Source organism: Felis catus, chromosome A3 (assembly GCF_018350175.1).
Source record: "Felis catus isolate Fca126 chromosome A3, F.catus_Fca126_mat1.0, whole genome shotgun sequence".
Lineage (NCBI taxonomy): Eukaryota > Metazoa > Chordata > Mammalia > Carnivora > Felidae > Felis > Felis catus.
In genome coordinates this window covers 137,967,646-138,430,160 of record NC_058370.1, presented here as the reverse complement: position 1 = coordinate 138,430,160, position 462,515 = coordinate 137,967,646, and the positions used below count along the sequence as shown (strand labels likewise).

Here is a 462,515-nt window from a genome sequence, read left to right as displayed (position 1 = left end):
CGTGGCCAACCAGGGGTGGGAAGTGTGGGATTCTCAACGAGGGCACGTCCTTCATCAGGCTCTGCAAGGAGCCGCCAGGCGTGTGCAGAAGAACCAGGAGTTATGGGCCACACCTGACACTCAATCACGCGGTGGCAGCAGGTGTCCCTGCAGGAATGCCCGGGAGGACCTGCCATGACGCGTGGGAGGACCGACCGCAACACCGGGGGGGGGGGGGGGGGGCGGCTGTGACACGAGGGAGGACCAGCCGTGACACACGGGAGGACCCTGAAGTATGTGAGGACTATGACGCAGGGGAAGATAGCGACGCACGGGAGGACTGGCCAGGGAAGGACCACGGTCAGCCCGCAGGCGGCCTGCTAACCCTGCGTGAGCCCAGCCGCCCCACCTCAGCCCGCAGCCCGAGGCCCCAGGCTGCCACCGCACGGCTGCACCTCGGGAGCCCTGCAGGGACGCCCTGTCCCCCCGGCACGTGGTTTCAGGCCTCTCTCTCCCGGAAGAAGCAGCGAGCCAGGCGCGTCCTTAGATGTGGCCACGCAGGTCGGCCGCGGCTCGACCCGGAGGCCCTCTCGGGCAACGACACCGAGGACGGGTTACGATGGGCCGTCACAGTTGTCGGCACCGCCTGGGCCGGGCGGGCCACGTGGGGCCGGAGGGCCGGGGTGCTGGTTCCTCGCCTCCCCACGCCCCTGCAGGCCCCGCCGGGGAAGCAGCAGGCTCCCACCGGCGTCTCCTTTTGCGCCAGCACACGCCCTGGGGCCCGGAGGAGAGGACGTCGCAGCAGCATCTTCCAGACAGGACTGGGCCCCGCAGGAAGCACCAGGCCTGTTCACGAGGCGGGTCCCAGGCCCGCCAGGAGCTGCTGGGTCAGTATCTCGGTGTGGCTTCTGGGCAGTTCTGGCCAGAGAAGCTCCTCTGGAGAAAACGGCATGGGGGCCCCGGCGTCTCCCGGGGGTCGGTTCTCCGGCCTCTCCTCCTTCCTGGGCGCCCCCCTACCCGAATTCCTGTGTCTAAGCCCCAAGCCTCCAGGTGATGGTGTTGGGTGATGAGGTCACAGCGGGAGCCCCGTGTGGGATCGGTGCCCTGGGAACAGGGACCCCAGACGCCATGCTTCCTCCTTCTCCCCGTGAGGACACGGCAAGAAGACTCCACAGCGAGCGGGAACCGGGTCCTCACCGGGACACAGCCACGCTGGCGCCGGACCTCAGACTTCCAGTCCCCGGGGCCCTGAGAAGCAGACACCTGCTGTTGACGCCGCCCGCGGCGTGGTACTCACACTGGGAAGGTTCGCCCCCTGCCCGACCCGGCCGCAGGGAACGAGTCAGAGCGCAGGGTCTCTCGCCCTCCCCACCCACCGGCCGGCCGCCCCCCTGCGGGCCTCACCCTGGACGCGCAATCCCCACTTCAGGCCAAAGCAGCCGCGCAGGAAGACCCATCCCTCCTCCGCCCCCTTCTGGCCTGACACCTCCGTCCTCAGAGCTACAGGACATCTAGCGGGACACCGAGGCACCCCCTCCTCGTTCCCGGGGGCTCAAACCCACGCTGGGACGGGGCATTCGCAGCCTGGCCCCTGCGCCGTCCCTCCCAGGAGCCCGGCGGCCCCAGTCTTCCGGGGTCTCCCCTTCCTGACTGCTTCCCGGGGGTCGCGGGACAGAGTTTCCCAACCCCGAGTGGCCACGCTCTGGCACAGGCACGGCCCAAGGATGGCAGCCACTGGGGTCTGCTGGCCCCGCCCCCGCCCGCCCCGCCCCCACCCCGCACCCCGGCCCCGCCCCCGCCCCGCCCCCTGGCCCGGCACACGCCCGCCCCCTCCCCCACCCTGCCCCACCAGCCCCCACGACAACCCTTGCAGCTCCTGCTCCACCAGGCTCCACCTTCTACCTAGAGGGGGCATGGTCACCCGGATGCTGTGTGTGACGTCTCCCTGCCCCGTCATTCTCATCTGGGGGAATGAGGGGCACCTGTGTGTGGGCCGACGTGTCTGCAGCTCCAGCAGGAGGGGCCTCTGCACTTGTGCAGACCACCCACCCGCGGCCGAGGGCAGGCCGGGGCTCCCGCGGTGGCTGCTCCCAGCCCCCAGCCCCCAGCCCCCAGCCCCGCAAACAAGGACCTCATGCGCTGGGGCAGGAACCAAATGTGAGTTGAGGGAGAACCCTGGACTGAGCTCATCCTACAGGAGCAGTGGTCCCGGGGCCACGGGATGCGGTGGCGGCCGTGTCGGGCAGGGGATGCCAGCTCTTGGGGATAGAGTCCGCCGCAAGGCTGTGGAGCCGCCTCCCCTCACCCCTGGGGTGGGGGTGCTCTGCCCGCTGGGTCGAGGGCAGGTGTCACGGCAAGGACACCTGCGGAAAGCGTTTCCGACCTCCAGAGGGGCGGGGCTAATAAGGAAGGCATGGCTGCACCTCCTTTCGGTGATGTTTTTTAAGTTTATTTATCTTTTGAGAGAGAGAGAGAGCACGCGTGTGCGCCAGCTGGGGAGGGGCAGAGAACCCCAAGCCCTCTCGGCACCGTCAACACAGGGCCCCACACACCACGGTGACCTGACCCAGAACCACCAGTCGGACGCTCAACCGACTGAACCCACACCACTCCCCGCCCACAGCCTGCCAGCAGGGGTGCCGCTGGGGCGCCCCTGCTCCCCTCCCCGGCCCACCCCACCCCCTCCGCTTCTGCACAGCAGCCTCCCGGGCCTACCGGCACCTGCTTCTCTGGCTACAAGTTTCCACTTCTCTCACCTGCTTGCCAGCCTTCCCGGGGCTGAGCCACCGCAGGCCCTCTCCTCTCCCTGCTCGAGGGCACGTTCCCACTCACCACAAGTCTGGTGCAACTTGGGGGGCGGCCGTGGCCCCAGCCCAGCCCTCGGGTGTGCGCACAGCTGGCGGCAGGGGCCGCACCCCTGCTGGTCCTTCCTCCCGTCCCCAGGGCTGTGCCTCACGCAGCAGCTCGATACACCCTTGCTGGATTGGATGGACAAGGCCACACGGCCACACGTGCCACCATAACTCTTCCCATACAGGCCGGGGAGAGGCGTGTGAGACGGGGTGTGGGGAGCCCAGCACCCGGCCCGGTTTCCTTGCACTGCAGGTGACAGGAGGGCCAGGACCGCTGGGAGGGGCCGGGGTCCGCAGAGGGCTGGGAGCACCAAGCCAGTAATGCAATACTCAACCTGGACGCCTATGAGCCGGGAGAGCGGCGGGCCCACCCACCACCCGATCGCTGGCAGGGGGCCCAACGTTGGCAGAAACGGGGCACTTTCCTCCCTCCTGCAAAGGCTCCAAGGAGCCACGTCGGCTTGATTCTGCGGAGGTCAGGGAGGCCTCCGGAAGGGGGACACTGGAGCTGGTTTTGCCAGATGCAGAAGGAAAAGCGTGTTCAAGAGGCCATGAAGCCCGACAGGGAGGCCGACACAGGACGCCCCCGAATGCAGAGATGCGGGACACCAGTGGACAAGCAGGCTGGGGTCAGAGCCCGGTGATGGAGGGTTAGTGGACTGATTGATCGATCGATTGATTGATTGAATCGCCACTCTCGAGGTGCTCCTACCTATGAGGTGGCGTTTCGGGTCACAGCTTGCAGGCCGCGTCCCTGTGAGGCCACCAGGACTCAACGGACACCAGCCGATCACCTCGCCATCACTTCCTGGGGCTGCAAAGTGCAGAATGGTTTCACCGCGTGGGGGATCGGGGACCAGCTCTGACCCCTGGGGGTTCTGGGTGGCTTTCCTAGTTCTCTTGTGTTAGGCAAAAGGACGTCACAGAAGCTAACAGAGGCAGATGTCAGCTTAGGGACTGAGTGAATGGATCTCGTCTCGTATTTACTGCTGTTAACGCCCGAGACCCCCACCCCCACCAACTGACTCAGCTCTGGCTTCCGACGCTTTAAGGGAGTTGAGAGTTTGCATTTGTCACAAATGCCACAAAAACTCGACGTGTAACCAAAGTGGTATTTCAAGCGTCCCTCCACGTGTCCTATGAGTATTTTATCTTCAGACACAAGATCAGCGTCCGGGCGTTTGCGGTCTCCACAGAGACACGGGATGGAAGAACCCAGGGAAGCAAGACCCCCATTCCAGACCCCGCAGCTGTGCGAGAGCGAGAGCCTGACGGCGGGCCCTCCCCCCGCTTCACTTGGCCTCCGGGACGTGCCACGGGCTGGGTCGCGTGCACCTCCCCTAGTGCTCCCCTCCCTCTCCCACAGGCCCCTGGCCCCCGGCCCCACGTGGGGCTCGGCCCTGGTCTTCCCCATCCCAACCCCACGGCGGGTGCCCCGGGGCGGCCGCCACGACAACAGACTCCGCTCCCCACGCAGCCAGCCCGGACCCCTCCAGAAGCTCGGCTCAAGTATCCAAATGCCGGTGGGCATGGCCGCTGGGCTCCACGGGCGTCTCGAGCTAACAGATCGCAGTTGGCAGGCAGCTCCCATCTCCGACCCCCACCCTGCTCCTCTCCGGGTCTTTCCTGTCCCGCAACCGTCCTGGTCGCTCTGACCAAACGCTGGGCCCTCCCTGACTCTTGTCCTGGCCTCTCACCTACTTGTAATCTGTCAGCAAAGCAAACTGACGGCCCCACCGTAGGTCCATCCAGAAACTGACCCCCTCCCGGCATCTCAACGCCACCTCGGTCAGCACCATGTGGCAAGGGGCCCACGTGTGCTCTTGAGTCCAGAGAGCTCTGGTCCCTGATCCAACGGGCGGCTCGGCCGGCCTCTCTCAAGCAAACACGGTCTCGCCCGGGAAGCAGGTGCACGGCACCCTGAGGGCCGCACGGAGGGGCAGGCACACTACGCAGAAGCAGCAGCAGCGAGGTTACCCTCCTGGCCCGGACCCGCCGCGGCCAGAACCTGGAGGGGGACGTCGGGGCAGCTCCGATGGGCCTTCTCGTTCCGGCTGAAGGACTCACACACACGTGGCGGATCTCCTGTGCTTTCGGAAAATGGGGGCCTGTCTCGTGTCCCAGCCCCCCAGGCACTTATGCAGGGGCAGGGTGGGCTGCACACCTCCGAGCCAGCGCTCACGACCCGGGGGCAGCACAGACCCGTGGGCCCACGGCAGGGGACCGGGCACGAGTCCACACGTCCCGTGTCCGCCTCACCGAGGAGCGGGGGCCAGCACCACGGCGTGGGATTTCACGAGGGCAGGCGTGTGGCTTTGGGGGACAAGAAGTTGCCTCCCCCGGTGCCATCGGCACCACGTGGGCAGGACCCGGGATCGGCGGCCAAGGCTGACGGGGGACACTCACTCCCGGCCACGGTCAGCGCCCCCAGCTGGCCACGCAGACACCACGGTCCGCGCACGGACGGGTCAGGCCCAGAGAAAATGAGCAGAGAGCAGGTGACAGGGCCACGCGGGGCAGGGTTCCTGAAGAATGAGCCAGAAGCCCGGGCCGCGTGGCCTTGCTCATTTTACTTTTAATCTCAAGAGAAACGGGAGTTAATGTTACGGAAACAGATACTATTTTCTTTAAGTGACCCTCCCAGCACCCTCGAAGAGACCAGAGAAGGCCGACGGCGACCGACGGGCAGCACGTCCTGGCGCCACCCCCAGAGACGGGGCCCCTCGCGGAGGCCCGGCTGCGCAGCCGCGGGGGCTCCCGCGGCGGACGCAGGTGAGGCCGGTTCCCGGAGGGCGGCCTGTGGGGACAGCCGCCTCCGAACAGACGGGGGGGGGGGGGAGCCGGCCGAGGACGGCCGGGGACGCGCTACAGCAGTATGTGGTACTTCAGGGCCCTGGGCACCCGGTTGATGACGAGCCTCCCGTCGTAGCTCAGGGAGGCGAACAGCCAGGGGTCGGCGGACGACCAGTCCACGGCGTACACACTGTCCTCGTGCTCCTCGTAGGTCGCGATGACGCTGTCCTGCGGGGGCTCCTGGCTCCTGCAAGGCACCAGGGACACGCATGAGCGAGGCGGGGGCGCGTCCTGCGGGGGCCGGGGGGGCCGCTCCTCCCGGAGCACAGAGACCCTCACCCGGCCGTGAGGAGCGGGCCCCCCGCGGAGGCGGACGCAATCCACGCTACGCCCGGGGACACTCTTTTCTCTGGCTGTGGGACAGCAGGTGCCGGGGAGTCTACGAGGGGCCACGGTTCAGGGGACGGTGGCCAGGAAACAACCGTGAGGGCTGAGCGAAGGGTGACGAGAAGCAAAGGACCCTGGGGACTGCCGGCGCGGCCCCTTCCCAGCTGGCCGGTGTGGCTTTGCAACGCCCTCGGCCGGGGTTCCGTGTCACCGCCCTCTGAAGCGGGGTGGCGGCTCTCCTTCTCAGGAACCCTGACCAGACACGCTACACGCGTGGGGAGCGCAGACCCCGCGTGCCCACGATGACAGGACGCCGCACGCTCTCCACTCGGAGGGGCCCCTCAGGCGCTTCTCTCCCGTCTCGCGGGGAGCGTCTACTCGGACGGCACCCCACGCTCCTGGACGCTGCAGGGTGCCGCTCCCCAGCGAGCAGCATCCAGCTCTGCGTGACCCAACCCCCCCCCCACCCCGCCCCCTGGCCCGCTCACGCAGCAGCCCTGCCCGCCGTCCGGCGATGCCGACCCGCCGTGCCCCAGCGGGGCGTGTTACACCCGCCGCAGGAAAACCCTCCTGGGGATTCTGTTCTCCTGAATTCAGTGAGCCACGCGGACGGACCACGGGAGCAGGAAGGCTTGGGGACCCTGGGGATGATGTCCCCGCGTCTGCCGGCCTCCCCGCTCAGGCGCTTCTCTGCAGCCGCCCGAGTGGAGGGCAGCACGCCGTGAGTCCCACCGGCACCGGCACAGCTGTCCCGGCGAGGGGCGCCAAAGCCAGCGGCACCGCTGTCGGCCGGTCCTTGCCCCAAACGACCGCTCCTGCGTCCCCGTAGTGCGGCTCCACATGCCTGAACAGAGAACACCTGCAGCCACGAGACAGACAAAGGTGGGAGAGGCCCCAAGCACCGAGGTCTGGTCTCAAAGTGAAGTTAGGCCGAGCTCAGGTAGCTGCAGGAAGAACTCGAACGACGGAGCGGTCAAGGACCTCACAACAGAAGGGCCGGCCCTACTTCACGGCAGGGCTCGACGGGGCCCACTCCACACCGTCCCCCCCGGGAACTGGGACACGGGACCTCTGCAGGCAGCTCCCCGCACGGACAACAGTCTCCTCGAACAAGAAATGTCCCCCTTTATACTCCGCGCTGTTGACAGAAGCCGCAACCGCACCCTGCTCACAGCCGGAGGCTCCGACTCGAGCCTGGGGTCGGGGCACCCCTGCTCGGCACTAACCAGGAGCGCGACCCGCATGAGCCCCGAGCCCCCAGGAGCCGGGCCGCTCTCGGGAGCATGAGCCCCGGTCTGAGCAGGTGCGGTCAGGACTGGAGAACAGCGCAGGAAGGAGTGTTTTGGAAACGTGCAACCAGGAGGTGCGACTGTTACGAGGGGAATCAAGGTTGACCACACTCCGTGTGCAACCTCGGGCTGAAGCAGGGCAGGGGAACAGCTGGGGGTCGGGGCTGAGAGCGCCGGCCTGGAGTCCACGCCCGCCACGGCGAGGGCCGCTGCCACCAACTGAGCCACACGTCTCAAATCCACGCCAGCGGAGGGGATGCCGACGGCGATCTCTCGCTCACGGGGACGGTGGAGGGATCGAGTCCGGAGAGCACGCTTAAAGACTGGTGACGGCCGTCAGGAGACGGAAAGACACCGGAAAGATCTCCTCTAGGACCCACGCGAGGAGACATCAGCCAACGTGACCCGACTCCGACTTCCCCACGGCGGGTGCCGACGTCCTCCAGAACCGTGACCCGCAAGCGGGCAGTGGCAAGACCCTCCCCGACCACCCGCCGGACGCCTCCTCCACGAGCCACCAGGACCGCGCGGCGGTCGGGCAGAGGAAGCCCCGCGCCATAGGGAGCCTGTGCCCTTACTTCTCCTCCGGACGGCGCTCCTCCTGGTCGCTCAGGTCGTCGTCGTCCACCAGGTGGCCGAAGGGCTCGGAGGAGATGGACACCATGTTGGACAGGATGACCCTGCTGTCGCTGCTGCCCGTGAGCACGAGCTGGTCATGCGAGTGGTTGTAGCGGACGCTCCACACCCTGCGAGGCAAGGAGGCGGGTCTAGCAGCGCTCGGACCTTCCCGGAAGGGGTCACAGCGGGGTTGTCAGGCGGCCGACCCCAGACTGCATAGTGCAGCGTTAGGAAGGTCTCAGCAGACGGCTGAGCTCACTGCGAGTTTCTCCCAAACCTTCTCTGAAGTCCCGGAAAACAGACACGGGACCGAACGGAAGCACCCAAAACCCTCAGCTCAAGGGCTGCGCCGGAAGCAGAGGGCAGGTCAGCCAGACCCCAGGGCAACGTCCACAAACCGCTGCCACGGGGCCGCGAGCGTGCTCTGGGTCTGCGCCACCGACGTGCCCGCCCAGGGAGCTTGGTGAGCCGAGCCGGAGGACGGGCGTCCCCTCGACCACAGCAATCACAGCCGCTCGCTGACTTTGGCAAACTCTACTCCAGCGTTCGGGTTTTTAATTTTCTGACTGCAGAAACGTGGCTTCTGGAAAGTAATTCAAAGAACTCAGATATAGACCATGAGAAGCCAACTCTCCTGTGACCTGCCCACCCTGGCCTGAGGAAGGACACCTGACAGCAATCCTGTTCTTCTAGATGCTTCTTCCACATACATGCACACACACACACGCACACATGTACACACACACGCACACATGTACACACAAGGGCAAAGTATAGAGGCGTATGTCCACACAAGCATGCACACACAAGAACACATGCACACACACGCACATACGTGAACACACAAGCATGCACACACGTAGACAGTCACACACAGGCAGTTACGTGTACAAACACACACACGCCTCACTGGAATGAAAACTAGCTCACGGCACGCACGTTGGCCTAGAGCTGCTCTCTCAGTGCTCACAAAGTACCAGACACACGGTAAACACTAAACGCCTCGGGAACGACTGTCGGGGACCCTCGGCGCCCGCGCACACAGCTCTTCTCCTGGCCTCGCCTGCTGCACAGCCCCCGCCGGCCAGACTAACCGGCCCCCTCCTGATGGGCACTCGGGCCGTTTGCAGCTTCCCGGCACCGCAAACAACACGCGTGAACAGCTACGCACGCTGTGTTTGCGTGTCTCAACTGGCTCTCCTTCCACAGAACACAGACGAAACGTTTTCCTTCTTTGCCTACGCTGATAAATCCCAAACGTTGGGATCCGGGATGAGTGCTTCTTTAGGAAAAGTAAAACCGGGCCGACTGAGCGGTTCACAGCGGCCTTTCCAAACGGGAGAGTACCCGGCAGCCGGATCTCTAGCCCCCGCCCCGCCCCGCCCCAGCCAGTCCCTACCAGTGCGAGTGCTCCTCCAGGGTCTTCACGGGCTCGGTGACATTTCGGGTGTCCCAGAACTTGACCTTGCAGTCGTCCCCGCAGCTGGCGAGGTAGTACTGCTTGTTGGGGTTGAAGTCCAGGTCCCGCACCAGCTGCCCGTGGGCGTTCTCTATGCAGTAGATCTGACTGCGGGAGAAAGTGGGGGGCGCACACGGAATGCAATGCGGGCACGGAAACTCCACTCCCAGACTCGCACCGCCTCCCGTTCCCCCAGGGAGGACCAGTCTCCAGGGACCGCGGGTCCCACCACGGGCCTGCAGGCCGGGGCGCCCCGCTCAGCGCCTCTCCCGGCGGAGCCCAGGCCGAGGCTTCCTCAGGAGCACACCTGCGATTCCCCCCGAGCTGACGAAGGGACACTGGTTCACAACTGTCACAAAGGTGACCTAGCACCTCGGGAACAAAAGCGAGTCAGAGGGGCTGTCCCTGCCCTGAGGAGTGGGGACAGACTGAGACGGGAGGAGAGCCGACCGAGTTCTGGAAGGACACGGAGAGAGAAAAGGAAAAGGTCGGCGGCAGAGCGGGAGCACCGCGGTGCTGGTGGCGGGAGACACAGACACGGGCACGGAAGAAAAAACTGGAAAAGCATAAAGAGCAGTGAAGGAGACAGGGCCTGTTGCGGCTGGGCCGTCCCTCATCCGCTCACGGCCCCTCGTGGCACTGACGCTGGGGGCACCTCCACCACGGCCCAGTGCAACACAGGAGACACTTCGGTCCCGCGGCACGTGCACGCACACACATCCGTACACGCAGACACGCGTGCACCCACGCATGGGCACACATCTGCACACACGTGTGTCCACAGTGTGCGTGCACTGACATGCAAGCACGTGTACACACATACACAGGTGCATCCACTCGTGTGCACACGCACACATCTGTACACGCAGACACGCGTGCACCTACGTCTGCACACACGTGCGTCCACAGTGTGCGTACACTGACATGCACGCACGTGTACACACATACACAGGTGCATCCACTCGTGTGCACACGCACACATCTGTACACGCAGACACGCGTGCACCTACATCTGCACACACGTGCGTCCACAGTGTGTGTGCACTGACATGCACGCACGTGTACACACATACACAGGTGCATCCACTCGTGTGCACACGCACACATCTGTACACGCAGACACGCGTGCACCTACATCTGCACACACGTGCGTCCACAGTGTGTGTGCACTGACATGCACGCACATGTACACACATACACAGGTGCATCCACTCTTATGCACACGCACACATCTGTACACGCAGACACACGTGCACCTACATCTGCACACACGTGCGTCCACAGTGTGCGTGCACTGACATGCACGCACATGTACACACATACACAGGTGCATCCACTTGTGTGCACACGCACACATCTGTACACGCAGACACGCGTGCACCTACGTCTGCACGCGTAGGCACGTATCTGCACACACGTGCGTCCACAGTGTGCGTGCACTGACATGCACGCACGTGTACACACATACACAGGTGCATCCACTCGTGTGCACACGCACACACATCTGTACGTGCAAACACGCGGGCACACACTCACGTGCATACACACACACGTGTATGCACAGACCCAACGGAAACCTGACTTCCACTGCTCCAAGCTGCTCTTCCCAGGGTGGGAAATGAGAACATTCCATCCACACGAGGAGTCCTTCTGATGTCAGACACCCAAAGGCGAGGGGCAGGGCATCCAGGGAGGCTGCAGGGTGGCTGAAACCACATGGACGCGGCGAGGTCACCGCCGCCCACGGTGCTCTCAGCGCATCCCCGCTTGGCTGTGACCGGGCCTCGCCTGTGACCACGCCCCGTCCCCAGTCCCCCGGCTTCCTCGCTGGTGAGCCGGCGGGTGGGATCTCCTTGCGCATCTGACAGCCACGTGTGCCCGTGCCCTCGAGGTGGGGAAAGTCATTCCCTTCCATCTACTCCCACGCCGGGCCTGCCGGCCCTAAACCACTTTAAACCTTGAGACGGTTCCTGTATCCTGCACCTTTCCAACACCCTAATATTTTTTCCTAAAAGAAGACAGCCCACCCCGAAGACCTTCCACGTGCAACCGGCAAACGTATGAAAGTACCACCGTGGCAGGTCCCAGGGCACTGCGGGGACAGCCGCACGTGTGCGGAGCCCTGATGGAGGGTTTTCCGTGTGCCCTGGTGGCAGGGATTTTGGCACGAAAGCGCAGTACGTTCCAAAAACAACATCAAAAGCACCCCGGCTAGGCGAACACCAGAGCCGTCGGCAGAAGGAGAACTGAGTCAGCACGGCGCGGGGCTCGTCCCCGGAGAAGACCGGGGCGAGGGGGTTCCCACGGGGCACCGCCACCCACACCCTGCCTGCTCTCCGTCCGGGCTCTCCAACAGCAGCCGCGGAGTTTCTGGTCTCCAGAGACTGTCGTTCTTCCCGCCCTTGAAGGAAGCGTGAAAACAGAGGACGAGGAGGCCACGGGACCCACAGAGACGGGTTTCAGGCGGCACGTCCTTCAGGCCCGTGGTCCTCGGCTTCCAGCTTCCGGCTTCAAGCAATATTCACACCCCGAGGAAGTGGCAATTGATTATTTATTAGCCCCCGAGTTTCCAGAGGGGCCGCAGAACTACATTCAAAGTTGTGCCCCACCCTTGAAGGCAACACAAGCTATTTGCGCCTCGGTGATAAATGACGGTGTGCTGAGGGGTAAACTGTATCTTAAGAACGATTGCACGGCTCCCGTTGCCACGGCAACAGATGTGCACCCCATCACTCCTTTGCCTATCAAACCACACCTGGAACAGAAAAATCACTCTTATTTGTTCCATTAGAACCACTGGCTGCGGCGCATAATGACTTAAATGACAAAGTCGGTTACCCGGGAGGCGTGTGTCTTAAAGGCACAGACACGGTCACAGGCACCTCCCCAAACTGAACCTGGGGCTGCACCTGTCACCGTGTGCTCGCTAATCGCGGGGACCAGGAGCCCAGCGGCCACCCTGCCCCTGGCGAGGAGCTACGCAAGCCCAGTCCTAGTTTTCAGTGCAAACTGCCACCAGTCAAGGGACATCCACACGGAACAGTAACAGCTGAGGAACCCCGTCCACTGTGATGGGTCTTCCAGCTCCAGGCGGGGCAGAGAGACAAAGCGAGGGCTACGGCCCCCCGCAAAACCAAGAGCGCACACACGCACAAGGGCACACGCGCACACACACAAGCGCACATGCACACACGCTGTGTGACCCAAATACTCCGGACTCAGAGTCGCCCCCTGGTGGATGAGGAGGGGTGGGGAGAGGGGGCAGCGCCCAGGGCACACCCACGAGTCACAACAGCCACTGACCTCATGCTCCGCGTGTCCCACCCTCGGATGGTCGTGTCATTCGCGGTGGCCACCTGGGTACAGGTGTGGTGAGGGCTCCACCGTCCCGAGGTGAACTTCAGCTGTCCCTTCCCTTCCAGGGACGCCGAACCGGCCAGCTGGGAGTTGGGGGGTGTTCCAAGGGAAGAAGAGAAAAACAGTAACGTGAACCTTTTTTCACAAAGCTTGAGAGGACATCCTGCACGCGCGGGACATTATGGAAAATAACTAGGGAGTTCTGTCTTTGTCACCTCCCCTTAAAAGGCAAAAACGTTTGAACCTTATTTGGAAAAAGCTAGAAAACCGAGCAGGGCAAAAATAGAAAGCATATGAATAGCCCCCGTGCTGAATGAGACCTGCCAGGGTGTGCCGGGCTGGCCTGCTCCAGCCCGAAGGCAGCACCGCCCAGCCACTCAGTCACCTGGCCTCCCCGGCGGCCACATCCCGGCCGGCAAGGTCCGCACGGCTGCTCCAGGCACACGCGCCCCGGCGCCCAGTGCCCACTGCGTCCTGAGTCGGGACAGCAGGGGCGTCTCTAAGACAGTACACGGGCACGATGTCCCCCCGGGCACATCCGGGCGGTCAGTGCCCGTGCTCCCCGCAGGCCCCCAAGCCGCCACCACTACCATGCGCCTCCCGGGTTTAGGGGAGTCCTTCCCTCGGCCCCACCCAGCTGCTCCGGGCCTGGCCCCCGCCCACCCCCAAGCCCTCTCCTTGGCAAAGCTGGGCCTTTGCCTTACAACACCCCAGGTGAGGTCTCTGCTCCGCCTTCACGGGCAGCAAGTACAACCTATTAATCCTCTCTCGGCACAAAGTTAAAGGGTTACTTCCGTTCCAGGCAAGAGATAGGTACTGTGAAAAAAACCAAAAATTTTTTTTTTTTCAACGTTTATTTATTTTTGGGACAGAGAGAGACAGAGCATGAACGGGGGAGGGGCAGAGAGAGAGGGAGACACAGAATCGGAAACAGGCTCCAGGCTCTGAGCCATCAGCCCAGAGCCCGACGCGGGGCTCGAACTCACGGACCGCGAGATCGTGACCTGGCTGAAGTCGGACGCTTAACCGACTGCGCCACCCAGGCGCCCCCCAAAAATTTTAAAAAGGGGGAGGGGGAACCTGGGTGGCTCGGTTGGTTGAGCATCCGACTCTTGATCTCAGCTCATGATCTCACGGTCCACGAGTTCGAGCCCCGAGTCCGGCTCTGGCTGACAGCACGGAGCCTGCCTGGGACACTCTCTCACCCTCTCTCTCTGCCCCCCACTTGTGCTCTCTCTGCCTCTCTCTCAAAATAAATAAACTTGAAAAAAAATTTTAAAAAAAGAAAAGAAATAGGTACTGTGTCCGTCCTACTCACGGGGACGCAGTGCTGACGAGGCGTGCACGAAGCAGAGCCACGACCAGCCCGGCGCTCTGGGGACAGCAGGACCACAGTCACGCGGCCGGAGGGCAGGACAGCACCCAGGGGGCAGCCATCTCCCAAGGAGGCCCGGGGTGTGCCCAGAAATGACGGGGGAGTGGCTGGGGACAGAGGCCGAGGCCAGACGAGCTCACGACGGGAGAACGTGGAGAATGAACGCAAGGCTTTCCCAGGCTGACCACTGCTGGTCCAGTGGACGCAGGCCCACACGTGTGCCGGGAGTTCTTGGGGGCCGTGAAGGGACACCGAGGGCAGCGGCTCGGGGCCACAGGCAGAAGAGCAAGGTCAGGCGAGGGGTCACCAGGGGCAGAGCGGTCCTGGGAATAGGAGGCCTTGGCTGAGCCGGGACCCGGGGCGTCTCGGGGCGACGTCGGGAACAGCATCCGTGGGGACTCACACCAGAGCCCCTCACCCCTCACCCCTGTGCCTGTCCGCACCCGCTCTGAGCTGCTCTGGCTCTCTCCAGCCCCCAGGCAGGGGCAGCGGCACCCAGAGCAGACACCCACAGAAGACCAGGCCGACCCTGAGACTCTCTGAGAAATTCCTGGGGAGGGACGTGGCCCGGCCCAGTCCGTCAGGTGCCACCAGGACCAGTGGGCGGCGGCCAAGCAGGCGGGGTGACAAGGACACGCGGACCGCGTGGGGACAACAGACGGCGCACTTAGCCGAAGGGGCGGGGCTCTGCCCTTCCTGCTCTGGCACCAGACCTCACAGCTCCTCTTGGGCCGTCTCAGCAGCCGGGGCGCCGGGGCCCCTGGGAACACGAGGCCTGAGGGTCTGTGGGAGGTAGCCCCCCACGGAACCCCCGGGGGACCCCGCAGGGCACGCAGGCCACCCCCACCAAGCCACAGACGACACAGAACGGTGGCGGGCGATTCACGACGGGGACCTAGATGCCACGCCACGGAGGATCGTGAGTAAGAACGAGGCGGGAGGCGAAGACAGGTGCCCGCTTCGCAGGGGGCATCGCGGCCTGGACGCTGAGGTTCCACACCAGGCGCCAGAGACCCGTGGGGGCTTCAGCCGGGCCAGCCGGTTTCAACCGCCACACTCCCGGCACTGGCTAAGAAGTATGCTCGCAGTTTCTCCTTTAGGGAAAAAAACAAATCAATCAAACAAGATTTCTCCGGGTGCTATTCCACATTGCCGAGGACGGGTTAGATCAGATCAGCAAGCAGGACAATGAAGTCAACACACAGCTCCCTGGTTCTCTGTCACACAGACTGGCTCGTCACCGCGGGCTTTAGAAAGGTAAAGACGCGAGGTCACACCTTCAGAAGAAGGGGATGTACGTCCGACTGGGGGACTTGCCCACAGGCTGGTGGGGAAGCGTCACCGCATCGCCCCGGACACGGATGACCCTTGAGCCTCGTCACCGAGCCCTCGGCACTCATGTCCCTTCTGATTCCATCAGGGCCCCTCGGAGAGGTTAAATCGGCAAAACTAACGAGCACCGTCTGCTTCCAAAGCTCACTCCGCAGAACCAGCCTGCGGCCTCCAGCTTCCGGACTCCTCCAGCTTTCTGAAGGCAGCTGGTAATTAATCCATCAACCAACCAGCAACCAGCGGTGCAGCCGTCAGCAAGCACATCGAGTGGCCCCGGCCACGCCGAGTACGGCAGAGGGACAGGTGGACAGAGGGTCGGTGACCCGGCCCACACCACACCCCCCTGCTGCAGAGGTGAGCGCTCCACGTGAGGCTCGCTCCGGTGGGAACGCTAACTGGTTATCAGCTACCGCGCGGTCCTGTCCTGGTGAGGTCACTGCAGCCGCACGACGTACGTGCTAACAGACCCACGTCCCAGATGAGGAAACCCAGGTACAGACGTGTAATAACTGCAAGGAAACCCCAGCCAGCCCGTGGCACGGCCAGGATGAGAGATTACAATGGAAATCCGGACATCCCAGAGGAAACAGCGCTGGGCCAGCTGGAGGGACCAGGCCAGGCACGGCGAGGACCCGGGATGGCCTCTGGGGCCGCACACACCTCAAATCGGTGAAAGCAGGAGGGATTCCTGCACAGTGAGGCAGAGACGGGAAACATACACATCCTGACCGGACAAAGGGCAGAGGGGAGACGGTGTAGGCTGAGTGGGCAGGGTCCGTGGAAGGTCAGCCCGATGGCCTGAGGGCAGGAGGCTGGACAGCCCGTGGTGGGCAGGGCCCTCCCTAGGTATTGGCCTTCAAACTGACAGAGCCCTCTGTGCCGAGGGGCGTCCTACACCATGTGAGGTTCCCCACTGCCCCCTGGCTTCGATGAGGCTGGCGGCCACACTCAGATGCCCGCGTGCAGGGAACCGAGGCCCCAGGCCAACGGTATCCTGAGCTTGGGGCACAACCCCCGCCCCGGTCGAGTCCTCTGCTGAGACCCAGACACTGACTCCTGCACGCGGCCCCTGAGAGACGCCAGGGGTGGCCGGCCTCCAGGTCCCTGACGGTCACAGAAACTGTCGTGCCAGGTGGGGGCTCCGGGAGGCAGCCACGTTCCCGGTCATTTGTTAGAGATAAGGGACACGAGCGCCTGCCAGAGGAGAGGGGAGACCACGAGCGATGGGCCGGTCTAGCCCCCTGATGTCAAGCCGGGAAATCTGAGACCAGAGAGGGTGGGCGACGCCCCGTGTCTCACACAGCGGTGGGGCAGGAACAGGACCTAGGCGCTCCCTAGCGCACGATCCGCCCGGGACAGCGGGAACGCCGTGCCCGAGGTCCCTCTGCAAGACCGCCGGAAGGAGACCTCGCCGTGCAGGTTCTAAGTAAGGCTGACCGAGCACACGCTTAGGCTTCCTGGTGACACGGAGACAGAGCTGTGCAGGAACCCCAGAGTGCAGTTCACGCGCACCCCGCTCTTCAACACTCACAACAACGACCCCGTCCCGAGCCTCCTGCTCCAGAGGGAGGGACTAGAGCTGCCCCCCACACCTCTCTTCACAGACGGAACCCGCCCCAGCCTGTGAACAAAACACAAGTCTGGCGAACAAAACTCTGCGACTCGCGCTGCCGTGAGCGGCCACGTGGGCACAAAGAAGAGCCGGCAAAGCGTTTCCAGACACAACAGCCGCACTGTCTGTGCCCAGACCCCGGGCTGACAAGGCGCCGGGCTCGGCGGAAGGAGCACAGCAGACAAGAGGCCCGTGCGGGCCACCGACCAAGATGCCGGGCGAGTGGCTGAGAAAGGGCCACCCCCCACCGCCCCCCCCCCGGTGGAAGGAGGGCGGCAAGGGACGCAATGGCAGGGCTGCGGCCCCTCCCCACCCCGGGGACTGGGGGGCTGCTCTAAGGCACACGTGACAGGCTTGTGTCCCTGCCGGCGACTGGTTTCGGCAGGCGCAGGTGGCGGTGTCTGAAGACGGGACAGAGACACTTCCAGGAAGGGCTTTCCTTACAAACAGGATGCAGGCAAGAAGTCTGCTCTTTGTGGATGATGCGGGAGTCTGGATGCGATGGCTGGAGCCACCACAGTCACCTTGCGAGCGTGACGGGAGACAGCAGCACCGTGTGACTGCAGCACAAGAGAAGTGTGCCAAGTGGCTGGGTCCTGATGCTATTGAGACACTGGACTGACAAACCCAGAGCTGCTTTATAGCCACGTTCCTTGTCACATCAGACAGCAAACTCCCTCAGTCTTTAAGTCATTTCTTTTGTCCTGCAGCCAAACGCATGCTGGCACGCCTACAGTGCCCGTTTGAGACGACACCAACAGGGCATTCCTTCGAGTATCGGGTGTCCCCTGCCTCTCTCAGGCCGGAAATTCCAGCCCCAGATTTGGGCATGAGCCCCAGCTGTGATTCCAAGCGACCTGGCCAGTGGCATGGTCCCCTCGAGCCTGGCTTCCCTCTGGTAACTCTCCCATGAGAGTTACCAGAGCTATTCAGGAGCCCACCCCGCAGGGCCATGGAAATTAAATGAGAGCCTCCAGGGCCCGGACAATGCCCGGAGCCCTGGTCTGTCTTCAGGGGTGGACAGAAGGCGTGGGGTGAGTCATCAGGGTCGATGGGGTGACGGGAATGGGTTCAACAGGACAGCCCCAGCCAGTCACTGCCCTCAGACGTGGAAGAGGCATGGGAGAGGAGGGCTGGCCGCGAGGCTGGTGTGCACAGGGGCCCTGAAGAAGGCAGAGGGGGGGTCCTGCCACCCCTCCGCCCCAAGCTGTCCAGGGTCACGGGGGTGGCTGCACGGGCCCCACACTGCTGCGGGGACTCTGTTCCCCGGGAGAAGGCGTTCCAGGCTCTGCGGAGCTGGCCTCCTGGGAACCAGAGCCAGCCTGTCTTTGAAAATGCACACAGGGTATTAGGTGCCAGCACCGGGGAGGGAATCTGAGGCCGTTTTAAAGTTATTTTTAGCGTATTGCAAACAGCACTCTATTTGCAGGAAGAACAGAACTACGAGGGCTTTTGCCCCTTTGCTGCTCTAAAACCTGAGCTCTCTTTGCAGAGGAAACCGTGCGTCCTGCTCCCACACCTGCAGTCTTGACCTCAGCTCCACACTCGACACCGCAAAGGTTGTGAGCACAGATTTCAATTTCCTGACCAAGACGGACTAGAACGTAACCAATGCTCCTGTCGCGCCAACCACACTCCGGCGATCCGCTGGAGAGAGAGATCTAATCACAGGCCAATCTTTGCAGAGGGGGAAGCTTGTACGTAACGTGGGCTCAAAAGCCCGGAAGCAGTGCAGCGATCACACACGCGCCCTTCACGTGTGAGTTGTGATCCCCCCTGCTGGCTCTGAGGGGAGGAATTTAATTATCAAGTCAACACAGACTGCTTTTCGGCGTCTCGGTTTCTCTCCCTGTACCTCTGGCCTTCGCACTGGGATCCTAGTCAGCGACTCTCATCCACAGCCCAGGTTTAAGCACTGCGTATTCCGGCCGCCGTACCCATCCACTCACCCAGACGCTCATCCGGCCCCCACCCCCACCCCCACCCCCACCCCCACCCCCACCGTGCGGCCAACAGGCGAGTGAGGCCTGTGTGCCAGGCACCGAGGGGCCTGCTGTCCTCACGTAAGGGCCACTTCACACGTGTGGAAACCGGTCCCCACTTTACAGATGGGGTCACCGAGGCCAGTGCAGCCACGCAACTCACCGAGGTCACCCTGTGGGTGGCGGGAAAGGGACCTGACTCCAAAGCTTGGGAGGCTGCCTGGACCCCACCCCCACCCCACAGAGCCACGGCCTTCAGTGTGTCCTTCGTGTGCCTCGTGCCTGCCAGGGCTCCCTTCTGCACGGCTGCCGGCCCACGCCCGGCCCAGCCCATCGCAGCAAAGCCAGCCTGGGAACTGAAACTCAATCAGCCATACACTGCGGACCCCAGAACCGGGCGGCCAAGTGCAGGAAGGCAGAGGCCGTGCGTCTGCATTCAAAGCCTGGCCACGTGCCCCTCTTCAGACAGCCCCGGGCCGCGCGGCAGGGCTCACCGCCTGGCACCACTGAGGCTCGCACGCCTCGCTCCCCCGGCCGCAGCAGCTGCGTCCCTTAAATACACCCGTGTGTACAACATACTCTCTCTCCTCTATCATCCGCTCTTACTAGAAAGAAGTCTTTTGAGAACCTGGGAAGCAAACACTTTGCCAGACACCGATGCCTAGCTCTTTGTATTTGGCGATTTCTTCCAAGATCTAACTGGAAGATTAAAGAATATTAGCTGTCTCCGACGTTTACAAAATCAAAGCCATGTGTAGCTATCATGCCACATGAGATACGCAACTTAGGAAACGACTTGCCCCGTGTGTTCCTGAAGACGGCTTTTTTCTAAAAACAAGTATCCGGAGACAGAAAGCGCGGTGACCGCTGCCTGAAGCCCCGCCCGCCCCGCCGACTGTAGGCAAGCAGCGAGTGCTCTCATCTGTGTAGGACTGCTTTGCATGAGGCTCACCACAAAACCAGTTTCCAGACTTGTAACCTGTGCTGCACGGACCAGTTTTACAAAGCCTGGGCAGCTACCTTATTTACAAGATCTTCCTCCCAATAAATCTTGACCGTTTCCAAACATCACATCCGCCCTCGCAGACAAACCGCGACGGGCCGGTGGGGACAGCCAGGCGCCGAGGCTCGGGCCCTGGGGGGGGGGGGGGGGGGGGGGGGGGGGGGGGGCGCAAACGTGGCTCAGAGGCACGCGCGCGGGGCCACAGCAAACACTTCGTGCGGCGTCACAACCGCAGTCCCCAATCTGCCATTCAAACCCTGCAGCCTCCACGACGTCCCCTGGCTCCCTGGGTCTTACTTTTCTCAACTGTCAAGTGAGGGAGTCGAATTCTGTGACCCCAAGGTCTGTGTCTTTCTTTACATGAACGTGGACTGCTTTACAATTAGCGAGGGACAAAGATTTGTGGAAACACCTCGTGAGCCCTGTTACGGCTTCGAAGCCACGTGGTGGGTGTCTGGGGACCTCTCCAACCCTCCCGTGTGTCCTCAGCACCTGCCGTCCACACTTGCTGCGTGACCACAGGCACGCGGGACGGATCCGCACTCTCTGGGCAATGGGTGCTCGACCCTCCTCTCTAATCACAGGGAAAGAGCCACCACGTCACCGGAGACCTTGGACACGGGACGAGGGAGCACAGCTCTGTGCAGCGGGCCCCGCGAGTGCAGCACATGTCCATCTGGGGTGGACGCAGATGGTGGGAGGTGTGCACGTGAGGTCGGGGGGAGTGTCTGTTCCCTTCCCTCAATTTTGCTGGGGACCCATTAAAACCTCTCCAAAACTTAGGTCTATTAAAAACAAGATGACAACCTTCCGTCTGCAAGAGGTCCCGCTGACAACACGAAAGGGCAGAGAGCAAAGGGACACGGCGTGGGGCGGAGTGGCCACATCTGCCCGCACCACCCCGGGGGCCGGGAGCGAGGTCCCCGCGCTGGGCCGCGTCAGCAAAGGGCAGAGCCGGGACAGGAGAACGGGTTCCGAGGGGAGCCCGCTGGCCCGCGGCCTCGCTGCTGCTGAGCAGTCGGCATCGGAGATGACAATGGCCTCACAAGCCTCCTTCTCTGCTCGGGGACACATCTGGGGACGCAGGCCGGGAGCAAGGAGGGGTCACAGCGCGGCAGGAGACAGCCGGGCTCCCACGGGAGAGGGGGACACCGGGGCCGGGAGTCCCAGGCCCCGGCCACCTGGTGTGTTCGTCCTGAGGGCAGCCCAGCTGCCACCTGGCAGTCCCTGTCTCCCCGTCCCCAAGGAGAAACGCGTGTTGTCTACTTCCTGGCACAGCGGACGCGCCCTGAGCTGCACCGAGTGACCTTCCGTCACCACCAGCTCCTCTCCGTGTACGTGCAGGCGATCCTCCCGGTGCGCGTTCAACCTCAGACCACATTTCTGAACCAACACTGTGTCCCTGACGCCCGCTCTCTTCCTTCAGAGAGGCACTCCTGAATGTCCGTGCCCCTGGGTGCATACAGCCGAGCAGGTGACCCCGGGTACATCCTCGAGAAGCCCTCACGTGGACGCGCGGCCGGAAGGAAGAGGACAGTCAGCTCTGAAGGCGCCCATCGTCCTCCTGCTCGGCCGCTCGCTCGCTGCACCTGGGAAGCTGCTTGTTCCCACCGCTGCCGGAAGCCACCGGGCCCTGGAGACAGAGGGGCGGGAACCAGAACAGGGAGGCGTCCCCTCTGCCCTCGGCAGGGCCGGGACCCCACGGAAGCTCCCCCTAGACCCCCCCGGGCTCTGCTAATGATTACAAACGGCAAAGAACCTCCGATTTAATTGCAAAAGGTAATGATGGAGCGAGCACAGGACTCGATTCACCGCAGCAGACGATACCCTCCAGCAACGTGTGAAGGCGGCCAGGATCCATAGGAAGGTTTCCGTATTAAACACCCGGCAGAGGGCCGCAAAGTGCCGTTGACAGAACTGCTGACGGCGGATAAAAACGAAGCAGAGGAGCCTAAATTGGTCTCTGCAGAAAATAAGTCACAGATCAATCCCCCTACATGGCGTCATTCCGAGACGGCCGAGGGTCCGGGGAGGCGTCCCCGTCTGGCTTCAGGACGGGCTGCCGAGGGGGCAGGGAGGCACGGAGCGCACGCACACACGCGTGCAGGGCCCGTCACCGCCCCGGCCTCTCCGGCCCCTGCAGTCCAGCGGGAACGGACTGGCCCCTTCCTGCCCCCCGTCCGCTCTGCAGCAACGCCCACGAGAGGCGCGTGGGAGGAAGGGTCGGGAGGCGGCTTGCGCCCGTGACCCAGACTCCATAGCAAGGCCACAGGAGGGGGTGAGGGGCCAGCTCCCCACACACCTGCAGGTCCACAGGGAACGGCCCGGGCACGAGGTCCCCCTCGAGTGTCCCGTTCGGCTGGAGGACTCTGGCCAATATTCACATTCTGTCCCACACGTGCACGGTCCGAGGACTACAACCGTGAGAAGGTGCGAGCACGTGTGTGAGCAGAAGGCCAGCTGTAAGGCCACAGGGGGTCACAGGCCACAGGGGAGGTGGGTCACAGGTCACCGTCCCTCTTTACAACTCACGCAGAAACTTGACAGGTCACAAGCACCAGGAAATCAGCGTTTTATGACCGCTCCTACCTAAAAGAGGATTCCAACCAGACTTCCAGTGTCCGTTCGTGGAAAAGACAACACACTGGAAATGAGAAAATGCGTCAGGATGGCAAATGGGCCAAAGGGCAGAGATGTGTCAGCCTGTGGCTCTGAGTCTTACGTGTGCCCGGGTCCCAGACAGCGTTCACTGGAGACAGCCAATCACACAGTTCTCTGACTGCTGGCTCTGTCCGTGCACTAAGCGTTTCCTAACCAACGTCAGGATTCTTAGCACACCCGAACCAAGACGTGTATTCTCAATTCAGCCGATAGGTCCCATTAAAAACACAACACGTTGAGGCCCCTGGGGGGCTCAGCCGGTTAAGCGTCCAACTTCGGCTCACGTCACGATCTCACGGTCTGTGAGTCGGAGCCCCAAGTCGGGCTCTGTGCTGACAGCTCAGAGCCGGGAGCCTGCCTCAGATTCTGTGTCTCCCTCTCCCTCTGCCCCTAACCCACTCACATTCTGTCTCTGTCTCTCTCAAAAATAAATAAACATTTAAAAATTTAAAAAAAAAAAAAACCCTTTAAGGGGCGCCTGGGTGGCCCAGGAGGTTGAGCAACCGACTTCAGCTGAGGTCACGATCTTGCAGTTTGTGGGTTTGGGCCCCGCGTCGGGCTCTGTGCTGACAGCTCGGAGCCTAGAGCCTGCTTCGGATTCTGTGTCTCCCTCTCTCTCTGCCCCTCCCCGGCTCATGCTCTGTCTCTCTCTCAAAAATAAATAAACATTAAAAAAAACTTTTTAAACTAGCCCTGCATGGGGCTCTCTGCCGTCAGCACAGAGCCTGCTTCAGATCCTCTGTCCCCCACTCTCTCTGCCCTCCCCCGCCAGCCCCCACCTCCGCCTCGCTCTCTCAGAAATAAACACTAAAAATATTTTAAAATAAAATATAATAAACATATAAAACGACAGAACACAGGAAACCGTAGCCCTGTCACTCACCACGGCCTGGCTGGAGCTCTCCTGCAGGTCCCATAGCAGGATGTGGCTGTCGGCCAGCGAGATGACTCTCCTCCCGTCCCCCGTGGGCTCCCACACCACACTGCAGGAAGAGGAGGCCCCGTTAATTTGACGCCAGAGGCCCCGCACCTGTGTCTGTGGCTGCCCCATACCCACTCCAAGCCACCACGCGCGGGCGCCCTCTCCCGCTGAATGTCTGTCCTCCCCGCTCGGCCGCGGGGCCTCCGGGTACGAGGAGGTGAGTGCGGGCCGCGATGGCACCGGCACACACGTGACCCCCCCACCGCTGCCTCTCCCTGTGGTCTCTCTCTCTCCCGCCACATGAGCACACAGCCAGAAGAGGGCTCTCGCCAGGACCTGCACTGATGCCCTGACCTTGGACTCCAACCCCCAGAGCTGTGACAAATAAGGTTTGTGGTTTCGGCCCCCAGCCTGGGCTGCTTTGTTGTGGCTGCCGGAGCCCATGTGTCTTCCTGTTGATGGAGGGACGGACAGGTGACCAGCAGTGCCAGCTGGACAGGAAGCGGCCTGCTGGGGGCCGGGGCTCGAGGAGGCCCAGGATAGACACTGCCGTCTGGGGCAGGATGCCCACGTCTTTCGTAGCCCAAGGACGCGGCTGACACAGTGACGGGGGGGGGGGGGGGTTCCTGCCTATGATGTCACGTAATGTCATCACGTGCCGGCCAGTCTGAGCCAGTGTCCTGTCACCTGCAGCCAAAGCCACCCCAGCTGATAACACACACACGTGAGTCACTGATGAAAGATCACAAACCCATCACCTCCGTGGTAAAGCCGTGGAGATGAAAAGTTTTCAGGGTTCCTGTCTCCCTGAGGAATCCCTCAAGTGCTTATACAGAGGAGAACATCGCTGCCACATGGGGGTGACCGTGGACGCCACGTGGGAATGACCGCGGACGCCAGGAGACAGGGCATGATACTCACTGACGGGGGGTGGGGGCAGCCCCGGGTGCAAGTCCCTCACACCAGCTTTTCAAGGCCGTCAGCGCAGCTATGATTACTTTTAATCACAACATTTAACATAATTCAAAAACACAACGTCTTTCTCCTTTACCGTTGAAGAAACGCATGTGAAGTTCACAGCACTATGACCACGTAGATCATTCCTGCATCAGACACGGCCTAGCGCATCCTTCTAACACTAGGGGCAAAAAATGCACAAAATCCAGCCCATAAAATTAAAACACAGCAGCTGGAAGAGACGCCAGGAAGCGAGGTTCTGAAATCCGCTCCGATTTTGTTGCGATGATGGCCAACCCGAACTCTGAAGACGCTTCCCGAAGCAAGGTGGCCGAAGTCCGTCCTGGCAGTCCATCTGCACAGGTGAGCCCCTGCGGAGCTCACACGCCTGACACGGAGCTCCAGGGAAAACACAAACCGGGACAGAAGGCTGAAGGGGGCGGCGCCGGCCTGTCCCGGGAGAGAACACCGCACTTACCTGTGCCCGACAGTCCCCTTAGCCCGGGCTGCAGCAACAGATCCCCGCCGGCCCGGCCGCCTGAGCGGCACACGTTTCCTTCCCACACTTGCGCAAGATCGGGGAGCCGGCGAGGGTGCTTCTGCCGAGGACCGCTGTTTTCTCGAGTGTCCCGGGTGCGGCAGAGAGGGAGAGGGGCCCCTATCCCACCCAGAGGGCTCCGCCCTCAGACCGCATCTACCTCCCGGGGGCCCCCCCTTCTGACACAACACACCGGAGATGAGGGTTTCAACATATGAGTTTGTGGGGACAAAAAGATGCCACCCTCAACACGATATTCTAGGAGCGGTACACCTAGGAGGACTTACGAGGAGCTCCTCACCGGACCTCACTCGCAGACTACATCTACCCCCCACCCCAACACACACACACACACACGCACACACACACACACACACACACACACACACACGAGGGCAGGGCAGGGCCGCATGGCCGTGGGAATGACCTGTGGGGATGACCCGTGGGGATGACCACAGGACAGGAACTGACCATCCAGGGTCAGCAACCCTACAGTCAGGAAGTTGAGTGACAGGGATTTATGGAATTTTTAACAGAAACACCAGAAAGCCAGAGATTCCCGGGAAAGTAACAAATCATAGGGTAAGGGTCAGCCAATTCGATGCCAAAGACGGACCACGAATTTTCTGACCGTGGCTTCCCCGGCCAGGTTAAAGTCTGCTGGGGAGTAGCCCCAGGCTGTCAAAGCCCATTCCCGTTCCCCGTCGCGACCAGCGGCGTCTGAGGCACACAGCACGTGATCAATACTTGCTCACAAGTTCAAGGAAGAGTGAAGAATCCAGGTAAGAGCAGAGAAGCCGCATAAAAAAACGAGACCATTTCAAAGTACATTTAGCTAACCGCTAGTGCGTGAGGGCCGGGAAAACAGCCAACAACCATAAAACAAGAAAAAGCTTTAAAGGCATCTGCACAATCAAAATCCCTCCACTAAAGCTCATGTGCTTGTTTTATGTTTTAAATTGCAGTGTCTCTCGAGCCCTTACTCAGAACCTCCCCTTCCCCATCCGTCTGCCCACAGTTCTAACACATCTGCTTCCGATGTCCAAGACCACAGAGCAAACACGTGGGCCGGACGGCAGCAGGGTGTTTGAAGGAGGAATGTGGGTCACAGGGCAAGCTACAAAAACTGATACCCATGGCAGAGGGGAGGGAGGAGGGAGGAGGGAGGAGGGCGAAGGGAGGAGGAAGGAGAAGAGGGAGGAGGAGGGAGGAGGGAGGGAGGGGGAGGAGGGGGAAGGGAGGAGGAAGGAGGGAGGGAGAGGGGAGGAGAGAAGGAGGGAGGGAGGAGGAGGAGGGGGAAGGGAGGAGGAAGGAGGGAGGGGGAGGAGGGGGAAGGGAGGAGGAAGGAGGGAGGGAGAGGGGAGGAGAGAAGGAGGGAGGGAGGAGGAGGAGGAGGGGGAAGGGAGGAGGAAGGAGGGAGGGGGAGGAGGGAGGAGGGCAGGAGAGAAGGAGGGGGGAGGGGGAGGAGAGAAGAAGGAGGAGGGGGGAGGGGGGACAGAGGAGAGTGAGGGGAAGAGGGAGGAGGAAAGGATGGAGAGGGACTAGAGAGAGGTGCGAGGGAGAAGGGAGGAAGTAAGGAGAGAGGAGGGAGAAGAGAGGAGGGAGAGGAGGGAGGGAAGGAGAAGGGTGAAGGGAAGAAGTGAGGACAGAGGAGGGTAGAGGGAGGGGAGGAGGTGAGGAGAGGGGAGAGGGGAGAGGGAGGGGAGGAGGGGGGGAGGCGGAGGAGGAGAGGAGGGGGAGAGTAGGGGGAGGAGGGGGAGGGCAGGGGAGGAGGAGAGCAGAGGGAGAGTAGGGGGAGGAGGGGGAGGGGAGGAGGGAGGGGGGGGAGGGGGAGGGGAGAGGGAAGGGAGGAGGGAGGAGGGGAGGGGGGGGAAGGGGAAGAGGGGGAGGGGAGGGGGAGGGGGAGGAGGGAGGGAGGGGGGGGAGGAGGGAGGGAGGAGAGGAGGGGAGGAGGAGGGAGAGGAGGGGGAGAGTAGGGGGAGGAGGGGAGGGGAGGAGGGAGGAGGAGGAGGAGGAGGAGGGGGAGGAGGAGAGGGAGGGAGGGAGGAGGAGGAGGAGGGGAAGGGGCGGAGGGAGGAGGAGGGGGAGGGGGAGGAGGGGGAGGGGAGGGGGAGGGAAGGGGGAGGAGGGGGAGGGAGAGGGAGGGGAGGGGGAGGAGGGAAGGGGAGGAGGGAGGAGAGGAGGGAAGAGGAAGGGGAGGAGGGAGGGAAGAGAGGAGAGGAGAGGGAGGGGAGAGAAGGGGTGAAGACTCATTTCCTAGTTCTTCCTGTTCAGCAAGGCGCATTCATACCCATTTGCTGGAGGATCGAGTCCAAACTGCAGAGAAGACTGTGTGGCAACTAAGTCCCGAGCGCTACCACAATCAGCCTTTGGAGGGACCGGGTAAGACTTATTCTTGGCGGACGTCTAGGAAACCGAGTGCCCGGGAGAGGCCCGCTAAGCCTGTAGAAAAGCACGTACAGGTGGTTATACGTCTTCAGAGGAGTAACAGGCGAGTCCCTAAAAAGTCATGGCTCTGCGATGCCCCCATGTCTCAGCAGAGGTAAATGTCGAGGCAAAGTGAGGAAGGGACCGGAGAGAAGATTCACCAGAATCTGAACACAGGAACACAGGGATCCTATCGATTCCAGAGACCCGAGGCTGCGTGCGGACGGCCATCCCTCCTCAAGGACCAGGTCTGAACCTGGAAAGAACAGGTCAGTTCAATAAAAAAATCTGTTTGCAGATCAGGACCAAGAGAGACGGGCTTCTGGAAGGCAGAAGGGGCTTGGCTGAAACACCAAGTCCAGCGGGCCTGACCCCTGGAGGCCATGCGGACTGCCCTTGTCCTGGGTCAGCGGCGGCCCCTGGTCATTCGTGGCTGGCTTCCCGGCCAGACTACAAATTCAGCACAAGCCCAGACTCGCCCACTGCTGTATGCCAAGCACCTAGCACAGAGTCTGACCCGCACAGGAGAGGCGCTTAACAAAGAGGTGTTGAGGGAAATCGTGAATGAAGAATTAATTACGCCCCCTCTCGGCATGTGTCCAGCGCACTTTAACCCGTGAAAGACAAAGCTGGGCGAAGAGCCTATTTATCAAGCACACGCAGTGAGGATCGGTCCACCTTGGGACCCATGCAAGAGGGCTGGCTACTTAGTCTCGAAGGCACCTCATCAAGAGGCAGTCTTGCTGGCTCCCCAACTCTCCCCGGGCCACTGCACACCCCGCGGGCCAAGTGCGGGATGAGATCGGTGCCCGCACTTCCCTGTCTACCCCGGCCGCCCCTCCCCCCCTCTCCGGGCGCTGTACTGCAGGGGGGGTTCCTGCCCAGCAAGCCAAGACTGAGCCACCGGCTGCCCCCCCGCAGCCCCACGCCTACCCCCACGGGCACCTCTACCTGCACGTCCACGCCACCCTAGATACCACACGCACGGTATCCACGGCACCCCCGCCCTTCTCCATCTCCGGAGTTACAATTCTCCTGCGAGCAAAACCTTGGGAGTCATTTGCTTACGTGTATCATTCTCAAATTCTACATAAAAAAGCGATAAAGCTTTTGAATCTTATTTTTTAATGTCTGACTTCTCGCTTTGCACAAACCTGACCGAGTTCGCCCTCGGCTTCACAATCGTCCAGCTCCTGCCTGGAAACGCCGTCTGCCTGGCTCCTACTTTCCCACTAACTGCCCCGTCAGCTGAGAACGTGGCCCACCAACAGCCCAAGTTTAGTCCCTCTCTGGGCCTGTGTGTGCTTTCCCATCGCCAAAATACAGACACCTGTCGAGGTCTTGTTCTTACAGGAACACCACTGTCAGCTGGGGCGCCACTGAGAACAGGAGGGCGGCACGAGCAAAGCAGAACCAATGACATCTGGGGCACCCGTCACATGCCGTGGGACGCAGAAGGCTGTCAGGCTCGGGGTTTGAGCCGTCTGTCCAACCAGCCCGCTTCCAACCACCGGGGGACTCCCCCTGAGAAGAGCCGCGCCGCAGTGGTGAAGGCTCCGGGCCCCGCTGGCGGTCTCACATGGCCCAGTAGCACAGTCCGCCGTGCACGTGATGAGACAGCACGACACAGCACGAGATCCACCTGCAGCCTCCACCAAGGCCGTTCCGCCCACCACGTCCGTCTGCTCCAGAATCCTCGTCCCCACACGCAGTCCTTCAGGTGGCCAGGCACGGGCCTCCTCGTGCCACAGCCAGCCCCCCTGCTCGCACTCGCCTGCTTTCACAGTAGGTGGCATTTTGTGAAACTCTCGTCACAGCGCAGATATGTGTGCTGGGGGAGACGGGAGGGTCGTGACGTCAAACTATCTCCTTCTGACACCGAACTTTGGAGACCGCTGCTTCGGACCACTAACCTTGGTCTTTCCTATCACCGCAAGCATTTGGGGTAGATTTCCTTTGAAGCGTACACGGCATATCCCTTGGACCTTTTCTGCCCGTGCGGCGAACACGCAGCCTGGCCGAGACGACCCGTCCCCGCGCACTGGCTGGCACTGGGCTGCATCCCTCTCCCTCTGTGGGACAGCGCTGGGGCCCGTATGAAAGGGCCCCAAGTCACTGGCCTTTTATACTGGGGTCTGCTTCGATGCCAGCGGAGTCTGGGAGTCTGCCGGCAGCTGCCTGCCTCCCTTCTGGCTACTGCACGCGTCCTGCCGGCACCTGCCTCACGCTCCCTGTTACCTGAGCTGCAGCAGCACGTACACTGGTGACTAACAAGCTCAGTAATAAGTGGCCCTATGTGGGCGAAGAAGGAGCTCTCCCCTCAATAAAACACATGAAGCCATAGCCCCGGCCTCCCCGAGATCCCGTTTGAAGCTGCCATATTTTATATCCTAGTTTCAAGTCATAAGTGCTCATTAAGAGTGTTTAAACTTGACAGAAGTGCAAGCCTCTTGTGTTGCCCCCCAGTGGAGAGGACCCCACGACAGGGGACAAGCGTCCAGGTCTCTGCCAATACACGTGCTGACGCGGGTAATACGACCACAGTCACATCCGCAGACACGCTGGTGACATCACTCTGCTGCGTGCTTTACTTTAAACGTGTCTTGGGTAAGTTTCCATGTCAAGGAAACGGAATTCTTCCCAAAGGCCACCCAAATTCCGTTGTATGCATGCCTGCGACTTCTAATCGCTCTGGGCTTTAGATCCTCATCTGTCCGGGGGCTAACAGCGGCACGCCAACGTCCCAGGTTCGGGAAGACAGGCGAGTCGGTATTGAGCACAGCCCGCACAAAGTCGGCGCTCCCTGAGCTGGACACTGTCGGATGCAGTCGGGCGTTGGCTGCACAGGGAGTGCCAGTGTGGAGGGCCCAGTCCTCAGAGGCTGGGGGGACGCAGCCGTGGCCCGCAAACAGCCGTCAACAGCCAAGACCGGCCCACCCTAGACGCCGACAGCCTCCTGTCGAAAAACCCTAACCCCACCTTCCAACTTGGCCTGCGATAGTGAAATTACCCCCCTTACACACACCAAGAGAATGCCACCAGGATTTAGGAAAAAAAATCCTCAGGGAGGCCAGAAACTCGAATCCTGACCTATTCTGAAAGGCGCCAGAGCCCCATCACGCGTCGCTGTCCCGCCCACTTCGTGCCCAGTGGCTTTGGTCCTGAGTCCTCAACATCACTTTCCGTGGCACCTGCGCTTCCTCTGGTGACCGTCGGTGCAAAAGTCAGCCAGGCATCAGGCGATCTTCCCCCTGGCATCTGAGAACATTCTGGAGTTCCCTGAGTTACTGTCACATGCACACACACCCCACATTCCCTACACACACGCACACCCCCCACACACGCACACAGCCCACACACACACGCACACCCCACACACCTCACATACATGTGCACACACACCAGCTAAGCTGGAGCTAAGGCCTGTACTTGGAGCATTAACACAGAATACACGTGGGAGAAGAGCCTCAGCCTTCCGAGGAAGACACACCCACACTAAGACTTTTGCTCCTCAAAGAGGAAACGCCTCCTTGGGAGAGGTGACTGAATAAGCTACAGGACGGAACCAAGGTATGCCTCTGAATATGTGCCATTCATTCCTGAGAGGATTTAAATTTGTAATCTCTGAATTACACGGCATCAGAAAGAAAGGGAACACGTCTGCCTTTTACGCGATGGATGCAAGAGTTAATCTCGCCACAGAGATTGGAGACCCAGAGATTCCTGAAGCAAAACCAGGAAGGAGAAAACAGGTTCTTTAGAAACTTCCATGGGCTCTGTCACCAACAGTTGGCTAGCTCTCCTGGAAAGGCCTAGATTAAGGAGAAAGCCACCAACGGTGTGGCGTGCATGGGAAGGAAAGCCCCACACTTCACCATCGGGGGCGGCCCCAGGCCTGGGGAGTCCCCAGGAGGTCAGGGGAGGCAGGAAGGGTGAGTGTGCTCGTGCCCTGAGAGGACAGGACGGGGACCGAGGTGGGACGACAGATCGCCACACCCTCACTTCCCACCCAGGAGCGAGGGGGGACTGCATGAGAAACAAGCCGTGGGCTCGGTTCAGGACGCGCACCTTCCCGTCCCAGCAGCACAGGGCAGGGGCGCGGCTCACTGTTAAAAACTGTAAGAAAAAACAAACCCCCCCCCCCACACACACACACAGAAAGGGAGGAAATACACGCTCCCGTCAACGTTTATTTATTTTTGGGACAGAGAGAGACAGAGCATGAACGGGGGAGGGGCAGAGAGAGAGGGAGACACAGAATCGGAAACAGGCTCCAGGCTCCGAGCCATCAGCCCAGAGCCTGATGCGGGGCTCGAACTCACGGACCGCGAGATCATGACCTGACTGAAGTCGGACGCTTAACCAACTGCGCCACCCAGGCGCCCCTATACACGCTCCCGTCAAACAAGAAATAGCACTGGCGGATCTCCATGTAACAACAGAAAGCCCAGGTTCACCTTCTTGGCCGCGAAGCAGGCGACCACGCGCCCAGAGCTGCCGCCAGCCGCACGGGGCTGCTCTGCCCCCTCCACCGCGCCTGGCACCTGGGCACCACACCCCGCGCTCCCCACCGGAAGCCCCTCGTCCTACGGCTCCAGTGACGACCGCATCTCTCCATGCCTCTGCGGGGCCACGTGCCACCGAGCGGGAAGGCTCAGCGACTGGACCCTTCCCAAGAGTGGGCCTTTCCAGGCGTTTCCTCGAACCTGCGGTAAACAGGTGCTCCGCAGCACCCACGGTCACGCTGCCGCGGGGCCCGCTCCTGCCTCTCCTGTCACCACCCATCCTGGGCGAGGCGTCAGAAAAATCCACTGTTGGTTTCTAGGTAGCAACCCCTAAAATCATTGGTGTTTGTGCCCAGTAACAGACACCTTGGGATAACCGGAGTATGCAAAGTGCAGTGAGAAGAGAGATTCTATTTTATCGTGGATCATCACCATGAAACTAATGCTATAAACATAAGAAAATAACCTAGAATTTCTGCCATACTTGCTGCTCCAAACGAAGAGGTTTATTTCTCTGTTCATAAAAATCATCCATTTTTCTGCTTTATCACACTCCGCCAGTGAATTTGAGAGGACATAAAATTACATTAACAAGTGGAGAACAAAGTCGCATATACCTAATGTAAGTGTGCAATACCCCTCATAATCACGGAGAGGAAAATACGAGAAAAGGGCTGTTTCTGTAAATAAACCCAAATAAAAAATCTAAACTTCTTGGAGGCAGTTAACGAGGACCATAATGGCAGGAATGATGGTTCTAATTTGGCAGGTTTCATGCTGATCAAACAAAATACATGCCTCTGTGCTTCAGATAAGGGATTCCAAAATGAATGATTCACACTCTGGATGCCGGCACCCAGGGTGAGGGCAGCGCAAAGGACACCAGAAATTCTTAAAACAGCCTCAACGCAAATTTAATAATTTAAGTCCACAGCATTTGCACACCTTACCTCCTCTCTGCAGCCACCGGGGGTGGGAAGTCCATGAAAGGCTGGATGCCCACAAGGCCGCAGCCTCACGCGGCTGGGACACAGGCGGACTCTAATGCACAAGGGACGGCCGTGTGACCAATGTGGTTCCCGCCGCATTATACAACCCATCAGGGTTCTTACTTCACTGAAAAGAAGGAAACATATCTGCCAAGTCATTGGTTACAAGCAGAATTTCGAAAAAACCCTTTTAAAATCCAATAAATTAGTTCCCCAGGTTATACATCTCCTTCAAACACAGAGAGCTGGCAATCCAGTTAATGTCCTCCTGGTGGAACATACGGAACCGAACACACAGGCTCTGCACGGGCACCGCACGGATTAAGGGAAGGACACTGTAAGTAGAGAGGCACGCTTCGACCAGTTCTGTGGACATGTGGGCTCCCGACGGCTGAGCCACGCAGATTCTTCCAGGGGCAGGCTGGCGTCCCGGCATGGCCCAGGCACCCTGGCAGGCCAGCTGGTGCCGGAGGGGGTGGCTTGCTTGCTCTGACACCCCTCATCTGGACAGACTCCGAGTGCCATCAGGTAATAACTACACTTCCGGTCAGAGCCAGAGCAGAAGAGCCACAGGCCGGGCGTGAGGGGGACGGCATCTTCCTCGGACGTTTGTCTCTTTTGTGGAGGCTGACGTCAGCATTCACAGCCCCGGTCAGCACTCTGACACCGAGGACCCAGCAACAGACAGGCGCCCGTTTCCTGAGTGTGGACATAGGGAAACATGGGCACTAATCACCAGACTGGCACCCCCGAGAAGCCTCCCCCGATGGGAATGCCTGAGGTCCACGGGCTCCTCCTAAGGGTGGACACAGCTGATGGGCACGCTGCCTGGCCCTGCCTGAGCATGGCTTCTACGCCAGGTTGCCACCGTCCCGTCCTTCTGCCCCAGAGAGAGTCGCGAGGCACAGCCAGGACTCGGTCCATCCTCCACATGACGGACCATCGCCAGAACCGAAGGCCCACCTGACACCCAGAGGTCACAGCTCTGCTCCTCCAAGGACACCCCGACACTGGCCCACGGTGGCCGGTGCCCCTGGGGCTCGGACAGGGGTGCACGCCGGACAGCACGGGGACACTGCTCCCTCCCTGGGGCAGGTGCAGTAACCCTCCTGTGCCCCTGGGTCTTCTCAGCAAGTTCAAAGCGGACTTGTGAATAAAAGCACGTTTTGAAATAAAACCGTCTACCCAAATTCCAAATAGTGGTTCAGGTTCTTCCTCCGCTTTTTGTTCTACTTTTCTTTCCTCTCCCCCACCCCATTTTTCAAACAGTGAGAAAATGTTTAAACATTCTCACCCACGGAGTTAGTTCAGGCTCGAAACTTTCGTATTTAAAGCTCACGTTTAAATCATCACAAATAGAACTAAAAGCTACGTTCTTCTAAACCAGTGCCTTGGACACACTGGCATCCACTGGGTCAGCCGACCCGTTCTGGGAGACACTGGTCGGGTCACACGAGAGTTCAACGAAACACACTCTGATCCACGGTTTTCAGGGAAACGTAAACTGAAATTCTAGAAACGACATGAATTTCTCGGGTCATGCACGTAAACACACTTTGTGCGCGGCCTTCAGACGTCGGTGCTAGGACCGTCTAGTGTGAGCTGTATCGGCACGCTGTGGTCCGATACCGCTGCCACGGCCCCCCTAACACGTGGTCTTGCTGGCATGATGAGGGCAAGGGAGTCTGCGTCAGCCGTTCTCCGCGTGCGGGGAACTCAACAAACCTGAGACAGGAAGGCGTCTGTCTGTTGTCCTAGGACACCTGCACAAAGTAAGGGATGTGGCCCCGTTCTGGTCCTCTTTTTTTTTTTTTATTTTTTTTTTCAACGTTTATTTATTTTTGGGACAGAGAGAGACAGAGCATGGACGGGGGAGGGGCAGAGAGAGAGGGAGACTCAGAATCAGAAACAGGCTCCAGGCTCTGAGCCGTCAGCCCAGAGCCTGACGCGGGGCTCGAACTCACGGACCGCGAGATCGTGACCTGGCTGAAGTCGGACGCTTAACCGACTGCGCCACCCAGGCGCCCCGTGCTGGTCCTCTTTAAAAGCTAATGGACGTTAGAAGCGAGCCAGTGACCAGGGGGTCACTCACACCTCAGCACACCTAGATCACATAAACCCAAAAGGCACTAACACAAGCCTCCTAAAATCCCATAAACCTTCAGTGACGGTATCGTCACAGTCACCGGGAATTCTCCATCGCTGTTGACCGCAAAGCCGTGTCATAAGATCTCTCAATTTCAAACACACATTCCTACTTAGCCTCAGAGACGGCTTCTGTAAGGTGTCACGGATACCTCTGAATTTGCATTTCTTCCACGATTGTATACAACTACGATTAAAGAAACACGAAAAGAGAGATGACGCCGAATCCTTTCTCTTCTGGCCAAAGTACCTCAGGAAGTGGCTCACATCCACTGCCCTCCTTTAATGAGAGCGCACACGCCCACCTTCCTGGGCACATCCGTACCTGCTCAGCCCACTTGGCATTCCAGTGCCATGGCGACCCCCACCTCCCCCTGCCTCCCCCTGCACCCAGGAGGTCTGCTCCCCCTGCCTCCCCCTGCACCCAGGAGGTCTGCTCCCCCTGCCTCCCCCTGCACCCAGGAGGTCTGCTCCCCCCACCTCCCCCTGCACCCAGGAGGTCTGCTCCCCCTGCCTCCCCCTGCACCCAGGAGGTCTGCTCCCCCCACCTCCCCCTGCACCCAGGAGGTCTGCTCCCCCTGCCTCCCCCTGCACCCAGGAGGTCTGCTCCCCCCGCCTTCCCCTGCGCCCAGGAGGTTGGCTCCCCCCACCTCCCCCTGTGCCCAGGAGGTCTGTTCCTCCCCCCACCTCCGCTTGCACTCAGGAGATCTGCTCCCCGGAGAGAGCTAGCTCAGGAAGTGGCTGTGGGCCAGCCACCCCATCCCTGTGGCAAATGAGTGACAGCAATGCTCCCTCCCCCAAGCCCATCAGGGTCTGGGGGTGGCAGTGAGCGGCTGCAGTGACTGTCATTCACTTCCCAGCCAACCCTGGAAAGCCTCTGGTTACTCAGTTTAGCAACTTCTCCTTCAAGGGAGATTTTCATTGTCCGTGACCCCAGGCGGCAGTAGACTCCCCCTGATGCACCACTTGGGAGATGGGGCCCAGAACAGACCGGAGCCGCTAATTCTTACACTTGGCTTCCACTCACCGGCAGCAGGGAGAGTGGCGGGTGTGTGGGGGGGGGGAGGGGGTGGGTTTCGTGATCAGAAGGAGGTGGAGAAGCACAGAATTACCTGTGTGACTCATCGGCCCTGAGCCAACAGTGATGATGCCACAGGGCAGGCACACAGCGGGCACACGGCGAGCACGTGCTCATGCACGGCGAGCACGTGCGCCCCAGCAGGCCCGCACCCGGGAGCAGCCCTCTCAGCAAATCGCTGCCTCCTTTCCCCTGACACTCCACCAGGCCCCCAATGACGCTGGTGTGATAGGACAGGGGGCCACACTGGGTCTGCACTCACTCCAGTACCGACCCCCACAGTCCACACTGCGGACAATGACGGACGCCCTGAGCTGCCGGTCTCGTCGCTGACTCACGGAGAAGCCCCACCTTCGTGGAAAAAACCACCCTGTAAGAGGGGGTGCCGTGAAGAGCCACCCTTACCTACCCCTGGGAAGTGGAAAAAGGGCCAATGACATGCATGCCCCCGGGCTCAGCTCTCCTACCTCATTTAACACAGTAAGGGGGCTCTTATTAATTTCACTGAGCTGTGTAGGTCCCTTCCCATCCCAGAACAACACAAGGCATCTGACACACACAGCCTGAAATGCGCTGGGGCCAGATGCCCTGTAGACGGTGAAAAACATCAGTTTGGTAAAAGCATCCAACCACCCTGCAGGCGGCCAGCAGTGAGCCGAATGAGCTCATCCTGGGGCCATCATGTGAGGGATGTCACTGCGGCCTGGTCCCAGGTGAGGCTGCCCAGTCCCACTCCCTCCAGGGTGACAGGCAGAGTGGAAGAGGGTCATGAGCTATTGTCTGATTCACAAGACACAGGTATGTGCCACTGAGTAAGTGTGAGACGCCAGCATCTAATGAACACAGAGCTGGACAGCTCACCAGAGACCCCTCACAACCACCCCAGAAGGAGGCACACGCCCAGAGGGACAGCGTGACATACCAACAGATCGGAAGGCCACGTCTTCCACGCTCACCACACGCTCAGCATACACTGATCCACGGTCACCACACACTGACCACAGGAGCAAACCGGGGGTATGGGGGGGGGGGGGAGGAGTATGCCAAAAAAAAAAAAAGAAAAAGAAAAAAAGGTGGCTTTATCTCAAAATGAGTAATTCCCCTGGAAAGCACAATATATTTACACTTGTCGTCCATAAGGAACCAGCAGGAAGATGTGTGAACATTCTCAGAACTTATTCTGATGAGGATGTATTTCTACTCCCAGCAAAGGAAACAACTTCCAAATCACAGTGTGACGACCACAAGTGGCTCCTGCTGCTCGTTCGCTCAGCAGGGAGGCAATCCTGGGACATTGGTGTCGTTCTGGGGTCAGACTGCCTGGCTCTGAAGCCCAATCACCCCACCGAGTAAAAACGGCTGGATGCTTTCTCCTTAGCACCCGGAAGACAGTTACCGCCTCTGCAATGGTCCCCACTTTACAGGGTCACGTGGGAAATACAGGGGGCGGTGCCTGCAAACCTCAGAAGGGCCTGGTCACAGTCACTTCTCCCTTCACACAACACAGCATGAGCAGTGGCTGGGCGCTGTCCTTGGTGCTGAAGACGCACCGCTTCTCCCCTCACACAACACAGCATGAGCCGTGGCCGGGCGCTGTCCTTGGTGCTGAGGACGCACCTGCCCCCTGCCAAGACGCCTGCCCGGGGTCACAGGAGCATGAACACACACAGCAACGTCAGGCATGGTGACTGCTATTACACGGGATAAAACTGGGTGCAAGGACAGGAAGATGTGGGTGGGGGCAGAACAGTGATTATTTTAGACAGAATGGTTAAGAAGGCCCTCTCCGAAGAGGTCATACTGAACCAAGAAGCTGATGGCTCATTAATCAAGAACAGAAGCTACGAGGTAGTCCCTCTAAGCTCAACTTGGTCCCCACAGTGTGGATCTGAGAAAATCAGGAAGGGAAGGGATTGCTGCCTTATTTGTACTGTGTGTCCTAGCAGACATGGGGGGTGGCGCGTTTCCAGAGATCCTGCCATCGAGCCACTGTAACAGCTGAAGCATTTCCTCCTTTTCAGCAATCTTCACTTGTGACTGAGAAGCGGGTGACTTTCCAGCAAACCTACGCAGCCTTAGGGCAGCGCCTCGTCTCCCTCCATGGTTGGGAGCTCGGGAGCACCTATTTCACTCTCGAACCAGACACACTGGTGAATCTCTAGTGGAGGGTCAGCCTGCAGGCACTGCCCACCCCCTGCGTGCTAGAGGGCCAAAGTGGGCATGTGGGGCCATCTACGCTGGGGCCCAGCTGCTCCATGGCAAACAGACATCGAGCGGCCCTGAGGACAGGAGCCCGTGCCAGAACATGTGAGGCACAGCAACGACCCGGGCAGACTGGGAATTGCGTGGTTTTCCAGGATGCTCCTTTTCAGCCAGCAGCAGGGCCGACCCTCAGGACCTGGCTGGGAGCCCCTCTCCCAGAACTGCTCTCGGCCTCAATTTACAAACCAAAAAGCAAACAAACAAAATTAGCAGTTGCCTCGTGTTTAACTCCACACACAGCACCCTCCACCTTCACACATGCACCACACTTAAATTTCCAAAAGGCAAATTCCCTGTCTGCTAAGACATCACTGAAGATAGTTTAAAAAAACAAAACAAAACAAAACAAAACAAAACACACACGTAACAACCCCAAAGGCCAGCGAGGATGCAAAGACTGGGTCCTCACACATCACTGGTGGGAACGTCAGATGCACAGCCACTTGAGAAGGCTGGGGCAGTTTGCACAAATCAAAACACTCAACCACCAGACGCCCCGGGAACTGCACTCCAGGGCATTCAGTTGAGAGGGAGGAAAACCCACAGATGTGAGAACACCTGTACGTGCATGCTCACAGTAGCTGCATCCATGATGTCCAAAACCCAGGGGAGGCCCAGCTGTCCCTCAATAGGTGAGTGGTGGCCTCTGTCTCTCAATAGGTGAGTGGTCACACAAGCTGTGCCCCATCTTCCCTTAGACCCCTCTTTAGAATAAAGGGAAAGAGCCACCGATGGACACATGTGACAACCAGGATGAGCCTCCAGGGAATCACGGTGAGCGCACAAAGCCACTATCGAAGCTTCCAGAGTGGACGATCCCATTCATAGAACATTCTCAACGTGACGAGTCTATAGGACAGAGCACAGACCCATGCCTGCCGGGGATTAAGGATGCGGCATGAGGAGGAGTGGGCTATGGCCACCAACAGGTAGCAGGAGCGATCCTGGTCCCGTATCCTGGCCACGGGATGGCTGCACAAAGAGACACACGTGGTGAAATGGCAGAGGACTGAAGGTACACCCCCAGCTCCCAACGGTGGCAGTGCACAGTAGGAAGGCAACGTCACCACTGGGGGAGATGGGCGACGGCACACGGGATCCATCTGTGTTGTTCCTACAATGCAGGTGGATCACAGCTACCTCAGGGAAAAAGTCAGCAAACACATAGTGATGCAGTGGAGAACAAAAGGAATTCAAGAGACGCTGCAAACAAGGGCCGCAGATTCAGGAGAGCGGACTTCCAAGGTGGATTTAAGGAAGACAGTTCATCTGCATGTGTTTAAATGCCAACAATTATTTCCTAACAAGTTCCCCTTTCACAGGGGTGCAATCATAGGGGGTATGACCGCGAGGTGTGCTCACAGGGGGTGTGATAATGAGGTGCGCTCACAGGGGTGTGATAAGGGGGTGTGTTCATACAGGGTATGCTCACGGGGTGTGCTCACAGGGGTGTGATAACGGGGTGTGATAATGGGCTGTGCTCACAGGGGCTGTGATGACAGAAATGTGATCATGGGTGTGACCCAGACTTAACATTTCACTGACCTTCACCTCCCGGCAGCACACGCAGACTGGTGTGACCACTTTTGCCAGAACATTATGGGGACACAGACCAGCAGCCCCTCCCTCAACTCCCCTAGGCTCGGCCCATGTGTGCACTAGCCAAAGGCACAGACACCCTCTGCACACACCAAATTCCCCGCAGTCGCTGCTGGCCTGCACCGCGTCTTACATGCCCCGCCCCCGACACTCATGCACATGCCTACGTGCACTCACACTCGCATGCACACGCAAGCCTGTGTCTGCAGCAAATGTAGCACTGAATGAAAAGTGAACTCCAGGCGTGCCCCCGCTGCCAGGCTCGCTCCGCACTCCGGTGACCCCTTGTGGGAGCCGCGGGGCTCCTGTGTGGCTCTGCTTCCTGTGGGGGGAGGGGGGGGGTCTGCCGGCTCCATACGGAGAACTGACTGTGGACGTGGCGTCGGCCTGGCACCCTCGAGACCACACCTCCCGCACGGGAGCACAGAGGCCTCCAGACCCGCAGGGGGCGCCGACGGGCAGGTCTGCTCCCTGTTCCCCGCTGATGCCAAGCGAGACTGGATCAGTCCCAGCTCCACGTGTCAGCTCCCACGTAAATCCCTCTTCAATCCCAGCAGTAAACATTAATTCCTCTTTCCCCAGGGGGCCCACGGGACACGGTTCCCAATGATCTCAGCACATGCTGCGGCCTGCCCTGGGTCACCTACATGTGCACACCATGAGTCTCCCCTGAGAGATCATGCGTGTCTGCTTGGGGCCGTGTTCCCCCCCCACCACCTGGCATCCCTGGGGCCCGGCAAGTCCATGCAGCAGGTGCTTAATAAAGATGTGTTGGATCAAATGTACTTAATCAGTAGATTGAACTAAAACAGAATTGGGTGTACAGAGGATACGGCTCTTTCTCACACATGCACACACGTCTGCACACACACGGAAGCGTTACTGTATTAAGGAAAACGGCAATCACCACTGTAACGGTAAACACCGGTAACAACGATACGCTCTCTCAGTCCCTTCTAGAAAGCATGGCCTTCTGCATTTGCGGAGTCTTCAGGATTTCACAGCACTCGGCGGAGGCTCCCTTGGTGAACTGGCGGGTGCGGCTGCGCCTCCATCACAACACGCGGGCAGCGACAGGCCAGGCAACCCGGATGGACCGGGCGCGTCTCCACCCCCGGGCGCCACACACGACACACAGGGGAACGAAGGCAAGGGTAAAGGCGTGGCGGCCCCGGGGGTGCAGCGAGGTGGGCACACGGCATATCCTCATTCAGGCCACAAAAGAAGGAACTGTGAGCCTTCAACCTAAAGACACAATTAATTGACGCTTAGGACCGCTGAATAAGACCGTATTTAGAAGCGAAAGAGCGACAGAACGCTGAAGACCTCTGCGGCGCCCGCCTCCGCCACCCTCCCGGCAGGGGCCTGGCCACACTGGTCTCGACGAAAGGAGGCCTGCACACAGGCTCCTTCACGATGTTTGCGGTAGGGTTTCCGTGAACATGTCCGCTCTGGAGAACAAGGATCAGGAAACGAGAGAGACAGACAGAAAGCCATTCACACCGTCTTTTCACAAGAGGGCAGAGTCCCGAGCGTGCGCCGCGGCCCCTACCACGGGAGTCTGCGGCCGCACGCTGTCTACTGCAGGCTTGTCCCGGGCGTATGAGATAGGCGGAACCCTACCAGGCCACGCTGCCGTGGGCCGTGTCGTCAAGGTGACAGAGCAGCTCCAGGGTGTGCGCGGGGCTCGATGAGTCATCAGGGGACTCGTGGCTGCCGGGCTCCAATTCCTTCGGCATCCTCCACACGGCCGCACACGTCAGGACCTTGCTGTCTGAGGCTGAGGAATAAACAGAGGGTCATGTCAACAGAGCTCGGTTCGCGGCCGCGGCCCAGACGGCGCACCTCCATCCACACAGACGCCGAGGCAGAGCGCGCCTGCCCTCTCGAACATCTGAAGTGCAGGGAGCAAGCAGGGCGGGGGGCACACACCCAGAGTCAGCAAGCGGGACAGGCAGGCTCCCCGCCAGCAGCCGCCTGACCCCTGCCTCCCTGTTTTAAAACCACCACTCTGCTTCAGAAGAAAATTTGATTTTCCTCCAAATCGATTTCCTTCTGTGCTTCCTCAACGGTTCTTCACGACAGGGAGCAAAACGCGGGGGTGGGCGTGCGACAGACACCCCGTGAGGGCCGCTCGGGCGTAAGGCTGGCGGCGAACAGGCGCTCCTCACGGCTGTATGAGGGAATCCCGCACCGGCACCGGGCACCCTGAGAAGTCTCCGTCTGGAAACCGTGTCGCCAGTGTCGCCGGACCCCCGTGCGCGGAGGGGAGGGGACGGGCAGGTGGGAACCGCACACTGAAGCGCACCAGGCGTCGTGTCAGCTGTGCCCTGGCTCTCCGGGCAGCGTGCGGCCCGGCGCCCGCTGGTGCCGCGTGGACACAGCGTCTCCCGCAGACGACGGCGGCTGCTCAGTCCCCACCACTCAGAGCCCCCGGGGATCTGTCGTGGAGCGCTCTGAAATGCCTCCCGGTGGATAAGGACAGCAAGACAAGAAAGACCAGGGCCACCTGTTCCCAGGAACACGCCAGGCACCGGGTTCTGGCCCTCTGCACGATTGTTCAGTATGACAGGGAGACACAGAAGACCAAAACGAATCAGGTTTAACATTATGGGATAAAAATTAAATCATAAATCCCTAAATATAAATCCTTTCAAACATGTTTTCCGTTCAGTACCACACTGCATCTGTGCTAAACACGTTCCCTTTTAAAGGCCTTTTAGTACATGATGGTAAATCAAGGAACAGGTTTCAACATTAAATCACCAGGCTGACATCGAGTGAGGACCATAAAAGAAATGCAGAACAAGAGAGAATACCGCGTGCACAAGGTTTCCCGCATGAAATACGAAGAAGAAAGGGCCTCATGCCACACTGGAAAATGTCCCACTTAGCAGCTGCAATGGCCCTTCAATCCAAACACCAACTGATCAGCCAAACAACGCACCAGTGAACATAACAGGTGATGCCGGGCTTCAGGGGCAGTATTGCCATTATCGGCCACGATCAAAGGACAGGCGGAAGGATAGGGGTTTCCGCCAGGGCCTTCTGACCCCAAGGTCGGGGCTCACGTCCCATACAGCTTGCTGGGCCACACACCTAACGGTCACCTTCCCGTTTCACCTCTGACAATGCAGCGCACCATGGACTTTCTACACGAGAAACTCATTTTCTTGTGGAAGTTTCCAGCACACGGTCTGTCTGCAGAGCCTGAGAAGCGGCGATGGCATTCCTAAAATACGAGAATATCTAACTGGTGACTCTGAGGCAGAAAGAAGAAAGGAACGCCTGAGACATTCACCCCGTACACGCACAGATTATATCAGTCTTCCTAAATGACAGAAAAAAGAACTCTCTAATGTGAAGAGTGATGGAGCCACCCGCGTGAGAACTAACTGTAGCTTCTCTACAAGATGAGTGAAATGCACACAGCTCGTCTCTGACAGAGTCCCCACAGAACAAATTCCTTCTCTGAGGAACTCTGCTCAGGTGTCTTTCCCTGTAACTCCCTGCTCACCCAGCAAACACAGCGGTGCAGGAGAGATACCAAATGCTTCCCCCTTGAGAAGAGGAATTAGACAAGAAGGTTTTGTATTACCACTTTTAGTTAACAATCTACTAGAGGTCCTGCCTACTTCATACGTCAAGGAAAACATGAAGGTGTAAGACTGGGAAAAGAAGAAATGAAAACACCACTACTTGCTAATGATAATGGTTGTAGAAGACCTGACAGCCTACACACACTATACTCTTAGAAACAAAGCAGGGAATTTAGCAAAACTGTTGAGCACCAAGGTGATATATAAAATTTAACTGGATGCCTACAGATAACAACAACGCTTTAGGAAATTTTTTAAAAATATTAACAATCACATTAAAAAATCAAACATCCAATAAAATCTCAAACTACAGAGGTGTAAGACCTCCTGTGTGCAGCAAAATTAAAACCACTGCTGGGAGAAAGTACAGGCCTATCCAAGGAGGGTATACCATGTTCATAGATTAGAAGCTTCACTATTGTAAGGCACCCGTGAACCTTAATTAAAGTTCCAAAAGGCTTTCTGGATAGAAGCTGACAACCTGCTTCTGTACTTCTAAAATTAAATGGAAATGTGAGCTGTCCACATGGCCAAAACAGCCGGGCACGGGAACAAATGTGGCTGGCTTACAAATCCAGGATTAACTTGGTATCGGCACACAGATACATAGACCAAAGAAAGAAAACGCAATCTAGGAACAGACCTCATCAAGAATGGTCACCTGACTTATAACAAAAATACCACTGCACTGGAATGGACAAAGCATGGTATTTGCAGTAAAAGATGATGGATCAATCGTATATTCACATGAAAAATGAAGTATTATCCTATCTCACAACATACACAAAAACTAATTCCACACAGACTGAAGATAAAAATGTGAAAGACAAAATAATACAAATCCTTTCTACAACGCATAGTAGAATATCCTCACAATCTTGGGATAAGCAAAGATTTCTTAAGTAGGGCAGAATAAAACACAAATCATAACAGAAAACACTGATAATATAGACCACATTAAAATTAAAAGCTTCTATCTAACAACAGACATTGAACTTCACAAAACTTAAAACTTCTGCTCTTGGAAGGATATCATGAAAAAAACGAAGACTGGAAGAAAATATTCCTAATATATTTATCTGACAGAGGGCTTGTATCCATAATAAAGAACTCTTACAATTTAATGAAAGAAACAACCCAAATTTTAAAAATGGCAGAACACTGAATCAACCCTTCAAGAAAAAACCTGAATAGGGGGGGTGCCTGGGCAGTTCAGTCAGTTAAGTGTATGTCTCTTGATTTCAGCTCAGGTCATGAGCCCACGCGTAGTGAGACTGAGCCCTGCATCAGACTCTATGCTAACAGCCTAGTGTCTGCTTAGGATTCTTTCTCTCTCCCTCTCTCTCTCTTCCCACCCCCCTCTCTTTTTCAATAAGTAAATAAGTTAAAAAAAAAAAAAAGAGGAAACATGAATGATCAACAATCACCAGAAAGGATGCTCAACATCAATGGTAACTAGAAAAATGCAAAATAAAACCAAACAAGATGTACTACACGCCCGCGAGAATGGCTAAAATTTCATTTTAAAAAGATAAACAAAACCAAGCACTGGAAAAGATGTGGAACAAATGGCTCTTCTGCAGACATTTGGGGCTGGAGATAGTGTAACAAGGTGCAGACATTTGGGGCTGGACAGACCTTAACATGGTGCAGACCTCTGGGGCTGGAGATACCACAACACGGTGCAGACATTCTGGGACGCCCTTTGGCAGCTGAGCATTCACTTACCAAATAACCCAACAATTCCCCTCTTAGGAGAGGCTGTCACAGAGTGTGACTGGTTGATAACAAGCTTTGTGACCACTCCCGATTCCGGCAGCTAAACCTGGCCCCACAGCAACCGCGGCCTGGGGATGGCGTGTGACTGCCAGAAGTCGGGGGTAGCAATTATCATAATGACCAACAAGGCAGCGTGCCAGCTGGGGAAGGCCAACTGGCCGAGAGCTGTGGCGACAGATAACAAGAGATGGTATTCCTAGGAGCAAAACAGATGGTCGCTCAACAGAGCCCTGCCTGCCTAGTACATGCGTTCATACACACATACGAATTCAAAGGAAAACAAGAACGGATAAGCAGGAGGCTGAGGGAAGTCACCCCGCCAAAAGTCACAATCCCTTACCCGGCACTGATCTGAGCCAGTTTCAGACCTAAAACCCACTGACAGAAAATATGGCCAGATCTCCGGGAATTCAGAAGCCACAACGATGGGGCAAGTACGGACGGTGACCATTACCCCAGCGTGCACCCAAGAAGACCTACCGCGACTTACGTGGTGGTCGTACACTGAGCAAAGGGCAATGCTCAGTGGTTCAAGACCTGCTGAACACAAGGTCCGAGACCCCAAGTGTCATGTCCCCTGTTAGAGCGGGGACATTGGAGGGCCACGTAACAAAAAAGTCCCGGACAACGCCTGGTCACAGCAGATCTCCTGGCTCTACAGACCCACCCAGTGCTCGTTCCCATGGTCCATGAACGCACAGCAGGACTGACGCTGATGCCCCCACCCCGTCACAGGTGGCGGACACACGTGCCTACGTTAGCGATCAAGGGCATGGAAGGGCCTTGCCGAATCTACCATCTGGCCTCCGCACAAAGTCAGCGGGTCCTGGAGGCAGACCGTGGGCTCCTCTAAGCTCAACAGAGCTGGCGTCCTGCTCACAGCTGCGGTGCCAGACACGGGTCCCCGTCAAGAGGACCGCCACCAGCCTCAGGTACGTGACACACGGACGCTGACCTCCACGCGCCTTCTTTCCTATCCCAGTGAAGGCGGAGGACCCGACACCGTCCGCATTTCCACGAGGAGGAAACCACACGTGGCTCTGCCGCAAGGTTGCGTCAGTGCCCCTGCTTGCTGCCAGATACGCTCCGAAGACGTGTGGAGGCCCTGCGGAACGTGCACTGACGGCCCCACACAGCGTGCAGCAGACCCCGGCCAGCAGGGGGAGATACCCCATGGAGACTCGGGCCCGGGCGCCAGGCGGGGTCTGAGGCCCAGTACCCCGGAGAAGCTGCAGGCTACGTGCCCAGAGGAGGAGGCACAGCGCCTGAGGACCTCTTCATCCACAGCAGACACGCTGCACCCACAACACCGGGCCAGCCCAGATGCCTGGCGACTGGAGGAGGCTGCTGCCTGCACGGGAGCCGGCGCCACGGGCTCCGCGGCAAGGTCAGGCTGCAGACACGTGGTCTGCTGGCCCCGCTGTGTGAAAGGGGTCGGGGGTAGAAATGGGACTACGAGGGCTTCGTGGGGAGAATCTCAGGGTTCCGAAGAATCACATGCACTTTTAAAAACTGCTCGGGCCACGCCTCTGGGACCTGATGGGTGGACCAAGCATCACTCATTTGAGAGCCCCATCACACCCACCAGGGCAGTCAGGCAAGCCCCCGAGGCACAGGACAACTGCATAGACCATATACTCCTACGTGGTACTATGTCCCCAACACGGAACTGGAAACCAGATACTTCTACGTGGTTCTGTGTCCCCGACGCGGGAGCCCACAGCCCTGGCAACATGGAAGGACAGCAGGGCTGAGCCCACTTACTCTTCCCCCAGGACCCACAGGCCTAACTCTGGGCTCTGCAGGGTTGAAGGTCCTAATTCCCCTGGGCGTGGTGCTCTTCTCAGAGACAGAGCAGAGATCCCCTCAAACCACAAGCGACAATGGTCAACAAGCCACTGAAATGACGTGGGTGTTTGTCAGGCCACAACAACCTGCCTGTAACACCATCTAGCCACCAGGTCCAACCATCTCCGCGCCTCCGTCTGGGAATGAGGACAGAGTCAGATACAGACCCTGGGGACAATGACGCAAAACAGTCAGACGGTTAACTGATACGAGGACGAGATCTGCAAGTGCCTTGAGAGACGTCGAGGTAGAGAGCTGAGGAAAGAGAGATGCCTTCCCAGTGGGGAGGACGACGAACCCCAGCCACGAGGGAGACTGGGGCGCGTGGAAGCGGACCTGAGGCATTCTGCGAGCAGGACTGGGGCCCGGTGGCTTTGCAGGACGGAGAAAGGCCAACAGTTCACTTTGGGGTAGGGTCCCACGAATGAAAGCCACAAGAACTGAGGCTTGAGGCCCTGGCAGGACAGACCAGAAAGGGGCCTGAAGACCAGCGGAGGCGTGGGGAGCATCTGCTCCAGACAACGGGGTGGAGGCTGGCCGCCGGGAACGAGGACACGAGTGCCGGCAGGGAGGGTATGCGTTCCATCGGTGCAAACACAACGGGCCGAGCGCCTGCCGCGCTTTAGAAGAAGGATCTGGCGTCAGCGTGTAAGACGGGCTGAATCCGAAAACAGGTTGGTGGCCGGGACACTAGTGTGGAGCATCCAACACGGGCAAGAAGGGATAATGGCCACAAGGCCACCAGGGAGACAGCTAGGGACGACAACCCGTCACTGCCGTTCTAGAAGCCCTGGATGCAGACCCATCGTGCAGCCCCCACATCTGCTGGGAAGGACAAGCCCCCAGCACCGACTGCCATGGCCCGTCCACACAGCACGAGGACGCCGTGGGACGCTCTAACCTTCTTCAATTTGCTCTGCGCACGTGGCTTGGGCCAACAGTGAGCAAAGTCTCTCCAGGGCGGACAAACGAGGGGCTGCTACGCACCACGGGAGCGTGCCACAGGGCGCTGAGGCCACGGGGGGGGGGGGGGGGAGGGGGGGCTCCTTCCAGGCAGGACGCGCCTGGACAAAGAACCAGGACAGTGATGGAAATGCCCACCCTGGTGGCGACACACGAGTCCATGTGAGACAGAAAACTACACTGGGCGCTGAGAGCCATAGGTGTTTCTAAAAATCGGTGAATAAAGGTAAATGGTTTAAGGAAATTTTCTAGCATCTGGAAAACTTATTTGGATTTTCTGAAAGATTATAAAATTTCCTTACCAGAATTTTTATTTTCATTTTTTTTAGAGAGAAACCGAGAGTGAGAGCGGGGTGGGAGTGGGGGTGGGGGGTACAGAGAGAGACAGAGAGAATCCCAAGCAGGCTCTACGCTCAGTGCAGAGTCGGACACAGGGCTCGATCTCAAGCCCCTGTGATCATGACCTGAGCCAAAATCAAGAGTCGGACACTCAACGGACTGAGCCACCAAGGCTCCCCTTCTTGGCAGAATTTATTACGAAAACGTGATGGGTACAAGGTGAGTCCAAACTCGCTTCCTGAGAAATGCAACCTCTAAAAATCATCCTGAGAAAGACCAGAAAGTGACCCGGGGCACCTGCCAACAGCACCCACCCCAGAAATGCAAGAGGCGGCAAAATTTGCTGCCAAGAGTGCGCTTTAGGTCCAAGGAATGCGGCAGGCATTATCAGAAACTCTCCAAATCCTCAGGAGCAGATGAAATTGAAGGTAAACACTGCTGAATAAGAAACGCTGAAGCACACCCATCGAGACATGCAAATTGGTTCTGAAACTCTGAGGATTTCCATATCTGTATGAATCTCAACAGAGCATTCAACGCAAATCCAGCAGCTATCAAAGAAACTAAGGTGCTTTTAAGAAGGAAAACCTGATCTTTAGAAGGAAAATGCTGTAATAACCGGTGAGGCATTCTGCTTTTATCTCTGTTTTTAGGCCCATCCTGAAGCTAGGTCCTGTAATGTACCTGCCTGTGCTGAATCACTATCGTGACGACCGGAGCCCCCGGAGGGCAGGGCCCGAGTGGCGGCAAGAAACCAAGCCTGTGGCAGAAACCACAGCGCTGCCCACTGCAGAGTCGGAGAGCACAGCCACGTGAGCGAGGAGGGAGCTCCCACAGCACGCAGGACGAACCCTGCCCCTTCTTTCTGTGAAGGAGGAAACTGAGGCCAGGTAAAGTTAACTGGCTTCGTTCGCGCCAGAGTCAGAAAAGAAACCAAGGGTCCTGAGTCTCGAGCGGCCCAGTGCTTCGAAAGAGAAGACACCAAGTCGGGTCTGTAAGGCCAGTGTGACACCACTGTCTGTGTCTTACATGGAGCACGCGAGCTGGAGGCACTTAATGAGATAAAAAGATAATCGGGGCCAATGAATGGAAGAGGCGTGCTTGAGGCTGTGCAGACGGTGCCCGTGGAGCGTGCTGTCGCTGTGAGGGATTACCGAGTCCAGGCTTAGAGGAATTCAAAGGAGATTAGAGCCTTTGTAAGCCTGAATAGCGGCTCCAGTCAGCTCAGCTAAAGGGCTGGCGGTGCCCTGGCTGGGGACATAATCTGATCCCCAGCCCGAGGGGAGGAGGCTGCGGTGGGGAGCGGGACGCGGGACGCGGTGGGCGCGTTCGGAATCCGAGGGCTATTTTTAGAGCTCAGCCATCTCTGAGTCTGGTGCAGGCTGAGCAGGACAAATGAAGAAGAATCCAGCTGTACTAAGCAGTCACCCGGGACAGGCAGGGCCTCCAGGGCTGGGCCTAAAAACGCCTTTCTGCACTGGCTGTTCCGTGCGTTAGGGCACGCCATGGATAAATCCTGGAGGCCGGCATGCAGGAGGCAGACTGACGGCAGTGAGCAGGGCCCAGCCTGTCACCTCCTCTCCCCGCACTGGTGTGGGGGGGCCCACACACCAAGCAGCTCTGAGGGTGGTCAGGGCAGCTAGGGCTCCCCGACTGTAAGAACAAGGGTGGATGGGGGCAGGGACCAGCCGTGATCTCCAGACAAGGCAGGCACAGGAACCGAGGGCCAATCAGAGCGTATTAGGCCAGGTGAGGGGAGAAGAGACCTTGCCAGACACTCAGGTACCCCCGATCCATGTAACCAACACGACGCAGCCCCGAGCAGAAACCTGACTTGAGCCACCAGTGAAGAGTCCCCACCTCTCACTCGGCTCTTGACCCAGAACAGTTCGCACACCTGCCCTTAGGGGGACCCAGGCCCCCTGGAGGAAGAACTCTATCACACTGCTGCAGAATAGACAAAGTTTCCTCCAAGCCTTCCCTAGAAAGAGCCAACCTCAGAGGTCCACGATGCTGGCACCATGGGAAGGGCAAGGAAGGGTCCAGACCTGTGAGAATGCACAGTGAGCCCAGGGGTACCACCTGGCCAACAGCCAGAGCTAGGGACTCGTGGCCCCCGTCCACCTCGAAGGGGGCCGGCCAACCAACCTGCAGCGATCGCCAGATTCCCGAACGTATCAAGGGAAGGGGCAGGCTGGGCAGAGACGACAGACCCAGGGATGACGGGAAGGACCTTCCCTATCAGGATAGTCACCAAAGGCGGCACCACTGGCCGCACCAGTGGGAACGAACAGCTCCGCTCACCATCAAAGCCCTGGAAGGTGCTGGCACGCTGGTCTCTACCAGGTCCCACCAAGGCCCCGGCTGGGCCTGTGCAGCGGGAAAGTTCTCGGAGAACGACAGCGGGTTATGACAAAGGCTTCGTGAGGCAGCTACTTCTGCTGTGCTGGTGCCACAGGGGCAACACAGAGCAGCCCCCGGCTCCAGAGACACAGGTACGGATCGAGCACTCTCGCCCAAAGCCAGGCGCCGTCACCAGCCGGGGCAGCGGCCCCCACCCTGGCCAGCCCCCATCAGGGCTCTCGGCTCCCCACCTGAACCTCGTCCTGGGTGGGCCCGGCCTGCCCCGAATCCGGCTCCCTGCCCGTTTCTGTACAGCTCGCCCGCTAAGGATGGTCTGCACTTTAACGGACATAGAAAAGGAAAGGAAAGCATACGAGAGAGGGGCTGCACGGCCCACAGAGCCTGAGATGCTTACGCCCTGGCCCCGCACCAAGAACCCTCGCTGACCTTCCTGCTCGGTGCACAGACCAGCTCCCAGCTCCGTGTGCGCCTTCACACCCTGCGCAGAGATAAACGAGGGCCTCCACTGCAATGGGGTCCCGTGAGCGGTGTGGTGTGAGGGTGTCCGAGGAGCGCGGCCCCCGAACGGGCCCCGGACCCTCGTCTGTCTATGACCCTGCTGCCTCAGCCTGGCAACAGCCTTCCCACGGCCCTCCTGACTCAGAACCTCGGGGTAGGAGGCCGCACGCCCAGGCTGGCGTGCCGGTTCCTTCCGCAGGCCCCTCCACACTTGCCCACGGCCCGGAGGGCTCTCCCTCCACGCCCTGCCGTGGCTGCTGTGATCACCTGACCCCACGGGTGGCCTACTCCTGCCCAGTGCTGCTCGCCAGCTCGCGCTGGCCAGGGCTGCAGGCTGGCCAAGCATTTCCCACCACAGTCCGCCCCTCCTCCCCTCCTCCCCTTCCCCCACTGCCATCCAGCCGGCCGCAGCCCTCCTCCCCCGAGGTCCAGAGAGCCACACCCCTCCTCCCCTGCCATCCAGTGGCCTGAGCCATGCCCTCTCCAGCACGGTCTGCAACCCTCCACATCCCCCTCCTTGGGTGCCCTGAACCTTCGAGTACCATCCCATGAGGTATCAGTTACTCTTCTATCGTAGTTAATAATTCCTTGTACCTAATCCCCTGCTTGCCCTGCTAGCTGGTTTCCACCTCGGGACCCAGATGGCAAACACCGCGTCTCAGGGAGAGTGAAAGGCAGGTGCACAGTGAGGAGAAAGCCTGTGGGGTTCCAGTGCCACCGCCTAAGTGACATTCCGAAGGGTCCAGCCATCCGGACCGTGCTGGGGCATCTTTGAAACGAGGAGACCCAACTTTTGGTGGCCTTTTTGAATCTGGGGAGCAATGACATATTGTCCACGGGACCCTAACCCGGCAACCCGGCAGGCCAACGCCTGAGTGGAGCTTGAACCGAGAGAGGCCCAGGCACAAGCACCCGCCGGTGCTCCCAGCGTCCACGCCAAACACGACCACCGTGGGAGCCCCTGGCGAGCCGCAGGGCAGAGGTGCAGGGCAGACCTCGGGCCCCGCTGCCCTGCGGTGCTCACTTACACACGTAATCACCCTGCTGTCAGGAACCAGCTCCAGGGGGCGGGAGGGGACTGCTTGGTCGTGGGAGGCAAAAACCGTGAGTCCCGCACACGACAGAACGGGTGTCACGTGACCCGCCTCACCACGAGGAGAGGCGGACGCGTCCGACGGCCAGCGGGAACTCTGTTCATTCCAGACAAAATCCAGTCCGGCGGGCCCTGAAAGCACAGCGGGTTCCTAATCTGGTGGCTGCACGGCCTCTGCTCCCCAGGGAGGAGCTCCCGGTGCCAGGGGGAAGTGGCCTGCACAGCAGTGGCGAAAAGCGGCGAAAGAACAGAACAGAAGCAAAGCAAGGCAGGCGTGCAGGCGGACGGCTGAGAACGAGCACGGAGAGTCCACCCGCCCGACACGGACGCTCGCCGTGGCCTCTCGACTACAGAGAGGCTCCCAAGACCTAGGGTGTGGACGGCGGCCCTCCCCCCAGAGCCCAGCCTGCGGAGCATGTGCCGGCAGGCTCCCGGGTTCCTGTAACATCACCGTGTGCCTTGGCCCCTCTACGGCGGGGTGCAAGCCGCTTCCTGTAGCGTAAGATCCGGGTCCCACCAGCATTCCCCCCTTTCTGCCTGAAGTCCCCGTCCACTGTATGAAATGCCCTCCTTCTGGACCACCAGGTGTGGTGGGACGCCAGGGGCGGGGGGTGGCTCAGTCAGTTGAGCATCCAACTCTTGATTTCAGCTCAGGTCACGATCCCAGGGTCATGACTCCCATCCATGCTCACACATCGGCACTCTCTCAGTAAAACAAAACAAAACAAAACAAAACAAAACAAAACAAAACAAAACAAAACAAAACACCTGGTGTGGTTTCTTGACCCTGAAGGATAAATTCACCCTGATGTCTAAAAGGACAGTGGTATCATTCAAGGGTGAGTAACCTAGAAAAAACACAGTTTCAGTTGTGTTGCTCTGGAAATGTTTAGGAGATACCCAGGTAACATGGCCACGAGACAGTTTGATATTTATGTGAGAAGCCCAGGAAGGAGTTTATTGTTCTCTCCCACTACGGTTATTAACATTTCCTTTCGTTTATCAACTTAATAGATTCAGGAACTTGATTCTAGCAATACAGCTAATTATACATCCCGAAAAAACTTACACTTCTGTAAAATATTTATCCATATTTTTAAATGCACAGTCGTGCTTTCAGAAAGTACAACACATATATGATGATCAGGAGCAAAGACTAAAGCTATTGTTGGAACCAGAAAGGTCAGCTCAGGCTGCCCTTTCAATCCCTGTCTCCACCGGGAATCTACGGACGACACGTCGAACAGGAAATAGCCAGGAGGCCCACACAGGTATTGGGATTGGGACCTTGGCAAAAGTCTAGGCTCCCGAAGGGCCACTTTCTCTTTAAAAGCATGCGCTGGCACAGAGAGAGACACGTCTGTAACGCGTGTTTATCTCAGCTACAGCCCCGAGCAGACGGCAGTCCACCTGGCATTCTGCACCCCGCCCCGGCCCTCACGGAAGTCACACCGCTGGTGTCCTGGACTGGGAAGTCCTAGGTCAAGAATTTAACCAGAAGTCCTGGCCGTTGGCAGCCGCAGGCAGTCTCCAGAGGATGCAAACTCTAGAAGAATGTGCCCACGGGCCGGCCCCTCGGGACTCCCACAGAACTAGGACAGCCCAACAGGGGCGAGCAGTAAAACAGGATAAAATTCACACCAGCGGTACTGCCTCTGAGTGGGAGCTTGCCGGAAGGAGGAACCCCAGAGTGAGAATTCCAATGACTTCAGGCACTGGAATCTTTAAAGTACTCACCAAAAAATAAGAGCTGGAATCAAAAACGTGATCAAGCAAAAAACACCACCAAAACTGACCCGGAAAATTTTTAAAAGAACTAAGTAAAATGCCTAGAAACAACATCCGGTTGGCAGATCAGAAACCCCCAGGAGAATCACCCACTGGGAACGAGGACGTAAAGGAAGTGGCAGGGTGGGGCGCAGAGGGACGCAGGGATAGAGATGTCGGGGGACAAAGCACGGGCCCCACGGCCTGGGGGTGCAGAGGGAGAAACAGTGTGGGAACGGCCGGGGGGCGGGGCTCCACAAAGTACACATGGATTCTGTAGTCGGACAGCTCCACGGTGTCTGAGATCTTTCTTCAATGTCCTGAGACGAAAACTGGATATTGCGGAGGGCATTTTACAGGAATAATTCACGTAAGAAGGACGATACAGAAGAAGACTGGGCTCAGTGACAATGCCCTGGCCCAAAGTCGGAGACGGACAGCATCGAAATAAGAAGTGAGGGGCGGCCTGAGGAGGCAGCAAACACAGTGCTCATGTGGCGATCTCCGAAGTGCTTCCCAAACAAACACTGACTTGTCTGCCCGCCTAACATCCTTACAAAGCGGGGACACCCCCTCACACACCCAGTTTTAAGGGTTCCTTTCTTTTTGTGTAAGGGCCTCCCGGGTGCTCAGAGCAGACAGAGAGGTGTACACAGGGTCACTCGGATGGGCTTTGCCACCAGACAGGCCCTGACCTGTGTCCCCACCCACCTTGTACTTGCCGCGCAACCCTGGAGAAGTCATCTGCCTTCTCGACGCCGACACCCGCTCTATAACCCGCAGACTGTCAAAAGGATGAAAGTCACCTAAAGAGACAATGTGTTTACGGTGTCAGCTTGGGCACAAGCGTCTCCTGTCCCTTGCCGGGTGTGAAACAAGTGCCCGACGCTCCTGGACAACAGGCCCCCTGTTGCGAGGGATGAAGCACAGACACGTCCCCTCGTCCCAGAGGGCGGCCGGCGCCTGCCCTCCCAGGAGCTCCTGGGCTGTCCTCCGGAATGATGCCTGAGAATCCCGGGGACACACGCAGCTGGTGAAGGACACCCCCAGCCCCACCGCTGTGCCCCTGGGCCCGGCACACATACCTCCCTAGACTGATGGCCCCACTCTGCCCACGGGCGCCAGGGTCGCTGCTGAGAACGTTCCGCAAGGGACCGCTTCTCTCACACGCTGCCAGGAACACACTCCACTCCCGTCAGCCCCCCGCGAGGCTGCCCACGGCACCGTCCCCTCCAACACAGCCCTGCCCCCCAGGACACTGAGCACCGGCACCCTGGCAGGAGACAACATCAGGAGACAGACGGCCGGGCCTGGACCACCCTCTCCATCCTGACCGCCGGGTCTGCAGCTGGGCCCAGGCTGCTCCACCAGAGGCTCCTCTCGAGGCTGCCTCCCTGAGGGGCCCTGGGCTCTCTCCCCGGCCTGAGTCACCTTCTGACCAACAGAGAGTCCACTCGTCTCTAGAACCCAACTACATGGTGACCGGGCTCTTTCTGGCAACCGAGCACTCAGAAGCCATGGCTGTGTGCCTGTGCCAGAGCCCTGAGAGATGCCAGGACAGGGTGCCTGCCCACCACCCAGCCTCCCCACCCACCGCCCAGCCTCCCCGCCCACCGTGCGGACCGCCCAGCCTCACTGCCCACAACAAGGGACACCCAGCCTCACTGCCCACCGCCCAGCCTCCCTGCCCACCGTGCGGGCCACCCAGCCTCACTGCCTACCATGCGGGCCACCCAGCCTCACTGCCCGCCAAACGGCCTCACCACCCGCCATGAGGGACGCCCAGCCTCACTGCCCGCTGGACGGCCTCACCGCCCGCCACTTGGAGCACGGGAACCCACAGCACTTTCCGCTGATACATGCGTTCACTTGCACTCCGTATGCAGCCACACATTTTTCGGATCTACAAAAAGGAAACAGTGACACTTGCTTGGCATCCCAGTGTTTGCTTTCTGGACAGGGACCATCCACATTCTCATTAAAACTGAGAACACGGTGATTCATCAGCATTAGCTAGAGCAAGAGTGGCATGAATCACTTTCGGCGATGGGATTTTAAAACCACCGTTATAAACTACTCTGGCTCCCACTCGTGTCAGAAACTAATTAATACCCCCAAAACCTTCACACCTTCGCTTTTTGAAAAGCTGATGATTTGCTGATCGATGTGTTTAGGGTCTGCCATGTGCCCCGGGCTGAAATAGCAAACGCTTTCTCTAACAACACAATGTCTACACGGACACACGTTCTTCAGGAAGCACCGGGGACGGCGGGAAGAGTCTGCACGCGTGGAGCCCAAGGACACGGCGCCGGCCCCCTGGACCCCACACGAAGCGGCGCTGAAACGGGCCTGCGGCTCGGAGCCACGGCCTCGGCCCCGCTGAGTGGAGGCGGACACCAAGGAGACCAAACGGGAAGGCAAACCGAGCGCCTTCACTATGCACCCGTGAGCACGGCGGTCCCGCGTGCTGGCGCGAGGCCAGGCAGGACGCGGGGCAGGGGCCGCCACGTCAGGCAGCAGGCACACAACAGCCGCAGAGCCCGGACGAGGGACACGTAGGGACCAGCACAACTGCGCGCGCAGCATGGGGGCTCAGAGCTGTGCGTGTACACGAGCTCCCGCACCAGGAGCTCTCCGGCTGTCGTCTGGGTCTCTGAACACGAGCGGGAACAGGACCCCAGCTCACAAGTTGTCACAGGCAGCCTGCGGCTCGTCGGCTAAGTGTCCAGGAGGAGCAGAAAGGAAACACACCGTGACCCGTTCCCTGTAGCCCACCCTGGCTCACCTTCTGTAGGAATCACCCCGGACCAGGACGGGAAGTGCTCTGGTCCACTCTCTAGTTTCTGGTGTTTTGCCTTTGGCCGGGAGGGGGTGGTGGTAACGAGGAAGAAGCCAGCCATCACCGCAACACGTTTTCTTCCCATGTTATCCGCCACTTGGGTGCCACAGCATTCGCAGAGCGCCCTCCTCCACCGCCCCTGCGTGCGTTCTGTGCCTTTCTTACCCGCGTCGACGGATACGCACGCATTTCCCCTGCTGCACACAGGCTGAACCAGCCACCCACCTGTGCGTCCCTCCCCTCCCCACGCCGCCCCAGGCGGCACCTCTTAGAGTCGTCCTGCTACGTGCCGAGGACGAGGAGTCGGTGGGCCACCGACGGATGGACATTTGGCTGGCCCAGCACTGACTCGCCTGCCTGTCCTTCCTCATGTGTGGCTGGCTCACTCCCCTGATGGAACCTGAGCTCCAGGACGGTCGGGCTGTGGCTGCCTGACTCACCACTGCACCTGCCTGGTAGGCAGTAAAGGTCAGCGGCCGCTTGCTGGGGAAGTCGGCTTGCCCTTCCAAATCAGCGCAAATGTCCCATCTGACTTCTCTATTAGGCAGCAAGCCCTCGTGGGAGGCCACCTGGCTCCTTGAGTGCAACGGCCCTCGGGCGCTCAGCAGAGCCACCGGACGTGCTCCCCCCAGCCCCTCAGACAAATCCAGCACAGCTCTGCGCCAGGGCCACATGCTAAGGTCACGTGCTCCCTGCTGTCTGCAAGGGCCCTTCTGGGTTCCGGGTTGCTGCGGCCCCACTGTGTGCCCCCAAGCCGTTCCTGGGAGCCACGTGCGTGGTGAACGTGATCTTTCCGTGTCTCACAAAAGTTCTCTTGGGTGGCCAATGCAAGAGCAGAACCTACTTTCATGAAGTTACAACACTCAACGCTGAACGGCTCCGATCTTTACCTGCCCCAACCCTGCAAATTAAAGTCCTATGCCGAAACCCGATTCCAAAACAAACTATTTGAATTTGTCATATCTTTTCAAATGTAATTGTGATTATTTCAAATTCCTACAGATGGGTCAGAAAAAGAGGAAAAAAAAAAACAGAAACAAAAATCTTTCAACAGAAATGAAAGATTAAAACCAAAGCCTCGGGGCACCTGGGTGGCTCGGCCGGTTAAGTGCCCCACTCTTGGTTTCAGCTCAGGTCATGATCTCTCAGTTCATGAGTTCAAGCCCCGAGTCAGGCTCTGCACTGACAGTTCGGAGCCTGCTTGGGATTCTCTTTCTCTGCCCCTCCCGCGGTCTCTCTCTCTCACTCACTCTCTCTCACTCAAAATAAATAAATAAACTTAAAAGCAAACCAAAGCCTCTATGACATGTGCAGAGCCCCCATGTTAAAGACCAGAGAATCTTGTACTCATTAAATTCAGTCCGTGTCAGATGGAAAGGCCAAATCCAAACACCAGAATGCTTTAAAAGGTGGAGTGCTCACAAATGGGAATTTTGTGTTCAATATCGCAGAAGACATGACTGGTGAGGCCCAGTGGGCACAGCCACGCTGGAAGGGGGAAATCCCAGCCAAGTCAACTAGGTCAGTTCACGGAAATTTGTGGGCAAACCCCACAAACACCACGACCCCGTGAGCCCGCGCTGGACCTGCGCGACCACTCTAGGCTCCTGCACCCCCGCCAGGGAGCCCCCTCCCCACAGAGCCGCCACGTGGCCCCAGGCCCGCCGGCAGCAGCTCGCACAACCCTGGATGCGGCTAAAGGCTGTTCTTGGCCACACTTCCCCTCACCCTAGACAAACGAGGGAAGCCGTCCCCTCCACCTTTTGTCTGGAGCGGACACGAAATGTGACCGGCTACTTTCCCTCTCCCACCCACCTCGTGCACACCTCCACACCCCCTCAACTGCGGCCCCTGACTATTGAGTCCTCCGGTTCGTTCCCTCATGTTTAACCCTGAAACCCGGCTGCAAATGCTCCGACATCAGAGCCCGCAGACGGCAGCGGGCACAGCGCCGGCTCCTGGCGGGTGTGCACTTTGATGGGCTTGGGGGCAGAGCCAGCTGGCTGCGAGACGCCGTTGCCCAGGGAACGGCCACTGAAGTGTGTGCTCGAGTGGGCACGGAGGCCTCTGCCGCCTCCACGGCCGCCGCTGTGCACGGGGAAGCCCAGCTGGTGCCCATTAGTGCGTGCGGCGGGGATGGCGAGCCAGTTCCAGAAGCTTCACTCTCCCCGCCGACGACCGGGCTTATCCCACTGCCTCCCTAATGAGCGCGCCATCCTGCACCCACCCAGAGAACATGCAGTGGACGGAGGGGCGTCCCGGGGATGTGCCCCAATTAACAGCTCTGGCCGACTGAACATGAGGGCACAGCCCTGCAGCCCCGCCAAGACCCATCCTCGCACTCGCTGTCACCTTCTCTTTCCTCTCTTTATTTCACTTAAAATGGCTTAAAATACAGGAAGAGGGTGGGGGTGATTGCTGAAGGCACAAAAGTAAAAGACTCATTTTAAACGTATCTATTTGATCACCAATCCCTTTAAAATGCGGAGGGCAACCGTTTTGAAATTCTGGGTCTCCCCGTGAAACGCAAAAAAACCCAAGTCACTTGGGGGACTTAATAACATTTTCTGTACTTACACACCTTTCATTTGACGCCTTCCAGGTGCTCCCATCTCTACAAACACCACAGGGGCTGAGGGTGGTCGACACGGGCAGTCTTCCCGTGACAGCCGCTGCAGGCTCAGGACGGGGGGGCCCGGGGCGTGGGCGGGGAGCTCACTGTGTGTGCGTGCCGCGTGTCCCCAGGTAACCCCGTCTCCTCCACACCTGACCACCGCAGGCCTGCCAAGACACAGCCACGCGCTGGCGCTGCACACGGAACTGAGCTAAGGGACCACGCGACGGGGAAGACGGACTCTGCAGCTGGAAGAGCCAAGTTTGAATCCTGGGTCTGGCTTAGCTACTCTGTGATCCTGGGGAAGAGTCTCCCATCAACGGCATTGGAGTGACATCTCCTCCACGGACGAGCCTGAGCAGGCAAAGACCTAGACGTCACCACACGGGACCAGCGAGCGCAAGCTTCCGCCTCCTGTCCCCCGGGTGCTGCCATCAGAGATGTGGACGTGCCGGCACGCACGCGGACGTGCCCGCCTGTACACCCTTTCTCTTGCCCTATCATCACATGCTCTCTGTCCTAACCTGGCTCCTGGGGACCCCTGGGCTCCCGCGAGCCCTGCCTCTGCTGCTCCCTTTCTGCACCCGCCCCGTGGCTTTCTGGTTTGTCTTCCCCTCTCCAGTGCTGCTCACGGGTTCTCCTTCCTTAGAGGGGCCTTGGTGGCCGGGGGGAGCCACTGCTCACTGGCCAGCGTGCTGTAAGAGTGTGTCACCTCTGGATGGGAGCCCCTCCTGAGCTCTGTCCCCCAACTGCAGGTGACACCCAGGCGGTGGCTCCCCTCAGCCCGAGCAGCAGGATGGGAACACAGCAGCCGGGCCCGATCTGCAGGGATGAGCAGCCTGAGCACAGGTGGCAGGAGTGAGAAGCAGGAATGGTGGCTGTGGGGGAGGGGGATAGGGTGGGAAACGGTGGGGGTGGCGGGGTGAGTCCTGCAACCCCGCCATGGAGAGACCGAGGGGCTGGCGGGGCCGCTGGCAGATACCTAGAGACCCGGCGTGTCTTCCTGGGGAAATTTTCCAAAACAAAAACTCAGACGGAACAAAAGACGTGTACGTATAGATTTCTAATACAGCTTTGCTTGTGGAGCAAAATACTGAAAATAAATGTCCGCCGACACAGAGTTGGTCAAATGCACCGGGATTCTCCACGCCAGGAGCGACCCTGGAAAGGACAAGCCCTACCTCCCATGCAGTCCACCAGCGGGCCTCCTGGGTCGGCGCGACCGTGGCCCCCGCTGCCGACTTCCTGTCCGCTGCAGGCAGGGTGCCAAACGGCAGCTCAGAAGACGACCAGGAGAGGGGACGGGGCGGTCCAACCACACCGCGGGGCAAGCCCTGGAGGGGGAGCTCGGGCAGACGACGGAGCCGGAGCCCCCGACGCCAGACGGCCCCGTGCAGGGCGGGGACGCAGGGCCTCCACCGCTGACCCGCGCTGGCCAACACCACGTCAGCCTCTGCTCAGTCAGGACGCGGGGCCCTCACGCCCGGCATCGGGGACCAAGGGCTCCAACGCGCTTGCCTTTCAGGACCACAGAGCCCTGAAACAGAAAGGGAGCTGCCCGCCACACGGAGGCCAGGCTCCCGCGACCGCACTGAAGCCACGGCCACGGCCCTCAGAGGCCGGCCGCTCATGGTTGTCTCCCCTGGGAACCCCATGTCGTGGCCTGAGGCCGAGAGCCACGGCGAAAGGCCAGGGGAGCGTGTCCTAGCTGCTGCCGTTCAAGTCTTCCCTGCCAACGGCCACCTAGAGCCACGACACGGGGGGATAACCACCCTTCCCGGGAGCCCCCCCTCCATCTTCCCAGACCCAGCTGCCCAGCACCAGGCGTTAGGGAGCAGAAAGGAGCCAATCCCAACGTGCCTGACTCCGGACCCGAGAACCCACGCGCTCCGCAGAGCCTTGTTCTTACCAAGCAGACTCAACCCATTTATAAGGCAAAGGGTATCTTACAACCGCTGCCGTTAGGACAAGCCAGGTGCACACGGCTCACGGCGGACACGGTCGCCGTTAACCTCCAGCTGCCAGATGCTAAGATGCAGAAGCAGCAGGACAAAGACCATCCAGGAGGCTGTCCTGCCCACTGTGTCCTGGGGACATGGGGACACCTAGGGGTGAGGGGCATCTGGTGCGTGACTCTGGAAATTCAGCACACAGAAGGCGGTGTGGCCTCGGGGGCAGGGATGCCCGATACTCCCTTGAGCCTCCCAGAGAGCCGTGCAGAGGACAGGCCCCGGAACCCCCCAGACCACACGCCAGCAGGGACCTCTGTGTCCGCCTGCCCCAGGGCGCACACAGCCAGGGACAGACCCGGCCCCGCCCTGACTCCGGAACCACGGCCTCTGCCCTGGGCCTGCCCACGAGCAGGGGCTGCACAGACAGCCAGCGAGGGAAGACGCGCTGACCTGCTTCCGCTGGCACGCAAGCCCCAGGTGGGCAGGGGGTCTAGATAACGCGACTCCTGTTTTCCCAGCATCAAGACACTTGCCTGGCATACAGCACGCACCCGCGGTCGCAGCGGAAAGACGGACGGACCGATGCCGGTGGTCACACGCTCTGGCAGCCACTGGTCCCCTGAGTGCCCGCACGCAGTCAGGCTCTCTGTCTCCTAAGGGGAAGGCAAGACACGGAGGCCGCTCCCGCAGGGACGCAAGCAGGGAAGCATGGACGACTTCCGTCCCTCCCCCGCGGCCCCGTTTGAACCCGCCTCTCCCCCGACGCCCCACCGCACTGCCTCCTCGCACCACTCCTCCGTCTTTTGTGTTTCTTTTCACCCAGAACCGTTTCTGCGTTTCTGCGAAGCGGCCCGGACGGGTTGGTGGGGGGAGGGGGCGGTCACGGACAGGCGCGTATGGGCTCCTAGCCGACTGCTCGGCCGCCGTTCCTAGGCGAGGCTTTCTGGCCAGAGTGTGGTGCTCTTCCCCCACCCCAGGCTGGCGCGTGTTTGGTGGGGACCAAGAATCCGGGGAGACGATGAACGTGGACAGTGAGGAGTCGGTGCCCAGGGGGAGGCGGCAGAGAGGAGGAGGGGGCAGCCGTCTTCCAGCTCCCTCGATGGAGAGCGAGAGATGGGGTTTTTCACCTTCCACTTCTGCTAACTGTGGACAGAGGCCCCCGAAATACAGGTCACTGTCTCATCAAAAAACAAAAAGGCAATTCAAATGCTAAATCTTAAGCATGCTTTGGAGGCCACTTACTAGCTTCTGAAATTTCACTTAATCGGCGAACTCCTTGGAAAGTTACCAGAGGACCAAGAGATCACCGTCAAATGCCAAAACGGACAGCCGAGGAAGGTGCCTCCATCGTGCGGTGGGCGCAGGGGCCGGGAGCGTGGTCCTGCTCTCTGCCAGGCAGCACCACGCCATAGCAGCATCGGTGGTGGAGGGCACCACGAACAAGACACAGGAAGTACTCTCCATCACAGAGCCAGGCCTCCACGCGGGCCTCAGGAGAACAGAGCAGGCTGGACCGTGCTGCTCCTCCCCACCCAGGGCTCCCCAGGTGTCTGCGCTGGACCTGTCAGCCAGGGATGTCGGCCGCTTGACTCGAGAGCAAACGTGCCGATCCCGGTGGACAGAGCCACCTTGGAACCGTCTCAGAGCAGAGCTGGTGGCCGAGAGCACGACCAGACTGCAGCATCGTGAGGGCACACGTTCACCTCTGCGCCCGACCTGGGGAAACAGACGCGTCTTCTCCAAAGCACGGAACCAGGATGTGCCTTTCTGGGAGCCTGTGGGGAGGGGGCTTCCTCAACGAGATTCCGGCCCAGCCAGTGCTTCCCAGGACGGGCTGGGAGGGGCTCTCGCCAATATTCACGGCCAGCAGGGTCAACGCGGCCCCGCCCTCAAGGAGCCTGGACGTGCTGTGTCCTAGGCCACACGGAACTCGGATGCCACCCTCCTGCCCGCGGGGGCGGGGCGCTCTTTCAGGATCTCCTTTGGTCACAAGGTCGGGCTGCAAATCCACGGCTCTCAGGCACCGCCTGGCTTTCCCGAGCTTCGGTCACCCGCTTCACCGTCCTCCTCGGCTGTACTGCTCTGTTAGTGTCCCCCCGGGTTCTGGGCGAGGGGCCAAGGACAGGCGCACCACCTGGCAGACCGCCTGCTTCCCTCCCTGCCTGCAGGGCCCTCCTTTCTCAGTGACCCCTGGGTCACAGTGTTCTTCTATCTGGGTTTCCTCGTACAGTTGCGCAACAAGAACACCAGCCTTACAACGTTCTCCCTCTCTGTGCAGACAGGGCCGGGCGATGGGACCCAGGGACCCCAAGACGACTGCCGGCCAACGGCAAGAACTGAGAGTGGGGCAAGTGATGGCAAGGCGGCCCAGTCCCAAGTGACCCGGGTCCTCTCTCCCCCGCCCAGCATACCCCGCCTGCTCCCTGCTCTGTGCTGGCTCCCTCCGGACGTGGCCCCTCTTCTCTGTCACGTCCCAAGGTGAGCCCCTTGGCTCTGAGGCCCCCGTGGTGCTTCCTGCCCTCAGCTAGGCTCCCGTCACCCCGCCGGCCCAGGGGCAGCACACACAGTTCACACCTGCGTGTCCCGGCTGCGACCCATCTCCGGAGATGAGATGGGTCCACCCGCATCGCGGTGGACATCCCCACGTGCCCGGAGTGCCGCGTGCCCTCACAGGCGCTGCTGACCACAGCTCTGCCCCACAGTCCTCCAAGGCCCCGCCACGGCTCTGCTCTGCCTCCGGCTGCCTTCTCTCTAGAGCTCGCTCCCCGCCTGACCCAACACCACTGGTCCCCTGCCCACACAGGCCCCGGGGGCATCCTCTACGGGCTGGCCGCCCCCCAGATGGCAACCTTTGTCCTGCACGCCCAAGCCGGTGGCGGCTACACCCCGGGGGCGGAAAAGCCCGGGCGGACGGACGGCCCTCGCCCCTCCACCTCCACACTTGCTCCCTCCTCGGGACCAGGGCCCGCAGGCCGACCCCTGGCCTCTCACGCCAGCCTGCCTCCTCTTCGCTCTCGGGGCACCAGCCGTCCGCCACCCACACTCCGACTCGCCTCACGCAGCCCAGGCCAGACCCCAAGCCGGCTCCTCCTCCTGAGAGGCGACCCCCCCGCATCTTACCACGGGGCGCACGCGCGCACACACACGTGCATGCACACACGCACACGCAGCACGTGTGCGCACTCTCCTGCACCCAGTGCACACTCGACACGTATTCACACACTCGTAGCACACGCACACGGTCTCTCACACACACGCAGCTCATGTACGGACTTTCTCCCACACGCTTGGCGCGTACACACACTTATTCGCACACAGCACATGCACACATGGAGTCCTTGCATACACCTTCTCAATCACAATCACGCTCGCACATGTGCACGCACACATACCCTCATTCACGCGGCACGTGCACACCCTCACCCACAGTGCACACTCACACCCGGCACGTGCACACCCTCACCCACAGCACACGCGCACGCCCTCACAGCATGTGCACACGCACACTGTCACGCACTCTCGTTCTCCCCTCCTCTGCAGGCACTCAAATCGCACTTCCTCAAACAAGTCCGTCCCAGGCGGTCAGCGCCCCGCCCGCTCAGTCTCCACCCTGGCACGTGCTTTAGTCTGCTCTCCTAAGGCTTTCCTTCACCAGAGACCGTATTTACGCTGACGCACTGCCCCTCTACTCCCGCAGCCCCGCAAGGGCCCCCGTCTGGTTCACGGCCGCGCCCCCAGGTTCTCAGTGGTGCCTGGCATGCAGCGAATGCTCAGAGACAGATGCTGAGTGAGTAAGCACGACGCGTCATATGAAGAACACAAGAGACTGTTGAAACGCAAAAGGACACAAATTCACGATCCCTTTTAAAGGTGCTATTTTACCGCTGAAACGTGACGGGAGGTTGGGTATAGAGATTATAACGTAGGGAATCAAATGTTCCCGGGAACCACAGTGAGGAGAAAATCTTTCCCCCTGAGACTTGGCCACAGCAGTCAGCTGCACCCTGATGCTTATTTAGGAATGTTTCCTAAAGGTTATTAATCCCAACTCGGTCTCTGCGGTGAACTGAAGGTGTCCCGGGGCTCCCCGGGGAGGAAAGTGACGGGGGCAGGAGGAAACGGACAGCTGAGGGCGGGCACACTGGGACACAGAACGCAAGTCCCTCCGGTGAGAGCGGGCAGCGGCCTGCGGGACAGGGAGGGAGTGGTGAACAGGGGGCGTGACTCCCACGGGCCCTCCTCTGATGGGCCAGACCGACTGCCACCAAATCACATGTGGCAGCAGGTCAGACGGGCTTCTGTGTCTGCCTGACCAAAGCAGGAAGGACACAGAGCAAACCTGCCATTTCTCCCAAGGCTACAGGCAGGCCAGAGAGAGCAGGTGAACTTCACGCTCTCAGATCCGACCCTCTGTTTTCTCATCAGGAAGGGAACAGGCTTACACTTCAGCTTCTGCCCAAGTTCCTGAGAGATTCCCCAGTTCTGGCGTCGACGAGGGCACCTGGTGGCTCTGACACCAGGTCTCCACGCTACAGAACACGCCTCTGGCCACGTCGGAATGCCAGTCCCCCGAGCGCCAGCCCCCACCGGACACCAGCCCCCACCTGGACGTGAGCCCCCCGACCTGAGCGCCAGCCCCACCTCAGCACCAGTGCCCACGGCAGTGAGGGACGGCGAGGGGTGAGGAGAGACCGCTCGAGTAGGATCACAGTCACTTGGAGGTCAAGAATTCAATTTTTTTGTAATTAGAATTCACATCGATGCAAAATGGGATGCCATCTTATGTGAATAGTACACAGTTCATTACATACCTGAATGCCTTCTCTGTATCAGATTCTGCTAGGCATTGAATATTTATAATTTATAACCTATCTCCTTTCAAAAAGGATCCAGGAAAGATGGCTGCTTGCTAAATGCGTTATGATGTAGACCAAAATTATATTACAAAAAAGAGGCTATGTCATATTTTTTAAACGAGTTTTATCTAAATACCTGCTAAGACGATAGTTTTAAAAGCAATCAGCATGCGTGCATATTTAGTATTTAGTATATGGGGGTGACCCAGCGAAGGAGTGAGTGTTAGGAGCTGGACCAGGAACCTTCCAAGCCTTCTCTCATCTAATGGACACAAGAGATCTGCAGCGTACTGTGTTTTATGCCGGGGTGCTATCATTTTATAAAGAGCAAAACCAATGTTCTAGAGCGCCAGCCACCTTCCAGACTCCCCTGGAGTTGGATATTACACAGGGTGGCTGACGCAGTCACTGCTCACGATGTCCCACGGCTATAAAATGGCAGTCGGGGTTCAGATGGAACTCAACCGGACGCCAAAGCCTGTCTGCGCCCTCGTCCTTGGGCCATCACAGGGGCATCACCCCAGGTATCCGCTGCTGGACAACACAGTGGCCTGGGGGCCCCTGTGTCCCGCTCTCTGAAGAGGGACTTAGGTCAACAGTCACAATTCTGGCCTCCTGCTAAAATCACTCAGAGATGGTCTAAAACTCCTAGTGCCAGCACGCTATTGGAAAACGTCTAACTCAAGGTGAGGCCCAGGGACAGGGACGTCTACAAGGAACTCGAGCGATCCTAGCACGTGGCCAGCTGGAGGGCCTGTCATTCACTTTATGTCAGTGGCTTGTCATCTCCAGGCGCACTCTGTAAACCAACCATCCAGTGATGGTCACGCACCTCCTACGTTCCAGACTCATGTCTCTTACGATGGTGATGGGGACCGCCGTGCCTCCTGTTCACAGCTGGCCTACTGTGTGCACCTCATGCACGAACCTCCTTAATCCTATCACAACCTCCCCAAGCAGGTGCTACTACCCTCTTACAAATGGTGAGAACCTGTACCTCAGGGAGCCAAAGGTCTGCCCCAAGATCACTGGACCCACAGAGAGCTGGGACTCAGACCCAGGTGCATCTGGCTCTCACATCTATGTCCCACACTTCCTCCCAGGCCAGCCCAGGATGGACAGGTGAGGACCTCCTAACAGCCCTGAGCTGTGTGAGCACAGGACTGCAAGACGGCCTCTCTCGCCACCGTGGAGTGGGGGAAGGGGGGGGGCAGTGGAAGGGGGCTCCAAGTGAAACCCGAACCCCTGGGGTTCCTGAAGGTGGGGCCTTCGGGAAGGCAGGGCTCCACCCTCATGATGGGTTCAGAGCCCGTGTAGGAGACACGCCAGGGTGCTCGCCAGCCCTTTACCATCTGAGCACAGCCACCTATGAGCCAGGAGGGGGTTCTCGCCAGACGCTGAACAGGCCCCAATTCGGGCTCCAGCCTCCAGAACCATGAGAAACACGTGTCTGTTGTTTGTAGGCAAGCCAGTCTGCGGTATTTTGTAGTAGCAGCCAAACGGGTCAGGACAAAGATTCGACTCTTACCAAAACTAATAAAATATGAGGCAGAGATGGACGGGGAGGTGTTTTGTCAAAAACACTAAAACTAAATAGAAACTCTGGTGGCTGGGTCTGGAAAGAACCACGCCATTAGTTGGGGAAAAAACGAAAAAGTGACAAAACACGAGAATCGCTTTTTCACGGTAAACGAGGCATTCTGAACCAGCAGTGTGAACCCTTCCAGGCCAAACACGGGCCCGCGGGCTAACAAAAGCCGCCCTCGGCTGCACCAGCCTTCCCAGGCCTTCCGCGTTCCCTTCGTTGCCCACTGCCTCCCAGATGCCGCCGTGGACAAACTGCACCACCACAGCCACAGCCTGGAGGCGTCATCTGCCCACTGACGCGGGCTCAGAGCTTGCTGATGGCCCTGTGAGCGAGCGTCACACCAGCGTCCATCCCAGGACTGGTCATGGGATGCATGGCGAAAGGCGCGGTGGCCCCGGCCGGGGGGGCTCACTGGAGGGCCCCCAGGCTACCCTTGTCACCACAAGGCCACGTGCTCCAGGCGCTCAGAGGAGACAAGCAGACACATGGCCTGCCGTCCGCCTGGTCCGTGGGAACTGTGGGGCTGGCTGCCGTGGGCACCTCCATGGTCTCCGCTGGGCCCTGCCCACGCTCGCTGTGGTGCCCCTGGCGCACAGGCCACAGTGGCGGGCATCTCACACGGGAACTTTCTTAGTGCCACCCAGGAACACCCCCCTCCCTCCCCCAGCCCAGGAAACACCAGCTGCCATTTAAGGCCGTGTTCAGGTCTTCAACTTCACTATGGGCAACTCTGACTCTTGCCCAGGACGCCATCATCCACGAGCGTCCAGGTCTGCTTTAGCGCGGGGCGAGCGACAGACAGCACGCCGGCCGCTCGGTGAGAGGCGCCTTCTCTGAACTTAATGCAGTGGAACCGGGGCCACTTCAGCGGCACAGACTCCAACTCGGGAACAGGTACCAACCGCACTAGTGCTCTGATGATACCCACGGTGCAAACGCTCTTTTCACTCCTCCACTTCAAACGTTTAATAAGCAATTCATTATAAACAACAAACATCTAACAAATACTTTTAAAAGGAGAAGTAGAAGCGAGTTTTGCTGTATGATGACGACTCTTCCATGGGTCTAGCAGCAAACACGAGACAGATCATCGTAACTGGGTCACTGCTCTCAACCAGTCGAGGTGACCTTGTTCACCTGGGTCTGTCCAAGACCCGGATTCCATCCTGCCCTCTGCCCTCACACCCTCCCCCCGCCCTCCTCCCCCTGCACACCCACGCCCTCCATCCAGCCCATTCCAGTCGTCCTTCCTTTGCATGGACCCCAGGGCTTTGACCTTTCTTCCATCTCCAATGTCTGGGTCCCAGCCCCTCACTGCCTCTGACTTGCCATCCTGGGGGACTTCCAACTGGGAGCCGACTTTGTCTCCTACCTCAGATGACACCTTCAGCCTCTCCCAGCACAACTGAGGGCAGGTGGTAGGAGGGAGAATCTCTCTCTCTCACGGCGTCCCCAGGGGTAGTGCAACACCCCTCAGTGTCCACGATCCTGGACACGGCACCAGGGGGGCCTCACTCGTCCCTTGTGGCTCCAGTGTCTGGGCCGGGGTGGCACACGCTGGGAGTTCATCACGTACGTGTAATTGTGCAGGAAGGACCGGCGGAGCCCGCGTGAAGAGACACCCCTCACTGGGCGTGTGGATGGAGCCGCTAAGTGAATAAAAGTGGTTGGGGGTGACGGGAAAGGAGGGCGTTGGAAAGGAAGGAGAGGATGTGCAGAAACCACTGACCCGAGAGCCACGTGCACTAAGACTGAGGCCCTAGACCCACAGCCACGGAGTGGCACAGTCACAGCCTCGCTCTCCTCATCCGCGGGCCAAGAGACTCCACCTGTTATCACACGCTCACTGAGACGGAAGCTGAGCAGAGCCCGGTAAACAGTAAGCGTTCAATGAGCAACGACAGAAGGGATCTAGACTAGCTGCTTACTGAAGTCTCATCCCTGTCGGACAGTCCCGTCGTGCGGTGAGCCACCGGACGACCTCCCGGCCCAGCCTCACGAGGAGGCACCAGACCTTCCCCCGTCTCCTAATCCAGGGACAACAAACTTCCCATGAAGGGCCAGACAGTCAATATTTTTAGCTTTGGGGGCCATACAGTCCCTGCTGCGATGACTCCAACGTGACATTTCATCACGAGGACAGCCGGGATGCCACGTGAGTGCGGCTGTGTGGCAACAGAACTTGATTGATGAGACCAGGCAGTGGGCCCGATTTAACCCATTAGCTCTCCGGTTTGCTGCTGTCCTAGACTATGAAAAGGTTCTGCTTCGTTTTACGTAGACCCAGGTCAGACCCTTCGTGCGTTTGCCGACTCACTACACCCAACAAATGCTTTCGGTGCTTGCTACGTGCCAGGCCCTTTTGAACGTGGGGAGCAGAGCGGGGAGCAATGCTGAGTCGTCGCCCGCTCCAGACGGCGGTGACCCACGGAAAACTTTCCAGTGTCTCGCTCCATTCGCTGTCCGATCCCCTCACCCCTAACAGACGCTGTCGGCAGAGATCGGCGGCTCCGGTCTCAGCCGTGTTACGGGCCGGGGTTTCCTGCAACAGGAAAAAATAGGTTCTGTGGCTTTAAAAAAGAAAGTTTTCAAATCACTGGTCTGCACCAGGTGTCACCGTTTAACGGGTGGCTGGCGTGTGGCACCAGTCCTGCTGACATCTACTCCTTGCCCTGCCGTGTCCCAGGAGACAACACTGATGTATGTGGACCAATGCATGGCTTCCAAAATCACCCTGGTCCCACCCTCGGTCCCACGGTCCTCACGGTGTTTGCAGACTGCTTCCCGCTGACACTCAGGGCCACCACAGTCACAGTCCGGGTCGCCACGTACCTTCACGGGCTCCTGGATCTGCTCTCCTGGGAGCGCACTCGGGTGTCTCTGCGTGACACTGTGACTGAATAATGGCAGGCAGGGGCCAACCCCTCCAACGCTCTCTCTCCTGCGGGGAAAGGGGACCCCCAGCCAGCACACTCCATCCGGCCCCGGCAAGGTGGGCAGCCCCGCCCTCTCCCATGAGGGCACCCCGAGGTCCGCACGGATGCATCCCACGTGGAGCAGCGCACTGCCCTGGGGCAGCTTCATGGAGAGCTGGGCGCGTCCTGACAGAGGATGTCACCGAAGCCAGGGCACATGGCTCCCTCCGCCACCGCGCCCCCGTGTCTGGGAAGAAACGCCAGTCCTCTCTGAACAGCCCTTCCCCGCAGTGACAGCCCCCGTTCTCATTGTTCACCAAGAGCAGGCGGCCGGCAGGCAGCCGGGTGCCGCGAGGCCGCATCGGCATCCGCCCCAGGCTACCCTCACGGGGTTTTCCGGAATCTTCTCTCTGCCAGCCTCCCAGGCTTGCCCACCTTCCCGTGTGGCGCTTCGCCGCGCGGGCGGGCGGAAACCGCTCCTCTGACACGCACAGCTACAGGCAGATATGACCCGACCAAGTATTTCCTATTACGTGCAGGGCCTCGTAGAGTAGAGCCCAAAGGTCCCATGAACTTTCTGTTTCACAGGCAGATGACACTGCTGACTCTTACGGAGCCGCTAAAGCCACCATCTGCGGTTACGTTCGCGCGTCAGAACGAGACCCGCCCCCTGCACATGCGGGGCGCGGTCACACGCCCGCTACCGCTCCCCCCGGGTCTGCCAGGTCACAGCCGACAGACATCCTGACGGCCTGCCCTCGAGATGTCGCCCGGCCAGCAGTGCTCCTCCCGGGGACGAGCCGTCGAGCTCCCCCTGAGCGCCGGCTTCTAGAGCAGGGACGGAAAGGACCCGGGCCCCCACTCTGCCACGGCTCTTGCTGGTGGCGATGCTGGCCACCCGCAAACACGCCGTGGACGATCGGATGCCACGGCCTCCGCGGCGCCTTTCCTCGGAAGCCCTCCGGATCTCCAGCGCCGGAAAGGAGGAGGAGGCGCGGCAAAGCGTGGCGACGCCGCCGGGCAGGCGTGGCCGGATCGCGGCCTCAACAGCCGGAGCCACGCGGAACTGGCGTTTTTATAGGTCGGAACCATCGAATTCGTACCGCCGCGCCTAACCTCCCCCATTGCATGCTGCAAAGCGAACGTCCTGGATGGCGCTAAGGTGGTTTACAAATGCCAGAAGGCCAGCGTCCTATTCGGTCTGTTCGAGGGACCGTGATGTGATCCCTGCAGCACCTGCATTTTCTATCTGAACCGGGACAGTGGGTGACGCACGTGAATGCCTGGCGGCCCCAAGGCACATTGGCCAGCGATGCCTCTGGTTCCTGCCTCCTCTCCTCTCCCCTCCCCTCCTCTCCAGAGATGCCTCTCCTTCCCACCTCCTCCCCTCTCCTCTTCTTCCCACCTCCTCCCCTCTCCTCTTCTTCCCACCTCCTCTCCTCTCTTCTCCCCTCCCCTCCCCTCCTCTCCAGAGATGCCTCTCCTTCCTGCCTCTTCTCCTCTCCTCTCCCTCCTCTGCTCTCTTCTTCCCACCTCCTCTCCTCTCCTGTTCTTCCCACCTCCTCTCTTCTCCTCTCCCCTCCCCTCCCCTCCTCTCCAGAGATGCCTCTCCTTCCCACCTCCTGGCCTCTCCCCTCCCCTCCTCTCCAGAGATGCCTCTCCTTCCTGCCTCCTCTCCTCTCCTGTCCCTCCTCTCCTCTCCCTCTTCTCCCTACTCTCCTCTCCCTCCTTCCCACCTCCTGGCCTCTCCTCTCCTCTCTCCTCTCCTCTCCTCTCCTCGAGCTACTGGCCCGGTTTCAGCAGGGGGCACTCAGGCACCCACCCCCTCATACACTCCTAATGTTTCATAATCTGTTGCTGAAAACACGTGCCTGGGTGTCACTGATGTCTAGGACTGTGTCCCTCCTCTCAGACTCTCAGACCTGTGTGTCTGTTTCAACTACTTCCCACAGATGGAGTCAAAAGTGCTTTGAATATCTGCCTAAATGCCCTATCATAGCCCTGCTTGCCAGGACCAGTTTCCATGGGGAAAAAAATCAACTAGAAACAAACAAACAAAAAGAAGCTGTATACCATCCGTCTCCTGCAGAACTAAGGCAGAAAGTCCCAATCGCAGAAACATCTGACCAGCCAACAGTGTGTTTGTAACCAGCTGCCATCCAGAGCACATACGTGCTCTACAGAGAGATGTATGTTGTGGGTCACAAACCACAAAGGAGCAGAGTCTATCAACCCAAAGTGCAGTGGAAGTTCCTGCAGACTCATCCCAGAACGTTCTCCGTGCGCCCTGCATGGTAAGACCTTGTTCTCCGGGGTATATTTGAGTTTCCAAAATAGTCAAAAATCTCAGAATCCAGCATGACTAATGAGATCGGTAAGCAAACAGGACAGGGTCATCAGGGGCCAAAAAGTACTGTCTAAAGTCAGGAGAAAGATTTTCTTAGACAGCAATGAAGCGGGTTCTTAAAGCAAATCCCAAACGGGTCCCAAAGGTCTTGAGCGTGGCGGTGACAGGGACCGGCAGAGGTCGCACTCAGCGGGAGGAGCAGGACCTACTCTACAGTCTCCGTTTAAGATGATACGGTTGCCCTTGCTCTGCAAGCACCCCCGGGAGTTAGCAAGTCCATTGTCAGTGAGGTCAGTGGGTGGCCGTGGAGACCACACCTTCTTCCACACAAGCACTGGTGGGCATTCGAACTCTGAGGAGAACCGGACAGGAGTCGGCCACTCGAATGCCTGATGTCGGGGGCTCTCCCAGGGCCGGCTGCCGGGTCAGGGCCGAGCCAGGCCCAGCACTGGTAATTTGGGGGCCCAGCACTGGTGATTGAGGGACCAACCGTGGCAGGTGCTGCCGCTCCGGTGAGCACACCTGCACTGCGTTTGCTTACAAACAGAACAACTAGGGGGCAAGTATTTCTGGTCTAATAACCCCGTGCGGTCAATTCAAGCTTCTCACCTTCGACGCGAAGACTGAGCTCGGGGTGGCGAAACGAAGTGATAAGATAAAAATAAAGTCACAAGTGGCAAAGCATGATTAATAATCTTGAAATCTTGGGGCGCCTGGGTGGCGCAGTCGGTTAAGCGTCCGACTTCAGCCAGGTCATGATCTTGCGGTCCGTGAGTTCGAGCCCCGCGTCGGGCTCTGGGCTGATGGCTCAGAGCCTGGAGCCTGTTTCCGATTCTGTGTCTCCCTCTCTCTCTGCCCCTCGCCCGTTCATGCTCTGTCTCTCTCTGTCCCAAAAATAAATAAACGTTGAAAAAAAAATAATTAAAAAAAAATAATAATCTTGAAATCTTTGGCTACTCAAACTCACTCGGTGTGGGATGTGACAGGTGTTTCCACGGGGAACACGAGGGAAGGAAAAACGCCCCTCTCTGAGCCGGGGTGAAGAGGGCAGGAGCGAGAGGTGCGCTAATTAGCCCTGACCAGGGCCACCTCACAGGCTCGGGGCAGGAGACACCGCCCCACGCAGTAGGGCAGAACCCGAGAGGACTTCTTCACGGGCCTCCTGAGTCTACACAGACTGCGGTAAAACCTCCAGAGTCGGAAGGAACTTACAAAAGTCCCCGCGCGGAATACCCCACGGTGACTTGAGGAGGACTCTCGACTCGGCCATCTGAAAACTTCTGGACACGGTACAGCGAACCTCCCTGAACCCCACCAGCTCTGAGTGTGACGAGGGTGCCGGTGCCCCAACATCTGGGGAAACTCTGGCTGACGGAAAGCTCACCTTTAAAGCCGAGAAGAGAGTGAAAACTGAGGTTTGGGAATGTTTTCATTGGTGATTTCTAGAAGGATCTCCTTTCACGTTACTCAGAAGAAACTCCAGGCGCGCCTCGCTCTGCCGCAGACGCTGTTTGGTGCGGCCGGCAGGTCCGTGGCCACCCTGGCCCGCGTCCAGCACGTCTCTCGGCCACCATGCCCCGCGGTCACGTGCTCACTTCCTGTCTCCGAGTCGCGTTTCGGTAATTCTCGCAGTAAGTATTTCAAACTCTCCCGTCACTGTATTCGTCATGGTGATCCGTGGTCAGTGACAGCTCAGGCGATGGTCAGCATTTTCTAGCACAAGAGTATTATTAAATCAAGGCGCGTACTTTTCTTCAGAGGTGACGCTCTTGCACACCTACCAGACTGCGGCGCGGCGTGAACACAACGTGCACACGCACTGGGAACCACACGGGTCACCCGCCCCGCTCTACCAAGACACCCGCCTTCCTGGACGGCCAGAGCGGAGGCCGCCGCGTCTTCAGCTCGTGCGGCATACGCCAGGTCCCAGAGCGCTCACGGGGCCTCCGTCCTCCACATCGGGGACGGTGCCTTCGCCGTCTCCTTCCTCCACCCCACTGGCTTTCCTGTTTCGTCCCTCCATCCGTTCCTGTGTGACTTCTCACCGCGCTGACTCGCTTTAGCAGGCTGCTCCTAAACGAGGTCGGCGAAAACACGCTACGCGAAAGGACGGTGACAACAATGAGACCCTTCAGTGAGCAGGAGGGCTGTGCCTTGTCAAAGAGGCCGCTGTCAGCAGAGCTCAGTGGGGTCCCGTGGCCCCTTGAGGACTCATTAAACCTCTGACCCCCCGCCCCTCAGAACACCTGCCACGGGGCGATGTCACTTTGGGTGGATATCAGCTCGGTGTCTATCCTCCCCACACAGCTGGGAGCTTCCGGAAGGTCAGGATGGAGCCCCAGACGCTAGGGGCTCTGGCACGTAGTGTACAAGTAATCCGTACTGCGGGAGCAGTGAGAGGGAAGAGCAGACCTGCCGGCACTGAGGTCGACAGGAAGGGAGTGCCGGGTGACCGCAGGCAAGGACGGGAGCTGGGACCCTAACCGGAGGCTGGCCGCCCGCCACCGTTCACGGGCAGAAGTGCAGCGCCAGCGCCGGTCACACTCCGCCCATGTTACGTGGCCACGGTCACTGCCAATTTATGTAAAGATCCCCAGTTTCGGGGTCTCAAACAGCCCCCTCTAGTGCGTACCTATCAGACCTCAGGTGCAATCCACAAAAGCGGCCTCTGCAGATGAAGAGATCATTTCTGGATTCAGGGGAAAGAGCCGCAATGGCGGTCACGCCGGAGGAGCAGCCTAAGCCTAAGCCCTGGGGAGCAGGGCTAGAAACCACACGGAGGCACTGGCCTGACCGGAAAGCTGTGCAGTCCCCACCCAGCAATCACGAAGCCCGCCCCACAGCTGCCGCTGTCACACTCAGGCCACTGGCGTGTTCCCGGTGTGCCAGGAACTCACCACCACCTGGAAGTCACCTGCGATGCTGCCACCATGACCCCCACGCCCCAAAGCTATCTGCAGCCACTCATACTGCCAACCGCTGTCCCGTGTGGCCCCCTGTGACTGGCAGCATCTCAGTCATACGCATGGTCCTAGTCACAGGGAAACTGCAAACTTGATTTCTTATTCCCATAATGGGAAATGGGGCTAATAACCTAGGAATTTCCCCCAATATAGGAGGGCTATTCAAAAGACGACAAGCAGCCACAAGAGTCAGATGTCCACAATGTAACTTCTGAGCGTTTCTCCCCCAGGCACAATGACAACAATGGGAGACGTGATTAATATCATGGCCTCCGAATCCCAGAAAAGCTTCGCCCTCTGCTGGCTAAGTACACCATTCCATCATATTATCTGACAATAGCTTTTATTCTATTTCAAAACAGTATGACTTTAGCCAACACAGAAACACAGCTACAATAATTAAAAACAAGTACAAGACCCAAGTAAATAGTTCTTGCCAACTTTTAAAAAGAAGATTTTTTGAATCTTATATAATCACATGGAATTAAATAATAGAGATGAGTTCTCCTAAAACCCCATCAACCAAAACAGTGATTCACAGCAAAGCAAAAGACAACTATTAGCACTACACCAAAATAAAAAGCGTTTACACAGCAAAGGAAATCGACACAACAAAATGGCAACGTCCTGAATGGGAGAAGATACTTGCAAACAAGATACCCAATAAGGGGTTAATACCCTAACTATATAAAGAACTTATACAATTCAACAGCAAAAAACAAATAAACTATTAAACAAATAATTTTTTAAAAAAATTAAAAATGGGCAGAGGACCTGAATGGACCACTTTCCAATGGCGACATCCAGGCGCCAACAGACACGAGAAGATGCTCAACATCGCTCGTCATCAGGGAAATGCAGATCAAGACCAGGAAGAGGTATCACCTCACACCTGTCAGAACGGCTAAATCCAAAAGACAAGAAACAACAGGTATTGGTGAGGATGTAGAGAAAGGGGAACCCTCTTGAACTGCTGGTAGGAATGCAAATTGGTGCAGTCACTGTGGAAAGCAGTATAGAGGTTCCTCCAAAAGTTAAAGATAGGACTACCCTGGGTCACCTGGGTGGCTCAGTGGGTTAAGCGTCTGACTTCGGCTCAGGTCACGATCTCCTGGTTCAGAAGTTCGAGAATCGCGTCGGGCTCTGTGCTGACAGCTCGGAGCCTGGAGCCTGCTACGGATTCTGTGTCTCCCTCTCTCTGCCCCTCCCCCACTTGTGCTCTGCTTCTCTCTCTCTCTCAAAAGTAAATAAACATTAAAAAAATTTTTTTTAATTAGAACTACCCTATGATCCATTAATTCCACTACTGGGTATTTACCCAAGGAAAATGAAGACCATTAATTTGAAAAGATACCTGCAGCCCCATGTTTACTGCAGCATTATTTACAGTGGCCAAGATACGGAAGCAGCCCAAGTGCCCATTGACTGATGAATGAAAAAGAGATCAATAAATAAATACACACACACACACACACACACACACACACACACAACTGTGGACTATTACTTGGCCATAAAAAAGAATGAAATCTTGCCATTTGCCACAACATGGATGGACCTATCATGCTAAGTGGAATACGTCAGTCAGAGAAAGACAACCGTATGATCTCACTCATACGTGCATCTAGAAAACAAAGCAAATGAATGGGCAAACAAAAAGCAGAATCGGACCTCTACGTACAGAGGACGAACTGGTGGCTGCCAGAGGGATGGGGGTGGGGAAGGGGGAAGACGGGTGAAGGGAAGGAGGAGACACAGGTTCTGGTCACGGAATGAGTGAGTCACGGGGATGAGAGGCAGAGCACAGGGGACACGGTCGGCGATACTGTAACGGTGTCGTACGGGGACAGATGATGACTACACTTGTGATGGTCACAGCCCAACGTATAGAGCTGTCAGATTATTGTGCTGCACGCCTGATGCTAATGTAACAACATTGTGTGTCTACTCAAATTTTTAAAAATGGTTAGAAGTATGAGTCACAAAAACACTTTTGTTGTTTAAAATGAAGACTTCTGGACGGCCACACCTTCCCTATCCTGTAACTCTGTAACTCTGACGTAAGAAAACGTATACTGTCCCCAAGCACAAAGGTAAAGACAGACCCAAACGGCTGAAGAGCCCCAGGGCATGAGGACAGGTGACCCTGCAGGTCCAGCAGGGCTGCGAGGCCCCAGGAAGAGCCCGTGGTGCAGCAGGGCACCATCAGGACAAGTACAGTTGACGTGAACCCCGGAGCTCCTCAGGCTCGCCTGCCCCACCAGCCCGAGCTAAGTGATTCTGGCAACTGAGATTCCACTTTCTGTCCCCATCCTGTCCCCCACGCACTTAATAACTGGGGCCCCAGTCTCGGGCCTAGCACCTCCCAGGGAGGGGAATGGACAAGGGGAAGGAGAAGGCACCAGATGGACAGTTAACCTGGCGATCTTTCCTCCCTGCCCTCTGTCACCACCGATAACACCAAGGCGGTCTTTCCTACAATCAGGCTGAAAACCATCCGATAGTTCTGACCCACGTCCCTCCTTTGTTTCAGTATCCAGATAGTCTTGTCAGTGTCTTCTCCGTGGCTTGTAAATTCCCGTTCCCTCTGAGGGATCAGTGGGAGCCCCAGAGGCACCAAGAACACACTGTGAGCGCTCCAAAAACCGTCACTGGAACCCCAGCACGCGGAAGTGAGACAAGACCCGCTCCCTAGACCTGGACAGGTGGTGTGCCCGCTCGAACAAGATCCACAAGTTCCCAAGCACCAGGAAAATCAGACCGTCAACACACACCAATGCCAAGAGGAAGCAACGCTGGAATTACCTGACAGGGTTTTACAGCAGCCATTATAAAAATGTTACAGTGAGCAACCAATACTCCAAACCAATATAAAAAAAAAAACAAAAACAAAAAAAACAAAAACAGAAAACCTCACCAGTGGGAGAGAAGATATAAAAAAGAACCAAATGCAAGTCATACAACTGAAAAATACAGTAACCAAAATTAAAAAAAAAAAAAAAAACCACCTCAGTGGATGGGTTCAACAGCAGAATGAACATGACAGAGGAAAGAATCAATGAATTTGAAGACAGAACAATAGAAAATACTCAACTTGAACGCTGGGTAGAAAATGAAGTAAAAAACAAAATAAACAGAGTCTCAGAAACCTGTGGAATGATAACAGCTGAGCCAACATTCATATCCGTGACATCTCAGGACAGGTGGGGAGAACAGGGCTGGAAAATATTCAATGTGCGTACATGTGTATATGTGCACAAACATGTATATGTGCGCATACATGTGTGTAGGTGCGCACATATGTATATATTCACGCTCATATATGTGTATGCATTTATACAAACACGTATATACACACATATAGTAAAACCTTGGTTTGCAAGGATAATTCGTTCCAGAAACATGCTTGTAATCCAAAACACTTCTATATCAAAGTGAATTTCCCCATAAGAAATACTGGAAACTCAGATGATCCGTTCCACAGCCCTAAAATATTTATATAAAAATGGTGGTGACAATACGGTAAAATAATACAAAACTTTTAAAAATACAAAATATAAAGAAAAATAATTAAAACAAACAACCTGCACTTACCTTTCAAAACCTCTGTGGCTGGTGGGAGGGAGACAAGAGAGGGGAGGGTTAGTGTGTAGGACGACTTTCTCTCACTAACGGAAGCACTGCTCTCTATCAGCTCAATGGAATCTTCTTCTCTTTGTGCAACTTTAACAAGGGACCTATCCAGTGACACTTGCTTTTGCCTCCTTTGAGGATTTTGCAGGAAAGTGACACTGCATTGACGATCACGCACAATCCCTCAGCGGGGGGGGGGGAATAAAGACCACTGGCTCACTTGTGATCATGTGCCGTTCAGTGTCACGTACTACTCCTATCGCAAAATGTCACTCGTTTATCAAGTTAAAATGTATTAGAAACGTTCACTCGTCTTGCAGAACACTCACAGAACAAGTTACTCTCAATCTAAGGTTTTACCGTATATGTATATACGCACACAGACACGTATAAGCACACATGTGTATATATGCACACATGTGTGCAATATATGTATATACACATGCACATACATGTGTGTACACGTGCATACACGCATATACATGTAACTACATATAAAACACTACATGTGATGATTGATGAATAAAGAGAAAACACCTCAGATGATTATATTTGAAAAGTCGAAAGGGCGAAGGGGCCTAATAGTAAAAGGTTCCAGACGTCTTCCAAAGCAGAGTTGGTAAGTCGTGTACGTAAACTGTAATATCTAAAGCAAACACTACTGAAACTCACAGTACATTCACAAACACCGTACATAAATCAAAATGAAATTCTGCAAAACGTTCGAGTAGCCCGCAGAAGGCGAGGAGAGAGAAACAGGACCAGCGATAAGTGAGGAGAACAAACAAGATGCTGGGCTTGAGCCCTGAGCCACCAGAGATTTCAATGCACGTGATCTAAGTAGGTCGGCGGAAAGGACAAAGATGGGCCAAGAGACAAAACAAAAACTACACACACATACAACCCAACTACACTGTTGGCAAAACCACCCAACCTCCAAAGCATCGTCCAGAGCGCCGTCCCTACAAGAGGCAGGGAGGGGCCCGCGTACGGCCGCTGCCCGCCCAGGACCAGGACTGACCCCCAAAAGGCACATCCCCCCCCGGGATGAGGATTTCACTCACTGACTCACAACTCCCTGCTCATCTAATAACGCCTGTACGACTTACCACCAAGAGGGGAAATCCAGACGGAGACACGCACGCAGGGTCAGGAAACACACAGCAACGTGGGTAAAGCATCAGTAGAGACACCTCGGGACGAGTCTGTTCCTTGGACTGGACTGAGTAAGTGTGGCTGCACGCCCTTGTGCTGGCAGCTTGCACGGAGGTCAGGGAAGCTCCCTGGGACTCTCTGAACTGAAACATTCTGTCTTTAACACAGTCCCTCTGGGGACAGAAGCAGCCGGCTACCACCCTGTCTGAGTGACAGGTGTCAACCCACACATCACCACACTGTGTCAGAGAGCAGAGGTGAGGAGTGATTGAGACATTGGGAGTACGTGCTCAGTGCAGAACTAGGGGCAGAAAACAGGGCTTCAGGGGGCAGTGAGGACCGACCACAGCAAACAGGTGTTTGCTGTCTCTTCTCCCCTAGAATCTAAAAAAAAACACAAATGGCTTCCAAAGAATAGGATATTTAAGATATCGTAAAAACCATTCCTTTTTAACTTGTTAGTACAGAAGTATCAGTAAGCCCTCAAAGCCTTTTTTTTAATATATTTTTTAATGTTTTTATTTATTTTTGAGACAGAGATAGACAGAGCATGAGCAGAGAAGGGGCAGAGAGAGAGAGAGACACAGAATCTGAAGCAGGCTCCGGACTCTGAACCGTCAGCACAGAGCCCGACACGGGGCTCAAACTCACAGGGTGTGAGATCGTGACCTGAGCTGAAGTCGGACGCTTAACTGATTGAGCCACCCAGGTGCCCCTGCCCTCAAAGCCTTTTAAAAGTCTTGATGACTCAAAAATAAAAGTGAATCTGAACTTTACAGTAAGTTTGTATGATCTTTAGGGCACACTTATACTTGGGTACAACATCTCTCGTATCTCACACATATTTAAAGATTATTTTGGGGGCACCTGGGTGGCTCAGTCGGTTGAGCGTCCAACTTTGGCTCAGGTCATGATCTCACAGTCCATGAGTTTGAGCCCCACGTCGGGCTCTGTGCTGACAGCTCAGAGCCTGGAGCCTGTTTCAGATTCTGTGTCTCCCTCTCTCTGACTCTCCCCCGTTCATGCTGTGTCTCTGTCTCAAAAATAAACGTTAAAAAAAATTTTTTTAAGATTATTTTTATGTATTAAACTTTGTTACACTACTAAATTTTCTATTCTTTCCTCCCAAAAAATATATATATTTTTCAAATTAACAAATCAGTCTAAGTTTTCCACACCTTAGGAGAAATCATCGTTGGGGACGGCGGGGGGGGGAATGGTAGTTTTCTCTGGAAACTTTGATTCTGGTATATTATCTATGAGATTCCAGGCAAATGAATTCCTCTGATCCTGTATTTCCTCATCTATAAAATGGGTATATGAAGATGTCTACACTCAGAAGATTACCAGAAATATCACACTGAAATGGCGTGGCAAGTGCTGTGAAAAGTGCAACGTAGCATGTGACTGTAACCAGGCTACCACCCGTGTGCAGGCAGAAGGGTTTCCAGCACCTCACACGCTGACGGCCAGGAACAAGCCAGGATTTCACTCCCCTTGGTCTTACGTTTTACACTCGCAAATTCATCTGATTTTCCAACGGCATATAGAGGATTAAAAAAAAAAAAAAACCACTATTAATTCCTTATCTTTTAGCAACTCTTCCCTACACACAGTGTGTTTTTAGATGCATTATCTGGGCTTTGTAACTTGTGTAGATTTTTACAGAAAGTGGATATGGCTTTGGAAATCTCTATAGATCTTATCCTGCTATACCGTTCCATCCAAGACCAGCTCCCGTAAACAGTCAAGGGGTCTGATGTAAGTAAGATACTAAAAGCAAGAGTCTTTATAGATTCTCCCTTCAAAATCAAATAGAAAATTCACTCAGAGACTGCAAATTCCCAAATTTTTCACGACGTCATCAACTTCATACGAAAGCAACTTCATAGTCCTGACGTAGGCCAGGGAGCAGAGGAACGAGGTACTGAATGTACAAACGACACACTTTCAAGCATCTGGGGATTCTGGAAAGGATTCGTTTTCACATTTAAAAAACATTTCAGGGGTGCCTGGGTGGCTCAGTCGGTTAGGTGTGTGACTTCGGCTCAGGTCATGATCTCACAGTCTGTGGGTTCAAGCCCCGCGTCGGGCTCTGTGCTGACAGTTCAGAGCCTGGAGCCTGCCTCAGATTCTCTGTCTCCCTCTCTCTCTGCCCGTCCCTGGCTTGCACTCTGCCTCTCTCTCAAAAATAAATGAACACTATAAAAAACTCCGTCGGGCCCTGGGCGGTCACTTCCTTCCTGCTCTGCCGGTTACTGGGTCATGCATGGTCCCCCTCTCCTACTGATGGGGGTCCCCCTGAAGGCCTCGTTCCTCTTCAGGTCCTCAATGACCACAACTTGGCCTACAACAGGAGGCCCTCAAAAGCTGCCGGTGGGACAACAGCACGAGTGGGGCTTGGGCAGGCTGAGGGGACACCCTGTCTCTCCCTTCTCCCCGCCTGAGGGACTCGGTGACGGCCGGCCCTGCCAGGGCGCTGAGGGAGATGGCCCCAGCACGTCGAGTCCCGCAGTCCGGACGGGGAACTGAGGTCTCTTTCCTTCTGAGTTTTCCAGCGCAGCTGCCTGCAAGGCCACTCACCTCAACGCTCCAAGGACAGGCTCTCCAGTGGTAACACGTCAAGTGTCCAGGACAGATGGTGGAGAAGCCCCAGGGGCAGTGGGGCCTACCGACCGCCTGCGGTCTCACGCCCTCCTTCCCCAGCCGCCCGGCCCCCGGTCTCACCAGAGCCTCGGGGCCTCTGAGGGCCTCGTTTCTGACTCCGTACTAGACCCAACGAGGGCTGTACGGAACGTGCCGGTGGAGTGAGGAGGGCTCGTTCACACACATCTTCCTTTTCAGGTTTTCCAAGTAACTTGCGTGCTCTTCCCCACAATACGGCCACTCGAGATGACACCGCTTCCTTCTGGATGAGCCCCCCCCCACCTCTAACTCTGAGTTACTCGACTCCCCGGGGGTAACAGTGGTGCCACCGGCAGGAAAACGTGGGGCTTGGTGGTTAGGGGTGGAGGGGAGATTGACGTTTTGCTGCACAGCCTTCTCTGCAGTCAGAATCGTTAAGTAGGCACGTGACCACCTTCACAAAACCGTTTCCATGCAAAGCAAAACTGAACCAAAATCTAGACATCAGGCCTCTGGAGAGCCCCTCCGGGTGGGAGCAGGGCAGCCCCCCACGGCGGGCGCCGAGCCCACACACCGGCTGCGGCTCCACAGGCCCGCGCGTGCCACCCACGGCATCCGGAGTCAGGCGCGCAGACCTGAGCACCGGCGGGCTGTCCCGGGAGAGCAGGAAACAGGCACCGTGACCACCACGGCCACTTCCGAGGGACAGGTGGCAAGAGGTGCAAATTAAATGGTGCGGCTGTGAGAAGCACCAGCCCGGCCGGGAGACGCGGTCCCCAGCAGGGCCGCCACCGGCAGAGACGGGGGATGGCTGGGGACACCCAACACCTGCACTCTGGGAGCCCCGGGAGTTCTTTCTGGTGGCCCGGGCTGAAGAAAGCCCTCGAAGGGTACAGCTGCCGACCCACCTGCCACTCTGACAGCCACAGACCACTGCCTGACCAGCCTCCCCCCCGGGCGCACGGCACCTGAGCTTCTGTCCGGAGCGTGTCCTCCGACCAGGGCTACCACACTGAAAAGTACAGAAACAGTTTGCACGGGACATAATCACACTAAAAATCACCCCTACGTGTCTGGAATTCAAGTTTAACGGGGTGTCACGTGTTTTCTGTCGGCCCTCCTGGTGCCGTACGCGCCCCTCTCAGCTTCACCACGGATCGCCGCCCCACGGACACAGGACCAGGAGTTGGCTGAGCCACGAGTGACTGAGCTGGGCGAGGCTCCACCCACAGGGGCAGTGCCGTGCAGGTGCGGGGAGGGGCTGGGCACGGAGGACGAGGTGGGCCCCCTGCGGGAGGACACCCCCGTGACAGGCGGACCCTTGCAGGAACTCCGGAGGTTGAAGGTGGAGAGGCCGGCCTGAAAAGCGGCCCGAGAATACAGAAGTCGGGGGGCTGGGGGCCCGGAACCCGGTGTGGAGGGATCCCCAGGACAGGGAGCCCACACACGGACGGGGAGCCCAGCACAGAAAGGCCGTCCGGGGAAGCTAGCAGAAGACCTGGCACACGGGGGCCTGCACGTCACGAGAGGAGTCACGAGATCCCGTCCTCGTCGTCCCAGCCTGACAGGTACAGAAGGACGTCAGGGCTCGAGGCCGCGGAGCTGATAACCTCCAGGGCCAGGACGAGAGCCGGTGCCCAGACTGGACTTCGTCACACAGCTCACAGCTTGGGATGCGTTTAGGACTCGAATCACAAGCGCTGGGATGAGAAAGGAAGGCCCAGCCGGGCCTAGGGGAAGGGAAAGGAGGGAAGCAGGGAGGGTGGAGGAGGGGGCAAGGCTAGGACACGCTGTGCCAGCACGTGCGTCTGACCCGCACCCCGACTCTGGGGTCGCACTCGGCAGGGGCCACAGATTCTCCCAGCCGCCCCCGACTCCCAGGCCCACGGAGTCCCAGCGACGGCTCGAGCCATCCCCATACTGAGCCGCTGGGGCCCGGGAGGGCTGCACCGGCCACGGAGCAGAGCCGGGCCACCTGTGAGCAGGGGCAGGGCCAACGTGCCGGCCGTGCATCACCCAGCCCGCTGCTGTCAGCTCCTCGTTGCTCTGATTTCCCGAGGACCCCGTGCTGCCGTGATCGACGGTCTTCCTGACAGTCCACCTTCCTCTGCGGAAAACCGCCTCCCGGCCCTGGTGGGATGCTCGGCCCCAAACACGGGCTGCGACACCGACTCCCGCTGCGGTAACACCAGCTGCCACTCACCCGCCCGCCACGGGGCCCAAGGCAAGCAAGTCGCCAGCTACACGGAAGATGGAAAGAATCATGATTTACCAACCCCAGGCCGCATCTTCTCCCCTTTATTCTCCATCTCGGGCTTACGCTTCTGGTTTTTTATTTTATTTTATTTTATTTTTTCAACGTTTATTTATTTTTGAGACAGAGAGAGACAGAGCATGAACGGGGGAGGGGCAGAGAGAGAGGGAGACACAGAATCCCAAGCAGGCTCCAGGCTCCGAGCCATCAGCCCAGAGCCCGACGCGGGGCTCGAACTCACGGACCGCGAGATCGTGACCTGGCTGAAGTCGGAAGCTTAACCGACTGCGCCACCCAGGCGCCCCCTGGTTTTTTATTTTAAAGACCCTCCTCTGGCCCGTCTCCCTGAAATGGTACAAGCTGCTGGGAAGCGTTTTCTCCTTTCACAGTACTTGCAGCGTTTTGTAAGACTGTCTTGGCGTGATCTTACGTCTGGTGAGTCACAGGACCACAGAATGACAAGAACGACACGCACAGGCACAGCAGCAGGGCTCTCCCTCGGGCCCGGGCATCCCCTCCGGATCCAGGGTCATCTTCTGAAAACACAGCCTGGTCTGAGACCCGCCCTGACTCTGGGGCCTGCACGTCTCACTCCACCCTGCCCTTTGAGTGGCTGCTCCCCCCCAGCCCCCCTCCGGCTGAGGGAGGAGGACACCAGCCTTGGCCTGGGAAGTCCCGCTCTCTCCAGGTACAGAGCACAGGTGTGGTCACCGCCCCAGCCCAGCTGTCCAACTGCTGCTGGCACAGTGCCTGCACCTGGGCTGCCCTGGCCGCATGCCACCCACCGCCACCTCGCGCCTGCGCAGCGTGTTTTTGTCCCGGAGCCCCGGGCACCTGCCCGGGGACCGCCATCAAAGCAGGCTGCACGGGACAGAGGAGCTAACCCTCCTGGGCACAGATTTCAGCCAGGCCTCCGCGTGCTACACCCACGGCCACACCTCCTACCGAACTGTCCCCAGGCCGAATCCCCTGCCGGGTCCCTCCTGACCACACCTGTCCAATCCCACTGCAGTCTCAGTAGTGAGCAAGTGAAATGCCTGAGCCCAACAGGCGGCGGGCCTCCAAGGTCTGGCCTTTACACAAACACACAAAAGCGAAGCTTGTGCCCCTTTCAAGGAACCGCGTCGTGAAATGACAGGAACGCAGTAAGGGCCGGACAGGTTACCCAACGTTGGGTCTGAGAACCGAATCCAGATGAAACCCTCTCCCCAAACCTCCTGTGTAAGTAAATGGATCAATCAAATACTCCACAGCTGTTACAGGCTGAGTTGGGTCCCACAAAATTCACATGGTGCAGCCCTAACCCCGGTGTCTGAGAACGTGATGTATTTGGAGACACGGCCTTGAAGTTAAGTGAGGTCATCTGGGTGGGCTCTAATCCAGCGGAAGAGAAGACAAAGACACAGACACACAGGGGACGACCACGTGAGGACACAGGGAGCAGGAGGCCGGTCTGTCCCCGTGACCCAAGGAGACTGAGATACGGCCAGACGCCTTCAGACAGGAATGATCTAGAGGTCGGTCTGGCCTCGCCACCCGTGGCCGCTAATCGCTCCCTCTCTGCCACAGGGAGAAGGTGAGAAGGAGGGCGGAGAGCAGACCACCAGCCTGTGGAAGAACAAAGCAGATCGCATATCTGGGGTGGCGGCAGGAATGTGGCACAGTATTTTTTACAGTCTTACTGGAAAAATGAATTCAAACTGAGCTTTGTCGAAGCACCCCCTCGCGGTTTAGAACCCGGAGGAAGGACATAAACGAAGCGTGCTGATAAATGACGGGGCATTAAGCTGCGAGGAGGTGTCCAGCGGGCTGCTCTGGGGATCGAGTCTTATTTAACATCTTCATTAGCGATCTGGAAGGAGCAGTAAACAGCACATTAATTAAATTTCCAGATGATGCTAAATTTGGAGGTGCTACAGAAAGTCAATGAGGGCAGAGATACGATGCAGATGGGACCCAAAGAGGTTAGTCAGGAGTGTAAGACACAGTTCAGCACAGGATCTCAAAAAAAAAAAAAAAGAAGCTAATTAAAACATGCCCTGTATTCTGGAATCCTGCCTCATTTCTAGAAGATGACTGCATGAGAACAATGAAGGCATCCCGTGCTGTCCGGACCCTCAGCATTCAAGCCCTCACTGTCCAGGACCAGACATCTAAGGGACTCAACCATGCTCAGAGGACCCTGACAGTCCAAATGTCCTGACCTGCTGTTCAAAACTCATAAGCCAAAACAGATTCTGGTAACAGAGTCAGTCACCTGAATCCCCAAGAGCGCGTCCAAAGTCAGACTGCACCGATAAACCTGTCCGAGTGCATGGCAGCCCCAATCTGGAAGGACAGGACGTCCTGCTTACAGTCAGGGACCCTGTGCCGACAGGGATAATGCCAGAGAAGTGAGGACGCTGGGACCTACCCTAGCTACAAGATATCTGGGGCTATAAAATAGAACTATATTTCTGAAGAGACAAAGGGACCTGTGCTTGAGATCTTTGATCTCACTGGCCTCTAAGCTCTAATATTTGTACGTCGTTACAAACATCACTCAAAAGTGGTGACCACGATATCTCTATCCTTCATGACAAAACCAAGAAGTAAACACTTTTATAACAGGGCATGTTTACACAACTCTTCCCCCAGAAACAACAACCTTAAAGCCTAATAACCTGTAAGGCAGGTACTCTGGAACCAAGCTGCACAGATCCAAATCCTGGTTCCACTACTAACAGGTGCTGCTAGCCTGGCAAATCACATTAACAAATTCCTCACTGGAAATATGCGAACAACAACAGAAGAATAAACTGGATACTCTGCTGTCCACATATTCACTGCAGCTTGACTTCCAACAGCCCAGATGTGGAAACAATCTGTGTCCACGGAAGGATGAACGATGGATGAACGAATAGAGACTGTGACGTGAGTGTGTGTGTGTATATCACAATGTGTATATGTACATTTATGTATGTATATGTGTGGGTACCACAATGTGTTTTTGTATATCTACGTTATGTGTGTTTATACCACAATGTGTACATGTACACCTACGTATGTGTGTATACCACAATATGTATACATACATCTATGTATACGTGCGTGTACCACAATGTGTATATGTGTATCTACGTATGTGTGTATACCACAATATGTATACATACATCTATGTATACGTGCGTGTACCACAATGTGTATATGTGTATCTACGTATGTGTGTATACCACAATATGTATATGTATATCTACATATGTGTATATGCCATAATGTGAATATGTACATCTACGTATATGTGTGTATGTGTGTACTTCAATGTGTATATGTACATCTACGTATGTGTGTGTATACCACAATGTGCATATGTACATCTACGTATGTGTGTGTATACCACAATGTGCATACATACATCTATATATGTGTGTGTACACCACAATGTGTATATGTACATCTATGTATATATGTGTATATACAATATGTATATGTACATCTACATACATGTATGTATACAATACGCATATGTATACGTGTATGTATATATGTATCTACATACGTGTGTGTATACACAATATTTATATAGACCTCCATGTATGTGTGCATATACCAATGTGTACATGCACATCTATGTATATTTGTACGTACACCACAATGTGTATACGTACATCTACATATGTGTGTGTATACAATGTATATATATATATATATATATATATATACATATATATATGTTTGTGTACATGTGTGTGTATACCACAATGTGTATATGTACATCTACGTATGTGTGTGTATACCACAATGTGAATATCTATGTGTGTGTGTGTGTGTGTGTGTGTGTGTGTATACACATATAGTAAAGCCTTGGTTTGCGAGCATAATTCATTCTGGAAACATGTTTGTAATCCAAAGCACTTGTATATCAAAGTGAATTTCCCAATAAAAAATAGTGGAAACTCAGACGATTCGTTCCACAACCCTAAAATATTCATATAAAAATTATTACAATAGCGTAAGATTCCTCAAAATAATACAAAATACAAAGAAAAACAACCTGCACTTACCTGGAAAACCTGTGTGGCTGGTGTGAGGGAGACAAGAGAAGGGAGGGTTACTGTGAAGGACGACTTTTCACCATCACTAACAGAATCACTGCTCTCTATTGGTTCAATGGAATCTTTTTCTGTGCAACTTTAACAAGGAACCTATCCAATGACACTTGCCTTTGTCTCCTTCTGAGGATTTTGCAGAAAAGTGACATTGCATTGACGATCACCCCCAATCCCGCAGAGGGAGACAGAGACAGAGACAGAGACAGAGAGAGAGAGACAGAGAGAGAGAGAGAGAGAACCATTGGCTCAGTTGTGATCATGTGACATTCCACGTCACGTACCACTCGTATTGCAAGACACCTTTCCTTTATCGAGTTAAAATGTATTAGAAATGTTTGCTCGTCTTGCGGAACGCTCACAGAACAAGTTACTCGCGATCCAAGGTGTCACTGAACATGTACGCACACACCACATACAAGGGAATATGATTCCGCCACGTGTGACAACGTGGATGGACCCTGAGAGCATTATACAGCAAGTGAAATGAGGCAGACGGAGAAAAGCAAACACCGTACGATCTCACTTACCGTGGAATCTTAAAAATAAAGAAACTAGCTCGTGGGTACGGAGAACAGACTGGCTGCTGCAGGCAGGGAGGGGTGGGGCGCGGAGTCCGGTGAAGGCGGTCAAAAGGACCAACTCCAGTAATGAGTAAGTCGGTCCCGGGGGTGGGCGCACGGTGAGGGACTAGTTGACGACACTCTAGTGCGCACTCCCCAGCTGCTAAGAGAGTAGATCTTGGACGACCTCATCACAAGACACAAAACAAAGCGCGTGTGTCACTGGGCGTAGTGACGGTGCGAGCAGACTTACCGTGGGGACCGTGGGGATCCCTGCACAATACGTGCACCCAAGCGCACTTTAATACAGCGTTACACGTCCATCATATCCAAAAAGAAAAGCGGGGAAAACATTTTAAAGTAAACTTAAAAACTAGATAATCTACATAATGCACTCAGCCCCGGCCTGGTACCTAAACACTAAATGGTCAACGTCCTCATCACCATCGTCCTCACCGTCCTGTGCCCACATGTTTACACGGGGACGGTGAGGGTAAAAGCCAAGGAATGACCCCGCGGCCCACGTACCCCACCCGCAAGGGGGGCCGGCCTGACGCAAGTCTCTGGGCGGGGCCTCCCGCTCCCTGTCCGTCTCCGCCCACGCTCCAAGCGCTCCACGCGCGCTCTCCGCGCTCTGTACACACAGCACTCTGCACACACACAGTCTGCACACATACAGCACACTCTCCGCACACTCTGCACACACACACGGCACTCACAGCACACACTCTCCACAAGCTACATGCACAGCACGTACTGCCCACAGTTAGCACACACCCTCTAGGCACACAGCATGAACACTCTTCCCACACTCCACATACTCTCAACACATTCAGCACACGCACACCATATACCCTCAACACACACCGGGCACGCACAGCTCGCAGCACACATACCACACACATAGCACGCTCCATCTGCACAGCACGCACACAGCCGATACCCCCAGTACACGCGGCGCACAGGGAACGCACACGCGCGCGCACACACCCGGCGCACGCACTCAACTGCGAGCCCATCTGGGCTTCCGCCTCCAGCATGAAATCAGCAGCTGACACCTCGGTTAGCGCACAGTTATTCCAGCAAAGAGAGGTCCAGCGACTCTATTCTCGTCAGTCACAGAAGAACGGGAGCCCACAGAATGTGCAAGTGCTAAAATGGAACACAGAACGTCTTCATTTCAAAACACGCTTTACTTGGTACGGCGTGAAGACGAAAGACGGGTGCTCGTCCGTATGACACCTGCGCGACGCGGGCTCTCAACGAGCCCGCCGCGGGAGGAAGCCGGCCGGTCCCCAGCCCCGAGGGGCTCCCTGGAGGGGCTCCCCAGGGGCGGTCTCTTGTGACCATCCCCAACTTCTTTCCTTTCTGCTTCTCCGCACCGGGACCACGAGAGCACCTCTCACCTGTCCTCACCGCGCACTTGGGCAGAAGCGCTCCACCCCATCCGCGCACAAGACAGAGTAAGCTCTCGCCGGAGACCGACAGCCCGTGTGCAGCCCGTGTGCGGCGGAAATGACAGGCTCTGGGGTGCAGGGCGCCTCCCCGGCTCCTCTCCTCAGCTGGCGCACCGCCTGACGGCGATCTCGGTGATTCCGCCCCGGCCTCCCGCGTGCCCCGCTCTTCCAGGGTCTCAGCCGTCATCTCAAAATTATGGTCTCCCACGGAGAGGCCTTAAAAGAATTCTTCTCCAAGGAAAACCTACTTCCTCCCTGAGTTTATTTTCATAAGATAGCCATTTAAACTCAAAAATGCAATTTTCTAATTCGACGCAGAGATAACTGGTAAACGGCAGCTTTGAACAGAAGCCATGGCATCCTGGTCCACGGCTTCCAGAAAGCCCTCGGCTGGAGGCTCAGGAGAGCCCCAGGAATCGACCAGTGCAGCGTCCTCGTTCCAGACAATGGGGAAGGTGACACACCTGGAACCAGGCAGGCTGAGGACACCGCCCACCAGGCTCCCCCGCGCGGAACAGAAGGAACAGAAGCCAGTCTGTTTACTTCTCAGGGGTGAAAATCTCAACCAAGCCCCACAGACATATGGGCCCTGTCTCGTAGAGTCCCCATCCACGCCCAAAGGACACCGGTTCCTCTTAAAAACAAAGTGTCCTCACAGGCAATTATCCACAGTGCCCAAACCGCGAGGGGTGTCCCAACACCCGACGCCAGAGTGGCCCACATCAGGGTGAGGCCCGGCCTACTCCTCATTCCCCTCCTGCTCTCCGCGGTGCCACGGCCTCAGAGCCTGCACAGCGCTCGGACCGTGCACACGTGGAAAGGATCCTGACTCGGTTTCGGAAGCACGCTAACCGAACAGGCCACGTCAGCACTGCCTCCGCGTCTGCCCCGTGGGCCACGGCTCTAGAGCCTGGTACCCGGACTCTCGTCTTTCAGTCCTCAACTTTCAGCGCTACGTCTCAAGCGCAACAGAAAATCAATCATTCACGATAATTTTAAAATCTGGAGAACACATGTCCACAACTGGAAACCCCTCCTAAATTGATTTGTGACCTCGGGACAAACTAGGAGCATATAAGCCCTTCTGTGCATCGAACTCCAACTTAACAGACAGGCTGTCTGCAACAGTGGGAGGTGCCACCCGGAGCCAGAATCCAGGGCCCAAAACAAGTGACACCCAGGAAGTGATCCGTGCCACAGCCTGTTACCGTAGGGGCTGCTGACGATGCAGGGACAGCGTGGCTACAATGATTTTCATTAGTTTAAACGCAGGTGCTCACAGTCCCCATACCCAGTCTGTAAGTAGCAGACGTCACCAACATGCAGGAACAATGAATCCTACATAACCTCTGACTCTGGGAATTCAGACACTAGCAGAGAAGCTAAATCACACCATGGCTCCTTTCTACTAAAACTCCCTGGCCACCGAAGACCCCAGATAATCTCTCAGAATGATACACTCTCATCCCGTCGCTGCAAGGATTCCACACGGGCATGCCGGGAAGCCTGGAATGGAAATTGTGGGGCCAGAGAAACGCCCCCCCGGTCAGTGGGGCCCAGGGCCCGATCCCGGAGCAGTCTCTGATGCGCCACCATCGGTGATGCGGGAAGCATGTAGCCTCAAGGGGGAGAAAGGACCCCAGCAGCCCCTGCGTCTCAGGAGGCCCATCGCAGAGCCAATGCCCACGGGGCGCCTGGGCTCTTCCTGGGCCGTGTCACCTGAAGGGCCGTGCCCAACACCGTCCTCACGCCGAATTCAAGCCTTCGTGCCTCGGCGCACTGACCCTCTGAACGTGACACTGAGCCAAGTCTCCCCGTGCTCAGGCTTCCCGAAATAGAAGGGGACCGGCCTTTGCCAGAAACACTTTTCTCCCTGCGAAGAGTGCACTGACATTCGCCCTTAGAGGCAGGACAGGTGTGGCGGGAAGGTCTGCGATCTGCAGGGGCAAGGCCCAGGCACAGGGCACGGCGCCCACCCCCGGTTCCACCAGGGTTGGTCAGGTGACCTCTGTAAGTCTGTTTTCTCATCTGTGACATGGGGACAGGGACAGAAGGCGCCTCTCGTCTTGCAGGGGGTTAGAAACGATCCAGGAGAGAGCTCAGCGTGGTGCTCGGCACAGAGAATGTGCCAAGCATTAGCACACAGCAGGGATCGGTCTGCACACTCTCCCCAGATCCCGAGTCAAGGCCTGAACATGAAAGAAAACTAGACGAACAGCACTAGGGCCAGAGCAAGACAGAACAACGTTAACAAGTTCCATAATGACACCATCACAGACACTGCAATTCTCAGGGCAGTCCAGGTACATCCTGTGAGTGCCAACAGCTCCGTGGAGTCGAGGAAGGAGCAACTCTCCCCGTTCTACGGATGAGGAAACAGAGGCTCAGAGACCGTAAACAGCCCCGCTGACGTGCTGACGGGGGGACCACACGCACGTGAGCTCATGAGTCACTGCTCTTGGAACCATTTCCAGCTTCTCCGCCTCCCGAAGGTGCAGCCAAGCCAAAGTGGAGACAGCATCTATTTCCAAGGGTTTACACTGACTCTTTGAGGAGGTTTCAGAGATTCTTCCAGAGGACACTGTCCTCAGCCGGACTGCTCCAGCCTCACAGCCATCCGCACCCTGTCGTGCTGGCCCCGCTGAGCCGTGAGCCCGGCTGGAGGGTGGGGTGGTGGGAGGAGGGAGCTTTCGTGAGGAGGCGTTTCCAAGGGTAAGCGGGAGCTCAGGATGTGTGGGAGGGAGGAAGAGCACAGGCAGGTGAAGCATGGGAAGGCAGAGGCTCGGTGGGGGACACTGGGGGGACATGCCGAGATGCCCCCTCTAAAGGGCACCTGCACCTGGGTCCCCACTGCCCACTGACACAGGTCCCCCAGCACCTGGGGTCTGGCCCTGCTCCCTGCTGCATCCGGGGCCTTGAGGGCTGAGAGAGTCCCTCTGGGAGCCTGGGGTCGGGGGTCAGGGGTCAGGGATCAGGGAACTGAGCTCAGTACCGGCCCAGGTAAGAACACCCGACCACCTGGGGCACCTCAGTGAGATGCTGGCAGGGAGCCCGATTCTGCCACGTGCTTTTCGAGCAAGGTCTTCGTATCTGTGACGGTATCTAGAACACCGTCTGCAAAGTGCAGGGAAGCTTGTAAATCGGCTGAGGACACAGCCAACCGGGACCCGGGGCGGGGGGGGGGGGGGGGGGGGGGAGACAACCAGAGTGACAGGAGGACGCTGGTGCCCCCTGCTGCCCAAGGAGGGGCCCTGGCGCGTGCACACGCACGCGTACACACACCCCAGTGTAAGGGGACACACAAAAAGTACACACACTCACTGAGAAAACAAGGAAAGGAATGCAGCAAAGTCACAGTGTCTTTTTTTTTTTTTTTTTAGTTCTTTGTGTTTATTTTTGAGAGAAACAGACAGACAGACAGAGCCTGAGTGGCAGAGGATCAGGGAGAGAGGAATCCAAAGCAGGCTTCAGGCTCCGAGCTGTCAGCACAGAGCCCAGCTCAGTGCTCGGACCCACGAACCGTGAGATCGTGACCTGAGCCGAAGTCGGCTGAGCCCCCCAGGTGCCCCTGAAGTCACAGTGTCTTAAACGAGCCGCGTGCTCAGCTTCTAGGCAGCGCGGGCGCTCCTTCTCAGGGAACCTTCGAGCACGTGGGTGAGAGCGGGACTCTGAGGCAGGAGTCAGGACGCGCACGGGGCTCGTGCTCTCACGGAAGCATGTTGTCAAGTGCAGCCAGGAGGGGAAAGAGTCAAGGGAGTACCCACAGCGCCAAAGGCAGAGCGCCATGAGGAAGATACATCCCGAGTGTTGTCCCCGTGTGACCAGGACGCTCCAGGCCACGGCAACACCGCCCCTCCGGGGTGAGCGTCGGGGGGAGGACTGAAGGCGGTCCTCGTCTGCAGTGTGGCCCGCTGTCCCCCGAGGGGGCCCCACACCTACCGTCCGGGCTCTGCAGTACAACCTCCCTCCTCCCACGTGCCCTGGCTGTGCACACGTGGAAAGCTGTCCCCCATACTGACACATCCTCCCTGTGAAACTATCAGCAACGGAAGCTGGAGTTTTGCTCCCAGAAAAACAGAGAAAGACCCAGAAGAGCTCACTGTCATGCAAGTCTGCCCCCACCACCCACACTCCGAGGACACGGCTCCCTAACTGTCCCGGGTGAGCGCCACCATCACGTTGGCAGCAACCACAGATCCCTAGCGACGGTCCGTGACAGTCCACGCCCCTCGCTTGCTCCTACACGACACGGACGGAAGCCAGCAAGGGTGGGTGTGGCGTCCGGAAGCAGAGAAGAGGGAGTATTTACATCATGTTAGCCCACAGCCAGTCCACGGTCATTTGCTTGCACAGCGTGAAGAGAATGTAACTCTAGAGGCTTCTGCCTGCAGGTGGTGGCTACTCGGGCTGTACGAGCAGAGCTGCTGTCTGACACCGCTCCTGGGAAGGACGAGACAAGGTACGCAGAGAAGGTCCTCGTCTGCATGTTTTAAAATGAGCTGCGAGTCGATCCAATTCCGCACTTTCACTGACAAGGCCATTGTGATGTCCCAATGTGTGTGAGTGTGTGTGTGTGTGTGTGTGTGTGTGTGTGTGTGTGTGTGTGTGAGTGTGTGTGTGTGCACGCACACAGGAGTTCTACCACAGTGCAGACTTCCACCAATTCGAGAGGCAGTTCACATGCCGCACCACGTGCATGTAATTTAGACACAGTTGTTCACGACAAACACGATGCCCAGATGCTCCAGGAGAGGACACCGTGCCACGTGGGTTCCGTTTCCTGACACCGCACACGAGCCCACTTTTGCCTGGTCCCTTCCTCCTCCACCCAGTAAGATCCATGGGGAAGAGTTTCGGGACACGAGTGAAGGGGACGCAGACAACAGCTTTAAACCGGGACAATTCTCTGCTAGAAACAGGTCCCCCCAGCCCTGGGACCCGCACCACCTCTGCCCGTCGGCCCTCCCTCCCGCTCTCTGCCCCTCAGCGGCCCCTCCACTGGCGGGAAGACTCAGGGCCTGGGGGCATGGCTCGGAGGCCCGCGGTCTCTCGATTGAAAGACGCTCCCGCTGCCCGGAATGTTGCGGAAACTGATGGGAACAGAAAGAGGAACCAAGCAGGGCACGGACATGCGCGTGAGGGGCAGCGAAGGGCAGGTGGGTCTCTGCGGTGTTGACACCCACGAGCCGGAAGACGACCACGACCGGGACACGTGGTGACACCTGCACAGAGCCCCCGACCAGCCCAGACGCTAAGGGGGGCAGCACGATACGAGACCGGCATCGCTGGAGGTCAAAGGGCAAGGTGCGGTTGCAGCCTTTAACCCAAGTCTGGGTCACCCTGGGCCTGAGCCACGCGTGACGCGCTGCGGTGCGGAAGCCTCACGACCGGTGGGGAGCTCAGAGCGGAGCCCGGCCCACGCGTGTCCACGTGCAAGGACGCGCACGTGCACCCGCTCTGCAGCCTGCACCGGGCACGAAGCCCACAGGGCGAGCTTACACCCTGACTGAGCTGTTCCGGAGGCGTCGGACGGGAGCCGTCTGGGCCTCATGCCAGGAGCGGGACATGCGCGGACGAGCGGTGCGGATCAGGTGGGAGCCACGAAGGGCTTCGGAGCTCGAGGGGCTGGGGCCGCGCGGGGAGGAGGGCAGGGAGAGCCGGAGAGCGTTCGCGGCATTTCTCGATGGCAATGAGCGCGCCCCGCCGGACCGAAACCTCGGAGACCTGCCTGTGGCGGGAGAGAGCTGAGCTCCCAGGACGGGGCCACGAACGCCACGAGAGAGGCTGACGGATGAGGCAAGCACGGCACAGAGGGGCTGGCCGCCAGCACGGAGCCGCGGCAGAGCAGGCCGGGCTTCCCGAGGCCCCGACCGCAAAGCGCCCCGCCCCCGCCCGCGGACAGCCGGGGCGAGGCCACCACCAACCTGGGGCTTAACCCGACAGCTGCTCACAGCCCAGCTGACGGCCAGCTCCCGTCTACACCCCGGACCTGGGACCCAGTTCTGCCAGGAAGAGGACCCGACACCCGGGGCGCAGGCCTGAGGCCCCGACAGAGAACCAGCGAGGCCGAGTCGCCTCGCGACCATGGGGACGGTGCAGGGGACGACGTGCCGTGTCCGTGGCACCTTCCTGTGCAGCGCACAAAACCACAGGGGCCCGGGGACGTAAGTGCAGGCTGCCAGAATCCTGGGGAGGAGGACAGACTGCCCTGCACAGCCTGCTAGAGGACACAGGCACACACGAGATGCTGCCAGCGGAGGCCCAGACGGGGAACGTTCTGGAAAGAGGAGGGAGGGGCCTCGTCACGAGGCAGCAGAAACCCAGTGCTGCCGCAGCAGACACGGAAACGGCATGGTGGGCTGTGCATGCCGGAGCCCCGGGAGCGCACGGCAGCCCGGCCTGTGTCTTGTTGCCGACTCTGGAAGGGGAGAGAAGGAACCGAGGAAGGGCGGCCACAATAGCACAAAGGAAGCCCGATCGGTGGCCGTGAGCACTCGACCCCTCCAGGAGGAGCAGTGGCTAACCTCACAAGTCTCGCCGTCAGGAAAGCATGGCAAAGGGCTCGGGTGGGCCGCCCCACGCTCGCCACGTCCAGAGGGCAACAGGCCAGAGCACAGGGACAGGAGGGGTCCATTCAGGAGGCTGGAGGGTGCAAGGACAGGGTGCGGGCTCCTGCCACCCCTGCAGGTCCCTGGCAGAGAAGGGACCGTCTCAGGGCGGCCTGTGCACACGGCTTGGTCTGACGGACTGCGGAACCCAGCTCACCTGCCAGCTTGCACCAGACGCAGGGATGGGCTGGCGCTGGTCCCCGGCCCACGTGCCCGCGGCTCCACCAAGCCGGGAGGACAGCCGGGGCGCAGGCCCAAGAGCCTGCGGGGCAGAGACAGACGGGGCGCCGGGCCGAACCCACCCCGGACCCTCCAGTGGCGTCTGCCTTTAGGAACAGCGGTGGCCAGCAGCTGCTTTGAGCCCCCACCCTCCCGTGTGGACAAAACGTCAACAGCTGTTACCCCACACCTGTGACAGGCAGATGACGTCACAGCTCCACGGGCCACAGATGGAGGGGAACGTGGCTCAGGCGCTGACCCGACAGCAGATTACACCCAGAAGCCACACGCACGCCCAGAACTGACCCTGCACCGGTGCCCGTGCCCCGGGCAGGGGCCGTCGTGGCCGAGGGCCTGAGGTGACAACCGGGCTCTGCCCAGGAGAGGGTCGTGGCCCCTGGGGCGGCAGGCACTGCTCACATACGCCAGGGGCGCGTGACGGCCACCACAGCGGGACACGTTTTTGCAGCCGGCTGCCCACGAGTGCAGGCAAGATCAACGCCCTGCTTCGAAGGGACAGCGTAAGGTGCAGGTGCCAGGACAGCACTCCCGCGACCCTGCTGCGTCTGACGGCAGGGGCACCGGGGCTCGGGAGGTAAAATCAAGGTCAGCTGAGCTTAAGTTAATCAGAAGGGGAACCGGTCCCCTTTTGAAAGTTGGTTTGAAGGTCGCTTTTCTTGAAGAGGACCACCTCTGTTTTCACTCGCAGAAACTTCTGGCGATGTCCAACCAAGGCAGGGTGCTCCGTAAGGGCGGGTGGAGGCAGAGGCACAATACCGGGTGGCAGGGGAACAACGGACCTGCAGCCACGTGCAGGGACAGCGGGCCTTACGTGGAATAGCACCGGGCCGTCACAGGGAACGCACTCTGACCGTGAACACCAAGTGCGCTGGGGCGTGGGGGCGCGGACGTAAGTACATCCCAAATGCGCTCCGGGAGGACTCCGGCTGTGACAGCCGGCTGACACAATGACTTTGGCCTGAGATACGGGAACAAGAAGGGGGCCCCAGCCCAACACTGAGGACGGGGAAGGAGGCAAGGTTGGAGTGGGCTCTGGGCGGCTGCTCTCAGCGGAATGAGGCAAGTCCAAGCTAAGAGTAAGAGATAAAGAACGCAAGGGGCTCGGGGGGAAAAGACCTTTCAGAAAGCAACCTTTTTGCCGCGAAGAAAAGAAGTGTTAGACACAGGTGCAAGTGAAGTCACACAGAAAGATCCCTACGGAGAACCCGTGGGAACAGACAATCTAAGCAGAGGTTTCTGGAAGCGGGGCGTCCCGGGAACCTGGCTGGGGACGGAAGAAGTCAGCCCCACACGCTAACATCCACGGCTGGGGCAGGAAGGAAGAAGGAGACAGAGTGTGGGGCACGAGGCCGTGGGGCGCTCACAAGTACCCAGCACGCCGCGTGAGCGAGGGAAGCGGTCTAGAGCATACGCAGCATGGAGCACCCCTCATTCTGGCTTACGGAGAAACACGGAACGTGAGCTTCTCCCCCAAAGCCGGAATCTGAACACCACTTCCTGACAGCGACAGAAGGGACAACGGAGACGACGCGTGGCCGGCTGGGCGTCACAGACGTCTGGATGGACACAGACGTCGAAGGCCCCAGAGACGGGAGCGGCAAACAGCAGACCGGGCGGAAGCCGGTCGAGGAGCACGGACACCCGACACGCGTGTGTGCTGTGCGTGGGGAAGGCGTCACTGAAGACGACCGTCCTGCCCTCTCCTCACCCTTTAACGGGCGTCGCACGCGAGCAACGAGGCACAAACCGGCTGCCCTTAGGAGCACACCGACCTCTGCCCCTCGAGGACCCCCCGTACGTCCCTGCCCAGCCCTGAGGGGTCACAGTGCCGGGACGGGCCGGGATTCTGGGTCCTATTAACCGCGGCAAGCATCCACCTGCAGAAACACAACTTCTCTGTGAGCGCAGCACCCTGACCGATCATCACGTCTCGTAAACCGTGCGCTGACCCCCGGGCGACGTGAGGCCCAGCTCGCGGATGCGTGGAGCTGCCTGAGAATACTCACGTTTGTTGTAGCAGGTGGCCAGCACACCTTTGTCCGCAGGACTGGCACTGATGTGCCAGATCTCACCCACTTGATGGAGGAGGACATTCTTGTTGATAATGTTGTTTTCGTCATCAAAATCGATGATGTGGATCTGCAAGTACAATAAAGGAGCACATGAGCACCTCCCCTGTCCCTTAACTGAACACAGCAGTCCCAACTAATCAAATGCAGCTTTACCCCTGCAATTCACTGCTGCTCTCACCACGCTGGGAGCACACACTTCTGGGAGTCCACCTGACTGTGCTTGCTCGAAAGACAAGTCTGAAACGCCTGCAGAGGATCTTTAAGATTGCAAGCTATGTAACGCTGCCCCATCATTTCCAGTCCTAAAGACACAAGACACCTAAAGCTCTGTCCCCAAGTGGCTCCATTGGCCAGCATCAGGCCCAGAGCTGTCAGGGGTTCCGCCAATGAGCCTCGAACCCTGCACGTGGCTTAGTGGAGGGGACGGGGCACAGGGAGCCATTGCCTGGGCAGAGCTGAGACGCCCACACCGTGCTCACGCCCGAGGGGGCAGCCACGGGGGTGAGAAGGGGCGAGATGGCGTGACACGTTCGCACACCTTACACGCCCCACAAAGGAGTCCAACAGCCATAACAATCACACGATATATACACACGAGAGTATTACATTTTAGCCACGAAAAGTTAAATCCGCTACCTCCGTGCTTTTCTGGATAAATTTTAGAGGAATAAAAGGATTTTCACGTTCACACTTTTATCAGTACCCATGTCAATGAGAAAAATAAAACATTTGTTGGAAAAATAAATTTACATGAAGAAGATATTCATGGGTCTTCGTGAAGATTTGCGTCCAGGAGCACTCACTGTGGCATCATCACGATGAAAAATTGTAAGTCACCTGATGTCTGGCGAAAGGGAATTGTTCACATAAATTGTAGTATCTGACTGTTAACGTAATACCGTGGAGCCATTCAGCACGCTACAAAGGACTATTTAGTGCCACGGAAAAGGGTCCGTAACATACAGTTAAGGGGAAAGAACGAACCAAGAACTGTGTGCGTGCTACGTGCAGCTTTCGTTTAAAGAGCAAGCACGCCCAAACCAGCAAAGAACCAGGAGGTGAGCAGCTTCCCCTGGGTGGGGGATAATGGCAGGTGTTCCTTTCCTTCTCTGCGGTTTGTTTGTGTGTTTAACTTCTTTTGTGTGTGATGAATATGTGTTACTTTGCAATCAGAACAAACATTAAACGCTGTTTTAAGAAATGTTTCCATGACATCCAAAAGCCTCCACTCTCTGTCCTTGTTCCAGAGAGCCTCGCTCTGTCCGTCGTGGCTTCCAGTCGCCCTGAGGGACAGCTCCGGACTCAGAATTCAAATCCCACCACCGACACCACAAGCCAGTGGGACCCCGTGCCTCAGTTTCTCACATGCACACAGAGGACAGAGGATCGTGGGAAACCAAAGCCATGCCCAGCCTGGCACAGTGAAGCCAGTGCCCGCTCGACCTGCCCCCCTCTTCTGGGGGAAGAGCTTAAAAATCAGTCCTGCTTTTTTTTATGTTTAAAACTACTTTCAGTAAGTTTCTCCTGCACTCAGCACAGTGCAGTTTTCATGGTGGGCTCAAAATTTACAGATTATATGTGTGTTAGATATGGGGCCACTATGATGTGTCACTTTTTAAAATTTTTTTTTTTAATGTCTATTTTTGAGAGAGAGGGAGACAGACAGAGCATAAACAGGGGAGGGGCAGAGAGAGAGGGAGACACAGAATCTGAAGCAGGCTCCAGGTTCCCAGCCGTCAGCACAGAGTCAAATGCGGGGCTCGAAGCCACAAACCGCGAGATCAGGACCTGAACCAAAGTCAGAGGCTTAACTGACTGAGCCACCCGGGCGCCCCAATGTGCCACTTCTTTTAAAAGGGAAGGTTTAGGGGCGCCTGGGTGGCACAGTCGGTTAAGCGTCCGACTTCAGCCAGGTCACAATCTCGCGGTCCGTGAGTTCGAGCCCCGCATCGGGCTCTGTGCTGACCGCTCAGAGCCTGGAGCCTGTTTCTGATTCTGTGTCTCCCTCTCTCTCTGCCCCTCCCCCGTTCATGCTCTGTCTCTCTCTGTCCCAAAAATAAATAAATGTTGAAAAAAAAAATTTTATTTTTTATTTTTTATTTTTTGAAAAAAAAAATTTTAAAGCGAAGGTTTATCGTACTTTCTCCTTTCCACACGCGAGGGAATTTTACCTATAAACATCTTCTCCCTCCGTGGATACGTTACACATTCAAAAAGCTATTGATACTTATTAATTAAGTCATTACTGAGAAAAATCTCAGGCAGCACTTAGTAAAGTTGAACACGTATGTGGCCTACGATCCGGTAGTCTACGGCTCGGTCTGCGCCCCACAGACACCCAGACAAAAGACACCCACCAGAGTGCCCACCGCGGCCTCACTCACGAGAGCCAACAACGGGACACAGCCCAGATGTCCGTGCCCAGAAGGGGGCACGGAAGTGGTGGCGTATTCACCAAACGGGCTGTGGGCACTGGAGAAGATGGCGGTGGCGGTCCCGTGGGTACGGGGTGGGGGTGGGGGTGTGCCCGAGTGGCAAGAGGCATCCGGCTGGAAGGCTACACCTTACAGACGAATCCTCTAAAGTGAGTAGAGGCACAAAATTCTAAAGGGAGAAAAGTTCATTAGTATATCCACTGACTTACTTTTTTCAAGTTTATGTATTGGTTTGAGGGAGAGAAAGCTCCAGTGGGGGAGGGGCAGAGAGAGAGGGAGGGAGACACAGAATCCGAGGCAGGCTCCAGGCTCTGAACTATAAGCACAGAGCCCGACTCGGGGCTCGAACTCACAAACTCATAGATCATGACCTCAGCTGAAGTTGAGTGCTTAACCGACTGAGCCACCCAGTCGCCCCTGTATCTGATGACTTAAAAATTTTGAAGTAAGAATTCCGTGATGCCAACTGAGTGGTGACAACCCATACCGGCAGGGCTGTGGGAAAATCAATGCATGTCGTACATCTGAAGAATTCTTTCAAAAGATGTATTACAAAATGTTAATAGGAACTATACAAATGTTGCAATTGAAATAATTTGATTTCTTGAACTCTATCTCAAAGAATAAATGAACAAAAATTATGGAGCATCATGTAGCTTTAACATGATAAATGGGGTGCCTGGGGGGCCCAGTCCGTTGAGTGTCTGACTTCAGCTCCGGTCATGATCTCACAGCTCATGAGTTCAAGCCCCGCACCGGGCTCGGTGCTCACAGCTCAGAGCCTGGAGCCTGCTTCGGATTCTGTGTCTCCCTCTCTCTCTGCCCTCCCCCCCCCCCACCTCGAGTTCTGTCTCTCTCTCTCAAAAATAAACATTTAAAAAAAATTTTTTTTAGTCATGATAAAGAGCAATTATAAATACCAAAAATGTTATGAAAGCATTAAATGTTACAAGCAGAAGAGAAAATGGCATGCAATTATATAAAAGTCACATGTGAACACAGACTAAAACGCAATATACAAAATCAGGAATAATTTTTGTGTTGTTAGGGTGAACGGGAATTTTTTTTCTCCATTAACACTGAAACATGAATGAACGCACGCACCTGCACTATTTCCTGTTCTCTAATCAATCCCTCTGCCGTGCACTAAAGCGCCAGGAGCCCCTTGCAGTGAGACCACCAGAGCTCTGGCTTCAGAATTCCTGTTTGCTGGCTCAGCTGACCCCTCCCCCCCAAGAAAGCCCACGAATCCGCCCCACGCCGGCTCCCGGCGCCCCGTGTGCTGGCCTTCTCCCCTTCTGCCCAGCACTTGTGGCCGCCCGGCTCTCCTGCCCAGGCCACCTCACCCGCTGCTACAGGTCCTTCTCATCTGGGGAAGGGTCTTCCCTCCCGGCAGCTCTCCGGAACGCTCTTTTCTCCCGGTGCGGACACGAGGCACATGCTGTCCACGGGCTCCAACGCTTGAGCAAAGTTGGCTCCAGGCTCCTTTCTGCACTTCCGGGCACACGGACGCAGCAGGGAGGAGGCACGAGCCCATCTCTCCCGATCTGACACGCCGTAATACTACAGCCCTTAACCTTCATCTTCAAGCTCGATGGTCCTAAGACCCTTCCACGTATCCTCATTTATAGTGGGTTCACAGGCAGGCCCAAAGGATACATCTTCACGGAATGTTTTAATCTGGGTATGTTCAGAAAGAACACTTGAGACATCACCCCCGTAAACAAGTAAAGTAGTAATGGCTAATACGTACAATGCGCCCGGCGCTGTGCTCTTTCCACAGGATCCTTAAAAGAGCCGTATGTGATTATTAGCCACCATCCACAGGTGAAGAAGCCCAGGTCTTGAAGTAGTGTGTCACATCCAGTTAGAAACAGGATTCCAGACCATGGCTCCGAACCCCCATTCTATCCAGGGTGCTTGGAGCGCCGCGCCCTCCCCAGGGCTCTGCACCGCAGCAGGTGAGCAAGGACGAGCCCCTGACGTCAGAGAAGGAGACTGACTCTACCTTAAACGGTTTATTCTCAGGGCACCACCCTCTAGCCAGCTTACACTACTGGACTTAGAAAGAAACATTCTGTCGAATAGACATATGCAGCTACGGGCCAGTTACGAAAAATTACGGTGAAGAAAACACTATAATTGGTGAGTGCAAAAGATTATTGGAGCACAAAAGAAAGACCGATTAATAATTGGATACGAAGGTCAGGCAGACACGTGGCTGTCTGGGGAGTAAAATGCTACTTTAAAATCTTCATGAGTTTTCAAAATGTTTTAATGGCTAATAATGAAGATCACACTCATATATTTTGAATTACCATTGTTAAATTTTTTAAAGTTGGATTTACTAGTAGGGCTAAGGGCACAGACGACTCTCTACAAAAAGTTAGGCATGAGAGTTATAAAATTTATTAGAAAGCCCATAAAGATGATGCTAATCCTCCATCACTTTCCTAGAAGATCACGGTGTCCGTCTGAGCATGTGACTCCAAGCCAGGGCACTGTCTCTCCATTTCACCTCTCTGATTGAACTGAAGGTAAACAAACTCTTACAAATTTAAAAAAAAAAAAAAAAAAAAGAAGAAGAATTAAAAATATGGATAAAATCAGAACTAGAAAATGGAAAGCTCCCCTTAGGGAAAGTTGAGGATCCAACGGCTTCCCCGGGGCACGTCTCCCTGTCCCTGGCCGCAGCCCTCCCCAGGGGTGAGCTGAACCACCGTGATAAAAGACTCAGCTCGCCCGCCCACGGGGGACTTCACGCCACGGCCTCACGGGGACGGGTCCCGGCCACGCTGTCCTCAACAGGCTGCTTGGAACGCCGCAGGGGCCAGGACCTGGATTCGGGTCTCACACCACCGGTTTTCCTCGCTCTGGGCTCGAGAAGCCCTGCAAACTCCGCTTCCTCTGCTGCAGTCCGTCTGTCTTCAGGGTGAAATACTGAATGCAAAGGGGTCCGACCAGGAGGCCCGTGTTCCAGTTGTGACTCGGCCACTTCTGGCCGTTTAACTCTGAGGCAAGTCACTGACTTGTTCTGGGTTCTTGCTGCAGCGTAAGTGTATTTAGGAAGCTGGATCGCTAAGAATTCTTTGTTCGGACTGAAACATCTGTGGGTCCCTTAGCTAAGACCTTAAATGATTAAGTGGAAGTTGTTACCACAAGTGCTCCTGTGCCCATATGGCTGCCAGTTACCTGTCTGTGCTGACTCCCCTTCCTGCAGCAAAGAAGCCCCAGCACGTGAGGATCCTCTGTCCGTTCAGTGAAGCCCAAAGTATGCCTGGAAGCCCAGGAGGGAAAAAAAAAGACCCCACCTTCCACACCTCTTGGTGCCCAGGGAGGGCGTTTCTCGTACAAGCCGTGTCTTAGTCCATTCGGGCCGCTAGAACACAGAGCACAGACTGGGTGGCTTACAAACGAGGAATGTACTTTTCACGGCTCTAGGAACTGAAAGCCTGAGACCAGGGCACCAGCAAGGTCAGGTCCGCTGAGACCCTCTTCCTGGATCATTGAGGCCATCCTCTTGCCGTGTCCTCACGTGGCGGGCAGGGTAAGGAAGCGCTGTAGGTCAATCCCGTTCATGATGACTCCACTGTGATAACCTGAGCACCTTCCAGAGGCCCCACCTCCTCACGCCTGGACCGTGCAGGTTAGGGTACAACCTACAAACCTGGGGGAAGACACACACTCAGCCCACAGCAACTGGACAAGGTGGACGTCCTTCGCAGCATCTGCTGCAGGGGTGGGGAAACAGCTAGAACCTAACAGCTCACAAGAATACTACCAGCTAACTGTCTCTTTATTAGCACACTTTTACGTATAAATTCAAAACTAAAAAGCCATAAAGTAGGGGCACCTGGGTGGCTCAGTCAGTTGAGCATCCGACTTCAGCTCAGGTCATGCTCTCACAGTTCGTGAGTTCAAGCCCCGCGTCGGGCTCTGTGCTGACGGCTCGGAGCCTGGAGCCTGCTTCAGATTCTGTGCCTCCCTCTCTCTCCGCCCACCCCTGCTTGTATTCTGTCTCTCTCTGTCTTTCAAAAATCAACAAACATTAAAAAAAATTTTTTTTAATAAAAAATACATAAAGTAGAACTCTATCTTTTAAAAAGAAATTCCGGGGGCGCCTGGGTGGCTCAGTCAGTTGAGTGTCTGACTCTTGGTTTCAATCCAGGTCACGATCTCACAGTTTGTGGGATCGAGCCCCATGTTCGGCTGTGTGCTCACAGTGCAGAACCTGCTTGGGATTCCCTCTCTCTCTCTCTCTCTCTCTCTGCCCCTCCTCTGCTCATGTGCACTCGCTTGCCCTCTCTCTCTCTGAAAAATAAATGAATAAACCTTGAAATAAATAAATAAATAAATAAATAAATAAATAAATAAATAAATAGAACAGAAAATCTGAGGTGTAATCAGTACTGGGAAGAGGGGGTGGGGAGAGGCGGGTGGAAGAAGAGGGGAGGGGGAGGTATTCAGGTTTCAGTTAGTCTGGGGTGGGGCTGAGAGTCTCAATTTCTAACCAATGCCCAGGCCATTCTGAGGGTAGCCAAAGACAGAGCCTGCAGCCAGATGGGGCTCACAAACAAAGCTATCCTTAATCAAAATACAAATACAGAGCAATGGGGTTTACAAATTCAAAACGAAAGTTAAAACGGAAAAGGTCTATCCAGGGAAAGCAGCCACTGAGTGGTCCACCACCACCTCCCCCCCCCCACCCCTGCCCTCCCCTTCAGGGATCAGCCTTTCCACTGACCATGCTGAGAGAGGACAGGTCTGGGTCCTCTGTCACCCTGGCGCTCGTCCCCCAGCCACGTAAGAAATGGGAAGCTAGCAACAAGCAAAGAAAGTCTTTGGGCAAAGCACAGCACAAAGCAAACCCCTTGGGTCTGAAACCCCTTGTTGGGAGTCTGCCTAGACTTCCCCACTGGACAGCACAGGGCACACGGCCTCCGAGAGAAGGAACACCCCCTGCCCCCTGAAGGAGAGCCCCAGACCTGCCCATCTTGCTCCCAGCACCCAGCCCCGTGCAAAGCTAAGGGCAGAAAGCAAAGCAGCTCACCTGACAAAGAAGGCCAGCAACTGTGACAGCTCCCAAGGTTTTCAGAAAATGGCACAGCTGAATTAAGTAGGACAGACTCGAGACTGGCACTTTCTAGGGAACTAATGACCCCCTCCCCCAGGAGCTGATGGCCCGAGGCAAAGCCAGGGGCCATTAACCCTCACCAGCCAGTAAGCAGGAGTGGGGAGCAGCGCCACAGGCCAGGGGCCCCCAGCCCGGGCGTGGGCGGAGCGGCCTGACCTGAGGACACTGACAGCCCCGGCCTGCGCTGCAGTGTGGGTGTCTGCAGGGAGGCAACAGGGAGCCCTGAGGGCACGCACCCCTACTGGCCCCAGGGGACAGCGGAGGCTCCTGTGGAAGCGTGGAGGAGGGAGGACCGACCGCAGCTCTGCCTCGGCCACAGTCCGGCTCGGCCCCCGGGAAAGACCACACAACTGCCATGGGCCAGCGCCAGGTCTGTTCAGGCACGGGGTCAATGACACCTGTCCCCTGCGGCGGCAGGTGTGGGAGTCGCCCTGACCCGGCCTGCCCGGCTCTCCCACGTCCCCACGCTGGAAGCGTGTACCCTTCAGACGCTCGGTCCACGGGGAGTTCCTGGGGGAGGGGAAAGAACCCACCTGAGCGCCCCCCGTGCCAGCGCTTGGCCGGTGCCACGCAACACCCCACAGAAGGTGGCCGCGAACAGCACTGATCGTGCGGTTCAATGCGGAGCCACCAGGTGGGGAATCCCCATCCTCACTCTCCGGGAAGCACGCATAGTTCGGGTCACCCTCCGTCAGGAAATAAGCCTGGGGACCGGCTGCCGGAGGCTGGGGTGTATAGGGGCAACTGCTCATCCCTTCCGATGCGCTGGAAAACCGTGCCCGCCGGGGACGTGGGGGACGCCGGAGCCACCGAGCTCCCAGACGGCTGTGCGTGTCCCGGGATCCACCCCCCACCCCCACCCCACCCCCCCCCGCAGCTGGCCGCGGCCCCAGGGAACACATCCCACGTGGAGGAAGCATGTGGCGTGTGCAAGGAACCGTGCACGTCACACACAAGAGAAACACACGCGGCGCAGAAGAGGAACAGGCGTGCCACGCGTGGGAGGAAGCCCGGCGCGCGTGCGGGGGCGGGGGCGGGTCCAGCCCCGGGAAGGAGCCTGCGGCCAGGGCCAGTGACAGAGCACAGCACACCCTCCGGCCGCCAGCCTTGGCTCAGGCGCCTTCCCGTGGGGGAGGCTGCAGTGCCACGGGGAAGGGACCCCGCGTCCTGCTCTCTCCCAGGACCACGTGCCGCGGGCCCGGTTCCCCATCCCAGTGGAAGCTCAGCTGCAAGCACAGGTCTGTTAGCTCACTTGTGCCTCTGACACACAACATGGGGGGGGGGGGGGCTCATTAACATACAAAGTCAGCATTTGTTGAACTAAGGAGTGCAGACGGACGCCTTCCCCAGAAACAGAAAGGGAAGCACCAGCCTGTCACCCCAATCTTTTGGAGTCACACACCAAGTGCCACTGCGTGTGAAGCCTGGGAACAGGGCGTCATCGGACTCCTCATTCAGCCTTCCGTTCAGCCATGGCTACCAGACGAACTGAAGCCAGAGGCTGCAGCCTTCCCTAGCAGCTTGGCTAGGAAGTCCTGAAAGGAGGGGGACAGCAGGTGACACAGGGTTCTGCAAGACAGCACCCAAGGAGCCGTCGTAAACCAGCGATTCGGAAAAGGGTTCCAAAGAACTACATCCTCGATGCCATAAAATATAAGTTAAATATACAACTTTTCTGTGCCTACCACTGGAGAGCTAGGTCTCTCTAGGACTGATTATTAAGGACCAAAGTCATTCAGTACAAAAAGGTTTCTTTCCCTAGGTCCAAGGACTGATGCCTGTATTCCGGAAACCAGGACTGCGTGCTCAAGAAACTACCCTGATACCACAGGACACGCAAAGCTACAAACGACGTTTGTCCCGGGATGCCAGTCTCACCCGCCAACCCCGGGGACTCACAACTCACCGGACAGTGCTCCCCAAGAGGTGGTCCCAGAGCCTGACAGAGATGCACGTGCTGGGGCCCAACCCCAACGTGATTTGGCTCCAAAAAAGGATTTAAGATTAAAGTACTTCAAGTCACTTGGGGCTGATCCCTTCTTGGTGTCGTAACCAAATGGCATATAATTTTGGCTGAGAAAACCAGGTATAATGTAACCTATTCCCGTAACTTATGAATGCCTTCATTGCCTCATTGGTTTTTAACTCATTTAGCTTTTAATGGAAGCATCCCTCATTAGATAATAATAAAGTGTCCCCTATTCTCATAAAGTTAAAAAGCTGATAACTCCACCAAAAAGGTTAATGGGACAGCCTCGGAAGAGAGCGGAACTAAAAAGCAAGTAGGTGAGAAAAGATGCTTGGGGGCCTGGAGACAGAGCCAGCTGGAATTCTCTAACACCTGTCCTGTGACAAATTCCGCACAGTCGACCAGCAGACAGAAGCCACGAGTCTGCCTTCAGGCTCCCACCTGGCTCTGTCCCTCCGTCACCGCAGCCCCAGACGGCAGTGTCATTACGCGGGTTCCTCTTTCCCTGCAACATGGCCACTGGAAACTATTTTCGTAAATAAATCACTCGCATCTGACACTTTCCAAAAGTAACACACACACACACACATTCAGAAAAATGAAAATCAGAAAGACAATTTACCTCACAAATGCTCAGATCACCCAAAGGTAACCGTGGCTCCAATTTTGAGGCCTTTTGACTAGTTTCCCCCCGGTCTTTTTCTATGTAGAGATTCAGTTTTGTATTTTATCCACTACTTGTCTAATTGAGGTGTAACTGACATAACATTACATTAGGTTCAGGTATTCATAGAAGGATTTGGTATTCGTATCTATTGAAAAATCATCTACTTTCTTACCACCATAGTGATCACACAATATGTATGATTTTAACATTTCACTGAACCGTCTAACGAGTCTTAAGTTATGACGCTCATGAGGCGTTTATGACTTCGTGAGCGCAGCGCGTGACCTCTGCTCCACTGCGGGGAACCAGGCTCAGCAGGGTGGAATCATGTGAATCTGCCCCCATCCACCCTCACACGGGCACATTTTGATCGCTCCTAACTGTTTCACAATTATGTGCACCGCTGCAGTAACAGTCCTTGTATATAAAGCTTTTTCCATGTTTTGGAAAATATAAAAACATATTATAAAATATAAAAATATATAAATAATATAAACACTAATTTGTCAAGCTCTAGATACATGTCACCCAATCAGCTGCCTGATTTCAATGACTGAAAATGACTTTAAATGACTATGCCAATTCAAAATCCCTCATCGAGGCGCTTGGGTGGCTCAGTGTGTTAAGCATCCGACTTCAGCTCAGGTCACGATCTCACAGTTTGTGGGTTCGAGCCCCGTGTCGGGTTCTGTGCTGACAGCTCGGAGCCTGGAGTCTGCTTCCAGATCCTGCGTCTCCCCCTCTCTCTGCTCCTCCCCTGCTCGCACTGTGTTTCTCCCTCTCTTTCTCTCTCAAAAGTAAGTAAAAATTTAAAAATAAATAAATAATAAAATCTCTCATCGATAATATGACAGCGGCTATGTCACTACCCCCTGCCCAGCACCAAAGACCCTCCCGCAACTATGTTACAGCCACCTCCCATGTGTGACAGTGGTAACTGGGTGGAGACCCGGCACCATGTGACACGGCCTTTTGCGCATTTCCCAAGGATCCAGGACGGTGCACATCTTCACAACGTCCTCAGCACCTGTGAGGTACAGAAAGTAGACGGCTTGATCCCCATTTTGGTGATGAGGATAATGAAGCCCGGCAAGGTTAATCCGTTCGGTCAGGGTCGCAGGTGGACCGAACGCTGATCTGTGAGGATCCAACACTCCTTCTACGACAGTGGCCACAACAGCGGGGGCCACATCTTGCATCTCGTGTCCGCCTGCAGTCCGTGGCAGTGAGAGCCCAGAGCTCGAGGTTGAAACGGGACCGTGGCCTCATCCAGGCTCAGCCAGAACGAATGCTGTGAGCACGCGGCGGGGCCGTCCAGGGGCCCGCGTGGAAGCAGGGATGCCACCACGTGCCCTGGCCTGCTTCTCGACCCCTCACCTGGTGAACTCCGCATCACCACAGCCTAAACCACAGCGGTACCGCCACGGGAGTTTAAGTCATGGAGCTCAATTATTACATTTGGTTGGGTATTTAAATCCCAATGCAAGTTTTATTTTGTTTGTGTGGCATTAATTTTCTCAAATGGTGCTTGAAAAATCAAGAGCAAAATGGTTATAAAACTAAGAATAGGCTTAGTAATTAACATGTATACATTTGTCAAAAATAGTTACCTGATTATCATATTTAAGAGACTGCGTCCCAACCAAAAACCGAATGGCATCTGTTTCTGCAGTCTGAGGTGTCAGAGCACGTGCCTGCAGGGGGGAAGGAAAATGCACACACATTTATGAAGCTAGATGTAACGGTTAGATTAGAAAGCCAGTTACCTCCTGTACCGCCGCTGGAGTATCCATTCATACGAAGTGTCTGCAAGGCAACTTAGAAATATGTACGGACAGCCTTCAGCTTGTGCCTGCTTTGTGACACAACAATTCCACCTCAGATGTGTATATGGAAACAACTGTAGACGGGCACAAAAAAATAAGCAGTAAAGATGTAAGCGGTGTTTTTAATAAAAGCGCAATTTCCAACAGAAATAGATTGGTCGAACAAATCATCCTCTGACAACACAGCAGAAAACGGCTCCCAGCAATGGCAGAGCAGGTGGTTCAAACCACGTCTCCTGCAGAGGAAAACTGTACAAACTAAACGAAATACTCCGAATTTGTTTCAAGGCCCCCGGAAGCCAGCACAGCGATGAGTGAGTGCCAAGGTCTTGGAAATGAGGGAAGGTCAGAGAGGAAAGCCTGACCTCCAGCCCCCTTTCAGCTAGAGGCACCTGTCACTTTGGAAAGTGGGGTGAGCGGCCGATGTGGAGGAGAGTTTGTGACAGGCTCGTGGGGCCGAGGGTACACACACTGAGTACACAGGGAAGAGGTCGGCGAAACACTAAAGTTCTGGGTTGGGATCCCTTGGGGATCAGGCCAGGCGTGAAGGTGGACTAGAATGAGGTCAACCCGGACACACTACAATCTGGGTCATCTTAGTCCTCGATTGGATTTTCAGTGATCTGAGCAGGCTGGTGCTCCTGAGCTGGCCAGATACCTGCCAGAAGTAACAGTAAATCCTCTGGAGGAAGACAGACATCCAAAGTTTCTACAGTTTTTCTCACAATGTCAAACACTGAATCAAAAATAACTAGTCATACAATGAGTCAAAATCACATGATCAAAAGCCAAACAACAAACAACAGAAAGGGGCCTGTCGAGCATTCAGATGATCAGGTTCTCTGGGAAACAAGCTCTAAAGCGTCAAGTTTTATGCACAGATTTTGTGGGAGCATTCTCGGGAATGACGCCATGGAAGGGTGAAGGAAGCAGGACTGTGCAGAGGCAAAGAGGAACCTCAGTGCCACAGGGAGACTGGAGCTGGGACAGTCCCTCAGAGTGGAGCCAACATGGCCAGGCCCTTGTGCCGCCCAGTCCCCACCCCCATCCAGTAGGCTGTCCCTGGAGAAGGGTAGGACTTCGGTGAGATTAGGGCAAAGTGACTCTGTTCCACTGAGGGCGAACTCTAAAAGCAGGACCCACTGATTGCTCTCAGCCACCAACAATCCCAGAATCTGCTGGATTTTCTGACAAAGAAATCTGGGCAGTGCACCACAGCAGGAATCATAACACCTATGATTAATATGCTCAATAATTAAAATTAAGAACTCCAGGAGAAGAATCTGAGGCCTAGAGAGGAAAAGACTGTGTACAACTGGTAAATATTAGTGTTGTGACAAGTACTGCAGGCTTATGAATTCAAACCCAGATCTCTTTCAGCACAACCACTAACTGTGCCTACGTCAAGTCCCTGTTTCCCTGTAGCTCATGCTCGGATGCCGGTGGGAGGCAGAATAGTGGCCCCCAAAAATGTCCGCATCCCAATCCCCAGAACCTGTGCAGAGAGACTTTGCGGGTGCGATTAGGTTAAGGATCTTGAGATGGAGATTATCCTGAATCACCTAGTCACACGGGTCCTTACGAGCAGAAAGCCCTCCCTGGATGTCGTCAGACGGATGCGTCACAGAAGAGAGAACCGGAGAGGTGGCGGCACGAGGGGCGCAGGAAGCGTGCGAGGGCTGCAGACGGCTGGGAGCACGTGGGCAGCAGCCGCTGCAGGCTCTGGGGATGGAAGGAGCCCACGGAGCAGGGAGCACAGGAGCCTCCAGAAGCTGGAAGAAGCAAGGTCACAGACTCTCCCGAGCCTCCAGGAAGCAGTGCAGCCATACCAAGGCCTTGATTTTAGCCCAGTGAGGCCCCTGTTGGGCCCCCGAGCCATAAGGCAGAAAGAGCTGTTCCTCTGAACCATTGAGCTGGTGCTGACTCGTTACGGCAGCAACAGGAAACTGATTCACTACGTGGGCCACACACGGTTCACTACACGGGCCACCGTCCACACGCGGCTAGAAACAGACGTGACGCCCCACTCCCTCCTGTGTCACATCTAATCCCTGAATTTCTTGATTCATTCTTTTTAAAACGAGGTTAAGAGAAACACGGAAACCACTGTCCTGACCACCCAGTCTGTCTGGTTTTGATTTGGTCTCTGAGTATCGGTCACCAAAAGGCTTGGTGACAATTTCACGTCATGCTCCGTAGCACCTCTGTCCCCACCCCTCCTCACAAAGGCTTCCTGGCACAAAAATATCAACTACCAAAACACATTCCAGTAACACCAAGAAAATACATGTGCAAAGCAGCATTCACATTATTAGACATCCGGAGGGAAAAGTCTATTCTGGCCAATATGCCTACGACTTCTTCAGCAAAACCGGACTGGACAATTTTTGGAGTCTTACACAGATCTCTGTGCAAAACTGATGAGCTCTTTGTGAATCTATATACCTTCTGCCAAAAATGTACATACAAGTAAATTCTGCACATAACATCAGCAAATTCAGACCCTCCAAATCCTAGCTAATTTGAACACCACGCAGAGGAAAAGGATTCTCGTGAGGAAGCGTCCACGCCATCACAGAGAGACAAAACCTCACCTTCTCTGAAGGCAGGACCCTGACTCAACAGAGGGGACGCAGACCTGGGTCCAGCTTCAGACAAGAACGCTACATCTCAAACGGAGGTACATGTCATCACCCCAGAGAGAAAAAGCCTGAAGATCCCCCAAAACAGGACCCGGAAGCGGACCCAGCTGAAAGGAAATGATTATTTTCCATTAAGACACTCGTCTATGCTTCGAGTTGGTAATCACCAGTTGACTACATGACATTTGTGAGTGGCAGCTGCCGTGGAAGGTCCCACGGAGGGCAGGACATCGGCCCTGCCCTCAGGGCACAGACTTGCAGGGCGAGACGAGCTCGGACAGAGCAGGTGGAAAACGACCATGTGACACAGCCACAGGCACGCATGGCACGGGAGCAAAGTAACACTCGCCAGAGCACACCCACGCGCTCAACCTCAGGTGGAAGGCAGGATCAATGCCACCACCTTAGAGGAGAAGAGAGCCAGAAGGAAGCTGTCTCAGGCTGCTGGCCTGGAAAACAGGGCAGTCCGCGGCCACGGAGGCTGCCGGGTGCCCGTGGTGAGCCAGCACGCGGTCGGCCTCGTGCCCCAGCAGTTCGGGCCCCAGACCCGCACACCTGCGCAGAGACCATGGGAAACACGCAAAAAAGTAAAAAGTCCACGAGATCACGTGCTTTGCCACAGTTTCGGAAAAGCACTACAAATCTGACACTACGCATTCTGTCACCCACAATAAGACGCTGCTTTTTTAAAAAACTGAAGGGCCGAATTATTCTTGCTAAAAAAAAAAAAAAAAAAAAGTCTGAACCGAATCTTTAAAAATTATGGCGAAATCTCAAAAACAGTTCATCTAAGATCCTTCCATTACATTCCTGGGTAAAATTATGATCATAACTTAGCTCCGGCCATTCGGGTGACAGATGCGTATGTGTCCGTAATTCTGGTCCTTTGATGAAGTGAGTGATGAAATGACCTTCCGAGGCTAGTCGTTAATGATGGTTCTGAGGTGCTCCAATGACCTTGTTATGAGAAGATCAGATTTTAGGGTATAAAAGGTCACAACACATCTGCACATATCGTAGCCTGATTCACCTTCATAATTCAATGAAGTAGACCCAAAGTCAAGATGGATAATGTAACTCCTACTCGGGAGATGAAGACACCGAGGACCAGAGAGGTTACAGGACTTAGTCATGGTCACAAAGCTCCTAGAGGAAGCACGACACGCACTCCCACGCTTGACTCTGCTTCTCTCTGTTACGGGGACGCAGGGACCCGGCCACACAGGTAAGAGATTTATCTATGGGACTGAAGTTGGAGCCTGGGTCACCCTGTTCTCAAAAGCAAGGCCACAGCCCTTTCCTCACCTGGCCTTCTCTCCATCTGCCTGACCGCTGAGGGAGCCAACCCCGGACGAGGCAACCAGAGACGCCGAGAAGGGCTGGGGAAGGGGCGTCGGAAGCGTCAGGAAAGCCCCTCTGCGTTACGGGAACCACAAACCTCACGACCTTCCAGGACTCCCTGAGTCCATAAACCCCCCTGGGAAATTCAGAACTGTTTTCCTCTTCTCACTAGTCTGAGCAAGCAAACGCTCACTCTGGGTGAACCCCCCGCCAAGAAGAGTCACCCCCAGGTAAGCGCAGGGCCACCCCTGAAGGCCAGCGGGCGGAGCAGGACTTTGCTCTAAGAGGGGGGACCCAGGGCGGGTTGACCCCTCTACCCTGAGCAGTCTCCCCGCCCCAGAAAAGGCCTCTTTCCCAAGAGTGGCCCCCAGGTCAGAGGGGTGACAGACCAGGAAGCTAGAGGTGACCGGACACGTGTCTCCACGGCAGACCGCCTTCCACACATAAAAGAAAGCAAGGCCCCAACGTCTCGCTCAGTGCTGAACACCCACTTTCGTCTCCTGCGCCCGGATCGCCCCGGCGGGCCCCCGGGCCACGAGAGCACCGCGCCTCACGAGCTACCAGATAACTGTGGCGACGACACCGCCCCTGGGGACCACGGGGCCGCAGCGCACAGTCACGCACACGCTCGCCCCCGTACGCGCGAAGGCCGGCCTCTCGGCTCCGCCAGGGGCTGCGGCCCGCCCCGCGCCCACCCTGCTTTGCCCTGCCGGCTCCGCTCCAGGCCCCGGTGCGGCCCGGCCCCCTCCTTCAGCAAACTCGACTCACGCTTGAGGCAACACGGAAACCATCGGCCGGCCTCCTGGAGACGCCGCCCCTGCCCGCCTGCCCGGCTGCCCGGGAGAAGGGGCGCCCCCCGCCCTCCCGCAGCACACGACATCGGTCAGCCCTCTTTCTTCTCTTCCCTCTCCTCTTCTCTGGCTTCTTCCCCTTAACTGGGAAAATCAAGTCACACGTCCCCTTGTCCTTTGAAAATACCTTGCCTTGACCCATCTACCTTCGTTCTCGCATTCACGGCAAGTTTAATGGTGATGTAGACAGGATAGGCCTTCCTCGGCTCTGACCCTTCCTCCCTCCCGATAACCCGGCCTCACCACAGCCACCCCGCAGCACTGCCCTCCTAGGGCCCCCCGCGTCACGGCCACCAGACGCTCCGACGCAGGACCCCTCGGTCCCCTGGCCCCCCAGGACCCAGGAGGTCACCACCCCGCCCTGTCTTCTCCCCATCCTCCCTTCTCACGCTGGGGCTCTGTGCCCACGGTTCCGTGCACACTCTTCCCGGCCCCGCGGCCTTCCCTTTCCCACGAGCATCGTCGCTGTAACCAGGCCGGTGATCTCGCCTCACTGAGCAGGTGCACAGGGGCACATCTGGCCTGAGGCCAGTCCCCAGCAGCGCCTGACGCCCTCCGCCTGGCAGGCCTACCAGCCCGGACCTCCCGAGTCCGCACCCGCCCTCCCTGCTCAACATTCACACCCCACCCCTCCCCGCTCCTTGCTTAATCTACCTTTTCACAACCTCTGAAGCCGCTTTTCCGCCAGGAGCCTTTTTACTGCAGCTCACCCTCCGCGTGCCTCCTCGTCAAGTCGACCCGGGACGGCGGGTCCTCCAGCAAGAGGCTTCGAGCTTCAGTCCCCCTTCCAGACCCCAGGGAATCACACGAAAGCCAGAAAGAAACGGGAACAGCGAGTGACCGCAGAGCCACAGCCAATGTGCGGAGAGGACCGGGCAAGGCGGACACACTCAAGCCACCTCGGGCCTGAGGACCGAAGGGAAGCTCCCGGGGCGCCTGCGTGCAGTGGGGTAACAGAGCAAACCCCTAGAAGCAAATACACAGAACACCGCACTAAAAACGTCCCTGAGAAAGCTCTATGTAAAATATCAAATGGAACCCAGCAGAGGACTATCTCGCGACCAAGTGGAATTTGGTCCCAGAATGCCAGGGTGGCCCCACAATTTGAAAGTCAGTGATTTAAGTGATCAAAGAGACCAAAAGGGAAAACTCATACGTCACATGGTCCGTTCCACAGACATGAAAAGCATCTGAAAACCTCGAATAGCCACCTTCGACTGTAAAGCTCCTAACGGGTAAGACCGAGAGCCCTGCGGCCACGAGCCTGACGCCCAGGGACTTCCTGACCCGACGGAAGCAGCCCTGAGGGCTGACCGACCCAGCCCTGCAAAGGCAGCAGCCCCAGCCCACTGTCCTGGCCATGCCCACCACGGGGCTCCCGGAGAACCTGCTGGCACAGGTGCCGCGAAGCCAGCCTCACTCACCCCTGCTTGTGTGGCTGACTAGTGCGGTGGCAAAGCCAGGGAAAGCGACCGAAAGGACCCCACGCCACCTTCGCACAAGTTCTCATCCCCACACAGCCCCTCCTGGCCTGGCCGAGCTCAGCTGGTGAACGCGTAAGGAGGGCAGCACCCAGCTTAAACGGGAGCCACGGGACATGCCCCCCCCTCCCGTCCACACCTCCTCCACGGTGCCCGCGGTGCCCCTCATTCATGCCCTGCCTACCTCTGCCACCCAAGTGTGTGCCATGCCACCGCTGGCTGGAGTCGCCCCTCCAGCGGGGCACAGCGCTCACTGGCCCCCACAACTAGAGAAGGTCTGGGGCACCTGGGTAGCTCAGTCGGTTCAGCATCCACCTCCTGGTTTCGGCTCGGGTCATGATCTCACAGTTCGTGGGATCGAGCCCCACGTCTGGCTCTGCGCTGACAGCACAGCCTGTTTGGGATTCTCTCTCTCCCTCTCTGTGCCCCTACCCTGCTGGAGCACACACTGCCTCTCTCAAAATAAATAAATAAGCTTAAAAAAAAAAAAAGAAAAAGAAAAAGAAAAACCAGAGAAGGTCTTCTTAACGTCAAAAGTTTCAAAGAAGTAAGCATGCAGGAGAGACACAATCTTGTTTGTAGAGACGTTTGAAAGAGTCGTGAAGAACCACCGTTCTGTTAGCTGTGAACTGCAGGTTAAACTCAAGCTCAAAAAGTTGATTTCTCCTGCCCAGTGCACTAAGAGTGCGTGTGAGGGCATCTCGAGTCCCGTTGACACTAAAAAGTTCAAATAGTGCTGGAGAGACATCAACAACAAAAATCACAATCACTGGTAAAGATTAACATATACGATATTCTAATATGCAGCAAATGTGTAAAATGGAACTGTGAGATGGCCCTGTGCTAAGATGTGTCACTGTGAAAATGCAGTGTCTTTGTGCTGAGTTTGGGAGCGGCCAATCCACTTACCATGTGACCACGGTTATTTTATGTCCTGTAAAATAACTCTCCTCCCTTTCAGGAAAGAGCTCGAAAGCCCACCCGAGAAATAGTAGTTTATTACTTGTCTCATTAACGTCAACAGACTCCAATCATCACCTTGCAGAGCAAATTTGACAGGAATAGCATGCCTGGGCCACCTAGGCTACAGTAACAGAAACACGAGCACAAGGGGTCCCTGGGGGGCTCAGTCGGTTGAACGTCCGACTTCCGCTCAGGTCATGATCTCACAGTTTGTGGGTTCCGGCCCCGTGTTGGGCTCTGTGCTGACGGCTCAGAGCCTGGAGTCTGCTTCGGATTCTGCCTCTCTGTCCCTGCCCCGCTCACGCTCTGTCTCTCTCTCTCGCTCTCTCTCTCAAAAATAAAAAAAAAACAGGGGCGCCTGGGTGGCTCAGTCGGTTAAGCGTCCGACTTCAGCTCAGGCCATGATCTCGCGGTCCGTGAGTTCAAGCCCCGCGTCGGGCTCTGCACTGATGGCTCAGAGCCTGGAGCCTGCTTCCGATTCTGTGTCTCCTTCTCTCTCTGCCCCTCCCCAATTCATGCTCTGTCTCTCTCTGTCTCAAAAATAAATAAAGGCTAAAGAAAAATAAAAAATAAATAAAAAAAATAATTAAAAAAAACATTAAAAAAATGTTTTAAAGAAAAGAAAAAAAAAAAACAGGAGGACAAAACGATGCAAGACGGGGAAGTGGAGCTCCCGGATGGGAAACCAGCGTTTCTCAGGTACGTAGCTAGCGAGTGCAACACTAAGTGGGCGATTTGGGATTTACACATACAAAAATCAGGTGTTAAACCTAAAACTCACATTGTTCCTGCAAACATTCTGAAGAGCTGGGTAAACAAGTCTTTATATAATAAACACAAGTCTTTATATCTTTATTTCAATGTTCTATGTATCTTAAGTTCAATGGCTTAAGTTCATTCTACATTCGCTAATGACCTGTCGATGTGAACTCACAGGGTGACAAGTCCCTAGACTGTCCAGCCCAATCTTCTGCCCGATGCAAGAATGCTCTCGAGGCACTGTTCATAAACCCCAAATAGACACACTCCTCAAAAACCAGGTTCTGACCACTGAGTACCACAAATAAATTCCACACTTTCAGCAGGGAAGTCAAGGACGCCTCCTGCCCGATCCCATCAAAATCTCATTTACTCTTTCCCTTTTAGCTCCACTGTCGCATCACCCAGAAGGACACATCAACTTCGGTACACAAACCAATCGCCCAGGCAGCCCAAGGAAATGCAGACTCTGATTCTCCAGGTCTGCCTCTGGTGACAGGACAGCTGCCGGTCGGGCGAGGACACTCTGAGTTGCAAGGGTCTACACAGCTTTCTTGACTCTGCCCATCAGAACTACCTGGTCTCGGTGGTATCAGAATCTGTTTCACTTTACAGAATAGATTTCAAAAGCCAGACCGTCCCACCTCTTATGCCAGACCTTGTACCAACAGCTCAGGAGGGAACGGAGCTAAATTAGTATTAATCCAAACAGTTACAAAGCAGGATGTTAACTGCAACCCTCAGGACCGCCACGCTGCAGAATTCTCGGGGGCAGGGAGCGGGGAGCCGGCTCCTACCCCCCACCGAGGCAGCTCTTCCTTGCCCGGAAACATGGGAGCAGGTACAACTTTTCTGGCAGGTTCTCCGGCCAGAGTCTAGGACCGGAGAGCACACCAGGAGATGAAAATGCCCTTCGCCTTCCCTGCGCCGTCCCACACCCCCTCCCCAAATCTGTGGGCTTGGTCACATACAACCTCACCAGAGCCAAGGAGGAAAAAGAACTGAGGGGACTAAGTAAGGAAGTGAGAAGGAGCCATAATTAGGACACGAGGCGAGGACAAGGATGCCTGAGGTTCGGGAGGGTCCTACGGCCACGAGCCCAGAGCGATGTGCACCCAAGTACTCAAAACACGGCAAACACGGGTCCTGCTTGAGGAAAATTTAGCTGTAGAAATACATGCATGTATCTGTACAAGATACCTGTCCACACAGAAGGTATATATGTACACAAATTGTACACGTACATGTGTACATACGTATAGATCCCATCCGAGCCACAGCACTTGAGAAAGAAAAAAAATCAAGAAGACAAAAGCAAGCGCGTGAGTGAGCTGGAACAACAACAACAACAACAACAACAACAAAAAACGGGTGCGGGGTTCCTAACTCCACAACACAAGCAATAACAAAAACCAATCATCAAAATCGGCTCCAAATTGAGGCTAAATCGGCGGTCCGCTTGGCTGCGCCCTCTAGGCTTCTCCCGAGCCTTGCTGTTTCCCAGGAAAACATTCTGCCGTATCCCCCTTAACTACAGAAGCCAAAGTATGACCTTTGGTTGAAGACCAACCCTAAGTCAGGCCCCTGATTCTCATCACCAGACCTACGCGTGGCTCTACACGGTGTGGCCTGGACACAGGCAGCGGCCTTGGGTCACAAGCAGTTCGCAGGCACTGTGGACACGGCCTCGCTCCCACCTGCTCATCACCTTGATTGACTCAGTGGCTTAGCAAATAGGTACCACGCACCTGCTAGGGGGCGAAAGAGAAGTAAGAAATAGCCCTGCTGTCCATTGGGAGGAAGGGGAAGTCTGCGCTTGACCGTTGGCCTCTGACAGCAGCGGTGTCCAAACCGAGGGCCTGACACGGGGAACCGAGGTGTCTTGTTCTGAATAAAAGGCCTCGGGGCGCCTGGGGGGGCTCTGCCGGTTAAGCACCTGACTCTTGATTTCTGCTCAGGTCGTGATCTTGCGGTTTGTGAGTTTGAGCCCCAAGTCGGGCTCTGTGCTGACAGCATGGAGCCTGCCTGGGATTCTCTCTCTCTCTCTCTCTCTCTCTCTCTCCTTCCCTCCCTCTCTCTCTCCCCCTCCTCCACCTGCACGCTGTCTCTCCCTCTCAGGAAAAAAAAAAAAAGTATATGTATATATATATATATATATATATATATATATATATATACACACATATGCATATATATATATATATATATATATATATATATATATATATAAAACAAACAAAAAAGGCCTCCAAGAGCAAAGAGGGCACTGAACAGGAGGAACCCAGGCCTGAAACCAACTTCTCTAACAATTGCAAGAGGTTTCACTGCTCAAAACCAGAGTGTCCTCAATTTTCAAACGGGAAGAACAATCCCTGCGCCCAGGGCTGGTGTGACAATTAAGCAGCCCGTCAGACGTCTGGCACCTACCACCCGCTCAACAAAAGTCCGCCAAAAATGAAACCGAACACAAACCCCCACATAGGATGAAAGCCATGCTGGAGGTTTTGTGAGAAAGCGGATGGGCCTGGGGCAGAGAGGGACGGGCCCCGGGACCCAGGTGTCCCGGAAAACAGACAACAGAGCAGACAGCAACCTGGCCGGTCAACCTGCCGGAAGTCACCTGCAGGCTGCGGCCGGAGAGTCAACACCCACCAGCAAGACACAAGGGGCACGAGACGAATGGGGAAAAGGAAGTGTTTCCTCAGCAACAGAAAAATGGAAAGCTATACAAGAAAAAAAATGAAATCCTAGAACCGTACTTGAATCAGCAGCCAGAAATATTTCTAGATCTAGAAAGACGAAGACCCTAAATAAGGATTTGGCAAGAAGTGATGATACCACCGTATCAGGAGTCTACAGAAACACAGGGGAGAGCACAGAAAAAAACTCAAAGCCCTTAGTGGCGACCTCCAGTCACTACATGGTGTCCAAGAGGTAAAAGCACATAGGTAAAGATGAGAAGAAAGTTTTCAGTTGGATGTGGTTGTTCTCAGGGAATCAGATCAGATGGGATGGGTGTGTTTAGGGCCCACAGATCTTAATCAGCTTTTCAGCAATTTGACTTCTTGAAAGACTTGTGAACGCTACTTGGAATTTTTTTAACTTTAAATACACAAAAATAAACACAAGTCAAAAGTCCCTTCCTATAAGCTAAAAGATGCTGATCATAGGATACGAAAATGTTCTGTAAACACTAATGTGCTTAGCATTTTTATTTTAACAACCCCTATATGGCCCTCAAGCCTCGTTACCTTCAGTCAATGGTCATGACCAAATCCCCATCTTCTAGGGTAAACTGCTCTCCACAGTGATGCGAATGTCACTGACAACCAACCCTCCACTGTCACTTTCGGTACTTACCCTTTAACTATAATAATGGCTCTTCGAATTCCAGAATGTCACGACCCACAAGCTGTCCAGAGTAAAGTGGCACAAGAATGTGCTACTTCTTTTAAGATGAAGGAGAAAATCAGATAAAATATTCGATACCCAGGGCACGGATCCACTCCTTGATATTAATCCCAGGAAAACACAGGTCAAACCCCAGGAAATAACGTTTGTTATCTCAAAGATCCAACACGGAAGATCAAAACCTCTGGGTTACTTAGGAGATTTCTTAAGGAGATCAAAAGTTACGAGGTACGCCGGCAGAAGACGCGCACTTCAGGTAGCACACTCAGAGAAACTTAGATCTCCCCGTACGTACCCTTTGCATGTGCCCACACGTGAACTGGTTCCAGGAGAAAGCCGTGTAACTTTGTAGTTAGGGGCTTTAAAGTTGGCTTGGGTTTAAAGCCTACCTAGGTTAGAGTCCTAAATCTATCAGTTACTGACTAGGTTGCCTTGGCCCACAGGAAGAAAAACACATACAAGGACGACTCTCAGAGATTAGAAATACATACACAGTCTTCAGCAGGGTGCCCAGCACACGGTGACCACTTTCAAAAGCTGGTAGTTACGGCACAGTCTTGGGTGACGGAGCCCGCTGTCAAACCCTGTAAACTGCCCATTCCTCACAGGACACTTTGAAACTGCCTTGTATGGGTTTATCTGTAAGAATTTTGTCTCACTACAATAATTACACACTTATTGAATGCTTACCAAATGCCAGGCACCGTTCTAAGCTTTTGAATTAAATGTATCAACTGATTTAATGTCATAACAGCCACAGGGGATCGAGGCTTATTTTCCCATTTTCTTAGCAAGGAAACTGAGGCCCAAGGCTGCACAGCTAGTAAGTGCTGGAGCCAGGATCTACACTTCAGGAGTTTCGGGGGTGGGCAGGCTTTTCGCAACTAACAGTGCCACTTCTCTCACTACAAGCTTCTTGAAAGCAAAGATCATTTCTATTTTAACACACATTTGGGGCGCACAATTATGTATCAGATACTTCCTAGGGCAATCAACAAAGGTTGTTTTTGTTTGTTTTCTTGGTATGTGTCCCTAAGTGCCTTAAGCAGGTTCTCAAAAGCCATCTGAAGAGATGAAAACCAACACAAGGCTCTATCAGGTCCTACACAATGCGACCTACCTGTCCTTCCAGCTCCCCCGCTACCCCCTCACTCCTCCACTCCATCCCTACAGACTTCCTAGCGGTCCTGCCAAACCGCACATGCATTCCTGCTTCACCGCTTACACTGTGGGGGCTCACGCACTTCAGACATTTACTGAGCACCTACTACTGACGATCACGGTGAACGGGCACTGGAGTACAGGATGAGGCAAAATAGGACATTAGTGGGAAAGAGGTGAGATCCGAAGAGAGTCTGTGGTTCAGTTCATAGGATTATACCAGTGCTGATTTCTACGCTTTGATCAATGTGCCATGGTCTTGCAGTCCTCAACATTAGGAGAAGCTGGGCGAAGGGTGCAACAGAACTTTCCGTTTATCTTTGCAACTCTTAGGTAAATTTAACACTGTGTCCAAATTAAACGACCCCCTCACCGCCACCACCCCCAAATCACAGATACGGCGCCAGCCTCTGGGAGCTCCAAGGCGGGAGGAAATTGCACACAAGTAGCCAGCCTGCAGAGATCGGTGGGAATCAGCCCCCAAACAACGTCCAAGGGCTGCCGGGAGAGGGGCGGCGGGGTGTTCCCCGGGGGTCGTGGGCTGCGTCCACCCTGCGTCACGCAGGCCCCAGGGCCTTCCTGGATAAACAAGTCCTGTAAAGGAGCCCCCCGAAGCCTCCGGGTCCTCAGCGGGACAGGGGGAGCTCGGGGTGCAGGAGGGCCTCGCTCTACAAACGCGCGGCGCCGGGGGCCTTGCTGGGACTCACCTGGAACTCCAGCCCGTAGATCACCGGCGCGTCGTCCTCCATGCTGCGGCCGCTCACACTCTTAACGCCAGTCCCCAGAGCGGACGCGCCCCCAACTCAGCACCCATTCATTCCCTCCCGCCCAGGCGGCACCGAACCGGGAGCTTTTGGGGCCTAACTCGGCTCCCGTAGGCCACACTTCCTGTATTTTCCTGATGCGTCATCAGTACGCTCCTCGCCGGCGGCCAATGGCAGCGGCACCGGGCTCGTGCGCATGCTCATTTGATTCCATCCGGGTTCTCAACCCTCCTGACCTCGGGAGGCAGACGCGGCGGGGAGGAGCGGGGACTAGAGCCAGTGGGGTCGAGAGCCGGGCGGGTAGAGCGGTGGGGGAGGGTCCCGGCGGAGGGGAACCGGAGGTGGCGGAGGGGCGTGGGCGGGCTCCAGGGCCTCGCGGGGTCGTCACTCCGCCCCCAGCCCGTAGTTTGGGGGCATTGAGACGTCCCATGCTGGGAGCCCTCCGTGCTCCGTAGCCCACAGAGAACCGCTCACGTGGAGCTGTGGCGCTGCCCTTTATCACCGTTAGTACTTTGCCCAGCGCGGGGACTGATGCTTTACAGAAGCCGGCTTAAGGTTCTTCTCTCTAACCCTGCGACTAGGGTGTCATACTTGCATTTTAGAGATGAGAGGCTGCAAAATTGACCAACGGTTGAGGACATGGAGGTCGTAAGGTGGGAAGCTAGGATGCGTGCCCTGTCTGAGTCACCTAGGCTCTGCCCAGGGTCCTCAAGGTCAAGAGCCACGCTCCTCCAGGCGGCAGGCATGCCGCAGTGTCTTCACTTGGGGGAGGGGCGGGGGGAGCATGTACTACCAGTGCCGCTGAGTGATGCCTGGCGCCATACCTCTGGCAGGATCTGACCTGCATTTGACTATAAATGGGAGCCTGCTGGGAGACCTTGGGTTCCCTGGGCATCTCCAAGCATGGAGGACTTAGCACTTCCAAGGCACCTCCCTTGACCGACCGTGTCCTTGGCATTCACAAGTGAAGCTGCATGGAGTCCCAAAGTGCCATAGCAGAACCCCTTTCACTAAGCTGAATTCCACTGGTTTAGAAGACCACGCGCTTCTACAACTGTGTGATTATTTTTTTTTTCTCTACTCTTAATCTTTTTGACAAATGAGATGTCACTTCACACCCGTAAGGATTCCTGGTAGCAGAAAGTCAAAAAATAGCACGTGTTGGCAGGCAGTGGAGAAAGGGGAAGGCTTATACCTGTTGGTGGGCATGTAAATGGATACAGCCACTGTGGAAAACAGGGTGGAGTTTTCTCAAAAACTTAAAAATGGAAGTACATATGTTCCAGCAATCCCCCTTCTGGGAGTCTAAGGAAATAAAACCACTATGTCAAAGAAATATCTGCACCTTATGTCCAGAACAGCCTTAATCACAGTAGTCAACACGTGGAAAAACCTAAGTGTCAATAGACAGATGAATGGATAACCCAAGTGTGGCATTCACACGTGCCCCCCCCCCCCCCCCCGCACACACACACAGTGAAATATTACTTAGCCTTAAGAAAAGGAAATCCTGTCATTTGCAACAACATGGATGAGTCCGGAGGACATTCTGTTATGTGAAAAAAGCCAAACATAGACAAATACTGCACAATTACATATACATGTGAAATGTGAACAAATATGTGTGTGTGTGTGTGTGTGTGTGTGTGTGTGTGTGTGTGTGTGTATGACGTTGGAGAGGAGCACCTGAGTGTCTCAGTGGGTCAAGCATCCAACTTCATCTCAGGCGACTATCTCGCGGCTGAGTCGGAGCCCTGTGTTGGGCATTGGGTGCTGTGCTGACAGGTCAGAGCCTAGAGCCTGCTTCAGATTCTGGGTCTCTCTCTTTCTCTCTCTCTCTCTCTCTCTCTCTCTCTCTCTCTCTCTCTCTCTCTCTCTGCCCCTCCCCCCTCAAAAAGAAATAAACATTAAAAAAATAATCATTGTAGCAGAAGAATGGAGCTTACCAGAGGCTAAGGAGGTGCGAGGAATGGGGAGATACTGATCAAGGGATACAAGTTTTCAATTATGGTGAATAAGTTGTGGAGACCTACTGTACAGGTGTCTATAGTTAATAATAATGTGCCCTATACTTGAAACTTTCGAAGAGTAGATCTCAAGTGTTTTCATCACATATGTATAAAAAAGGTAAGTATGGTGGATACGCTAATTTGCTTAATTGTGGTACTCATTTCACAATGTATACATGTGTCATGACATTACATTGCACACCTTAAATATATACTGTTTTTATTTATCAAAACTAAAAAAATTAATCAGTTATGAAAGGAAGACAAAAATGGCTTTGCTCAGTTGTATGCCAGCGCCTCACGCCCTGGCAGGCATGGTTAAATTTTGATGGATAGCTGTTGGATGGATGAGGAGTCCTCAGTGATTACAGTAAAAATCAAGGAAGCAGACCCACAGGTCTGAGCATCGTATTCATCGTCTCCGATTGCCTGAGATTAAGTTGTGGAGCTAAGAGAATGCAGAGTCTTTATATTGCTGGATTAAATCTACCTACCTACTACTGATATTATTCCTACCAGCTTTACGGTTAACGTTATTATTACACAAGTACAAATGCACAGCTGAAAAAGAAAATACCGATAAGCACAAAGAAAAGTCTCTAAAAATAAGTATTTCTTGGGTGCTTTGGCCAGAAATAAAAAAGAAAGGGCCTAATCCTCTCTCTTCCACCTACCCTCTGGCCCAGGTTTCCCTGTAACCTGAGAATCAGGCTTAGTTCCCTCCCTATCCCGAGGGTTGTGGTCAAGCATCCCCGCCCATTCCCCCGCCCTTCGCATCACCTTGGTGCGCACGCTCCGCCCCCCGCAGCACGAACCGGAAGCGCGCGAAGCAGCCGGCTCCTGCACTGGGCATGCGCGGAATCAGACCGACCGTCCAGCGCGCGCAGGCGCAGAAGCCGGAGAAGGTGCCGGGTCGAGTCCCTCCTTCCGGTATTCATCCACCTTCTCTCCGGACTCTGGTCGCGGCCGCCCGTGACCGCCTCTCCAACCCCAGTGGGCGGGTGGCAGGTGAGACTCAGGGCCCGGGCTGTGGGGAGGGAGTCGGGTCGTCCCTAACCGCAGCCCCGCCGGTCCTGACCTCAGCCCCTCGCTGGCTTGTCCCCTGGCCGGTCCTCCCGCAGAGAGGGGGGGGGGGTCTCTTCTGTGTCTCCCCGTTGGGGAGCTCCTCTCCGGGTGCTCCTCCTAAGGGACTCTCGGGGGGGGGGTGTGCTCCCCGAGGTCTCCTCCTTGGAGGTCTCCTGCAGGTCCCAGCTGTGGCACTCAGCAGCTCGGCCCTGAGCAAGCCCCTTAATCTGTCTTCTTGTGGGTCTGCTCTTCTGTGCACGGACATGACCTGCACAAACTCGGTATCGTGCGGGTAAAATGCGGCGGTTTGTGCGAAAGCACAGACGCCAGGGTGAATGTTGCCTATTATTACACATCCTGATCCCTCCCAAAGCAGCCTTCGGGACGGGACCGACCGATAGTGTTGTACACCGTGAAGACTGACAGCCTTTGTTGTAAAAGAAACACAAGGCTCAAAGATAGCTTCTAAAACGTGTCGGTTTTTCTCAAGCTTGGACACAAAAGTTTAACCCCAGTGACACTTGGACCTACGGTTTCTACCTTTTTATGGTGGTTGGAAGATAAGGTGTCCTTCTATCCAGATGCTTTACACCTGGCTTCTTTTCGTGAATTCAGGACATGGTACCCAGTGACAGACCAGGCACCCGGCCCACTGTGGTGGGGTGGGAGAGGCAGAGGAGAGTGCAAATAGGATACTTTAGCGGTGACATGTCTCACCCCGTCCTCACGTTCTGTGGTTGCTAACAGGATCTTCACCAGTCCAAGAGCCCGTGTTACCGCTGTGCTTCATCATTAAAATCACAGTTACCGTGCTTGTGTATATGTAGCTCCTTACGGTGTAAAAGTGCCTGTGCACCAGTCACTGGTTATTCCTCGTTACCCCAGTGTGCAGTCTAAGAAACCAGGACTAAGACGAAGTTACTCCTCAAAGGTCACTTAGCAGGGAAGCTGGGACTCCAGCGGTTCTTAACAGCTTGCGTCCAGTGCTCTTCCTGACTCCCCCTGCTGCTCTGGATCATGATCTGTCCCAGCAACCTCGCAGGGAGAGCAAAGGCGGAAAACCTGTGTTGAAATCCTGCAGCACCAAATATTGTCAGTGTGACTTTGGCCAGATCACTTGGTTTTCTCTGCTGCGTAATGGACGTAATAGTCCTTTATAAGTTGGTCCTGAGGATTAAATAGGACAAGACATGTCGGGGCATGTGGGTGGCTCAGTCAGATAAGCGTCCGACTCTTGATTTCCACTCAGGTCATGATCCCGGGGTTGTGGGGTCGAGCCCTGAGTTGGGCTCTGAGCCAAGTGTGGAGCCTGCTTGGGATTCTCTGTCTCTCCCTCTTTCTGCCCCTCCCCTGCTTGCTCTCTTTCTCAAAATAAATAAACATTTCAAAAAATAAGATAATAAATATAAAATGTTTCATCTATTGTGGGTGTTCTTTACATGGGGGTTTTTGTAAGTCTATGCTAATTAGATTTCCACTATATGACATATATTTTCACGGAAATAGGGTTTACACTATTGCAAGCTGGTAAAAGACTTATAATTCCAACATCATGTCCACAAAGGGGGCCTGCCCTATTGTAGTTTCAGTTCTTAATGAAACTTTTCAGTTCCCAAATAATCACTTGGAGTTAGTACTTAAAAAAAAAAAAAAAATCTTAAGGCATTAATTAAGGGCCTGGTGCAAAGCACTCACCTGAACAGAAAGTCTACTTCAGTTGCTACCATGTTGATGATCACATAAGCTGAGATGTCTGTGGTTTAATAAAAATTATTGAGTCAATAATAGGAGTAATTATAGTACACACAAATCGAAAACATACCTGTGCTTTCCCGTTTCTTAACTATGCAATATGAAGACCCCACATAACATTCATGAAGATACACAGAGATCGAGTGCACACCTGGCCCAGTCTTCTGCCCACAAGCATAAGAAATGGACAGTCGTCAATGGCTTTCTCACGTGTCCCTCCCTGATATAACCTTCCCTTGGCACCACCCCCAGCTCCCTCTCCAGATGAATTGAGTATTAGCATCACCTTGCTTTTGCACTTGTATTCCTAAAACAATGTATTGTTTAATTTACATGTTTTTGAATTTTATATAGAAAATCATACTGCTTATTTTCTAGCATGGCGCATTCATTTTACATTTCATGTTCCATTTTCAGTATGCTGTTTATTGTGCCTATGAGCAGTGCTTGTGTCCAGTGTTTTTTGTTTTTTGTTTTTTGATCTTTGGAAAGCGGCCGGTACTTTGTTTGGATTTGCTGTTTATAAGCATTCACAGTCCTAGCTTATGGTACCGCGTGCAGGAGTCCCTCTGTGATGCATAGGTCGTGGGACCTCTTACTGTCCTCACCGGGACTCTTGAGAGTGAAAAGAGGTACTTAATGGAATGTAAGAAACAAAGCAGGTGAACATGCAGGGAGAGGGGGAGACAGACAGAAAGAGGGAAAGGAACCGTAAGAGACGCTTAGCGATAGAGAACAAACTGAGGGTTCGTAGAGGGAGGTGGGGGGGGGGGGATGGGCTAGATGGGTGATGGGGATTAAGGAGGGCACTTGTCCTGTTGAACGCTGGGTGTTCTATGTGAATGGTGAATCACTAAATTCTGTTCCTGAAAACAAAAAACAAGGTAGTTAACTTTACAGTAACCATATGCACAAAGTGGAAGCATCCTGGAAGAGTCAAGATGCATGGCTGTAGAGTCACAGGATGTGTGCTTGTGAAATGTGTATCCTTTTCAGCCTGTTCAAATCTTTGGCCTGTTTTTCTGTTGGGTTGTTTATTGTCTGATTGAGTTCCGGGAATTTTTATCTATTCTTCGTATTAATTAAGAAATCTGACGGTACCCAGTGTAGGGGAATGTGTTGAGCAAGAATACTTTCACACTGCTAACTACCCATGTAAACTGGTACAAACACTCGGGAAGGCAGTTTGGCATTTTCTAGTAAGGAAGAAGACGTGTATTCTCTATGACCCAACGTACACATAACGTGTATTTATTTTATTTTAGAGAGAGAGTGTGTAAGCAGGGGAGAGGGAAAAAGCATCTTAAGCAGACTCCACAGAGCTCAGCGCAGAGCCCCACGCGGGGCTCCACCCACGACCCTGGGATCGTGACCCGAGCTGATACCAGGAGTCAGACGCTCAAACAACTAAGCCGCCCAGGCGCCCCACACGTAACGTTTAACAATGTGAAGAAATTTGCTTGTGTGCACCAGGTGACGTGTATAAGAACGTTCCCAACGGCACTGTCTATAGTATCAGAAACCCGTCAGTGCTGGAACAGATCGTGTGTGGTGCCATCACACAGCAGCATCATCAACAGCACAGACGAATTAATTCCAGCTTCTCACTACTTTTGAGGTTGAATCTCAGGTTAGAAGTTGAGAGGGGAAATTAAGTCAAAAACGAAAAAAAAAAAAAAACTAAGCAAAATGTTGTTTGAGGAAGTAAACGTGTAGGAAATGAAAAACAAGAGTGTGACAAATTTCAGAATATTACCCCTAAACGGGAGAGGAGTAAATGTTAGAGTGTATTGTCTCAGCCACATGTTATGAATGATTTATATCCACTCAAAGTTTGTTGGAAGTTATTTACAGGAAACGTACCTTTAGAAGAGAAGGGGGAAAATAACAAGGAAAGAACCTCGTAAGGTCTCCAGCTGAGAGACGTAAGAAAATTCGGGAGGTTCACAGGCTATCCTTTTCTGTCCGGAATCACCCCTCCACCCCATGCCATAGTGCTGCTTGCTCAAGTGCGTGTGTGAGTTACTTAGTTTTCTCTCTGTGGTTGCCTAGGGCTGGGTTCCCGAGAGCCTAGTGGTCTGAGTTACCCTGCTGTCTGACACGGGAGCACACCGTGAGTATTGGTTCCTGGTCTGCAGGGCATTGCAGGCAGCCCATTGGCAGTGGTTTTTTATAAATACGTAGTTTCTATTCAGAAATTAGGATTAACAATACAGTTTTTGCTCTGGATTGGGCAGCGTCTTTGTAAACCTTTTCACTAGGAAACATTGATTTTCTAAATTAGATTGGATAAGAAGTGAGGTTTCTGAAGAGAATCAAAACATAGTTACAAACAAGCACTGATTTGAATGTTGCTTTTTAACTTAGCTTTCTTCTTTTGAGAATATTATTTTTGTTTTTTAATTTTTTTTAATCTTTATAATTTTTGACAGACAGAGTGTGAGCAGGGGAGGAGCAGAGAGAGAGGGAGACACAGAATCTGAAGCAGGCTCCAGGCCCCGAGCTGTCAGCACAGAGCCCGACATGGGGCTTGAACTCACGAATGCAAGATGATGACCTGAGCCGAAGTCAGATGCTCAACCGACCGAGACACCCAGGTGCTCCGCTGAGAATATTATTTCTTTAAAAACATTTTCGATATGGGGCGCCTGGGTGGCTCAGTCCGTTAAGTGTCCAGCTTTGACTCAGGTCGTGGTCTAGTGGTTCATGAGTTCGAGTTCCGCATCGGGCAGTGTGCTGACAGCTTTGTGTTCTATGTCTCCCTCTGTCTCTACCCCTACCCCACTGGTGCTCTGTCTGTCTCAGACTCTCAAAAATAAATAAACATTAAAAGATAAAAAAATAAAAAATTCTTTGGAAGTGTAAGTAAATGAAAATAAAAACATCTCAGGTCAATTGGCAAACCCAGTTGCTGTGTCAGAGCGTTGTATCCTTTGTCTAGCTGTTCTGCGGAAAAGTTACATTCCCACTATCAATAAATAAGTTTCCCCCCAAATTCCCTAAGAACTGGCATTTCTAAAAATCCACCTCTTTATAACCTTTTTTTAGATCATAATTTCAGTCTGTGTTTCTTTACTGCTGAAGTGCTATTTCTTGCTGTAAGTATCCAGTCCACGTAACGAATGGGTCTCGCCTAGTAATTAGCCTTCTCTTATCCTGTGCCTTGTGGGAAGTAACTCTGTTACCTGTGGACAGTCTTTCCTACGGGACCCTAGTCAGTCCGTCTTGATCTAATACATACAGATTAACCTTGACTGGCAGTTATTTCTGTGTATTTTAAGAGTAGAACGTTCTCCACTCTTCCTGCGTGTGAAGAAAACGCTGCGATTTTGCCAGTTCTGATATTCTTTACCTTTCCCTGTAATTATACATATCAGACCTTTTCTCATACCCTACGTTATTCTACAGTTAACCATTAGTGTCGTGTTGTGATTTCCGGAGTTCCCGTCTGAGCCGTTTTGTTCTGAGACAGGCTCGGTCCTGGCACCAGCTGCGGTCACAGCTTCTCCGTACCAGGCGCGGCACTAGGGGCAGGGGTCCTAGGTCCTCACGAAGTTAGGCAGGAAGGACCAAACTCCACTCCTGGCAGGGTCACCTACAACCAGTGATTGCATTTTTAAGTACCCTCTGCACCCAAGGTGGGGCTTGAACTCACAACCCTGAGATCAGGAGTCGTGTGCTCTGTCACTTGAGCCAGCCGGACGCCCACTACCAGTGGTCTTAGATGAGTCCTGCCACTGCTCTGATTCTCAGTGTCCCCTTCTGTATGTGAGGGCACGACGGCATCTCGTTCAGCTTCTGCAGAGGCGAGAGGAAGTCGTGTTTGTTCCCGTCCTGCACGTGACTAGGCACGTCCACTCTTCATGTTCCCCAGGCAGCCTCCAGTCCGCCTTGCTGTGAAACATTACCAGAGCAAGGCTTTTGTTCCTTGTCCGTTGTGTTTTTGACTCATTTTTAGCTAATGATCGGAGAGATGTGTAATAAATACGGCATCAGTAACTGACAATGCTGGACAAGACACTTCTCCAAAGTGCTCAACTTTGATTATCTGCTTTAAAATGCTCTTGTTTGGGGGCACCTGGCTCACTTGGTTAACATTCTACTTTGGCTCAGGTCATGATCTCATGGTCCATGAGTTCGAGCCCCGCGTCGGGCTCTGTGCTGACAGCTCAGAGCCTGGAGCCTGCTTCCGATTCTGTGCCTCCCTCTCTCGCTTACCCTGCCCAGCTCATGCTCTGTCTCTCTCTCTCAAAAATAAATAAATGTTAAGAAAATTTTAAAAAGTAAAATGCCCTTGTGTGTAGATCTCAGGGTGGCCAGGCTTTAACAAAGAAGGGCTGCTGATTTGGAGCAGTGTCAAAGTGTTGGCAAAAAGTCATCTCATCTTGGGGCGCCTGGGTGGTTCAGTCGGTTGAGCGTCCGACTTCAGCTCAGGTCACAATCTCATGGTTCGTGACTTCGGGCCCCGTGTCGGGCTCTGGGCTGATGGCTCGGAGCCTGGAGCCTGCTTCCGATTCTTTGTCTCCCTCTCTCTCTGCCCCTCCCCCGTTCATGCTCTGTCTCTCTCTGTCCCCAAAATAAATAAACGTTAAAAAAATTTTTTTTAAATAATAAAAAAAAAAGTCATCTCATCTAAAGACCATGCTTTGTGAAGACCAAGAAGGCATTTTATTTTTTCCTAGAAAAACCCTCATCTTTCTTAACTGGGATTTGTTCCCTATAAGAATAGAACTGTATATGGTAACGTTTGCTCAAAAAGTCCTTTAGGAAAAGGAGGCATTTTCTTTAGACGTTGAACTCTTCGTTTCATTTTGTGGCCTCTGCCGTCCCGTGTCCACACAGCATTTCAGCTGTAACTGGCCCTGGTTTCTCAACTTACTAGCGGCACAGCGTTGAGCAAGCTGCATGAGCTCCATAGGCGCCAGCCTCCTCATCTGCCCGACGGAGTAGGTCTCAGGGTGGTTCTGAATCCAGGAAGAATGTACACGCACAAATCTTAGATCGGTGCCGAGGGCCCGGTGTGTGCTAGTAACTGGTCCAGTCTGCTGCTATCAGCTCTAGCAGTCAGCGTGCCTCAGTGAGTGTGCCCGTGTCTTGGCGTGTGGGTTTTCTGACTCACACCCCATTCAGGGAGGATGTGGAGAGATTATTACAGGTTGGAAGAGGACGTCTTCAACTGAATCTTAAAGAACACTTAGGGTTTAAAGAGCTGGAGACCTCACCCCATTAGGATGGCCAGTGTCAGAAAATAGCAGGTGTTGTCAAGGACGCTGAGAAATCGAAATCCTTATGCATGGTCTCACAGAATGCAACCACTATGGAAAACGCTTTGTTGACTCTTCAAACAACAATTAAAAATAGAATTGTCGTAAGATTTAGCAATCCTGCTCCTGGGTGTATACCCAAAAGAATTGAAAGCGGGGACCCCGAGATGTTTGTACACACATGTTCCTACCAGCAGTCACAGTAGCCAGTGTGTGGAAGTGACCCAAGTGTTCATCAGTGGATGAGTGGATTAAAAAAATGTGTAGACACAGTGGGGTATTGTTCAGCCTTAAATAATCAGGGAATTCTGACATACGACCACCTGGGTGAACCTTGCGGACGTTACACTGTGTGAAATAAGCCAGTCACAAAAGGACCATGGCGTCCCACTTAAGTGAAGTACGTAGAGTAATGAAGTCCAGGGAGTCATGAAGTAGAAGGCGGTTATCCGAGCTGGCAGCGGGGGTGGGGAAGGAGGGCCCGGGGAGGTGGTGCCTAATGGGAACATTGTTTCAGTTTGCAAGATGACAAGAGTTCTGGGGATGGACGGTGGTGGTGGTTGCACACTGAATGCACGTGACACCACTTAGTTGTAAACTCAAAAATGGTTAAGACGGTAAGTAATATAGATGGGGTGTGTCTTTTACCGTGATCAATCAGTCAGTTGATAGATGGCTGGAGAAATGGAGTCTTTCGAATATGTAACTGACAAAGATTTTCTAATAGACTTAATTTTTTGGAGCAGCTGGAGGTTTGCTGCTAAATTGAGCCGGGGGTTCAGCGGTTTCCCGTGTGCCCTGTGTCTCCCCCACAGTTACATGCGGTGCACCTGCACGGACACATCATTATCCTCCAGAGTCCACGGTTTACCGTAGGGTTCACTGTTGGCGGTGTGCCTTCCGTGGGTTTGGGCAAATGTATGATGTCATGTGGCCACCATTTGTCTATAAGTTTAAGTCAGCTCAGTAATGACGGAGGTGGAAAGCTGATGAGGTTGGTTCATTTCTGTCTTGGCTTCAGGACCATGGAGAACGCTAACGGTGCCAGCCAGAGCTCGGCCGAGGAATCTCTCCCGGCCGATGGGCGAGCCGGGAGCACCACTCCGCAGGGAGAACAGGGCCAGCTCCTTTATCACGAGGAGACCATCGACCTCGGTGGAGACGAGTTTGGGTCTGAAGAGAACGAGACTATATCAGAAGATTCTAATCATTTTGTAGATAAGCTTAATGAGCACATGATGGAGAGTGTCCTCATTTCTGACTCTCCTAACAATAGCGAGGACGACACAGGTGAGCTGGGCTGTTTGCAGGATGTCGTGGAGCCTGCAGACAGTCACGCTGATCCCAGACCGGAAAGTCTGGTGGGTGAAGGAGCAGTCGACGCGCTGAGCAATGACACTGGAAGCGACGGAGACGGGGGAGACCGTGCATCTAAAGGCGGCTCTGACGCGACCCCTGACCCAGAGCTCGAAGAAGTAAAAGGTGCTCCCGCCTTGGGAGAAGAGGGTGCCGAGGACCCGGGCCCGGAGGGGCCGGGGCACAGCCCGCCTTGCAGACAGTCCCCTCGTGAGGAGGAGCCCGTGCCCGTGTGCACCATTTTCAGCCAGTCGTTCGCCCGCTCCCAGCCGCCCCTGCTGCTGCGGGACGGCTTCCAGTCCCAGATGGTGAAGTCTCCGAGCTGTGGCAGTGCCAGCGACGCGGTGGCCAAGACCCCTCCCCAGGCGGTCCAGCCAAGCCCCAGCCTCAGTAAATTCTTTGGTGACCCCGGCAACTCTAGTTCCTTGGCCTCGGACTTCTTTGACTCCTTCACCACATCCACTTTCATCTCCGTCAGTAACCCCAACGCGGGCTCTTCCGTTCCCGAGAAACGGTCTTCGCTCTCCACTCCGGTGGGACAGAGATCCCCGGGTTCTGCTGCGCCCTGTCTCTCCCCGGGGATTGAAAAGTCAGAGTCCGCCATTCCCACGGCTTCCCTAGAAATTCCTCAGTCTCCAAAACCGTTTTCCCAGATCCAGGCCGTGTTTGCAGGGAGCGAGGACCCCTTTGCCACCGCCCTGAGCATGAGCGAGATGGACCGCAGGAGCGATGCCTGGCTCCCCGGGGAGGGGACCCGGGACATCTTGATTTCAGTGGCAACCCAACAGTACAGCACGGTGTTCGTAGACAAGGAGAGCCTCACCATGCCGGGCCTCAAGTTCGACAACATCCAGGTAGGTGTGGGCCGCCTCGCAGGGCACTTCCCAGTGAAATAGGTCGCCCGTGTCCACATCCGGCTCCTTTCCATCTCGTTCTGTTTTCCCCGGCTTCTCACTCACCCCCCATTCACGTGTGTGTGTGTGTGTGTGTGTGTGTGTGTGTGTGTGTGTGTGTGTGTATACACACATGTAAAAACGCCTTCAAGGACTGAAAAATCTGCCTTGTCCAGCAATTCCTAAAATTCTCATTTTGAGAGTCCGCGTTATGTCTCTAGTCATTTGGAACTCCGTTGATTTCCCCAATAAAATGTGTTTAAGGCACTAATCAGAGTCTTGGAAGTGAACGCCCGCAAGGTAGATAGTTATATCAGAATTCTCAGAAATAGCTGTGAACCTTGTGTGAGCACGTTATTTGTGACATTTAAGCTTCAGCAAATAAGCCCCCATTCCTTGTTTTTGTTGTTTACCAAATAATGTGCTTTATGTAGAAAGAGGTTTTATACATTTCATTAAGAAAAATATGAATGGCCCCCCCAAAATAAAAAATCACAAAAATGTCTGAACGTTCTAGAGAATAAACAGTAACATAGAAAAGTTCAATCTAGTAATCAAAGACAATGAGATTATTTCCATTTTCCATTATCTTATTTTTTTAATGTTTATTTATTTTGAGAGAGAGAGAGCGTGAGTGAGGAGGGGCAGAGAGAGGGAGGGAAGGAGCGAGGCAGAGACTCCCAAGCACGTGTGCGTGTGCACTCTCCCTAAATAAATAAGTCAACTTGAAAAATAAATAAATAAAATAAAATAGGAATGATGAGATAACAGAATTTTTAATGAGATTCTTATTAAATTTGAAAGTCTGAGTACAAGATGGCCTGAGGCGTGCGCAGTGCGGTAAAAACGTTTACACGCATGACACACACACGACACCTACTGGTACGGTCAGGTCGCCGGCTGGCGGTTGCAGCACATCGGCAGATCGCAGGGGGGTCGTCAGCTGTTGCCCGGCCCGGTGCGTGGGGGGCGCCGCCCCGGCCAGGCTGCAGCCGCGTGTCCTGCGCGTGTGTGTCCTCCCAGAACTGGAGGCGGGACCGGCGGTCTCCCGCAGCCCCGCTGCACACACCCGGCTGGGTCGGAAAGCCCGGTGCGTGTTGGTATATGTTGGTAAACCTTGGTGAGCCGCTGAGCCCGGGACGAGTGTCTCACTGGGGACGTGGAGCCCTTAGGTATTTTCTGGGGCCCGAGAAGCGCGAGCCCACAGGCTTTGGACACTTCGCGTGGTGGTCTTGACAGCTGTTCAGGCACCAGACCCACACTTGCCGCGCACGTGCTGTCGACGGGGCGGTGTTCGAGGCGTCCCCTCCACCCGCTCAGGCTGAGCTACTGAACATGCGCTTACCTTTGCGGGATCTTTCTAACGCATCCCACTTACGGGCTCTGAGTCCAGGGGACACTGGGACCCGTGGGATTAGGTTGACGTTTCCACACGGTCCTTCTCTGGCCCCGCGTGCATCCGCTGTACCCACGGTGGGGGCCTTCATGTTCTGCCTCTTGTCTCCTCCCTGCCCCCTTCCTGGGGTCTCTGTGCTCTGCTGCTCGGTTCCCGGGACCTCGGTGGGACCAGCCTCCCGGCGCTTCCTCTCCAGAGAGTCTGTGGTTTGCAGTTTGCTTCTCCCACTGATTGTAATTCTCTCCCGGTTGGCAAGAGGCCTGGGGTGAGCGCGTGACGTTTCATGGATGGGGCCACGAACGCTGAACATGGGGCAGGCTGGTTAGGGTCAGACCGTGACAGTCGTCCTGCCCAAAATGTCAGTCATTCTTGAGTCAAGAAACACGAGCACCGAAGCTCTCTGCTGGTTGCACCGGGAGTCAGTCACGTAGGAGACCCTGGCATAGGTCCTCCCCCACTTTAAAGCTGCTGTGACTTCCCTCCCCAATTCCACGCTGCTAACTGTGAAATACCCAGAACGTTCCACGAGTCAGCAAGGACTCAGGAGCTCCCACTGCTTGGGCAGAACGCGGGGGGACAAGCAGGAGGCAGTGTTTCTTCCTTTATTTCCTGCAAGAGTCCCTCCATAACGTCTTGCAGTTCACAGTGGCTGTTTCGGGAAGCTCGTGGTGAGTTGAAATTTGAACGAAGAACAGTTCCCAAAATACCTTTGACCCTCCCACGTAGCAAATGTGCTAGATGTGTGTTCGCTTGTATATCACCCTTCAAAGAACCTTTCATTCCCAAAACAGAGAAGGAAACCCGTACGGTTAACCTTGAATGGACAGGCTGGTGTATTTGCCAGAAGATGAAAGATTGGCTTTTCTGTTAACTTTCTGTGCACACCAAGCTTTTAAAACCATGTCGCGGATTTACCTGTAACTGAGTTTCGCCTTCATCACTGTTACTATCGCAGACTTGTTCATGCACAGTCAGCTTTCTAAAGCACTAATGTTTGACATTTTTCCAAATTGCTCACCTATTGGTACCTAATTAAAAATTGCCTTCCTGTGGGGTAAAAGTTGAGAAGATTTTGACTTTGTTTCTTTACAAAGTGACATCCATGGCAGTCTGCACTAAGTTAGCAGCTTAAAGAGCGTGCGTCACACCATCCCACCAGAGTGATGTCAGGAGGAGGACAGGCTCTTTTAGTTCATTGTGGTCGTCCGTGACCTCTGTTCTGTTTTTTTGTGTGTTTTTTTTTTAATGTTTATTTATTTTTGAGAGACAGACACAGAGTGTGAGTGAGGGAGGGGCAGAGAGAGAGGGAGACACAGAATCGAAGCAGGCTCCAGGCTCTGCTCGAACACAGGGCTCAAACCCACAAACCGTGAGATCATGACCTGAGCTGAAGTCGGGTGCTTAACCAACTGAGCCCCGCCAGGGGCCCCGTGGCCTCTGTTCTTCAAGAAGTAAATGGGAAGTTTGTGGGGAAGTAGTTCAGAACAAGTAAGGAACGGAAGTAGAGAATTGTTTGCCTGACGCACCTGACGTGCCCTTGGAGACCGGATCCTTCCACCACGCCCTCTCCTGTCCCTGGTTCTCTCCTCCCCCGCCCCTTTCCCGCAGTGGGATTTGACAGGAGTCCCCTTGGGGAAACACACCGTCTACGTGAAATCGCCCTTCCGGGCCGTTCCAAGTCCTGTGTCAGGAACCTCATGGAAGCCAAAGACGTACCTGTTACTCAGGACTGCCAGCTACAGATATTCTCAGCTTTAGTTGTGTGATCTTCATTTTCATTTTTAAAGGTTATTTTTTTACTGGATGTGCAGTATGTTTACAGTATAAAGTTCAAGGTTGACAGATGTTTTTCCCATTTAGCACTTCAGAGATGCCCTTCCAACGTGCTAGGGACGTGAAGTTTATAATAATTTTATCTTTGGGGCATCTGGGTGGCTCAGTCAGTTGAGCATTCCACTTCGGCTCAGGTCATGACCTCAAGATTTTTGGGTTCAAACCCCACACTAGGCTCTGTGCTGACAGCTCAGAGCCTGCTTGAGATCCTGTCCCTCTCTTCTCTCTCTCTCTCTCAAGAATAAATAATCATTATTATAATTTTCATCTTTGCTCCTCCGTACCTAAGTACATGTTCTCCTCCAGTTGAGTTTAAGATTTTATCCCTGGTTTCCAGCTGTTTGACCCTGATAGGCCTTCACATGGTTTTCTTTTATGTTTATCTTGCTTGGGACTCGACCTTGTTGGTTTGTCGTTTTCACCAGTTTGGGAATATTTTGGTCCGTCCTTGTTCAAATAGTTCTTCAGTTTTCCGCTCTCCCCTCTCCACTTCTGGGACCGCGATTCCACATATTATTTGCTATCGCCAAAGAGGTCACAAAGGATTTCTTTTTGCTTTTCAGTCTTTTCTCTCTTTTTGCGTAACGTTGAAATTCCTGCTGTTATTTTCTGAAGTCCATGTATCTTCTCTTCTGTACTTTTTAGTTTGCAGTTGATGCTTTCCAGCGGAGTCTTCATAGTTTTTTTCTCCAGAATTTGCGTTTGGTTCTTTTTTAATGTCGTTTTCTTTATTTGCTATGTTGAAGTTTTACTTTAGATTCTCAAGCACATTTATAATAGCTGTTTTAAGGTTCTCCATCATCTCTGTAATCTCAGGGTCTGTTTGTATTTCTGTTTTCTCTTGGTTCTGGGTCACACGTGCCTGTTTTGTCACATGTTTGGTAATTTTTGATTAGAGGACAGACATTGTGGGTTTAGTGTTTTTGAAAGTCTGTATTTTGTCATCTGCAAAAAGACGTGTGCTTTGTCCTGGGAGGCAGGGAAGTCATGTGCAGATTTAGTTGATCTTTTCCAGATTTGTTGTTAAGCTTCTTAGGGTGAGTTTAGAGTAGCTTCCACTGTTAGGTGACCTTTCTGACATCTGCTCGAAGCCTCAGTGTTCAGCGAGAGTGCCACAAACAGCTGGCCTGACCTGGACATCTTCGGCCTGCGTGAGCTCTGAGAATCGTTCGGCTCCCTTGTCATCTTGCCCCATCTTCCAGAGTGTCATCCTGTGCACATACTGCTTAGTGCTCCACAGTGGGCTCAGGCTCCTTCTCAGGACTCCCTCCTTCCCAGGGCCCCCTCCTTCCCAGGACTCCCTCCTGCACAGGGCTCCCTCCTTCCCAGGGCTCCCTCCTTCCCAGGGCCCCCTCCTTCCCAGGGCCCCCTCCTTCCCAGGACTCCCTCCTGCACAGGGCTCCCTCCTTCCCAGGGCTCCCTCCTTCCCAGGGCCCCCTCCTTCCCAGGGCCCCCTCCTTCCCAGGACTCCCTCCTGCACAGGGCTCCCTCCTTCCCAGGGCTCCCTCCTTCCCAGGGCCCCCTCCTTCCCAGGGCCCCCTCCTTCCCAGGACTCCCTCCTGCACAGGGCTCCCTCCTTCCCAGGACTCCCTCCTGCACAGGGCTCCCTCCTTCCCAGGACTCCCTCCTGCACAGGGCCCCCTCCTTCCCAGGACTCTCTCCTGCACAGGGCTCCCTCCTTCCCAGGACTCCCTCCTGCACAGGGCTCCCTCCTTCCCAGGGCCCCTTCCTTCCCAGGACTCCCTCCTTCCCAGGGCCCCCTCCTTCCCAGGACTCCCCCCTGCACAGGGCTCCCTCCCCAGAACTCCCTCCTTCCCAGGACTCCCTCCTTCCCAGGGCTCCCTCCTTCCCAGGACTCCCTCCTGCACAGGGCTCCCTCCTTCCCAGGGCTCCCTCCTGTGCGGGCTCCCTCTTGCAAATTCCAGCCCCCTGCGCTTCTGGGAGCCCCGCCTTTGTCTCCTCACCTCAACAGGTTCACCGTGCTCTGCTTGGGACTCCTCCCCACACGGTGGTCCAAAAGCGCCTATGAATTCAAGAGTTCAGATCCCCTTCTCCCTTCTCGTAGAGCCCCGTCCTTTTCCGTGTCTGAAAGCTGTTGCGTCGTCACTCTTTTACTCTGGGACAGTGCAGTCCCAGTTACTGTGGAACAGACAGAAGCAGAAGTCGCTCAGCCGCCTGCGTTCACACACTCACAGACGGGCCTCTCCTCGGGCCCTCGTCTAAGTTTGCTTACCTGAGTCGAGGCACGTGCGTGTGGAAGATCTGGAGAGGCCGGTGCAAGCCACTCTGTGACAGCGTCAGACTGCTTTCCCTGGAAAAGCATCTCTCAAATTCCGATTTGTTTAGGGCCTCACAAGAAAAGAAGAGAGGGGTAGATTTCGTTTTGATTCTACAGCTGTATGGAAATACAGTTCACGTGCCACACGGTTCACACTTCTCACGGTTCGCTGGTTTTTAGCCTTCTGAGAGGATTATGCAGCCATCACCACCGGTGTTCGCAACGTTTGTGTCTCCCGAACAGAAGCCCAAATGCTTTCACCCTCTCTTCCCGCCTCCCCCGCCCCAGCCCAGCTCCGGGCAAGCGCTGATCTCTGTCTCTACGGATTCTCCTGTTCTAGACGTTTCCTACAAATGGATCCCACGACACATGGTCCTTCCTGACTGGCTTCTTTCACTCAGGATGACGTCTTCAAGACTCGTCCGTTTTGTAGCACGGACGGGCCCCCGTTCCTTTTTATCGTCGAATAGTGTTCCAGGTTATGACTGTTCACGTTTTACCTACCCATTCATCCCCTGATGAACCTTTGACTTCTTTCCACTTTTTGGCTGTTACGAGCACTGCTCCTTCTGAACACCCGTGAGCAGGTTTCTGTGTGGACCCGTTTCCTTTTCTCTTGAGTGCGTACCTCGCGCCGAGGAGCGGGAGCGCTCGTCACGTGGCAGCCTGTGTTCCACGCTGTGAGAAGTGTCCGAACCGTCTTGCGGTGGCCGCACTGTTTTCCATTTCCCACCAGTTTGGGGTTTTGTTTACTTTTGTGTGTGTGATGTTGTCCGTTGGGTGGTTTTGCTTACCCCGGGAGAGAACACACACCGGAGCCGGAGGACAGAAGGCTCCAGAGCCGGTCCCCTGGAGCCATGCACAGAGCTCCGTGTGTGCCGGGTCGGGCGCAGGGGCCGCTCCCTTTCCAGCACCGCTGCCCCACGGCCATTGTGTCTTCAGGCGTCCCAGACAGGAAAGCCTGTACTCTTGAGTCGGCTGCCCTGGTTTGCGTTTCGTCTTTGTCCACTAGAATCCAGGAGGGACTGCTGAACTGTCCCCTCTCTGCAGGAGGCGTGATGGCCCGCAGCCATCTGTGAGCAGAAATCAGCCGCCGCTCTGCACGACACGTACAACGGGGGGGGGAGCAGGCATCCTCCCCGTCGCCTGCCTGAGTCCTGGCTTGTTCCCCTGCTGTCTCTTCACATTCCCTGCCCTGGCCTTGGGTGCACTAGTCCCTCACCTACAAGTTTGCCGATCTGAAGCGGCCCTGTCTCAGGTGCAGCGGCATGGCTCTGACGAAAGCCCGAAGCAGGGGAAGCTTGCACCCCTCTCTCCAGTGACCGCAGGAGGACGTGCAGTTAGGGGCCGTGATCCCCTCCACTTAGTGACAGCACCAGCAGGCCCCCCCCCCCCGGGCTCTCATGGGTGCGATATGTGTTTGTCACACAGATGCTCACGTCCCAGGAACTTCCTGTGCCAGCCGAAATGTCAACCAACAGAGTATTTCACGGGCAGAAGATTTTGCAGCGTGGTCTAGTTAGCGGAGGCCATTGCAGGGATGAAGGGGTTAACGTGGCCCTCCCTCTGCAGCATCAGGATGCGAAGTGGCCCTTTCCTGGCTCGCAGCTCCTCTGGCCCAGACGGAGTCACGTTCCTGCAAAGCTTTATGGAGCCATCTGGCTGAGCTCCTTTCATTCTGCCCTGTAATTGTCCCTCTAGACCAGTTAGCCACCTCTGTGGCTGCAGCCTGGGAGGCATTCGGCCTCACTGTCTGAAGGCAGAAGGCCTTAAAACTGCCGCTTCTCCATCTTTGCCCCTGTGTATGCAGGAGGGGTGGCTCGGCGCCCGGGGCCACAACCAGACACGTGACCTGGAACCCCGCCAAAGCCACCCTCCCCCTTAATGGGGGAAGGGCAGCCACAGACCCCTGCACACATCGCCCGCACGGTGGTGCCTCTGAAGTGTCGCCATCTGGAACGATAATGAAAGATTACCCTTGCTGGCGCACACCGAGGGTAGGGGGACAGTAGGAAGGACCTGGGCAGTTGTAGGGTGTGCACACTGACTTCCTCTCCGTCCTCGGTCCCTGCGTGCTCTCGGTGCTCCCCTGCGCCATTAGCATCAGCTCGCTGAGACGGAGAGGTTTTAGTCTTGTCCTCCTGCACACCTCCCCCAGGTCGGACGTCTCCATGGTCACTGCAGCCTTGGGAGTCCTTCCCCTCCTGGCCTGGCCAAACCACTGTCTCCTCGGCCCCTCCCCCTTCCATCTTCCCTTTATGTTTTTTCTTCTTTTTTGAAAATTTATTTTTCGGGGCGCCTGGGTGGCTCGGTCGGTTAAGCGTCCGACTTCAGCTCAGGTCATGATCTCGCGATCCGTGAGTTCGAGCCCCGCGTCGGGCTCTGTGCTGACCGCTCAGAGCCTGGAGCCTGTTTCCGATTCTGTGTCTCCCTCTCTCTCTGCCCCTCCCCTGTTCATGCTCTGTCTCTCTCTGTCTCAAAAACAAATAAACGTTAAAAAAAATTAAAAAAAAAAATTTATTTTTCTATCTAGGAATAACTGACACAGTGTGTTAGTTTCAAGTGTGTAACTCGAGTCACTATTTGTCCGTATCGTGAAACGATCACAGTCGGTCTGGTTTACATCCGCCACCTTCCACGGTTATGGCAGTATTTTTCTTGTGATGAGAACTTTGCAAGTACACGCCGCTGTCTGGTTCCTTCCGGCTCCGCACCGTCCATCCGTTAATCCCGGCGCCCTGGTTGTGTGGTGATGGAAAGTTTCTAGCACCTGACCACCTGTCCCATTTGGCCCGCCCCCACTCCCAGCCCCTGCCTCTGGCGACCACCAGTGTGTTCTCTGTACCTAGAAGCTGCTTTGCTGCTTCGGTTTTTGTGTTTTTGTGATTCCACCTGCAAGTGATCATGATCATACAAGATTTTGTCTCTCCGTCTGACTTATCTCATTTAGCATAATGCCCTCAGGGTCCATCCATGTGGAAACAGATGTCAAGATTTCCTTCTCTTCTCATGGCTGAGAACTGTGGCCGTGTGCAAATACACCCCCTCCTCTTTCCCTCTTCATCCGTCCACAACACATGGGTTGTTTCCACGTCTTCACTGGGTGAAATAACACCACTGTGAACATGCAGGTGCAGACATCTCTTTTTTTTTTTTTTTTTTAAAGCAGGGGTGTATTTTATTTTATTTTATTTTATTTTTAATTTTTTAACATTTATTTATTTTTGAGACAGAGAGAAACAGAGCATGAACGGGGGAGAGACAGAGAGAGAGGGAGACACAGAATCTGAAACAGGCTCCAGGCTCTGAGCTGTCAGCACAGAGCCTGACTCGGGGCTTGAACTCGCGGTCCAAGATATCAAGACCTGAGGCGAAGTCGGATGTTTAACCGACTGAGCCACCCAGACGCCCCTCCTTTTTTCTTTTTAAATGTTTTATTATCTTGAGAGAGAGAAAGATGGTGAGCAGGGGTGGGGCAGAGAAAGTGGGAGACGGGGAAGCCCCAACAGGCTCCCTGCCGTCAGCACAGAGCCCGACTCGGGGCTTGAACTCACGGACTGCGAGATCATGACCTGAGCTGAAGCCAGACGCTTAACCAACTGAGCTACCCAGGCACCCCTTTGTTTTATTTTTTAATGTTTACTTTTGAGAGCACAAGCAGGGGAGGGGCAGAGACAGAGAGATGGGGAGAGAGAAGGAGAGGGAGAGGATCTCAAGCAGGCTCCACACTGACAGCGCAGAGCCCAGTGCGGGGCTCAGACTCCCGAGCCCTGGGATCATGACCTGAGCCGAGGTCGGCCGCTCAGCCAGCCCTGCACCCAGGCGCCCCACAGACATCTTCTCAAGTTGGTGTTTTTGTTTCCTTGGGACCAATGCCCGGAAGTGGAACCGCCAGGCCGTAAGGTGGCTGTATGTGTAACTTCTGGAGGAACCCCACGCTGTTCTCCACGGCGGCTGCAGACTCCTAGGTCCCAGCAGCTGTGCGCTGGGCTTCCCTTTCCCCCACACCCTCGCCAGCCATCGGGTTCCACCTTCACCCCTCCGCCCTGTCTGTGGGGCGTCTCACTGGGGATCGGGTCGCAGAGGCCCGTGGGGCCCTTTTCTGGCAGACAGCACCCTCCTGTAAGCAGGGGGCCTGGCTGAACGGGTGCTGAAGGACCTGAGGGCGGGGGGACTCTTCTCACTTCCTCGGGCTTGGGGTGCACTTAGCCCTGGAGGGAGGGGCGCCCAGGCCACGAATGATGTCTCTAGCCGGGTCCCAGAGGCCTTCCCAGAGACCCAGGCAAACTGGCACGTTGCCGAGGCCAGCCCACCTCCGCTCGGACCCGGCCCTTTGTCCCCTGTGATGTCTCTTCACCCCTCGGGGGCCCACGCGAAGCCCTCCTCCTGGTGTGGTATGTCTCCAGTCGGCCTGCCGCAGGGGGTGGGGATTTACCGCTTCTCCGCAAGGGCAGGTCTAAAATACACATTTGATCAAAGGCTGTGATGCTTCAGCATCTGGGCAGCTGAAATGTTACTACTGTAGGCACGTTTTAACCTCCATACACCGTTGGAGAGAAGAGGAATCTCATGTAGTTATGGGTTCTGGTTAGCTGAGTTTAATTAACATTTTATTGTCTTGACATATTTTTCTTCCATTCCTTCAAGGGGGATGCAGTTAAAGACCTGATGCTTCGCTTCCTGGGTGAGAGAGCCGCGGCGAAGAGGCGGGTCTTAAATGCTGAGTCCGTGGAGCAGACTTTTGTCGGGTTGAAGCAGCTAATCGTAAGTTACGACATGTTTGGTTTCGAAATTGTTTTTTATAAGTCCTGCCTTCCTTCCTTCCTTCGTCATATTTTCCTTCCTTCGTCATATTTTCCTTAGAGTCACTTACTCCGGATGTATTACCTAGAGCCCTTGCATGGAAATAAAATTTTGTTGAATTAGATACCAGTTCTGTGCAGCCAAAAGCGTCCCACAAACATACTTTTAATTAGTTAAAAAGCTATTATTTTAGACGATCAAATTACTCGAAGCAACATATACTTTTATTAAATATGCTTCATCAAATATAGTAACTAGAGAGAAATAATTTTATGCTGCTTTTTTAAAACACTCCGTCGTCTCCACTTGGCTTAAAAGGTTTATTGTTGAATGGGTGGGTTCACCACAAATGCACACAGAAGTCCTTGTTCCTTAACAGGAGTGAACTCATGCAACTATCCAGGTAGAGACGTAGTCCCAGGTATTAACAGGAAAATAGTAATAGGAAACTCTCTGAGCTGCAGGCGTTTTAACATGGATGGGTAGATGCTTCTGGCGGTCTTTGAACCCCTGGGAATCGTATGCCCCCACAATTGCCTCTTTGTTGCACATCTTCTATCACGTGTACAGAAGTATGTGTCCTCCGAAAGGCAAGTAAGAAGCACTTGTTTGGGTGGTCAGCAGATATTTTACATATAAATCAATTAGAATCTAATTTCTTAGTAAGTGTAAATCAAATGCCTTATTGGGTTTCTTTTACTGAAGTGATTCTGGAATTATTCCTATGCTAAGAAGCTTTGGGAAGGAAAGACGTGGAGCCACTCTGTTTTTGAAAGGGAGGGGAAACGACTTTTTAAATATCTGCACACTTTATCGTTTGTTAATGAAGTCACAGGTCTTGACAGGCGAGCATTTCCGGGGCTGAATGAAGAGGTTCTTGCATTGTTGGGTTCTTGTCTTGGCCTTGACCGGCCTGGAAGCAGCCGCTGTAAGACATCGTCATGAGTGACAGGCCGCACTAGGAGTGTCACCTGGTGGTGACCAGTTTGTGTTTTAAGTAAACGCTACTCCACATACGGGGCTTGAACTCATGACTCTGAGATCAAGAGTCGCATGCTCTCCCAACAGAGCCAGCCGGGCGCCCCTGTAATGACCAGTTAGAAAAGTATACCTGGAACCGGGCACAGTCATCGTGACCAGTTTGTTCCACGGGCAATCTTGTTACCTGCTGTGATTGTTTCCGCTGTTAATAAATATGTACAGTGGGGGGGCGCCTGGGTGGCCCAGTCGGTTGAGTCTCTGACTTCCGCTCAGGTCATGATCTCGCGGTCTGTGAGTTCAAGCCCCGCGTCGGGCTCTGTGCTGACAGCTCGGAGCCTGGAGCCCGCTTCGGATTCTGTGTCTCCCCCTCTCTCTGCCCCTAACCCACTCGCATTCTGTCTCTGTTTGTCTCAAAAGTAAACATTAAAAAATTTTTTTCTTAAGAAATAAATAAGTAGGTACAGTGGTTTGGGGTCTTTTCGTACATTGAAAATACTTAAAGCCAGGAGAGATTTTATTATAGTCCTAACAAGGAGACCTATTTAAGGTGGAAAATGTATTTATAAAAACTTATTACCAAAAAATATGTATGTATTTTTTAAAAAGGGTGGGGGGTTGCTGGGGTGGCTCAGTTGGTTGAGTGTCCGACTCTTGACTTCAGCTCAGGTCATGATCCCAGAGTTGTGGGATCGAGCCCTACATCAGACTCCATGCTGAGTGTGGAGCCTGCTTGGGATTCTTTCTCTCCCTCTCTCTCTAAAAAAAAATTTTTTTTAATACTTAAAAACAGTCATTACCTTGCCCTGGTATGTTAATTATGTCCTAAAGTAATTCCTCACATCATCAAGACTAGGAAAGAGTTTCAAAATGTATTTTCCTAAGTAACGTCCGTGCATTTTAAGACTGTAATTTACAGGGAAATGAATGTCATAGCCTGTGGAGGACATTTTAATCCCTGTAATAGTATCATATACAGAGTTAATGATTCCTTTTGAGTCATAGATGGGAAAGTTATGTACATACTGTTAGTTACTTGAGTGACTTTTATTGGACTATTTTTCTCATCTTTTAGAAGTCATCGAATTCCTGTGTTCATTTTTTCAAAAAGAGTATGTCTTATTTCCTAGCGTAAAAAAAAAAAAGGAACATTTATTTAAATTTAGATCTCTTTCTCATATCAAACTGACCTTATTGTCAGAGTTCTACACGTCATTTACAGTAATGATGAGATTTTTGTAAGAACTTAAAGTTTTACAGGGTATGTTTTAAATTGTAGTTATAAAAACCATTTCTTCACCAAACGCTTTTGACATCTCATAATGAGAATGGAGGAGGATCTCCAGGAAGGGGACTAGAAGGAGGAAAAGAATGAGATCAAAATAGCCAGAAGCACGGTGAGAAAATACAAAATTGTAATTTCAAATCGCAGGCCACGTGTAATCCCCAGTCGTGGCTCACAGGTTGCTGAGGGGAGGTCCCAGCGTTTTGAAGGAAGGGGGTACCTGCCATTAGAACTCAGCACTGCGCTGGGTTGTCCTGGCCCGTCCTTCCAACAATCCTCTTCTCCCCTTCCTCCAGCCTCCCCCCCGCCCCCAGCTCAGTGGTCAGGCTGCCCAGAGCTACGCAGGACACTGGAAGGAGGGCAGTACGGGCCAGCCCTGCTAGGTCCCCATCACCTGTAAGGCCAGTCCAGCTGAAGGCCATGCTCTCTCGAGGCTGGAAGAAATAAACTGTCCACGCGCGTGTGCACACACCTGGTGTGCATGAACAGGGATATGTCCCCCAGGCCTTGTACTTGGAACGTGTGCAGGGACAGACACTGGAGGAGAGTGATCCTGGAAAGGGAACACCGACCTGCCTCGGCACGGGGCGGGGCCCGGACATACACTTGTGTGGAAGGAGCCGTGTTACAGGTTGTTAGGGAAAGGAGGAGTGAGTCAGTGTTGGCACGCAATTAGTGAGGTATTCAAAAGGGAAGAATTACAAAGATCTTTATTTCTTAGCACACTCAAAAATTAATTCCAAATAAGTTAAAACAAAATTTGTTAAATTCCAGAAAATTGAGGAGACTCTTAATGATGCAGGATAGAAAAGCATTTCTTAAAACTTTTAGGGGGAAATGGATAAATTTGACTACTTTATTTTATTTTTTTTTAATTTGACTACTTTAAAACCTGTGTACAACAAAAACACTATAAAGAGTATTAAAAAGTGAGCCACAGAATGAGAGAAGATGTTTGAAATAGATATTAAGACCTTCCTCCAATGACTAAGAAATGAAAACAGCCCAGTAGAAAAACGGGCACATGACAGGAGGAGGCAGTTCGCAGAAACCAGACAGCCCATAAACTTGGAAAAGGTGCTCATCTTCATTGGGAGTCACAAATGTGAGTCCAACAGGAGGGTCGTACATTTCAGCCGCATCAACACGGCAGCACCGGGCGTCCGCCAGGGTGCAGGAGGCGGCCGGTGTCCTTGCGGGCGCGAGCTGGAAGACCCGCTTTGCAGAGCAACGTAACGGGAGCTGATCAGATCAACGCTGTGCGGCACCTCGGACCCAACATTCCTCCCTCTGATTCTGCACTTCAGAGAAACTCTTGCACCTGTGCTTAACAGGACATATTCGAGAATGTTTGTTGCTGTATTGTTTGAATTGGCCAAAACTGCTGTTGGAAACCTTACTATTGAATAAGACACAGAAAGTTATGTTACGTAGTTAAGTCCCTTGGAACAGCTGAAGTACACGCAGGAGAGCCACGTTCATCAGCGTGAGAAAACCCCCAGAGCGGTGTGGAGCGCTGAACACAGAGTGCGAAGGCTGCCGTAACGTGCCAGCTTGGAAGAGCAGCCGGCAGTCCCCGAGCCACGACATCCCTGATCCCACAGTCTGGGAGAGCCCTCCCTGAAAACCTAGTTACGTTTGGTGGCAGAATCCGAGCTGACCAGGCTCATTTGGTGCCACCCCCGGGACGCTCCTCCTCGCCTGCCGCCTCCCTGCCCTGCTCCCCTGCTCTCCCGCTTGCCCTTTGCGGGGGAGGCAGCGGGAGCCGGCCAGGCGGAGGGACGGAAGGGGTCCAGGCTGGGCGGCCTCCTGTGGGCTCAGCGGTCCTGTGGGCCTGGCCCCTCCCACCTGGGTGCGTCTCTGTCCCTTCGTGGCTGTCCTGGCCTCGCCCACACCTGTGCAGATGGCCCCTCGTCCAGCTCTCCGGGAGCCCCTGGGAACCTCAGCAGCCTCCCGTTGCCACCAGGCTCCCAGCGGATAGGATAGTTATGGTCTTTGTTGATCCCACTTGCTGTGAACAAAAGTATTCCTGTCTGGAAATCTTCTTGAAATATCAAATTAAATTGAAGTGTAGACAAAGAAATACTTTATATTCTCTTATCATGAAAAAGAAGTATTTGGGGAAATACAGATTGTAAACGGTAAACTTGTCTCACAACTTCTCTGTGTTCTCTCCTCGTTTGTTTCCTTTTAAGTTGTAATATGAGGAAGATCATCCTCACTGTTCTGCTTTCCCTGCTAGCATGTGTGACTCTCAAACCGGAAGATAATGCACATCTTAGTCTTGAAAGGAGCCACGCCGCGTCACCTCTGGTCCCGACTCACGGTGACCCCAGGCAGCTGGCAAGTTCTGGGTCCAGACTGGCCCCTGCCTTTCTCCCAGGCTCCTTGTACTCAGATAGGCCGCCAAGAAGGTGGTGGGGAGGCACCCCAACCCCCCACCCAAGCTGTTTTGTTTTTCATTGTCTTGAGGAACTATGTCATTCTGACCCCTGGAAAATTTGCCATCAGGTTAGTGTAAGTTCGTTTAGATGTTAGCGCACGTCATCTATAGACCATCAGTATTCGTCAGAAAATGGCCTCGCCTGGTAATGACCCACTTAGGAGCTACGAGTGTCCTCCTACAGCTTCTGTATTCAGTCACCTGCGGGACAGTTACATTGGGAGAAACTGTAATGGGGGCATTTGTGCTTGCTATTTGCAGTTAGGAAAGGAGCCACTTTTTAAAAGATCCCCACTTAGGGGGCGCTGGGTACCTCCGTCGGTAAAGCATCCGACCCTGTATTTCGGCTCAGGTCATGACTTCCGAGCCCCATGTCGGGCTCCGTGCTGTCCATGTGGAGGCTGCTTGGGATTCTGTCTCTCTCCTTCTGCCATGCGCTCGCTCGCTCTCAAAATAAATAAATAAGCTTTAATAGACTTCCATTTACTAAAAAATGAATCATCAAGTGAGAGGTTTTGGCTTCATTTTTAATAAATGTCATCCAGTTTGGGGTATAGAAACCACATCTTAGTATGAAAAACCAGAGTAAGAGCTGAAGGCTTTTTATACGGTACATTTTATTAGTTTTAATCATTTATGGAGAGTCTGTATTCACAGAGTGCTTGCCAGTGATTTTATTACACGTTTAAATGTTTCACTGGTGGTGGGTATCTGTGCATGGTGGACGTCAAATAAGGTAGGCGTCTTTACTGGGCAACGAATCTTTGTTTCACAAATATGTAAATATCCAGGATCAGATCTTCTCGTTTATGTAGCTTTGCACCCACACGGACTCTGTGTGTCTCTGAGGTCCGTCAGTAGATCACATGGGAGCTCATGGGGGTGGTTCAGTGTCAGGCAGCTCCTTATCTACTGTAATGAAATCCCTTTTTTCCCCTAGGAAAATACCTCTTTCCTCATGTGTTAACTGCCATACTTCGTGACTTATACCTCCATACTTGATTTTTTTTTTTTTTAGTATGATTTCAACACGCATTGATTTTGTTCCTGCGTAAAGCACGGTTCTAGGTAATGGATGGGGTGAGCATGTCCCCGGTGTGTGGGACACAGGGAGAGGTGTGCCATTTCTAGATGGCCACAACATAACGGCCTCATCCACGAGTGCGATGGCCCACTGTGTGTGCGGCCTGTCCTTTTCTTCATTCACAAGCCTCTGTTCCCTCTTTTTACAAACAGCATGTCCTTTTTTTTTTTTTTTTAATACTTATTTTTGAGAGAGAGAGAGCACAAGGGGGGAGGGGCAGAGAGAGAGGGAGACAAAGAATCCTGGGCAGGCTCCAGGCTCCGAGCTGTCAGCACAGAGCCCGACGCGAAGCTCGAACCCACAAACTGTACCTGAGCCGAGGTCGGCCGCTTCACCGACTGAGCCCCCCAGGGGCCCCCAAACAGCGTGTTCTTAATTCTGAAAAAGTGAGGACAAGTAAAACCGTGGTCAGTTAACATTTTCGTATCTGACTGTGTGTATGTCTACAGTAAGTCTGTGTGGGGAATGTGAATACATATGTAGGTATATATATATGCTACACAAAACTTCATGTTCTACTTTTTTATACTTTAGTATCTTTTTATTAATATTTCTTAAACATTGTCCAATATTGAAGGGTCTTTACAAATATTTTCTAACTGCATCATCTGACGCTATTATAAATAATCCTGGGATGGACCATCTTGTACAGAAATCTTCTCTACATATATGATTATTTCCTTAAGATAAATGCTGGGAGGAGAATGAGGTCAGAGTATGGGCAGTTTGTTTTTTTAATGTTCATTTTGAGAGAAAGAGAGTGTGAGCAGGGGAGGGGCAGAGCAAGAGCGAGAGAGAGAGAGAATCCCAAGCAGGCTCCATGCTGTCAGCACAGAGCCTAGTATAGGGCTGAAACTCACGAACCGTGAGATCGTGACCAGGGCCGAAATTATGAGTCAGACGCTCAACTGACTGAGCCCCCCAGGCGTCCCAGAGAATGGGCAGTTTGGGGGCTCTTGATACATTCTTTTTCAGGAAGATGATACCGTGTGTACATTTGCCAGCAATATGCACACGCCTCTGCCATAGTGTCTCCTTGTCTGTCCTGACTTGTATCTTCTTCAGAAATCATTTTTTCTCATTTCTTAGGCTAACAATGGCATTTGCTGCTTCTTTGTTTTTTGGCTAATGAAAATCAATCACTAATAAGTTATAATTTATGTGTCTTTAATTATTAGTGTAGCTTTTTTTACTGCCTTTTTGTAGTTGCGTGAATTTACTATTTCATAATTTCTTGTAACAAACGCACATGATAGGTACGATACCGTAGGAATACTTTTAAAAGTTAAAAAGCGCCCTCTAGACAAGGCCATTGTCCCAAGAGCTTACCTAGAGGGAAGTGGGACAGTCACTGTTAAAGTGACCTTGGACACTGGGCTGTGTTGAATGTGCACACAGAGTGGATGAGACAGACTGTATCCCACAGCAGGCGTTTCTTAGCCCTCTTTTCATTGTTGGCCCCTGAGGAGCATTTTGCAACATATTCTCCTAATTGCTCACCTCCACCCTCAACCCCACATGAAATAAAATACTGAGGAGGAAGATTCTGTCGGTGGGGTTAATGTTTGGAGGTCCATTAATCGCCGTCACCCAAGAACGGGATTCCGTCCCCCTGGGGGGGCCGTCTCCCCCCAGGCACGTGCATGCCAGCGAATCAGGAATGGGCAGGAGGGGCGTCGCGAAGCTGGAGTCTGAGTCGGGGGTGGGGTGGTGGTCTCGGCAGCCCCTCCTCGCTAGAAGCCGGGGTGACAGCTGTGACGCATGAGAGCACGGACAGCTGACCGGCAGGGACGCCAGTCCCAGCCGCATCACAGACTGTGCCCTCGTTTCCGCCTGCAGGGTGGCCGGCTGCGGTGACAAGCGGGTGACGGGGCGCGCGTCCCCCGCCGGCCGGAGGTCGCACAGTGGCAGTGGGAGCTAACGGGTGTCTGCCTGCTTCTCCTCCCTGCCACCCTTCCCCCACCTGGTGACGTTGGGCCGCCAGGTCTCCGTGGGGCCATGGCGCCCGGGGAGAAGTGCCACACCCCAGCCGGGTGCGAGTACTGGCGGGAAGGTGATGGCCCGCCTCCCGGGACCTTCAGCGCCGCAGTCCATCCAGCCTGCTCGGCTTCTGTGGTGGCTCCCCGGGCCTTTCTGAACGGGCCCTGCCTCTTGCAAACCTCCAGCCCTCCCTGGCTCCTGGCTGGAGCAGACAAGTGACCCCCCGCCCCAGCTCAGAGCAGAATGGGAGGCCGTGGGACAGAAGCCGCGCTCCCGGGGCAGACCTGCACCTTGTGTGCCTGCTGAGACGTGCGTCCAGAGTCCTTCCCTCTCGACTCGCGGGACCTCGCACTGTGGATCGTCCTTCCCAGTATGCGGCCAGCCTCCCTGCAGCCAGACCCTTCTCGTCGCCACTCGGTTGCAAACAGGCACAGATCAGGCAGCACCGCCTCGCCGCCTCCCTCGTCTTCATGGGGTCCCCCGGCTCCCCGCTCCCCTGCCCGCAGTCCACCCGTGTCTCTCGGTCCGACTTCCCGCCCCATCTGCCCGTCGCACCAGCGCTCGGCGAGGCCACCGGTGATTCTGCTGCCGCCGTGCCCGCCACCTCCGGAGCCCTGAGGACTGTCCCCTCCCTGCACCCCAGACCCACATCATTCCCCACCCCCACCCCCGGCCACCCCCTGCACGTGCAGACCCCGCACTGCCCCGGGGCAGTGCCCTCCTCTCTTCCTAACCTCAGACCCGCACGGAAGCGGCTGGTTTTCCTCTTCCTCGTGAATGTCTCAAAGGCCCTCAGATTCATCGTTGTCGGAACCGAATTCCGGATTCTGAGCTCTGACCTTTGCCAGCCTTCCCCGTCTCCATAACCGCTTCACCGCCCTCGGGCGGCACGTCAGCTCTCAGACCCATCCTACAGCCCAGCTCCCCGAGTCAGGTCGCCACTTGGCCGTGTCCCTTGGCCTTGTCCACACGCCCACGCCAGTACAAGCCACCTGCAACCGTGCTTTTCAGGCTTGGAAGGACGGGCGTTTTCTCGTGACTTTTCAATCTTCAGCAGACTGAAACTTACCCTTTTTTTTCTTTAATTGTAGAGAGGGTGTGAGCAGGGGAGAGGAGGAGAGGGGCCATGGGAGGGAGGGAGAATCCCAAGCAGACTCCATGCACAGCACAGAGCCCCACGCCGGGCTGCATCCCGTGACCCCGAGATCATGACCTGAGCCAAAATCAGGAGTCAGATGCTGAACCCACTAAACCACCTAGGCACCCCCCAGACCGAAGCTTCTGTAAAATTCCATCTACATTAACAATATGAAAAACACGTACCGGGTACAAGCCCCCTTTTGTTATCGTGCGTGACAATAAGTACTCTGTCGAGTGGCTCTAGAAGTTTCTGTTCCTCCGCCTTTCTCACTCGGGACCAGTCATAAGGGGGACGTGGTCCACGGTCTCCCTGGAAGTGGCAGTGGCCAGGCCTGGGTGGCACCTGGGAGTATCTTAGGCTCGGGGGGCCCCTCAGTCTCTGGGGCAGCCACTCAGTTCTGCTGTGACCGCACCTCCTTCGTGGGAGCCCAGAACCAGCCTTAGACAACATGGACCACGTGCAGGAGGCTGGGTCCCGGAACTGCGTGCAGACCATGCACCGCGTGGATAGAGCCTGTGGACCATACACAGGTCGCCAGCATCAGGCCTGGACACCAGCTTCACCGACACCTGCTTCGCCCCTCAGGTTCTTGCGTCATCCTCACAGGGGCTGATGTTTCTGGAATGTGAGCCTGACGTGTTGCCGGTGCCCTTGGAAGCCTCCGGAGGCTGGCCTGGCCTTACCTGCCCCTTGACCACACCTGCACTGCCCGCCCCTACCTGCCCCTCATCCTCCCCTGCCAGGCCCCCTCTTACCACCGCACCTCTCTCAGACTGCACCGGCCTCCTCCCTGCCGTCGCTCGTATCCCCACAGCCCCCACTCACACCAGGCCTTTGCCCACTGGAGCTCCCCTCCTGCCCTCCTCACTGGGGTCATTTCCTGGGAGGCCAGCTGAAGTCATTTCCCGGGAGGACTGCCCTGAGCACTCAGTTTAGATCTGACGCCACCAGCAGGAGAGGTCAGCATGTGTGACAGAGGCAGTTGGGAAGAGAGCAATAATTAATTGCCCCTGCATACAGATCTCCTTAGAATGAACATAGAACTGATTTGGACTTGGCCAAATAGCTTTCCTATTTGCAAGTCTAGAATATACAGCCACACTTGTGATTCTCCCCCAGCAGTCGGAGCACCCCCGTCGGCCCAGACTTCCACCTGAGGGGCCCTCAGGGCTGCTGTCAGGAGAGTCCGGAATCAGCAGCCGGGCCCGTGCTCTCTGGGTCCTCACCCCCACTTGGGGTTCCGCCTGGGAGGGGTGGGGTGCCCACAGGGGCAGTGCGTGCCTCAGTACCTGGAGAGGTGGGGGACTGCTCCGGTATCTGTGCGTTAAACAGCATCGTGCCATTCCCTTGCTCGGAGCCCTTCCGAGGCTCCCCAGCCCCTCAGGATGCATCTGGATCTCTCGTGGCCTGAGGCCTTCCTTGCTGACATCCCATTCTTGCCCACACCTGCACTCTCACTGCCTGTGTGCCTGCCGTTGGGATCCCAGGATCGACCGGGGTCCCTCACGCACACTGTCTCCCCCTCGCCTGGAGGGTCCTACCCCTGCCGGACCCCGCTGTTCCTCCTTCACATCTGGCTCCAGCAGCTTTCCGTTCGCTGACATTAAGTCCGGCCACCTGGTGACGTGCACCGTGGCACCTGCTTCAGAAAGCACTTGGGGTACGTGCAGAATCACTTGAGTGATCATCGGAAAAACACTTTGTTTCGTGTCCGCCTTCCTCGCTGGATCCTGAGGTGAACGCACAGAAGGCTGTGCACTCAGCCAGCTCTTTGCCCACAGGGCCTGACCTGGTCTGTACGTCTGTCGGCCACACACGTGACCGGGTGCGTCTGCTGTGTCCGAAGCTGGTTGGCGCCTGTTGCGCTGAGGAGATACGTAGATAGGAGTGAGCGTCCGCTTTTTGCTTCTTAAAACGCCGGAACGTTCTCTCTGATAACGTGTTCCCCTGCATTTGCCTGCTGGCCCTCCTGTCTTCATTGCCTCGGGGTCAAAAGACAAACACAGTAAGTCCAGGTTGATCGGCTGGCACGTCCCTATCAGCCATCTTTTTTCGTCTTGGTAAAATAGAATTAAACATTTAGCATATGAAGCCACTCGTTTTGTAGACACACGCAGATCTTCCCGATACAGATAAATGTATCCGGCACATAGCATAAAATTAAGTTATTAACTTTAAATTTGTGGAAGTTACAAAATGAAGTTATCTGGATGAAAACGGAAAGCAGTGTTCTAGATCTGGGGGGGGAGGGGGGCTTTCCAACAAGAGTTCTCCTCCCCGTGTTCTGCCGGTTGTTCAGTGTTAACATTTGTAGGGTTTGCTCATCTCTTGCTTGGTGTCCTTCTTGCCTAATTACACACGCAGCGGTGACAAGTGGCGTTGCGCTCAGTCCCTGCCGCCGTCCGGCCTCACTGTCCTCGCCCGCGGTGGCGGGAGCCGCCCCGAGCCCAGCAGGTGCCATGTGTCCGAGTGGCTGCGATTTGGTCACGTATCCCCTGTGTCTTCCAGAGCTGCAGGAACTGGAGGGCGGCGGTCGACCTGTGCGGGCGCCTTCTCACCGCCCACGGCCAAGGCTACGGCAAGAGCGGGCTGCCCACCAGCCACACAGCAGACTCGCTGCAGGTACGGCCCCTTTGGGTGGTCGAAATGTGGGGACACAGAAGGCGCCCGACCTTTCGTGCCACTGAGAAAAACCCAAGACGAAGATGGGCTTTCGTACCCAGATTGCACGTCAGTACGGCCGACTCTGGCCTTCCTGGCCCGACGGCGCGGACGCGAGCTGATTTCCCACCGTGCCTCTGCGCCCAGGGCCTCCGGCCCCTCGGAGCTGACCGCTCACCCTCGTCACACGGCCCTCTCTGACACGCGCCCCTCCTGACTCCGTGCCCTTCAGTGCCCTCCCCAGACAGGGTTCTGTCCACAGCTGCCCTCCCTTCACGCCCGCGCCCACTGGACTCCTTCTCCTGCCCGACAGGATTGTCCGACTGAGACGATTAGACGAAATCAGTCATGTCGTTCTTACCAAGCTCAGGAGTCTTCTCAGAAATGCGCGGTTAGGCAAATGTGCAAAAAAACCAAGTTTGGCCTTTGTTCGGATGCACTGGAAATCAAGCTCTGCTACCAAATTCGTAGTAAACAGGGATTTCTGAACTTGACCCACGTAGGCAACCTGTCGTTTCCCTTATGTTTTGTGTTTCAGCTTTGGTTTGTGAGGCTGGCACTACTGGTGAAGCTGGGCCTCTTCCAGAACGCCGAAATGGAGTTCGAGCCCTTTGGAAACCTGGATCAGCCAGATCTCTATTATGAGTACTACCCTCAAGTGTACCCGGGCCGGAGGGGTAAGGACTGGTGCTCCCCGTCCGTGCCTTTGCGTGCGTTTGCTTTGCTTTGCTTTGCTTTGCTTTGCTTTGCTTTGCTTTGCTTTGCTTTGCTTTGCACGGAAGTGTCCTCCCTTTTCCTTCCGTATCCAGGCTGGAAACCTCAAGTAAGTAACCCAGCAGCGAGCCCTGACTTACCGAATGACCTCGCTGGGTTTTCTAAATGCACTTCCGCAGACATAGCGGCCGGTGCAGCCATCTGAGGCACCTGCTACAGGACAGCAGTGAGATTGGGTGTAAGCACCGGTGGTGGGTTTTTTCAGACTTTCTGACTGTGCTCCGGAGTGAAAGATAGTCGTACATCGTGACTTACTGCAAACATACGCATAGAAACAAAACAAAACCCCCTTGCAACAGTACTTACTCTGTGCCATTTTCTCCTAGTTCTGTCCTGATTTAATTTACTTAAAAGTCTGGTTGCAGGCCCCAGGGAGCCCCAGGGAGCCAGCCCCGCCATCATCTGGAAAACCTGGGCTGCAGCACGCAGCAGCTGTCAGGAGGCAGGAAATAGGGATTGCGGGAGGGAGAGCGCAGGTGACAGAGAAGCTTCCGGGGCACGAGCAGCTCAGGTGGAGTGAATGCTTCTGGGCAGAGAGCCTCAGAGACGTGTCGAAACCCCGCAGATGTTCCTGTGAAATGTAAACCAGCTTCGGGAGGACTTGCAAGAGGCCGCAGACGTAGTTACCGAGGGCAGGGCTCTGCAGTCAGACTTCCGGTAGGTCCTGCCCTCCACTTCCTGCAGTGCCTCTGTCCCAGCACCCTTTCCAGGACAGCAGCGGTGATTGTAGGGCGTCGCGAAGATCGGGCAAAGCCATTTATGTAGGTTGCTTAGAGCGGGGGCTTCTGCCCGGTAATTACTGCGTTTTGGCTGTTTTTTGTATTCTGTTCTTAATTCGTCAGTAGACACCATATCTTACCGCGACCTTTCGAAAGATCGCCTGGTCAGCACTTGTGGGATGTAACAGGAATGACAAAGAAAAGTTCTGGTTCTCAGGAAACCCAGAGCCTGATTGGAGGTAGAAAATGTAAAATCGTAACCGGACCAGGGAGGACAAAGGCCCGACGAATAACGAAGATAGGGGTGCCATAGAGTTTTCAAAAAATTAAGTCAACTTCTTACTTGGTTAATATTAGAGGTAGGTAAGTAGATGAACTGAGACTAGAAGGAAAAACACATTTCTCAGCTTCTGTCTGTGTTGTTTTTCCTTAAAACAGAAACACTGTTTCTGTGGAAGGGACAGAAGGAGCAAGGCTTTTGCATTCTCGGGGCTTTCTCCTTCATCGTGTTTACTCCCCACAGGGTGGGGAGTTGCGTAGACTCGGGGTCAGGAAGGGGACAGCAGGGCCCTGTCCTGAACTTCTTCCCAGCCAATGGCCCGTCGGGTCTGGCGGGGCACAGACGAGAGCCAGGAGCCGCCGTGAGTGGAGCCTTCTCGAGGACGCCCCAGCCGCCTGGTGTTATCCCAGGCGGAGGAGGTGGGACGGGGTGCCGGGCTCCCCGTCGGTCCTGCCACTGCTCGCGGCTCACGTCTGCCTTAGGTCCCGGCCGGACCCGCCCTGACTCTCTCCCCACGCTCCAGCTCCGGAAGCCCCAGTGGCTGGTTGGCGGGAGTCCAGCTGTGGGTGAGCCCCACATCCCCCCTCATGCGCTGGAAATTCTGGAAATTCAGACCACGCCCTTTGGAGGGTGCAGCCTTCTCTGGTAGCTCAGGGCACAGTTCTCTGGCTTGTAAATTAATCGTGTCCTTTCTCGTCTACACTTTCCAGCCATTTGAGGTCCCTCCCTTCCCTGGAAGGTGATGAGCAAGCTTCCACCCTAGAAAAGAGTGAGTCTCTGTGGCCACTTCTTTTTTTTAATTTTTTTTTAATGTTTATTTATTACTGAGCGACAGAGAGAGACAATGCAAGCAGGGGAGGAGCAGAGAGAGGAGACACAGAATCCGAAACAAGCTCCAGGTTCCGAGCTGTCAGTACAGAGCCCGATGTGGGTCTCGAACCCACTGACCGCCGAGATCATGACCTGAGCTGAAATCCGACGCTCACCCAACTGAGCCACTCAGGTGCCCCATCTGTGGCTGCTTCTTAACCACTCTGAGGGAAAGGTGCCCAACAGAGAGGTTCGGGGCAGTATCCAGGGGGGATGTTTGGGGATATTTCTGCCCAGTAAATCAAGAGAAGATAGGGTATTCTCACACTTGTCACGAGGAACAGCTGTGTTCCCTTCAGCGTAAACAGTGTTTCTCCCCACCCTGGCCGCAGCCCTGCCCCTGCTGTGTGGTCCTGCCATGGGGCAGAAGGCTGCACCCTCGGCCAGCCCAGGGGGTTAGCAGCTGGCGTTGATGGGTGTCTCGTCCTCAGCTGACAAAACTCAGCTCTGAGTTCACAGGCCCGTTTCCCAGTGGCTCTGAACTACCAGCTACCCCAAAGCACACAGCTTCACAAATGCTTCGATTTCTGTTCCCCTTGAGGTCCAGAATTGTAGATTCAGAAGGACTGTTCGTACATCAGCCGCTTCCGGACTTACCACGGGTGTTGAAGAATGCGTAAGAGACGAGGAGGCAGGTATTTCCTGTGCTGGCCGGTGACAGCCTTCAGCCCCTCACTACGTCCAGCCTTTCCTCTGAATGCTCGGCCCCCGCCCATGTGCCCTCTTCTGTGACACCGTCCTGGAGTCCTGGAGACTCCGCCCCTCTTCACCGTCTCTGAAGAGAGACGTTGGTGGAGCTGGTCCGAGCTATCTGCATAATGAGGAGCGAGATTGCAGGGCCAGGTGTGGACTCCCTGTCATCCTCAGCCTCAGTTTTAAGGACATACTTTCCCAAAGATGTGCAGACAAGAGAGCCTGCTTCTGATCCCGCCTGAAATTAAACTGCATGGGGATACGGATAAAGAGAGGATAGTAGCCATGCATCATTAAGCAGCTAATTTAAGTTATGAAGTAGACATAAATCATACGTACATTTCAGCTAAAGCGTGTTAACATTCATCCACAATGATATGCTGAATGCTTACTAATTTTTCTTCTCGTTTTGTGATGTAACCAGCATAAATGTAAGTTTTGATTCATTCATTCGTTTTAGCTTGCAGTATATAAGCAAAGCAAGTCATTAAGATGTGCTTTACAGAGGAGGCTATAACAATGCAAATAAGTAACTTTTATGAATGAGCTTTAATATATTTTATTTAAATATTGGGCATAATTTTTACCCACTCAGAATATTCATCGCAAGATATGTAATGAATCATGAGTAAAAATCATGAAGTGCTGTGTTTTGTTTTTTCAATTTTCACCCAAGAAAGGAACAGTAACGGCGGCTTTGTACATTTCTCCCACATCTCTAGCAATTTCGTAGTTTCCGCCTGTCTCGAGGGCACAGTGTGTGTGTTTCAGAAACACAGCACTGTCTTTTAACAGGTTGTTTGAATTCTCCCGCTTACTGGAAAGAAAGAACAGCGGCGAGCAGCCCCAGGCTGGACCCCGTCCCCCCACCCCCGCCCTGCTGCCCTCCACCGCACTTTACTGCTGCCTCCCTTCTGCTGCCGTACGTCTGTCCCTGTCCCTCGGGGCCCAGAGGTTGGGGGAGGAGCTGCTTCATCAGGCTCTTGCTCAGACTTCCGACAGCTGGGTGAGAAGCGGCCCCTCGAGCTCAGACTCCGTGTTTAGCAGCAAAACGGTGGATTATGAGCAGACTTGAGACAGTAGGGTCACACCCGGCCACCGAGCTCTCCCCGTACTTGTCACCAGGTGCAGGAAACTCAGACAGTCAGTGCTGGTGGTGAGAGTAGAGGATGTCAAGGCAAGAAGGAAAATTGAGCTCCATGGTGACACCATGTGACCTCTGTGCCCAGGACAGAGAAAAAGAAAGGTAAGTGTTTGAAACAGAAGTCCCCTAGCTGTGAGTTCTAATTGTGTCCGGTAGGGTCCTCTTTCAACTGCTCAGGATGCCGTCATTGCAGGCTGCCTGGGGAGCTCAGTCCATCGAGTGACCGACTTCAGCTCAGGTCACTGTCTCGCAGCTTGTGAGTTCGAGCCTCGTGTCGGGCTCTGTGCCGACAGCTCGGAGTCTGGAGCCTCTTCGGATTCTGGGTCTCCCTCTCTCTCTGACCCTCCCCTGCTCACACTCTGTCTCTCTCTCTCTGTCTCTCTTAAAAATAAGTAAACATTAAAAAAGTGTTTTTAAAAAAGTAACAAGCCCAGAGCAGTTACGTCTGTGTCGTTGGAACTGTGCCATCAGGCTGAAACGGGCGAAGACCCCTACCATACAGCTTTCTGAAATGCGGTCCTCGCTGAGCCCCAGTGCGCTGTTGCCGTGAAGCCCTGTGGGCCCGGAGGCGGCTTTACCGGGAGGACCTATGAGCAGGAGGTAGACAGGGGGTCTACCCTCTGTGGTGGCTGACCTGCCTCTGCCTGGAGCTGCGGAAAGCCGAGACGGCCGCGCAGAGCGCCCCGGGCCCCCACGGGCCCCGGATGTACCCCGAGCCCCTTAGCTTTCTGTAACACAGACAAGACGGAAGAGCAGTAGGCTTGGCGAGCGGTTCCCCCATGGTCCCCAGCCGTGCCACCTTGGACCCTGTAGGCAGACCCCCCGGGACTTCCCTGCACACCCCGGGGAGCCCACTGCCACCCCAGCTTTTGAGGTGGAGGTGACAAGGGGAAATGGCGGGGGGGGGGGCACAGGCACCAGCCTTTACCCAAAATGAAGAAAGTTTTTGTTTTTGTCTGTCTTTAATGTTGACAGCTCTGGAATTAATGCTTGGTGTCAGGGCTTCAAAATACCTTTCCAAGCACAACACCCTGTTTCACTTGTGAGAATCCTTCCTCACATGCCTGTGATCGCCTCCTCTCTTTAATTTGCTTTTAATCAAGTTGTTTTTATTTTGTCATTTTTAACACTAGAACAGACCACTTTCCTCCCTGAAGGCTTTGTGTCGGTGAGACTCGTAGACAGGGATTGCATCCATGGATGATGTAACTAGATCATTCGTTGTGTCTCTGGGTCAGCGTCTTTGGCGTGGCACGTTTGTCACTGTTGATGGTGCTGGTACCGATACGTGATTATTGACGACGGTTCACTCCGTGTTGTACATCTTCTTTCCATTTCTGTCTTCAGAAACGACCTGGGCGCGCTTCTGACATAGGTGGTATATCCAGTCATTCCGATTCGGCCTGTTGTGGGACAGTAAGATTTTCCAGAATCCCACCACCGTTTTTTATAATCTGCTGCTTGGAATTCTCTCTCTCGTTCGAAAGAAAGATGGTCAAACACACAGCACTTTGGGTTTTCAAAGTACTTCTCGCGCATGAAAGAGTTCGCTTGACTTCCTCTGCAGCTGGAGGAGAACTTTGAAGCCAAACAATGGGAAATAAGTCTGTTTGATGACCCTCAGTGTGATGTTTCGGAAAGGCAGTGCCTCCTCCGATGCCGAGTTCGGGTCTGTGCGTCTAAGTTATTAGAGTTCATTGTGAAGATACCGTATGAAATCGTATTTCAGGACGTGATCCTTACGGACGACCAAGTCAGACCATCACTGATGGGGCAGACACTTGAACCGCGTGCTTCACGTCTGCACCCTTCCGTCACCTACCCAGTCCTCTGGGAGTGGCGGTAAAACTGCCGGGGTGTTCTATCCTCTCCTGCCCTCCCTCCAGAACCCTGAAGTTTGTGTTTCTGGTCGCAGGTCTAAATTTGGAAACTTTTTGGAGTGCCTGGGAGGCTCAGTCGGTTGAACATCCGACTTCGGCTCAGGTCATGATCTCACGGTCCGTGAGTTCGCGCCCCATGTCGAGCTCTGTACTGACCGCTCAGAGCCTGGAGCCTGCTTCCGATTATGTCTCCCTCTCTCCCTGCCCCTCCCCTGCTCGTGCTCTGTGCCCCCCCCCCCCCGCTCGTGCTCGTGCTCTGTTGGATAAACATTCAACAAAAACTTTTTTTTTTTAATTTTTATTTTTTTCAACGTTTATTTTATTTTTTGGGATAGAGAGAGACAGAGCATGAACGGGGGAGGGGCAGAGAGAGAGGGAGACACAGAATCGGAAACAGGCTCCAGGCTCCGAGCCATCAGCCCAGAGCCTGACGCGGGGCTCGAACTCCCGGACCGAGAGATCGTGACCTGGCTGAAGTCGGACACTTAACCGACTGCACCACCCAGGCGCCCCTCAACAAAAACATTTTTTAACAAGTAAATAAAATTGGAAAAAAATTTTTAACACATAACTATACATGATGGCTCAGGATTAATTGTTAATCCTGTTTCAAATGTCTTACTTTTTTTTTCCATGACAAAATCAATTCACCTCCTCTGCTTAGGTTAGACTTCCAGTTTATGCTACATCAGACCTTGGGGGCATTTATCACTCCAAGTACATTTCCAGTCTTTTCTCAGAACAAATCATTATAGACATGGAAGTAAGCATTCCATCTGGGTTCCGTTCCTGTCGTTAGAACACCCGTGGAAGGCCTCGTCTGAACCCGTCTCCCACGAGAAATGCCGTGGTTACCAGATGCTGGTTACAGTCAGTCCCGCGTGGATCAGGCACAGCCACTTTAGGCTCACGTGGGCGCGGTGTGGTCCAGTCCACAGTGTCTGCCCGTGCCACGCGGCACCAGGGCAGCAGTGAATTTCCCACTCAGCTAATAAATCCTCTAGGGTGCTTCAGGACTTGCTCAGTATGGTTCTGGGCTCGTTATACTTAAAAAGCAGCATGGACGTTGAAGGTTGAGGGTCATTTCATGGCGAAGGTGAAGGGCACTGTGTTCTCTCTGAGACGTAGACATCCAGTGACCTGTGTCCCAATAACTGAGCAGCGGAAGGAGAGCCATCAATGACAGCAGCTCCTCGGGGAATCAAGGCAGACAGGAAACAGGCAAAGCAGGGCGAGGTGTGGGGGGAATCACGTGCAGAGCAGTGACCCCTGCGGGAGGTCCTACGTGACCTGGACGTGACACGGAAGTACCTGGGCAGAGGCCCTTTGAGTGTGTGCTGTTAACACAGGACAGAGGGCCCACGCGGTCCCGTTAGGTGCTCTCTGCGGGACAGCTGCACACCTGGGCCTCACAGCAGCGTGGCCGTCTCAGGCCCCCTGCTGTGCAGGTGACAGAAGAGACCCCAGGGGGACGCCATCCGCCCAGCACACGCAGCAGGTGAGCAGCGGAGGTCCAGGCCGTCTGCATGGCAAGGCTGCTGCCTCCTGAAGCGAGAGGCACATCCCTCCCCAGAGAAGCTCCCGTGCCTCCTGTGGTCGGTGTCCTTTGTCGCTGCCCAGCACGGAGGCCCGCTTCTCTCTGGCGCCCTCCTCCCCGGCTCCCCGAGCCGGCCGCGTGGGCTCACTGCCCTGCAGAGGCCGTAGGCATCCGTGTCGGAGGACCGTTTGCATTTCGTGTTTCCTGAATGATTGATGGGAACGCTGCTGCCAACCTAGATCTGGGCAGGTCGTGGCTGTGCGTGGGTGGGAATCTTCCGGAAAAAGCACATCCTCTGGGAAGTGTTGGTCCTTGCAGATTTTGACCGGCCCTTCATTTCGGGGCTCGCTGTCCCTGCAGGAGAGAGGCCTCCGGGCTCGCGTGGAAGGCGTGCATACGTCATCGTCCTCCTGCTCAGCCAGCGCCGCCTGGCCCGGAGGGTATCCCGGAGTCGCAGCGTCAGACGCCGGGAGGCCGGGTTTGTGCAGACCCAGAGAATCGGCGTAGAGGTGCTTCTACCTGTGTGTCTTCGAAACAAGCAAAACCAAGTCCTCATCATTGTGAGGAAAGCAGCTTCTGTCTGTGCTGTGCGGAAGGGGGGGCGGCTTGCCCGGGGACAGTGGTCATGTTGTAGGTCCAGGCCTGGGCCCAGCCTGCAGAGCAGACGGTGCTGACTTACGTCAGCCTGTTCAAGCTGGAACCGATCCACGGCGTCTCTCCACCTGGTGCTTTTTCGTGTTTTGTCTCTACGAACAGTGTGTTCTTTTTCTAGGAAGGAGCATTGTTTTCTTTCTGATTTGTTTCATTTTTCTCTTTCCCATGAGGCTGGGAGGTGTGTGCCTTCCTTTCGTTTTCTAAAGCTGTTCAAGACCTTCTCGGTGGTACCGGGAGAGAAGAGGAGGAATTCTGTCTCCTTGTGCGGCCCGAGCTCCAGGTGCCTCTCAGAAGGTCACAGGTAGGGACAGAGCTTAGGGGAGCCACACTCGGGCTCACTCTCGCCCGCCCACTTTCTGTCCTCAGCTCCCAGATTCAGTCACAGAGCCGTGCCTGTCGTCACCTGCCGCTGACGTCTGTCCTGCGTCCGCGCCGCCCGGGCTCCCCGCTGGCACCTGGGGCGGCGTGCTGCAAGGGCTCGGGGTTGGCGGGGCGGGTGCGGACGAGCGGGGACAGGGGTGTCCACAGACCCCGTGCACAGAGGGAGCTAATGAGAGGGGGCAGCACGGCCAGCGTGAGGGGACGCAGTAGCTCTCCTGCCGCAGAACCCCGAGCGCGTTGTTGTAGGTTCTGTTTCCTGTCTGGAAGGGAGGACCCGTGAACAGAGGAGCGATGGCCTGGTGGCAGCGAGGAAGCCAGGAGTTCCGTGGACCTGTTCCCTCTGTTACACCAGGGCGAGGGAGGACGTGTCAGTATTTCTAAGATACGTGCTAAAATTTTTTAAAAACGTGTTAAAATTTAGTTCTAGGAGAATTTTTGTTCCACGAGCATTAGTTCTGGACCTTATTCATGTCCCCACATTCAAGGAAGAACAGAGTAGATTTTGTGTTTTCCCTCCTGAGAAGCAGCCGTGGGGGGAGCGGTGCCCGCGGTCACCTGTGCAGGGGCCGGCTCCGCGCAGGACGGACACACGCACGGTCTCTGCGATTCCCCGGCCCCTGGGACCTGTCGTCTCGGCACGCGGCAGGGAAACAACACGGACCTAAGGAGGAGGCGTCGGCTGTGCGACGTCTGAGGACAGTTGTACGAGATGCCGACTGCGGGCTTTCATCTGGCCCTGTGAGCTAGGACGTGGTCCCGTGGCACGTTTGTGCAAATCCAGATCACGGCTTCACAGTCGCCTTTGGGTCGGCACACTTGGGTGTCACGTCAGCGAGGCTGTGGTTCAGAGTAGGGCTTCTCCAGCTTACCTGTGCACCCAGACCCCCGGGACCCTGTCAGGTGGACGCTCTGACCTAGGTCTGGGGGTCCCGGGGTGGGGCCGAGACTGCACTCTGCCAGGGCCCCGGGGCTGATGCTGCGGGGTGGAGGGACCCCTCTGAGGGGCAGGGTATCGTGTGTTTCCCGTAGGGTTGGCTGTGAGCTTTGAGCCCTCCTGGGTGTATCCTTGTTCTCCGACATCTGCACATTCTTCTTCCTGCTTGCCTGTTTTTATGCAGTTGAGTAAAATAACTTTGATCTGTTCTTTATCTCTTTCAGCTAAAAAATGAATGTTTCGTTCAAAGCTGTGAACTTCGAAGCTACTCCTGATATACAGAAAAATTACATTTTCAACGTTTTTGTTTTTTGTTTTTTGTTTTTTTAATTTATTTTTGGGACAGAGAGAGACAGAGCATGAACGGGGGAGGGGCAGAGAGAGAGGGAGACACAGAATCGGAAACAGGCTCCAGGCTCCGAGCCATCAGCCCAGAGCCTGACGCGGGGCTTGAACTCACGGACCGCGAGATCGTGACCTGGCTGTAGTCGGACGCTTAACCGACTGCGCCACCCAGGCGCCCCCAGAAAAATTACATTTTCAAACTACAGACCGCTTTGCTGTGGTTTCACTATAAAACTGCATGCGTGACCATTGGCATTGCAAAGTCCACGTACAAAGTAGTTGGTACTTGGAAAGTATTTTCCATAGAATTAAATCCATATCTACTTAAGTCCTTAGGTCAGCCCATAAAAGGCTGTTCAACCGTTAAATGTACCTTGAATAAAGTATTAATATTCCTCTTTCGACTATAACTGGCTACGATGTTTAGTATTCCTAAGGAAAAAATACTTTTTTTTTTTTTAACGTTTATTTATTCGGGGGGAAGAGAGAGAGAGCACACGCAAAAGAGCAGGGGAGGGGCAGCGGGAGAGAGAATCCCAAGCAGGCTCCATGCTGTAGAGCCCAGTATGTAGAGCTCCATACTGTAGAGCACAGAGCCCAACGCAGGGCTCGATCTCCCAAACCATGAGATCATGTCCTGAGCTGAAATCAAGAGTCAGATGCTCAACCGACTGAGCCACCCAGGCGCCCCTGTGGGGTTTTTTTATTATTATTATTTCTAATTTGAGATCCCAAACCCTTTTTCTTTAAAGAATGGATCTAATTTTATTTTTATTCATGTGGCCATTCACATATCCCGACAGTGCTTACTGAAAATTACATTTTCCTTCAGTGATTTGGGGATACTGTCTTGTCCAGTAAATTCTGTGTGCAGTTGGGCATGTCTTCTCTTTTTTCAGTAAATAATCTTTACTTTTTCGGATTCTTTAAGGTTCACGTTAAAGTTTATTTAGCATTACAGAGAGTTCCATATGCCCTCTCTTCTGCGTACGATTTTATTAATATATTATTAACATCTGTAAACATCTTGCGTTCCTGTGCTACATTTGTTACAATAGATGAACCTATACTGATTGGTCCATTATGATCAAAATCCATTAGTTTAGAGTTCACTCCCGGTGTTGTATGTTCCGTGAGTCCGGACAAGTGGGCAATGATGCGTACCCACCATTATCGTACCCTGCAGGATAGTTTCACTGCCCTCAACGTCCTCTGTGTCCTGCCTGCTTGTCCTTCCCCTCCCCCTGGCCCCTGGAAACCACTGATCTGTTTGCCTCTTCAGTTTTGCCTCTTCCAGATTGTCTTATTGTTGGGACCATACAATACGTAGCCTCTTCGGACGGGTTTCTCTTACATGGCGGTGTGCCTTTAAGATTCCTCCAGGGCTTCTTGTGGTTTGCTAGCACGTATCTTTTGATTACTGAAAAATACTCAATTGGCTGCGTGTACCCGTATCAAAAGACGTCTCGGCTGCTTCTGGTTTGGGGCAGTTACGAACAAGGTTGCCGTCGACGTTCTCGTGCAGGATTTTGTGTGGACGCGGGTTCTGCAGTTACTTGGCTAAGCGCCTGGAGCACTGTTGCTGGCTCCTACGGTAAGCCCGGGTTTGGTTCCGCTGTACCTGCCAGGCCGTCTTCCCGAGCAGAGCACCGTCTTGCGCTTTCCCCGGCGATCAGCACCATTTCCTGGTGCTCCTCATCTCCGCCAGCGTGTGGTGGTGGCATCTTGCCGGGCTCCCCGTTCCAGCGGGTGTCTGCTGGTGTTTCACTGCCGTTTTGGTTTGCAGTTTGCAGGTCCCTAATGACAGATGTGTGATGGGGAGCATTTCTCATCTTATTTGCCATCTGTATACCTTCGTTGAGGCACCTGTTCAGATCCGTTGTCCATTTATTAATTGAGTTGTTTTCTTGTTGATTTTTAAGAGTTATTTGTATATTTTGGATACAACCCCTTTCTTCATGAGATGTGCATTTTGCCAGGATTTTCTGTCACTTCTCATTCTCTTGACATGGTCTTTCACAGGGCAGTTCTTAGTATTAATGAGTCGTGTTTTTGTATCTAAAAAGTTATCACCGAATCCAGGTCACTTAGATTTTCTCATATGTTCTGTTCTAGAAGTTTCACAGTTTTGCATTTTACGTTTAGGTCTCTTACCCACTTTGGGTTAAGTCTTGTGAAGGATGAAGGTCTGTGTTTCGATCGATCCCCCACGTAGATGTCTGGTCGTCCCAGCACCATTTGTCAAAGGGACTGTCCTCCCTCCGTTGACTTCCCTTTCCTCCTTCACTGAAGATCAGCTGGCTGGGTTTAGGAGGCCTGTTTCTGGGCTCTCTGTTCCCATCCATTGAGGCGCTCGTTCTCTTCCTTTGCTGGGGTCACAGTAGCTTAATAGTAAGTCTCAAAGTTTGGGGTGTCCGTTCTCCAGCATTGACCATGTCTTCACTACTGTGTTGGATTTTTACGGTCTTTGCGTCTCCACCTAAAGCAGACCGCCGCCGGTACGTTTATGTCCACAAAGTAACCTGGGGGTTTTGACTGCGGTTGCACTGAATCTGCCGGGGGAGCTGTGAGGAACGGACACCCTGGCGATGTTACGTCCCCCTGTCTGTCAACATGGAGCGTCGTTCCGTTCGTTCACACCGCTTTTGACTTCTTTCAGCAGAGACTTGGAGTTTTCCTCACACAGTTGTAACTATTCTGTCAGATTCACCTCTTACTGTTTCATTTGTGTCGGTGCTAACGTCAAGGGTAATATGTTTGTAATTTCGAATTTCAGTTCATCGCTGGTATGGCAAGTCAGACCGACTGACTCATGTATTATCTTCGTATCCTGTCCCCTTTAGTTGCTTATGTTTGGGAGGGCTTTTTGTTTGGTTCTGTTCCGTTTTCGTGTCAGTCTTTTGGGATTTTCTGCATAGACGATTTTATCATCTGCAGAGAGGGTTTTATTTCTTCCTTTCTAATCTGTACATCTTTTCCTTTTTTTTTTTTTTTTGTCTTATTGCATTACTTGGGGACTTCTAGTATGATGTACAATAGGAGTAAAAAGAGGACATCCATGCCTTATTCATGATCTTACAGGGAAAACGTCTAGTTTCTCATCATTAAGTACGCCCGGAACTCAACACCCAGAAAACAAATAATCCAGTGAAGAAACGGGCAAAAGACATGAATAGGCACTTTTCCAAAGAAACATCCAGAAGGATGACAGACAGATGACAAGATGCTCACCATCAGTGTCTGTTGGGTGATTTTTAATAAACAGTGTCTTTCAAGGAATTGGTCCATTTCATCTAAGTTATGAAATTTGTGGACATAGTTGTCCTTAATATTCCTTTATTATCCTTTTAGTGTCTGTGTGGTGAGTAGTGATGTGTCCGTCCCTTTCATTTCTTTTTTTTTTAATGTTTATTTATTATTGAGAGACAGAGAGACACAGAGTGTGAGCAGGGGAGGGGCAGAGAGAGAGGGAGACACAGAATCCAAAGCAGCTCCAGGCTCCGAGCCATCAGCACGGCCCAACGTGGGGCTCGAACTCCCCAACTGCCAGGTCATGACCTGAGCCAAAGTCAGACGCTCAACCGACTGAGCCACCCAGGCGCCCTCCCTCCCTTTTATTTCTAATATTAGTGTTCATGTCTTCTCCTCTATTTCTTTGTTAGCCTGGCTAGACATTTATAAATTTTACTCATTTTGTCAGAAAAACAGCTCTGAGTTTTGTTGATTTCCTTTGTTGGTTTCCTGTTTTCAGTGTCATTGATTTCTGCTTTAATTTTTATTTCTTCCCTTTCTCTTCTACACTCTCTGCCTTTCTGTAGTGTTTTGATATGGAAGTTTAAATAATTGATTTTAAGATCTTTTCAAATATATGTGTCTAATGCTATAAAATTCCCTCTTAGCACTGCTTTTCCTGAATCTCACAAACTTTGATAAGTTGCATGTTCATTTTCACTTAAGTCCCACGTGTGTTTGCATGTCGTTTTAAATGCAGAAACTTCCTCGGGTACATGGGCATTTGCCAGGGTGCAGAGCAGATAGCTCCCTGCCACCTGTTCATATATTCAGCTCGTTTCTAAAGTGGGTCTGGGAACTTGCAGTAGAATGTTTGTTTCTGTGTTGATCTGACAGAATTTGAAGAGTTCCAGAGATCTTCTTTCTCTGCAGGTGAATTCTGACCCACACGGGAGCGATTGTCACCTGTTCTTTACGTGATATGAAAGGGTGTATCACTTCCCGTGTCAGCGCAGTCCCACGTTTAGTGATGCTGATAGTCAAGACATCTTTCTTTCTAGGAAGCCAAGAACAACTCATTCCAGAATGTAAACTCAGTCATCCATCGTTTTTAGACATAGGAATTATTTAGTGTCATCAAGAAAGAAATTTTTTTCAAAAAAAAAAAAATTCAGACATTTAAAATTCAGTAATTGTCATCTTTCTTTTGTCCGGACTTATAATTGCAATACAACCTATTTTCTGTCGAGTTCCTTATTTTCACCTTCCCTCTTTAGATCTTTCTTTCAGTCTCTGGTAAAGACCCTAGAGCGTCGTACAGTTCCAAGAGGACTAAGCACAGGCGAAAAGCCATGCTAGCGTGGCCCGTGGCAGACCCTCCCTGGTGATTAATGCTTAGGCCGAGGGACAGGCTGGGCCACAGAGACACTGCGTCCCTTACAGGTGTCACACAGCTTGTTTTCTGACCGTCTTCCAAACTGTATTCGGGATCTAAATACCGACGCCTTCAGTCTGTGTTCAAAAGCCCTCTTCTGACTGTGTGACCGCCCCGTGTTGTCACTTCCATATCCACGGTCTCCTTTATAACCAGCACAGGCCGTTTGATCATTATGACGGTTTACGTGTACTCCGTGTGTATACCAGGTGTCAGATTCCAAACCGTATCAGAAGAGACATTCACAAAAAGATTCCCTTCTTCTGAGAGCTGATGCAGCCCCTTCGATACCCACGCGTGAGCCCTTCTTCAGAGCGCCACCCTCGCTCCCCCGCAGCACGCTAGCAGGGCTGCATGGCCGTGAGTTACCCCCTGCGGGGTGGCCCTGGGGGTGGAGCTTTCACGTGTGGCTCCCCTGCCTCCCGTCGGGGCACCTGTGAGGTAGAGCTTTCCCTCCAGAGCTGCGCACACGCACCCACGCACACCACTGAATCAGGCTAAGCACCGTCCTCAGGACCTGGGCCTGAGGCGCATCTTCGCTCACTTTCCTCCCCTGCTCCCCCATGCCTGGCGGGCCTCCTTTCGGGGTCGGCTTGTGGGCAGCCTTCTGTTTGAGCTTGCCTCCCCGAACGGATAGAAAAGATGCGGCGGCTTTCGCCGCGGGAGGGCGCAGCCTCTGGTTTCCACATGGTTACCGCACAGCTATGGAAACAGTAGGGACATCGCCTTCGCCTTTGGTCCTTGTGGCGCTTTGCCGAGAAAACCGGCATACATCTTACGACGGACACCATTGCAGACTTAAGCGAGAAAGGAAGGCGTGCTGGCGTCCCTCCCGCTGCCACGTCGGCAGTTCCCTCCCGCAGGCGTGTTCGGCGCGAAGGCGTGCTCACTTACCGCCAACTAACTAGCTTGGCTTTGCTCTCGTCCCAGGCTCCATGGTGCCCTTTTCGATGAGGATCTTACACGCGGAGCTTCAGCAGTACCTGGGGAACCCGCAGGAGTCACTGGACAGGCTGCACCGAGTGAAGGCCGTCTGCAGCAAGGTACCGATGGTGCCCGGGTGGGCCGCTCTGGCACTCCTCCCCCCCCCCCCCCGCCACCTGGCGGAGAACCCCCTCCCTTCCCCTTCCTTGGAGGGAGCAGCCACATCACTCTCTACCCAGCCCACCCGACATCCACCGTCACCGCTTCCTGCGGGAAGGCAGGGGGACCCAGTTCATCGTGACCGTGGTATTCTTGCCTGCCGAAGTTGTTGTTGGGGGCAGAGGATGCAAAGCTTGGGGCCTGAAATCCTTCTTCCTTAGTATTTGTTGTTGTTGTTGAAGAAGAACTGACATGACAAACCATATTCGTACCAGGTGTAGAACCCAGTGGTTCAATATCACTTACGTTAGGAAACAGTCACCGCAACAGGTCTGGTTACCGCTGGTCACCGTGGAAGGTCATGACAGTGTTAGTGACTGGCTTCCCATGCTGTACGTCACATCTCTCTGTCTTACTTAACTTTGCATCCGGAAGGTTGACACCTCTTCATCCCATTCATTTCACCCATCCCCCTCCCTCTGGCAGCCGTTGGTTTGTTCTCTGTGTGTCCGAGTCGGTTTCCGTTTTGTTTTGTATTTTAGGTTGCACGTGTGGGTGGAGTCATACATATCTGTCTTTCTCTGACTTATTTCACATAGCCTAATAGCCTCTAGATTCATCGGTGTTGTCACAAGTGGCAACATTTCATTCTTTTCACGGCTGAGTAATATTCCGTTATATGTATATACCCCACCTTTTTAATCCGGTTGTCCATTCGTGGACATCTATGACGTTTAACTTCCAAATCTTGACTGTTGTAAATAATCCTGTAATGAACATAGGGGTGCATATGTCTTTTTGGATTAGCGTTTTCATTTTCCTCAGATAAGTGCCCAGAAGTAGATTGCCGGATCGTAGAGTCTTCCTGTTTTCAGTTTTGAGAGAACCTCCGTATTGTTTTCCGTGGTGGCCGCACGGTTTGCAGTCCCTCCAGCAGTGCACGGGGCTGCCTTTTCTCCCACCGCCTCACCAACACCTGTTAGTTCTTATCTTTCTGATCCAAGCCATTCTGACAGGTGTGAGGTAACACCTCGTTGTGGTTTGGATTTGCATTTCCGTGATGATTGGTGATGTTGAGCATCTTTCCGTGTGCCCGTTGGCCGCCTGTGTGTCTTCCCTATCTAGCAAAATGTCTCTTCGGGCCCTCTGCCTGGCTGGGTTTTTTATATGGAATTTTATGAGCTCTTTGTATATTTGGGATGTTAACCCCTTATCAGATACGCTGTGTATTCAGTGGGTTGCCTTTTCATTTTGTTGATGATTCCCTTTGCTGTCAAAAGCATTTTAGTTTGATTTAGTCCTTTTTGTTTGTTCTTGCTTTTTTATCGTCCTTGCCTGAGTAGACAGATCCAAAAATATCACCAAAAGCAGTGTCCTACAGCTTACTGCCTATGTTTTATTCTAGGAGTTTTATGGTTTCAGGTTTTATATTGAAGTCTGGAATCCATTTTGAGTTCATTTTTGTGGATGGTGTAAGAAGGTGGTTCACTTTCACTCTTTTGCAGGTCGCTGTCCAGTTTCCCTGACATTTATTGGAGAGACTTTCCTTTCCCCGTTGTATATTTTTGTGTCCTTCGTCACAGATCAATTAACGATGCTTTTATGGTCAGCTACCTGTTGCGTTGACCTGTGTGTGTGTGTCTTTGTGCTGGTACCAAACTGTTTTGATTACCGTAGCTTCTAGTAGGTCTTGAAACCAGGAAGCATGATACTCCCGTACCTCTCTTCTTCCTCAAGGTTGCTTTGGCTCTTCATGGTCTCTTGTGCTTCTGTACAAACTTTGGGGATTATTTTCGTTTATTTTAGCTCTAGTTCTGTGAGAAGGGCCGTTGGTGTTTTGATAGGGATTGTGTTGAATCTGTAGGCTTCTTCGGGTATTCTGACAATATTTTTCCAGTCCGCAGCACAGAGTATCTTCCTGTATACTTGCATCGTCTTCAGTTTCTTTCATCAGTTTTCTGAGTGCAAGTGATTCACCTTGGCTATATTAACTCCTACATATTTTATTCTTCTTGATGCAGTAGTAAACGGGATTATTTTCTTAATTGCTCTTTTGATAGTTGGTTATTATTATATAAAAATGCAACGGGCGCCTGGGTGGCTCAGTCGGTTGAGCGTCTGACTTCGGCTCAGGTCATGATCTCGCAGCTCGTGAGTTCGAGCCCCACGTCGGGCTCTGTGCCAACAGCTCGGAGCCTGGAGCCTGCTTCGGATTCTGTGTCTCCCTCTCTCTCTGCCCCTAACCCACTCACATTCTGTCTCTGTCTCTCTCAAAAATAAGTAAACATTAAAAAAACTAAAATAAAAAAAATGCAACAGATTTCTGAATACTGATTTTGTATCCTGCCAATTTTAATGAATTGAATTTAATGAATTCGATCCTGCCAATTTAATGAATTCATTTATTGGGTTTAATAGTTTTTGGGTGGATGCTTTAGGGGTTTCTATATGTGGTGTCATATCAACTGTGAATAGTGACAGTTTTACTTCCTAATTACTTGGATGCCATTTATTTCTTTTCCTTATTGCTGCAGCTGGGACTTCCACTAAATTGTTGGATAAAAAAGTGTTGGATAAAAAAAGTGTTGAATAAAAATGGTAAGAGTGGGCATCCTTAACTTGTCCCTCATATTAGAGGAAATGCTTTCGATCTTTTATCGTTGAGTATGTTAGCTGTGGCTTTGTCATATATGGCCTTTATTATATTGAGGTACATTCCCTCTATACACACTGTGTTGAGAGTTTTTAATCATAAGTGGACATTAAATTGTGTCAGATGCAGGGCACCAGGGTGGCTCAGTCGGTTGGGCGGCCGACTTCAGCTCAGGTCATGATCTCGCAGTTCTCAGGTTCAAGCCCCACGTCAGGCTCTGTGCTGACAGCTCAGAGCCTGGAGCCCAATTCGGATTCTGTGTCCCCCTCTCTCTCTGACCCTCCCCCGCTCACACTCTATGTCTCTCTCTATCTCAAAAATAGACGTTAAAAAAATTTTTTTAAATTGTATCAGATGCTTTTTCTGCATCTGTGGCGATACCACAGGATTTTCATTCCTCATTTTGTGAGCGTGATGTGCCAGATTGATATGTGGGTGTTGAACCATCCTTGCATCACTGCAACAAATCCCACTTGCTTGTGGTGTATGATCCTTTTATTGTAGAGTTGAATTCAGTTTGCTGAGACTCTGTTGAGGATTCTTGCATGTATGTTCATCAGGGATATTGGCCTGAAATGTTCTCTTAGTAGTTGGCCTGTTCAGATTTGCTGTTTCCTCCTTGTTCGATGTTGGAGGATTATATGTTTCTAGGAATTTATTCATTTCGTCTGGGTCGTCCAACTTGTTGGCATGTAAGTCTTCCTCGGTATCCTTGGTAGATTAAAAGCAGGGAAATCTCTCTTGTGTACGAATCACATGCCCTTAAACGTGGCAGACCTGTGTGTCTTCTCTGTCTAGCAAAATGTCTCTTCAGGCCCTTCACGCATCCTGCAAATCCTACAAGCACCCACTTTGTGTCTCACAGAGGCCCGGGAGCAATGTTTAAGGAAGTAGTAGTTTAAAATGTTCCAGAATCAAAGCAAGTCCTACTGTGTGATGACAACTGGCATTCGTAATGCTGACTCTGAAGGCAGGTAAGGTTCAGAAGCGCTTTGTGAATTGTTCTTGGTTGAACGCTAACAGTGACGCGGAAGGCACCAAGCTGCATCCACAGGTCAGATTATGCTGTGAAGTGATATTCGGAAGAAAGAGGGGACTTAGAGTCTCTCCACCTCCGGATGTTGGGCCACCCCACCGCTCAGGCTGCTCACCATTAGATGGAAGCGAAGTGTCTGTTCCTGCCTCCCTCGAGGTGAGGTCGCATCTGCGGAGCGCCCAGAGCTGTAACCACAAGCGGTGAGGGCAGCAGCACGACACGGCCCTGTGTTAAATGAGAGTGTATCTTTCCGGTCCCTCCTTTCAGTCTCGTTATTCTTGAGGAAGGTTTTAGGGGCTTTTTCCAAGATGCCGGCGTCCTCAGGACTCCCGGCAGGGAGGCGGACGGGCTCCTTCCCGCACAGCAGCCCTCACTCCGGCGCGAGCAGGTGTCCCAGGCACCTCACAGCCTCCGCCCTGCATAACTTCAGAGAGACAGGAAAACTCTTCTTTCTTGTAGGCTAATCGGTTGACAGGGAACATTTTTTTTAGGGTCCAACACTTTTTTCCTTGAATCTTAAAACACTTAAGATACAGCTATTTTCAGACATAAGCGTATAACTTGTTGCCGAGAAACGCAAAATCAATGATTTTCTAAACTGTACGCAGATGATTTTGTTAATTACGTTTTTCATTTACCTCCATATCGCATCAGGGGAATTTTTATGTACTTGAGAGAAAATTCCAAGTGTTCCAGTGACTCAAGGGGAGAAAAGAAGACGTTTTAGGAGTCCGTTTTCCTGGTCCTGAGGTATCTCATGTGCTGCAGGGTAGGGAGAGACAAGGGCAGGTCTTGCCTCCACGACTGCTCTAGACTGCTGTACCCTTCCCCCTGAAATACAGCGTGTTCGTCAGGGACTGGTCTCTGTTCCTCAGCATTTTTCTAATAACAGCTCATTTAATCCTTATGCAAACTCAGTAAAGTAGGGATTCCATTACCCCCGTTTACAGCTAAGTAAACTGAGGCACGGAGAGGCCAGCTAACTTGTGATCATGTGATTCGACCCCTCGTTGTGACACGTCCCAGCCGAAGGGAGAAAGACCGACAGTGTTCCTGCCTGTACGAACACGTCTTACTGCGTTTGGTGGTAGATTGAACCAACGAATAAGAGCCCCGGGACCAGTGTCTGAAATCCCCGGTCCCACAGGCCGGCCCCCAGAGATGGGGTCCGTCCTCACTCAGGTGGTTTCATCCCCGGGTGGCCAGGCGGTGACAGCCGACGGCTCATGAGGGCAGAGAGGTGAGCAGGCCCAGTGCGGTCACGCCACGGGAGCCCCTGGCCCGGCGCGGCCTGCGGTGTAGGGACCCGCTGCCGGGGCCTGAGCGTGACTGGTCTCTCGGGTGCCACCTGGGTGTGGACATCCCAGCCCAGGTCACGGGGCCGCGCCGTGCGCCAGTGGGTGTCCTTCTGACGGCACGACCCAGATGTAAGCCCATCCGTCTCGTGCTGCTGAACTGAGAGAAGGGCGGGTGGTTCTAATTCTGGAAGGGACACAGGCAGCCCGTCCTGGAAGGGACGGTGTGTTGGCCTCTGGCCAAAAGGATTTCCATGGCTAATCTCAACATGTACCTGCCGTGTGTTCCAACTTAAAACCTGGCCCCGCCTCCCAAGACAGAGGCAGCCCCACGTGACAGGACTGGTGGTGGTAAAGAGAAGGGGGTGGGGGACACAGAGCAAGGTGGTGCCCGCGGGCCCCCCACGGCTCCTCCACCACCACCCGGCAGATAAGAAGCCCAGCCCCTGAGCTTCCGCTCTCCTCCTCCTGCACGCTGCCCCCCTGCCCCCCAGAGGCCAGTGTTACCTGCAAGCTCGTCCCGTGCATAATTGAGGGTGGTTTCAGCCGGAGAGGCCCCTGGGGGCTTTGAAGCGGGAGTGGTCTGTCTTTGACCCGCTGTCAGGTCAGTGGGCAGATGTGTATGAGCACCTGTGTGCACAGCCCGCGACAGTTCAGGGCTGAGCACGACACCCGCCACCCCCCGCCCCATCCTCTGTGAGCGCGGTTTCCGGGGCTCCGCTTCCCCCGCCCCGTGATCCGTGAGCCATTCCCCAGTATACCGTGGACACGCAGGGTGAGGTGGCAGGAAAGCAGTGTTCGTGCGGGGACTTATTTACTCAAGTACAAAATCCAGGGGCGCCTGGGTGGCTTGGTCAGTTAAGCATCTGAAGCCCTGTGTCAGGCTCTGTGCTGACGGTGTGGAGCCTGCTTGGGATTCTCTGTCTCCCTCTCTCTCTGCCCCTCCCCCACTCGCACTGTCTCAAAATAAACTTACAAAAAAAGTGCAAAAGCTGAAAATACTAAAGGCCCGCACACCACTCTTGTGGCAGCCTGCTCTGGCGGGGTAAAGTTAGGGGCACGGATGCATTACCTGCATACAGGTCTGTTCTGTGCACAGCCACTGATCCGCTCTGCTCTCCACCTATAAACCAGAGGTCAGGGGTCAGGGGTTGGACCACAGGGTTCCGAGGCTCCGTCCGACACCAGCAGGCTGGTGTTTTGAGTCGGTCACAGCCAATGGGAAACCCCAGGAGAGCTGTAAACCTCAGGCTCTTGACCAGGACCCTCCCCACATCCCTGTGCTCTCTCCTGTGTCCTTGAGCGCGGCCCCCAGGGTATGCCAGGTCGAGCGCCCACAGTGGTCGTGGGGTCACCGTGACCACGTGAGCGGTGCCCGCACCATAACGTGCTGTGCTCTGTGTTTTACACCCTCCGTTAACACGACAGCCGTCTGAAGTGATAGCGCCCCCGTTTTGCAGACCTGGAAGAGTCACCAGGGTCTGACAGCGGGTGGGGGTGGGGGAGCCTACGCTAGAACAGGTCGCCCGGCCCCAGAAACCTGGTCCTGACTCTCCCCGTGAGGTCACGCTGCGGTCTCCCGGGCTCCCCCGAGTGCAGCAGACTCCCTGCCGCCCTGGGAACGTGGCCCAGGCAGCACACTTGGGTGTCGCCTTGACGGGGACCGTGGCGCCAGCGGCTGGGCTCACAGGACCAGGGGGTGGGGCTCTCCGCTGCTGAGGGGTCAGGACATGGAGTCACATCTCCTCGGGTGACGTCCTCCACCCATCCCCTCCCCCAGCCTTCCTTCCTTGGCCTGCACACCTGGCCCCTCCTCCTGCCCGACCCGGGCGCTGGTATTGAGCCCTGGGGCACGGACTCGGTGACTCCCTCCCAGACGCGGCGTGGCCGCCGGTGTCCGGTAGTGGGTGGAGAACCGGGCCACCCCCTCGAGGCTTCAGGACGGGAAGTCGGGCCGGGGCTGCATGTGGTGGCCTCAGACTGGCCAGGAGCCCTGATGCCGGTCTGAGAGGCTCAACTCAAGGACAGTCTACACAACTAGAGTTGTCGTTTCTGGGAAGAAAGCAGTTACTACGTTCCCATTCCCCTTAGGGCTGTCTGTCCCCTGTGCTCTCACTGCTCCTATGGCGTCTGTTGTTGGTCCTCAAGGTCGTTTTTCCGGGCCAGAGGTCAGCAGTGGTTGTAGAATCAAATGCTCACACAGGGTCAACGTGGAGCAGGAAGCCAGGCCAGGACGGTGGAAGGTTGCTGTCCCTTGGGAAGGGACTGAGGGCTTCAGGCTGTGAGAACATGAGAGCACTGCCACGGGTGCAGATAATACACTGTGACCGTGTGAGTGGATGATACGCTGTGACCGTGTGCACGGATAATATATTGTGACCTTGTGTGTGGATAATACGGTGTGACTGTGTGCACAGACAACACGCTGACCATGTGTGTGGATAATGTGCTGTGACTATGTGGGTGGATGATACGCTGTGACCATGTGCAGATAATACGCTGTGACCATGTGCAGACAATACGCTGTGACCGTGTGTGTGGATAATACGCTTGACCGTGTGCAGATAATACGCTGTGACCGTGTGTGTGGATAATACGCTTGACCGTGTGCAGATAATACGCTGTGACCGTGTGCGTAGATAACACGCTGTGACCGTGTGCAGACAATACGCTGTGACTGTGTGCGTAGATAATACGGTTGACCGTGTGCAGATAATACACTGTGACCATGTGCAGATAATACGCTTGACCGTGTGCAGATAATACACTGTGACCGTGTGTGTAGATAATACACTGTGTGCACAGATAATATACTGTGACTGTGTGTGTAGATAATACGCTGTGACCATGTGCAGATAATACGCTGTGACCGTGTGTGTAGATAATACGGTTGACCTTGTGCAGATAATACGCTGTGACCATGTGCAGATAATACGCTGTGACCGTGTGCAGATAATACGCTTGACCGTGTGCAGATAATACACTGTGACCGTGTGTGTAGATAATACACTGTGTGCACAGATAATATACTGTGACTGTGTGTGTAGATAATACGCTGTGACCATGTGCAGACAATACGCTGTGACCGTGTGTGTAAATAATACACTGTGTGCACAGATAATATACTGTGACTGTGTGTGTAGATAATACGCTGTGACCGTGTGCGTAGATAATATGCTGTGACCGTGTGTGCAGATAATACGCTGTGACTGTGTGCGTAGATAATACACTGTGTGCACAGATAATATACTGTGACTGTGTGTGTAGATAATATGCTGTGACCGTGTGTGTGGACAATACACTGTGACCGTGCGCGGATAATACACTGTGTGTGTGCGCGGATAACACACTGTGACCATATGCTGTGACTGTGTGTGCAGATAACACACTGTGAGCTTTGCCGTCTGACAGCTGTGTCTCCAGCAACAGTCAGCTAGCTCTTCACAGTTTTGATCCCAGCATGGATTCCCCAAGTGAGAAGGAACAGCCTTAGATGGCAGCCGCACACAAGGGCCCCGGAGCAGGCCCGGACCTGGGGTGTCAAGGCATGATGTGGTTTCCAAACAGTCATCTAACTCCACAGCCCTGACGTGGGAAATGTTCACACACGATGCTCATTTTCAAAGCCAGCCCACAGATTTATTACGGCAGTACGGTCTCCTGTAAACAACATCCGCTGAAGGGAGAACAGCATTGTGTTAGCTCTGTGGGTAACAGGAACAGAGGCCGTTCTATTCTTTTTTATTTTCTCAGCCGTAGTTGTGTCAGCGTACTTTAACTTTACAATCAGGCATTTTTCTGTTGAAAAAAAGTTAAACGAGACCGCAGGACAGAGAAGGTGAAGTTGAGACAGCGGTAACAGGAAAGGAGCCAAAAAGCAGGTCTGACTCCTGGTCACCAGAGCCACGAGGGAAACGGCGTCAGGACACAGTTCTCGGCGTCTAGAAAGCAGTCGTTTGCTCAGAAGAGGCCAGGCTTTCCCTAATGTGGAAGCTTCCCCAGACAGTGGTTACAGACTCTCTGTAGTCAGCCAGGGAGCCTGAGATTAGACCGTGGTCCCGAATTGTAACAGGGGGCCCAGTTTGAGCAGGACGTCACTTGTGACCTTTACCAGGTGGCCCAGGGCACCCATTTTCCCTGCTGTCTTTGATGCAGAAGAATGTGGTAGACTAGTAGATGTTTGGATGGTGTGATTGTATCTGTGAAGGTGAAATGCTCCTTGATCTCAAATTTGCTGTGCTCCCGGGCCTCGGGCAAGCTAGAGACCATCGCATCAGGACAGCAGGTGCCTCTGTCCCGCAGTCCCTCCTTCTCCGGCTTCTCTGCAGCCCGTCTCTGCTGCTAGTCCTGAGAGATCTTTACAGACCAGTTGGGAGAGAGCCAAGGGAACAGAGTTCTAACACCACTTGCAGAAGTAGACACGGTCCATAAGGAACGATGCCAAAGTAAATTGGGGTGTGGGTCGTTGCCGATACGGACGTGCCCCGCGTGGTCTTGAGCTCAGCTCCATCCTTCCCACAACCCAGCAGCCTCCACCTGTCCCAGGTTAGCCTGGCGGAAGGAACCTCGTAAAAGAAGTGCTACTTTAGAGACCCCCACAGCTGAAGAAGCCGGAGGGTCAGGTATGTTTTTGTGCAAAAGAAACATACTCCAGAGTGTTGATAGGAATGGTTCTCTGCGGCTGACTGCTAATAAGGCAGAGGTGACAGCTTTGTCTCTAGGAAGTCTTGATGTCTTTCAGCTGGCCCTCACTAGCCAGCTCCTCAGGGAAACGCTCCAGGAGGCTGGCCATCGGCATGCTGACAACGTCTGCCCTGCCAGGCCTCACCTGACCCGGATGGTGCCGTTGCCTGCTTTCCTGCCGCTGTAGCAGAGAACAAATTGATTGTGGCTTCATCAGATAAGATGGGAGTGATTGGCAAGTAGAGAGAGATCACTGAAAGGCTGGAGGCGGCCTCTCCGCCCTTTGCCACTGATGCTTATGCTCCTGGGCCCGTGTGTGCACGGAGTACACAAGCAGGTGACAGGAGCATCCCCGTCGCCGGGGATCAGCTGGGAGAGACTCACGCTCCTGGCCTTGTGTGTCAGAGTACACAAGCAGGAGGTGACAGCAGGGTCCCCGTTGCTGAGGATCAGGGTGGGAGACGCTCACCCTCCTGGCCCTCAGAGGAGCCCCAGAGTGTCCCTGTCATTGGGGTTTTACAAGGTTTGTGTCTTGACTCTTCTCAGGGTGGCAGTTCACACCTTTAGAGAGACTCCAGGTTGCAACTTTGCAAATCTCAGGATGTCGACTTGGGAATGTGAACTGTACCCCTCAGCAACCTAGTATAAAATCCGATGCCCCTGGGCGCCTGGGCGGCTCAGTCGGTTAAGTGTCAGGTCATGATCTCAGGGTTCGTGGGTTCGAGCCCCGCATCGGGCTCTGTGCTGACAGCTCGGAGCCTGGAGCCTGCTTCGGATTCTGTGTCTCCCTCTCTCTCTGCCCCTCTCCTGCTCATGCTCTCTCTCTCTCAAAAATAAATAAACGTTAAAAATAAAATCTGATGCACCAAAAGTGAAGCACAAGGCCACAGAAGTTCTCAGACAATCTGGTCCTGACTCGTGCCCGAGAGCCCAGCAAAGAGTGGGCATCAGCGGAATGAGGAGGTCCGGAGTTCTGTATTCCTCGCTTGTATATCTTGACGTCGTGTGTTCTGTCCTTCTGTGATCCACATGGAGAGAAGAGAGCATTGTTTCAAGGTGTGAAGCCCTGAAGGGACACTGTGTCCACAGGCAGGGGTTGGGAGGGCTCCGGAGTCAGGCAGATGGGGAAGCTTCCCAGGTGCACCTGTCTCTTCCCGGCAGAGTCACTGGGCCGCGTGAGCCTCGAGGCCCTCAGCCGTAGATGAGGGGTGTCACCCGCTGCCTCGGGGCTGCGTGCGGGTTAGATCGGGATGCAGACAAGCGACTGAGCACAGAGCCTGGTCCATGGGAGTGTTTAGTCCCCCTTGAGTGGCTTGAAACAGCTCCAAGAAGCCTCTTTTTGCTTTGCGAAGCCTCTTTCCCACAAGTTCCCCTAGGAGACTGTGGTGGGACAGGTAGGTCACAGGACTTTCTAGAGAAATCTGAGCCCCGCTAGGGCAGACCTGCTCTCCCTTGAGTCTGGTCTCCAGTAGGTTACTAGTGAGAACTCAGGCCCTTGGGTTAGGGCCCGCCCCCAGTGGTCTGTACCCTGGGTGCTCCATGTACAAAACCCATTCCCCAAAACTACCCCACCTGTAGCCCGCAGCAGCCCAGCAAAGCAAGAGCTGCGAGACTCCTTCCCCGGAGCTTTCCTACAAGTTGTGGTCCCCAGACCGTCGTCCCCAGAGCGTCACCCAAAGCCCATCAGAAGCCTGATGGGTCTGGTGCCACACCGCAGGCATACAAACCAGAACCTGAGGTTTACGGTACCAGATTCCAGGGTCATGCGTGTGACCACTGTGCCCAAACCTGCGGGCAGGTGTAAATGTGGTGTTCCTGTGGGCCAGGCTGGTGCAGTCCCCCTTGCTCATTCTGGGGAGCAGACCAGGATGCTTGACAGTGTCTTACCTGGACTTGGGCCTCGGTCATTCTGTCAGGGACAGAGGGATGGGGGAGGGAAGGGACACCTCACCACGGTTGCGGACTAAACACTTCGGGCTTTGGGTGGCGGTGTTTCTGTCGCTTTCCTTCACAGAACCAAGCTTTTGGAGGTGAGTGCGCTCGGACCGTATAAAGTCGTATTGGCGCCAGAGGGGCGGGGACTCCTGCTTTTCTCTCCGGGACACGTGTCCTCTCCTGTTGGCGCCCAGAGTAGCCCACCCCCCTCCCACCTGCCCCCGCAGTCACAGCTCCGGCCTCTGGACTCCTGGCACCGTCCTCGTGGTTCAGTCCAGGCCGCAGATAAGGTGGCCCCAGAGGCGGGTCCTCGGCACAGATGACGCGCGGTGAGGCACACGACCAGTCGGTGACTTTGCCCTCACGAGGTGTGCGGTCCCCCTCTGCGAGGCCCCTTCTCTCCGGCTCGGTTGTCGTGGTTGGTTTTGTGCGTGGACTCCCGCCCCTTCCCCTGTGTCCCATCCAGTGGCCCTGGGGGTGGCCCTGGGGACCAGGAGGGTGCTGGGCCACCTTTTCCCCTTCAGTAACTCTTGCCCCTTCTCCCTTCCTGTCCGCCTTCTATTCTCCCCGGAGGTTAAGCGCCCTCAAGACTTCCTTTCCTAGTCTGTTTCTGTTCTTATGATTCTTCATCAGAAGATTAGCCAAAAATGTCACGTGACCTGGTTTGGACCCAGTCGAGAACCTTCGCGGCTCCGGTTCCGAACCCAGTGTCTGGACCCAGCGAGGCGGCCCGGGCTGTTCACAGAGGCTGTGCTCCAGCTGGCGTTAGGCAGGGACCCTCGCAGGTGCGCAGAGGCCCCACTCGCCCTCTGCTCTGCCCCCGGGGACCCCACACACGAAAGCCCAAAGCAGGTTCTTCATCGGGTGGCAAGCGTCCCCTCTTGGGGTGGGTCATTTGGGGACATGTTAACTGGCAAGGTGACCCGTAAACAGAAGGTTTTTTTTTCCCCAGACCACCTGCCCCTGAGGTCAGTGATGACGCAACTGGGACACAGCTTCGTCGGTTAACGCTGGGTCTCCCGACGCACAGCCTTTCCTCTCCACGCCTTTCTCTCCTGCCGCTCACGTCCCCTCCTCACATTACAGCGATAGCCGTCGTGTTTTCTTTTCAGGAAAAGCCAAAGCATGCAAAGCAACCTGAAGTCATTAACCAAACAATACAAACGATGTAAGGGGACAGGTGCTCAGAATATATTTGATACATTTCAAAAGGCCGCACAGCCCACGGCTGAGGGGGGCAAGCAGAGGGGCAAGACTGGCGTTTCTGAAGTTAACAATCATCCTCGTGTGTAACACACTGGCCGCCTTTCTTAAAAAGAGAGGACGTCTCCTCTGTGTCTGAGGTCTCTCGAGTGCCTTCCGAGCATCCTAGACCCAGACGCCACCACCGGCTGGAGAGCGGCCCCCTCTCCGCGTCCACCTCCGTGTCCTGAGTGCTGACGTGTAAAAGGCGTCTGTGTGGGACATTCCTTGACAAATTGGTTTTCATACAGAGAAGTCTGCGTCTCCTAGAATCTGTTACGACAAAGTCTGGAAGCAAATTCGTTTTTCACGATTTTGTTGTTCTCGTTTGGAATTGCCGTAGATCCTGACAAATCTGGAGCAGGGCTTGGCTGAGGACGGAAGTGTGAACAGCATCACACCGGAGAACAGACGAGGTCAGTGCGCAGACTGCTCGCTAAGCGACTGCCAGCCCCAGCGGTTTTCTTCGTGCCCCCCCCCCTTAGTAAGGCCTCCATCCTTCCATGCATTCGTTGGCTCGCCCTTGTTTGGGAAGCCAGGCGCCAGGCCTGGAGCTCTTGGTACAGGAAGGGCAAGCCCAGGCACGAGGCCTGCCCGCAGGGAGCCCCATCAGGTGCAGGAGCCCCACTGCACCCAGAGGTCCCGGAAGCCAGCGCAGCTCCCGCGGCAGGCAGGTGCTGGGACAGAGAGGAGTTGAGCCTTCCTGGGGGAGGGGCGTCCCTGGGGTGGGGACTGCCCTCCAGAGCCACAGCCTTGGCAGAGAGGGGCACCCAGGGGCCCCAAAGTGCGGGAGAGGAGAGGAAGGGGGGCCCCGCGCGCCGTCTAGGAGGCCAGGATGACCCTGAGCCCCAGGCTGCTGGGAGCCAGTGAGGAGAAGGTCATCCCGGCTGTAACTTCTTGAGAACGTTCGGGATGAACCGCTAATTACACTTCAAAACCCAACTCGATCGGTGCCCCCGAGAGGCCCCTCACCCGCCGCTGACTCCTCAGGGCCGCCCCTCTCCTTTCCACACAGCACCTGCCCTGTGGCACCTCCGGGGGCTCCGCCGTTTGCCCCTGCGTGCCCCACACAGAGCGAGCTCTCGTGACCACCGGCCAGCGTGGGTTATCCTGGCGAGCGGTGCTTCCTCTGCAGCTGCCAGAGGCAGGGAGCTGCACTGGTGCCCCCAAGGGCGTGGTGACCCTGACAGAAGGGGGCGGTGGTGACCCTGAGAGAAGAGGGGAGTGGGATGGGCAGGAGAAGTTTGCCTCTGGGGCCAGCAGCACTGGGCTGCATTTATGCTTTAAATACAGTGTCCTTTGTGTGAGAAATCCCAAAGGACAGCCAGGTTTGTAGGGGTGTGTGTGTGTGTGTGTGTGTGTGTGCGCGCGCACGTGTGCAAATGCACTTCTGAGTCATGTAACTGCAGCTGAGTTAGCGAGGAGGCATCACTCCCCCTCAGATGTCCCATCCTCTCGTACTGGGTGCCAGTTTGGGAATTCGCAGATAATCACTAGATCTCAGAAAGCACTTCTCGGGTACCTAAGGGTCATAATAGATAAACAGTTTGAAGGTGAACGGGGGCTTCCTCCCAGAGCTGGAATTAGCACACGAAAGAGGGCCATGGGTGAGCCTGGATGGCACAGTCGGTTAAGCATCAGACTCTTGATTCCTGCCCAGGTCACGATCGTAGGGTTGTGGGATTGAGCTCCGTGCTCAGCAGGGAGCCTGCTTGGGATTCTCTCTTGCTCACTCTCTCCCCGCAAAAAAAAAAGAAAAAAAAGAAACAAGTCTGTGGAGATAAACTGCAGTTCGGTGAGACCACACGTTGTATTCATCAACAAAAGATACTGTTGAGAACTCTTCTTTTCACAAAAATGATGTTGTAAGCACCTGATATGTTTTTAATCGCTTAAAGGCGCAGGGAGTTAAGTTCCTAATTCTAGCAATTAAGTCTATTGTGTTCTTAAGCAGGTCCGAGAATAAGCATACTTTCTGGGCAGGTGTTATCCTACCCGCCCGTTGGTCCTGGCACATGGGAAGGGCAGCACATGGGCAGAGCAGGGTCGGCCGGCTCACGGAATGACGGTCCTTCGGGCACCGCTGTCCTCTGGGCCTGTGGGCCGCTGCAGCCGCCACCGGGCAGACACCTGCTAGGGAGCCACCTCTGCTTCTGCGTCATCGCCGCCCTGCCGTCACACGGGAGGGTGCTCGCTGCCACCACGATGGTGCCCACAGGGTCCACAACACAGATAGGACAGCGGTTGCCGCTTCCGTTTAAAAGGCTCTGAAACGGAGGCCTTGAGAAGGTGACCTCAGTAAAGTGGAGCCCAGCGTGCGGGCACCCTTCAGCCCCGTGCCCTGTGCCCCCCAGGCAGGTAACCGTGGCTGGGCCATGTGGTCTCCTGTCCGCCCTGAAGCTGACCGGCCACCTTCCTGTTCTCATGGCTGTGTCACTTCTTCGTCCGTTCTCCTCCCAGAGCCAAGAGCACCGGCCTGATGCCCTGTGCTCGGCAGCCTGGTGACAGGGGACCTTCTAGGCCAGAAGTCACAGGACCGTCGCTGACGGCCAGGGCTCGCCTCCAGCTGGCACACGCTCACCACTGCCCCTCTCTTGCAGCCTCCGTTCGGCTGTGGCGGTCCCGCCTGGGCCGGGTGATGTGCTCCATGGCAAACTGCCTGCTCCTGATGAAGGTACGTGGGTACAGAAGAGGGCGTCCGTGGTGAGGAGACGTCCACGGGCAGCCACGGGGTTCCCGGACTCGCCCTGGACCCATTTAACATGTTTGGAAGCAAATTTCAGCACAGCGTAGAGTTTACACTGCCACGCTGAAGTGTTCAAACCTGCGTCTAGACGATTTAACTAAAATCATCATTCGTTCCCCCTCCTTCTCGTTCCCTCTCCCTTTCTCATCTCTCTCCCTCTCCCCTCCCCTCCCCCCACCCTTTCCCCCTCCCCACCCGCATTTCTCATATTTTCCTCTGGGCTCCATCCCAGAAAGGGAGCCCTTGTTCTCCCCGTGTTAGAGGAAGGGTTTCCCCTGGTCCTGGCAGGACTTGCTGACTGATGCTTGTGGTATCGGGAGACAGGTTTCCCCAGAAGACCTGTGTCTCAGGGACGCCACCCAGAGCCTTCGGCCCCCATGGAGGCAGCTCGCAGATCGGAGAGGACGAATGGACGCCTGGGTCCTTTGTTCTCTCGTCTTTCCCCCAGCAGGCCCTCGCCAGCCAAACAGCAGTGTCTGGCTCCTCACTTTGGCAGGAGCCTGACCGCACCCCCCCCCCCGCCGGCTCCCCCGGCAGGCAGGTCAGGGACCCACACCCCCAGAAGCCCTGCCGCAGCTGCAGGGGGGAAGCAGACAGCCGAGAGCCGCTGCAAGAATCCGTTAGCCTCGGACACCCAGGTGCGAACACCTGGGCTCTTATGAGACCGAGTCTCTGAGTCCCCCACAGGTCAGCCCAAGGTGATTCCTGAGCTTAATCTTTAGCAAAGCAGAGCAGGCGGTTGATAGGGTGGCAGAGCTCTGTGGCTGGCCCTGGCGCGCAGCCCTGTGAGCGGGTCCTGTCCTGGGCACAGTGCAGAGGGCTTGGCCGCGGGCATAAATGCACAGCCCCGCCCCGTGCCCGTCAGGAGGACGTGTGGCCTGAACCCGCTGTAGGGCAGCCTGCACGGCTCCCATCCCGGTGGCCCCTGTAAAGGCGTGACACCAGGGCACAGTGACCTCGCAGCACCCTGCGTGTCCCGGAGCCCCAGGCGCCTGCTCTAAAACGAGGCACAGAGCGGGTATCTCTGAAACCCGCAGCTGTGACATTCACGCAGCCCCCCACCTGCCCCCCAGGCACACACGGCCAAGGAGCTCAGGTCTCCCTTCAGTCCGCACACCTGGCGTTTCTGACAGCGTGGCTTGGCCGCCCCTGCGGTGACCGTGTCCCTCGTCTCGCACCCCAGGGCGGGCCACCCCCGGCATGTGCGTGGACGGATGCCCTCCAAGCAGGCCGTTCTCCCTAGCCTGCTGAGGACGGTCGCCAGCTCCTGGAACCCCGTCCCCCGCCCCAGAAAGCCAGCTGCTGATGCGGAGAGAGCAAACTGGAAATTCACAGGGCTGACTTGTCTTCAGTCACGGGGCCAAAACTCCCCAGGAGGGACGCTACCTGTCCCCCTGCCGACTTTTATTTGCATTGTTAAGATGTTAATAGCACATTATGGGAGGATTTCTTTGTTGTGCCGTGGTGGTAACAATGCCCTTAAGCACCAAATGTAAGTTTTCTACCGACTTCGCTGGGACTCCATACCGAACATATTATTGCTGCAAAAATGCTTTCTGATGAATGCAATTTGAGATTTTAGACGAATCTTCATTTCCTTGAGTTCAAGTGCACGTTTGGCAAAGGTCTCCGAGTGTTTGTGCCCTGTTGCCAGGGTGAGCGCGCGCGGCACTGCGGGGTCCTGTCCATGGGGTTCGTGCGCGGCCGCCGGTGGCCCCTCTACTCGGCCGTTTCCTCGCTCTGAGGGCCGGCTCTGTTACGGGGAAATAAATACTAACTTCCTTCTGATGAGAAGCGGACGTTTCAGCCCCAAGTACCCGCAAAGCGTACCGTGGGGCGCGGTTATTTGTGTCACGTGGCCGGCGACGTGTCCATATGACGTACTGTCGGGGCAGTTACGTGTGTGACGTGGCCGGGGACGTGTCCGCACGACAACGTCGGGCGCGGTTACGTGTCTGACGTGCCCCGGGACGTGTCCACCGGTGTGATGTCTCAAATGCAGCTCTCGTCCCCAGACTCGCGGAGGGCGGGGCGCCCGTGCGGGTCGGCCCTGAGGGTGATGTGCCTGCGGCCTCAGGTGCGCCCCGGAGGGTCCCACGTCCCCCCCCTCCCGCCCTCCTGGGCCGCCCGTCGGGGCGCCTCAGGTCACGGAGGGACCGTGCAGGCGCGTGGACCAGCTTCTTCCCGCCTCAGTCTCCCCACGCAAACCCTTTCTGGCTGCAGATGGTCGTGAGCCCTGCTTCACGGCCTCCAAGCCGGCGGAGCTGCTGAAGGGAGACGGGTACGCCCCGAGCCGACCCAGGCCCATCCCCCTGAGCAGGTCACTCGCGGCCTTCCTCAGAGCCGGTTGTGTGGTCTGCAGCGGGGCGGAGTGGGACAGCGACCTTGAGCGTTTTCCTTTCGAGGGGCCGCATTTCCTCCGCTTCCAGGAAGCAAGCCATTTCCGGCAGTGATCGTCAGCTTAGGAAGCTCTGCAACCCACCCCCGCGTTATCTGAGCCCAGGGCCCCTGGAAGCATCGCGGAGGCCGTGCCCGAGGCTGCGGCCGCTCCTGGGCGTCCAGAGCGGCACCGGGACCGCAGTGATCTCGCGGGGAAGCCAGCCTTCCCGCGCGCCCCCCACGCCTGCGGATCCGCCCTGGAGGGTTCTCCCAGGCGGTCGTGTTTTCATAGATCCACGGGGCCGTTACTCCGTCAGGGGTCCTTGCTTAGTTCTTTCCACGGCACATTATCTTGGGAAACACGGACTCCTGGCCTCAAGCACTGAAACACGGTTGTCAGACGGCGACGATGGCTTCCCCGGACTTGCCAGCCAGAAGTGGGCAGGTACCGCCCCGCAAGTCCTGGCTCCGGCTCGGCTGGGAGCTCGGAAGAGTGAGTGACGCACAAGCCAGGACCTGCGGCACGTGGACTGGCCTGGATCAGTGACACTCGGGCGCTAACACCAACGACAGAAGGGTCTTCTGTTGACTGGAAACCAACAGCGAGGGCTGGGTGTTGAATCACAGCAGGTGACTTCCCCACCAGCAGGCGTCTGGGTGTAGGCCTCATGCTTGTGGGGGCACCCCGAGCACCCTCTGCTGGGGCCTCAGCCTCCCCCAGGGGAGGGGCCTCTGAGCACACACACACACACACACACACCTCATGCACACACCTGACCACACGCACACTTCCACGTTTGCACTAGCATGCACACACTTGCTCATGCTTGCAAACGCACACCTACACACGTTTATGCTAGCATGCACGTGTACACAGATGTTTTGTTCACACTCATGCTTTTACACACCCACTTGCTCACACGCTGATGCATACACGGTAGTGCACGTTTGCACGTTCACACTTGCATGCACATACTTGCTAATGCTTGTGCACCCCCCGTGCCCACACCTGCTGTCATGCTTGTGCTCACACTTGTGCACTTACGCACCTCCGTGGTTTCTCACACTCATGCTTGCACACACTTGCTCATGCTTGTGCTCACACTTGTGCACACACATGCACCGGCTTGGTTTCTCACACTCGTGCTTGCATGACACTCATGCGCTTACTTGCACTCACTTGTGAGTGCACTGACACACTTGTGCCTGCTTATACACGTGTGCACACACAGCACTGGAAACAGCACAGCCCTGCTGTGGGCAGCAGGGGCCCCAGGAAAGGATGGCAGGTGCTGTGAGGCTCCTCGTGAGCACCACACCTTCAGTAAAATTTGTCTTAATGGGTTTTCCTTGAAAGGGCCCGACTGGAAAGGTTTTCACTCTTTTCCTGCTAAACTGAAATTTTACTTGTCACCTGTCTCTATCACCATTCCAGTTAGCAAGCTAGTAACTGAGAATGTGGAGGAATGAAGACCAAGCCAGGAGAAAAGTGCCTGCAGCCAGCATTTCCTGCCGGCCGTGTGCTGGGACTCAGGAACAGCACAGCGCCCGTCACAGAGCCTGCTCCGCAGACGTCACAGAGATCACGGCTGTTCTGGAGAGCCTGGCTTTGCTGGGGGACCTGAGAGGGGCCAAGGGCTGTGTCCTGGGTGACTGGTCCCGCCTCTTACCGACGAACAGGGGTTCCATTACTGTCCCAGTGGGCCGGCGTTGGGAGCACAGCAGGGGGTGCAGAGATGGTCAGGCCCTACCCGGTCCCCCAGGGCAGCGTGAAGGGTGCTCCCGACGCAGTGAGAGACGGCAGCTGTTGGGGTGCACGGCCAAGCACCATGGCCAGCGGAGCCTGCTGAGTGCCCCATGTACACCTCCCTGGTGCGCTCAGAGAGCACCCGCACCACATTCCAGCACTCTCCCCAGCGAGCCTGCCCTGGGTCTCGTGCTCGCTCTCAGCTAAGTTGTTTGGTGGGGGTTTCTGTTTAAACATAAGAACTTTTCCTCAACTTTTAGCATAGAAAACATTTAAGAGATGCTATTAATAAATGTGGTTTAGGGGCACATGGGTGGCCAAGTCAGTTAAGTGTCCAACTTCGGCTCAGGTCACAATCTCACAGTTCATGGGTTCGAGCCCCGCGTTGGGCTCTGTGCTGACAGCTCGGAGCCTGGAGCCTGTTTTGGATTCTGTGTCTTCCTCTCTCTCTGCTCCTCCCTCACTCACACTCTATCTCTCTCTCTCTCTCAAAAACATTTAAAAAATTAAATGAAAAATAAATAAATTTGGTTTATGTCATTGGCAGTGATGACAAGGTGAAATTCACCAACTCACTTAATTTTGTCAAGAAAGAAAGCGACAGTCCAGTGAATTGCTAATTGCTATTTAGAAAGTGGAAGCAGGATGGACCTCAGCCCCTGAGGGAGAGGAAGGCATTTCCCGAGTCTGGTCACGAACAAAACTTGGGGTCCCGTCTGCCACGTGGTCAGGCAGGCTTGCGCCCACCTCCCAGGCCCAGCACTGGGTTTCCGCATCCTCCCGGCTCGCGGGTCGACGTGCCCTATCTTCACATGTGAGTCTGCAGGCACTTGAGCTTCTAATTTCATAAAACGGTGATCTTCCTAACCCAAAATGCTCTTTCGGGTTCTGTCCCCATAGGATTACGTGCTGGCTGTGGACGCCTATCGCTCAGTCATCCAGTATTACCCCGAGCAGGAGCCCCAGCTACTGAGTGGTATCGGCCGGATCTTCCTACAGGTACGGGCTCCCCCCCCTCCCCGCCCCCCGCCGGGCACCTGAGCTACAGGGGGTGGGCCCTACAGGGGTGGCCTGGGACACCGTGGTAATTCCGTCTTTAGGAAATAGACAGAAAACGTTTTGTGTCAGGTGTCTGTTAAAAGGTTGAGTTTTTCACAGTAGCTCCGTTTTGATGGTATGAAGTCCCGTTGGCTTTGATGTGATTAGGAAGCCGTGTTGCTAAATGTGAATTTACAGGTTTTCATGGGCAAGGCACTGAAACAGATTATTTTAGAAATCGTCCTGTGGCAGTAGGAAAAGGGTTGATAAAACCACCAAGAGTGTTCTTTCAGCTTGGCCGATACTAGCGTAACTTGCTGATATCTTGCTGGAAAGGGCACCCGAATGTGTGCGGAGGCACAAAGGACGCACATCTGGAAGCAGCGGTCCAGCAGTGCACGAGGGGAGGGACGACACCCTCTCGCCAAGAGCATCGCTGATCCGGGATGAGCTCTCCTGGACCCCTTGGCGACGGAGTGATGAGTGCCCTCCTCACTCCTGTCTCTCCCAGGACGGCAATCCCACCCTTGTGGGCTGAGCCCAGGGGGCCTCTGCCCCCCTCCCACCCTCGGGGCGTAGGGCTTTCTGCCATAACACCCCGGAGCAAAGTCGGAGAAGGGTCAGAAGTACATCGAGCACCACTCGCCCTGAGCAGGCGCCACGCCCAGCCAGCCCCGCCGTGGGTACTGCCGGCCACTTTACAGATTAGCAAACTGAAGCTTCCCTGTGGTTGAGTCACCCGCCCGAGGTCCCAGAGATCCGGCGAACAGAGTCTCTGTAAGCCCAGAGCTCAGGTGGTTTTCACCAAAGGTGGGTCCTGTCCACCCCCGTCCTCACTCCACGCACACACGCGTGCACCCCCGTCCTCACTCCACGTACCCACACGCACCTCTCTCCTCCTCCCACAACCCATACTGCTCCTGGGGAGCACAGACGGGTTGCAGGGACAGCCTGACAGTGAAGGCCAGCTGTGGTCTCGGAGTCCTTCCCAGGGCACTCAGGAGCCTCTGTTGTGGGGCCGTTAAGGGTGACCCTCGCTAAACCGGATGCTGAGGAATGCACACCGTAGAGGCTGGAGGACCCAGCTTTCTGTCTGTTCTTGGTGCTTAGCTAGCAGGTGAGCCCAGGCAAGCCGCCGAACTGAGCCGCATTGTCTCTGTACGCCGTGGATGCTCGTTAGTGTCCTTTGGGGTCACTGAGCAGACAAAGCAGGACCGTCCGTGTAAGAACGCGGTGCCGTGGGGGCGCCCGGCTGGCTCAGCCACTAGAGCGCGTGACTCTCAATCCCGGGGTTGTGAGTTTGAGCCCCGCGCTGGGTGTAAAGATTACCCTAAAAAAATAAAACCTTTAAAAACAACAAGAAAAAAAGAATACGGTGCTATGCCTGGGATCATGCTGATTATCGAAACGAAATATCCTGCATCTGCTCTAATTCCTCACCACTCAGGACAGTCTTCATTTCTGAGTCATAATTTACGTAATTTAAGGACTCCACGCCTGACATCCATTTACGAATCCTGAGATACAAAAGCACATCCTCCTGTGGGAGTCACGGGAGTGACAGGACTGAGGCCCGGATCTCAGAACGGATAGTACCAAAGCCGCGGGGACTTGGTGAGACTGCCCTGTAGACGTTTCCGTCCCGGCTCCGAGAGGGTCCAGCGTCACCGGGAGGCGGTGAGCGGTGCAGGGAAAGCTCTTGGTGTCCCCCGTTCTCAGGGCTGGGGAGGTGACTGCTGGTCAGGAACCCCTCCCCCCAGTGTGAAGACAGGCCACAGGAAGCTGGTTGACTGGACTCACCGAAGTCCCCACCACGTGGCCGGGAGACCTTGTCACCTCGGACTATTTATCAAACGCCTGTCACTGATACTTCTGTTGCTGAAGAACAACGGTGTGAACTTTGGTTTTGTGAAGGAAATCGAGATGGCAGGACTCACCGTTGATGACACGTTCCCATCGGAGCTGCTCAAAGGTGGCCTCGCTCGGTGGACAGGTCATCTGTTACCACATCCGTGCGCCGAGCAGGAAAGGCAGGCACAGGTAAGGTCTTGGTCGGCGGGGTCAGCGTGCTGCCTGACGCATCCGGATCTGAGAGGAGAGAGGACGGCCGCTGAGCGGGTCTCGTGCTCGGAGACCCGGGAGCCCTTTCGGAAGCTGAGGCTCCCGGTGGAACGTTGCTGTTCCGGGCCGGCGTGGTCGTGCGCCTCCCGTAGCCCGTCCTGTGATCTGCCAGTGTTGAGGCGCCGCGACAGCTTCCCGCCTGCTCTACGGGGAGCCCGTGCTGCCAGTCAGGGCTCACGGTACAGGTCTCCCTGGGAGAAACCACACGGTGGCTTGAATTCGTGGGGAGTCCTAGAGCTTTCCGGACCCCTGTGATAAAGAGCGCGTCCTGGGGCCCGGTGGCCATGCCTCTTTGTCCTGACCTGCCCCGCACCCTCACCTGCTTCCTGACGCCCGTGCCCTGTACGGCCGGCGTGCTCCCTGCCGAGCTCTGGTTTCTTTACGGTCGCCCCAGCAGGCGCCCATCCGCACCCGGGTTCAGAAGCGGTGCTGGGACCGGCCCCTCCAGACCCGGCCGCTGCCTGAGGGCCCGTCTCCGGTCTCTGCGTTCGGCCCCCCAGAGGGGCCCAGAGGCAGCGTGGGCACGTGCGAGTGGTGGCACTGCCCCGGCCTCCAGCCCCGGCTGGCTCCCATCCACCCCGGACCTTAGCCTCCTGAAATGCCGTTCCCTTCTGTCATCCTCGGTCAGAGCCCCTGCTGGCGCCTCATGGCTTACCTGTCGGGTAAGATCACGCCTGAAGCCCGCACTCAGGGCCCTCCCAGATTCGGCACTAACTCCTGCTTTGCAGCCTACTTTTCTCCCTGCTTGGGCTCCCTTTCCCTCTGCCTGCCTGTGCAGGTCTTGCCTGTCCTCTAGGGCACCGTGAAGTCACCTGGAGCTCGATGAGCTCTCCCCTGACTTCTCTCCCAAGGCATCTTGGAGAATAAATGCACACGGCCCCGGAGCTGAGTGGGAGAAGACAGGCCACGGGAGCCAGCTCGGGGCCGTGTGGCTCTGAGCGGGTCATGTGACCTTGCTGGGCTTCGGTCCCCTCTGTGAGATAGCGAGTCGGGGATCTCAGCAGAGATCGGCTGTGCACGGGGCCTGGGACACATGTGGTCTACTGGGTTTCTGTGCCTCTCAGCCTCCCGCCGGCCTCGAGCAGTGGGGCACGCCTGACTCCCACCAACCTAAAGGCAGAGCTGCCCCAGAGAATGGCTAACCCCAGGATGTCGGGGTGGGGAGCTCCCTAGAGACGCTGACGCACACAGGCCGGGAGCCCACAAGCTGCTGGACGTGTGCGCGACGCCTGGCCGCGTGGTCCGCGTTCCAGCCCCAGAGCCATCCTGCCGGCGTGTGTGCTCGTGTCTAACCTTACGCCTCAGCTCCCATTAAGGACGTGTTTGGGGGGATGAGATGATGAGAGACGGTCACCGGGGGCGGAGCCTGGCATGGTGTTCTGTTACGCGGCCTTGACCCGTAATAGTGCAGAAACAGGACATTTGGGGACCAGATGAGGTGTAGCCAAGTGGAACGAAGTTTCTGGAGAATACCACATGGCTGGGCGCTACACTGCCCTGTGTCTCACATGCTGCACCGCCCCACCCTCTGTCGGGCCAGCAACAGCTAAGCCACAAAGGAAGGCGCATGGGCGGATACCCAGGGGCCAGACCGGTGGCACGTTGCATTAGGTCTCCTAACAGAATGTACGGTACTTGTGAGGAGCTACCCCCATTCTTTCCAAGAGGCTCGACCTCATGGCCATTATGAGCAAACGGTTAGCTGTTCAGTTTGTGCGCTGATCACATAGATGGGTGGGAAGACCTGACTTGGACACACAGGTCAGGACAGAATGTTCTAGATGCAGTCTGTAGGGAGCAGGCCCTCTGGCCTCCCACCCACACACCAGGCGCCTGGGCCTGCCCCTTCTCGGCCCCTTCTCGCCCCCAGTCTTGCTGCACAGCCTCCTGAGAGCCCCCGCCGTCCATGCAGAGGAGGTGAGCGGTTGTTCCGGGGGGAGGATCAGGTGGAACGGGGGTCTCTGCTCCTGAAGGCACTGGGAGGGTGCAGACGCGATGGGAGGTGCTCTGTACTCTGAGGGAGCCCTCCCACAGTCCACCGAAGGGCGGTGAAACACGTGCACACACAGAGGAAGCGTGTATTCACACTTTACGGTGACTCCACACCAAGGCCCCCACTCCGTCCTTCTGGGCTGTGATCTGTCTCAGCGGCAGGAGAGGAAGGGGTGGAGGGGTCCTGGGTGCCGTCCCTCACGGCCACAGACTGTGCCTTCTGTGCCTTGGTGATGTCCGGAGCCGAGGGCCCACGAGCTGCTCACGGGAGAGCCGGTGTCCACGGCGCTGGCGCGGAGCCGGAAGGGGCCGGTGGCCAGGCAGGAACCTTCGGCGCAGAGCGCGGCGAATGTGGGCAGACGGGCCTCCGCGGCAGCGCGCGCGGGACCGGTGGCGAAGGCGATGCTCAGTCCTCCAACGCCGCGGCTCAGGGGCCTCCGGAGGTGGGGTGCGCCCAGCGTGCTCCAGGGGCAGCCACGCGGGTGGGAGTGGGGCGTGAAGGACAGTCGGGGGCCGTGGGGACAGGAGGCGCCTGCGGGGTGCAGGCTGCTTGTTCATCCTGCCTGGCTCGCAGCAGGGCAGAGGGAGCAGGAGCCAGGCTCAGGCTCAGGGCTGCGCAGGGACTCCGGGGGGGAGGGACATTGCTGCGCGGGGGCTCTGGGGGCGGGGACGTCGCTGCACGGGAGCACCTGCCGAAGGGAGCCAGGACAGAGTGGCAGCGGCGTGTCACCGTTACTGGCATGTGTGCACTAATCTGGGGGGTCAGCCCCTTCCGGAAATGGAGGTTTGAGAGGTTTTAAAGTGGGGGCGGGGGGGGGTGCCTGGGTGGCTCAGCCGGTTGAGCATCCGACTTTGGTTTCAGCTCTGGTCACGATCTCCCCATTCGAGCCCCGCGTCGGGCTCTGTGCCGAGAGCGCGGAGCCTGCTTGGGATTCGCTTTCTGCCCCTCCCCCATTCAGTATGTGCGCTCTCAAAATATGTTTTAGGTATGAAAATATTTCCTATATATAAGCATAAAGATTTGGGCTAAATGGGTTTTTCTAGATGGATTTCCAGCCCGTGTTTCCGTAAGTAAAGTTGGTCGGAGTAAACAGGAGAAGCCCGTGGCTTTCAGCTGATAGAAATCTCACGGCAGCAGGCGCCCTCCCGAGGCCGTTGCGGTGGCCCTGCTGGTGCCCAGCCGCTGGGACAAGGGGTTCTCACTGTCGCAAACTGGCGAGGCCCCCGGGGACCCCGCGCCTCCGCAGGGCCGCCTCTTGCCCAACTTGCAGGGTGGGAGGGAGCCCAGCCTGCTGTGCCAGCTGAGGCCAAGGAGAGGGAGAGAGGCCGCGAGCCCTGGTTTCTGCTGCAGAAATACACACGGGGTCCGTCCCTCCGAAGGACACCGGTGGGGGAGCCCCGCACAGGCATGCTTCTCTCGGGCTCCGCTTCATGAGTGTGCGTGCATGCACGAGCACTTCCCAGGCTCCGCGTTCACAAGCGTGTGGATGCACGAGCACTCCCCTTGGGCTCTGTGTTCACGAGTGTGCTTGTGCATGAGCACTTCTCTTGGGCTCCAAGTGCACAAGCGTGCGCACGTGCACGAGCACTTCTCAGGCACCGTGTTCACAGGTGTGCGTGCGTGCATGAGCACTTCTCTCAGGCTCCCAAGTTCACAAGTGTACGCGTGCATGAGCACTTCCCCGGCTCCGCGGTCACAAGCACGTGCATGAGCACTTGGGCTCTGCGTTCACAAGTGTGCGCACGTGCACGAGCACTTCGGCTCCGCGTTCACAGGTGTGCACGCGTGCGCGAGCAATTCTCTCAAAAGCTCTGGTATGTGTCGTCCGTCTTCACAAAAGTGAGTTAGAAAGTTTCTTTCTTTCGCTGTCCTCTGGCAAATTTTGGATTATTTTGGAATTCTCTGTTCCTTGAAGGTTTGGATAATTCACCTAAGAAATGCTTGTGCCAAGCACTTGGTGTTTGTGGGCATTGACGCCCATCACTGTCCCTAATGTGTTACTGTTACAGGCCCCAGGGTTTTTCTCTGTCTCCGGGGTCCGTCTGGGCAATTTCAGGTGTCCCAGGAAGTCACCTGTCTGGTCCCTGCGTTCACGTACATTTGCACACAGTTCCGTAAACCGATGCCCTTTTGCAACACGAGCAGTTTCCTTTCTGTCCATAGTGACTTGTCATTTTACGTTTATAATTGTTTGCACTTTGTCTTGACTGGTTCCTCCACTTACTATCTGTTGTTTTCTCCAAATAAGTGGGTTGGGGTTATCAAGTCTGGGTTTATTTGCTTGCTGGATATCCTGCAAAAATTTCGATTGCCTTTTTTTATGCTTGATTTTTAAATCATTACCACATAGGTGTATCAAGTAAACCCGCCGTACGCCTTACATTTACACAGTGTGTCAAATATGTTTCAGTTAAAAATGGAGATAATAGATAGCATGGATGTGACCGATTGCGTGAGAGCTGAGTGTGTTGAAGCGCTTGGCTCGGCGCCCACCACACCTTGAAGGCTTGATAAACACGAGTAGCTACGGTAACTTCGGCGGAGTCAACAATACGGACACGGCGACGTGGTTCTCGTCAACGGGACTTTAGACAAAGCGGGGGCGCCTGGGTGGCTCAGTCGGTTGAGCGTCCGACTTCGGCTCAGGTCACGATCTCACGGTCCGTGAGTTTGAGCCCTGCGTCGGGCTCTGGGCTGATGGCTCAGAGCCTGGATCCTGCTTCCGATTCTGTGTCTCCCTCTCTCTCTGCCCCTCCCCCGTTCATGCTCTGTCTCTCTCTGTCTCAAAAATAAATAAACGTTAAAAAAAAATTAAAAAAAAAATAGACAAAGCGAACACATTGTGAGGGACCAGACTTGCCAGCCAAGGGCGCAGACAGCGTTGAGCCCACAGGGCCTCCGGCTCCTTGCGAGTCAGGTAGAGAGAAGTCTGGTGCAGAGCTTCAAGCCGCGCGGGGCCCGAGGGGAAGCGACACATAAACGCCCTTCTGTCGTCTTCGCGTGTCTTCGTTTTCTTCCTTCTCGTGTCATTTTTGGGCTTCTGTGGATTGATGTCAGTGACTGGGAGGGCTCTGAAGTTCTGTCCCCTTTGCAAACTATGCACTTGGCCGTGGGTTTCCTGGATGCTGGCAGAAGACAGGGGGCTCCCGGAAAAGAGACGAGGGCCGTTTATTAAGGCAACACCAGTACGTTCACGGGGTCATTTTTGTCACCAGACACCACGCCCATCTGTAGGTCTTCTTTGGAGGAATATATTTGCCCCATGTTTTTAAATTTGTTTTGATGTTTATGTATTTTGAGAGAGAAACAGAGTGTGAGTGGGAAAGGGGCAGAGAGAGAGGGAGACACAGAATCGAAGCAGTCTTCTGCCCATTTTGTAATTGCATTATTTGTTTTTTTGAGTGTTCAATTGTGTAAGTTCTTTGCATATTTTAGATACTGACCCTTTATCTGCTGTGTCTTTTACAAATACCTTTTCCCACTCATAGGTTGTCTTTTAGTTTTGTTGATTGTTTCCTTCACTTTGCAAGAGATTTTTATTTTGATGTAGTCCCAGGAGTTTGTTTTTCCTTTTGTTTCCCTTGCCTCAGGAGACGCGTCTAGAAAAAAGCTGCTGCGGCCAGTGTCAGATTACTACCTGTGCAATTTTCTAGGACTCGTATGTTGCCAGGTCTTTAACCCATTTTGAGTGTAGTTTTGAGTCTCCTGTAAGAAAGGGGTCCGTTTCATTCTTTTGCATTTGCCGACCGGTTTTCCCAACACCATTTGTTGAAGAGACTGTCTTTTTCCCAGTGCATAGTTTTGCCTCCTTTGTCGTAGAGTAATTAGCCATATAACTATGGGTTGATTTCTGGGTTTTCTGTCCTGTTCCATTGATCTGTGTGGCCGTTCTTGTCCCAGTCCCATACTGTCTTGATGACGGCAGCTTGAAGTCTGGAATCGTGATGCCTCCAGCTTTGCTTTGATCTTTCAAGATCGCTTTGGCTACTCGGGTCTTTCGTAGTTCCATACACATTGTAGGATTGTTTGTTCCAGCTCTGTGAAAAATGCTGTTGGGATTTTGATAGGGATTGCATTAAATGCATAGATTGCTCAAGGAAGTATAGACATTTCAACAATATTTATTCTAATTCATGAGTGAGGTATGCCTTTCCATTTCTTTGTGTTATTTTTATTTCATCAGTGTTTTCTAGTTTTCAGAGTTATAGGTCTTTCTCCCCTTTGGTTAAGTTTATTCCTAGGGTTTTTTTTTTTATTACTTTTGGTGCAATTATAAATGGATTTTTTTTAAGTAGGCTCCATGGCCCGTATGGGGCTTGAACTCACGACCCTGAGATCAAGAGTCTCATGTTTTACCAACAGAGTCGGCCAGGATTGTTTTCTTAATTTCTCTTTCTGCTGCTTCATTATTAGTGTATAGGAATGCAATATGCTTTTGTATCCTTCAACTTTACTGAATTCAGTTATCCGTTCTAGTACTTTTTTGGTGGAGTCTTTAGGGTTTTCTGTATATAGCATCCTGTCATCTGCAGGTAGTGGGAGTTTTACTTCCTACTCACCAATTTGGATGCCTTTTATTTCCATTCGTTTGCTGAGGCTAGGACTTCCATTACTATGTTGAATAACAGTAGTGAGAGTGGTGGACATCCCTGCCTCATTCCTGACCTGGGGGGAAAAGCTCTCACTTTGCCCCATTGAGTGTGATGTTATAGCTGTGGGTTTTTCACACATGGTCTTTATTATATTGAGGAATGTTCCCTCTGAACCTGTTTTAAGGATTTTTGTCATGAATGGATGTTGTTCTTTGTCAAATGCTTTGTATGCATCTACTGAAATGATCACATGGTTTTTATCCTTTTTATATGGATGTGATGTCTCACGTTGATTGAACCACCACCCCGCACATCCCAGGGATAAATCCCACCTGATTGCGCTGAAGGATTTTTTTAATGTATTGTTGGATTTGGTTTCCTAGTATTTTATTGAGGATATTTTAGTGTATGTTCAGCAGAAATACTGGCCTGTAACTCTCTTTTTTGGTGGTGTCTTCATCTAGTTTTGGTATCAGGGTAACGCTGGCCTCATAGAATGCATTTGGAAGTTTTCCGTCCTTTTTTTTTTTTTTGGAATAGTTTGAGAAGAATGGGTACTAACTCTTCTTTAAACGTTTGCTAGAATTCACCTGTGAAGCCATCTGGTCCTGGACTTTTTTGTGGGTTTTTTGATTACCGATTTAGTTTCTTTGCTGGAAATTGGTCTGTTCAAATTTTCTTTTTCTACCTGCTTCGGTTTTAGTAGTTTATAGGTTTCTAGGAATTTATCCATTTCTTCTCGGTTGTCCAGTTTGTTGGCATATAATTTTTCATAACATGTCTTACAATTGTTTCTATTTCTGTGCTGTTGGTGGTTATTTCTCCTCTGATATTTGTGATTTTGAATTTTTTTCTTTTTTAATGAGTCTGGCTAGGGGTTTATCAATGTTGTTGATCTCTTCAAAGAACCAGCTCCTGGTTTCATTGATCTGTCCTGTTGGGTTTTTTAAGTTTCTATATCGTTTATTTTTGCTCTAATCTTTACTATTTCCTTCCTTCTGGTTTGGGGCTTTGTTTATTCTTCTTTTTATATACCTCTTTTAGGTGTAAGATTAGGTGGTTTATTTGAGATAGTCCTCTGTTGCACTAAACTTCCCTCTTAGAACAGCTTTTGCTGTATCCCAGAGGTTTTGGAGCTTTGTGATTTCATTTTCATTTGTTTCTATGTAATTTTTTATTTCTTTGATTTCTTGGTTGACCCACTCATTGTTCAGTAACATGTTATTTAATCTCCATGTGTTTGTGGTCTTTCCAGATTTTTTCTTGTGGTTGATCTCTCATTTCGTAGCGTCGTGGTCAGAAAGGACGCACAGTGTGACTTCGAACTCTTTGAATTTGTTGAGACTTGCTTTGTCGCCTAATATGCGATCTGTTCAGGAGGATGTTCTGTGTGCGCTTGAAAAGAATGTGTATTCTACTGTTGTAGGATAGAATGTTCTGAATATATCTGTTAGACCCATCTGGTCCAGTGTGTCATTCAAAGCCACCGTTTCCTTATTGATTCTGTTTGGATAATCTGTCCATTGATGTAAGTAAGGTGATAAAGTCCCCTATTATTATCAGTTTCTTTCTGTTATTAACTGTTTTGTGTATTTGGTTGCTCCCATTTGGGGTGCACAAATATTTACTATCGTTATATGTTGTTGGATTGTCGTCTTTATTATTGTTTTTAATGTTCATTTATTTATTTTGAGAGAAAGAAGGGAGCATGGGTGGGGGAGGGACAGAGAGAGACAGACTCCCAAGCAGGCTGTCCTCACGGAGCCCAACATGGGGCTCAGTCCCATGAACCGTGAATCACAACCTGAGCCAAGATCAGGAGTCACTCAACCGACTGAGCCACCCAAGCAGCCCCGTCTCCTTTATTATCATATAGTGTCCTTCTGTGTCTCTTGTTACAGTCTGTGTTAAAGCCTGTGTTGTCTTGTAGAAGCATTTCTGCCCTGGCTTTCTCTTAACACCCATCTGTATCAAGTGTTTCTCCGTCTACTCGCTTTCAGTCTTCAGGCGTCCTTAGGTCTGAGATGAGTCTCTTGTACGTAGCATATGGATAGGTCTTGTTTTTTTATTCACTCTGTCACCCTGTGCCTTTTCGGTGGAGCGTTCAGTCCACTTGCATTCAAGTAATTATTGATGGATATGTACTTATTGCCACTTCAATACTTGTTTGGTGGCTACGAAGTTTTTCTGTGATCCTTTCTTGCTTTCTTTCATGATCTGTTGGCTTTCTTCAATGATACACTTGGGTTCTTTTTATTTATTCTGTGTGTATCTATTACTGGTTCTTGATTTGTGGTTCCCATCGGCTTCGTACATAACATCTTTTGCATACAGCAGTCTACGTTAAGTTGATGGTCGCTTAAGTTTGAGCCCTTTCTGCTCCTTTCCCCACCGCCCCAGATTTGAGCATATGGTGTCACACTTTACATCCTTTGATTTTGGGACTCCCTTGACTGAGTTTTACAGACACATTTTCACTGCTTCTGTGCTTCTTACTTTTCATACTCTCACTTACGGTCTTTTTTCCACTCAGAGGGTCCCCTTTAATGTTTCCCGCAGGGCTGCTTCAGTGGCCATGAGCCCTTCGGTTTTTGTTTGCCTGGCAAGGTCTTCATCTCTCCTTCTGTTACATGCAGGGGCCGTGCTAATCTTCTCTGTGGTGTCCTGACTTTAGTACATGTGCTCCCAAAGCAAGCGCCATTCTGAACGACGGCCTTGCAGGATGGAGAATTCTCGGCTGCACGTTTTCCCCTTCGGCACTTTGTATCGTGCCGCTCCCTTCTGGCTGGGATTTCTGCTGAAAAGCCCACCAGTAGCCTTACAGGGTTTCCCTCGTGTGTCACTGTCGTCTTTTCTTTCGTGGCTTGTAACATGTTTCCTTTGTTGCTACTTTTTGCGTGGACCTCCTTGGGTTGATTTTGTTGGGAGCTCCGTGCGCCTCTTGGAGGGATTTTTGTTTCCTTCCCCAAATTAGGGAAGTTTTCGGCTACTTCTTCAGGTAAATCTTCTGCCTTTTCTCTCTCCTCTTCTGGGATCCCTGCAGTGCGAATGTTAGGATTCTCAACGGAGTCCCTGAGTTCCCTATGTCCCCCCCCCATTTTGCACTTTCTCTTACTTGCTCAGCCTGATACTTTCCATCACCCCGTCCTCCGCGTTGCTAACTCGCCCCTCGGCTTCCTCTAACCCGTTTATTCCATCTAGTGTATTTTGTATTTCATGTATCGTGTTCTTCATCTCCGATTGGTTTTTCTCTCTGTGCCGAGGGTCTCCCTGATGTCCTCCACTCTTGCCTCACGTCCAGCGAGTATCTTCGTGATCACTGAATTCTCTGGAAGGCACCGCCGGCCTCCAGCTTTCACTTGGGTCTCTTGCCACAATTCTGCCCTTTCATTTGGGACATACCCTTCCCCTCGCTTTGCCTCACTGTGGGTGTGCGTGTGCGCGTGTGCATTGGGAAAGTCTGCTACGTCTCTCGCTCTTGAAAGTGGCAGGCAGGTTGCACGCTTTTCATGAAAGGCACTGATCTCTTCCACAGAGGAAGCGTAGCTGCTGTGGAGACCCGGCCGGCCGGGGCCACCCTGCAAAGCACCCGCGGGCAGTGTGCACATTCATCCTGTTGAGCGGGGGGAGGGGGATTGCGGTTTTAACACGGTGGGTGCTTCCTCCCGGGAAAGTCGGGCCGCACTGTTGGCAAGCCGGTCTCCGGGGCGAGGGGACCCACGGCACCAGGACTGGGGCAGGGCAAGGTGTAAGGGTAGGTAGTGAGTGCAGGTGTCCTGGTGCGGGCGGGGGAGGGAGACGGCCCCTGCCCCCTCCTCTGCTCCTGGAGAAGTCCCTCGGGAACCCACTCTCCCTCCCTCACGCCCCAGGCTTCTTTCAGGACACTGCTTCTAATCTGGATCTCCGGACCATTTGCTGTGCTGTCCCTTACGGGCAGGGACCCAGCTCTCCGTCACCCCATCACCCTTCTCTCCCAGAACCCAAGCCCAAGCCCGCTGGTTTTCAAAGTTCCGGGCTTCAAGTCCTGCTGCTTGTAAGAACTCACAAAATTCGGCCCCTCTGATTTTCAGAGCCAGACACTCTGGGGATTTGTCTTCCCGGCTGGGCTCCCTGCTGTGATCACCTTCTTCTCACCCGTCTCTGTGCCCGTGGGGGCTTAGCTCCTCTCTGCCCTCCCCCTCTCCCGTGTGGCCTCCTGCCTTCACCCCTGGTGTTTATTCTTCGGGCTTCGGATCGCCCTCTGGGTTGTCAGCAGTAACGTGCGTGTTTTCTATGATCCACGGCGGGAGACGAGCGTCGGTCCTCCTCTGCCGCCTCCCTGAAAACTGTCATTTATCATTTTTACTTAATGCTATGCTAGGATTCACATTTAAGACTTTTTACTAAGACTCGTACATTAACTTCATTTCTGACATAAACGTGTTGACGTTCCGTCGTGTCCTAAATGGGATTCGCTTTTACAAAAAGTAACGATCAGTGATGGCGATCAGAGCTTTCCTGCCTAACCCATCGGGCAGCGGTCTTTGTGGCTGTACGTTTACTGGTTTTGTCACCTGACCTGACTAATTCTGTCAAAGCAGATTGGAGACATAAAAACAGCTGAGAAGTATTTTCAAGATGTGGAGAAAGTGACGCAGAAGTTGGACGGACCACAAGGCAAAATAATGGTTTTAATGAACAGGTAAAGCTCTGAAAACTACGTTTTCCCAGATGTCCCAGGAGTTCAGGGCTCCGCTTCCTGAAGCCCCTCTAGAGAATGTTCCTTATTCCTGTCCCCTTCCCAGCACTGAAACAGCAGTCAGTCAAGCGACAGGTTTTAAGACTTCTCCCCCGTTTTTCAAAGTACTGTTCATATTGCCCCCGTTTTCAACATCAATTTGCGTAACTGCTCGTTGTTCTCGGTCCCCTGGCTACTTGAATGCCTGTGTTTTGGTGTCTTCACATACCTGTGCGTGCATCTGGGGAGCCCCCCTCCCCCCGCTTCTCCCCTCTTCCCAGTTAACTGCCTTACCTGTCGTTCACGTTCCAGAGCCTTCCTTCACCTCGGTCAGAATAACTTTGCAGAAGCCCACAGGTTCTTCACAGAAATCCTAAGGATTGAGCCGACAAATGCAGTGGTAAGATCCTAGAGGACACAGGAGCTCGCGGCTGTGGGCCCGTCCTGAGCCGTCGGCCGGTGTCACGGTGGTTGGGAGAGGGTTTCGGGGGCCACCGGCTGGTGGCCGTGTCCGATCCCGTGCACGTGTCCCTCCCGTCCAGGCCAACAACAACGCCGCCGTGTGTCTGCTCTACCTGGGCAGACTCAAGGACTCCCTGCGGCAGCTGGAGGCCATGGTCCAGCAGGACCCCACGCACTACCTGCACGAGAGCGTGCTCTTCAACCTGACCACCATGTACGAGCTGGAGTCCTCCCGCAGCGCGCAGAAGAAGCAGGCTCTGCTCGAGGCCGTCGCCAGCAAAGAAGGGGACAGCTTCAACACACAGTGCCTCAAGCTGGCGTAGGACGCTCGCCTTCTGGGGCCACGGGGCCCCTGTGCAGCACGTCCGCCGGAGCGGATACCCTGACCTGACCGCTGGCTCCGAGGACACCCCTTTCCCCGGGGCCCGGGGGCGGGTCGTCTTCACCCGGAGCCACGGCCGGGCCCAGACCCTCAGGCGAGCGGTTTGTTAGACTCCAGGCGGCCGAGTGCCCGCGACTCTGCCACGGTTCACGAACGTGGTGTCCGGGAGGCGGGGTCCGTGTGAGGCACCGCGTCCCTCTTATTCCCGGGAGCTGACCTGCTTCCGCTCTTCATTCTGACTGTCCGCAGAGGAACGCTGACCAACCACCCATTCTCTGTAAATCCTCCAGTCCAGGTGAGCATAAAGGCAGAGAAATACCAAACACACGGCCTTCTCTCTCGTTCCCTCCTTTGCGGCCCAGAAGTAAACACGTCACTTGTCCTCATCTGATTCGTTTTCAGCCAGCACCACACACCTTGGACAGGCCTGGCGGTGGGTGAAAGAAACCACCGTCTCTCTTCAGTGTTTTGTACGTCACAGGGAGCGGGACGCGGGGGCTTCTGATGCGTAACACAAGCAGGCGGGCCGGGACGTGTGTCCTTGCGTGGTCTTTCGTCCCGAGGGTCAGGACACGTGTGCAGTATTTACACACTATCGAGGAGGGAGTTTTCTCCTCTACCCTTCTAGGTTCTTCGGTTGGTCTAATAAACTGACACGAGACAGGTTAACAGGAGACAAGTTTAATCACGTACATACAGGGGCCCCATAAGAATATGAGACCCCGGGACGAGCCCGGCAGCGGAGGCTTCTGCCGTCCTGAGCGGAGGAAGGGGTGGAGGCCTGGGGCTTCACAGGACCGTAATGACAACGGATCTGCAGTCATGAGAGGTTTGCCCTGCTGTGCGTATGGGTCATTCAGATAAAAGTTCATAGCCGGTAACAGCTCCCGCCGGGGGCTAGGCCTCCTGTCCAAACCCTTCCAAGAAGCGAGAGGCAAGTTTTTTCTTAAATCTGCTACATCCTGATGGTCTTTAGCTCAATTTAATCCACGCGCCAGAGCAGCATATCTGGGGGTCACATATCCTCTCCCGGCCTCGGTCCCACCTCTGAAACTTCTGGGCTGATGGACCGCTCCGGCTCACTGAGCCAGCCTCTCAGTCCTGACGACGGGGCCGTTCGGTTAAGCAGCCGGCTCCGTTTCAGGAGGCTCCCGAGTTAGGTCTGGGGGCAAGTCATCAGATATTTAATAAGAGGCATTTCTGGGGAGACAAAAAACGAAGGTTAATCTGGGGAGCAGATCCGGTCTCGGTGAGTTCCGGAGGCAGCCAGGCGCACAGACGTCCAGATGCCCGGCTTGCGGCATCTTCAGGTGGGGTGGAGCAGACAGTGGAAACAAGACAGACGGCCCTGGCCTGCAGGGAGGCCGTCTGGCGAGCTCTCCGAGTGGCCCGCACAGCAGCAGGCCCGGCAGTTATCCACACGTGAGCCGTTATGGTTTCTCTGAACTTTATGTGATGGCGTCCGGCTGTAACCTGCACGGCTTCAGGGAAAGGGCAGTTGTGGTTCTCAACGATTCCGAGTCAGAAGGACTGGTGGCGGGGAGGGGGTGAACTGGAAATGCCAGTTTGGAGAGTTGCAGCCAAATGTAGGAAGAAAATAGAAGAACTCAGGATCTAGTCCGGTTTACAGGTAAAAACAAAACGTCACGGGCCGTTCACGGCACTAGAATCTGCTGTCTGCGAAGGCATATTACTGAAACGTAATTTCTCTCTACAGTCACCCCCACATTCACGGCAAGATTAACTCTGTTTTCACAGTTTCAGTACCTTGGCCTTGTTATTTACATAACTGCAGAAGAAGAGTGCTCACCATACAGACTTTTAAGTCCGCTTTGCTCAGACTTTCCATAAGGAATCTCCCGTGAACTTTGAAAGACTCTCCAGGCTGAGAAGCCGCGCTAAGGAGCCATCATTAGACTTTGCCTGCAATACATACAGATTTGGGTGAATTCCTCTCTTCTCAAGGTTCCAAACATTTCCTGAGATTCTTGGGCCTGCCAAGAAGCGACCTTCCCTCCTCACCGGGTCAGGCCGCCAGGAACCCTGTAAGTAAGGCCCTCATAGGCTCCATTAAGGTCAGCCTTAGTTCCTGGAAGCCGATCATCTCGGAGTCTTTACATCTCCCTCAAATAAGACCTTGTGGTCAGAGCCCGGTAATATAACCAACATTCCCAATCATGTCCTGTTACGAGAACGGATTCCTAAATCACTCCTTTGAGTGGCAGTACACTTGCACAAGAATATGAAGTTTGCAAATTCTGGAGGGGCCAAAGAGGGAGAAAAATGTTTACCTTTGTTCACAAAGCAATATCTTAAATTGCTGATCCCATAAGAGAAGGCTTTCTTAGGTTTGGAAAAAGGTAAAGAACAGTGTTTCAAAGCAGAAGTCGTAAACTTATAGTTCTGAATCCATTCGGTTCCATCTAATACTCGTTCTGCTTGAATCCATTCCTCGTTATTAGCTCTAGAATTTCTCATCCCGCTCACTTTCACGATGTCAGGTCCTACCTGTCAGTCCTTTCCGTGACTCCTTGGAGGGAGGTGCCTTCGCAGGACACTGGCAGGGCACCAAAGTGCAACGACAAGACTCCCGATGTCAGAGATCCGACGGGAGTCCGTGACGCGGAACCGACAGAGCGACTTGATTATTTCTGAACGTACCATTCGGAGAGAACTGCGGTTATGACTGGTGATGCTATCCAGGATATTCTAGGTGTGTGGGGGATCTCAGAACTTGCAGAACATTAATATTTACCGACACAGTGGGTTATCATCATGTATTTCACATGCTTTCCATAGAATTTAACACGATCAAATAAGCCTAATTAGCAGAACATCATTCTTTGTGTAAGTGAGAACAAACCTTTGGAGATGTTCAGGGACCCTCTGGAAATTCTCAAAACTTAGTTCGAGGTCAGTAAAGGCCTTATTTAGACTTCGATTTGGGTAAGTGTTGAAAATATCAACACGTTTGGACACTTGACTACAGAGGGTCACAGACCATTGTGAGACAGTACTTAGTGGCTGATTTAGTCAAAGTGCCGGAAAACAAAGACCTGGTAAGGCACCAGATCTTGGCTTTCTGGTGGGTTACTTGAAAAGTTAAGAAACTTTTCTCAACTGTTGTCAACAGCAAACCTGAGGTTCAAGAAAACTTCGTTTTTCAGAGCAAAAACCAATTTTGTGCCACTTACTTTTGATATTAAAATTTAATTGTAATCTTAGCCACCTTGGCCACACGTTAAAATTTCTCTCCAAAGCCTCCTTTTCCACAAACCTACAAGTTTCTTTGTCCTCGACAAAAGCACATCACCATTCCTCCGACCCTCCTTTTTACAAAATCACACTTTCCGTGCATACGGAGAGGTTTCCTTATTATTTCTAGTGGCTTCCATCATATTAGAATTTTTAAGCCCTAGAAACCCTTAATTTCTAGTGAAAGCCAACAAGCAATTGTGAACCGTCACAGGAGCATTCTCTAGATCATAAAACATACTCAGATTTTCCAATTTCTAGAGACACAGGCTTCCTCGTCGTGCAGTTTTGCTTAATGTGGAAAACATGTTTACTAATAGGCCCAAATATCTGTTGGCTTCCTTTGGGGGGGGGGGGAGTGAAAGGAGATACCTGAGCTCAGCAGTTAGTTTCAGTCATGACCCAGATGCTCAAGGAATTTATCTTCTCATCTAACTTAGCAAAGCTTTAAGGTTCCAGGTTACCAAAATATCTGGGGAAACGACTTCGCAAGCTCACCCAAGAACTTCATCCTAGTGTTGGAGGATCTTTTTTACCTCAAAACCCGGGTTTGCTGTTTCACTGTTTTGAAGAATGAAGAGGGGGACACAATAAAACGAGCAGCTGTGGGGCGCCTGGGTGGCGCAGTCGGTTAAGCGTCCGACTTCAGCCAGGTCACGATCTCGCGGTTCGCGAGTTCGAGCCCCGCGTCAGGCTCTGGGTTGATGGCTCAGAGCCTGGAGCCTGCTTCTGATTCTGTGTCTCCCTCTCTCTCTGCCCCTCCCCCGTTCATGCTCTGTCTCTCTCTGTCCCAAAAATAAATAAACGTTGAAAAAAAAATTTTTTTTTAGTAAATAAAATAAATAAAACGAGCAGCTGAGAAGCGTATCAGAGTATCAGATCAGAAAGGAAGCACAGCAGGAAAGCTCTCTGTACAGAGGGGGACGTCTGCGAGTGAATCCCCAGGGGCTCTAGGCAAGAGTCCTTGTTCTATAAGGTTCTGGTCGCCCTCCCCCTCTTTCCCCCTTGTCCCTTGTCAGGTCCTACCCTTGTTGGCTTGGTAGCTCCCGGTGCTGGACCGTCCTCTCCCGATGGGCCCGACTCCATCGTGTGGGGGGCGGTCTATGGCCACACTTAAGTCTTTCGTCAAGTTCCTGGGGGAAACCGGAAGGGGAGTAGGTGGGCTCTGTCGCATTCTTAGGAACCTCACGCCCCAGGGCGTTCGCTGTGGTCAGCAGCTCCCAGCACTGTTGCAAAATACTTGTGCTTTTCCCGCGCAGTGGCCTCGGGTCCTAACCTTTCCCTCTCTGCCTATGTAACCCTGTCTTTCCCTACCCCCCTCTGAACACGTGACTCCCGACTACCATTAGGAACCCTGATGACCCCCCACCTTCACCGCTTCCCGAAGGGGAGCGGGAACAGGGGAATGGCAGTCAGGGCGGGCCCAGAGGTCCATCCGGAGGCGGACGTGATGGGAGGGTGTTTGGAACGTCAGGGCTAGCGGAAGTTTCTTGGCGGTCTTATTCTCCTGACTTGTGCAACAGCTTCTACAAATGACCTACAAACAGTATTAGACCAACAAGCAATAGTATTTCCAAATGCGCTGCCTCCCAGGGAGGGGGTCACGCCAAGGGAAGACACGCACACGGTAGCCATCCAGAGTCCCCGACGTGTCTGGTCCTATTGTTGTTGGCAATTTAACCATGTTTTTGGATCTTGTGTTATGGCTGATTAGAATGATTAAGCTCCTGAACCAGTTCATGGCTCTCCATCCTCTGGCCATCCAGTTTCCATGGGAACAACTCCATGAGGCAGAATTTTACCTCAAGGGGAGACTGACCTTCGGCATCCAGATTACTGTAAGTTCAGGCAACTGTTCATGTGTCCTGGGGCCAGTATCACCCTAGTCCCTCATCCAGTCGTAATGTCCCTCCCAGCAAAGGGGGGGGGGGCTCTCTGGCATTGTGAAAAAGAATGTGAAAAAACTAGGTCTTCCCACATGCACCCCGGTGGCTGAGAGAAAAATTTAGTCCTCAGTTTTCCGGAGACGCCTCTAGTCCTTACGTTGCGTTTGGACGCTCGGCCAGGAGCGGAAAGGACAGACCAGGTGGCTCCGCGGTCAAGAAGGAAATCAGTCGGTTTTCCCTCTGTTCCCAGAGTTACCGAGGCTCTGAGCTTCCAACAGGTGGTAGGTTTGAGAGCCCTTTCGGGGACACTGGTTACCTGAGCCCTGGCAGATTGAGGGGCTTCAACCTGTCCCCTCTGAGGATATTCTCGTTTCCGGTGCCCTAACAGCCACATAAATGGCACTTGGTGCCAGGGCCTCGGGAAGTCTGGTCTGACATAGTACGTAAGGCCACGGCAAAGGCCTCGGTTTTGTCGTTTTAAGCCTCCTTTCCGGTTCTTCATTCTCCTCTTTATCTTGGTTGTAACATACCCGATAGGCAGTTCGTAAGAGCTTCCAGGGTCCCTTCCGGGCCAACAGCCAATTTTTGTAGCTTCCATCGACTACCTGGGGCTGATTGAGTGAAAAATCTGCCCTTCAGAAACGTCTTGGCCTCGAGGTGTTAAGGAAGATAGCCGTATATTTAATGACACCCTCCCTTAACCTTTCCAGGAAGGCCACCAGGCTTTCATCCTGTGTCTTGAGATAGTGGCTAATTTAGCATAATTTAAGGGCTTAACCTTACTTCTTAATCCTTCCAAAATACAGGCTTGGAAATGGTGACACCATTCCCCAATGGGATGGTCACAGTCCCAATTAGGATCTTGGGGGGCGGGGGGATGCCTGAGCCCCAGTAGGGAACTAAAAGTCCCCTATAGGACCCTCCAGTCCCATGATAATTAACGAGTTGCTCGTCCCGATTGCTTCCAGCCACTGCCAGAACCCCACGCTTCTGTCTCAATAAGAGTCTGATTTCCTCTCTCTCCCAAAAATAAACATCAAAAGAAAATTTTTAAAAAAGAGTCTGATTCAACAGGGGCTCCTGGTAGCTCAGTCGGTTGAGCGTCCGACTTCAGCCCAGATCATGATCTCACAGTTTGTGGGTTCGAGCCCCATGTCAGGCTCTGTGCTGACAGCTTGGAGCCTGGAGCCTGCTTTGGATTCTGTGTCTCCCTCTCTCTCTGCCCTCCCCCACTCACACTCTGTCTCTCTCAAAAATAAACATTAAAAAAAATTTTTTTAAAGAGTCTGATTCAACAATAGCATTGTATCTTTCCACATCAACTCATACCTAATGTTCTGAAAAGCCTCTATATACTTCTCTGGATCATCAGAAAATTCACCTAGATCTCCTTTTATCTGTCTTAAATCCCGTAATGAAAAAAGTGCTGGTAATCTTACCATGGCCGTGCCTCCCCGCGTCCCCCTTCCTGCACCCCAGCTTCTTGTAGGGGACACATGTCGGCCACGTTACGGGCAGGGCGGCAGGGAGAAGCGCATGTTTGTAAGTCTGGACGTTGAGGACCCGATGAGGAGGAGACCGAGGTAGGAGACGTTCCTTCCTCTCTCTGGGTTTGCTGTGGGTACAGGCAGGGCCTTAGGTCCCTCCCTTCTTGGTCGTGAGCCCTCGGAAACGGCTGCCAACAGGCCAGGATTGACCTTACGTTGCTTACACGTACCTCATTTTTTTAAGGCCCCAAAACACTGAATGTAGGGGACTTCCTCCATTTCCCCTCACGTTTACAGAGTAAGTCCAGTTGTAGGATGATGTTACGACTGATACTTCCCTCTGGCGGCCAGGTTTCCTCCTCCGATTTGTACTGGGGCTAAGTCTCGATGCAAAAAAAAAAGGAGTCGCTTTCTCTTCAGGATTTGTGGATCAAAATCATCCCGATTTTTCAGAATACATCCCAAAGGATTGGCCCATCTGTAGGAAAAAAAGACGACAAGACATCCCTGATCTCAATTTCCTACAGCGTGCCAGGAGAAGCCTCACCTCCTGACCCCGAGCTCTGGCTGGCCTGTCAGTCTCGCGAGGCGCCGGGAGCAGTCGCTCTTACCCAGGCTGTCCCCTGGTTGTCGAGGGACACGCTAGTGTCGCTTTGGCCCAACAGTAATTCACGTGTCGATCACAATAAAATTGTTCCTCTTTACAAACATATTTCAAAAGGCTGGCAAAAGCCATTTTTTGTAAGGATAAAATTGGCCGTTGAAGGGGCCAGAAGGACCAGAGTCCGGGTCCGTTCCTTGCCTTGTTCAGCAGGGCCCACGGAAGTATGTTGCAGCCACGCGGGGGTCCACCCTAAGGTCTCCCCATCGGTACAAGTCGGCAGACGCTGGGCGAAGGGCGGCCAGATGGCTCCGTGAGTCACGCGCACGCGCCCCTTCCTCTGCCTGGCAGAGACACCACGAACGCGGAGCGGTTGGAGGCCGGCAGCGAGGACCCCGCCTTCGTTTTCCCAGCCGTTGGATCAAAGCAGGGGCAATTTCAACCAAGGCTTGAGCAAAACAACTCAAAAGGGTGGACCGTCCTGCCCTTTCGGTTAAAATCACAGTTCTTTTCCATGTTTCCCAAGACCGTGAAGTACGGGAAGGGGTCGGTATATCCAAACACAGCCTCCCACAGCCGATGCTAAACACCAATTAGAGACACAGAACGCGCAGAATACCCAAGCGGACGGTCAGGGATCAGGTTCTGCCGACGGCCCTCGGGCATTCACCCGAGAGCAGCCCTGGTCAGGACCCTTCGGCTGTTCGGCCTCCCCAAGTCCCATGCATCGGGGGTTCTTCTCGAAAGGAAATTGGGACTCCGCCGAACTGACATTCCCAACTACACTGGGGTATCCTGGCTGTAATCCCCCCACCAGCCCAGGGCGGGCAGCATGGTGGAAGGACCCTGGCCGCATGGGGGTGGGGGAGGTTGGCTCACATCTCTGTCCAGCCAGATCCGGCCGCAAGCAGGATGCAGCCCACAGGGACGTGTGGCCAGATTTTGGAGCCCCCAACCTGGCCAAGCCCAGTTCTCGGGACACAAAATGAGCTTAGTGGGAATGTGCCACTTCTGTGGGTGCCTAACGGCTTCCAGGACGACGGTTCTGACACGAGACAGGTGTGGCGGAAGGTGGGGTGACAAACGCTTCGGACTCTAAGAAGGGGGAACCGACACTGGACGTCAAGTTTAATTTTTACGTAATCTCTGTTCCTTCATCTAGTTAAGGGAGTCCCTGATGCCCCTAGACTTTTTATCTGCTTTTGAATTCGGTCTTTTCCGTAGACGCCAGCCAGGCCCTTGTTTAGGAGAAGCGCTCTCTACAACAAGTTTTTCTTTAAATACGACCAGCTCAAAGGATCATCATCTGGCCATTAACCAGTAGGGTGGTAGGTTCACCCCACAGTGATGCTGGTTAAGCCGCAGAAAGGCTTCCCAGGTGGAGAGAAGACGCACACCCTCGAGGACACAAAATGTGCAGTTAGCCTCGGCAAGCGAACACTCAAGGCCCGCAGGTGGTCAGAATGGGGTAAACCGCGTGTCCAGTTTCCCGACAGGGAGGTGCCTCTGGGACCCCGCGAATCGAGGGCCCCGAGCAGGTGCGGCCGGAATGGGGCTTTTCCAGCACCGGCAAGACCACAAAGGTGCACAGAACAAAAGCCCCTGACGGCAAGTTCCCGAGAGCTAGCGTGGCCTGACAGAGCGCCGCTGGTGGCTTTGGGTCTGGGGTCCCCAGCCGGTTCAGCCAGCCACCAGACACACCCGAGTAAGTGCACCGTCTCGCTGGCGGAGCCCGGACACGATGCCCTCACCGGTCACAAAGTCGGCCGTCAGGACAGACGGCGAGATGCGAGGAGAACCTCGTAGCTGTTCCCAGCTGAGCTGTGGGTCTCTCGGAGCCACGCGGACGCCCGAGAGGGATGCGCCTCTGGGCTGCGGATCATGGGGTCTCACAGAGCACCTCCCGTACGGAATTTTCTTGCGGTTGGCGGGGACACAATCTAACCCGTCACGTGGCCAACCTACCCTCACGCGGAGCCTGTGAGATCGGTGGCCACCACTCCGGCGGCCTGGAAACTACACGCGTGCCCACCAGCCGCACAGCCGTGGCTCCCGAGACGCCCCTTAGCGAGGCCTCGACCTCCGCGCACCTCAACCCCAGCGACGCCAGCCTCGGGGGCTGGCCCTGCCCGGTGGCGACTCTGCCCCGTGACGAAAGACGCAACAAAGACAAAAGGCAGTGACCGTCTCTGGGAGGAAAAGGATCGATAAAAACCAAGAGTGCTCGTAACAAACCTTCACCCGAGTCGCTGGATCCCAGGAACTCGTTCCACAGATACTCTCTCCTGCTGGTCTGGGTTTGTAAAAGGAAAAACGGACTCTCCACTCTCCCCTCCGCCAGACCCTGCAGGCAGAGACTGGGACAGGAGCACGGGAAAAGTCCTCACCCCCTGCGGGCAGCGCTGGTCGGAGGCCCAGGACCCCAGCCGCAGCCACCACGGGGAGAGGAATGGCCCACAGTGAAGACGTGCCCTCCACACCAGCCTCGGGTGTGGAGAGTTTTCTCCTCTGCTCTTCCAGGTTCTGTGGCCTAATAATCAAGTTGACCAATAAGGGTTACAGGAAAGAAGTTCGATTACATACATACAGGGGACTCCTAAGAATAGGACACCCTGAGGCGCCTGGGGGGCTCAGCCGGTTGGGCATCCGACTTCGGCTCAGGTCATGATCATGGTTCATGGGTTCAAACCCCGCATCGGGCTCTGTGCTGACGGCTCGGAGCCTGGAGCCTGCTTCGGATTCTGTGTCTCCCCGCCCCCCCCCCCCCCCCCCCGCCCCTCTCTGGCTCATGCTGTGTCTCAAAAATAAATACATGTTAAAAACAAATATTTAAAAGAAGCTTTCTCTTTGAAGAGAAAAATAAACACTGGGAGGTCATTTGAATCCCTTCACCTTGAGGGTTTTCCTTCAAATCTCGCTTTGGGGAGGCAAGAGGGCTCTGCCCCCCCAACCTGGCACGACACACGGAGGGGTCCCTCGGGGCTGTGCACGAAGCAGTGGGGTTACTGAGGGCTGCTGGAGACAAGCCAAGTAAACGAGAAAAAGGACTCAAGGTTCCCCAGCAAGTTGGTATCTGCACCCCCAAATTCAGCCTCCTTCCCCAGCCCCACCCACGAGAGGAGCACGTGAGCAGGGGGGACACCCAGCGGGCCAGGAGCCTGGGGCACCAGGGCTCAGACACCCCGGGAGAAGGCACTGCCTCACCCTCACAAGGTGGGAAAGGAGGCTGCCCCAGGATAACCCAGAGATCTCTCCGACTTACACCCGGTGTTCCTTTATCTTAAAATTGGAAAAATAAACACAAGAATCCATCCCGGAAACAAGCAGAGAGACCCGCTGACCTTCAGAACGTGCCCCAGATCCTCAGGGGCGCCGTGGACCCACCTGCTCCGTAGAGGCTGCCCCGCTGGCCTCTGGGGGACACAGACCCATCGTGCGGCCGCTGTGAGAGGAGGGGTCCGCACAGCTCAGCACGACGTGGGACCGCACTCCCCAGGTCCAGGCCCCACACCGTTTCCCCTCCGGAGGTTCCGTGCCACCCCTCTCACTCCCCCACCCACCCCCACCCGGGCTAGGACCCGCCCCCAGTGGGAAGGTTCCTGCGGGGCCCCACCCCCTTCCAGCATGGCCCACGCCACCCTCGTGGCGCCAGGGTCTTGCAGGCAGAAAGGAGAATCTCAAATCTAACAGCTGCTGGGCGCCTCTGCCTCACACGGACTGCCCTCCCCTCACCCAGGCGCTCTCCTGGCCGCCCAGTCCTCGCCCCACTTCTGCTTTCCTTCTGGGACCTTTCAGCCCCAGCCGGCAGCCCTACTGTGCCCCCTCCAGGGAGGCCTCCCCTCCCTCTCGGACAGCCGTTTGCCCTCCTGTGATCTGGTCACACTTCACATGCCTGTCACACACAGGCAGGTCAGATGGCAGCAGGACACCCCCAGAGAGGCTAACCTGGCGTGTGTGTCCCTGCCCCCTACCCCCGGGGCCCTTGCACACGCTGGCTTTGGGCATCAGATGCAGAAGTTATGCCTCGAACGCATCTGCCCGGCCAGGCCAGAGGAGCGACGGCTCTGCCCAGGAACTGGACCCAGATTCGGAGAGAAAACGGGGCCTGGGACGGGGCCTGGGACGGTGGGGGCCAGACCACCAGGGTGACCGTCCCGCTCTTAGGCACCACAGAGCCAGCCGGGGTGCCAGGGCCACCAGCATGTCCCAGCCCCAGGGTGCCACCCGGCCTTCTCCAGAAAACACCCGAGCCTGTGGGTTCTGGCCTCCTCCTCTGCAGGCCACGCAGCCCGGGCACATCCGAAGCTGGGATCCCGACCTGCTCAGACGGAAGGGGCTGAAGACGGACCGAACTCGACCTAAACAGACGGATACTTCCTGCAGCCCCGAGACCGCGGCCCAGAGCTGTCCTCCCTCAAATGGGTGGCCTCGGGCTGGTGGCCCTGCGTCCTCTGCGTCGATCCCACGATGTGCCTGCCCCTCCGGCAGACCGGGAGCCTCTCGAGGCCAGGCTCTCCTGCGCTTGGCTGACGCTCGGTCCCCATCGCACCTCTAGAAGGAGCAAGAGGGAACACAGTGCTGCACACCAGGCCCCTCTCCCCGCCCCGACGGTGCCCAGGGCGGCCGAGCCAGCCCCCCTCCGGGACACGTGGCTACGACGAGGGCCGTCCGCAGGGGCAGATAAGAGCCCACGGATCCCGTTCCGCACCCACCGTTGTTCCGAGCATGGACAACGAAAGGGCCGCCTGCCCTCCAGGGGCCGCCTGGCTTCCTGCCCTCTCTCCTCCCAGACGGAGAAGGGAACAGCCACCAGACTCCCAGGTTTTCTCAAACGTAGCATCTCGGCTCGTCCTCTGCATGCTGTACACGAGTACTCTTCGAGTCAAAGGGTCACAGAGGGGACCGACCCGATGACGCAAACTCAGCGAGCCATTAACTAGCATGTGCGGGACAGCAGCCCAGAGGCAGGAGAGCCTGTCACCGAAAGGACTCCACGAGACCCCCCCTGCACCCTGGGGGCGGGTCACCCTAAGTCCTTCCAGGTCTTCACGGGGCCACTTCCACGACGTCCTGTCGGGTCACCTCCCCGCACGCGGCCTTCCGTGGTGCCCACCGTGAGTGTGGCGCCAGGCTCCGCTCGCGGACGTTCCAGAAGAGTCGCGGGCCCGCGTTTCCAGGAAGGGCCGGAGAGGAAACGCGCCAGGCTTCGCGGCCACACGCCAGGTCTGGCGGAAATTCTGCTTGGTTTGTCCTGTTGTCACAACTCAAGGCCGTAAAAGCCATTTGAAGCTTGCGGGATGCTTAGGAACAGGCTACGGCCCACGTGTGGCCCGCGGGCTGCAGACCGCTGAGCCGTGTTCTAGAACAGCACCAGCCATGAGGCACGTGCCCCCAAGACAGCTTCGAAAGCAATGTCATACTCTCTGCAGTCTGACAACAAAGGGACGGAGGGTGTGGGGTCTGCACACCGAGAACCGTATGGCCTCGGTTAAACAACTGGGATTCTCTGAGCCTCAGTTTCCCTTCTTCTTAGGGGATCGCAGGGGCTTGTTACAACACCATCAGCCTTCCGTTCTCCACTCTCCCCACACTTTTGTCCCCACGAGGCAGACAGACTACGCCTCCCTCTGCTGCCCCCAGCCCTCCACAGGTTCTGACCACCAAACGAGGCTGCCCCACATCCCTGAACCAGGGTCCGAAGCTCGGTGAGGCCGGTCCTGACTACCCCCACACCGCCTCTCCCCTGTGCTCCAGCCACCCTGGCTCATAGCCAAGGGAGGCCTGCATGTCCTGCCACGGGGCCTTTGCACCTCCTGCTTCCCACACGGGCAAGCTGTTCGCCCAGCATCAGACTGAATTATGTGCCCCCAAATCCACAGGTTAAATTCCTAATCCCCAATGGGGCTGTGTTCGAAGATGCTCCTTAAGGAAGTAACTGGGGTTAAATGAGCTCACAAGGGTGAGCCCTGATGCACCAGGACTGGTGTCCTTACAAGGGGCACCAGGGATCCATGCAGAGGAAAGGCCACGCGAAGACACAGCCAAGGAGAGAGACCCCAGGAGATACCAGCCCATCGGCTCCTTGACCTCAGACTTCCCGCCCCCAGCCCGCGGGAGGGTGAGTCATGAGTCTCTGTTGTCAAAGTCCCCGTCTGTGGTATCCATTATGGCGACCCAAGCCCCACTCTTCCCACAGGCCTACGCTGTGGGCGCCCGGAGAAGGGGACCTTCCCTCCCCTCTCCCCCCTCCTCCCAGCACGCTCCCCTTCCTCAACCTTTGATCCAGGCTCTGTGCTCACTGTCCACCCCTCTGGATCAGGGCTCCAGGCTCTGGGACGCAGGAACACAGGGACGCGGTCTGGCGAGAGATCGCACCCCCGGAGAACCTGCTCAGCAGGCAGCGAGGCGTGGCTCGTGGCAGGTAACCCCAGTGGGAAGCCGTCAATCAAGCCCTGAGAGCAGGGAGGGAGCCGCAGAATTTCTAGAGAAGGAACAGGCAGGGAGTCAATGATTAGGTTACTTATAGTAAGAAGATACTGAAAAACAGGGGACCATCTCATCAATTATATAGGGTTATAACACGTACCCAAGACGGGTTTACACAATACAAAGATCATATCGTTAAAGTTTTAATGACCCGGCAAAACACAAACTAAGAGATGTTTATATAAATGACGTACATGTTAAAAGACAGAAACCACCAGATGGCAGTGGTAGTTAGGGGTAGAGTGGACACAAGGTCATTCATGTTTTCTCTTCCAGGTCTCTGAGCTTAAAAGTTTTCCACGTAATGAGCATATCTGCGGTCTTTTTCCTATAATCAGAGGGAAGCGTCGGCATTGGCAAAGGTTTTGCTTTTCAAAGGGGATTGACACACCCTAGCGAAAGGGTGACGGGTTCTATACTAGAACAGTGCGCAGTTAAGAGGATGATCTAAACGATACACTGACGTGCACATACACAAACATGCGGGTGAACAGTTAGGATATGAGAGTGTGGGCACAACGAAACAGCACTTGCTTCCAAAACGCAGAAATACACACAGTGCTCAGAGATACACGTTTGCAGCCCCGGGAAAGGACAGGGGCTGGAACCGCGCAGCCGGTCAGAGGGACCATCCAGGGGAGCAAGGACGGGGAGGGGTCCTGCGAGACGACACCTGTACAATTTTTAAGATTTTTTTTTTTTAATTTTTTTTCCAACGTTTATTTATTTTGGGGACAGAGAGAGACAGAGCATGAACGGGGGAGGGGCAGAGAGAGGGAGACACAGAATCGGAAGCAGGCTCCAGGCTCTGAGCCGTCAGCCCAGAGCCCGACGCGGGGCTCGAACTCCCGGACCGCGAGATTGTGACCTGGCTGAAGTCGGACGCTTAACCGACTGCGCCACCCAAGCGCCCCAGGATTTTAAGTAACCTCTACACCCACCGTGGAGCTTGAACTCCTGACCCCGAGATCAAGAGTTGCGTGCTCTACCGACTGAGCCGGCCAGGCGCCCCAGTAAAGCACTTTTTTTTTTTAACGGTGCTTTTATGTTAAAGTGATGAACCAGGGGCGCCTGGGTGGCTCAGTCAGTTAAGCATCTGACTTCTGCTCAGGTCACGATCTCACGGTTCATGAGCTCGAGCCCCACTCAGAGCCTGGAGCCTGCTTCAGATTCCGCGTCTCCCTCTCTCTCTGCCCCTCCCCCTCTCATGCTCTGCCTCTCAAAAAGAAACAAATATTTTTTTAAAAAATGTACCGAACCAGTGGTTCTCAGGCGGCTCCCACCACAGCTGGCTGGAGCGAGGACTCCGGGCTGCAGAAGGCAAGCGGGTCCCTCCAGGTCAGGTTCGCACCCAGGACGCACAGACAAGCTGGTCCTCCCGGGGCAGGGGGAGGTGCCCAGGGAACGGGGAAGGCCGGGGGAAGCCTGCCGGGCAGCAGGGTCCTGACGCCTCCCGAGGCCGGGCAGGGGGTGCGCGACACTCGAAACAAGCTCACGTTCCGTGACGGTCACAGGTGCACACCCGCCCACACAGGTGCGCGTGGCTCACTCACACCCACCTCTGTGCGGAGCCCCGCCGGCCCTCCCTCAGCGGCCCGGACTGCGCCCAGCTCGCCCCCTGGGAGGCCAGCCGGGGAGGGCGCCCCTCCCAGATGCCGCCCAGGGAGGCCCCTGAGGACGAGGCCCTGCCAGCGTGGACGGGCCGCGCCCCCGTTCTCTAGCCACACCCTGGAGGAGAGGGCCCCGCATCCCGCCAGCAGCCGTGGCCCAGCAGCCCGGGACGGGCGGGCACCCCGCGGAGCGCCGGGCTCCTGACCGCACCGCCACGGCAACCCCGGCGGCAGAGGCCGCCGCCCCCAGGTGACACGGAAGTACCCACAGATGGCGCCAAGAGCGGCCCAAGCCCGCTGGCCCCGCTCAGCTCCGGCCGGGCCTGGGGACTACGGCCTCAGGGTCTGGGCTGAGCCAGCCGTCACCACGGGCCACCGCCGAGCACCTGAAGGCTTTAGCAAACACTCGGTTAAACAGAGACCCTCTGGTTAAGAGGCTTCATGCAGATCACGTGCAAACGCGAGCAGGTTGGAGACCACGGACGAAAGACGACATCATTCGAGTCAAGATCACATTCGCTTCTAACTTTCCGTGTGGCTCCCATCAGACTGTCCTGGGCGGCGCTGGACGGGAAGGGACAGGCATGGTCACGGGGACGGCAGGAGGGGGTTACGCAGGCAGGGGGCGGGGGTAGGCGGAGCACGGAGGCACCTCGGGCGACGAAGGTGGCCTGTCACCAGAGTGGGTGGCACAGGGCAGAGCCAGGCCCCGGCCTGGTCGTTGATGCAGGGGCAAGTTGCCAGGTGACCCACAAGCTCACGGCCATGGGCCCTGATGGGGGTGGGGGTGGGGGTGGGGGGCTGCCCCTCCCCTTCCGGGTCCCGACCAACCCAGGAAAGAGGGTCTTCCTCCTCCTGGGGGATCGTGGGTGGCGAGCATGGCTCCTCCACGTCCACGGCCGTCCTGCAGAAGGAGGGTCCGTCCCCCGCCGAGGGCCCACGCTGACCCTGCACGAGCCAGGCTGGCAGCAGGCAGGCCGACATGCCCACAGCCCACCCAGGCCAAGATGCGGCCGCGGCAGGGTCGCCTGCCCAGCTTCCCGGCGGCCGGGTGACCTTCTGAACCTCAAGCCAGCGTGTCACGTGACAGACGTGGAGCAGCTTGGTGGCGACGCTGAACAGGATTGCGCCTGCACCTAAGTTCCCAGCAGGAAGGAGGCACAGATACACGTCAGCTCCCCCTGCACCAACCCCTCTAGGAAGTGGACTGATTCTTTCCCGGGTATGTGGGTCACAGGGCCACTTGGAGGTCACCTTGCCCAGGAGGGGAGTGTTCTGCAGGACTGGGCACCGTCATCCCAAGGAGCCCTCCCTGGGCTCTTCTCCCTGAGGTCTGTCCGTCCTACAGATGGGACTGCAGATGCTCAAACTGCCATCCCGGGAGGCACCGGGCGCAGGACAGGACTCCCCGCTAGGGACGCACCCGGGGAGACTGCCGACCCCGCTGAGGCAGCGACACAGGAGCACCTGGGGGCGGGGGTCAGGGGCAGCCCCGCGGAGGACTGACAGCCCACACCGGACTGGGGACTCTGCTGCACCATCAGGGGCCTTCGACTAAGGCCCCCTCAGAAAGGGCAGGACCAGGTCTACGGCCAGAGAGAAGCCCCAGGGCAGAGCAGCAAGGACAGGGGTGTGGTCCAAGGGCCGGAGATGAGGGCACCATCCACGGGACCCCAAGACACCTGGAAGCGGCAGGGGGAACGCAGGCTCAGCCTCAGAGCATTCCTGCTGGAGCTGCCCCTAACCCTGCCGCGGGTGCGGGGTCCCGCCTCGGCCACCTGCTTCCAGCCTGGTCCCCCACCACCTCCCCACCACTGCCCGCGAGATGCGGCCGGAGCTTCCGCCCCTACCTGTCGGTGACCCTGCTGACACTCCAGCCTCGAGGGAAAATGGGGAACCAGCCTCTGCCGGCTTCCCGGGAACCACCGGACTGGGTGCCTGAGAAGGACAGGAGCCTGTCCTCCCGCGGCCACGGCGTGGGGTCTGCAGGTCGGTTTCTCCCGCGGGCTCCGGGGGAGCCCCCAGCCCTTTCCTCTTCCAGCTTCCGGGGGCTGTGACCGCGGCCTCCCTCTGGGCTCTCTCCTCGTCATACGGGGTCGCCAGTCCTGGGTTTAGGGCCCGCCCCCACCCGGGATGCTCTCGTGGAGATCCTTGCCTCATCACGGCCACGAGGACCCGATTGCCAACAGGGCTCCCGGCTGGGCTTCCGAACGTGAAGTTTTCCTGATCAGCCAGGAACTCAGCACACCTGCTCAGTGACACGCGCTCGGATGAAAGCAGGTGTTTTCAATACCGTAAAACAAGCGGTCGTGCTTTCCACGTCCTGCGCTCTTCAGCGGGCAGTCCCCGCAGCCCCGCTCCCCCTCCAGAGAAGAAATCTGAGGCACAGAGAATCTGAGTGACCTTCCCCAGGCCACACAGCTATGCAGTAGCAGAACCGGGACCCACGGCCGCATAGAAGGGTCCCCGATGGTCCAGGCAGGGCTCCCTTCTCCCGTCCCCCAGGAAGTGTGTGTGGGAGTGCAGGAAGCACATCCCTCCTGGGACTTGGGGCTGTGGGCACGGGGGGGACCCTGGGCATCTCAGCGCCACCAGCACCGATGCCAAGACGTGTGGCCCCAGGAAGCAGCAAAGGCCCGCGGAGGGCGTGCCTCTGTACCTGGCTGTGCTGGGGTGGCCCTGCGTCCTCGGGGACCCCCGCCCCTCATCCTGCCAGGGCGATCAATACTGTCAGCGCAGCCAGCGTCCCCGGGGAGCCACCAGCATTAAGTGACCAGGGAGCAGCCGGGAAACACACGGGCGAGAACACAAATCACATCGATCTCATCGATTTGTCCTTTCCGGGGTCACTGTATCGCTCGGCCTAGATTCTACGTAGGTTTCAGAACAGCTGATTTTGGAGAACAGTTTGTGTAAGGTAAACACAAGCACTTTTAACGGGAAAAAGACACAGTAACGACAGGAAGGAGAAGAGAGGGGTCTTGGCGGAGGCTTCTTTGCTCAGAGAAGCTAAGCTCCCTTCACTCCAGAAGAAGATGGACGCCCTGGGCGCGGTCGCTGCCCGCACAGGCCCAGCCCCACCTCTGCCTAGCTCACCTCCGGCGCCCTGGCCCCACACGCAGTCTTCAAGAGGATGCGGTGAAAAGTAACTTCCTAGGGCAGAAAACTGCGAATGGAAACACGGAAATTCGGAAAAGGGCTCCTGCTCACAGCTCACTCAGCTCGTGAGCTGCCGGCCGCCACGTGCAGAGGCTCCGAGGACCGGACCCCCGTCCTCCCGAGAGCCCCGTGCCCCTGACCCTCGCCCTCCCCCACCCAGACCCTCACCCAGCTCCTCCTCTGTCCTCCCGCGGGCCGCCCTTCCCTCCTCGGGGCCCAGCCAGACGGGGAGGACAGAGAGCTGGGAAGTTTCCAGCATCTTTGTCCAGGGCTGGGTGCGGCCGTGTGCACGTGAACAGGCTGATTTTCGCCCCAGTGTAGTCAGGATTGAGGGCTGCTGGACCGAGTGCGCGTGGACAAGCTGCCTGTCAAGGTAAAGGGCGCTGCTGGGTTTCTAATTAAGAGCACGAGCCGTCCTCCCCGCGGCCAGGTGGGCGCTCTCTGGCTCGGGGAAGGTCGTTCGCGCCGGGGGATGCCTGGCGGGCAGGCTGGAGGCGGAGGCAAGACCGTGTTCTCACCAACAGAAAGACCTTAAATCCCGAGTTTCCAAGGGGAAGCTTTTCAGCTTCTGCTGTTGGTGCGCCGTGGGCTGGTGTTTCCCCCACACCTCACACGGTGACGCCCTGGGGCCCGGGGGAACGGCCTCTGGGGGTGACCGGGGTCAGGGGAGGCCGTGAGGGTGGGGCCCCGGGATGGGATCAGTGTCCTTGTAGAAAGGCAGTTCCAGAGCCTTCCAGAGCCTTCTCCCCGCTCCATTGTGTGAAGACATGGCGAGCAGGCAGCCCCTGGCCTCGGACGTCAGCCCCAGCCCGTGGTGCTGCGCTACGGCAGCCGAGGGCACGGACACAAAGCGGGGCTGCAGGTCGAGGCGGCTCCCGAGGGCCCCGCGGATTCCAAGAGCCGTGGCAGAGCCCCACAGCCACCAGGTGTGGTCAGGAGCCGTGGCCGCCAGAGTCCGCACATAATCCTGATCTGGGTCTTTCTAGAACCTACAGGAGCCACCCTCCCTGGAGAGACCATGGTGAGCTGTCTACGCAGAAGCCAGACCACCCTCCTCTCCCCGCACGGACCAGAGGCCACTATTCCCTCCCCTCTGTGCCCGTCCATCCAGAAGTTCCACTGTGGCTGAATATTCCACGCGCTGCTCCGGGTTCAGGCCCCCGGGGCCTCGTGAGCACGTGGGGAATCGGGCAGATGGCTCGGCTTGGGGGTGGCCGGGCACCAGGGCCGCCCCCTCCTCTGAGGTGCTCGGCCCCTCGCAGCCAGGCTGCCCTGGGGGAGCCCGTCCCCCTCATCAGAGCTCCCGACCCGGCCGCAGGCACACGGAACCCTCCCTGGGAAGCATGGGGACCAGAGCTGGGCAGGTGCGGGGACACCACGTTCCCGCTGTGGGGAGACGTCTTACTTGCAAGAGAGTGAGACCTTTGCGGAAAGGGCGGATGGGAGGCAGGGGGTGACACTTGTCCCTGTCACCCAGAGGCACGCCACATGTCAGCCGTCACTCGTGCTTCCCGGCAGAAGCCCCTACACGTTGGGTTTCTGTCACTTGGGGCAAAGAGCCCAACAGAGACAACAGAGGAGCTCACGTCGCGAACGCTGCCCAGCTCGGAGCCGGGGCCCTGCCATGGGCAGACAGCAATCGCCTAGGCTAAAGCCTCAGCGACACTCGACACTCGGGATCCGACCTCTTAGCGCCTCCCGCGGCCGCCAACGCCCCCACGCACCCACCAGGGGACACATTTCCACCACATCGTCACCACACGGGGACTCATGTCACACGAGGCCAGACACCGCAGGCCTGTGGACGGTCGGACCGTAGGGCAGGCGGCTCACCCTGCTGATGCCCAGAGCGGGGGACGGGGACAGGGGCCGGGAACGCCCACCTTCCCCGACACTCCCACCGTCTGCCCCTCGCTTCCCGGCCAGCATCAGGGGGACGAGCTCACCCCCGTCTTCTCTCCCCATGGGTCTGACCCCACTTGTTCTCAAAATTTTTGACCCACCAACAGCACATTTTTGGGAGGAGGGGGGCATCGCTGTTCAGCGTTTATGGTTAATCCATCCGTTATCAACCCAGAATTAGTCCAAAAGTGGGTGACTTAGAACAATGGTTCAAGGCGGTAACAATAAGGCAGCAAATTTACCACCACTTACGGAGTCACATCCGGACGGCCCCGGGGGCTTTCTTTCCCCTCTTGGTAAGGCGACTGCGCCAGGCCCTGGGGACAGCAAGGCCTCTCTGGCTGGTGTCAGCACCCCTGGCAGGCAGGCCTGTCCCAGGGCCACAAGCTGGCGATCGTGGCCCCGGAGCGCACCTTCCCAGATGTGCTCGGGAGAATGGAGACCCCCGAACACGTTTCCTGCCGCGTCTCCGACAGGCCGTGCGGAGGCCCAGCGCGAGAGCTGGGGGCGCCGTGTGCCTGGTTCTCAGCTCCGAGAGCTTTGCCTACCGTCTCAGCGCACACGCAGGAGACACACACGTCACTTTCCACGGAAACGGTGCCGCTCCCCTCCCCGCTCTGTCAGCAACACTTGGACCTGAGCAGAGCACAGAGGAGGCGACTGTGTTAAACGTGGGACACGCCTGGGTGGCTCAGCCGGTTAAGCATCTACTTCGACTCAGGCCATGATCTCGTGGTTCGTGGGTTCGAGCCCTGCATCGGGCTCTGTGCTGACAGCTCGGAGCCTGCTTCCGATTCTGGGTCTCCCTCTCTCTCTGCCCCTCCCCCACTCATGCTGTCTCTCAAAAATAAATAAACATTATTATTTTTTTTTTTTTACGTGGGACAAAGGGGGAATTCTGAAGGGTTCTCTCTACTTACCAAGGATGGAAGGGAAACCAAGGTCAACGAGTCGGTCTCACTGGTGGTACCAGCTGGTAGGCTGGCTGCCTAGAACTTTCTCAGACGGCCCTGACTGCAAACATTCCATCCAATGCAGAAAAAAAAAAACCCTGCAGACTGCAGAGCTCCATTTGGGATTCAGAAAGTGCAACCAGGGGCGCCTGGGCATCGCAGTCAGCAGAGCATTGGGCTCCCGATATCAGCTCAGGTCATGGTCCCAGGGTATGGGATCGAGCCCCAAGTCAAGCTCCAAGCTGCGTGTGGAGCCTGCTTGGGATTCTCTCTCTCCCTCTCCCCTGCTCGCATGTATGCTCTCTAAAATAAAAAACAAAAAACTTAAAAGAAAATGCGATCGAGCACGCATACCATCCGGCACACGCACTTACCCCAGACGTCTAACGCCGCGGACGATGAGGCCAAGCTGGGGGCTCTCAGTCCTCATCAAGCAGGACAGGACGCGGATCCTGCCAGCCCCGCACCCAGGCAGCAGAAGGTGGGGAAGGGGAGTCGCGGGGGCGGCTGACCGGCGGCTCAGGGAATCCGAGTGACATCGTGGCCGAGACACAGCGTCTGCTCCAACAGGCAGAGGGGCCACAGGTGTGACTCATCCCGCATCTGTTTTGGGTTTTGTTCCTCGTCACCTAAAATGAGCAGTTTCCCCACTGTCTCCACACCTGCATTCTGCAAAGCTCCAGCTCGTGTTTTAGAGAATGTTCTCCCTTTCAGACCCAGAGCAGTAGCAGACCGAACACTCCATTTCCTGCCATTTTAACCTTAAAATGTTAAAATGGAGGCTTTCTTGCGTCGTTGACTTCTTACTGTGCAGTTCCTAAAATTGCCTGAGGTTTCTAAACACTTCTGCATGATAGTCCTTCCAAAAGAAAACACCCTCCACCAAAACGACCGTTCTCAGATCCCATCCGCTTTAGCTCTGCGAACCCTGAGGGACGGCAGCAGATCCGGGTCACGCCCGGACGCCCCGCCCACCCCACGTCGGCACCGGCACCGGAAGTGCAAGGCTCGCCCTGGCAAGTTGCTCGGCGGCCCCCGGCCGAGCCCTCCCATCGGCCCGTCCACCACAGAAGTGCTTTGCTCTCAACTTTCCTGACCCGAGCGCCCCCCCTTCCCCCCCGAGAGCCTCTCGCTTCGGACGCAGAGCCCGGGCAGGGGAACCGTGTGCGCTCAGCTGTCAGAGCACACTACGAAAATCACACATCTGCAGGGGTAAACGTCGCCGTCATCTGGAAGAACCCCATCGGCAGAACTCGCTGTGACCTCATGAGACGTGGCTGACCTGTTGACGGGATCGCGTCACCCGCCCCTCCCCCCCCCCCCCCCCGCCTCGGGAGGCACAGGCAGCGATGGTCCGAGGAGCTCAGTGGCCCCCCACGCCAGGGTCCCCCTCAGCCACGGCAGGGCTCCGGAAACCGACCTGGCCGCGGCTGGTAAAAGCGCGTGTGCACGCGTGTGCACCGATTTGTAAGAGCACAGAAACTGAGCTGCACTGCGGGGTTTGACTCCCTGCAAACCAGCACATCCGCAGGCACTTGGTGTGCTTTTCCATCACTGCGTGTTTGCATTTCTACTGGGAAATGTTTTACCTCCTTAAACACAGACTAAACCCGCACTCGTCTCAGGATAACCAGCTGTAGGAGGCTGGAAGCCGTCTGGGGCCCATCAACCCTTGATAAACCCTTGATAAAAGGTGTGTCCTCCCAGCTCCGAGCTGGCCACCCGAGCGTCCGCGATACACGCAGGTGTTCGTGTCCAGTTGCCTCGAGCTGTGTGAAGCGGACAGGAGGGTGGGGACGTCTGTGGGCAGGTTCAGGGGTGTAGGGGGAGTCAGGAGCCATGTCAAGGGTGAGAAGCAGCCCGTGTGAACCCCTCAGAAGAAACTGCTGAGCCCACACAGAAGCCACACAAGACGGAACATGAGATTGGATGTGGGCTCTGTAGGGGCACCTGGGTGGCTCAGCTGGTTAAGCGTCCGACTCTTGGTTTCAGCTCAGGTTCGAGGGTTCGAGCCCCGCATCAGGCTCACCGCTGACAGTGCACAGCCTGCTCAGGATCCTCTCTCTCCCCTCCCTGCCCTTCCCTCATCACTGTGTCTCCCTCAAAAATTAAAAAGAAATTTTTTTAATGTGGGCTTTGTAAGTAAAGCCATGACCCACTCAGGGGAGATCGGTATCAGACATTTCTATATTTTACAGCACGATTTTGACGTGAATTAAATCTAGCGTGTGGTCTCTTAACCGAAGTGTAGCGCACACGGCCGTGCGTGGAGCCAGGCCGAGGCAGGAGACCGGTCAGGAGAACACTCGTCCAGAGGCCGCTGCCGGCTCTCCCGGGGGTTACTCCAGCACCCCTCCGACACGCCCACCATGCTGCCTTCACTTCTGTGAGGAGTCAGGTAGGGTCTTCAAAGTGGGGAGTCGGGAATGCCAAGCTGACAGATGGGAGCTCACGTGAGGGGCAGAAATCACGAACAGGCGCAAAGCTCTGCCTGTGGTTGATCGGCAAGTCACTGAAACACCTGGCCACTCAGATGACCCAGCACGAGCCTCTTCGGACGGGACCGGGGCCCCTCCTCCCTCGCCAGCTCTTCCTTCTGCGTAAAGACAGGGACAGAGACGGGGGCCGGAAGAGAGTGGAAACCGGAGACAGGACCCGCTCACTCAGGAACCGTGGACAAAGGCAACCAGGGAAAGCCACAGGCATGTGAGACTCTTAGAGGCTAGATTCCAAACGGATAAAGTATCTGGGGCTCAGTGGTTAATCCGGATCCCAGTACAGGGTTGGGAAGTTCCTGGATTATCCGTCTGCCTCTTAATAGGAGACACCGATGCAGGGCCCGAGACCCAGCTGGGGCCTTTCACAGTGTCATTTACCCTAAGTAAGAATAAAGTAAAAATGGGTATTTCTTTATCACACCAACGCGTAAACCAGTTGGAAGATACCCACTTGTGTTCTGACTGATCAATATCCCAGCCACGGAACACCCACCACTATGTGCTCCATGGCTTTGAACAGAGGACACACTGCGGGGCACCTGGGGGGCTCAGTCGGCTGAGCGGTGGACTTTGGTTCAGGTCAGAAACTCATGGTTCATGGGTTCGAGCCCCGCGTCGGGCTCTGTGCTGACAGCTCAGAACCTAGAGCCTACTTCGGATCCTCCGTCCCCCTCTCTCTGCCCTTCCTCTGCTCATGCTCTCTCTCTCTCTCAAATAAAACATTTAAAAAAAAAAGATGAATTTTAACATGAAGATTTTTAATCCAGTTTAAAAAACACTTAAAACAATCTGCCCATCAAAACAAGAGGTTGATTTGGGGTCTATTATTGTAACAAATTAGGCAAGATCATATTTCAGAATCATTGAGAAAAAAGATAATGTCCTAGTTTTCTTGTTAAAAAAAACAAACAAAAAACCTTGCTTGTAAAAGAGTTAACAGGAAAATCAACCTGGAAATCTCAGTGAACAAACACTAACACAGATGAAATATAAATTCCTTATATGCGTGTATGAATGACCACGACCACAGAAAGTATCTGAACGGTGATTTTAATGACCGGTATGTTCCCGAATAAGGACTCCAAGCCCAGAGCACAGAATTAAGGCAGCTACTTTGTTTCCAACAAGAAAGTGCACAAGGAACCCCGAGTGTCCCCCGACCGCAGTCTCCACCCAGTTCTGGGAGAAAAGTGTCCTCTAGCTGGCCAGTCTGTCATCCACCGTGACACCCGCTTACAAGGCACACCTGGCATCGACCGACATGTGCTTACTGTGCGGGCACCAGGTGTGGCGGGGCGGCTCAGTACTCACATCTGGAAGGTGCTCTCGTTTGCGGTAAAATCGACCGTGCGCGCTGACACATGGCTGCCGGCCGCCAATCTCGAATTACGTAAAATGTGATTTGCCCACATTCCCAGAGCTGCTAACATGTAAAAATCACTCGTAGAAAAAGCTCCTCTCATTAAACGCCCTCGAATCAAATAACCTCGCGGAGGAAGGCTCTCGTGGCCCCCGCTCTACAGCAGAAAAGCAAGGAGGAAGGACAGGTCCTCTGCTGGGATCGCGTTCAGGACATTCCCAAGGGCGAAGGGTGAGCGAGGCCCCCAGGGCGCCGCTACTCCGTCTGCGCCAAGAATTCCACGTACTGCCCCCGAACCTCGAAATGGTCGGCCGGCCGGTTGTACGCCGTCCACACCGGTTCTCCCACAAACAGCCGCATGGCTTTCACGTAGTTCTAGAAAACACACAAACATGCCCAGCTGTAAAACCAGCCCTCAGGGTGACCTCCCTGGCTGCGTCTGCTCCTGCTCCTGTGTCTTAACCACGTGGCCACATTTCTTCTCCGAAAGGAGGTATGGGCCGCCAGGGCCCCAAGTTCGCGTGCCCAGGAAAGCACGGGGCACGGAGGTCCAGCGCTGAGCCCATTCCTGCGACCCGCGCTGACCGCCTGCCTGCGCGCTCCCCTCGGCACCGCTCTCGTAACGTCAGGGCCCCGCGCCGCTCAACACCGGCGAGGACGGCGCGACGCCCTCCCTCAGATTACCAATGTACGTGCCGTTCAGGTCCGTTCTCGCTTCTAGGAATTTACCCTGGTGACAAAGTCACACCTGTCCAAGTGACAAGCGCGTAAGGTTATTAGTCCCAGCACGGTTCACCGTAGCAAACAGCGGTCTGCACGCCCAGCCCCAGCGGGAGGGATCGTCCTGGCCGTGGAATAAGCCGGCGGGCGGGGGTCTGGAGACGGAGCCTAGCGGCTGCACGGAAGGACCCACCCCCCACCCACGGCCAGGAAATGATCCGAGACTGGACCCGGGGAAGGGAAACGTGGAACCTCGTGTAGAGGCCGCCGCGTCCTGTGCCGGGAGGACGCAACACTCACACTTGCCGGAGCGCACAGGGCTGGGCAGCGGGGGAGAAAGGAAGCCGTCCGCTTGGCGCCCTTCCAGAATTCTGGGTTTACACCACATGCCTTTAGTTTCCGTTCGGAAACCATACTTACCTCTCGGGTTTGGCCCAAACCCCAACCAGAGAGCGACCTCGCTTCCGTGCTGACGGCCGATCCTCACGCCAGGACTGGTATCGCACTACGGTTTCGCTCCGAACGGAAACGCTCGGGAAAGCGACAGAGCAGCAGGGACCTAGAGACGCCCACCGAGCTGCACCCCTACGCTCACCACGTGCTCTCTCCTTAAAGGAGCGGGATCCCTTCCTGCTGACCTGCCTGGCCTCCCGGGGACCGCGGGTCGTGTGTGCACATGTGCCGCCACCGACCAAGGACAAAGCCGGAGCTTCCTGACGGCCCGCAGATGGCGTGTGGCCCCCAGGCTCCCGCCGGCCTCTCCCGGGGGAGCCTGGGGCCCCGGCTCACGAGCTCCGGAGCGGCGAGGGCGCCGCTGAGAGGGCAGTGCCGCGAGCTCCCGACATCCGTGCACGGACACCTGCGAATCCAACACAGCGATCCTACCTTTTCATCCAGCGTGAAGCGGTGATAGATCCCAGCGGGAAGGGTGATCATGTCTCCTTTCTCCATGAAGATGCGGACCCACTTGTCCTCCTTGTCCCTCACATCAAAGTAGCCGCTGCCGTCCAAGATGTAGCGGATCTCGTCGTCCAGGTGCAGGTGCTCCTTGTAGAACATCTTGATCTAGACAGGAAGGACACCGCCACGTCTCTCGGGGCCCGTCCCCAAGTCAGCACAGGTCCAGCCACCGACCCCGCCCTCAAAGACCAGGACTGGGGTGGACAGGGTCCCTTCATAAAAATAGAAATATTCTGGGGGCGCCTGGGGGGCTCAGTCGGTCGAGCATCTGACTTCAGCTCAGGTCATGACCCTCAGGTCAGGGTTCGTGGGTTTGAGCCCCACGTCGGGCTCTGTGCTGACAGCATGGAGCCTGCTTGGGATTCTCTATCTCCATCTGTCTGCCCCTCCCCCACTCACATTCTTTCTCTCTCTCTCAAAATAAATAAATAAACTTAAAAAAAAAAGGGGGGGGGGGCGCCTGGGTGGCTCAGTCGGTTATGCAGCCGACTTCAACTCAGGTAATGATCTCACAGTCCGTGAGTTCGAGCCCCACGTCGGGCTCTGTGCTGACAGCTCAGAGCCTGGAGCCTGTTTCGGATTCTGTGTCTCCCTTTCTCTGACCCTCCCCCATTCATGCTCTGTCTCTCTCTGTCTCAAAAATAAATAAACGTTAAAAAAAAAAAAAAAAAAAAACTTTAAAAAAGAAAGTTCCAGGCCCAGAGGGCTTCATTGGTTAATCTGCCAAACATTTCAGGAAAAAATAAAACTGCTGTACCCATACTGTTCCAAAAAACAGAAACGGAGGTAACACTTCTCAGTTTACTCTATGGGCCGCCATTACTCTGATACAAAACTCAAATGAAGACGTTAAAAGGAAAAAAAGGGATGCCTGGGTGGGTCAATAAGTTAACTCTAACTCTTGGTTTCGGCTCAGGTCGTGATCTCATGGTTTGTGAGTTCAAGCTCCACGTCGGGCTCTGTGCTGACAGCGCAGAGCCTGCTTGGGATCCTCTCTCCCCCTCTCTCTGCCCCTCCCCTGCTTTCTCTTTCTCAAAATAACTAAATAAACATTAAAAAAAAAGAGCTTGTGTTTACTAGTAGTAAATAGAATGATTCCTCCTCACGCAGTGTAGAACTCCATTACCTTTTCTTCATAATCTGGTAGTTTATCCTTGCATATGGTTATTATGTCCATCCAGGAATAGTTTCTCTCTTTTCGGATCTTTTCTAACTCTGGATCATTCTCGTATTTGTCAGCATCAAGCTGTAAGAGTTTAAACAGCAACAAAAAAGAGGTCACATTAATGAAAGGAAACATGGATCTCTTTCTGGATCTCCAAAATGATCACATTCCAAATGTATCAGCGAGTCCTTTGTCAATCACAACCTAACCTTCCTTCCCCGCCCTCCCTGTTTCTCTTAAGGGCTTCCCCATCTTCTCTGTACCAGCTGAAGAGGCCGCAGTTGTGTTAAACTCCTGCTCCCTTCCCCCCAGCAGTCCTTCCTGCGGGTTCTACGTCACTGTTCCAGTCCCACTGCCAGGAGCCCAGGTAAAGTGGCCAAGCCTGTCCAAGGGCACCAACCATCCCCCCGCCCCCCATCCTATTCCTCCAGCGCCAGCCCTCTGCAGGTCTGGCTGATCTCTCTACAGCACGTCTCTGGTCCGTCGTGTCCCTGGGCAGAAATGACTCCTGTTCTGAAGGGCTGCAAATATAACCCGGGTTCACCGCCCTGGGATGCGAGGCCTTCCATCATGAGGCCCTGGGTGTCTCTTCTTCTCTGTCCCTATTCCCTGTTTATTTTTAAAGTTTATCTATTGAGAGAGAAAGAGAGAGAGAGAAGGCATGATATGGGGAGGGGCAAAGAGAGAGAAGAGTGAGAATCCCAAGCAGGATCTGCACTGTCAGCATGGAGCCGGGTGCGGGGCTCGAACTCACAAACTGCAAGATCACGACCTCAGCAGAAGTCGGTGCTTAACCGACTAAGCCACCGAGGTGCCCCTCATTCCCTGCTGTTGTTTAATCTACATCCTAAACCAACGAATAAGAGTATCTGCTTCTCCAAAAGACACCTGATGGTTCACATCCCCACATCCTTGCTCCTGATAGCTTCCTCCACCTAGAAAGTTCCCTCACCATTTTATCACAATCCTATCTATTCTTCAAGGCCCAATTTCTTTTTTTTTTTTTTAATTTTTTTTTCAACATTTATTTATTTTTGGGACAGAGAGAGACAGAGCATGAACGGGGGAGGGGCAGAGAGAGAGGGAGACACAGAATCGGAGACAGGCTCCAGGCTCTGAGCCATCAGCCCAGAGCCCGACGCGGGGCTTGAACTCACGAACCGCGAGATCGCGACCTGGCTGAAGTCGGACGCTTAACCGACTGTGCCACCCAGGCGCCCCTTCAAGGCCCAATTTCTAACAACACGTTGGTCATGAAGCCCTCCCCTAGGACTCTAGGCAGAATTAGTCTGCACTCCTACTTCAAACTATCGGAAATGAATTTAGTATCCTTGGCCCTATACTGCGATAAAATGCACATTTCATCACAACTACTAAACAACAAACTCCAGAATACCTTTTTTTGAGAGAGAGAGAGAGAGAGAGAGGAAGAAAGGGCACAAGTGAGTGAAGGGCAGAGAGAATCCCAGGAGGGGGAGAAAGAGAGAGAGAGAAGTGGGGCTCACCCAAAGCGGGGCCCGAGCTCACCAGATGCAGAACTCCCAACTCATGAACCGTGAGATCATGACCTGAGCCGAAGTCAGATGTGTAACGGCTGAGCGTTACGCCCCCAACTCCAGAATATCTTCAAGTACTAGTCATCGATACATTAATTTCTGCATAGCTGACTCCCCAAGTTATCCAGTCCACCCCTGGACGTGCACAGCACCGATCTACTTCAAATGGTGTGTGTCAGAGCTTTGTATCACTCTGCTGTGTCGCTGACAGCAGACAAGAAAAATGGTCCGTCGGTTCCCAATGATCAAGAATGGTTACTACGAAGCCAGTACGTAAGAATACGCAGGACACGGGCACTGGGGGGGGCTCAGTCAGTTAGGCTCCAGCTCCTGATTTCGGCTCAGGTCATGATCTCACGGTTTGCGGGTTCGGGCCCCACATCGGGCTCTGTGCTGATGGGCGTGTGGAGCCTGCTTGGGATTCTCTCTCTCCCTCTCTCTCAAAATAAATAAAATGAACTTTAAAAAAAAAAAATACACAGGACACAAAAACCACAGAATAAACATAATTTAATTTTTACAGCCCTTTGACTTATCCACAGCAGAAGCAGAAGGCAGGAGGAACTGGGTTTGACCCATGGAATTACTAAAAGATGCCTTTTAAAATGTAGTATTTCAGGGGTGCCTGGGCAGCTCAGTCGGTTGAGCGTCCGACTTTGGCTCAGGTCTTGCAATCTTGCAATACGATCTTGCAATCTCTGAGTTCGAGCCCCGCATCAGGCTCTGCACTGACAGCTCGGAGCCTGGAGCCTGCTTCGGATTCTGTGTCTCCCTCTCTCTCTGCCCCTCCCCGCTCATGCTCTCTCTCTCTCTCTGTCAAAAATTAGTAAATATTAAAAAAATGTTTTTAATAAAATGTCGTATTTTATCACTTGGATACTTTCACAAGTTGACCAATATCTCATTCTTGTTGTAAGCTGTAAAAAGCAGAATGAAACCCCCAAAGCACAGTAACTTGACCTTTCTGATTGTTTACATTGCAGATAATTGATTTTACGATAAAACAAAATTTCCCTCTGTAACAGACACTGCATACCATTTGATTGTTTCAAAAATGGTACCTTCCAGTAGGTTGAGTGTTTTAACCTTAGCCTGGGAAAAGACAAATACTCCGTAAACATTAACACAGGCACGAAAGCAACCCGTTTAGTAGACAGGAAGCCCTTTTAATGGCGAGAAGGCCAGCCGTGCTTCTACACTGGCTCATGTGAAAATGAATCAAAGGAGCCTTGTTTACCAGGGAGGGGGAGGCCGGCAGGGGGCGCTCCGACGCCCCGCGCTCCCAGTCAACGGCCGACCCACCAGGAGAAGCCTCGCCTGGCAGGTGGCTGCTACTTCACTACACCTGCAGGTTTCCTCCCACCCCAGCAACGGCCCCGCGAAGCCACCGCTCCAGCTCCCAGTTTACTCCAGAGTGGTTTTTGTTTACAACAGCATTCCCAACTCCTCCTCCACCTTTTCAAAAGACTGTTCCTCTCATTTATTAGGGGACTTGACCACGGTTTTGCTGTGGTTTGCTTAGGTTGGACTGCAATCCTCTATTCCTAAATAAACCCATTTTCACTGCTAAAATAACGGGGCAGTTCTGTTTTGAAAGTCAACACTACTAGGGGCGCCTGGCTGGCTCAGTCCCTAGAACATGCGACTCCTGATCTCCGGGTTGTGAGTCCGAGCCCCCATGTCTGGTGTAGACATTACTTAAACAGTTAAAGAAAATAAAGAAAAGAAAAAAAAGAAAAGAGAGAAAAGGAAAGAAGAGAAAGAAAGAAAAGAAGAAAGAAAGAAAGAAAGAAAGAAAGAAAGAAAGAAAGAAAGAAAGAAAGAAAGAAAAGAAAAAAAAAGAGAGAAAGAACGAACAAACGAACGTTAACACTGCTCAACCAGAGGTACCAAGAAGACCTGCTTCTCCTTTATCTAAGAGAGACCAGATGAGGTCTAAAGTGCTGTTAGGCTGGAACATTCTACGAGCCTGTCCACCGGGGGTAAAGCGTCGCTACAAAACAAATCAGACTTTATTCCATTCTGGTCCCAGATGGAGCACGCGCGCGGGAGCGGACGTCACAGCAGACTCCGACAGCCGGGCCCCTGCAGCCCGCGGTGGGGGGGGGGGGGGTGGAGGGGGAGAGCGGTCCTGCCGAGACACCCCCCCCCAGACCCCGCACCCCTGCGTGCACTTCGCCAGGAGGGCACACCTGCCGCCGGCGCACCGCACAGGGACCCTGGGTGGCCCAAGGTCTCCTTCCCCGCTCTCGCCCGCTGCAGTCCGCTAACGCCGCGAACCCACCCGCCGCGTCAGACCACAGACCCCAAACCCCCGCCCCGACACCTCGCGGGGAACCCGACTGCCCCCACAACCCCTCTGCAAGCATGCGCAGCGCGCCCAGGCCGCCCACCACCCAGCGGAGACGCCGAGCATGCGCAGGACGCCCAGGCCCCCTAGAGGCGCGCAAGCGCTGAGCGCCCCGCAAACCGCCGCTCGGCCGGATCGTGAGCATGCGCACCGCTCCCGGGGCGCCTAGACTCCAGCCCCGCTACCCAGTGCGCGTTGCGTGCCCCGGGCGCCGCCGACCGCCCGACCCCTGACCCCCTGTAGGAGCATGCGCAGCTCTTCCCCCGGCCCTGTCCTGGCCGCGGTCCCCACTGGCCGAAGCTTCGGATGTGCGGGGAGCGCGGGGTTGGGGGGGGGGGGGGGAGAGAGACACCGCCCCGCCCGCCCCCGCGCTGCGTACCTTCCAGTAAAGAACCCCGAGCCGGCGCAGCTGCTCCAGGCCGACCAGGCTGCAGGGGTCGCCGCGGTGGGGCAGCCTCGGGTCGTCGGCCGACTCGTCCATGTACCAGGCCTGCACCATGGCCGGGCCGGGGACGCGGCGGAGGAAGAACGGGCGCGCCGCGCGGGGAAGGCCCTTGCCCCGGGGCGGCCGGGCGGGGCGGGGCCGGCGCGCCCGTCGGAGGGGGCGGAGCGTGGGGGAGAGAAGGGGGACTGCGGGGAGCGGGGCGGGCGGGGAGGGGGTGCAACGGGGGGGCGGGGCTGGTGACCAGGAGGAAGAGCCTGCCCCAGGGCCAAGGGTCAACTTGCTGCCGCTCAGCGGGGACCGCGTGGGTGAGACAGACGGAATTCGCACCGAGTCTGGCCTCGTTCTAGGTAAACGGGGCGTCCCGAGTCTTTCCTACTGCCCTGCTCTCGGGGGGCACGGGGCGCAGGTAAAATTCAGCGTCCTCCAGCCCTCTGCAAGTGGCGCCGGGTGCTACGATCTCTGGACAGCCAGAAGAATCTTGCGAAACAAACAGTATTTTACAGGAAGGAAACTAAATGCCATCCAAAAAAAGTGGTTTTATCACAACCCACGCAGCTGATGTGGGACCTAGCACGGCTCGAGGTCAGGTCAAGTCACCACGCAGGACAGGTGTCACTCAGGAGACTGTGCCTTCTCCAACCCCTCCCCCCTTCTTTGTAACAGCAGCAGGTCTACAGTACGACCCTGTATTTTTAAACCGCCCATCCCCCTTCCCAGGGTTAGGATTTAACGTCCTAGGAGAAATAAACAAGCTTCCCTTTACCAGTCTTTGAATTGATAATCCGTTTAGCAGATTAGAAAAGAAAAGAAAGGTTCATTTCTTTCAAAGCAATGAACCAGAAAAGATGGGATTATCTCAGCCATTCACCACGGTCTCTAGCAGGGAATCAAGTAACTGGGAAAGGTATGGGATTTAAACTAGACCGCTCTAGTCCACTCTAGAACTTCCCCAAGTTGTACACAAGGCACACATTTACTTCGTGTCCGTTCTGCTGCTGCAGCGACTGCACAGTGGAGAGCCCGCCTCTCCAGCTCGACCAGCGACAGCTCATCCTCCAGGATTCCACCTTCGACATCACTGCCGGTTTTGTTCTGCGCTTGGTGACAAAGCTGCGGAACGTGGTGGTTGATGGTGGTCTCACCCCACGCCCTCCCCTTAGCCCACCCTGTAGAGCCGCAGAGCTCCTCGCCAGTCCCTGCCGGCCGCTCCCACAAGGTAGCCCCGGCGCCCCCCTCCACCAGCCCCCCTGTTGCCAGGTCCAGTCCGTGCTTCTGTTCTCAGTCAGTTCGTCACAGTCGCCTACTCCCTTCCCGAGACATTTCTTGTCATTTCCCTTCCGCTCCCTCCTGGTTCTCGGTGGCGTGGCCACAATGTGCTGGGGTGCCCAGGGCTCTCCGTGTGCTGTCCTCTATCCGCACACGCTGTAGGTGTGCTCGTGTGGTGCAGTACACATCGATGACTGACCCCCACCATCTGTCTCCAGCCAGGACCTCTTCTGAGACCAGGCTCCATGTCTAACTTGGCATCACCACACACATGGTCGGTGTCTAGACCTAACTCAGCCGAAACGGAGTCGAGTGCCTGCACACCCAGCCTTGTCTCCCCAGCCTTTCCTGACCCAGCGAACAGCAGCGCCAAACGTCTAGGGATTTTGTGTTTCCTCTCCCCTCCCCTCAGCATCCAGCCAAGTCTAGCAGCAAATCCCATCGCTTTGACCTCCAAAGCACACCCCACATCCACTCACTTACCCCATCCCGGGTCCTTCTGCCCTCTTTTCTTGCCTGGTGAAATGGACTTACTGAAATTGACCCCCTGCTTCCATTTCTGCGGCTCCACACTTCCGTGCAGAGCGTGTATTAAAAAACACAAACGGGATTGTGTCACCTGTCTGCTTGGCCCTCCTTTCCCGACCACCTGGCTGCCGACCACCTCTCCAGCCTCTGCCTCCCGCCTGTTCTCTGCCCTCCACACACGCGGGTCTCTCAGCGTCTGAGTCTGCCGTCCTCCCTACCTCGGGGCCTTTGCCAGTGCGTTTTCCCTCCCTCCATCCTGCAGACACCGTTCTCCCCTGCGCGCTTCCCTTCTCCGCTTAGGACCCCTCCCTAGAGAGGCCTTCTGACCGCACCCCGCGCGGCTGGGAGGTCTCCCTGTTTCACACGCTCCTGGTGCTTATCTGTAATGATGTATTTGGCTAATGTCAGCCTCCACCTTAGGACTGCCGGCCCCATGTTTTTGGTACTTGCTGAATGAATACATGTGTGTTGCCAATGACAACTTGTGTCTTGGGGTCAGGGTGTGTCTTCCAGGGACCAGTGCCTGGTATGTGACAGGCGACAAAAGGAAGTCTGATGAATGAAAACGGAAGGGCTATGAGAAGCACTCCAGAGTTTCCACAACATCACTACAACTGCCCTCCTAACTCAAATCAAATCTCCTTCCCTAGAAAATAATGCTGTGCACCGGGTAATCTTCTGTGGGCTTCCCACACATGGTCTCACCTGCCCTCACGTTTCTTTAATGTTTATTTATTTTTGAAAGAGGGTGTCAGCAGGGGAGGGGCAGAGAGAGGTAGAGACAGAGGATCCAAGGCAGGCTCTGCGCTGTCAGCACAGAGCCCAATGTAGGCTCGAACCCGTGAACTGTGAGATCGCTACTTGAGCTGAAGTCCGACGCTTAACCGACTGAGTCACCCAGGCCCCCTTACTACCCACGCTTTAACGACAACTGAGGCAAGCAGGGCTCATAACTGGCTCAAGGTCACACGGCCAGGAAGGAGCAAGGCTGGGATCTGAGCTGCCCGCAAAGCGTGCGGCGGTTGGGGGGAATGACCGCTTCCTGGAACTAAGTACCTGCAGGGTCGCCCCCACCCCCCGCCCCCGCCACCATAGGGCAGCACAGCACAGTCGTGTGTCACCGTTCATTGGCCTCCACGTTAAGCAGGAGCCTCATTTATTTATTGTTCACTATTGGGGAGGAGAGAGGGAGCTGTTTTATGTCTGTATAAACAACCATACTGTGGAAAAGCAGAACAGGCGGCCGCGGAACCCGGCACTGGCTGGCAGAGCGGGTCCGAGCAGGCAGAAGCAGACACCAACAGCACGCATCGCATCGCTTTCCTGTGACCAGTGCTGCCCTCCGGGAATCCTCCTTAGAAGGGAAGAAGTCTCTTGAAATTGAACTGCTTCTTCCAGCAGAATAGCCAGCAGCGGCCAAAACATACATCATGCAACCGGAGTTTATCACCCCGAAGTGGGCAGCTCGGGGTCTGTAGATGCTTTGAAAGACAGATGGTCGCCCTCCCTGCCTGCACGCCCGCCACCCGTCTACGGGTGTGCGCCCGTGCCAGCGACGTGCTTCCTCTGCGAGGGTCTTTCAGGCTTCGTGGGCCAAGAGGCAGAATCAAGCAGAGGAGATGGGTCCTTCAGTAGCAACCGTTTTGAAATCTGAAAAACAGGCGCCTGGGTGGCTCAGCTGGTTAAGCGTCCGACTTTTGATTTCAGCTCAGGCCGCAATCTCACGGTTTGTGGGTTCGTGCCCTGCGTCAGGCTCCGTGCTGACAGCGGGGAGCCTGCTTGGGATTCTCTGTCTCCCCCTCTCTGTACCCCTCCCCCCGTTCTCTCTCTCAAAATAAACTTTTAAAAAAATGTAAAAGCCATTCTTAGCTCACAGAACATACAAAAACAGGCATCAGGCTGGAATCTGCTGACCCCACTGTATCCCAATAATAATATTAAAATTGTATTTCCCTGGCCTGTGGGGAGCACTTTGTCAGAGTCTCAGATTTCATGCTACCAACAAGCCAAGGAGGGAGCTTGCCATAAGCTTGTGCATGCGGGCGGAAGACCCGAGTCTCCGGGGTCAGCGGCAAGGCCCAGCACCCGACTCAACGGCAGTGGCTGGTGTCAGTGTCTCTGCACCGGCTCCTCCCAGGGGACGCGAAGAGACCAGAAGACACCCATGTGCTCAGCGGGTTGCACTGAGCTTAGGAACCTAGATCTCCATTATACCGGGCAGGAAGCACGCCTGCCCCTGCTCCAGGGACACACCAACCACATGGGTCTTCCAAGGCCATTGGGCTAAACAAAGATCCCTGCAAGGGTAGTTAGGATCCCATTGGTGTGTGTGCAGAAATGTCAGAGGCCCGTGGAGAACTGGGACCCGCTCTATGTGCACTTATTGGACAGAGTCTTGGAAATATGACAGAGTGCTCACGGTCCTGAAGGTGAGAAGTGTGGGCGCGGCGAGGGTCACCCTCTGCTCAGCGTCACAAGCTGCAGTCAAGGTCGCTGCGGCTGCCTCCTTGCTGGAGTGTGCTTGTTGGCAGAACTCACTCAGTAAACCCGAGACCCCTCTTTTCTTACTGGCTGGTGACCAGGAGCTGCTCTCTATGCCCAGAAGATGCCCTCAGTCCTTTGCCCATAACACAGATGCCTACTTCTCTAAGCCAACAGGAAAGGCTTTATCCCTTTGAATCTCTCCTTCCAAGAAGATCCCGCCCAATTAGTTCAGGCTCACCAAAGATAACCTCCATTTTGATGAACTCCGAGTCCAGTGGTTTGGGGCTTTAGTTACTCCTGCAGTAAGGCTCAGTAATTTCACCAGCAGCCAGACTCACAGCTCCACCCACGCTCAAGGGTCTGATACAGGGCTTGTCCACCAGGGGGGGAAATCTCAAAATGCTGCTTACCACATCCATAAGTCTCTGTATTGTCCCTACTCACTGTCACAGTGACTGAGCAGAGACTGAAAATGGTTAAAAACGGTGGCACCAGGGGTGCTTGGGTGGCTCAGTTGGTTGAGCGTCCGACTTCGGCTCAGGTCATGATCTCAGGGTTCGTGAGTTCGAGCCCCACGTTGAGCTCGCTGCTGTCAGCCTGTCAACACGGAGCGCGCTACACTACGGACCCTCTGCCCCCTCTCTCTGCCCCTCCCCAGCTTGCGCTCTCCCCCAAAATAGGTCAATATTTAAAAAAAAAAAAAAAGTGGCCCCTGCTCACTTTTACTTATTTACCAGCTGTCCATGTTTTAGGTATAAGCACAGTTATCAATGTCACGGTTTCATTGGATTTAGGATTCTTAAATTGATGGTAACTAGAAAACTTTTTAAGATACAGTAAAAAAAAAAAAAAACCTCTACAGAGGCCAGGAGAATAACCTTGACTCAAGCATGACACTTCCTCAAGTTGCTAGGCGTGGGGAATAAGCTTAGGAATTCCCTGAGCCTGCACGGATGGGTTAACAAGGCCTAAAGAAATAGCCACAGGATGAACACACCCAAGCTTGGGTAAAAAAGGTCAGGTAAATGGGGCAAAGGCCCCCAGAATGGGACAAAAGTATAGGGATAGGAAATCGCAGGATGAAAGCATCCAAAAATAGTAAACGAGATTAGGTGTTCAGGGGGGAAATGCCCCCCAACTTAGTACAACAGCAGAAAGTTGCTTTCACAGGAAGGAAGGACCAACTTAGGTGAACAGGTAAACAGAGCTATAGACCTCGTGAGGCGTGGTTGCCCAGAGAGGAGCTAATTAGCAAAAGAAAGGTGCCTTGTTGACCCTGACGTGGCTTGCTTGGTCTTTCTCATCCCCTAGGCCAGTTTAGGTAAACAGAGGTGGGGCCTCACGTCTGCTGTAAACAACCTTCCACCCAGTGTCAGGAGTCTGTTTTGTATTGACCCAAACCCCTAACAGCGCATGTCTTCAACACCCCCTTTCCCTCCTGCCCATGAGTTAATGTTCACGGTTTCATTGTCTCTTGGTACACGCCCATCACGCTTGTAAGCCTTCTGACCCCAATAAAAACGGAGCAAGGACCCTTACTTGGGGCTCCTGTCTCCTCCCGGACATTAGCCTCTCGTATTTTAATCCCACGAGAGGGAACTCCAGATCCAGAGTATACGACAGCTGGGTAAGCCTTAGGAGACGATCACAATTTTTTTTCTGGCAGGGAGGGTTCTGGACGGCACAGCCATCGTAACCGCGGCCTCGGTAAGGGCCGCGTGTTTACTGTTCCCCTCTCGGTTCCAGCAGCGCCCCGCCCCCGGCGACCACCGCGCGCTGAGCCAAGTCAGACTGCGAAGGCGGGCTCGCTCGGCTCAATTTTGAGACGGCGTCTGCCGGGCGCCCTGGCTGGAACAGCGATGGTGATCTGGGGGCGAGTTCGGCCTGCAGGCCAATCGTAGGGGCCTCTCTCCTGGCAACGGTCACACTTGGGTTGATAGCAGAGATGCTTTCTGTGCGCTTCCCTTGCGTCACAGACAACATTAACGCGTCGACGCAGACGTCGACATTTCGTAATTGTTTACGGCTTCCTCATCTTTCTTCACCTCTCGAGAGATGCGGGGCTTCACGTCTGGCCGGCTTTCCTGCACGTGTGTCCGAGCAGCCACGGCGGCAGGTGGCACGGGAGTGTCGCACGAGCGCCAGCAGCTGCCCCGGCGCGGCCTCTGCCCCCTCACCGCGCTGCTCGGCACAGGGAGGGCCCGCCGCGTCTTGGCTCCCGGGGATGTGTTTCCACGCCGCAGCCCCTCAGCTTCGTGGCTCCGGGGACAGGCGCGCAACGTGCAAAGCGAACGAAACAGAACAAAGGTAGGTTGGCTCTGCCGCGGGCTGGGGGGCCTCGCCTCAAGCAAGGCTGCGCTGGGGCTCAGAGGGTGCTAAGGGCTCCCTCCTTCCCGGCCTCGGCCTCGGCCTGCCTCGGCTCTCCTCCTAGGGGGCTGGCTCAATTCTCACCTCCCGTAATGAGCTTCCTGTCGGTACAGGAAACCCAGCCCCCAGTAGCTCCGCAGCCATGCTTGTAATTAACGAGAAAGGAGCTCTTTTACGTGGTGTCTGGAGAGCCAGTCTCATGGAAGGTTCCAGATGGCCCAGGCAGAACCACGCGTCCACCCCCTTGGATCTCTGCCGAAGCCCGAGGTCGGCCATCTGGCGAGGCCGGGCCTGGCAGCCCCTTGGGACAAAGCCGGGACCCCCGAGGACCCGGAGGAGGAGGGCCGGGCAGACAACCGGGCAGACGCTCTGGAACACTGGGCTGCCGAGGCCCTCCTACTCGGTGGGTGTCTCTCTGAGGAGAGCAGAGGGCCTGGCAACTGCTGTCAAGTCGGCGCCACCCGTCCCTGTCCCTGTCCTCGGGCCCTGTGTCCTGCGGCCCCTCACTGTTGACGCCCACGTGCGAGGGAGACCAGCCCAGCCCCACGGAGCAGCCTGTGTCTGGGCCACTTTCCCGTCAGGGCCAGAGCTCAGCTCATGCCTTCTACACGGAAAGCCTGAGGGCTTTCTGGAAAAGAGAGGAAGCGTGAAGGGAGTGCAGGCATCATAAATAACAGCAGAGGTGCCAATGGTTGGAAGCAACGGGTGCACCGGGATAAAAATTATCGTTGAAAAGAAAGGGCCGAAAATAAAGGTTGGCCGTGAAACACAAGGGCCCGTCTAGAAAAGGAACGTAGGGCTGACACAGGACTTGCGGAACAAAAAGCCGCGGGCCGTCCCCTATCCTACAACCTGGCCAGTTCGCCGAAAGAGACTTTCATACAATGAAACTGGGTGACAGGGATGTATGGACGTTCATAAAACTATTCTTTTTGCATGTATATCTGCACAATTTCAATGGTTTTTACAAAAAGTTGTGGTATTTTGAATTCAGAAACAAGCCAGCTGTGCGTGAACTGTGAACTGTTCGTACCTTTTTGAAAAAAGGGAGTCGGAGTGGATTTCTTACCAAAGGAGCAGCACTGACGCAGCCCCTGGAGGCCCCGTCAAAAGGAGAGCGTTTCTCGGGCTCTTAACAACTCTTTTAAAGAAAAAAGAAGAAGGAGACAATCAGACATCGGTGAGTACGACCCTCTCTTTCCCTGGGGACAGAGGCAGCCTCATTTGCAGCCTCTCAGTGAGTCATCCCTCGCCCTTGGGCTTCCAGGATGCAAGTAAACGCATGTTTATTCTAGTGTGCGCACCCCTGTCTCTCCAGATGTCGTCATACCTGCGTCACACTGTCCCCAAACACTTGCTCCGATGAGACTCTTCCCCAGGCGTGCTCCATGTCACATACGTTGAGAGAAAAGATCGGGAAAAAGCCTTCTGAGGTCAAAAACTTTGAGGGGGCCTCCTATGCTAACTCTCTTCTGGAAAGTGGTGAGGCTCGTCACGAAGATGCCGCGTAAGGGTGATAAAACCCCTCCTCTTGGAGGGCGGCACGTACTCATTCCAAACACGTCCCACACGACATTCTTTGGTGAACACTGACAAAAGTGCAGCAAGTGACTAAAGTAGCAACTAGTAAAGACGGACCGCGCGTTCGCCAAAAAGACCACTTCCCAGCTGGGAGCACGTAACCAAAGCACAGACGGGGCTCAGGGCCGCATTTCCAGACAGCCGCGCAGGAGGTGAGGAGGCAGGGACTTCGAGATTCACAGGGAGTCGTCACAACATTAGACTTTCTTTAACGACACAGGATTGGTTAGTGGTTAGCTCACAGCAACTTTTGGGAAACTTTTGGGAAAGAAAAGTTTTGTTGGCGGTTTCCAGGGGCCTAAGCGAAAGTGGCCCAGGTCGGGCTAGTCTTGCAAAATAAACATTAATCTCTGTTTGTATAACCAAACTGGTTTTGTCTGCTCAGGGGATTTTCCAGGCAGGTCTCCGTTTGCTTTTGATTCTGACACCCGCCAATGTTGGGGGGCAGGGCAGCAGAAACACGAGAACACCCAACAACTACAGTAAGCGCTGGGACTAAGTCTTAGTAATAAAAACCACAAGGACGTAGAAGTAACAGATACCGACATTTGGGAAATAGTTTTTCAGAAAGCAAATCTCACTCTCGTGGAAAATCAACTTTGGCCGGCGTGGTAGATTCTCACGGGCCAAGTATCTGGCAGTGCGGATCCCAGGACGTTGGCACGCGTGAGCTCCGTTAAGACGGGGATGGGAACGTAACTCAGGGAAACAGGAGTAACACGTGACCGCCTTGGGTCGGGGAGGGGAGGTCGGCGTCAGAGGGGGAGACGGACCCAGAGGGAGGTGGGGAGGTGGGAAGGGGCAGGGAAACCTGCAGGGTATGGGTCTTCCCGAGCAGCCAATGGAAGGAGTTGGGGGACGGGGGAGCCCAAACACCTGGAGGAAGCAGAGAGAACGGTCAGCACACGGCCTGGGGCGCTGGGTCCTGGACCTCGGGGCCTACAGTGCATCAGCTGGGGCAGCAGGAGGAGGCCCGGAGGGCGGCAGCGCCAGAGCGTGGGGACGCTCACGGCCACTTGGTGTGATGGGAGTCGGGCTTCTAGACGGAGAACCACCTGCAGGGCAGGCTAGACGGAAGCAAGGAAACCGGGGAGGCTACTGCAATCTTCCGAGTGACAGAGGTCGGGGCTTGGGTCAGGACCTAGTATGTGCGTGGTGGGAACGGTCAGGTTCCGAATCAGTTTTGCACGAAGGCCAACTAGAGCTGACGATGCAGGGATGTGAGGCACAGGCGCGGGGCGGTCAGGGGTATTCTGGGGCTGCAGCCTGAGAGCCTGGGAGGACGGAGTCGTGGCGGGTGGAGACGGAGGAGACCGTGGACTACGGACTGTGCGGATTTGGGGTGGGGGCAGAGCGGAGTCTGGGTCGCACAGGCTGTGTCTGCGACGTCCGTCAGAGGTCCGAGGGGAGACGCTGAAGAAACATCAGGCTGCAGTCTAGGTAGAGCCCACTCCAGACACACTGCTGACCGTTGGTCTGCGTCTCGCAGGAGCGGGAGCAGTTGAACACCCGAGCCCACCCCGGAGGCGTGCGGGCGGGAGGGTCCGGTTCCGAGCCGGCACCACCTCCCTGCTGTGGCCCGGGGGAGTCACAGGACTCTGTTCTGCAGGTGTCTGGCTTCCTGTCCCTCCAGCCTCCCCTGGGCCCTGCTGTTTGTTCTTCGCCGGCTCCGGGGCTCCCCCCTGGCAACCCGAGCACCGCACCCAGGTCCGGCCCAAGTCCCTGCCTATCTGAGTGGCGCCAAACTAAAGGAGGAGCCGGGACATAAACTCAGGAAGTCCACATCCACTGTTGTTCCTTTTTTTTTTAAATTGCTTTTAATGTTTATTTTTGAGAGACACAGAGCACGAGCAGGGGAGGAGAGAGAGAGGGAGACACAGAATCCGAAGCAGGTTCCAGGCTCTGAGCTGTCAGCACAGAGAACATGAACAACAGGGGGCTTGAACCCACGCACCGCGAGATCATGACCTGAGCGGAAGTCGGGCGCTTAACCGACTGAGCCTCCCGGGCGCCCCTCCCCCAGCTTTATTGAGGCAGAGTTGACAAAATTATATGTAAATGTACAACATGATTTTTTAAAGACTTTATTCTTTTAGAGTTTTAGGTTCACAGCCAAGTTAGGAGGAAGGTAGATTGCCCCTAGAGCCCCGCGTCCCAGCCCCGCCCCCCCAGGGTCGATGCGTTACAACTGACGAAGGTAAACTGAGGCATCATCCCCCGGCGTCGAATTTGCGTAGGACTCACTCGTGGTCTCGCACGTTCTGGGGGTCTCCACAAATGGTAACCAAGCGCACCCAGCACTGCGGTATCACGAAGAGCACTCTCGCGGCCCCAAAAATCCCGTGGGCCCCACCCACCCGTCCCTCCCTCCGCCCCCACCCCAACCCCTGGCCACCCCTGACCTTTTAACTGTGTCCACAGGTTTGCCTTTTCCAGAATGTCCTAGAGTTGGGATCATTCAGCACATAGCCTTTTCAGATTCGATTTTCACTCAGTAACGTGTATTTACGGTCCCTCCGAGTCTTCGTGACTTGATAATTGGTTACGGTTTAGCGAATATGGATGTTCCAGGGCGTTTGTCCAGTCACCCGGTTGCTTCCAGGGCTTGGCCGTTACACACAGATCTACAAACATCCGTGTGCAGGTTCTGGGTGGACGTAAGTTTTCAACCCCTCTGGGTGAGTACCAAGGGCGTGACTGCCGGGTCTCGTGGTGAGAGTAAGTTTCGTTTTGTAAGAACCCGCCAAACCGTCTTCCCAAGTGGCCGCATGACCCTGCGTCCCCGGCCACGTGACCCTGCGTCCCGGGCCTCGGGTCCCCACCAGCGTCTGGTGCCGTCGGAGTTCGGGTTTGGGCCACTCTGGCACGTGTGCAGCGGCGTGGCGGCTGTGAACCGCTCGTCCCCGACGGTCTGTGCCGTGGACTGGCTCTTCAGGGGCTTACCTGCCACCTGTGTATCTTCTTCGGTGAGGTCTCTGTCAAGGCCACCGATCCGTTTTCTGGGCGGGTTGCTTTGCTAGTTCTGGAGTTTTGAGTCCTTTGTGTGTTCTGGAGAAGCCCCTTCTCAGAGGTGCCTCTTGCAGATACTTTCCCCAAGTCTGTGGCTTGTCTTCTCATTCTCTCGACAGTGTCCTTCAAGAACGGAAGTTTTTCATTTTAACAAGTACAGAGTATTAGTTCGTTCATGACTTGTGTCTTTGGCGTTGGATCTAAGAAGGCACCGCCACACCCAAGGGCACCTTGCTTTTCTGCTATGATATCTTCTAGAAGTTTTATGGTTTTGTGTTTTACATTTAGATCTAGTATCCATTCTGAGTTAATTAAAAAAATCTTTTTTTTTAATGTTTTTTTTTAATGTTTTTTAACGTTTATTTATTTTTGAGACAGAGAGAGACAGAGCATGAATGGGGGAGGGGCAGAGAGAGAGGGAGACACAGAATCTGAAACAGGCTCCAGGCTCTGAGCTGTCAGCACAGAGCCCGACGCGGGGCTCGAACTCACGGACCGCGAGATCATGACCTGAGCCAAAGTCGGACGCTCAACCTACTGAGCCACCCAGGCGCCCCTAATGTTTATTTTTAAGACAGAACATGAGCGGGAGAGGGGAAGAGAGAGAGGGAGACACAGAATCCGAAGCAGGCTCCAGGCTCCGAGCTGTCAGCACAGAGCCCGACGCGGGGCTCAAACCCACAAACTGTGAGATCATGACCCGAGCCAAAGTTGGACGCTTCACCGACTGAGCCACCCAGGCGCCCCAATTCTGAGTTAATTTTTGTGAAGAGTGTCAGGTCTGGGTCTAGATTCATTCTTTTGCGTGTGGATGCGGTTTTCTAGCAACATTTGTTGAAAAGACTATCTTCGCTCCATTGAGTTGTCTTCGCCCTTTCGTCAAAGACAAGGTGACTATACTTATGTGGGTCTACTTTTGGCCAATGTGCTGATTTATACACACACTGTACAATGATTATTACCATCAAGTTAATTAACACATCCATCACCTCCCAGGTGAACTTTTATTTGTACGTGTGCATGGACAACGCTTAAGATTTACTCTTAGCAGAGGTGCCTGGGTGGCTCAAGTCAGTTAAGCTTCTGACTTTGGCTCAGGTCATGATCTCATGGTTCATGAGTTCGAGCCCCAACATCAGGCTCCGTGCTGGTAAGTGCAGAGCCTGTATGGGATGGTCTCTTTCTCCCTCTCTCTCTGCCCCTCCCCAATCATGCGTTTTTCTCTCTCAAAATTAAAAAAAGGATTTACTCTTAGCAAACTTCAAGTATACCGTACAATATTATCCACTATAGTCACATGCCATACCTGTTTCTTCTTCTGAAGTACCTTTAAAAAGCCTTGAATAAAGGTGTGGTATTTACTTTCTTTAGATGGAAAACCATCTAGATTTATAAAAAGATTTCCAACCTCTCCAGAAACCTCAAATGTAAGTTAGAGCAAGGAGTCTGGTAAAGGGCCTTGGCAAAGATGAAAAAGTATCTACAGAAAAGGTATGGGGAGACTTAATATTAGTGCGGGTACAGACTTACGGATACTTTTTATGAAAAATGCAAAGGCTTCTGAAAAGCAGTATGGATACACACACACACACGTACATTTGACCCAGAGTGGCCTCCTCTCTCTGGGGATCACAGAACAAGTAGGGTGCCTTCCCAACCTCTCGGTCGACCCATACAGTAGACGAGATTACGACGGGCCCCGTCACGACAATTTTCCAGAGGAACTGTTCCCCTGCCCTCACTGCAGACAAGGATAAAGAGTCATTCACCGCAAGGCCCTGGGTGAGGCCCAGCAAATTCAGTGACGAACAGGGAGCCCCACACAGATGTCCTTCTGAGGGTGGGTCACCAACACAGCCCTAGGGAAAGACATGGGTCATGCTGAATGGTGACAATGTGGTGGCCAAGGAGTTATAATCGAATGACCCAAGAATCGTTTTCAGAGCCATTATCAAAAAACCATAAAGGATGTGCTTCTTGGGGGGAATACGGGAGGAAGAGCCATATAACCTTGAAAACTGTTTTAGTTTCAATTTCTCTTTTCACGCTTCATTCTCTTAACACCCAACAATCTCAAGGCGGGACTTGCGCATCACACTTTAACAAACACACAAAAACAAAAGGAACCGCTCTCACTGCGGGATGTGACAAACACGGGGAGACCGGGGAGCCCTCTGCTCCGAGGGGGAGGGCAGGCCTGCAGGGTCGGGAAGTTTCTGCGGGAGAATTCCCTTCCTAACAAGTGAAACTCCTTGAGCAGTCTCCTGTCCTTACAGAGCCCCACCACCTTCTGTAACTTTTTTCCAGGTCAAGTGAGCTTCTTCGGGAAAGAAAAGAACGATTCAACAACAATGAGGGAGTGATTAGAGACGAATTAGCACATGTAAAACCTTAAGAAAGCCCCCAAGGGGCACCTGGCTGGCTCTGCATTTCCGCCCAGGCCAAAGTCTCACAGCGCGTTAGCGTTGGGCTCTGTGCTGACGGCAGGGAGCCTGTTTGGGCTTCCCCGTCTCCCTCTTTCTCTGCCCCACCCCGCTCGCCGTGTATCTCTCTCTCTCAAAATAATAAAACATTTAAAAAGAAGAAAGGAGGGGCTCCTGGTGGCTCAGTCGGTTGAGGGTCTGACTTCGGCTCAGGTCGTGATCTCATGGCTCTTGAGTTCAAGCCCCACATTGGGCTCTGTGCTGACAGCTCAGAACCTGGAGCCTGTTCCAGATTCTGTGTCTCCCTCTCTCTCTGACCGTCTCCTGTTCATGCTCTTTCTCTGTCTCAACGATAAATAAACGTCAAAAAAAAAAAAAAAAAAAAAAAGAGAAAAGGAAAGCACCGAGAATTTGTTTTTTAATTAAAAACTGAAGATCATTTACAGTTCTAGAACACACCACCGCCGAGACCGGTCGCTACACTCTGTCCCACGTGCTCAGGGCCTGGCTGGCAGTGCCGTCACCCACACCAGCAGACGCCGTGCTAGGTTCCGGCTGACACGGAGGCTGCGTCGGGCCTCGAGCCGCTCCACCCAGAGATGGTGGGAAGCAGGCCGTGGAGACAGGCGCACCAGACACGGCAGAGGGGGTCCCGAGGAGCATCCTGAAGTGCCGAGGGCACGGGCGGCCCTCTCAGCAGCACGATGCCCTCGGGACGGAGCCTGGAGCCGCTGGACGGTGCACTGGTCAAGAGGGGACTGCAGTGAGGTCATACGTGTTAGGAGCGCATGTGCCTACAGAAGGCTCAGAGGGAGAAGGGAGCTGTGCGCTGACCCGACTTGTGCCTCGAAGGCCTCTGCTGACACAGTGCAGTGGGGACAGGTCCCGGGCACCGCTAACGTTGGTCCGGCTCACAGCCAGCGGGTCCCCAGGCCCGGTCCTCCAGGCCTGACCACGGTCGCTTCCGTCTGCCTCAAGACAGGGGTTTCTCGTGTTGCTCGGGCGTTTAAAGCAAAAAATGGGGGCGCCTGGACGGCCCAGTCGGCTGAGGCCATGAGCTCCCGGTCTGGTTCATGAGCGCGAGCCCCACGCACAAAGCCCGTTGCAGATCTTCTGTCCCTTTCTCTCTCTGTCCCTTCCCGGCTCATGCTGTCTCTTTCAAAAATAAACAAAACATAAAATGAGAACAAAAAAAACGAAGGTCACCAGCAGAGGTCCAGACACCAGAGCAGGCCTCGCTGCTTCTCACCCGCTGGCTTTGAAAACGCAGAACAAGCACTTGCTGGAAGACACAGATCTCACGGGTCTCTTCTCGCAGTTTTCGGAGAGTCTGTCTGAATACCTTTAAGCACAGCAATCAATTCACTAGGGCCTGTCACAGAGAAGGAAGTCCCAGCCAGTGTCGAGATTCCTAAATCTAAATAACTAGACATTCTTCTAGTTTAAAAAAAAAATCACAGACCAAATATGGGAGTAATCATCTCCTCTCTCTACAGTCCTATTTCTCGACTTTTATTTTTGGTTTCCTAGGCTTCAGCAAAACAACGTGGTCGCTACCAACTTACATTCGGGAGAACCCGTCACCGAACAGAGCAGGGCTGCCTCACCGACATCCACCGAGCGGAGAATCTCCGAAGAATCACGCGCCCTGGCTCACGTGGCGCAGTCATGCTGTCCGCACGGTAAGCAGAGGAGAGGTAGCCACTGAGGGGTAGAGGACTGGGCCTCACGTTCCTTTCCTCCCCAGGAGAGGAGACTGGCCTTCAGCAGACCTCCGTGGCTGGGGACCCCGCTCAGGCGGCCGGACAGAACGCCACCGGCTGGGGGCTCCACCGTTGACTTCTCATGATCCCAGAGGCCACGTCCAAGATCAAGGTGTCAGTGATCTGCCTTCCGGGGAGGGCTCTCGTCCTGGCTTTGCTGTGTCCTCAAGCCGCCTTTCCTCTTTCCTCAGTGGCAAGGGCAGGCAGGAAGTGAGCTCATTAACCTGAATTACTTCCGCACAGGCCCCATCTGTATATACCAGCCACACTGGGGGTCAGGGCTTCAACATATGAACTTGGGGGACACAGTCCATCGCAGCTATGACTCAGGTAAGGTGGCCTCTGGCTTTTAAAATTAGGTTAAAGCAGGATTTGTACGTCAAGGAGACTCTCTGCGGAGGTGCTGGATGCTTAGTTCGGACACCTGCTGTGGCGGAGCGGCAGGAGTCCGACCGACCCGCCACAGAGAACAGGCTGTTCCCGAGCAGCTCTCCCGTCCCGTTCCAGAACTACCAGGATGTGAGCATTAAGAGACATCTGGAAATGGAGACCAAGGTCTTTCTAAGACACGTGACCTAAGGCCCCAGGCTCGCCCGTCGGGACAGATCCCACTGGGACCGACGTGTGGCTTCACGGCGCCGGTTCACCACCACGCAGGCTGCCCACCCGGGACCGGCTCTCCGGATTTGTTTCGTTTCGCCCACATCCCATGAGCCTGTCCTGAAAGAAGGCAGAGATCCTCTCGGTTTTCTTGAACCCCAGCAATGGAGCCGCCTCGTCGCTCTGGCGTAGAAGACACGGGAACGCTCCAACAGCCTCCGTCTGCAAAGCATCAGGAGCACATTTTGAGAGCAGCAGCAGCTTTTGAAAAGCTGGTATACGGGGCGCCTGGGTGGCGCAGTCGGTTAAGCGTCCGACTTCGGCCAGGTCACGATCTCACGGTCCGTGAGTTCGAGCCCCGCGTCAGGCTCTGGGCTGATGGCTCAGAGCCTGGAGCCTGTTTCCGATTCTGTGTCTCCCTCTCTCTGCCCCTCCCCTGTTCATGCTATCTCTCTGTCCCAAAAATAAATAAACGTTGAAAAAAAAAAAAAAAGCTGGTATCTTCCACGACACAGCGCCCCGCCTGGTCTACGCGGCGGTCCCTCACGGCACGGCGCCCCGCCTGGTCTACACGGCAGCCCTCAAATGTCTCCGGGAGCTGACAAAGCGGACAGAACCACAACTCTCTGGAGCTATAATGAGGCAGCTGCACGTTAGGCAACTCCAAGAAGGAATGTGCTTCCTGAAGGCGTCCTGTTCCCCTTCTCACTGAAAGCGGCCAGGCCTCCTCCTACCTGGAGCTCCACGCACTTTCGGTTCCGCACGGACGGTACGTGCACTTGTGCAAATTGCCCAGCAGCCTGGAAGGTCTGGGAGGCACGATCTCTCGCCTCTGTACTTCCAATCCTGGGCCCATGAAGAGGCGCCGCCCCATTAAAGCAAAATCAGACGTTCGGGGGCGGAGCAGGGCAGTGGCGGCAGCGAGGGCGCTGTGGGATCTTCCCGAGTCTTCACCCCAAACAGAACCGCGGACCTAACAGAACAAGGTGACCAGAAGCACCAGCGGGGACACAGAGCGAACCAGAACTCTCCTGCCCTGCTGGTGGGAAAGTCGAATGGCCAGGGGGGTCAGCTGGCGTTCCTTGAAGTCGAGCACCCACTGCCCTGGGGCCCAGCTGTTCCACTTAAGAGAAATCAGAGGACGTGCTCGCAGAAGGACTGGCCTGTCGGTGCTCAGGCAGCTCTCTCCACAACAGCCCAAACAGAGGGGACAGCCTCGAACGGGAGGATGGGCGCACAGACTGGGACATGCCTACAAGGGGCACCACCTAGCAGTGAAGGGAAGCCAACTACTGGTACCCACGTGGGCGGGGGGGGGGGGTGCGCAAAATAATTACACCGACGAAAAGAAACTCCTGCCACAGACAGTTTATGTTGCATGACTCTATTTATACAAAATCCCAAAGAACACAAATTAGTCTACAGCGACGGAAAGCAAACGGAAGGTCTCCGGGGGATGGGGTCAAAGAGGGAAGGATCTCAGAGGGGCGAGGGGAGGGGGGGATGACAGGCAGTCCTGGCGAGAGGTTCCCAGGTGAGTCCACAGCCCACTTTACCTTCACACCATTTGCTGCCTGTCGATCACACCGCCACAAAGCCGCTAAAAAGCACAGCGGTGTGGGGACTCCACAAAGCCAACGTGCGGCAGTGAAGGGCACGGCCCGCCCAGCACAGCCTGCACACCCACGGGGAAAAGCACAGCGAGGCCACTGGGTCCTGACGGGCCCTTGAAAGGACAACCCCAAAGGAAACGGCGGGTGTCCACTGCAAAGCATGGTGGGCCGGCCTGAGGCCGGTGGCTGGAGCAGGGCGGCTGTCCTCCCCTGGTGGTGACGGGTGCAAGGGACCCGCTTCAAGAAGGTGGCAGGGCTGGAGCCGTGGAGCCCGAGATCCACCGCAGCCGAGCCGGCAGGGACCCGTGTTGTGGGGACACAGCCAGCAGCGCAGCACAGGGACAACAGACAGGAAGGAGAGGGACCCAATGCAAGGGGGCAGGGCCAGAGCCAGGAGAGTGCTGGGAGCCAGCCGCCACATTTTTAGCATTACTCAAGATTCAACAGGGCAGAGAGCTCTGTGGAGTGAGAAAAACGACCTGAACTAAATGTTTAGGAAAATGAGCGACAGGAAAGTGTCGATCCCACGCAGAGCTATTCTCAGAAAAAAGAAAAGGAAAATAAACAGCGAGAGCACTCCAGACAGACACCACACAGGTCCAGATGTGCGGCTTCAAAGCCTCAAACAACGAGATCCAAGATGGGAGGGTGGTGGCAAATTAGTGCTAGAAGACACCAGAAATAGGTGACAGAGCTCAAGAAAACTAGAAAGACAAGTACTTTCAGAAATGAGAATCGAGAGCAAATGAAGACAGTAAGTAACGCCTTCAGAGACAGGACGTCACCAGGAGGACAACTTTTAATTGAAAAACAAAGGAAACTTAAAAACATAAACGAGATTCAAGAAAAAGAGGAAAAGACCAAGGATGGCTAAACCAGATGCTCCCATACACAGAACAAGGTCCCCCACCCCCAAAGAAAACCAAGAAAGACAGAACTCTAAGCCACAGTTCAAGGCAAGCTTCCTGAAGGAGCAGATTTGGAAATACACGCGCCAAGAGCTCACCATATTCCTGCAAATTCTGACCGCGGGCAACCGACGCGGGACACAGGGACACAGTCTGACACAGTAAGGACCGGAGAGACAAGAACAAGAAACCCACGCCTTGGACGTCTAGGCAAAGAGCACATGACTTACAAGAAGGAACGTAAGACTCGTCAGACTTTTCATGCTGGAAGAAAACAAAATCGGTAGTTTAGATGCTCAAGGAAAGAAAATGTGAGCCAAGGATTTCTATCCTACTGCTTTCAAGCATAAAGCAAACAAACAAAGTTCAACGTGGGGAGCTCAGGGAATTTGGTTTCCGAGAGGACACTGACCAAACACTGGTTGTGTGGCCATGACATGCACAGGAGGAAGACCAGAGGAGGGCAAGAGGGGGAGATCTTATCAAGTAATGGCCGGCAACGTACACCCAGCACTGTTTTCACTATAATACACATTAGCGTTCGTATCCACACACTGCATGTTCAAGTGGAAAAAAGCAAGCTGGTAATTAAGGAATATCTATCCCAGGATCCTCAGTGTAGAAGGAGACACAGACATAATATAGAAGAGTTAAGTACTCTGAAATCCTGAGTTTCTATTGAGAATATCAACACGAACTCAAATATTTTATCTTTAAAATATGTGTACGTGCATGTTTTAGAATTCTGTTCCCTGAAAAGGCCTAGAGGCAAAGACCAACCCCACAGCAATGAGCACCTGAAATACCTTTTTTGCCAGGGGCACCCAGCTGTCTCAGTCAGCAAAGCAGGCAACTCTTGATCTTGGGGTCATGAGTTCAAACCCCATATTGGGTGTGGACATTCCTTACCTTGAAAGAAAGGAAGGGAGGGAGGGAGGGAGGGAGAGAGGGAGAAAGAAAGAAGGGAGGGAAAGAGAGAGAGAAAGAAAAAAAGAAAGGAAGGGAGGGAAAGAAGGAGAGAAAGAAAGAAAGGGAGGGAGGGAGAGAGAAAGAGAGAGAGAGAGAGAGAGAGAGGAAGGGAGGGAAAGAAAGAGAGGGGAGGGGAGGGGAGATTCTTAGAGAGGAACAGCCAAGTCCAGATCTGGAGGAGGAAATGTACAGATGGGTCTTGAGTCCCCACACAGCAGACAGCAATGGAGCAGATGGCTGGGGGCACATACATGTGTGGTCTGTGTGTGAGCATGCCAGGGCACGTGGACTGTGCACGAGTGTGCCTGTGGTCTATACGTGTAAACGGGTGTGGTCAGTGCCTATGTGTGTACACACGAATATCCAAAGAAATCAAGAGCCAACCGGAAGAACCTCCCTCCTACAGGCCAAAGAAGCTACCATGTGGGTCAATAAAGATAAAAACCGCAATGACCTGAAACCTATCAAGCAGGCATAAGTACACAGCTCACAACACACGTTATGAAAATATATAAATAAAAAATCTTGATTGGTCGGTCGCCCTCTAAAGACGACAGACCAATCATCTTTGCATGTCTGCTGACTTCCCTAAATGAACGCCACCACGGCATAACCAGATAGGCGACAGGAAGCATCTTCTGAAACCACTCCAGCCGATAACTATGGGCAACATCCCAGAGTGTCACCACTTTGGAGCCCGAACGACGAGTGGATCCGGACACTGAGCACCGGCAGCTGCCAAATCAAGAAGGCGACCGCAGCCTGCAGCTGCAAGTGACCGCACGCGACCATCTACCGTTTGCTGAACATGTGGAACCCGATCCTGATCAAGCCTCTGGGTCCCGCTGCCAACTTGCAGGAAATTCAGAAGACAAAAGAAAATGCCAGACTGTGCCGGAAGAGTGTATATGGAGAAATCTAGACCGTGGGAAACGACAGGACAAGTGGCCCAGGTTCCTCAATGGGTAAACCTTGTGAGGATCCCAATAAATGGCAGGGGAACCTGTAAATTAAAGAAACTTAAGAAATCTCAAGTTAAAAAAAAAAGTACACAAGGCCGAATTACCATAAAGAAACACAAGCAAGTCATTTCTAGAAAAGTCAGGATTAATTTTGGAGGGAGGGAGGGGCTGTGATTGGAGAACGTGGAGAGCCTTTCTGGGGTGTCCAGCAAAGTTCTAGTTCTCGCCTGGGAATTAACCTTACAGTAATAATTCAAGAAGCTATACATTTGTGTCATTTTCTGTATGTTTTTATGATAAAACAAAGTAGTAAACAAATAAAGGTAAAAGTAAACAATTATATCAAACTTTAACTTGCACAGTGCTTTTAAGAAAAACAGCCAAAGTGGGGCGCCTGGGTGGCTCAGTCGGTTAAGCGTCCAACTTTGGCTCAGGTCATGATCTCACGGCTTGTGGGTTCGAGCCCCGCGTCGGGCTCTGTGCTGACAGCTCAGAGCCTGGAGCCTCCTTCGGATTCTGTGTCTCCCTCTCTCTGCCCCTTCCCCAGCTCACAGTCTGTCTCTCAAAAATAAATAAACGTTAAAAAAAAATTAAAACAAAACAAAAAACAGCCAAAGAAATTTTAAAAGGTTTATTTATGCATTTAGCTGTGTAAGTAACTGCTCTTATCAGTGGTCAAGCAGCCAGGACTACGGATGTGCAGGTCTGCCTTGCGCACAGGTGCCCGTGCAGGTAAGACCCAGTCCGCTCTCTCTGCACCGAGGTGTGGGCCCAGCCCTGACTTGCTCTACTCCACAGAGAGGTACAAGTCAACCAGAATATTCTGAGACTGAATCCTGCCAACTGTAAGGTAAATAAACACTTTTAGAATACTTCCAGACTTGCTGTCTGCATTTTAAAACCACAGCTGTATTCATGCCTTATTAAATCAAGTCCTAAAATTTCTGTCCAGATGGTCATAAAACTAATGAGAACAGTGTCCAACCCAATAAAGCATAATGCTGAAATCTCAAATAATGCTCAAATCTCAAATTTGTTCGATGTGTTACACATGTAACCACAGGGAATCACAGAATGACCTTCTGATGTACTTTCTGATTTATTTTTCACACCAGTAAGGAAAGGTAAGAAAAGAGTCACTCACGGAAGCTTTTCCAAGAATTAAAATCACTTCGTTCAGTCTTCAGATTGCTTGGCTCCTTCTCTGGCTAATCTGTCAGCTTCTTCATTGCCTGTAAATCCCGAATGACCAGGAACATGCATCTGTTAAATAAATTGTGTTTCTTTTATCTTCACTGGTTTTTTACATAAGCGATACACGAGTACACCCTTACTGCAAAAAACGCAACTGTTCCCAGTGGCCAGAGTGGGACAGGACTCACCCCCCCCACCCCGACACAGTTCGACAGCACAGCCTGCCTGCCCAGGGCACCTGTGCAATGCAGGCATTTGCAACAATCCCATTCTCATTCTCCACAAATTTGATTTTCCTGTTTGTATTGCTTTCTTTCCCCACTGAATGATGGAACTGGGAGGGCTTTCCCGGCAAAACACATGTATGTACAGACACACAAATATGTATCCAAGGCACGTACTTTATTGTCTTTAAATGCTGTCCGAAAGAAGGGATGTACGTATATAACCACTGTTCATATCTAAATGGCTGAAAGGCAAATTTAAACCCTAGTTCACCAAACTGCTCCCAGTGGTCCTGGGGAGGGACGACAGGGTAGGGTTCAGACAATGCTTGTCGTTCAACGTGCTCTGTACTGCTTGAACAGATAGTTTTAATAAAAACTATTTATTATAATGTTTATTTTTTTATTATTTTTATTTTTATTTTTTATTTTTGAGAGACAGAGAGAGACAGCATGAGCGGGAGAGGGGCAGAGAGGGAGAGAGACCCAGAATATGAAGCAGGCTCTGGGCTCTGAGCTGTCAGCACAGAGCCCGACGCGGGGCTCGCGGGGCTCGAACTCACACGCTGTGAGATGGCGACCTGAGCCGAAGTCGGACACTCAACCAACCTACTGAGCCACCCAGGTGCCCCTAAAAACTATTTATTATAAGAAAAACATTTCCAGGGGCGCCTGGGTGGCTCAGTCAGTTAAGCGTCTGACTTCAGCTCAGGTCATGAAATCGCAGCTTGTGAGTTCGAGCCCCGCGCTGGGCTCTGTGCTGACAGCTCAGAGCCTGGAGCCTGCCTCAGATTCTGTGTCTCCCCCTCTATCTGCCCCGTCCCTGCTCATGCTCTGTGTCTGTCTCTCGATAGTAAGTAAATATTAAAAAAAAAAAAAAAAAAAAAAAATTAAAAAAAAAGAAAAACATTTCCATGTTGGAAAAGAAGTCATGTTACTAAAGTCTTATCACGCTTTACTTTTTAAAAATTCCTCATAAATTAGTTTTATCTTGACGTTACGGCTGATTCCCAAGAAACCAACAGTGACTGTCACAAGTCACTTTAACAGTGGGAGGGGAGGAGAGGGAGCCCAGGCCAGGCACTAGTAAGCACCGCAAAGACAACAGAAAGAATACAGAACATCCGTCTGTAATGCTGCCTAAAGAGTGTGGTCTACACACGATCATACCAAGAATGAGCAGTGTTACTTCTGTGATGATCGAGAGTCAAATGTGTTCCAATGTCGAATACGCGCTATGGTGTTAATTTCGTGCAAACAGTTATTTTACCTCTCAAGTCATTAAATCACTTACAGAAACCACTGATCTCTCAGTTAACTTAGAACATTTGGTCCTGACGGCCAGGTGACAGCACCGGCTCAGAACACACTCACCCACTGGATGTCCAAGCCGTGGGTCAGCTGCTCCAGCGCCACAAAGTCCTCCTTGTTGATCACGTCTTTCCCCGTGCTCGTTTTCCACCCGTTCTTCTTCCAACCTTGAACCCAGTTAGTGATCCCTGTAAGAAGTACAGGCTCTCGTCAAGTAAGCTCCGCGAGCTCCAATGTCCCGGTCTCTGCTCCTCCCCCAGACTTCCCTCCTTCACCCGCCCACTCTTCCGCCTCTAACGGTTAAACTAGTGTAGGGCTAACGTGTAGCTTGAGAAATAACAGCTTTGTTCTGACACTGAAGGTCAAGAGAGAACAGCCTTGCTTTACTCTTGTAAATTACGCTTCATACTCTTATAAATCAGGCTTCACCAATTAAGGAAACAAAAGTTCAAAGAAAAGAGCATCAGCGGCAGGGTCAAGAGGATCCACTGGTTGCGACTTAACGGCTGAAAGTCTAAAATAATCACCTCATCTGGGGTGTTTCTAACTCATCTGGGAACTGTTTCCCTGTTCTGTTCCCAGGTGATGATAAAACGATGTGATCGGCTATAAAAACTCTGTACTCTGGCTGTTCGAGGCCACACGCTGATCAAGAGTGTTGGTCCCGATCGGTCGGCCTTGCGTCTCATTGCAATAAACTTTGTTGTGACTGTCACTGGTACCCTCAGCATTGTTTCAGGAGTCGTGTGGATGCAAGAAGCCCAGCGTGTGCAACTGCCACTTGCCCGCACGGGCTGTCCTCTGGCCCGGGGCACAGGCCTGGCACGCTCCCCTGCTCAGCCCTACGCTCAGACTTGTGCTGACCCACAGCTCCCAGCCTAAAAGGCCTCCTTCTCCGCCTCCCCAGCCCCCCACCCTGCGTCCTGAACACGGAATTTCCCGAAGGAGCTGTCAGCACGGCCCCCTGAAAGGTACTTATGCTGTTTACACTCTAAGGACCACGAGAGCAGGGGCACACCGACCCCACTGCCCTGTGCTCGGTGCCTGATAAACACCTCGACTGTGGGGCACACAGCGGAGCAGCAGAACTGGGCTCCAGAACCTCACCTTTTTCTTGATCTCTGACAAACCAAACGTGGTCCCCACCAGCCGTTTGCGTTCTGCCCCGATGCAATCCCTCCTACTGGAGAAGGGAATACCATTTCCCTTTGTGCTTACTGGGACAACACCAGAAGCAGCGAAAGATAAAAGCTTACCATTTATAGTAAACATACTGTCCGTATACAGAACCAGCTTCTTGATGTTCTGAGCCTTCGCCTGCTCGATGGCTTTGCAGGCTGCCTTGAAGAAACCAGTCAGTCAGCACACTACAGACACCGTGCAACGCTCAACTTCACTAACGCTCAAAATCACTCCGCCACTTTAACAGTCTTTCTCTTTCTGTGCTAAGTGTAAGGGGTATACTCTTTCTATGAAATAATGCTACACATACAGCTATTTGCACGTTTTTGTGAAAGCACTTCTAGGATTTTTCTGGGAAATCCCTACCCATTGCAGTTGTTACTAACCACAAACTGAGTTTCTTCTGGACTCTGAGTATCTTACACACAGAGCGTGTATGCAGCTCACCGCCACGATGGACTTAACACTTGGTGGGAAATGTGACGACTTACATGAATTTCTGCTCTTTGGTTCGTCTGCCGCCCGGGAAGCCTAATGCCTAAGTTCCTGGTTTCAAAACGATACAAAGGAAGATGAAGTTAATTCTCAAAGTGATTCCATAAGCCTCTCAATGGAGGATAGGCTTGTATATTTTTTTTGACATATCAAAGCATCAAACAAAACACGCCGACAGTACTAACATTTTATGGAAAAGCATCATGGGATGGTCTAGGAAAGAATCCTGGGCCAGAAGTCAAAAGCAAAGTTTTATTTCTGGCCCTAAAATACATTAGTGCATGGTCTCAGATGAACACTAAGCCCAGACACTCAGTGCAACCCAAGTTCGCCACCTCTTACAGGGTTCAAAGCTAAAGTGGGATACTAAGGGGAAAGAACTCAGAAGACCACAGATCAAGAGAAATGTCAAGCCTTATGATCACCGAACAGTTTATCTTACGTTATGCCTAACACTGCTGCGGGTACCTGTGAATGACCACACCTGGCATCATCCCGACTCTGCGCCTTGTGGAAAACGGGAGGTCACCTCTGAGCCCCCAGGTCTTCGGAAGAGTCATGGGGACGCGCTGGGTTCCAAGTCTGGCGACCTGCCCCTGGGACATCTTTGCCAAAACCACCCCGCAGGAGACCTGTGACTCGCCTAGCGGGGGCAGGGAGGTCATTTGGGTATAAGAGGTTGTCAGCGGGACACAGAGACGCGTCAGGACCCAGAGCCAAGAAAGGAAGGCTGAGGCCTCTGTCCTGAGCAACAAAGCTGTCAATGTTAGCACCAGCCGAAGCTCGTTGTTCCGTCACCTCCGCCAAAGCCACGCGCCAGGTGGTCACGCCCCGGGTCGTTCCCTCACAAGTGTTGGGCCAAGATTCACTCAGATTGGAAGGCTTTTTTGTTTACTCACAAAGGATGGCCCGGTCCCCAGTAAACACCAATTCCCGCACGTGCCCTCCTGCGCCCGTTACTGGAACAGCAGCCGTCAGTGTAGACGACGACAAAGTCTCCTGGAAGAGGGAATTCAGTGAGTGCCACTGGATCAAGAGCACTAAAACTGAGGATCTATTTCACAAACTCACTGAGCTAGCGTCCACAGGCTAAACTGCGAGGGTACTGTTCGATGCGGTCAGTACTTTCTGTCCAGGAAAACATGATCAGTTCCTGACCTGGCCGCTAGAAGGTCTAGTCCTCTGATAAACGTTGGTCTAATTTTTCTTCTTAGTATATTTGCCTCAAGGAAACTATGGTCTTTATTCTCTCCATCAGGACAGAGGGTCTGATCAACATACCAGTGCTGTAAGGAAGACGGCAGAAAAGGACTGACGTGAGGCCACTCTAGGGCCCCAGATGTGACCAGAACACGCTCAGCAGGGCGGTAGGAGGGGTTGAGTTGGCAGGTCTTAAAAAGCAGGGCCATGGGAGCAAACAGAGGCCTGGCTCTATAAGCTGTTTGTCAAAAGGACTGCAGGCCAGACAAGGCAGAGAGGGAGGGAAGGTGTTAAGTGATAGAACAGCACGCTCCCGACCAGAGCAGGGCCAGGAGTGTGGGGGAACGTGGGTGCCGGGCGAGGGTCCCGGGCTCAACTGAATTTGACGCTCTCAACATGACTACCTTCCTGGTCACCGAACTGTTTCAAATGAGGGTACCCATCAGGCACTGCACCAGGTGCCACCGTACCTTAAGCCACCGTTAGTACCTTAGAAATGGCCATCCCTCAGTCACTCCACAGATACACACTGTGATTACTGCTGGCAAACAACCCAATCAAGAACGTTTGGTCTTTTTACCTAACTGCAAACTTGATTTACACGGTTTTGTTTTTTTCAAGGTAGGCTCCATACCCAACGTGATGCTTGAACTCACACCCCTAGGTCAAGAACCATATGCTCTACCGACTGAGCCAGCCAGCCGCTCCGATTTATACATTTGTGATACAGGTTAACAAAACATTTTCTACTGGTTTTCCTTGAATTAAATTATGAGATGGCTTATTCTTGGAGAAAACTTGGAACCACAAATACAGTGATTTATATAAAAATGCTACTTATTCCTATTTTCTGTTCATACGTCTAAAAAACAAAAAGGTGCTTTGTATGCCATAAGTCACTAAATACAAACTGGTCCCTGGAGTTAGAGGTAGAGGACAAGGTGAGATCATTTATGTTTTGCAAAGGCTAAACGTCCACGGTGAAGACGCTGGTGCTGAAAGAGAGCTCTGTGCGGGCCCTTTCTTATGTGAAGAAGCTGAAGCCTTTGCACTTTCTCGTGTGACCTGAAAGCCTGTGTGCACAGAGAATACTGAGATTTCAAAAGATTATAATGTTTTTCATTTGTAGGCCACATAACGCTTTTCTAATGAAAGTCCAAAGTCTTAGTAATTCTGCAGTTTGATCAACTCTAAAAGAGTAACCTGAGATTTTTAGATAATCTTTTCAGATAAGAATGAAGGTGGTGGCGCCTGGGTGGCTCAGGCGGCTGGGCGTCCGACTTCGGCTCAGGCCGTCATCTCACAGTCTTTGAGTTCAAGCCCCGCGTCAGGCTCTGTGCTGACAGCTTGGAGCCTGGAGCCCGCTTCAGATTCTATGTCCCTCTCTCGCTCTGCCCCTCCCCCACTCATGTTCTGTCTCTCTCTCTCTCTCCCTCTCTTCCAAGAATAAACATTTTAAAAAACCCTTTTTTTAAAGAATAAAGATGGTAAACATTAGCTCAAATTTCCCCCATTAAGTGGGAATAGTTTTTACACCTATTTTCATGATTATTACATAGAATACTTAAAAATCCAAGAAAAATATACCCATGTAAGAAAAAGTGTCTTTGCTAACTGAAGGCACCGATTCTGTGTTCTGTTTCACGTGCTTCGCACACGGTTCTGCATTTTCATCTCCGTCCAAAGGCTCACGGACTCGCTTGTTTGTTTTCACTTGTGATTCTTGTACATGTTCGTTTTTCTCTCCTGAAAGATAGAGTCTACTCAAAAACCAGGAAAAAGGGAACATAACAGAAAACGCTTAAGAATCCAGAAATTCAGTAAGTTCTGTATTATCACCGAATCAGACTTAAATACCCTCTGTACGTAGCCCTATAAAGAGGAACTGACTTCAGGCAGTCCACACCATCTCAGATTTTGATGGCCTGTGAAATGACTCTGAATTTTCCACGAAGAGCTTGGGAAGGGCGATTTGAAGGCCGGAGCAACATTTCTAGTGTAACAGCAATCTGGTTTTGACAGAGACAGTAGATACCAAAGGTTCTGCATCCTACGGGGATGGCAGGCAGTGTCAAAGTCTGAGGGACTCTCTCCCCAGACAAAGAAAACAAGGACTTAACTTTTGTATGCAAGATCAGTGGCGTCCATGGTTCCACACTTACCCCCTACCGTAGACACTCTGACTCCGTCAAGGCCTCCAAGAAGGGTAAGCGGGCATGGGTAACCCGACCTCACATAGACAGACAACGGGACACGCTGAGAAAGGGAACGCAAACAAGCAGCAGAAGGGACTGAACTCCTCCAGGGCAGTAGCTGCAGAATTCTCTTCCAGGGGAAGGTGAAGTCGGGATTAACCCCGAAGGGATTCTCATACTCTCTCACGTTATGTGGGAGCAGCTTCCCCTACGTTATCATTTTACGGAGCGGGAATAGGGGCACAGAAGGAGCAGCTGATTCTATCTCCAGAACAACAATGAAGCCCAACACTACACAGTTCACTTTAAGCTCTAAACCCCGAAACCAGGGGTGGAGAAATGGAGCTCAAATGTTGACTGAACACCTACCACATAGGTCCACCAGTCAGGAACAGTTTCCTCAATTTCAAAACACATTAGAATTTTGGGGTGTTCAAAAAAGAAAACCCTGTTAACATCCAAGCCAGGATGTCCCGCCTGGAGTAGCTTCTCCACCCACACCTGTCAGAAGACCGCTAAGGTTATCTAGGCAAAATCTGAGTGAAGTCACCATATAGAGTAACGTTTGGTATTTCCACTCTGCTACATTTGTGTAACCCTGTATTTACCTTAAAAATATACCTCTAGGTACTTTATACACGTAAACCCCAAAACACAAGTACAGGTCAAAGGGTAATCTTGCAGAATTTTAATACTGCTCTAAACATCGATTTTATTTATGGGAAAAGAGGGTTAAGTTGACATGAAGGTTTTTACTTTTTAAGGTTTTTTTTTAAAGGTTTATTTATTTTGAGAGAGAAAGAGAGCACAAGAGGGGGAGAGAGAGGGGGAGAGAGAGGGGGAGAGAGAGGGGGTGAGAGAGAGGGGGAGAGAGAGGGGGTGAGAGAGAGGGGGAGAGAGAGGGGGAGAGAGAGGGGGAGAGAGAGGGGGAGAGAGAGGGGGAGAGAGAGGGGGAGAGAGAGGGGGAGAGAGAGGGGGAGAGAGAGGGGGAGACAGAGAGAATCCCAAGCAGGTTCCCCATTATCAGCACGGAGCCTGATGTGGGGCTTGAACACACAAACCATGAGATCATGACCTGAGCTGAAGTAAAGAGCCAGACACTCTGCTGACTGAGGCACCCAGGTGCCCCTGGCATGAAAGTTTTTAAAGGATAAGACTGAAGGAAAAAGAGGCCACGTCGGATAATTTTTTCCTTCACAAAACTGTGTTTTTTTGAGTAAGTTAACCTCAAATCATCTTACAGAAATCGCAGTAACTGGCAAATAGCTCAAAAATCCCAAAATAAAAATATAGGTCACACTAAGGGAAAAATTGGGAAAGAGGCTAACGCTTTTGCTTTGCTACAATTTTTGAACACCAAAAATGTTAAATCTCAATTTACATACATCAGTCACTAACTAGGAAGTCTCTGTAAACTTCTAAGAAAGGTGACTCCTAGATATAAAGAAATAGCTTTCCCTAGGACTTAGAGTATTTAACGAACAGAAACATATTGGAAAACTGAAGTCTGAATAAATTGCTAATTGGTTAAAACAAAAAAGCAGTGAAAAGGAGGTGTTAAGAACACAACTAAGACATGGGGCGCCTGGGTGGCTCAGTCGGTTGAGCATCCGACTTCAGCCCAGGTCATGATCTCACGGTCCATGAGTTCGAGCCCCACGTCGGGCTCTGTGCTGACAGCTCAGAGCCTGGTGCCCATTTCAGATTCTGCGTCTCCCTCTCTCTCTGCCCCTCCCCTGTTCATGCTCTGTCTCTCTCTGTCTCAAAAATAAATAAACATAAAAAAAAAACTAAAAAAAAAAAAAAAAAAACAAAAAACACAACTAAGACAAGAGCCATACTTCTGAATTTGGAATAGGACACAGTCTGCATCTGGGCTGCCAGTGGGATTATAACAATGATCACAACACCTAATACCAGGGGCGCCTGGTGGCTCAGTCGGTTCAGCGTCCGACTCCTGGTTTCAGCTCAGGTCATGATCTCACAGTTCACGAGTTCAAGCCCTGCGTCAGCCTCTGCGCTGACGGTGTGGAGCCCACTTGGGATTCTCCCTCTCTCCGTCTCTCTCTCTCTCTCCCCCCCCCCCCCCAAAAATAAATAAATAAATAAACTTAAAAAAAAAATGTCTGTTGAGTAAAGCTAATGAAACACCACTTTTTCAAAGTCGGTTAAGGTATACAGTTTACCCCTGAACAACCTGGGGGGGTTTAACACCCTGCGCAGTCGAGAATCTGAGTATAACCATTGACTCCCCAAACACTTAACTACTATTGATAGCCTACTGTTAGCCGAAGTCTTACTGGTAATGTAAATAATCGATTCACACATATTTTGTATATGTCTTATATATCGTATTCTTAAAATAGAATAAGCTAGACAAGAGAAAATGTTATTAAGGAAAATGTAACAAATAAACCTATGTAATAAATACAACCAAGTCCACACATAAGCTGACCCACGTGGTTCAAACACATGTTGTTCAAGGGTTAACTCTATTTTTAAAATTTTGTGCTCCAAGGCAGTCACCCTTAGTTCTGCACGCCTGGTGTTCCTTATACTGGGAATTACCCTTCAATTAACTAACTGTACTTTCTGCACTACGTGAAAACTGGGGGAAATTCCGATCATGTGACTGTCCTACACAAAAAGGACACACCATACAGGTGCATGCACTGAGACGACCTACGCTCACCACTTTAAAACTGTAGCCCATTCAATTCAATAACAGAACAAGCATGTTTTTAAAGATAAAATCAAGTACAGTGAGGACACTGAATGGAGCAGGAGACTGGTGTCCTGGCCTGTTTCTAACTCAGGTACTAACAGAACTCCCTAAGGTAAACTGCTTTCCGCCTGTCTCCTTGTCTGCAAAACGGAAACAAACGATCCTGTCTGCTCCGTTATGAAGGCAGCTACACAGATCAAGTGACGCTGGGCCGCGCAAGGCTTTGATAAGACGCCACCACGATGAGAGCGGCTGACTACCTTCTGGTCCATCCGGGCTTGCAGGCTTTCGGACAAAGGCCCAGGCCTCCTCCTCGGTGGCAAACTTCTTAAATCTGGCAGCAGGAAACCGGTCCACCTGGGCTCTACATTCGCTCCTGGAACAGAGTGCAATGTTACCTCCTTCCTCCCTTACTCATCCTCTTTCTAAGGGATTCTGAGGTTAGGAATAGCGTGACAAAAGTCCGTCAGCTCCGTGGGGGCAAACCGTGTGTAGTTTTCTTTCCCGTCCAACACCTCACCCTGTAGTGCTGCGTCCCAGCCAGACGGCACACCAGTCAGGAACAGTTTCCTCAATCTCAAAACACATGAGAATTTTGGGGTGTTCGAAAAAGAAAACCCTGTTAACATTTCATTACAGCAAAAAGGTGAGCCTCTGAGCTGCTTCCACCTCAGTAGCACCGCTGCACAGGTAAACAACTGCGGGCACGCACACACACGGATAATAAACCTTAGTATCCTACGGCGGGGCGAGTCCTGGCCTGGAATCCGAACACCTGCATGCAAGTCCTACCGCATCACTTACTAGCCCCATGAGTTTCCTGACCACGGGAACACCTGAAAATAATAAACTCACCCACCTAAAGGGTTGTTACAGGGACCTAAATATCAGTTTATAAGAACTGCTCTTTCCAAAGACACGGGGAAGATTCGATTAGGTACCTTCAGAGTTCCGCTACGTGTAACCACTTGGAAATTGTTTCACTGAAACAAAAAGGAAGGAATAAGCGGAGAGCCCTGGTCACCTTACACTATACGTGGCATCTCTGACAATGCCAACAGACATGGAACGTAAGTCGGAGCCTCCGGCCGGGACCTGCGAGCCGACGCCGGCGGAGACGGGCCCGGGGCTCCCACCGCGCGGCCGGCGGCGGGCCCCCGCGCGCTGCACCCCAGGCCGAGGGCCGCGAGCTCCGCGTGACGGCCCGACTCCCAGCCGCGCGGTTGCCGGGGGCGCGACTCGGGGCCGCCCACTCACCAGGTCAGGAAGACCCCGGCCTTGCGGCCCCTCTTCACGGCATAGAACATGCCGAGACCGCTGCAGCCGCGGGCGCTGCAGCGCACGGCGGCCAAAACGACTCTGCGCGCAACCGATAGTAACCGGGTCATCACTCACTGCCAGCCATCGCCGAACTTGTTAGCTCCGCGCCTGGCGCTGTCGTCACACACACTCAGCTTCCGGCGGCGGCGCGGGGAGATGACGTGCCTCCCCGCAGAGCCGCAGACGAGGGGCGGGGCCTAGGGGCCTAGCGCCGTGGCTTTTCCGGATCAACTTTCTGGCGTCAGAAAGTCGGACGTGGGCGGGGCCTACGGAGGTGGATGGGGTCTAGGGCGGTGTGGGCTGGGAGTACAATGTGAGGAGCCCAGCAGCGTCTGGGCGGTGTGGGCCGTGCCGACTGGGGGGCGGAGTCTAGGGCGGTACCGCGTGAGGGGCGGGGTCTAGGGCGGTGCCGAGTAAGAAGCTGGGTCTGGGCGGTGTGTGCATCGCCGTACCGCGTACGGGCGGGGTCTAGGCGTGTGGGCAGAGCGGTACCTCCTGAGGGGCGGGGCCGCGCAAGGGGAGGAGGGCCTGGGCGGGGTGGGCGGGGCGGTGGTGAGCGAAGGGCGGAGTCTGTGGCGGTAACCGATGAGGGGCGGGGTCGGGCGGGGCGGGGCGGGGCTGAGTGAAAGGCGGGGTCTGAGCCGGGAGGGCGGAGCGGGACTGAGTGAAGGGCGGGGTCAGGGCCAGGTGGACGGCGTGGGCCACCAGAGGCCCCTCCACATTGCTGTGGCGGACTATCTCTGCTCCCTTGGTGTGTTGTCAGCACTACCCAAACAAAGAGGTGGCTTGCGCTCTACTGCTGCAGTGGCTCGAAACACTGGCACTGCGCGATGAAAAAGCCGAGGCCGGAGGCAGGGCAGCGCCTTCCCTCAGGAGCGCCCCTGGGAAAGGGGGTGGGCCGCCTCCACCCCACCCACGTGGGTGTGTGACCCAGGAGTCCTACTCTTAATGCGCGGGGACCCAGGGAGCAAATTTAGCTGAAAAGGCAGTTCGTTCGAATTCTGCCCGTTGTCTGACTTTGTTTGGTAAGCAAATCAACTTCTTTGAAAAGTCCAGTCCATTGGCAAGCCTTGCTTTTCTAATTAATTTTAAATGACTTTAATTTTCCTTCGGTGTTCAGTTCGGGAAATCTTAGAACAGCTAGCGCTCGCTACCCAAGCCCTGAGTATGCAAACTAGAGTAAGGCAAGCTGAGCACCCAGGAACCGCGGAGATGGGCACGTGACCCAGGAGACCACATCGCCCAGCCACCTGTTTGAGAAGTGCGTGCCAGACACCGGAGAGTCTGACTGTACCCACCCCCCCCCAACCCCGCCCCGGGGGTTGGGGGGGGGGGTGGGAAGCCAACACTGTCCATGCACTTGCATCAGGCACAGCGAAGGAAGAAGGAACAGCAAAGGGGAGATAGAGCTTGCTATGGTCAAGGGTGTTCTTGCGTGTGAACTCAGGGAACATCCACTTTAAAAATCTCAACTTCCCTAATTTAAATTTAACTTGGCTGGCACAAGAGCAAACACTCAGATCAACGGAACGGAATAGACAACCCAGAAATGGACCCACAAACGTATGGCCAACTAATCTTTGACAAAGCAGGAAAGAATATCCAAAGGAATAAAGACAGTCTCTTCAGCAAGTGGTGCTGGGAAAACTGGACAGCAACATGCAGCAGAACGAACCTGGACCGCTTTCTTACACCATCCACAAAAATAAACTCAAAATGGATGAAAGACCTCCATGTAAGACCGGAAGCCATCAAAATCCTCCAGGAGAAAGCAGGCGAAAAGCTCTTTGATCTTGGCCACAGCAACTTCTTACTCAACATGTCTCCGGAGGCAAGGGAAACAGAAGCAAAAATGAACTACTGGGACCTTATCAAAATAAAAAGCTTCTGCACAACGAAGGAAACAATCAGCAAAACTACATTGCTACGTTCCGCAGCAAAACCTCACATCAGCAGAGAGCCCAATGGGGGACTTGAACTCACCAACTGTGAGATTATGACCTGAGCAGAAGTCAGTGGCTTAACTTACTGAGCCACCCAGCCACCTCTAACTGAAAATATTTTTACTGACTGGAGAAGGATGTTTACAAAGTAAACGCTGGGCATCACACAGGCTTGGGATATCCTTGCCCCCCCCCCCCACACTTGCCCCTTCCACGTGCACACCTGCAGGTTTCTAGTAGTTGGGGGTGGTTTTCCAAATCTGCCCCTTCAGCCGGAATACCTGTAGAAAATGCCCCCATGTAGCCTAAGGAACATGATTACGGAGCTAAGGACGTGTTAACTGCAACCTTCCAGAGACAGTGTACTTTTTTTGTTATTTACCTAAAGGTGACCTCTTAGCAAAGTGTAATACCTGAGGATTGTCAGGTCAGCAGGGCTTTGTCAATCAACTTTCCCAACCTCAGGAGGACCTCAGCTAACGGGGGTGAGGTTACTGGTGTGCTGGCACCGTGGAGTGGTGTGGACTTCTGTGGGGCATGTGGTATGAGCACACCGCGGGGATAGGGGGGAGGGCGAGGGTAGCAATGCAGCGTGTGTGTGCACCTGTCCTCCCCTGTCCCCGACCTGGGTGGTTCACACACACTGATTGCAAATTTCAGCTCTACAGTTTACCAGCTGTATAAACTTGGTGAATTGCTGAAAGTCTCTGTTCTCTCCTCTGAAACACGGAGATAATGACGCTGTGCGCGGTGGCTGTGAACACAGACAGTGTGCAGCCTCTGACCTGGTGCGATACACCTAGCGCGTTCCCAATGTCACATTAGTTCTTTTCATCCTGTCCATGTTCCGTGAAGATTAATAGGAACACTGGTGCTGCTTTTGATGAAATATATTGAAGATGAGCAAATTATCAGCTTATGATAAAAATCAAGTGTATTTCTGTATTTTAGATATTAATATTTGAGCAGTTACCTTTCATCCCCCTGATAGGTCACGGATGTCTACAGATGATATATTGTTACATAGGAAGAGTGACTTTGAAACTTTCCAGAAGCAGCCAGTGACCTTGCTTCCTTGTATGCATTTGATTTTCACGTTCATCACTGGTTTGCCCCTTCATTCATTCCCATGCTCCCCCCTGGCCAACAGGAAATAATGATAAAAACCCTGGCTGCCGTAAGGGGAGGAGATAGACAAAACCTTTTGCTAAATTCAATCCGTTAATTTTTGCTCAGCCAGACAGGTCCATAAATTCATTTCACGTGCAAGGACTCCACTGTAACTCTCCTCCTGTGACTTTATTATGAACGCTGGGCGCAGCGGTGTGGAGGGAACAGCCTTGCAGTCTGGGCTCGCTCATCTGCCTGACCTCTAGGCTTTCTGCCTCCAGTGCTGACATCATACATTCCCACTGCTGGGTCATTTTTAATGGGGCGCTTTATGCAACATAGAACTAGTATTTTTTTTTTTCTTAAAGGACAACAGAGCTTAGCTGTTTAATGGCATCCCCACCCCTACAGTGCTCTGTCCATGACCAGAACTACCCAGGCAGGGTCTCTTGGTCCCTCCAGGAGGAAAACGTCCATACTGTGATTCATTTCCTTCATGCTGCAAGGAATCTTTCTCAGTTCCTGGTTACTATGTCTCTTGTAATTTCTCTCTATATCGGGTCCTTTGTTACTCTAAGTGTGGTCCCTGGGCCAGTCTCATGGGCCTCACCTGCGAATGTTAGAAATATAAGATATTGAGCCCCAGCCCCCAATTTCTGAATCAGAATCTGTATTTTCAAGATGATTTCTTTTTACGTTTATGTTTATTCCATATTCAGAACTTTGTAGAAACACTGATTTTTTTTTTTTTTTTTTTTTTTGAGAGAGAGAGAGTGCACACGTGAGCAGGAGAGGGGCAGAGGGAGGGGAAAGAATCTTAAGCAGGCTCCACACTCAGGGCAGAGCCCAACCTGGAGCTTGATCCCACAACCCTGGGATCATGATCTGAGCTAATAAAGAGATGTTCAATCAAGTGAGCCACCCAGGCACCCCGAAACACCAATTGTTAAACCTAGATCGTTTACTTTAATTCATGAGATTCACATCTCAAAAGGAGGGGGAAGAAATCCATATATACAACAAAATCGGAGACTTTATCACTTAACATAAATTTAAAGAATATAATTTTGTCTTTCAGTGATAAATGAAGAATGCGTAGTTGGGGAATTCAGGACATGATATGCTTGGTTTCAGGGAAGCGTATGATTTCTTCTTTAAAATTAAATGGCTGAAGGGGTGCCTGGGTGGCTCAGTCAGTTAAGCAACCGACTCTTGGTTTCTGCTCAGGTCAGGATTTCAACATGAGATCGAGCCCCACATCAGGCTCTGTGCTGACAACACAGAGCCTGCTTGGGATTCTCTCTCTCTCTCTCTCTCTCTCTCTCTCTCTCTCTCTCTCACTGGGCTTCCCCTGCTCTCTCTCAAAAATAAACATTAAAAATTTTTTTGAAATTAAATAGCTGAAGATTTATGTAATTGTGATGTAAAACAGGAATTGTATTACAATGTATTGCAATTACCTTTTGTTATAATTATATATATTGGTGTCTTTTATGAACCAGTTCTAGCAAGATTCAGATAATTTGAAAGTAACATAAACATATGGAAAAATTTCCACTTGAAATTTTGGATATGATTTAAAAGTATAATATCTGACAGATTTCCCAGTTATTTAAAAGTTTTAATTGTATTTATTTTTATATACTCTGATTATACTTTATAACATCCCTAATTGGTGTTAGGAAGTTTCAACTGGGTGAGCATTAAAGTATAAATACTTATGTTTATCCCAAGTCTTCGGAGAAATTGAAATTCTACATTTATGACTTCTATAGTAAAAATATGGACACTGGGTGTGCCTGGGTGGCTCAGTTAAGCGTCCAACTCTTGGTTTGGGCTCAGGTCATGATCTCAGTTCCTGAGACCAAGCCCCCAGTTGGGCTGACCACACAGAGTCTGCTTGGGATTCTTCCTCTCCCTCTCTCTTTGCCCCTTCCCCCCAAGATAAATAAACTTAAAAATATATGGATACTAATAAATACATAAAATCTGATTTGTACCCCGTTAGGATTTTTTTTTAATGTTTTTATTTATTTTTGAGACAGGGAGAGACAGAGCATGAACAGGGGAGGGTCAGAGAGAGGGAGACACAGAATCTGAAACAGGCTCCAGGCTCTCAGCTGTCAGCACAGAGCCCGACGTGGGGCTCGAACTCACGGACCGCAAGATCATGACCTGAGCTGAAGTCGGCCGCTCAACCGACTGAGCCACCCAGGCGCCCCCCGTTAGGATTTTTAGGTGACTCAAGAATTGTATTCATAAAGGGGCACCTGGGTGGCTCAGTCGGGTTAAGTGTCCGACTTCAGCTCAGGTCATGATCTGTGTGCGGTTCACGAGTTGGAGCCCGGCATCGGGCTCTGTCCTGACAGCTCAGAGCCTGGAGTCTTTGTTGAATTCTATGTCTCCCTCCCTGTCTCTGCCCACCCCCCACGCCCTGTCTGTCTCTCTCTCTCTCAAAAATTAAAAAAAAAAAAAATGTATTCGTATGTTGTCCTTTGCCAATCATGTGAAATTCTAATGTCATTGGTCACTCCTAGAGCCCCTCAGGAAAGCGGAAGGTAGGCTGGTACTGGGTGAGAAAAAGCAGGAGCCTGACCTCCAGGAGTCAGTAGGGAGCCCACAGCAAGGTCCCTGGAGCTTTCCCACTGAACATGGACAGCAGAGAAGGCCACTTTGTGACCATGACTGGTGAAGACAAGAATAAGGCCCCTCCAAGATCTGAACACACACTGAACGTAAACATTGTCCAAGCTACAAAATACCAAAAAACCCTTTCTCTGGACTCAGAGGAGTGACTGTTGCCTCTCTCTGTTGTAGCTATAGCCTTGCTCTAGTCTGCACTCATTGTACATGAGGTTTTTTTTTTTTTTTAATATTTATTTTTAACAGAGAGAAAGAGCATGAGTGGGGGAGGGGCAGAGAGAGAGAGGGGGACACAGAATCTGAAGCAGGCTCCAGGCTCCTAGCTGTCAGCACAGAGCCCGACACGGGGCTCAAACTCACAGACCATGAGATCGTGACCTGAGCCAAAGTCAGATGCTCAACCGATTGAGCCACTCAGGCGCCCCTGTACATGAGGTTTATTAAATTACCGTGCATCCTATAAGGGCACTTTTACCCCAATGTTTATAGCAGCATGCTCAACAATAGCTAAATTATGGGAAGAGCCTAAATGTCCATCAACTCACAAATGGACAAAGAAATTGTGGTTTATATACACAATGGAACACTACTTGGCAATGAGAAAGAATGAAATATGGCCCTTTGTAGCAACGTGGATGGAATTGGAAGTTCCATAAGTGAAATAAGTCATACAGAGAAGGACAGATTCCATGTTTTCACTCCTATGTGGATCCTGAGAAACTTAACTGAAGACCATGGGGGAGGGGAAGGAAAAAAAATGGTTAGAGAGGGAGGGAGCCAAAACATAAGAGACTCCTAAAAACTGAGAACAAACTGAGGGTTTATGGGGGGTGGGAGGGAGGGATGGGGGGGGATGGGTATTGAGGAGGGCACCTGTTGGGATGAGCACTGGGTGTTGTATGGAAACCAATTTGACAATAAACATAATAAAAAAAATAAAAAATAAATAAATTACCCTGCATCCTGACGGCATCTGCCCCGGTACAAACGCCCCCCTCCTTAAGCTTTCTCCCAAATCCCCTAACACAACCCCAATCCTCTAATAAGTCTTTCCTCACATCTTATGAAGTGTCTCACAGCTGCTCAGGATGTGTGTCTCCCTTGCAGCAGAGTGTAATAAGCCACCTTGTTCAATTATAGGAGTGTTCGTGGTGATCTCTGGCTGTAAGCATTGACATGGACCAACAAAATACCGTCAGGAGAACCCTTCGTGGATTACATACTGCAGACTTTGGTATAACAGTATGTTAGGTCAGAAGGGGATATTATAGATCGTAAAATGAAAAGGAACTTATAGCTTAAAAAAAGAAACTTATAAAGCATGAGTGATCAACACAAGAATTAGATATTTAAAACTTTTCTCTGAATATGTGCAATACTTGAGTTCTGGTATTGAAATTTAAAAATAAGGGGAAGTTAACTGTTCAGCTAGCACTTATTTCTATGAATTTTGGTTTTTAAAGTTAATTTATTTATTTTGAGAGTGTGAGAAAGAGTGAACATGAGTGGGGAAGGGGCAGAAAGAGAGAGAATCCCAATCAGGCTCTATGCTGTCAGCACAGAGCCCAACACAGAGCTTGATCTCATGAGCTGTGGAATCGTGACCTGAACTGAAACCGAGTCAGATGCGTAACTGACTGAGCCACCCAGGCGCCCATTTCTATGAATTTGGTACTGCTGCATATCTTTGTGGGTGGATAACTCAGAAGGCAGCTAAGTGAATCCACGTAAAGAATTTTGGAGACTGGGCCGCCCGGGGGGCTCAGCCGGTTATGCGTCTGACTTCGGCTCAGGTCATGATCTCATGGTTCATGAGTTCGAGCCCTGTGTCGGGCTCTGTGCTGATGGCTCGGAGCCTGGAGCCTGCTTCGGATTCTGTGTCTCGCCCTCTCTCTGCTCCTCCTCTGCTCATGCTCTCTCTCTCTCTCAAAACTGGATAAAACATTAAAAAAAACTTAGAGAATTTTAGGGGCACCTGGATGGCTCAGTCGGTTAAGCGACCGACTTCAGCTCAGGTCATATCTCGCCATTTCTGAGTTTGAGCCCCGTGTCGAGCTCTGTGCTGACAGCTCAGAGCCTGAAGCTGGTTTAGATTCTGTGCCTCCCTCTCTCTCTCTCTCTCTCTCTCTCTCTCTGCCCCTCCCCCACTCATGCTCTCACTTTCTCTCTCAAAAATAAATAAACATAAAAAAAAAACAACTTAGACAATTTTGGAGTGAGTTGAAGTTCTTTCCATTGTCTCGATGTAGAGTAGACCATCTCTCTCCTAGTAGCTGAGAGCCACCTTGTTTTGTGTATTCAGAACTATCAGCTGTTAGGATGTCAAAACCCGCAAAGTGAAAATAAGCTCAAACAGCGGACCCAAACTTTCACTGGAGAAACTTCAAAAGATGCCAGAGTGGGACATGAGTCAACTGTGGAATGTAGCAAACTAACTGCAAATCCTACTAGAGAAATTGTGAACTTTCTTAATTGTAGGTTTTATATCCATATTGAACTCTTCTTTTGAAGTTGTTTTCCCATATTGCCAAATAAAGCAAGTAAGTGATCGTATTTATGTGCTGAGGGATCAAGCTGCTTATTATAAGAGAAAAGGAGATCTAACTATAGAATCAAGGGTTTCAGAAGGAATGCTGTGCTATTAGAACTGGGCTGGAAATAGCACTATGAACTTGTATCTGTACGTGAAAAAGTGATTTACGATGGGCATCTTTTCTACTTCTGTCCACTGACATGGTTTAAGAGTGTCACTAAATCTCACGTTTGGTTGCCCATCTAAAAAGGCTAATGCTCAAGACATGGGTGTTGACTGAAAGGAATGTGAGCTTTACACAGGAAGCCAACCGCCTGGGAAGAAGGTGGCCTCTGGTCCAAAAGCCAGCTCTGTGGTTTCCGCCTAGCCAAGAGGGTTTTAAAGGGACAGGGGTCTCCGATGACCGAGTGGGGGCAATGGCCACATTGCCTGCCCCTGTGATTCAGTGGTGCCTGCCATTAGCTTTCAGTGCTTGAGGGCTGTGAGAGGTCCAATGCCTGTTCTGTGACATGTGGGGGCTTCCCGTTCGTCTCCTCAAAAGGACTAAAATTTACAGACACACAAGGAGGATTAGTAAATCATATGACCTTAAGAACACCTATTAAAGATCATGCTACTTATGAAGATCAAGGTGGCCTCAGGAAGCCCCCCATGATGCACCCTTGTGTCAAGATTCTGGTTTCCAATACCATTCTTCCAGTAAAAGGAACCAAGCCTTTCTGGAGAAAAGGTTAACCCCATGTCTGAGACAGAACAGTACGAAATGAGCCTGGGATAGCTCCGTGTGCCAAAAAGCACAGTGCTCAAAATTTAATAGAGATGATGGGACACAGAAACTCATCTAAAAAGGGGCTAATGTTTTATTATCATTTTTTAAATGTTTACTTATTTGAAAGACACACACACACACACACACACACACACACACACACACACACGACAAGTGGGGGAGGGGCAGAGAGAGAGGAAGAGAGAGAATCCCAAGCAGGCTCCGCACTGTCAGTGCAGAGCCTGACTAGGGGCTTGATCCCACGAACCGTGAGCTCATGACCTGAGGCAAAATCAAGGACCGACTGAGCCACCCAGGCGCCCCCATAAGAGGGGCTAATGCTTCAAGTCGTTTACAGTTTTGCTGGCCAAAACTGAGTGAGACAACTTGAACATCAAAGCAGAATACTGGCAGAGGTTGGCTGATGAGCAGTCACGAGCCCATAATGATGCACACAAAAGTGGTTGACAAAATAAAAGTGAACAGGAGAGATTACATTTCTGTTATTTGTTAATCAGTCCTGTTGATGTTACTGACTCATTTCCAGTTAAAGAAACTAGTAAACGCACAAATACCAGTTAGTTCCCCAACATAAATATTAGTAAAGTGACCTCTAAGTTTTGAACGTGAGCCTAAAAATACCTATTAAATGTACACATGCAACACTCTATCAGGTTCCAAGGTTTAAAAATTCAGCATATTCCATCAGGGTTATAATAATGTGTTGACTTGAAGGTTCCCTGTGAAACCTACTTAAAAATATACCTAAGAAAAAACTAGGAATATTAAAAGGATAATAAGAGAATACTATGAACTACTCTACCCACAAAAATTCAACAATTTGGTTTTTTAGAGTTTATTTTGAGAGCGAGCAAATGAATGGGGCAGGGGCAGAGAGAGAGAGGGAGAATCCCAAGCAGGCTCTGCACTGTCAGCACAAAGCCCAGCAAGGGGCTCAGTCTCATGAACTGTGAGGTCATGACCTGAGCCAAAACCAAGAGTCAGAAGCCTAACCGACTGAGCCACTCAGGCGCCTCCATGAATTTAACCATTTACATGAAATGGACAGATTCCTCTAAAAGCACAAACTACCAAATCCAGTCCCATATGAAATAATTTGAATACCTTTGTAACCACTAAATTCAATTTGTAATATTAAATACTCTGAAAGAAAGAAAAAAAGAAAGAAAGAAAGAAAGAAAGAAAGAAAGAAAGAAAGAAAGATCTTCAGGCCCTGATGATTTCACGACAGAATTCAACCAAGTGCTTGAAGAATTAACACTGATTCTTCACAATCTTTTCTGGGAAACAGAAGATGAGGGAATACTTCCCCTTCTCATTTTATGATGCTAGGATTAATTTAATACAAAACCAGACAATAACAGTACAAAAAGAAAACTAGGGATCAATGGTCCTTGTGAACATGGACACACAAAAAGCCCTCAACAAAATATTAGTAAGTGGAACCCAGCAATATTAAAAAGAATGATATTCCACGAACAAGTGGGGTTTTATAACAGAGATTCAAGGCAGCTTCAGTGTTTGGAAATCAGTGAATGTAATCCACCAGATTAACAGGCTAAGAAGAAAAACTCAAAGGATGCTATTAATTGTTGCATGAAAAGAATGTGACACAATCTCACTCAAGATAAAAACTCTAAGGAAAACAGGGATAAAGGGGTTCTTCCTCAATCTGATAAAGAACATCCACAAAAAAGAAACCCTAATGCTAAATTATACTTCTGATGAGACAATGCTTTCCCCCAGATGGGGAACAAGACAAGCATGGCCTCTCGCACTACTAATACTCAACAGAGCAGGGAAAACCAGGAAGAACTTCACTGAATACACTTCCTGTGCTACTCTGGTAGGGCTGCAGAGATGAGAACCAGGCTGGAAAGGCGTGAAGAGTTAAGGAAATGGAAATAGTTCATCCAGTGTTTGGAATGACTGCCCCGATAAGATTAGAGGTGCAGCTAAACTTTTCTTTCTTGAACAAGTTGACTCTTAATTTTCCAAGGAGATAGTAGCCTTTTTTTTTTTTTTTAAAAGCATTATTAGGAAAACATACCTAGCTTTAAAACTCTAAGATGAACTCAATTTTAGCTTAGTAAAGGTGGTGGGAAATCTTAGAGATCAGCTGGTGTACAGGTGTCAGCAGTTTTCACAGTGCTTGGCCCATTAAATATGACAGTCAAGGAAACTGGACCTCTAGAGATTAAATTATGTGACCACGGCCAGACAATTTAGCACAGGTTGTTCCCTGTCTGGAATGTTCTTCCTGGCGAACAGCTCCTACTTCTTCCACATCTTTTTTCAAAAACTTCCCTGGGGCGCCTGGGTGGCGCAGTCGGTTAAGCGTCCGCCTTCAGCCAGGTCACGATCTCGCGGTCCGTGAGTTCGAGCCCCGCGTCGGGCTCTGGGCTGATGGCTCAGAGCCTGGAGCCTGTTTCCGATTCTGTGTCTCCCTCTCTCTCTGCCCCTCCCCCGTTCATGCTCTGTCTCTCTCTGTCCCAAAAATAAATAAACATTGAAAAAAAATTAAAAAAAAGAAACAACAAACTTCCCTGACTTCTTAGAGCATGAATCCTTCCTCTCCCCTTGACTCGTTTTACTGTTTGTTACTATCATCTGTCATTATATGCTTTGTCTTGCCACTTTATGTTCCGTCTTCCTCACCAAAAGGTAATCTTCCCGAGGGCAAGAATTCAGCGGGTTCTACTAAATCGCTAGCACCTAGTGCAGCATTAGCACAGAGTATAGACATCATAGAGTATTTCTGCATTGTTTTTCGTTCCTCTCTAGGGCGGGAGGGAAGTGACAGCATGGCACAACGGGAGGCACTTTTCTAATAAATCCTTCTTTGTCGAACCCAGTAGTGATGTGTCATCCCCCAATCTTTTCTCATACGCGATCTCTGCCGGCTTTGAGGTCAGGGCCGGCTGACCCCGGCTGTCCAGCTCCGGCCTGGCTCTGCCCATGGTCCCCCACCGCACCCCGAGCCCTCTGCCCCGCTCGCGTCGGCGCCCCGGGCCCCAGGCTCCCCTCCCCGCCCCCGGCTCGCTGCGCTCCGGCCCGCACGAGAGGTGTCCGCGGACGTCCCCAAGTGTCCGCCGCACCAAGCAGTGGGGACGAGGGCTAAACTGTTTAGGGCCGGAAAACCACGTTTACTCGTAAAGCACTTCGTTTCCAAAGAGCTCTAACGAACGTCATCTCATCGGGTTCTCTCCGGGCTGAACTGACATCCAAGCCTCTGATTCCTTTTCATGGCTTCGGTGGGGAAGTGAGTCTCTTCGGGTTAAACGAGACTTTTTTGAACATCCGCTCTTCGGGGTGGGGTTGCTTTTCTCGGCCCCCGTCTCCCGCCCAGACCCCGGCCCGGCCGCCCGGCCCCCGCCTGGTACGACACGGCGCCTCCGGAGGAGCGTTCCCAACGCGCCCGACCCCACGAGCTTCTTCCTGGGACTCTCTCGGCTTCGACCTTTTCTCGGTGGTTCTTCCGGTTTCTCTCGCGCACTGTTCCCGCCTCTTCCCTTGCGCCGCCGGGATTTGAGGCGCTCTCGCGAGACTTAGGCCTCTTCCTAGACCGGCGCTCTTACCGAGGTATGTTGGCGGCCTTCTCTCCGGCGGACTTTTCCGCCGACTCTGAGGACTACACGTGTCGGAGTCCTCCCTGCATCGGCGGGCCCGGCTCACCCGGCGGGGATACGGCCGATTACCCGGGCTGTGCCCCTCGATGGCTTCTGCGGGGTGGAGCGGGGCCGGGACCGGCGGGGGTCTGTGGCTTGGGGCCGCGGACACCTGAGCTAGGGCGCCCTGTACTTGCAGGAGAAGGCCATGTTCAGTTCGAGCGCGAAGATCGTGAAGCCCAATGGCGAGAAGCCGGACGAGTTCGAGTCTGGCATCTCCCAGGTGAGGGGAGGGCAGGGCCGGAGCCCCGGCGCGTGTGCCCCCCGCCCCCACGCGCGCGTTCCCCTCCCCAACAAGTGTCCGTCATCCTCCGGCAGCAAGTGCCGCCCGCGCCCCGGCACCAGCACCCCCCCCCCCAACGGCGCGTGTCACCCCGGGTGGAGGTGGGGACGCGTCCGGGAGGAGGCCCCGAGTGTCTGCACGTGGGCGGTGCGGGCGCCCCGCTGAGGGTCGGCTCCGGCTGCTTCTCTCTCCAGGCCCTCCTGGAGCTGGAGATGAACTCCGACCTCAAAGCCCAGCTGAGGGAGCTGAACATCACGGCGGCCAAGGTAAAGGGGGGTTTATGCCGGGGGTGGGGGTGGTCGTAGGCGGACCGTCCGCGGGGCGCGGTGGCGGGATCTGCCGCCTGGCCCCTTCCCGCGCGCCCCGTGCAGGTGCGGCCGTGCGGGTGGGGGGTCTGCCCCAGGTCGTCTTCAAGGTGGCACAGTGTGCGGGGAGGCGCACTGTGGGTCAGAGACCTGGCCGAGCCGGCCGTCCCCGCTCCCTGGTCTTGGAAGGAGCATCTCGCAGAGAAAGTCTAAGGCTTGACCTTCTTAACGTGGGCATGTTGGCAGCGAGAACAACGCGCTTCCTTCCCGCTTGTTCCCGGGGTTTCTCTGCTGCAGCGTTTACGGGTCTACTTTCCAGGCTGCCGGTCTGGACTCTGTGTCTGGGGAAATTCACTTTTTCAAATTCCCGTCTTTAGTTTAGGAGCTGCAGTGCGTGTGGACGGGGTTGGAGGTTGCGCACGGGACAAGCAGCCTCGGTTCCGGCTGCGCACGTTTACCTCCTGGAGCACAGCGTTGCCCACGCATCCTTGCGTGGGGTTTGTGAGGGAGGGGAGACTGAGGGCTGGCCCTGGCGGTGGGAAAGCGTGGGAGGAGGATTTCTTTAAAATTTTGGTGTGCTAGAGTATTTGACCACGTTCAAGACGAGTGTTCGCGCTCAGCGCTGGGCTCGGATGGGAAAGATGGGCGTGTGAACTTAAGGTCACGCTGGTGTTCTGTGTTCTTCCTTCAGGAGATCGAAGTTGGCGGTGGTCGGAAAGCTATCATCATCTTTGTTCCCGTTCCTCAACTGAAGTCTTTCCAGAAAATCCAAGTCCGGCTCGTGCGTGAGCTGGAGAAAAAGTTCAGTGGGAAGCACGTGGTCTTTATTGCTCAGGTGTGTGTTGTCCTGGGGAATGTTTTGTTTTGGGAATTTTGTGAAAATCACTTGTGTTTCACTTTGTGTTTGCGGTAGATTAAAGAGGTAAGTACGTTTCTGCTGTTAACGTGAAAGCGGCTCTCCACGTTTACAACGACGTGAATGTAGTGCGTTTACGAGGGAATTATGGTCGTGTGGTGGGTCTGAGCCGTGGTTTGTCTGCAGGACAGAATTGAAGCGGGCGGCTGTACGCTTTGGGAGGAAAGCAGATGGTGAGGAATAGTTCCTGGAAAGGGGCCCGTAGTCAAGAAAGGTGGCTGTGTTTTTTTTTTTTAAGTTCAGATCTGGCCTTGGTGCAAACAGATGTGTGGGGGTGAAATGCCAGAGTGACAAATTTAACTAGCGCTGTGGCTCCGCGTGTTCCTACGCAGGCGTGTTCCTACCGACGGTAGGTGGCGGGCCTGGCATTGTGGCAGGTGTGCAGTATTTGGGGCTCAAATCAGGAGCGAGGGATTTTTTTTTTTATGGCGCTGTTTGAATATATTCTCTGGATTCTGAATGAATTAATGAGAAATCGGGGAATTCTCAGTAGCTTGTTTGGTCTGGGTGGTTTGACTTTTGCAAACTTTGAATTTATTGTTACTGCCCTTTGCCTGTTGAAGCACTTTGACAGTTGCCCGCTTTCTGCTAACCTGAGGTTTTTCTTTTTCCATGGTAATCTTCACAGAGGAGAATTCTGCCTAAGCCAACTCGAAAAAGCCGTACAAAAAACAAGCAGAAGCGTCCCAGAAGGTGAGTATTTTATCAGCATCGAAAAAGTGTGCTGTAAACCCCTTACGAACAACTCCTTATCTGCTCGGTTGTTTGTACTAAGAGTTTTGGTAGGTTGCTTTTTTATTTTAGTTTTTATTTTATTGATTTAAAATTTTTTTAGACATTTATTTCCTATTGAGAGAGAGACACAGCGTGAGCAGGGGAGGGGGCAGAGAGAGACAGACACAGAATCCGACGCAGGCTCTGAGCTGTCGGCACAGAGCCTGACGCAGGGCTCTAACTCACAAACTGCGAGATCATGACCTGAGCCAAAGTCGGTCGCCTAACCAACTGAGCCACCCAGGCGCCCCATGTATAAATGTTTTAAAATGAATTCTAGAGTAAGAATTACATGTTCACATAGGTAGAATGAATAGGTTGTTGCTTTCAGAAAAGAGGGTTTTCTCCAATTCTTTGGGTAAAGGACAGGAACAGTGAGGGGATCCTCAGTGTAGAGCTGTGGGATCAAGCACACTGGATGTAGCGGAGGGGGGCTGAGATGGGTCTTTAATTTTTATTTTTGCAGTGAATTAAGGCTAAGAAATTAGGCATATTTTTCTGTTGCTGACATCACAGATTAAAAGTGTTGCTGCGGTTATAGATGCTCACGAATGGTGTTCTTTAAACTTGATTGGCTTAGGGTTTTCTGGCCTAAACTCAGATTGAGAGTTGTTGGCTCCTTGATCTGGGCCTTTTGGTGTGTTGTTGAAGTCTCGTTTCACAGAGTTGGATTATTGAAGCCTTGCAGGCCCTGCCCTGGGGACCATTTGGGAAACTCCTCTGGTACCTGTCTAACCTCCAGGTGAAGTCGGTACTGTGCCTCGTATCTTTATTTCTAAAGGGATAAGGAGAACGGACTCTTCAGCCACACCAGTAATGCTGGGCTGTTTTTAACTTCATCTTGTTTGTAAAACCACTTGAACAAGGGATGGGACTCGAGTCTTACAGGCAGATACTTGCTCCTGTAGGAGAGGAGTGGGGAAGGGAAGGGCTGGGGCCACACTTTCTGGAACTTGCATCTTGGGCTTCAGTACTTTGAGCCTGATCCTGGGCAGTTGGAGTAACATAAGGATTCAGGGAATTTTTGGTGTTCCGGGTAGTTTGTGACCCCGAGATCAGACACGCGGGGTGGTGGAGAGCACGCGGGCCGTGAGAGCCCGCGGCGGTACTGGGAGTGTGAGAACGAAGCCTTCGCTCTGAGGGCAGCTGCAGGACTGACGCCCACCCACAGCTCTGGCCGTCCCCCCTCCCAGACGTGTGTTTCCACCTCGGCTCCGGGGACGATGACTTCACCACGTCCCTGGTGACCTGTCCCCCACACGTGGGGCCTTCTGTGCTCCTGCGCTAAACCCTAGGCAGCCGGCCGCGGCCCTTCACCACTTCCCAGCCTGACCTCCTGCCTCCACGGTTCTTCTCCTTCAGTACTCGGCTTTCTCCCGTACACGTGAGGTCCTGAGACTCACTTCTTTTTGTTTTTGTTCTTGTTTCTAATCTATAGCAGGGTTTCCATTACTGCTCTGAGCCGGTTCCGTTCCTGGGGCTCGGGATGGTCAAGGTTGCATCCCCGTCCCTCCCCATTGTAATAGACCGTGTTGGAGTCAGAAGATGCGCGGCCACTGTGATTCCATTCTGATTTATGCCTTAAGGGGGAGGGTAGACACTTGTCCGTGTTTGTGTTCTTCCTCGTACTGTGGGAAAAAGCTTAACTGGGGCGGCGTCCTTGTCATTTGCTTTCTGAGAGGTGATGCAGGATTTGGGAAGTGGCTTTCCCTTGAGCCTCCTGTCCGTGGCCGTGGAACAGGAAGCCCTCGGGAGGCATCCGGGAGCCCCTAGAAGGTGTGACGTGTGCGTAGGAACTGACAGCTCTGAAGCACAGATGAGGGGAATGCGGTCTCGGACGTGCTGGGGGCGAGGGGACCTGATGGGCTCCGTGACACAGGTGCCTCTAAACTTGAGGGCCGCCCCTTCTTGTCTCATCCCGGCATCCCGTTAGCGCTCGGGGTTCGGAATCAGTCGAACCTCCTCGTCAAGCGGCCACGTGGGTCGTGGACTTGACGCGGTGTCAGGGACGCGAGTGGGACGATCGTGGAGGCGTGCGTGGCGGGATGAGAGTGGGGGCACAGGAGCTGGGGACCGAGGTGCCCCATCCCGTCCCAGGGAACCAGGAGGAGCTTCGGAGGTCATGGCGAGCTCTTGAAGGATCTTGTGTTAGGAAGTTACGTGGTCACAGGAGTTTGTAGATAATTTGACGACTTTGGAGAAGGATGGCTTTGCAGAAGAGCGAGTGGTTAAGAGGTTACGGAGGTGTTCCCTCGAAACCGTGCCCGAAAATACACCTACAGCTGTGCGTAAAAGTGAAAGTCCTCCCTGCCTTCCCGCTCCCTGGAGATGATCACCGGGAGCGGCGTGTGTGGTTTATAAGGCGTCACGTTGAACTCTCCCTAAGCTTTGAAGGGAAAGCAGTAGGTGTTCGTCGCCCTGTCTAGTTTGGCACCGGCCCTGGCGACGGATTAGATGTAAGTCGTCCGTTGGAAGCCCAGTGGTAACTTGGTTTAGGGGCCTGGGATTTGCCTTTTACGTTGTTGACTTGGAAGGGGCTCACAGGAGGGCAGGCCTTCGTAGATTCCAGGTTTCTCACTCCCGTCGTGCTCTTTCAGCCGCACTTTGACCGCCGTGCACGACGCGATCCTGGAGGACTTGGTTTTCCCGAGCGAGATTGTGGGCAAGAGAATCCGTGTGAAACTGGACGGCAGCCGGCTCATAAAGGTTCATTTGGATAAAGCACAGCAGAACAACGTGGAACACAAGGTAATGGGGTGACCGCGTTGCGGGAGGGTCCGGACACAGGGAGGGCAAAGGGCATGGCCTGTGTCCGGTGTCACCAGAGCCAGTGAGCGTAAACCCAGGGTCAGCTTTGCTCCATCGGAACCTCTGCGCGCTTCCCTTTGGATTCCGTGTCGGGTTTCACAGTGGGGGATGTTTTGAAAGTCAAAACTCTCTACCTTTTAAGTTACTAGGAACATTGGAAGTAAGGTAATTCCCCTCAGCAAGGCTGTGGAGCCTTCTGGGGGTGAGATGTGGTGGTGTCAGAATCTGGGAGAACTGGGAGAACTGTCCCTTCCCTTCATTCCCGGGAAAGCATGACTGAGGTGGACGGTCCCCGGGCTCCCTCACGGGCTCAGAGCACCTCAGTCGGGCACAGACCGTAGAGCCGTGTCCCTCAGCACCAGAGATGAGCTCGTCCCCGGCGTTGGCAGGCGGGCACGCCCTGTGTACCCCTCGTGCCCTGTGCGCCCGGCTGCTGAGCGGGGGGAAGCCATGCAGGGCCCAGTTTCACATAATCGTTAGGCTTTCAGATGAATGTGCATATTTAAGAGTTTTGTGACGAATTCTTTCTTTGCTTGTAGGTGGAAACCTTCTCGGGCGTCTATAAGAAGCTCACGGGCAAGGATGTTAACTTTGAGTTCCCAGAGTTTCAGTTGTAGACAAAATGATTAAATAAAACATTCACAGTATTCTGCTCTGGGCGTGGTTCTCAGACTTTCGGAGATGTGGATGCATTACCGGTAGCTTCCTGCACAGGTTGGAAGATGCTGAACAGAGAGGGTGTCTGTGGGCTGTTCGGGGAAACGGGATGCATGCGAGGGGTGTACCTGGAGTCGGTGATGTTGGAGGGGGCGGGACCACGTGAAATCGCCCCAAAAGGCCAAGTATTGGCGCTTTGACAAGTTCATCCCAAAGATCCACGGGAACTGGAGCGCGAGTAGTCAGGGTGACGGTACATCCTAGTCCCGCCGAGGTGCTCTACTCGGGTACCGTGTCTCCTGGAAAGTCCACCTCAAAGTTGAACTTCAGGGGCCCCCCGGCGGGGGTGAGGTGGGCTCAGTCAGTGAAGTGTCTGACTCTTGATTTTGGTTCGGGTCATGATCTCACGGTTGTGGGATCAAGCCCCACATTGGGCTCTGCACTGACAGTGTGGAGTCTGCTTGGGGTTTATTCTCTCTCTCTCTCTCTCTCTCTCTCTCTCTCTCTCTCTCTCAAAAATAAACATTTAAAGAAAACCACATATACAAGTTTACCATTTTATCCTTTGTGAGGGTACAGTTCAGTGGTTTCAGGTGCATACACTGCTGTGAGTGGGGTCCTGTGAGAACTGAGACTGCCCGTTAAGCAGCCCCCTGCTCCCCTTCCTGCGGAATCCATTGTCGCGCACAGATTCGCTGTCCGTCTTCCACGCGACGGTCCGGTGTCCCTATGATGAGAAGTTTTGGGGGGGGGGGCAAAGCAGCAGGGGCCCCAGCTGTGCCAGCTCTCTCAGGTGGCTGGGGGAGGGGTAGGTGTCGAGTTCTGGGACACACGATTGCTAAGCCTCAAAACTGCCTCTCAGAGCCGCCCCTCTTCACTGGGGGGAAGAAACATCCTTGGAGGCAGCCCCCAGTGACCTTTTGCACCAAATTAGCCCTGCGAGGAGATTCGATCCCAGCTACACCGGGAGGCGAGCTGGTGGTAGTTCCCCATTTTGCAAGATGAGGGTCGGGCCTGTGAGGGTCGACGCCATCCCAGACGGGCTGTTTGGGCTGTTTTAGGGAGGGCTCGGGGTGCAGACGCCCTTGTGTTAGCCTTGGTGCTGCCCCAGCTCGGCGGCTCAAGCTTGGCTCGGTGGCTGGGTAAGGAAGGCCTCCCCAGGGGTGGCAGTCGCCCAGAACTCGGCTCTTCTCGGAGGACCCCATTTGCCGTTTCCTCACTCTACCGTCCCCACCGTGGTAAGCTCCGTGGCTCCCAGTTTGGGGTAAAGTTTGGTTTTCTCAGGCCCCGGATGATGTGCCGCAAGCCCGCCTCGCCCTTCCCTCCCCCTTCCCTGGCGCGAAGCCATCTTGGTTTCCCGGGCTCTGCGTTTTTTTGTGCTGCTCTAGGGCCCCTGCCTAATTGTCTTCGACAACGTTTAGCATATACTTTGGTCTTCAGAAAATACCAGCTGAAGGGCGCCTGGGTGGCTCAGTCGGTTAAGTGCCCAACCAACTTTACCCCAGGTCATCATCTTGCAGTTCGTGAGTTTGAGCCCCACGTGGGGCTCTGCTGACGGCTCTCTCAAAAAATAAACATTTAAAAAATCTTAAAAAATAAAAAAAAAAAAGGGTGCCTGGGTGGCTCAGTCGGTTAAGCGTCCGACTTCAGCTCAGGTCGCGATTTCGTAGTCTGTGAGTTCGAGCCCTGTGTCGGGCTCTGGGCTGATGGCTCAGAGCCTGGAGCCTGCTTCCGATTCTGTGTCTCCCTCTCTGCCCCTCCCCCGTTCATGCTCTCTCTCTGTCCCAAAAATAAATAAACGTTAAAAAAAAAAAAATAAAAGAAAATGCCAGATGAATGTAAGGAAGGAAAATTCAGTCTTTGCGGCCATAAACCCAGAAATTAGTGATGAGCTGTAGGTTGATAACATGGTTTTACTTATCACCCTAAGAACACAGCATTCTCTGGTGTCGCCACTCAGCCTGTTTTCGTATCTGCAAAATGGGATTTTACTACTTTACAGCACATACCTAAAACAAGATAGTGATGCTTTTTTAAAGAAGTGACCAGTGCCCAGGATTTTAAGTGTGCACCTCATTAAACTGCACGTGTCAGGCCTCTGGGGTCAATGGCCACAGCCCTGTAACCTGAGAGAATACTGCAGTTACAAGTTCCTAGTGATGGGGGTTTTGTGGGTTATATTAAGTGGTTGAATCTTTAAATCAGGTACCGAGTGGTCATGAAGCTTGCTACATTCAGTCTCATTCTGTGGGAAACAAGATTGGTAAACTTTCCAGAAAGCTTCCAGAAATTTTTCTTTTAAACAATTCTGAATCTGTTGGTTTTTCTGATGACAAGTGACATTAAAACAAAATCCATGCCCCAAGGAAATACATTTTAGCACTTTGTGAGAAAACAATTGCTTTCGAAACTAGCGTGCGCCAAGGAACAGGCATATTTTAAGATGGCCGCTGAGAAGCGCTTTCATTTTCGATAACGTGTCACCTGTAAAATCTGGGTACGGTAACAACTTGGAAAAGAATATTCTAACGCTTTTAAAAACTTCCAAAGACTCAGTTGACTTAGCATTCATTTGTTAGAAACTTAAATATCAAATCATTTCCAATTGCTTTATAAGAACAAAGATTACCCCAAAACAAGGAAAGGTGGAAAATTTTGGTGTTGGCAAATGTAGTTGCCCAACTGACGAGGCATAGCCAGTGATGTGTTTCTGTTCACGTCTGTCTTTGGAAAAGCCTTCATCCACATCCAAAAATATAATGGAATGTCAGCCGTCACCCAGCTTCAGCAGTTGGATGTTTTAACGGTCTTATTTAATCTACTCCCACCCCCTTTTATTTTTGCTGGGGTATTTTTTTTTTTATTTTTATCTTTTAATGTTTATTTTTGGGAGAGAGATAGAGTGTGAGCAGGGGAGGGGCAGAGAGAGAGGGAGACAGAATCCAAAGCAGGCCCCAGGCCCTGAGCTGTCAGCACAGAGCCCAACTTGGGGCTGGAACTCACGAACCACGAGATCATGACCTGAGCTGAAGTCGGACACTCAACCGACTGAGCCACCCAGGCGCCCCAGATGTAACTTTCTGAATCTTCCTTTTCCCTTCAGCTTGTGTATTAGTCCAGCCTTTAGTCCCTAATTCCTACAATATGGTAAAAGAACCGATAAAGGTATATGAAGCCGCAAAGTTCCTTGGTGGAACATTTTCAACTTCTTGAGGCGCTGAGATACATAATTTTAGATCTCTTAACACTACACTTGATACTTACAAAAATTTGTGACGGTACAATAAAACCGCATCTAATGAAAATAGAGACTTCAATTATCAGAGATGGTTCTGGTCACAAAGATCGCTCTCACTGCTGGAGAAGCAGTTAGTGCCTTCAGCTCAGTTGGAATGTTCTTGCTGTAATCAAGACAGCAGCAACAGTGGGTGACTGATTATAAGGAAGTTCAGTCTGAATGCCTCTTCCTCCGGCAGTTACATTTTTACTCAGAATTCTGTACGGATAAAATCAAGTTCATGGTCTGTAGTGATGTACTTACGTGAGGGGTCTGTTGTATCCAGCACGCTACCCTCTGCTCCCAAAACAGCCTTCCCACCTCCCTGAAGTGGGGCAAAACCCTGTTCGGTCTGTAATCACCACGCGACTGAGCCCGCTATGGCCCACGGCCACGGCCTTGTCACTCCGCTAATTCTATTCATAACAGTTCCCGTTTGGCACGTTGCAAGCCTGGACTGCGGACACGGTGCAGTGAGGGCCCGATGGCAGTGCTGACCACTGGGCCCGTTTTAATCCTTCGGCACAGGTCCGTTAGGGACGTCGCCGGGCGGGAGCTGGGGCCTTCCGGGAGCTGCCTCGCTTCTCCGACTTGAGTTCTCCTGTGTAGAGTGGAGGACGGGGCCCGGCCTGGCCGAGTCTCCTGGTTCCTCCGATCGTAAGGGTCGCTGTCAGAGCACACGACCTGTCAGTCCCCGCCGAGGAGCTGTATGTCCTTTGGAGAGTGACACTTACGCAGACCTGCTATTTGTTGAAAGGATACATGAAAAAAAGAAAATAAAAAAAAAAAAAAATACATGAGCCGTCTTGTCCTTGAAAACAAGTCGGTGATGTTACTTTTGAAAGGAGTGAGAATCCGTGAAATCAGTCTCCTGAACAAGAAGGGTTTGTTATCTTGCAGGTACTGGGAAGTGAGGTGGCTAAGAGCCCGGTCTGCAACTCTTCAATCCGTGAGCGGAACAAAGGAGAAGTTCTACGTTTTATTCTTTTTTTTTTCTAATTTTTTAAAAAGTGTATTTTTGAGAGGGGGGGAGAGAGAGAGAGAGAGAGAGAGAGAGAGAGAGAGAGAGAGAGAGAACGAGTGGAGGAGGGGCAGAGAGAGAGGGAGACACAGAATCCAAAACAGGCTCCAGGCTCCGAGCTGTCAGCACAGAGCCCGACGCGGGGCTCGAACTCACGAACCGCGAGATCATGACCTGAGCCGAAGTCGGACACTTAACGGACTGAGCCACCCAGGTGCCCCAGGCTGCGCAGAGGCCCCTGCTTTTGAGGCCGGCAATACGCGGATCCTCCGGTAGACCCAGGGCACGGAAAAACGAGGTAAGTTACAGCCTCTGCCCAGAAGGTCGTCAGTGCGCAGGGCCCGAGGCAGACATGTCTGACGGTCGTGAACCCAGGCGGCCTTGACTTCGCAGTTACTGACGCGCTGTAGGTAAGAAGGCTTGCCTTCCTGGTGGCTCGCGGAGTCCGTCCCTTTGGCTTCTGTTGACCCAGGACAAGGTGCACAGGGGCGGCCTGGAGGGACCACGGAAAGACTGAGGACCCCGGCCCAGGAGTCCCCGTGTGGGGTTAGCAGCTTTGACAGCTGCCCCGTGCTGTTCAAGTTCAGGCTGTTCCCGGCCGCTTGAGGCGGCCTCCCCCTCACCGGGCCCGTCGATGGGCCTGATGGTGCAGTTCTGTGGCCGTCCCTCGCCGCTCCTGGGGGGGGGCTGCTGCGGGAGGCGGGGACCACATCCATCAGGTCTTTCCCTCCTCCCGCAAGGAGCAGGGATGGGTTTGTTGGCGTCCGTCCCTGTGCCAGGGCAGGAGCGTGCGGTCTCACGGGGCAACCAAGGAGGGAAGGCGGGAAGTGAGAATTTGCACGACGGCTACCACCTGACACATGAGCGTCCCCGCGTGTCCCGGTGCCTCATCAACTCGATGCCTTGCAGCGACCCTGTGAGGGAGGCGGGGCTTCGCCGAACCCGGTCCCGGGACCAGCAGCAGCCCCAGCCCGGCTTGGGAACTGGTGAGAAATGAAAGTTCCCAGGTCTCCGCACCAGCCCACTGACTCAGAAGGTCTGGGGTGGGGCCCTGTCTGCGTTTTCAGAGGCCTTCTGGATGGTTCCGGTGCACGCTCACGTTTGAGACCCTGCGATCTCGGGTGCTCCCATGACCTTGGATGCTGTGGTGTGGTCAGAGGCTGTGGTGAGTCGTAGCATCCCTGAGTGTGGCTAACAGCCCTCCTGCTGGCGAGCGACACTGAGAAGTCAGAGCTGGATGTCCCGGCCCGGTGGGCGCGAGTGTTCCCTGACCGTCTGGGGTCTGTGCCCACCGGTGACCAGTGCGGCTGAGGGGCGGGATACGCAAGCGGAGGGAGGCTTTCAGGGAACTCTGGGGAAACAGAGCCTTCGGGCCTGGGACGGGGGGAGCACGGCGAACGGCCTCACGGACAGCGTCCACGGCCACAGCTGCACGGCCGGGTGACTCCAGGGAAAATTCCTGTCCAGAGACAGACAGGCCTGGTCCGGCTCTTGTGTGCGGATGGCTCCGCTATCTGTGGGAGATGTAAATAATTCTGGGGAGCCGTGCCAGATTCTCACTGTGAGCCACTGCGCGGGGCCAGGCTGCTGGAGGGGTCGGGGTTCACCGGGAGAAGCCCGAGCCCAGGGCCGTGACTTGCGCGCTTTCGAGAAGAAAACTGAGGGCGGGACGGAAGACAGAGAAGGTCTGGGGGGAGACGTGCCTAGTGATTCCTCATGACTTTTCGGTACTTGTTGGCCAGGCAGGCGTACACACGATTCCCCGTTGAAACTCGGTTCCAATTTACAAGCTACTCGAAGCAGGTACGTTAGTATAATGTTACCACCTCTTCTGTAACCAAGAGTGACCCTCAGGTTTTGGCACTTTTTGAAAGAGCCCTTAACAATTCGGGACACAGAACAAAAGGTAAGTGTCCCAGGTCAGTGGTGAGACAGGAGGAGGGTTGCAGGGGGGAGGGGGGGCGTGGGACAGGCTCGCCGTCTGCTCGCTCCACGCGGTCTGCAAAGCATGAGCTGGGCAAGGGCTCTCACTCTCCGCCCTGTCTCCTGCGCTCTAGCCACAGCGCCAGCGCCTCGTGGGAGGGCAAGTGCTGAGGACTGAATAGGGGCTGACTCGGGGGTCCTTGCTGGCACCTGGATGCCGCGCCTTCCCCTCAGCTGGCCTTGAGCGTGGGCGAGGGCATGCACCCTCGGGACACGGTATGCTGTCACCCAGGACTGCGGTCTCAGGCCTCCTGTCCGGTGACGCTCGTGGCACCAGGGGCGTCTTTGGGGGCGTGGCTCTTCCTCGTGGTGGGGAGTGTCCAGAACACCGTGGGACTCTCAGCAGCATCCCGGCCCCTTCCCCCCAGAAGCCAGCACCGCGCCCCCAACCGCACGGCGTGACGGTATCTCCAGAATGCTGCCAAATGTCCCCGGGCAGGGGTGAAGTCGAGTTGGGCTGTGTTAGTTTGGATTTCAGTTGGTTAAGTTGTTCTGACACCTGTCACCACACGGATGAACCTTGGGGACGTTACGCTCCGTGAAATAAGCCGGTCACAAAAAGACAAATACTGCTTGCTTCCCATTATGTGAGAGTCTTAGAATCGTCAACATCATAGAAAGTCCAGCAGTGGTGGCCAGGGGGGCTGAGGTGGGGGTGTGACGGGGCTGTGGCATTAACGGGTACGGAGGTCCGGTTTCACAAGAGGGAAGGAATCATGGAGGTGGATGGGATGTGTCACGTGACATCTGAATGTATTTAATACCACAGAACCGTATACTGAAGAGTGATTAAGACGGTGAATCGTACGTCGTGTGTATTTTATCACAACGACGAGAAAACTTTAAAAAATCAGTTGGGTATTTTTGTGTGGGTTCCCTGCTCTGCGTCTCCATATAAGGAATCTTGACGTTGGGCAGACTGATTCCCCCTACTTCATTCTTCGTTTCCAAATTGTTTTAGCTCTTCTGTTTCCTTTGTCTTCTAGTTCTGGAAGAATCCTGTCTCTGTCTACAAAGCTTCCTGCTGGGATTTCAATAGGAATCGCATTAAGCCTGTAGATCACTTTGGGGGGGAATCCGGTGTCCTTTCCGCGCAGAGCCTTCCCGTCCCGGAGCTCGACGCGCCTCGTGGTTTCTTAAACCTGCTGCGATTTTCCCGGTCGGCGCATTGTTTCAGCACTTAGGTCCTGCACGTGTTTTGTGAGGTTTCCATCCAGGCATTTCATTCCTTTGAGCGACTGTAAATGATTTTTAATTTCGGAGTCTCTGTGTTCATTTCGTTCCTTTGAGCGATTGTAAATGATTTTTAATTTCGGAGTCTACGTGTTCACTGCTCGCTCGCGGAAGTGCCCCGGGTTTCCGTGTGTTCATGCTGTACTCGGAGCCTTGCTGAGCCCCCTTACTGGTTTTAGGAATTTCTGTAGACTCTCTGGGATTCTCCAAGCAGACACTTCTGTCGTCTGCACAAGGGGCTGTTCGGTTTTTCTTTTCTGACCCGTGTGCCTTTTCTTTCCTTGCCGTGTCTTTTGCTCTGGCTGGGACTCCAGCACTGCGTTGCAGTGGTCAGAGTGGATGTCCTGCCGTGTCCAGATCTTAGGAGGGAGATGTTCAGTCTTTCCTGAGTATGATGTTATCGTAGGTTTATTTAAACATTGATGCTGCTTTATCAAGTTGAGAAAGCCCCCCCTTCAGAGAGTTTTTTTTCATGAAGAGGTGTGTTGAATTTTGTCAAATGCTTTTTCTTGTACCTGTTGATATGATCATGCAATTTTTCCTTGTTAGCTTTTACTACGGTTGATGACACTGCTGGACTTTTGAATATTGACCCAGGCTTCCATTCCTGAAACACTCCACTTGGTGACAGTTTATAAATCTTTCTTATGTATTGCTGAATCCTATTTGCCAACATTTCGTTAAAGATTTTCGCATCTGTTGGGGCGCCTGGGTGGCTCAGTCGGTTGAGCTTCCGACTTCGGCTCAGGTCACGATCTCGCGGTCCGTGAGTTCGAGCCCCGCGTCGGGCTCTGGGCTGATGGCTCAGAGCCTGGAGCCTGCTTTCGATTCTGTGTCTCCCTCTCTCTCTGCCCCTCCCCCGTTCATGCTGTGTCTCTCTCTGTCTCAAAAATAAATAAAAACGTTAAAAAAAAAAGTTAAAGATTTTTGCATCTGTATTCATGAGGGCTATCGGTCTACAGTTTTCTTTCTTTCTTTTTTTCGTACTGTCTTTGTCTGGTTTGGGTATCAGGGTCATGCCAACTTCATAAAATGAATTGATGAATGCTCCTCCCTCTTCTGTTTTCTGGAAGAGGTATGTAAACTTGGTGTTAATTCTTCTTTAAAAGTTTGGTAAAGGGGCGCCTGGGTGGCTCAGTCGGTTGAGCGTCTGACTTTGGCTCAGGTCATGATCTCTCAGTCTGTGGGTTCGACCCCCAACGTGGGACTCTGTGCTGACAGCTTGGAGTCTGGAGCCTGCTTCGGATTCTGTGTCTCCTCTCTCTGACCCTCCCCCGTTCATGCTCTGTCTCAAAAATAAATAAATGTTAAAAAAAATTAAAAAAAATTAAAGTTTGGTAGAATTCTCGTATGAAATCACCTGGCCTGCCTGGAGTTTCCTTTTTGGGGGTTTTTTAAGTTACAAATTCAGTTCCCTTCATTGTTATGGGGCTGCTAAGTCGTCTATTTCATGTTGGGCCCATTGTGGTAGATCCTGTGTTTCCCTGGAAGTGGCCCATTTGGTCCAGGTTGTGAGATTTATTTATGCAATTAGGTGGTTTTAATAAAGGATCCATTCTTTTTCGTGGATTTTGCGATGTGCATGGAATCTGACAGGTTTTACAAAATTTGTAATCTCTTAAGATTTCTCTTTTCGGTATAAATACAAATGCACCATTGAATGTGGCATTTAAGAAAATGTTTTTAATGTTTATTTATTTTTGAGAGAGAGAGACTAACACAGCACGAGCCGGGGAGGAGCAGAGAGAGAGACACACACAGAATCCGAAACAGGCTCCAGGCTCCGAGCTGTCAGCACAGAGCCCGACACGGGGCTCAAACCCACGAACTGTGAGATCATGACCTGAGCCGAAGTCAGACGCTCAACCGACTGAGCCATCCAGGTGCCCCTGAATGTAGCTTTTTATGATCCTAATTTTATGTGTGTATCTCTTTCTTAAAGAAGCAACCCACCCCCCCCCAAGAGTCAGGCTGTGCAGAAGCTGGACCCGCCCAGCCCACCGCACAGAGAGATTCTGGGGGCACATACGAAGCTTCGGTGAGCGCGGTGAGTCTGGGGTCTCGCCGCGGGTTCGGTCTCGACCAGTAGACGAGGTTAATGCTGTGAAGTGAAAGCCCACACGGAGAACGGGAGAGGAAGCGTGTCAGCTGTGTGTGTTTCTGTCTGATGTGACACCAGGTGATAAGGACCACTCAATGCTTTCCTGCATCCCCACCGTCCTCCCGGAAGAGAGGCCAGGACAGTCGGGGTGGCGTCGGGGGTGAAGAGCTGGAAGGACTCTCGGGGCGGGTCCGTGGTCTGCCGGGAGCCCTGACCTCCGGGAGTTTGCAACGTTCCCACACCCTCCTCGCCGCGCTCCCGCGGGGCAGCTGATGTATTTCAAACAGGAAGCTCTTTGCAGATAAGGCTGCAGCCTGATTTGCTGGGCAGCCTGACAGCCGGGGCCCCGCTCGCCTGGCCTGTGGGGCTCAGCGGCCTCTGTAAATAGCAGCCATGAGGCTCCCGGGTGCAGTGTCCTCGTGGGTCCCCGACGGTCAGGACGCCCCCTTCGCCTAGCGTGCGCTGCAGGTAGGGACACTCTGCCGGGTGACCTGGCGGTCTTGGAGGGCAGGAGGGGGGTCGCCTGGTCGAGGCGAGGTTCCGGGTACGGCCAGAGATGGGAGACAGACGGGAATCTGTTCTTAGGTCCCCACAAAGGATGGGGGTGTCACGTGAAACAGGCACTAGAATTCCACCGTTTTGTTAATTCACCAGTTCGTGGTGGAAACTTCCCGGGGATAACTGACGACGACCTAGGGCTGCCGGCTACCAGACGGTTGGGGGAGGCTTTCTCAGCTCTGCACACGTTCAGAGAGGTGGGGCAGCGAGTTTCCGAATCGCCAGTCGCAGCGTGGGGCCGCACGGACAACAGCAGTAACCTGTACCCGTGGCCGGTAGCTCTGTTTTGGGGTTCAGTAATGGGAATGCCAGATGTGGGCAAAGATAGGACCGGAGAAGGTCACTTTCAAGCGCAGAGAGGGTTGCCTGGTACGGAGTGGGGCTTTCTCGTCTCCCAAACTGGATGAGACATGGTGAGACGGGGGCCCTTCCTGGCCTGCTGGCTGTGACAACTTGGAGGCCGAAGTTAGGAGGTGCTTATGAATTTAAAAGGCAAAGTTGGAAAGCCGCCGTGTGTGCGTAACAGGACTTCTGATGTGTAACAGGACTTTCCTGGGGGCCAGAGCCGCGCCCCGACCTCTCACGGCTATTGTGGTTCATCCACAAGCTTGAGAGGTCCGTGAGTGAGGAGAGGAGACAGAGGTCGGAGAACACGATGGGAAAAGCCTCTTACTTTGCGTGTGCCTCTCGGGTGGGCTCTGGGGAAGGACCCCTCATCAGCGTCACCGTCACCATAGGAAGCAACCCCCTCGTGGGGGTGGGGGCCCCAGCGCCCCGGTGCTCCTGGATGTGGTTCTCCGCCTATAAATGGTGGGCCCTAATGTGGATGTTTAATGAAAACGTACCACTGTACGTTTGGCAGATTAAGCCACATTGTTTTCATCGTCTCCTTCATTCTTATAAGGAACCGCGACTGAGAATTCCAAATTGCATCTCCCCTCTGAAACCCTGGCTTCCTTCACTGAAGGGAGGGTGGGAACCTCCTGGTCTCTGGCCGGGAGATAAGGATGTTATTCTTAAAGGAGGCCAGGAGCTTCTGCGTTTACAAACAGAATTCCTCTCCTCCGGGGCGGGGGAGCCAGAACCCTGGAGAAGGGGCTCCCACCCAGGGCCGCCCTGCTCTCTGCCCTGCTGATGCGCGAGCAGCGAGGGCCTCAGGGCGGCGTTCTGGCTTCCGCTGGTACTGGGCTGTCCCCTCCCTGGGCACCTCCTTGCTGGGCAGGTGGCAAGCAAGCCGCCTCGTGTGAGGGCGGTGGGTCGGGCTGAGCAGCGTGGCGGTCTCTTGACACACCCCTTCTATCCGGAGGGGAAGCTTCCAGGTCAGCTGTTGACACCCCAAAACCTAAACCCTGTTTGCCTCCCCACATACCAGCAAATGCCCATCGGCTTCCGCACGAAAGTAGGTGTGGAACAGATGTTTGTCATGACTCTTTTTTTTTGAGAGAGAGAGAGAGAGAGAGAGAGCGCGAGCCCATGTGCAAGTAGGGGAGGGGCAGGGGGAGCGTGAGAGAGAATCCCAAGCAGGCTCCACACTCAGCAGAGTCCAATTTGGGGCTCGATCCCACGACCCTGAGATCCTGACCTGAGCCCTAAATCAAGAGCTGGACACTCAACCAACTGAGCTGCCCAGAAGCTCGTATCGTGACTTAAAAAAAATTTTTTGGGGGGCACCTGGGTGGCTCAGTCGGTTAAGTGGCCGACTTCAGCTCAAGTCATGATCTCGCGGTCCGTGAGTTCGAGCCCCGCGTCGGGCTCTGGGCTGATGGCTCGGAGCCCGGAGCCTGTTTCAGATTCTGTGTCTCCCTCTCTCTCTGACCCTTCCCTGTTCATGCTCCGTCTCTCTCTGTCTCAAAAATAAATAAATGTTTAAAAAAAATTAAAAAAAATTTTTTAATGGTTATTTATTTTTGAGAGACAGAGGGCAAGTGGGGGAGGGGCAGAGAGAGGGAGACACAGAATCCGAAGCAGGCTCCGGGCTCCGAGCTGTCAGCCCAGAGCCTGACGCGGGGCTCGAGCTCACGGACCGCAAGATCGTGACCTGGCTGAAGTCGGACGCTTAACCGACTGCACCACCCAGGCGCCCCCCAAAAAAATTTTTTTAATGGTTATTTATTTTTGAGAGACAGAGGGCAAGTGGGGGAGGGGCAGAGAGAGAGAGAGACACAGAATCCGAAGCAGGCTCCGGGCTCCGAGCTGTCAGCACAGAGCCCGACGCGGGACTTGAACCCACAAACCGCGAGATCATGACCTGAGCCGAAGTCAGTCGCTTAACCGACTGAGACACCCAGGCACACCATGACTTTTTTAAAATTGAGAGATCATTGACATACAACATTACGTTATCAAACACTGTTCAGAGCTACATCCTGGAAAGAGCCGAAGCCTTTGCTTCTACAGCAGCTAAGATCCTTGCAGTGAAGGACACACTGCAGTGACCAGGCCGGGCTGTCCTTTGTTCAGAAGCTGTTAGGAATTCCGGGACCCTGACGGCCGTGTGGCAGACGGACTGTGAGGCCGTGTCCACGCGGGCCCCTGGTTCTGCAGCGGCCGCGTGTCCGAGGGGCTGGCCCTGGGAATCACGTGCGGACGTCAGGCACGGAAAACCCTTGGGGAGCTGGGCAGGCGGTAGCAGGAAGAGAGCATCCGCTTCTGTGTGTTGTGCTTGTGAACTTCTGTGCGTTCGTTCGTTCGTTCGTTCATTCACGGATTCTTTCCTTCACTCGGCCAGGGTGCCCTGAGCGCTTTGCCAGCTGCGGGCGTGACCTACTTCCCGACCGCGTGGCGGGCTCGGGGACCCCCGGCCCAGCCGGCAGAGGAGAAGGGAAAGGGCAAAGGTCAGCCCTGTGGGCCGTGGGCGACCTCGCACGTCTTCTCCCTCCTGCAGTCGGTCACTTGTGTGAGCGCCACAGGCCGAGCGCCAGCCTCCTGGTCCAGTTGTGGTGCGACGCTGGCCGTTCAGCCTCCCGCGGCCTGGGCCTCGCCACCCTCACGGCGAGAAGCGAGGTCCCCAGGTGGTGTTGGGAACTAAATAAGATCAACGTGTCTGGGTTAGGTAATAAATGGTGGCTCCTTTTCTCTCTACCAAACATAAACCAACACACAATAAAAGCCACGGCATCGTGATGTAAGCGGGCAGGTGGGCCCACGCTGGTGCTCGGTGGCCGACAGGAGCAGAGGGGACAGGTCAGGTGCGTCAGGAGGCCCCAGGTCCTGGCCCCACCGTCCCCACTGACGAGGGGTAACTCTGGGCAGCTGATTTCGTCCCCCATCTGTGGTCCCCTGGCCGGTGGGATGGGAGCAGTGTGCTGACCTCCGTGGGCCTTCTCTTCTCCCCCATCGAGGGACAATCAGCCTCACCCCTACCCTCTACAGTCCACCCCGTGGTCACGCAGAGGGGAGCTGGGGCCTCCCTGCAGGTGTCACGGAGCGCAGGCGGTTTCTGCCTGCGTCCTTTTCATGGAGAACGTGGCACAGCATGGGCACGCTAAGGAGGGCATCGACGTCTCAGCTCAGAGACTCTGGCTTCCTCTGTCTGGAGCCGTCGCGGGCCGTGGGGCCCTCACGCCGCGTGATGATGGCAGCATCATGCTGTCTTCAGCAAGTGCTTGCCGCGCATGGGCCCAGCCCCTTGCACACCTCTCGTGCTCCATGGCTCCTCCTCAGGGGGACCTCGGGGGCTCCAGCCTCCCCTGTAAGGTGAGCGCAGGCTGACAACGGAGTTGTGATGCGGCCCGGGCACTGGTCCCGGTGCTGGCCCGCAGCTGGGCGCGTGGCTGTGCCCAAACACTGTGCCACGTGAACGTAAAAGTCTCGGAGTGGGGGGTGTCTGTGTGTCGCCACCAAGCCTTTCCCACCGGCACTTGGGGGAGGGACGCACCGCCAGCTGTGTGCACCCTGCGCCTTCCAGGGTCTGTCCCCGTCCTGCCCCCCCACCCCAGGGACTGATCTCGGTGGTGTAGGTGATAGACTAGATAATCAATGAGCTGTAGCTGCACGTGGCAACGTGGGCGAGCCTGGGGCAGAAGGTCGGGTAAAACAGTCGAGGCTCAGAGGACTATGGTGCCTTATAAAGTCCCAAACCGAGCAAACTGCACAACATATTGTTTAAGAATGCAGGGGCCTACGGTAACGCCAGTTAGGAAACCACAGGAGACGCACGTTCACGGCCCCAGAGCCAGGCTCCTCAGGGGCTTGGGGTGGTCCTGGGCCCGGGGACTGCGGGGCCACTGTGCTGGGAGAAGTGTGGTACTTTCCACGCGACCGCGCCCCTGCCTCCGTGTGTACCAAGTATCCGCCACAGGGAAGCAGACGCGAGAATCCGGTGGCCGCCGTCGGGATGGAGGTCCGAGCGGGGCCGGCAGGGGAGGCACGGGCGGGCCCACGAGGGAGGGCCCCAAACGCGGGGACAGGCCCGACAGCTACCTGTGCCCTGGCCCCGGGTTCTGAGTTCCCGTCACTGTGTCCCCTTCCCTCTTGCAGGAGTCAGCGTCCCGCACGCGCTCGTGATGAGGAGGGGTCTGGCTCTCCTCGGCCTGGCCTTCCTGTGGCTGCTCCCATCTGGGCGTCCTCAGCAGACGGCAGAAGACGCCTGTTCCCTGCACATCCTCGTCCCGGGCCTCAAAGGTAACCCTGACCGCGGCCTCCCGTGCGCGGCTGAGTGCCAGCTCAGGGTCTGACCTCCGTGCACTTCAGTTTCCCCATCTGCAAAATTAAGGGTTGGACTACATAATGTGCACACTTTCTTTGGCCAAGAGATCCTGTAATTCTGAAGCTATAAGCCACTGCTGACATGTGGTCCATGTACCACACACGTTATCGCAAATGACTTGCAGAGTGAGATTTCATCTGGCCCATTTTTTTATGTTTACTTATTTTTGAGACAGAGAGAGAGAGACAGAACGTGAGCGGGGGAGGGGCAGAGAGCGAGGGAGACACAGAATCCGAAGCAGGCTCCAGCTCCGAGCTGTCAGCCCAGAGCCCAACTTGGGGCTCGAACTCACTGACCTCAAGATCATGACCTGAGCCAAAGTCGGACGCTCAACCGACTGAGCCGCCCAGGCGCCCCAGCCTCTGGTCCATTTTGCAGATAAGGACATTCAAGGCCCAGGGACATGTAGCAATTTGCCAAACAAACTGGGTCACTCAGCCTACGAAGCCAGTGCTCCTACGCCAGTTCCTGAGAGCTCTAAATTCCTACTTTAAAAAACAAACAAGCAAACCCCCCCAAAACTTTTCTCTTGTTGGTTTGCATATAATTTACTCCCGGTGGAACTTGCCCGGCCGAGCCGGTGGGGGGCGGGCACCAGCACAGGGGAAAGAGTCAGGGCCCTCAGACTGGCATCTTCATTCAGAAAAGGTCCCTGGTTTCTCCGTAGCTCGGGCAAGAGATTCCACAACCTTGTGATTCCCAAGTGGGATCCACCATTCGAGGGCCCCAGGGCAAGATGCAAATGTGGGCTTCTTGTTCAGAGTTATAAAAAGACTTCAGATCAGGGCCAGGGCACATGCCCCACGCGGGGTGGGCGAGCTTGGGCCTCTCGCTCCAGGAGCAAGAGGCAAGCGCGGGAGGGGCCGGCCCACCACTTGCACTGATGGCCTCGCGTGCCCCCGAATTCCATTCTGCTCCCTTCCCGCTCGGACGGCGCGCACCCCGGGCCCCAAAGCCTGGTCTCTGCCGGATGGGACTTTCGCGGGAATGCCTGCGGCTCTCCCCACGGAGATCGTTGGAGGACGTAGACTCACATTTAGGGGCTGTGGACCCGTGACGAGAATGGCTGCCACCAAAGTCAGAGCCAGGTGCCTCCCGAGACCTGTGGGAGGCGAGGCGGTAGGCCCCAGCTCGGCGTGGTCCAGGCAGGAGTCCCCGGGGAGCAGGACAGGGTGGGGCCCCTTGCAGGACCCGGATGCCGTGCTCCCAAGGGCCTGTCCTCTAGCAGGTAACAAGACACGTTTCCAGGTCGCGTGGAGCCGTGCGGGATGTTTCGGGGCCGCGGAGCGTGTCTTCCAGACGTGCTGGTCAAGCGCAGCCCTGCCCCAGAGTGACCGGCCTGGCCACCCCAAAGGGACAATTCCGTAGAGAACGCCTTCTCACACTCACCGAAGTCCTTACGACCTGGATGTCCCGCTTTTATGTCCAGCCTCATTGAGGTTTAACTGGCAGGTTGTATGTGTTCAAGGGGACGACTGAACACACGGAAACCTCGTGAAGTGACGTCACAGCCACATTCGTTAGCCCGCTGACACCTCCCATCGTCCCATGCTGTGTGTGTGTGGGGGGGGTGGGGCGAAGCCTGGGGGTCTCGTGGTGACCCAGGACCAAGGGGGCAACACGGCCGTGAGCTGGCCGACCCGATGCAGAGAGCCCTTACTCGGCGTCCGGATTTTACCGTTCTGCTGTTTAGCCTGGGCAGCAGGGGGAGGGGAGAGGAGAGAAATCTGTGCCAAAAAAGACCAGATGATTCGGGGCTCGTAAGCAACGCAAGCTCAGGATGCGGCAGACTTTTGTCCCCTGCAACAGGAGCCCCTCCCTCTGCCGTCTGCGGCGGCCGGGCCCCGCTCGGTCGGCCCCCCTGCGCGCGGCCTCACGGGGCCTGGATGCTCAGCGGTCCTCGCCGCTGGACGCAGCCCCCTGGTCCGACCTGGCAGAGAGTTCGTGACGCCGCCCCCACACGACGCCCCCGGCGGCAGAGAGCGCTCCGTCCCGACGACGACTCTCGGTGGGCTCGGGGGCGTGGTGGCTTCAACGCCCGCCTGTGAGTGGCCCCGGTGACGGGCGACCCGGCCTGCTGCCCTCTCTGGGACGGCCACGCTCGGCCTGCACGGCCACGAGAGCCAGCTTGGTGCGCGGGCGTCCGTCAGCGGAGGTGAGAATACGGGCGCGATACAGGCCCCGCTCTGAACACGAAACGAGCACGTAAACGATGTCTTCTTTCGTCCTCCACACGTCCCTGAGACCCCACGGGCCGGGCCCGGAGGGAGGGCCGCTACGGGGACACGAACACAGGCCTCCCCTGTCCGTCGCCGGATCCAGACTGGGCTTCAGAACCTTTCCCGACCCGACTCCTGCCGGCCCTTCTGCACCGACTGGTGTTGGCACTTGGGATGAAATGTATCTGCTATTCAGACCTAACAATAGCACGTTCGCTGTGCATTTGGAGAGAGAGACGACTCGTTTAAAAAAAGGTTTTTTTAAAATGTGTATTTATTTTTGAGACAGACAGAGAGAGAGAGAGAGCATGAACAGGGGAGGGCAGAGAGAGAGGGAGACACAGAATCTGAAGCAGGCGCCAGGCTCCGAGCTGTCAGCACAGAGCCTGACGCCAGGCTCGAACTCACGGACCGCGAGATTGTGACCTGAGCCGAAGTCGGACGCTCAACCGACCGAGCCCCCCAGGCGCCCCAGAACACGTGTAAGTTTTGAGGGGAGAGGTTCCCAGCCACCCCACCTCCTGAGACCAGCAGACAGCAGGCCCTTCGGACCCTGCTGACCGTGACCAGTGCCGCGAAAGCAGCTTTGGTCTTGAGAAGCACATCGAGGGCTCGGCTCCAAGGAGGAGGCCAAGGTCACCAGGAGGCAGTCCCGCCGCCGATGGTTTCTGTGGCCCCTGGCGCTGCCACTCCCGAGTTTGGGCGAGAACGGCGAGGGGCGGGACGCGGCTTCTCATAGCAACACCCACGCGGCTGGTGTTTTCCAGGACGCAGCGCGTCCCGTCCCCGGAGCTGGAGGGTCCACTCGGCCCAGGTGGCGGGGAGGGTCTCGGACTCTGGGCTCTGGACGGAGCCACAGCGACCACAGAGGAGTTCAGGGCACCTGCCACCAGTATTGGCCGCAACACGTTGGCTAATACGGTCGGTTGTCAAGGAAGCAGAATCGCGGGGAGAACGAAGTTTGAGGGACTTTCTAACTATCTGAGAGCGACCAAGAAAACCCACGTTATTAGGAAGACTCATGTTTAATGATGCGTATTAGTCACCTTTCCTGCTTTAGGAAGAGGGGTTTGTGGGACACGAGGGGCCGTTCGGGGCTGTGAGGGTGTGTCGGTGCCTCAGATACTTGCTACGCACGCCGGTCCGACCAGGTTAGACGCAGGCGCGTGAAGCCGCTGGAGAGCGGGCAGAAGTTGTGCCATCAAGGAGTTTCAGGCCAAGGACGTGGCGCGGGACAGCAGATTGCTGCTGCTGCACGTGCGGCGATGGACGCTCGCCCCCGCCGGGACCCTTGCAGCAGCACACTCGCTGTTCTGCCCCGACACGGCGGGTGGACCGTGTAACGGCCCTGGTGGCTTCACGTGGCCCTCAAGCCTGAGGTCTGAGCGCTGGCTTCTCCCCGCCCTCGTGGGCTCCTGTGGACCAGTCTCTCCCGGTCTCCTGGCCCCTCACCTGTGCAGGTGCTGCCCCCGCCCCCGTCTCAGACACCCTTTTCCCTGTTCCTTGCCTGGCAACAGCCCGTCTCAGTTAGAAGTCCCTTCATCAGAGGGGCCTTTTCCGATCGCTCAACTGAATTATGGCTTTTTCAGGTTGAAATCGTTGTCTCATTTTATCTCACTTTATCTTGCATCCCGCGTTGCAAATGACGATTCTCATGTCAACCTGACTCTCGTTCACGCGCAGGAAGCCTTTACAACCTCCCGCTCCTCTTGGGTAGCCGCCGCAATTCCTCTTCATTCTCGATGTTCCGTGCGTCACTCCGACACGGCCAGGTTGTTTCTGCTCGTCTCTCCTGCGTGGTTCTCCGTGGGCGCTTGCCACGTGCTCTTTTACACCTTCCCCTGGTGCCGGGAGGTCCCAGCTGTTAAATCTGCACACTCACGGCTCCAGTGTCTGTTCCCCCTTTTCTGGAATTCCTTTAAGGTGGATGGTGGAACTGGTGGGGCATTTCTTCACTCTCAACTTGATAGCTTTATTTTTATTTTATTTTTTTAAGTCCAAACAAAGCTTTCTAGTTCTTTGTCTCTTCGTGTTGCGTTGTGAAAAAAAAAAAAAATTCTTCAGCCTCATTTCTTGTTTCAGGAGCTAGCTTGTATCATGGGCCGTTCTGCTTCTCGGCCTTTCTGTAGTGCGATTCCGTTCAAAAATTAATTTCGTGTACAAGATCTAGTTGGTTCTTTTTCAGTGCTTTTTCATTTTGCTCATAGAGACACATTCTCTCATCTTTTTTTATTTTTAAAACCGTTTATTTATTTATTTTGAGAGATAGACAGAGTGTGCGTGGGGGAGAGGCAGAGAGAGAGGGAGACACAGAATCAGAAGCAGGATCCAGGCTCTGAGTTACAGGGGTTCGAACTCATGAACCGCAAGATCATGACCTGAGCCGAAGTCGGACGCTCCACCGACTGAGCCCCCCAGGTGCCCCATGTCTTATCTTGATGAAGATATTCAGTGTGTGATTTGAGAGCAGGCTCTGACTGCCCCAAGAGTTCTGTTCCTCTGCTATTTCTCTTTCCTGACGTTGGTGTCCCCAAATGTCTGCACGTTCTTGGTCGTGAGTTCATCCTGTTAGTTGGTATTTCCCACTGGTCTCTCAATGTGTCTCCAAGAATTGCTGTTGTAATAATTTCCTCTCTGAAGAAAGACAAACGACTCAGAGATTTAAGGGCCACGCATGTGTGCTAGGCTTATGTCAGCACACCCTTCAGCGGGGGGCTGGCCAGAGCCTTCCTGGCTGTGGCACAGGGGTGACGGTGACATGCCAGCTCTGTCTTCTAGTTTTTGTTGGCACTCACTTTGCTTTTCTCTGTTTACTTAAATTTTAAAAATATTTTGGCTTATTTATTTATTTATTTTGAGAGAGAGTGAGAGAGAGCACAAGCAAGCAGGGGAGGGGCAGAGAGAGAAGGAGAGACAGAATCCCAGCAGGCTCTGCAGTCAGCGCAGAGCCCAATGTGGGGCTCGAACCCACGAACCGTGAGATCGTGACCTGAGCCAAAACCAAGAGTCCGACGCTTAACCGACTGGGCCACCCAGGTGCCCTCTCTTCGTTTACTTAAATTTAAATGGAACGTCCCCTCCTTCCAGCCAGATGATCAGTTTTGGGAATCCCGCTGGGGAATCTGTAACCCAGTTAAGCCTCTCCCCACGTGTGAGTGCCTAGGAGAGTCGCAGAGGACAGAGTTACGCAGACGCTGGCGGGCATGGCGCACGCCTGGGCAGGTGCCCCGGCCGCAGGCGGCACCCATGTGCTCTCATAGGGGGAACACCACCCCGATTAGGTGGACGAGCCATATAAAAATGGCTGGGATGTGGCACGAGGTCCCGGCCTCCGGAGAGAAGAGGCAGCTGGTGAGGGAACTGGGGGTGCAAACTGGAGAGTCAGGTGAGGAGGTGGCCGTCAACGCGGGGGCTACAGACCTACTGAGGACGACGGCTTTAGAAAGGGGGTTATTTGTAACCACATTCAGCTTGTTGTTGGTTTTGGGAAGGGAAATAACATCATCGGATCTGTGTTTTAGGTGTGGGTTGGGGGGGTGGGGGAGGACTGGGGGGACCTTGATGTCCCCCCAACATTGGGACCCTGTCCTCTGCTCCAGCCACGCCTGCACCGCTCCTTCCGGGTGCCTCCGCGTCCTGTGCCCGTCTGTCCTGCATGGGCAGTCTGAGGGCAGTCACCAGGGCCAGTCCGACGGGGACAGAACACGGACAGGACAGGGAGTGGGCCAGTTAGACCTCACAGACCCGGGCAGGGGTTGCACTTAGCTGATGAGGGACGCAGAAAAGCAGAGGTGACAGCCGGGCCTGGGCTTGCAGTCTGGGAGCATCAGTGTGGCCACCGGAACCAGGAAAGTTGTAGGACGGACTCATCCCTGGGGAAAAGCCATCAGGTCCATTTGTGGCCAGTGTGGGGTCTCAGGAGACTTAACAGCCCATCTCCCTGTTTCAGTTCCGAATGAAATCAGCAACAGATAAAAGAACGGCGGGTGACTGCCACCAAAATATGCCCGGACCCGTGATAAAGGCGGGGGCATGTAGTGTGGGCGGAGAGCAGGACACATCTGGGGGCGCACAGAGTGACTGAGAGCAGGACCCACCTTGATAACGAACTGAATCAGGCGGATGTGCCCACCTGGTCACAGGTGCCCGGCCCCCAAGCAGGAGCATGTGCTGTGGGGGTGGAGGTGGCGGGGTGGGGGTGGGGGGCTCGTGCTGAAGGCACCAGGCGGTGCTGACATGGGCACCTGATTATTCTTCCCGGGTGCATCAGCCAGACGCAGGGTGGGTGGCCAGAAGGACACCTGGCCATGGGGGATCCGAGAGACCCCTGGGCCCCTCAAGTGGCCGTGGGGTCGGAGGGGCAGCGGGGCAGTCAGAGAGGGTCTCAGGGAGGGCTGTGCACCAGAGGGCGAGCTGGCCCGGAGGCGTGACTGGAGAGAGGGACACACAACATCCCCGGAGGGAAGGCGGGGGGCGGAGGCAGAGCCCACACAGATTTGGGGCGGGGCAACTTGAGATCTCGTGATGGGGGCCGGGAGGAGGGGTGAAGGCCTGCGGGGGTGGGAGACGGTCGGAATGAGAGATGAAATCTCCTGGGGGCTGGGGTGGGGGAGAGGAGGCCACGGGGCCTGGCTGGTAGCTCAGATACGGTGACAAGCCGTCTGTTGTCAGTCCTCCCCATGTCACACTGCAGCGTGAGCCCAGAACGAGGTCCTAAATGCGGTGACTTCTTCCACAGGGGATGCCGGACAGAAGGGGGACAAAGGTGCACCCGGACGGCCCGGAAGAGTCGGCCCCACGGGAGAGAAAGGTACCCGCCCCTTCCCCCCTCCCTCCCCCAGGTCTGGCCCTTCTGGGCCCCTCAGAGATCTGCCCGAGAGGAAACAGCTGGTGCTCTGGCTCCTGCAGGAGCCATGGGGTGGGGGGTGAGGAGTGGGGGGGCGGGGATTCGAAAGGAATTCCACACCTTGGAGTGAACCAGGGTGCAGAGTGCCCCTTCCCACATAATAGGGTGGTCACGTGCATGGAAACTCAGTCCTGGCCTAGCCCCTCACCAGCGTCCTCTGCAAAATGGGGATCATTTGTGAACATTACACATATACGTGCAATTGTGAGACTGTGCAACGGTTATGGAGAAGTGCACGCAGTGATGGAGGTGTGCCAAAAGTTATGAAGGATTTCAAGCAGTTTTGTGGAGGCGTGCGGGCAGTTAAGCAGGCGTGCGAGCAGTGATGGAAACATTTAATCAGATAAGAAGGTGTGTGAGCAGATAAGGAGGCGTGCGAGCAGTGATGGGGGTGTGCAAAAGACCAAGTGGACAGACTTGGCTGGTATGTGTGGGGCTACACAGTGGCTCCCCCACCTTGGCTGAAAGACCCTAGTTGCTGACTCTGCTTCCTTCTTAGTACAGCAGTGTCATTGTCCCTATCCCCCGGGGGCCGTGCTGAGTCCTACAGGAAATAGATCGTACCCGCAAAGTCGCTGCCCAGTAAATGGGGTAGAGGCGCGTGCCAGCGTATACCCACTGTGCTCTGGGAATTACGCTGCCATCCATCCAGCTGGTCCCCCAGTCGATCCCCTAACACTGGAGAGCTAGGTGGTTTCCAGTTTTCAAAACGTTATTACAACAATGCAGATAAAGGCCATTGAGCATATACAGTAAAACCTTGGATCGCGAGTAACTTGTTCTGCGAGTGTTCCACAAGACGAGCAAGCATTTCCAATAAATTTTAACTTGATAAACGAGCGATGTCTTGCAATATGGGCGGTAGGTGACACTGGACGTCACGTGATCACATCCGAGCCAATGGTTCTTGAAACTCGCTTTGATATACGAGCGCTTTGGATTACAAGCGTGATTCTCGGACAAATTATGCTCACAAACCAAGGCTTTACTGTGTGTTCAAGCATATGCACTACTTTTTCACTCTTTTGAGGTATGATTTCTGGACATGCTCCTTTTGATGTACGAGTCATGAGTCAGACAGCTGCACACACCTGGGAAGCCCCTGGTCACGTTCAAGACCCAGAGTATTTTGGTCACAATGCCTCCATCATCCCTGATGATTTTTATTTCTTGTTTTCTCCTTCACTCCTAACAAATTAGTTAAAAAAATAAATGAACTATTCTCATAGTTCAAAGTTCAAAGCCTACTCCTTCTCAAAGTTCAAAGAAACTCCATGCTCCCTGGCACCCTCCCCCCCACTGGGTTGATTTCTCTTTTCAGAGATAGTCTGCGAATCGAATCGGCAAGCACGTGTACGCTCTATTCCTCCCTCCTTTTGTGCAGACGGTTACACTGTACACGTATTGATCTGCATTTCCCTCTTTCACTTAACAATATGTCCCCGAGATCATTCTATGCGGGCACGGACGTGTTTCCCACCTCCTCCCCTGTGGTGATGTGGGATTCCGCGTGTGGACTCATCCTGCTTCAACTGGGCTCCATTCCTGGAGGGGGGTTTGCTGCAGAGAATGATCCAGTATGTGTCCTTTTTTTTTTTTAAATTTTTTTTCAATGTTTATTTATTTATTTGGGACAGAGAGAGACAGAGCATGAACGGGGGAGGGGCAGAGAGAGAGGGAGACACAGAATCGGAAACAGGCTCCAGGCTCTGAGCCATCAGCCCAGAGCCCGACGCGGGGCTCGAACTCACGGACCGCAAGATCGTGACCTGGCTGAAGTCGGACGCTTAACCGACTGCGCCACCCAGGCGCCCCCAGTATGTGTCCTTTTTAAGCGTGTATGAGTACGGCTTGAAGGTGAATTTCTAACAGTGTGATCGCCAGGTCAGCGTGCTCAAGCATTTGACATTTTGGTCGATCTTGCCTTCCCAAAGGATGGAGGCAATGCGCTCTCTCACGGTCAACACAAAGAACCGTCGCCCGACGCCCTCGCTGAGGTGGGAAGGCTGCCAGTCTGACCGTAGGAAAATGCTGCCTTAGGAGGCTTCACTTTGCTTCTCTTATTATGAATGAAGCAGAGTCACTTTTCGTGTATTTAAAAGCCATTTGTATTTCTTTTCTTTTGGTTCTTCTGTTGTGTCTTTTTCAGCCTTTAAAAAATGCTCTTGGGTTCTTTTTCTTCTTGATATGTAAGATACTTTTCCTACCTCTGAATATCTCCTTAGAATACGTTTCCTTAGAATACTTCAAAAAGGCTATCCGTGTGTACCTCTCTGTGCACTCTTCCCGTTTGCTGGAGCACTCCATCCGTGGAGCAGGAGTGAGGGAGGCAGGAGCCCCTCCCCTGGGGCCCCTGCAGGATGCCAGCCCAGCTGACCGGGAGGAGGAGGGAGGGGAGCCGGCCCCCCGGGGGGGGCGGGGGGGCGGGGGGAGCGGGCGGGGCGGGCTCCGTGGTCAGCTTGTGCTTCACAAAGTGCTTGGGTTGTGGTAACAATCTCAGAACTACAGGGCTTGCTGTTTTTATTTCATTACCATACTTCTCAGGAAAGTGGAAACTGTTGTACATGTACCTCTAATTTTATTACTGAACTAGTTATGAAATTTACACGGTGGTAAGAGGATGTTTCTCTGCTTCTTTGTGGGGACGATTCTATATTGTGCAGCCGGGAAGTGGGCTAGCTCCCCAATCCTAGATGCTCACAAATTCATCTCACGATCCCGTTTCACTGATGTGTCTTCCAAGTCACCGTGTTTGAGCTCAACAGGCAAGTGGCAGTGAAGTCCTGCCTTCATTAAGTAACTGCCTTGTTTCAGCTCTCTCCAACGCACAGCAGTAACAGGTGCTCTGATAGAAGGTTTATGCATACCGGAAGTGAGAAAGTCAGCCATACTAAAATCACCCAGAGACTGCTACTTATTTTCGGTATGTTTCCTTTTTTCGTGCTTTTTTTTGCTTTGCTGTGATTACGTTGTTCACGTAAATTTGCATGCTATTTCTTTTGTTTATCTTGAGAGAGAGAGTGAGTGGGACAGGGGCAGAGAGAGAGAGAGAGAGAGAGAGAGAGAGAGAGCGCTACAGAGGAGCTGACAGAGAGGGAGAGAGAGAATCCAAGCAGGCTCCATACTGTCAGCACAGAGCCCAGCGCAAGGCTCGAAACTACAAACTGCGAGATCATGACCTGAGCTGAAGTCAGATGCTTAACCGACTGAGCCACCCAGGCGCCCCTTCCTCGTTCCTTCCATATTTTTGGTATTCTGGACAAAGACCACGAGCTGATTTTTGATGTTGGCACGTTTTATAAAGATGGCTGGACCTACAGCAGGTGTCCCTGGGGTGAGGGTTTGTAGTCTCTGGCCTCCTGCAGACACCCCGCGTGCTGACAGTGCGCTCACGGTCTGCGATGGACGTGGAGAGAGCTGTGGGCGACCTCGGAAGTGCCAGGCCCGGCTCCCCTGTAGCAAAGCTCCCAGGAAGGATGAGCTCAGCTCCCGGGGCCTCCACAGACCCCCTCCCCCTGGCCTCTGTGCAGCACGGGGTGGCAGCCGCTCAGGGCCTGAGGGTCCTCCCACCCTCTTTCCCACCCTCCCCTCCTGTCCGGGAGGGTTTTGGTGGCTCACAGCCACCGCTCGGCCACACTCTTCCTGGTGCCCGGTCTCCGACACCTGTAGCTTCCAGAAGGCTCTTCTCTCCCGCGGAGACACACGCGGACAGCAGCGAGCATTGCAGGAACCGGGGGTCCGGGACGTGTCTGCTCTTAGCAGTCCGGGCACCACCTGGGCGTGGGCAAAGGGACCGCCGCCTTTTTTCATTTCTCGGAATCATTTTTTTCCGTGTAAATATTACTGGACTCCTTGAGAAGTATCAAAAGTTTATTAGTTTTTAAATCTCTATCACACTTTACTGGTGACCGATGCTGCCGTTCTGAGCTTTCACCCGGTTGCCCCGACGCCGGCTTCTTGCCCACAGCACCGCCCTGCAGCTTCCTCAGCTGTGATCCGGCTGTGCCAGGTGGGGCGCCATCCGGGCCTCAGGGGTGGGGTCCTCCGCCCTTCTCGGGGTGCTCCCGCTTGCACACGTGTCGTCCGCCTGCCTCACGGTGGCTGCTGAGGGTCCCCAGACCCTCTCTCCAGCACCTGGTCCAACCGCTGCCAGGAGGCTCACGTGCAGAGTCTTGCCCTCAACTTTCCAACCCACTTTCTCATCTGAGGCTCCACAGCCTTGGGTCTCGTGAGTGCTGACGACACCCTAAGCCTCCTGTCCTTCTGGCTCAGTGTCTGGGCGAGTCCCTCCCCTCCTCTCTGTTCACCACTGCAGGGTGGGTCCCTTCCCCGACGAGTCATTTTCCACAAGTGCGCCACAGCAGGGCTTCCTCCCTTTGGGGAAGTCCCGGGACTGGATGGATCTGTGGTCCCAACGCTGCCTTTGGGGCTCAGCCCCTCCTTCACATCTTGGGCAGCTCGCTAGGAGCCGCTGATGGGGGCCTGCTGCTGCCCACAGTGGAGAGAGTGCCCCTCACCCCCGGGGCTGCTGCTGGAAGTGCGGGAGGGACCCTTAGATCGCCCTTTGCCTCCGGGGCTAATCCGCTAATCTCTCTCCCTCCCCTTCTCCCCATTCTGTTTTGTTTCATGGCATGTTTAAAATACAACATATTACGTTTCAGCTAAGGTAGAAAATTTTGGACACCACAAAATACGTATGGATAACATGAGATTGTTACATAAAAATTTTTTTTATTTTAGAGAGAGTGCACGCATCTGCAGAGAAAAGGGGGGCAGAGAGGGGGTCAGCAGATGCCAAGCAGGCTCCGTGCTGTCAGAGCAGAGCCCGACGCAGGGCTCGAACCCACGAACTGGGAGCTCGTAACCTGAGCCAAAGTTAAGAGTGGGATGCTCAGCCGACTGGACCACCCAGGAGCCCCCGGATGAGGTTATCTGGATGAAATTCACGCAGTGAGGTCCTCTGCATTCGGTCAGGTGACCCGCCAAGACGGCTCCACAGTTCTCACATCAGCGCCAGAAAGGATGACACAGCCACTTAGGTCAGCGACTCTCAAACTTCCTCTCTTTGTGAAGCAGCGCGAGTGTCCATAGCATGGAGCACCTGCAGGCAGAGGGGGTCCTGCGGGCTCCGGGACGTCGTGGGCCCTCCCGCCCCCCCAGGCTGCCGCCTACTCTTAGGGCTTTGCAGGTCCCGAAGACCATGGGACTCGGACTCCATCTGGCAAAACGCGTGAGCTGCTTACGCGTGCAAACTGTCTCTGGCGTCGAGGCCTGAGGGGCATTTCTCCTGGCGTCCTTCGGAAGTGGCCCCGCTGGTGACTGGCCTTTAACGGCAAGTCCGCACCGTGTGTGGTGGGCGTGACCCACCTGCTTTCATCTTGGTCTCACGCGAGACCCGGCACTTGGAAAGACCTCGATCAATTGAAAAATAGTTTGAAATTCAGCCTCTTCAAATATCTTTGAAATCTGCGGTGACCCTGTCCGCCGCGCCGAGGGCCCCAGGGGTGCAGACGTGGGTCTGTGGGTCTGTGGCCAAGGATCGGGCCACGCAGAGCTGGGCTCTTCTCACTGGCTCTGCTCCGCTGCTGCTTCTCAAACCGTGGTGCACAAGGGAACCAGCCGGGCCCTCGTTACAGTGCAGCTTCCGTTCCGGAGGCGGCTGAGACGCGGGCACCCGTCGGCAGGCGCCCAGGCGGTGCTGTTCCCGCGTGGAACAGCGTCCCAGCGTCTGCGCTGCAGGTCGGTCGTGAACATCTGCTCGCCCTCACCTGGGTGCCCCGCTCATCTCGGATCCCGTAAAGTGCAACCGCGTCCCGTGGGGCCTCTGGCGGATTTGCTGCGTGCTGGGGCGGGGGGAGGGGCTCGGGTGGGCACACGGAGCGGCCCCCCTGCCAGGGGGACTCAAACAGGAGAAAGTGCCCGCCAGCCGATGGATGCCTTTTCCGAAATAACAGAGTCCAGCCGAAGGGGCTTCAGAAACCTCCTGCTGTCCTTTGTCCTTTACTGAAATAAGCGTAATTTGCACATTTCTAGCCTGCACAGCGAGGTGGAAACCGTACAGGGCTGGCTCTGCTGACACGGCCTGCCAAGTGTGTCATCCACGTTTTCAAGGCGCCCTGCTGGGAGGACAAGATTAGGGGGGCCCCCGGGCCGCTCCCCTTGGAAGCCAGGGCCCTCCTGGTGCGCCAAGGCGGAGGGTGACCCTGTGTCGGTGACAGGCTTTCTGGGCTCTGCAACGTGCACATTATCCTTCGTTAAAAATCGCTGAGGAAGTGAATTCCGAGTGCCCTCTCTCCCCGGTCTCCACTTCAAAGGACTGTGTGAGATCTTCATTAAAATTAATCAGAATCACGTGCCTGCTGTGCTCTGCTCCCTCTCCTTCGTTCCTCCCGTGTGTCTAGAGGACAGACACGCTCTTGTACGCTTCTCATTAGTGGGACGGGACGAGGGAGGGACATCACGTCAGCTCCCGGCTCCCTGGGGAGCCTCCGCCAGCTCTTCAAACTTACGGGGACGGGATCCAAGTGCGTCTGGTGCATTTCCAATCACCTCCTACATCCGAGGCAGGGAAATTTGTTTGCTTTTTGCAAAAAGCTTCTTGTCGTTTGGAGGGCAAGAAAACCTTCCCGGAAGCAGGCAAAAAGGCCAAGAGCTCTCGTTCTCATCGGTGCTCCCGTGAGAGCCTCCGGGCTTATTACCACACTATTTCTCCGCCCAAGAAACGTCTGCGAGTGAAAACAAGTCAGCTACACAAACTGCCCGGGATCGCTATGGAGAATGTGCTGACCATCTCGGGGGAGTTTAATGGTTCTTACCTTTGTGTCTCCAACACACCCAAGACACAGAACGTTCCTCTTGGGAACGGTAGCCACCCCAGGGATAGGTCAGTGCACAGGGGCTGTGGCAGGGGGCGAGTGTGCGGGGGGCCTCCTGGGTGCCCTGGTGGTCTGGGTTCAAGCCCAGCCGGTGCTTACCAGCTTCACAACTTCGAGAGGTGTGAGGATAAAAGATACGTTTGTGTTCGTGCACTTGTGCACACACACGGGTGTATGGGTTGTGCGTATGCTTCTACGTGTGTACGTATGTTGGAATAGGCATGTGTATGTTGGCACGTATGTGTGTGCACACAAGGACACGCGTTTACACCTGCGTTTATGTTGGCACGTATGGGTGCGTGCTTGCATGAATGTGTCGTATGTGTATATGTGCACACGCGTGTGCACACACGCATACATGCACACTTGCGTATATGCACGTCGTGCGTATGTCTGCGTGTGCATTGCCCAGCACCGGCAAAGGATGGCTCTGCTCATTCTGCTCAGTGAAAGCAGGTGTGCAGCGGGTGGGAGCCGTGCATGGAGGTGTGGAGTCTCTGACCTCGGGCCTCGAGGTCCCCAGGGCCGGCCTGTCCCCACACCGGCCCTCCTGTGAGGTTGTTGCGGTGTGTGGCACGACCGGGTTTTGCCACGTCTCAGGGCCTGTGGAGGGGGGCCCGGTGGAAGAGGACATTGTTGAGGGCAAAAGGGACAGTCTGGCGATAGGTAAGGCGCGGCCAACTGGCAGCGGCCCCGGGTCCCCATGGCCAGGTGTCCTCAGCCTCGGCCGAGGCAGCCCGGGGCGGGGGGTGGTGTTTGTCTTCCCATAAGTCCGTAGCATACTTTCAGCCCCGCTCGTGGCAGTGTAGCCTTCCGGGTGTGACTGGCTCCACGGGGAGCCTCTCTGGTGCTGGAAGACCGGCCCCTGCTCCTCAGCCGAGGTGTGGGCTGGAGAAGGAGACCTCAGTCTGAACGGAACGTACGTTACCATGTGCTCAGCGACCCAGGGTCCCCTTTACAGAGAGGACCCAGAGGCTCAGAGAGGACCGTAACTTGTCCCAGCTTGCATGGGCAAAGGACTGCGATCGGGGTCTCATGTGCTGGGTCCGTGCTCCAGGCCACTGAACAAAGGCCTGCCCAGCTCGCTGTGTGACTCGAGGTGGGTGGCTTTGCCTCTCTGAATCCCGGTTTCGCTGGGGGCAGAGAAAGCGTACTGGACTGTTAGCGCTGCCGCGACAAATACCACGGGCCCGGGGGTGTAAACAACAGCTGTTAATTATTCTCTCCCGGCTCCGGAGGCTGATGCCTGAGACCCGGGTGCCAGCGTGCCGAGGGCCCCATGACCACCTCTGTCACCCTGCTCTGTGAGCTGCGCAATGTCCCTCCTGGCACCCATTTTCCCCGGAGCCCCCAAGGCACAGTCCCACACTTCTCCAAGGGCAGGGGCCGGGGTGCACGTGACAGCAGCGACCTTGAATCAGCGTTAACGTTGGCCGTGCCATTCGGAGCTGGGCCAAGAGCCAAATGCTCTCAAGTTACTCCCGGGTTTCAAGTTACTCAGAAGGCAGGATGTGTGCGGGACCCTCAGGGCGCATTTTCCGCTGATGAAATCAATCAGTAATTAATCGTTCTGTGGAGGTGGGGAAAACACTTAGCAGCCACGCACCTGCAGGCAGGCACTCTCCTCTGGCTCTCCCCACCCCTTCCCTGTGTGGGAGGGAGGCCAGCCGTCTGGATGGGGGCAGAGGGCCAGGTGGTGTTTTCAGTTTCTTTCAGTTTCTCTGTGCGGGGCAGGGGGGGCGGGGGTAGGGCTCAGGGAGAATCCCCTCCCACATTTCGGGGTGGGATCTTCCCAGTGGCCAGCAGGCTCTTCAGTCACGTGATGGGGCCGCACTCACGTCCAGTCTGTGCTCTACTGTGGCTCCCAGTCTCCTCTGTTGTGTTCCGGCTTTTGAACAGGAAGTCGCACTCCATCATCCTCTGGGATCTGGCGGCCCTGCCCCTGTGTTGGGGGATTCAGCGGGGGCCCAGGGTTAGCACAGGTGCAAGCCTCCTGGTCTCTCTGGGCCTCTGCCTTCCCATCTGGAGACAGGGTTCGGTCGGGCGGTCTCCACCGAGATGTCCTGCTCTGGACGCTGCCTTCGTGGGAGCACCGTTCGGAGCTTGTGTGGTATTTAGTGGGCCTGACCTTCCCCGTGAGGATGGAGAACGAGATACCGAATGTCCCAGCAGACTGCTGTCACGGCTGACCGCTGAGTGAAAACAAGCAAAACGACCTCAGGTGTGGGGGACTCGCGACAGTTACAGAGGCACACATGCTGAGGTCATCCTGACACCTGTCCTGCGGCCCAGCCCAGCTTCTCCGGCACTCGAGATCCCTCCCGGGGCCCCAGGAAGGGGGCCCCGTGGAGAGCTGGGGGACAGCTAGGTTAGCCTTTGGAAGGGAGGCCTGGGGAATGAGGCCGGCAGCGGGCGCACAGGCCGTGCGCAGCACTGTCGCCTCCCAGGGAACGTTGATGTTTCCGCAGAACGCTCTTTGCAAGAGGCTGAGTGGACACGCCACAGTCACCAGGAATTAATTCCTCCCGGTGCTGGAGGCTGGACGTCCAGATCCGGCTGCCTCTGGTGAGGACCTCGTCCCCGGCGGGGGACGGCACTCTTTCCCCCACCTGCGTCTCTCCTTCCTACCAGGGCCCCACCCTCGTGCCCTCATCTAAGCCCGGTCACCTCCCAAGGCCCACCTGCAGCCCCCGGTTAGGGGTTAGGGCTTCAGCAGCGGACACTGGGGGGGGGGGCACACTTCAGTTCCCTGCGGAGGTGATGGTCGGGCCGTGCTGGCACACTCTGCCTGGGGGGGGGGGGTTCATCGCTAGATGAACAAAGAACGGCCGTGCTCAGAGGAAGAGGCGGCCGTTCCAGCGAGAACTGAAACATCAGGGGCGCGGCCTGGGGGAAGACGAATGTCGGGCGTGTTTCACCGTGGGCGGCGCGGTCTGGTGCGGGATCACGGGGCGGGCACGTGCGGGGCTGACTGCTGGCCTGAGACCTGTTCTTGGCCGTCTTCCTTTGCTGCCCTGGCGGCTCGCGGTTGGGGTTGATGAAGGCGAGCCTGTCCCGTGGACCCCGTCGGCAGGATGGGCCGGCCTGGTGACCGGAGTGTGGCCGGGCGACTCAGGGTCGTCTGGCTGAAGACGGGAGGCAGGGCTGGCGAGGATGGGGACAGAGCAGCGCAGATAGCGCTCAGCGGCACACGGACCTCTGTGCCCCAGGCTGGCGCAGTGGGGCTGCCCCGCACTAGGGGGCGCCGTCTCCGCACCCACCCTTCATTGCTGCCCCACTGGGACCCCCACCCCACCCACCCCGGGCCTCATGCTCTCGCCCCGTCCCACCTGTCTCACTGGGCTCTGACCCTGCGGGCCCCCTCCTGCAGTGGGGTCCCCGGGGCCCGTCCCCTCGGGGCGACATCACCAGGCTGCCTGTTGCCAGTAACCGCGGACGCACCGGCCGGGGGCCCTCGAGGCACACTGAGTCATGGCCAGCCTTGCCCCACACCCCAGCTGCGCGGTCCAGGGGACCGCGCCCTTTCCCTGCCCCCCCCCCCCACCTCCGCGTGCCCTGGGGGGTAGGGTCCCTTGCTGCCGTTGTCACCCCTCACATGGGCTGTCCATGACGTTTGGTACTGCTACTCCCACACCGTCCCGCCGGGGCCTGCTCCCCCGACCCTGTGTCTGCGCTCCCTTCCAGCCCCTTTGCGGGCCAAGCACCAATGGCATCCTGTCACTCTCCTCCCTGACTCCCACCCCCCTCCATCCTTCCTCCACCCTGGTCCATGGGTTTAGGCCCCTCTCAGGGCTTACTCACACCCTCTCTGGTTATTACACCCGTTACAGGTGTCTGATCGCCCCCAGATCTTCCCCGCAGGTCTCAGTCCTGTCGCCCCGTGTCCCTGGCACCAGGCACAGCACGCAGTCCGCAGGACCTGTGGCCTGAGTCGCCTCTGTGGTGGCTGGGCCAGCCTGGCCTCGGTTTCTGTGGCGTCCCCCGCCTCCCGTGGGGTCTCAGATCTGCGGTCACAGCTCGGTCCTGGCCCTGCCGTACCCCGGGCGCTTGACCCGGACGAGCCACTCAGGTCCTCTGCGTCTCCTCTGTGTCGTGAGTCACTCGTGTAAGAGAACGGGCATGAGTGTGCTTCCTGTGTGAGCCTCAGCCAGCTCTGTGACGGGTGTGTTTCCGTTTGAGCTGCAGCTCGTCCGAAGCCTCTGGCTGTCCTGAACTTAGGGAATATCGCAAAACTAAGAGCTCTTGGCTGGGAAGTCCTCAGGTTAAAGAAGAGGGTGGGCGTCAGGACAGCAGGACAAAGCCTCATCTGCGTCACACACAGTCCTTCCGACCACGTCTCTCCTGCTGAGCTGCTTATGCTGAGTTTCATGTAGTTTCAGATTCTTAAATTAAAGCCCATCTTGTGTTTCTTCTACCGAATGTTCTGCGTGTTTGTTTGACACTGGCCGGCTTGGCTTGCGGTCTGTGGCGATCACCAGCGGACAGGCAGGTATGGCTGCTGACAGTTTCAGGACACTTTCTGGGAGAAAGTCTGAGTGTTGAGAAAATCCCCCCGCTGACGTGATCGGTTCCGTGAGTGGGTGAGGAGGGCCGTTCTTGGTCTTAGTGAGCTGGTCGGCGAGGACGGTCGCATGGGGACTGTTACGAGGACGTCACTGGGGTCATGGTGTGAGGACCAGTCACCGGGCCAGCCTGCGGTGATGGGAAGTATGGAGGAGGTGAGGGGCAGCACTGGTGACCCCCCCAAGCTCCGGTGATGGGACTGCAGGTGGTGTGCAAGCCGGCCTCGCTGGAAGACTAGTGACCCTACGAGCATTCCCAGGATCCTCCTCGCCCTCTTCCTTGCCTTCCTTCTCCCCCACCAGCGGGCGGTGGAGGGTGACCCATGTGCCCCTTTGCAGGAGTGTGGTCTGCTCAACTTGGTCTGGGGCCAGGTGCAGGAAGACGGGCTGGGACGGAGGACAGACAACCTTGTCCATGGACGTAACCGGAGGGGTCTCGACTGAGTTCAGGATTAGGGATGCACTGCGGGCCCCCTTCGTTCCACAGTGTGTCTTCCTCTGGAAAACGTATCAACAGCCACCTGTGAAGAACCTTCCAGGGTCCGTCACATACGTGACCTTGAAGAGACTAAGAGGACAGATGTACGTTTTCCGTCTCCTCTTGTGCGTGTGTGTGTGTACGTGTGCGATGTTGAACAGGAGGCATGCCGGATTACCTACGCACCAACCAACTTTGATCTTGTTGTTTTCTACAGGAGACATGGGTGACAAAGGACAGAAGGGCAGTGTGGGTCGCCATGGAAAAATTGGTCCCATTGGTTCTAAAGGTATTTGCGACACACTTCTTGCCCTATTCCTTCCCGGGCTCAGGGTGCGGGAGCTCGAGGATGGTTGCGGACTGGCCAGGCCCGCCTGGCGGCTGTGCTTCTGTGTGCTTTCTACGCGATGCTGTGGTCTCAGGGTTTGCAGCGGGCAGTGGTGGTCAGACTCACCTGCTGGCTGTGTGCCCACCAGGGCGGGGCGAGGGCTCCAGTCCCGGAGGGCGCACAGGGCACCAGGGAGGGGGATCCGGGGCTGGTGTGCTTGGCAGGACGGTCACTACCACTTCCGTAACCAGTTTAACGAGACGCCGGAGCCCCGTTTGACTGATGGAAAGATGGTGTTCCGGAAACGCTGTCTGTCCATCTCCAGCTCTGGTGACTTTTTGAAACTGTGGGGTGTCTCTGGGTGCGAATGGGGCCCAGGAAGGCAACAGCCAGTGAGGGCAGCCCTCTAGTGACGAGACGCCTGCACTTGCCTGGGTCCGCGTCGAGACCTCCTCTGACCGTACGGCCCTGCAGGGGCGGGCAGGTCAGGATGTGGCCTCGAGCCATACAGCCCCTCTGTCTCTCTCGCCGCCCAGTCAGCAAACCCTCCCTGGGCCCCAGGTGTGCCCTGTGCTCTCAGTAAGCGAGGCCATGGGGGTCTCCCCACCTCCCCCAAGGGTGCTAATGAGGCGGCCGAGGCTGGGGACGACCAGGGCTTGGCAACGTGAGGGTGGGGCGCAGGGGGCGGGTCCGTGTGGTCTGCCCGACTCTGGTGCCGGGTTTCTTCTGCCTCAGTAACCTGCCTCGGGGGTTTGGGCTGCGAGTGGGTTCGGGTGGTTTGTTCTGATCGGTGGTCACGCACCTCCCCTGGCCTCAGCCCGTCCCCGGCAGGTTCTCGGCCAGGAGTGTGACGGACGCTGCGGCCAGCTCAGCGGAGCTCGGGTGCTCCGGGGAGCACCTGTTCAGGATGGCCCACTCCTTACGTAAAGAGCACATAGATAGATACGCGTGGCACAGAGAGAGACGTGTGCTTTGCAAAGGCTCTGAAAAATCGCGGTAAAGCATTCCTAGTATAAGATCTGCACGTTAGCTATTTTCAGGCGTACAAGTCAGTGGCATGAAGTACCTTTGTGATGTACCACCTTCACCACCGTTTGCAAAACGTTCTCATGGCCCCGGAGAGAAACTCGGTCATCGTGAGGCAGCGTCCCCCGGTCCCCTCCCTCAGCGGTGGTCACCACTACTCTTAGGGTCCGTGACTTTGTGTGCTCTAGGTTCTAGGTCATTCACGTAAATGGAATCCTACTAGATTTGTCATCTGTGTCTGACTTATGTCACAGAGTGTAACGTGTTCTAGGCTCCTCTATGTTGTAGCTAGGTCAGCATTTCCTTCCTTTTTAAGGCTGAATCATGGCCACACCGCATCTTACTTACTCACGTGTCTGTTGGCAGAGATTCGGGCTGTTTCCACCCGTTAGGTCCTGGTTAGGTGCTGCGCAGAGCGCCATGGATGTTGGCACATGAGTAGGGGTGTGTGTGCTTTTCACGTACAGCGTGTGCTCTGAATAAATGTCTGTGTCTCACCGCGGGACAGCTTGCCAGCAAGCCCCTCGTGCAGCTTAGTTTATGTGCTCGTCAGGCTGACCTGTCTGTCATTCCTGAGCCCTGATGCTGGCGAGAGTCACAGGGGTCGTCTGGACGGACCTGGCGCGCTCTCCCTCCTTCCCCCCCCCGACAGAATGTGCTGAGACTGCACAGAGGGAGGGGACACTGGTCCTCCACTGCCCGCGCCAGCTGGATGTTTAGGCTCTCAGGGAGGAGAAAGCACTGTAGGAGTGCTCACGCGCCTTTGTACATTCGTTGTGTATTTTATTGTTTTATATTTATTTTATCTATTTTATTTTTTTAAAGTTTATTCATTTTAGGGTAGCTAGGAAGCTTGGTCACCATGGTGGTGTCCAACCCCTTTCCTTTTTAAAAAAACATTTTTTTTAACATTTATTTTTGAGAGAGCAAGACAGAGCACAAGTGGAGCAGGGGCAGAGAGAGAGAGGGGACACAGAATCCGAAGCAGGCTCCAGGCTCTGAGCTGTCAGCACAGAGCCCGATGCGGGGCTTGAACTCACAGACTATGAGATCATAACCTAAGCTGAAGTCAGACACCTAACCGACTGAGCCACCCAGGCGACCCCCCCTGCCTTTCCTTTATAAGCTGCGGGGCAAGGTTGGGCAGGAGGGCTGCATGGCACATCCTGTCTCCAGGAGGCAGCGTGACAGGCCAGGTGGGGGCCCTGGTGCCCTTGGAGAGGGCCCAGGAAGGACTCTCTACTCCATTGTGGTGAGACTTTCCGCAGGTCCACCCCAGTGCCCACATGACACGTTCTCCCTGAGTTTCCCTGCCATCATGAGGGCACAGGTAGGAGTCAGGGTTAGTTGTTACTGACCCAGGGGGTTAAAGGTTCATGACATGAACCTACAAATTGTTCTATGAGACATCTGGGGTTTTTGGAGTCGATTTAAAGAAGGATCGTCTGGCAGTCTCTAAAATCTAGTGATAGGCCTGTGTCCCATGTCACATCGAGAGAGCCTGAAGAATTAGAGATCTATAGAATACAACTCTCTGTATTCACAGCAAAAAGAGGGTCCAGGGGAAACTCCTAGGATGTTACCATGGAAGAAACAACACTGTTATCCAGGGAAAGATCCTAGGACACGACACACAGAACGTTGTTAACCCTGATAATTCTGAACTTGAGTGACATGTCCCAGCTCCACTTGGTGATTTTGACTTTGCTTGCCTTTTTCAGGTGAAAAAGGAGATTCTGGTGACATAGGGCCCCCCGGCCCTAATGGAGAACCAGGTATGGCGCAGAGGGCCCAAGGGTTTGTAAAAAAATGTATTAAAACTTGCACTTTCTCCCAATCTCATTGAAAAATAATGACATACCTCCCTGGAGAAGGTTAAGACGTACAGCACGATGGTTTGATTCACAGATACCGCAAAGCAGCCACAATAGGTTCCACTAACATCCGTCTTCTCCTTAGACACAATAAAAAGAAAAGATGGAAGAAAGCAGGACTTGCGAGGAGAGCTCTGGGGACTGGGTCTCTCGGCAGCCGCCCTGTGTGCTACAGAGCAGTGTTAACCTTGTGTATCAGATCCCTGGTGGGCATTTATCTTAGCCGGGGTGGGGGTGGGGCGTCTGCACCGTCTGACCCCCTGCCTCCAGCTCCCCTCCCCCACCACACATGTAAGTGAGGTCCTGCAGGATTTGTCTTCTCTGCCTGGCTCACCTCACGCGGCAAGAATGCCTTCAGGTCCATCCAGGGACAAGGGAGGGGCAGGGAGAGAGGGAGAGACAGGGAATCCCAAGCGGGCGCGCTCCTGGGCCCTCATTTCCTCGGATGTTCTGGCTTCTCTGCTTCCGCACAGTCGCCGTCCCCAACCCCACAGTCTGAGTTGCTGCCACAAGGCCACCCTCCACCCACCTCCCCTGCACCTCCCCTCTTCCTTCCCACGAAAACAGAGCCCGATTTTAAAACAGGTGGGTCTCTGGGGCACCTGGGTGGCTCTGTCTGTTATGCCTCTGACTCTTGGTTCCGGCTCAGGTCATAGTCTCACGGTACGTGAGTGTGGGCTCCACACAGACAGCATGGAGCCTGCTTGGGATTCTCTCTTTCTCTCTCTCTCTGTCGTCCTCCGCCCCTCCCCCACTTATGCGCTATCTTAATAAATAAACTTTAAGGTACAAACAAAATAAAACAGGTCGGGCTTGGTCCTGTCCTGCTGAAGTTCCCGCAACCCTCCCCTCGCCTTGGGGACGAAGCCCGCAATCTGGGTGTCCCGGCCTCCAAGGCCCGGCTTGCTCCTCGCCGAATGCGCTTTGTATCTGGGCGGGGGGCTGCTACCCCGGGCACGGTCCCGTCCGGTCTCACTAACACAGGGGCCGGCGTCCGCAGGCATCCCGTGTGAGTGCAGCCAGCTGAGGAAGGCCATCGGGGAGACGGACAACCAGGTCAGCCAGCTGACGGCGGAGCTGAAATTCATAAAAAATGGTACGCGCAACCCCAGCCCGGGGGGGCGGGGGGGAGGGAGTACGGAGGGACTCGGGCGGCCGTGTCCCCACGTCCGCGTCCCGCGGGTGTGCGCGTGCGGCGCCCCGAGTGTGCTTACAGAACGCGAGCGCTCACTTTCCAGCACTGCCCCCCCCCGCAGCTGTCGCCGGCGTGCGCGAGACCGACAGCAAGATCTACCTGCTGGTGAAGGAGGAGAAGCGCTACGTGGACGCGCAGCTGTCGTGCCAGGGCCGCGGGGGCACGCTGGGCATGCCCAAGGACGAGGCCGCCAACGGGCTGATGGCCGCCTACATCGCGCAGGCCGGCCTGGCCCGCGTCTTCATCGGCATCAACGACCTGGAGAGGGAGGGCACGTTCGTGTACTCGGACCGCTCGCCCATGCAGACCTTCAACAAGTGGCGCAGCGGCGAGCCCAACAACGCGTACGACGAGGAGGACTGCGTGGAGATGGTGGCCTCGGGCGGCTGGAACGACGTGGCCTGCCACGTCACCATGCACTTCCTGTGCGAGTTCGACAAGGAGCACGTGTGAGCGCGCCGCGCACGTGGCCCCCAGCGGAGCAGTGCGCACGCGCGCGCAGGCCCGGAAGCACCTGCCGCCTGCGCGGGGCGGGGCGGGGCGGGGCGGGGCGGGGCGGGGCGGGGCCCCCACTGGGGGGCGGGGCGACGGCGGCCTCTGAACCGCCGACGAACGCCCGGGAGGAAAGAGGTTTCCGGGGGTTATTTTTCAAGTGAGGTTTTATCACTTGCATTGTAGCCAAGTCTCATTATGGAATCATTACTCAGAATTGCTCTTGCCTTTGTCCCAACTATAAAATAAAAGCTTAAACATGATAATCGTCAAGTACCAACAATGGTAGTGCGCTCTTGAATCACTGTCTTCCTTTGAATTTCTGTCTGGAAAAGAACCCACGTGACTCCAGCCAATAGTTCTGTAAATGACGATAAAATCTATGTTCCTTTCCACTACTGTCCAAGCAGGGACATTTTGCTTGCTGCAAACGCAGGTTTCGGGGAAAGGAAAAGTTCTCTAGACCTGACAGGTGAGCGCCTGGTGTTACTGTGTTGCCTTGGTTTCTCCAGGAGCTTCAGGTGTTACTGCCCAAACTTACCCTGAACCTAGTGTCTTGTGAAAACAAATATTAAGTGTCTCACGCTTCCCGTGGATGAGGACTTTTTTCGGGGGTTTAGCCAGACCCTCGTGCCTATGGGCAGGATCTGGCTCTTTGTCCCCTGGGCCCTTCTGCTGGGCAGCTCTCAACACAACGGCTGGCTGTGTCAGAGTCGCGAGGAAGGGCCAGAGCAGGACCGTGATGGTGGTCCTTTGTGACCTGGTCTGGTGCCATCCCATCACTATATTCTATTCACGAGGAGTGAGCCACCATGTCTAGGCCAGCTCGGGGAGGGGGAGGCAAGGTCCACTGGGAGCCATTCCAGAACTGTCTGCTATGATCACCTGTGCTTCTTCTCCACTCTGTGCGTCAGAATCCCTAGTAAAAAGTAAACTTCTTCCTGTTTCAAGAATACAACACGTGAGCACATACGGAAGACCCAGCTGAGGTTGTGGGAGCAGTTCTCCAGGGGCCTCCAGTGTTCCTTGTGTCTTGTGAGTGAGGCCGGCCAGTGTTCTGGACCATGTTTTTATTTTTTAAATTAAGTATTATTTTTTAATATTTATTTTTGAGACAGAGAGAGACAGAGTATGAGCGGGGAAGGGGCAGAGAGAGGAAGACACAGAATCTGTAGCTGGCTCCAGGCTCTGAGCTGTCAGCACAGAGCCCGGTGCAGGGCTCTAGCTCATGACCTGAGCTGAAGTCAGATGCTTAGCCGACTGAGACACCTAGGTGCTCCAAATTAATTAATTCTTTAATGTTTATTTAGTTTTAAGAGAGAGAGGGAGAGAGAGAGCATGAGCAAGTGGGGCAGGGGCAGAGAGAGAGAGAGAGAGAGAGAGAGAGAGAGAAACAGAAGATCTGAAGTGTGCTCTGTGCTGACAGCAGAGAGTCTGACGTGGGGCTTGAACCCATGAGCCGTGAGATCATGACCTGAGCCGACGTGGGATGCCCAACAGACTGAGCCCCCCAGGCGCCCCTGGGCCATGTTTTTGAGGATGTTTGCCTAGAGCCTTCCAGAACAATGGGCAGGCACAGTTACAAGCCAGCAGGATGGAGGTGATGTCCCCCTCCAGAGGGAGGGGTGGCAGCTTCCTGCCCACTCAAGGGGGCTTGAGTTCCCTAAATTCACAGGTCCTATCCTGGAACCACCTGCTGCACACAAAGGTGTTACCTGGGCCTCGTCACTTGCTCTGTGGGGACTGGAGCTTGGGACTCAGACCCATGCCAACACTGGCCGCTGCTTAACTGTAGGTCTGGCGGGGGGGGGGGGGCAAAGCAGCAGACCCCTGCTGGAGGCCCCCCTGCCATCCACAGGGTCGAGAAGATGTGGGGCATCTCAGTGCGCAGACCCCCCCCCCCCTTGTGCCAGGGGCAGATCCAGTCCTTGGGGTCCTGTGGCTGTGGCTGGGCAGGGCCCTGCAGGGCCCCCAAGCTTTGAGGTGCACAGCCTCACGGCCATTGTCTCTGCCCCAAGACTGTTTTCTGAACCTGCAAGGAGCCCCTGTTCTGTCAGCCTGACGGTGGGTGAGACGCGTGCACCTGCCTTCCTTCCATGGTAGTCCATGCTGAGCCCCGGCACCCCTCGGGGCCTCCGTTTCCTCACTTGGAGGTGAGGAGGGCAGGGGTCAACACCTCTGTGCTCTCACGTCGCCTCCAAGTCTCCCGAAGTTAGGGGGAGCTCAGCAGGTCCAGCCCTCCTGTCACCTCCTGCACTCAGCTGTCCTCAGCCGGGGAAGGCACACCGGCCTTGGGCCTTCGAACCTGCTCCTGCGGGATTACGATCGGCGCAGAGCACATCTGATAGGATGTCAACCCCCGGGCGTGAAATCAGAACCATTGCCCCTAATGGAATCCCCCGACTTTTCAAGAAGGGGCCTCTTGTGCAGACTGCAGAGTCTGATTTGCAAAGTGTGGGGTGGGGGGGCGGTGTGGTTGAGGACAGAGCCGGGATTGATGAGGTGCCGCACTGAGGCGTGACCGCGGAGCTGCGGCGCAGTCTCCTCGGGGCCCTGCGAGAGGCTGGGCGGAGACGGGGCGGGGGGGAAGCAGAACGCGGCCCGGATCCGCGTGTCCACACTGCCATCCAGCGTCCGTCGCAAGCAGCGCAGGCAGGAGCTCTTTAGGATGGTGAGCGCGTGTGTGCGTGTACATGCGTGTGCATGCGTGTGCGTGTGTATCAGGGAGGGGAGGGAAGCGGAAGGAGGGGAGGGGAAGAGAGGGGAGAGGAGGGAGGGCGGGGGAGGAGAGGAGAGGGGAGGGAAGGGGGAGGGGACAGAGGGGAAGGGAGAGGAGGGGAGGGGTGAGCAGTGAGAGGCAGGGGTGGGGGGGGGTGGAGATGCTGCGGAACAAAGGCTGGCAGGCAGGGGGGGAAAGGAGGGGCTGCGGTCCCCAGAGGTGCTGTGCCCTTCAGAAAATCCTCCACCACGTGATTCCTCCACGTGACTCCTCCTCCGCCGGCGTCCCCAGGTCCCCAGGGCGGTGGCGGCCATCTAGAGCCGCCAGACAAAAGCCCAGTCAGAAGAATGGGTGGTTCTGAGTGTTGGAGGAGGATAAGCTCTAGGCCCGGGATGCGGTTAATCTCTGGTCTCCAGGTCCCGGAAGCACCTGCACAGGGCTTGGTCCAGGCCCAACGGGAGGGTGACCGGGGTGTTTCTGCGGGGCAGCTGGGGTTCCTGTCCACGGTCCCTCTCCCCGGGCAGCCCCGTGTCACGTTCCTGCCTCTCTCATGCCTGCACAGCCGCTCTCGCTCTCCGCCCACGGGGGTGGCTACCCCTGGAGACTGTTTGGATGGCCGGCCCACCTTTCTTCCTGGGGGGAGTGGGTGGCAGGTGAGGACCAAGGTTGGTCACCAGGCACAACCCAGTTTAATCCAGGAAATCCTAAACCGAGGGTGCGAGGTGTTTCTTAGCCGTAAGCAAGACCATCTGAGTCTCTCTAATTTAAGCAGAGAGGGGATTCGTTGAAAGGTTTTTGGGAGTTCGCGGGAATTTTGGAAAGACTGGGGAACCATCCTGGGGGCTGCGTGGAAGGGAACGGAGCCCACAGATCATGCTACAGATGGGCCTGCTGGGTCCGTCCATGGCTGGCAGCTGCCGCCGTGGGCACCGTGCAAGCAGGCTGTAGCCACTGCGTTGGTACCTCACTAGCTCCCCATCCAGAGTCTGGAGGGGCAGGTCTGCTCGGGTACCTAGTGTTCTGGGGCCAGTTTGTGTGTCTGCACAGGTTGTGCACTGCACAAATCCAGAGGCACCATTCATGGAACATGGTGGCTGGCATGTGTCTGTGCTATGAAGCTATGAAGGGGGCTGGGAAGGTGCAAGGCTCTCAGGGTCTCTGGCGGGAGCCATACTGCTTTCCAAGGATGAGCGTGTACCAAACACACGCATCAGTTAGCTTCTGCGGCGGCCCACCCCAAAGCTTAGTGCCTCTAAGCAGTGACCAAGTCTTTCCCCATTAACTGTGATTCTAGGGGTCAGCAGTTTGGGCTGAGACCAGCTGGATGGGTCTTCTGGTCATGGCTGGGCTCACACGTCTCCCGGCAGCTGCCACAGTGGCTGGGGTGGCCGGTCTAGGACGCCTTGGCCGGCGGGCTTGCTCGCTCTGCAACCGGTTCTCATCCCTGAGAGACCAGCCTGAGTGTGTTCCCCAGGTGGCCGTTCCAAAAAGCAAGAGTGGCCCACAAGCTTTCCTGAGGCCTAAGCGTCGAGCCGGAACAACATGGCTCTGTCGCTGTCTAAGGCCAAGTAGTTGGAAGGTGAGTCCAGATTCAAGGGGAGGGTCGACCGGAGGAGCTGCGAACAGGTGTAGAGGATTGTGGCTGCGTCTGCCGCCAGCAGGAAAGCGGCCAGATGTGGCCCCAAATAAGGGCCGAGGTCCATGATGGCGGGGGAGGGGGGAGAAGGAAGGGCATGGCAGGGGGTCAGCGTGGGATCCGGCCCGTGTGGGCAGAAGGGACAGCATGGGAGGAGACCAGCAAGCTGGACGCTGGATCTGTTCCTTTGTCCCTTTCTCTGAAGGTCCAGCAGGCACTGGGGCAGGGCCTGTGCTCAGAAACCTCTCTGGGGCCTGGGAGGAGGTGGGGGCACGAGGTGGGTCTCAAGGCAGAAATTTCTAGCATTGCCTGGGGCTCAGGCACAGAGGGCTGCTCCTGGTGACAGTGTCCTGCCCCCCCCCCCCCCAATCAGGCCATGGTGTGCCAAGCCCTGGTGGCCCCGAGGGGCACCTCGCCTCCTCGACAGACGGCACTGAAGCAGCGCCCGAGGCCGGGGTGCCGTTTCTCCAGTCCCCGTTCGCACCGCCTCTGGGCCGGTCGCCCCAATCCCAAACCTCTCTCACCCGTCACCCCCGGGAGGCTCCCCTGCCGGGATCAGCCCTCCATCACCGTGTGACAAATCACCCTACGCTTCAGCAGCTCATGTGTGTGGTCTCGCACAGTTTCTGTGGCCCAGGAGCGTGGGGGCAGCTGAGCGCGGTGGTTCTGGCCAGGGCTCCTCCTGGGTGGCCCTCGCGCCTCTGGGGTAAGGAGCCGCGGTCGCCCGCATGCGGGGCCCCTGCCGGGCTCGTCGCTGGCTCGGGGCTGGTCTGGCACCACCGCTCTCCCTGCCCTTGCTGTCCTCACCCCCCGGCAGAGCCGACTGCAATCGCGTGCGCCGTGGTGGACGAGGCTCTGGGCTGCCACACGTGGCCACCGAGCACGTGGAATTTAGCTGGTGAGACAGGATGTAAATTTAAAATGTCATCGAACTTGTATTAAATACACTTAAATGTTTTTCCACAGTTTGTTTATTTTTGGGAACGAGAGAGAGAGAGCGTGCGTGTATGGGCCAGAGCCAGCGGGGGAGGGACAGAGAGGGAGAGAGAGAGTCCCAAGCAGGCTCCACACCGCCAGCCCGGGGCTCGAACTCACAGACCGGGAAATCATGACCTGAGCGGAAGTCGAGAGTCCGATGCTCAACTGACCGAGCCACCCAGGCGCCCCGTGAGTTTAAATTTTAGGTATGATTTTAGGTAACCGGCGGCTGGACGCTGCGGCCTGTAGAACCTCGCCCTCCAGGTGTGGTCGCCGACCTGCCCTCCAAGCATCGCCTGCTGCGCGTCAAGGTCCCGGTGCCTCTCGAATCTGCAGTCAAAACTCGCCTTTGAGCAGACTCCCCAGTGGCCCAGACACACAGCAGACTTGGGGAGCCGGGCTCCAGGCGTGGACGGGCGGGTCGGGCGGCCTTGGCCAGCCCCTGAGCATCCCTCTTGGCCATTCTCTGTGCCGGGGCCTAGACTCAGGTCATGGGTAAAGGGATTATCAGGACAGGGTCCCAGGGTCACATCTGTGAATTTGATGCACCATCTGCTACATACAGAGGGACAGGATGTGGCCCGTGTTCTTAAGAATCGCTTCCAGAAGGGTAGACAGACGTGTCAGCACGGACCTGAGGACGTGGGCACCGGGGAGAGGCCGGGAGCTTCCCGGAGGTTCCATCAGGGAGAGCTGGGGGGCAGGAAGGCAGAAGGGCAGGCCAAGCCTGGTGAAGAAAACCAGGGACCGTGACAGACTCCCACACCACACTACCTGCCCCCCCGGGGCCTCCCAGGCTATGTGATTGGGACCCCCTCCCCGGACGCTCTGAACTCCTGCTCCCATTCCCTGGCTTAGGACTCAAGTGGCCTTGGATAGATCTTCTTCCTCGGAGCTCAGTTTCTGCACCTGTGAGGCAGGACCCGCCTGCTGTCCAGGGTGGCGTGGCCACGAGGGCCAGCCGCCATGTACCTGTGCTGTTCCCGCCTCACGGAGACCTCTTCCTCCAGACCGTGGGCTCCAGGGCAGGGACCTGAGTCTGCCGCCGGCCACCAGGGGCAGCACCACTTATCAAGGTCCACGAGGTCACATGAAAACTCCAGGGGCGCCTGCATTTTCCTGGGGCCGAGAGACCTTCCCCTCTGACGAATCCCCCAGAGGCTGTCATCTCCAGAAGCATTGCCGGGTGTGCAGAGTAAATGTATTTGCAGGAAACTTCTAGAGACAAGACTGAGTGTTAGCTGGCCAGGCCAGGAGCGGGAGGCCACTCACTAGGCACGGTGGGGGTGGGTGTTTGTGGGAGGGACCGGGATGTGGGTCTCCAGCAAGGCTCCGTGAGACTCCTTGGCTTCTCCAGGAAGAGTGCTCCACCTCCCAGCCGCCTCCCCCCGTTGCCCTTGTGACATCACACAAGCTCGGCCAACCTCCAGAAAGTTCCGTCTTGCTAGGTGAGGGCCCTATAAGTCTCTCCTGCGGGCACCAGACCACCACGGGACCTGGGCTGGCTTGTGGGGAGCAAGAAATCCAGCCCTGAACACTGGACCTCGGATTCCGAGGTGAGGGTAGGGTCCCCTATGTACATAACTTCCCATTGTAACGCTGTCCTTGCCACGGTTCGGGGGATGAATGGCACCATGGGCGTCTGCCAGCTGGAAGTAAGGGCGGGGGCGGGTCCCCAAACCCTGTGGACCCGGGGCCAGGCGTGGGGCTGGCCAGACACCAGGTGGTGTTTCCAGTGAGGTGCCAGGCTGGACCCTGCTCCCCTGCTGTTTGTCCTCTCCCCACCTCACATTAAAAAAAAATTTTATTGGGGCTCCTGGCGGGGCAAGTCAGCCAGTTAAGCATCTGACTCTCGATCTAGGCTCAAGTCATGATCTCATGGTTCATGGGTTTGAGCCCCGTGTCAGGCTCTGTGCTGACCGGGCAGAGCCTGCTTGGGATTTTCTCTGTCTCTTTCTCTCTCTGCTCCTCCCCTCCTCCTCTCTCTCTCTCTCTCTCAAAATAAATAAATAAACTTAAACAAATTTTATTTATTTATTTGAGGTCCAGTGTAGTTAGCATACAGTGTAATATTAGGTTCGGGTGTACGGTATCGTGATTTGTCACCTGCAGACGACACCCAGGGCTCATCACAAGTGCCCTCCTCAATGGCCGTCTCCCGCCTAGCCCACCCCCCCGCCCAGCCCCCTTCTGGTAACCATCAGTTTGTCCTCTGTAGGTAAGAGTCTGTCTCGTGGTTCCTCTCCCTCTCTCTCTTTTTCCCTTTACTCATTTGTTTCTTAAATTCCACGTATAAGTGAAGTCATGTGGTTTTTAACTTTCTCCAACTGTCTTCACTTAGCATTACACTCTGGCTCCATCCGTGCTGTTCAAGTAGGGAGATTTCGTTCTTTCTCACGGCCGAGTGATATTCCATTGTGTGTGTGAGTGTGTGTGTGTGTGTGTGTGTGCATCAGTCCATGGACATTGGGCTGTTTCCCTATCTAGGCTGTCGCAAATAACGCCGCTATGAACGTCGGGGTGCCCGTGCCCCTTTGAATTAAGTGCTTCTGTACCCCTGGGCAAATACCCGGTAGCGTGATTGGGCCTCGTGGGGCGCATTCTTGTCTGTGGTGGGAGACTCTTCACGCCATGGGCTCCGACACCGTGGGGGGAACAGACACCAGTCGTGTGGCTCCGGGGGAGACAGTGAAGACTTCACTGTTTTCTTGATGGGTAATGGACGGACGGGGCTGTGCTCTGACACAGGGGCCGGGGCGGCCTCCCTGGAAACGCATCCCCTCCCTTGCGTGACCGTGTGACCCTGCCTCTCCGGGCTTCTCTGCGGCGGGTACAGTCACGTGTCACTCTCCAGCTGGCGTGAGGAAGGCACGAGGACAGGAGTGGAGATTCGGGGCTGAGGCTTGCAGACCTCCGTTCTCTTCCGTGTGCCCGTCTCACGTGGTGACGCTTACTTGATGGAAAGCGTGGCGGGACGCCGCCCAGAGCCAGACCCAGACTTCCCCCGGAGGCCCCAGCTTGCACGCAAGCCTCACTGGGCTACGTGAGTTAAAGCCGACCTGGCTGGACCCGCCGAGGGGCCGGCACAGCCTGAGCGCGGTCAGCAGGGCATCTGGGGGGCTGAGGGCCGGGCGCCCCCAGACACACAGGCCAGCCTGGGGTCCCCAGCGGTGCCAGCGAACGTCCTGTGTGCGCCCCCACGAGTCCCTGATAACGGGCACAGGCGATGCGGCCACAGCCTCTGGCCCCCGGGACCCGAGGGGCCTCGTCGTCCGTCCCAGAAGGCGAAAGCCCGCTGCGTCTCTCTGACCTCGTGTGTCGTGAAGTCCGAATAGAGAACGCTGGGGTGCGTCAGGTTGTTGTCACACACCCTCAGGGTCTCCACGCAGATTTGTTATCTTACGGTCTGCAGCTCAGAAGTCCGGCTGGGCTCGGCTGGCTGCTCTGCTGGGTTTCACAGGCGGAGTCAGAGTGCCGGCCTGAGTGCAGGAGGCTCTGGGGAGGGCAGGGGAGGGGAGGGAAGAGGCCGCGTCCGTGCTTGCAGGGCTGAGGTTCCTGGTTCCTTGCTGGGGCCAGCGGCCGCCGCCTATGGCTCCTCCAGGGCTCCGTCCGGCCCTCGCACGCTTCCAGCCAGAGAAAGGTCTCTGCTCGCACCCCGTCTCCTGAGATTAGACGTCGGACTCACCTGTTTTGTTCAGGAGCCCCTCCCCCCTCAGGGTCGGTCAACACACTCGCATCTGCAGAGTCCCCATTGCCGGGTGAGGTCGCACGGTCACAGGGGCCGGCAAAACTTGGTTTTGCACCGTTGCTGGCGCTTTCCTGGCATTGCTGAGAGGTTGCTAGAGAGTCTTAAGATCATTCCTGAACATCGGCCTTATGTCTAACTAAGGTCATTGACAGAAATGGAAACAGTGGTGCCCTCTTGCAATGTACACTGATGGCCAGATCCTGCCCCAGCAATAGAAATCTCTCTCCTGTGCTACCAGCCCCACCTGGCTTCCGAGCGCCTAAAATACGGCGAGTGTGACCACGAAACCGACTTTTCTTTTGCATCGGATTAAACCTACATACCCATGTGGCATGGGCTAGCATCTTCGGGCTGGGCCACCGTCACGCCCTTTGCGTGCTCAGTACCTCAGGGGGAGAGTCTCTGCTCTTTGCAGACCTGAGTTCTCTGTGGAAAGTGGTGGAAAGGGGTGGGAGTGGCAGCAGAGGGAATTGGGGCTGAATTTTACCTGTGTCCCCCCCGCCCCTGGCTGTTTCCGTTAAATTGCACCGGGAGATTCATGCTCCTCTCAGATTTGTCTCTGGTGGCGCCTCTGGTATTTTACAAGGCCTGTTTGTTTCTCTTTTATCGCGGTGAAGCACCTTCTGACCCGCTGCAGGGGCAGGGGCTTGGCCACAGATGGAGCCTTAGCAGGAGAATGATGAAGTGACTGTGTCCCGGGGCCGCCGCGAGGGTCCCTTCACGGCGCCCCGTCCCCCGTGGGGCTCACAGGCTAGGGGTCAGCCAGGGGCGGGGGGCTGAGGACGAAGCTCGCGGAGAAATCTCTGCCCCAAAGCGATTCACTTCTGCCAATTCCAACAGATGTGTCCAAGCACTAGGTTTCATTTGGAAAGACGAACATCGGCCTCGAGGCCTGGCTTCGCGGTGCTTTTCAGGGAATACACGCGCGTTTCGAGGAGCTTGGGGAAAGCGTGTTCATCCGGTTTGAGGAACGGGCTGGGTTATGTCACCCCGAGTGCCACCTGCACCGCCGAGGCCGGGACGGGAAACGTCCCGCCTGCTTTACAGCGTCAACCCCAGAGGGCACCGCTACCCTGACTGACGTTTTCTGAAGACGAGCTTCCCATTGATTGACTTGCTAAATGGAAACATTCATTTCCAGAAGGGAGCAGTCTTTTTTTTAATTTATTATCATTATTTTTTTAAATATGAAATTTATTGTCAAATCGGTTTCCATACAACACCCGGTGCTCATCCGAACAGGTGCCCTCCTCAATGCCCCTCACCCACCCTCCCCTCCCTCCCGCCCTCACTCAACCCTCAGTTTGTTCTCAGTTTTTAATAAGAGTCTCTTATGTTTTGGCTCCCTCCCTCCCTCTCTAACCTCTTTTTTTTTTCCTTCCCCTTCCCCATGGTCTTCTGTTAAGTTTCTCAGGATCCACCTAAGAGTGAAAACATACGGTATCTGTCCTTCTCTGACTGACTTATTTCACTTAGCACAACACTCTCCGGTTCCATCCACGTTGCTAGAGCATTCTTTTTTTATTTATTTATTTTTTTAAATTTTTTTTTCAACGTTTATTTATTTTTGGGACAGAGAGAGACAGAGCATGAACGGGGGAGGGTCAGAGAGAGAGGGAGACACAGAATCGGAAACAGGTTCCAGGCTCTGAGCCATCAGCCCAGAGCCCGTTGCGGGGCTCGAACTCACGGACCGCGAGATCGTGACCTGGCTGAAGTCGGGCGCTTACCGACTGCGCCACCCAGGCGCCCCGAGCATTCTTTTTTTAAAAGCAAGAGCAGAAGTGGCTTGTTGTCTGATGGAGGGTGGAGCCTGAAAACCGGATGGCTTGAGACTGGTCCCTGGGAGAAGCGTGTCAGACGCCTCCCTGGCTTGCTCTCCCTTCCGCACACCTGCAGCACGCACTGCCTGGTGGAGGTGATGGGAGGCGCACGGGAGAGAAAGATGAAAGACGGCGAGGATGGCCAGAGCTTCCCCCTCCCGCTGCTCTCCGGCCAGCGGGGAGGCTGGACCGCAGGACCCCGCCCCACGTTGCCGTGACACCTTGCTTTTTCCGCCAAACCCGGTAGCTGGGAGAAGGGGCGTTAAATCGGTGGCTTTGGCAAACTGTTAGAATGCTCCGTCCTGGTGCATAGGGAGCTCGCTGCAACTGCCCGGGAAAAACATCGGGCCTTTTCAAAAGAACGACCGGGTAAATCAAATGTTTTGTGAGCAAGACGATGAAATACCCAGCAAGGCTTTGCGGTGTGCCCGTGACTGGCCTGGCACTGTGTCACCTTGTCCAGGATACAGGTTGGTTACTAAGCTGTTGCTGTGGGGGGAAAGCCTGCAGCGACCCACAGGCTTGGCCAGGCCCCCGTCTTGGCACCTGTCGGGCTGGCCCTGAGCTCTGCGCTCCTGAGCCCGCGTGCTGCCTGCTGGAGAGGCCGCCGGGCCCGAGACGGGACACGGCAGACCGCCAGTGTCTCGGCCTTGACGGGTTGACCTGGCAGGAGAGCTCTACGCAGAAGCCCTGTGACGTCAGCCTGCGCGTAGGGCGCGTGTCTGTCCTGTGGTGCAGTGTCCGTGGTAGTGTTGGTCTACACGGCGGTGGAGGGCTGGGCTCTTGCGCCCTCGTTGCTCAGTGCTTTCCGGGCACAGTTGAATAAAACTTCCTGGGACGGAAGGCGCTGCGTGTGCTCTCTCCAACACGGAAGCCACGTGTGGTTCCTGAGCACCGACATGTGGCTAGTGGCAGGGAAAATGACATTCTTAATTTTATTTAATTTCGATTAAACTTCCACGTGTTAAATAGCCACGCATGGCCTGTGGCTTCTCGGTTGGACGGCGTAGGTGCAGACGAATGTCGACCTCTTCTTCCGTGGCCCCCGTGGCCCGTCCCGCCCGCACGCCTGGCACGTGCTGTCTCCCTTGTCCCTTCTTCTCCTCGAGTCCCAGCTCAGGCGTCCGCTCCGGCAGGGAGCTCTGGAGCCCCGGCGGTCGCGCTGCGAGTCCGCCCCTGCGATCTTGAGCAGCACCGCCGGCGGTGTCCACGACCTGCCCTCCGCGTGAGCCCGCTGCGCAGGTGGGACCCGGTGCCGTCACAGCACTGCCCAGCCGCAGGCCGGTCGACCCGCATGCCGCGCGCGTGTGCCCGGGGCTCCCGCGTGTCAGTCTCGTCTGGGCGGATCCGGGTCGGAAATGTGGTTCGCGTTCCGGCTGCGTGGTTTATACGGGCTGCTTGAGCTCCCAGAGGTGCATTCCCTCCATTTGCAAGATGTGAATAACATAAAATCGCAGGGTTGTTGTGGATCAAAGACACACAATATGTGGACTGTGCATGACGTTATTGCAAACTCACCATCAGCGTTAGTAGTTTTCTTCTACACCTTTTCATCCTCAGGAAGATTTTAGTTCAGTGAGGGAACCAGTATCTTATCTATTTATGTATGTATTTTTTTTGAGAGAGAGTGAGCGCGTACGTGAGTGGGGGAAGAGCAGAGAGAGAGAGAGGGAGACACGGAATCCGAAGTGGGCTCCAGGCTTCGAGCTGTCAGCACAGATCCCGACTCGGGGCTCGAACTCGTGAACCGTGAGATCATGGCCTGAGCCGAAGTCAGACGCTCAACCGACTGAGCCACCGAGGTGCCCCTAAACTTCTCTAAATTTTTTTAATGTTTATTCATTTTTGAGAGAGAGAGAGAGAGAGAGAGAGAGAGAGACAGAGCATGAGCAGGAGAGGGGCAGAGAGAGGGGGAGACACAGAATCCGAAGCTCCAGGCTCCGAGCTGGCAGCACAGAGCCCGACGCGGGGCTCGAACCCACAAACTGTGAGATCATGACCTGAGCCGAAGTCGGACGCTTAACCGACTGAGCCACCCAAGTGCCCCATGGGAACTAGTATTCTCAAACAGAAAATGAGTTAGAAAACATTATTCACTCACCCGTTTAGTGGACAAATAATTACTGTGCAGCCTGTGGGTAGCAGGCAGGGTTCCAAGCCCTGGGGAGACACCAGTGGACCCGACAGATTATTGTCCTCGTGGAGCACACGTCTAGTTGGGAAAGACAGATGATAATGAACCAGCAGGTCATACCGTGTGTCCCCCTGTCACTCTACCTGGGGGTCAGAGCGGGCCTTCCTGAGAAGGTGATGGTGGAGCACGGGCTTGAAGGGAGGGGAGGGTGTGTGGCACACAGAAGGGGGGGAAGAGCCTCCCAGCAGAGCCACGGAGGTAGGACATGCCGTGGCACTGGTGGGGGGGGGTCGGGGAGGCGTAGGGGGCCCTGGATGGGCTGGTGGGGGAGGGCCCTGTGGACCTCGGAAGGACACCAGCTCCTCCTCTGTTTGGGAAACCACACAGGGTCTTAACTTTTGACTCTACTTAGCAAAAGGTTGGTCTGGTGTCTCGCTGAGGACAGACGGCTGCAGAGAGGGAAGGACGGACACAGGGAGGGCCCCTGGGGGTGTTTTCATGACGCAGGAGAGAGACGACGATGCCTCCCCCCACTTTGTCTCTCTTCGTGCATGGGGACAGTGCGTGTGAGACGTATAATTTTACCGTGAACGATTTCATCGTGTACAGAGGCAGGCGATCTTTGGACCCCTCACGTACCCATCACCACTGACACGGTTATCGAGTCCTGGCCAGACTGTTTCATCCACGTGTTGAAGTACTTCCTCTCCTTCTCGGATAATTCGGAAGGAAATTCCATACGTCGTATCATTTCAGGGTTCTGAATCCAACTTCAGACTGGATTCGAGGCGTCAGGGGAAGAGGAGACAAATGAAAGGTGACCCTGAGGCTGTTTGGGCGGCTTGAGGACAACGTGAGTCCAGCGGGGGAGGGGAGCCCGAGTCTGGGAGGACTCGCACGTGGGGCACGCATCCCGGGGACAGCTGGGGTTGGCAGGTGGAAATCCAGGAAGGCGATGTGTATTTGGGGACAACCAGCATGCGGGTGACGTTAGGGGCCCGGGGGCCGTGTGGGGCCACCGGTGTGAGAGGACGCAGCAGAGACAGGGACCCTCCAGCATGAAGAGCTCAAGGGGGAACTGCCTGTTCTTTGAGTTATTACAAGATCATCACAGACAGTGTTCCAATTCACATTCCTGACAGCAGATGGTGGGTGTCTGTTTGTTACAAAAAAGTGTCCATTTCATGAGGAAAAATGTCATATTATGAGGAATCACATTCTTGTGATTTCAAGGAGAGCTGACTTCTCATGTGCCTTGGCCGTTTGTGTTTCTTCCATTGTGAATAATTCTTTCTTTAAATGTTTGTTTATTTTTGAGAGAGAGAACCAGCAAGGGAGGGGCCGAGAGAGAAAGAGGGGCGCAGAATCTGAAGCAGGATCCAGGCTCTGAGCAGACACCAGCGAGCCTGTCGCAGGGTTTAAACTCACAAACTGTGAGATCGTGACCTGAGCCCAAGTCAGATGCTCAACCGACTGAGCCACCCAAGTGCCCCCTTATTGTGAATAATTCTTTTTTTTATTATCTTGTTCTATTTTTTATTTTTTAAAATTTACATCCAAGTTAGCATCTAGTGCAACAATGATTTCAGGAGTAGATTCCTTAGTGCCCCTCCCCCATTTAGCCCATCCCCCCCCAACCCCTCCCGCAACCCTTAGTTTGTTCTCCATATTTATGAGTGCCTTCTGTTTTGTCTCCCTCCCTGTTTTGGTATTATTTTTGCTTCCCTTCCCTTCTGTTCATTTGTTTTGTATCTTAAATTCCTCATATGAGTGAAATCGTATATTTATCTTTCTCCCACTGACTAATGTCACTTAGTACAATACCCTCCAGTTCCATCCACGTACTTGCAAATGGCAAGAATTTCATTCTTTTTGATTGCCGAGTAATACTCCCTCGTATATATAGACCACATCTTCTTTATCCGTTCATCCCTCGATGGACATTTGGGCTCTTTCCATACTTTGGCTACTGTCGATATTGCTGCTATAATCATGGGGGTGCGTGTGTCCCTTCGAAACAGCACACCCGTATCCCTTGGATAAATCCCTTGGATAAATGATAGTGCAATTGCTGGGTCGTCGTAGGGTGGTTCTATTTTTAGTTTTTTGAGGAACCTCCGTACCGTTTTCCAGATTGGCTGCACCAGCTTGCGTTCCCACCAACAATGCAAAAGAGATCCTCTTTCTCCGCATCCTGGCCAACATCTGTTGTGCCTGAGTTGTTAATGTGGGCCATTCTGACAGGTGTCAGGTGGTATCTCATTGTGGTTTTGATTTGTGTGAATAATTCTTAATGAGATGTTTTTTGTGTAGTTTTCTCTTTTCATCACGAGGGGTAGGAAAAAAGGTAGGAACGAAGGTCATCCGTTGGCTTAGGAGTGGGGTGACCTCTAGGCCGGCCCCGAGTCCCCCAGCCTCCTCCCATGCCTCCCCCCTTCTCCAAATCTCTGCTTTATCAACTTCAAAATAAGGGTGCGGCGTGGCGTGGGTTAAGTTACGCCAGCCCCACTGGTGATACCACAAACGGTCCTGGATGCTCCTGGATGGAGCCGTCTCCGTGCTGTGGTCTCGGGTGGTTCCAGAGCATTGCTCGGCATGGGTGTCTGGGGCATCGGTCTCCCCCATGGGGGAGTCCGTGTGGGCAGGGCATGCATTTTCCTGTGTACCCCATTTCTAGCCAGGGCCTGCCAGCTAGTTGCTCAAGAAGTGATTTTTGAATGGATCTAAACACTATTAAAAGCAAATTATTCCTTTCTAAACTAGAAAAATTTTCCCCTTTAAAAAATAAAAAAGGGGCGCCTGGGTGGCTCAGGCGGTTGGGCGTCTGACTTCGGCTCAGGTCATGATCTCGCGGTCCATGGGTTCGAGCCCCGCATCAGGCTCTGGGATGACAGCTCAGAGCCTGGAGCCTGTTTCCGATTCTGTGTCTCCCTCTCTCTCTGCCCCTCCGCCGCTTGTCCTCTGTCTCTATCTTTTAAAAATAACTAAACATTAGGGAAAAATTAAAAAAATTTTTTTTCAACGTTTATTTATTTTGGGGACAGAGAGAGACAGAGCATGAACAGGGGAGGGGCAGAGAGAGAGGGAGACACAGAATCGGAAACAGGCTCCAGGCTCTGAGCCATCAGCCCAGAGCCCGACGCGGGGCTCGAACTCACGGACCGCGAGATCGTGACCTGGCTGAAGTCGGACGCTTAACCGACTGCGCCACCCAGGCGCCCCGGGAAAAATTTTTTTTTTTTTTAAATGAAATAAAATTGCAATTTGAGGCAGTGGGATTCGTGTATTTGGTGGAACTTTGTTCTTACGTAGTTCAGAGGGAGTGTGCTCTCATTCACTCCCGGTTCAGTGTTTGCACAAAGTCATAACCTGGAGTTGGGGACCCTGGAGTGCGTGGGCACCCGCCACGTCCACTGGACAATATGTGTGTTGTCGAGTGTCTCAGACCTTGGTTTGGGGGACCCGGGTGAGGGCCTGGCTTGCTCACGCGGGTTCTGCTACCCCCTACGCCCGAGGCTGACCGAGCCTCCCTTCTCGTTGCTAGGAAGCATGGCTGACTCTCCCAGGGAGGGAAAACCGGCCAGGTCTCTGGACTTCACCCGGCTGGTTGACATGGCCTCTGAGTCCGTAGGAGGAGAGGTAAGTGGGGGTCTCACGGCAAGGAGAACACTGCAGGAACCTAGCTAGAATGGCCAGAATCGGGCCGAAAGTCCAGCCCGTTATCGCAAAAGGCTTCCGAAGAATTTTTAAGAAACTGGGGACAATTCTAGCAAAGGCAGTATTGCTTTAAGCTTAGAACAAAAAGACATCCTGCACCTGTGACCAGTCCTCCGTCCCTCTGTGTTTTCTCACGGTATAGATCAGTGGTCCTCAAATGTCAGTGTGGGGATTACCTGGAACAGTTGTTGACAAGCACAGGGCACTGCGATACCGGTAAAGTGCAGAGGCACTGAGCGCCAGCACCTCGCAGGTGCGTCATCCGGTACAGACGGGGCCGAGGGGGGCGTCCTGCCCTCCAGAGGCTCCTGCTCCCCCAGGGAGACAGGTGCTGTGGGAGCCGGGGGCCGCGAGCGGGGCGGGAGGTACTGGGAAAGGCTGTGCGGCCCCTGTCTGCACAGGGGGTCTTCAAGTGGGAGAGGGAGCCGGCGAGGAAAAGGGGCGAGGGGCCGCTTCGGTCAGGACGCCGGGAGAGGCAGCGAGGCGTGCCCCAGCTGGTTGAGTGTTTCTGGAAGCCATCAGGGGCTTGCTGGGGGGCATGGGCCCGGGGAGGTCGGAGAGGCCCCGGGTGCCCCGTGAGGGTTTCTGCCGAGGCGCCAGCGACGGGTCTGGACGCGTTCCCGCGTGTCTGCTCCGCTCACCCGGGCTTGGCCCTTGCAGACTCTCAGCGGGCGGGTCGGCCCTGACACAGCCGCGATCCCCTCCACTCTGCCTCCGCGACAGTCATCCGCAGCAGAACAGCGAGGTCTCCCCTGACCTGTAGGTTCTGGGCTGGGGTCCGAGGACGGTAGTGTCATTAGAGGCGAATTATGCTCGGAGGCTGAGACTGGCTTTGCCAACGATAGCTCAGCAACTAATAGCCTGCACGATCACGATTCCTACACAACACGCCCAAACCTGCGACACTAACTACACTCGTGGTCCAGGCAGCGGGGAGAGGAGATCAATGAAGTCCGGGGCTAGGCGAGGTGTCCTTCTCTACAAGCTGGTTCTCCGTAGAGTCAGTCCTTCCAGCCCAGAGCTGGGGGCCGGCTGCCGGCCCGGGTCCCTCGTGGCTGCTGGAGGCGGCACCGGGGCACGCGGGCAGGGCGGCTGCTCCGATGGCTGGCACCGCGGGGCCGTCACGCGGCTCGCACCGCCACCCACGAGGAGCGGCCTCGGCAGGGCAGGGGGAGGGGTCCCTTCTGCCGAGACCGTGGCCCGGGTCAACCAGTGCTGCCTGAGGAGGCTCGGCCCCGGCAGCCGCGGTGTGTCGAGATCTCCGGAGAGCTACTCACATCAGCAAAGTGGAGCCTTGCCCAGAGCGGACCCTCTGCGTAGACCCCACAGAGTCCCGGTAGTGGGAGTTTCAGTGTCCCTTCCACGAAGCCGCTGTGCCCGTCAATGCTCGAGCTGCTGAGCCCTCTCGACAGGTGGTGACAGCATCCTGACACGGCTTCCTCCACGTAAACAAATGCCCCCTGATGAACACACCTCACTTCAGCCACAGACGAGTGGCCTTGCAACCATCACCGGCTAATTCCCGACTCCAGTGCCCGGGGTCCCCTCCCGACGGCAGCTGTCACGAGGGTCTGGCTTCGGTCAGTGGGGCCGCGGCCCGTTTTGTCCAGAAAAGTCCATTTACACCTGTTTTCTTGGGGTGATGAGTAGCAACCCCCTCCCTCTCACAAACGTCCCGCTTTGGCTGGTGAATTACCAGGCCCCCCCTCCTGCAGGGCGTCTGACCGTGAGACAGCCGAACCGCAGGCATGGCCCAGGGTGGTGTTTTTGGGCCATCGCTCTGTGTGCGAGCGAGTCACAAAGCCCAGTGTCCTCCATTCGTGAAAAGGAGGGTTGGTGTAGTTTCTTCCTGACTGTAAGAAGTCAGCATGTCCCCATCCAGATGGCCAAGGGGTGCAGAGTACAGGCTGGAACCAGCTGAGGCAGGCCACGAAGTCTAAACGTGTCAAAAGCATAGCGGCTTCATTGCATAGCGTTCTCTCCCCCTGGCAAGTCCACGTTTCTTTCTACCGCGTCTTTTGCAAAACGAAATAAAATCGTTTTTAACTTATGGCTGTTTTATCTTTACCTCTTTCTTTCTTTGTCTAGATTTTATTTGCAACGGATGATTTTTTTGCTCCTGCGGAAAACCTCATAAAGGTATTGTCAGCGGGCATCCCGCGCCGTAAAGGTATCGTAAGTGGGCACCCCGCACCATGAAGCGTTGGGGTAGAGCCATCTGTGCCGACACGGCAATTAGAATCTGCCCGGATGTTTGAGATGGGAGTCCTGGAGTGTGGACCGGTAACTGGCACGTTGGAACAGTAGAAACATGTAGAGATCCGCACCGGCTCGTGCTAAGACACATTGGAGACAGACGGGCATCGGACACAGGGACGTGGGGGGCCGCGTGGCTTTATGGGAAAGTCGCTGAGATCCTTGCGTACTGTCCTCTGTCTCACGCAGAGCTCATAATCTGGGCACACACGTTGAATTTTGGGGACGCGTCTTACCTGCCTAATTGCAAAAGTGTAGGACGTGCTTATTAACAAAACAAGAGAAAAAACAAACCTGAAAATATAGGGAAGAAAGGAACCTCGGCTGGAATCCTGCTACCTTGCTTCGCCGGCCGTGGGGTGTGAGTTCTCGTGAGTGGGCAGCATGCTGTCCTCCACCGTGGTTACCGGCCAGGTCGTCACCCTGGTGACCGGGCCCCTCTTTCCGGGCAGGACCTGGCCGGGTCTAGAGCATGTTAAAGTATGACATTCCAAGGACATCTTACATACCTTAGCTTACTCCTCAGAGAAAATGACAATAGAATGGGGAACAGAGATGTTGGTTTACTTGTTCTAGGTCACACAGTAATAGATGTCAAAGCTCTTTTCATCTTACCATATGTCTGTCTATAGAAAACTTAAATGCCTACACACTTTGACCTGTTATTCCACGGGTTTATATTATTTGCAAAAGTAGGCAAAGATGTGTAGAAGATACTCATCCCAGTGTTGTTTGGAGGGGAAAGAGCCAATCCAACCGTCCATTGATGGGACCCATATATGAACTTCCATATATGGGACACTGTGTAGCCACTAAAAGGAACAGGCTAGCTGTCTACACACGGAGCAGCTCTGAGGGCCGGGGTCCAAGGGTACAGCTGGGCCTCAGCATCCCGCCTACGCCTCACGCGCTTGGGCCGGATTCCTTGTTAAGCAGTCTTTTCTGGGTTGCCTGGGAGACGTACCCTTTCTGGCTCTTTCTTTCAGGATGCCGTAGGCTGCGTTGGGGGGGCTGCGCCGTTTGTGGGGCCACGGAATTCACTGCGATGGGGTTTCAGCTGTCGCTACGGCCAGTTAATTCTATGCATCGAGGGCCGCAGAGAAGCAGGATTTCTTTCTCTGGAGGTGTCGCAAAATGGGGCGGCCTCTCCTGATCTGGAACGGGTTACCCGAGTGCGAGGGTCACGGCAGGCACCCCCAGGCCGGCCGGGGATTCCCTCCGAGTCCCCTTTGGCGTGGGTCTCCTGTCCCTCGGGGGGACAAAACGGGCCAGGCCCTCGCAGGGATGGCAACCACCCCCTTGCCTCCGTCTCTGCTTTAGAGCAAAAGCCCAAGCTTCAGAGAAGACGAATACACGGAGTTTGGGAAGTGGATGGATGGATGGGAGACCAGAAGGAAAAGGATTCCAGGTACTGAGACCGCTCCTCGTGGCAACGCGGCGAAGGTTAAACGCGGGTGTTGGGAAGCCGGGGTGCCTTCTGGCAGCTCCGTCCCGGGTCCCCGGACCTCACGTGACCCTTCGGAACATCAGGCTCGGAGGGTTTAGGAAGGGGTCGTCTGTGCGCCATCAGGTGGAAAGGAGGATGTGCTGCTGGGACAGCGGGGGTGTTGGTGAGGCTGCGGGGGGCGGGGCGCGCCTCCCCGAGCGGGGTGGCAACGTCACAGGGTGGCGTGCGTGTGTGCGTTGCGTCTACACGGCTCTCTGAAGAGGGTGCTCTGGTCCCTCCTTGACTGCTGTGTAGACGGGCTCGCCCACGCAGCCCCCGTCCCGTCACCAGTGAGAAGGGCCGGCTTTTATTCGTTGCTCCTCACCAGGCTCCATGAAAATACACCTGTTAAAGCTGCAGACGCGCCTGTGAGAGCAAACTAAATCGGCTTTGTAACCGGGTTCTTATCCAGCTGATAACTGGGTTCTTTGGCTGCGTCAAGTGCTACGAGGTCCTAGATGTTTCCCAGGTCCATTAGCAGCTGCTGATGAATCTGGGCATTTCCAGGCCGGGTCTGCACGTGACCACAAGTAGCCAGGGAGTACTGGGTGACCTGTGGCTTGTAGACTTCTCGCGCTTTAGCAGCTGCGGGGAGGGGCCCCGCAGAGCCTGAGGCGACGGCGAGCAAGCGGTTTGCCAGAGGCCCAGCCGGGCGTCTAGCACCTGCCGAGCGGGGCGGGCTGTTCTCTACCCTGGACACAGTCACATTTGAGTTTTGGAAGCTGATCTCGTCCCTGATTCGCAGTCGAAGAAGGAGGCTCGCAGGGGCCGGTTTTCACTGTGGAAACAGAATCGGGTCTCCCTGGATCCAAGGCCCGTGGCTGGGGCGGAGGGCTGTCGTGGGGGCACGGGGCGTGCGTGGCCGCGCCGAGGGCATCTTTACGTCACAGCCGAGAGTGACCCTGCGTGCCCTTTTCTGGGATGGGAGGGGGTGTCGCTGAGTCTTTTTTTCATCTCGGTCCTGTTCAATCACGCGCTTTGTCTGCCGAGTTATGCCTGATGGGGATGCCCTCGCTTCCCTCCCGTAGGTCACGACTGGTGCATCATCAAGCTGGGGATACAAGGAATTATCCGGGGCTTCGATGTGGACATTTCCTACTTCATGGGAGATTACGCTCCTCGGATATCAATCCAAGCAGCAAACCTGGAAGGAGGTGCCTTGGGAACCGTTCCCCTGGCCTGCCCCCCCTCCCCCAGCACCCCCGCCCTGTCCAATTTCTGCCCAGACAGGTTCAGCAACGTGTCTAAGGCCACGTTAGTGCCACAGGCTTTAGAACTTGGGTTCCCAGTGCAGTGTTCCGTGGTTTCTGAGTTTTAGCTTGGCCACGTGTGGAGTTCATTGTTCCCACGCTCTTGGGGCCTCGCTGGGGCGAGCAGGGTGCAGGGGAGGGCAGCGCGTGGGCTGCTGGACAGCGTGGAGCCAGGCGTGGGCCGGCTGTGGGGTGGTGGCTGTCCCTGTGGGCACAAGAGTGCGGCAGCCACGGAGTTGTCAGGAAGGGGTTCTTTGTGCCTCGTGGGACGAAGCATAAGTACAAGTCAGACCCCTGCTTTCGCTCCTTCGACGGTACCGTCTGATGCTGGTCCCAGCGTTACTGTTTTTAGAAGCAGGGACCACGATGTGTGTGTACGTACACGTGTTTAGGGAAGATAAATCATGCCGGTTGGCAGATTTACGCTGAAAGCACTGTGTCCACAGCCCTGTACGAGGCTCTACGGAAGGGGACGGGCCCTGCTCCCGACCCTGGCGGCACCTGAGAACGTAGGTGAGGACAGGACAGGTGGTGCTGCAGAGGCAGGAAATGCCTGATGCCAAAAAGGAGGATTCCTTCGGAGTCCAATTCGGGATCGCCCAAGTGTCGATTCCAAGGATGCCGTGGGGGACGGTCTTCTTCTGGCCTTGACGTTGCAATTTTCCAGAACCTCCATTGATCCGACTCCTGAAAACTCGAGTCGTGTGATAGATTTGCTGCAGCTAGACTCACCCTGGAGATGTTGTATTTTGGAGGTGTTGTATTTTGACGAGCAAAAGTACTACCAAATGTACTGCAGCACCTTCTGGAATTACTCAGTATTTCAAATGTCGAGGAACTTCAGCAAGTCTATCACTTTGATCATCTGATACTTTGACTTAAGGAAGCTTCTCTCTGGGGTGATTTGGCGGAATAGAAACGAGCAGACCGCCCACTAGGAGTATATTGTCTTTGATTCCGAACGCGAAACGTAACCGCGTTGGTCCCTCTGCCTCCAGATAAAGCACCAGAAATGCCACAGAGAGGAGCCAGGACAGGGGCCGCGGCCACCCCGGCGGAGTTTGAGGCTGTTGCTAAGGTGCGTCTGCTAACAGGGTCGGCGGCTTGTCGCGGTGGCCAGGGCACAGGCCTGGCCACGAGGGTGCTTCTTAGGAACACCCCACCCACTCACGCCTCTCCTCATCTACTCGTCCAGCGTCACAAATGGTTTCTACAGCCCGAGTGAGGTCTAGCGATGTGTCCCAGGGGGTCTGCCCGGCCCTGCTACCTGCCAGGTGCTACCCCGATAAGATAAATACAGAAATCGGGAGTACGACTTTACGTACCTTTTATGCCTGCTGAGTCTGGCAAAGGAACCACGTGGACTTGTGCTTTTTTGTACATTCCTGTCTTTTAAGGCTTGTCCAGTCATTAATTTATATTGTGTTTTATGAAAGTGTTGATCCATAACAGACTGGGAAATAAACAGTGAGAGGAACAACACACAGGCCCTTCAGTCTGAGGAATGCTGGTCACGACGTTCAGGTCAACCCGTTCACCCCAGGTCTCAGGGTCCAAGGGAGCAGCCTGGTGTGCACCGATGTTCACGTCACCAATTCTGGTTTCTTCTAGAATCCTCAGAGGGAGTCCCAGGTCTTGTCCCTTCTTCCCAACCCTCCCTGCCCGTTCCCCTGCTGCCATCGCCCGGTGCCTAGTTCGATCTGGATGAAAAGTCCTCAGGGCTGTAGTCTGCTTATTAAACCTGGGACTTGATCTTTATCAGTATTTTTATTGAAGTATTTTACTAGGCAGCCATCATCAGGTTTTGTTTAAAGCATCTCTCTCCTGTAGGCCCCACACGAGCACCAGGGTGAGAGAATTTACTGTCCTTGGGGCCACTGCTAACACTTTCTATTTATTGCTAGCTGGGGTCCAACGACTGGAATTACTTGGTCCCCATGACAGAGCTTAAACCAGGAAAGCCTGCTTCCAGCCACAATTATTTTCCTGTCAACTCCCAGCAGAGGTGGACTCACGTAAGACTCAACATTTTCCCGGGTAAGTATGATGTGGCCCCATCTGCCGTCTTGTGGCCTCTTGACTTGGTGTGGGCACGTTTCAGGGTGAAGGCACTTATCTCTCTAGCATTTTCGGGTGACAGGTGGCCCCTTTTTGTGCCCTAGGAACTTCTCGTCGCGGCCCAGCCATCCGTTGGTAGTTATTGAAAAAGCACCAGGCCAATTAGGAGGTGATGGGAGGGAGTTGTATCAGGTTAAATGTCTCCTAACAAATTCTATTTCGCCAGGTGCACCAGCAGATGAGGCGGTGTGTGCAAAAGTCCCTCATTTTCTCTTACTTAACAACTTTGTTGTAATGTAATTCACCGACTTGCAGTGCACTGTTCAGCGGTTTACGGTTTAGCCGGGTATATGCGGAAAAACACAGCATAGGTGCAACCATCACCACGCTCAATTTGAGAACACTACTCTCACCTCAAAAGGAAATCCTGTATCTTGCTCTCAACCCTCACCTCCCTCGGCCCTCAGCGGCCACCAGTCTGCTTTCTGTCTGGACAGAGTTGACCATGCTGGACATTTCACATAAATGGTCTTTTGTGACTCGCCTCTTTCGCTTACCATGTTTTCAAGGCTCGTTATGAGGGGTACTTTATGTCTTTCCGTGGAGGAACGATACTCCATTGTATGGATAAACCGTACTGTTTATATATTCATCTACTGATGGACATTTGGGTTGTTTCCACCCGTTGGCTATAAAAATGCTGCTGTAAATATTCCTTTACGGGTTTTTGTGTGGATATATGTTTTCATTTGGTATACACATAGGATTGGACTTGCTGAGTCATATGATAACTATGTTTTTATTTATGTTTTTAAAATAAAGTTTGAGAGAGCACATGCACATGTGAGTGGGGGAGGGGTAGAGAGAAAGAGGGAGAGAGAGAATCCCGAGCAGGCTCCACACTGCCAGCACAGAGCCTGACGTGGGGCTCCATCCCATGAACAGCAAGATCATGACCTGAGCCGAAATCAAGAGCCGGATGCTTAATGAGCCACCCAGACGCCCTGATAGCTACATTTTTAATTGTTGGAGGAACTCTCCCATTGTTTTCCACCATGGTGGCACTATCTTACGTTGTCACTGACAGCATGGGCGGGTTCCCGTTTCTCCACATCCTCACCAACACGTACTGTCATCTGCCTGTTTGATTGGAGCCATCCTAGAGGATGGGGTCTCCTTGTGGTTTTGACTTGCGTTTCTCTAGGACTAATGATGATGAGCATATTTCAGTTCTGTACTTGGCCATTTGTGTGTGTTTATGTACAGATCATATACATATACACACACACACACACACACACACATACCTACATGTTTTTTTTGGAAAGATACCTTTTCAGATCTTTTGCCCATTCTTAAGTTGGGTTTTTGTCTTTTATTGTTGAATCGTAAGAGCTCTTTGTATATCCTAGATACAAATCCTTTATCAGATTTACAAATATTTTCCCCGGGGTTCAAGTATAAAGGGGAAGGAAGCAGTGTTTTGTCCTGGAGTGGCAACAGGTTGCTTTAGATGAGTCACTTTCAGAGCGTGGAGTGGCATGCCTGATGTCCCTGATAGTTTTGATTAAAAGCGAGGCTGGATATGAAGTCTGTAAAGAAGAATCTTATTTTTTAAAGACCTAAAATCAGCTTCACTCAACAGGCAAGTGTGTTCTGTGCGTCGGAGTGAATCCCGATGCTCCGTGAACCAGAGGAGGGATTCCCCTAAGTTAGTTTCTGCTGAATGACCCCCTCTGGTGTAATTTTTAGGGTTTTATGCCAACACAGTCTGGTTTTATTTATTGCAAATATCAAGACCGTTCTACTGAATTCTTTTCTGATCACTCACTTTCATCAAGGTTTTCGTGGAACAATATGAGGGCTTGGTTTCAGTAGAATAATGAGGAAAGCTGTTTATGCAAAGCTTCCTCCCATCTTCCAGGAAGTACTATTCAAACACATAAAATACTCGCTTTCTCAGAATCCGAGAATGTGAGTTGATGTTGGCGGCTACTGTGTGCTCTGCAGACCTACTCTAGGCTGCTGTGGTTCTCAGAGCGATTTGGTTTTGTGAACATTATCTTCCCTCTTCTCAGTCAGTGTTTTTACAAAAATAGAAACATAAGGCTCTTGTATGAGTCTGTGTGGTATTTAGCAACGCTAATCTGTGGCCCCAAACATTATATCTCTGGTGGATCTTCCAACAGCTCTTTGACCTTCCTGGAGTTATTAATCCAATAAGAAATGTCAGCACCTGCTGTGTGCCAGGACCAGTACTAGGTAGAGACAATAGAGAAGCAAACGAGATAGATCACTATTCTGGCTTTCAAAGATTTTATATTCTGCTTCTGAGATACTGATAGCAAGGGCTTAAACAAATACATGACAAGATCATTTCAGGCTGTGATTTGAGCTCTGGCGAAAATTCGCAGGAGGGGATGATGACTCACCCAACCTGGAGAATCAGGCGGGGCTAGGCAGAGCTGGAGGGAGATAACTAGACAGTGACAGGAAGAGCATCTCTGACGCCATGACACATAAGGTGACACCTAAGAACAACAAATGGCCTTTTGCAGAGCTGGGAAAGTAGTTCCAGTACAAGGGAATGGTGGGTGCAAAGGCCCTGGGGCAGCTGGGTTGGTGTATTTGAGGAACAGAGCAGACAGGTGTGGAGAGCTTTGTCGTTTATGACCCACAAACAGCCCCCTCTCCAAGTAAGAAATGACCACAGCCTCTTTCCTTCTCAGACGGTGGGATTGCACGTCTTAGAGTGTATGGTTGTGGACAGAAGGACTGGACCGCAACTGATCCCAAGGAACCGTTTGACCTCGCAGCCATCGCTCACGGGGGCGCCTGTGTAGGATTCAGCAACGCACACTTTGGGCATCCAAACAATATGATAGGTGAGATGCTGCTGTGGGAGCTGGCCTGCATTTGGGGCGTCTGGGCACCCGCACTAAGCACCCCAATATGGTATGAACCCACACTAAGCACCCCAATAGGATATGAGCGACTTAGGAGGTGTCATCTTGAAGCACGGGGGCGGATGAGATCAACCATCCACACACAGGATTGGATGCCCTTATGATGTGAAGTAAATCAGTTTTCCCTCCTAATTTTCCTTCCTAATTTTGGCTGAAAGGGAAGAGTAAAACTTACCCTATGGCTGCATGTGAATTTATGAAAACATTAAGTTGAATGGCAATAATTTATGTAGCAACGTTCAGGCACAAGGGATCTGTGGTTTCGTTACTCCCATGCATTCATTCTCACATTTAAGATAAAATGCTGTGACACTCCCATTAAATAATGTCATTTCTGGCAGGAGTCGGCAAGGCTAGGTCTATGGCTGATGGCTGGGAGACCGCAAGGAGGCCGGACAGGCCACCGGTGTTAGAGGTAAGAAGTTCAAAACGGCCACGATTCAGAGTCTCCTCTGTCTTGTTTTAAGTTTACATCAAGGAAGCGCTTCCTTCCGGAACCTCGTAGGCAGCATTCCGGAAGTACTTCTCGTCATTTTCCGGATCGCCTACTGCTTCACGGTAACATCAGGGCAGGACCCAGAAGGCGCACACGCTGGCCACGCCTGCTACTCCAACGAATGGTTGAAATGCCGCCGGTTCTGTAATAAAGGGTCTACAATTTAATGATATAAAACCCGTGGATAAATTCACTGGTTGACCTGGAGGCAAAAAACCCCCACCAGTGTCATGGTTTTCGGTACCTACGTGTCCCTGGGTGAGACCACCTACGTATATGAGTGTGTGACAGACGGGGCTCAGCTGTTCAGTTTGCCTAGTAACTAATGTGCGATAAGAAAGTCAAAACAAAGGCAAAACAAAACACCTTGCACTTTGTTAACCCCACGGAAAACTTCCCCAGACAACACCCCTCTCTTGGGTTAGCCTCCGTGTCAGCCAACGCTTCCAATGGGAAGCGGACGACTCCTGTTGCCAGAAACTAAGTTTGGAGGCAGATTACACAGTGGTATAGATTTGACCAAGAACGTATCTACTCTGAAAGGTCGAAACGAATTGATTAGAGTACCTAGGGGCTGGGTTGGATACAGACCCTTCTGTGTGTCTCATTCTACACAGATTTACAGTCGACATAGAAAATCACATCAGAAATTTATAAAAACGTAGCAATTACCCAATAAGCTCCTGAGTCCACATGAGGCATTTAAGGAATAATAGACAAGGGGGGCAATTGACACAGAAAGTAATTTACATACCGGGGCATAGGAGACGCTCTTCCGTAGTAAGAAATAAAAGAAATGTCATCAGCACATGTCGACGTTTTTCACTCGCTGTTTTCAGAATTCGTTTCCTGAATGGCCTCAAGCTGGCTTCTTTTTATTCTTTTTCCTTTTGAATCCCAGAATGACGAGAACGGTAGTCTCCTTGTTCCGGGTTGCGAATGGGCAGTCTTCCGGCTGGCACATCCTGGAGTGATCACTCAAATTGAAATCGATACGACGTATTTTAAAGGTGAATGTAGAACCATCAGGCAGTGCACAGAACCTGCGGGCTGGTAACGCAGACCACGCAGATGACGTGGTCTGTGGGCGTGGGGCTCAGGACGGTGGGCTCGGCACTTGGCTTTTGCACTCTCTCCGGGTGTGCAGTTTTGAGCAACTTCCTTTAGCTCTGCGGGCCCACTTCCCCCTTTGTAAAATGTCAGAGTTGAGCTGGGTCACCCCCCGGAGTCATCCGAGATTCTGTGATGCTCTAAGACTCTTCACTATAGGGGTCCCGAATCTCATTTGGAAAGAGCCTGTGCAGTCGTTCCTGGTTAGTCCCATCCAGAAGAACTGGATGGGGGTGTATTCTCATGGGGGGGGGACTAGGGAGATTGGTTGGGGGGGGCATTTCCTGTCCAGGGTGGACGTGGACTTGTAAGGCAGGGATCTACACGTTTTCAAAAGTGTGCTATTAGTAAAAACATATTCGGACAAGTGCTGCTGGCATTTGAAACCTACTTTCTTCTGAAATATATACCTGTGTCATAGGGACACAGTTCAAGAGGGGTTATTAAACCTTTATAATTGTCGGGTGAAATTTCGATAAGTGCTGGACTGGATGTTTCCCGACTGCTTACTTGTCTCAGTAAGCGGTGGCAGTTTATATTCATACCTTGGATGCCTGATGTTTAAATGTCTTGCGAATCATCGTGGCCTCACGCGATTACTAACGACTGCACCAAGGCACAGTATGTGTTTAAGGCAAGGTTCTTTTTCAGTGGTAGTGGATTTAAGTTAATTATTTTAAGACACAGTATGGATGATTGTGACCTAATTTTGGAAGACTATTTTATTTATTTACGTAAAAAAAATTTTTTTTTAAATCTTTATTTATTTTTGAGAGAGAGAGAGAGAGACCCTGTGTGAGCAGGGGAGGAGGAGAGAGAGGGAGACACAGAATCCGAAGCAGGCTCCAGGCTCTGAGCTGTCAGCACAGAGCCTGACGCGGGGCTCGAACTCACGAACCGTGAGATCGTGACCTGAGCCGAAGTTGGGACGCTCAACCGACTGAGCCACCCAGGCGCCCCTGGAAGACTATTTCAGATCTGATTAGCGGGTCACTGCTTTCACTTTTCCACACAGCCGACGAACAGCTCATCTTGGGTCAGGGGAATGCAGCCCTGCTATTTTCTTGTGGTTCCTGGGTGCTTGTGTTTCTGGCAGTATCTTCAGTCCATGCGTGTCTGCATGGATGATGTAAATCGCTTGCTAATTTTGTGAGCGATAGTTTAGTTAGAGCCCAGGAACGGCCAGTACGTGCACGTAACCAGGGAGCCTGGGCTGTGCCGTCCTGAATTTGCTGTCGGCCCTCTCGGTTCTATCCATCACAGCACGAGCACAGTCGCAGCCCAAGGGGCGTGCCGACCCCAGCTGTAATCTCACGTACACGAAACCTAACAGATATGCACGTATGTGTGTAGATACTGAAGAAACAGAAACAGAAATAGCGGCTTTCGTGTCCTCCTCCCACATCTTTCGGGTTTTCATGTGCCCTCAGCAGCATGCTTGCACCTTGGAGGTCACCGTCTTAAGAGATGTGCCACAGGGGGCATGGGAGCACTGAGTATTTTTTTCCTGTGATCAGAACCCCCTCCTCTGTTGATCTTAAAGTCTTAGGCACCCCTACAGCAGTTCTCCCCGCGAAGAGTGTGGGACCCTTCCCCTGAGGTCTTCTAACCCCACTGGGCACGATACTGAGGAAATTCCAGACAGGAGAGAGACTCAGGACCACATGTGTTATCGGGCGAACACGTAGCACACCTGGAAGACGGCACGTGGGGTCGAGGCCAAGCCCTGGCTGGTTAACTTGGCTCGGTCTTTCTTTTTGTTTCATGTGACGCAATGCGGTGCGGTAAGGAAAGTGTCTTCCAGCCTCCCGATAGTCTGGGATGAGCCACGTAGCAGTGTGCAAGTGATTAACGCTCAATCAGGGATGCTTATCAGGTACCTTCCACTTCCCAAGTAAAATGCCGTACACGCAAATTCAAAGGTACCGGCCCATTAACGCGCATCGAGCGGATTTTGATTCCTCTGAAAAATGAACTCCCGCATATCGCGTCAGGCAATCCACCTCCGTCACAGATGGGTACGTTCCGTCTCTCACATGCGTCCTGCCTTTGCTTCTCTTCAGAGAGAACCACGATTTGTCCTTTGCTGGGTCTTTGAGTTGATTAAAAAGTCAGCCGAACTGCCGAGGGCAAGCAGAGTGGAGGAAGTGACCCTGAATTTGTCCCGACAGGCAATTCGCCCGACAGCTGTAGGCTGGACGGCTGCATCCTGACGACTCAGGAGGAGGAAGACATGATCAAGCAGAAGTGGGAGCTTCCGGGCCATAAGTGGAAACCGCTGCTTCCCGTCACGAAGGTATGGCGCCCACGGGGACCCGGGAAGGCCGGACCCGCCGTCGGGGCCGCTTTGCTCAGATTTCCTTTCCAAACCTTCTGCTCAGATTAAATAGTAAGACGCACAAGCTTCTAAAAACCGTATCTGTGCATTTATGGAATAGAAAGACAGGCTCTAGTCTTTCATTCGTGTGCATTTCTAACAACCAAGTTTTGTTTTAAACCATCATGTACAAAGGACATATGTATGTGTGGAAAATGTTTCTGCAGTGTATTGACTTTCTAGAAGGGGTGACTAATATATTTAAAGCTAAAGCTATAACAATGTGTCCTCTTGTGAGATGGACGCGGAGATGTTCCAGAAGCGTCCTCTTTGCTCCAGTAGAAGGACAGTCCTTTGTGGGTCAGAGTGGGGGGTGAGGGGTGCTCCCACGTGGTGATGGGTGATGGCCTCTGGGAGGCACCAATATGCCCACTTCTCACTTTCTTTTTCTTATCGGTGTATCCACTTAATTAACCACTGAGAACCACGAACATCATGGACCCGAGTGTTCATGTTAGCATTACCTGGGCTTTTGACCCCCTGCTAGCCTTCCTCTGTGGTAAGCCAGCCTGTTATCAGTGAGTAACTGGCCTGGGTCACGGGCCCTGAGTCCACGCCGGCCCGTCTGGGCCTCACTCCGCATTATCACAAGGACCGCTCCCTGCCTCTCTTTCAGCTGTCCGCCGACAAAAGTCACTTGTTCGACAGCCTGACCCTGGAGCTCCAGGACGTCATCACGCACGTGAGATTCACCATCACCCCGGACGGGGGCGTGAGCCGCCTGCGCCTCAATGGCTTCCCCAGCTCCCTCTGCCTCCTGCGCCCCCGGGAGAAGCCCATGATGAGGTTCTCCGTGAAGGCAGGCTTCCGGGCCAACCTGTGACTCCGTGCGGCCGTGCGGTGGCCCCGTCGCACTCTTCTCTTGAAGGGTGTTTAACATCTGAAACTTAAGAGGTTTCTGGCAATTGATCTTTTTAAGACCAACGTAATTCCTGGTGATTTAATAAAGCGGTCACGCTCACACCTCGGTACGTGTATCTACCGTCGCTGTGGAGCGTTTGGTCGTGTGAAAATTGTCTGTGGTCGTGAAAGATAGGTGGTCTCTTAAAGATCACTTTTTAAAAAAACACTACAAGATATTGATATTTACAGAATTGAATTCAGTACATTCTGCATGTAGATTCGGCAATTGATACTTGTAGCTTATTGTCTTTAAAAGTTTAAGCCCATCAAAACCACTGGAAAAACATATTTCTGGAACCATTCATCTTCTCAGCCTAAGAGGATGGGCCCGTTGTTACCCAGAATAAGGAATGACGTTCACAAGGACACACACCCCCTTGAATTGTTCTTCCCCGGTGAAGGTGCATTCCGGATGCTAAACCTTCGGGACACTGTATGCTAGCTGTGCTCGTAAGGCGGCTCTTCACAAGCCCTGAATGGGTCCACGCAATTCCTCCTGGACACGGTTTTGATTGTTAAGATGGTCCTGATGGCCCCCGCTCCCGGCCCATCCCCCAACCTCTTCTGCATAGGAGGTTGGCTAGGGCGGTGGGAAGATGGCTGTGAATGTCCCCGGCCTCCCATTCTTGCCACCTTTGCAGAGAGATCACAGAGGCTGCCTCCTTCCCCTCACTAGAGCTCTGTCATCCCCACGTGTCTAGGCTCTGGGATGCCCCCTCACCTGTTCTCACCCCCTGCCCCTCCAACCCCCCCCCCACCTCTCGCATGCCCCCTCACCTGTTCCCACTTCCTGACCCCCCACCCCCCCCCACCTCTCGGATGCCCCCTCACCTGTGCCTGCCCTCCCCCCCACCCCCCCAGCCGGCTTCCCTCCCGACAGCAGGTGGCAGGCAGGCGGTCACAATCGCCGGGTCGCGTCAGCACCGGCGGGGAGCCGCCCCGCGGTCCCCGCGCCCACGCCCTGGGTGCCCCGCGGCTGGAGCGCAGCGGGCGGTGGCCGGCGGCCCTTCGACGGCGGGGCCATGGGCACGCGCAGGCCACACGTGCTGGTGGACACGACGCCGGCCAAGACAATTTTGGTGTACCGCAACGGGGACGCGTTCTTCGTGGCCCGGAGGTTGGTGGTGCCGCGGCGCCGCGTGCCCACCTTCGAGGCGCTGCTGGAGCAGCTGACCGAGCAGGTGGACGTGCCGTTCGGCGTGCGGCGCCTCTTCACGCCCACACGCGGGCACCCGGTGCGCGAGCTGCAGGCGCTGCAGGCGGGCGGCAAGTACGTGGCGGCCGGCCGCGAGCCCTTCAAGAAGCTTGAGTGAGTGCGGCTCCCCTTCCCTGCGCGGCCAGCTGCCCTCCGCGCGGTGACCCGCCGAGCGCCGCAGTGCACCTGTCGCCATCCGCGAGCGGTGACCCGGCGAGTTCGGCGGAGCTCCCAGTGCATCTGTGCCCACAGCCCCCCTGTGCCCACAGCCCCCCTGTGCCCTCAGCCCCCCTGTGCCCACAGCCCCCCTGTGCCCTCAGCCCCCCGGTGCCCACAGCCCACCTGTGCCCACAGCCCACCTGTGCCCTCAGCCCCCTTGTGCCCACAGCCCCCCTGTGCCCTCAGCCCACCTGTGCCCTCAGCCCGCTCTACCCCGCTGGCCACAGGCAGGGCTGGCGTTCACCTCCTGTCAGCACGTCTTCCGTTAGAGTCAGAAGGGACGTGGGGACGAGGAGTGGGCGGGCTGTGGCCAAGAGGGCAGGCCTCTCTGGAAGGGCCACCTTGGCCCAAGGATCTGGAAGAATAAAGGGAGTTAGCCACGCCCAGGAAGTCGGGGGAAGCAGGTTGGGGGGCAGGAACCAGCTCCCAGTCACCCCCTGCACGGCTTGCCCCAGCCTGGTGTTCTGACTACCCGGAGGCTCACTCACTCTCCTAGGAAGGCGCTTGCTCAGCCGTGTAATCCATGCGTCTCCTGGCGGTGTCTCTTGCTCGACTGTGACCCTGCAGAGGACATGCGCTGTGCGTGTGATCTCCGGAATCCCGGCACACACTGTGTACAGACTCGGTGAAAGTCCGTGGGCAGCAAAGAAATCCCCTCCCCAGTGTCTGCTGAGATCGGGACGGGGGCTGGGAGGGGCGTAAACTGTCCTGGGGAGATGCGCCTGTGGGCACACGCAGGAAATTGGCCACATTCAGCTTGTTAGTTGCGCTGGATGGTGTCTGCCCAAGACGTCTGTTTGATTCGTTTTTGTTGAGCCCCTGACTCCCGCCACAGTCTCTGAGATCTTACTGCGTCCGGGGTGATACAGCACAGTTCTGTTTTCTTCTCGAGGGTACTCCAGTCCCCTCAGCAGTTTCTCCAAACTTCTTCGTACCTGTCATCGTGCAAATGTCTTTGCGACGCGAGAGTCAAGCTCCTGTTCTCTTCTTGCCACGGCGTAGTGTCGGGGGGCTGCACAGGCCGTGAGAGCTTTTGCAGTGTCTGTTTTGGGGGACATAAGAAACAAGTCGGCACAGAAGAGAAAGGGGTCACCACTGTGACAGATTCCGTTTTAGGCTCAGGACCTCCGAAAAGGCTTCCTTTACAAAATGCAAGGGGGGAAAGTTGTTTCTCCTCCTCTGTGAGCTCCTGACCTCTTTCCTGTGTCTGCCTTTCAGAGATATATTGTCTTTATTTACACTGCTGCTGACCCCATTCCTTGTACTGTGAAAGGTACTGTAGATACAAGAATGTATACGCTTCTGTGCACAGTTCATACAGGAGTGTATACAATTCTGTGTACAGTTTAAGCAAAACTCTGTGTAAACCACAGTGTGGATTAAGAAAGAGCGTGGCCAGTATTTTAAAACCTGTCACCGGGGTGCCTGGGCGGCGCAGTGGGTTGAGCGTCCGACTCAGGTCACGATCTGGCGGTCCGTGAGTTTGAGCCCCGCGTCGGGCTCTGGGCTGATGGCTCAGAGCCTGGAGCCTGTTTCCGATTCTGTGTCTCCCTCTCTCTCTGCCCCGCCCCCATTCATGCTCTGTCTCTCTCTGTCCCAAAAATAAATAAAAAACGTTGAAAAAAAAAAAATAAAACCTGTCACCTCCAGCCTTTTTTCCACTGGTAATCACTATTTTGTAATAATCATCCTTTTATAAAAATTCATTCCCCAAGGACAGATTTTTCAACGTTTTATGGTTGTGTACTTTATATAAATGCAATTACATTGTACATACTTTTCTGTTGGTGCTTTTTCACACGATAATGTGCCGTGAGACTCATTCACGTCAGTAGTGTAGCTGTAGGGCAATCACTTTTACCACCATGTTATTTGCATCGACTAAAACATCCTTACTTGTCCGATCTATTGATGGATAATTTGGGTTGCTCTTAATTTTATGCTAAAATAAACAACACTGTTGTAAGCATTCTTTTCCATGTCTTCCGGTGCGTACGGGTAAGATTCTCTCTAGGAGGGTGCATTAGCTATCTGTTGCTGCATAACCAATCACTCCAAGCGTATTGGCTTAAAACAACTTTATTATCGTGCAGTCCCTGTGATCGGGGATTCAAGAGCAGCTTATCTGAGTGGTTCTGGCTCAGAGGCGCTCGTGGGGTTGCAGTCAGCATGCTGGCTACCGTCACCTGAAGGCCTGACTGGGGCGGGTGCTTCCTGGTGCCGAGGCAGGAAGCTTCATCCTTGCAGGAGCCTCTCCGTAGGTGACTTACTGCCCGGTCTTCCCAACAGGAGTGATCCAGGAGGGAGCCAGGCTGAAGCTCCAAAGTATGTTGTTACTGTTGATTCTCTGTTTGCTGTCTTCTCTCTCTATCTGCCTATTTGTCTGTGCTGGATGTGACTTTCAAAACTCATTTGCAGAAATAATTTGAAGTCTAGGGTGATTTTCTCTTTGGCCAAAGCTGATTGTTGTGGGCTTTGGCCAGATACCTGCTGGGGAAGGTTCGGGAGTACCTTCATATAGCTTCAGAATGTGAGATGCTTTGGGCCACCCACGTGGCTGGGAGACAGGATGGACCCCATTGGGGTCCCGGCTCACAAAGAGGGGTCGTTCAGAAGCAGCCACGGACTCTGCTGTGTCCTGAGCATGTACTTCTGCCTGTTGGCCACACAGCCTGTCCAGGATGTGGTTCAACAACTCTGTCCATAGTCAAGAGTAACCCCTGGGCTAAAGTGGCCCCAGGGATCAAGCTCACGTCTTTGGATTCCCTTTATTTCCTGGATCTTGGCCTGGTGATTCCTCAGATGTTATCCTGTTAGATGTCTTATGTTTCAAGAAGATGTTTTCATTTTGTTAGTTTTTAGTGGACAGGTTGATCAGAGTTGCTTAGCCCATGGTTCCCGGGGGGGAAGCCTTCTGGCCCTTGTTCTTCATGTATATTTTTATTGGACATATGATCCTGTGGTCCTGTGGATAGCGGTGTCCTTTAGGCCACGGAAGGTGGTTTTCTATTGTCTTCTGATTTCGAGTTTGCTGATGAGAAGTCTGCTATCATTATTTGCCTATTTGAAAGTAACATTTTATCTTTTCTGGCTGCTTAAAATTCATTTTCTTTGACCTCAGTGTACTGTGTTTAAATGGTACGTCCAAGTGCAGATTGATTGAATTCTCATGAGTCTGGTGTGGTAACTTTCATCAGCCATTTTGTCTTCAGAGGATGCCTCTGTCTTATGCTCTCTGTGTTTTCTGTGTCAGGGTCCATGTGGGTTGGCCTTTCTGATTGACGGTAACCTCCAAGAGTCCTCCACTCGGTCCTGAATTTCTCCCTTTTACCTTTGTGCTGCACTTAGGTACTTCACACAGATCACACAGATCTTTTGGCTAAATTTTCTGCGGTGTATAAAACGCTATCCACCTGTTCACTGGGTTTTCAACTTAAATTATTTACTTTTTCTTATTCCTAAAAATTCTATCTGGGGCACCTGGGTGGCTGGGTCAGTTAAGCGTCTGACTCTTGATTTCGGCTTGGGTCATGATCTCACGGGTCATGGTATCGAGCCCCACACTGGGCTCCGTGCTGACGGCTCAGAGCCTGCTTGGGATTCTGTCTTCCTCTCTCTGCCCCTCCCCTGCTTGCTCTCTATCTCTCTTTCAGAATAAATAAAAATAAACTTTAAAAGTAAATAAATAGATAAATAAATAAACTTCTGTCTGGTTCTTTTTCAATAATCGGTGTCATTCTTCAGTGTTTCTTGGTTCTGCATGTACCGTCAGGCTTGGCTGTTCTTCACATACTGTCTTTCTGCGTCCGTGATGCTGGTCTTGGAAACCTGTTTCTGTTTTCTGTTATTTCAGCTGGTTTCTCTCAGCTGAGATAGTAACCTCCTTGTTCGTTTACTTTCGGACTGCAAGTGACTCCTTTTATGTGGATTTTGTTTGAGGAACCTCCTGGAGGGCTGAGGTGAAGGTGAGATTCTCCGGAGAGGGCTCCCGTGCTCCTTCTCCACGTGCCGACAGTGCTCTCTGCCCAGAGACACCCAAATTCAGCCAGTCATGGGAGTTTGGGGGGACCACCCAGATAGTGTAATTTTATGAGGAAGCTGGCCTGTGATCCGAATTCTTAATGGCATTGCAAAGATGCAAATTTAACCTCCTCTTGTTTTTGAAGGAAAATCTTAATCCACAGACACCCGAATTGCCAAGAGGTATTGGATTAATGCCACGACGTTTTAGATTTGAATTTATTACGGTGATAATCCTGTTGTGTGTGAGAACTCGCTGACAAGAACACAGATAGCCCTTTGTAGATGTTTGATTTTGTGATGATGTTTTTCAGGGTTAGTTACATATTAGGTTATGTATAACTCTAACTGTGCTGTAAATGGAATTATCGTGTCTTCCTGAAATTTATACGTTGAAACCTAATCCCCCGTGTGGTTATTCGGAGGTAGGGCCTTTGGGAGCTGAGTAGGTCATGGCAGTGAAATGGTCATGAAGGGGATTCATGTCCTTACGAAAGGGACCCCAGAGAGCGCCTTACCCTTTCCACCACGTGAGGACCCAGCAAGAAGGCAGCCATTTATGAACTAGGAAGAAGGTCCTTACTGGAACCCACTCACTCTGGTACCTGATCCCAGCCTCCCAGCCTCCAGAACCGTGAGGAATAAATGTTTGTTGTTTAAGCCACTGGGTCTGGGGTATCTCTGCTACCACAGCCCAAACAGGCTTAGACACTGAAATGCATGTGCTGAATTCCGATTTCCTACCAGAATCCTTATTCAGTGTTGCTTTCCAACAAGAGAAGAAGATATTCCTACTAAAATTGACTTTAGAGTCCTTTTCAATGCACGTATAATGAAAAGCACTTAACTTTCCCGCCCAAACACTTCCTGGCGAAAATCACATGTGTCTTTCCTGTAAGCTGGCGAGGAAGGAAGCTGGGGCAGGGGCAGCACGGGTGGACATGCCCGGAACTTGTTCAGCGCGTGCTCCTCTCTGTTCTGTCTTGTCGGGCGAGGCGTTTTCTAAGAGACCCTGTTAGACCCCTGCTTCGGTAGGGAAACTTGCATGGTGTGTCTGAAATTCTTCGGACATGTGGCCGAAATATGGAGACGTTGAGGCGTTTCTCTTCCCCGATCTCTTAGTGTTTGTTGTTGTTTTCCGGGAGGGAGGCGGCGTGGTCCAGTTCAGCGACGGGAGAGCAGAGGCCAGACGGGGGCTGTCATGTGGCCAAAGCCTCGGTTGTCTGGCGTCATCCGTGTGGCTTCGGGGCTGCGCGTGGATGGGTGCCGTTTGCATGACGATGATCACGGAGTGATGTTTAGACTTCACGGTCTCCACCACTGTTTAGCTCAAGGAATCATGAAATCAACACCCAGATGCGGGTGAATGCAGCTCTGGGAAATATTTTGGCTTGATTTCCGCTGGTATCGGTACGCTGGTGCTGGTTGGAGTTTATATCTTGTAATTACCGAGCCAGTGAGCACTTAAAATTAATTTTCTCCAGCAAATAATCTTCTAACTGTGCCACGGGCAAGTGAACTTCGCGGTGAGACCTGATGACGTATCAGCCATCCTGGGGCTCTTCTAGAAACAATGGCTGCAGAACACTACACTGAAGAGACAAACCCCATCAGATCTAGGTGGATATAAAATCCAATCATTACTCAAGCATCTCTCACATTTTCTGGAGTGAATTAATCTGAGATGAAGAACACGATTTTTTCTTCCATAGAACAAAACGTTATAGGCTACACATTACTTTAAAGACGTCCTGTAAAGCTTAGAACTCATGATTCTTTTTGAGGAGAGAGCCATTTTCACACACACACAAACTGTAAACCAGGGCATTGTGCGTGTGCAGGGGTGTGTGTGCAAGTTTGGGGGAGACCCCGAAGGGTTTGGATTGCCCCAGGAATGGTCTCTCTTTGCCTTATGGGTTTGCAGTTCAGGTCCGAGGCAAAGGCCCTTTCGATAACACTATCGTAGTTTGCCTGCACCCCAACGTTCCTCGTGTCTCCTTGCCACCCATTTGGACGCCGGGGATAGCAGGTGGCAGGAACAGGACGGAGGAGCAGGAACGTGGTCTCAGGGACAGAAGAAGGTTGAACTGGGTTGAAGTGCATCATGGCCTTTCCTTATCTCAGTAGCATCGAGCACATGAAATTAAGCTTGCTGGGGATGGTGTCCTCACCACCGAAAGGGGCTTAGCTCACATGCGGTGTGGCGTCACATCCCGAGTGGTGCTGTGAGAATGTTACGGACGCAGCACTTGCAGATGCCTGGCCTGCCTCTCGTGGCCGGCTTCCTCGTTTCCTTTATTCTCCGGAAGCAGCAAGGAGGGTGCTGCACGCGAACGTCCAGTCTCTACGCCAGGTGCCTGCCCCACCCCCTGCCCACCCCGGGGAAACCCACGCCCCACCAACGCCTTCTCCAAGCGCCCGGCCTGGAGACTCCCGTCCACTGGGTCCCTGAGGAAGTACTTAGCCCCTCTTTCTGTTCTATTTATGCGTCCTTTGGGATGCAGCATGGAAACAAACAGCATTTTACTTCTTTGCTGGATCTTTTGACGCCTTGGTGTTTCCGCATTTATTTTTGCTTTTTGTTTCCATTTACTGATGCAATAAGTTGTCTCGTTTGGGGATTGATGTTCACAATCAAACACGGAATGCGGGGGCTTAAAACCGGAAGAGCTCACGGAAGGGCCGGCGGTGGGGGTGGGGGCCCGAGCGCTGCCTTGTTTAGTTTGGATCACGGTTTTCGAAGATGTGAACTGGCTGGACATTTTGCAATGAGGGAGTTCATGGAATAGTATAGACTTTTAGTTTAATTGGAAAAAAATGGAGGATTTGACTGTTCGGAAGGACTAAGTTTTTAGTCGTCTGCATTGTCGCGTGGAAACTGAGCCCTGGGGCTGCGGGAGGTGTTCACCCTGGACGGGAGGGGTCCTTGCGCCCTGCAGCGCCCCCCTCCCCCCAGATGCTGCCCTGGGCCAGCGTCCTCACTGCCCGTCTGGCCTCTGTGGGCACCTGGCTTGGGACTCTGGGCTCTACTGAATATTTCTTACTTCCTTTTTCCTTCCAGCTGCCAAAGTAGGCAACACTTCTCTGAATCTTGTAAAACTGTCAAAAACAGCAGCAAACTCAAATGTAATTTTTTTTTTAATCAGGAAGAAACCTTGAAAGATACACAATTAAGGTATTTATTGTCATGAAAAAACATCTGTTCTATTTTTGAGGCATATGGAGGGCTCTCCAAAGGCCCCCGAGTGCCAGGAATTGTATTAGCCGGACTCCCACCCGTGCTCTTCTGGTGGCTTTTTCCGGTGTTCACTGTTGGGCAGAATGGGGACACGGATGTAATTCTGTGTGACAGGAGGGGACAGTGCAGGTGGTGATGAGCTGCAAGGGGAGGGGGGACTCCGCTCTGACTCTGGCCAATGTGTGGGACTCTGATGAGCTCATTTCTGGGCCCTTCCGTGACCTGGTAGAAAAGAAAGTGGAATAAATGATGACTCGGGTCCCTTTTTGATTAATAGCATTATAGGAGAGTGCCATTCAGGTGACAGTCTCCCATGGGCCATGCCGACGGCAGCCAGTGGGACACCGTCCGTAATGTCCCACCGTGACACTGCTGTTCTATGTCGACGGAAGACTGTGGCACTCTTGACTTTAGTTTCAAGTTGCTGTGGATTTGCAGGTCCGAGTGCTGAGAAGGAGTCCTCTCTGAAGAGGCTCGCATTTCCCATCTAAATTATTTACTTTCTAATTAGGTCTTTCTTTCTTCTTTTGCAGTTATATTCATATAGTACCCAGGAAACCTGGAAAGATGAGCAAGTTGAAGGAAGTAAGTGTTCGGTGCTAATGACTAACGGTGGGATAAATTGGATGGTCCGGGAAAACTCCGAATGCCACTGTTGAATAATGTCACTTTTAGAAGACTAGCATTTTGTAGGGAATGCCTCTAAAGGCCCGTTGCTCTGGAAACCCGAATCCACTGTGCGGGGCTGTCATACCTGTCGAAGCCCCTAAGTAACTAACTTGACGGAAGTCAGGAAAAATACCCTAAGACCACGGTTAGAAAGATAGTCGTCTGTGACACGCTGTGCAATTATTTACTGAAACTTTTCACTTTTCTTTTGTTACAGGGGATTTGGAAAGATGGGTGTCAGGAAAAGCTATTTTAATTTACATAACGTCGAAGCTAATTATAATGCTCAATTTAAAGATTTGCCCCAAGTTCTCAACATTTTTGTGCTTGATACACATTTGAAAGCTCTGTAGCGTGGAACCTTCTCTCGCTCTGTTCACATCACCTGGTTCTTAGCCAAAAAAAAAAAAAATTCTATTTAATATGTATAAAAGAGATCCAGCTTTTGGGGCACCTGGCTGGCTCAGTCCGTTAAGCGTCGGACCTGAGCTCAGGTCATGATCTCACGGTTCACGGGTTCGAGCCCCGTGTCGAGCTCTGTGCTGGGCTGACAGCTCAGAGTCTGGAGCCGGCTTCGGATTCTGCATCTCCCCCTCTCTCTGCCCCTCCCCTGCTCGTGCTGTGTCTCTTTCATCTCTCAAAAATGAATAAATGTTAAAAAAATAAAAAAAAATAAGAGCTCCACCTTTTAAAATAAGCAACAAAAATTGCTAAGTTTTAAGCAAGATATCCTGGTGATATTTAGACTATAATATGATTTAGAATGTTATATAATATAATATGTAAATATAATAATATATTTACTATATATTATTAGTATATAATATCCATAATATTATATTTCTTATATATCATATATGGTATAAATATGAATCATATATTTAATAATATAATATGTAAAATTTTCTTAAAAAATGGACTTGTCATTTTGTTGGGTATTTCAAAGAGGAGATTTTTGAGATTATTCTCTAAGTGGTGCTTTTGGTATTCTTTTTTTTTTTAATGCTTATTTTTGAGAGAGAGAGAGAGAGCAGGGGAGGGGCAGAGAGAGAGGGAGAGAGAGAATCCCAAGCAGGCTCCGTGTTGCCAGCGCAGAGCCTGATGCAGGGCTCGGTCCCACGAACCGTGAGATCATGACCTGAGATGAGATCGAGAGTTGGGCGCTTCGTCCTGAGCCACCCTGGTGCCTCCGGTTTTGGTATTCTTGTTTTCTCCTCCGTGAACCGGTGTGAGGACCGAATGGTGAAATATGCATAATGTTCCGGAAGAGATCAGGGCTGGCCCTCTTCCTCCACAGTTTAGAGAAGCAGGGTTTAGTGTGCCCTTGAATCTGCAGCCGACTTCCGGTAAAGGACAGCCCTGGAGCTCCAGCACCAGCCTGCAGAGCATTTAGCTGTCTCCTCAGAGTCTGCATTTCAGGGCAGTGCGATGAGTCAGGTCGTACGTCCCCACCTTCTACTGTAAGTTGCCAAGGGCAGGCGGGCAAGTCTCCAATAAGAAACAACTCCAGGGGCGCCTGGCTGGCTCAGTCGGTTGAGTGTCAGACTTCGGCTCAGGTCATGATCTTGCAGTTCGTGGGCTCGAGCCCCGCATCAGGCTCTGGGCTGACAGGTCAGAGCCTGGAGCCTGCTTTCCATTCTGTGTCTCCCTCTCTCTTTGCCCCTTCCCGCTCATGCTCTGTCTCTCAAAAATGAATAAAGTTAAAAAAAAAAAGAAACAATTCCAGCAGTGACTGAATGTCAGGGCCACCTTAGTAAACAGAGTGGGCATGGTGTGTGATTATTCTTAACACCCGGGCACTTGCTTTTCCATCTCCAGGTGGGGCAGACACGGGGAGTAAGCAACGATTCTGAAAAGTTCCCCTCAAGTTCGGTCTACGCGTACCCTGAGTGCATTTCGGCGCTACGATTAGAACGAGCAGTTAGCCCTGGGGGACAGGAAGGCAGCTTCCAGGTTATGTTGTCAGCCCCCTTGCTTTACAGCTGAGGAGGCTTTGATCAGAAACGTTAGGCGAGGTGCCTGATAGCAAGTGCTCTGGAGTGGGGACCTCTGTGTCCTCACACCAATGGGACTGTAGTCGCCCCAAAGAGTTCTGTAATTTTTCTTCAGGAGTATACGCTTTTTCATTAAAAAAAAAAATCTGATTATAAAAAAGTCCTTATTGAGAAAAAATGCCAAGAAGCTGTGCAGATAACTCCATGAAGAGAACGGGGGTCATCCACAATACCCCTCAAAGGTCAGCGCTCTGACTTTGTCATGTCTGTTTCCAGGTGCTTTTTTATGCACACGTAGCAAATAGGTATACACAGAAGCACACACACACACAGTACATGTATACACATGTATACATGTGTACATGTGTACACATATATGTGTATATATGTCTGCAGAATTGGGATCCATCAATGCTCACTATTTTCTAATCTGCTTTTTATTTACTATATTTTGTGACCATTATCTCATTCAGTAAATGGTCTTCTGCAACATGTTTTAATAATTTCATCGTGTGAGTCTATCATAATTATTTAAGCTATTGCTATCGGCAGATCTTTGAGTCATTCTGCTTTGTCATTGTTCTATTTTATTTTATTATTTTATTTTATTTTATTTTATATATTTTTAATGTTTATTTATTTATTTATTTTTAATTTTTTTTTTCAACGTTTATTTTATTTTTTGGGACAGAGAGAGACAGAGCATGAACGGGGGAGGGGCAGAGAGAGAGGGAGACACAGAATTGGAAACAGGCTCCAGGCTCTGAGCCATCAGCCCAGAGCCCGACGCGGGGCTCGAACCCACGGACCGCGAGATCGTGACCTGGCTGAAGTTGGACGCTTAACCGACTGCGCCACCCAGGCGCCCTGATGTTTATTTATTTTTGAGACACAGACAAAGAGAGAGAGAGAGAGACAGATTGTGAGCAGGGGAGGGGCAGAGAGAGAGGGAGACACAGAATCCGAAGCAGGCTCCAGGCTCCGAGCTGTCAGCACAGAGCCCGACGTGGGGCTCGAACCCATGGTCAGATCATGACCTGATCCAAAGTCGGACACTTAACCGACTGAGCCACCCAGGCACCCCGATGGATTTTCAAATATTAACTCAACCTTGCATTCCTGGGACAAATCTCCCTCATGAAATTTTGTCCTTTTTCTTTATTGTTGGATTTTATTTGCTAAAATTTTGTTTGGAATTTCTGCAACTATGTTCGTGGAGGGATGTTGGTCTGTAGTTTTTTAAATCCTTGCAATGTTTTTCTCCGGTTTTGGTGTCGTTTCTTCCTTAAGTGTTTGGTAGAATTTACCAGTGGAGCCAGCTGGGCCAGGAGTTGTCTTTGTGGGAAGGTTTTTAACTACAAATCCAACTGCCTGAGGTGATAGAGGGCTCCTCAGATTATCTATTTCTTGAGTAAACTTTGCTAGCCTGTGTCTTTGAAATGTCCGTTTAATTTGTCCACTGGCATGAAGTTGTTCTCTTATCCAACTAATGTCTGTGGCCTCTGGTGATGTGACCTCCCTCATTCCTGCCATTCCTGGTCATTTGTGTCTCCGCCGTATTTTCTTGCCAAGTCTGTTCAGTTTTATCAACCTGATCAATCTTCTCAAAGAACCAACTTCTGGTTTCATTGTGTTTCTCGATTTCTTTGTTCTGTTTTCTATTTCGTGCATTCTGCTTTTTTTTAAAATTTTTTTTTAATGTTTATTTATTTTTGAGACAGAGAGAAACAAAGCATGAATGGGGGAGGGTCAGAGAGAGGGAGACACAGAATCCAAAGCAGGCTCCGGGCTCTGAGCTGTCGGCACAGAGCCTGACGCGGGGCTCGAACTCACAGACTGCGAGATCATGACCTGGGCCGAAGTCGGCCGCTTAACCGACGGGGCCACCCAGGTGCCCCTAGATTCTGCTTTTTTAAAAAAGTTTATTTATTTATTTAAAGAGAGAGTGAGGGAGAGAGAGCGGGAGAGGGCCAGAGAGAGAATCCCAAGCAGGCTCCACGCTGTCAGCACAGAGCCTGACTCAGGGCTCGATCTCATGAACCAGTGAGATCACGACCTGATCCAAAATCGAGAGTCGGACGCTTAACCAACTGAGCCACCCGGGCACCCCTCCTTGATTCTGCTTGGAACTGTATTGTCTTCTGATGTGTAGGGAGACAGGCTTCTATTTGGGGTGACTGTCTCTGCACTCTTGCTTTCTTCCCTTGCTCTTTGGGACATCCTTCTCCTGTGTGCTCCTGAGCGCCTTTCCCTCCCAGGGCACAGTCCTTCATGGGTGGTTTCTGCTGTGTTGTGGCAGGAGGGAGCTGACTTCTTTTCTCCGCCATGTGACACATTTGCATTTTTGTCAGAGACACTCTGGGGACAACATGTTGGCCCCACGATGGAGACTCCGGTCCTGGCGTCAGGCCGATGGGGCGCGGCTGGCTCGGGCACACGCCACGGCCCCGGTGCCATGCTGGCGTGTTCGCCTGCTTCCTTCACCCCCTCTCTGCCGACCTTGCTCGGTGGACCCGCTTTCCCTAGGCTCATCGTGGAGGCTGACGGGGTAACTCCTTCCCTTCCATCCGATAGCGTTTATCAGCAGCTTCCCTATTTCTTTTAACTGCACGGTTTAAACATACAGGCAGAGTTAGTCCCTTCTGACCACACGGATACTGACAAAGTGCACGCGTGCTCGGGAGCACTCACCCTCACCCTGCTTCCGTTCTTTTTTTAAATTTATTTTATTAAAAAAATCTTTTTAAGTTTATTCTTTCTTTCTTTATTAACGTTTATTTATTTTTGAGACAGAGAGAGACAGAGTACTAGCAGGGGAGGGGCAGAGAGAGGGGGAGACACAGAATCCAAAGCGGGCTCCAGGCTCTGAGCCGTCAGCACAGAGCCCGACGCGGGGCTCGAACCCACAAACTGTGAGATCATGACCTGAGTCGAAGTCAGGCTCTTAACCGACTGAGCCACCCAGGCTCCCCAAGTTTATTTATTTTGGGAGAGAGACAGAGACAGCACGAGCAGGGGAGGGGCAGAGAAAGAGAGAATCCAAAGCAGGCTCTGCACTGTCAGATGGAGCCCCATGTGGGGCTTGAACTCCCGAACTGTGAGACCAAGGCCTGAGCTGAAACCAAGACTCAGACACTCAGCCGACTGAGCCCCCCAGGTGTCCCTACTTCCGTTCTTATTTTCCCAGCTTCTGTTTGCACTTTCCCTAATTCTCCACCCTCACAGTTTCACCCTTCTTTCTTCCCTTTCAGTTCTTGTACTCATCTGCCATCGTTTGAGGCTTTGCAGGTAATGTAGGTGGTCAACACCAGGCCAGTAGGAGTGGTTGTTCTCATTGGTTACTATTTAATTTTTACAAAAGGAATGATTGAAGGATGTCCTCTGAATGTCAGGCTCACTCCAAGGACACTGGTTGGCTGATTACTCGCTTTGCGTATTGTCCCCCCCTCCGTTTGAGAAAGAGGCCTGAGGTTTGCTGAGATGGTGATCAGGGGGGTGAGGGAGAGATACTGGTGTACGAGGGGCCGTTGGCAATGCCAACTAGTTTGGGGGAGATAAAGCGTCTTTCACTAGAACAAAAGAAATCGCTAATCCAATAGGATCTGAAATACAAAACCTTGAATGGCATTCGGGAGGAGTAATTACGTGGGAAACACCATTGCTCTTGGTACAAGTAATGTGAAACGAGGTGACGCATTCCCCGCTGCTTAGCAAAATGCCAGGAGGGAGTTAAGACCTCCGTTGATCTTAGTTGCTCTAATGTCTGTCGTTGCGAGGCTCCAAAGTCCCCTCTGTTGTCAGAGGACAAGAGCTCTTGGCTTCTTCTCTGACCACTGCCTTGCTGACTCCACACAACGTCTGGGCCTCAAGCCCCGCGGGCGTCCCGGGGAAGCCGCCGGGGTGATCCGCAGCCCTTCCGCTCACGGCTCCCCATGGCTCAGTTCGGCCTCTGTCGCTGTCGTAGAGGACACGCAGGATGCCAGACGGGGGAACTGCCCCGCCCACGGCGTCTCAGTCGGGAAACCCTCAGTGAGGCCTGGGCAGGCGCCCCTGCGTCCTTCCCAGCTTCCCAGAGGGGGTGACATCTTAACATTTAGACCCTGAGAGAGCTTCATGGACGCATGATATCAGCTAAGTCAATTACAAAACCCCAGTCATGGTTCTTCTTCTTCTTTAATGTAAAAATATCTCAACATTTTCCAAAAAACGGGAAATAAAAATTCATCATCATCACGACCAGGAAGGCCGAAAACCCATCTCCCCAACCATGTGTTGGACACACGTGCCTGACGTCCCCCTCGAGAGTACAATGCAGTGTAACGCAGGGGGAGGGCTGCAAAGGTGCCGAGGGTTTGCCCAGATTTGCCCCATTTCTACAGGTAACGGTGCCGGGGTGGATGAAGGGCGACTTCCCATCGGCCTGGCTCTCCCTCCCGTCCCTTGCACACTGCTCCAGAATGCCTAACCTAGGGAGATTCTTGGCCGTTTTGGGGAAAGAGTGACACTGATTTTTTATTTTTATTTTTTTGACTCAGAGGATCACAGAATGAGAAATGAAGTGACTTCGGAGGTGGTCCAGGATGACCTTTTCCCTAATGAATTACACGAACCATGTGGGGCCCACTGCGCCTTCCGTAGGGTTTCCGTGATCTGTGGCGACTGTGTGTGTGTTTAGCGTCTACTGTCGAGTGGCGTAGGGGCCATCTCTGTTAATTCAGCTTGCACGTTCCAGACCCCAACGAGTGCCGTTCGCTGATTATGAGATCCTCCCTTTACGGCTCCACGACGAGGTCTTTTCTCGGTGCCAGACTCCCTTGAGTCTTTCTGGTTTGAAGTTCTGCACGGTAAAGGCTGGGAGGATGTTCACTGAGGATAGCTGGAGAGGCTCGCTGGGGCGCGAAGACCAAGGACTTCGGAGGCCAACAACAACGACAACCGCCAAAAGCTCTTCACTCATTTCTGGCGTTTTGCTCAGCGCCTCGCGACGCGTCATCTCCTCTGGCGCTGTCCCTCCCGGAAGCGGATCCGCATTCACACACGAGGGTGTGGGCACAGCAGCCTCTTCACGGTGGTGTGAGGAGACGGCGGTGGAACCAGGGCTGGGATCGCGGACGACGCGGACGCAGGCTCCCAAGTGCCACGCCGGTATAGGTTCCAATTCCCAATGGGCTAAAATCGACCATAAGGTATTTTTGATGGCCTGTCATGGCCAGGACACTTAGTGACAGTGTGTCCTTGTGGAGATTGCATAGTGGCTCTGATTGGTCACCATGTGGGTATTTTGCCCGGTTGTTTTGAGGACTGGGCACGAATGTAGTGTGACGCAGAGCAGGCGTTCAGTAACCCACAGCTGCCACTCGGGGAAACACAGCTGTGGTTACCTCGGGGGTCTTCCGGCATTGCTGCGGATTTGGTTTAATTACCTCGGACTGTTGGTTACGGAGCCCGAAAGCCCACTGAGCCCCTCAGCCTCTCGGCAGGTGAGCGAGACACCATGTCGGAACCTGTCGTCCCCGTCGGGCAGTGACAGAAAGCCACGTGTGCTTTCTTAGGAGATCACGTGAAATGCAGGAAAAAAAAAATCCAGAATCATGTATTTAATTGCTGGGGTTATTTAATTAGGCAGGTGACAGCAGGGTTAATGAATCATTAACACGTAAAAAAAAGCCATTAGCTCACTGTTTCCATAATTTTATGCCATCAGCCAGAAAGCTGTTTCTTAGGGTAGTTGTACCTTCATAGAATTTTGCAGGGAATAATTTCTGTTGTTGTGTTATAAACCAGGTCAGTAAATTCGTGGCATTGCTGATACGGCTTTGGTTTTTTGGCTAGCGGTATGCAGGCGTGTATAATTTCCTATATAGAAAGTAGTTTTGTATGTCACGTGACAAGAGGGTGACAGTGGACGGACGTGTGCGTTACCACAATCTCCAGTGACCTCACTTTTCCCAGGATTCCTCCCGGAGTATCAGAGCTGTTTATCACCTGCCACCGAAGCGTTTATCGTTTATTCATCCGTCATTCGTTCCTCCATATTCACGGCTTCTCAAACTCCTGCGGTGGGCAGCTCATTGTTCAGGCAGTGGGGTCCCTGGTGGAACATGACGACCGAGGTCCCTGCTCTCAGGAGGCTTTGATTCTATGAGGAGGAACCAATAATAAGTAAATGAATAAACACAAAACTATCAGACGGTGTTACATGCTACGATGGCCATATTGGTCGGGGAGGGTCGCTGAGGAACTGCTTCTGAGTTGACTTCTTAATGCAAGAAAGGGCAAGCTGTGCTAAGACCCGGGAGAACGTTCCAGGCCCCAGGTCTAGTGCAGGAACGAGCTTGATGTTTGGAAGAAGGCAAACGCGGGCTGTGGCGTGGGGAGGAAGGGAGGGGTGGGGTTGTCGTGTGTCTGCCGCTGTTTCCTCCACTGGGGTTCTAAGCCAGGGGGCAGCCCATCGCGACGGGTGATTACCAGGACCGCGGCTCCTTGGGGGGAAGGGACTGTGGGGGCCGGGGGGCGAGCTGCGGAGACATGGGGCCGCGGGGCCAGTGTGGCAGCGGTGGGGGCAGCAAGAAGTGAACGCGTCCGGGGATACGGTTTTGAGGCAGAATTGAGAGATGCGGGGTGTAAGGGAGGAGACGACACAGTGGTGTCCCCAGATCTTGTGGTTAAACACATGGGTCTGTGCTGGCACCGGTTCCTGAGACCGGGAAGTCTGGGGACGGTCAGCGGGCTGTGGGAACAGTTGGCGATTCTATCCGGGCCGTGATGAGACTGAGATGCTGGATGGTCTGTGGTCTGTCCCTCTCCATTCTCTCCCCACCTCCGTCTCTCTGCGTCTCTGCGTCTCTGTGTGTGTTGGGAGACTCATGTTTATTGGATTGACTATTTATCCCTGTGTGGCAGGTACGGCATTGTGCCTTTTATAAAACGTTCTCTCCCCCAAACCCTGCGAGGTGTATGGTCCCCGCTGCAGGCGTTCATAGATGGCAGCTCAGAGGTGAGACGGTCCCGGCAAAGTCACGGACAGTGAGCGCTGGGAGGTGAGCCCTGGTCTGTCCGAGTCCAAAGCCACCGGGCTGCCTCCCAGCTTCGCTCTGCTGTCCCGGTGCCTCTCGGCCAGTTGTCCCCTGCGTCTAATGGTGCCTCAGGCCCTCAGCAGGACGCCGAAGGGGCTCTCCACCGCTCAGTCCCAGTCCTCCTGACCCTTCTCCACCTGCCCCACGTGGACGCTGCCTCCTCGTCTCCTTCAGAAGACCCGGAACAGCACATTTTCCTCTCCTCGTCTAAAAAATAGTGCTGGGGAGACCATGGGATGCCCAAACCTTGTCACCCGTGTTAAGGGTACGTGCAGCTCACTCTTACACCCCAGGGTGAACCCCGGGTACGCGGGTCGGTGTTATTCTTGGCGAAGGAACTTTATAGATACTTTCACTCACTGGGGTGATTCAGTAGAGCTGTGCTAACCTCACAGGTTGGGCTGTCTCTGTGTGTAAATGAGCTGGGCACCATGGCGGGGGCAGCGAGTGGAGGGGGACCGGACATCCAGACAGGTCAGGCCGGGAGGCCCAACTGGGGGCCCTGGGGGACACCCTCTACTGCTGTGCCCGCTGTGCTGGAGCAGGTGTGACGAGAGTCTAGGTAGGCCCTGAATGCCGAGTCTCACTCAGCGGCGGAGCCTCTAGAGGTGGGAGGGGCTGGTGTCTCGGGGAGGAGCCTCTAGAGGTGGGAGGGGCTGGTGTCTCAGGGGCGGAGCCTCTAGAGGTGGGAGGGGCTGGTGTCTCAGGGGCGGAGCCTCTAGAGGTGGGAGGGGCTGGTGTCTCAGGGGCGGAGCCTCTAGAGGTGGGAGGGGCTGGTGTCTCAGGGGCGGAGCCTCTAGAGGTGGGAGGGGCTGGTGTCTCAGGGGTGGAACCTCTAGAGGTGGGAGGGGCTGGTGTCTCGGGCGGAGCCTCTAGAGGTGGGAGGGGCTGGTGTCTCAGGGGCGGAGCCTCTAGAGGTAGGAGGGGCTGGTGTCTCAGGGGCGGAGCCTCTACAGGTGGGAGGGGCTGTGTCTCAGGGGTGGAGTCTCTAGAGGTAGGAGGGGCTGGTGTCAGAGGGACAGAGCCTCTAGAGGTGGGAGGGGCTGGTGTCTCAGGGACAGAGCCTGTAGAGGTGGGAGGGGCTGGTGTCTCAGGGGCGGAGTCTCTAGAGGTAGGAGGGGCTGGTGTCAGAGAGACAGAGCCTCTAGAGGTGGGAGGGGCTGGTGTCTCAGGGGCGGAGTCTCTACAGGTGGGAGGGGCTGGTGTCTCAGGGGCAGAGTCTCTACAGGTTGGGGGGGCTGGCGTCTCAGGGACAGAGCCTCTAGAGGTGGGAGGGGCTGGTGTCTCAGGGGCAGAGCCTCTACAGGTGGGAGGGGCTGGTATCTCGGGGTGGAGCCTCTATAGGTGGGAGGGGCTGGTGTCTCAGGGGCGGAGTCTCTACAGGTGGGAGGGGCTGGTGTCTCAGGGGCAGAGCCTGTAGAGGTGGGACAGACAAGGAACGTAGCGGGGGAGCGACTTTCAGAGGAGGTCACCGTGATGGAGGGGCCTCGAGACTGTGTGGGGCCGTGGCCTTGATCTCGCCCCACCCAGGCTGTCAATGATGACAGTAGGACCCCCAGCAGAGGGATTTTGCCTGCCCGTGGCTCAGACATCCTTCTCCTCCCCGCTCTCGGGGCCCCGGGGGGTGTGAGGTTGAAGCTGACCAGGCCCCGGGGGGGCTCAGCCCCCAGGTTGGAGTCACAGGAAAGAGAAGGGTCCGGGGAGCAGGGGGGGGTGTTGTCCCCTGCCACGGGACGTCCTAGCTGGAACCCCACGGGCTGACTTAGGGGCCACACGCCCGTTCTTGGGGCCGCAGTCTGGCCCAGCCGGGCGCCTGGGGAGCACATCACGGGAGCTTGCTGGTCGAGCTGCTGGCCTGTCCTCAGCACAACGGCCCGGTCTGTGTCTCTGGACTTCTGTGACCTCCCGGCCGCCGTGCTCCGCGCCCTCGCACCCGACCTTCCGGCCTCGGAACTCACAGCCCTCTCGCCCCGTCCCCATGAGGTCACCTGCCCTGCGTCTGGGAGTCCCGGCCCCTCACAGCAGGGAGTCTGCTCCCCCGGAGTCCTTCCTGGGTCCTCCCCTGTGCTCCCTTAGCAAGGCCTCCCGCCCCCCTGCGCTGCTGTTTTGGGGGCGGTGCTGGGCAAACCGTATTTAGCAAGTGGTTGTCTGAACCGAGTCCCGAGGCTTGCCTTTTCTTTTTGCAGATCAAACCGGTGGTACATTGTGACCTGAATGTGCCTTCCAGGTGGCAAACCTTCCAGCGAACGTCCAGGCTCGTCAAGTGAGTAAGGCCTCGCGGGCGACAGATCACTATTTGCTGTGGCTCCTTAAAGATAAAGTTCCAGTTAGACTCGCCGTCACCCCCTCTCCCCTCCTCTCCTCCCTCCTCCCTTCCTCCCCCTCCCCCTCCTCCTCTCTTTTCTCCTCCTCCTCCTCCTCCCCTCCTCTTCCCCTTCTCCCCTCCCCGCCTCTTCCCTCCTCCCCTCCTCCTCCCCCCTCCCCCCCTCCTCCTGTGCTCCTCTCCTCCCTTCTCCTTCTCTCTCTCCGACAGGGACACCTGTATGATTCAGCCTTTCAGGTGCCGTGTATCCTTTCTTCTCTTTGAACCTTGATTTTGGGAATCAATCCAGTTGCCAGGCTGTTGAACAGTTTACTTGGGGCTGGAAGGGCGAGGGCCTCACACACAGAATTTAGTCTTAGGCTTTTCACTTTTTAAAAAACATCTAGCAGTTGTCGCTGCTGGACGGGGAAAGGACACTTTACAAGTTATTTTCCCACCACGAGCAAAGACCTGTAGGGTCACCACACTTCCCGCTCAAGCGTTGGTGCAGGACTGGAGTGTGGCCCTGGGAGCCACAGCCGGTGCTATAGCTGTAGAGGTGCCCGGGGCAGTACGTCCGGGCTGATGGAGACAGCTTTGTGGGCCAGTCTGCCTTACGTTCTGGGGCTGTAGAAACAACACGCTGGATTCAAACCATCGTGGGTTCAAATCCGGATTTTCATCTCATCGTCTTTGTGGAGGTCACATACCTCATCTTTCTGAACTGGCTTCCTGACATTACCCCCCACCCCCAGGGGTGGTGAGGGCCCCCCGGTGACACCTCCAGGGGTGGTGAGAGCCTCCAAGTGACAGCTCCAGGATACCCGTCCAAGGCTGGTCGTGGAGCAGAGACTCTCCAAATCCTTCTTATATTGGGAGGTTTTAATACTTTACAGGTTGAAATCTCTGACGTGAGTGAGATCGCGCCCTCCTCTCACCACGTTCTGCTCCCGGTGGACAGAATGTCAGTGGGCTTCGCAGAGGCGTGGGCTCACCGTGTCTGAGGGTCACTAGCGGGCGTCCCCCACACTCCTGACCAGGTGCCCTTCATGCTCCTGCCCCCCAGCGAAGGGCTAGGGGCCCCTGGGTGCAAACCCCCCGTTAGACTCGTCGGAGCCCAGCCTGGGAAGCAGAAGGACGCAGGAAACACACCCTGTTTATTGGCCAAACGTGGCCCCTCCCCGTCCCCTCAGAACCTCGACAACCACGTCTGTAAAATACGTCCCCTTACGTGTCTGCAAGGCGCAGTCTTCAGTGGTGGGGTCTTTCCCTGCACCTTCTACAAATCTGAGAGCTGCTTGGATATGACGGGAGGCACAGCACTTCCAAATTTTGTGAAGGGCAGCTCTTTCTGAAGAATGTATACAAATCTCACGGTCCTTCCTGGCAAAGAACCTATGTTGTTTTGTTTTGTTTTTTGTTTTTTTTTGCATGAGCCAAGACATCAGTGATTCTCACTTATTTTGACAGACAAGTTTTGTCTGTTACAGACCATTACCCCCGGCAGCTTGTGCCTCGTCCTTCATATTGGTGTGCTAGAAATTCCACTAGATGGACCCAAATATCCATTCAAACGCAGTGTCTTTTCTACAAAGACCTGATCATGTTTGCTTGGAGACCTTGTAACTGCAAAAACAGGCAAACAAAACAGTTGCGATGGGTTCCGGAGGCTTCGATGTTAAAGGGAGAAAGTGGTTTCTCCCTTCCTCACAGATGGAGGGGGGGGCCGGGGTGCTGGGGGGTCACGGCTGAGTTTGGACCCGGAGCCCGGCGCTCCCCTGCCTGCCTGGGTCTCCGCAGAACGGAGCTGGTGAGGCCACGTGGGTTTGAAGTGTGGAGGCTGAGGCGCGGATTTATGTCCTGCTTCTGCGCTAAGCAAGCTGTGACATGACAGGTGTTGTGATGGCGGATCATCGTCACCTAAGATCCGCTCCTAGATCTATGTGCTATTTCCTGTTTAAACAAAATTGAAAATATTTCCTATTTTAAAAACTCGAGGGGCACCTGGGGGGCTCAGTCGGTTAAGCGTCTGATTCTTGATCTCAGCTCAGGTCATGATCTTGTGCTTTGTGAGTTCGAGCCCCGCATCGGGCTCCACACTGCCAGTGCAGGCCCTGCTTGGGATTCTCTCTCTCCCTCTCTCTTTGCCCTGCCCCCACTTGCTCTCTCTCTCTCAAAAAAAAAAAATCTTAAGGAATTTAAAATATGTCCTACTTGAAATATTTAAAATATTTCCTATTAGGGACTCCTGGGTGGCTCCGTCGGTTAAGCGTCCGACTTTGGCTTAGGTCATGACCTCGTGGTTCGTGGGTTCGAGCCCCATGTTGGCTCTGTGCTGACAGCTTGGAGACTGGAACCTGTTTCGGATTCTGTGTCTCGCTCTCTCCCTGCCCCTCCCCCACTCACACTCTGTCCCTCTCTCTCTCTCTCTCAAACATAAACATCAAAAAAATTAAAAATATTTCCTATTACGCACCAATGAGCACATTATGAGGTGTGTTGAGTAGTAGGTTTATGCCTTTAACTTCTTCTCTTATTTCAAAGTTTTTTAAAAAATGTAACTATCTTTTTGTGGCCCGAAAAATCTGTGCCCATGGCCATATATAGCTCTAAAAGTTCTATGTTCAAAGTGAGTGCCCCCCCCACCCCCCCGCCTTGTATCCTCGTAAGACAGGCTGGGAGATCCAGGCTTCGGCAAGCATATGTATCCTACAGATACCTCTGTGTATCCTCCTTTTTCTCCCCACACGATGCATCTTGGAGGCGGTTCCATAGGAGCCCATGTGGATAAGCTGTGCTTTAAAACAATGGCTACACAACATTCCAAATTTCAGACGTTCCCTCATCTAACCATGCCTGGCTTTTGCCCAGTGCTCAGGGGCTCCTGCCTGTCCGTCGCCTCTCCATGGCAGACTCTCCCCGGAAACCGTTCTTGGGCACTTAGGTGGGGGCGGTCATCTGTCGGGGTGGCGGATGGACCGTCTGATCCGTGAAACCAGGCAAAGCAAGGGGTCTAGCTCATTCTTCAGTTTGAGAGATGTGTTCCATCCCGCATGCCCTCTGAACTTGTAATTTCCTGATCTTTAAGTTGGAAATAACACTTACTTCCCTTCCTTGTCTTTAAAAATTACATTCTTATTATAAATAAATGTGGGAACTTACAAGAGTGTGAAGAATAAAATAAACGTCCCTTATCTCACTCCTCGGACAACCGCCACTGGCCCGAAGAACGCTTACCTTCAGTGTTCTCTTTGTGCCTTCTGTTGTGTTTTTTACAGCATCCGTTATAGTTGACCATTTCCCCCCGTAAATGCAAATCCTGCATAAACAATTTTAAACTGCTGCACAATTTATTATCGTATGGCCGTGCGACGATTTACGTAACATTCCTGGGTACCTGGACATGCAGGTTGGTTTTATATTTTCGATTCTATACATAATCCTATGGGAAACATCTTTGCATGTAAATCTGTTTCGTTTCCATGGGCTGGATTTCACAAAGTGGGAAGAATGGGTCAATAGTTATTGATCACAGACGTCTCATCAGTCTGTGTTACTCTCTCGCCCCCGAGGAAGACTGTGCACACTTTTTGCTGCAGCCACAGTGTATGTGCGTGTGTCTTAGGTCTGCAAGAGATGCCAAAATTTGGGGGGGGGCAGACACAATTCAGTTCATAAGAGTTCCTATTTCCCCACACTCAGGTAAAGAGTGTACGTTAAATATCTTTAAAGATTTAAGCAAAAACACAACATGACCCTGTTTAAACATTTATTTCCTGTATTATTATTAGTGACCCATATTTGGAAAGAATTCTTTTGGCATAAGGAAAACCAATGGATGGAAACATTGTAGCAAATCTATTGTGGGCGTAATATCACATAAATGCATTGTAATAAAACTTGCGCAGAACATTCTTTTCTAGGGTTATTTTGGGGCAATATTTTAAATATGGGAGAAGGGGGTTTCTGCATTGATTGGAAGCCCCTTGGTACAGCGCATTAGCAAAGAAAGTGGATTCTCTGTATTTTTTGCACAGATTAAAGTTTATATTTGATCTGAAAAGGCGATGCATTCATCCAGTTTTAAATTATTTGCATTACAGAAAACCAGTAACAATGAAGCAACAGCAGCCACAAATAATTATGTAAAAAATTGAAAACTAGAATTGTAAAATTGAGCACCTTCGTGTTAAACACTATTCATCACTTTTAGACTTAAAGAAACAAGGCTCATAGTTTACATGATTTTAGTATGAGTTACAAGAGCGTGTAACTGTTGCCAAGTGGCTTGGACCCGCTGGCCTGGCCTCATTAGCAGGAGAACTTTGCATCGAGTACCCCCCCCTCCCCCCATTCCCCACCCGGACACGTATGGAAAATAAAATAAACCCGCTGGGATTCCAGCAAAGCTGCCTCCAGACTGCACGGGTGAAACCAATTGTTTCTACTATCTTTTTGGAGGATCGCACATTATTTCCTCGGGGACACTGTCTTGGCCTGTGGAAAGAGAAAGTGACTGCACTTTTAATGGCAAAACCCGCCTTTTGTTTGCCAAATGGGCACCATTTTCTTCACTTTACCCACCATGGTGGAGGCATATTATTTAAAAAGCGGAGTTCCGTCCTGTTCATCTGGGCGTATTTTATTCCATGAAGAGAAGTTTCCGGGCGTTGTTGCAGCGTCACCGGACTTCCAGCATCGGGCGCTTGGTGACGGTCCCTTTGCGGACTCAGGCGGGCTGCCTGGCACATTGCGTGCTGCGTATGGCTCTGTCATTTTAGATCTTCCTTTGAATTTCCAATGTTTCCCCCTCAAGTGTGAGGTACTAATGAATGCTTTTTTTTTTTAATTCTTACAGTGTTTTCACAAATGGAAGACTATTTATCCCACCCGTAAAAATTATCATACCCAAATTCAGTCTGACGGAATGGAATAGCGTGCTGGCCATGATTGGGGAAAAAGTCTTCCCTCTAGGAGGCGTTCAAAAGTAAGGCTCTGTCACCTGGGGGAGACCCGGTCACAGTGTGGGGATGTCCTTCCGGGACCAGCAAGGGCTACAATGCTCTCTTATTAACTCCGATTTTAATTCTTTGGGGACAGACATTATTTCTTGTCCCTTTACATACTTATTTTTGGCCAGTTTCTTTCATTTTTCATGGAACAAAGCTTATTGAACATCTACTATGTGCTAGGTGTGGTGAATGGGGTGATGAGGCCATGGGGATGGACAGAGGTGGGATGGACAGTGGTGGGTGGACAGAGTGGGGACAGAGGTGAAGTGACCATGGGGTAAACAGAAGTGGGAGGGACAGAGGTGGCGTGGACAGTGGTGGGTGGACAGAGCGGGGACGACAGAGGTACGGTGGCCATGGGGCCAGGGAGAGGCAGGGTGGCTGTGGCTGTTATGGGGGTAAATCCGGGGACAGTTTGGTGCACTTAGACCAAGGGCCTGGTGTGGATCAGAGGGTCAGAGTGGACCAGGAGAGAGCAGGGGAGCAGCAAGGCTAGCAGGTTGCAGAGGGAAAGGTTAAAGCCTCAGTGTTGGGAACGCCGCTGGGATAAGGAGGCCCCACTGTGGGAAGGAGCTGACAAAGTGTAGGGAAGACACAAGCTTTTGAGACTGAAAAGTAAGGGGTGTGGAGTGGTCCTGAGTGTTGGAAGGACCACTTTATGGACAGCGATGGTCTCCAGGTGGCCTTGGGTCGGAAGAGCCAAAACATTTACTCCTAATTCACTTTCCGTCAATGGTCTCTCTCGGGGGCACATTGCAATGTAAGCGACTGATTTACCATCAAGAGCTGTGACACCAGCGATGAACACTGAGGGTCTGTTGGGAGCAGGACCTAAACTGTTGTTGGGAGCGTCGTTAACCTAGGGAGGGTGGTGAGTCACAGGTGACCCTGCACGTGCCGGGGGAGTTAGCTGTCACCTACAGGCCAGATGATTCCAGAATGCGGTTATAAATACCAGCGTTTTATTCTGAAAGAAAGAGAGACAGTCGCGTGGAGGAGACACTTGTGCGCGCTTCCGGAAGGAGTCAGGGTCAGCAATCCCGTGTGTCACACGTGATGTGGCAGAGGTGAGGCAAGGAAACACGATATTTGGAGGGAAAAGAGCACGTTAGATTAATAAGCCTACTTAGTCTTTCTCCCCTTAGTTCTCTCCGGGTGAGGACGTCCGTGGGGATGAACACACAGGCGCCGGTCTCGTCCCTGGGGGGCTCCCCTCGCTTGAGGGCCGGCCTGCAGCTCCTGGCGCGTCTGGGACATCTGAGCGGGGCTTCCTCAGGGCCCAGCTTTCCTGCAGCCCCACCGCTGGGGACAGCTCCTTTCCTGCACCGCCCCTCCCCCCAGCCGGCCGGGTTCCCGCCGTGGTCCCAGAGTCCCATCTGGACTCTATCTCCTCTGGTGTCAGTTCTGACCTGATTGCTCTGTCTCTCCCCTCCCCGACAAGAACATAAGCCTGTTTTCCTGCTCCTCAGTCTCCCCCTCAACAACCCCGGCCCCGGTGCTGAATTCTGGGTTATCGTGAACATGTTCTCTCTGATCGAACTTCATTTAATGGCAACAGGGATCGTGCCAAGGCGCGTGGTCGCCCTGCTTCACAGATCCCTCCCAGCGTCTCTGCAGTCACTCTTTCCTTTTTATTTAACCCCTTCCTGTAGAAACGTTCTTACCGTGAGTCCCTTGTGGCCCATCTTCCAAGACCTTGTCAAGGTGACAGTACTTTTATCGGGCCTCCCGTTTAACTGAGGGTTTGGCTCGCTTCGAACTTGTTTCTTCTCAGATTTTGAGAAGATGTCACTTCGTTGTCTTGGGCCTTCGCGACTGCTGTTGAAAAATCCGGTGGTGTGTGTGTGGTGTGTCAGTGGGCTCTTGCGTGGGGGGAGCCCTTCGGACACCGGCCTGCATCCTTAGAAGTCCCCCTGACGTGCCTACGTGGGAGTTTTTCTGTGACCTCTCTGTCTTTGATGTCTATTGACTTTCAGTTTGAGGTCCTCCCTCTCTCTCTACTTCTGTGAAATTCGTCTTTGTTATTTCTGTACATTTTTCTTCCTTTCCACTTTATCTTTCAAGATTCTTACTTTCTGGATGTTGGCATTCCTACTCATCCGTACGTCTCAGCTTTCAGACATGTCTCTCTCTCCCCCTGCTTCCCTCTGGGAGATGCCCTCAATTCGGAGTCCCCACAGCAGCTTGGACCTCGTCCGCTCCCCACCTGCTCTGCGTCTCCCCGTCCTCCGGGATGTGCTGTTTGTATCCGCTTTTCTAGTTGTTTCTTTGCCACACTTCCTTGTTGTTTCATATTGGTAGCCTCTGCCCTTATTTCGTCTACAATGTTTTTTGTGTTTATGTCAAATTCCTGGTCCATCTGATCCAATGCTTCCGCTCCTGGTGGAATCCACCAGACACTGTGTGCGGGTTGGAACAGGGTCTGCGGGCGGGGGCCCGGGCACTGCCACCGCTCAGTCTGCCCGCCTCCCTGCACCCCCTGCCCACTCAGTGCTTCCCTGACTTACCCCTGGGGACGTCACCAGCTGTGCGGTCCTCCAGTGAGCCCAGGCACTGGCTGTCCCAGGGCAAAATGGCAGGAGAAGAACAGAATTCCAGGCATTGCTTTTCACGTGGAAACCTTGTGCTCCTGGTCGAGGCCACCTGCTGCCCACACAGCTCCCCGTGGCTGCTCATGGTTGTCTCCTGTCCGGAAGGTCCTGTTCCCCCGGGGCTGGTCTAGGGCTGCAGCTCCCCTGGGCCCCCGGAGCAGCATGGGCATTGGCCGGCACTGTTAGGAATGTGTGTTCCGGCCTCATCCTAGACTCAGGAGTCAGAGGCTCTGGGCGTGGGGCCCGGCTGTCTACACGGTGGCAGGCCATCCAGGTGGTTCTGATGCTAAGGTCTGGGGGAGATGGGTGGAGGGCAAGGGCGGTTCTGTGGTTTCCACCCACTCGGCCTGCCCTTCTCCTCTTCCCACTCTGGTGCTCACGGCTCTGGTTCACGATCGCCTCGCACGCCGGCTGTGGCAACCTGAGCCTCCTCCTATGGGACAGGCTCCTTTCCTCCGTCCGCATCCCCAACGGTCAGCTGACCATTGCTCACACTCAGCTCCTGTCTGCTCGTCCACAGCGACGTCCACTCACTGCGGCAAAGTCCATGATAAATTCCTCGCCCCAGAGTTCCAGGCTCCAGACTTTGATGCGCAAATTCTGTGTGTGTGTTTCACACTTCAGTGACCATCAACCCCCGTGTTCTGGCTTTTGGCCCCGGCCCCTCCTGCGACCCCAAATGCTTTACGCATCTGCACGTGAAGAAATCTTACCACATCCTCACCCCACTGGTGCCCCCACTTTTGTGAGGCCTACAGTTGATTCCAGGTGGGTCCTCCTCTTGGAAGGCCGGATCTTTGCCCTTCTTTGGTCACATTTCCGTTCCTAGGTTTGTGTACAAGCCTTGGTTTTGGGGAAGCAGTGACTTCCTTACCCATATTTTTATCCCAGACAGTGCCTCCCTCATTGTCTAGTGTGTGATAGATGCTCAGCATTGAGTGAATTGAATAATTTCTTTTTAAAAAGATGTTTATTTATTTACTTTGAGAGAGGGAGGAAGAGAGAGATAGAGCGAGCGAGCGCACACACAAGCTGGGGAGGGGCAGAGAGAGAGAGAGGGAGAGAATCCCCAGCAGGTTCTGCACGGTCAGCACAGAGCGTAATGTGGGCTTAATCCCATGAACTGTGAGATCATGACCTGAGCTGACATCAGGAGTCGGATGCTTAACCGACTGAGCCACCCAGGCGCCCCTTAAATAATTTCTTAAGTGACTGAATTAGTGAATGAATACTTGCCGAAAAAAGACTATAGGATAAAAGGTAGACAAATATTAGTCTTTTGGTGCTCATAAAAAGGCGTATTATTGGCTAATAAATACTGGTTTGTTTTCCAAGAATTGTTACAACAAAATAAGCCAATTTGTGTTAATTTTTGCTGTTATTAGTTAAAATTAATTGAACACCAACCAAGAGCTTAAAGTGTTCTCAAGGGCCCCTGAGCACTTGTACGTAATTAAAAATATACTTTAATTAAACAGGCTAAAAATGGAAGGCAAGCCTGACCCTGGAAGGGCAGCTCCCACAGGCTGTAATTAGCTTGTCTGGACTTCACTTGCTTAGAGTTCACCAGCTCGCCCGCCGGTAGCCCACGTCCCGGTCGTACTGTCTGCAGAGGCCCCCAGTCCCGAGATCGGTGCTCGAAAGTCTCTGGCCCATTTCTTCTTTCTTTATTCACAGATTATTTACCATGAACGGGCATCTTCTGGACAACTCAAAGGATCTGCAAGATAACCACTTTTACGTGGCGGCAGGACCGGAGACCTTCAAAGATTTCCCTTACTGGAAATCCTCTAAGGTGCCCAGCGAGGTCCAACGGTGAGCACATTTCACCCCTTTACCACCTGAGTGGGTAAAATCTGCCTTTTCCCCCAGGATTGTCCCCGTGTAAGGCCTGTTCAGCTATTGGCTGTTTTCCTGTGGCGAAACTTGATATTCTCGTTTTATAAGTGGCACGGTTTTGGATTTTCAAAATTAGGCGTGGGGGGACTCCTGTGGTTTGATATATTCACAGGGACAGTAAGCCCTCGCGTTGAATGCGCTGTCTTTTCTCTGGGGACACTGGGGGTCTTAGAGAGAGGAGTCTCAGTGCGCAAACCAGTCGTAGCCCTGGGCCCGAGGCACAGGCGTGAGAGCCCAGCGCTCCCTCCGGCGCCCTGTTCATTTGGTCAGTTTCTCCTGGTCTGAAATCGAGAGTCTGACATCTTTCACTGCTCTGTGAAATCACAGTGGTGACTTTTTTGGTGGATCCCGCCCCGGGCTAACAGGTGCACCAGGGCGTGTGCTTCTGGACGTGCGGGAACGTCTGCAGGGAAGATGAAGGTGTTGGCGGGAGCTCCCGTCCCATCACCGGAGAGGAGAGGGCCGGCTGTCCCTTCTCCGTGCATTTTGCTCTCTCTGCCGTCGCCGTCTGGAACGGGCCAGCCAAGCTCCAGGAATTAGTGGACCACGTTGTCCTGTAGGCTCGTGCCTGACGGACGCTCAGCGGCTTCACCCTGGACCTGCTTGCCCAGAGGCCCGCACTGATGCTCACGGGGACGGGCGTGGAGTCCCTGTCTGCCTGCAGTTCTCACGGTTCGTGGACCTTGAAGTCACCTGATAAGGCGTGTGACTTGGGTCCTCAGGGCGCCGTGACCTTTGACGCTTCCTTAGAGAGACTTCAGTGCTCCACCCACCTTGCTTCTCGGTTGTGTGTGTGCTGGAGCCTCAGTATTCCCTGCTCCAAATGCCGTGGGACCGCCAACAGTCCAGAACACTTCCTGACTTTTCTGACGTTGTGTTGGCAGGGACGGGAACCTGGTTGTTAGTCTGGGGCTCTCAGCGGCTACAGCTCCTGGTGAGCTCGTGTGTGTTCGTACGGGGCGGGGGGGGGGGGTCCAGGCTCAGTGGTGGGTCAGGAAGGACGTGACCTGCAAGACTGGAGTTCAGAGGTATGTACTGATCCAGATCCTCAATTTTTTGTTCCAAATTAAAGCCCCGGCATTCGGGCTAAGGCCGAGTTCGTTGCCTTTGGGCCCTGGAAGAAGAGAGGGCGGGGCGTGGGATGACAGGCCGCCTCACCGATCTGCCCTTGAGCTGCAGGGGGACAGGCCAGCCACGACCTTTGTCGCCTGTCCTGGAAGGCAGGGCTCTGGTGCCCGGGGGTCAGGTGCCCCCCTCCAGGGCACATGGAGCCCTCCGCCCGGGAGTCCGTCAGAGGCAGTGTTTAACTCGGGCGCCCGCGCCCGTTTCTGCACCCGGAAAGTTCCCGATTCCCGGGTCTGGCTGGGAGGAGCGGTTTCCAGCTGGTGGTGGGATTTTGCAGCCTCGTCCCGGGCTGTGTTCGAGCCACACGCAGCCGCAGCACAACTGTTTGAGGACCTGCCAGGGCCCTTCCCTGGGGCTGCTTCCTCGGCACGGTTCCTACGGTCATTGTCTCGAGGAAGGAGAAGGAGCTGTCAGAGCTCGTCTCGTGCTGGGACAGGCAGATGGGTTCACCCCCACCCACCCCGTACGTTCCCCGCCCAGAGCCTGGGCTCCCAAGACACCGCCAGGGACGGTGTCTGTGGCGACCTTGTGCCCGTGTGCGCTCCTGTGCCGTTAGGGTTTCGACTTGGAGGCAGAGAGTGGCCTCTTTCGTCCTGTCCACAGACGATGACTCCGCGGCAGGTGGGCAGGTTAGGGTCCTGCCCGCGTGCCTGGCAGCTCGGCCATGTCCCGAGTTTATTGACGTGCTAATTCTTTGGTGACCGTCCTAACTGCGTGGTGGGTCGAAACACCTTAGGGGCTGTTGAAATGAGTCGAGTGGTTCTCTCTGTGTCCCCTGCTCCCCACCCGAGCCCCCGTCTCTCAACGGGTTTTGTCATTCACATGCTGAACCCTGAACTGTGTCGGTCGGTCGCTTAAATATCTTTCTCCTCGCCGAAGAGGTTGGGGCTCGGGAGGAAGAGCGTCCGCAGAGCTGCTAGGAGACTGAAGTCCATTCCCGTACACGCCGTGGGCCAGGGAGGTGCCCGTCGGCCGAGGAGCCGGTGCCAGAAGTGTCCCTTCCGCGCGCACCGGCGGTGGAGGTCAGCGCCCCTGCACGGGGATCCGGAGCGGGGCGTGTGCCTCTGCGCCACGGTGGCGGTTAGACAAGGGGTCTGTCACGCGGTGGAAGGAGGCTGGGCTGGGTTCTGGACGGACTTGGGGTCTCTGTTCTTCTCCTGATCAGCAGCGTGGCTTTGACCAAACCCTCACGTCTCCGAGCCGTGCGTCCTCTCCAGCCCAGGGAGGACGTGATACACGTGCCACAGGTCACTGCGAGAAATCGTGTTTGTGGGAGTGACTGCCGTTTGTCAAAAACCTCAAACATGTGGGTGCCCAGGCGGCTCAGTGTGTTAAGCGACCAGCTGTTGGTTTTGGCTCGGGTCACGATCTCACGGTCCGTGGGTTCGAGCCCCGCGTCGGGGAGCCTGCTTGGGAGCCTCTCTCCCTCTCTCGGTGCCCCTCCCCCACTTGCGTGCACGCTCTCTCTCAAAAAATAAAAAGACTTAAATTTAAAAACCTCAAAAATGTTAGGTTTCCCCCCGTGACTGTATGAAAGCTTTTGGACAGAGGTGCCCATGAGCACGCTGCCCGTGGGCTGGTTTACCACACTGGTGAGTGGAGATTTTCCAAGGTCTCCGGGAAGGAAACTGAGCAAACCTCGTTGGGGCCGTTTCTGCTCCTGAGACCGGGGAACAGCTGTGGACGTGAGCCCGGGGCCGTCAGGACACCGGACAGGCCTTCCCCGTGGCCTCATCTTCCGGAAGGCCACGGCTGTAGTCTACGTTCTCGGAAAGAGGCTTTTGGCTGATCTTTACCAATTTCTAGCTGACTATCGTTTGTCTTTCAGAAAGTACGCGGACATCGAGAAATACTCAAGAGAAAAGAAAAAAGTAAGTACTTTTCACACAGCGAAGTGGAAGCTGTGGATGGCCGTGGTGTCCTTGACCTTGATAAGGACGCCTCCCTGGAGAGGCCCCGCGGTGGGGACGCAGACTTCTGGGCACAGTGTTGGGTGCTGGGCTTGCCCCCTGTGCGTGTGGGGAATGAGGCGTTGGAGCTGTGGGTGTAGAACCGGGAGGTACACGGAGATGTCTGTGACACACACACAGTGAATGTGAGGAGGAAGATGTGTGGTGTGGGGACAGACAGGAGGGAGGGCGTCAAGCCCGGTGTGGCTGCCCTGAGCCTGAGGACAGCTGGGAGGGGGCGTCTCAGGGCTGGGGCACAGCTCACTGTGTGTGTGTGTGTGTGTGTGTGTGTGTGCATGCGTGTGTTGCACATAAAGCACGAGAAGCATGGCCAGCAGGTGTCAGGATAAGAGCCTGGATGGGCAGGTAGAAGCCAGGTCTTGGGGGCCATATGGGTCTTTGTCACCTGTGTATACGATGACCACATATCCCCACCGTCTTATAAAAACTGCATTTCAGTGGCTCTACTGACCTTAGGATTTGCTCAGTAAAGCTGTCGAGCGTCTACTGTTTGCCTGTTCCTGGCTGCCCAGCCCCTGTGCTCAGGGACCCTCCGTACTGAGACTTCCCAGCCTTGAGACCCGTCTCCCCACGTATCGACCTCTATTTTCCGGTATCTAGTGCCCGGCCCTTGGAGTGGCTTTTCTCCTGGTGCAGCTTGGATTTCATAACCACTGTCTTACCCACGCTCTTGGAAATGCTTGGGCTTCCCGACCCACGAGCCCCCGTGGCATCTGCCTGGCGAGAGTCCAGCCGTGGACGGGCCCAGAACCTTGCCTGTCCACACTTGCGCCGAAGGAGCTCGGTGTTGCTGGCGACGATAACACGACTGACCTGACTCTTCTCGCTGAGATCACTCCTTTCCCACCTGCCTTCACCGAAAAGCCTCACTGCTCACAAACGCTTTTTGAAAGGGGTTTGGTAAATTTTGTTAGGGTTTTTTGCCTGTCTGCTCACAGAGGAGATGAGCCTGGAATACTTCTTTTTCGTGGTGTTCTTGCCTGGCTTTTGGCATCAAGGTTTTCCTGAATCGACTGTTCTTGTTTCGGTAGCTTCCCGAGCTGAACGATCGTCTCATTTATTTTCGATTTTCTTTCTCTACGGGCTGAGTTTAGCATGAAGTGTTTGTTGAATGAATGAAAGAACGAGAATCATTCATTGAGAGCACAAAAACGATAGATGTGATTCTGCCCTAAGGGTGCGTTTCATCTGGTTAGGATACATGACACATGGCCTTGTCTCATCAGAGAAGGGGCGTGTAAATGAGTCACATGCACAGGGTGATGGCTCGAGGGACAGGGAGTAGGCGACATGTGGAGATCGGCAAACCCAGTGCAGGTCCTCGAGGGGTCAGAGAAGGGGGCAGCTGTTTCGGGGGGACAAAGAACCCGCGTGGGTGTGCACACCATTCCAGCCTCACGGAGTTTTCCCCAGGTTGCCTTAACCAGCTCGCGGGTGGTGTGGGCACTGGGTTTGAAGCGGATACTTGGCGTGAATGCTACAACGTCAGAATCCCATACTTCCGTGGTTTTGGAAGCTTCTGAGCACACAGAGGCTGAAGCAGTAGTTTGGGGGGAGGGGTGGCCCTCACTCGTTTTAGTTATGCCCTCATCTCATTATGTTGTCGGGTCCTTAAGGTAGGGATAGAATTTTCTCTTCCTTTTATTAAATATTTGTTCTATTTATGGGGCGCCTGGGTGGCTCAGTCGGTGAAGCGTCCGCCTTCAGCTCAGGTCATGATCTTGTGGTTCGTGAGTTCGAGTCCCGCGTCGGGCTCTGTGCTGACAGCTCGGACCCTGGAGCCTGCTTCGGATTCTGTGTCTCCCTCTCTCTGCCCCTCCCCCGCTCACGCTCTTTCTCTGTCTCTCTCTCAAAAATAAATAAACGTTAAAAAAAGAAAGAAAGAAAGAAAGAAAGAAATGGCTCAGGAGAGCCCGACTCTGGACGTAAAATCTCAAGAGGGTTCGAGCAATTTATGTCTGTTACGCTCTCCTCTTGCTTTGTGCACAGGTACGGGATGTGATAAACACCTCTGTCTGAAAGTTCTCCAAGGGCTTTCCCAGGAAGCAGAAAACAGAACCCCTGGGTTACAGGGGAGCAGTGTGACATAGTTCAGCTGGTAGCTTGCTTCGTCTCTTAGCAACACGTAAGATAACCACGTGCCTCATGGCATTCGGTCCCAGGAAACGAGAAGAAAAATACCGGGCAGGGGCACTGGCATGTCTGGGTGGTTGTGGATGAGAGGGCAGGAGAGGTCAGGGTGGCCCAGGGCTCAGTTGAGTTGAGCTGTGACAGTTTCAGTCCTCTGAAAATAACGAATGAATCTACTCTTTGTTTTTTTTTTAAATGTTTATTTATTTACTTTGAGAGAAAGAGAGAGAGGTAGAGAGAGGGAGGGAGGGAGGGAGAGAGAGAATCCCAAGCAGACTCTGTCTGCACTGTCAGCACAGGCCCCGACGAGGGTCTTGAACCCACAAACCGTGAGATCATGACCTGAGCCAAAACCGAGTCGGACATGTAACCGACTGAGTCACTCAGGCACCACTGAACAGACATATTCTAATTTTGTTCTAGCAGATTCAGTTTTACAGCAGCTGCATTTACTGTGATTTTGTATCCATTACTTTCCAAAGAGGCGAGGCTAAGTTAATAAATGTTTAAAGCTGCATTCCTATATTAAAATGAGTATTTGAATGTACAAGCCTCCGTAAGATATCAGTGACTAATTAATAAGCATTGTATTTATATCACATCCACAACCAGACCACTAATATTACCTACTTCTCTTTTGGGCACAGAACACAAAAAACGTCTGTGAACAGAAATGGAGAGAAAAACATTGACAAGTTAAAGCCATGTGTGTGTGTGTGTGTGTGTGTGTGTGTGTGTGAAACAGTCATAGAGACGCATACAACGGGACACACACACTTTAGTGACCGTCTAAACTGTAAAGTGCAGTGCGGAGCAAGGGCTTTGGAAATGCCATTTGCAGGCTAATAACATCAAGATCATAGCAGTATCACACAGCATCCACGGCTGCGTCTGTGCGTGCCTCTAGTGGCCGGAAGGTGCGACAGTCAGGTCCAAATGTTAGCAAATCTTTCACTTTAATAATGCTTGGAGTCGGGGCTGGCTCACCAATGAGAAACCTCACCCGCCTGGAAGCAGGACACCCCTCAGCATTCAGCGCTGGCTTTGCCCCCCAGAGTGGCTTGACTCTGAACCTGACTCAATCAGGTGGTCCCTGTTCCCCAACCAGACGAGCTAATTCAGCCACGGTACCTTGGGAGGCTCTTCCCTGTGCCTGAGCAAGGCTGTGACAGCAGCAGGAAAGCATAGAGTGAATGAGATGGGCTCCGCAGAAAAGTGACAGTTCCCAGAGCGCTGCAGAGAAGCAAGCACAGGATGCCTCCGGCGTGTTTTCTGGAAATGTCCGTAGTCGGAAAAAGAAACATGAAGTTGAGAAAGCAGCACCTGTCGCCTCTGTAAGGTGCCCGCCCTGATTTCCACCCCGGACTCGGGGCAGGGAGGAGTGGGGAGCAGAGGGTGACGTCTGAAAGTCTCCCCGCGGGGGCGGGAGCAGCGGGTTCCCTGTTTTCCTGCTCAACCCGCCCATGTAAATGCGCGTTGCTCTGACAGGCGACACGCAGAGTGTCCACCGCGGCCGGAGGCACGTGTCAAGCTGACGGCAGCCCCGCCGGGTCCTGGGGGAGCTCTGGCCCGAGGGGCGCCAGAAGCTGCAGGCGCGTGGCCGTGGGGCCGTGTAGGCCGCCGGGTGGGGCGCCGACCAGGGGTCCTCTGCCTGGAACGTGGCCACGTCGGAGCAGGACCCGTAGGCGAGGCTGCAGGCCGCACCGGAGGGGGTGGCGGCTCTCGGGGAGCGTGGCAGGCGGCCTCGGGAAGGCAGGCTGGGGCGACGGTGCAGGCCCGTGTGTGTGTGTGTGTGTGTGTGTGTGTGTGCGTAACGTGAGCCCGGTCAGGCCCTGCCCTGTCTTTGCTCCCTTCCTGTGACCCTGCTTTTCCCGAATTTTCTACTCGGTTCATGAAACCAGCGGAGACGCAGAGCAGCTGTGGGGATCCCTTCAGCGAGCACGGACTGTGTTTGCCGGGCACCGGGGATGCAGAGGGCTCGGCCGTGCTCTGGCGACCACGTGCAGCGTTACGGGGGACACGGCACAGGGCCCTCGAGGTCGGCTTGCGCTGGGATTTGAAGCGAGGGGGGAGGGGAGCTGGAAGGGCAAGGGGGCAGGGAGGGGTGGGTGTGCAGGGCCAGGAGGGCAGGTGGGCTTGGGCTTGAGGGTCCCAGCTCCGAGCTGAGGCACGTGAACAGCACCCTGAGGTTGCAACAACTGCCACCGGTTTGAAAGGCAGAAGGAGATCAGATCACGCTCGCACCGCGCTCACTCGCCGGGCATTTACCGCGTGCCCGCTACGTGCCGGCTCGGGAATTCATGGTCAGACAAGCAAACGTCCCCGGTCCTGTGCCCTCCAGCCTTCGGGTGGTGACCAGTAAACGAAAAACACCCTAAACAAGCCACCCAGAGACGAAGGAAGATTGCGTCCAGCACCGGGCGAGGGGGAGGAAGGAGACTGGGCGTGCCGGTGAGTGCGGCAGGGTGTCCTCGAGGACAGGGGACAAGCCAGGGTTTGGGCTAAGACTTGGCGAGAAGCCAAACCAGGGCGGCTCCAGGTTTCACTGGACGTTGTGGAGATAAGGTGCTCTTAAAAACTCGAGTTTCCTGGGGCGCCTGGGTGGCGCAGTCGGTTAAACGTCCGACTTCAGCCAGGTCACGATCTCGCGGTCCGGGAGTTCGAGCCCCGCGTCGGGCTCTGGGCTGATGGCTCAGAGCCTGGAGCCTGTTTCCGATTCTGTGTTTCCCTCTCTCTCTGCCCCTCCCCCGTTCATGCTCTGTCTCTCTGTGTCCCAAAAATAAACGAAAAAAAAAAAACAACAAAAAACTCGAGTTTCCTTCAGGTACTTAGGTGTGAGAGTAAACAGTAAAATCGACTTACTGACATCGTGCCCTCTCTTCACCTGCCGCGGTGCTGGCCTGAAGTTCCGTGTGTCTCAGGTGACCTTCCAGGGCGCCGTAGACCAGCTCATTTTCATCTCGTGGCCGGAGCCTGGGCTGACGGGGCCGGTGGCCCGGCCGCGGCTCTTCTTGGCCTCCGCCGTGCGTTTCGCTGTGTGCCAAGTGCTGCTTTGTGTCCCCGTGAGGAGGCCGGGACGATTCTGTGTCCTGTCCCTTGAGTCTGACTTCAGGAGTAACACACTAAGTAGCTGGTGTCTTTGTCTGAGAGGCTGACAATATGGCAAATGATCACAAGAAGGAGATGTCGGTGATGCTCAGAGAGTGAAGCAGGTTTGCAGAATCGCACCCCCAACTGCTTCCAGCAGACCCGCACCTGGGACCGTGCTCTGTCTCGAAGACCGGTTCTACCAAGACCCCGCTTCCTATACTTAGGAGCAGGACTTCGAGTTTTAGGAAAGCCGCTTGGAACAGGTAGATAGTTTGCTTGGGTCTTGTGTTCGGTCGTGGGGTAATTTTCACCCTTGAATTTCTGCGGGAAGAAAACACGGGCGGTTTGCACCGTGAATGTACCAATGGTGCAAGGTAGGTGTTTTAGCTTGACGTTTTCTCAGGTGCCTTAGGGAGCTCGGGAGAAACCTCTGCACAGTCCTGCCTGCATTCACTCCGAATACCTCGGCGAAGGTAGGGCTAAGGAAAACCTCGGGATGGTTTGTGTTGTGAAGATGGTTCGTGGGACGGAGCCGGGATGGTGTGTGGGGTTAGTTCATCGAACGCTGCCATCCCGCCACGCTTGGTTACTACTGTCTGTAGATATTTAAAGACGTCTGAGTTTCCCTTTATCTTAACCCAAAATGAACCTGCCACATGTTTATTTATTTATTTTTACCCGAGATGCTCCGCCTTGCCCAGAAGCTCCAGCGGGAATAGTTTCGTAGTTGTTGAAACAGTGATTTTTATTAGGCTGTTAGGCGTGTCTAAAACCACACGGACCCGCTCAGACTCTCCTGTTCCCTTCCAGAGCTTTCCCGCATTTTGTCAGGTACGTGGGTACCTTCGATTAGAACAGCGCCTCCCTTTCCTGGTGAGGGAGACGAAGAGAAGTGTCCGAGGCAGAGCCGTCCAGATGGTTCCAGAAGGGACGCCTCTTCCAGGTTGCTGAGCGAGGCAGTCAAGGAGCCGTGTGCTTGCTCTGACGCTTCTCACGGTGACTGATAAGACTCGGCATGCTGCTGTTCCTATCACACTTTTTATTCTTGGTTTGTACCTTAGGAGGGTTCCAAAGGAAAAGAAACGCATAAGCATGACAGCATTCCCCGTAAGGAACGGGATTCTGTTTTTTACGCCAGAGCGGGGAAGAAGACGACGCTGGTGGCACCCTCATTCCAAAGCGGTTCAGGTAATGTGAATTTCCTTTGGCTGCCGGCATTAAAAAATGCTACCCTTTTAAGACGGTGTTTTGTTTCGGGGCCAGTTTCACCGCAAAGATATGACTTGTGACTATCTGGTTTTAACACTCGATGGGTGACTACCTGGTTTATTAATGAGACATTCAGCTCGAGGGGCCGTGGTGGTGAGAGGAGAAAAACAAAATCCCCGTGCCGAAGGCAGTGGGGCTCTCGGACCAGGAAGCCCTGCCAGATCAGTACGGTAATTCTGTGCCTCTGTGTACATCAGGGCGGGAGGTGCTCTCCCTGAGGACCAGGCAGGCAGTAAACAACCCACAGACAAGTTAGCCTTTGGAGGGAGACGTGAAACTAAAATCCGTCTGAATGGTTTAGGCTTCTCTTTTGAGTCGGAGGGACATTTAAAAGATTAAACTTTGGAGCTGATTTTAAAATGAAATAATTCCAAAAATACTTGCTCAGCTCCTGCTTCTACTCTGCGGAGACCTGGCTGGGAGGGGCCTGACTCCTGGTTTGGAGGGGCCTGACTGGCTGGGAGGGGGCCTGAGCCTTGGCTGGGAAGGGCCTGACTGGCTGGGAGGGGCTTGACTGGCTGGGAGGGGCCTGAGCCTTGGTTGGGAGGGGCCTGACTGGCTGGGAGGGGCTTGACTCCTGGCTGGGAGGGGCCTGAGCCCTGGCTGGGAGGGGCCTGACTGGCTGGGAGGGGGCCTGAGCCCTGGCTGGGAGGGGCCTGACTGGCTGGGAGGGGCTTGAGCCCTGGCTGGGAGGGGCCTGACTGGCTGGGAGGGGCCTGAGCCTTGGTTGGGAGGGGCCTGACTGGCTGGGAGGGGCTTGACTCCTGGCTGGGAGGGGCCTGAGCCCTGGCTGGGAGGGGCCTGACTGGCTGGGAGTGGCTTGAGCCCTGGCTGGGAGGGGCCTGACTGGCTGGGAGGGGCTTGAGCCTTGGCTGGGAGGGGCCTGACTGGCTGGGAGGGGCCTGAGCCTTGGCTGGGAGGGGCCTGAACCTTGGTTGGGAGGGGCCTGAACCTTGGCTGGGCAGGGGCCTGACTGGCTGGGAGGGGCTTGACTGGCTGGAAGGGGCCTGAGCCCTGGCTGGGAGGGGCCTGACTGGCTGGGAGGGGCTTGAGCCCTGGCTGGGAGGGGCCTGACTGGCTGGGAGGGGCTGAGCCCTGGCTGGGAGCCAGCCCCGTGTTCCATCAGCATGTGTCACAGGTGTTTTGACGGTGGCTGGTTACGCAGAGGATAGGAGCCCGGAAAGGAGGGCTCCCCTTTGCTTCTCGGCAGCATTTGACGACTTTCGGAAGTCATTCTTCTTAGAGCCCCTCCCTCCCCTGGTGCTCCCTTCGGTTTCCTCCATTCTCTGCTCTGATTGTGTCTTGGCTTCGCCGGAACCCTCTGCTTGTTTCCAGGCTACAGACTGGAAGGTCTTCCTGCCGCGTCTCCTGCTCCCCGCCCTCCCCCTTCGGACCTTCCCGTCCCAGATGAAGGCGTCGTCCTGCTGTGCGCCAGGCTCGGGTCTGCACGTGGGGCGCTCAGACGTCCCTCTCTAGCCGGTGTTCCTGGCCGGTGGGCACGGCCCACGCCGTGTTCTGATACAACCCGACCACGGCCAGGTTGGGCCTAACACCAGAGCCTACTGAGCCTACAGTACTGTAGGTTATACTAGAGTACTGTAGACTATACCGCAGAGCACTGGAGGTTATACTCTGGGATACTATAACATATCAACAGTAATAGAGAATTTAATCAGCACAGGTAAAATGTCTTTCTTGGCAAAGCCTGTCCCACATGGCTTGTATCAGACCTTCCCTCCGGGAAGCCGTGTGCCGTGCCGGGGCCCAGGTTCCGGCCGTGGCCCTCCCAAGCCTGGGGCCCTGGGCAAACTCCTGATCTACCAATGGGCACGGTAGTTTTGTGGGGGGCTGGCATGAGTGTTAGTTGTCCAGCGGACAGAAGAGGGCCTGGAACACGTGAGGTCCCCGTGGATGCCACCCTCGGCCTTCTCCTTCTCCTCACCCCTTCTCTGGGAGCAGGGCCCCCCATAGCCCAGGACTGGGGGACGGTCCTCCTGGGGCTAGGGCCAGGAAGGGGAGGGGGGACGGACAGGAAGAAGTGGAATGAGCTGTGGCCCATCCCGTGTTGGGTCACTGAGCCCATCGCGGCCACGGTTCCACCCTCTGGGTGTTGAAGGAAGCGGCTGTCTCCTTCTCTTTCTGCTGTCACTTTTTGCTGGGGTGAGGATAAAGTTTTCGAGAACCTCGGGACTTTGTAAGCAGTAATCCACCCCATCGTCATGCCGGTGGGCTGATTCTTGTCTGTCGGCTTAGCTGACTACCTTGCAGGGCACAATTTTAACACCTCGTTTGTTAGAACTCATTTCGTCCAAACCCAGACTCCTTTCGCTCATTACTTCCAAATAAGTTCTTGACGTAATTTTGAAGTAACAAAGGTACATGTGCTCAGAATATGATTCTGCGGCCCGGGGGTTGCTTTGTGTTTATTGCTCACCGAGCTAACTGGACACGCGCTGGTCGAGCGATCACCGTGTTTCATCCGCGGGACTGAGTCCCCTGGTGGGTAGGACACAGCGATGACCGTGACTTCAGGGTCTAGGAGCTTCGTGGAGACAGGGGTGTGGACCCGGGGTCCCCGGGCGGGCCGCCCCACGTGACCACGGCACGGCAGGCTCAGAGGACGCCAAGCTGTGACGTCGGTTTGGGACAGAAGCTGTGCGGTGGCCGTTGGCCCAAGAATCCCACGTGTGTCGTTTTTCTCCAGAAGGTGACGTGTTTAGAGCCCAGACTCCAAGCGCAGATACCCAGGAGGCGCCAGAAGTCAAAGAAGACAGCAGTGTGCAGGTGGAGGTGCCGGTGGACCAGGTGGGTAGCTGCTTCACGAGACCGTGCCCCCCGCCTTGGATTCAGCTCCGTCAGCCCCTGCCGACTGCGGTCTCCTCCTCCTCCCCTCCCCCCGGCTCGCCCGGCCTCTGGAATGTTCTGTGCCCTCTCCAGTCAGCTGCTGTTTATCCTACATCACGTGTTTTCCTGCCCGCCCCTCTCCCTGGAGGGTTCTTCTGCTGTTGGGACCCTTCCGAGCGCTTGTCACAGTTTGTGACCTCAGAGTTAGCTTTGTTGTTACTGGATGAGGCAGGGGACGGCCTGCTGTGCTCACGGGCACAGTTTCTGATGGGGAAGGGGCCCTTGATAACCACTGGGGGATGACAGGGTGATGGAACGGGAGGTGTACGGGGTCATGTGATTGGGAATCACAGGTCATCGACTTTCTAGCTTTCTGACCTCAGACCCCCGACTCCTTATCCACGTGGAGGCGGCGGGGGGCGGGGGGAGGGACGTGTGAGTGCCTGGTACAGGGCCTGATGCACGCTGGGCCCCTCTTTCTGCTTCCTTCCTTGGGGCTCACGGAGGCATGACACGGAGTGTGAGGAAGGCCCAGGGGAGGTGGAGGGAAGTGGGGAAGGTGTGAGGAGTGAGCCTCAGCCTGCACAGGAGCAAACGCACGGTGGCCTGGTCCCCCCCTGCTTCCCGCCCAGCTCGGGCCCACGCCCCCTGGGAGTGCACGTCACGTCTGCACGGGTCTTGGCCCCAAGCCCTGCTCCTGCCCGGGGCGGGCGGGCTGGGTGGGCTCTAAAACACACAGCTTTGCCCGCAGTATCTGCCTGAGAGCACGTAAGCACATTTCTCATCCTCAGTCTTTGAGAAAACAGCGTATCTTCTGCAGAAGGTCCATGTCTGCATCCGAGTGTCATCTTCGTCCTTCTGGAACGGACGCGGCCCCAGCCCTGTGCTTACGGTCACAGAGGACCCGGCCGGGCGACAGTGATCTCCTGGCTCCTCTTTTGAAAATCAGTCACTCTTAATTTTCTCCCTTTATTATTAACCTCTGATATTTTTCTTTCCGGGGACACGTTCACAAACTTTACAGGCCGCGTCAAGTCTCTAGCACTTCCTGTGGCATTTTGAGCACGTTCCCCACGTGTCCCGTTGTAGTTTCTAAATCGCGAGTAATGTTCTTTATTCCTTTCTTCGACGTGACAGACAGGGACCCAAAGATTTCGTTTTCTCATAAAATCCCGACTAGCGGGTTAAGTGTTTCTACTGCACCTTTAAGGAATTTCTGTAGTAAATAAATTAAGACATTTTAGGCAGTCCCTTTCATACCAGAATTAGCACCCCCCCCCTCCCCTTCCAACGTTGATTACTTTCCTTGGTAAGTTACTGTTCTGGGCTGTGGACTCAGCGTCTGATGCAAGTTTTAAACACAAGCGAACCCCTGGTGTCACGAGTACTATGTGCATCACCATGATCGATACACGTACTGCTGAGTTCCCGTTGCTGGTACCGTATTTGATTTCCGCTGTATCCGTGGCCGTGTGGTGACTTGGGTTCCCCAGAGGGGTGTGTGTAGGGGGAGGAGAGACGGGCAGACCGCAAGTGCTTGTCCGTGGAGGGGAGTGGCGGGGGGTGAGGGAGGCGCTCGGAGAGAGGAGACTGGCGCCACGGTGGGGGAGCCCAGGGTGGTCAGAGGATGGCTGTTGTACTGCCCTTTCTCTTTCTCTCTCTTTTAAATGTTTACTCATTTTGAGAGAGAGAGAGAGAGAGAGAGAGAGAGAGAGCACACGCGTGCAACCAGGGGAGGGGCAGAGAGAGGATCTCAGGCAGGCGCCATGCCTAGCGCGGAGCCCGAGGTGGGTCTCAGTCCCAGGGCTGTGAGATCCTGACCTGAGCTGATACCAGGAGTCAGATGCTCGGCCGACTGAGCCAGCCAGGTGCCCCATATGTGTTGCTTTCTGTCTAACTTGCCTCTCCACACCAGGGAGGGCCGATGCCTCCGTGCACCGGGGCTCCCTAGCTGTCCGGAGATGATGTTAAAGCAACTTCTGTGCCTTTGAGGGACAAGGGGACTCCCAGCTCTGGCGGCATCGATGGGCATAAAGACGGGGCAGTGGGGGCCACGTCAGTAGTGCGTGTGTGGCGTGTGGACCGGTGGGGCCAGAGGGGAGGGCCTGGAGGGGCTGCTTGGGGGGGGGGCCTTCTCACCGCCCATTTCCTCACACCCAGCAGGTGCTTATAAGTCCCATTGAAGAGATACAAGAAAATCCCAAGCGATGGCACAGTGGGTGAGGGGCACCGCGGGTTGGAGTGAAGCGGCTTCACTAGGCAGACCGGGTCCCCAGCTGAGCTCTGCGTCTTTGAAAACAAGGTCCCTGTGGTCAGTAGGTTTGGGAAGCACTACCCTTCCCATCCCACCCCGGGGGACCCACATCCGGTGCTTCAGAGAGGCCCTAAACTTAAGATCCTGTGTAAGCTTTTAGTTAACTCCAATCTCCTTCCCCAGGAATGGCTTTCCTTCTAGGGTCCCCAGGAGACACGGCACAGGCCCTGCCAGCGTGCGGTACCCGAGGACTTTTTCCTGCCCTGGGGAGGGAGGAAGGTGGTCTTGTGGAGTGGGGAAGCAGGAAGTGGTTTGGCAGGTCCCCTGGGCGGGGTCCTCGCTGCAGTTTTTGGCTTTTACAATCTGCGCAAAAATGGCATCCAGATACTAAGACCCTGATGATTTAACGATGTTGCCGTTCTGATTAAAGGTACACGTGTTTCACGAAAGCGGTGTCTTCTGCCAGATTTAAGGTTACGTTTCTTTTTATAAACACTTAAAAAAGACGGAAAAGTGCCTAGACTTGCAGGCTGTGTTTAGCCCAAGCCTCTGAGCTATGATTTTTTGCGGGGTCGAAGGGGGGATAAGTCAGCGTTTCTGACCAACTCTCCTCTAGTGCAGAGACCCCGGCAGGTGCTAGGCACGCCCGGTCGGTGCTCGGAAGGGCGGGCCTCCTGAGATCACAGAGACCTGGGGCCGGGTCCCACGGCTGCTGAAATGCGGTTCCTTCAGAGTCCCCAAGGCTCAGTACAAGAGGAGCGTGTCCTTGCTCAGATTCCCGTGCAAGCAGGGCAAGGCCGCCGAACTTTAATTCATTCCACGCCCCAGAAAGCGCTGAGAATGAGACACTAATGAAGGTGAAACCAAAACAATTTGGAGTCAGGAGGAGGAGGCCAGTCTGTCTGTGGAATCTGCGGATTGTTTAGTTAGAAAAAACAGTGGAGCTTTTTTTAAAAAAAATTGTTTTTAACGCTTATTTATTTTTGAGACAGAGAGAGACAGAGCATGAACGGGGGAGGGTCAGAGAGAGAGGGAGACACAGAATCGGAAACAGGCTCCAGGCTCTGAGCCGTCAGCCCAGAGCCCGACGCGGGGCTCGAACTCACGGACCTCGAGATCGTGACCTGGCTGAAGTCGGACGCTTAACCGACTGAGACACCCAGGCACCCCAAAACAGTGGAGCTTTAAAGCGTTGGCACCTCTAGGTGCGGGGAGGAACTCGGACTATGCTCACGAAGGGCGTTCGGGTGCGCACGTTAATGGATGAGTTAAAAAGCGTCGTTAGTGCTCTGTTGGATGCTTCTAGCTGTAAACAGCAGTGAACCTGCAGAGAAGTGGCTTAAACCCGAGGAGCACTTACGGGCCCACGTGACTTAGCCTGGAGGCCTCCCGTGTGACGGGCCGGCCGAAGCTGGTGGCTCAGAGGCCCGGTGGTGTCACTGGCGGGCTGGTTCTGGGCACCGCTGTGCCCAGCCTCCCTCTGCACATTGAGTGTTGGCCTCGGCTTCGTTTGCTCACAGACTCCGGACGTTCGTTCGCCTCCAGCCTGGGAGCCGCGCTGAGACACGTGGAGCAGAAGGATCCAGAGGCCGTTTCCTTCCCTGTGCCCTTCCCCTTGGAAACGCGCTGCCTGTGTCTGTCTGCCAAGTCCCCGTCAGCAGCTGGGGGCAGGCGAGGGGGCTTGGGTGGTGGGGACTAATCTGGTTCTGGAGTCTGGGGAGGGCCCAGGCTCTTCTGGATGGTAGGGTTGCTGCCCGGGACTGGGCTCTCCTTTTAGCAGAAGGGACGAGATGAGGGGTGGCTGGGGGCAGGTGGCCCCGGGGTCCACGCGAATCTGTGGTCTTCGCGGTGGACGTGGCCGTCCTTCGGCTTTCTCCTGGGCTCGCTCCTGTCTCCTCAGGGCCCTTCGAGAGACTCTCGTGCCGTCAGTTATCGAATCCCCCTCTCCGCTCTCGTGGGTCCTCCTGGCTGGACGGTACGCGGGCCGGAAGCCAGCCGGGTCTGAGCAGAACGCTCCCTCCCGTGGCCTCCCTCTTTTTTGTAAGACTTTATTTTTAAGCAATCTCTTTGCCCGGTGTGGGGCTCGAGCTCACGACCCCGAGGTCAAGAGTCGCACGCTCCTCTGATGAGCCTGCGAGGCGCCTCTTAGTCTTCTTTGCAGACTCCGCGTTCTCAGCCTGGCGCTTAAGGTCAGAGGTCAGCATGGGTCAGGTCGGGGCAGCTCTTCTTCTCCCTCCAGACTTTTCCCCAGACAGAGCTCTCTGCCACCGGGACGCCAGCTCTCTCCTGGGCTGCAGATGTACACTCACATCTACAGACGCACACGCATCCAGAGACACACACATCTACTCACTTGCACACCCAGACACACGCACATACATGTGCGCACACACACCTGCATATCACACACACTCAGACACTCAGATACGTGCACACACACACATACACACATGCGCACACATACACGTACATGTACACACATACCTCCGCATTTACACGCACATCCAGAGACACATGCACCTACTCACTTGCACACCCAGACACATGCACGCACACACATGTGTGCACACACGCATCTACTCACACCCAGACACTCAGATACACGCATGCACACACATACACACATGCACACACATACACGTACATGTACACACATACTTCCGCATTTACACGCACATCCAGACACACACATGCCAATATACCTCCACACCTCCACATACACACATGCACACACATCTCCACATACACACATCCAGACATACATACACACACAAATATACATCCACACATACAAACATGTGTCTGTACACACACACACATCCAGACACACACACACACTATGAGTTGACATCATGTATTAGATGTTCTGAGATGCTGAACATGCGTGTTCTTCCACACGTCCCCAAACCACGGACACCATGGACATATGACACCTGTTCATCCAGTGGACAGAAAGAAACTCTGAGATATTTCCAAGACCCACCTTTTCCCACTCTTCCATATCCAGACCATCTCAACGGCTGCAAGCTTTACCTCCTAATAACATGTCCGGAAGCGACCCACTCTGTCCGTCTACACCACCGTCTGGCTGGCCTCAACTACTGCCGTCCCCTGGCTGCACTACTGTGATCACAGCACGGTTCCCTTTGCCTGGGATAGTCTTCCTTTGCCCTTCGTATATGAACGTGTCTCTTCTCTCATAGTTCAGGTTGTACCGAGGGAGCATTCGGCGGTCTCCCATGTATGTTAACCCGCGTCGTGTCCTATTTAACTCCATGTGTCTCTCTTACAGAGCGTATCACTGTTGTGGTTTTGTACTTGATTGTATGACTCGATTAACGTTTGCCTCCCCCCATGACGAAGCTTCTCGGGGGCCACACTGGTTTGCATTCGCTGTCCCTATTGTATCTCAGCATCGTGGGACCCAGGCATTCCGTGTGTAGCGCTGAGTAAATGAAGCAATGGTTGACATCACTGATGCTTTGAAAGAATGTGCTTTTCATGTTTATTTTTCGTGTGATTGGAGCAGTCCCCGCAGAATCTTATTCATCGTGATTACTTTCCCACGTGGACTGTAGGAAGAGAGCCCTCATACAGTGTTTGAGTTTTCAGAACATTTGGATAACGGAGGTCGGGCTAGCGGCAGCGGCTGTGGGGCAGCCGCCCACACGTCTACACAGCCACGGACTCCGGTCTTGCTCCTTCGAGGATCTGCTGGCGGGGGCTGGTGGGTCCTTAGGGCTCATCATGACCACCAGCTGTGGTCACCTGGTGAGAGGCTACTTCTCCACCCACCTTATTTAACTCAGGTGTGGCTTTGCGACCTGCCTTCACTGCAGACGGGTGAGTGGACTTAACGAGCCACACTTCCTGGCAGAGACGTAATGTGTAAACTCCACACCGCCCGTCTGCCTCTGTAATCATGGAAACGTGAGGAGTAGGTGTCCCCGTCGGTCGGGCATCCCGGGTGACCGTGATGAGCAGCAGACCCCCTGGCCAGCCCGCAGTGGGCATGAGGCACGTGCACTTGGCGTGATGGTCGCTACAGTCTCCCCCGCCTACTCCGACTGGTATAGGCATATAACGGAAGTAGCCCCTGGGGGGCCCTTTCTGTGCCACAGAATCACATGGTTTTCCCTGAGTCGAGAGGTTCCAGGGTGCCAGTTAAAGACAGCTCGCTGCCTCTTGCAAACAAGTCACAAAAACTGGGAAGTAATACACAAGGATGTGAGCACACACCGCTGGGTGAGGAACTGTGTCTTGAACACAGGGAACGAGGGCGGCGGTTGTGGTCCCCAGGGGCACACAGAGGCTCACACAGGCATTTACTACCTGCTGACCGGTGGCATCAGGAGAGTAATCCACTCCTTTTATTATTATTTTAATATTTATTTAGTTGCGAGAGAGAGAGAGAGAGAGAGAGAGAGAGAGAGAGCGAGCGAGCAGGGGAGGGGCAGAGAGGGAGGGAGACCCAGAATCCGAAGCAGGCTCCAGGTTCCGAGCTGTCAGCACAGACCCCGATGCAGGGTTTGAACCCACGAACCACGAGATCACAACCTGAGCCGAAGTCGGACGCTTAACCGACTGAGCCACCCAGGTGCCCGCATTCCACTCCTCTTCACACAAGAGGGGTTTCAAGTGTTTCTCCTTAAAGATTTCTCCAGGGATTTTACTAAACAGGTGAGCATTTCTAAGCGGAGCAACAGGTAAAAAATACAGGGCAGACACAGTGTGGGGTTTGAAGCAACCACTGTGGAAAAACCGGCCACATTTTCAGCTCTGTCCACAGAAGTGGTTCACAGAGTTGCTCTGTCTCACTGCCGTTTGCTCCTTTCACGGGGCTCGACGTAGGCTGACCGCCACCGAACCTGACACGGGCTCTGTTTTCTCTCCAGACGCCGGCTGAGATAGTCACGGAAGACGAGGAGATACACGATAACCCCTCTGATTTCGAAAGCATCAAGGTGAGCTGATTCTATTTTTATTTTGCATGGAATGGCCTGGGTCCACGGACCCCCTTCTCCTTTTAACGTGCTGGGCGGAGCTCACGTTTGATGCAGAAAGAACCGTAGGGCCCAGTTGGTTCCAGGATACAAATCGGCGTGGAGTTAGACACATAGCATGTTTTCCCGCCGGGCTGTACCTTCGATCAGGTCTCTGGGGGCCAGAAATGACGTGAGTAATTTTAATGGCTTTTGTGCTCGCCCTGGTTACCTTTACTGTGCTTCGGGTCGCAGACTGAAAAACTGTTTTCCCAACAAATTTCAAGATACGTATTTAGAGGGCAGAATCAGGAGGTGGATAGCAGCAGGTGCGCGGGTGTGTAGGTGTCCGTGGACAGCACGGACATTGTGCTTTGTGAGTCGTTGGTGTTGCGTAAATAGCTCGTCTTGTTGGGGAAGCGGGGGCGTGGGCAGCTTACACTCCATAGGTGGCAGCATGAGCTTGCCCAGGAAAATTCTGGCTGCGTGGCTTCCGTGTCTGCTCTTTCCTCCATCAGCTGCTGGAGGGGTACCGTCGATGCGGGAAGCACGTTCCCGTGGTGACTCGTCTGTGAGATTATGTGACTCGTCTACAGGAAACGTGTGTGTCGGGCAAACAAGATTTCCTTTTATCTTAATTTTTTAATTGAAGAATAGATGGCAGGTAAAGCGAATTAACATACCTGCCACCACAGAGAGTTACCATTTCCTTCCTTCCTCCCTTCCTCCCTCCTTCTCTTTCTTTCTCTCTCTCTCTCTCTCTCTCTTTTTCTTTCGTGGTGAGAACATGTCAGGCAAAATTTACTTTAAATACACAATTCATATAGGTAAGAAATATATTTTTGGGAATTTGTTGTCAAAATTCTATCTCTAGATTTTTTTTTTTTTTCAAGCTGGTTTCTTGTTTTAAAGTTTTTGGCCCCAGGCAGGAGGTTGCATAATAAGTCTGGGGTGTCAAGTCTGAGTCTATTCTGCTGCCGAAGCTTCCAGAACTGTAAATAAACCTGAGGATGCAACGGCCTGGTGAGCCATCCCTTTCCACTCTTCAATGTGCCCGGCGGCCTCCTGGCTCCCACATTTAAGGACAGGGGGAAGTGACCCCAGGGGGCCACTGGGAGGGGGCTGGAGCTACTGGGAGTTGTCTCCTGTCTCTTGCCCACCCTGGAAAGGGCATTCGTGGAAAAGGAAGTCTGGGGTTTTCAACATCAGTGGAATTTATGATCTAAAACAGCCAGCCAAAGGGAACACTCTTTCAAGCAATTCACTTTTTCTTCCTTACGTTCTTAAATATTTTTGATTTGGAGGCGGTTTTCAGTGAAAGTGTGTAGTCTGTATCTAGATGAATCAGGAAGACTTTGAAATGAGGAGGAAAGAGAATATTTCGTTGCTTCGGTGACAAGAGCGTAAGACTGTGTTCTGAGAGTCGGCACAGTGTCTGTCCCCGAGCGTTAGGTGAAGGGTCACGCGGATCACCTGCTTGCCCCGGGGCAGTAGTGGAGAGCGGTGCTAATGTTTCAGTTATGCAATAACCGAACGCCACATGTTAATAGAAAGAGGACACAGGCATCGCGGTGACACTGAGTTTGTGCTAGAACTTGAACGCCTGTGTGGACCAGCCACTGACCTTGGTCAGCCACACCTTGTTGACTCGTTATGTAGATCTCCTTTGGCCTCTGGGAGTGTTTCGTGTGCATTAGTAACTTGACATCAGTCAGCAGATTTAATAGAGTGAATCAAAGTGTCTTTCTTTTTTTAAAAATTTTTTTAAAGTTTATTTTTGAGAGAGAGAGAGAGAGAGAGAGAGAGAGACAGAGTGGGAGCAGGGGAGGGGCAGAGAGAGAGGGAGACACAGAATCCGAAGCAGGCTCCAGGCTCTGAGCTGCCGGCACAGAGCCAGATGTGGGGCTCAAACCCACAGACTGCGGGATCATGACCTGAGCTGAAGGCAGACACTTAACTGACTGAGCCACCCAGGTGCCCCGAAGTTGATTACTCTATTTTTTTAATAATAGGAAAAAGAAGATGAAGGGTCTTATGAAGATAATGGAAGAAAGGTTTGTACCCACAAATTCAGTACTTTTTGTGTTTTGTATTCCGAGGACAGACCTAACAAGATAATCAGTGGATTCCCAAATGTTGCCGGGTGCTTTCTAAGGAATAGAACTTCTATGCCGCTGTCCTACACCATAGCTCTGTTTCCACAGATAGAAAGCAAACTCAGGAAACGAGAGGTCATTAAGGCATTTCAGAGAGTGGGACAGAGCCGCCCTGATGGCAGATGGGAGACAGGAGAGTGAAGACTCCTTCGTGGAAGGGGAAAAAAGAGTCATGCATTAGGGAACACCCTCGATACCCTCGTAAGTCAGCCGCAAGCAGGCACCTGCTGACCCTCACCTGGGCTTTCCGGGGAGCTCTAAAACCTGCACCTTCAGGCCATGACCTGGCCATGAGGCCAAGGACAAATGTGTCAACACGTGAGGGCACAGGAGGACGGGCTCCCCGTAGCCATGAGATTTAGAGCCGCCTGCCTGGACAGCTGGCCCCACGGGGCAGGCAGGGACACATCCATGTCTACTGTCCTGCCCTCCCTGCCGTGGCTCCGGCCTTCGCACAATCAAGGTCTCACTGTTACTTATAAATGACTGAGTGACCGTAATGGTTTTTGTCTGAGTACGCAAGATTCTATTTACTTATACCTTGGTTCACTTAGACTCCTCATCACTCCTTAGAGAACTTGGGCCATAAATAGTCATATTTGGGAATTACCCGATCAAAACCGGCATGTGAAAACCACTTGGGATTTGACATGAGATCCACCTACGGTTGAACGCTCTGTCCGTCACTCACCCGTATGTGAGCCTTGGGAAAACCCTGTAGAATCCCAGAGCCTCGGTTTCCTCCTTGGAAGTTTGTCCAATGGTTTATTTATAGCAAAATCGACCTCCAGAATTAGAGACAATATATATGAAATATGCTCGACGTTATGAGTTTTATTTATGTTCTCAGAGATAACTGAATTGTAAGAGAATCTTGACAGCACGTGGGGAGAGGCCCATGCGAGCTACGGTCCCGTCTGCGAATGCATCCCTAGCGTGCAAATGTGCACACGGCCGTGGGAAAGCGCTGTGTTCTCGTCCGAGCTCTTCTGTAAACTTTCGAGGTGCCCCTTGTTCAGAAAGTTTACCTCTCTGCACTTCATTAATTCAATCAACAGTCATTTTACGTGTTTACAGGTTTAGTCACCTCAAAAGAATCCATTGAGACCATGGATTTGAAAGTTCTTGAAAAGTGTAACATAGCTATGTTTTATTTATTTATTTATTTATTTATTTATTTATTTATTTTTAATTTTTTTTTCAACGTTTATTTATTTTTGGGACAGAGAGAGACAGAGCATGAACGGGGGAGGGGCAGAGAGAGAGGGAGACACAGAATCGGAAACAGGCTCCAGGCTCTGAGCCATCAGCCCAGAGCCTGACGTGGGGCTCGAACTCACGGACCGCGAGATCGTGACCTGGCTGAAGTCGGACGCTTAACCGACTGCCCCACCCAGGCGCCCCAAGCTATGTTTTAAAACGATGTTTTACTTATTTGTTTGTTTATTTATTTATTTATTTACTTATAAACAGTGTGAGCTGGGGGAGGGGTGGAGACAGAGAGAATCTCAAGCAGGCTCCACGCTGTCAGCACAGAGCCTGATGCGGGGCTTAAACTCACAAATTGTGAGATCATGACCTGAACAGAGATTAAGAGTCAGACTTCTAACCTGCTGAGCCACCCAGGCACCCCCGATGTTTGTATTGTTTTAAAGAGTGTTTTTCAGTTGGAAATTAAACACTTTCCTGCTCCCAATCGCAACTCTCTTGTTAAAATGAGTGGAATCAATTTCGTTATCTCCAGTTCCGTCCCCAATTCCGTTATCTCAGCAACCAGCCTGTCCACACTTTGCTGGGAAAACGGTAACGGGCATCCCTGGTGACATCCCTGTGAGCTCAGATAACGTCCTTTAGGTTGTCGTGTCAGGCGGTTGTTTGGAAAGTATATCGTTTGTTTGGTCTCCGTGTTCCTTGCTCTTTGAGTCTGAATGTTTTAGCCAATGGGATGGCAGGCAAGGGCAAACCCTGGACATGTGTCGACCGTGTCTCACGCGTAAACTGTGTCTCACGCGTAAACTATGTCTGGGGCGCAGTCTCTTTCCCTTAGCCTCAGTTTCCTTCTGTTCCAAGCTGTGCAGCCCATATAACATAGGACTATGCCTGGAGTACCTTCTCCGATGGGCGTGGAGTAAGTTATGGCTACTGCTCTCCTCCTTTGTAACCATGATCCCCACCAGAGCCTGAGGTCCTTAGAAGCAGGGGTTTCATGTGATTTATATTTTCATTTTTCTTAGTGCCAGACACACAGTGCCTTATTCACAGTTGGCGTTAATTATATTTTGAAACTGAATTTTCTTCTACGATACCCCATGTTTTAAGATTAAGAATACTTTATCAAATTATAAAACATTCACATTTATTATAGAATTATTAACACACACAGATGAAAACTAGAAAATCATCGAATTCCTCCGGTTAGCATCTGTTTTCACTTTTGTGTGTATTCTTATGGGTGATTTTCCATTAACTTTTTTACATAGTGTATTAAAGAGATCATGACTTTGCTGATGATAAAAATTTTTTTATTTTTTCAACGTTTATTTATTTTTAGGACAGAGAGAGACAGAGCATGAACGGGGGAGGGACAGAGAGAGAGGGAGACACAGAATCGGAAACAGGCTCCAGGCTCTGAGCCATCAGCCCAGAGCCTGACGCGGGGCTCGAACTCACAGACTGTGAGATCGGACCTGGCTGAAGTCGGACGCTTAACCGACTGCGCCACCCAGGCGCCCTTAAATTATTTTAATTAATACTATGAATCAATATTTAGGATACTTTCAGTGTTTTAAAAGTTTTTTCTCAGTGTACTTGAGAACATTGATTTTATTTATTAGAAATAGGTTTAAACATTTTTAAAAAGTTTATTTATTTTGAGAGAGAAAGCAGGCACAAGCAGGGGAGAGGCAGAGAGAGAGAGAGAGAGAGAGAGAGACAGAGAGAGAATCCCAAGCAGACTCCTCCCTGACAGCACAGAGCCTGTCTCAGGGCTTGATCTCATGAACCATGAGATCATGACCAGAGCCCAAATCAGGAGTTGGACACTTGGGGTGCCTGGGTGGCTCAGTCGGTTAAGCGTCTGACTTTGGCTCAGGTCATGATCTCGTGGTCTGTGAGTTTGAGCCCTGCGTCAGGCTCTGTGCTGATGGCTCAGAGCCTGGAGCCTTGGAGCCTGCTTTGGATTCTGTGTCTGCCCCCCACCTCTTTCTTCCCCTCCCTCATTCACGCTCTGTCTCACTCTGTCTCTCAAAAATAAATAAATGTTAAAAAAAGATAAAAAAAAGGAGTTAGACACTTAACCGACTGAGCCACCCAGGCGCCCCCTGGATTTAAATATTTTTGATCAGAGATTCCATTCACATTAAGAAAAACCCCAAACAAACAACCAAACAGCATGTGAGCTGTGCTTAATTGGGGCTCCTCCAGAGCAATGGTACAGGTTTGCCTTGGGTAGCATCTGTTTTGACCCTTTTGTCGCATGCCAGGATCAAAAAAAAATTATATTTCTCTTTTACTGGAATAAATTTTCCATTTGATTTCCCATTAGGTTTATTTCGTTATGGTGGTGAAAACTTGAGAGGCTTAAGAAAACAGAAGGAATAATTTACCCAGTGATACATTAAAAAATGCAAAATAAAATTTAAGCCATGAATCCAGATGTTGAATTATTCCATCCTCTGTTAGACAGATAATAACTCTCTGAAATGTACCGAAGAACATTTGGAATGCTCTGGTGGTGCATTTGGTGGTTTTGTTTTGGTTTTGCATTTTAGGATATAATACGAACACACAGATCGCTTCTGATTTAGAGGCATCAGGACAGGTTTCCATAGTGACAAGTTCCAGGTGCAGAGTGTGTAAGGGGATGAAATGATAACTGTGACATTTTTTTCTCAAAGCCTTCAAATATCAAGCATAAAGTGTTTGATAAGTGTGCTGTTCTATCAGTAAAAAAAAAGTGCCTTAAATTTGCTACTTTTTGGCATATGTACTCATCAGTTTATAAAATGGTCTATGTCCCTTTAGAGATACATTCTGTGTGTGTGTGTGTGTGTTTAAAGTTTATTTATTTATTTTGAGAGAGAAAGAGCACGAGTGGGGGAGGGGCAGAGAGAGAGGAAGACAGAGAATCCCAAGCAGGCTCCGGGCTGTCAGCACAGAGCCTAATGTGGGGCTTGAACTCATGACTGTGAGGTCATGACCTGAGCTGAGATCAAGAGTCGGGCGCTTAGCAGACTGAACCACCCAGGCGTCTCCACTGTGTGTGTTTTATGACAATGTTATGTACGACGAGATGAGGGGCAGAGTCCTTTCAAATGCATGGTCCACACCACAAAATTGTTGAGCATTCTGTGTTAAATGTGATGGGAAAACAGCAGGCTCTGTCTGCCTGTGGAGCATTTATGTTGTAGCCCTTTGGAAAAGCAAGAAAAAAAATGATATCAAACAACATCTGAATAGAACTTGTGTCTGTTAGTTACTAACTCTTTTCCTTGAGATATATGTAAACTTTGATATCTGTTATTATATATTAAACTGTATATAAAATATGTATATCTGAGTGTCACCTCTTCTGATAAAATCTTAACGTCTATAAACGGAAACATCCAGCCGATGAGTGTCCACTGAGAATCTGCTATCCCGGCTCCGATCTGGGGATGAAGCGCTCAGAATCATTTTGTCTGGAGACAAATAACCTGTAGGGTCCTTGCCCTTGGCTGGGATTAGAGCACGTCTCTAAGTGGCAAGGCTTGTGTCTTCCGCACAACGAGGTGCTAACGTGTTCCGGCAGGTTCATGGTGAGGATCATGCTGGCAGTGGAAGAAACAGGGCACTGGTGAGGGAAGTGGTGGGTGGTCAGGTGATGCCTGGCTGTGCAGGTGTGAGCGACTTTGTGGGGTGCCGGTGCGTTTTCCAGCCTGAGCCCCACTCTTGCCCTGTGGCTGGGGGCTGGCCCCTGCTTCTCCCGGAGGAACGCCATCCGTGTGGTGTCACTTCTCATACTTCTGAGCTTACGTTGCTGGCCTGTTGTCAGTTTTTTTCCAATGCCGCGTCTTCGACCCGTTCACCAGTCACCTCTCCCAAGATGCGTTGGAATCGCCCAATCTGGTCATTTCTTAGTGTTTTCTGTTTTCGGCAACTATGCTGGCTATTTTATTTATTTGTTTATTTATTTATTTTGAGAGAGAGAGAGTGGGGGAGGGGCAGAGAGAGAGAATCCCAAGCAGGCTCCCCACTGTTGGTGCGAAACCCGATGTGGGGCTCGAACTCACAAACCGTGAGATCATGACCTCAGCAGAGACCAAGAGTTGGTCGCTCAACCAACTGAGCTACCCAGGTGTGCTGTATGCTGGCTATTGAACCATTTTTTTTTAACATCTATTTATTATTGAGAGACAGAGAGACAGAGTGTTGAGGAGGGGAGGGGCAGAGAGAGAGGGAGACACAGAGTCTGAAACCGGCTCCAGGCTCAGAGCTGTCAGCACAGAGCCCGACGTGAGGCTCAAACTCACAAACCGTGAGATCATGAGCTGAGCTGAAGTCAGCCACTTAAGCAACGGAGCCACCCAGGCGCCCATGTTCCAAAAATTCTTAACTCAATGAGCCTGGGCGTTGTAGGACTAGAATTTGGCCCGAGAGACAGACAGAGAGAGACTTGGCCCTCTCGTCACTTCCCGTCTTCAGTGTTCATGTTGTTGAAAAATTGGAAGTTTCAGAACATGGCACGAATTTGGGTGGAGTCCTAAGAAAATGGAAAAACAAAATAAAGAGTGGGCGATTTTCATCCCATAGTTACAGGATAGGAGTTACGTATCATCGATAAATGTGTGCTTATTTTCTTAAAAAGAAAAGGAAAAGATTCGTGTTCTATTTTGTTTCCTGGTTTTCTTGTCATTATGACTCCACCCCGTCTCATGTTGTGCTTCGAACATTCATTGAGGATCCAGTGTCCAGGGAACTCGACCACTTCCCCTTACAAGCTCCCTGCCCTACATGGTCCCCGAGTTTGGGAAACAGTGGCCCTCATGCCAGACAAGGTCAGATAAGAAAAGTGAGTAGTTGACATGTTTCTAGCTATAAAATGAGTGACAAACAGGGAGGCCGTTTGAAAAGTAATCATAGTGATGGTTTATATCAACTGGCACAAATCATATTTAAATGGCTTAACATACTTAAAAAATGCCAGGCGCAGGGCGTGACGCATTTTTCCGTCGCTTGCAGCTCCTGCTGGAATCGCCGCGTAAGGATCTTGCCACAGCCAGTGGATTCGCAAACCCGCGACAGTGCTTTGTTCTCGTTGTGTGCGTTATCGGTCAGTCCGTGGAGGGTTTTCATTTAATTAACGTTGCCAGAAATGCCAATAAAACCAGGGCATTTTTGATCTCACATTGTCTCTGACTCAGGGTTTTTGTGACAAAATGAAATCCAGCATGGATTCTTTAATTGATTTTTGAAATTCATTGCTTGCCCAGTATCTTTACCGTTTTTTTCTCTTTATTATCTTCATACCGTTTTGTGACTACAGCGAAGTCCTTTATTGCTTCTCTGAGAGACAAGGTTCATATTGATCAGCGCTAGAGTCTCGAAAGCTAAGTGTGAGTCATCGATAATGCTAAGTGGGATATGGCGAATTAAACATTAAGTAATGACATTTTTAGAGAATGACATGGTTCTACAAAAATAAGGCTCGGGTTCCTCTATACGTAGGAGAATCATTTGGATTCGAGCACAAAGGGGAATTTTTCCCTTGAGATAGAGAAGATGCTTTATCTTCAACTCTATGTATGTAACGCTCTTCATTAGTAAGACAGAAGGTATTGAAGACGTGTCTTCATGTATTCTTCACTGAGACGCTGTTGTTGAATTGATGACAATTTTAGAAACCGCGGTTAGGGACCTGGAGGAGAAGTTGAAATGGCTTCCTTCCTGTCTAGAGAAGGAGGAAGTGGAGGAGGACGGGCAGGTTAGAAGAGGCGTAAAGCCCCAGGGATCTAACGCACAGCTCAGAGACTGCGGCCAGTGATGCGGTCTCGTTCACCCGAGAGGAGATCTTACATGTTCTCGCCACACGCACAAAGCAGGTGTCTCTGCGAGGCAATGTGCTCAGTAACTTGACCGTGGTCACCATTGCACAGTGGTACTCCTGAAAAACCACAGCGTCGTCCTTCCTAAATGTCCACAATTGTTACTTGTCCGTCACACCTCCGCGAGGCCGGGAAAGGACACCAGCAGGTGCAGGCCAGTGTCTTCCATGATGCCTTTCATCTCGGAAACATCCACGCTCGGCTCCTGGGCTGAGGACCCTCCTGATCCCCTCAGGGCCTGCCCATCCTCGCGCCTCTCCCAGCCCCATGTGAGCGGTGGGCCCCTCCTCCCAGGAAGGTAGGGACATGGCAACTTCCCCCAGCTGCTGTCTCTGGCAGGACCGCCCCAGGCATGGGTCTGACTGTGTCCCCAGCTCCCTCCGGCTCCCGGTGGGTCCCGGGGTATCTCCGATGTGTCCGTCACCCTTGTCACCGTGCAGGGAAGGGAGGTCAAGTTCAAGGAGATGCTCAGGTACGTGTCCTGTTTCTCAGCAGCCGGTTCTCGGCTGTTCGCTTATTAGCGTGTTTTCTCATCCACCGGTCGCTGGCAATGCGAGCTGTTACAGAAGATTGATTTTCAGCAGATGGACAAACCTCTTACTTGGAGACATCTCCTGGGACATAGACGAGAACAGCACCAGGACTTTGCTGGGGACAAACTCTTAATCAGCAGAGGTACCTCCTGTGGGGTGAGAGCAAGGAATTTAACAGAACTTTGTGCCCAGCTTGTAATGCTTACGTAGCAGAAACGGGCCGGGGAGAGGGTTTTCCTGCATTAAGCGAGGTGGTCCCCTCGGCTGTGAGCCCAGCCCTGGAGCGAGGGCATCGCGGCCAGTTTCTCCCCTCTCTCCTGCTGGCCTCGGGAGGGCGGCTTTTTATCAAAATGTGCACGAGCCACTGCAGTCGCAAAAGGAAAGCTGTTTGTTCGTATTTACTTGGTTTTCCACATGAGTTATAGAGATGCCGTCTCTAACTTTTAACGTGTATAAATTGTGTTTCATTATGAGAACTTATGTGGTCAACTTACAGTGTGTGGGATGGTGCCAAGCAACCTGGAGGTTAGGCTTGTGAAACACAGACGCGGCATAGATATAACGTTCAGACACAGAAAGAGCATTTAAAGTTCCCGTTTCTGCGAAAGCTTAATGAGAAACCTTAATTGACTGCCTCTACCGCACCCCGGGAAGGTACTTTTAGGTGAATGTGTTACTTGTTACCCAAAATTGACAGCCGTCTTTTGGAGGAAAAAATATCTCCTCCCATGGGTACGTTGGAGAAAAGAAAATCAGAAACAGGAAGAGGAAAGGAGCCGGAAAGCCCACGGGCACTTTGAGTCGACAGTGACTTTGTTCGGGGGCCTTTTCTCTTGATTCCACACGTCTCCTGTGAAGCCGGCAGCTTTTCCCCTAGAGAGAGCCGGGATGAGAAATGGTGGGTCTTGAGGTCCCACGGAGCCGCCATCCGTGAGGCCGTGTGATGCTGAGTCAGTCAGGTCAAGGCGAGCTCTGGATTTCTTCATCATCGTGGCTTGTCTACCCTGGTATTGAGGGAGAAGAATCTGTGGCAATGCAAAAAAAAGTTCTACGAATAAAATTCACATTTTCTGCTTGTAAATAGAATGAGTGGGGGAAAGGCAGGCCTTTTTTTGGAACTTGCGATAAATCAAAAAAGGAAAGTTGTAGCTCACGTTGAAATGCCGTAAATTTCACAGATTGATAAATATCGTGGGCACGGAATGCACATGAGTTTGAACAAACCGTGTGTCTATTTGGGGCGGAGTGAAACGCTCCTAAAGGTCCTTCGGTTCCACCCTCTGAATCAGAAGCCCGTGTGACATTCCCTCAACATTCTGTGTCGCCACCGTCCCAACGTGTGTCCTGAAGCCCGAGCACCTGCACCTGACCGGTAGGGCTGCGTCAGGCCAGCAGCTGGCTCCGTGCCCGGGCGGTCCGTTCCTGGAACATGCCGGGTCTCTGGGATCCTAACGTCCGAGCAGAAAGCACCCCTGGCAATGATTCTTTCCCAGTCCTTTCATGTTACTGGGGAGTAAGTGGAAACGTCTCTGCTTCTGTCAATGCCGCGATTTGTGCTGATTTCCCCCCTTGCAGTACGCGTGTCTAAAGCCGATTCCAGATATCCCGGGAGGGCGGGCTCTGCATTCAGAGCCCGTTGAGTTGCACAAGGCTCTGTGCCAAGTTCAGACACAGTGGGACGAGACTTTGTCATCCGACACGAATGGCTGTTCTCCTGTCTCCTGCAGGAAGGCTGCAGGCTGTGGAGACGAAGCCTGCTTTGTGGTCCACACAGTTTTGCTTGCTCTTCCTCAAGCCCTCGAAGGATCAGGGGGCCCACTTGCGTCTTCTGGGTGACAGGGATCTAGTCGAGAGCTTCCTCCGTACGTCCGAGGACTGAGTTTTCTCCTCCTTTGCAAGCGGACTGCTGTCACAGCAGCAGCATCTATCTCAGGCAACATGTGTGTTTCTAGAAGGGGACCCCTCAGCGGCTTCTGGTAATTTTTGGAATTCTGGGATGGGGGTCAGGTGTGGCTCCTCTGGATGCGAGCAAGGGAGGGGTGGCCGTTTGGGCCTGGAGACACGTCTAGGACCGCCTCTTGGTCAGTATCTCGACGTCGCCTGTAGGTCAGACCGCTGCTTCAAGCCCCAGAGGAAGAGACGTCCCCTTCTTTCCTGAATGAGCCCATCCCCCATCCTTCTCCCCAATCCCTCCACTTGCAGGGCCACCGCGCTACAATTTCTGTCTGCCTTGCCTGTGTCGTTGATCTCTCCCTCGCGCCTGCGTGTCTGTCCTGCTCTCCAGTCAGCAGAGGTGTCTGCTTTGAGAGGTCGTCCTGGCCGTCGGGCACGGACCGACGTGGATCGCTCCGTGTGAAGTCTGCTGCGGCTGCTTCCGTGTTGGGCGTGCCACACCAATGGTCCACACGAAATCCTTCCGCTTTCTCCCTCTGGCTCCTTGGCGGCCCCTTGAGGCACGACCGCCACCCCGGTCCCCCATAGCCGCCCATCTGCGATGGGTGGATTCGACGATCCTTTCTCACCTGCTCTATCCTTCGATTTTGATTTTGACCCTGCCCATCAACCCCTCGGTCATCAAAAGCCTCCGTTCCATTGCATGGCCTGACACTCTCCCGTCCTTATCAGCCTGTTGGCCTCTCCGTCTTGGCCCACCCCCGAGCGAGACCTCACGTTCTGTCGTTGTGGCCCTCCTCTCTGCTGCTCCCCTGGCGGGGAGTTTACCCTGATGGCCGAGATCATTTCAGTTGTGCTGACCTCCCCCCCCACCCCGTCCCCCTGCTGCTTCCAAATGCCATTTTGGTCCCTTGTCCTTAATGGAACCTTGGATGACCTCAATTCTTCTAGACCCTCAGAGCACATAGAATGTTGTGATTTTTCGCGAACCTCTTCATTTCCACGTAGATGTCCCCTCAAATAAGACACGTCCTGAATGCCTCTCAGTTCCTTCGTGTCTCCGTCAATGGCACCTCTGTTCTTCCTTGAAGGGGCACCACTTGGCCAGTGCTCCTTTCCGATGCCCTGTTCCCCGAGTCTTCCCTCTGGCTCTGCTGCCTCAGTGCTGGTCGATGTGGGTCAACTCCTGGCTTCACACAGTTCCCCTGACTCTGTTTGCCTCTGCCCATGTCTTCTGGTTTAACTGTGTCACTGCTCTTTCCAAAACCGTTATCGTCCTTACCCAAGTCTGACCACTTTTGTGAAACCACCTTTGACCCCTCCAACCTTTGGTAGTTTTTGAAATCCTGTATGACTTACTCTGTATGAACAAGGTTAGTATATGTGGTTATTAACATTATACCTTAATTATTTGCTGTCTCACTGGGCACGCACTTCCTATTTGTTCATTAGTCCCTCAGGAGGACTGTGGAGAGTATGCCCTGCCTTCCCCCTAGCCCTCAGCAGTGACTGGCGGAACCCAGGGCACATAGTAGGTGCTCAAAAGGTAACTGGTGGTTGGCTAACATTTCACATTTTCGGGAAATAGACCCTTGAAATGAGGATCGACATTTATTTTCTGTCTCTTCAGCTGAAATCTCTGCCCATCTTTGGAGAGGAGCCATCTGCCCCCTTTTCCTCCATCACGCCTGACTTATGGAGGACCCCCGTCTAGTCTCTTGCGTGTGTTGTCCCCTATTTTGTTTCCTGGCTTCTGGTTTTTAAAAACTCCACCTTGAGGATGACAACGAATCTGCGAGGGAGGGACTCAGCAGGAGCAGGTGCATTTTGTGGAAACATTTTCTTATCTTGCCTGTTCTTGATTCTTCTAAGAGATCGTAGTGATTTTGTTATCATTAATATTTACTGAAATCCTGCCATTTCCCCAGTGAATAATGTTTTTAAAAATTTCACCCATTCTCCCTCCCCCCCACCTCCCCTCTGGTAACCATCTGTTTGTTCTCCATACTTAAGAGTCTGTTTTTTGGTTTGTCTCTCTTTTCCCCCTTTGTTCATTTGTTTTGCTTCTTAAATCCACATGTGAGTGGAATCATACGGTATCTGTCTTTCTCTGACTGGCCTATTTCACTTAGTGATATATTCTCTAGCTCCATCCATGTTGTTTCAATATTTCGTTCTTTTTTATGGTTGAATAATATTCCACTGTGTATATCCCTTTGAATGTGTTTTTGTATTTTGGGGATAAATGTCCAGTAGTACAATTGCTGGGTCGTAGGGTAGTTCTATTTTTAACTTTTTGAGGAGCCTCCATACTGTTTTCCAGAGTGGCTGCACCAGTTTGCATTCCCACCAACAGAGCACGAAGGTTCCTTTTTTCCCCACATCTTCACAATATTTGTTGTTTCTTGTGTTGCTGACTTTAGCCATTCTGACAGGTGTGAGGTGGTATCTCAGTGTGGTTTTGATTTGTATTCCCCTGATGATGAGTGATGTTGAACATCTTTTCATGTGTCTGTTGGCCATTTATAAGTCTTCTTTGGAGGAATGTGTGTTCGTGTCTTCTGCCCATTTTTTAATTGGATTATTTGTTTTTTGAGTGTTGAGTTGTATCAGTTTTTTTTAAAATTTTTTTTTCAACGTTTATTTATTTTTGGGACAGAGAGAGACAGAGCATGAACGGGGGAGGGGCAGAGAGAGAGGGAGACACAGAATCGGAAGCAGGCTCCAGGCTCCGAGCCATCAGCCCAGAGCCCGACGCGGGGCTCGAACTCACGGACTGCGAGATCGTGACCTGAGCTGAAGTCGGACGCTTAACCGACTGCACCACCCAGGCGCCCCGTATCAGTTTTTTTTGATATGCCATCTGCAAATATCTTCTCCCATTCGGTAGGTTGTCATTTCGTTTTGTTGATTGTTTCCTTCACTTTGCAAAAGATTTTATTTTGATGTAGTCCCAGGAGTTTATTTTTGCTTTCGTTTCCCTTGCCTCAGGAGACATACCTAGAAAAAAGCTCCTGCGGCCGAGGGCAGAGAGATTACTACCTGTGCTCTCTTCTAGGATTTTTATGGTTTCAGGACTCACATTTTGGTCTTTAACCCATTTTGAGTGTATTTTCATGTGGGTGAAAGAAAGTGGTCCAGTTTCATTCTTTTGCGTGTTGCCGTGCCGCTTTCCCAGCGCTATTTGTTGAAGAGACTGTCTTTTTCCCATTGTCTAGTCCTGTGTCCTGTGGTTGAAATTTAATTAACTATATAACTGTGGGGTTGTTTCTGAGCTCTCTATCTAACTCACATATACGAGCTGTTCTGCGCATCTATGTGTCTATTTTTGTTCCAGTGCCATACATTAAATCTATAGATTGCTTTGGGTAGTATAGACATTCTAATAATATTTGTTCTTCTAACCCCTGAGTGTGGAATATCTTTCCATCTGTGTCATCGTCAACACCTCTCATCGGTGTTTTATAGTTGTCAGGGTACAGGCCTTTCACCTCTTTAGTTAGGTTTATTCCTAGGTGTTTTATTATTTTTTGGTGCCGTTGTAAGTGGGATTGTTTTCTTAATTTCTCATAATTTCTTAATTTCTCATCTGCTCCTTCATTGTTAGCGTGTAGGAATGCAGTGGACTTCTGTACATTGATTTGTGTGTCCTGCGGCCTTACGTTTTTTCTTATCTTGCTCGCACTCGATTTTTCCAAGAGGCCATCGTTAATACCTTATCATCACTATTTACCGAAATCCTGCCGTGTTCCCAGGAAATAATTTTGGTATCAAATGTAAGTATTTGGTTTAAAAACTCTCCTTTGCTTCATCCCAGAGAAGAGGAGGAGCGCACACGATGTGCGAGGGCGATTCATTGTTACGACGGATATTTAAAAAACAGCCTAATTTCAGAGTGCTTTTCTACCTGGGCTGAAATTCCAGCTGAAGAGCCCTTTCTGGTGAGATTTTCATGGTGTTACCTTTTACCCCCACTTCTGGTCTCTTAGGGAATTTTATTGAATTATTCGTGACGTTTTCTTTCTGGGTCCATTTGAAGAAGACTGGATTGTTATTCAAAACTTGGAAATAGGAACTGAAGTGGGGATCAAAACAATCACTGACATGTGTCGAGTTAACATTTTTTTCCTTGTCAATACTATGGATGACAATCAAGGCAAGTCACCTCGCCTACGTGAGATGTCCCTACTCCAACCCCACAAAGTCACAGGCAAAGCTGATGATAAGCGATGTACCCTTTATTCTTTCTGCTTAGTCTCCAGAAGGAATTTTGGGCAGAAGAGAGTGGAAGTTACAGGTGGGTTAAGCCAGAAAAGGCACGCACCGGGTCAGAGTAACGCAGGGGCCGCGGAGTGGTGTGACGCGTGCGCTCCTAGCGACCCTGAGAGTGGCGAAGAGTGAATGCGTCCTTTTGAGTTTGTGTTTCTAGCCCCGTGCTTCTGCGAAATGTTTTATGTGTTTCTGTATTTTATGTATTTATGGTATTTTTAAAGGAAGTGACTAGGTTTTTGCAAATAAGTTTCTGTGTTGAATCTTAGAGACGGTATGAGGACTTACGAATTGCTTACCACACGTTTTCAGTGATGCTGCGGGCTGCACTGAACAGTTTTAGTGAGAACAGTGATCAAATGCAAATCTAGAAATATCTCACTTATCTCTCATTTTTAAGCCATGCTGAGTTTTGCAAAAGCAATTTTCCATCTATGCGATGCCTCTGTAGTTAAGCCACAATTTCTTCATTTTGAAAATCCTGCCTCCCGATGAACCAGCCATCATTTTGCACACGGCAAATCCCTTTGCTGTGTCGTTTGGTGTTTCCAGAGAGGACCGAGCTCCCAGGCTTCTGTCTGTTCGCAAAGCGGCTCCCGCCGTGCTTTCTGGGGTCTCCTGTGAACTTTGTATGGTTTTCCCTGCCTTCTCTCTCTGTGGGAATAGAAGTGCCTCCTGTTGCTGTCTGCTTGCTCGCTCCCGACCAGCTCGTGGGCAAGAGGCAGAGGGAAACTTGCTGGAATTGCACCAGTGGACTCCCAGGGGGGACACACTTTCCCGCGGGCAGAGCACGTGAACTTGCACACGTGGCCTTGTGACGTCATATGACGTCAAGCGCTGTTTTGGGCATTCTAGATCTCAGGTCACGGAGGGCGTGCTCTGAGCCCCCGGATTCCTGTGTCCTCTGCTCCTTCTGCCGTTGTAAAGGTGGCCGTGCAGACCCCTTCTCGCAGGCTCGGCTCACCAGCACCAGAGGTATTGTCCTGAGGTTCATTTCCTCCGAGAGTGAATCCGTTTTTAGCGGTGTTGTTGAGGTATAGTTTACACCCACGGGGATCCGGGGGTTTTGACAAATGGACACAGTTAGCGGCGAGCAAGAGAGCGCGGCAGGCTTTCCACCCAGACGAAGGATCTCCATCCTTCCTCAACTTCCCCGCTTCCAGAATCGCGTCCTTAAATTTCCAGGTGTTCGGCTGCTCCGAGTGGCCAACTTCTGCCAACCCGGGCAGACAAGCTGTGATTTCCTGCAGCCAGAAGCAGCAGACGCAGGGGACCGCCGCCCCCCGTGGACAGAGAGTCGTCTTCCGTCTGTCCTGCCCTGGTGCTTCCAAGGACTCAGAGCTGCTTTTAATGACCATAGTGATTTCTTTGGTTTTATGATTCCGATCGGCGGGAAGAATCACCTGAGTCTCCACGTCATACCGTTCTTCCTTTGTTGGGCCCATTTTCTCTCCTTTGTAGAGACTGAGGTGTAATTTACGTACGTGACCCTCGCCTTTCCAGTGGGGTGTTCTAGGAGTTGGGGACACGCAGTCATGTAACTGGCAACGTAGTCCAGTATGGGGGACATCAGCACCCCCACTCCCGCTTGTCCCTCGGTCCCTTGTCGTCGACCACCTGTCCTTTCTCCCCTCCCACATGACTTGGCCACCACCCGTGGTTTTCTGTCCTGAGGTCCTGCCTTTTGCACAGAGTCACAGAACAGAAGTGTGCGGTTTGTTCTCTTGGGAGTGTGTTTTCCACTTACAGTGATGTGTGTGGGATTTGTGGGGTGAACCGATCGGGCAGTGGCCGGCGGTCTGGGCCGTGAGGGGACTCACCGGAGGCAGAACAAGGGAGATAGAAGTTTGTTGAAACGTGCTATCAGGGAGCAGCATCGGGACTGCAAAGGGGAGGCTGTCTGCCAGGAGGCGGTGGTCGGGAGGGGGGTTTCTGGTGAAGGGGGGAAAGTGAGGAGGCTTGGGGACGTATGGAATTCTCCTTTTCTGGTGCCCGGGCCTGGTTGTATGTAGCCCATCGGTCAGCTGGGACGTATGGGTGTTTCGAACTGGGTCGCCTACTGAGCGTGTTGGCTTTCAGCCTGGCCGTCACTGTGGGCCCTTCTACCTTACTCAGATCTCCACGGCTCAAGTCTGCTGCCTGAAAGCGGCCTCTGCAGGGCTCATCTGTCTTGCAGGTACCAACCAGTGGTCCCTTTTCATTGAGTGGTATTCCATCCTACAGATGCACCGTTGTGAGTTTGTCCATTCACCAGATCAGGGACATTGGGTTGTTCCCAGATTTTTGCAGTTTTAAAAAGAGCTGCTCTGGGGGCGCCTGGGTGGCGCAGTCGGTTGAGCGTCCGACTTCAGCCAGGTCACGATCTCGCGGTCCGTGGGTTCGAGCCCCGCGTCGGGCTCTGGGCCGATGGCTCGGAGCCTGGAGCCTGTTTCCGATTCTGTGTCTCCCTCTCTCTCTGCCCCTCCCCCGTTCGTGCTCTGTCTCTCTGTGTCCCAAAAATAAATAAACGTTGAAAAAAAATTAAAGAAAAAAGAGCTGCTCTGGACGTTGACGCACAGATTGGGTAAATACCCAGGAGTGAGATTGCCGGTCTTGGGATAAAAGCATATTTAACTTTGCTAAATAAAGACCGACACAGGTTCCCTAAGCAGCTGTGCCATTTTGACGTCCCACTTGTTCCTGATACATTTTTTTTCTTTATGTATAGTTAGATCTTTATTTATGTATAGTTAGATTGGATGTGTCATATTTGTGAAGGATCCTTGTGTCTGTTTTCAAGAAGGTTATTAGTCTGCAGTTTTCTCGAGAAGGCTTTGTTTGGTTTGATATCAGGCTAAGGCAGGCCCCATAATGTGTCCCCCCGTGGTGCCTTCTCATGATCAGGCTGGGGTTTTAGAAAGAATGCCATAGAGGTGAAGTGCCCTCCTGGTATCATACTGGGGACATTCATGGGATGTCCCCAATAATGGCAACCTTCATTCCTTAGTGACATAGTGTTTGTCAGATTCTCCTCTGTCAACTTACCATTCATCCCTTTCCTACTCTGTGGTGTTGGAAGTGAATCGCTAAGTCTCACCTCCAAAGGAAGTAAAGTGTGAATTCACCACCACCTCCAGGAGGCAAAGCTTAGTCTATGAATCTGTTCTTTGGAGTTCTCCTGCAAGGAAAATTTGCTTCTTATCTCCGATTTGGTTATTTATTTATCCAAGCATTTATTCATATTGTGATGGATTCCTGTCTATTTATTTTCTGCTTCGGGCTGTAATTCAGTGTGGCATTATTTGTTGTTCTCATTGTTCCTGTTTTGGACTGTAATTCCTTCAGCCCGGCTCCCGGTCCCTTTGACACGTTGCTTTGACGTGTTCTGTTTAAGAGCTTCCTTTTTTTCTGTTACTGCGAGTGCCTCCAGGCCCCTCTTGTTTTCCCTGCCCTTGCTGTGGAACCAGTCATGTGTCCAGGGAGCCTTGGCTGTGTGCCCTCAGGCCTGCTGCACCCACTCTGATCCAAGCCTGAGCCCTTCTTACCCCTGTCTTCCTCCCACGCTCTGCCCCAGGGAAGCCAGCACTCAGGCCCTGTTTCTCCTTGGCGGAGTCTGTCTGTCCTTCAGTTCTGGGCTAGTTGGTTTCCCCGTGATCCCAACTCTCTGATGACTTCTAGAAAATTGTAATTTCATACATTATCTCACTTTGTCTTGTTGTTGGGAGAGGAGAGACTCTCTTTCCAGTTCTTCACATTCCAGAGAAAAGCTGGCTCATTTTTGATATGGGACGTGTTGGCGAGGATGTGATTGGTGGTGAAAACCTTAGAGTGACCCACGGGAATCCGTGTATGAGCTGGGTCTGTGGGTCCCAGTCTCCAGCTTGATCCCTGAACTACCGTTGAGTGAAGAATCCAACAGACTGGGGCTCGGTTCTGAGGCCAGACGAGGGGAGATTTTCTCATCCGTGGTGGTCCGTGGGCTTCATTTGTCTCCGTCTGGACTTGTAGGCAAGGCCAGAGTAAAGGTGCACCTGCCATTTCGTGGAAAGGTAGCTGGCCTTCCAGCACGGGCTGCCATGTTTTGGCAAATCATTGTCGAGTGCACTGATATCTCCAGGGGACTAACCTTTGTTGCAAACTTCAGTTCCCAGGGTTTGGTTGTAGCTGAGTGTTCTGGTCCTGAGGACCTCTGTTTATAGCTCAGAGAGAAAAGTTTCAGCTGCTAACACTGATGGTTTCTATTTCAGGAAGACAATTCACGAATGTCTTTTAAGAAAAGGTTTTCCTTAAGACACAGCACAAAGGAAAAAGGTATGTCACATAGATGTGGAAGAAATAGAAATGTGTGTATTCTGTAGAAATTCGGCCATGGGTGCGGGTACTTGTATGATCCTGTTGTAAACGGCTAGTCAAGTTTGTCTCTTGAAATATACTTAAAATATGCAGAAGATATTCGATAGGTCTTACTTCTTGCCCACCATTTCCTTCTGCCCCCCCCAAACCCAATAACATCACCAAATTTTAAATTGTTTCCTAATTTTTTTCATAGCTGTTTATTTATAATCATAATTTTTTAGATTTGTGTTTTTAAAAGTAGTTTGATGTATATGACTTCCTGATGTAACATGCTAGCCGTGAAGAGTGGGAAATGATATATTACTGTATGAAATGACATAATGCTTGGGAAATGCTTTGCAAAGTGTAAAAATCCTACGGACGTATTAACTACTTGGCTTTTCGTCATGTAAACTGGGTATTTTCCGGATGAGGAAGCCGAGGCATAAAGTGGGTAGGAGTCCTTTCCAAAAGGTCACGTGTCATTTCCCGTTTCTGAATTGTGATGTAGCAGGACTCCGACGGTGTGCCTTCTGGGGTCTGAAGGTCTCGGATCTGTGGGCAGTTCATTCCACAGCCACGAATCGTGCCTCGGATCCTTATCAGTAACTACTATACTCTCTGGTTGTAATTTAGTCCCCAAAACTAACTACCTGCAGCCCTTTGTTCCTTTAAAGTGTGGCGATTCCAGTTCCTGAGACAGGAACGCCTTCTGAGGGTACCTCGCAGTAGGGATTACCTAGCACTGTCTGTTTCCCCCGTTCCTTCCGTGGACCCACGTGGAAGGACCCAAGCATCGCTCCCCCTGCAGGTAGACAGAGGGGTGTCGACTGCAGGGGAGGCCGGAGGGAGCTCTGCTGGCTCGTAGGGAGTAGGGGAGCCCAAACTCCCTGGTCCGGTGGGCCGGCTGTCACCATCCCATCTCACTGGCTGACTTCTCTTAGCATTACTCATTTTTAACATAAACTAGCTCTCACGAGAGCCTCGAAGGTTCAAGGTGTGGGGGTGGAGAGCACCGGGCTCGTGTTCGGTAGAGCCACTACGGAACAGAGGGGGCGGTGTCTGGGGACCAGCAAGGCTGGACCATAGGAGCGTCGGTGGTTTTCAGGCTGCATGACGGTAGTGAGGTTCTTCGTGTCAGCTGACTTTCTATACGACTTCCCGTCTGTAGGCTGGGAGCAAAATCAGTGAGGGACACAGGCTGGCTTGGAACCCATTCTACCTTATTCTGTTTGGGGGTTCAATTTAAAATTTTCATTATAGGGCCGCCTGGGGGGCTCAGCCAGTTAGGCAACTGACTCTTGATTTCGGCTCAGATCGTGATCTCACGGTTCGTGGGTTCCAGCCCCATGTGGGGCTCCGTGCTGACAGTGTGGAGCCTGATTTGGATTCTCTCTCTCCCTCTCTCTCCGCTGCTCCCCTGCTTGTGCGTGTGCCCTCTCTCTCAAAATAAACAAATAAACCTAAAAGATAAAGATTAATACATTTTCATTATAATTGTTTGTATTTCCACGATTGAAATCTCTCAACAACAATTTCTATTGGATGTCGGGAAAACAGAAACTCCACTGAATGTTTAGGAATGGCTACCATTTGATTTTCTATGGTTTTTGATACCTTAAGAGAAAAATCATATTGAGTATGCTAAGTGCCAACCAGATAATCGGGGAATTTTGTTTTGTTTTGTTTGGAAGAGAAAATTGTTATCTCCCAGATGCTAAAACTGGAAGGTGTGGCATCCACGAGGGCCCCAGATCGCCACCTGGTGACCAGAAGGGAACCCCCGGGTGCCACTCGTAAGTCGGGCCCAAGCGTCCCTTCGGGTGTGGAATATGGGTCTGAGCCACTGTGTCTCTTTTTGTTATTTGAATTAAAAAATTTTTTTTAATATTTATTTTTGAGAGAGAGAGAGAGAGGGAGGGAGACAGAGGATGAGTGAGGGAGCAGAGAGAGAGAGAGGGAGACACAGAATCTGAAGCAGGCTCCAGGCTCTGAGCTGTCGGCACGGAGTCCAACGCCGGGCTTGAACCCATGAGTCGTGAGATCGAAATTGGACCGAAATCGGACACTTAACCGCCTGAGCCGCCCAGGCACCTTTGTTATTTGCTGTTTATTTGAAGGATGCTCTTCAGGTGACAGTTCATGACAGGGAGAAGTCTCAGCGAGCAACACCTAACCTGTCTCCGGCTGCCAGCCCCTCCTGTGCCCTTCCCCTGTGGTCAAGGTCTTGAGTACTTAAAAAAAAAACCCTATTAAGTGCTGCAGGCGTTTACTGAGCCTTAAGTATATGAAATGTATATTGAACCATCTGCTTTAACGGCGCTTTAAAATTATGCACAGATTCCAAAATACCTTCATAGACATTTCCTTTTCCTTTTTATTTTCATTTCAATCCCCTTGCCAGGTGATAATCCTCCTTTCACAGAGAACAGAATGACTGCCTGTCTTGTCCTCGGTGACACAGGTGACAGAAGAAACAGCAGAAATTCAAGCAAATCCATTTCTCCTTCCTCTATCCCGCCCCCACCCATAGCCCATGAGGCACCGTGCTGGGTGGGCCAGCTCCCCCAGGGGACTGGCTCTGGTCTGCGGTGGGCTTACCCCTGACGCCAGCCCCGGGTCACCTGATGAGGTGGCTTTGAGTGATTTTATGACCCCTCCAGTTTGTTTCCAAGTGACCAGGTTACCTTTGGGCTCTACTCAATAGATGTGTGGTTCAACAACAGCTTCAAGGTCTCTGGGCGGTTTTTCACCCGAGTGCGTTACACAGGGCTGTTGGAGTTAATCAGCCAATCTGAGGCCACCAGAAATTGTGACTTATTTGGGAGAAGGGAATGAGCCCATTTCATACCTCACTGAAGAAATGTCACCTTTCCCACCGAGTGCTTGTGGCTGTTAGTGGCCGTCCGTCCTATCAACTCCCGTGCAAGCAGGTGCACGAAGCCTTGGACTTCTGGCCGGTTCTAACCCTTGCTCCCAGAACAGCGCAGTGCCTGCCTGCATTTTGTCAGAGTTTGCACGTTTCGTTTTTCTGGGGGAATGAGGCCGTCTGAAGTCCCTGAGTTTAATTCAAGGTGATAATAATCTCATTTGTTTTATCTCGCTGGGAGTCATTTTGGGCTGTGTTCTGGTGCTGTTATCTTTGCTTGTTTTGAGAATTGGGAAGTAGAGGGATATTCAAAGTGAAGGAACAAAAGAATCCGAAAAAAAAGACCGGTGTCTTTCCACTGTGGTTTTTCAGCCTTGTTACTTTGCTTCAAAGTGTTCACAGCTCCAGGGGCAGTCAGGGAATGAGCACAGCACCGCCCAGCGCCTGGGTGCCTGGCTCAGACACCTGCTCTCGCAGCGTCGGTGAGACGGGGCCCCTCGCCTGGCGCTCCCCCGTGTGCCGAAGTTCGGCAGCCACCGGGCGACGCGTGGCCAGGCCAGACTCTCACGCTCTCCGGAGTCTTCCTTGAGTGTCTTTTTTTTTTTTTTTTTCTTCCTATGATTTTAGTCAGTCTGGAAACTTAGGAGTCATTTAAGATACAATCGTAACTTATGGATTGTCATTCAAAGAGCCACTAGCGTTTGGTGGGGACGGTGGGACCAGCAGGCGGGAAGGGCCTCCCAAACTGCAGAGAGCACGTACCCCGGGACCGGCTTGCCTTTTGGATCGACACATTTTTGGTTCAGAAGTACACTGTGACTTTCTGAGCTTTTCTTAAACGTGGCCTAATTTCACAGCCTCCTTTGACTTGTGATGGTACCCTACCCTGCCCTGGAAAACTTAATCACGATGACTTATTTTTAAAGTTTCATTTCACTATCTTTGGGTGAAGCTAGGGGACTGACTTGCCTGAACCAGGCTGCTGTTTTATGACTTTGATCAGAGCGACCCCGCGCAGCCCTCACAGCCCTTCCCATCTCCCCACCCCTCAGAGGGTCCTTCCCTGCTTTTCTGTCTTCCCGTGGGTGGCCGGAGGAGAAGCCCTCTGCTCCAGGAGCTGTTGCCAGTTATCTACCCCATAGTGTGAAGTTCAGTGGCGCCCAGCTTCCTTTGTGTTTGGAAGCCATCTTAGAACGAGCTGACTCTTGGGAAGGGGGTGGGAAGGAAGTGACGGGGCTCTGACGGTAAGGCCGCGTAGGCCTGTGAGGCCAGCCCTGGTCTGTAGGGGAGGATGCTAACCAAGCAGAAAGTGATTCCACTGAATACACATCTTATTTGACCAAGGATAAAGAAGACTGAGAGAGAAGCAAGTGGTTGGCTTGGTGTTTGGCCCCTGATTTGTGCTTCCCCGTTTACCCGTCGGCGCGTCTACGTGCTTCTGTGCGGTCTGAGATGTTTGGTAGGCAGCAACTCCACGAGTGCCATGGCTTTCCACTCTGTACGTTATGAGTGCTGTTGCTTGAGAGGTTTCATTTTTTGGCACATTCATTTAGCGATGTCCTGTGATCTTTTACGCAACTATGAAATGACGCTTAGTTCCACAACGTGGTGCACACGGGACTGAGCACCAGGCATCCAGAGGTAACTCCGGACCTGCTGTGTCAACTCAGATTGGCCCCAGGGGCCCCAGAAAGAGGCGGGTGGAATTGGTTAAGAGGAGGTGCTCCCTCTCGGTTGGGTTTGAGTCGGGCTGAACTGTGAAATCGGAGTGTGGTTCGGCTCCTTCTGACGGCTCTTCTCGGATGAGGAGCGTGTGCAGAGAAGCCGCCCCGTCCCTCCATGGTGCTGCCTGTGCTGAGGCTGCCTGGAGGGCCCAGGAGGGTGGCCGTGGGGACAGCTGCCATGGGGGACGAGAGCTCAGTGGTCCCTTGGGCTGTGCAGCGGGATTGACGTTCATTCACTGGGGGTTGCTTGAGTTTTGAACCCAGTCTTTGCCTTCAGACAGGACTAGGTCCAAGTAATCCTAGAGAAAAGTGTTCACTATACTTTTTTCTCCTTAGATGCTTTCCTTACCGCTAAACCTAAGTTGATTCTGAGAATCTAAGACCCCTCCTTCTTGGGCTAGCAGAACTCGATTCCCGTCTGGTATTTGGTCGACAGTCGTTCTTAGGAGATACTGTGGTTTGGGTCCAGACCACTGCAATAAAGCAAATACTCCACTAAAGTGAATTCCGCAATATAGCAAGTCAGATGAAGGTTTTGGTTTCCTACTGTGTGTAAAAGTTACGTCTACACCACACGGGGGCCTGTTAAGCGTGCTGTGGCATTATGTCTAAAAAAAACCAGTGTAGATACTTCAAGAAATACTTTATTGCTAAAAATGCTATCCTCTGAGCTTTCAGTGAGTCATAACCACAGATCACCATCACACATATAACAATAATGAAAAAGTCTGAAATACTGAAAGAATTACCCAGATGTGACGCGGAGGCATGGAGTGAGCCAGTGCTGTTGGAATGGTGATGTCACCAGACATGCTTGACTCAGAGTAGCCACAAACCCTCAATTTGAAAACAAACTAACAACACCCCAGTGTCTGCAAAGTGCAATAAAGGAAAGTTGCAACAGTGACACGAGGCATGCCTGAATAGGAAGCCCCTCTCCGGTCTTGTAGGATACGTAACCTTAGCTGATTAAATGATCTTCCAAGTTCATAAAGATGTCTTGGTGTTCATAAAACAAGTTGAATTTGTATGGCGCCTTTCTCCATTAGCGATGGGAGACTGTGCCTTATACACAGGGGTGCAGGGCGAGGGGCCATTTCCCTGTCTTCCTGAGGGCCACGAAAACAGGGTGTCCTTCCTTCTGTTTGTTGACATCACTTCTCCAAGATGATCTTGGAGAAGCGGTCATGGCATGGATTGAAACTGATAAGAGAACATTAATATGTAATGACCTAAAAATTATTTTTAAAATATTTGGGAATTGATAAGGAGAAGCAAAGTGTTAACCAGAGGAAGTGAGCATTCAGCTGAACCTTAATCGCTTCGTCGGCCATGGGCGCAGGGGGAGGCGTGCCGGACGGAGCGCGCTGGGGTCGGGCGCCCGCCCTGCCCCGGTACCCACGGCATCCGAGCAAGTAACTCAGACTCTTTGAACGTTATTTTGCTCATCTACGGAATCGAGGGCACGCGGCCCCGTTGTGATGTTCAATGAGAAAAGTGACGTAAAGGTGTATCGAAAACTCTAAACTGTAAACAGACGTAGGGCAATTCTTCATCGTGCGCTCTCATCCCTGGGAGCTTCCCCGAGCTCTGCAGCTTTGTATGCATGTGTTGTGTAGAGGCACCTGCGTCTCCCGGCCTGGCCGAGGGGCCCCTTCCTGCTGCGGCTCACCGTCATCGGGATCTTGACTTGGTTGCCAGCCATCTCCGCACACCTGATTTCGACTGGTCCTCCGGGTGGCATCTTCCGGTCTCTGTGCACCAAGCGGATGCTCAGGATGAAACCCTTAATATCCCTGCGCGGTCCAGGAACGCATCTCCCCTGCCTGCACCGTATACTTTGCTTGAATTCTTGGCAAATTTCACAGGAATAAGGCCTGTGGCATATGTGTTGTGGTTTCTTTCAAACGAGATGCTGACACGTGTTCATCGGTGGGAAGAAAAGAATAATTAGCTTACAACATGGTTGGAATTTAGTCTAGGAAGGGACCCGAAAGATCCAGTCTCCCCATTTGCCCTGCAATTTCTCTTCGGAGGAGGTTCCACTCCTGTCACCACCCGGGTCTTCTTTTTGAGCTGTGAAATAAAAGGTAAGGACAAAGTCCTTGGTTTTCAATCTTTGAAAGAAAACATGGGAAAATTTTAGAGTGGAGACATCTGGCAGGCAGCACCAGCCTGAGGAGTCAAGGTGAATACCACCAGTGATAAATAATATAGTAGATGTCTTGGTATGAGGCGGTGAGAAGGGCTTTGCTTCTCTCTAGTAGCGTAGTAGAATAGTAGTATTCCTCCAAAGCCATGACTCCAGTCTATTCCTGATAAAACATCAGCTACACCAAACCGAGGGACATTCTACAGAATACCCAACCGGTACTCTTCAAGAAAAGTGTCACAGTCATGGAAAATAAGGAAGGACCGAGAAGCTGTGACAGTTTGGAGGAGACTAGGAGACGCGGGGATTGACTGCAAGGTGCTATTGAGAACTGGATCCCGGGACAGCAAAGGGACATGAATGGAAACACTGGTGAATTCCAAATCAAGTCTGCAGTGAAGCAGCGTTGTCTTACTGTTGATTTTAGTTTTTATAAACGAACTGTGGTTGTGTAAGATGTGAACACCAGGTGAAGCTGGGTGAAGACAGGATTGGAGCTCGGTCAGGATTGGAGAGTGAAGTTGACACGGGTCGTTACCCTGCGTGGGAAAGACGAGGCCCAAGGTGTGGTCTCAGGAGAAGGATAGAAAACAGGGTCGCTGGATGGGATGGGGCTACAGAGCTGAGAGGCCAACCCTGGAAGGTGTGTCTCGAGTGGCCGCTGAGATCCCCAAGGACAGTGATGGGGGCTCTGTTAGGGGGAGAGAGGGGCTGCAGGCCGGGGGGTTGGGAAGGGAGGGCCATAGCCACTCCAAGGAACATAGGTGGGTGGAAGAGTCTGATGACATGGGCTATGAAGAGGGTGGAGGAAGGGCTGAAGGTCTAGAAATGGCAGTGAGGAGCGAGGAGGACCCGTCCCCTCCTCCAAGCATGTGGGAGAGCCAGCCGCCACCACCTGGGGACACTGCGGGGGAGACTGTGTCCTCAGGAGGGTATGACTTGGGTAATCTCTTCTGCGGGGCACTTTGAAGCTTCCGCACCTCTGAGCCAGCAAAATCCACCTCTGGAAGTTTATCCCAAGGCTACAAAATCAGACAATTTCTTATTCCCCATTGCCACCCTTGGCGTGGATTACGACTTCTAACAGCGAGTGGCGGGTCTGTGACTTCAATTTATTTCCATTTTGGGGGGCTTTGCTCTGCTTTCCCAATTTTCTATCATAAGCACATTTGAATACCAAAAATTAAAATTATTTTAAGAGTAAAAATGTCTGTATTGGCTGCAGGCGGGCTCATTAGGTTAACCTGTTTGTTATTCCGGGTCGCCAGGGCGAGACGCGTCCTTCAAGCCACTATCGGAGACGCCGTGAATTCAAACTATTTTTTGATTTAACTTGTAATTCCCTCTAAGGACTTGGAAAATGCCTTTGTTACTTTATTCGAAAACATTCCAGCCCACAGAGAAATCAGACGGCTAGGTAATCGTTACAGAATATGAAAGTTAAATGCTACCTAACTCTGGGCTTCTAACTTATCGCGAGTGAATTATACCTTAAACCCAAATATTGGATTTATTTTCACCAATTTGAGCCTGACATCTTAATTCACAACCAGCAGCTGCCGTGTGTTCCGGCGGTCACAAAAATAAGTGCAAACGAACAGGAGTCTTCAAGGCAAGCGCTGACGACTCTACGCACGGCACACTCAAGTCACATTGCGCAGTAAAGCAGACGAGTGATGGCATTCTTTGCGGACGAAGGTGGGGGTCTCTGTGAGCTCATCCAGCTGTCGGGGTGCGTCTGGTTCCCGGTGGTCTCTGACCGCCTGCGATGTCGTCGCAACCAGCCGTCTCCTGAAACTCCCGGTTCTCGTTGACTCTCCTCTGCCCCGATTTTCAGACTCCCCAGCTGCTGCTGTTGGCAGTTTAATCTCCCCAATCAAATCTTGTAACAGCTTCTCGGATTTCTTCCTCCAGCGGCTGTCAGCGACCCCAGCCGCTCTTGTATATCGTTTTCATCCTGCTCGCCCGAATGTCAGGCCTTCAGTCTAGCTGTTTGGCCCCGGAGTTCAAGTTGACTGAAGCGCTTATTAGCAAAGGTATTTCTGTGTTACTCACGCCAGTGGAAACCTTGACACAGAGATACACTTAGAAGCATCTGGAATGGAACAGATATTTTCATGCTACGTGCGTGAATCGGCAGAGACTGCATAAATCTCCAAATCCCCGAAGCCAACGCAAAATTTCCAGATAAGACGTTAAATGGGGCAAAGCCGCAGAAGCTGGATTGCCTTTATTGACGTCGTACCGCGTGGATTAGCATGTTATACCTTGCAAGCGTTGACATAAGTCATACGTGTCTGCTTTTAGTGTTTTTCATTTTAGACCGAGTGTTCTATTTTTATTGCTATTTACTCTTGGGGTTTTTGAAAAACAGCTGCTGTGTAAGTCGAGCTGGTTTACGTTTTCTGGTTGTTCGGAGGGTACACCCAACGCCTGCATTTTACGGTTTACTGGTGTAACCGGAGAGACTCTGTTACCTCTTAAATCTTGTGTGGAGCCAGGGAAACACCACCTATGCCCCTGACTGCCCTCGAAGAAACCGCATGAGGAAACAGTTGAAGAGAAAAGAACGCCGTCACCAAAGGCCTTTTTTCCTCAGAGGAAGAAAACTAAGATCACGATTTTGCCAGTTGCCCTGTAATCTCAGAAACTACAATTTACCTAATGTTGGCATGACTTCCTGCGTAATAACGCGCGATTATCCTTTTGCTGAAATTGGCTCTAAATTCTCTCAAAGCCAGTCACCATGGGAATATTCCAGCAATTCTTTTAGCTCTTACATCTAAATCTCATAATATGTAAACCCGTTGGTCCGTTGATTAATATCTGGATGTTTCTCTCTTTTTATCACCTCTCAAGACCCTCAGTGAGAAGAAAAAAGTGGTTCCGTTTCCTGGTAAGAGAGTGAATTATCGATGATCGCTTATGGGGTGTGAATGACCCATGCGGATGGCTTCTCTGGGCTCACTTTGTCCATTTGTGAGTTTCCCCTTTTGAAAATGTCCGAAGCAGGTCACTTTATGCGTTGCCCCAGCCTGACCTGGCCATCCACGGCCATCCGTTTACAGGCTGCCTTCCGCTTGGATTACGTGGCTTTGAACGAACGACTTACTCTTTCCTGACTAAGCAGGGACCCCTCTAAGCTGCATTTTATATGGCACGGTTTCGAGGTGACTTGACAAGTGGAGGTTTGGACGTCACCATAGGGTGGCGCTGTCTGTCAGCTCACGGTTCGTGGAATTGCTTTAACATTTCACTGCGTACCCTCGTGATAGTTGGTAAAAAAAAAAAAAAAAAAAAAAAAAAAAGTAGGGAAGAGAAAAAATAAAGCTCCTGAAACTTGTAACACGAAGTACGGGTTTCAGACAGGAGACTTCAGAGCAATAAGTGAATATGTGCCCCTAAGTGACCCATTTGTAGCCGTTATTAGAGGTCTCTTGGATCGGGGGTTCAGTCCTGAAGGAAAATACAGCAGGCATATGTGACACTAGCAACATCCCACCCGCGATTGCATTTGAGAGGCAAGGAGAGCTCAGGGCGTTTTGAAATAACGTTTTATTATATATTAACATAACGCATGTAGTATTTTATGTTATAGTAATATTTAATGTAATTTTATATTACATTTTATGGTAATACATTACCCGTAAACATGCTTTGATATCTTCGTTCTATTTTTAACCTTGCAGTTCTAATTTTCTCTGCTTTTAGGATTGCCTTGTGTGCAGGGCTAGGGGATGGCTGGTCCATTCATTCTTTATTGCCCTCTTTCATTTATCAGACATTTTCTGAGTACCTTCGGCCTGTGGGGTTGAGCTGGGTGCTGGAGGACAAAGAGGGGGAGGCAGCCTCTTGGCGGCCGGCGGACTGTGAGCGGGGATCGCACCCACCCGCAGGAGGGCGCCCCTGGAGGACGCCGAGCTTCTGAGCCTGCATGGCTCCCGGGGTTTGCAAAGCGCGGCGCCGGGTGCCAGCCCTCGCCGCCTCTGCCTTTCCTTCGACACACAGTCATGTGCGTCTTAGTCCCCCACCCCGCCTTTGCTGTTTAAACGTGCATGTGATCACAGTGAGTATCGTATCACGTATTCGTCAATTTTAACAGCTCCCTGTCTGCTTCCATTCACTGGTCTCCATAATCCTACATTTTTAAGATTCATACTTTTACCCCAATTTTTCAAGAAGGGAAGAACTGAAACCCAGAAAGGGGAAGGCGACTCGTCCAATATTATTGTTGAAGTCGGGGGTCGGGGGGTGGCGGATGCGGGGCAGGGCTCCCAGAGGAGCTGCCGGTTCTGCGCTGGGTACTTGCTGGGCGCCGAGGGTGCATGCGAGTGAGGCTCCGACTTGCTGTGCCCGAGAAGCTCACTGATACCGGGGTTGGGGGCGGGATGCATAAGCGGAGGTTGTGTGGGTGCCGTGGAAGGTCCCTGAAGGAGAACACGGGCCTGTCTGGGCCGGGGAGGGGCTGCAGGGACTTCCAGGTGGTGCCGTGAAGGAGAGGGCGGCTCGGGTGGGGTGTGGACGGTCCGTGGGGAGCCGCCAAGCAGGCGCCGCGGATTAGGGCCCGCAGGTGCCACGGGCGCAGCGGTGGCCGCACGTGGTAAGTGCAGGCGTCTGCGGTCCACACAGGCGCATGCGCGGCACCGGTGGGGGCAGGAGGCGCGTGTGCATTTCAGGTCGGTTTTAGGTCCTACCGGATAGGCTGGGACTCGTGAGGGCGGAGTGTCGGGGACTTTGCACAGAGATTCTCTCTGGATCGCTCGAAGTGTAGCGAGGCCTGGAGGCTCCCCTGGGTGTCCCCCCAGCGGTGACGCGGGGGCCTCGGTTTGGGCGCGTCACCGTCTCTCACAGGTGACGGTGGAGTTTGCACGGGGAGGAGGCTGCCTCAGACCGTCGCCTCCTCAGCCCAGAGCGGCGGGCATCTCCTCTCACGGCCCTTTGGTCAGAATGGGCATCTGGCCCCGCGTGGAGGTTGTGGTCTGGAAGGGTCTTTGGTGGCTCCGCCCCAGGGATGGGGGAGGGGAGCCGGCCTGGCGGCCCCTGGCATCACCGCCACAGCCTGATGTGTCATTCTGAGGGTCTGAGGCTTCATGTGTCAGAGCAGGTGGGTGACATCATTGCATTGATGTTTAAGATAATGATGTGGACATCAGGGGAGAAGGGCAAGGTGACAGTGTTATCTTCATTCACAATATTCTGTGGTGGAGGCCTGGACGGGACTGGGCCGCAGGGAAGGGACAGCGTCCCGGGAGTGACGGGGGCCCGGGTGGGACTGGGCCGCAGAGAAGGGACTTCGCAGGAAGATTTGTGAATTTGACCGTATTGACCAAACTTGGCCACAGGTTGGATATGAGGGGCAAGGGTGAAGTTGGAGGGTCTGGGCTGGGGCCTGGGTCTTGCTTCCGTGAAGGAGAGAAAGAACAGGTTTTGGGGGAAGGCAACAGGTAAGCACGTCCGCTGACACACCTGCCTTCTTGGAGGTTCCGTGAGGCCTCTCACTGAAGACGCCATTCCGCGGGTACAGCAGTGGTGTTTGCAGTGTCCAGGAGCAGCGTTGATTCCCTGTGCCCAATGGCACGTTTCGCCGTAGGAACAGATGGTACCGTCACCGACGAATGTGGTTTGGCAAGTGACAGATTCCCAAGTACCTCATAATCTTTCTGCTTCCATAGGTTGTTTTCATGTGTTGGTGCCTCTTCTGGAGAAAGACAGTGGTTTTGGATTCTCCTGCACTCTGATTCGTCCTTTTTGATTTTACTAAAAGTGCCTTTTTTATGTTAGTGAAAACACAAGAGTCTTTCCTGTGGTTTATCAATTTTCAAACAACTAGTGGATTACATCTATTTAATTAATATTAGCACATCGTTTCTACTGGCTTCTCTTGACCTTCTCCGATACTAGTACATCCTACCTATTTTATGCTTATTTAAGATTCTATTTCCAAGTGAGAATAAAAGTGATAATGTACGTAAAGCACCTTGGAAGTGTAACAGCCCATGTGAGATTTTTATTAATATTATCACTATCGATATGAAATTGATGATATAGTAGCTATGTTTGTTATTTTATGATTTCACTTGATTTAGATGGCTACTACGTTTATTGGTGATTTTGTTTTATTTTTGTTTACTGAAGAAAAAGAACCATATGACCTTCTAGAGGGAAAAAACACACCTGTACTACTAGAAGCCCCAGTGAAAATAGAAGACCAAAGACAACCACCAATGGGACAGCAATCATGAGAAGAATCATCATCAGGACGATCAGAAGAAAAGCCTGAAGACCAAGAATTGCTCGAACAGCCATCCTGGGGGCAGCCATCCCAAGAACAGATACCCGACAAACGAGAACCATCTGAACAGTCCTCCTTGACACAATTATCCCAAGAACAGATACCTGACACACGAGAACCATCGTACCTGAACAGCCATCGTTGGGGCAAAAAGAGATGACACACGGAGGAAAAACTGAACAAATACCATGAAAACAACATATCAGCCATGTTGTAAAGAATAACAGTCAGAAGCTAGAAAGGATCGTACGGCAAATGAAAAGAAAATTAGACATTTATTTCACGGTATGCTAAAGAGGTATGCTAGTACAATATTAAAATTGGGCATTTCATATTTTGGTGGTCAAAGTTTAAAAACACGATTAAGACTAAATTCATCTGGAGTTCCTTCCCCTGTTCCCTGAATTTTAGTAAAACTGGGAGGGGAGGGAAGTGATTAGTGAGATGTAATGTGTATCACCACCTGGCTCACACCTTCATTTCTTAGAGCATCGGTCCATATCTAGTGTTCCAGGTGACTCAGTTGCCCTGAAAATGACACGTATTTATTTACACAGTTATCTATGGTTAATTTTTTTCTGTTTAACAGTGAATTAGGGTATCGTATAATAATTGTACATATATATACACGCACAAACATATACATCACACACACACAAATGCTTTATATGTCAGAAATGGATAGTAGAACCCATGGAATGGTACATTTTTGGTGATTAAGAGAATGGGTTCTCAAGTCAGATGATACAAGTTTGGCCTCTCCACTCATTAAGTGTGTGAACTATGTCTGTGCCTCAGTTTACTCCTCCATAAATTGAGGCTAATTATAATACCGAATTCGTAAGTTTTTGGGATATTTTAAAGCAATAACACTTACTTTTAAGGTTTATTTATTTTGGGGGGGGTAGGGGCAGAGAGGGAGAGAGAGTGCACGCAAGCAGGGGAGGGGCAGGGAGAAGGGGAGAGAGAGAAGCCCAAGCAGGCTCCATGCTATTAGCTTGGAGCCTGATGTGGGGCTCAATCCCACGAACTGTGAGATCATGACCTGAGCCAAAATCAAGAGTTAGACGCCCAATTGACTGAGCCACCCAGGTGCCCCTAAAGCAATGATACTTATTCTAAAGTACTTAGAACAATGCTGGACACACTAAAATATGTTATTACTGTTATTTCATTTTGGTTGTTTTTCTGTTTGTTATTTTATTTCCTTAATGTTTATTTTTGAGACAGAGGGAGACAGAGTGCGAGTGGGGGAGGGGCAGAGAGAGAGGGAGACACAGAATCTGAAACAGCTCCAGGCTCTGAGCCGTCAGCACAGAGCCCGATGCGGGGCTCGAACCCACGAACTGTGAGATCATGACCCGAGCCGAAGTCGGACGCTCAACCGACCGAGCCATCCAGGCGCCCCCCTGTTTGTTATTAAGTGAGAGAAGACAGGCAGATCATGCCGCTCAGGTTCTCTGCTAAGATCCTTATTGTATTTGAGCTTCTTACCTGCCAGAACCAACATGGAAGCAAGGATTTTCGGACTGTCAGGGTCCAGGTAGAAATCAAACCTGTGCTGCACGGCTGGTTAGTCACAGAGTGCTGGCGTGTGGAAGGAGAAAGGAAAGCCGTTGTGTCGCCATCATTATGGATTTTTTGGTTTGTTGTTGGACTTGACTGTAGCATTTACGACTCCTTAAGGAGGGAATTGGGGTCAAATGGAAACCATCTCCGTCTCATCTTTAGCTTTTTCTGGCCAACAAGTTTCTGGTGGAGAGCCCGTGGGGGTTGATGTCGCTCCGTGCGTCGTCCCCGTTTTGGTGCTTGAGAAAGAACGTTATGACAGCGTTCTCTGCTCCTTTTTGCCTGGGGTCTCTGTGCGCTGTCCTGGTGTATGTCGTCGCGTGAAGAGGGTGCAGTGGGTGAGAACCGCCGGTCTGGTCTAGGTGCCACCTGCGTTGACCGTATGCTCTTGAACATTTACGTGTCATTTCCAAGCATGAGCTGTTTTCGGTGAACTGAGAATGTTGGAGCTGCGGGCACCCCCAGAGGTGGTGGAGGGCACAGCAGACGTCGTGGGTCACCATGGGGGTCGGAGGCCGCCAGAGTCCCGTGTGACTGTACCTTTCGGTGGCAGGGGCAGGGCTCAGACTCACGTGTTTTTTTCCTTTCTTCCCCCCCCAAAATTAGTTCTAAATCCACCGTAATACTCAACCTTATTGAGTAAGTGTGTGAAGCACATGAAACGAGGCTCTCTGAAATTCCTAGTACTATCCTGGCGTAATATGGATTCATTTTATTTTCGCGGATACGTGGGTACTGCTTCATCCAATGATGTTCATATTTTGGGCCTAGTTTTAGGGGAGGACCTCCCCCAGGGGGGTCCTTCGGAGAGTTATTCAGTATTAAAATCAAACGAGAATGCAGACCCAAACAATACCATGGTGTCTTAGTACATGTGAAGACGTGGGGCCGAGGTTGGAATGGGAGATGATGGATGAAGGGTTATCTTATTTTATAGTATTTTATTTATTTTATTTTTAATTTTAATTCCAGTGCAGTCAACGTACAGTGCTGTATTAGTTTCAGGGGTACGATATAGTGACTCAACACTTCCGTGCCTTACTCAGTGCTCATCCTGAGATGTGTTCTCTTCATCCCTGTCACTTGTTTCCCCAACCCCCTGCCCCACCGGTGACCATGGGTGTGTTCTCTAGAGTTCAGAGTCTGTGTCTTGGTTTGTCTCTTTCTTCCCCCTTTTTGTTCATTTATTTTGTTTCTTAAATTCCACTTATGAGTGAAATCATGTGATATGTGTCTTTCACTTAGCATTATACCCTCTAGATTTATCCATGTTGTTGCAGATGGCAAAGTTTCATTTTATGTATTTATTTGTGTATTTATTTTTTACTTTATTTATGTAATTTTATTTTTTAAAAAATATTTATTATTGAGAGACAGAGAGACACAGAGTGTGAGCAGAGGAGGGGTAGAGAGAGGAGAAGACACAGAGTCTGAAGCAGGCTCCAGGCTCCGAGCTGTCAGCACAGAGCCCGACGCGGGGCTCCAACTCACAAACTGCGAGATCATGACCTGAGCCGAAGTCGGTCGCCTAACCAACTGAGCCACCCAGGTGCCCCCCCCTTTTTTTTTTACTTTAGAGAGAGAGAGTGTGAGTGTGGGAGAGGGGCAGAGGGAGAGAGAAAGAGAATCTCAAGCAGACCCCATGTGCAGGCAGAGCCTGACGCGGGGCTTGATCTCACGATTGTGAGATCATGACTTGAGCCGAAATCAAGAGTTGGATGCTCAACCAACTGAGCCCCCCAGCTGCCCCAAGATCTCCTTTGTACGGTTGAGTAACTTCTTCTTTATCCATCTATCAGTCGATGGACACTTGGACTGTTTCCATCTCTTGGCTGTTGTAAATCATGCTGCTATGAACATCAGGGTATGTGTATCCCTTCAAATTAGTGTTCTTGCATTCTTTGGGAAATACCCAGTAGTGCCATTGTTGGATCATAGGTAGCTCACTTTTAACTTTTTGAGGAGCCTCCATACTGTTTTCCACAGGGGCTGCACCAGTCTGCACTCCCACCAACAGTGCATGAGTGTTCCTGTTCCTCCACACCCTCGCCAGCGTCTGTTGTTTCTTGTGTTGCTGATTCCAGTCATTCTGACAGGCGTGAGGTGATATCTCATTGCAGTTTTGATTGGCTTTTCAGGAGAGGGCTGCTTTACATCAACCGCTGGACTAATGAGATATGAGATGACCAGTGAAATAATTTCAAAATAAATTTTCAAGGCTGTTTCTGTAGCCGTACCTGCCTGGGAGCAAACTGCTGTCTGGATGCTCTGGGATATTTTCTTTTCTTTTCTTTTTTTTTTTTTTTATATATGAAATTTATTGTCAGATTGGTTTCCATATGACACCCAGTGCTCATCCCAAAAGATGCCCTCTTCAATACCCATCACCCACCACCCTGCTCCCACCCCCCATCAGCCCTCAGTTTGTTCTCAGTTTTTAAGAGTCTCTTATGCTTTGGCTCTCTCCCACTCTAACCTCTTTTGCTTTTTTTCCTTCCCCTCCCCCATGGGTTTCTGTTAAGTTTCTCAGGATCCACAGAAGAGTGAAACCATATGGTATCTGCCTTTCTCTGTATGGCTTATTTCACTTAGCATCACACTCTCCAGTTCCGTCCACGTTGCTACAAAGGGCCATATTTCGTTCTTTCTCATTGCCACGTAGTACTCCATTGTGTATATAAGCCACAATTTCTTTATCCATTCATCAGTTGATGGACATTTAGGCTCTTTCCATCATATGGCTATTGTTGAGAGTGCTGCTATAAACATTGGGGTACAAGTGCCCCTATACATCAGTACTCCTGTATCCCTTGGGTAAATTCCTAGCAGTGCTATTGCTGGGTCATAGGGTAGGTCTATTTTTAATTTTTTGAGGAACCTCTATGTTGTTTTCCAGAGCGGCTGCACCAGTTTGCATTCCCACCAACAGTGCAAGAGTGTCTCTGGGATATTTTCATGCAATACTGTAGATTCTCAACGTGCCACAGGCTGCCATCTAGAAAAGCACCCAGAACATGCAGTAAAATGGTAACAGTTTTGGGAAGTTCTCTTTTAATCTGTTTTTCATTTTATTTTTTTTAATCTTTATTTTTGAGAGAGTGAGAGAGACAGAGTGAGAGGAGGGGAGGAGCAGAGAGAGAGGGAGACACAGAATCCGAAGCAGGCTCCAGGCTCTGAGCTGTCAGCACAGAGCCCAACAGGGGGCTCAAACCCACGAACCATCAGATTGTGACCTAAGCCGAAGTCGGACGCTTAACCGACTGAGCCACCCAGGTGCCCCATAATCTTTTTTTTTTTTTTTTAATGTCTTTCAGATGGCCTGGGAGTAGAAACCAATAAACTAAAAAAAAAAAAAAAATCACTTTTCTATCTACCTGACATCAATATTCCTTCAATCATAGTGTTTCCATCTTGCATACGGACATTTTAACAGTGAGAACACCATGTCTGGGGGAAACAAACCCATGCACGGTGTCTTCTCAAAAGCTAAAGATGAGGGTTTTCCAAAGGATCCCATAGTGTTCTAAGTCCTTTTCTTGGTGGCATTTCTTTTTAGTAAACATTTGAAAGAGTGACATGTAGTTCTTCGTAATTAAGCCTCACAAAGATCATTTGGAAAATCGGAGGAATTTGGAATCACCCGTGCGCGTAGCCCCTTGTTTGTTTTCCTTGGAATGTGTTTTGGAAGATACTGGTTCATTATTGGAAGGTGTTGTTCTCACCAAGAGGGATCTAGAACCTCTGCTATATGAAGTTCTAAGTATGAAAATATTTTACCCTCTGAATGATCAGTTCAAAAGGAAGACATATCCAAGGTTAGCTGGAAAAAGCATTTTCCTAGTTTACTTACGTATTTTCACAAAGACAAAAGTGATAGTCATACAACTAAGTGCAAAGATTTGAGTTTTCTTCAGCAAAGATTTTAATGTTAGCAAAGAGCACTTATCTCTCTTCTGTTTGCATTCTAGTCCTAGTTGAAGAAGCTGTAGGCTGTTTGCCTTTACATCTGGGTGAAAAAAAAAAAAGAAATCATGTGCTACTTACAAGGCGAAATTTTCACAGTAGAGACTTCAGTGTCATTTGGCGGGTACGGAACACTGTCACGTTCAAACCTGAAAGGTATTGACTGTTACAACTATGGTTAAACTATTACAACCATCGACAATAGACTCAATAGTTTCATCTTATTATATTTTTACCGATGCTTCAAAATGTTTCGGAAATTGGTCTGCATTCAAGTTTTTTTTTTTAATTTTTATTTTTTAACGTTTATTTATTTTTGAGACAGAGAGCGACAGAGCATGAACAGGGGAGGGGCAGAGAGAGAGGGAGACACAGAATCCGAAACAGGCTCCAGGCTCTGAGCCATCAGCACAGAGCCCGACGCGGGGCTCGAACTCACGGACCGCGAGATCGTGACCTGAGCCGAAGTCGGACGCTTAACCGACCAAGCCACCCAGGCGCCCCTCAAGTTTATTTTTATTTAACTTCAAACATCATTTGAATTGTTTCATCAGATGATTGAACATCATTGAACATCATCAGATTGTTCAAAACTCATATTGCCCTTTGAAAACAGCCAGACTTTATGTACTGTACGGGCCCATTTTCAGAATTTTCAAAGAATTCTCATCGTTTGTAATTCCATTTTCATACGTTCTAAATCAAACTAGTCTTTTATAAAAAGTTGAATATGAACTTTTTTTCCCCCTGTAGAGTAATTTTCTTTGTTGGAGTTTCTCGGGGTCGCTGTGTCGATTCTCAAAACCACAGGTTGAAATCTGTCCCCGGAGCACACCTAGGGGGCTTAGGGTCTCTCGCGCTTGGAAACATACGAAGACTTTCAGGGATGTTTTTGCAAATTTAAAATGTATTAAAACCCATTTGCTTCTCTGCTAATTAGGTAATACTATCTGTTTCTGTGTTTGTTCAGAGAAAGTAGGGCAGATTTGAGCTCTGTTTTCTCTATTCCTTTTCTAGTCTGCCTAAGAAACACTGACCAACCAAACCTGCAGGCAACTAGCTTTCTTCAGAGCTGCAGAAATACCCACAGAAACATTAACACACATTTCCACCCCACCCCCCCAACCCCCCGCCTTCCACCCAAGCATCTTGTTTGTTGTTTTCTTCAATTTAACGACTGTCTCTGCAAAATGTATCGACCTAAAAGACCCACTACCGCCATTTCACTGGTGGATCTCCTCAGAGTGGTTGAGACTCCACATGGGACCCGCAGTTGGTGAGTCATAACCCACGTCGGCTCTTGGGGTCGATGCTTCGGCATTAGGAATATTTTGCACGTTTTTTTCTTTGAATCATTTCTCTTCTACTGGTGTTTCTTTTCATGGAGGGACAGTTTAAAACGTGGGGGAATCTTATTACCACGCTGAGCCCCTGCCACCATCAAAAAGATTTCCTCCAGAATGAAGCTACGAATTGCCAATTTCCCGTTATGATTATATCTGGAATGTGTGACCCTCCTCCTTTAAGTTGCTTGATCTGTTTGCCAAATACATTTGATTGGGTTTACCTATGGAGTTGCTAGAAATGGAGTAAAACAGAAAGCTATGTTGATAAAAATTAGACTCTTTCGTAATGATTTGACGAATTATCCCTCCATGTTATCGCCCACCAGGAAGCTATATACATGTAATTGCATCTTCAAGAATCAGTTTGATCACTAAATTAATTAGACAAGGTTGGTGAAATCTATGGACTCCTGTTTCTTGTGATTATGTTTATAATGATGCGCAGTTCATTTTTCCTGTATGTCCACTTTTTGAAAATACGGAGCATCAAAGTTCTAATTGGTAAGGGCCTCTGTGATGCCTTGTGGAATAGTTCTGTATGTTTCATAAGAGAAAAATGACGAGCAAGAGCCATCAAGGCCCCACGCTCACAGGATTTCTATTCCAGTAGGAGAAAGAGGTTAGTTGAGTCATAGGAGCCCTGCAGTCCAGTCCTGATTTAGCTCAGTCCCTAATTGGATGAAAATACCACCCCCACTAAAAGTCTAGCAGAAAGGGGAAGTCCTCCCTGGGGAAATAACATGGTCCTAAATGCCCAATGCCCTGCATTCAAGAAAAGATGATCAGGTGTGAAAAGACACGGGATTATATCACTGAGAATCAAGAGAATTAACAGCAAAAGCACAGGGGATGTCGTGATCTCACACTACTCTGCTGGTGTCGGCAGAAAAGAACTTCAAAATAACAATAATCAGCATGTTCAGGGACATAGAAGGAAAAGAACAGAGACTTTTACCAAAGAGGTGGAATCTACAAAAAGGGATCGAAAGGAAATTTTGGAACAGACCCACGTGACACAGGAATGGAGATAACTTATCAAATACAGCAGAAAACAGGATTAGGAAACTGATAAACCGATCAAGAGAAAATACACTGAGGCACACAGAGAGAAAATAATAGAAAACACATAAACCACTCTAAGAGATCTGCATGATCTCGTGAAAAGGTTTAATATAAGGGAAATTGGAGTCTCAGAAGGAGAGGACAGGTCTGTGAGAGAAGAAGAAATGAAACTTTGGGAGAAGCAATCCTATTAATGGCAGCAGGGAGATGGGGGGGGGTGGGTCCAGGGAAGTTTTTAATTTCCTTTTCCTTCTTGTTCCTTTGCTTTTCTTCTTTCCTTTCCCTTTCTCTCTCTCTTCTCTCCCTCTCCTCTCCTCTCCTCTCCTCTCCTCCCCTCCCCTCCCCTCCCCTCCCCTCCCCCTCTTCCTTTCCCCCTTTTCTTTCTTTCGCTTTCTTTCATATGATTGATGCTCAAAATGGTGCAGGCCATTATTAGGATGATTCCATAGAAAGAGTGCGATGGGCCAATTTTAAGAAAGCCACAGGGACAGAAGGCAAGAGCGCGTGGAGGGAGGGCTATTTGGATACTTGGCAGGAGAGAGTAGGAGAGTGATACAGATGTGGCCACAGTTGTAGGTTTGCTGCTGGGAATCTCAGGTTGCTTTAATAGGTTTTAATGAAATATGCATTGGAGTCCGTGATGGAGAGTCAAGGGGGGATAAAAGAAATTGTAAGAGAGAGCAAAAGGATAAAATACACTTACTAGGAAAAGGGGCAGTGATATGTACCAAGTTCAAGGATGGGTCTTGAGATTAAAAAAGAAGCAGAGAAGAGAAAGTAAGGATGGGAGGTTCCTTCACCTGGAAGACGAGAGGGTTTTTTTGGATAAAGTTTGTAATCTTAGAAGATAGCTTAGAGAAGGCGTGATGCTTTCGGACCTTGAGGGATACTTTGATACAGGAGGCCAGGCTAGAGGGTTCTAAAACTGCTCTTAAAAGACAAGCCTGGGGGGAGAAAAGACAAAACCAGGAAAAGGAGTATTAGTTGCTATCATGTCAGGAAGAATTGTGGGAGCCTAAAGAAATCTAACACAGAGAGGGAGAGATGAAGTTTAGGGTTAGGGTTAGGGTTAGGGTTAGGGTTAGGGTGCAATGGAATTATTTTCTTAAAGGGAGCCTAGGGTCATGAACCTTGAGACAGGAAACCCATGAAAGATGCCGGTGGGGATTCAGTAATCTGTGCGATTGGACAACTGTCCCCTAAGGACTCAGGACTGAGAAGGCAAGAGAGAGTACTTCTAGCACAATCACATGAATGCAGGTGGTACAGTATTTCGGGCAGGGGCCGGGTCTAAACCGCGTGGGTCGTTTACAGAGTCTGGTCTATAAGGGCAGGTACAGAGCCCCTTCTAGAACGGGGGCTTCTAGAGGACTAGCAGGTGAAGTTGAATCTGGTTACATGGTAGACTCGGGAGCGAATGGTTCCGGTGGAATTTTACACCATAGAGAACTGAGAAGGCACAACACGTGTGTGAATAATAAACGCTTTGACAACATTAAAATTTACCAATTTTGTACCATTCACTGTGGGAATTCCCTCAAGGCCAAAGTTGTGGAAGAAGGCCAGAAAACAAATCTCTGGGTTGGGAAAAAAAGGGTGCAAAGAAATCCTGCTGAGGTGACAGGAGTCAGAACCTAATGGGGCAACAAGGAAAAGTGAGAACATAAGCAGAAGAGGAGAGTTTGCAAACTTCTGCTGAGCCTTCTTGAACGTGGTAGTGGAAACCAGAAGAAAAAGGAACAACGAGAGGTTACTTCTTCTTTATAGAAAAAGGTAACAGCCAAGGAAACAATTTTAGCCGCCATGGAGGTAGCTAGCCCAGGCAAGTTACTCAAGGCTGGGATTGTGACTGGCTTCCCCTGACAAAGTTGTGGGAAGGGCACACATCGTCCCGAGGATCACTGTTGAGGGGCTGGGGTTCTTTTTGTCCCGGTAATGGCTGTTCTGGTGACTGCTGTCCCAGTGGTGATTCTCTCTGGGCTTCTCTCTGTAGGTCTTCGCAGTACAGGTATCGGTTGTACTGTGGGTCGCTTGTATATCAGGAGTCGCTTTTTTCAAAATACTGTTTTTAAGATTCTGTCTTTGCCTTTGGCTTCGGGTAGTTTGATTATGAGGTGTGTGGCTGCAGATCTGTGAGTTGATCTGACTCGGAATTTGTTGAGTTTAGGGTTCAGCTGCTGATTGGACAGAGTTTCTTAAACAGCTTAACTCAGAAAGTCTGCAACCTTTCCTGGAGAGCTCTGTGTGTGTGTTGGGGACCCTTCGGTATCCAGCAGGGGACGTGCACCTCTTAGGTTGCACGTCTTAGGGTCGGCCAAAGGTGGGACCTTAGGGCCTTCTCAGGTCTTTCCTGGGTACGCACACAGCTCTATGGCCTTGTAGATTCTCAGGAATAGATCAGAGCTTTGCAGAGCCCCCTGTTGATATCTGATTCCCTAGCTTTTCCTTTAAACTAACACTTAAAAAGTTAGAATTGTTTGGTCAGCCCTAACCAATGTGCCCCTTCAAGCAGCTGTGATATTAAACAGTTGCCACTGATTGTTTTCTGGAAGCGTCCCAGGGAGACAGGGCTGTTTGTACAGAGAGAGCTCTGAGTCACCAGGTCGAAGAAAAGAGGAGCCCCAGGGGCGCCTGGGTGGCTCAGTTGGTTAAGTGTCCGCCTTTGGCTCAGATCATGATCTCACAGTCTGTGCGTTCGAGCCCCAGGTCGGGCTCTGCGCTGACAGCTCGGAGCCTGGAGCCTGCTTCGGATTCTGTGTCCCCTCTCTCTCTGCCCCTCCCCTGCTCACGTTCTGTCTCTCTCTCTCAAAAATAAATAAACATTAAAAAAAGAGAGAGAGAGAAGCCCTGAGAATGGAGATTTTCACATTGCTGCCAGACAGCAGATACCTGGGTGTGAACCTCTGGTGAGTCTTAAAACCATTCTGCCTTCTCCAGTGACCACTAACCTGCAACTTTTCACAGCTTCTGCGGTTAGGAGGCTGTTCTTTTTCATGGCTGTTAAGCTGGGAAGAGGGAGACTGAAGTAGGTTTGCCGTTCTCACTGAGATTCAGTTCTCTGTCTTGATTCCATGCTCCCTGATAGCTGCGACATTTCGGTTAATTTCATCAGTTCCGGAAAAGTCAATTTGGACACTTTTTGGTAGTGTTTTCCTTGCTTGTATAGAGGGGTGGTCTTTGGATGGCCCTCACTCCGCCATCTCGGAAGTGCTTCTCGCATGCATTCTTGACATGTGAGTGCTAGGACTGCAGGCTTCCCCCACTTCTGCACCTGCTGTATTTTCTTCTGTTCTCCCTTGGTTCGTGTCAGTACAGAGACGCACATCAGCAAGCCAGCTGCCCACATGGGCTCCCAGCTGGGGAATGGCACGCCAGGTTGTCTCTCTTGCAAGCCCTCAATTTTTGTGATCGGTAGGTATGACACCCTCCTTCATTTGACCTTGGGCGGATGTGGGAGGAAGCACTTGTCTCCCTCCACTTGAAGGGAAGGAGGGGAGGAAGAGCGGAAGCATTGTCCATTGAGCCGAAGATTGGGATGATCATATCATCTATTATCTGAACTGGGATATTTTTAATAGCAAAAAGTACTCAAGATAATGTAGTATATGTATGTGTGAGTAAAGAGGAAGGGAGAGAGAGAGAGGAAGGAGGATAGGGAGGAGGGAGAAGGAGAGACACACATGCGTAGAAAGACACCTAGTCACAGGGATGCACACAAAGAGAGATAGATACACAGACACACACACAAAGAAAGAGAAACACGCAGGTACATACACAGACAGAGGGAGAGAGAGAGAGGAAAAGAGATTTATTGACTCCAGATTAATTTGATCATATTGGTACATCTGAAAATAGTTCTATTAGAAAAGCTGTTTTTTTTTAAATGTTTTTATTTAGCTTTGAGAGACACAGAGGCAGAATGCGAGTGGGTTAGGGGCAGAGAGAGAGAGAGGGAGACACAGAATCCGAAGCAGGTTCTGGCTCTGATTGTCAGCACAGACCCCGGTGCAGGGCTCGAACTCATGGACCGTGAGATCATCACCTGAGCCGAAGTTGGACGCTCAACCGACTGAGCCACCCAGGTGCCCCTAGAAAAGCTGTTTTTAAAACAACTTTTTAAAATAAAATAAACGGATATCTATGTGCATTAAAATAAAACAAATGGAGATTTTTGATACTGATTATCTGAACTTAAAAAAAGCAAAATAACTGTTCTTGGTACATATTCATATGTGTTAATTGCATCCTAAAATTATCTATCTAATACCATGTCCTTGGTGTTTCCCCAAAAATGCGTGTTTTAATATAGTCTACTTAATTTTAATTTTTCATAAAATTTCCAGCAGTCGTCTTCAAAGTAATACTTTGTGGTTAGTAACTTGGAAATTCTGACACCTTCACTTGTCTCTTTTCTATTCACTTTCAGATTTTAACCGAGAAAATTCTCAGAGGTGCTGAGGAACCTGCTGAGCTCAGAGCAAATTTTGCTAAATATGGAAAATTCTCAATACTGTTTTTTTTTGGTTGTTGTTGATAAACTGGACTCTATTCAAAATTAAAACTTCTAGGGGCGCCTGGGTGGCGCAGTCGGTTAAGCGTCCGACTTCAGCCAGGTCACGATCTCGCGGTCCGGGAGTTCGAGCCCCGCGTCAGGCTCTGGGCTGATGGCTCGGAGCCTGGAGCCTGTTTCCGATTCTGTGTCTCCCTCTCTCTCTGCCCCTCCCCCGTTCATGCTCTGTCTCTCTCTGTCCCAAAAATAAATAAACGTTGAAAAAAAAAATTTAAAAAAAAAAAAAAATTAAAACTTCTACTCATCCAAAGCATTTTTTAAAAAAAATTTGCATCCAAGTTAGTTAGCATATAATGCCATGATGATTTCAGGAGTAGATTCCAGTGGTTCATCCCCCCCTGTGTAACACCCAGTGCTCATCCGGACAAGTGTCCTCCTTAACCTCCCTTGCCCCTTTAGCCCATCCCCCCACTCAAAACCCCTCCATCAACCCTCAGTTTGTTCTCTAAGAGTCTCTTCTGTTTTGTCCCCCTCCCTGTTTTTATATTATTTTTGCTTCCCTTCCCTTCTGTTCATTTGTTTTATACCTTAAATTCCTCATATGAGTGAAATCATATGATATTTATCTTTCTCCGACTGTGCAAATGACAAGATTTCATTCTTTTTGGTTGCCGAGTAATACTCCATTGTATCTATAGATCACATCTTCTTTATCTGTTCGTCCATCGATGTACATTTGGGCTCCTTCCATACTTTGGCCATTGTCGATGACGCTGCTATAAACATTGTGGGGCAAAAAGGGGCACATGCACCTTTGAAACAGCACATGTGTATCCTTTGGATAAATACCTAGCAGTGCAATTGCTGGATTGTAGGGTAGTTCTATTTTTAACTTTTTGATGAATCTCCGTGCTGTTTTCCAGAGTGGCTGTGCCAGCGTGCATTCCCAAGAACAATGTAAGAGGGTCCCCCTTTATCCATATCCTGGCAGCTAGCACCTCCCTTCTGAATTTTTTCCCAGATGGGGCTGTGTTTCCAAACCCCTCACTTCCGAGAGCCCTGTGGCTTGGACCCACTATGACCCTCCGGGGGAGGATCTCACCGAGCAATGGCCGGATGCCGCTTGCTTCCGGAACGTTCCTGCAATCACACCGCTGCAGAGGCTCGGAAGTTGTGACTGGATGTCAGCTTGCCCTAGAATAAGTTCATGTGATCTCGCGGCAGCAGTGTTTCAGGGATTGTGGTAAGTCACAACACACAACCCGTGTCAGGTTTCACCACACCCTGGCGTTTTTGTTCCAATACCAGCAATCGTGTTCTCTGGGGTCTGCTGGGAACTTTGCCTGTTGGGAGGCTATCCCGCGTCTACCAAATGCCCTCTTAGCAGGGTAGCAGGGGAGCCAGTTCTCCCCATGTGGCCCACGGATCCCTCGGACCTCGCTGCCAGCGCCCGGGGATTCACCCTTCCCACCTGAGCACCGACGGGTATTGGGCTGTGGAATTTCTAATGCTACTCTGCCC

General features: G+C 53.8%; 10 protein-coding genes and 4 long non-coding RNA genes across 63 annotated transcripts; 7 read left to right on the top strand and 7 right to left on the bottom strand.

The window, feature by feature from the left end:
* Positions 1–5,386: 5,386 nt before the first annotated feature.
* Positions 5,387–126,681, bottom strand: EIPR1 (EARP complex and GARP complex interacting protein 1). 9 transcript variants are annotated; one of them, XM_011281345.4, is made up of 9 exons: positions 126,488–126,681; positions 112,956–113,039; positions 101,075–101,207; positions 41,745–41,901; positions 23,583–23,682; positions 12,681–12,817; positions 9,318–9,485; positions 7,879–8,046; positions 5,387–5,871 (listed from the first exon to the last, which is right to left on the bottom strand). In XM_011281345.4, the coding sequence occupies exons 1-9, from the start codon at positions 126,527–126,529 to the stop codon at positions 5,697–5,699; spliced, it is 1,164 nt and encodes a 387-aa protein (XP_011279647.1). In that variant the 5' UTR covers positions 126,530–126,681; the 3' UTR covers positions 5,387–5,696. The 9 variants fall into 9 exon arrangements, with proteins under 9 accessions (XP_011279647.1, XP_011279648.1, XP_019683530.1 ...); XM_011281346.4 differs by lacking the exon at positions 112,956–113,039; XM_019827971.3 differs by lacking the exons at positions 101,075–101,207; positions 112,956–113,039 and having other exon boundaries at positions 126,488–126,635.
* Positions 126,682–129,407: 2,726 nt separating this feature from the next.
* TRAPPC12 (trafficking protein particle complex subunit 12) lies at positions 129,408–212,073 on the top strand. Of its 2 annotated transcripts, XM_003984542.5 has the most exons (12): positions 129,408–129,561; positions 137,656–138,844; positions 149,038–149,154; positions 160,613–160,726; positions 161,304–161,442; positions 176,573–176,685; positions 189,913–189,985; positions 192,170–192,243; positions 197,342–197,440; positions 210,766–210,866; positions 211,215–211,302; positions 211,445–212,073. In XM_003984542.5, exons 2-12 carry the CDS (start codon positions 137,660–137,662, stop codon positions 211,685–211,687), a joined length of 2,346 nt encoding a protein of 781 aa, XP_003984591.3. In that variant the 5' UTR covers positions 129,408–129,561; positions 137,656–137,659; the 3' UTR covers positions 211,688–212,073. The 2 variants fall into 2 exon arrangements, with proteins under 2 accessions (XP_003984591.3, XP_044910958.1); XM_045055023.1 differs by lacking the exons at positions 210,766–210,866; positions 211,215–211,302; positions 211,445–212,073 and adding an exon at positions 197,816–197,956.
* LOC109498466 lies at positions 199,404–234,371 on the bottom strand. Of its 10 annotated transcripts, XR_006596087.1 has the most exons (10): positions 233,053–233,431; positions 230,399–232,768; positions 228,922–230,237; positions 226,716–228,753; positions 225,656–225,789; positions 225,251–225,456; positions 218,327–218,852; positions 216,028–217,498; positions 211,197–214,397; positions 199,404–199,567 (listed from the first exon to the last, which is right to left on the bottom strand). It is a non-coding gene; the product is annotated as an uncharacterized LOC109498466 (long non-coding RNA). The 10 variants fall into 10 exon arrangements; XR_006596090.1 differs by lacking the exon at positions 233,053–233,431 and having other exon boundaries at positions 216,028–216,134; positions 230,399–230,541; XR_006596088.1 differs by lacking the exon at positions 233,053–233,431 and having other exon boundaries at positions 226,716–228,207; positions 230,399–230,541.
* Positions 222,559–224,043, bottom strand: LOC123384649. The gene is made up of 2 exons (XM_045055028.1): positions 223,688–224,043; positions 222,559–223,526 (listed from the first exon to the last, which is right to left on the bottom strand). Exons 1-2 carry the CDS (start codon positions 223,916–223,918, stop codon positions 222,993–222,995), a joined length of 765 nt encoding a protein of 254 aa, XP_044910963.1. The 5' UTR covers positions 223,919–224,043; the 3' UTR covers positions 222,559–222,992.
* Positions 234,372–236,617: 2,246 nt separating the features above from the next.
* ADI1 (acireductone dioxygenase 1) lies at positions 236,618–244,289 on the bottom strand. The gene is made up of 4 exons (XM_023252162.2): positions 244,074–244,289; positions 239,750–239,869; positions 238,549–238,728; positions 236,618–237,318 (listed from the first exon to the last, which is right to left on the bottom strand). Exons 1-4 carry the CDS (start codon positions 244,191–244,193, stop codon positions 237,199–237,201), a joined length of 540 nt encoding a protein of 179 aa, XP_023107930.2. The 5' UTR covers positions 244,194–244,289; the 3' UTR covers positions 236,618–237,198.
* A 953-nt stretch (positions 244,290–245,242) lies between these two features.
* LOC109498463 lies at positions 245,243–246,020 on the top strand. The gene is made up of 2 exons (XR_002155319.3): positions 245,243–245,355; positions 245,624–246,020. It is a non-coding gene; the product is annotated as an uncharacterized LOC109498463 (long non-coding RNA).
* Positions 246,021–248,925: 2,905 nt separating this feature from the next.
* On the top strand, positions 248,926–260,060 carry LOC109498462. Of its 5 annotated transcripts, none has more exons than XM_045055022.1 (4): positions 248,926–250,724; positions 259,328–259,479; positions 259,545–259,672; positions 259,920–260,060. In XM_045055022.1, the coding sequence occupies exons 1-4, from the start codon at positions 250,473–250,475 to the stop codon at positions 259,922–259,924; spliced, it is 537 nt and encodes a 178-aa protein (XP_044910957.1). In that variant the 5' UTR covers positions 248,926–250,472; the 3' UTR covers positions 259,925–260,060. The 5 variants fall into 5 exon arrangements, 2 of the variants coding, with proteins under 2 accessions (XP_044910957.1, XP_044910956.1); XR_002741361.2 differs by lacking the exons at positions 259,545–259,672; positions 259,920–260,060 and adding exons at positions 251,779–251,964; positions 252,103–252,517 and having other exon boundaries at positions 250,586–250,724; positions 259,328–259,464; XR_002155317.3 differs by lacking the exons at positions 259,545–259,672; positions 259,920–260,060 and adding exons at positions 251,779–251,964; positions 252,103–252,266 and having other exon boundaries at positions 250,586–250,724; positions 259,328–259,451.
* LOC111559884 lies at positions 250,046–252,252 on the bottom strand. The gene is made up of 2 exons (XR_002741362.2): positions 252,115–252,252; positions 250,046–251,925 (listed from the first exon to the last, which is right to left on the bottom strand). It is a non-coding gene; the product is annotated as an uncharacterized LOC111559884 (long non-coding RNA).
* On the bottom strand, positions 254,757–276,585 carry RNASEH1 (ribonuclease H1). Of its 4 annotated transcripts, none has more exons than XM_011281343.4 (9): positions 276,396–276,585; positions 275,399–275,514; positions 271,806–271,964; positions 269,918–270,017; positions 269,015–269,069; positions 268,598–268,682; positions 267,405–267,529; positions 265,757–265,875; positions 254,757–255,497 (listed from the first exon to the last, which is right to left on the bottom strand). In XM_011281343.4, exons 1-8 carry the CDS (start codon positions 276,524–276,526, stop codon positions 265,789–265,791), a joined length of 858 nt encoding a protein of 285 aa, XP_011279645.2. In that variant the 5' UTR covers positions 276,527–276,585; the 3' UTR covers positions 254,757–255,497; positions 265,757–265,788. The 4 variants fall into 4 exon arrangements, with proteins under 4 accessions (XP_011279645.2, XP_044910955.1, XP_019683527.2 ...); XM_045055020.1 differs by lacking the exon at positions 254,757–255,497 and adding an exon at positions 258,199–260,382; XM_019827968.3 differs by lacking the exon at positions 254,757–255,497 and adding an exon at positions 265,148–265,167.
* Positions 276,586–288,982: 12,397 nt separating this feature from the next.
* On the top strand, positions 288,983–294,878 carry RPS7 (ribosomal protein S7). 2 transcript variants are annotated; one of them, XM_023250908.2, is made up of 7 exons: positions 288,983–289,059; positions 289,285–289,368; positions 289,623–289,694; positions 290,425–290,568; positions 291,278–291,342; positions 294,021–294,171; positions 294,771–294,878. In XM_023250908.2, the coding sequence occupies exons 2-7, from the start codon at positions 289,294–289,296 to the stop codon at positions 294,846–294,848; spliced, it is 585 nt and encodes a 194-aa protein (XP_023106676.1). In that variant the 5' UTR covers positions 288,983–289,059; positions 289,285–289,293; the 3' UTR covers positions 294,849–294,878.
* A 5,968-nt stretch (positions 294,879–300,846) lies between these two features.
* COLEC11 (collectin subfamily member 11) lies at positions 300,847–333,685 on the top strand. 6 transcript variants are annotated; one of them, XM_019827965.3, is made up of 7 exons: positions 300,847–300,989; positions 309,541–309,684; positions 316,727–316,798; positions 329,027–329,098; positions 331,885–331,938; positions 333,038–333,133; positions 333,276–333,685. In XM_019827965.3, the coding sequence occupies exons 2-7, from the start codon at positions 309,567–309,569 to the stop codon at positions 333,683–333,685; spliced, it is 822 nt and encodes a 273-aa protein (XP_019683524.1). In that variant the 5' UTR covers positions 300,847–300,989; positions 309,541–309,566. The 6 variants fall into 6 exon arrangements, with proteins under 6 accessions (XP_019683524.1, XP_011279643.1, XP_011279642.1 ...); XM_011281340.4 differs by lacking the exon at positions 300,847–300,989 and adding an exon at positions 304,755–304,971; XM_006930502.5 differs by lacking the exon at positions 300,847–300,989 and adding an exon at positions 304,772–304,971 and having other exon boundaries at positions 333,294–333,685.
* LOC109498461 lies at positions 320,013–333,465 on the bottom strand. 6 transcript variants are annotated; one of them, XR_006596083.1, is made up of 4 exons: positions 333,332–333,465; positions 327,571–332,117; positions 326,756–326,913; positions 320,013–325,961 (listed from the first exon to the last, which is right to left on the bottom strand). It is a non-coding gene; the product is annotated as an uncharacterized LOC109498461 (long non-coding RNA). The 6 variants fall into 6 exon arrangements; XR_006596085.1 differs by having other exon boundaries at positions 326,756–329,020; positions 329,264–332,117; XR_006596082.1 differs by having other exon boundaries at positions 326,756–329,605; positions 329,940–332,117.
* A 6,773-nt stretch (positions 333,686–340,458) lies between the features above and the next one.
* Positions 340,459–365,441, top strand: ALLC (allantoicase). 4 transcript variants are annotated; one of them, XM_006930498.5, is made up of 13 exons: positions 340,468–340,613; positions 347,519–347,615; positions 350,307–350,401; positions 352,568–352,618; positions 354,056–354,143; positions 355,250–355,375; positions 356,470–356,549; positions 357,376–357,508; positions 360,259–360,414; positions 360,837–360,910; positions 361,893–362,001; positions 364,273–364,397; positions 365,095–365,441. In XM_006930498.5, the coding sequence occupies exons 3-13, from the start codon at positions 350,312–350,314 to the stop codon at positions 365,299–365,301; spliced, it is 1,239 nt and encodes a 412-aa protein (XP_006930560.3). In that variant the 5' UTR covers positions 340,468–340,613; positions 347,519–347,615; positions 350,307–350,311; the 3' UTR covers positions 365,302–365,441. The 4 variants fall into 4 exon arrangements, with proteins under 4 accessions (XP_003984588.3, XP_006930560.3, XP_019683522.3 ...); XM_003984539.6 differs by lacking the exon at positions 347,519–347,615 and having other exon boundaries at positions 340,459–340,613; XM_019827963.3 differs by lacking the exons at positions 347,519–347,615; positions 350,307–350,401 and having other exon boundaries at positions 340,515–340,613.
* Positions 365,442–366,345: 904 nt separating this feature from the next.
* On the top strand, positions 366,346–454,282 carry DCDC2C (doublecortin domain containing 2C). Of its 11 annotated transcripts, XR_006596076.1 has the most exons (14): positions 366,346–366,690; positions 374,587–374,638; positions 385,979–386,055; positions 390,953–391,081; positions 395,375–395,512; positions 398,550–398,592; positions 404,973–405,099; positions 407,885–407,985; positions 415,174–415,242; positions 417,273–417,314; positions 435,420–435,483; positions 448,388–448,842; positions 453,010–453,140; positions 454,082–454,282. XR_006596076.1 is itself a non-coding variant. In XM_045055014.1 (12 exons), the coding sequence occupies exons 1-12, from the start codon at positions 366,404–366,406 to the stop codon at positions 448,492–448,494; spliced, it is 1,197 nt and encodes a 398-aa protein (XP_044910949.1). In that variant the 5' UTR covers positions 366,346–366,403; the 3' UTR covers positions 448,495–448,876. The 11 variants fall into 11 exon arrangements, 8 of the variants coding, with proteins under 8 accessions (XP_044910949.1, XP_023107923.2, XP_044910950.1 ...); XR_006596078.1 differs by lacking the exon at positions 453,010–453,140; XR_006596079.1 differs by lacking the exons at positions 453,010–453,140; positions 454,082–454,282 and having other exon boundaries at positions 448,388–448,584; positions 448,645–448,876.
* Positions 454,283–462,515: the final 8,233 nt, after the last annotated feature.

Excerpts from the sequence above, each read along its gene's own strand:
- LOC109498462 (XM_045055021.1), top strand. The coding sequence starts at position 250,473 with ATGCGGGGCTTCACGTCTGGCCGGCTTTCCTGCACGTGTGTCCGAGCA. Across the intron at positions 250,725-259,327 it reads GCGAACGAAACAGAACAAAG|GCTTCAGCAAAACAACGTGG; the intron begins GTAGGTTGGCTC and ends TTGGTTTCCTAG. Across the intron at positions 259,480-259,544 it reads GCAGTCATGCTGTCCGCACG|GAGAGGAGACTGGCCTTCAG; the intron begins GTAAGCAGAGGA and ends TTTCCTCCCCAG.
- ADI1 (XM_023252162.2), bottom strand. The coding sequence starts at position 244,193 with ATGGTGCAGGCCTGGTACATGGACGAGTCGGCCGACGACCCGAGGCTG. Across the intron at positions 238,729-239,749 it reads TACCAGATTATGAAGAAAAG|ATCAAGATGTTCTACAAGGA; the intron begins GTAATGGAGTTC and ends CTTCCTGTCTAG. Across the intron at positions 237,319-238,548 it reads GCTTCACGCTGGATGAAAAG|AACTACGTGAAAGCCATGCG; the intron begins GTAGGATCGCTG and ends TGTGTTTTCTAG.
- RPS7 (XM_023250908.2), top strand. The coding sequence starts at position 289,294 with ATGTTCAGTTCGAGCGCGAAGATCGTGAAGCCCAATGGCGAGAAGCCG. Across the intron at positions 289,369-289,622 it reads TCGAGTCTGGCATCTCCCAG|GCCCTCCTGGAGCTGGAGAT; the intron begins GTGAGGGGAGGG and ends TTCTCTCTCCAG. Across the intron at positions 291,343-294,020 it reads AAGCAGAAGCGTCCCAGAAG|CCGCACTTTGACCGCCGTGC; the intron begins GTGAGTATTTTA and ends GTGCTCTTTCAG.
- LOC123384649 (XM_045055028.1), bottom strand. The coding sequence starts at position 223,918 with ATGCTAGTTAATGGCTCGCTGAGTTTGCGTCATCGGGTCGGTCCCCTC. Across the intron at positions 223,527-223,687 it reads TGTCCATGCTCGGAACAACG|AGGTGCGATGGGGACCGAGC; the intron begins GTGGGTGCGGAA and ends TGCTCCTTCTAG.
- ALLC (XM_003984539.6), top strand. The coding sequence starts at position 350,312 with ATGGCTGACTCTCCCAGGGAGGGAAAACCGGCCAGGTCTCTGGACTTC. Across the intron at positions 350,402-352,567 it reads CTGAGTCCGTAGGAGGAGAG|ATTTTATTTGCAACGGATGA; the intron begins GTAAGTGGGGGT and ends TTCTTTGTCTAG. Across the intron at positions 356,550-357,375 it reads AGTTTGAGGCTGTTGCTAAG|CTGGGGTCCAACGACTGGAA; the intron begins GTGCGTCTGCTA and ends ATTTATTGCTAG.
- COLEC11 (XM_019827965.3), top strand. The coding sequence starts at position 309,567 with ATGAGGAGGGGTCTGGCTCTCCTCGGCCTGGCCTTCCTGTGGCTGCTC. Across the intron at positions 316,799-329,026 it reads CGGCCCCACGGGAGAGAAAG|GAGACATGGGTGACAAAGGA; the intron begins GTACCCGCCCCT and ends TGTTTTCTACAG. Across the intron at positions 329,099-331,884 it reads TGGTCCCATTGGTTCTAAAG|GTGAAAAAGGAGATTCTGGT; the intron begins GTATTTGCGACA and ends TGCCTTTTTCAG.
- DCDC2C (XM_023252155.2), top strand. The coding sequence starts at position 366,404 with ATGGGCACGCGCAGGCCACACGTGCTGGTGGACACGACGCCGGCCAAG. Across the intron at positions 398,593-404,972 it reads ACTCAAGAGAAAAGAAAAAA|GAGGGTTCCAAAGGAAAAGA; the intron begins GTAAGTACTTTT and ends TTTGTACCTTAG. Across the intron at positions 415,243-417,272 it reads CTGATTTCGAAAGCATCAAG|GAAAAAGAAGATGAAGGGTC; the intron begins GTGAGCTGATTC and ends TTTTAATAATAG.
- EIPR1 (XM_045055024.1), bottom strand. The coding sequence starts at position 71,503 with ATGCCGATGCGGCCTCGCGGCACCCGGCTGCCTGCCGGCCGCCTGCTC. Across the intron at positions 23,683-41,744 it reads GCCCACGGCAGCGTGGCCTG|TGTGGTGTGGGAGCCCACGG; the intron begins GTAGGGTTCCGC and ends CTCTTCCTGCAG. Across the intron at positions 9,486-12,680 it reads TGGGACACGCGGAGCATGAG|TCAGATCTACTGCATAGAGA; the intron begins GTCAGTGGCTGT and ends TTTCTCCCGCAG.
- RNASEH1 (XM_011281343.4), bottom strand. The coding sequence starts at position 276,526 with ATGACCCGGTTACTATCGGTTGCGCGCAGAGTCGTTTTGGCCGCCGTG. Across the intron at positions 275,515-276,395 it reads GCCGGGGTCTTCCTGACCTG|GAGCGAATGTAGAGCCCAGG; the intron begins GTGAGTGGGCGG and ends ACTCTGTTCCAG. Across the intron at positions 270,018-271,805 it reads AGACACTTTTTCTTACATGG|GAGACTTTGTCGTCGTCTAC; the intron begins GTATATTTTTCT and ends TCCCTCTTCCAG.
- TRAPPC12 (XM_003984542.5), top strand. The coding sequence starts at position 137,660 with ATGGAGAACGCTAACGGTGCCAGCCAGAGCTCGGCCGAGGAATCTCTC. Across the intron at positions 160,727-161,303 it reads ACACAGCAGACTCGCTGCAG|CTTTGGTTTGTGAGGCTGGC; the intron begins GTACGGCCCCTT and ends TTTGTGTTTCAG. Across the intron at positions 161,443-176,572 it reads AGTGTACCCGGGCCGGAGGG|GCTCCATGGTGCCCTTTTCG; the intron begins GTAAGGACTGGT and ends CTCTCGTCCCAG.